General features: G+C 46.6%; 1 protein-coding gene across 8 annotated transcripts; it reads right to left on the minus strand.

Annotated features, from left to right (window-relative positions):
* Window positions 1-139,678: 139,678 nt before the first annotated feature.
* On the minus strand, window positions 139,679-421,896 carry HOPX (HOP homeobox). 8 transcript variants are annotated; one of them, XM_069626413.1, is made up of 5 exons: window positions 421,623-421,728; window positions 301,324-301,457; window positions 278,546-278,678; window positions 276,371-276,553; window positions 139,679-140,522 (listed from the first exon to the last, which is right to left on the minus strand). In XM_069626413.1, the coding sequence occupies exons 3-5, from the start codon at window positions 278,597-278,599 to the stop codon at window positions 140,445-140,447; spliced, it is 315 nt and encodes a 104-aa protein (XP_069482514.1). In that variant the 5' UTR covers window positions 278,600-278,678; window positions 301,324-301,457; window positions 421,623-421,728; the 3' UTR covers window positions 139,679-140,444. The 8 variants fall into 8 exon arrangements, 6 of the variants coding, with proteins under 6 accessions (XP_069482514.1, XP_069482518.1, XP_069482515.1 ...); XR_011280429.1 differs by lacking the exons at window positions 278,546-278,678; window positions 301,324-301,457 and adding an exon at window positions 229,897-230,001 and having other exon boundaries at window positions 421,623-421,797; XR_011280430.1 differs by lacking the exons at window positions 278,546-278,678; window positions 301,324-301,457 and adding an exon at window positions 274,299-274,375 and having other exon boundaries at window positions 421,623-421,797.
* Between the last annotated feature and the right edge of the window lie 154,820 nt (window positions 421,897-576,716).

Consider the following 576,716-nt stretch of genomic DNA (forward strand, 5'->3'; position numbering starts at 1 on the left):
GAACATAATTTCTGCACGCGCCGCACCTCCAGCTGCAGCGCCGCGCCATACTCGCCACTCTTCACAGCATCCTTCGGGTCGGCGCTGCCTCCATCATTTCTTTGCTGAACTTCGGCACCTAGGAGACAAAAGAAAACCACAAGATGAGCCGAGGGAACCAACAAATATAATTCTTACCACCATAGACTTACCTGATTTACCACCGGAGGCATACTTTTGTGACTCTCCATATTTTCACGTGCCGCATCTGTAAAGAGAGACAAAACAACATGTTTTCCTCGTGCATAATTTACCGGACAGCGCCGGGTAATACAGACTCTTACCTGAGCGCCACCAGCTTCCACAAGAGCATCTTTTCACGAGCCAGCTGCAAGACAAGAAAGGAAGGGGGGGGAACAAGAGTGAATATCGGACATATTGAACTCTATGAACTTAATACTTACTGGTCCTCACCAGGAACCTCAGAGTCAATACTCTCCGGAACTCTCCAAAGCCTTCAAACCAGTGAAGTAACTGGAATTGACACACCCCTGCAAATCCACGCAGGATGGAGAGCTCATCTTTCAAGAATATAAGGTGAGATTGCTGTGAGGGCATTTCGGAGGTGATTAGTTGGGGAGGACTGTGGGGGTGCCATCACTTGAATCCACAAGTGGCTAAATTCATCTCTCCACTTGCAGGAGAATATTTCTATGGGTTAAGCAGACAAGATTAGGATCCAGTCAGTCATCGCTGCACTACGCATCACGTGGGTGGAGACCGCAGCTGTCCGGGTCCGACCGACGCCCCTGTGGGAGCCAGGTGAGCGTAACAGATACTCCGAGATGACCTGTTCTTGAAGTTCTCTTACAGGCACGAATAGTCGATTTCTGTAGTAAAGCAGTTGGTCCTTAACGCTATAGTGTTCTCCTCTTGAACCCCACTCTCGTAGTTGCTCCTGAGTTAACACTTGCCAAACTTCATACAGCAACTCGTCTTGAGTCATCGAAGTCAGCAAAGTCTGTCCCCCCGGAATGATGGCCACGGGGTCAGGAGGGGTATACACCACCTCATCAGTGCCCAAGCGTGAAAGGGCATCAGTCTTGCCATTTTTGACTCCTGGTAGGTACGTGATCACATAGTTGTACTCCGTGAAGAAAAGGGCCCCGCGTAGTTGTCGAGACGATTCAGCCTTTGCATTTTTCAAGTATTGTAGATTTCGGTGGTCCGTTATCACAGTGATGGTGTGTCTGGCTCCCAACAGATAGTGTCGCTAGGCCTTGAAAGCGGCCTTTATGGCCAGCAGCTCCTTATCCGTGATGGCATAGTTGAGCTCAGGTGGCGAGAATTTTGGTGACCAGAAAGCCACCGGATGTAGCTGGCCAGTGTGCGGGTCCCTTTGCGATAATACAGCACCTATCGCCATACTGAAAGCATCCATCTCTACCACATGTGTTAGGCTCACCTGGTATCCACAGGGACGCCACCCAGCCGGGTTACTCGCTGGTATGCTTCTCGGCTTTGCCCCGATGTGGTCTGCAGGGGGAAGGTTCTGACTGAAAATATAGGAGGACTGTGTTCAAGACTGACCGACTGGGGTAAGTATCCTCCCTCCACCCCTGTATGATTTCAGTCCCTCTGGCGCCCTCTCCTCACCTTGTGGTAGAATTAGGCATGCTCTCCGTCCTGCCTTCTTTGCAGGGGTGCGTTGTCTTTCATGGGCGAGTGCAGTCCAGTTACTTCACTGACGCCGGCCCGTTTGATATTGTTCAGGTAGGTCTTATTGCTGTTCTTTAGTTTTGTTGCTATCCTGCATGCCTTTCTTTGTTTAAAATGTCTTTTTTTTATCCCATAGGTATGCGGAGCTTAAGCGCGGTGAACTGGCTTGGTTGAGCCCCGCTGGTAAATGATGGCGCATTAAGAGCGCTATGATGCGGTAAGTAAGCGCTATGCGCAGCGCTGCAAAGTCTTGCCTTTGCTAACCTGTGTTTTCCTTCCTTGTAGGTCACAGTGTTCTTCAGCGCGAGTGGAATGTCCAGAGTGGTGCCAGCCGAGAGGCGACCAGCCAGGTAAGCCTTTTGGGCAGTTCGTAATTTGCAAATGTCTCTACTGCTTTCTTTAATCTTCCTCTTTCAGGTCGTTCTGTCCGGGAGGTGTGCAGATTCAAGGAAGCTGTTCTCAGTAGCTGCGAGTGTTTAAAGATGAAGAATGCAGGTAAGATGCTGCTGCTAATGATGATCCTTTTGTCTCCTTGCAGGTTCTGCTTCTCCGAGGTTCGAGGGAATAGCTGGACACGGTGAGAGTCACGTTGCAAGCTGCAAAGTAACGCGAAGCGTGTTGTCTTGCTCGGGTGTGGTTTAAATGGCCCCAACAAAATAGTCCAGGTAAAGTAGTCCCTAGGCTGCCACACCCAAAACACTAGACCGCATAGCTTGGTTCTTAGGAAACAAGCTATGTGGATGCCTCCATGTTGGCTGACAATACAATAAAGTAGTTCCCAAGCACATTATTTTTCATGGTGTATGAGCCTGGCCCCATGAGGGCTTTTGAAGAGGATGCCAGGATCTAGAGGCCCGAGTCCTGACTCCACCTGGCCAATAGGTTTGCCACAGGGGGGTTTTGGGCGAGGGTCGTGACAGCACTTCCCCCTAAGGCCCCTCCCATGGTGTTCCTTCTGTCTGGCCCAGGTTTGGTTGGGAAGTTCCGATGGAATTTCCTGATTAGACATGGTGCGTGGATATTCTCACTGAGCTCCCAGGATCTATCTTGTGGTCCTTTCAAATCGACGATATAATATTGCTTGGCCCTAGAGTATTTAGAGTCCAAGATATCTTTGACTTCGAATTCTGGTTCTCCATCAACCAGTATGGGCTTAGGTGGTGTCCCAATCCGTGTGCCGGGTTGCATTGGTTTCAGGAGGGACACATGGAATACCAGGTGGATGTGTAGATTAGGTGGTAAATCCAGTTTCACGGCTGCTGGTTTGATAATTGCCTTAATGTTATAGGGTCCTGAGAATCTGGGATGAAAGTTCCGGGTTCCCTTGAAGGTACGAATTTAGCGGCTAACCAAACTTTGTCTCCTACTTGATAATCAGAGGCCTTTTTCCGGTGTTGGTCAGCAAATCTCTTTTGTTTTTCTTTGGCATGAATAAGGTGTTCCTTTGCCCCTTTGAAAGCCTGAGTAATGGTTCTGTGTAGAGTCTTTACCGCTGGCATTTCCAAGCTGGCTGGAAGGTCTAGTTCAGAGGTACGTGGATGTCTGCCATAAAGTGTATAGAAGGGCGTTTGTCCCGTGCTTGAATGCAAAGAATTGTTATATGCATATTCGGCTATCGATAGTAGGTCTTTCCAATTCCTTTGTTCGTGGTGCAGCATGCACCGTAAATATTGCTCGAATGTCTGATTGGTTCTCTGTTTGGCCATCCGTTTGGGGATGGTGACTGGTAGATAGCCGAACGTCGATCTGCGCCATTGCACAACATTTTTTCCAGAAGTTTGAAACAAACTGGCTGCCTCGATCAGAGACCAGAACCGAAGGGAAGCCATGTAGCTTAACCACGCCCTCCAGGAACACTTTTGCTAAAGTGGCTGCGTCTGGGAGGCCTTTGAGAGGAATAAAATGGGCCATCTTCGAGAATAAGTCCACAACTACAAGGATGGTGTTGAACCCTTGGCTTGGAGGTAGATCAATGATGAAGTCAAGGGAAAGAGTGTGCCATGGAACTGGAGGAATGTCCAATGGTTGTAGGAGACCAGATGGTTTTTGTTTCTGTGATTTATTTTGTGCGCAGACACCGCAGGACTGAATATACTGAATGATGTCCTTACGCTAGGTAGGCCACCAAAAGTTCTCTTTCACCTTAGCTAGGGTTTTGACGATCCCAGGATGCCCTTCGATCAGTGAATCATGATAGTTTGAAATAATATGCTGTTGTAATTCCTTCTTGGGTACATATAGGCGATCCCTAAAAAGGGGTAGATGGTCCTTGATAGTATATTGTTCTCCTTGAGTTTGCCATGCGAGGCAGGCATCAGGATTCATTGTCCGTTGGATTTCTTTTCGTAGTTCTGCTTGTGTTAAGGCTGTCGTGATACCCAAGAGTTTGCCTTCAGGTATAATAGGTACTGGGTCTGGAGTTGTACATACTATTTCGTCTATGCCTATGCGAGATTTCCGTTTCTGACTCCTGGTCGAAATGTGATTACATAATCCTATTCAGCGACGAAAAGGGCCCACCGTAATTGGCGCGAGGACTGGGCCTTGGCTGTTTTGAGATATTGCAGGTTTCGGTGGTCTGTGATGACTGTAATAGTGTGTCTGGCCCCCAGAAGGTGGTGCCTCCAGGCTTTAAAGGCGGATTTGATAGCCAGGAGCTCCTTGTCCGTGATGGCATAATTAATCTCTGGAGCTGAGAACTTTTTTGACGAGAAGGCCACAGGATGTAGCTGGCCGGTTTCCGGGTCTTTCTGTGAAAGGACAGCCCCCATTGTGAGACTGGACGCATCTGTTTCAACAACATAAGGGAGGTCTGGACGAGGATGTCGCAGGATTGGAGCGGAGGTACACCTTCGTTTAAGTTACTGAAAGGCTTCTTCTGCTTCTTCAGTCCAATCAAATTTTTTATTGTTTTTTCGTAATAGTACTGTGATTGGGTGCACAACCTGAGAGAAGTCTGGGATGAACTGGCGGTAGAAGTTTGCAAAGCCCAGCATGCTTTGTACCCCTTTCAAAGACTTCGGTGAAGGCCATTTCAGAATGGCATCTACCTTGTGCATGTACATTCTGATGCTTCCTGGAGTAAGGATAAAACCAAGGAATTCTACTTCAATGACATGAAAAAAGCATTTTTCAAGCTTTGCAAACAAGAAATGTTGACGGAGCTTGGTGAGGACTGAACGAACGTGCCTGACATGATCTTGTTCCGAGGCTGAGTATACTAAGATGTCGTCTATGTACACTAAGGCGCACACATTAATTAACTCCCTTAAGACGTCATTCATGAAATACTGGAATGCCACAGGAGCGTTGCATAACCCGAAGGGCATGACTTAATATTCAAGCAAGCCGTACTTCGTACGGAAGGTGGTTTTCCATTCATCTCCTTTTCCGACTCAGACCAGGTGGTACGCTCCTCGAAGGTCCAATTTGGTATAAATCTGGGCATCTTTAACTTGGTCTAGCATCTCAGGGATAAGTGGCAAGGGGTAGCGGTTCTTCACGGTGATCTGGTTCAATGCGCGGTAGTCAATACAGCTTCTCAAGTCTCCTTCCTTTTTCGGTATGAAGAACAAAGGACTGGCTGCGGGGGACTTCGAAGGACGGATACATCTGTTTGCAAGGTACTGGTCTAAATAGGATTTCAAATGAAGGTTTTCTGGTTCTGTGAGAGCGTAGATCCTGCCGCAAGGGATTTGTGCACCAGGAATAAGGTCGATCTGACAGTCATAGGGCCTGTGCGGCGGCAATGTATTGGCTTGGTGTCATGATTCCTGCCCCTCATGTCCCCAGCCCTCCAAGATGTCAGGCTGGAGCCAGGCCTTGATCACCTACATGGCCCTCAAGGGCCTCTCCATCCCTCCAAAGACCCACTTGGAATCAGACTTGGCGCGTGTGGCTCCAGACTCACTCACTCCCATAGGATAACATTGGGGATTTGACTTGTAGTGCATTGATGGGGACAAGATGGATGCCCCCACATATTTCGGTTCCCAGAACTGCATGTGCAGTCTGGTCTTTTGGGTGTGGTTCAGCCCAGAGACACCTGGGATACCCAGAGACTATTTAAGCCACCCCTGGCTGAGAAACATGCTTTGTGTTTTCTGCACCTGCAGCGTGACACTCAGTGTTCGGATCGGTCTCCAGTAGGCCTGCATCTTTCTTCAGGGCTCAGCTCCTGCAAGAACAAGAATACCGTTAGGGACAGCCTTACCTTGCAGCGCTTCTGCCCATCATTCATCGCTCCTTCTGTTCTTCGGACATCTTTGGCGGTGTCCTTCCCATCCCGGCATGCCGCTTCCTAAGGAAAAGGGAAAAGAACAGAAAAAAGGCATTAGTAAGCATTCAGCAAATCTTTGCCTATTTTTAAAGACTGTACGAGCTTCAAACGCTTACCTGAATCCCAGCCGCTGTGGGGGAACTCTGTCTCCGGAACTTCTCATCCATCTGCAAGAGGGAAAAGACACTCCAGGTTAGCGTGGAAACATCTAGAGGCGCTGCATACCGCGCTTACTGGCCGCATTTTCTTCTTCATAACCGGCATCCGCGCTGAATACGTCGCGGCACCTAAAAGACACAGAAAAAGAACTCGGTTCAATACAAATACGAAAGGATCGCACCGCACATCGCGCTCTCACCTTCAGCGCTACTCATCTCAGCAGCACGTCGCCATCCCCAGACGCTGGCCATCATCTAAGGAGGGAAAGGAACGAAGTTAGAGAACTGTTCAAAAGACTCATTATACTTACCTGTCGGACTCTTGCCAGTGAAGTAACTAGGCAGCAACGAGCCCGCATCAATCAATGCGCCCCTGCGCTGAAAGCAGGATGGAGAGCACACTTTCCAAGAAAACAAGGTGAGCTGTGGATCAAAGGGAAGGGTTGGACCCCGGGGAAGAAGGGGGTTCAAGCACACAGAGACAATAGGGAGTTAAACTCTACCAATTCTGTGTTTCAGGCCCAGTCTCCAGTCGAGCAGACTCCAGGGAAGGGTTCGAGGTCATAAGAGGTCACAACAGGCTGAGTGACTTCCCTGTGGATACCAGGTGAGCGTTACAGAACACAAAGCCTCACATCAAAATCCACCTGGGCGTCATGGAAATGTCAGAAACCGACCAGTTAGCCCACATGTTGGGGCAGCTACATTCCGAAGTACATGCAGCCAGGCAGGAGACCAACACCCTGAGGAGAGAGCTGATAGTAGCCAAAGAACGCAATGATGATTTAAGCCGGCAACTTCTCCAGTCACAAACAGGGCAAGCACCATTGCCGGGAAGCGTGCCCTCGATGCCAGCACCATCAGCCAATCCTGTTCAGATAACCCTTCCTGGGGCAGTTCCCTTGGCCCCGCCCGAACGATTTACAGGGGATCCCAAGAGGTTTGCAACGTTCATGAACCAGTGCCGCCTGCACTTCCTTTGTAGACCAGGGGCCTTCCTGAATGACCAATCACGGGTCGCTTTTGTGCTATCCTACCTGAGTGGTAGCGCCGCAGACTGGTCTGTACCCTTTGTGGCCCAAGACGATCCTTTGCTGCATGACTTCAAGGGCTTTCAGCAGGAGATGGAAAAGCTGTTCGCCCGTCGTACTCATGGGCAGGCATTAGACAACGAACTTCTGTCCCTACGCCAAGGGAATGAAGACCTGTTAACATACATAGCCATGTTCAATAGACTCGTAGTTGAAGCAGAATGGCCAGTGGAGAAGAGAACCACGTTATTTCATCAGGGGTTGCAGAGGAAGCTCAAGGAAGTTCTTGCACAAGTAGTGAACCCCCCGAAAGACTGCTCAGAATTCATTGACCTTGTTGTTCAACTGGATCATAGGTTGCAGGACCGAAGAGCAGATCGAACCAGACCGGACCCTCGCCCTATGTATGTGCATTCAAAGGACAATATTGCCCGCACAACGGAAGGTTCAGGAGAACCAATTCAAATCGGGGGGGTTCAGATCCCCCTTGACTAAAGCGGAAGGGATAAAAGGAGACAGCAGCAGTTATGTCTGTACTGTGGAAGGTCAGGTAATTTCCTTAAAGAGTGCCCTGTGAAGCCACCGAGGAGGACGGTAGAGGCCACGGACAAGGAAGATACCATCAAGGAATCAGAAAAGTCCCCAGCTTGGCAAGTGTAGGGGTCCACTTGTCGAGCGAAGGAAGTGAACTACAGACCTCCCATTTGTGGTCTTGATCAATCACCAACAACCATCTGGGATGCACGCAGTAAGAGCGTACATAGACTGTGGAGCCGTTGGGAATTACATCGACCAGGATCTTGCGGCAAAGATGGGGCTTCCGTTACGCCCTAAATCAACCACTGACACTGTTACCACTGTCGATGGCACGGAAATAGCTTCTGGTCCAGTATCACAATGCACTGCAGCTTTAACCCTTCTGTGCCAGGATGGACACCAAGAATCTATCGTTTTCGACCTCATTAAGGCACCACAGTTCCGGTTCATTTTGGGAATGCCATGGATGGTAGCTCACAATCCTCGAAGCGATTGGCGAGCAACAGAATTGGCCTTTCTCGAGACTTGCGCCCACACATGTTATCGCCAAGAGAAGCAACCAATAGACACCAGAACCTCCACGCTTGCGACTGTGGCAATCGGCACCCTACCAAGTGAATACCAGGACTTTTAAGATGTCTTTCAGAAAGAACAGGCTAATACTCTGCCACCGCATAGACCATACGATTGCCAAATCGACCTGATACCCGGCGCACAAATCCCTTGTGGGTGAATTTACTCACTCACGGAACAAGAAAACCAGCACCTGAAGGCCTATCTTGACCAATACCTGGCCAACGGGTTCATCCATCCCTCGAAATCTCCAGCAGCCAGTCCTCTATATTTTGTTTCGTACAGAAAAAGGAGGGGGACTTGAGAACGTGCATCGACTATCGCGCACTGAACCAGATTACCGTAAAAAACCACTACCCCCTGCCACTGATCCCTGAATTGATTGATCAAGTCAAAGATGCCCAAATCTACACAAAACTAGACCTGAGGGGTGCATATCACCTTGTTCGCATAAAACAGGGGCATGAATGGAAAAGTGCTTTTCGCACCAAATACGGCTTGTATGAATATCAAGTAATGCCCTTTGGCCTTTGCAACGAGCCTGCAGCATTTCAATACATCATGAACGATGTCCTACGGGAATTGATTGATGTCTGTGCTCTAGTGTACATCGATGATATTCTAGTATATTCTGCATCAAAGCAGGACCACGTTAAACACGTCCAATCCGTATTGGAGAAACTCTGTCAACACCAGCCCTACGCCAAGTTCGAAAAGTGCTCATTCCACGTCTCTGAGATGGAATTCCTGGACTTTATTCTCAGCCCGAATGGGATCCGAATGGATGTACACAAGGTAGATGCTATCCAGAACTGGCCATCCCCAAATTCATTCAAGGGGGTTCAAAGTAAGCTGGGTTTTGCAAACTTCTACCGCCGGTTCATCATGTCATTGCTAAGGAAAAGCAACAAAACGTTCCAGTGGACAACAGAAGCCGAGGAAGCTTTCCAGGAACTCAAAGCAAGATTCACATCTACCCCAATCTTACGCCACCCTCGCCCTGATCTCCCATACCTGGTGGAAACAGACGCCTCAAGCATGACTATGGGAGCTGTCCTCTCACAAAAGGACCCCGAAACGGGCCAGTTACACCCTGTTGCCTTCTGGTCACGTAAATTCACACCCCCTGAACTCAATTACGCTATCACAGAAAAAGAACTCCTGGCCATTAAGTCAGCCTTTAAGGCATGGCGGCACTACCTCTTGGGCGCCAGACACACAATCACCATAATAACTGACCACCGGAACCTCCAGTACCTAAAAACGCAAAGGCCCAATCCTCACGACAACTAGCTTGGGGTCTTTTTTTGCTGAATATGACTACGTGATTACATTTTCGACCAGGGGTGAAAAATGGGAAGGCCGATGCCCTTTCCCGTATGGGGGTGGAAGAGCAAGGGTATCAGACCCCTGACCCAATAGCAATCATCCCGAGTGACAAGCTCCTAGGAATCACAGCAACCATAACTCAGAAAGAATTACATGAAGAAATCCAAAACCTGATGAGTCCAGAGCAATTACAAGCGTGGAGTGCACAAGGATAACATTACATGATAAAAGATCAGTTGCCCTACTTCAGGAATCGTTTATTCTTACCAAACCAAGAACTACGAGAACAAGTCATGTCCGGTTATCATGATTCCTTGATCGAGTGCCACCCCGGAATCGCTAAATCCCTAGCCAAGGTAAAAAGAAATTACTGGTGGCCCACGTGAACAATGAAATAGTTTGTGGGGAAGTCTCAGGCGAATCCACCTGACATGCAAGGACCAGTTAGACAACTCATACAGGGGACATCCATAGGTGTTACTACCCTAGCCACCCAATGGAGCGTGACCTTAGGTTTTTGGGGAAGGGTTGGGGATTGTGATATCATCATGTAATAAAAGCTTGTGCCACGGGCACAGGAGCTGTGATTGCTGGAGATTTCTGTATTTCCTGTATGATCACTGTCTATTTGGAAAATAAGACGGTTCTGCTTTTATGCATGGCTGAGTCCTCTGTCATTGCCAGGGAGGGTTTGATGGGCCCCGGGTAATCTGCTAAGCTCTGATTTGTTGTTCGAACCCCTGATCCATTGGACTGCCTTACAAATTGATAGCAGAGGAGGGGGAGGGTTCTTACATTCGATCAGCATGGAGCTGTCACTTCTGTCGCAACGCCTGGAGGGCTGTGAGGTGACCCACGGGAAACAAAGACCACACAGAGAGGAAAATCCTGTCTATGAGATGGCCAGCAGACAAGAAGGGCAGAGTGGCATATTTGGTGAGAGCCGATGGCCGAGCGGCGTCAGCAGATCACAGAGTGTAAGTATTCACTCCGCCATGTGGCAAATAAGGGAAGTGGGGAATAACTGTTGGGTGTGGGGTAGTGTTGAGTATTGTTGAGTATCGGATGGTACGAAGCAGAGGTGGACATTAGTTATCGGTGGCAAGGGAGCATTCGATCCTGAGGTGATTAGTTGCAGCAGGTTGCCTAGACGATGGATCAAGGGTACGGATGACCAAAGTTATGTAAATAGTGGATTTCCTGTGGGTTGGGCATTGTAGCTCGGGTCATAGAAGAGGCTATCCTAGTGTATAGGGCTCAGCAACTGAAGGTAGCTTGAATTGCGCAAGGTGTTCTTCTGGTTAAGTCTTGCAGAGGTGTTTTATATAGGCGACGCTGTAGGTACAGATTGAGCACTTGAAATATTGGTATCCCCTGTTAGGCAGGAATACGGTCGTGGATATGTTTTTTTGTAGTTGTTGAGGTCTATGTCATCGGGAAATGTTTTCTGCAATGTTGTGAGTGGGCGGGTATTGGCGATTTTGTGTCCTTCACTTTTGTATAATAGAGGTGACGTCACCAGGGAGGTTTGTTTATAGGACTAGGAGAGCACGAGGAGGTGCAGAACATTTTTTTGATGATCAAGGACTGAAGAAGTTGTGGCGTTTTTCAGGCGGTGCGTGGAAGGCGCATTCGTGAGATTGGTGGGTTTGCCTAAGAAGGCAGAAAAATTGCAGAAGGGCGGTGCACGGAGCACTCCCAGAACAGTGATTGAGAGCCGGAGAGGCTTGGGACTTTGTGGATTGAACTGTTATTTGGAAATTTGAGGTTAACAAAGTAAAGTGAATTTGTTTAATAACAGCGGAAGTGTCGAAAGCCCTGACTTGGGGTCAAGTAAGTATTAAAGTAATTTATCATTGAAGCAATGTGGGGGGGACACTGCTTCAGCATATTTGCCAGTCCCTTCTGCGATAAAAGGACAACATTCGTAAATATAGCGCAGAATGGACACGTAGCACAGAGGGCAAACTATCTAAGCCATGGCCAAAAGGTAGGAGCTTCTCCAAATGTTTGCAGCAACCATTACACGTGCAAATACTTGAGGCTTACAAGGGGAAGAAATTGAATAAGCAAATGGAAATATTCGGATTGTGGACAATTTTCCAGGATGATGTAGGGGATAATGCGTGGCATCACTAGATGCTGAACCAACAGGGAGCCGCGGGCGAAAACCCCTCGGCCCCCAATCTCCTAAACCTGAAAGCAAAGGCGCATCTAAGGGGGGGTCCAAGGTTTATACCCCGTGAGGGAATTGAGAGCAGCAGCAGGGTACATAAATACAATATTTACACCTCCAGCATACAGCAGGAGGGAGGGACAGAGTTAGGCCCAACAGGTAGTAGAGGCAGCAGGATGTGTGGGAGGCGAAAATAAGGAGAGCACAGAGAGATCCAGACACTTATAAAAGGGAGACAGGAAGGACCAGAGTGTCATGATCTCTGCTTCCAAAAGGTCAGGGTTTTCCCAACTCCCTTGGAAGCAGATCCATAACCCAGGTTCCGAGTGCCAACCAGTCCCAATTGGGACCTTTTGGACCCAGTCCTGGCGCCAGTGGCACCAGGCTCATAAATATGCCCAGTCCCAGCGCTGGAAGCGCCGGGCTCATAATGCTTGGGTGGACTTACCTTCAGCAGACCATGCTGCTTACTTGCCTGCCAGTTGAGCCTCTGATCCTCTTCTGTTTTGAACTACTTTTCCTGTTGGGTGGGGCTGGAGCCACTCCCTAGATTCAGAACACTGGAACTCTTCTGGAAGGCAGGAACTCTTTTCTTACCAGGAACTCTTTTCTTACTTGGGCGTGGCTGTGGAAGGAGACACCTAAGCACTACAGGAGGCTATTTAAACCACACCCGGTGGATGAATCTTGCTTTGCGTTATTCTGCAACCTCTGCAGCAGAACGCTCATCGTGTCTTCTGCATCCGGTCCTGGGCCTAAGGAAAAAGGCTTACCATCCTGAATCCAGTCTTCAGCAACACCTATAAAGACAAGAAAGAACAGGTTAGCCTTCCGGCATCTGAAAGGCAAAGGCTTACCATCCTGAATCCAGTCTTCAGCAACACCTATAAAGACAAGAAAGAACAGGTTAGCATTCCGGCATCTGAAAGGCAAAGGCTTACCTACTCTTCGTGCGCTCCGGAGGTCTTCACACTGCATTCCGGCATCTGAAAGACAAAAGTTTACCAACTCTTCGCACGCTCCGGAGGCCTTCGGCGCTGCATCCCGCATCTAAAAGACAAAACAAGGTGCGTTTAAAGACATTGGGGAACTTTAATACTCACGTGCCATTACTCCTTTCCACATCTAATCCAGTGGGTATTCCGGCACCCTGCAGCTGCTCCGAACTCGTACCTGCAAAATAAAAAGACAGTTAGAGAGCATAGTGAAGCAGGCTACAAGCGCTTACTTACGTGCTTCCAGGTGCTTCTATTCATCACACGGGCTCCATCTTCAACTCACTTCAGCCCGTCATCCGCCATCGCCGGAACCCTGCAAAACAAGAGACATCATTACTAAAGACTTTAAAGACATTTGAATGACTCGAAACTTACCGTTCGTGCAGTAAACGACGGACAGCAGTCCTCTGAAGTCAAGAGGCCTGCGCTACCTATCCAGTGAAGAAACTGGTTACAGCACCCTGCCCTGAGGCAGATGGAGAGCTCGGCATTCACTTACCTAAGATATCTTACTCTACACGTCAGGCATACAGTGCACAGAGGTCCAGCCCAAAGAGCCAACCGGGTGCTACACATCACCTTTGAAGATACGGTAGTCGCCCAGTCAAGACCGGCGCCTCTGCGAGAATCAGGTGAGCGTTACACAGAGAATATAGAATCGAACGAATGGGTGGACAAATATTGCTTACACTAGATGGGAATGTAGCGGGAGAAGCAGGAGGTACCAATAAGGAAGCAATGGTTTGCAAGGACACCAGTGAAGCAAGGGAGTGGGCAGCGATAATGGAAGAAGAAGAGAGACAAGAAAAGGAGGAACGCAAAGGAATGCAAAGGCCAAAATAGAAGGTATAAGAGTGAGAGCACAAACAGCGAGAATTGCAGAGGCCAAGAGAAAATGAGGATATGGCAAGAAAAAGGGCAGAAGAGAGGGAAAAGCAAGTGCAGATAAAGGAGGAGAAGAGGAAGTTGGAAGTGGGACGTCTCGTTAGAGAGTGACGGCGCAGGGAAGAGGATGAGCACGCTGTGAGGGAGGTACTAGTAAAGTTGGGTTTAGCACATTTTTGTAACGAGGAGCAAGAGGAGCAAGACTGAGGAAGGAGAAATGGTAGGGCAGCCATGCTGCCAGACGGAGACAACACAGAGTCTTCCGTGAGGGGGCAGTGCAGGAGCATGATTGACCTAGGAGAAGGGTAGCGGGGAGGCACAGTATTAAAAAGGCTACGCTTCCAAGATAACGACCGCAATGGTAGAGACAAGGGTCGGACGATGACTTAACAAGGAGCGAGGACGAGGAGGTGGGGCAACCTGCTCAGCAGTCTATAGGGAAGAGCCCAAACCGAGACTCGATATGGGAAACCGATAAGGACACGGGTGAACTACGGGATGACCAGGATGAGAGGATACATCGCTATAGGGCTGTATCGTGCAGCGCAGATGGCGTAACTCCAGCACGCAGGAGGGGAGAATTGGCAAGGGCATTCACCGTCACCAAAGACACTGAGAGACAGGGTGGGAAGAGTGGACTGACGCAATTCCCCTTATCGGAAAAGGCAGGGGGGCGACCTCAAAGCATACCATGGCAACAGATTGACAAAGACAACTTGAGGTGTAAGTTACATTTGTTGACCGCAAGTGCCAGGAAATGGATATACGAGCTAGAAAGACTAACAGCAGGTACGACTCTAGCCGTTTGTGGAGGGGGGGGGGATGAAAAGTTTACTTTCATCGATTCTCAGGGAGGTTGCCGATGACGTATGGAAAAGGGACGGCTACCCAGAAGTAACTGCCCAGAACACGGCGCAGGATGGATCGCCGTTTAACAATGTGCCCCACTCTTGTTCATTTTGCATCCCCACTGAAGGGGTGTAAGATCCACTGGAAGCTCCAGTGCCCTTCAGGCTCACGACCACATTGAGCTCCATGAGGCTCAAAATCACCTAAAGATGGCCACCGGGCTTCCAGCAGCCCTTCCACAGACCTTGGATGCCTCCAAGCCCACCTCCGATGAAACAGTTTGGTTGGCCTCTCCTCCTATGAGGAAGCCCTACCCGAGCCGGTAGGCGAAGCCGGCCCTGACCTAAGGCCCCAGCACAAGGCTGATCGAGCCTGTCGTGCCCTGTCATGCCTTGGCAGCCGCCTAGTCCTTACCCATCGGTACGGATACTCCCATTCTCGCAAATACACTCGGGTGGATCTAAAATCTCTCAACCGAAGACATCGCCCTTCCAGTCACCCAAGGTCCACCTTCATCTACAATCCAACACGTCAACAGAAGCCCTAGTCTGATCATGCATTCATTAAGTAAGTCATTGCACACGCTTTCTAGATATGGCTGCCCAATACGGCATAGGCCTCCAAAGTCTCCCTCGGTCAGACGAGACGCGAGTCCTCTCCTTCCAGCGGCAGAGTGCTGCTCCACACTCACACCAACCTCGACTGCTGCATGTTGTTTTTTGCCGACACCTGATTTGGCGGCACAAGTTTCCTTCGCCATCCCTTCTGTTTTGGTCCTACTCAACACCCTTATCTCTTAAGAGTGCTGCCCATGCTCCAGGAGTCAACGTTCACCCTAGCGTGCCTCCTCACATACTGCAGCCTTCCATACCAACTTCGCAACTGACGCTGTGAACCTCACTTCTAGCCCTTGTTTTCTCGCTCTTGGAGCGTAGCTCATTACATGCGACCTCTACATTGCGATGAACCTATCTGTCTCTCCCTGTTTACATTGCTACCTATCTCAGCCCTTGCAACATGAGGCGCAGCCATTTGCAAGGTGAGCTACTTACATGACTTGTCCTTGATTACTTGATGAAGCCCCTGTACCATGAGGAGGGGCTTCTGCATTGCGATGAGCATACCTGCCATTCTCTCATCACATTGTTACTTGATTAACCCCCCCCCAACATGAGGCACAGCTTTTTTGTAATGTGAAGTATTCACCTGATTTGTCTCCACATATTTGATGAAGCCCACGTACCATGAAAAGCGGCCTATGCAATGTGCCTACCCGACTTTTACTTATTTTTTCCCCGCTCCAATTATGTCCCATATATGCATGCCTGATGTAGCTCCCCCCAACAAGAGGCGAGACTTCCCCAGTATGTATATTCTGTACCAACTATGTCCTATGTATGTGTGGTATGTAGCTATTGTAATCTGCTGTTTACCGTTACATTCTGAAACCGAAGTCTTAAGTTAAAAGCACCTAGAGCCTCTGGGCTTTGTGCGCTATATAAATGACAAAATAAATAAATAAGCAACTGCCAAGCTGCCTTGTGGAGCGCTCTACGGGTGCAGTATCCAGACATGTCGGACATTAGTGCAATCATGGCATGCAAAATGAGGGAAGACAAAGACCCCTTGCAGTATATTCAAGCCATTCAAGAGAAATGGAGACTTGAAACGTGAGAACCGTGGGACAAGACAGTGGCATTATTGTACCATATATTATGTCGAGGATTGCAAGACCAGGTGCAAACGCAGCTCAAGATGTTAGTGGAGATAGAGACGAAACCGTGGTCAGAAATTCAATTCACTATAGTACACTAGTGTTGTCTAATGCAAGAAAAGGCGAGGAAAAAGAATGAGGAAAGGTAGCAAGAAGAGGCAAAGATAGTTATGTTGTGTTACTTTGCATTTATATAGCGCTCTATATATCATTGGTATGACCTCAAAGTGCTGGTAGGTTGAACGCCCTCGAGAACCGCTGTTCTGGTCAGTAGAGAGAGAATAGTGTCGTAGGGTGCGTGGGTGCACCAGATATGTGTGCAGCTGATGTAATTACCGGATGGTAGCTGCATCCCATTGTTAGGTGTGGTGCTGAGGATATCAGTTGGATGTGTGCAGTCTGGTGGGTGGACACCCAGCCTGGGTTCTGGCTGTATAAGGCCTGAGGGACGCTTATTTAGCAACTAGGCCAGAATGACTTCGGTTTGCTGCATTCTATTAGGGTGATGAATGTTAGGGAGAATTCTCTTCTATGGCTAATTTCCCTTGCCTATAGAGTCCCCCAGCAGCTTTGCTGGATTTGAAGGGTTTATTTTTTTCTCCTGCTAAGAGTGAGACCCTTTTTTCCCCACTCTTAGACAGATTGCTAGTGTGTGTTTTAGGCTATCTTGTGTGCTTATGGTCTATGGGGTTTTTCTCACCCTCATGGGAATCATCTTTTTACATGTGTGGTACACAGCACCCTCCGTGCCGCACCACAGGGATGTCCTAGCGACCCCCAAACATAGACTCCATACCCTGGGACTGACTACTGTCTTCCAGGGCATGTAAAGTCCCCATTGACTTTACTAGTCAAATCTTATGAACAAAACCAGTACAACCCATCTTACTATGGAGGTACTGGGAAGGGTTAATAGTTTTTCCCTAGTGTTCATTTTTTAGGGGGGTACCGTACAGTCCCTCTCTCAAGTTTCTGGCTGGTGGCAGTGGTTACTACCGTAAATATTCGACCTAAAATATGTCCCTATGGGATTTTCCCATTATTTGAGGCTACCACTTTTACTGACAGCCTCTAACATACCGCCGGTTTATTTTAATATTAACTTTACTCCGGTAGGTATTTATTGCCAGAACTTTGTTTTAATTTCTTTCTCGTGTCTTTCTCTATAGTCCTAACCCAGGTCGGGGATCCTTTGTTCGTCCTTTTGGCAAGCTTCTGCACAGAAGCCCTCCTTTAGGCGCCACTGAGTCTTGGGTAGACAGGATGTGTGGGAGGGGGAATAGGCACCCTGGACAGGGTTGCCTACGCAACCCAAGTCGCACTCTGCCCTGATAGGCTGGTGGTTCTCCCGCCAGGAGAGCCACCCCACTGTGTGAGTGACAGCTAGGCTGTATGAATGGGGGTCTTGCTGCATAAAAGCAGGGTCCTGAGGACTGGAGGACAAGACGTCACCACTGGAACTAAGAAGCCGAAGAGAAGAGAAGCCAAAGACATCTGCAACGACTGAACCACCGGTGAAGCCCTGTTGCAGATCCTCACCACTTTTCTCCAACGACTCGAAAAGATCTTCACCTGCAAGAGTCTTCTTCCCTTGAGCTGGTGGGGCCAACCAGTTCACCAATCGCCTTCCCGGACCTGCCTTGGTCGAATCGCCAGTGCCAAGCACTAGGAGACCGGATAGCCAGGTACCCGTCCACCCGGACTGCGATTTAAAGGAGCGGACCTTTTATTCGTTAGGCAGCACCGCGGCTGGTTTCATCCCTGGGCAGTGTAGTAACTCGAACCTTCCTCCACGACGAGAGCCTCTCTTCCTCTGCTGGATCTCCCAAACTGCAGGAACTGCCAGGAACTACCGCCACCGCGGGAGCCTCTTCCACTTTTAAGGTACATTGTTCCGCCAGGCCTCCCTTTTCGTTGGGTACTGCTAAAGGGGTTTTAAATCCTTTACTTACCTACTGGGTTGGCCGCCCCTATCCTCTAACATTGTCTTTCACCTTCTGCAATCACCTTTTCGAATCGTTTAACAAAGACTTGACTGCAGCTACAAGAAGATTTTGCTCCTGGGCCCTTTGCCCTGTACCACTGACTCTGGCACAGGCCTATTGACTCTGGCTAACTCTGTTACAACTGCCTTCTCTAGATTGCTTCTCACCTAGAAATGTATTGGTGCACCTAACTCTTATAACCACCTTTTCCTTCCCTCTTTTTAAACTTGTGAAGTGCCATTTTGTTCGGTTTTCACCTCAGTATTATACATAGTAAAGTACTGCCTTGCTTTCAGTCTTGCTCAAACTTGTCTACAATTTAAATAGGGAGTTGTGTATTCTTATCTTGACTGATTTAACTTGCTTTTATAATAGTGATTTGTGTGTGAACATCAGAGTGTGTAAAATAAATATATATATTCTTTTTGCTACAAAGCTTTGGTCAGTGTTTCCTTGTTCCATAGTATTGTAGTTCTAATGTGTAAACCCTGAATACTGCTCATCTCCCTCTCGAGATAAGTCTGACTGCTTAGCCGTAGCTACCAACTAAATCTTTGTGGTACACACTGATACCAAAGGGGATTTAGTCCATATACCTGTAGTCTTAATCTTCTGTAGTGCTCCCTAAGGGAACTGCACGGGATTCTGTCTAACAATGAGGTGTTCATGGGGTAGTATTCGTATGTGAACAGCTAGGCTGAATTTATCAGGGATATAGCTGTGTTCTAGTTGTGCGATGGTGTATTGAAGAGAGTAAACGTAGTGATGTCATATGATGGTTATCTTTAAAGCGCCCGAGACCAGGCACGAGAACAGAATGGCAGGGAACACAGCGACACACGGACACAAAGAGACAGGGGGCTGGGCTTACAGGGAAAGGAGGGGGTATATGGATATATAGCAACAGAATGGGGAACAGGAAAGCCGGGTACACAGCGACACACGAGTGGGGCATGCTAACATTTCCATTCGCATTTGTAAATGTGATTCAGGCTAATGTTCACAACTCCACCGAAGTGTGGGACATGTTAACATTTGCATTTCTATCTAGATGCCGATAAGGCTAATGTTGGCAACTTCATCTAAGTGAGGCACATGTTTCATCCTCAAGTCCATCAAAGTGTGGGACATGTTGACACTTGCCTTTCTATCTAGATGCGACTCAGGCCAATGTTCACGATTTCATCTAGGTGTGGCACATGTTGCCATTCACAATTCTATCCAGGTGTGGGACATGCTGACAATCACGATTCCGTCTAGGTGTGGGACATGCTGGGACATGCTAACATTCACATATCTATCCAGATGCGACTCAGGATAATGCTCAGGATTTATCCAAGTGTGGCACATGCTAGCATTCACAATTACATCTAAGTGTAGGGCATGCTAACAATCACATTTCTATCTAGATGCGACCCAAGGTAATGTTCACGGATTCATCGAAGTGTGGCACATGCTACCATTAGCAATTCCATCTAGGTGTGGGACATGCTAACATGCACAATTCTATCAAGATGAGACGCAGGCTAATGGTCATGATTCCATCTAAGTGTGGCACATGCTACCATTCATAATTCCATCTAGGTGTGGGGCATGCTACCATTCACAATTCAATCTAGGTGTGGGACATGCTACCATTCACAATTCCATATAGGTGTGGGGCATGCTACCATTCACAATTCCAAAATTCCATATAGGTGTGAGGCATGCTACCATTCACAATTCCATCTAGGTGTGGAGCATGCTACCATTCACAATTCCATCTAGGTGTGGAGCATGCTACCATTCACAATTCCATCTAGGTGTGGGGCATGCTACCATTCACAATTCCATCTAGGTGTGGGGCATGCTACCATTCACAATTCCATCTAGGTGTGGGGCATGCTACCATTCACAATTCCATCTAGGTGTGGGGCATGCTACCATTCACAATTCCATCTAGGTGTGGGGCATGCTACCATTCACAATTTCATCTAGGTGTGGGGCATGCTACCATTCCCAATTCCATCTAGGTGTGGGGCATGCTACCATTCAAAATTCCATCTAGGTGTGGGGCATGCTACCATTCACAATTCCATCTAGGTGTGGGGCATGCTATCATTCACAATTCCATCTAGGTGTGGGGCATGCTACCATTCACAATTCCATCTAGGTGTGGAGCATGCTACCATTCACAATTCCATCTAGGTGTGGGGCATGCTACCATTCACAATTCCATATAGGTGTGGGGCATGCTACCATTCACAATTCCATCTAGGTGTGGGGCATGCTACCATTCACAATTCCATCTAGGTGTGGGGCATGCTACCATTCACAATTCCCAATTCCATCTAGGTGTGGGGCATGCTACCATTCACAATTCCATCTAGGTGTGGGGCATGCTACCATTCACAATTCCATCTAGGTGTGGGGCATGCTACCATTCACAATTCCATCTAGGTGTGGGGCATGCTACCATTCACAATTCCATCTAGGTGTGGGGCATGCTACCATTCACAATTCCATCTGGGTGTGGGACATGCTACCATTCACAATTCCATCTAGGTGTTGCGGCATGCTACCATTCACAATTCCATCTAGGTGTGGGGCATGCTACCATTCACAATTCCCAATTCCATCTAGTTGTGGAGCATGCTACCATTCACAATTCCATCTAGGTGTGGGACATGCTACCATTCACAATTCCATCTAGGTGTGGGACATGCTACCATTCACAATTCCATCTAGGTGTGGGATATGCTAGCATTCACAATTCTATCTAAGTGTTGCACATGCTACCATTCACAATTCTGTCTAGGTGTGGGACATGCTACCATTCATAATTCCATCTAGGTGTGGCACGTGCTACCATTCACAATTCTATTGAAGTGTGGCACATGCTACTGTTCACAATTCCATCTACGTGTGGGATATGCTATCATTCACAATTCTATCTAAGTGTGGCACATGCTACCAATTACAATTCCATCTAGGTGAGGGGCATGCTACCATTCACAATTCCATCTAAGTGTGGCACATGCTACCTATTACAATTCCATCTAGGTGAGGGACATGCTACCATTCACAATTCCATCTAGGTGTGGGGCATGCTACCATTCACAATTTCATCTAGGTGTGGGGCATGCTACCATTCCCAATTCCATCTAGGTGTGGGGCATGCTACCATTCAAAATTCCATCTAGGTGTGGGGCATGCTACCATTCACAATTCCATCTAGGTGTGGGGCATGCTATCATTCACAATTCCATCTAGGTGTGGGGCATGCTACCATTCACAATTCCATCTAGGTGTGGAGCATGCTACCATTCACAATTCCATCTAGGTGTGGGGCATGCTACCATTCACAATTCCATCTAGGTGTGGGGCATGCTACCATTCACAATTCCATCTAGGTGTGGGGCATGCTACCATTCACAATTCCATCTCGGTGTGGGGCATGCTACCATTCACAATTCCCAATTCCATCTAGGTGTGGGGCATGCTACCATTCACAATTCCATCTAGGTGTGGGGCATGCTACCATTCACAATTCCATCTAGGTGTGGGGCATGCTACCATTCACAATTCCATCTAGGTGTGGGGCATGCTACCATTCACAATTCCATCTAGGTGTGGGGCATGCTACCATTCACAATTCCATCTGGGTGTGGGACATGCTACCATTCACAATTCCATCTAGGTGTTGCGGCATGCTACCATTCACAATTCCATCTAGGTGTGGGGCATGCTACCATTCACAATTCCCAATTCCATCTAGTTGTGGAGCATGCTACCATTCACAATTCCATCTAGGTGTGGGACATGCTACCATTCACAATTCCATCTAGGTGTGGGACATGCTACCATTCACAATTCCATCTAGGTGTGGGATATGCTAGCATTCACAATTCTATCTAAGTGTTGCACATGCTACCATTCACAATTCTGTCTAGGTGTGGGACATGCTACCATTCATAATTCCATCTAGGTGTGGCACATGCTACCATTCACAATTCTATTGAAGTGTGGCACATGCTACTGTTCACAATTCCATCTACGTGTGGGATATGCTATCATTCACAATGCTATCTAAGTGTGGCACATGCTACCAATTACAATTCCATCTAGGTGAGGGGCATGCTACCATTCACAATTCCATCTAAGTGTGGCACATGCTACCTATTACAATTCCATCTAGGTGAGGGACATGCTACCATTCACAATTCCATCTAAGTGTGGCACATGCTACCATTCACAATTCCAACTAGGTGTGGGACATGTTAACAATCACATTTTTATCTAGATTCGACCCAAGGTAATGTTCACAAATTCATCTAAGTACAATTTCTAGTAATCTTTGAGTGCATTATGTGACAATCTTAAGGGGTAGAGTACAATTCAGTAAACTTTCAGCGCATTATCTAGATGTGACAGTCTTATGAGGCAGAATATAACAGTAAATTATTCAGTGCACTGTCTCGAATTGTTAGGCTAAGAGGGAGGTATGCAATACAATATCTCTTGGACAATATCTAGATAAGACACAGTCTTAAGGGCAGTAGCTATCTTTGACAAATCTGTCTGGGTCCTGGGCAGGCTAAATTTCACAATTCCATCTAAATGTGGTATTTGCTAACATGCACAATTCTACCTAGAAACGACGTAGACTAAGGTTCTTGATTACATCTTGTTGTGGTGCATGCTAACATTTACAAATCTGTCAAAGTGTGGCATACGCAAGCATTCAGAGTTCAGAGGTAGGATCATGTAGAGTGGCTGGTCTTTTTAGAGTAGAGTCATTGCTCTACTCCCCACCCATGCCACACTTACTTTTGGTAGTTGGTGCTGGTTGACGGCTGGCTACTGGCTTCCCCTGTGGACACCTGCAGACACGATCTGTAGCCGGCTCAGTCGGAGCCGTCCTTTGCCTCGGGTCCTTAGCCACAGGGTCTGCACGGGCAGAGGGCTGCCCTGGAGTGGTCAGTAATGACCTCGGCGGGGAGCCAATCAGGGACCGTGGGTGGGCAGGGAGACGGGAGGTTGAGGAAATCAGGAAGGGACAATACCAATGGGATGCGGGGGTCTGGGGGCTCAAACACTTTTTAAAACACCAAAATATGGGCGAAAATGCACACCAAACACACGCTGCACTCACCTGCTTGGTGGATATGATGATATGATATGGCATTTATAACGTGCCTATACACAAGTGTTTTGAGGCGAGACGAGGCTAGGGAGGGGGAACAGAGGGAAGACGGACAACAATCTTACTAGGCCAGGTGTCATTCAGATCGCCCAAGTGCTTGGGAAGGGGGAAGGGGAAAAGTGTGAGGGGGAAGGGAGAGGGCAAAGTGTAGTACATGGGAGAGGGGAAAGTGCAGTAGATGGGATAGTAGAATAAATAAGATAAATAAATGGCCGGATGGTGGCAAGTGCAAGGTAAGAGCAGAACATAAGTGCTGGTGGGGGACTGTAGGGATACAGAATACAGTCCCCAGGTGCGGGGGTTGCCAGGGAGGCAGTGCAGGTGTGCAAATGGCAGGGCCTGGGCCCAAGGTCACAAAGGGTGACCAGGTAGCCAGTGCAGTTTCAGCCAGGAATTCAGCAGGGGAGAGAAAGCAGAAGCAAAGAGGAAGGTTTTGAGGTGCTTCCAGAACCGGAGATGGTTCTCCTCAAGTTTCAGGGAGTCAGGAAGGCTGTTCCAGAGGGAGGCCCCTGTCGAGGAGAGTGATCTACCACCAACTCGTTGCTTGGAGAAGGGACGGACCCTGAGGGAGTTGGAGGCGGATGAGCGAAGAGCTTGAGAAGGAAGATGGGATGCAAAGAGGCAAGCAATGTTATGAGTCACTACACTCAAACCACGGGCAGGGGGAGCCAATCGGGGACCGTGGATGGGCAGGTATGCTGGAGGTAGAGGAAATCAGGAAGGGACAATACCAATGGGATGCGGGGGCCAGTGGGCTGAAACGCTTTTTAAAACTCCAAAATATGGGCGAAAATGCACACCAAACACACACGTTGCACTCACCTGCTTCGTGGATGCAAAGAGGCAGACAAAGTTACAAGTCACTAGACTCAAACCACAGGCAGGGGGAGCCAATACTGCAGAAGAAGTTGTCCAAGTATGTAATGGAAGGGGCAATTCTGAAAAGCGCACAAGGACAGAGTGCACTGCATGCGCAGTATGGACCGCCACCCACAGGAGGGGAGGTTTCATGGGGCAGGACAATGCGCATCACAGGTTCAGAGAGAGCGGGGTGGCCGCAGAGGGTACAGGCCTGGGCACCCCATACAACAAGGCCCAGAGGGATTTTCAGTAGGGTACCCTAAGCCAATGAGGGAACCACCCAGTGCTGGGTGTGTGGATAGGTAGGACACATTTCCAGGGTATGTAGAAGCAGATGGGGTGGGGTGCAATATCAGCCCACACATCAGGGAGAACAGACCGAGTACTATGCTCGGGACCAAACACAATGACAGGTGCAGACCTCAAACGCATACCCGCAAGCATACCAACCCATGACAGACACCCCAGATGCAGGCGCCCGCACAGCCTTACCCATAGGCACCATATACATTGCAGTTGCAAAATGGTACACAGTCACTGTACACGACAGGACATTACAGCGCACAGATTTTATGGAAATGACTCCCATTTGGAAATTGGGAGGGGCGACTGTGGTGGGGGGAAACCCATTCACGGGGGACAGAATGTCATACCCACAATAGGACAGCCCACATACAGACCTGATGTGTTCCATCCTAACAATTGCACCCAAACCGGCAGAAGAACCTTGTATAGGGGTGAAGAGACTTTTTTTTTTCTTTCTCTGACATACAGGGGCAGTTAGGTCCTCTATCAGGGAGGGAAGGTATCCAATGTCAGGCGACGCATGATTGCGCAGAGATTTTCTGGGACGACGGATTTGATTCCTTTTACAGATGACCTTACACTGTCGGCACCATCTTCATCACAGTTGCAAAATAGTACACAGTCACTGTACATGACGGGACATTACTGCGCACAGACTTTATGGGAATGACTCCCATTCGGAAATTGGGAGGGGCGACTGTGGTGGTGGAGGGGAAACCCATTGACATTGAATGGAATGTCATTATACCCACAATAGGACAGCCCACATAAAGACCTTATGTGTTCCATCCTAACAATTGCACCCAATCCAGTAGAGGAACCACGCATAGGGGTGATGATAGGTGATGAGATTCTTTTTCCTTCCTTTCTTTGACCTACAGGGGCAATTAGGTCCTCTATCAGGGAGTTATGGTATCCAATGTCATGTAACACATGACTGCGCAGGGATTTTCTGGGACAACAGATATGATTCCTTTTACAGATGACCTTACTCTTTCTATAGGGGAGCATGACTTAGCTTTACCCTTATTGTATTCCCGACAGACCCCAGTAAACGTAATGGGGAGAGACCTTATGGGCAAACTCAACATGACCATCTCATTCCCTGACCAAGGGATAGTTTGTTTCACACTGGGGATTTACCTCCTAAACGTGAGGGAAATTATTCAAGCCTACTGCGGATGCACGGTACAGATTATGTTATTCAGATATGTAGCTGAAGTGATAATAGCATGGCTCCCGGGGATCCAGGGAAAGCTATGGTGCATTCCATATGAGTACACATTCAGACCGGAACTACCATTAAGCGATCAGGAGGGGACTGTAATAGCTCTAGAGCTAGAGGCAGTAATAGTGGGGGAAGACAGGATAACATTGCATGGGACAGAGGACACCGGGCGAGCATGGAGGACAGTCATTGCAGTGGGGGGATGAGCACAGGCTGACTACCATCACTGACAAAGACTTCAAGACAAACTGCTCAGATCACGAGGTAGTGTTGTCATGACCCTTGCCCATGGCCCTCACTGGCAAATCAGTCTTCTAGTTAGGGCCAGGTCAAAGGCCTTAAAACCTCATCCAAGACTCTCATGGAGTCAGCACCAGGCTCATAACCATCATGAAGACCAACTTTAGAATGGGACTATTTACTTGGGACTATTTAACTTGGGGGGGGGGCGGGGGGGGTTCAGCCAACATGGAGGCACACACATAGCTCAGTTACAAGGAACTGAGCTATGCAGTCTAGTCTTTTGGGTGTGGCAGGCCTGGGACTACTTTACCTGGACTACTTTGGGTGTGGCAGGCCTGGGACTATTTTACCTGGACTACTTTACCTGAGACTATTTAAACCACACCCAAACAGCAGAACATGCTTTATGTTATTCTGCTGTGGGCAGCGTAACGCTCACCGTGTCCAGTTCTTTGATGCCAGTTTACCTGAAACCAAGGACCTGCAGAGAGAGAAAGAACACTACGAAATTTACCTGGAACAGTATCCTGTCTTCAATCCATCACTGACTTCAGTCCCACTCACCTGAAGGTACGAACTCCATCATCCGGCACCGCATGCATCCTGGAATACCATAACCTGGAAAGAAGAGAAAGAAAGATAGCATTAGTAAGAGTTTACTCACGTTTCCTCCCGAATGAAGAAAGCCACACAATTCTTACCTGGGTAGTCATCTCATGGTCAGTATCATTGCTGGAACATTACGGCGCTCGGCGAGGAGAGAAAAGACACAGGTTAGCAATATAAAAGGCAAAACAGCACTGCGCATCGCGCATTACTCCCCGGACAGCATCGCGCACACCGCGCTTTCGCCTACCGGCCCATGCTCATCTTCAAACTGCATGACAACACCAAAATACCTTTCCATACCTAAAAGGAAAGAAGCAAGACATTATTATTCGAACTAAGAGGAACATCATAACTGCATATAAAGACTGTAAAGCAGCAAACCTACGGAGTCGCAGCCGGCCTGGATTTCCACAGGGGGGGCTTGCACCAGTGAAGTAACTTGGTTGCTGCTCGCTACCACACATCTACGCGCCCCTGCCACGAGGAGCAGGACGGAGAATCCACCTTTTACAATATTAAGGTGAGGAGAAGGCCCAAGAGGGAGGAAGGAGTTGAGGCCAAGGGAGGTGGGAAAACATAAAGACAATCTGGTATTGAATCCAGCTCTCCTATATTGCAGACCCATCTTTAACCAGGCCTTACCAAGGGACCGGGAGAGTGTTCGAGAGTGCAAATCATCCAGCAAGGGCTGGGTGGCGTCCCCTTGGATACCAGGTGAGCGTAACAGTGTTCCACATCAGCATTACCTATTGGGTGAATATTCATTACAGGGAAGTTTTGCAGAGAATGGCGACGATGCTTAAAGCACTGACTTCATTTCTCGAGCAGGACTTGGCAAAGGTCCTCAGTGTCTTATGGACCACAGTCCCTATGACATGGGGCTCCTGAGGGGGATAGGAGCAGTGAAAATAAAACTCAGGCCAGGAGCCATTTTACCAAGAGCAAAGCAATACCCTCCGTCGAGGGAGGCAGATGAGGTCGTTTACGAAACCATTTACAAAACCACTGTGGCCCTAGTTTTAAGCAAGGCATTTTAGTACCATCAGAATCATTGTCTAACAAGGCAGCACAGCCATACCCATCGGCACCATCTTCATCACAGTTTCAAAATAGTACACAGTCACTGTACATGACGGGACATTACTGCGCACAGACTTTATGGGAATGACTCCCATTCGGAAATTCGGAGGGGCGACTGTGGTGGTGGAGGGGAAACCCATTGACATTGAATGGAATGTCATTATACCCACAATAGGACAGCCCACATAAAGACCTTATGTGTTCCATCCTAACAATTGCACCCAATCCAGCAGAGGAACCACGCATAGGGGTGACGATAGGTGATGAGATTCTTTTTCCTTCCTTTCTCTGACCTACAGGGGCAATTAGGTCCTCTATCAGGGAGTTATGGTATCCAATGTCAGGTAACACATGACTGCGCAGGGATTTTCTGGGACAACAGATATGATTCCTTTTACATATGACCTTACTCTTTCTATAGGGGAGCATGACTTAGCTGTACCCTTATTGTATTCCCGACAGACCCCAGTAAACATAATGGGGAGAGACGTCATGGGCAAACTCAACATGACCATCTCATTCCCTAACCAAGGGATAGTTTGTTCCACACCGGGGATTCACCTTCTAAACGTGAGGGAAATTATTCAAGCCTTCTGGGGATGCACAATACAGAGGCGGGTGCCAGCAGATTAAGTTATTCAGATATGAAGCTGAAGTGATAATGGGATGGCTCCCGGGGATCCAGGGAAAGCTGTGGCGCATTCCATATGAGTACAAATTCAGACCGGAACTATCATTAAACGATCAGGAGGGGACAGTAATAGCTCTAGAGCTAGAGGCAGTAATAGTGGGGGAAAACAGGATAACATTGCATGGGACAGAGGACACTGGGCGAGCATGGAGGACAGCCATTGCAGTGGGGGAGGGGCAGAGGCTGACTACCGTCACTGACAAAGACTTTTTTCAAGACAAACCGCTCAGATCACGAGGCAGTGTTCCACATCAGTATTACCTATTGGGAGAATAATCATTACAGGGAAGTTCTGCAGAGAATGGTGATGATGCTGCAAGCACTGACCTATGGTACTCAGTGTCTTATGGACCACAAGTTCCTATGACGTGGGGCTTCTGAGGGGGATAGGAGCAGTGAAAATAAACCTCACGCCAGGAGCCATCTTATCAAGAGCAAAGCAATACCCTCTGTCGAGCGAGGCAGAGGAAGGCATTTACAAAACTATTTACAAAACCACTGTGGCCCTAGTTTTAGCAAGGCATTTAGTACCATCAGAATCATTGTATAGCAAGGCAGTGTACCCTGTGAAAAAAGCAACACGGGGGGTTGTTATACAAGACTTACGCCATTTGAACCATATTGTCAAGGCAGAGTTTCTTTTAGTTCTGAATCCAGTGATAATTTTGTGTAGCATTCCTATGGAAGCTACCCATTTCACGGTTATAGATTTGAAGAATGCCTTCTTCTCTATATCACTACAGCCAGGTTCACAAGATTTGACCTTGTACCTATATGAAAATATGTGGAAACATACACGTCTTCCACAAGGGTACTGCAAGTCCCTGTCTATATTTAACAGGGTCCTCCAGATGGACTTGGGCAACGTTCAGTTAGAAAGTGTTGTTCTACAATACGTAGACGACATCTTGATTTGCAGCAAAACAGAAGAGCTGTGTAGAAAAGACTTGGTGCACATGTTGACTGTATTAGCAGAAAAGGGGTACAAGGTAGACAAGGCAAAACTACATTATTGCATACATTGGGCAACTGATCTCACAAGAGGGAAGGAAAGTGGCACCACAAATGGCAGAGGCATTTCGTAAAACCCCAAAACCCACGACCATAAGACAAATGCAGCAGTTTCTGGCCTCTTTAATTAGTGCAGGGCATGGGTGTTCGACTACAGCACATACACCAGACCCTTGATGAGCGCACTGAAAGAAGCAAAAAGAGGGATAGTTACATTACAATATATAGAAGAAATGACTGAAGCATTCAAAGAGCTGAAGGTAGCAATGTGCACGGCTCCAGTGCTAGGAATCCCAGACTATCAGGGAGAATTGTACTTATTCTCACACTCCACAACAGAGTGGGTCACAAACCACTAGCATATTACAGCGGGAAGTTAGACCCAGTGATGAGAGGACACTACTCTTGCAAACAGGCACTAGCTGCTGCCACATTTTCAGTAGAGAAATCAACAGGTATTACCATGGGATACAGCACCACGCTTTTTTAGGAGCATGCCCTCTTCGCAATACTAGAGCGACCAAAAAGTCCACTGATAACACAAAGGGCTTCTGGATATGAGGTGATGCTGTCAAATACAGCTATCAAGATAGTGAAGTGCTGACTTGTGAACCCTGCGACGTTCAGCGCTGAGTCATAGAGGACGACGACTACGTACACGACTGCACCACAAAGAAAAAAAACCATGACGATATGCCAAAGGTAAAGAAGGATGCACTTGAGTAGAGAGTAGTACTTTATATTGACGGGCCATCCACAATAGACCAGACCACAGGAGAAAGACATACTGGGACGGCAGTAGTGGAGCTAAGCGAGGACCGAACAAGTGAGGTGGTAATGAGCACACGCTTACCGTCACATTTTTCAGCATAAGATGCAGAGTTAGTAGCTCTAATACTCGTGCTGGAGCCAAGCAAAACCAAGGATTTGACAATATATTTAGATTCTGCCTACGTGATGTCTACAGTGCATGCTGGGCTGTCACGTTGGCTAAGGCAGGGCTTCCAACATGCTGACGGGTCACTGGTGCAGCATATGCTCCTATTGGGCCGACTGATAGAAGTGCTCCAACTCCCACTGCGCATAGCGATTGCGAAGTCTCAGGCCCACACGAGGGGTTAGGATCCCGTCGCCAGGGGCAACGAGGCAGCAGATGCAGAAGCAAAATGTGCCGCATATTTTGGTGACATCTTAGAAATGGACACCCCATCCCAGATGCGTAACTATGTATGAACAATGGTGTTGAAGGACGTGTACAACACATGACCAGTTATGCAGATCATCGAATTGCAGGGAGAAGCACCTAGGGAATAAAAGGAATTATGGTTGAAGGGGATGTTTCTGTGTCCCTGACAGACTCCCTATGGCGACAAGAAAACAATGGGATGGTGGTGATGCCATTGTCATTATTACACACAGCACTCGCACAGCTGCACCATCCAACCCATATGGGGAAGGATATACTTGCTGCTCATATTGGAGAACACTGGTTTTGTCCCAACCTGGCGGAACATGTGGCAGAATGTATGATTAATTGGCTTGTTTGTAAAGCAATTTACAGCAGGCCATACACTAAATGTATTGAGAGGAGCCATACCTCACCCAGTGGGTCCATTCCAACACCTCCATGTCTATTATGTGGACATGCTGCAAGTATGCCAGGGCTACCGCTGCATGATAGTGGTTGTGTGCCCATTTTCCTGATGGATAGAAGCCAGTTCCGGCTCCATCCTGATGCAATTAGAGCAGCAACATTTCTGGTTCAGGAAATTTTCCCACGATGGGGCGTGTGTGAGGTCCTATGGTCTGACAACGGCCCTTACTTTACCAATGAGATGTTTCATCACATCATAACCTTGCTAGGCATACAACACAAATTCTCTTGTGCTTATCATCTGCAAGCCAACTGTGTGTGTGAGCGCCTCAACGGGCTGCTCCAAGAAAACATTGCCAAGATCAAGAAAACTTTGAATAAGAGCAGGCTACACTGTTTACTGTTGGCTTTATTCGCATTGTGCAACAAACCAGGGTCTGACCACCATTAAACCCCACATGAGACGGTAACCGGGTAACGCATGGAACTTCCCCAGGATCCTCCCACCAGGGCATCAAAGGATGCAGAAAAAATGTCTGATGTATTGGACAAGAAATGTATGAGCACACCGCTTCCTGGATGGGTAGTGCCTCTTTTATTTCTCGCCAACTGCATGTACAACGGGAGAGGCCCAAAGGTAAAGAAGAAAGCAACAATAAGGAAACAAACGAGGAATGATTGAAGCAACCACATCTGTATCCCAACAAGAAAGTACTGTTGCATTCTCTTCACCAGAACGTGGTCCAAGCCCAGATTCACGGGCCTGCATGTCGTTGAGGAAGTAACAGATCGAGCAGTGAAGTTTCAAGGAAAAAAGGCATGGAATTACATAGAGGACGTCAAGCCCTATCTAGCAGCGGCCTCTCCTAGCAATGACAGCGAAAGGGCCAATGTTACACAAGAAGAAGAGCAAAAAGTTCACCAAGTAGCATAATCGTCCAGCAGAGGCCAACCCATACCCACTCGCTCCTGAGCAAGAGAGATAGGGAAAGGACTTCCTACACATCCAGAGTGTGAGAGTACACTGTTAATTTATTATTTTTCTTTTTGCAGACTTACAGCATTCATCACGAAAGTTGTGATTTATTCCTTCTGTCCCATTCTTCCCGAAGACCCTCACCCTGCAACATTCCAAAGCCAATTTGTCCTTTTTGTTAGGAATTTCAGCCATGTAGGAAGACCCTCTCCAAGCCTGTTCTTCTGTTTTTTTCTGGACTATCTTTCACAAACATACCCACAACTGAATAGAGTAAATTCTTCGGTACTTGCAGTACTTTGTGACCCTAGAATTACGCATTATGTGGGAACAGTTATTCTTTATTGCACTAGCCCAACACTGTGACCACCAAGCTTAAAAGTAATAAGTACTAACAATATAACAACTCTTTTCTAGCACATTTCAGGCGGTTCATCAATATCTTCAAAGCTGCACAAGGTTCCGAAGCACAGTAAGTAATGAATGCCATTATTAAAAGTGTACTAATGGCATCTTGTGTCTTCTTTTCATTTGGTATCTTTGCTCTTATTTATTGGCGAATGTCCTTTTGTTATAGAAAATAAGCAGTGACCCCTACTAACACAACCCCAGTTCCGGCAGGTATGGCTACCATGTCAGGTGGGGAGATCAACCCTGCCAGATCAGTAAAGAGAGGTAGACAGTGTTAATGTACATGTAGGTGGGGTTGATCTCCATCTCACAGATACTGCTTGAGTATCCAATAACGTGGTAAAAGCACACAACTAAAGTAGGTAAACCAACCACTGGAGAGAGCTGCTATGTCTGCTCTCTTATCCCCTATGCCATGAGTTCCTCCAGAATGTTTGTGGCAATGGAAATACCAGCAGCAAGAGCACAGTGCCTTATGTACCCTAGCAATGTTTACCACCCGAGGAAGATTACAAGGGAAAACAGTAACCATAAGATTGATGTCCAAAGCAACATTTCCGAAGAAGACCGCTAATATGAAAATGCTAGAAATGATGGACAGTTATTGGAAAAAAGACCAGGCTATACAATATATCACTGACGGCCCACTGAAAGGGGAGACACAAACAATAACATTGAAAGAATTACCATGCCCTACGAAATGGCAAATGTAGAAGGGAGGAGAACCAGTATGCTGGGAAAGGCCACATATGCTTGCATATGGCCAAGTGTACATAGCTGAAGGATGGAAAGAAGGAGTAGTTGGAAGCAAGTTGCGTATGCTCCTAACCGTTCCAGTTCACACCGTTTAAGAAGAGAATGACAAATGGCTAAAGGAATGGGAATCAAGTGCAAAGTTACTGACCTGGGTGGAGAATGAAGCTGGACCAATGACAATAATACCACTGAAGACAGCAGCATTGTGTTTCTAGAATGATAGAGCAGTGAAAGTTGGAGAAAACAAGGAATGCAAGCAGACAATAAAGGTTCCAGGCATGAAAGTGGGGACAGCAGTATTAATTAATCATTACTAGGCCTGCAGATCAAAGGCATATTGGAATCTCCTGCCAAAATGGGGAGGAGTATGTTCACTTCAACACGCCAGCATTAGTAGTTCCACAGAAAGACATAAAAACTGAGGACTTCCCTAAATGGATGATGCCAGAAGAAAGAAGAGATCAGTAGAATTAACCAGGGTGAAAAGGGGGAAACTACATTTCCTGGTCAATGGAAGACTCTCTAGATAACCTGTCACCTGAGCACAGGTTGTTCAGCAGAACAGAGATGTTCCTTACATCAGTAGTTCCTGCAGTACAGACATACACTAACGCAAAATGGCTCCAGATTACGAGGTGGGAGCTAATGCAAACCATAAACTCAACTGTCAACGGCTTCAACGCCATAACAGAAGAGCTCTGAGCAGTAAGGTTGATGGCCCACCAGAACAGGTATGTTCTGGAACTCCTCACAGCAATGGAAGGAGGAGTTTGCACCAAGATCGGATCTTCTTGCTGTACGTTCGTTCCAGCAAACGATGAAGCTAACGGAACACTAACTGAAGCAGTTACTAGATTGTCACAAATGCATGCCAAAATAGAATAAGCAAAAGGGGCAGGAAAAGATGAAGGTTGGCTGTCCTACATATTACCATGGATACCTATATGGATGGAGAATGGGCTGAAGGTGTTTCTAGCAGCACTAATACTGGTGCTACTGACACTGTGTGTCATCAGGATATGCATCACACAATGCGGAAAGACGACCGAGAAAACTGTATCAATGAAAGTATTAGTAGAAAAAACTTTTGAAGAAGATAAGATAATAGAAGCCTGAGATACCCTTAGGATGCAAATAACAGGGTGTCCACTGTTCCCGACTGGAGTAATGTTCGAAGATCCCAACAACTACAAGGAATATTTGGGAAAATGGGTGTGGTGTGCCCCAGAAGGATACTGCTGTTACGTCACATGGAGTTTAGATGATCATGCAAGTTTCTATGGACACCTGGGAGACGTGACAAAGAGGTGGCTGCCAAGGGCAACAGTGGATATGTATGCAGAAGTGGTCATCGGGTCAACCGGGATATTGAAGTGAAAATCCCTGGAATGGCCCTCAGGTCCCCTATTCGCATGACTGCCTGAAGGATGAGAAATTACAGATGCCAGTTGCTGTTTGGCCAACCCCCAGGTGGACAGTGCAGTCCACGTATGTGAGCAGATATTCTCTTAGGCAACCGTTCAAACCATGTCCAGCTGATGTCTTTGCGGATACGATGCCCAATCGCTGGACCATGTTGACTAATGATAAATATCTGTGACGACCCTCGCCCAAAACCCCCTCTGGCAAACCCATTGGCCAGGTGGAGTCAGGACTTGGCCTCTAGAGCCTGGCATCCTCTTCCAAAACCCTTTTAGAACCAGTACTGGCGCCAATGTCGGCAGGCTCATACATCATGAAACACATGTGCTTGGGAACTATTTATTGTGTTGTCAGCCAACATGGAGGCATCCACATGGCTTGTTTCCTAGGAACCAAGCTATGCGGTCTAATGTTTTGGGTGTGGTAGCCTAGGGACTACTTTACCTGGACTATTTTGTTGGTGCTATTTAAACCACACCCGAGCAAGACAAACGCTTCACGTTACTTTGCAGTTTGCAACGTGATGCTCACCGTGTCCAGCTATACCCCAAACCTTGGAAAGCAGAACCTGCATGGAGACAAAAGGAACATCATTAGCAGCAGCATCTTACCTGCAGTCTTCATCTTTAGTTACTCGCAGCTCCTGAGAACAGCTTTCCTTGGATCTGCACGCCTCCCGGACTGCACGACCTGAAAGAGGAAGATAGAGGCAACATTAAGAAAGCAGAAGAGACATTGCAAATTACAAACTGCTCAAAAGGCTTACCTGGCTGGTCACCTCTCGGCTGGCACCACTCCGGAAATTCCACACGCGCTGAAAAACACTGCGACCTACAGGGAAAGAAGACAGAACAGGTTAGCAAAGGCAAGCCATCGCAGCGCTGCGCATAGCGCTTACTTACCGCATCATAGCACTCTTAAAGTGGCATCATTTACCAGCGGGGCTCAACCAAGCCAGTTCGCTGCACTGAAGCTCTGCATACCTAAGGGAGAAAAAGAGACATTATTAAACAAAGAGAGGCATGCAGGATAGCAACAATACTAAAGAACAGCAATAAGACCTACCTGAACGATATCAAACTGGCCCGCGTCAGTGAAGTAACTGGACCGCACGTGCCCCTGCAAAGAAGTCAGGACGGAGAGCACGCCTAACTCTACCACAAGGTGAGGAGAGGGCCCCTGAGGGGCTGAAATCATACGGGGGTGGAGGGAGGATACTTACCCCGGTCGGCCAGTCTTCAACACAGTCCTCCTGTATTTTCAGGCAGAACCTTCCCCGCAGACCACATCTGGGCAAAACTGAGAAGCATACCAACGAGTAACCTGGCTGGGTGGCGTCCCTGTGGATACCAGGTGAGCGTAACATATCTGGCAGTGCTGACGTCATTATTGACAACACGACATAGTAATGTTAGTCACAAAGCAAATTCACATCCCTGCCTGAAGTTACGCAGACACACAGTCACGAAGCAAATTCGCATCCCTACCTGAAGTTACGCAGACACACATGTGCACACACAAAGAACATGCATACACAATTCTATAGATGGAGGAAAGATACATATCCATACTGTCAGAAGCCTTTTCACTGTCACTAGCTAAACGCATAAACGCAAGAACGCAAAGTCACACAGAACAAGCTTTATTGCAACTAAACATATGGAGCTACAGAGACGTATAAGAAACCTGGAAGAGCCGAATACTACTAACCTCTAAGATAGATAATACAATATATATAATGTCGGGAAGCTATAGAATGACTGTAGTGAATTCACAAGAAGACATAGGCCTCAGAATAAGATTGGTCCTGTTTACATTTGCTGTCTCTCTCAAAACTTCCCATGTGAAAAACATGCAACAATTCACATTGTAGAATTGAACACGTCATAGAAAAGCAACAGCCGCATACAAAGAACAATAAACAAGTGGTGCTTCGTAAGCATCTTGATTTGTCTTTTTATTTAAGATTTTTTCTCACAATTGTCGGCAGGGTTCATATTCATTTAGAAAGGATGATGATGCGATCCTGAACATAGGCTTCTAAGTGTATGGGATTTCCATAACATGAATTCTGTTTAAATATGACATTCCCTTTTAAAGTTTTTAAAAAATGTGCAGTTTGTGGAAACGAGTGTGTTGAGCTGTAGACGATCAGTCTGGTTTAGGAGCTGCCAAAGGCACAAACTGCGCTCATGAAGATCTGATCTCTAACCTTGTGTTACCAGGCTATGTCCCCTTTAAGACAGAGCCTGGAAAATAAGTCACATGACCACATGACGAAAAGGAGGGAGGAGGGAGGATGAGTTCAGTTGAATGTCGTTACATGAATAAAGAAGTTGTTGTCCTGTACCACTGGTGTGCGTCCTTGATTTATTGGGCCCAAGAGGCTAACACCTTAATTCCAGGATTCCTTCTGTCCTCATCCTCTTTGAACTTTCCTCTGCTTTTGACCCGGTCACGGTGGAGCACCTGTTTCGACGACACTTCCATAGATGGGACTTGTCTAGAAACCTCATCAGGTGTTAGAGAGAAAGAGGAGAAAGGAGGAGGAGCGGGAGAGAGATGGTCAAAGTGGGGCTGAGAGAGGGAGAGAAAGAGGAGATGGTGGACAGGATGTCCTGAGTTTTAGCGGAGAAGCGAGAGGCCAAAGCCGCACAGAGGGCCTGTTGAGGGAACAGGAGAGGTAGAGACTGCAACAGAATTGTCCAGTTCCTTGCAAATTTTAGTGAGTTTGGCTGTGTTGTTGGAGGCCACAGAGACGCAAGCTTGAATGTGTGCGCTCTTCTTGATAAGTTTTATTGCTTCAACTGGCATTTTTGGTGCAACCAGTCTAGGTATGTCTAAGTATCTACACTGGTCTACATTGTGCAGCCAGTTGGACATGTTTTCATTTTGGCAAGGCATTTGTAATAGCAAAGCATTAATGTCCATGTGCACTGTTGGTGATTTGCATGTATTGGATTGGTGTTACCCTACAAAACAATAGCAAACACTGTGGGTTTTTAGCCAATTTTTCTCAGAAAGAGTGCTGTATATTGCATTAAAACACATATTTATATTTTTCTCCTAATGCAGTGTGCAGCATACCCCTTCAGCAGCACGTTTGTGCGTATTGCGCAAGCGTGGTAATCTAGGCTGGCCCAGAGTGTTCCGCGACCTGTGATTTGTTGTCGAGTTGGGGTGGGGGGGGCAGCATGGCACACAGGGGGGGCCCCAGATCTTGTGTTTCGCCACTGATCTGACTAGTATCCTTTCAAGCAGAATGGATGTAATAGTAATCAGGGGCTCTTAATGAGAAGCTTAGTATGTCCCCATTTTCGAATTACTGGTACTCTATAATAATCAAGGTTGACTTCACAATCCAACAATCATGAGAACAGTTTTTCACATACCAAGTAGGAGATATTGCTGACAGTAGAATGCGTTTGTTTTAGGACTTTTAGCATTATGTATCTCCAAAATTGACACTACAAACTACAATCGTGTAAAGTGCTGCTCACACAGAAGTGCACGACAGAGCCTCACCCAAATTCCCCCTATTTAGTACAATACTTGCTATGTGGAGCACTAATTAACAATTAGGAGTTAACAGATGTAATTGGGTATGAACATAGCAATGCTCTACAGCTCAATACACTTGTTTCCACAAACTGTAAATTTTTTAAACATTTTAAAAGGGAATGTCATAGTTAAACAGAATTCATTATGGAAATCCCATACACTTAGAAGTCTATGTTCAGGATCGCTTTGTCATCCTTTTTAAATTAATATGCGTCGGGATGGACACTAATTAGTAACACACGCATAACAGATGCAATAAAGATGTAGTGCATCAACACTTTCCTGTAATAACATAAAGCCAATAAACTCACAAGGGAATACTGAGGCTCGAAGAGATTATTTCGTGATTACATATGCAAATAACTTTTATGTATGGTATTTTGGTTTTAAATGTTTTATTATTTTATTAACAACACTCCAAACAATACAAACGTTGAGGACATCCACATTTATGCTTCACATCATAATATCACAAATTAAACATTTCGGTCTTCCTCCCTCCCGCCCCTTTAACTCAAGCCCCTGTTTCCATGTTTCTGTCCTACTTATCTCCAGGCGTGTCTACGTCAATTATCTCTTCCATATCATCTTCACTACGGTCGGCCTGGGAGGGTCCTATCCTCAAGGCCACCAGTTGTCTCCATGCTATCAGGGGTCCCACCTCCTCTTCCCCACCCCCTATTGACTGCTTCATACCAAGCAGCCGTTTCTGCCTCTGCCCACTTCATGAGGTCCGCCCACCACAATTCTAGGCCATTGGGCTGCCTTCCAGCACATAGCAATTCTCTGTTTGCCCAAGATGTAGGCCAGGTCTTTCATCTTACTGATATGATTCAGGTTACCTGGTCTGGTGAAACCCCCCAGCATGCATGCCCAAGCTGACTCCACCTCCATCGTAATCCCGTTACCTGCGAGGCATATCTTCATCTCTGTCCAATATGTAGCATCCCTGCTTCCTCCTCCCCGCACCGTGGGCATTTCTGTGCCAAAAGGGCCACCAAACCTGTCGATTTTTCTGGGGGTCATGTATGCCCTATGAGTGACATACATTTGGATCGCTGGAGTTTCGCATTTCGGGACACCTTCGTGTGATACCTCTGGGCTCTGTCCCATTGCCCATCCGACATGGGTTCTCCCACCTCCTCCTCCCAATCTCGCCTCAGTTGGAGCAGCTCTTTTCCCGTCCTAGTCCCCAGTAGCTCATATAGATGAGATATTTCATGCCCACCCTCCGAAATATCATACATCGTCTCAATGGTTGCATCAGGTTGTTCCGTAAGCACTGCTTCAGGCCAGCCCTCTCGCACCCGTTTAATAATTCTGGTATAAGTAATGTGTTGTCCTATGTGCACCCCAGTGTCCTCCACCAATCTCTGAAAGTCTAGTACTGCCCCCTCCTGCCATATATCTCCAAGGGTCACCAAGCCCATCGGTTTCCAGTATCTGTGGATCCCTTTTATCATTTGGGGGTCCTCCCCACATAGCGCCGCTAGCGGCACCTGCAGGGAGAATGGAGTTGGGTTTCCCACTATTTGCCATGCTTTGCGCCATATCTCCCAGCCTAGCACCAGCAGTCTCGCCATTCCTAGCACCTTTGGTTTAGGCAGCCACACTGTCTCTCTAAGGAAGAAGGGGGCAGGGTCCTTACACAGTAGCGTGACTTCGGCCGTTTCTTCTTCAGACAACCACCTGGCCACGTATTGTAGCTGTCCCGGTAAGTAGTATAACTCAAGGTTCGGCAGGTTTATCGCCCCCGTCACACGAGTTTTGTAGTTTCCAAAGGGCCACCCTGTTTCTAGAGTTGTGCCATATGAAACACCTGCATAGGTTGTGGAGTCTGACAAAAAAGCATTTGGCGATCACATACGGGATATTTACGAAAAAATGTAACAATCTGGGCAGGACTACTATCTTGATCAAAGCCACTCTACCCATCATGGCCAGGGGTAGTCTGGACCAAAACCCATGCTATTCTTAATACCTTCGACTGCCTTTTCCGTATTGTGTTTGTGTTCCTCCTCCCCCGTGTGGTATATATTGATTCCTAAGTATCGGAACGTCTCGGTCCGCCAGGGTATTGGCAAGACCAGTAGGCTCCTTGGCAGGGTGCATCTGTACCTCCCCAAGGGGAACATGCTTGATTTCTGGGGGTTCACTGCTATACCCGAGAGGGTGGCATAACGTTCCATCACCTCCAGGACATATTGTAGATTTTCCTCTGGGAAGCGAAGATATAAGAGTATATCATCGGCGTACAATGATATAAGATGCGAACCCCCCGCAGTATGGATCCCTATCTCCCCGTACTGTTGTCTGAGGCAGACTGCCAGTGGCTCCAACGCAAGGATATACAGCATGGGCGACCAGGGGCAACTTGTCGAGTGCCCCTGCAGAGTTGCCATTTATCTGAGATTGTGGCACCCATTTTGAAACAGGCATTTGGGGATCTATATAGCATTTTAACCCACCTCCAGTATCCTGGCCCCATCTCATATTCTCTCGGGGCCGCTAGCAACCAAGGCCATCTCACCGAGTCGAAGGCCTTAATGGCATCCAGCGAGACTATTACCAATTCACCGGGGTCCTTCTCTGTTTGGTCAATAATGTGGTGGAGTCTCCTACGATTGTCAGCTATGTTCCTGCCAGGAACGTAGCCCGTTTGGTCGGGGTGTATCAATTTACCAATGACTCTCTTAAGCCAGTGCACTTTTTAGTTTTTATAACATATAACATGTCCTGTATTTAGGTTTATTTAACATACACTAGAGCTCCCACTTGGGAGGTTTCCCACTGTGGCCATAGAACTCAGCACGTATATTCATTTAACATAGATTATCCGTAAAATAATTTATCTGGGGTCCTTTGACAACTAACATAATTAGAATTCTCTATGAGACTCATCCCGAACATACTGTCCAATCTTACAATGTGGATTATTGCTTGTTGTAATCCAACAGCATGCTCTTTTCCGTTGTGCAATACACTTTCCACAATGGCGCTCATTTTAACACCAGCATTTCAGCTATAGTGCACATGAAGATTTTACTTAGTCCTTTTTTTATCTTCCCCACACACACACTTGGTTCTGGATGGGCTGGTGTCTGTGTAGATCGTTGCCAGGGAGACGCTGAGACCCTCCACAGTCCACACGAGCATCTCATCCCCCCGATCGGGAGGCGCTAGTATTTTAGTTACATTGAGCAACAGAAGCGGCTTCTGCTTTCGCACGCGATCGTATAGCTTCATTGAAACTACTTGGCAGAGGTAAATACAACAGGATATCAATGGCGCCTTACCTATTTCAAACTACGATCCATTAGATCCCCTCTTTCCACTGGGGAGCATTCTGAATTGTTTGCTTCTTTCATGTTTACAGCCGAGCACTTTAGATTCTGGTTCCCGAGGATATTTTGGGACATATGAATATTTCCGGGCAAGCGGTGCATCCGCACGTGTAACTCCCGTTTTAACTTGCAGATTGTAAGGTAAGCGAGAGCTCTACATATGCTTCCATTGTTTTTTCACGCCCATTATGCACTTATGGACCTAATTCATTTCTACTCATCTCTATTCATAAGGGACTGTTGTCCCTTTATTTCTTTGTTGTTAGCGTTTTCTGTGAACAAACTTTAAATATAATAATTGTTTTTGACCAATTACATGTGTAATGAATATCTAAACTCTTAGAACCGCTTTATTTATATCTCATGTATAGGCATCTTGCACGCCTGAGACGAGGGTTTTCTCCACCAACTGGCGGGTAGAACTGAGAAACACGAGTTCACCAAACTTTGAGGGTGTTCTTACGCCTCACCTCCACTATACTTAAGGTATGCCGCAACTCTACTTTTTTGGCACACACTCCTTGGAGATGTTTCTCACAGATGGGTAATCACCTCTATTCCTTTGATTATTTTCTGATATAGAACATGGATTTGTTCCTGGTGCACTGGCCACAGTGGGTACCCCTTATTGGGGAGTAACGTTTATGAATACCTCAGATAGTTACATTTGAACTACTCCAGTTAGGATATACCTATATATGTGAATTCGATGTGGGTTCAATAAGGACCACTATCTTTAGCACTTTACATGCGTATATTATGTTTGTTTAAATGTTGTTTTTCATGTCTGTTTAGGTTTTGCAGTCCAAACCCAATAGGCTCAAGAAGATGGGATGAATATCCCGAAACGCGTCAGCCACGAATTGTATAAATGGACTATCATCATTGTTTACTGTTTTCATGTTTTTTTGTAGACAGTCATTTTGGCTTTTTCACTTCAAATCTGTATGGTGAATTTACTGTGACATTAATTAAAAACCTCCCCCTGTTTTTGGGTTTTTTACAAAATCACTGAGTGTTCAGTCTTAGAATATTATTAATTAACTACAACAAATGCATTTAAAATTGCTGAACCATCAATTGATGGACTTATGATCGAGTGCAGGGGACGGGAGGGTTCCTAATTTTGGATCCTCGTCTTTTGTTTCTCTTAAGCCTGTTGGCCAGTGCTGCTGTGAGGATTTTGCTATCCTGATTAAGCATCGATAGGGGTCTGTGTGACCCGCAATCTGTGCTTGGCTTACTTGGTTTTAAGAGCGGAATGACCACCGCCTCCCGAAGGGACTCTGGCAACCTGCCATGCTCAAACGCCTCATTAAGCATAGCCAGCAGCGGGGGGAGCACCTCTTGTTTGTAAGTTTTGTAGAATTCACTGGGGAGCCTGTCCGACCCCCGGGGCTTTGCACGTAGGCAGGTGCTGGACCACTATCTCCAATTCTTCTAACGTGATTGGGGCGTCCAGATCCTCCCGCTCCTGATCGTCTGATTTGGGCAAGTCTATGTCCTCTAATGTTTCCTGAATCTCTTGATCCATCTCCTCCCCTGCGTCCCCGTAAAGATGTTTATAGTATCTAAGGAACCCTTCATTTACTTCCTCTTGGGTGTCCCAGCTCTGACCTTCGTCCCCTCTGATTTCCCTGATCGCTGGCCCTGGTGTTTCATTTTCATATAACCAGGCCAGCAGCCTACCCGGCATGTCTCCACCCGCGTGTTGCCTTTCGACGTATTTCTTGTAACTCAGTTTGCATAGTCTATCCCAGTGCTCACTAGATAGACTATGACTTACTAGATAGGCTTGGTATAACAGCTTCATCCTTTCCTCATCCTCCTGTGAGGTGCCCCCCTTACGCATTATACCTTCCAGCTCCCTCTCTGTTTCTTGTAATTCCGGCTCTATGCCCCCTTGGAGCCCTCTGGATTTTGATATGGCTACGCCCCATACTACTACTTTGAATGCCTCCAATACGGTTCCCACCGATCGAACGCTTCCTGTGTTATTGTTGAAATATTCTGTGATTGCCTCCCTCAGGTCCTCTCGGAATCCCGAGTCCTGAAGGGCCTCAGCTCTGAGCTTCCACGTCGGGATTTTCGCTCTAGGAGGCTGGTGTCGCCACTCCAGGACCAAGGGGGAGTGGTCCGAGAGCACTCTGGCCTTGCATTCCGCGCTCGTCATCTCTCCTACCAGCTCCAAAGCGGAAAACATATAATCCAGCCTCGTGTACAGGTTATGTGGGGCCGCGTAGTGTGAATACTGCCTATCAGCTGGGTGTAGCTGTCTCCAAATATCTTTGAGTCTGAAGTGTCTCAGCAGGGCCTGTAACACCTTTGCGGCCGGAATGGATCTGTCTGGTTTACCATCTGATCTGTCCCTTTTAGGTTTTAATGTACAGTTAAAGTCCCCTCCCCATAAGATTGCGTAGGCCGCTGTATCTTGGTTAGGGGCGTATACATTTATAATACTCACTTCCCTGTTTTCCAGCATCCCCCGCAGCAGTGTCATTCTGCCTTCTGGATCTATCGTTGTCTGAAGCAGTTGGAATGGTACGTGCGGTGCCACCCTCGTGATGACCCCCATCGCGTAAGCGGAGTATGTAGCTCCCGTGGTACACCCTCTCCACTTTCTCTTGACCACATCCAGCTTCTCCTTAGCGAGATGGTTTCCTGTAACAGCGCTATGTCAATCTTCCGCCTCCTTAGATACATCATTACTTTATTCCACTTCAAATAGCTGTTGAGGCCCCAAACGTTCCAGGTCACCATTCTAAGGCTACCCAATGCCATCTGTGGGTTGTCCCGCGTCCCCTCCCAGTTTCCCCCTCCCACCTGGTTTGACACATGATTGGGCTCGTTCCCCTCCCACTCCCAACAAAAACTCCTCAACTACCCCCATTTCCCCCCTGCACAACTATCAACCACCGCATGCAACCCCTTCCCTCCCCCCGCCCTACCCCATCCCAACAAATGCCCAGTTCCATCCCTGGATCTCAGGCTCCCCCGTGTTTGGTCCTGCCACGGGATGCCGAGGACAGGAACCCGGCAGGGTGTCACCAGTCTACCGGTGACCCAACTAATCTATTTGTTATGGGGGTAGAGGGTTGGTTCTGTTAGGCTCCTGTGCCATTAGCTAAGTTCCGCGTACTCAAGGATCATGCTTATGTTTATAGCCCAGGTCTCACGCCTCTAGCGGGCTATGTCCCTTACTATATTCAAGTCCCAATGTCTTAAACTGCGTCACCTTGGATGCCACAGTCACACGTTACTTATCTGCGCCGTCTTCCTTCTGGTTGCCCGATTCTCGGGGGCAGCTCTTCATGTCTAGCCATTCCATGGCGTCTTCCGGGATTTCAAAAAACAATGTTCTGCTCTTGTGGAACACTTTCAGTTTTGCCGGGTAGATCAGCGTATACTTGTGACCTGCTTCACGCAGCCTTTTTTTCACAGCCCCAAAGTTCATGTGTCGGCGTTGCACCTGCAAGGTGTAATCCGGATATGCAGTTATGTTTGCCAACACCCTTTGTATCGTTCCACCCTACCGGAAGTGCTCAAGGATCTTCTCCCGGTCACGATAGTTCAGCATCTTAGCTATCACCGGCCTGGGGGGGTTCCCGGTGTCGGCTTCCTCATCAGGGCCCTGTGCGCTCTTTCCACTGCAAACCCCTGGGTCAGCACTCCCCCGGTAATTTCCTGCAGTAGCATGGATTCAATATACTCCTTAGGGTTAGGTCCCTCAGCTCTTTCCGGCAGTCCGACGATACATATGTTATTCCTTCGGGCGCGTCCCTCTGCCTCCTCCACCCTACTTTCCAGGTTGCCCACGTGTTGTACTAGAGCATGTAGTTCAGATTTATGGGCTGCGCACGCTGCTAAATTCGGGGCCACCTCTTTTTTTAAGTCACCTGTGCGTAGGGCCAGCACTCTGACGTCTTGCCGGGGGAGGTTCACCTCCTCCTGTACTGTCCTGACTTTGAGCTCTAGTGCCGCGTTCAGCTCGTTCGTGGCCAATCCTAGTTTGGTTTCCCAAGCCACTTTTAGGTCCGCAATCGCAGCAAGAATCTCCTGGTCTTTGCCCAGTGTCCATGCCCCCAGAGAGGGTTTTGTCTTTGCTCCTGGCCCCTTCTGCCCCTGGTGATGTTCTGGCATATTCATCAAGCGTGGGTTGCTTGCCCTTCGCTCTAGGCAGTTTATTTGCAATCTCGGTGTGTCAGGGCTGTGTGTGCGAGCAACTTTTATGTATGGTAAGATGTTATTTAGGGACATGATGTTAAAATGATCTTTATGTCCGAAATTAGTAGCATTCATTAGAGTAAGTAACTCGTATACATGATTTTACTGGCCACAGCATTCGACTAGTCACGCTAGAAAAACATTGGAAGCTGAGCAGGGAGCATTCTTCCTGGTGGCTCCCAAGCTCTGGAATAAGCCTCCAGCTGTGTTAAGATTTCAAACCTCTTTGCCTGCATTCAAGAAATATCTGAAACCGTTGCTATTTTCTTAATCGAGAACCCCTTGAACACCCCTTAGCCTTCAGCTTTTTGATTCCTTGTTCTTAAATCCGGGATTTATGTTCTATGTCTTTTTCGGTCTAATTGTCTGCGCCTTTATGCCACAGGGTCCGTAGTGCGTATTACAAATAATGTAAAGTAAAAGAGACTAACTTTATTTACGTAATTCGTAACGCGCAAAAAACCATTTGTGAGATGCAAGTTAATACAGAACTAACATCGTGGATTGAATCAGTCGCAATCAATGTATAAAGTCTATCTGTTATAAACACAAAGGTTAATATTATAATCAAAGAGGTTTTTGTCATTGTCAGCCAGAACTACTTGTTACTTAGCAACACTGCATTGCCCAAACATCTTCGCTGATGGGTTTGAAACCCTTTGAGGAAGCAACCAATCAGAATGCAGGCCTGATTGTACTTAAACATGCAAGGCCGCCGCGAATGTCATTTCACGGAACGGAACGGAGCTCGGGCGAGGAGATCGGAACTCCATGGACAAGTTTAGTCATTAAGTACTGTACGAAACCCCAAGCTTTCCGTATTTATGGAAAGGCGAGTCACTCCAGCAGAAGCTACCTGTAGGGCAATAAAGTTCAAGTGGCTGAAGGAGGAGGTTTATTATACATGTTATAGCAAACTTTTGGAATCTCTTCCTGTTCAGTGACCTGACAGCACATTTCCCATACTCGCTGACTCTGCTCCAGGAAGAATTCCGCGTTTTCAAACCAGCGTATAGTAATTTTTAGTGGACAGTATGCAACAAGGGCTGCGTTGAAATCAGCAGCCCAAGGAATTGCCAGAATGGAATTCTGAACAAAACTAAGCTCCAATATTTTAATTACATACATCAGACTCTAACATAATAATAGTGGGGCGTCTTTACATCTAGAACTTCAATAAACATAAAATGGCAATAAAAAAAGTTGAATTCCTACCATATGTAATCATTTAAGTTACGAGGAGCATTTCTTTCTCTTGACGACACTCGCAGGTATGGTGACTTTACACCTGAACATTGATCAGTGCACTAATGACTGGAGTTGATTTAGAAACACCTACATTGGTAAGTCTACAATTTTTAACCACAAGATGTCATGGTTAATAGCACAATTTATTGTAGCACCACACACAGATGATCAAGTCACTAGTCATTTCCCAGCTGTGCCCACCCTGTAACTAAGTTCCCCGCAAGTAACAGCGCTTCGATGCCCAAGGGCTGTTTGTGCGCTATACAAAAGTAATGAAAAAATAAATAAATATGAGGAATGCAAAGTAACTAATGTGCATGCCAGTACATTAACCCTTACTCAGCACATTCAAGATGAATAATAGAAATAATGGTATTTCATACTGATTGCCATATTGGAACATAGAAAAACACCCAGATGAGACAGATAGAAGAATACGTTTTGTTCTCTTTATTAATTTTATTTTATTCACATTTAAATTAGTTAGCACGCACGTTTTGACATGTGATCACTTATCTCTCATCTTTGTTTTTCTGATTATCATATTCTACCCTGGCCCAACCCTTTCAATCTCTGTCTCTATGCTATAATTTGCATTCCCTCATTCTTAGTGACTTGATAATCTGTGCGTGGTCCTACAATAATGCCCCTGCGGCGAGGGGCATATTGCTATTAGTACCCTGGCCTGCAAGACCGGGGTACTAATAGCATTCTTTTCTATTACAAAATGCTGCTGCGTTTTGAAACAGAAAAGAAAAAAAAAATATGAAAGGAAATGGCTGTTGGGAAAAGGAATACGGAGTCCGTTTTCCCTTTCCGTGGCAGCCATTGGGAGCGGACGTGCTGGGAACAGAAGTGTACCCAGCGCGTCCGCTCCCGAAAAGGAGAAATATGGAGGTAAGTGGGGTTAGGAGGGCAGGGAGGGGATTGTGTGCAGGGGAGGGGTGAAGGAAAAAAAAGAAAAAAAACTCTTATCTTAATCCCCAGCGGGGGACGATGGCAGCCTCCAGCCGTGTGGAGGCTCAGAGCGGGGATGGCCACGCTCCCCAGCTGGGGACAAAGGAATGGAATCCTGTACGAGGGATTCCCGGCGAGGTATGGACCTGGCAAGGGCCAATCAGAATGTTTGTTTAATTCTGGTTGACTCTCGCCGGGTACTAATTATGGGCAATGCCGCAGGGCCGCCCAAGGCGAGGCAGGGTAACTGATGTTACCATTCGGCAGGCTAGGAGAGGGGCAGCTCCCGCCCCCACAAGCACAGAAACACGCAGTCTGTCACACAAAGCCGAGGAAGGTTGAGGTGTGAACAAGTGCCTCACCCTTCCTCCAAGCAACAAGGTGCTAAGCACCTAAGGAAAACCAACAGTCACGCAGGGCCCAGGTTCAAAGACCTGCCCCCTCCTCAGGGGGCCAGACATGTCGCCTATCCGGCCGGGGGCTGGCGCACAGCCCCCACTACTATACAGATCAAAGACCCAGGGCTCCCCTGGGTCTTATAAATAAGAGCAGAATGCTCTAAGAAAACTCAATCTGTTTGTGGACCCTGAACGGGGACCCAAACTAACAGGAGGTTCGTTGCTCACTCAGCGTCTTCCACACTTTGCTTCTTTACCACAAAACCCTCCCACCCTACAAATAAGGGAGAAGAACAAAGGAAAAGAAGTACAGGGCACTGTATGGTGTCCACGACAAGTCGTGGGACATGAGAAGGCGGCATGGGCCAGAGGGGGTAACCTCAGGACGCGGTGCCCAAAAGTATGATATTATTATGATATGTGATTATTTGTTATCTGCATAACCATATCTGTACAATAAAATCCTACGGCCTTTTATTGCCAACACTTGACAAAATGTGAGACAAATTATTTCGGGTGAGCGTCGGGGTCGGCCTATAATTATGCATGCATATGGATTCATCAGTTAAACAAAAGCATATGTAATTGACCATGGTCATTGTGTTGTTTTAGGTGATGTGTTTATAGCAATTGTCTATTAGGTTGACTAAGTTTGAATTATTTGTAGTCCAGTTCTGAAGGCCACCGGCCGAAACACGTGTTGTGTACTGGACACCTGCTAAAATGAAACGGTAACTAATCACACCAGTGAATAAAGCTATGCATGTAAACTGGTGCAGACAGGGTTGTATACGAATTGTTTGTTTTACAACTGTTCGAATGACAATTGACCTTTTCACAATTGACCGAATTGTGAAGGTCAATTGTAGCATATATGTGGGGGGAAACCCCCCACAATCCCCCCACCCGACGCTAAACCCCCAACAACCATATATATATATATATATATATATCTATATATATATATATAGATATATATATATATATATTACCAAACCGATATATATATATATATATATATATATATAGATAGATGTATTTGGTCAATTGTGACCCTTTAAATTCGGTCAATTGTTCATTCGAACAATTGTAAACGAACAATTTGGGTAATACCGCAGACAGCATGGTCGGCATTTTTTACACTGCTGTGACCGGTGGCACCAACCAGACCACTCAATCCCATTGCAACGCACGGACCATTTCGCGCCAAGATCCTTTTCAACATTCCCACAACTTTTTTTACCATTCTCGTATTTATTACGGTTTTTGCTGAATTTTTGTAAATGCGCATTATCTCGGTCGTGTTTATCAACTTTGTGCTCAGTTTCTCTGATCCTTGTCTCAGTTCTGTGATACGGGCGCTCTCCTTTTCAAATTTGACCTTCAGGAAGCCAATAGTTGACACAATATCATCCAGTTTCATGTTCACCGCCATGAAGCCGTTTTGCACAGCTGCAAGGAGGTGATCATCCCTGGTGGAGGTGGAGGCAGAAGGCTGATCAGCAACTGATTGTGGTTCGGCAGATTCTAGGGTCTTAGCAGGGGGGTTGGTGAACAAATCCATTGGGCCTTTCTTTTTGGATCCAGAGCCCTTCGTCATAATGCCCAGTGTCTGGGTGCAAGCAGGGCACGCTTCTTAGAAGATTTGTCGGAAGGTTTCCAGGTATCAATTTGTGGAGCATTGCCCATGCGGGGTGCTATGCCAGCCGACCTCCAGCGAGAGGCCAGTTGGTATGCGTGCTTGCGTCACAGTTCCAAGTAGAGGGCCCCCAAACTTTCAATCTCGTCTAGCTGTAGTTCAGATCCTAGGGGCCAGGTAGTATGTTGGCAATATTAAGAGACTGCTGTTGGAAACCACAGAGGAGTTTGTAGTTCCCAGGATGCCCGCAGTAGACTGAGAGCTATGAAAGAGTTGTGTGTTTATGGGCAGATGGGGAAGGAAGACCAGATTATGCAGTCTGTAAGTAGCTCTTTCCTGCAGGATATCCCATGCCTCCTTATAGAGTCTTTATCAGGAGGTAGATCCACCAGTTGAATGCCAGCTATAATTCGATGCAACTTGGTCTTGGGAGCCACAGTGGAGGGAGAAAGGAACTGTAGGTCTCGCTTAGCAGCTAGACATGTTGGAGAAGCCGTGTTGTAGAATGCAGCCGGGCAAAGGTGCAGCAGCCCACTCACTGGTCTCTGCTTAGGATGTGTAGCTTGAAGTGGAGCCCTCAAAATGTGTCACTCGCGTAGTCGGCTGCATCAAGTTGCCCCAGGATCCGTTTGTTCAAGATGTCTATTTGCGGGGCTGGCCCACTGTCCTCAACTCGCCACCCTGTCGTTGGTCCAGTAAAGCAGATAGTAAGCAGGGGATTACCTAGCAGCTCCAGGGGGGTGGGGGGGGCCACCCGCCCGCCGATTTATCAAGCACCCCAAATGGCCATGCAACGGGACATGGGCTGTGCTGTTAAACAGTCCTGCACAATGGGGAGGTTCTGTGGTGTGCGGCGAGGCCCTGAATATTGCAGCACCCCTAATCTCTAGTCAATCTGGGGTTGTTGTTAAGACATACTGTAGTGGGACGACGTATGGACCGCGGACGACATCTCAGAGCCCTGTATACACCCCCACCAGGGGCCTCGCATGTTATATGTGCGGATTATGGATGCCACTGAAATTAGAGGACGCGGGGCTGCTTACTCACTGCCTTGTGGCAGTCAACCTCAGCAGGTTCCGCGGTTGCACAGCAATGCCAGTATACCTGAGGAGGCACTTTGGGCACAGTACGAGGTATGCACATTGAATATGCAGGAGAAATGTTGTAGTGGTGCCTCCAGGCCACCCCGCATCAGGTGAGGGCCAGTGCGGTAGAGGCCCCCCGGATGCACCGCAAGGCGCAGCGTCAGGTCCCAGAGCAGTATGCACCAGCCACGGAAAACAGGAGAAGGCAGCCCAGCAAGAGCCAGTAGGTTACTCCAGCGGTCCCACAGCTAGTCTTCGAAACGAACGGGGCACCAGCAGCTCCTCTGCATGTAGCCTCACGCACTGCACCTCTGGTAGTTGCCAGGTGCCAAGGTAGGTCGGGTCAGTGGTGCATAGCTCTCTGAGAAGAGGAGGAACCCTCCGGCGGGTGTAAGGCTGCAAAGGTGTTTCAGTCACTCGCTGTGTCTCTGGACGGGCGGTCTTATCCAATGCCTCAGATGCACCAGTCAGATTCCATGGGGCACGACTCCTCAAGCCCCATCCTCCCCGACAAGGGGCCCCCAATAGGATCCTCAGGTGTAATTATACTCTCGAGGAGTTGGCTCCCATTCGCCCCCCAGAGTCGGATATGTAGCCGATGTCGGGCTCCAGGGAAACAGAGCACGGGAGATACACAGCACCCCCTCCATCAACGCCAACCAAGCCGCGGCAGCAACGGCCCCTATATGGGGGGGCCAGGTCACATGGGCCCCCCTCCGGAGAACTTCCAGGTGAACTACATCAGTTATGCATGGCAGTTTTGCATCAACTCAGGACCGCAAATGCTGTAGGTGTTCCAGCAGTCTCCGCTGCTGTCAGTTTTGTCGAATGTTGGGCATTTGCAGGATTCATTGTTATTTAGGATGTCGCAGGGCCGGAGCTCCTCGATCAGGCAGCCATCTTGCTTGGCTGCTCAACAGCGCCCCTTGAACACACTTCAGAGGACTGACAAATTCAAGATGGTGACGTCGAGAGAGATTCTCCATGCTCTCGAGTTGCAAAACTGACTGGTGTCCATAGATCTACAGGACGCGTACTTTCCTGTGCTGAAACACCAGAAGCACAGGAAGTTCCTGAGATTCCTCTTAGGGAACAAGCACTACCAATTCAAGGGTCTCCCCTTTGGGTTGACTTCCATCCACGCTGAGGGTCTTCACCAAGCTCATGGCGGTAGTTGTGGCTCTCCTCAGGAGATCCGCCGTCTATATTTCCATACCTGGACAACTTGCTTATCCAAGGAAGGTCGGCGGAACAGGTTTTGTCCCATCTCAGAGACACCTGTTCACTACACCATAGGCTGGGCTTCTCCCTGAACTTGCAGAAGTCCCACATGACACCAGCACAGAGGCTCCAATTCGTTGGAGCAGTCTTAGTCACTCCGGTGTGGAAGGCTTTTCCTCCCAATGAGAGATTTGCCAGCATTGCACAGATGGCCCCACTCTTCCAGAACCACGCCACCTTACCAGCAGCTTCTTTCCTCTGTCTCTTGGGTCTCATGGCCTCCTGCATTTTTCTGGTGTCTGAGGCCAGGTTGCGGATGAAATCTTTGCAATGGTTCCTGCGAGATCAGGGGTCCCACTAATTCAGCACTTTGAGGGACATTCTCAGAGTGTCCAGGTCTATGGTTGATGACCTGTATCGGTGGGCCAGCAGCTGCAACATGCTAGTGGGGGAACCTTTCTGACACCTGTGGTCTTAGGCCTGAGTGGTTACGGATGTGTCCTTGAAGGGTTGGAGCGCTCACTGCGATGACTTGCAGGTGAGCGGCCTTTGGTCGGCAATGGAGGCCATCAACAGGCTGGCGTTGCGAGCCATCAGGATAGCCCTGAAGGCATTTGCACCTTCTCTGAAGGAGAAGCATGTCCTGATTTTGATGGACAAAAGGGTGGCCTTGCTCTACCTGAACAAGCAGGGGTATGGGCTCCCACCACCTGTACAGAGAAGCGATGCAGCTGTGGTGCTGGCTGTTGGAGAACCAGGTCTCAGTCTCGCCAGTCCTTCTCATGGGGACAGAGAACGGTTTGGTGGATGCTCTGAGCATGCAGGACACGGTCTCACATGAGTGGAAAGTGTGCCAGGAAGTCCTGGAAGATGTGTTCTCTCTATGAGGTACCCCAGCGGTGAATCTGTTTGCCACAGAGTCCAACAGAAAGTGCAGACAGTTTTGTTTGAGTTAATTCCCAGCGAACGGCTCGCTAGTGGATGCGTTTCTAGAGGACTGGCCCTTCCCTCTGATTCACGCAAGCCTGTGGGTTCTCAGGAGGTTGAGGAGGTTTCGAGCAACCCTGATCGTGATTGCCCCAGATTAGGCAAGGAGGACGTGGCACTCTGACCTCCTAGACTTCACCATCTGCCCACCTCTCCGGTTGCCTCGTCGCCCGGATTGCCTACCCCGGTCGGAAGGTTGGGTACTCCACCCAAACCCGCAACCCCTCAACTTACATGCGTGGCTCTTGAGAGGATGAGATATGATGACTGGGACCTCTCTGAGGTGCAACCTGAGGTGCTGCTGGCTTCACGCAGACCGTCAACAAGATCGCTGTATGTGTGAAGGTGGAGAAGATTTGAAGCATGGTGCAGGGAACACAATATTGAGCCTATCCCTTGCCCCACCACCACAGTGATGGAGTTCCTTCTATCACTGGCCTCTTCGTGCCTTCAGGTCACCACAGTCAAAGGATACTTGACGGCTTTGTCTGTGTCCAAAAGGTCACCGGATCAAGGGTCCTTGATGTAAGGAAGGCATGGTATCAACGGTCAGACAGATACAAGTGACGACAGTTCAAGGGTGTTTATTGAACTTCAAAAAGGGTTTGAAAAATGCCTATCTAATCTTGAATCTTCAGATGGCAGCAAGCTAGGACCATCAAATAATAAAGCAGTTCTAGTGGTGTCTTGTCACAATAAAAGGCCCAGCACTAATAAACCTATTGCCAATCATTACCTCTAAATACAAATAGTGTGGGAAACAGTGTTACGAAAAACAAAGAAGTGTTCACAAAATGATGTCAGGATGTTCAGGCCGTTGGTCTCCCTTACCCACATTTTCAGCACGGGACAAGGCGGTACACTCGAGTTTAGCACAGTCTCTGGCTTCACTAGCATGAGTATACAGTTCAATCATTAGCATCAGGGCCTTCCGTGCCCAAGTTTCTTTAACTCTCAAAGTCTCTTCCTTCAGAGGGCCTGATGCGGCAAACAAACAATAAGTGCCTTTCCTCTCAGGATTTCACAAGTGCTCCATTTCTCAGGCAATTCACTATTCAGCTCGGATCCCCCTCAGCCGGGCTCGTATCTTCTTAACACAATGTTCAATTAGTCTCCCTCTGCCGGGCTTGAACCAATTACAATTTAACACAAACTTGCTTTGAACCAAAAGCTCTCAGATGATCTCCCTCCGCCGGACTCGGACCACCTTCATCTATTTTGTCACCTACTTTCTTTATGCTTTTAACATCGGAAACTTTTGATTGTGCACAGGATTTTGCTTGACCCGTTGCAGGACCACTTCAATACACAATTCTTTGTCACTCTTTCAATTCGATACCTTACAGAGACTTTTCAATGAGCACGCATGCGGTGCCAGACCACTCTAAGGTATCGTATCTTGCCTTCAAAGTTCAATCACTCATCTGTTGTTCAATTTTACTTGCGTTGATTATCACACACACTTCATACAATATTCACAATGTTCACTATACAATGTTGCAGCTTGCAACCTTGGCTTCAACACAGACTGGCCGTGCTAACTTCACTGGCGCTGCTTTGTTGTAGGAGCCAAGGACAGTACTACGGCTGCAAGCGATTCTCCCCGCCTTCACTATCGACGCGGGAGAGCCCTAGGTACCTCCAACACAAAATGCAGGATTCTTCAGCCTTGTTTCCTGGTCTTAAGTTTTCTATTCTCGAAGGTTCATGAAAGTAACGGTTCCTTGTCGAAGATGTAAAGGGCACCTCCCTCCTTACGATCCCCTCCAGTTTTGCCTTCTTTCGCCTTGTTTCAAACTGCCGGCTTGGAACTGCTGCTTCCTTTTGTGCTTTGCCTCACTCGGAGTGTGCTCTCATGCTCTGCCTTTTATCCGTGTGGGGGAAGTGTAATGGAAGTCAGGTGTGTGTGTGATGGTCAGCAATTGCCTGACCCCTTGTATTGGGACATGTCAGATATACGGCTCTGGTGTTAGTCCGTTTTCTCTCATAGCAAGCTGTTTGTGATGGGAAAGAGGGGGTTGAGGTCCTAATTATCCTACCCGGTAAGATGGGCTAAAGATATTACAGGGAAGGTGATACCGTGTCTTGAAATCCGGTGTCCCATTTCCAGTCCTTGAAGACCCCTCACCCAGGTGATCCTCTGGCACTGGTCCACCCACAGGAACTGGATCCAAAATTAATGGCCGTGTCCTTGCCACCTGGATGACAGATCCCCGGGCACTAGCGAGTGAGACACCTTCTGGTTTCTCACATAGTTAATGATCCTGGTTATGGCCCAGTTACTGAAGGGCCTTGTAAATAAGTTTGTCTACTCCTTTTGTTCCTGATTGGGACCTGAGTTTGGTCTCACATTTATTATGGTGGCTCCATTTGAGCCCTTTCATTCTTGTTCTCTCCAGTTGCTAACTCTGAAAACCTTACTTGGTGGCCATCCCTTCGGCCAGGTGGGACAGTGAGCTGCCCTATCTTTTAGGCCTCCTTTTCTTTGCTTCTTTTGTGGGAAGGTCTCTCTGAAGGTGATGCCCGGATTCTTACTTAAGGTGGTGTCTGAATATCACTTGTCCCAGGCAATTGATCTCCCTGTATTTTACCCATCTCCACACCCCTCTAGGGAGGAGGGCTTTCGCAGGCTGGACCCGAAGATAGCATTGAGCTTTTATGTAGAAAGGACAGCTGAATTCAGAAAAGTTGACCAATTGTTTGTGGCTTTCTCCATAGCTAGAAAAGGACTGGCAGTTTCTATGCAAACGGTTTCATGGTGGATCACGTTGTGCATCTCTGAGTGCTATCGCAATGCGGGAGAAGGAGTTACCTCCAGGCATCAGAGCCCATTCCACCAGAGGGGTTTCTACCTCTACAGGGCAGCAGAGGGAAGTCCCGGTTAAAAACATTTGCTGGGATGATTTTCTATCCTCCTTATATCAAGGCCCATTTAAAAGGTAAAAAATCTAAAATGCTTTCATCCCTTGAAGAAAGGGTGATGGGGGCCTTCTTGATGCTGATACCAACATTGAGACTTTGATCCGTAACCCCCTGAAGGCCAAGAAAGCCCTGGAGGAGATGGATTGGATCAAAACAATAGATGGGATGCGCGCCCTTTCGCCAGCAAATCTCTTCCAGAAGGTCGATAAAAAATTGGGTTTTATCCCAAGATATTTAGTCATGTTCCCAGACTGGAAGATTATAAATAAATTCCTCAGAATACGATTGGACATTGCTCATACAGGGGAGGTCTTAATTATAAGGGGGCAAGGTGAGTCCTGCATTACCTTGTGCAGAGTCTATGAAAACCCGGCTAATCAATCTTTAAGACACTTACTGATGCAGTGTGAAGGTACTTGAGTAGCAAGATCACTGTTGCTCGCTAGGTTTGGAGTGGGTAATGAAGGTTTACTGTCTGATATGTTTTGGGACCGAATGATATCTGGGCATGACAGAGCTCTGACAATAGCGTTTGTACAGGTATTGGAAAGAAATAATATTGTGATCTGAATCCCTGTACTCAATAAAGCATTTCTTCAAGCAAGTCTTGTGGGTTTTTTGCTACTCGTCTTCAGACACCTGCATTTCATTTATAGTCTCCTCCGTCTCTCCAAAATGATGGTAGGGCTGTGGTCCGGTATTGTTCCAGTTTGATCTGACATCCTTTTCTTTCTGTTTTTCTTTTTCCCCTTCTCAATTTTTCCTTTTAATTGTTTTAAGTATTTTAACTGCTGAGGAAATATTTTTTTTTAGGTTTCTTCGATGAACTGTTCCTAGACTTTAATTGTGGCTAATTTTCATGATGGATGTTATAATTCTTCTTCCTGGGGGGCGTGGCCTGGAGTCGATGGCGAGCAGAGGCTGATTCGCCGAGCTCCGGCCGAGACGCCGTTTTCGAATCATTTTTCTCCGGCTTCAGCAGGTTAGCAGCCCCCTGAAAAGAACGCAGAGGTGTGTGAGGCGATCCCGCACAAAACCTGCTCGAGGGGTCGGACTCTCCGGCCCCCCAGACGCCGGCGCTGATCATCAAACGCACTCCCTCCCCCCGCCGCGCCTGGATCCAAGATGGCGGCTCACAGAACCTAGCGGAGCCTCCGCGTAGCACCCCCACCAGCACATCCAGGTGGTGAGCATCGTGGAGGAGCAACACAGCGGAGCGGGCCTCATCCCAACATCCGACCGTGGCTGACACCCGATCCTCGCCCTACTCCTCTATCACCACGTCGGAAGGCCTCGGTCGACACTACGTGCCGGTGTTGCCCTATTTCCGGAGCTCCACCGAGACACAAACTGCATATCGGAGACGGCGGCGGGGAGCTCACCTGCTTCCAACTCTCTCCCCTCCACCGGAGAACTAGCCGAAAACAAACACGCTGCGTATTCCGGGGACAGGAGCACGCAGCGATACCATCGGCCTCCCCCCACTGGGCCTGCATTCTTCGGCAGGGAGGCCGCTGCCGGGTGGCTGGGCCAGAGGAGCTGCTGGGGCACCGGGCTGCTGTGGCCCGTTGCCTCGCCCAATGTCCTGGAATCAGGAATGACCCGGAAAGCCGTGACGATGCGCCAAGTCACGGAGCAATCGTGAGCACAGCCCCGGCTGCCCTCCCCAACCACAGCCTGCATTGTCCTTGCAGCTGGGCCGCCCGACTGGACTCCTCCACCAGGAGGGGACAACCCCGGCCTTCCCCTCCTGGGCCTACATTCATCTGCAGGGAGGCCGCCGCTGGGTGGCTGGGCCGGAAGAGCTGCTGGGGCACTGGGCTGCTGTGGCCCGTTACTTTGCCCAAAGGCCTGGAAATAAGAAACGACCCGGAAAGCCGTGACGGTGCGCCAAGCCGCGGAGCAACTGTGAGTACGGCCCCAACTATCCTCCCCAACCACAGCCTGCATTGTCCCCGTGGTTGGGCCGCCCAACTGGACTCCCTCGCCAAGAGGGGACAACTCCTGCCCTAAGCGCCCCAACACTACCACCCCTAAGCCCAGGGACAGCGACACAGGCGCTAGGACATCGGATAGAGCACCTGGAAACACGGAGAAGTGCCCCACCTCAGGCGCCCTGGACAGACTCCAACTACTGAAATAACAACTCCCCAGGGCACAACCCACCCTAGGACACCACTCCGGGCTACATAAGAGAGCGGCCCTGAACTTCACCCCTCCAGACTCAGGACTCCGGGGCAACCACTATTACGTCCCCAACATGGCCGCCAAAAATAAAACCAGGGCCGCCACCATGGACTCCTTTGTCTCAGCCGGGGCAAAGACTCCCACCCAAGTCAGGGCCAGCTCCACCGAAACCATTCGCTCGCAAGAGACGGACCCCAAAGATAACCACTCCCAGATAATGGATGCTATTGCCTCATTAAAGACTCACATCGACTCCAAGATAGACGAGTTCAAAATAGACATACAACTCATTCGCCAAGATGCCCGCAACTTAACGGAAAGGGTGACGGCCATGGAGAAAACCACAGAGGTGGGGTCCGCGGCCGCGGCGACCCTACAATCGGAAATTTCGGACCTGAAAAGGAAGGTCACATTCCTAGAAGAAAGGGCGGAGGAGGCCGAGGGTCGGGCCAGACGAGGGAACATCAGAATCTTAGGTATCCCGGAGGGGAATGAAGGCCTAAATACCACGTCCTATGTGGAAACCCTGCTGCTACAGGAAATTGGGGCCGGCAAACTGACTCAGGGATTTGCGGTGGAGAGGGCCCACAGGTCCCTACAGAAACGACCCCCCCCTGGATCACACCCACGGCCAATTATAGCCAAGATACTAAACTTCCAGGACAGGGAAACCGTATTAAGATATTCCAGGGAAACTGGCCCTATTATACAGGGCGACGCTAAGATTTCCATATACCCGGACTACACCCAGAAAGTTCAAAGGGAGAGGAACTCGTTTGTTCCGATCAAAGCAAGGCTTCGCCAACTGAACCTTAAATACAGATTGCTGTACCCGTCCCGCCTGAAAGTTATCCACAAAGGGCGAGCAATCTTCCTCGAAAATCCGGAAGCGGCCAACATGTGGCTAGAGGACAATAACCTTGCTGATGGTGCAGATAACCCAGGTGGGGAAGACTGAACCTCGGGGGAGCAGAGCCGGACCCCAGGGACCCTCCACACCATCCACACATGAAGCATAAACAGCCGGACCCAAGCAGGTAACCCAATTAACAGTATATCATATGGAAACGACCCTCGTTTGGCCTCGCCGCCTCGCAGCAACCCCGCCCCCAGCGAAAGAACCAACCGGGCGAGTCTCTGCCCGACCCAACTCGCGCCCGACTCCCGGATGGGTACAGACGGCGCGGGAGCGCCTGAGCACCGCGACATAGTTGTAGTCGCTGGGCGCACCAGTTTGAGTTATGTTATTAGTTCAATTAGTACCATAGTCTTCGTTTTACTGATGCTTGAAAATACCGGGATGGCCACAGGATACGCCTCAAGAAACGACGAATCAGAGGCCTATCGCTTACAACTTATCAACCACGCTCTGATGCCACACTGGGCCGCCGCGGCTGCCCCCCATGCCAAACCCAGAACACCACACCAATGGCACCACAACTCAATGTCATGACGTGGAACGTAAGGGGAATGGGCTCGTACCTCAGGAGGAACCGCATACAGTCCTACCTCAGGAGGAAGAAAGTCTCGATAGCGATGTTACAGGAGACACACCTCACCGAGGACGCTCTGTCTAAACTGGCAGACCGATGGGAGGGAACTGTGAGAGGATCCCCATATTCCAAATACGCAAGGGGTGTGTTAATATGGATAAACCCAAATGTGCCCTTCCAATTACATGGATGTGAATCTGACAAGGAAGGCAGATACGTAATAATGTGGGGAACTATGGAACAGACCCCGATCTGCTTAGCTAACACATATTTCCCGCAACACGGAATCCCGTCGTACCTCAACACATTGAGCTCCAAGCTGACACACCACCGAGGCCAAACCTTCCTATGGGGAGGAGACTTTAACTGTGTCATGGACACAACTATGGACAGATCGCTTCCTCCCCCCCAATCAAGCAACCCTGCTACCCGTGCCATGACGGAAACACTAGACCAACTCAACCTAGTGGACATCTGGAGGATACAACACCCAGCCGATAGGAGTTATTCCCATTACTCAGCCCCACACAACGTCCACACAAGGATAGATTACTTGTTCATCGATCGTGACGAAGCCCCGCTGGCAATAACCACAGAGTATCTGGGGAGATCTATTTCCGATCACTCCCCGCTAATTATGCAATGGAGGCAGAGAGGACCCAGACCCCCGATCCCCATGTGGAGAATGCCTTCCGCGACACTAGAGGACCCACAGTTCAGAGAGGACCTTGCCGAGAGACTAGAGGAGTACGTCGATATCAACAAAGGATCCGTCTCCACTTGGAGCACACTGTGGGAAGCCATGAAGGTGGTCACCAGAGGAGAAATCATATCTAGAGCTGGTGGCACCCGCAGGCAACTAAAGGCATCACTTGAGGCCCAAGAATCAGAGATCACCCGCCTGGAGTCCACCCTCGACACCTCCCCAGGAGTCGAAACGGAACTGAAAACGGCCCGAGAAAAATGCCAGCTCTCCTGGGACAGGCTGGAAAAATTTGACTTCGCCACATACACCGCTCGATCCCACAGGGAATCAGACAAACCAGGTAAGCTGTTGGCCTGGTTGTGCAGAAGAGAGCACCCTAAACACTTACCAACAGAAATAATAGATGCAGATGGTGCATCCCACAGGACACAGATGGGGATCAACAAAGCATTTGCCGAGTTTTACTCAAAACTATATGCTCATGAAGCCCGGATCCCCACCACTGAAATAATAGACACCCTGGATGAGATCGACATACCCCAAATATCCAGCGAACAGAGAACTGAACTAGACATGGAAATTACTCCCGACGATATAAGATGGGCCATCAGGTCGCTCGCCACCTCCAAGACCCCAGGTAGCGACGGGCTTACGCCGGAATTTTATAAAGCATACGAGCCCATTCTCACCCCCATCCTACACGAAGTCTACCAGGAAGCTTACACAAACGGGATCCTCCCCAACACCATGAGAGAAACCATAATCATCCCCATGCTTAAGCCCCACAAACCACCCACTGACTGCGACTCATACCGACCCCTGGCCATGCTCAATTACGATAGCAAGATCCTCACCTCAATACTGGCCAGCAGACTTGCTAGAGTGCTAGGGTCCATAATCCATGAGGATCAGAACGGATTTGTCCCAGGTCGCAACACCACAGCCAATTTGAGGAGGCTCCAACACATCATGGCCGAAACTCATGACTCGGAGGAAGATCTAGCGATACTGTCACTTGACGCCATTAAGGCCTTTGACTCCATCTACTGGGAGTGGCTGGTGGAGGCCTTGCGGGCTTTTGGCTTCGGAAATGGCTTCATCAGATGGGTCCAGGTTCTCTACAACTCCCCAGTGGCCAGGGTCAAGACAGGCGGAACGGTCTCAGAACCTTGGAAAATACAGAGGGGCACGAGACAAGGATGCCCACTTTCGCCCATGCTGTACATACTGGGACTGGAACCGATTGCCTTATACTTTCGTCAGCAGCTCTTTGACGCCGGCATCAAGGTGGGCAACGTTTATAACATAATATCATTGTACGCTGATGATGTTCTCCTGTACCTAAAAGACCCTGAGCTCAATGCACCGACAGCACTGGAGGTACTCGACAACTATGCGAGATACTCCGGAATCCAATTCAGCAGACACAAATCCTCAGCATTCCCCCTGGCCGGATTGAGAGACGCCTCAGCGGAGGACCTTCCGATCATAGGGATAAAATGGCAACCCGAGAAGTTCAGATACCTGGGGATTAATCTCAGCCACACCCCACAGCTCACACATGAGCACAACACAGAAGCAGCCGTCACCAACCTCCGACGGTCCATAAAATTCTGGTCTAAACTCCCACTAGCAATGGTGGGGAGAGCGGCGATTGTCAAAATGATAATCCTCCCTCGCTTTTTATACTTCTTTGTGAACATTTGCCATTACATACGGCCCCCTTTCTTCAGGAAATTGGAAGCTATTATCAAGGACTTTTTATGGGGACCCCACAGACATAAATTGTCACTGGCCACACTAACCCTTCCACATAAAGAAGGCGGAATAAAACTTCCAGATCTCCAGCTCTACTACCTGGCCGCCCAGCTCAGTCACATCACGAGATGGCTGTCAGACGAATCTTCAGCTGAATTGGGGCTACTGAAGCAACCCCACACCAACTTAACTCCCAAGGAAACCCTATGGAATCCCCTCTGCTGCTCTTCGGAAACCCCTATGGTCGTCGGGCTTGGCAGACCGATATGGACCAGGACTTGCCACATCAGGAAGGTGCAACACCCATACTCTCCGGACCATCCCATAATGGCAGATGTGTGCAAGAAGGAGGCAGACCTCCCCATAGCAAGGAGGTGGGAGGAAGCCGCGATATACACATGGGGAGACATGTTTGAAGATGGAGTGTTCAGGGACTTCGAATCGATGCAAGAAATCGAAGGGCTACCCAAAGGCCAGTTCCTTTGGTACCATAGGCTCAAACGTACCGCCAAGAATCAGTGGCCCACCTGGCCAGAGGAACCTACCTCGGACCCTCTACTACAAGAAATGTATGACCTCTCTGATGGATGGAGACCTGTCTCCAGGTTATACAACAGGCTCATCGACAAACCTAACCCTAAGGGAGCGACACTGAGGGCAAAATGGGAAGTAGACCTTGCAGCCCCGCTCACTGATAAAGAATGGGAAAGAGCACTAATATTCCCCAAGAAAGTGTCAAGAAACTCCAGATTTGGCCAGATACAGTTGAACGTCCTTTATCGAACTTACATGACCCCCCACAGAGTTGCCTCGTTCAACGCGAAGGTCCCACCGGTGTGCCCATGGTGCGGGAACGACAGGGCAGACATGATCCACATGTTCTGGTCCTGCACCAAAGTGATGACACTCTGGTCGAAAGCCAAGCAATCCTGTAGAGACGCCGGCATGGAGCGATACGAATGGTCACCAGGAGAGTGCCTATTGGGTACATACCCCAGACCGAGTAAATTCAAACACCTCGTGAAACTAATGGACATTTCATGTATACTCGTCAAAAGGACCATAGCGATGGCTTGGAAGACGCCAGCGGGCCCCAGACATGAGCGCTGGTTAAACAAAATGGCGAGGTGGACGGCTGCGGAGACCAGAGCCTGGCAGGAAGGAACTACATCCAACGGGGAAGCCACAAGCGGCTCCCTGGTCGCCTGGAGGGCCCTTCTGACGGACATGCTCTTCGATGCGGACCATAAGCCCCCTTGAACACCTGTTGTGGTTCATAGTAACAGGCTCCCACCATCACAAGGTATATGCCTCCTGCAGCTGTTCCCCTCCACTTCCTGAGAAGTTACACTCTGGACTGAACCACCATCACGAACTCCACTTACTACATCACACGAAGACTATCGTTGTTTAAGATAAGTTTCCTTTTGTTCTTTTCTTTCTCCCCATCTTCTTCTTTCCTTCCCTCTTTTTCACTTGTTCAATTCACGAGTTTGTATTGTTTTACCTTATCACGAAACCAATAAAATACTTTGGAAAAAAAAAAAAATAATTCTTCTTCCTGTTATGTATTGTTTTAGTTGATTCTGTAAAAGGTTGTATAAGAAAATACAAATAAAAGAAATACCGTCCTTACACATTTGTCAAACCTTCACACAGAAGACTACTGGGCAGTTACAGGAGACTCCTTCATCTGGGGAGTAAGTGCCCTAAAAAAAAAAATCAATGTCTAATGGCCGTTCGTCCAAGACTACTGTGCAATTCACGAGGAAAACAGTAGTAAAACCTCGACTTCTCCCATCCATGGAGTGCAATGATGCGTGGAGCTCAGTGTTAAACGCACCCTGCCAGTGCCACAGGTCTCGGGGGCTAATACTGACCTGCCTCTCTTCTAGAAATGATTAAACTTCCAGACATCATTTTACAAGAGGAATGTTCTGACATAGGAGAAGACATGCCACAGTTTAAGCCCAAAGATAACAGCCCTCCATGGCGTTTGCCCTCAGCAGATACTCAACCCTTGTTGATACAGAAACTATGAGTCACAGAAACATCTCCCAACATCAATGACGGATGGGTGCTTCACTGCAATGAAGGCATATGGGAGTCTCTCTCTGCCACAGTCCCTAAGAGCACCTTTTATTTCTGTCCCTGGCCTCCTGACAAGATCATGGACGAACACACAGTCGGACGAGCCTGAAAGGGGGAGGAATCACCCAGGGCTCACCTCAACAAAATACTGACAAATGGGAGGATTATGTTGTTCAGAAGCAAGAGGCACGATTCCCCTGGAATTTCGTTATTGCCAGACGGCATTGCTTCCTTCCTTTGCAAAAACAATGTTTGATCACCAAGTATCTTGTGCAGAAAAGAAGTCACTGCCAGACGGCATTGCTTCCTTCCATTGAAACACTTGTGTACTGGCGTGTTTTAAATGACTTATCATATCAACAATAATCTTCGATCAGCGAGTATCATGTGTAGAAAAGAAGACAGTGCTCTATGAGCAGAGAGACAAGATAAGGGAAATAGCCATGGCCATACTCTTTCTAGACACCAGGGGGGAAGAAAGGGAGAATATCCTGGCCAATCCATTATCTACTCCATCCACTACGGCTAGGCTGGGAGAGAAAAACAAGGCCCCATAACACCTAACTGTGTCCTCGCAATGGCCGCCAGGAGGAAACGCGTGAACCCTGCCTCACTATGCCCTGCCTGACAAGTCAAGCTGTTGCGAAGAATGTTTTGGCTTCCACATCATTCTCTATTAGGACTGGGTCTTCACCATGACAGCGAGCTATGGCAGGAAATTGTGACACAAGAGGTCCACGTTTGTGGAGCACCTTCCGGCTGAACTTCAGACGAAGTAAGGGCCATCATTACAGACAGAGAAGCAACATATGACCACATGAATCACTGGACTGTAGAAGCCGCAGACTCCGGGTCAGGCAGGTGGCTCATGTTGCAGCCCTCTGGACCAATAATGCAAGAAGGTGACCAACTTCAGACCTGAAGTGCTGGCGCAGATCCACAATATGTCATTCGAAGGCCAAGACCCCCTTGGCAAAGAGGTTAACGATCACCTGAAGGATATTAAATCGGACACTGTTGCACACAGAGCCATCAGTTCACTGAAAGACAACAAAGAAAGCTGTATCTTCATGATGGACCAGGGAAGTTTAGTTCCAACAACAAGCTGTATTCCACGTAAAAGGCCAGGTCAACAGGTTGACCTCCGACAGATAGCAGCCATCCTCCAGATACACGGTGCAGAGAGGCAGGTGTGGAACGGGCCAGACAAGGGCCCAGTCATCCAAAATGGACGGGAAGCACCATTCCCTGCCACATCGCACCCCGGTAAGAGGGCGGATCAGCGACTGCCTGCATCAATGGCAAAAGATCACCCTAGACAAATAGGTGCTACAAAGATTAAACAAAGGACACATCAAGTTCCTCATACTGCCGCCAGCCCTACCTCCACTCAATACTCGCCATGTGGCCCAGCTCACGCTGAGGCAGACATATAAAAGGCCACTATAAAGGCTATTCTTCACAATGAGGAGGTCGAGTAGCCTTCATCTTTCCTGAGTGGACCCCTGTTTCCATTATTCCCACTCAGGTCTACTCTTCCTTTGAAAGCCTGGTCTGCAGGCTCTCTCTTCCTCTCTCTCCCCTATCACCTCTTACTCTGGCCACCTTCTATTGGCCGCCGGGCCAGTCCACCCTCTTCCTCTAAAAATGGTCTGACCTGGCCTCCTCTCTCCTTTCCCCTTCTTCCCAACTCCTCCTGCTGGGGGATCTTAACATCCATCTCGACTCTCCAGACTCCTCAGGAACTTTCCGCAACCTGTGTCACTCCCTTTCTCTTTCCATTCTTCCCTCTGGTCCAACACACACTGCTGGCCACACCTTGGATGCTTAAATCTCCACAGTCATCCCACACTCTATTCCTCTCACTACCTCACTCTCATGGACTGATCATTCTCATCTCTCTTCTCCCTTCACCACCTCCTGCCTTCAAGGTCATCCGACCCATGAAAAGAGTGTCAGTGGCTGCCTTTGCCTCCATCTACTCCTGCGGCTGACTCCCACCCTGACACAGCCCTCTCCAACTTTCATTGTTCTATCTCCAACACTCTTGACATTCTTGCCCCTGTCATGAGGGTCTGACTGAAGCCTGCCAAAAAGTGCAACTCTTGGTATGACTCCAATCTGGCTGCCATTAATCGCAAGTGCAGAGCAGTGGATCTTCAGATGCACCGTCAGACAAACTGGCGTGCCGCCTTCTTCAAAGGCAATATAGACGCTGCATCCGCTCCAAGAAAAGAGTCTACTTTCAAACCTGCATCTCCGCGGCATCTAACAACATGACAAAACTCTTCAAAGTCTGCAAGGAACAGGCCAACCCTACCGCAACCGCATTCTCTACTATAGCTACACAGGCCCTTCGCTCAGCCCTGGCCGCACACTACACCACCAAAATATGGGCCATCCTGCCCTCTCTCTCTCTGCTCTGCCCCACACCAACATCTCTTGGTCCCCTCTTGGCCGTCCACACCCCTTCCCCTCTTCTCTCCTCCCTCTCCCCTGTCACACCCAATGAGGTCTCTAGACAGGTCTGGTTTATGAAAGCCTCCTCCAAACAGGTGGACCCCTGCCCCTCTGAAACCATAAAGGACAATATTGACACTCTCGCTCCAGCCTTGGCCAACCTCTGTAACCGCACTCTTTCGCCCTCTCCTCTAAAGCACTCCCTTGTGCAACCTATGCTATAAAGAAACTCTGCCCACCCATCCATTCTGGCAAACTATCGCCCGATCTCAGTCAACCCTTTCTTGGGAAAACTCCTGGAGAAGCTGGCTATCGCTCAACTTATCCTCCATACTGAATCTGTTGGTTGCCTCCATGATCATCAGAGGCATGGAAACTGCTCGTCTGAACACCCATGTACACCTGCTCTCAAATCTTGTCTCCAACTCTCTCCCTCTGTCCTCATTCCTCTCGACCTCTCTTCTGCTTTCGATAAAGTAAACCACAACATCCTGATCACCCGTCTCCGTGATACCCTGGGCATCACAGATCAGGTTCTGGCGTGGCTCATCTCCTTTCGCTCTGACCGGTCCTTCCAGGTGGAACTCGGGCCCTTCTCTCCTCTCCTCTACCATTCTCTCTACTTGTGGTGTCCCTCAGGGATTTAACCTTTCCCCCCCTGGTTTTTCAATATCTACATGGCCCCCTTGGCCAACAGGATCTCTATTTTTACCTCTAACTTTGTGTTATGCGGATGACACACAGCTCTCTTTCAGGCTACCCTCAGCCTCCTCCTCCTCCTTTCTCATCCCTAACTGTCTATCTGCAATCCAGGCTTGGTGTGCTGCTAACGATCTATGTCTGAATGCCGGTAAGAGAGAGCTCGTACTCATTGGGACCCCTGCGCCTGCTTTCCCACCTTCTCACTGGCCTACCTCCCTGCGCCCTCACCTACCAAAGAGGCAAAAAATAATCTGGGGGTCATCTTCAACTCCACTCTCTCCTTCTCTTCACACATCCCAGACATCTCCAAAAGTCCAACTACCAACTGCATCTCCTCAGAGGTATTCTGCCTTTTCTCACTTTCCCCCAGAGGCTCATCACCTTGAGAGCCCTTTTTCTCTCTAGGCTGAACTATTGCAACAGCCTCTTTCTCAATCTTCTTACTTCTACTCTCTGTCCTTTACAACTCATCCAGAACAGAACCACAATACTTATCCTTGGCCTCAAGCCCTGGGAGCGCATCTCTCTGGCGCTGAAATCCCTTCACTGGCTCCCAGTGGCTGCAAGGATTAAGTTCAAAACCCTCTGCATTATCTACAAGGCTTTCTGCGGCCGGGGCCTGCACAACGCTCTCTTCCTAAATACTCTCCCTCTAGAGTCCTCTGCTCGTCCTCCAACTCTCTGCAGCAGAGCTACGTTCATGAACAGAGATTTGGGGGTAGATCTTTATCCTCTGCTGGGCTGCTATCGTTTCTTCAATTGAGAAGCGTAGAGCTCGGACGACTCTCAGGACTGGGCTTCCTCTTATCGAATGTCTGACTTACAGGGTAAGTTTTCTGCAGGTGGAAGAAAAAGGGTTAATCACCGTTTGATGGGATTCCTTCTCCCACCAATCGCCAGTTTCTCCCACAGCCTAGCTTTCTACTTGTCTCAGCGAGCTCTCACCTTAGGCGTATAAATGCTGAGCTCTCCATCCTGCGTCTGGTGCAGGGGTGCGTGGATTCCAGTTACGTCACTCGATGAGTTCAGTGTTGAGGCTCAAGTCTTTTGCGGCCTTAGTTGTGGCACTGGTGCTGGGATGCCGAAGAGCGATGCCGCCGTTACAGCACGAGCGGATGCCTGTAAGTATACTGTAATCTTTAGGCTTTAAAAGATGGGCACCTCAATAATGTCCCTTTTCCTTTGTTTCAGGCCTCGGGATGCTGTGGGCGTAGTTTTCCGTTGCCGATGCACGTAAGTATAATGTTCGTTGGCCGCTTTTAATGGCACCTCTAATAATGTTCTTTTTCTAGTTTTCAGGTGCCGGGATGCTGCGGGCTTTATATCTGTTGCCACTGCACGTGCCAATGCACGTAAGTATAATGATCGTTGGCCGCTTTTAATGGCACCTCAAATAATGTCTTTTTCCTGTTTTTCAGGTGCCGGGATGCTGAGGTTGATGCGGCCGCTACTGCGCGTGCAAAAACTGGTAAGTTAAGATGAATGCGACTGCCTTCACCCGAACCCCTTTTTAATTATGTCCTTTGCCTTTCAGGTGCAGAGAAGCTGCCGAAGAGAAGGCCGCGGTTAGTTCCGTTGCAATCATGGATGGATCAGGTAAGCGGGCGCGGCTGCGAGCGAGTTGCACTTTTCTAACCTTATGTTTATTCTTTGCAGGTTTTGCCAGTGACTGGATTACGGGATCTGGTAAGTATTGTTCTGTGTCTTTCTTCATCCACAGGTTGCTGCGCGGAAGCTGAAGATGACTCTGGACCTGGAATGCAGGAGCCGACTCGGTGAGCGTCCTGCTGCTGCAGAATAACGCGAAGCACGTGTTTTCCATCGGGCGTGGTTTAAATAGCAGAGAATTGCTTCTAGTGTGTGTTCTTCCACCGGTTCCACCCAGGTAAGAAAAGAGTTCCTGAATGGAGGGAATAGTTCCTCCCAGCCCTGATGGCTGGGGACTTCAACCAGACTGGTTTGTTCTGGGTAAATATGCAGCATGGTCTGCCTCAGGTAAGTCCACCCAAGCATTATTACACTGTTTATCAATATGAGCCCGGCGCCTATGGCGCCGGGACTGAAACCCTTCATGAGCCTGGCGCCAAAGGCGCCAGGACACGGTCCAAAGGGCCCCTGTAGGGGTCTGCTGGGTCCGGAGTAGTGGAAGACGGGTCTGCTTCCGAGGGCGCTGGGCCAGTCCTGGCCGCTCGGGAGTAGCGCCCATGACAGCAATCCCCCCCCCCCCCCCCCCCCTTCAAGGCCCCTCCCAAACTTGTCCTCCCTGGGGGTTTTGGTTTATCGGGAAAGGTTCGGTGAAATTTCTGGACTAGACGAGGAGCATGGACGTGGTCATAGGGTTCCCATGACCTTTCCTGAGGTCCGTAGCCTTTCCAGTCGATTAGGTAGAATAGCTTCGATCTGATGATTTTAGAGTCCAAAATGTCTTTTACTTCAAATTCGGGCTCCCCATTCACTTGAATGGGCTCTGGAGGATTGGTCAATCTGGTTCCAGGTTGCATGGGTTTCAAAAGAGATACGTGAAATACAGGATGTATTCTCATATGGGTTGGCAATTCTAATTTAACGGCCACTGGATTAATTATGGCCGTAATTGGATATGGTCCCAGGTATTTGGGGTTGAAGGTGCGAGGCCCTTTAAGTGATAAATGTTTGGTGGACAGCCAGATTTGATCCCCAACCTGGTATTGAGGGGCATTGCTTCGGTGTTGATCTGCTCCTTTTTTGTACCTCTCTTTAGCTTGTTGTAGATGTGCAGTCGCTTCCTTAAAAGCTTGGGTAATAACGGTGTGCAATTGATCCACGGCGGGTGTTCCAAGATCTTGAGGTGGATCAAGGTTGGAGGTTCGAGGATGAATCCCATACAAGATGTAGAAGGGACTCTTCCCGGTACCCGAATGAACTGAATTGTTGTAAGCATATTCAGCTATCCAAAGGATGTCCTTCCAGTTACTCTCCGACTATTGTAGCATGCATCGTAAATATTGCTCGAGAGTCTGGTTTGTTCTCTCGGTTTGCCGTCGGTCTGGGGATGATGGCTGGTCGAAAGTCTTACATCGATTTGAGCTAATCGACAACAGCTACGCCAAAAGTGGGAAATAAACTGGCTCCCCCTATCTGAGATTAGTACTGACGGGAAGCCGTGTAGCCGGACGATGTTTTCAAGAAATACTTTGGCTAGGACTGATGCTGAAGGTAAGCCTTTTAGAAGTGTCTCTTCACCTTTTCTGTGGTTTTGGCAATGCCAGGGTGACCCTCAATTAATGAATCATGATAGCAGGAGATTACCTGTCTTTGTAAATCGGCGTGTGGTAGGAACAATCGTCCTTGGAAATAAGGCAAGTCATTGCTTACGGTGAAATCTTTTCCTTTTTGTAACCAGTTCAGTAAGTCTGGTGAGGTTACAAGTTGTTTAGTTTTTTCTTCAATATCCTCAAAGGATTGTGAAGAAATCAGACCCACGATCCTTTGTTCAGGAATTATTGGTACCGGTTCTGGATTGGCAACGTTATCTCCCATTACAATTCGGGAAAGAGCATCCGCTTTGCCGTTCTTGTTGCCGGGGCGATAAGTGATCACGAAGTCAAATTCAGCAAAGAATAGAGCCCAGCGAAGCTGTCTGGAGGATTGAGCCTTGGCGGTTTCAGATACTGCAGATTTCGGTGATCACTGTGATGGTGTGTCTGGCCCCGAGGATATAATGCCGCCATGCCTTAAAGGCTGATTTAATCGCTAGAAGCTCTTTGTCTGTGATGGTGTAGTTGATCTCAGGCGCCGAGAACTTCCGAGACCAGAATGCCACAGGATGCAGTTGGTTAGTCTCTGGATCTCTTTGTGATAGGACTGCTCCCATTGCTAAGCTGGAGGCGTCGGTTTCAACGATGTAAGGGAGGTCCGGGCGTGTGTGTTTCAGTATTGGCGGCGAGGTGAATTTAGCCTTTAGCTCTTGGAAGGCTTGTTCTGCTTCTGCGGACCATTCTAAGCGTTTATTTTTTCTTAAGAGGGCGGTGATGGGTTGTACCACTCGTGAAAACTCTGGAATAAATCTACTGTAAAAATTGGCAAAGCCTAGCATGCTTTGAACGCCTTTCACGGAAGTAGGAGACGGCCATTTGAGGATAGCGTCTACTTTTCTCGAGTCCATGTGGACTCCTTTGGGTGTCAGAATAAATCCCAAAAATTCAACCTCAGTGACATGAAAAACACATTTTTCGAGCTTGGCAAAAAGTTTATGTTGGCGAAGTTTTTCAAGGACCGCCCTAACATGATTTCGATGGTCAGCTTCTGAAGAGGAGTACACAAGAATGTCATCTATGTAGACGACAACGCAGACATCAATGAGCTCTCTGAGGACATCATTCATAAAATATTGGAAGGCGGCCGGTGCATTGCATAGTCCAAAGGGCATCACTTGGTATTCAAATAGCCCATACTTAGTGCGAAAGGCCGTCTTCCATTCATCTCCTTCCTTGACCCCTACCAAGTGATAAGCTCCCCGGAGATCAAGCTTAGTATAAATACAAGCGTTTTTTACCTGGTCAAGGAGCTCCGGGATCAGAGGTAAGGGGTACCGGTTTTTTACTGTTATCTGGTTCAGAGCACGATAATCTATACAGGTTCTGAGGTCACCTTCTTTTTTTTGGTACGAAGAACAGAGCCGAGGATGCAGGGGACTTCGACGGACGGATAAAGCCATTGGCCAGGTACTGGTCTAAATACTGTCGCAGATGAAGGTTCTCAGGCTCGGTAAGGCCGTAAATCCTACTGCAAGGAGGAGTTGCACCGGGTAGCAAATCTATCTGACAATCGTATGATCTGTGGGGTGGCAAGGTGTTAGCCTGTTCCTTTTGAAAAAACATCTTGGAACTCTCGATACTCTAGAGGTAATTGTGGACCGTCAGCCGTTACTGACGCTAGGCCAATGTTGGGTCGTGGATAACAAGTTGGTGTGCACTCTGGGAACTTTATCGTCTTTGCTCGCCAATCAATCTGAGGATTGTGTTTCTCCAACCAAGGAATCCCTAGAATCACTTGGAATTGAGGAGCCTTGATCACGTCAAACACAATTACCTCCTGATGCCCGTCTTGGCCTAGTATCGGTACTTCAGTAGTGGTATGGGTCACTGGTCCGGAGGCGATTTCCGTCCCATCCACCGTGGTAATGACGTCTTTAAACACCTTTGGACAAAGAGGTAAATTCATCCTGGAAGTCAATTCGCGGTCCACATAATTTCCAACTGCTCCGCTATCAATGTATGCCTTAATTGCATGCAAACGATCCAGTTGCTCTGGGTTTACGAGGACCATTGGCATTATGAAGTGCGAGGCCAAAGAACTGGTTTTTACGCTCGGCAAGCGGACCTCTACACTTGTCGGGCGAGGTCGTTTCCCGGCTCAGGCTTTTCAGAACTCTTATCAGAAGCTCCCACTGTCTTCTTAGGTGGTTTCACCGGGCAATCTCGAAGAAAATGTCCTGAATTTCCACAATAGAGACATAGTTGCATTTGTCGTCTCCTGTCGCATTTTTTCTGGGTTAGGGGACCCTTTACAACCCCAATTTGCATAGGTTCGACGGCTTCAACTCCTTTGGTGTGACTTTGAGGCTTAGGGAACACTCGTGTTTCAAACCTGGATCGATCCGCCTTTCTGTTTTGTAGTCTGTGATCCAATTGGACCACCAAATCAATGTACTCTGAACAATCCTGAGGAGGATTCACTACCTGGGCAAGGACGTCTTTGAGCTCGCCACGCAAACCCCGGTGAAAAAGCATGATTCTTTTGTCCTCAGGCCATCTGGTTTCCACGATCAGCCTATTGAATGATGCAATGTAGGACAAAAGATCTTAATTGCCCTATCGTAGGGAAAGGAGTTTGTTGTCCAGGACCTGCCCCTGGGAATGCCTTGCAAAAAGTCTTTCCATATTTGCCTGGAAGGTCGGGAAATCACGAAGGATCGGGTCATACTGTGTAACCAGAGGGATCGACCAATCAGCGGCACTGCCGCTAAGATACGAAAGCACAAAGGCTACCTTAGTTTGGTCAGTCGGAAAGGCTGCAAGTCTACAAAGAAAGTGCAATCGGCATTGATTTATAAACACCGCAAACCTTTTAGGGTCACCAGAGAAGCGTTCAGGCGGTGCCAATGGCACATTTCCGGGTAGGTTGATTTGAACAGGATTGGCTGAAGCCGCTGGGATATAGCTCCCTCCTGAATTAGGTAGCGGGATTTGCCCCGCTTGTGTCTGTAATAACTGTCTGGCGAGATCATCAGTTTGTTCTTTTGATATTATCAATTCCCTCCTAAGGGCATTCGTTTCCTGGCGGGCAGCATGAACTTCAGCTCTTAATTCCCCTAATAACTGGGCCAGTTGGTCTGTGTCGGAAGTTTCCATAGCGCCTGGGTAGGAGGTTATTGGTGGCTTCGCGTTCTGTAACGCTCACCTGATTCCCACGGAGGCGCTGATCCCGGCTGGGCTGCTATCGTTTCTTCAATTGAGAAGCATAGAGCTCGGACGACTCTCAGGACTGGGCTTCCTCTTATCGAATGTCTGACTTGCAGGGTAAGTTTTCTGCAGGTGGAAGAAAAAGGGTGGGATTCCTTCTCCCACAGCCTAGCTTTCTACTTGTCTCGGCGAGCTCTCACCTTAGGCGTATAAATGCTGAGCTCTCCATCCTGCATCTGGTGCAGGGGTGTGTGGATTCCAGTTACGTCACTGGATGAGTTCAGTGTTGAGGCGCAAGTCTTTTGCGGCCTTAGTTGTGGCACTGGTGCTGGGATGCCGAAGAGCGATGCCGCCGTTACTGCACGAGCGGATGCCTGTAAGTATACTGTAATCTTTAGGCTTTAAAAGATGGGCACCTCAATAATGTCCCTTTTCCTTTGTTTCAGGCCTCGGGATGCTGTGGGCGTAGTTTTCCGTTGCCGCTGCACGTGCCGATGCACGTAAGTATAATGTTTGTTGGCCGCTTTTAATGGCACCTCTAATAATGTCCTTTTTCTAGTTTTCAGGTGCCGGGATGCTGCGGGCTTTATATCCGTTGCCACTGCACGTAAGTATAATGATCGCTGACCGCTTTAAATGGCACCTCAAATAATGTCTTTTTCCTGTTTTTCAGGTGCCGGGATGCTGAGGTTGATGCGGCCGCTACTGCGCGTGCAAAAACTGGTAAGTTAAGATGAATGCGACTGCCTTCACCCGAACCCCTTTTTAATTATGTCCTTTGCCTTTCAGGTGCAGAGAAGCTGCCGAAGAGAAGGCCGCGGTTAGCTCCGTTGCAGTCACGGATGGATCAGGTAAGCGGGCGCGGCTGCGAGCGAGTTGCACTTTTCTAACCTTATGTTTATTCTTTGCAGGTTTTGCCGTTGACTGGATTCCGGGATCTGGTAAGTATTGCTCTGTGTCTTTCTTCATCCACAGGTTGCTGCGCGGAAGCTGAAGATGACTCTGGACCTGGAATGCAGGAGCCGACTCGGTGAGCGTCCTGCTGCTGCAGCAGAATAAGGCGAAGCACGTGTTTTCCATCGGGCGTGGTTTAAATAGCAGAGAAGTGCTTCCAGTGTGTGTTCTTCCACCGGTTCCACCCAGGTAAGAAAAGAGTTCCTGAATGGAGGGAATAGTTCCTCCCAGCCCTGATGGCTGGGGACTTCAACCAGACTGGTTTGTTCTGGGTAAATATGCAGCATGGTCTGCCTCAGGTAAGTCCACCCAAGCATTATTACACTGTTTATCAATATGAGCCCGGCGCCTATGGCGCCGGGACTGAAACCCTTCATGAGCCTGGGCCAAAGGTGCCAGGACACGGTCCAAAGGGCCCCTGTAGGGGTCTGCTGGGTCCGGAGTAGTGGAAGACGGGTCTGCTTCCGAGGGTGCTGGGCCAGTCCTGGCCCCTCGGGAGTAGCGCCCATGACAGCAGGTTCTTCCCTCTGGAACAGCCACCCTGCCCCTCTGTGTCTTGAGCCGCGGAGCACCTTGAGTTCCGGAAACTCCTCAAGACCATCCTTTTCTTTTCCTCCTCCTTCTCTCTCCCTGCTAACCTACTTTCTTTTCTCTCCACCCTCCTTCTCCGCCCTAACTTTTATTTTTTTTCCCCCCATTCCACCCCCCATTTCCTCCCACACCCTCCCGAATCCCACCCTCTGGCTTGTCTTCATTGCATTAGAACTACAACCACTCTGCATTTCGTGAGATAGGAGCAACATTCACTTGGTTCTATCCATTTCTACTTCTTCAGTGGATGCCTTAGCAAACCGAGTTTGTAATAAGACCTCCCATTCACTGATTCCTCCCGAGGCTCCCTCGCCATTACACTGCACCGCCCCTTTCCATGTGCAGGTCCCTCCACCATTCCTCTATTCCAGGGCCTTTAAAAGATTTCCATGCCATAGCAATTCTACGTTTCGTTTGGGCGTAGAAAACATCCCAGCAAACATGCACCCAGGGACAGCACATCTAGTTATATTCCCCCTTTCTTTAATCTATTTGCCACCTCCCGCCAATAAAGTCCCACCACTGGGCACGCCCAAAACATATCTAGCATTACACCATGGGCATCTCTGTTTAGCAGCACCCGGGAATCTGGAGATCCGCTGAGGTGTCATGTACACTCTGTACGTCACTAACAGTTGTATAAGCTGCACTCTCACGTTTTGTGACACCTTCTTGTGGTATGCCAGTACCCTCACCCACTGTGCTTCAGCAAAGGTGTTCCCCAGATCCAATTCCCATTTACCCTTTATTGCCAGAGGGGAAGACGGCCCAACAGACAGTAGGAGGTCATATATTCTGGATATGGTATGCCCTCTTTCAGATGCATCGTACAGGATATCCACTATCGAATGTTTCTCCATTAATTCATTGTATGCCGGCCATCTGCTCATTCTCTCTACTAATAGCGCTATGTAGCATGTATTGGCCTGTGTGTATGCCGTCTGCCTTGCCAACTCTAAGAAGGATACAAAAGCAGTGTCTTGCAACAGATCCCCTATATTGAACCAAAAGATGGAAGTACTGCTACGCAGCGGTTCTTCCCATATAAATAATGTTCTAAACAGAAAATGTATGTTTCGGGGAACCCTTTTTGATTACTAGTGGAACACATCCCAAAGTATATAGCCCATGGTAATATCCAGAAAGAAACCCACAGAGAGGGTCTGCATAGTGAATGTAGTTAATTGTAATGAAAAAAGCAAATGGTTCTCTTATATACACTCATACACATAAACACGGTTTGCTTGAAACACGAAATGTGTATGGTTAGCATAAACAAAAAAGCATGCAAAATATACTAATCCCTAAACTAATATGGCTTACTAGGGAAACCGAATAAAGACATAAAAATCAGTACATAAAAAAACATTGAATATATCTGTATATTCATGGTAAATTATAACCTAAAATTTGGAAAAGGAAGAGAATATATATAATGCCACATAGATCCCATTAATACATCTATAGAAGTCAGAATTTTCATAGACAAATGTCAGATGTTCTGATACTTAGATGCTCAGTCTCTATTGCAATGAAATTCCTAAGAGACGTGTATCAAAATTCCTATAGACAGATGCCGTATCTGTGGCAGTGAGAAATCTAATGAACAAATGCCAAACCTTCAGCCAACAGGCATCAAATGTCTAATGCATAGAAACTTCTAGTGTGCATCGGCCAAAAACAGATGCCCTAATGTGCATCGGCCATGAACAGATGCCATTACTTGCCTGTGTCATAGGTTACATTACTGAGATCAAGGGCATCTCTACTGATATTGAGTCTGTTAACCCCATCACTGCCAGGGCTCTGTTCCACACATTTACCTCTAGAGACACTAGATGTGACCATCGGGTCCCCCGAAGTTTTCCCATCCACAATATCTCCTTTAAATAATAACACGGCTCAGTTGTTTGAAACATCAGTGTGTCAGGAGTGGGGGCTTCAGCAAGCCAATCCACCACAAATTGCATTTACCCCGCTATGTAATATAATTTAAAGTGCAGGACTCTGATACCCCCTTCCGCGTACGGTCTCTATAGCAATGTCAATGCTATCCTCCTTCGCCCATTCTGCCACAGGAAGCTTCTGCTGGTACTCTGCAGTTTCTTAAAGAAGGACCTAGGTATGTAAAATGGGACATTCACAAAAAAGTGCAATAGTCTAGGCAATACCGCCATCTTCATCATGGCCGACCTCCCCATCATTGACATTGGCAATCTAGTCAAAAACTTCATGGAGTTCTTTATACCCTCCAGTACCTGTAACGTATTATGTAAGTATTCTTCCTCCGGATCGTGATACACATTAACCCCCAAATACTTAAACATGCGCTCTTTCCACTGAAGGGCCAGCACTGCACCTCGCTCTGTCATACACAGTCCTGTTGTCGGGAATAATGCAGATTTATCCATGCTTATGGTGATCCCTGACAGTTTCTCAAAAAGGGCCATAGCCTCCAGCAGCAGCTCCAAATTATCCTCCGGATTCTGAATATATAATAAAGTGTTTTCTGCTTACAAGGATATCAACAGGCCGATTCATGTAATTCCTCTCAAAAGTGTCGCACGCGGCTGGCGCACAGCGTGCCCGTGCGAATGTCTGCGCCAGCCCCGTGCGATAAAATCAATTTCCGCGCACAGCGTATTCATGGATTCTCACCTCCAAAAGCAGACGTGACGCAGAGTGGCGCAGCGACCCTGTAGCAGCGCCAGTTACGCCCCCAAGAACGCCCTCGCGAAGGAAAAGCCATCAAGATCGCAAAACCATTGCAAAGGGCTGCGCCAACCCTGCACCAGTTTACCGGACTGGCAAACAGCAAACGCAAAGCGGGGAACGCGTATTACGGGTGTCGGGAACACGCGTGCGTGAGAAGTTTCACACGCGATCTGGCCTGGGGGAGCGTGTGCGTGTATTTCAGGGGTGCGCGAGAAGTATTACACGCGAATGGCCTGGGTGCGTGTATTTCAGGGGTGCGCGAGAAGTTCCACACGTGAATGGCCTGGGTGCGTGTATTACAGGGGTGCGCAAGAAGTTCCACACGCAATTGGCCTGGGCGCGTGTATTTCAGGGGTGCGCGAGAAGTTCCACATGCGATTGGCCTGGGCGCGTGTATTTCAGAGGTGCGCGAGAAGTTCCACACGCTATTGGCCTGTGCGCGTGTATTTCAGGGGTGCGTGAGAAGTTCCACACGCGATTGCCCTGGGCGCGTGTATTCCAGAGGTGCGCGAGAAGTTCCACACGCGATTGGCCTGGGCGCGTGTATTTCAGGGGTGCGCGAGAAGTTCCACACGCGATTGGCCTGGGCGCGTGTATCTCAGGGGTGCGCGAGAAGTTCCACACGCGATTTGCCTGGGCGCGTGTATCTCAGGGGTGCGCGAGAAGTTCCACACGCGATTGGCCTGGGCGTGTGTATCTCAGGGGTGCGCGAGAAGTTCCACACGCGATTGGCCTGGGCGCGTGTATTTCCGAGGTGCGCGAGAAGTTCCACACGCGATTGGCCTGGGGGAGCGTGTGCGTGTATTTCAGAGGTGCGCGAGAAGTTCCACACGCGATTGGCCTGGGCGTGTGTATATCAGAGGTGCGCGAGAAGTTCCACACGCGATTGGCCTGGGCGCGTGTATTTCCGAGGTGCGCGAGAAGTTCCACACGCGATTGGCCTGGGGGAGCGTGTGCGTGTATTTCAGAGGTGCGCGAGAAGTTCCACACGCGATCTGGCCTGGGGGAGCGTGTGCGTGTATTCCAGAGGTGCGCGAGAAGTTCCACACGCGATTGGCCTGGGTGCGTGTATTTCAGAGGTGCGCAAGAAGATCCACACGCGATTGGCCTGGGCGCGTGTATTTCAGAGGTGCGCGAGAAGTTCCACACGCGATCTGGCCTGGGGGAGCGTGTGCGTGTATTCCAGAGGTGCGCGAGAAGTTCCACACGCGATTGGCCTGGGTGCGTGTATTTCAGAGGTGCGCAAGAAGATCCACACGCGATTGGCCTGGGTGCGTGTATTTCAGAGGTGGGCGAGAAGATCCACACGTGATCGGCCTGGGCGCTTGTATTTCAGAGGTGCGCGAGAAGTTCCACACGCGATTTCAGCAGGGTATGTGTATTTCAGGGGTGCGCGAGAATTTTCACACACGATTTCAGCAGGGTACGTGTATTTCAGGGGTGCGCAAGAATTTTCACACGCAATTTCAGCAGGGCACGTGTATTTCAGGGGTGCCGGGGAGTCCTACATGTGATTTGGCAGTGTGGGTCCTCCCAGGTGTCCCCTGTACACCCTCCACGGCCCCTGCAGGCAGCCCACACCACAGGGGACTACCCTGCATCCCTGGTCATGTCCCGCAGGCATCCCACCCAACATGGGCATGCCCCCCAGCAAAGGCACATGTCTCCTTGCACTACTGATCACCAACTCATGTCCCCTTGCACCCCCACCCCCAGCATTGCGGGGCACCTGCCAGCAGGCCCCCACTCATGTCCCACTCATGTCTCCCTGCACCCCCACCCCCCAGCATTGCGGGGCACCTGCCAGCAGGTCCCCACTCGTGTCCCCCTGCACCCCCACCCCCCAGCATTGCGGGGCACCTGCCAGCAGGCCCCCACTCGTGTCCCCCTGCACCCCCACCCCCCAGCATTGCGGGGCACCTGCCAGCAGGCCCCCACTCATGTCCCCCTGCACCCCCACCCCCCAGCATTGCGGGGCACCTGCCAGCAGGTCCCCACACATGACACATGTCCCACTCATGTCCCCCTGCACCCCCAGCATTGCGGGGCACCTGCCAGCAGGCCCCCACTCATGTCCCCCTGCACCCCCACCCCCAGCATTGCGGGGCACCTGCCAGCAGGCCCCCACTCATGTCCCACTCATGTCCCCCTGCACCCCCACCCCCCAGCATTGCGGGGCACCTGCCAGCAGGCCCCCACACATGTCACCCAGCCAACATGTCATCACAATCTAGATCCCTGGCCCTTATGGTCAGCCTCCAAAATCAAAACACCCACTCGAGTATTGCATCCACCCACTTAGAAATGGCAATGACATGATAGAACCCCAATAGCAAGTTTTGAAATTAACACATGGCCCTCACATACACCCAATGGGTGTCAGTGAATCTCAAAACCCATATCATGATATGCATGATACCAATGAGATGATACTACACATTGAAGTTTGATGAAAAAAATGTATTAAAAACAGCATAAATGGAATTAAAAATAAACAAATGACAATGGGAATCAAAAACCAAAAGCAGCATGTCCGTAAAATAATGAAAAACGACAAATCATAATCCAAAGGAAAGGTGTCCAAAGTCACAGTTCAAGAAAGTAAATCCAAGGTAAAAACAAAACCGAAAACCATTGCTCCATGGGTAAATCCAAAAAAAAATAAAAAAATACAACAGTCAACTATATACAGATAAAAAAACCAGGGTCCATGATCCCAACTGAAGAAATGAAACCGACATAAAAATACTACCTAATAAAATAAAACTATATACAAAATGTGGCCCATTGTCCAAAAGGTCCAAAATAAATAAAAAAGCAAAGGAAACCTAACACTAACTACATAACTATTTACAAGGGCAGCGGGCTAGTCCGACGGCTCACTGGTTGTTGTCATGGGCCAGGGCATCATCGAACTCCTGTTCAATGGCTAGGAGGCGAGCATGTTCCCTGGCCCCGAGGTCCCGCAGGGATAATGCAGTGTCCAGCTCCAACTCCCTGCGAAGACCCTCGAGGCACTCAGCCCGCCTCAGCGCCCTCTGCATGGAGTTCTCCGCCCTGACCATTGTGAGCCGTTCCTCCTCTGCCCGCTGCCGCTCCTATCTGCTGGCCCATCCACTCCCACACAGAAGCCACTCCCATTCCAGGGTTCTCCTGCCCTCCGGCCGATGCCTGCACCCCTGATGTTGATGGCCCCGAGCCATGATGCCTCCCACGTCGAGCCTGCCGCTGCCTCCGTCGCAACTGCCTGTGCCAGCACGACGGCATCCAGGCTGATGGAAACCACTGACGCCGTCGTGCACGTGCCCTGCCCGATGATGCCGTCACATCCTCCATCTGCTGGGGTCCAGTTGCTGGTGTGTCACCCCTGCTGGACCTCCGACTCCCGACTGTGGCAGGGATGGGATCCCCACTGAGGTGGCTGCATTGGTCGGGCAGGTCCACAGGGGGCCCTGGTGGCATCTGGGCCGGAAGACGGCATGGAGTACGACTGGCGCATAGCCTCCACAGAGGAGGAGAGGGTCGCCAGAGTGCCCGACACATGTACGAGACCCCCGACCATGACCGCTCCCAACTGGGCCACATTGGCACGGTGCTCTTCGTGATGACGTGCGTACTCCCCCCGGGAAGCATGCACCTCATCACGAATGACAGCCGTGCGCAACGCAACACCAATAAGGACCTTCTCCATACGGCCAGGGGTCCCCTCGTCCGCAGGTGGAGGGGAGTCAGATGACATGGACATCCTCCCTACCTGCGGACGGGCCTGGGATGGGGCATCCCTGCTGGTGCATGGTGGTGCAGTCACAGTGTCAGGGACAGTGACATGCACAGGCACCTCCACGGCGACCTGTGCTGCCTCCTGCCCCTGGACTGCACCACTTGCACCAGCAGGGATGCCCCCACCAGGCCCCATGTGCGGCTCAGTAGCGGCCTCCTCCTCCTCTGTGGAAACCACCAACCTGGATGGCTCCACACCGTCTTCCGCCGTTGCAAGCCCCTGTGGGGGCTCACCCACCCCTTCCGCTGCAGCCGTGGGGGCATCCCCGCCGCTTAGCTCCACAGCGCCGTCTCCGCCCTCTTCTTCACTTTGCGCTGTGTAGAGGGAGACATAGAACACAAGCATCAGGGTACTGTACAATGGTCCCCTAGACAGGAAGCAATAGCAGATGAGTGGCACTGTCAAAGATCACTTCCATCATGTCCCTCCACAACACATGGGTCAGTGCAGGCAAAACACATGCAGTAACAGGCATGGCGCATGCTATGGACATAAGCAAACATGTCCAAGGGACTCTTGAAGCATACAATGTTGTTTTTGGACTCACATGCATCATGGGTCATGCCTATCACATGCACACACTTCAACGTACTTTCATCCATCTGGACTCGTACACCCCAGACACAGTGGATGCAAGGATAACTAGGCTCCATCAGTGAATCTGAACATTGTCACAGACATGTGTCATGCATCCATGGCATCCACAAGTCACAGACACGCAGGTCAGAAACACAGACATGGACACCATACATGTACATGGCATCAGCACCCATCCCTCACCCACACCCATGTCCAGGAACAGAGACTGGCATGCTCTCATGTGTCCATTCCGCATAGGGCTCCCCATGTTACATTTAAACACATACACCAACCGTGTGCTTCACACATTACTGGTCTCACATGCATGACCATGATGTCCCTGCACACACACACACACACACACACACACGCGCGTACATGGCCTATGTCACACATACAGGCAAGTATCAGACAACCAGCACGCTGCAACATGCCCTGTCTCACACAGCAATGCTTGGCCACTTACCGCTCGACTCCAGACGGGTCTGCCTCTCAAGGATCTGGGCATGGAGCGCTGGGCTTACGTGTTCCAGGACCCTCAGCTGGATGGTACTCATGCTGCCCCGGCCCCCCTCCACGAGACGCCGGGCCTTTATAAAGGTCCTGGACCTGAAGTCCTCCCAGCGCTTCTTGACTTGCTTGATGTTGCGGGTTGCCCCCCCCTCCGCGTTGATGGCAACCACAAAGTCGTCCCAGATCCTGTCCCATCCTTCCTTGTCGGCGCGTGGTGATCCGAAGAGGGCATCATAATGCCCCAGGACAAGCTCCACCAGGACACCAACTTCCTTCTGACTGAAGCTGGTGGCCCTCTGCCTCTCTGGCTGGGTGTCGCCAGTGGTCTCGAATGGTGTTTGCCCTGACATGGCGACCCCCGAGGCAGGCGTGGGTGGGCAACTGGGTCCTGGGGCTGGGCTGTGGAGCGATGGTATCCCAGTCGGGAGTGTTCTGTTCCAGCAGGGGTGGACACAGCAACTGGACCCCTGCAGATGACTGATGTGCAGGCACCAAATGGCAGGGCACGGTGGCAGCAGGCAGGCAGGCAGGCAGGCAGCAGTAGATGGCTCGTGGGAGGCTGCTCGGGGCTCTGGGGGGCAGTAATTCGGCCTTTTGGGCAGGAGTGTGGTCTTCTGTGTGCTTACGCGTGGCCAGCTTGATACGGAGTGATTTGGCTCATGAAAATTCTGCACGTCAGCATGTGAATCGAGGAAAGGCCCTTAGCGCGTAAGTGCTTCAGCACGCATACTCGATTCCATTGGACCAAAGGCCCTTAGCGCGTATGCGTTCTGTGACATATCGCGCACGGGCGTTGCTTTTCGTGGGGTGCGGTGCGTCTGTTTTGCAGGCGTTGGGGTTCACACGCTATTACTTCACAGCGGGTGGGTGTTGGCTACGCGTTCTTCTACACGCAAGGCAGACGGTGAGTGGTACCCTGCTCCCCCAGGCCCGATCGCGTGTAAAACCACCCGCGAGCCCCTGAAATACACGTACCCCGCTCCCCCAGGCCTGATCGCGTGTAAAAACATCTGCGATCCCCTGAAATACACGTACCCCGCTCCCCAAGGCCCGATCGCGTGTAAAAACACCCGCGAGCCCCTGAAATACACGTACCCCGCTCCCCCAGGCCGGATCGCGTGTAAAAACACCCGCGAGCCCCTAAAATACACGTACCCGCTCCCCCAGGCCCGATCGCGTGTAAAACCACCCGCGAGCCCCTGAAATACACGTACCCCGCTCCCCCAGGCCCGATCGCATGTAAAAACACCCGCGAGCCCCTGAAATACACGTACCCCGCTCCCCCAGGCCCGATCGCGTGTAGAACACCCGCGAGCCCCTGAAATACACGCTTCCAGGCCAATCACGTGTGGAACTTCTCGCGCACCTCTGAAATACACGCGCCCAGGCCAATCGCGTGTGGAACTTCTCGCGCACCTCTGAAATACACGCGCCCAGGCCAATCGCGTGTGGGACTTCTCGCGCACCTCTGAAATACACACGCCCAGGCCAATCGCGTGTGAAACCTCTCGCGCACCCCTGAAATACACGCGCACAGGCCAATCGCGTGTGGAACTTCTCGCGCACCCCTGAAATACACGTGCCCAGGCCAATTGCGTGTGAGGTACTTCTCGCGCACCTCTGGAATACACGCACACGCTCCCTCAGGCCCGATCGCGTGTGAAACTTCTCGCGCACCTCTGAAATACACGCACATGCTCCCCCAGGCCCGATCGCGTGTGAAACTTCTCGCGCACCTCTGAAATACACGCACACGCTCCCCCAGGCCCGATCGCGTGTGAAACTTCTCACGCACCTCTGGAATACATGCACACGCTCCCCCATGCCCGATCGCGCGTGAAACTTCTTGCGCACCTCTGAGATACACGCACACGCTCCCCCAGGCCCGATCGCGTGTGAAACTTCTCACGCACCTCTGGAATACACGCACACGCTCCCCCATGCCCGATCGCGTGTGAAACTTCTTGCGCACCTCTGAGATACACGCACACGCTCCACCAGGCCCGATCGCGTGTGAAACTTCTTGCGCACCTCTGAGATACACGCACACGCTCCCCCAGGCCCGATCGCGTGTGGGCCTTCTCGCGCGTGTAGAACTTTGGCGCACATTTTTTTCCTGCGCAGGGACGCTACCGCTTGCTTTCGTGTGGCGGATATGTATGGGCCTGTGCGCGTCTTTGGCTGTGCGCTTTTTTCCCTATTCGATTCCATGAATACGTGTTGTAGGCGAGCGTGTGGGCGTTCTGCGCACTTGCCTCCTGTACTTCCCCCGTGACGCCCACATTTTCACGAGTTGTTCCCCATTTTGCGTGTGACGCCCCGTGTTACGCCTACTTTTGTTATGTGCGCCGTGCTATGTGCGAATTCGCTGTGGCCTTTTCGCATGGCGTTCGATGACCTGTGTGCCAGCGTGCGCTGCGCACTTTTTCAGCGCACATCCCACATTTTGCGCGTGCACGGACTTCCATGAATTGATGCGCAATGTTTTCTGTGCGATAGTCGCACTTGCACTGCGATTTTCGCTATTTCACAGCGAATCGCACGTTTTCGCACGCGTGCGCCGTTTTTTCAGCGCACATTAATTCCATGAATCGGCCTGCAAGTGTCTGGCCCTGTCTATTTCAATACCAGCTTCTCTGTATTCTGTCCTGAGATACTGAGTAATCGACTCCTTAGCGAGGACGTAAAGCAACGGTGATAAAGGGCAGCCTTGCCTTGTGCCTTTCCACAGTTCCCACGCCCCTGAGATACATCTACCCGTTTTAACCCGAGCCATTGGTCTGGTGTACATCAGTTGGAACCACTTGATGTACCCCGTCCCAAATCTGAATCTACGCAACACTGCATAAAGCCAATCCCAGCCATCTGAATCAAACGCTTTTACTGCGTCCAATGTGGCTATGGCGCACAGGGTGTCCCAGGATGTCCTCCTGTCTATCACATGGTGTAGTCTCTGTAGGTTCCAGGCCTGGAACATAGCCTGTCTGATCCAGCTGCACTAACTTGTGTATCACTCTTTTCACTCTGGTCGCTAGTATGGACGTCAGTATCTTGTTATCTTGGTTGAGCATTGAGAGGGGCCTATAGGAACTACCTTCCGTCTGTATTTTATGGGGTTTTTGTAGGGGTATAATAATAGATTCCCTCAGGCTAAGCGGGAGTACTCCCGCCTCATAAGAATCATTAAAGATCTTAAGCAAATGGGGGCCAATTCTTGTGCATATTCTTTATAGAATTCAGCAGGTAGTGCATCTGACCCTGGTGTCTTCCACATTGGCAAACGCCTAATTGTAATTTCGATATCTTCCAGAGTAATAGGCTCGTTTAGATTTTCTTTTTCCTCCTGGGTCAATACAGGGAGCCCAATCTCGTTCAACACATCCATTAGGTGAGTGCCTGGAACCGGGGGACCCTCTTGGTACAATTGCTGGTAAAATTCCTGAAACGCCTCATTAACCCTATTCTAAGTATAGCATACATTCCCCTGTCCCAAGATTACTGAGTGTATAGGGCCCCTACGTCCTTCATTCTTATAAAACCATGCTAGCAGTCGGCCCGATTTATCCCCCTCTCTATGTTGCCCTCCCACGTATAAGTTAATTCCTTATTTATGGTTGCTTGGACCCCTCTAGACCCCGCTACAGCAGCCCCTCTGACCACCACTTTCAGTGCTTTCCAGAGGTACCAACTCGTGGTACTCTGCCCAAATTATGCACCACATAGTCCGTAATACTATCTTTAAGGCTAACGCAAAATGGGGGATCACTCAGCAATTCACTCCTAACCCACCACGTAGGAATAGGGGCCTTGAGGGGTGCATATTGCCATTGCAGTTTGAGTATGGCGTGGTCAGACAATACTCTTCCTTCATACTGGGTTTGCGTAATTTGATGAACCAATTCTTTCCCTCCAAAAAATTATCTATTCTTGTATGTATTGCCTGTGGTGCAGAAAAGTGTGACTAATGTTTCGCACCTGGATGGAGAACTCTCCAAGCATCTTCTAAGGCAAAGGAATCTAGGAGTGTCTGTAAAGTTCTGGCAAGAAGAGCGGGTTTTGTTTATTTGGTGTCTGACCTGTCTAAGGTTGGGTTTAACATGCAGTTAAAATCTCCTCTCCATATCATATTGCTATCTCGGTAGGGGCCTAATAGTGGGTATAAGGTCTGAACAAACTTGGCAGCGCTATGATTAGGGGCATTTGTGTTGACTTTACATGTGTCGACTTGTTCCAGGAGGCCATGGACTACCACCATCCTGCCCTCGTTGTCCGTTTTAATGTGTGTAATCATAAAGGGTACCTAGGGCGCTATCCATATCAGTACCCCACGAGCATAAGCAGAATATGTGGAACCAAATGTTTGCCCTCTCCATTTACTCATTAATAATGACTGTTTTTCAGTCGTGAGATGTGTTTTCTGCAGGAAGGCAATGTCCACCTTCCTCCTTATGAGATATGTATATACTCTATTCCTTTATATGTAAGCATTCAAACCTCTTACATTCCAAGTAAGTACATTCATAGTTCCCCATCTGCTTCTATTCTCTTCTAATCGGCCACCCCTCCTGTACAGTCACATAGGCCTTCTCCACCCTCTTAGCGCTTCTTCACAAAATGCAGTGCTGCTCATCCTTTTCACTGTACATGCTGGCAAGCCATTCCCTCCATTAACTTCCCCAACTGATAACTGCCCAGCTTTGTTGCCCTTGCTCAGGCTTGTCCGCTTCGCGCATCCCCCCACTCAAGTTATTCGACCTGGGGCTGGTGCACAACAGATGGGCACAAAAACAAATGCCCCTAAAAGAAACAACTTGAAGGGTGTGCTGGCCGCAGCCATGGGTACTGGCTCCTCCCCACTACTGTAAAGCTTGACAACTAATAGACCCCGCCCTATGCAATAAAAAACATTTACAAGCGTCTAGGACCCCTGCACCAGGTACGCTTCCCTTAACAAGAGCCCTTCGGGCTAGGATGTCTGTCTTTATACAGTTTTGCCGGCACAATCCACTGTGCAACTCATACAGTCCAAAGTGCCTTAGTTATCTCTCGGTTGAGTGGTGCTCTCTTTGCGTCTTCCTCGGTAATCTTCTCCTTCCTTTCCGCCAGGCCCTATCCTCTCTCTGTCCATCCATGCCTGTGCTTCTTCCGGGAGATAAAAAAACACGACTTGTTTTTATATATGACCTTAAGTCGTGCTGGGTATATCAACATGTATTTCAGCCCAGCAGCTCGGAGTCTAGCCTTGACTACTGGAAATTGTGCCCTGCTCTTCCGAACTTGAAACGTATAGTCAGGGTAGACCGCCTCCTTTTCTGGAGTAAGCCAATATTTTTTCCCTGTCCTTATAATTCAGGACCTTAGCAATAATTGGCCTCGGGGGGGGGGGGCACCCGGAGGTTAGGGCTCTATGCACTCTCTCGATAGTGAAGCCCTGTGTGAGGTTCCCAGGCTCAATCTCCTGGAGCAGCTTATTTTCTACATACGTTGTCGGATCCGCACCTTCCTCTCCTTCAGGCAGGCTAACTATACAAATGTTATTTCTTTGGGCTCGCCCCTCTGCCTCTTCCACTCTATTCACCAGTAGACTGACCTTTTGTTGAGGACATGAACGTTTGCATGTGTGTCTCGGAGCCCACCAGTGTTCTCCTTCATCTGTATTTCCAGCGTAGTCGTGTGCTCTGCTAGGGTCCGCACATCTTGGCGCAAGAGACCCACGTCCTCTTGCACTGCTGCGATCTGGATTCCCAATGTAGCTTTCAAATCTGCTATTGCCAGCATCACTTGGTTGTGTAACTCCCTGGGGCCCCCTTCTTTCTCCTGTGCTGAGTCCATCTTTCCCCCTAGTTCTTGCGGCTTGTGCTTGGTAAAGCTGTCTAAAGTTTGCTCGTTCGCCTCGGATTTATTTGACTTGGTAGGCATTAATCTTGCTCCTCATATCTCAATCAGCCACAATTGCTTTTCACTCGAGCGGCTGTTCCTCAGTGGACTTTGGGTGTATACCGTCTAGGGAACTATTGCCCAGCTGCCCATACAATATTATCAAGAGCTTGGTGCCACTGTTCTCTTAGTCGGAGACCCACCTGCAATATCTTCATGAGGGGGGTGTTCACCCTAGCCCTCTGGTTCATATGCCCTCCTCAGTGCTTCCCAGCTGTTAAGACGGATTTCTGAACTCTGTCCTGGTGGCGCAGAATTTCAGAAGGCCAACCTAATTACTTGGAACAGGGTAACCTTTGGACGAGCCAGACCAATCAAGGTAGCGATCGCGGCGGTCAAGACTAGGTCTCAAGAGGGGTGAGGGTGACTGAAAGCCCGCAATGAGCACACAAAGCAAGATCACTTACGAACTACTCCAAACAGTTGTTATATTAAAAATATATACACATTTATTTCAAGGCCTTTAAAACAATGACCGTAGCGAGAAAATCACAATATAACGATAGTAAACCAACACATACCATATCAACACAATATATATACAAATACGACAGTCTCAAGCGTTATATGCACGAAATGTGTAGTCCACCTAAAAGGGAGGGAAAACAGGCAGTGCGAAATAATGCTTAGACCCAGTTCACCTTCAGAGGCACCTAACTAGATGGAAGTCCGAGCCCTGCGAAGAGTGGAGCCTTGTGCTCAAAAGTACCTGCACGCGCTGGTGCCAACGGGCAAAAGGAGAAGCTCTTCGAGGGAAATCAGGCAGTTCAGTTTAGTGCATAAAAGAAGAAGAACAAGTTCCGCGACTCAAGCGCAGCCTCCATAGTGGGCAGACGCAGAGCGCGAGTACGGAAAAGGGTGCTGTTTGACACAGCGGGGAAAAGCAATGGGCTCCTGCAGGAGGGTACCAGATCCTAGCTATGCTACTCACCGGTCCCCGATGCAAGCAGACCCAGGCTTCTCCGCGTCCGTTTCAGTAGCTGGCAGGTTCAGAAGAGCAGGGAACGCCTCGTCGTCGTGTTGAGTAAAAAGACATCCCAATCGAAGAAACCTACACAGTTTGTTACCACAGCAGGGCAACGGAGCGGCCGTGTGTATCTGAGCCAAATGTACACTACTCACTTCAGACTTGGGAACGCCAAGTGTACGAAGCGTGTGAGAGTGACAAGGACTCGAAATACTACACAACCTGGCGGCGGTTACAGAGCAAGACTCCCGTGTAAGCTGGTCAGTCAGCTGGATGGCCCAGAGACGCTTCCGAAGGCTTACTGGCAGGAGATGGTGAAGATGCCGAGAATAGCTGTTCCCGCTATTCCAAGGGACGAAGTACCAGTACAGGCCTTCTGGTTCGATCAAAGGTGAAAAGGGTTTCACAAGGCGACAGCAGTGCAGAGGAGAAGTCCTTCAGCGGGTCACCAGAGATTCCTCGGTCCAGCCTCTTGGTTGCAGGATACTTGGCTCCTGTATTCCTTCGTTCGTGAGAACTCAGGAGATCGACATGGTAGTGGTGTTTCCAGCCCCCTCTTATCCACGGTTCCCTTCGCGCCAAAACGGAGGGGACCCAATGGGAGATCCGCTCATCAACACTCACACCATTCGTGGACCAATCATGGACCACGGTGGTCCCAGGCATTCACACCACCCTAGACTCTCTGGCACCCAGGATGTGTATTGGGACCAGACATCCCAGCCCACATCCTGGAGGCACACAAAAGACATGTAGAAGCTCGCGAAAGCATCCGTGTTTCGCGGGAAAGTACATGCCCAAATAAGGAAGGCCCCGGGTCGGCTCGACCTGGGGAAGGTGAAGGGAGCAAGACGGTCAGCGGACAGGACAAAGGAGCCTCGTGGTCTGGCCATTTTGGGAGCCAGGCCACCATTTTGGGTTAAGCACGAGAAACGCGCTTAGAACGCCAAAAGGAGCTCAAAACACAAGAAACGATCGCTGCCACCATTCCCGTCCCTGAATCACTTGCACCGATCAGATACAATCCTAAACGAGTATCTAGGGCCTGTAGAAGGCTAGAGACCCAAGAGAGCTGTAACTTAGCTTACAGTGCCCTCTTGTGTCATGTTGCACGAAAGCCGCAACATGATAAAAGAAACTACAGGAAACAGCGTTCCCCGGTACTGACTGCCTTAAGGGCATGTCAGTTTCCCCGTAAGAAAGGAGCGAAAGCCCAGAGGAGTGCGGCAGAAGGCTGCACTTCTCTGGCAAAGTCAAGAACAAGGTGAAAAACAACAGCAAAAAGTTTAGGGGTTGCCACATGGAAGGAAAATTACCTACAATTACGAAATCTTTCCTAACACCAGCAAATGGCAGCGTAAGGTTTTGCCGCCTTCCTAGTACGGCCTGCTGCCAACTGTCTGTGTGACCTTTCTGTGCAGCTCACTGTCAGTCATCAGTCTACTGCCTCGTCCTTAGTCGGCCCGATACAATTGGGGCTGCGGTTTAGTTTTCACCTCCCGGCCCGGTTTCTGGAGGTGTTCCCCTATTGTAATTGCTATTATTACTATTGCCTGCTATTTCAGTGCCTGCTCACATTGCCTCTGCAGGCAATATGCAGCAGGGATCAATCTTGCTGTATCACCGCCCCGCCCAGGGTACTGTATATTATTGCCTGCAGCAGTTCATGTCTAGGTGCTTATCCGCATCTTGCACTTTAGCTGTTGGGATTGTTGTACAGGTGCTGCCTACCTAATTTCACTGCTGCAGCCCAGGTTCTCCTGTGTCCCTCAGGACATCTCCTCTTAGCTCCAGTGTCCTCTGCTTTCAATAGAAGGAGGTGGTATTCAGGGGGCATGGCTAAGCAGCCATGCTGTACGACGCGTTTCCAGGAGCTCCTGCAGATCAGGAATGATACTTTGCAGAAACAGAGGCCAACGAGTGCGTTTATGCCCATAAATTATCAAGCAGGCACGTAATGTGGTTGTGCACATGTAGTATCACGCCCGGCAAGAAATGATGAAGGCATAACTGAGCGGTGAGGAGGTTGTGGCCCGACCAGAGGTGGAGAATTTAAGATGGCGGCCACAGGGGGACAGAGAACAAAGTACAGACCATACACAGTGCTTGGTGGCATGGTGAGACCTCTGTGATTCGCCGGCGATCAAAGCGACGTGACAGCGACCCAAAAGGGGGTTGGTGATGTGAAGCAACTGGTGCCGGCGGGGGGTAGCAGCACGACAGAAGAAATAAGAGAAGCGCTTCTTTGGAGTCTAAAGAGGTGCTGCGGCTGGCGAAACAGGTGTGATGAGGCATGCAGCGTGGACCCCCGCTCCAGAGCAGGCCACCGGAGGCTGCGCACATGGATCAAGGAGGGACGACTGCAGGCAGGCACATGCGATGCGCAAGCCAAGGGAAGCGACTCTGTCGGGGTGATGGAGAGACCCCGCAGCCGTGAGGGAAAACCAACCAGAGCCGGAACGAACATCAGCACTGGTCCGTGCCGCGGAGGACACCGTGCGAGGAATACCAGGTCACCGGACGGTGGAAAGTTCAGACACAAACTGCAGCCTGTCAGGCAGGGTCAGAGGATTGAGTGTGGCGAGAGCAGCCTGAACATCAACAACCCAGCACAGTGCCGAATACAGTAAGGCACAGGACATAATTACGAGCAGTCCAACAGCACAGCGGTTACGTGCGCATTGGACAGTGGATGCACACCTGGGATGAAAAGCCATGTACGGATAGTCAGAGCAAGGAGGCACATAACCAGAGGGCGAACATTTCAATGGACAAGTTAAGACTCCTTCCCAATTAGCACAAGCAAGTGCAGAGACATCCACGTTATCCAGCTGAGCGCTAGAACTGGAATGTTTAGCAGCTAGGGGGCTGCAGAGTATGTACTACGGCACTATAGTGTACCAGCCACTTACCCTCGGATAACAACGTGGCCCCGGAGGCAATAAAGGAAACCCCAGCTGCCGAGATACTACTGGTGAGCATGGCCCAAGCTGCATGAGAGGGTGGTGGTGGGCCAAGAAGCAAAAGCGCCCTGTGGGCATGGCAGAAGTGCATAGACGCTGAGGCTGTGTGCATTTATCAACCAGGACAGATCTGGGCAGTCTTCTGCAAAGGTGCTGTTCCTCACTATCAGGAGACCGAACAAGAGGGGGGACGTGCACAGGTGAGAGGGGAGTTGGGAGGAAGCACTGAACACAGAGAGTAAGCAAGTAAGAGGTGCACGCCGGGACGCAGACAAATGCACTGCAATGGCGGCAGTGCAATCACCCACCCAGGTAGATAAGCACGGTATTGATTTCCGTGGAGGGATTGTGCAGCAGCCAGTACAGTCCAGATACAGAGTAGTATTGAGGCGACAGGGGAAACAAATGCAATGCTATAGTAGGAGCCAGAGGGGGCCTGTGGACGACGTTGACCCTGAAGGCACTAATGGCGAGCACAGTAGCGCGTAGACATGCACCCAATAGCCGGAAGCAGGACCATGGATGGAAAGTCTCAGAGACACGAAGCTGAAGACCCCCGAACACGAGTCCCACAAGCCCAGGAGGGCTGGAAAGTGGTGCGCAAGAATAAGAAAGGCCAATCCCAAAGCCCAGACTGCACACACCATGCACTAGCAGGGATCTGGAGCAGTAAATACAGAGCATCACAAGTACATCTTATGGTCGACGAAAACATTGGCGTCATTAGCAAGTGATACCGTTTTCTGGGGAGCGTGGAGATAGTTTTGTTCATCAATGGAGTATAGTGTGGTCGGCACGTAACTGTCTGCGTAACCTGATGATTGAGCAACAACCCCCGACCGGAACGAGCAGGGCCGCAGCAAGGAAGAAGTGGCACAGTATTGGCCCACCCAGTGAAGACCAGACCCTTGCGACACAAGCTTTGTGCAAGTAAGACAGTAAGGAGGTGATCACAACAGAACAGGCAAAAGAGGCCATGCGTCTAAGGCTCACAAGAGCAAGGCGAAGCAACCTATGATAGACACGCTCACCAAACTAGCGCAAACATCCGAAGGCACTCAGTCAATGACCGATGTGGCACAAGGAGAACAGGCCTAGAAAAGAGGGAAGAAACAAGTCTTGAAAGCCATAGCATCTTTACACACCGCACTGGAATCTAAAATGGACACTATCAGACTGGATGTGAACCTCTTGAGGCAGGATGTGAGGGCGCTGTCAGATCGAACAGGAACTCTGGAATAGGAAGTAGCAGCGAACACAAGTAATATGAAAGTCAATTCTACTGAAGCATCAATATTGCTACAACAAGTGCGGAAACTGGAAAGCAGAGTGTAAGAAGCGGAAGGTCGTGCAAGGCGTAACAACGTACGAATCATTGAGCGACCGGAAGGAGAAGAAGGTCCAAACCCGACCAACTTCATAGAAACCATGCTTCTGCAACAAATAGGCCCGGGAGCCCTGGCCCAAGGGTTCGCAGTGGAGAGAGCACATAGGGCCCCATCGAGAAGGCAGCCTGATGGAGCTCTACCTCAGCCCATGATAGCCAGGATACTCAACTACAGGGACAGGGAAAACATTCGGGGACACTTCTGCAAAGGAGGAACAATTCAACGAGCAGCAGCCAGCATTACCACTTATTGGGATTACACCTTCCTGGTGCAGAAACAGAGGATGAACTTTGCAGCATTTAAGAGGAGGCTTCGGGAAGGGAATCTCAAATATATGCTGTTATACCCGGCCACACTAAAAGTGATACACAAGGGTTGCGCCATCTTCTTTGAGACTCCAGAGGAAGCGTGGACACAGAGAACTTACCAATCGAAACTGACGACCAAGCTAGAGGTGGAAGAGACAAATCGGAGAGTACCGACTAGAAGTGGAACAACCACAGTGGAGAGCAGTCAATGGACTGTAAATGCGGGCAACCACGACACAGAAGAGACACAAGTGCTAATTTCTCAGTTTCTGGTTTCATTTTTTTTTTAAGAATGCAGGAGCCACTGGTGAAGTGCCCAGTCAGGTACACACTAAACAGAAGTGCCCTACACCCGAGAGTAGTTTAGTTGTTATTAGGATACTAGCAGTTACGTATCCTCCCGCGGCACTCTGAGCACCTTGACAAGTGTCTGGTGTGGGACTGAGACGTGGGGATGCCTGAGCACACAGCATTGAGCTGGGCAATTGTTGCAGGGGAAGGGGCGGAGTTGGGATAGTTAGAAGGGTGTCAGCCTACAGATCCACAAAGGATAGATATGGTACATGCTACAGACAGGTTGGAAAAGCTAACAAATCCATGTGGGATAGGGAACTTAAAATAGTGTCCTGGAATGTTAGGGGTCTAAACAGCTATATTAAATGGAATAGAATAATGTCATATTTTAGACGCCAGAAAATCGGTATAGCCCTCCTGCAGGAGATCCATCTTACTAAAGAGAAGCAAAATGCTTTAGCAACAAAGTGAGCGGGCACAACTCTTGGCTCGTCCTATTCCGTATCCGCCAGAAGGGTTCTAATATGGGTAGCACCATCCGTTGCATTCAGGGTCCTCAAGACCTTCCTAGACACAAAGGGGAAGTTGATCGTGATACAGGGACTGGTGGAGCAGAGGGAAATCTGTGTTAACACTTACGCCTCCCTTACTGACACAGCGCGTAGTCCTTCCTCGTGAGGTACTTCCAACCGCAGTCCATCATTGCACACAGTTGGGTTGCTACCACTCCTCCTCCATACACCTCTAGTGGACCATGTCTACCTGCAGTTCTGCTACCTGCGCCGACAATGCAGTTCCTCATTACGGGACAACCTAACGTCATTCTGCTTCTCACGCAAAACAGGAAGTCAACGCAACTTGGACCATTACACTTCATGCACGGGGCACGTCCCACGTTACCTCAGCGTTCCCGTTGCTTTCCGTGTTCCAGACGTCCACACTGGAACGCTTCGTGATGACCTCTCGACGTCATCATGTTATGGGCGCCGCAGGGATCACTTCCCTGTGTACCACTCATCACAGCGATCCTCTGAGAGTCCATGGCACTGAGAATCCTCCGCCCAGACGCTTCTGCCACTGGACAATACAAAGCAGCAACTTGGCCGCGCCTGCCGCAACATGCACCCGTACCTCACAGTGCAGCTCTGAGTTGACCGGATCACCTTTGGACAAAGAAAACTACCTGGCCCCGCTCCACGCTGCCCAGAAGGAATGGCAACTGCACCCCTCTAGCAGCAAGCACAGCGCAGAGTGGCCAGGAATGCGGCAATGGACCCGCTGGCTCCTCACGCTGCTACAATGGCTCCGTCTGCTGCCATCAAGCCCAGCCGTCCTCAAACACCACCAAGACTGCTTGGGATATAGCTGCTTGAGCACAGCTCACTGATCGAGCACCTAACCAGAAGCACACCCCTCCTCCACACACCAAACTGTGTGCCGTATAACCCCCTTCCTAGGGGCAAAATGAACTGGCCAGAATGAACTGGTGCCGTGAGCACAACAGGGACTTCTGAAAACCACCTTCTCCAACAGCACTCTCCTCCTCTGCGCACAGGACCATGTGCAGTTCAGCTCCTCTCCATACATTGTACTGTGTGAGCTCAGCACCACCTGGCCAGTTGAGACACTGTCTCCCAGCCCAGGAAATAAGAGCTGACACGACAGGCATCACCTTTGGGACATGGACACTTGGAGGGCGATGTTCCTGGACTCAACTGCTGCCCCCTCCACAACAGGATCCCATCCTCGTTGCTAGTGAAATAACTTGGTTCCAGAAGTCAACACCAGGACCAGCAGGTAAGTTACTTGTAGGTTTATTGGTAAGTATATGCCAGGAAGACACCGGCACGTCCCTCCATGCCGGCTTACACTCTCCAACTGTAACTGTTGGAACCCCTATTCAGAACATAACACCATAGCACTCCACGCTCACTGACATCACCACATTCTAGGGTCAGTGATGTCACCAGCACTCAGAGATACACTACAACAGATACCCCTATGGAGTGAATTGGAGAGGAACCAGTCTTGCTGTGGACTGCCTTGGACTGCAGCTAATAAACTAGACCAGCATGAGCTAGAACCTTCCCCCCCAATATCCCTCCTCTGTCATTGCCAGCTAAGTTAGTGTTGTGTATTACCTTCTCTGCTGGTGTGGAAGGGGTACGAGCTGCACCTCAGAAGCTGACGAGATTAGCCTTTCCAATTAATTCTAATGGAAAGATGGCATCAGTTCAGCGTGTATCGAAAATCCATCGTGCAGTCGTAAATACACATATGTCTTGTAGTTTTGTAATGTGCCAACTGCAAAATACAGTCAGTTTGTAGCACTCCAGGGAAAGGAGGGTAAAGGGGCTGACCCTTCACAGCCTTGTAACATACAGTTAAGTGCAAGGGGAGGGGCAATGGGGAAGTGCAGTACATGCCACCTGATAATAATAATAGTGTGTTTCTATATAGCGCTTTCTGGATGACTCCTCCAGCTTCTAGGCACTGTAATAGTTATTATTCTTCCATGTTCAATGGTACTTGATTTATCAATCACGCAAGTATGAAAGGTTAAGTTTGCCCTGCCACTGGATTCGAACATTCGAACATGAAAAGTACAAGTTGGTCTTGTGAGGGGCAGCTCTTTTCCTGGGTAGCTAGCCATACTTTGCCCATTAAGCGCAAGCAGAAAGTCAAAATCCAGGCGAGTGCAGTAAGCAAGCCCACTAACTTTGCTCATCTGCAGTTGTCACCAATGGGTCCACGTGTCTGCAAACCAAGAATCATCCAGTCCTCAAGATGAATGCATCTGTTTTATAATGCCAGGTGTTGATGCCTACAGAACACAGGATGCGGCCTGGATGGTACTCCAACCTTAAGCTTGCACTGGTTTCTCTTTTTCCCGGAGTCGGTCTTCTATCATGTTCTCGAGAGTAATCTGATAATTTCTGCAGCTGAGCAGAGCAAATCATCTAACCATCACAGTAGCGACAATGCATGCCACAAGTGCTACTGCATTACAAAAAAGCAACACCGATATTAGCCACCTTAAAAACTGCAGTGATGTACCGTGGGACGTTCATCCCATTCTCCCTACCCGAGTTATCTTCCTCTGGTAGGGCAACTGTTTTCTCCTCTCTATGGTCCCCTTCAAAGGGGGTGTGGTACAAAGCCAAGCGGTGGGAATGCTCTTTTTGTGTATGCGGGTCATGACCACTCAGCATGGATCACCAGTACCTCCCCGCCAGTATGGTGTCAGAAAGGAAGTATAACGATTAAGGATGGGGGTACACAAGAGTTCTCAAACGAGTCACAGGCTCCAATGTGTAATCTTACCATTTCTGTTTCAACCATGGCCACCCCAGAAATGCCACAGAAAAACATTAAAAGCAGTTGACAAGAGCACAATAATCTCTTTATTCTGCAAACGTTTTTCGAGCCCTTTCCGTTGCGGTCCCTTACCGTTGGGGGTGTTGCTCTGTGCTGCTTCACAGTACTTTGGTTGGCTCCAAGTGTGCTCTGGATTGCTTGTATCTTGATGCTGTTGGCACATTTTCCCGTGACCATGTAGACTTGAGGCTTGGTTCCCTTTTGCCCCACTTGCATTCTTTCCCGGAATCATGGCCTTCAACCTCCGATGCTGGGCAAGACTTGCTTCATCTGAAATTCCTCAATCCAGCCGATGGCCCATTTTCCTCTCTATTACAGATGTGCCGCCAGACAGTTCACATCTAACCACTGTAAGTGAACTACGTGGTGTTTTAGCATACATTTCACCAGGGGAGTTGGTAGGTCTGGAAAAGACCCGGGGCTAAGCTGATGTTGGAACTGTTGGGACTGGGGGCTAGCTAGTCTTTTGGCTGTAGCTCCTGAGATTCTATCCGGGGCTACAACCAAAAGATCAGGGGCTATAGCCCCCTTAGCCCCCCCCCCCTAACAACGCCCCTGCATTTCACAAACACGCCTTACTCCCTGAAGAAACTAAGCACTGTTCTGAGTTAGCTTCGTTAAAATGTTTTCAGTGGAACCCTATTTGGAACATCTACATTAAAGCATCTTGTTGGTTATCTTCAATACATTAAAGGTTCCACACTGTTGGCACGTGTCAATGCTGCCTGGATCTGTCTATATGCCTTATCTCTCCTCCAATCAGGAATGTAGAGTTGGTACACCACTGGTGATACTTTATCAACCACAGTGTAGGGACTGGAGTAATGTTGGTTCAAAAACAGGATACATTTGTTATTGCAAATGAGGAAACATTTATCCTCTGCCTCCATCGCCAACCTGCAGGATGTAATGTCCTGTACCTGAATTCTTTCTCTCACTGCTTTTCATGATGCGATGCCATGAATTGGTGAACATCAATGATAGCCTTCACTAAAGACACATTTGGCAAGCCCAAATCAAGCGACATTTGCCAGTACACCCATCCAGACACGACACACCCAATGATGGCTCTTTAAGGGGTCCTCCCTGTGCAAGAGTGCGCCTAGCCCCTCTGGTTTCTCATCAACGGGGGACATGTTTCCTTCATAAGACACTTGCTAGTGGTCCAGGCAGTAGAAGACAGATTACATCCACTGGGGCCCTAAAATCGAGGTGAATAGTGTGCCAAGGCTCTGGAGTTTCCCTGTCCAACTGACAGGGCAACATGCGTCAAAAACATGGAAGACAATTGTTAACATGATCCTGCTTATAATCCGACCACCCCCAAGTTTGAGCGACTCTTGCTCAGCCAAGACCCCTTTGGGTTGTCCTCACTGTCCATGTTCCTGCTTCAGCACCATAGGCCTTGTCTAGGGGTAAACCAGCTGCCATTGTTCATTCTCTCCCTGTTGGCTTAGCCCATGGGAAGGGCTGCTGAAGTGGCTGGGTCTGATTTTGAATGCCATAACCCACCTTGGAACTTGCATCCAAGCGAATCCCATATCTCAGCTGTATGTTTGTGCTTTAGCTTTTCCTGAGTGGGTTCTCACTCCTGCTGCCTAATGATGTTAGTTGTACATGTTGGAATTGCTGCCAGTTTAGAGGTCTCTGCCGGCCTGTCCTGATTCAACACTGTCCGTTTTTACTTCGATGCCTTGACTGCAAACTCATCTGCAATCTCGTTCCCTTTCGACAGGGGTCCTTGACTCATGTGCGCTTTGAATCTGGCAACATGTTGTAATCATTTATTTCGAGATATACAAGAAGAAATAGACTTTCTACACTCATATCGACACATCATCAGGTAAGATCCAAACCAAATCCCATTCAGTATTCGCCCACACAATTATCGCAACATGGTCAATAGTCGACCGAGTTCTAACATGTCGTTTGGCGAGTGGTATGGAGCTCAGGTGACAGTTTCTGCCGTTCCACATCCTGACGTTGTTACGTAAACCTAGAAAGTGACATACAGATGACACAAGTAGTTTCCCTCTTCACGAGTCCCATCTCATCTTAAACACCTAACACCCTACTCTAGCGTCACCAGCGTCGAAATGTATATGCCCGCTCTCCTCTCTTGCCATCATCTTTGAGATGTAAAAGAAACTTTTACCATACATTAGATGACATTCGCCCTCACCCGATGTCTACTCGGCAAGATCCCCTCAACCGTAGGTCATCGAAGCATATCCTTCTGCCATATGTCATAGCTTGGAGGAGCATAGGCGGCAGTCCAATAAGGAGCTATCAATCTCTTCTGTATAATCAACCCTATTGATACAATCCTTTCACAAATCTTATCCTTGTTTCTGTTTCGGAGGAGGCCCAGAAAACACACCTGCTTTTATTTTTTATTAAAGTGCATTTGAATGTATAAACAACCTTTTACAGTGAATATAAAAAAACATACAATACATATCATAACGCTTACAAAACATTGCAATAAAAAGAAATGTTTCATAATTCACCTATTAGGGCATCATTAGAACAGCATGAGTGATATATGTTACAAAAGTAAGAATGTTTAACATTTATAAAACGAATATGATCTAATACACATTTATGTGCTTAGTATAAAAGCAAGGATAAAAAAATCGCGCATTACTTGATTAAAACAGGAACACAAGCTCATTAAAGCCTATATTGTACCTTCCTATGGAGTGCCAACTTTCTTTTGGCCCTGTGCCATATGTGATGCGCCGAAGAGCCCATAACAGGTGACTCAGCCGTGTCTAACATGCTCCAAAATTGGTCTGTCTCATATGACGTAAATTTAGCGTAAACTTTAACATAGAATGAACTTAAGGCTGTGCAATGATATGATAGTTTATTTATATAGCGCATATACACAATGGGCCTCATTACACGGACGGCGGTAAGGGTTTACCGGTACCAGTAAGGGCACTGGTACACCGGTAAACCCTTACCGCCTTACTACACGGTCCCTTTGCGGGTTGGTACTTTAACGCCTGCTGTTTAGCAGGCATTAAAAAGCAACCCGCAAAGGGACCAGGGTGCTAATTACTGTACCGCAATTTGTGGCACCGTAATTAGCGCCTTCCCCATTCCCATACAGCCCTATTGGGCAAAAATGGGAATGGGGAAGGGCAATGGGGCAAGGGGGAATTACCGCCCCGCCAACCTTGGAATAGGGCGGTAATTCCCCTTTCCTCCAAGGCGGTGCCGGTATTTTACCGGCATGGACCAAGGTGCTAATAGCACCTTGGTCCTCCGCCTACCGTGTAATGAGGCCCGATGTGTTTCAAAGTGCTTCAATATATGACGTACTGTCTCCACTTGGTGCTTACATAGCAGCAGTATTTGCCTACACAGGAAGAATGTAAAATCGGAGATACAGAATAAAACGAATCAAAACAGGGATACGTATCTTAACTAAGTACTGCCGGGGACTTTGACTGAACAGCCCTTGTTGCGCATAAGCAATGTATTTACGCATTTTAACCAGCCGGGCCAGAGATAACACATGATCATAGTACCAAGTCTTCGAGCTCAATTTGCTTAAGAACACATGTACCTCTTGTTCCGAAGTGCAAGTTAGAGAGATGTTACAAGAATGTGAACGTGCCAAGTTCTCCAAATCTCTGTACCAAGCACTGTGAGTGTAACGCTGAGCATGAGCCACCGTACAGTACAAAAGTGAGTCACACTTATTCCCCTCAAATTTAGGGGCTGATTCATGGAATTATTTACGCTGAAAAACGGGGATTTGTGCGCCATTTTGCCCGCAAATCCCTGTTTAACAAATGGGGATTTGCGGGCAGAATGGCGCACAAATCCCTGTTTTTCCAGCGCAAATAATTCCATGAATCAGACCCCTAATGTCTGCCCATAGCTACAGTGCCTGTAGGGATTGCAGGCCTAATTCTAAAGGTATAGCCTCCATCAGTACTGTGCTCGGGGAGTGGAACATGTTTGCCTCCAATTTAGGCAACCAAGTAGTAGCCTTCTTGGGCAATACTTCCGGTATGATGGAGACCTTATAAGTCATTATCTTTGCCTCAATGGATCAACAGCCACATTTATTAATAGTTTTCCTAATGGCCAGCCTCTTTTTCCGGGCTTTAGAAGAGATAGAATCTGACAAATAGGTAAAAGACGATGCTGCCTTAACATGAATACCAGGTACGTATATGTATCAGTTTGGATCAATCGGGTATTACCCAAGTACCAATTAAACATTGAACCCTGATAAGCCTTCTTGTCAATAGGCATAATTCTAGTCTTATCAATGTTAATTTTGAAACCATTATTTTCCGAATAGTATGTAAGGCATTGAGGGAACGCTGGAGACCAATAGCAGTGCTATCCAGTATGACAATGTCATCTGCATAAGTGAGACAATTGACATCCACAGGGCTAAAAAGAGGAGGATGGTTATGTGCTGTCTTTAATGCCATATTAAGATCGGCCATGTATACGTTGAATAACGCGCACCCTTGCTTAAGGCCAGTATTAGTAGCAAATGATTGAGATAAAATGCCTTCCTGAGAAAACTGTTCCCTGACGTAAGTATCATTGTGCAATTGTTTTATAAAGTAAAGTAGCGAAGGATCGATACCCCATTCAGCCAATTTTGCCCACAATTTTGTACATATGACACTGTCAAAAGCAGAGCTAAAATCAAGAAAACATAAATATGAGTCCGGGTAATTATAAGTGTCAGAAATTAAGGAAAATAAAACCCACATCGGATGTGAAGTACTAAACCCCTTCCTAAAGCCAAAGTGATTATTATCTAGTAAGTGGTCAGCTGTAGACCAAGCTTTAAGCATGTCAAGCAGGATGTTGGCAAAGACGTTGGAACTGCAATCTAACATCACTAATAGCCTATAACAGATCAGCTGATGCCTAGGACCCTGCTTGTGAACGGTAATCAAGATGGAATTGCGCCAAGCCAAGAGCTCAGAATACTGCCAGTCATACATATACGTAAAAAGAGCTCTTTTAAAAGGTCAGCACATAACTGTGGGTCTTGTTTGAGGATCGCATTGCATAGACCATCAGGGCCAATTGCCTGAGAGGGCTTAATTTTCCTAATTATGGCCACTAGGTCAATTTATCTTTTACGTAATGCCAAACCACAGACTCCTCCATGGTTATATCTGTATCATACGAACCAATTTCCAGATTGTCCCAATAATGGTCTTTTATATATCGGGTCCATTCTTCTTCGGTGACACCACTGACTTCTAAGGCCACAAGCCCGCTCTAAAATGTTGAAGCAGGTGCCGCCCTTTTTTTGGAATTATGTGTTCTTGTTAAAATATTTATGAAGTTCTATCTGGCAGTAGTTTCTTTAAATAGGTACTCACATAGCCAATGTTAATATGCTGTTTTAGCCGTAGAGGCACATTTTGTCTACAAAGGTCAGTAGGGCGTATCTTTTCATTCTACGCAGCTCAGCATTTAATACTCGTTTTTTGTTTGCAATACCAATACCATAGGGTGCCCAAGCCTTATTCCCATAGGTTCATTTTAAAAAGCTTCTTAGTGTGTACTTTAACCTCCAGAGGCTGCACAAAATAGGAAGAAGCGACACCACCATCTGCCACAAATGTAAAACGTGGATAGGTACTTATTTCCACATGGAGTCAAGTTATGGATATTCTAAACATGACAGTTGAAGAAGATCTGGAGAAGGATCCGAAGCTGGGAAGTTTGGAGATAAGAGGAGATTCCTTGCTCAGGAAAGGGATCTGGTGGGACTGGCGCTAGCTTTGGTGAGATGAGATTGGAGGAGAGGAAGGCCCGTCCTTGCAGATGTGGGAAGATTGGATGGACAGGTGCCTGGGATTAGAAAAGTTGACATATAAAAGATTAGGGGATCCTCTCAAAAACGCAATAAAATATATGCAAAGTTGATGCAAAGGAGACAAACCGGGTAATGCCGATGAGACATAACCAAATTGCCACAAATCGATCACATTATATATAGGTACAGAGAGAGGCCGGACATCAAGGGGGAAAGGGTGTGACGAGGTAGGTGGTGTTGGGGGATAGGGGGTGATAGGGAAGGGGGTGAGCGGACACCAAGTTAGAGGGAGTGGAGGGTAGGGGGCGGGAGGTAGAGTTTTCAGGGGGGAACAGGGAGGTAGTTTGATGCCACATTTGTTAAAAAGCATATAGAAGCACTGTCATATTAAATTGATTTGTTATATGACCTGGTATACCAATAAAGAACGTTTTAACCCCCCGTCCCCTCTCGAACCTCCCTCCCCAAAAAGGTTGCATGTCCCACTAGCAACCGGGCACATAAGGGGGAGGGAACAGAGACTGGGGCCCTCCCAACATTCTCACCCCTGTCTGGCGAACATCTGGCTCTTGGTTTAGGATTATGGGAATTGCTGCACAGAGTAGGGTGTCCTTCAAGAATGCCTGTGCATAGTCAGTCTGGAAGTATTTTGTTCAGATCATACAATGGAATGCACAGAGAGTAAGGAAATGGCAAGACTGCCTTTGGCCACCCCAAAATTGGTTGGGTGTTTCATGAGTGCATGTACTTCTGGTTCCTATGTTCGGATCTGACCCTGCTCTCGTGGAACTAGAGCATGTGCTCAGTTCGACTGCTACTAATGGACTTCATTATCCAGTTGTTTTTGATGCTGTTCATTCTATCCATCAAAATGGTATTCTACGCTCCATCTCTTAAAAATCATTTCTATTAGACCTTACATACGTCCACATCCCACCGTGAGAATATGTTCAGTTTTTCACTTGAGAAAGGTTCCCAGACTCTAACCCACCTAGACTCCAGAGTGTAACCTTTGTGAGCACTGGAGGGCTGACTGATCACAGGCATCAGAGAACGATAAGGGAAAAAGGACACAAAACATGGAGTCCTGCAAAATACAGAACAGAAGAACATAACATCAATATAGAGAAATGTGGGCTGAACATACATTTCTGTGCACCATGCTTAAGATTGCTTATTTAGCTCGTAGGAGCTCGACACCTCCCGAGCGATTAATGTGTAAAAAAAAAAAAGAAAAGTAGTGGACCGATGTTCCCTTAGCCTTGTCCTTTTTTTGTACCCCCCCCCCCTTCCATACTACCTTTAATTCAAACCTGGGTCCTTCCTTTCCTCCACAACACTGTTTTACAAATGTTCGTGCAAGACTGAAGAAAACACAGCGAAAGAATGTGCATTTAAATGACCACCATGTGTATTCTTGTTCCCCACAGCATGCAGCTTCATGCTGCCTGCCCTTCCAATCACCCACCATTCTCACTTCTTAAGGGACATGCCTATAGCCCCACACACCCCTCACATTACCTGCACCCACCACTATGCCTTCAGCAATTCATACACAGAACGCTCCCAAGCGTGTTAATAAATGAGGTCCCGAGACGGCAGTTGCCGCTGGGACCCCATACCATCAAGACGTGTCCTGCGTATGCTTACATGGCATGTGTGTGAATGCGTGTGGGGCGGCCTGGGGCACAGCCACTGGTTAACACTGGCGACGAGGCGGTACCGTGTGTGTGAGGTGTGTGTGAGATTGCGACATCTTGTAAAGATGATCGGAAGTCGGATAAAGTGCTCTGTCATGCTACACGGCTACGGACCCGACGCAGGAAGCCGACGGCCATTTCAATTTCACCGATCACGACGGTTGCTGCCCAAAAGGGTGCTTGTGCGCCATCTGTGATTAAATTGATACTAATTTTTGGACACTCTATGGTTGTTAGGAGTCTAATGGCCGTGGCATCATTTTTCTACATGTGCTAGAGGCACCCCAAGCGTGCCAGCTGGCACACAAGCTACCAATCTGGCAAAGTCACCAAATTGATCTGCTGGATTCCAGTCATCCTGCCTAGAAGAAGATAAGGTCAGTGGGGACACGTTGTGCTGGAAGAACCCTACCAGAGAGATGACGGCATACTGCATCTCATCAAGGGAGTGGGGGCACCTGGCAGTTGAAAGACTGATAACACAGCGAAGTATTCACTCAGATCGCTGTGATGGGTGAGCAGGAAGATGGAGATGGTGCAGTTCGACACATCAGGGCCCCCCTCTAAACTTGGAACTAGATGGCTGCTGTGGGTGAAAAAACAAAATGTTTTTCAGAGCCACAGGAGAGACGGATGACGATGCAAAAGTGACCACTCTGGAGTACTCAGCAGGAACAGAAGTACAGAGAATATTTGACTCTTTGAACCTTCAGGTGACCATTTACGATGCTGTGAAACAGGCCCTCCAGAACCATTTCCTCCCCATGGCGAATGTGGATTCCGACAGATTCGTTATGTGTGCGGAGAAACAGCAGGGTGAAGAGTCCCTAGACCAGTTCTGTGCAAGGCTAAGACTCCTGGCGAGCACCTGCAGGTGGGTGAATGAAGAGGCGGTGGTGCGAAACCAGTTAATCCAAGGGTGCAGCTCTGGGAAACTGCAGAGACAGGTCCTTTGGGAGCCAGGCCTGACACACACACAGATCCTGGACACAGGGCGGGCGTATGAACTGGCTGAGAACAGGGGTGCAAGGATGGACGCGGCGGTGCGCCCAGGTAGGAGTGAGGAAGCTTTCGCTGTTGGTCGGCCCACACCAGGGAAGTCACAGTGGGGCCAGAAATGAGCTGAAGGCCCTCCAACACCCTCTAACCCACAGTCCTGCCAGTACTGTGGGTATGATCTGCCTCACACAGGAGAATGCCCAGCAAAAACAAGAGTCTGTGGCAGGTGCAGCACGCCCGGACATTACGCAAGGGTGTGTAGGGCAGCTGTTCCGGTGACCACGTCAAGGGGGCCAGCGAGAGTTAGTGGGGGCAACCGCAGAAGATTTAGGAATGTGTCGGCCATCGCACAGGGAGTGCAAGAACTAGACATTGCTGAGGAAGAGGAAGACGGGGAGGAGGTCTTTTTCACCTCAAACATTGCCACAGGAGCAAAGAAGAGAAGGCAACCAACTTGCACAGTGAACATTGGAGATGTACCGACACCTGTTTTGATCGACACAGGGGCGTCGGTCTGTGTCCTGGCAGCAGAACACTATGAGGTCCTCCCAAACTGGAACCGTCCAAGGCCAGAATATATACGTTTTGAGGGGGAATACACCGTTGCCAATCCACGGAGTCTTCGTGGCACCCGTCTCCCATGGGCAGAATACAATCAAGGCAAGATTCTTTGTAACCGACGTAAGCCCGCACTCTCTATTAAGCTGTGCCGCCTCCGAGGCCTTAGACATTGTCCATTTTACCATGCCGGTCTACCAAATGGATATTGACCGCCTTCTGAACCGGTTCGAGAGCATATTCCAGGGAGTGGGCAAGTTGAAAGGAGACCCAACTAGACTACACATTGATGGGTCAGTGAGGCCGACAGCCCTAAAGCACATAAGGATACCGTTCCACCTAAGGGCGTAAGTAGAGAAGGAACTCCAATCACTGATTGACATGGTTATCATAGAAAGGGTAGAAGGCCTGATGCCGTGGGTGTCCCCAATAGTAGTGGCGCCTAAGCCCAAACAGCCTGGATATCGTGGGTGAGCTGCAAGGGGCCAAAGTGTTTTCCAAGCTAGATTTAAGATCAGGATATCACCAGCTGGAGCTTCACCCACTAGAGTCACGCTACATAACCACATTCACCACCCACAAAGGGTTATACCAATTCAAAAGACTACGTTTTGGAGTCTCGTCAGCGGTAGAGGTATTCCAAAACGTCATCCGTGGAGCCATGGCGGGACTAAAAGTAGTCATAAACATGAGCAACGACATCTTGGTCTTCGCGCAGTCGGAATCCGAACATTTGAAAAGGCTGGAATGCGCTCTGGACAGACTCAAAAGCCTAGGCCTAACGCTACACGGAAGAAGTGCAAGTTCTTCAAGGACTGCATTGAGTTCTTCGGATTTGTTTTCCACACTGGAGGTGTCTCTCCGGACCCGGAAAAAGTGCAAGACATTTGCAAAGCGGCCCCCCCAGAGTCACCATCCGAAATACGAAGCTTTCTGGGCATGGTGAACTACTGCGGGAGGTTCATTCATGATCTGGCATCACTATCAGAGCCCCTGCGGGCGTTGACGAGAAACGACGCAGCGTGGACATGGACAACCAAAGAACAAAAGGAATTCACAACATCAAAAACGCACTGTATGGTCAAGAGACAATGGCATATTTTAGCCCAGACAGAGAGTCGGAAATTGTTGGGGAAGCCAGCTCAGTGGGACTGGGCGCAGTACTGATACAAGTGTACACATGCGCCCCATAGCGTACGCAGGCAAAGCTCTCACAGAGACCGAGAGAAGATACTCTCAAATTGAGCGGGAGGCTCTGGCCATATTGTGGGGGTGCAAGCATTTCCGACTGTACATTTTGGGCAAGCCCGTGGTAGTTATCACCGATCACAAGCCACTCATACCAATCATGGCTGCGGCATCCTCCAAAGCACCACCGCGTATCGAATGGTGGATGCTGTCTTTGATCGAGTACGGAGTAAGACTGCAATACTGGCCGGGCACCCACAACCCAGCAGACTACCTTTCCAGACACCCCAAGGCTGGTCGTGATCAAAACAACGTCGAAGTGGTGGACTGCATCGAAATGGTCCGCAACATTGTGTAGGCTGCTCTGCCGATAGCACTGTCACATCATGAAATAGCTGAGGCATCCGACGACAACGAGATATTCCAGGTCATCAGAGCAGCGATGGGCAACGTTGAGTGGAAAGACGTGTTGACCAACAATGCCAGGTGGGAGGCTGGTGCCCAGAAAGACCTGCAAGCGATGTGGAAGGCATGCAATGAACTCTCGGTGACGGAGGATGGACCCCTGTTACAAGGTCGACAGATTGTCATCCTGAGAGTTCTGGTGACCAAGGTGTTGGAGCCAGCACACAATGGGCACCAAGGGGCAGCCAAATCAAAAGCGCGCCTGAAAGCAAAAGTTTGGTTCCCTGACTTGGAGCGGCGGGTGGACGATTTTGTGCGTGCTGCGTTCCTTGCCAGGCTGCTAGCCTGGTGGAAAGAGGCCCACTGATAAGGTCCATGGAGAGAAGCGAACAAACATGGGGGACGGAGCACGCTGATTTTGGATCAACTGGAAGAGGAATGTACTTCTTGGCCGTAGTAGACCAGTGGTCAAGATACCCAGAAGTTGAACTAGTAGACTCAACGGCATGTGATCACACCATTTTGGCACTAGAAAAGATATTTGCCACCCACCGTTTCCCGATTGAACTGTGCTCGTATAATGGCCCGCCGTTTCAGGGACAGCAATTCACCAGTTATCTGGAAGGAAGAGGAATCAGACACAGAAGAGTCACCCCGCTCTGGCCAAGGGCAAACGGAGTAGCCGAACGGTTCATGAGAACTCTAAATAAAGTCTTCAGAATCTCGATGAACGGGGGAGCAGAACTCTGACAGAATCTGTTCGAGTACCTCAGAGAGTATCGAATGACCCCACATCAGTCCACTGGGGTCCCAGCAGCAGAAGCACTGTACAGCCGCTGCCCCAAAGGACTGCTACAAGAGGTGGAATTGAGAACACATGGGGTAATCGACGACAAACGAGTCCGACAAGAGCGATGGATCAAGAATGAGAAGGAAAGTGAACGGAGAAATCTCCAAGAAAAGCCAATCGGAGTAGGGGACACTGTGCTGGTGAGGAATAGACGTTGGGAGGGTAAATTGTCCCTCCCATACGAACCGCAACCGCTAGGGGTGACCCATGTAAAGGGGTCCATGATATTTGCGGCCAACGAGCGAGGAACCATCATGAGGAATGTATCCTACTTCAAAGAAATAGACACCAACCAGCTGGAGGAGAATCCGAGGACTCATGAGGAGGGGCCCCACCCCACTAGAAGCGCATGTGCTGTCCCCAGAGGGCAGCAAAAGGTATCCGAGCAGAGAGGGCGCCAACGCCCGTCGAGGTTCCAAGACTACTTCATGGACCCAGTGTCCTAGCATGCCGAGAACTGTTTGTGCTAACTCATGTTGGGTTATTGTTATGGTTAATGTTTTAATTGTTTTCTTGTTTGGAAAAAGGGAGGGGTGTTGCGTAGTACGCAACGGTTCTGAGCATGCGCGAGCCTCGTTCCGGTTCGCGCATGCTAATAAACAAGGTCCTGAGACGGCAGTTGCTGCTGGGACCCCATACCATCAAGACTTGTCCTGCATATGCTTACCTGGCATGTGTGTGAATGCATGTGGGGCGGCCTGGGGGCACAACCACTGGTTAACAGTAACCTCTAGGATGCTGAAAAGGACAACATACGAGGAGCAGCAGAATTAACAAAAATCCAATGGGTAGGAGGAAAAACATCAACTGGATCCTTGTCCAAAACATTGGGTAGACCAATCCAAATTCAGTTTGCTAATGTCAAAAGGATTAAGCTCTAATCCTGCTGGCTTATCCACACTAAATGTAGTGAAGGTGGGAAAGCAGAATCTGAAACCCAAACTAAGAGCAGAAGTGTCATGTTGATGTCTCCATATTTACATGGGGGGGCGGGAGTTCAGGGAAAGTGAAGTGCATCACGGAATGGGAAGTGACGGGTGGGGGGGAGGTGGGGCCAGGCAGTTGGAAGTTAATGTGTGAATAAAAAAAGATGTGTTTTGCAGACCTCCGTCTCTGTCTTTTATTCACTGCGCCACGCACTTCCCACACGCAGGCATAACCTACGCTTCAACACTGGCGACGAGGCGGGTGCCCTCTGTGTGTCAACGCTGCAAGAGGAGGCAGCGGAGCAACAGGTGTCTGCTTGCGGGTGGCGCAGGAGCGCTGAGCGGAACTTTCTCTCTTCTCCAGGTGGGTGGGGAAGTCCACACGTGGGTGGACAGGCACTCCAGGCGCTCCGGGCTGTGGCGGCGAAACAAAGGAATCAGTTCCTCCTGGGCTGCGGCAGTGAGACCAATTAAGAAAGAAGAAGGGGAATAAACGCACAGCGAAGGAGCCAACACCCAGCAAGGCGTGGACGCCATCCACGTGAGGTGAAAGGGTAAGGGCCCTTCACCGCGGAAGCGCTCCATGAGGGAGGCTTCTGTCTACACAGAAAACTTAACGGATGGTGCTCGTGCCCAATAGGGGCGGCCATCCCGTGCTTGAAGAGGGAGTCACCCTACTGACAGAAAAAGGGCAAACGCTGATGAAGCGGCCATCTCTGGGTGGGGACACAGGAAGTACGAGAGCACCCGCAAAGTAACCCAGAGTGATGTCGTGTCAGGAAAATGACCAGGGTGTGCAGGCACAAGGACAAAATCAACAGGGGCAGGACCCCCAAGTGGTGGACCAGGTTCCCTACAGGGTGCCTGAAACGCTGGCGGCACAGATGCCAGGGGCGTTCAACGTCATGGACACGAGCAACATGGGTCCCAGATGGACCAAATGGATTCGAGACTTTGAACTATATATGGGGGCCACGGAGCCCACAGAGGATGCCCGGCAAAAATGGCTGTTAAAACTGGCCGTAGGCTCGGCAACATGCGACATCATAGACGAGATGCCCTCTGACTCTATAGACTCCCTACAGAATTTAAAAGACGCTCTGGCTGCATATTTCACTCCACACACCAACGTGGATTACGACAGGCATCTCTTTCACAGCACCAAGCATAGCAAAGGCGAAACCATGGACCCTTACATAATGCGGCTGTGCACAAAAATGAAACACTGCGACTTTGCCAACTACTCCAACACGGAGGCGCTCAGATCCCAGATCATAGCGGGTTGTGAATCAGACATTTCGGAGGAAGCTGCTGCAGAAGCAACGCTAGATGAAATCCTTGCACTAGCCAGGACTGAGAGAGCCATTGACTCACAGGTTGAGAGTTTTAACAGCCCCACGCCAGGAGAGAGCGTTCATAGACTGCAGCAGGAGAGACGATCAGAGGAACTCTTCTGCTACAAGTGTGGGTTTGAGTACCCTCATGAAGGGACCTGTCCAGCCATCGGGCAGCGGTGTGCCACATGTGGCAAGGAAGGGCACTTTAAAGCAGTCTGCAGACTGTTCTGAGACAGAGGTAAGGAGTGGGCTAAGGAAACATCATCCCGACGCAGAACAAGAGTCGTCCCTTACCCGGTGACACACCCTGGCCCGTCTTCCCAAGGGCCAACAAACCAAACCCTCCCAGAATCCAGAGAGAGAGATTCGGCAGAAGACAGGTAAAGAAGGGAGAGAAGGGACAGAAGGAGGTATGTAATGCGTGCAAAGCCCGAGCGAAGATCAAGACGCCATGTGCGCTACCCAGTAGAGCAATCACCATCTGATTCTGACCCTAGCTCGTCGGGCAGCGTCCAGAAGAAAAAGGCCTACATTTATGCCTTAGGCAACCCCACCGCCACAGAACATAGCCCCACTCTGATCATTAAACTAAACAAACAGCCCACAGAATTCCTCATTGACACCGGGGCTACGGTTAATGTCATCAGCAAAACTGTCTTCACTCCCCACGTCACCAAAACTGTGCCCTGCTGCTGTGGACATCTATGCATATGGGGCCAAAACACCCCTCAAGTGCCTAGGACAATTTGAGGGTACCTGCCGGTACAAAGGTCACGAGAAAAGGATACCCATCCATGTCCTGGTGGCAGAAATAGACAGTGGGTGTGTTCTGAGCTTCAAGGCAGCAGCCGACATGGGACTCATTCACATCCTGTACAACATCATGGTACACAAATACATAGACCCAGTGGAGATGAATAACAATCTCTACCCCGGCATATTCAGAGGCATTGGCAAGTTAAAGAATCAGACAATAAAGCTGCATGTAGACGACTCCATACGTCCTGTGGCCCAACACTATCGAGGGATCCCGGTTAATATCCAAAAGAAAGTGGAGGAGAAACTACTCGAGCAGGACATCATCGAGCCAACCACCGGCCCCACGACCTGGGTGTCCCCCATAGTGCCGGTGCCCAAAAAGGGATCAGAAACAATCTGATTGTGTGCGGACATGAGGTGGCCCGACCAAGCCATAGAGAGAGAGAGGCACCTGGCCCCACGTATATCAGACATGATTCATCTCCTAAATGGAGCCAAGGTCTTTTCAAAACTAGATCTACAGAAAGGATACCACCAACTTGTATTGAGCCCAGAAAGCAGGAACATTACCACCTTTATCACGCATCTGGGCCTCTTTCACTATAAAGGGCTAAGCTTTGAGGTCAAGCACATACCGAACTGCCTCAATTATAGCGACAACATATTGGTCTTTGGCGCTGATACTAACAAGCACGGCGAAGCACTCATGAAAGTGTGCAAGGCGCTGGAGGCGGCCAATCCCACGCTAAATTGGGACAAGTGCGAGTTCTGGAAAAGCACGCTGAGATTCTTTGGACATATATTCTCAGAAGCAGGCATGCCACCAGATCCTGACAAAGTCGCGGCGCTGAATGACACCGCACCACCAGCAAATGTCTCAGAGCTGAGATCATTCCTGGGGCTCGCCAGCTACTGCACGCGCTACATTAGGGACTTTGCAACAGTAAGCGAGCCACTAACACTCTTAACCAGACAAGATGCCACATGCCACTGGACGGACGAGTGCCAGAAGGCCTTCGAGATCATTCGAGAAAGGGTCGCCAAGGCCAAAAATATGTCATGCTACGATCCCAGTCGCCAAACTGAACTGACAGTAGACGCCAACCCTGTAGGCCTGGGAGCCATCCTGGCTCAAGTGGACCTGAAAGACCCGTCAAGAACACATGTCGTTCCATACGCCAGCAGGAGCCTCTCAGCCACAGAACAGGTGTACTCCCAGGCAGAAAAAGAAGGCCTCGCTGTGGTCTGGGCTTGCGAACATTTCCACCTCTTCCTATATGGAAAGCCATTTCGAGTCATCACAGATCACCAGGCATTACTGTTCATAGACGGGAACTCCCAGGTGAAGATGCCCCCTCGAATAGCCCGTGGGGGGCTAAGACTGCAAGACTATGCATTCAAAATTGTACATTGGCCAGGAAAAGGAGAAAACCCAGCAGACTTCTTGTCCAGAAGACCTCGGGAGGGTTGTATGCCCGAACCCTCGGTAGCGGACCAGTGTCTTCGGTACCGCATACAGCAAACCACCCAAAGGTGATAGACATTGGGACGGTAGCTCAAGAGACTGAAAACGATCTTGCCTGCCAAATCGTGTGTGAAGGACTTGAGTCAGGCATGTGGAGGAGAGCCCGTGACAGGGGACGTTCCGCAGGGGACCAAGTGCAAGGGGTGGTCGTACCACTAGTGCAAGTCAAAGACGAACTGGACCTATCCAAGGAGCACTTGCTCCTAAAAGACTGCAAGCTGGTAATCCCGTCATTGTTACGAGCCAGAGTCATTGAACTCACCCATGAGAATTACAGAGGGATGGTGTCGACCAAACGTATGTTGCAACAAAAGGTCTGGTTCCCTGGCATGGACTTGATGGTGGAGGAAGCCTTAAAATCATGCCCCACGTGCAGCCTCATCACGCCCAACCGTCACCCTGAACGAATGAGGATGTCAGACCTTCCACAGGGAATATGGGAAGCTGTCGTTGCTGATTTCTTTGGGCCCATGGAAGGAGGGAAATATGTACTGGCGGTGATGGACGAATACTCCTGATACCCAGAAACCCAGCTCATATCCTCAACGGCTGCTCATCATGTCATACCAGCGCTTGACTGCATTTTCTCCGCATATGGCATCCTGCGAGTGCTTCAGACAGACAACGGGCCCCCATTCAACGGGCATCAATTCACGCAATTCACAAACTACCTCGAATTCCATCACTGGAAGATAACACTGTTGTGGCCACAGGCCAATGGAATGATCAAACGCTTCATGGCCAACTTGAAGAGGGCCCTCCAAATCGCCAAGCTTACGGAGGAGCCATGTGAACAAGTACTCAACCAGTTGATGCGGGACTACCGGGGCCCCCCCTCCCCCACAGCACCACTGGGAAAACCCCAGCCGAGATCATGTTCGGGAGAGAAATCCAAACGAGGATCCCACAGGCACGCTCAGGTGGTCCGCCCGAGGACCGTGACAGAGACATAAGAGAACGAGATGAAGCGGCCAAGGAGCGCATGAAGGAATATGCCGATCAACGGCGAGGAGCCCGAGCACCCCAGATCGAAGTAGGTGATGTTGTTGCCGTCAAGCAAGCACAAACTCACAAACATACTTCCGTCTTTCAGGAGGAGCCCCTGCTTGTCACGCAGAAGAAGGGATCCATGATCACGGCGCAGGGCTCGGGGGAGACTTTCACTCGGAACTCCTCACATTTCAAAGGAATTCCTCAACTGGGCTCCCACCGACTGAGTGGTCTTGTCATCACTCCCATAGATTATGGGCCTCATTACAACTGAGGTGGAACGGGTTAACGGGCTCCGCTAAAGGAGGCAGACCCGTTAAACCCGTTCCGCCTCATTACGAGGTTCCCTCGTGGGACCCGGTAAGTAACGCCTCATCAAACCAGGCGTTGTTACCGGGTCCCGTGAGGGGAAGAGGGAGCAAACAACGGGCCGCTCATAATCGGCCCATTGTTTGCTCCCTCTCCCATTCCCATTGAGCCCTATGGGGGCTCAGATGGGAATGGGGAAGGTTCAGGCCCGGGTTCCCAGAGGGAGGAATTACCGGGCCCTCCGTACTCGGAATGGCCGGTAATTCCCCATTCTGGGAACCCGGCGTGGTTTTGGCAGCAGCTACCACCAAGGCCGTAATGAGGCCCTATGTCTCTGACGACCCCTATCAGGGCGATCAGGGAGAGACGGACAAGTCGGACCCTGAGGGTGTCCCCGACAATGGGTTCAGTGGAAGCCTCCCAGAACTTGCCGTCAACAGTCCTAAAAGGGCTCGGAACAGGCCACGTCGATGGATTGAGGAAATGGATTGATCATCCACATCAGACATTCACCTGTTGTGAAAGTCCTGATACCTGTTTAAAAAGGGGGGAGATGTCACGTTGATGTCTCCATAGTTACATGGGGGGGCGGGAGTTCAGGGAAAGGGAAGTGCATCACGGAAGGGGAAGTAACGGGCGGGGGGTGGGGCCAAGAAGTTAATGTGTGGTTAAAGAAGACGTGCTTTGCAGAACTCCGTCTCCGTCTTTTATTCACTGCGCCACGCGCTTCCCATACGCAGGCATAACCTGCCCTTCGGCAAAAAGCATGGATTGTAGGGGAGGGGATTGTAGACAAGTATGGACACACTGAGGGAAAATAAATGTGAAAAATACTGTGTAGAAAGCTCATGAACAGCTGACTGGGGAGTAACCGAGAGAACAATTGAATACCCATGAACAGTAAAGATTGACCTCAGCCGTGGAATGGGGAGTAACCTTGTACAGAGATTGCAAAACTAGGCCGTACTCAGGGAGCAAACTGCTGAATAACAACTAACAAAAGCAGAGAGAGGGCAGAGCAAGGAAGAGTGTAAAGGTAGTCGGCAAATATGAACCTGATAGGGGAAGGGACTAAAGTGAAAGGCAAGGAAAGGAATCACAAAAGATGCAGGACAACAGAAAAAATAGTCCAGTAAGAATGGCAGCAACAAAGGAACACCTGGACTAGACCAAGTTCTCAAAAAAATGAGGGCCAACCAAAACTAACAAGAAGCCTTGTTGGACAACTTTCTGCTTCTATTGGCTTGTAAGAGGAACACCTGGCAATGACTCAGAAGACTGACCAGGATTATAACAACTAGTGCACAAACCTGGTCACTGGGCCTCATTACAAGTATGGCGGTAAGGCAACAATGGTGCCGGTATCGCTACCGGCACTGTTGCTACCGTACCGCCATACTACGAGTTCTGCTCGCGGGTGCCCTTGAAGCCACCAGGCCTGACCTGGTGGCCGTACTGGCACCCGCGAGAAAAACATGATGGTAGCACCGGCACCATTATTAATGGTACCGGTGCTACCACCGTCCCCATTCAGCCCTATGGGGCCGAATGGGCAGACCCTTATTACCGGCACCCGCGAATGGGCAATAACTGGGTCCGCCAAACCCGGCATGACCCGGTAATTGCCCATTCGCGGATGCTGGATTTTTTCGCAAGTTTGGAGGCAGGCTACCTCCAAAATCGTAATGAGGCCCACTATATTGGAGTGTGAGTCTCTAGCTTGCATGGATATCAAATCACTGGGCAAATTCCTCTGGACCACTCCCCTACACATTTCCTTTCCATTCCATTGGTCTCAGAACATCCAGGAACCTCGATGTTTGTTTTGATTACATTGGAGCGTCCCAGTGTCTTCTCTGGGCTTCATACTTACTCCCGCCCCCCACTCTTCCTCAGAGTTGGGGGGCGAGCCATGAAAAAAGTCTATTCCATACTTTCTCATTTGTGCCCCCAAAACGTCCACCTCTGCCCAATCTACTTTATTTGGTAACATTCGTGGGAGATGGCATTTTAACACATTAATAAAATTGCAGAATCATTACAGATACCGGAAACTCCTCTATTAGAGCTCTGCCTAGGCACTCTGGGGCAAAATACATGCAAAACACCTAATTTGCATATAGATTGCACCAACAGAAATGACTTCACAGAAAAGGACATCACAGGGACGAGCATCATCAGTCTTTGATAATAATAATAATAATTTTCTTATTACTACACATTATAGTCATTAGGCTTTTTAAAATAACAGCATGATACATTAACATAAGCTATGAAGTCAATCACTTACAGAGGTGCAGATAAGACACACTGGCCCTCATTACAACTTTGCCGGTCCGGAAACAACAGTGGCGGTAAGCTCACCGCTGCCGTCGTTTCCAGACCAGCAAAGTACAAGTCTGTGGCCTGCCACTGTGCCGCCTGCCAGGTCTGCCCCGGCAGGGGAACGGCACCCGGTGACAGGTGTTCACGGAAGCATCATTAACGGTGCCGGTGCTTCCATGGTCCCCATTCCCGTCGAGTCCTATGGGACTCAAATGTGAATGGGGATAAACAATTGCCGCCGCCTGACTTACCTGGACCGCCGGGGCTGTAATTCCCTGGTTATTCACGCAAGTCAGGCGGCAGTAATTTATCACGGGTTCCGGCGACTACCTGCTGATTTTTCCCACACAGTTTTCGCCAGACTCGTAATGAGGGCCAGTGTGATTAAATGATTTGCCCAGGATGTGGACAATTTATGCAAGTGAGCACTTCTTCCCAGGATTAGTTGATATAGATATTAATTAAGGTTTTGCTTTGCATTTCATATGCTTAAATAATACTTTATTTATAGCAATGCCCCAGAAGAAAGCCACATTACATGCTACACTAGCCTTTCAAAATAAACTAACTATACACTATATACATTGTCATAGAAAATTGTTAAGTATGGCCTTAGTTTTATTCTCCCCATCCTGCATGCAAAGACACAATGGCATCATGCAGATGAACTTGAGCCTAACTAATCCCCCTTGGGCTTTAAAACCATAGTCATTATTTCATAAAGCATGCAGCATTATGCACCCTTCTCACTTCTGATCACTCCCACCCATTCACATTTCTAAAGGTAAAAAACTCCCTGCTAATAGTCCCCCATCACTGCCAAATGGCTCACATTCTAATGCCCTGTCGACATAGAGCAACTTCAGATCCCCTCTGCTGCCCGGAGCTCCATGGAACTTTGTCCTGGCTGTGGTACACCTCTCCCATTTGGAAAGGGTAAGGTGTCCTGCTGCCAGGACAATGAGTGTGCTGAGCAGAATTGCTCAGCACACATTGTCCTGCCAGCGGGACACCTTTTCCGTTGGACACCCTCATTTAGGTGCCTAACGGGAGAGGAGTCCCACTGACAAATGGCCTGGTCTGGCCCGCCCGAGCACTCCCCCCCCCAGCCCCTCTGCTCAGTACACCACTGTCCCAAAATCATCTAGAAGATGAGGCACAGCTGTGACAACAGAGATTCTGGATCTTGTATTCCTTCCACCATCAATTCTCCCCTGCAGCAACAGTTTAATCTGACGTTTTACTAGGGATGGAAGAGGCTTCAGCCCTCCACACAATCTTTCTCGGTCTCAGCCTGTACTGGAGGATCTAGTCCATGGCTATCTAGGTGTTTCCATGAAGAACCCTCAAACATTAGAGTGGTGTAAAAAGTATTGTGTGCAGTCCCAGCACCAAAGCAAGGGGATGCATTTTGCTGCTAGCGACTTGAGCTGTGTATATATCCTCTTGGGGCACCACTAGATGATGGTTTATAGCTCATTTTACTTATGGGTTTTACACTTAAATCCTGCTCCACCTACCTGTTGCCAATTGGTGCCTACCAAAACACACTTTCAGTTGGTTGCACTCTTCTGAACCAAGGGATTCTAACATAGTGTCAATCTTGCCTCGAAAGCCATTTGGGGCCATGGCCTCTGTGAATTTGAAATTGGTCTGATGCAGGACATCTTATTTGGGAGAAGTAACTTCAGCCTCACGTGGAAGCAATCTTCGTGCTCCTTGTGCAGGGGAACCAGTCACTGCTTTTTTACCATGTATAGGTAGCTCCGACAACGCAACCCTCTTTTCAACCAAGGTGGCTTCAGAAGTCCAGATCAAACATCCCAGCCTTTTTGTTTTAGAAATCCTTCCTCTAAAGCAGAAAATGTACAGCAGTGCTTGGATATGAGTAGTTTCCTGGCATTTTATCTAAAAAGAACAAAGTAGGTTATGTCCTACTAAAGACTTTCAATTACGATGTTGCGGGGTGGGGGGGCTGTCAAATTACAGATGTTCAGATCTCCAAGGTTACCATGGTTAGTATTGTGCAATAGATTGTTGTTCTAATTGTTGAGAGAAGCCCAGACGGGGATCCATGCCCACGTGAAGCTGCATCTGTGGCATTCTAGGGATAGGCTTCCTTAGAGGATGTCTGCAAAGCAAACCAGGTAGTCAATCCCCTACGCATTTTTGTACACTACTCAAATAAAAAGATGATAGCATTTCTAGAGATCCATTTCTGTTGAAACATCTGACTGGGCCATCTCCAAAAAGTATAGCAGAAAGGGGATAAGACATAGGAGTAAGGAAAAATTACTCACTAGTGATTGCAGTATTCCCAGTCCATGGACTCCTTTCTTCTATATGGCCTTCCCTCCATAATTGCTAATAAGGCTATCCAGTGATTCCATCGAATACAAAGCATTGAATGCAAAAGCATCGAAAAAATGCATTTTTTTTAAAGGTAAAGGTTTTAATTTTATTATAATGGGTTGTAAGGGGTAAAAAAACTGGGGCTTGGGGGAACCCACCCATTATTTTCTTTTTTTTTTTAGAAAATTCTTTTTTTTATGTAGTTTTTGATGCTTTTGTATTCGATGCTATCACTATAAACCCTAATATGTGCTATGTATATTCAGTTAATAATCCAAAGGATTGACAGTTGGATCTGTAGGTGCACAACTGCTGACTGATGTGCATAGGTATCGTTGTGCATGCAACCTAGCTGCATTGCGTTCTTTTGAAAATCTGTTTCAAGAATGCACAAGTAAAATTGCCTTTCTGGGGAGGATATCCCAACAGTATGGAGGAAAGGGGACAAGGAAAACTGCTGTCACTATGCTGGTTTACGTTTCTTACATTTTAAAATGTGATCCTAATGACTTGGTGTCATTTGTCAACTGTGATAAAGTTACAAGTTTGACACTGCAAACTGGGGTTAGAGGGACCCTGGAAGCTGGGAAAGCTGCCTGCCCTGCAATACTTAACCCAGAGGCTGTATATGGGAGGATTACCAAGGGTCCTTTGCTCACACACAACCTCATCACCCGGAGCACCATATCTCCTCAGGCTCAGTCAGAATTAAGCCCCTGTTCCAAGGGCTGGAACGGGCGTTAACCCCCGTTCCAGCCCTTGGAATGGGGGCTTAAGGCTATTAGTACCCTGGGTTGCCAGGGCGGTTACCTGGGGTGCTAAGAAAAAAAGGATTTTCCTTCATTCAATGGGACGCTGCGCGTGTCCTGTTGAATGAAGGAAAATCCTTTACCAAGATGGCCACCATGGAAAAGGGAAGGCGGGGCTCCGTACAGAGCCCCTCTTCCCTTTCCATGGTGGCCAGCTGGACCCAGGAAGAAGGAGCGGCTGTGGTGGCGAGTGCCGCTGCCGCAGCCGAAATAAGGTGAGTGGGGGAAGGGAAGGGTTTAAAATAAAAAAAGGAGGAGGACGGTGAGTGGAAGATAGTAGCAGGGGAGCTGGCCGTCCGGCTGGCTGTAATGCGGGCTTGCATCAGCGGTTCAAGCCTGCATTCCTTCCCACCTGATTGGCTGGCTTCCCCCACCCGGGTGCTAATGGGAAATGCAGACCCTGAATATTATAAACAGCATTCATGATCCAAAAGCCCTTATCCTGTTCGTAATGCAGATCTCTGTGACAGAGATTCCACATGATCATGGGCCACAGTTTAAACTGTGGACGTAGCCTTACCAAATATTCCCTGCAGCATGGCACGCAGGGGAAGCTGCAAGTAGACAGGGCAGTAGTTCAGGGAAGTGGTGGTAAACACCTTGGAAGACCACAGTGGGGTCAGGCTGTTGCCAGGATTCCAAAATGGTGGGTCCCCCATTTAAAGTCGTTATCAAGTGAGCTGCTTAGTGGCAACAAGGACTCCAATAAGTGCATGTGGTAAGGGGAAGTGACCTAATGACTACCATCCAGTTCCAGGTTTACATTACCAACAACCATCAGGGCCTATATGTAGTCATCTTATATGACCCTCAATATCCTAATCACAGTTTCAGTCTGGATATAAAAGGGGCATGAACAGGCCCACATTTGGGAGTTTGGAGAAAGTGCAACAGGAAGGAAGTGTAAGAAGCAAGACAGAAAAAATAGGGAAGGAAAGATTACCAATGACAGGACAGCGTTGGTGGTTGGAGAGTAAGAAAGTAGCCAAATAGAGGACATAAATGGCAGGAGGCAAGATAGGAGGAGGAATGCTGAAGTACCAAAGATGGGACAGAGGAGAGTTGAAAGAGGAGAAGGTCAGACTGGAGAATAGAGATGAAGAGAGGAAGGAGGGGGGGTCATCTGAGGCAGAGAGGTTGGAAAAGTAAGAGGGTTAGAGGAGAAGGGAGTGGACAGGGGCCCAAAGCATTACCTCTGAACTGGCCAATAGAAAAAGGACCATTCAGCAAGAGCAGTGGGCCCTGAGCTGGGGTGTATTCAGGAACAAGTGCTAATGAATTGGAGAGCCTTGTTGAATTGGGCTAAGAGCAGTATACGAGCTAGTACAGGTCTTGGGACAAAAAATAGCTTTTTTAAAAAAGTTGTGTTATGGTGGCCATTCAAACTTTTTTTTTTTTTTAAACCTACCAAAGAAGATTGCCACTGGGGAAAAAGGAGAAGGGAACTACCTGTAGCCCCTTCTCCATTTCTCTTACTTCCCTGTTATGAGTGGAATGAGGAGGCAGAGACGAGGCAGTTGGTATGCTGGGAGATTTGTGGGGGTCCTATCTGCTGGGCAGTGGTAGGGTGAGAAGGGAAAAATGGGTGGAGATGGAGCAGTGGAAGCCAGAAAAGGTGACGGCGGCTGATCAGCACAGAAGTTGCTCAGAGTGCAAGCATTGGTCATGAGATTTAGCCAGTGTTATGAGAAACCTGATAGCCCCCAATTAGCCCCCTGGTTGGTTGAGGCGGTCTAATTGGTAATTCTGTATTGTTGGTTTGGTGATTTGATTTAATACCATTTTCTTCTTTACTTGTTCCTCCCCAACCCCATTATGCTCTTCTCTCCTATGGAGATTACAACATGCCCCGACTCGACAACCTTTCTGTTTCCTGCATTACTTACATTTGTTATGGCATAAAGGGGCGATGGCAGCCTCTTACTGGTTGTTAAATCCCGTGAAACAACAGAACACTTCTCTCTTGTGTGGCGAGTTTCCCTCTTTGGGAACTAGGCTTCTGAGAGACAAAAATGATATATCAATTTCTCCTGTCCATAGGCCAATTTCGGGGCTAGATTATATTTTCTTGAGCAGGCACATGACCCAGGCCCTGGTTGATTCGAAGAGAATACCCTAATTAACTCAGACCAACCCCAGTAATGATTTCGATAGTTCTTAAAGGACACCGGAGGAAAGCTTGTATATGGGATTTCACAATGCTTCACTGTTGAATGAGGGAAATGGTGTCTCTTCTCACTGCTGAGTTATCAGAAATCAGTTCGGCCAGATATACATTTAGTCATAAGAATTGGAATACCTAAAAGCTGTACTGAGGAATTAATTCACTAGGTTATCAAAACAAAAAAGTAGAGGAAACCCAGGATGAAAGCAACACAAGAGATTACAAAGGTTGCAACAGCCGATTTCACTTAGCAAAGTTAATCAAAATAGTCTGCTCTCCTAAAGAAATAAGGAGGTTTCTATACAATGAAGCACCTACTAGACTGGTCTGTGTTGTTTTGCTGAAGGTCAAGGGGAAGCATCTTAGACGTGAGAATGAAATGGACAAACCTTGAGCATGATACCTTAAAATAGGAATGCAAAAAAAATTGACATATATAGATCTAGAAATGCAGATGGATCTGTTGAAAGATTTGATAATGATCTATATATGAAGCCTTCTTTAAATATAATGTGAGGTTATACATGTATTCTCAGCGGAATTTATGAACTAATACTAGTGTACAACATACAAGGCACCAATTAAGCCTTATGGACCAAGCAAGGGGTACGATCGTGGGATAATGACCTGCACCAAGGTGATTGCCTGAGGCAAACCCAAGGTCCTGAAGCAGGCAGCCATGGAAGGGTCAACATCTAAATCTATCCGGCTCCTTCTGACATCTATAAGGCTATTAGAAAATGTGGGTGAAGTAGCTTGTATGTTCATTTTATTGACACAGAACTAGTATCAAACATTACACATTTTGGTGTTTCATTGCTGTTTGTTAGTTTGGAGAATTTAACTGCACATGCTCTGCTCTGCTTTTGCAAAGCTGAAGACAATGATGTTGTGCTTTTACTCACACTGCTTGTCCAAAAGTATGTAACGAGGTCTAAACCAGAAATCATAGACTGCATTCCTGGCTTTCTGATTAGTGGAGTGGAGGTATTTAATGGAATCAATGTGCCAGTTAAGCTTTATAGGCACGGTCCGAGGACTGGAGTAGGCCTTATTGGCCCTGAAGACCGAATTAAAGGCTCGAGCCTAGCCAGGGCATTAAAGGTTTACAGGCTGTTATCGCCAGGTATGACCTGAGAGTAGGATCCACATAGCTATTATAAACTGTGACAGTCTTTAATGTGAAAGAGATTTGTGAGGTTGGAGTCCCCTCAGCCAGAGGCTGGGCTCTCATGGGAATTAATCTACACAAATCGTCTTTTCCTACCATTCTCAACCTGGGCTGTAGTTACCTGGTCCTGTTAATATAGGGCAGCAGGGTAATCTTAGGCTCCTAAGGATTGAAGTCTTCTTTTGCAGGTCCATAATGGGCAAAGTGGCCCTTTTGCTGAACCGAGCGCTGTACGTAGAGGTTGGTAGGTAGAGGTTGGAGAGGGCTATATGTTACTTCCCGCTGCTGTACACCCCTTCTTGCCCTTGTATAAACGGCATGACATTGAAAATATAACATTCCATGACATGATCTAGCATAACATGCTCTATAGTTAAACTGGCATTATTTCCAAAAATGTATGGTGGGTGTTAAGGGTGAATAAACACCTATAAACCTGGATAAAACAAAAAAAGGAGCAAAACTCAGTTAAAAACGAGAAATGCCTTTAGTTAAAAAAATACATTTTGAAGGAAAAACACAAGGATAGAAAGACGTGGATTTACAACAGGAGTGTGCTGTCATTGCCTTGATGTGGGGGCGTCAGACCCAACCCACAGAGACACAGAAGCTGTACAAAAAACGGGGCTCCTCACTTTTGTTTTCAAATGTATGACTGCAAGCCGACAGCATTGCATTAAAACCTGTCAAAACAGAAATGCATTTCCCCTACAGCAGACCCCAAGACCTAGGTAATTCACCCGCACCAGTATAAATGGGGAATTTGGCCGTCCCAAGGCAAGTGTATCTTTCACAAACCCAGTTGGTATCTTAAAGCCTGTGAAGGCCACACACATTTGCACCAACATTAAACCCCAGGATAGGCATTTTTCAAGCAGCATGGAGAAGTTCTTTCAGTCAATATATTTGGAAATACCCTTTTCCTTCAGTGGCATTCCAGAAGCAGCCAAGGAGAGCATACAATCTTCTGCGTGTTCGGTGGATTAAGAAAACAAACGAAAGGTGTAAGTTACAGGGTCACCACTTGGATAGACTGTCCATTATAGGTCTAAAGAAGTAGGCTACCAATGCCAAAGTCCACATATATTGATTTTGTGATCAGGTATGTGCAACAGTGATTTTAACTGCATCAAATGTGTGTGCCTGAAAAAGGGTTTTGCTGCCCTTTGTATTTAGCAATTTTCACCACACCACATCAATACATTGCTGTTGCCAACATGTGCAGGTGGGATCTACCAGCTGTCAGCAAAGGAAACACCAGACATCACTTACAAATGGCAAACTTTGCATCTTCAGCCAGCCCCGGGTTACAGATATCTGATCCCATGGCCTGTGGTAAACCATGGCATTGACTAGCAAGATTCTATGAGCTCCTTTCTGGAAGGGCAATGATCACAGGTGGCTAGTGAATTCTTTGAGTGGTGGGAGTTGAATGTTTTATCCAAGTTAGTCACAGTGACTGATCCCCTTCTCTCATGCTCTGCCCACTCAACCCTTATTCTTGAGAGTTGCATCCAGCAGACCAGCATTTTCATTGCAGTGCTTCCCAGGTTTAGTGTCGGTAGATAAGAGAGAACATTCTCAATCAGTTTAACTATTTTTCGAGTTTAAAATAAATCTCTAGCAGTACCAGTTCTCTCTCACTGCATCCCTCTTTTTTGCGTAGAATAAGCCACGAAAGTCATGTTGCCAGGTACATGTTTACTAGAGCCAATTAAGCTGATGCTGATAGCTGCGCGGCCAGAAGAAAAGAAATATACATCTTGAAAGGGGAGAGGAGGATGTATTTGTCTGCAAAAGCATCTGCTAAAGAAAAGGATCGAACTGTGCCAACACTGTAAACTGTCTCCTTCCAAAACCCCAAAATGTTGATTTCAAATGATCACTTCCAGAATATATAGTGGTCATAATAGGAATGTCAGAGCAGCCCTAATTTCCCTAGCCACTGATCAGAGTCCTTGATCTGACGGTATTCCTATCAATCTTTTTAAAAATCTTACTGATTTCTGGGAACCTGTACTCACTATTTATTTAAACACATTTTGGGCAAAATGGTAATTTTCAAAGATTTGGAAATTGGCTGTTATTTTCCCCATATATAAGAAAGGTCCCAGAGTTCTTCCTATGTCTCATAGGCCCATTTCCCTGCTTAATTCTCAGTTTAAGATCTTTGGCAGGGTAATTTTTGGCAATGTTGGAATCGTGGGCAGATAATTGACACATTCTCTCTAAATTTCAGTTGGGTTTTAGGGATGGCCTGAGAACCAATGAGCAATCTTTGAATGTATATTTGGTAGTGGCAAATTCGATGTTTTTGAAGAGGGAGGGAATCTACCTCGCCTTTATGGATTTGAAGACAGCTTTTGTCAGAGTAAATAGGGATTTGCTCTATCATTGGAGTATAACTGCCTGGCAGATCTCATTCATCATCTTCGAGCCTGTGTTAAAAGTGGTAGAAAAGGGAATTGCGCAGAACGGTTCCCAGTAGAGTTGGGTGTTAGGCAGGGGTGGTTAATGGCCCCAGTTCTGTTCTCCTTATATATGAATAGGTTTATGTCAAAACTTGAAGCTTGCCAAACTGATGTTCCTCAATTTGGTAACCTATCTGTGCCCATCCTTACCTATGCGGACGACACGGTCTTCATAGCGAGGATGCAAAGTGGTCTGCAAAGGCTAATAGATGCTTCGTCTTAATGTATGAGCAGTCTGGAACTTGAAGTTAATGTGGACAAATTGGCTGTGATGATTTGCGAACCCCCTTTTCTTCTAGGTGGGATGGATACTCCCCCTCTTTTTTAGGTATGACTTTTAACACCTTGTTATCCTGCAAAAATCACTTTACTAATAGAGCAAACTGCATGGTACAGGCCATTGGTGGAATTCATTGTTTTACAAAATCTTACAGATCTTCTCCAATTGCAATCGTATTAAAAGTATACCATGCGCAAGCTATTGCTACTGCCAAATATAGTATTGGGCTCTGGCGATATGCTAATCTGTTGCCGTTAAAAGTGACCAAAAATAGATTTTTGAAGCAACTGTTGGGTCACAGTCTGCTGCCAACTTTGCTATTCATCAGGAATTAGGGCTTAAATATTTGGAGGACAAGCTGAAATGTAAGCCTTTTTATTTATGGTTACGATTTCGAGGAAATTCTAAAGCCGCTCTCAACAAATTATTTCTTGGGTGTTTAATTCTGAAAAAGAAATGTTTGCTATTTCTCGGGTTGCCCATGTCAAGAAGTTGGCAAACATGATTAATGGCAGCTCTCTGATTACCAATCCTGTGTTACTAATTAAAAGTGAGTTAAAAGTATATTTATTGCCTAAATGCTTTAAAAAATGTCCTCACGATACCATTGTGACATGTTCTTGGGGTTGAGATTAAATGCATATAAAACTAAAGAGATGCTGTGGATAAAACAAGATAAAGACACCAAGGACAATCAATGTAGACATTGCATGGACCATGTGGAAACAACGAAACATTTGATCCTAGAATGTGTGAAATTAAATGTTGAAAGGTCTTTCTATCTCAAAAAATGTGCGCCTCTAAATGACAACTGGAAAGTACAGGCTGTGCTAATTTACATCCTAGACATGTGTCTATTTGATCTAAGTCTCTATTTGGACTCCCTTTAGGGGTGCTTGCTCAAAGGCACTATGCGCTTAGCACCATCAATCCCAAATTGTGTTATCCAGCATGAGTTGGGGCTTATTTCTCTTTCATGTAGGGCTGTATGGCGCTCATTGTGTAATTATGCCCGAATGTTAAATCCTCCGAGTAATTGCTTATATAAAGACTTGCAGGATTTACTTGAATCTGAATCTGTTCACTCTTTCAATGTATATCAAACACATATGCAAGACTTACTAGATAATCTTTCCGTGTCCAATGATGAGCTTCGTTATAGACCTGCTTTTGTTAAAAAATAAATAGTTTGAGAAAGACTGGATTGCTACACTCGATCAACTAAAACAGTATCACACGTATTCAGACTATGCCAAATTCATGCATAAGAGACTGCCTGGTTGTCATTTTATTTGTATCTTTCCCTGCATGTCTACAAGAATGTATTTTATGCCTTTCAAACTGAATCAGTTTCGAGCAAAGGAAGAATGTAAGCATAGGGCTGATTCTACATTGAGTATGCAACGTAAGAACTGTAGATTTCCTGATTGTAAAGAGCCTTATGAAATGCTCAAACATCTGGTACTGAATGTCCGCAGTTTAGATCAGCTTGTATCAATGATGAAATTTGTCAACCCTAATTTTGTAGATTGTACAGAATTCCTCTGGGAAAGGTTGATGTATGGGAATTACAATCCTCTAACTTTTGCTCTAGGTCATTTATTAAGGATCATTGAAAGAGATCTGGTATAATATGCATGTCATGGTGAATATAAAAAAAGAAATAAGATGAATTTTAAACTTAATAGCCTTATTTTAATTTCTGTGATATCTTACATTTTGTAATGTTTGATTGTAATATCTGAAACTTTGTATAATTTTATGCAAATGCAATTTATAGTGCTAATTTTGTACTGTTTTGTTAAGTTTTTTTTAACCAAATACAAATAAAAAAAATAAAAAATGTCTATATGGAAGAGTGGTGGTTCAATATTCTTAGTGGAAACAATGTTCAGTTAACTTGTGCAATTGTTGATTACTTGGATAGAATACTCAGTTGAGTGGCCTCGACCTTAGTAGAGACGGAAAACTAAAAGCTGGTATATCAGAATTAAGGGGGGTTGTGAATATTTGGAATTTTGTAAATCTAGTTATTCTTTCAACTGTCGTCCCCTTTTTTAAAACATTTTATGACGATGATTTAATTTTGAAATTGAAAGGTGAAAAAGTGATAAAATGTGAATTTGTAATAAAAGTTTGTAAACACTAGATGTTACAGTAAAAAATGTTTTAAAAGTATTCCGCAATAGACTTGGGGCAAAATGAAGTTCTGAGAAGGAAGATTTAGAATTACGGAAAATTGTGAATCACAAAGATTTTTTGCTGTCCACGAATTCTCCGCAAAACTATTTGCCCTTCATTAACTTGCTTCCTTTCAAATCTATTATTGCAACCTGGGTTTCAGGAAATCCAGTGAATGTCATGTAAACTATGTACGATATCTGGACAATATCTTACATTTCCTGTTTTTTTTAACCAATATATGACTGTGTCCATAAACGCACCAAAATACCTTTATTATGCAGTTTTAACTTTCATCAGTGCAGGCCTGCAATGCTTTTTATTATTCTTGCCTATACTCCTCTGATTTCCTGGACGTTACTGACTTATTTGAGATCAGCATTAGCAACAAGGAAAAGTCATCTAATGAATTCGTAAATGTATGTTTTACATGGAAGTCCTTTTTAATGCTTTTAGCTTGAAGTTGCCTGTTTTGATATTATCTGTAATTATTTTTATACAAGATTGCGATATTGATTGTATTGTGTCTATTGATGATTTTATGGTATTTTCTTCTGAAATAAATCGTATATGACCGACAATAAGAATGTTACACTTGTCTTAAAGAGTGAAGCACATTATCAATATCGAGAATCATAGACATGTTCTATTAAAAGGTTATCATTTTGATATGCCCTATTTGTTTTGAAAAGGGCTCTTGAGTGGCCGAAACACGTGTAAACAAGGAATAAAGGGCTTTTTTGTGTTTTTGAAACAACATAAGTGTGGCGCAATCCTTTGAGTGGCAGACCATTTCGTTTTTATCATTTTTATAGTTGGCAAACAGGTCTGTGATTAAAGGGTTGTATGCATGAACTGCCTAGTACACAACACACAAGGGGCTTGGTGTTGATTTCATTTTTCACAACAATCACCCTAACATTAAAATATTTCTAACATTGAAGCATACATACTGATTTGGATGCGAGGATAGCATGGCTGTGATATCCGTCACTCCATTCGGGTCTGGCTTTTAGTTTTTATAAACGCCTCAGGTAAACCTATTCTACAGCACATGCTATTTAACTAGACAAGGTTTGGGAGAAAGATTTTGAATGCTCTTCAGATGAGAAAATGTGGGAACAGAGTCAGACCCAGGCCAAAGCTCATTATACATCTGTGTCTGCCTGTATAAAAATTGCTTATGCAGATCCTCCACAGTCTGTGCAGGGCTGCTAAAATCCACACTGGTTCTCTGTTCGATAAACCTCTTCAATACACTAAGTAGACTGAACTCTCAGGTTTTGTCCAAGATTCACCACATACCTGAGGTTTCCTTTCCTTTCTCATCTGCAAATTCTCAATTAGCAGGATTCCTGCTTGGGAGTAGTAGTACCAGCCCAGCTTCCGGACTGATCTAATGATTGCCATTGCCTTTGAGTGCTTCCTTTAATTACTGAATAATCAAAACTTGCTTGTAATTCCTGGTGGAACAACCTTTTGAAAATGAATCAGATGGAGATATGCTGTGCTAAATCAACTTCTGACTATATGAAATGAAGGATTCCTCCCTAACACCTAGCACCACAGATCCTGAACTCCCCACACTACCCGAGACTGGGGGATCTGATCCCCACTGTTTCCTCCTCTGGTTGCTTCTAGATCACTTGCTAACAAATAGCCAATTCCCTCCTCCTCCCCTGTTATCTCCTCACTCCACTGTTTCTCTGCTTTGATCCCCATGTTCTTTCCCTGTGATTATTGAGCATTGGCCTAGCCTCAGGAAGCAACAGAATGCTTTACAAATACCCTAGTAATATTAATACACCAAACCTGCCCCTTATGTAAATTCCCATCAAATTATATGTTATTCCTAATATGCACAGCTGATTAAACCAGAGAATCTGAAGTTAGTATACCAGCTTGAACCCCCTTTTTCATATCCACATATACATGGATCTTCCAAGTCTCTAATCTTCTATGCATACTGAAGGGAGGTGGTGGCAACCAGTGATACAAGGGACTCAATAAATCTCTATCCAACCTCTTCATGCACGTTTAACTGTACCCTTACGATTTTTCTTTTTTTAAATTCTTTATTAACACACAACAACCAAGTTGTTTACATAGCATCCTTTGTGTACAGCGGCCAATACAAATGTTCTCTGGGTACCTTAAACTTTAAACACAACCAAAGAAAATCTATAACATGCATGCTAGTATGGTTACCATTCAACAAAGCCTTTAGACAATTAGCTGCGGCTGTAACAGTTCCCAGTGGTATCCCTCCCAGTGGTATCCCTCATTTTTAAAACATACTTCCCTCCTTAGAGGATGACGCTTCCCGGATAAATGTGTTCACAGAGTTTTGATATCAGAATGGGCAAACAATACTTGCGTCAATGTGTTCGAAGCAGCTCGATCTGTGCTCACTTCTCTCATCCCGCTATATACTGCTCTGTACCACACAGTGGTCTCTGCTATCACCCAATGCTTTAAATATGCCCATCATCCTTCAATCCTGTGCCCTTCAGCCGACTTCCAGGCCATTGCAATTCTGTGCTTAGCAAACACACAGATTAGATCCTTAATCCTGGTGAGGTATGCCGTGTGCTTTTTCCCTCTCTGGAGCACCTCCAACAAGTAGGACTCTGAGGGGCGTGTGTGCATCTGTATCCCTCCCATGATCACTTTGTCTGCAACCACCAGCCAGAACTTTCGGATCACTGGGTAAATCCAAAACATGTGTATAATGTCTGCTACATCATGTGAACAGCGAGGGCCATGCAGACCTCCTGCACCCTGCAACAATGATATCCTGTGAAGGGTCATGTATGCCCGATGTGTAATATACAATTACGTACATTTAAATCTGGAGTCCCTGGAGACCCTTTTAGTGTAAAGCAAAACTTGTGTCCATTAGACATCTGTGAATGTCTTACCCAGGTCGTCTTCCCACATTGAGCGTATCCCTAGGTCTGGTTCGCCGAGTTTATTCAGAAACAATTCGCATAACATAGAGACCACATAGCACCTTCCGACACGTTGTACATGGTCTCAAGCCCCTGGTCACTCTCGATGCCCTATCAAATGTCTGGCCATCTTACTTCCATTTCTCTGACCAAGCTCAGGTACAGCAGGAATTGGCAACTATGTATGCCATAGCCCTGCATCAAGGACGTGAAATCTATCAGTTTTCCGCCTTGTAGTAAATCTACTGTAACTATCCTGTTATTCCCCCAGTACCTCCTGATCTTCGTTAAGGTGTCAGGCTTTTTCCTAAACATTCAACCAGTGGGATATTCGGGGAGTAGGGGTCTGAGCTGCCCATGATTTTCCAGGCTCTGTGCCACAATTGCCTGCCAAGTACAAGTAGATGGGGCAGGTGCAGAAGTCAGACCTCTCGCACCCATAGCACCTCTTTCAGGAAGTGTTGTCCTGTTGACAGCTGAAGGAGTATTGTAGCTAGTGAAGCCTCTTCCGCTAGCCAACTCATGAGGAACTGCAGCTGCTCTGCCAAGTAATATAACTCAAAGTGGGGCAGTCTAATCCCGCCCTTGCCGTAGTCCCTCTGTAGAATGCTTAATGCGATCCGGTTCCTTTTCCCTCCCCATAGAAATATTCTAGCTACTGAGTCTAACGTGCCAAAGAACCTCCTGGGTATGCTGAAGGGTATGTTAACAAAATGCTATAATAAGCAACTTAACACCACCATTTTCAATAGGGCAGCCCTGCCCGCCATTGACAGGACAGGAGCACCTTCTTCCAGAACATGATCTTGTATTTGTGCGAGGATATACATTCATACCCTCACATTGACACCTGGGTATCGGAAGGTATCTGTCTCCCATTTCAATCCCATGTCGGGCAGCTGGTCTTGATTCAGGCCTGCTAGCGTGAACAAACATGGCTTTCCCGGCTAACATTGATGCTGGAAAATTGCAAGTAGCGATCAATTATATCACGAATATACGGTAAGTTAACTTCAAGCTGATTGATATAAAGTAACATATCCTCCATGTACAATGAGACCAGATGCCAGACCTTGTCAATATGTCAATAAGGATACCAGCATCGACGGACTCAGACCTTAGGAACACAGCTATTGGTTCGAGGGCGAGGGTAAATACCACCAGGGACAATAGGCAGCCCTGTTTGGTGCCTTTGTAGAGTTCCCAGTCTTTAGAAATCTGCTTCCCTGTCCTCACCCTAGATGTAGGTTTGGTGTAGGCCAACTTACCCCATCTCAAGAATCCTGCACCAATACCAAAATGTCTCGTGCAGCCAGTCCCGTCTGACAGTCAAAAGCCTTGACCAAGTCTAGTGAGGGCACTGCGCAGTCCACCTTGAAGTGTTTAGTGCTGTCTATCACATGGTGAAGTCTTTGTAGGTTCCACAAAGTGTTCCTGCCGGGTACATACCCAGTTTGATCAGTGTTTATCAGGGCCCTTATCAATGTTTTTAATCTATTTGCCAATAAGGCTGCGACGATCTTGCAATCCAGGTTAACCATGGAGAGGGGCCTATAACAGCCAAAGTCTAGTGGGGTTTGCCAAGTATGAGGATAGGCCCTGTAATTGTCTCTCTCAAGCTTCAGGGCAACACTCCCACCTTATAAGCCTCTTCTAGCAGCTCTAAGAGTTTAGGCACTAGTAGTTTTGCATATGTTTTGTAACATTCCCCTGGCAATCTGTCTGGCCCAGGGGTTTTACCAATGGCAAAGTTGTTATGACAGTCCAAATTTCGTCAAGGGTGAGTGGGGCATCCCGCATTTGTACCTGCTCCCTATCCAATGTGGGCAAGTTAATTTGAGTCAGAGCCTCTTTGATATCCATCTCACTCCCTTCCGACCCCATCGAGTACAGGGATTTGTAATATCCTGAGAAAACATCATTAAATCCGCCCTGAGATTGCACCATGACCCCTTTCTCATCAGTAATGGTGCTAATCCTATCCCTTGGCACTTCTTTGCGGCACAAACTCACTAGCAGTCTTCCAGGCGTGTCCCCCTCTTTGTGTAATTTCTGTGTGTATCTGGCGAAATCAAATCTGGCCAGCCTTTCCCATTCACCAATGCATTTTTGACACAGAGCTGTTAGGTCTGCCGCCCCTACCTCTGATCCCCTTCTCCCCTACCTTCTGCAGCCACAATTGCTGCCTCCTTTGCTGTGGGGGTCTCCATTATGTCTTTCCCAAGACCACCCATCTTGCCAATGGCTGCCCCTCGCAAAACACTATCTTAACGGCGTCCCATAAAGTGTTGGTTCTCTCGACACTGCCCAATGTTTGTCTCAAAGTACTCCACTATCCTATCTTCAAGGTCTTCCCTAAACGTGTTATCTAGCAAGGCATCTGCCCTTAGTAGCCAGGTTGGGATCAGTGGTCTCCGCGAAGTCCACTTCCACGTGGCTATTAACAGGACATGGTCAGAGAGGACCATAGCCTTGTAGTATATGGCTATGAACTCGACAAAGGTCTCCCGCCCAGTAAAAATATAATCAATGCGAGTATGCACCTTGTGTGGGTCCGAAAAGTGTGAGTAGCCTCGGGCGTCACCATATGTCATTCTCCAAATATCCACCAGGTCCAAATGTCTCATGGCAGGTTTCTGATATTTATCGTCTGATCTGTCCATGATGGGATTAAGAGTACAGTTAAAGTCTTCTCGCCAAATCCACATAGCTCCCCTGTAGGTAGTCATTCTCGAGTAGAGTGAATTGAAAAAGGCTGTGGCGTCATGATTGGGGGCATAGATGTTTATGGTGCACACCTCTCTAATTTCGAAGAACCCATGTACCATTCTATCCTCGTCGTCATGTTTGGTCTCTGTCAGCTGAAAGGGGACTGATGGTGCGGCCCATGTGATTACTCCTCTAGAGTATGTTGAGAAAGGGGAGCAATCGAGTTTCCCTCCCCACTTTCAAGCTATCAAGGTCTGCCTGCCCCCCGTGAGGAACATTTTCTGCAATAATGCAATTTGTTCCGCCATCCGTATTAGGTAAGCGTCTCTCTATGTAACTATTAAGGCCCTGAACATAACAAGTGACAACTTTCAAGTTGCTAGCCATCTGTCATATCCTCTCTGACTCTTTCACTCTTTCCCTCCCCATATGCCCCACCCGCAATCTGTTTGCATATTCATTAGCAACCTTCAACCATAAATAATCTAGCGAAGTCGTTGTAGGTAGCCACTGAGCATCTGCGGAGCATGCACTAACTATGTAAGGGGAGGCGATGTCTGCAAAAATATTACCCATACATGTGCATCGACTATCTGCTTCACATTGATAACATTCAAACCCTGCGATAAACAAGTCAAACATACCAACCAAAAGGTATTGACAAAAAAGAAGGTAAAAAAGGGAGATAAAACAAAAAAAACATCACCCAAACCATATAACAATGGCCCAGTAGTGGATCACGTACTCGGGCCCAGCTGCCTCCCCCGCTTTCCCCCTACTTAGGTTGCAAACAGCAGCATGATGCTGTAGAACAGGCATCTTTAAAAACAATGTCACCTGGGGTGTTATAGCTAGAGATAGCCGTCAGTGCTCCCATCCTGTGTTCTTACGTCTCGATGTTCCTTACTCTTGCAATCTGCTACACTTTTATTACCGTCACTGCATTTTGTGGGGAAAAAAGGGGGTGGTTTACTCCTGTGGCATGGCATCAGGAAACTATGGTGCGTTATTCTTTCTTTCCGGGAGCTGCGCTATCCCCAGTGTGTCCATCCAGGACTGCGCCTCTGCAGTGTCCTCAAAGAAGTGTGACCTGCCGTTGTGGAGCACCTTGAGCTTGGCAGGGTAAATTAGTATATTGTATGTTCACTCGGCGTAACCATTCCTTTGTGGGGCCAAACATTGCTATATGCGGTTGTACCAAAACAGTGTAGTCTGGATATATAGCCAACTTCGAGGATGCATGTCCAATTTTCCCTCCTTCTCTATAAAAGGCCAAGATCCTCTCCATGTCTTTGTAGTTCAGGATTTTTGTAATCAGTGGTCTTGAGGGGGCACTAGGTGGGGGCCTTTGTGCAAGAGACCTGTGTGTATACTGCTCCACTGTGAAATCTTGCATTAGCGTGTAGGGGCCCACTTCTTGCAGAAAGTGATTTTTGGTGTAGGATATTGGGTAGTTGCCTCCTTCTCCTTCGGGGAGACCAATGATTCTGATGTTTTTTCTCCCGGATCTCCCATCATCAGCCTCAATGTTCCAACTCCCACACTTTGTCAGTCAGTTCGGTTACCTGAGACTGGGTGTTAGTTATGTTAATTTTGTTGTCCTGCACCTGCAATTCTGCAGGGCCCAGGGGATCAGCCAAAGCCTGCACATCCTGCCTTAGTGGGACGACATCCACAATGACCACATCAATTTTGTGTCCCAGAGAAGTCTTCAATGCTGCAATGGCTGCAAGAATGTGGCACTCTCCCTGCTGGCTCACCGATGGCGGGGCGGTTCCATCTGCAGTGTTTTTGGGCATCTGAGTTGGTTTCCTCAGTCTTTGTGTGTGAAAGCCTCCATAACTGTCTGTTTGGCCTTACCCTTGTGGTGTCCATCAGGCATTTGTGACTTAGATATGAGTGATAGTGGAGGATGAGTGACCTAAACTGTGCAGTTTCAACTGTGCGTATGCTATGTGGGAGCCGTGTGTACCCAGTCCCAGAAGTCATTAAAAAAAAGTCTGTTAGGAAGAAGCCCATCCTTCCTTAGTGAATTTTAACCACCACCACCCATTACCAATGATTTTCTCCCAGCAGTGTCTGCGGCAAGGCCTAGAGTCAGCTCATGCACTTCAGACGTCACACTGACACAGCGCCACTCCTGATCTTCTGGGGCTTCCTGTGAACCTGTGTCATTGTGCAGAGGGTCTCCGCTGCGGGCACAGCGTGTCCCTATTCCCCCATCAACAAGGCAACACACTCCTGTTCCTTTCACCAAATCTCTGCCACCTGATCTCACAGTGAGAGCAGGTTGTGAGCTCACGGAAGTGCTTGATGGCCTGTCGCAGAGCGTGTGTCAGGTAATCACAGCCTAACACGCCGAGATCAGTGACAGCAGGGGACAAACCTGTTTTCTAATGTAGGCATCCATGACGGTCTGTTTGGCCTTGCCCCTGCCGCGTTTGTCCGGCATACATAGGACAGGTTGGGGTGTCAGGGGCACTTAAGGGTGTCTTGTGCTCTGAGGATCTGTTTTGTTGAGGGATGCAGGCGCCATTACCCGGGTATCCTGAGCACACTGATTTGATGTGCACACTGGTAACAAAAGCTTGTCCAGCACAAGCTAATGCAGTGTTGTGGATGCCGCCATATGCCTTTCTTCAGGGGACAGCTGGGAGTGTTACAGGTAGTGTGCTATGGGCACGACAGGGAGCGCCATGCAGTGCTGAGTGCTGTGTGCTCCCTCGCCAGAGCAGGACTCATCAAGCCCCCGCCAGTCCGGTCCCACCCTCTGCGCTCAGTGCCAAGCCACATGGCACGGATCTCATTGCACCGCTCCTAGGCCAAGGATCGACTCTAACTGCTCCATCTCCCAGTGTCTCGGGACTATGCCACAGAGTGGCTAGCAGCATCTATACCAGTCGGCCAACCATTGTGGGGTGATCGACCGACCCGCACTCTGCTGTCCAACTCGAACCTCGCCCACCACATCACAGAACAGCGGGCGCCAACTTGGTTTCAGGACCCGTTCCGTTCGTCCTTCCTCATGTGGCAGAAGGCAGGCTTTCCACAGCGCAGCAGCGGTCTCCACATGCAGAAATGGTTCCGACCTCGATCACGCATTCCAAAAACAGTATAGGAGCAGTTTAGGGCATATTGATTAACGTATCATGTGGGCGCTCATGAAGACTGCAGCATCACTCCATGGCTGCTGGCCAAGCTCCCAACTGTACCCTTAAGACATTAGGCTTCTAACTATTGCATTCTATTTTCGCATACCCCTGTACAATGTTCAGTGGCTTTACAACTAGGCTTGCACTACATAAAACCCAATATATACAATATTTGGATTAATTACACAGTTACTTAGGTCATAAAACTGCTTGGCAATGCTGCAGACTGAACTCTGTATGATGCAATCCATGTATTTCTACTAACAAGTGAGTCTACAATTTCTTTACTTTCCCTATTTTGCAGATTTGGGATTGATTCGGACTATGTAATCCAAGCACAACAACTTGGTCCACCAGGTCAACATTTCAGCTCCCTTTTAGAGGGAATAGCACACTGAAATAATGTTTTATTACTTGCATGTGTCGTTTACTTCTGTATTTCTGTATGGATCATATAAATCAAACAATGTGGTTGATAAACTCCTGTGTTACCATTTGTCATAAGGTATACCAACAAGTTTGTTCTTTAATGGTTCTTAATGACAACTGTTTACTGATGAATTTGTGGAATTCATTTAATGTATTTTAAGGTTTACGTATTCATTAAGTGTTATAGCCTCATTATTTAGACAATGAAATAATTCTCAAGATACTCTAACGCGTATGTATAGGTTTGGTGTTGATGTTCAGATGTCAAAAATATTAGTACAAAAAAAATATTAGTACAAATCATGAATAAAAAAGGAACAGGGATGTATTACACGGAGGGCTTCTAAGTCACATGTGATGAAAGAATGAAAGTGCAGAATGAAGTGGTCTACGATGTTACTTGGAAACCTGAGGTGAAACACACCTAGTTGTTGATAATTGCCCATCTACAATTTCTTCTGGATTATGGTGCACACCTTTGTGAATTGTTCACCCCTTTTATTGTCCCCAGGAACCATCGTCAGAGGGGATGGAGAAAGGAGGCAAGCATACACAACATAGACGTGGAACTTTCTCACAATTCCCAACACCTAAATACCTGTACCCAGCCCCCCACCAACCCTTTAATGCTTGCATACCATAAACTCTCAAAATGAAAAGCAATATCTGGTGTCCTGCAGCCTAACCTATCTCCATCCGTTTCACTGCCCACACCCCCCACCCTGATGTGCCTGTATGACAGCACATAAGCTTGCAGTGTGTCCATTTTATAGAGTTGCCATGCAAAGGCCGAAGCACAGTGCTGATGCTTGACAGTGCAGGAGAGACAGATTTGTATAACAAAGTCTAGTGAGATGGGTAGATTGTCCTTCACATGCAATGTACAATAACACATCAGCAACAGCAATTTTAGACCGCATAATACAAGTTCAAACAATTGATACATATGTTGACTCTTTATTAAAGATTGGCTATTGGTGGGAGCAAAAACTATGCATCATACAGGAGCAACACTAAAGATGTACACGTGTTCCTATGAACCACTAGAATGGCAATAGAGGCGATGTTTCCGAAAAACATAATGGAACCGTATTTCTTAATTGTCCTACTGAAGTTACAAAATGAGTGCAAGTTTTAGGTCTTCCCTTTGATGTCGCTTATCAATGTCTTGGCATGAGGATTCCTTTGATCCGAGAATTCCAACTAACAAACCGTGTTACCACTCAATGATGTGTGCTCTCCCGCACTACCTGTGAAGTTGGTAAGCAGTGGCATCGGGCTTTCTGAGAAAAACTGCTTGCAAATACTTATTGAGAAGATTCTAAAAGTGCCAGTTAGTGTCCTGTTATTTCACATTTTGAAACCGTTTTCCCTCAATATGGCACTTGACAGTAAATCATAGGAAAACCTACTCAAGTATTCCGTATCAAAGTTATCATATATGCATCTATGCATTTATATTTTAAATAAAAATATTTTAAATAAACAGCATTCAATTCTAAAAGCTATGTTACAATTTAACAGATAAAACAGACACTTTTATAAAGCTACTTCTGGTAATGTACACTTTAAGTTAATGCTACTTTAAATAAGTTACTTTTTAAAAACCACTTTGATGGTGTAGTAGAAAAAAAGAACTCAAAAAACAAACACAAAATATATTTGGATAGGAGGGCAACTGAAAGCTTCAGAAACTAGTCTTCTTTCCTAGTCTGTGACAGACCGTCGTTGCGCAGGAAGGCCTTCGGATTCTCTCCATTTTGCAAGGCGTCTCTTGAACCATTCCTGGAGAAAGTAAAAATAAATAAGAGTTTTATCTGAACTAGAGGTTGAAACGATGTTAGGAATCTAAACATAGCAATTGTAAACACAAAACCCATCCTTTTATCCCAAATACCTAACGTTACTTATGCTCCTCAATGACCATTGAAAGCCACTTTTGAGCATTAATTTCTCCACCTTTGTGGCACCCTCTTACAGGTAATGCCATTTTCTAAATCAATTTACACTTGCTCTTCTTGTGACTCTTGGTATTAGATGGCATTAGCTGACAAAATATCACTTGTGGAAATGTGGACAGTTCTAGTGCGTCTTCGAAGGCTTGTGCCATCAGAGGTTACAAGTGCTGTACTGTAATGTCTCCTATATGTTGCTGCTATTATATTCCTTGGGATGACCAGATCTACATTTCCCTCCCCCTAATTTGCCACAAACTATATAGTACAGGAGCACCTGTAGAAGAAATAAGCTCCATGGTGGTTTTAGTGAGGAAAATGTGGGACTGGTTTTGTGTTATCAGAAACTAGCATTGATGTAGAATGTCCATGGTGTCACTGGTTTGTGGCATGTAACATTGATGACATCAAGTTAGCCACCAATTAAGTATAACACATCTTCAATGTCTGTTATTTATAGATCAACTTGCTGGGGTACCTGGCGTTGCCCGTTTCCTGATCGAGTGGTGTCTCATGTGCCCTGGAGGATGTTGCTATTGTCCTCTTGTCGGCAAGTCTTGCTTCAGTTTGCTCTGGCATCTCATTTGCCCTGTAGAAAGTTGCTTTTGCCCTCTGGTCAGCAAGTCGTGCTGCAGTTTGTTGTGTTTCAAACGCTCCCACACTTTGTTTGTTTGATTTTCGCTTTGCATCAGATGGAACTTTTCCAAGTGATGTTCGTTTTTTGTGGGACATGTTTCAGTCACTTATGGCTTCAGCACATTTGAGAAAATGTCCAAGAAATATTGATTGATTGTGCTCTCTTCTCGTGAATGAACTTAAGTAAACTGTAATCTTACCATTTCCCATATTTGTAGTGGCGTGATAAAACAAATATAAAATTATTTTTTATTCCCTTTAAAAATGCTTTAATAAACACTTTCGAACTGTATACAGTAGTAATACATTTTAAGGGAATAACCAATATTTGTATAGGTGCTATATAAATAAACTATCATATCATATATTTTGCTTCAGACACTTTTCCAAATGTTGCCTGCTTGTACCTACTCTAGTGAATCAGTGTGAGCATCAGTAAATGAGGGTGTCTAGGGAGTAAACTTTTTGCATCCAAACATAGACTACAATCATGCCCCAGACAAATGAGGAATCCATGTAAAATTTGGTAGCAGTGGGTTCAACGTTGTAGTCCCTGTACCTGAGTGCAGGGGAATTGGAAGGCACTCCAGGAAGCGGTCTTGCATGCAGGAATCGCGGCAAAACACAGAAGCAGCAGACCATTTATATCAGCCAAAAAGTCTTCTTTAATACATTAAATGTCCAGGACAGAAAGAAAAAACAGCACAAATATAGATATATATTCACAGAACAAAACATTGTGAAAGGGACGTTATGTTAAGTTGCACTGCACTAACAGAAACCTATGAAATTCAGTGAAAAAACATTGTCAAAAGGACGTGATGTTTAATTGCACTAATAAAAACCTATGAAATTCAGTGAAAAAAAATTTGTTAAAGGGACGTTATGGTTACTAGTAAAACCGAAACCCTCCAGAAATTTGACAGTAATGTTTAGCTAAGCAGCCATAACTCATGCTACCACCGTGCACTGCTAAGACTAACACTCAGGATATCAAAGATGATATCACAGCTGACATCACATATCTAGGCCACTTGTTTTTGCTCACTGGCTTATCTAGGCCAGGTGTTTTTGTTCACTGACAGTCAGAATATGAAAATTCAAAAGGTGCTATCTATCTAGATGTTAACCTTGTCGTATGTTCTTAAAGTACTTTCCTTAGAGTTTGGTCGCAGCTCCTGGTGTACATACACGGGGCAATAAGCAGGCCTCAAACACCATTCATTTGTATACTTGAAGATGAACTTTAATGTTATTGAAATTTTTTGGTGATGTTGTTTCTTTCTATTTTATTTGGGTTTCCCTGTATGTTCCTCTGATTTGTATGCATCGTGGGTCTTCATATGTATTGTTTGTACTAACACAAGTGTGGAGTAAGTCTTGAATTGTTAGCTATTTATTCCATATTTCACGTTACTCAAAATTCTGATGAGGTTGCATTTATTATTTTACCATCTAAAATTAACAGATTAACAATACTGTACTTCTATGCTGCATGCTGCAGCCATTGCCTATGTGTATGTATGATTAGGTTGCTGTTTTAACAACTACACTCCAATATAGGGCCTGATTCACAGAACGTTTCCCAATGGTGTTTCGCTATTTGGTGTTTTGTTTAGAAATGTACATTCTTTAATACATTAAGTAGTTCATGATAGGTCTCCCGATCACCCCTGACATCTTGTTACCAATATTATAAACACAACCCTGTGTGGGGACTTTTCATCAAAATGAATTGTATATGTGATGTCATCTGTGATGTCATCAATGACATTTGTGATGTCATCTTTGCCCTGGGTGTTAGTCTTAGCATGGTGGTGCCATGATTTATGGTTGCTTAGCTTACTACCATAACATCCCTTTAAGAACGTTTTTTCTTTGAATTTCATAGACATTTATTAATGCAACTTAACCAGAACGTGCCTTTAATAAAGTTTGGTCTGTGAATTTCATAGGCTTTTATGAGTGAAAATGTTTTATGATGTTACACCACTGTATATAAGTTATAAATAAATCCTCTTTTCACATATATAAAAGAACTGTAAACTTCCTTTAAAAAATATATTTTTTGCACGCATACTGATGTGTGTCGTTATCAGCAGCACATGCTGGAAATGCAAATCATGGTTGAACTGCTTAAGGCATGAGGCTCAGCCATGACCCTACCCCCCCAAACCCCTCCCGTTATCCACCGTACCTATCCCGTATCCTAGGTCAGTTTCCACTATACGTTCATAATGTGACCAATGGCCAGTATTCATGGTTTACCGCCATGACCAGTCTCCACAATCCATGGAGCATGGGCTTCGGCCATGCCGCATTCCCCAATAGACAAATCAGAGTAGACATTTGTCCTTGTCGAGGGCCAGGCCAACCGCCCGGGCAACAAAGTTATATCACAATTTTTTGTATTAAATCATAAATATGAGAAAAATGTCACTCCAATGCGCCACTCCAATGAGCCTGTTCTTTTCACACATTGTTCAAGATTTTTCTTAAGACTCCTTTACATGGTTAAATAAATATAGTTTTCTCAAACAAAAAAAAATCAACTTTATATTGTTTTCACACTTTTTTCAAAATATTTCATTAATTTCTCCAAACAAATAAATCAACTTTGTGTTGTCTTCACACTTTTTTCAAAATATTTCATTCATTTCTCAACACATGTTTCCCCATTGACAATTACAATGGTTCATCAGGAGAAAAAAGATTTTGGTCTGTTTTGGAAAAAAGGAAAGGGGAAAAGAAAAGGGAGAAAAAAGAAAATTAACAATTTTGTTTGGAGAAATTAATGAAATATTTTGAAACAAGTGTGAAAACAACATAAAGTTGATTTGTTTGTTTGAGAAAACTCTATCTATTTAACCATGTAAAGGAGTCTTAAGAAAAATCTTGAACAATGTGTGAAAAGAACACAGAGAAAATAAATTTGATCTGACTCACGAAACAGAAAGTTTTTCATCAAATTATTTAAGGAGTTGGCACATTGGACAGACATTTTTCTCATATTTATGATTGAATGCATTTTGCTTGTGTAGTAGCCGCACAAATGTATGGGAAACACTCATGCTGACAAACTTTGCATCTCTGGTAAACAGAAATACCTATCAACATTAACCAATTTCAAAACAAAAAATTGAGCTGTCGCCAAGGAAGAGCTTAGGCTACAAATTAGACTTTTCACATTTTTTTGTACTTACTTTTTGACACTTTCAAAACAATAAAACACAGGACATATTTGTAAAACCATGCTTTGAGGTCCTTGCTGATGCTCCTCGCGATTGTTTGCTGCAATCCTGTCTAGCACTTTGGGCTGTAGCCACAAGCAGATTTTTTTTTCCATTCAAACATATCTCGATTTTTAAAAACGTTGCCACATGCCTGTTGGCCATGCCCATTTTAACAGCATTGCTGGTCCCTCGTGGTCAAGGCCAGTAGCCAGATTGTCCGGGTCAAGGCCTTTGGTCATGACACAGATAATCTGGCCACTGCCCATGGCCACAGACTATACCTCAGTCGCCAAATGTATCTCACTATTTGTTGTACCTACATTATGAGACTTTCAAAAAATAAAACAGACACATTTGCAAAATCATGCTTTCGGGTCTTTGCCAATGCTCCTTGCACGGGTTTGCTGCAAATCTGCCCATGTTTTATTGTTTGAAAAGTGCCAAAATGTACATACAACAAATAGTTATATAACTTAGCCCCCACTTGACAAAATTCATTCAGACTTTGCACAGACATTCAAGGTTGTGTCTATAATCGTTCTGAAATCATTTGTGCAGATTCGTTAAACGGCATCAAAATTATAAGCCTTTCAAATATTTTAAGACCCCCCTCTAATTTTGCCCCCTCTTGGTGAAACAGCACCATACCGTGCAGAACCATTCAGGGTCAGGTCTAAAATGATATTCCAAGATTTCATGTAGTTTTATTGAGTGGCACCAAAGTTATAAGCCATCAAGAGACTGCTTTTCACCAACCATGTAATGCAGAAATATGCATGGATGCCCCGAACATCTGAGATGCTTGCAGACTTCGTAGAAGAAAAAACACCAGATTTTTGGCTTTTATGGCCATATCTCATCCAATCCACATCACCTCTCGCCTCCCCAGAGATTGTTTCATTTGTTTGACAAGTGCAATGTTGTGTTTTTTATATGATAATTGAGCCTTGCAAGTCTTGACCACCATATAGCACAGATAGCTCGATCATTTGGACATCACTTCATAGCAAACTCTTACTATGAAACTCTCACATTGCTGAGCTAAATAGTATGATTCTCTATTTGGCAGACTCATTGCTCTGGAAGCCTGTATAATTTCATCAATTATAGTTAAGGCCTCGTATTGCACCATAAAAACGTTGTAATCCCCAACATTGCTTTTGTCATCAGGACATGTGGTATTTTTTTATGGAATCATGTTAAAGAGAGAATAAATTTGGTGCTTACTGCCATTTTTAGAACCTGCATAATCCCTATACTGATAGATCTCTGATGGGAAGTCATTCATCCTTTTATATCCTGGCCCCCATGCTTTCAATATTGTCTTCAATCATGCCTTTTAGCCTTTATTCAAAAGAATGTCCAATTTGAAAGCATCATGAAGCAAGACACAGACAACAGATTCAAAGGTCACAATAAAATGGTTTATTAAATCGAATTGCAGGATAGTAGAAGGCATAACTTGCCCTATGCTAAGGTCGGATTTCCCTACCTGAACAAAAGTGTTCAGCTATACAATGTGTAGGGATGTCAATAATAAAAGAAATGGTGATCAACACAAAGTTCTGAGCTTACTCCAGCTCCTTTCAGCTCCCATTCCCCAAGTTCAAGAACATTTCACAAAAGTCTTGAGATTACCTTTGCCAAGTTCAAACACGTCCATAAATCCTTGAGTTTCCCTTGCCCAACTTCAAGGCAATACAATTCCACACAATCCTTGAGGTTCCCTTCCCCATGTTTGAGGCAACACAGTTAAAAAGAAAATGGTCTTGAGGCTCCGTCTTCAAGACAACATTTGCAGTTCAGGTCTCAGGGTTTCCTTCCCCAAGACTTAAACGTAGCAACTTGTACTTGTTTCAGTCTCTCAATGTTCAACACAACTCCAGGTCAACTTGACCCTCCTTCTGGATTGCATCAAATGTTCACTTACAGTGCCCCTTCTTGGTTTGTTTCACAAAATCACTGATTTCCACATTTTAGGGCTCCCTGGTCTAGACGCAGTTGTCGGACCACACGGTCCACCCATCACAGGTCACACAACCAAAATCCCTAGGCTGTTCAGCCCACACAGGTTCCTCTGCATTTGCCCCTGTGTACAGATTCACATTCACTTAGTTTCTCATTGGAGGCCTCTTGGCTTTATGTGCAGGTTCACACTCTCCTGGCTTCTCCTGGTTAGCCTCTTGGCTTTGCCATAACGTGCCACACATCTCATGTCAGTCTTGGGCCCTGCCGCACTGCATCCATTCATAAAGTTCACGCTGTGGTGTTCTTATTTATTCTCTACTTTTCTGTCATGCTCTTTAATACGTGCGCTCTTATTTCGTAGATTACTTTCAATCGGGCACTCTCCCTTTTAACTTTCATCAGCTAATAGCTTTACCCACAAGGTTTTCATTCAGTTCGTAATTCAATATGCAGGATTTAACTTTTCTTCAAGTTTTCATTTAGTTTGGTATTCAATATGATTCATAAAGCACTTAGTTACTTATGCATAACCCATAGGAGCGCCCCAGCTTTGAGTGACATTTCCTTACACTGATTGGTCCTCAGCATTCCTCTCCGGCAGTTACCCTGCTTCCCTTCTGCTTTGCAGGATGGCGGCTGGTCACTGCCAGCCCCGCTCACACTCCGTGTGCTTCCCTGCACATGCCGGCAGCTGTGCTTCTCTTCCATGTGTGCGTATGACATCCTCTCTTCTTTCTTCCTTGTCCACAGCTCCAGCTGCCCTCTCCTGACTACTCTCACACCTGTGGAAGTCTAATGGCCCAACTCGCCTTGGGATCCACAGGTCCTCTGGGATGTCTGCCGGCGTCCTGGCTTCCTCTCAGGACCCATCATGACTGCCTCCTCACGAGAAGGGTCCCCTGCTGGTTTCTCCCACAAAGGCCTAACTGTTGCTCCTCTTGTTGCTCTTTTGGTCTCCTCTTATTCACCTGCAACCACTTGACAGGTTGCAGGTGTGAGCTCCCAATTGGACTTGCCAGATTATAGTTAGAGGCACATGGCTGACCTTCACAGTACCCTGCAGGCATCTTCCTCGTCCTAGTACTAGAGTAGTGAAATTAGTTTTTAGTGTTCATTACTCTGTCACCTCTTCCTCGTCCCAGTACTGTCATAGGTAAAATGTGGGAAAATGAAGGGAGATGTTGGACAGTAGCCTATAAAGGCTGGGGGAGGGTTAGGTTGGTCTTCAATAGGAAAGGGGATAACATGTCTCACCAGTGGGCACCCCAATCCCAATCCCCAAGAACCATCCACCCAGGTGATCCTCCTTGCTTATCCACCCACCAGGGTCAGGATCCAAAAGCGATGGCCTTTCCCTGGCCACCCGAGAAGAGGATCCAGGGGCAGTAGGGGTGAGAATACTTTCAGGTTTCTCACACCAAGTACTTAAGTTTCAACAGTAATCAGGCATCCCAAAATGTAACTCCAGCAGCATTTTTGGCTCTTGAGGAATGATAAAGAAGTTGCAATTTTTGAATGAATTCCTCACCCAACCCAAATCTACATTTCTACAGTGAGTGGGTGTATCTTTTCTGTACGCTAACGCTTTTTTAGAGTCTAGCGATAGTACTACTGCAGGATCCTTTCTATCTAGGCAACGGGACGATAGCTCCGGGGCAACGTGCTCGCCTTGGAAGCTAGACGACACGGAGCAACACAGGTCCGCGCTTAGAAACCTCTGGGTATTAAGCGCGTTATAAATAACCTATCATATCATATCTTATCTTTTTTCCGCCATTTAGTATGTAATCTAAATGCATGTTATCCCTTTCTTACCTATCTGGCATTAACCCTACCTTTTTTGGGATGATTATTTGTATTAAGTACAACATTAAGTGTAGCACATTTTCAGGTATCTCCTGTTATTAATACAGAAATTAAACTTATAACAGTAACAACTAGGCAGAGACACATCATTACTATACTTTGTGTATAGAAGCACTCACAGTGTGTTCACATATACATCAAATAGATTGAGCAGGGAGATGACAATCGCAGAACAGACATCATCAAATATATTGTGGACTCCATTCTGCTCCCCGGTAAGGCCAGACCATCCACAGATCCACTCATTATTAACACATCTATGACATAGGAGCCATCAGTGATTCAGGGAGGTCTATCATCTGACCTGCAGAACATTGCTTTCAGGAAAGCTTTCCATGCTTCCAAATTTTTCGTGGGCTCTCTAATCCCTCTTTTCATTCCACCGATTCAGGCGTGGTCCATTTCTCCACCACAGCTTATAAAGTGGGCCCATTTCTGATCTCCAAGACATGGCAATTCTTCTTTTGGCAAATATATACGCTAGCTCCATACATTTCGCTATGTGTCTAACCTTCTCAGGTTGGGGTATATGCCGAGAAGGCAGTCAGCAGGGGTCCAGCTGTATCGTTGCATGACAATCTCCTCTACCATCTGCTTTATCTGATGGCAAAACGCTTTAACAGTTGGGCACATCCAGAACATATGAAAGAGGTCTGCAGGTTCATTACCACACCATGAGAGGTTAAGGTTGGTGGATGTCTGTCTATTGTATTTTGCAAGATTTGTGTGGGGTCATGTATGTTCTATATGTTATGTTATGTTATGTTATTTTGCACTTATATAGCGCCTTATATACCATTGGTATGGTCTGAAGGCGCTGGTAGGTTGAACGCCCTTGGGAACCGAAGTTCATATCAGTAGAGAGAGTCAAAAAGGTGCGTGTGAGCACCGGGTATGTGTACAGCTCGTGCGGTATCGGTGTAATAGCTGCTTTCTAGCGGTAGGTGTGGTGGTTGAGAGGTCAGGAGTATGTGTTCGTTCTGGCAGGATTTATCCAGATTGGATGTGGCTGCGTTAGGCCTGAGGAGAACGCCTCGCTGGGGGGTGCGTAACCAGCAGTGATTACTTAGAGTGATGTGGGGTGAGCGGCAAATGTTGATATGAGAACAGTTATACCGAATAGTGTCATAGTATCTCTGTGTTCTATTTGAGTGGTGATGTAAGGAGAGAGTAAGCGTGTTGGTGAGATATGATGGGTTACATGCCCTTTCAGAGACTTCTAAATTCACAGAGAGGTTATTGGGTACACTTCTATATTCAACTTTCCACGGGAGGCTATTGGGCGTACTTCTTAATTCACAGAGAGGCTACAGGGCACACTTCTAAATTCAGCGGGGCTGTTGGGCACATTTCTAGAATCACAGAGAGGCTATTGGACACACATCTAAATTCAACTTTCTAAATGTACTTCTAAATTAAACTTTCCACAGAGAGGCTATTGGGCACACTTTTAAATGCAATTCTATATTCAACTTATCACAGAGCGGGTACACTTCTAAATTCAACTTTTCACAGAGAGGCTGTTGGGTACACTACTAAATTCACTTTTACGGAGAGGCTATTCGGTATGCTTCTAAATTCACTTTCCACAGAGAGGCTATTGGGTACACTTCTAAATTCACTTTCACAGAGAGGCTATTGGGTACACTTCTAAATGCTGCTTCTAAATGCACTTTCAATTCAACTTTCTAAATGTACTTCTAAATGCAACTTTCCACAGAGAGGCTATTGGGCACACGTCTAAATGCAACTTCTAAATGCAATTCTAAATTCAACTTTCACAGAGTGGGTATACTTCTAAATTTAACTTCCACAGAGAGGCTGTTAGGTACACTTCCAATTCCCTTTTCACAGAGAGGCAATTGGGTATACTTCTAAATTCACTATTCACAGTTCTATCTAAGTGTGGGCATGCTGATATTCATAATTCCATCTAAGAGTGGACATGCTAACTCTCACAATTCCATCTAAGAGTGGACATGCTATCTTTCACAATTCCATCTAAGTGTGGACATGCTAACTTTCACAATTCCATCTAAGGGTGGACATGCTAACTTTCACAATTCCATCTAAGAGTGGACATTCTAACTTTCACAGTTCTGACTAATTGTGGGCATGCTAATATTCACAATTCCACCTAAGGGTGGACATGCTAACTTTCACAATTCCATTTAAGAGTGGACATGCTAATTTTCACAGTTCTAACTAAGTGTGGGCATGCTAATATTCACAATTCCATCTAAGAGTGGACATGCTAACATTCATAATTCCATCTAAGAGTGGACAAGCTAACTTTCAAAGTTCTAACTAAGTGTGGGCATGCTAATCACAATTCCATCTAAGAGTGGACATGCTAACTTTCACAATTCCATCTAAGAGTGGACCTGCTAACTTTCACAGTTCTAACTAAGTGTGGGCATGCTAATATTCACAATTCCATCTAAGAGTGGACATGCTAACTTTCATAATTCCATCTAAGAGTGGACACGCTAACTCTCACAGTTCTAACTAAGTGTGGGCATGATAATATTCACAATTCCATCTAAGAGTGGACATGCTAACTTTCACAATTCCATCTAGGAGTGGACATGCTAACTTTCACAATTCCATCTAAGAGTGGACATGCTAACTTTCAAAGTTCTAACTAAGTGTGGGCATGATAATATTTACAATTCCATCTAAGAGTGGACATGCTAACTTTCACAATTCCATCTAAGAGTGGACATGCTAACTTTCACAATTCCATCTAAGAGTGGACATGCTAGTGTTCACAATTCCATCTAAGAGTGGACATGCTAGCGTTCACAATTCCATCTAAGAGTGGACATGCTAACTTTCACAGTTCTTACTAAGTGTGGGCATGCTAATATTCACAATTCCATCTAAGAGTGGACATGCTAACTTTCACAACTCCATCTAAGAGTGGACATGCTAACTTTCACAATTCCATCTAAGAGTGGACATGCTAATTTTCACAGTTCTAACTAAGTGTGGGCATGCTAATATTCACAATTCCATCTAAGAGTGGACATGCTAACATTCACAATTCCATCTAAGAGTGGACATGCTAACTTTCACAATTCCATCTAAGAGTGGACATGCTAGCGTTCACAATTCCATCTAAGAGTGGACATGCTAACTTTCACAATTCCATCTAAGAGTGGACATACTAACTTTCACAATTCCATCTAAGAGTGGACATGCTAACTTTCACAATTCCATCTAAGAGTGGACATGCTAACTTTCACAGTTCTAACTAAGGGTGGACATGCTAACTTTCACAATTCCATCTAAGTGTGGACATGCTAACTTTCACAATTCCATCTAAGAGTGGACATGCTAACTTTCACAATTCCATCTAAGAGTGGATGCTAACTTTCACAATTCCATCTAAGAGTGGACATGCTAACTTTCACAATTCCATCTAAGAGTGGACATGCTAACTTTCACAGTTCTAACTAAGGGTGGACATGCTAACTTTCACAGTTCTAACTAAGGGTGTACATGCTAACTTTCACAATTCCATCGAAGTGTGGACATGCTAACTTTCACAATTCCATCTAAGAGTGGACATGCTAACTTTCACAATTCCATCTAAGAGTGGATGCTAACTTTCACAATTCCATCTAAGAGTGGACATGCTAACTTTCACAGTTCTAACTAAGGGTGTACATGCTAACTTTCACAGTTCTAACTAAGGGTGGACATGCTAACTTTCACAATTTCATCTAAGTGTGGACATGCTAACTTTCACAATTCCATCGAAGTGTGGACATGCTAACTTTCACAATTCCATCTAAGAGTGGATGCTAACTTTCACAATTCGATCTAAGAGTGGACATGCTAACTTTCACAATTCCATCTAAGAGTGGACATGATAACTTTCACAGTTCTAACTAAGGGTGGACATGCTAACTTTCACAGTTCTAACTAAGGGTGGACATGCTAACTTTCACAATTCCATCTAAGTGTGGACATGCAAACATTATGGCAGTCTATGTTATTTGGATGTAAGATAGAGTGGCAAGGGGTTTTCAGGAGTGGAGTGATTGCTCTACTCCCCACCCACACCACACTCACGGTTTTTGGTGGTGTCTGTTAGTTGCTGGCTTCATTGGCTTCCCCTGCGGACACCTGCAGACACATCTTGGAGCCGCCTCTGTTGGAGCCGCCCTTGGCCTTGGGGCCCTTAGCCGCTGGGGGCTGCCGGGCAGAGGGCTGCCCTGGGAGGACCAGTGTTAAAGGCCGAGGGGCCTATCAGAGGGGGGGTGGGCGGGAGGGATGGGATCAGGAAGAGGTTTTAGAGGAGGGGAAGTGGGGACTGACTCACTTGCTCCTAGGATGGGAAATAGGTGCAGGAAGCGGGTTGGAACACCGACGCTGCCTCGCCGCAACAACCAATCAGGGGCGGGGGGCGGGATGGGAGGCGGGAGGAAGGGGAGAGACCAGGAAATGGTGGCTGGGCCACGTGAGGCACACGGGGAATCTAAACACTTTTACAGTGTTTTCTTTCAAAAAATGGGATCGCACGCTGCTGCTCCACTCACCTTCCTTCTTGATAAGGAAATGAAGTGGGCTGCAGCGCTCGAAACGCTAGGCCCAGGAGCTGCGAGCTGTGCAGCCAATCACTTGCCAGTGGGCGGGATGGGAGGCGGGAGGAAGGGGAGAGACCAGGAAATGGTGGCTGGGCCACGAGAGGCACACAGGGAATCTCGGATGCCCAATTTAGCTCTGCTGAATCCCTATCAGTAAAGTTATCCCTCTCTCCTACCAACACAGCAACACTCCACCTTATTTACAGACCTCCAGGTCCACTTGGCTCCTTCACGGACGATGTCACTTCCACCGTGTCTGCCAACTCGAAACCTAATTCCCAGGTACTGATATTAGGAGACCTCAATCTCGGTCTTTCTGATCCCAAGGATCACATGGCCACCAAAGTTGCCTCTACCCTCACCAACCTAGGGTTACAGCAGCGTATTCATGATCCGACCCATAACAAGGGTAGAACGCTAGACTGGATAGCAGACTTCAACTGTAATACCACTGTCAGCTCTAATACTGCCTGTGCTTGGTCTGACCATCACGTCATTACCTTCCTCATGCCAGCCACCAACCCTCAACCCACACCTACTATAGCCCCGGCTTTACCCACTAGAAGTAAAAAGGATATCACCAGGGAGAAACTGCTTCCGCTCATCCTCCCTATTCTAAACACATGTGCCCTGCTGCACAAGAACCCCACTGTCCTAGTAGACACTTTCAACAGTACGCTGCTCAAAGCTATTGAGACCATAGCCCCGATAAAAATTTGCAAAGCCAAACAGTCTCACATGAACTCTTGGTTCACACCGGAGCTTAACAACCTACGCAAAGAAAAGAGTAAGGCCAAAGCACTCTGGAAAAGTCATCCTAGTGCGACCAATAAAGCCTCCCTCCTGATCACCTCACTGAACTACAAGGAAGCCATCCTTCAAGCCAAGAAAGAGACTTACAACCTTCGCATATCCCAAGCACAATCCAACACAAGAGAACTCTTCAAAATTCTCAAAGAATTAGAATCCCCATCACCTACCCCCGACTCATGCACCAAAGACAGCACCTGGTGCAACAATATACAAAATGCACTACTCAACAAAATAACCACTCTGCAACACAAAATCAATGATAAACAAAATTCTCTCCATACGCCCCTCTCAAGCAAAACCATGCCACCCACAACTACTACCCTAGACCCTCCCTTGCTTTTCAGTTTTAGGCCGCTCACCACCCTCGAGGTTGAAAAAAATCATCGGCAACTTAAAACCTTCAAACTGCCAAGGGGATGCCTGTCCAGCTCCTATCATTAAGGAATCTGCCCACGACTTCGCACCCTTCATTACAACCTTTATCAACTCCTCTTTTTAATCGGGAGTGGTCGCTAACAACTTGAAGGATGCTTGGGTCATCCCTCTTCTAAATAAAACAACTCTGGATCCTGAGGTACCAACTAACTACAGGCACATCACGACGGTCCCATTTCTCCTGAAAATCTTAGACCGAGCTGCATATCTGCAGATATAGGACTATCTGGAAACCAATAACCTTCTAGGTACCAGACAATCCAGCTTCAGATCTGAGCACGGTACAGAGAAAGCCCTCTTAGACCTCAAAACCCAAATTGAGGATCTCAAAGACAAAGGTAAAGTAGCCCTGCTACTACTACTAGATTTATCCGCTGCCTTCGACTCACCAAATCCTTTGTAATCACCTAAAAACTGCAGCCCATTTTTCTGACAATGCCACGAACTGGATCAAATCATTCTTGGACAATAGACATAAGAGGGTATTCTCCCCCACCACCTCTGCTGACCCTGCGCCAGTCCCTTGCGCGATCCCTCAAGGATCGGGTGTATCCCCCACCCTCTACAATGTCTCCACTAAACCCCTGTTCGATGTGCTTGATTATCTGGGTGTCACCTACACCAATTATGCCGATGACACCCAGATAATCCCCATCACAGGTGACTATACGGTAGACTCGAAAGCTTTGAATGACATGTCATTCAAACCTGAATGGCACATCATGAGCTCTGTCTTAATGACAAGACAAAGCTCCTCGTCCTTGGGACTCAGCAAAGACTCAACAATTTGAACCCCATGTTCAGCTCCTTCAATATCAACGGAAACTCCATAAAAGTTTCCAAAGATACTAAAACACTCGGAATTTACCTTGACTCCACTTTATCCCTTCACAGACAAACCAATGCAGTAGTAGCAGCCTCTGCCTACACATGCAAGCTGATCACAGCATGTCGCCCTTTTCTCTCTTCTCAGAACTGCACTACCCTTGCTAGAACCTTAGTCATGTCCAAACTTTACTACTGTAATGATCTGTACCAAGGCACCAACCAATGTAACCTGGACAAACTACAGACTACACAAAATAACGCCATCAGGGCAGCACTCAACATCCCTAGATCAGCCAATATCTTTTAAATCAGGAAGAACCTTCACTGTTTGTCAGTCTCCCAAAGGATCACTCTAAAATCTCTTGCCTTGACCTACAAATGCATGAATAACCAAGCCCCTAGCTACTCATCCTCCCGGTTTACCCAGTATATCCCACCTCGCTCACTAAGGTCTGCCACTAGCCAGAGCCTACTGATCCCTATATAGCACATTTAATTGTAAAAGTCGAAAGTGTGCATTCTTTGAGACCCGTTTCAGATATACCAGTGCACAATCCCATTGCTTATCATCCAACTCAGGACCCAAGTCCACTTTCCGTGTTATTTTGATCTGTGATACTCTGATTTGTTTGTAAATTCTTTTTATTAAGTACAACACCAAGTGTAGCACATTTTCAGGTATCTCCTATCAGATTTAGTTATCGCTATCAGATTTCGATGTATCCTGGACACTGTGTTCCCCCTTCCAAATCATACATGAGGGACAGTGCATCATTATGTTTGGGTTTCTTATGCCACAATGGCCATTTAGCCTTTGCGATTTTATTAAGTCTCATCTATTTTAGGAATTGCCATTTGTGTAATTCATAATCATTGACTACTTCTGAGAATTCTCTGAACACTCCATCTTTAAAGACACCCCCCCCCATGTGGAGAGGTCTAGTTCCTCCCACTTCCTGCTAATCTGTAGATCATGTGTGTCTAAGCTCATTTGCGTTAGTGGGATATGTGGTGAATATGCATTCCCTGATTTCAGGATCTTCATTAATCTGTTCCATATTTCCTGCACCAGAATCAAAAAGTAGGGTCTATAAACCCACAAGGCTTCCTTAAGTACAATCGGCTTTATGACGCACCATATCATAATAGCGTCTAGGCTCATATCATCTGTCAGTCACCATGTAAAGTACTGTGATTGGGCAGCCAAGTAGCACAACTCGAACCATTTTATTTTGATTTGGTTTATTTTAATGTTTTTTTATACTGCGCTTAATACCCGAGTTTGGTTTCTAAGCGCAGATCTGGGACTCACATTTTTTAATAAGTGAATCCAAAGTCCAGAAAAAAACCTGGGGAATAAGGAACATAACATTGGTGAAATAATATATAAGGCAAGCACCACTCTTTCCATCATCGAGAGGGGTAATTGGGCCCCAAAGTGGTATAAACCCTACTTATGACTCGTGCACAAGTTAGCCATTACCCCTTCAGCCTATTTGCCACATTGAACAGGGAGATGAGCTGGTAATTGCTGTAGCACTGAGGATCTCGGCCAGAGATGCAGGAGGTGTAAGTGCGAGCCTCCAGGGCGGAGGGTGTGAGTGCAAGTGCAGTGGAAAGACAGTAGCTGGGCCGATTGGGTGTGGGCAGTCAGGACCCAGAGGATACATAAGGGCCCAGGACACCAATGGCAGCAGCTGTGGGATTAGCAGAGGAGAAAAGAAAGAAAGGAAGGAGGAGGTGAAGAGGAGGTCTTAAGGAGATTTTGGAATTTAAGTTCAGCCTGCTCAAGGCGCAGAGGGAGTGGGAGGCTGTTCCATAGGAGGGAGCCAGCTGAGGAGAGTGACCGAACCCTACCCCCTGTTTAGCAAAACGCTTTACACACAGAATTGGTGCCAGAGGAACAAAGTGGTTTAGAGGGAGAGTATTTGGTAAGATAAAGTTGAAGATAGTGTGGTCCATGGGCACAGACAGCCTTGTGGATGATTGTTAAAACGGATTTCTGAACTCTGTCGTGGCGGCGCAGAAGTTCAGAAGGCCAACCTAATTACTTGGAACAGGGTAACCTCTGGACAAGCCAGACCAATCAGGGTAGCGATCGCGGCGGTCAAGACTAGGTCTCAAGAGGGGTGAGGGTGACTGAAAGCCCGCAATGAGCACACAAAGCAAGGACACTTACAAACTACTCCAAACAGGTGTTATATTAAAAATATATACACATTTATTCCAAGGCCTTTGCAACAATGACTGTAGCGAGAAATCACAATAAAACTCTAGTAAACCAACACATACCAAACCAATACAATATATATACAAATACAAACCAGTCTAAAGCGTTAGATGCACGAAATGTGTAGTCCACCTAGAAGGGGAGGAAAACAGGCAGTGCAAAATAATGACTAGACCCACTCCGCCTTCAGAGGCACCTAACTAAAAGGAAGTCCAAGCCCTACGAAGAGTGGAGCCTTGTGCTCAAAAGTACCTGCACACTCTGGTGCCAACAAGCAAAAAGGGAGTCTCTTCGAGGGAATCAGGCAGTTCAGTTTGGTGCACAAATGAAGAAGAACAGAGTTCCGCGACTCAAGCGCAGCCTCCACTGTGGGCAGAAGCAGAGCGCGAGTACGGAAAGGCGCGCTGTTTGACACAGCGGGGAAAAGCTATGGGCTCCTGCAGGAGGGCGACCAGTTCCTAGCTATGCTACTCACCAGTCCCCGATGCAAGCAGACCCAGGCTTCTCCGCGTCAGTTTCAGTGCTGGCAGGTTCAGGGGAGCAGGGGAAGTCTCGTCGTCGTGTAGATTCTGCAGCAGCAGAGTTGAGTTAAAGATGTCCCAAACGAAGTGAACCCGCACAGTTTGTTACCACAGCAGGGCAACGGAGCAGCCGTGTGTATCTCAGCCAAATGTACACTACTCACTTTAGACCTGGGAATGCCAAGTGTACGAACCGTGTGAGAGTGACAAGGACTCGAAATACAACACAACCTGGCGGCGGTTACAGAGCAGGACTCCTGGGTAGGCTGGTCAGTCTGCTGGATGGCCCAGAGACACTTCTGAAGGCTTACGTGCAGGAGATGGTGAAGATGCCGAGAATAGCTGTCCCCGTTATTCCAAGGGTCAAAGTACCAGTACAGGCCTTCTGGTTCGATCAGAGGTAGAAAGGGTTTCACAAGGCGACAGCAGTGCAGAGGAGCAGTCCTTCAGCGGGTCACCAGCAATTCCTCGGTTCAGCCTCGTGGTTGCAGGATACTTGGCTCCTGTATTCCTTTGTTCGTGAGAACTCAGGAGATCGACATGGTAGTGGCGTTTCCAGCCCCCTCTTATCCACGGTTCCCTTCGCGCCAAAACGGAGGGGACCCAATGGGAGATCCGCTCATCAAAACACTCACACCATACGTGGACATATCACGGACCACGGTGGTCCCAGGCATTCACACCACCCTAGACTCTCTGGCACCCAGGATGTGTATTGGGACCACACATCCCAGCCCACATCCTGGAGGCACACACCAGGCCTGTAGAAGCCCGCGAAAGCATCCGTGTTTCGCGGGAAAGTACATGCCCAAATAAGGAAGGCCCGGGTCGGCTCGACCTGGGGAAGGTGAAGGGGGCAAGACGGTCAGCGGACAGGACAAAGGAGCTTCATGGTCTGGCCATTTTGGGAGCCAGGCCACCATTTTGGGCTAAGCGCGAGAAAAGCGCTTAAAACGCCAAAAGGAGCTCAAAAGTACAAGAAACGATCGCTGCCACCATTGCCGTCCATGATTCACTTGCACCGATCAGTTACAATCCAAAAAGAGTATCTAGGGCCTGTAGAAGGCTAGAGACCCAAGAGAGCAGTAACTTAGCTTACAGTGCCCTCTTGTTTCATGTTGCACGAAAGCTGCAACATGATAAAGAAACTACGGAAAACAGCGTTTCCCGGTACTGACTGTCTTAAGGGCATGTCAGTTTCCCCGTAAGAATGGAGCGAAAGCCCAGAGGAGTGCGGCAGAAGACTGCACTTCTCTGGCAAAGTCTAGATCATGGTGAAAACAACAGCAAAAAGTTTAGGGGTTGCCACATGGAAGGAAAATTACCCACAATTAAGAAATCTTTCCTAACACTGATGCAGAGAGATTTGAATTTAATCCATGGAACAACCGGGAGTCAGTGAAGAGTTTAGTGCAGGAGAGATGCGGTCCCTGGGTTTAAGGCCAAGGATAAGTCTTGCTACCCTATTCTGGATTAGCTGGAGGGGGTCGCAGTGTGGACGATGGAAGATTCAGAAGGAGGCTATTACAGTAGTCAAGCCTAGAGAGAACCAGGGCTTGGGTCACATTGAGCCTCTGGGGGAAAGTGAGAAAAGGGAGAATTCCTTTGAGAAGGAAGACCTGAAAGTGGGACTTCTTGGCAATGTCCTGAGCGTGTGGGAGGAAGGAGAGAGGAGTCGAAGATGACTCCAAGGTTTTTGGCTTCAGAAGAGGGTGCAGGAGGAGAGCCCAAAGAGGAAGGCCAGAGTGAGGGGAAGAAGGAGGGAGCAGGGGTCCAGATGGGAAGGATCTCAGTTTTACAGGCATTGAGGTAGAGATCATTGGAGGTGCACCAGGACTGGATGGCAGATAGGCAGTCATGGATGATGGAGGGTGCAAGAGAGTAGGCAGGGAGTTTGAAAAAGAGATGTGTGTTGTCTGCGTAACATTGGAAGTTGGAGGAGATGAGGCGTGCAAGCAGAGCATGGTAGATGTTATAAAGCCCAGGGGAGAGGATAGAGCCCTGGGGGACACCACAGTGGAAAGGGAGGTAGGAGAGGAAAAGCTGTCCAGGATGACTTGGGAAGAGCAGTCAGTAAGGAAGAATGTCAGCCAGTCGTGGAGCCTTTGTATGAGGATGGAGTGGTTGACTGTGTCAAAGGCAGAGGAGATATCGAGAAGGATAAGGACAGCCAGAGAGTTGGAGTCCAGAGATGCAAGCAGTTCTTGACAGGTGTTCAGAAGAGTAGTTTCCGTGCATCTGGATGCTCGGAATCCAGATTGATGGTCGTGGATACCACCAACAAGTTCAGTGTGTGAGTTGAGTGGGGGCAAAATCAAATTCTCCAGCAGTTTCCCCAGGAAGGGGGTGATGGAAATAGGGCAGTAGGTGGCAGGGCAGGTAGGATCTGATGAAGGTTTTTTCAAGAGTGGGCGCACAAGGGAGTGCTTAAGGGAGGAGGGGAAAGATCCTGTGACAAAAGAGTGATTGCAGAAATCGGGGAGAGCAGGGGCAAGAGAGCTGATGTTATCCTTGATGGTCCTGGATAAGCAGGGGGAAACTTGCTTAGAGGAGGCCATCATGGAGCGGACAACTTTGGTAACTTCTTCAGGTGTGACAGAGGAGAAGGAGGAGGGAGGTGAGGTTGGAGGAGAGGGTGTGTGGGATGGGTTGCGTGGGTGTGTAGCAAGGGAGTTCAAGATGTCCTGGGTTTTGACAGCAAAGTGTTAGGCTAGTGCATTGCAGAGGGCCTGGGAGGGAGAAAGAGAGGAGGATACTGTGGAGGGGGTGGCTAGTTCCCTATAGATTTTGAAAAGTTCAGCGGTGTTATTGGATGCACTGTAAACCTGTGCCTGAATGTGGGCTCTTTTCTTAGCACGAATGGCGAGTCTGCATTGCCTTTGCAGCAGTCGGCAGGCCAGTTTTTCAGAGGATGAGCCTGAGGTTTTCCACTTTCATTCTTCTGCCCTGCACTTACGTTTTAGGGCTGCGAGTTCGCAGTGGTACCAGGTGTTAAGCTTAGAGGCAGGTTTCAAGCGGATCCTCATTGGGGCAGAATTTCAAGAGTGTTGGTGATGGAAAGGTGGAGGTTGCTCAGGGCAGAATCGGAGTAGAGTCAGGGGTGGGGGGATGAAGGAGGAAGTGAAGGCAGCCGCAGACACTTGTTTCATCAGCGGTTGTTGGAGAACAAGGTTGGTGGAACTTTTAGGGTGGTGGTCAGGGGGCCAAGGGGACCCAGGTGGGAGGTGAGACTGGTCTGACCAGGAGAGAGGAGGGACTAGTGGGGGGGACAGAGAGGTCAGAGTGTATGAGGGCATCCAGAGTGTGACCAGCTGAGTGGGTTGGGCCAGAAGGGAGAATGGAGAGGGAAAGCGAGGTGCAGAAGTCAGTGAAGAGAATAGATGCAGTGGCTAGGGAGTCCAGTTGGATGTTGAAGTCACCCAGTAGAAGGAGGTTGGAGGTGAATGAAAGTAAGGAAAGTAAGGAAAGTAAGGAAGAGCAGAAGTAAGCCCATTCCGAGAGGAACAGGGTGGTGGTGCCTGGGGGCTGGTAGATGGTGGCAATGGTCACGGTGGAGATGGGAGAAATGACCAACTTGCAAACTAGGCTTTCAAAAGGAAGAGTAGAGCTGGATAGGGAAGATTGAGGCAACCACCCCTCAGCGCCAGTGCGGTGAGGTCAAGGCTTGGAGATGATCTTGAAGCCGTCAGGGTGGAGAGAGTCAAAAACAGTGGCTGGGCTGGCATTGAACCATATCTCGTTAGGAGTGACAATGTCAAGGTCAATGTCTTCAAGGAGACAGATGTCAGCAGAGTGTTTGTTGGCTGAGCAGGCGTTAAGAGTTGCCAGGTGGAGGAGGTCTGTGCCTTTGAAGGTTTACTGTGGTGGTGTACAGGGGCATGGTGCATCAGTCAGCGGAGGAGGAGAGAGAGTAGAAGGCAGAGAGGCAGGAGAAGGAAGGAAGTTAATGAGAGAAGGCAGGATCCGGTCAAAGAGAAGGAGGTTGGCTTGTGGACCCTGAACCACATTGTGCCAGTGTGATAGACATTAACGAAGCAACGCAAGGATGAGAAGCCGGCCAAGAGGACTTCCTACTTGGTGCCAAGGATAGTGGTAGAGCTTGGTGAAGGAGATGAGATGGGTGGTCCATAGATCTGGTGAGGGGACAGAGAAAAGGATATCAGTGAAAACCTCTCTAGAGGAAGCGCTGACATAGGTGTCTGCAATGGGAAGTCCAGGGTTTGCACTCAAGATTTCTTTCTTGTGCTTTTTTCTACCAGACTTTGTGAGACAGGGGGGTAGGTAATAGTGAAGCAGTTAGAGAATGTAGGAGAAATGGAAAGAGCCATAGATCGGCAGATGTATGGACAAGGAAAGAAGGAAGGGTGGCTGCACAGTACAGTTCTAGATAAACTCACCAGGGGCCTAGTAGGAGAATTCGGTATCCAGTTAATATGTCCCAAAAAACATTTTGAAAGACAAAAATGTTGAAAAAATTATGCCTAAAAAATGTTTTTCAAATCTCTTATTTTTTAATTTACATGTTTTTTTTGTTTCGCAAGTAAATAAAAAGGGTTAAAAAAAGGGGGGGGGTTTGGGAGGGAACCCCCCATTTCAAACAAATTTTTTTTAAAAAAGACATTCGACATTTTTTTTAGGTATCATTTTTTCGCCATTTTGGCATTCGAAATTATGTAATTCGAAATAGTCACTATAAACAGGAGAATTCCCAAAGCAATGCATGCAGACCAGAAAGGAATAGCACAGGTAAGTGGTACAGAGATGTGAAAACTACAGGTGGTTACAGATGCAATACTAAACACATCTAAATCTGCTTTTAAAATGGAGGCACAAAACCGTGTGATGAGGAGGTTTACAGATGGAATGATAAACACGCCTAAATCTGCTTTTAAAATGGAGACACAAAAGAGTGTGATGCAGGAGGTTTACAGATGGAATAATAAAAACACCGGAATCCACTTTTAAAATGGAGACACAAAACAGTGTGATGCAGGAGATTTACAGATGTATTGATAAACCCACCTAAATCCGATGGACCTGTGAGTCACAAGTGCACTGATGGAAGATGAATGTTGGTTGCAGCTGTACTCAGTTAACACTATCCTAATAACAGTTAATATATGCACATCTATGTGGTATCACAATATACTTTAGATTTAATTAAGACTACACTGACGGCTTACATTTATTAAAAAGCATAGGAAACATAAAGCATTGGATAATGGCATAGGTATAACTGTAGCAAGGCAGGTTAGATTAGGAACATTGGCAGAATGCTTTCTTTAAAGTAGATAGGCAATACTGTGTGAGGATCGCACACTCGGGCAACCTGCAAGGGAAAATTTAAGGTGTACTTAGTGTCTATTACAGCCCAGTCCAAATATGTTCAATAATTCTCTGCTTCTTTTTATACATAACCCACCCACTACCCCAAAGTACCCGAGAGGCCACAGGAGAACAGGATCCAAGACAAATATGGGACCCCTGGGTGATTCCTGATGATGAAAGATGATCTTCCTCGTCAAAGTACCTTGGCAGGCAAAGTGGTAGAGTTTCTTGGCTTTACTGGAAGAGACCCCTTGAAGATGGACCCCCCCCTTTTGAAGAAGTTGCTGGGATGTTGATGGTGAGAATAAAGAGGTGAACTGGATGGACCCCAGTTGGCCCATTTGACTGGGGGTCTCCAAACAGCCCTTTAAGATGAGTAGCAGCACCCTCGAGATGGATGGGGATGCAGCTCAATAGTTTGGCAAAGGGAGTGCGTTTAATGACAAGTACAAAAAACGGGGAGTACAATGAACATCAGCAACTGCTCGATCTTCCTTCTCGCTTCCACTCCACTTAATTTCAGAAAAAAACACAGTATTTATATCAAAAACTCATCAACGCTGCCGTGCAATCTTAAAAACCTAACATGCAACTTGATTGGTTATAGGAAGGTAACTTTAACATAGGTACTATGGGCCTCATTACGACATAGGCGGCTGCGGAATGAACAGTGCCGGTAAGAGACCGGCACCGTTCATTCCGGGCCGCCACATTACGAGGTCTGCAACGGGTCCTGCTGAGGACATCTGGTCAGACCAGGCGTCCTTAACAGGACCCGCTAGCAGACCAGGATGCTAACAACGGGCCTGTCATTAACGGGCCAGTTGTTAGCATCCTCCCCATTCCCATTGAGCCCTATGGGGGCTCAAATGGGAATGGGGATGTACTGGGTCCGGGTCTCGAGAAAGGGAATTACCGGGCCCGCCAAATTCGGCATGGCCCAGTAATTCCCTATTTTCTGGAACCCGGACCCGGTACCCAGTTTGGGGGTAGCCATGCTGCTAAAAGCGGCATGGTTAGCTCCAAACTCGTAATGAGGCCCAATAACTGAACTGTATGTGGTAACGGGGAGAGGGGATTGGATAATCAATGTCAGGTAGAGCAACTAAGCCCTTCCTTCAATATGGCCACTATAAACGTCACTAAAAGTACGATGTCCCATTGGTTCTACTCACTATAGGACCCTAGATTACATGGTCCACTATGATTGGGTTGGCATCAACCCCACTCATACTTTTCCACTTACATCTAGCAGCATGCAGAACAACCAGCCAGGTGCAGGGAGTTTGTCTGCACCCACAGCTTCCCTCCAATTATGTTACAATCAATCATCACCTCAGTGGTCATGTGTCAATTTTTTCTTTATAGTTTGGCTCGAGTCTGCTTCTTGGTCCGAGTAAGTTTAAGGAGTATGAGTATGGCAGGGATCCATGCATAGGTGTGAAAGTCTCATCCCTTCCTGCTTGCCTTGTCACATGATTCGGACACCGTGAAATCGACCTCTTCTTCATTTAATTTCGGGTATTTGATTTAATTCTGCCAGTCTTCTACCATCTGTGGCTTATCTTGACCTTTCTGAACAGGATACTCTGTGTTTTTTCTCTTTAATTGACATTATAACTTTGCCAGTCTGGGAACTACAGTACCGGTAAGCATGCCGGTACCGTAGTTCACGGACCGGCAAACTGGGAGTTGTGCTCGCGGGTGCCTTTCCGCCCACATGGCCAGACCTGGCAGGCCGAAAGGCATCAGCGAGCACAGCATGTCCAACCTCCCCATGAATGGGAATGGGAGCATCTTTTTTCCGGGGCCCGCAAATGGGCAATTACCGGGTCCAGCAGGGCCGTAATGACCCGGTAATTGGCCATTCGCAGGCGGTGAACATTTTTGGAAGTTAGGCGGCAGCCTGCCGGTTTTACCGACAAGGCCATCGCCAAACTTCTAATGAGGCCCTCTGTCTCTGTAGTTTAACAGCCTAGCTATGATCATGTGGAGAGGGGCCCCGGGTTTGAGTGTCGTAGCCACGGTGCTATGAGCTCTTTCAAGCAAGAATTCTTCTCAGAAAGAGGCTGTAGCAAACAAGGACTTCAGGAGTGCTTCTACAAAGATTTCCATTTGGCCTTTACATGCTGATTCTGGAACTCTGACGATAAGTATATTGTTCCTTCTGCACCTCGATTCTAGGTCTTTGCACATGCCCCCTATCTTGGACAACTCTCCCTTTAAGTGTGTTATATCGCGGAATGTGTTGGTCACCCTTACCTTCAGTCACACTTATTCTGGCTTCGGTTTCTTTTATCCCAGTGCTCTCCTTTTCCAATTTTGCCTTCAGCTACCCAATATTCACCACTATGTCATCAAGTTTGACATTCACAGATAGAAAGCCTGACTGCATAGTTGTTAACACGTGGTCTTCTCTAGGATTCCCTGTTGATGTTGACGGGACATTGCTAGATGGGGCGTCGTCATATTTGCTACAGGGGTCTGGGAGTTAGTAAATGAATCCATAGGGCCTTTTTTCTTGCTGCCCGCACCTTTTGTCATTCTTGATCAAGCACACAAAGGATATCACACTATGGTCAGACAGGTTTGCCCTTATTGCATCAGGGGGCAGCCCTACCAGAGTTTGTCGTTGACAGTCCAGTCCTTCCCCCTGAAGTATAAATGGTAGGCGAATCCCCTCTCCGGGTTCAGTGATGACTATATTCGCAGAGTTGTGTTTGTTCTTTTCTCACCTCTGCTTCCAATTCTTGTGGTCAGGGTAGAGTTTAACTTTCCGGCACCAGTCTCAGGATAGTGCCCCGCCAGCTGCCAGACGAGTCCTCAGTGCAGAGGGATACCATCTATATGATGTTGCCCTGCTCAGTGAGACCAAAGGCTGTTACACGTGTCTTGTCAAAAGGTGTTCGCTTGTGGAAGCCAGAGTAAGTTGTATCTTCCTGCAGAGCGCAAGCACTCACCACAGACCGGACTATGTTGTGGAGCAGGACCAGGCTGGATCTGCCACGGTTTTGGGGCCCCCGGGCCTATGATGCACTATCCACCAAGCACACATGGCACGGGGACTCTGTGGCAGTTCTTATAGGGTGATGAGTATTAGTCAGGTATAGGCGTATTCAGCATATGTTGCAGTATTGCTGTCCCTTCAGCCCTCGCCAGTCCCCCCCTACTACCACCTCTCACCAGCGTTTTATTTGCCTTTGTCTGCAGGTATCGCAGAGTTTAATCCATCCAGGTTAATTGCAACCTTAGGGTCTTGGGGGCCAGCGGTGGACAGTCCGCAGCATACAGCAGGTATACAAACCACACAGTTTCTATGGCCGTTCACATAAGGGGATGAGTATTGCTAGCCAGTTGCACATACCTTCAATATGTTATGCAACGATGCTGCTCCTTCAGCCCGTGCAAAGGTTCACCACCGCCTCCCCTCACACATGTTTTATCTGTCTCGCCCTGTGGGGGTAGGATGGATTGTAGCCACCCTCGTAGCTAGAACTCTCCGCCGGAGTCACGGAGCCCGACACAAGCTCTTCCACCTCTTGTGCCTGATTAAATGTCACTTGCAGCGTTATTTGACAGAGGGCAGAGGACGCGCTCCACCCGGGCCCGCAGACTGCCCACCCAATGGGGGTAATGTCCTATAGTGGAGCTTGCTGCCAAGTTGTCACTGAGTACAGGGAAAGTGCTGAAGGCTCATGAAGCCTTGCAGAGATCAAATGCTACTTTTATTCACCCTGCGCCTCTGTTTCACTCTATACATGGCAGGATGTGCTGTAGGCTTTTGTGCATAGGGAATTCACCACCACATACCAGAGTACCAGCAAGACCCTCCACCTCATTCGCTTCGGTCCGGGTTAACTTTAGCAGTCCTCGCTAGCAAGTATACGATATGATCCACGTGGGCCCGTTGGTTGTATGTTCCGTAGTCACTGATAGGTGATGGCCACTTCTAACACACTTTCCAAGCTGAGGGAGTCCCTATGTCACAAGGAACGAGTGCCCCGCTGGGGCATAAGAGGCCGCCCGCACCAGCGTGATTATGTGGGGGAGGACTGCAGGTATCACTGTTGTCTTCCTTGCTAGCCTTCGGGCTGAGCAGGTAACTTTTGCGGGTTCAGCCGCTTCCGATTATGGCAGCATCATGTCACTGGCGGGATGCAGAACGCTGGATGCCAAGTGTTGGGATCTGAAAGGGGCCGCCGATCCACAACGATCCTGGTCCTTAGCTGCAGCCCAGCAGCTAGCCATGTCGCATGTCCCTCATGGCAATGGCGTCCTCGGCCGTGTCTCACCGTGGCTTCTTTGCAAGTCATGGTCCCCCACATGAGTGTTACAGGGTCTCTCAGCAGTAGCTTTGCGGTTCCCCCCCCCCATGAGTGAGTCTTTCATGAGAACAAAGCAGGCCCCCCGTCACACAAGCGGTCCGAGTGCAGGGGATAACGATGGGCGTGTCACCAGAGGTTAAGGACCCGTTCACTCAACAGCACTTCCCTAGCCTCATCAGTGTTTGCAGCCACAACGTGATGTGTGCAGTGAAGGGCTCATCCCATTTCCGGCGCAATATGCCGTTGGTAGCTCCTCCCCAATGCGGCCTCCGTAGCCTCGCTCTTTCTTTCCCCAGGGTGCCTCACTGCGTAAATGACCCAGGCAAATGGCGCCCTCCATCTTCCCCAGTGATCTTACAATGCAATTTCCACAGTCCCCACACATCGCTTGAATTCCAAAACGAGACAGCCTCCGCACCAAGTCTTCAGACAGCTTTATTTCTAGTTTTCATGTTGGAAGGTGGCATCATTCAGGATGTTAACTTGTTCAGCATAAGGCCCAGAACGGAGCTTTACAGTTAGGCAGCCATTCTTTAGCTGCGCAACAGCATCCCCCTGAAATTATAATTTTTTTTTTTAACATATAGCAATTCATCTAGTTTTCCTCGAGCACATGTTTTGCTATTACAGCTCAATAGTGCATCCTCCAAAGGAACAGTGACGGTTCTGGTTACATATTGAAATCTTGTTTATGAGGTTTAACAATAAACCGTCTTATTCTCCACAATTCTATGAACAATTTTCTGAAAAAGTCAAATGTTTCTCTCCCTGTTTTAGTGTATTGCAATAAGGAAATGTTACTTTTTGTCAATTTCTGTATTTTTTATCATCACTTCAGTTGATCACTTGTTTGTCATAAATGCATGAGTTTCTCACATTTATTTCTGGCAATTGCATTTTGATTCATGATATACAATTATTGATCCTGATGTATACTTGATATCGAAATATTTCTGTTATATTAAAAACAATTCTATACTTTCTTCAGATGAGTTGCGACTAAAACGTTTTGAATTATATATAAATATAAGGTGCTATAGCAAGAAACTAATTTTTGTAAACACATCTAGGGAGAGCAACTTGACTTTTACATGTATTTTCCTGGCTCTCCAATGTGTAGGAAAGCTCAAAGTTTAGTTTTTTTTAATCACAATCTTGAGAGTAATCTTTTAGCTAGCTAGGTTTGCTCTATATAAAGTATGCTCTATATATGAATGCATAGACACAACTCTGTTAACTGAGTTACGAATGAATTGGGGAAATAAATCTTCTGCGTCAAAATCTTCTGCATCAGCAGTGCTGACACTTGCAGATCAAATACTGGTCGTTCCGCAGGCTTGTGGGAAGCAGTGTACAATGTCGTTATTTTGAAAGTCTGTAGAAGATATCGAACTTGTGTTTGTGAGCATGCCAAAACAAGAACAAGACCTTCTATGCAACCTTTATACTGATAGGTTAATAACTACAAAACCTGTGGTCCAGGCTGGAGTCCCAGTTTTTATGAGCACAATGGATTATACAGATTTAGTGAAATCTCTATTGGATGATCGAACAATTTATCTCCCACTTGGAAAAGACGCCACTGATGCATTACAGCAATATATCAGTCCACATTATAGAAGTAGTACTGGGTGTGGAACACATTTCTGAGAAAGAGGCAGCATTTCTTCAACAGAACATCCATCAAGACCAGTTTTCTATGTGCTTTCTAAAATCCACAAAGATGTGAAGTCATCTCCTGAGCAGTACATTTACAGCCTATGTATACCCGAGGAAACTAATGGGCAGGCAAAGGAAGTGGGTCTGGAAAATAGTCCATAGCAATAACCGGATTCTAGTACCTCTCGAAAAAGAGCAATCACACATCACCTGTGTTTTAACATATTTGGCACCTTCCACCAAGATCAAGAAGTGTATGTCAACAATATATCACAAAACAAAACACTTACATACAAATTCAATGAATCATACAATAACATTAACAATTGCAAATTTCGATAGGATACCTAATGCCTATTAGCTGTTATCTTACTTTACAGACTTTGCCAGTCCACTAATACATCACATCCTTTCAAATACATATTAATCTCACATTTAAAAGAGGGGACAACCTAGTGCCCCCCAATCTACTATCTGCTTAAACAGAGGGGGGAATACTTGGCAATTTATTCAAGATTATTTTCCATATGCGGAAATAGAGCAAAATGTACCTTTTGGTTTTCTGGGTTTAGACAATATGTCCAGAAATGGTCAGATTGTAAGTACTCAATGTTATGAACAAAGCACCCAAGAATCTCCACAATTACAGGTGCTTATCTTGAGCACTCCGTCAACAAATGTCTCGAGGATTCTAGTTTACTCTCACTGTTACATATTCGGCATGTACGTTCTTTGCGGGAATATTGTAGCAGGAGCCTAACTTCAGTAATATAGGTAGCTGGTTGGTTCTAAGTCTAAACAAAAACATTCTCAGAGCAGGACTCGGACAACACATAATATATCTTTGCCGTGTGAACTTAGTCTAGACAAATGATCGTAATTATTAGTCCAGTCCCACACGCACAGCTTCTCAATTTTAATACATTGAAGCCAGGGATGTCATTTGGGGGTCGACAGAGGTCGCAACTGCGACCTCTGAGGTCTCCCTGTCTCCCTTGTGACCTCTACTAAAAAAAAAATATATATATATATATATATATATATATTTTTTTTTTAGTAATGCAAGCTCCTGGGCTGTGGCTCTTTACTTCTGGGGTGGCTGGCTTTCTTGTTCAGGCCCCTTAAAAAAAGACTTGTGGCACTCCTGTTCTTATTTTTCTTCTAACACTTTCAGCACTGACCCTAAATGAGAAAGAATAGGAATACCAAATAATGTGTCTTTCTGGAATTCTATACAATAATTGCTGGCCTCATTAAATGTTTATTTCAGGCACACTTCAGGGGGTGAGCCACTGATTTAGTCTGTTCTTAAACGCCTCACTAAGCCGTTCATCCTTCTGAGGTTGATAAATGAGTACCAACACAGGTTGGATGATATTGGGTGTATATTTTTTCCATATAAAGTGCTTAATGATGTGTTATTATATAGCACTTAAGCTTATCATTTGGTCATGGACGTCTGCTTGCATACACAGTAATTTAGTAATATGGGCCAATACACACTGAACTTAATGATACATATGGCGATCCATTCTTGTATGAATGTACATCACATAGTGATATCGTAACTATATTTTTCGTAGTGTACAATGCTATGTGATGCCACTTCCTGTTTTGTCAACGGGTGAAATGTCGTGTTCCATCGCTACCCATGATATCACTTTGGGGCGGGGTCAAATGACATCACTTCCTGTGATGTCATCAGGGGGTCAAGGGTCGTGTGATGTCACTTCCGCTACCCCTGGCATTTTGGTGAAATGACGTCCCTGATTGAAGCTAGTGCCACGTCTGAAATCAGGGCTCCAAGCAATTTTACCAAGACATTTTACAACCCAGCTATCAAAGTCCCTGCTAAAAACTTTCAAGGTACTGCCTTGGGTATTTACCAGGAGAGAAAACAATTCGCAATGCAGAGAGGTGTTCTTTTTAAGATACAAAACTCCTTGTCTCGCAGTGGCCTGTCCCTTCAATGATGTCAGGCCTAGCTCCAGTCTAATATATTCAATAGGCTGGACCGTGCCAGTCCCAAGACTGTTTTCCAGAAATAGCTCTCGGCTCTATCTGACCATTGCATATCCTGCATTGCCAATGCTTCTAACCCATATAGTATCATAGGGCAAAAACAATGCTTATATAACACCAAAATCCCTTCCAACGAGTACCCAGCAGTCTGAAATGCATATTTACGTATTAAGTTAGCTAATTCTTTTGCCTTGAGTCTTTTTGTTTCCTTAATATAGTTATAGGCTATAGGCGAGCTCATCTCAAGGCCCAGGTAGGGGCATTTATCAACCTTCACTATATTTCCTATACTTGTGGATAGAACAGGGCATTTAATAGGTCTAGCACCCACAACCATCCACTTGATTTTATCCAAATTGATTGTTAGGTCATTGGTAATCGTATATTTAATGAGTTTTTCAAACATACTTTTAATTCCACTAAAAGTGTAGTTAAACAAGACGAGATCATACGCATATAGCATGCATGGTAGAAGTCGAGCACCTATTTTCGGGCAACAACCCGAGGATTGTGTAAATATTAGCCGTATCTGCCATATAAATACAATAGAGCAGAGGCGCCAACGCACTTCCCTGCTTGACCCCCACACTAATAGCAACAGGTGCCGAAAGATCCCCCTTGTCATCCAACCCAACACATACAGATGTATTGTGGTGCCGGCCTTTGACAATATTAAGCAGCCACCCCAGGCATCCCCAGCACTCAATCTTAGCCCAGAGATTTTGCCTATTCACCCGATCAAAGGCAGTTTGAAAATCCACAAATATCGACTATACAGGCTTCCCATCCTTGGCCGTTGCATCCCTTTACAACGCATCCATCACAATAAGATTATGTGCTGTGCTGCATCCAGGTCTAAACCCTGTTTGGGCAAAATTCAAAATACAAGAGTCATCAACCCACTTTGTAATGCTGTGAGTACAAATGATCCAAATATTATTTTCCCTGTTGAGTCCAGCAAGGATAAGAGCCTATAGTTCTCAGGTGCTGTGCACACCTTTTTTATAAACTGACATTAGCACCGCTTCTTTCCAGGATCTGGGTATACATTGTGTAATACAGACTCTATTATAAAGAATACATAGTATTTTTGCCCACATCCGTGGGTTTGACTTAAGCACAACGTTAGCCAGCCCATTAGGTCCAGGTGCCCTAGATTTACTTAAATTAAAGATCTTGTCCTCTATGATACCTTCATTTATATCCAACTGCCACCCCTGCATAGAGAAACCTGGTACCAGCGATAAATCACCCTTCCCGTTGGTCTTCTCAATGTGATTGACCCATGTTCTCTCTTGTATAGGGTTAAGGGATTTTTTTTTTTTAATTTATTTGTTTTGGTTTATTCAAACCTTTACAAAGAGGTATATACAAAAAACAAAATTACATTAAAACAATGAATCTACAATAACTTACTTATACATTTTTCATTTTTCATTAAGATACAAGATACAAAAGACAAAGCAAAAAAAACATACTTCATCCCAAAATATTACCGACGTACAGGCTAAAACAAGAGTTTTTCTTTAAAAAACCTTTTTAAACAATAGGACATTCTATATTCTATATTATCCATTTTAGAAACCTGGAATGTCTACACAGTTTTTTTTTATGTCAACATACAAGTATTTTTCGGGAATTCGTTGACTTTTATTTTCAAGGCGATAGAAGAACCATGAAGCATTTCACACCACAATTTGTTTCCATCCACGCAGGCTGTGTTAAAAACAAATTGTGCAAAGCTTACCAGTCTCTTCTCTTGAAGATTCGGACATTCCAATAATAAGTGTTGTAAAGATTCACCAACTTCTTTTGTTTTACAGAACCGACAAACTCCTGTCCCACAAGAGCTCTGCCCCCGAATAAAGAGAATCTCATTTGTATTTAGGACATTAAACCTAAAGCGCTTGTAAGAGTTTCGAAATTCTCTTGAGGGATATTTTTTTAGATATGCTTCCGGGTAAGGACAAAATTTCCAATATGACACACTTTCAGCATACAACTTCGAATTTAGCAAAACTACATTGTTCTCTAACCAATCAAATGCATTCACAACCTCCTTCACTTTATCTGGAAACTTGATAAGTGTATTTATCGATAAGCCCACATCAAACAGATTCTTCTTGCAGTCCTCTTTTAGGTTATGCATAAAGTTTCCATTTGTCACATGTTTAAAATAAGCATAAATTGTGCCGTTTTCGGCAACCAGACATTTTCTTAATAGAGCCAGTTTTCTATTGAACATAATGCTATTGAGTGAACGTAAACCAAGTTCATATTTTATTAGCTCTAAGGGAATACATTTTGGAACAAAGTATAAAACCTTTCACCAAATCATAGACTCCAGTTGGCGTAAGAAGGACCACATGTTTTTTGAGAAAAATTCACACCCGTAGGCCAATCTTGGCAACACCTTAAGCCTATAGAATAAAATCCAGGGATCAAAAGTAAATTTGCCATGTGTTCTTTCAATACCTTTTATTTGGTTGAGAGCAACTTTTGCTTTTTGTAACAGTCTGGATTTTATCATTTTACTGGAGTTACTGGAAAAAACATACCCTAACCAAATTAGGATCGTTTGACTTTTGATTTTAGCACCATTACAGTTCCAATATGAAAAAAACGGTGTAGGACTTTTACAGCCCACGTGAAAGATTATGGTTTTGTTTGGGTTAATTTTCAGTTTTCTCTCTTCAATAAACGAACCAAAATCGTTTATCAACTTTTGCAGGCCGATTTTTGTACAATCCATTAATAAAAAATCGTCAGCATATGACACCCACCTCAAAACTTAGCCTCCAATTTTAGGTCCAATTAGACCACTAGCATCCAAGGACCTACCTGCATTAGTCACATACAGATTGAAGAGTGTTGCAGCTAATCTGCAGCCTTGTTTAAGCCCATTCACAGTAGGAATAATATCGTTCATACTTCCTTTATTATTTAGCCTAACTCTAATTGTTGTTTCTGTATAGAGGTGAATGATTATATCTAACAGGGCTTTATCTATGCCTAGCATTGACAAGGTTTTCCATAGTGTGGGCCTGTCAACGAGATCAAAGGCGGAATTTAGGTCCATGGATGCAATATATAAGTGCTTCATAGCTTTCTGTTTAACCGCACTCATTAATTCAACCAACAGCAGACCACCAGCATCAGTGCCTATGCCTCTGAGAAAACCAATCTGTCTAAAATCTAGTATGTTATTGTCTTCAGTCCACATATTCAGTCTGTCAAGTACCATGCCAGCAAAGATTTTTGACTCTACGTTCATGAGTGTAATGGGGCGATAATTTTTGGGACACAGACGGTCACCTTTCTTGAATAGTAACAGAACATATGACACTTTCCAGTTGTTAGGTATCTTCTTTTTAAGACAAATGTCCACAAATAACAAATGCAGGAGCTTAGACCACATATCAATATTATTTTTTAGGTTAGCAAATGATAAAAGATTGGGACCTGGAGTAGTGGTAGACTTTGCTTTTTTGATTAAGTTTTTAATGTATTGAATTGATGTATCCAAGTGCCATACAGTTTCTATGAAAACCTCAGACCACAAGCAATTTTCAGAAGACTTGTATAAAGAGCAAAAATACTTAGACCATACCCCAGCATCAATGGGATTCAGTTGTGAACTCTGTTGCTTACCTTGGTCTTTATTTATTATAGACCAAAAGCTGGAATTGTTGTTCCCACGCATGGCCTCTAACATCACCTCCCCATCTTTTTGAGATAGTTCGCCTTTAATACTTTTGATCCAATTCTTGTATTTTTGTTTACATTGCCTAATTTTTAAGCTCCTCTCAAGTTCACCCTTGGATCTTGTCTTTATATTTCTTATAGATTTTCTCAAAGTAATCTTTGCTTTTTTTACAATCTCACCAAATGTGTGTATGTGCACTTTTTTCTTTGTTTCTGTCATAACATTACTAATCACCTTGCTACGGCAGGGACGTCATTTGGGGGTCGCCAGAGGTCGCAAGTGCGACCTCTGAGGTCTTCCTTGCGACCTCTGTGGTCTCCCCTGCGACCTCTAAAAAAAATGTAAAAAAGTTTTTTTTTTTTATGCAATGCAATGAAAGCTCCTGGGCTGTGGCCAGCACCATGTGGCTCTTTAATCCTGGAGTGGCTAGCTTTCTTGTTTAGGCCCCTTAAAAAAAGAAGAAAAATATTAACATGAAGGCCACAAGTCTAACACTTTCAGCACTGAACCTAAATAAGAAAGAATAGGAATGGCAAAAAATATGTCTTTCTGGAATTCTATACAGTAATTGCTAGACTCAATAAAGGTTTATTTCAGTCACACTTGAGGGGGTGAGTCACTGATTTAGTCTGTTCTCAAACGCCTCAACTCAGTCTTTCATACTTCTTAGGCCGATAAAGGGGTACCAACAGAGGTTGGGTGATATTGGGTGTATATTTCTTCTCTGTAAAGCGCTTAAGCATAAGTGCTATATGATAACACATCATTATCATTTGGTCATGGACGTCTGCTTGCAATCACAGTAATTTGCTAATATGGGCCTATACACACTGATCTTAACGATACATATGGCGATCCATTCAGGTATGAAATGCACATCAAATTATAGTGATATCGTAACCATTTTTTTCGTAGTGTACAATGCTATGTGATGCCACTTCCTTTATTGTCAACCGGTGAAAGGTTGTGTTCCATCGCTTCCCGCGATATCACTTCAGGGTGGGGTCAAATGACATCACTTCCTGTGATGTCATCAGGGGTCAAGGGTTGTGTGATGTCACTTCCGCTACCCCTGGCATTTTTGTGAAATGACGTCCCTGTGCTACGGTGTAGCATATCTTCAATATATTCACCAAAATTATCAACAGAATAGCAAACCAACTTTTTCTCACAGTTTGAATATGCAAAGTCCTGAGAAATAATATTGTTAGCCTTTTCCATTTTACCATGATTCCATTTCACACGTTTGCCATCGTTATATGTTTCAATTTGAATAGGAAAGGACACGATTCAATTATTACCCTTACACCAGGGGAGTTCCAAACTTAGCATTGCATGATCGCTATTACAGTTTTCTGTAACTTCAAACTTTTTACAGTACAATTTTCCATGGATGGTCACAAAAATGTAATCTAATATGGAACATGAACCACGAGCAGCCCATGTGGGCATAATGTTATAGACTGGTTCCATGCCCCAGCTCTTACCAAAATCCAACCATTTGCAACCTCTAGTTTTTTTATTATCCAGATTGGATGAGAAAGCACGTATCTGATACTATTCCGCTTTTGTAAGTGAACAATCCGCATTCAGATCCCCTGCAAGCAGGATGAAGCCTTGTGGGTATAAATCAAGCCAGTTACCTATCTCTTCTGTAACGCTCACCTGATTCCCGTAGAGGCACCGGTCTTGACTGGGCGTATACCGTATCTTCAAAGGTGATGTGTAACACACGGCTGGCTCTTTGGGCTGGACCTCTGTGCACTGTATGTCTGACTCGAAGGGTAAGATGTTTGCAGATAGAAAATATGGGATTAATGAACTGGGTTATTGAATGTCTCTCTCTTCTTCCCTTTCTCTTCTCCTGTAGAACCCCAAAGGTTAACGCTCTCACCTTAGGTAAGTGAACGCCGTGCTCTCCATCTGCCTCGGGGCAGGGTGCTGTAACCAGTTTCTTCACTGGATAAGGGGAGCAGGCCTCTTGACTTCAGAGGACTGCTGTCTGTCGTTTACTGCACGAACGGTAAGTTTCGAGTAATTCGAATGTCTTTAAAAGTCTTTAGTAATGATGTCTCTTGTTTTGCAGGGTTCCGGCGATGGCGGATGACGGGCTGAAGTGAGTCGAAGATGGAGCCCGTGTGATGAATAGAAGTGCCTGGAAGCATGTAAGTAAGCGCTTGTTGCCTGCTTCACGATGCAGTCTAACTGTCTTTTTATTTTGCAGGTACAAGTTCGGAGTGGCTGCAGGGTGCCGGAATACCCACTGGGTTAGATGTGGAAAGGAGTAATGGCACGTGAGTATTAAAGTTCCCCAATGTCTTTAAACGCACCTTGTTTTGTCTTTCAGATGTGGGATGCAGCGCCGAAGGCCTCCGGAGCGTGCGAAGAGTTGGTAAGCTTTTGTCTTTCAGATGCCGGAATGCAGTGCGAAGACCTCCGGAGCGCACGAAGAGTAGGTAAGCCTTTGTCTTTCAGATGCCGGAATGCAGCGCGAGGAGTTGGTGACAGCCGATGGACCAGGTAAGTGAAGCGCTGTCACTGAAGACCGTAATGCTAACCTGTTCTTTCTTGTCTTTCTAGGTGTTGCTGAAGACTGGATTCAGGATGGTAAGCCTTTTTCCTTAGGCCCAGGATCAGATGCAGAAGACACGATGAGCGTTCTGCTGCAGAGGATGCAGAATAACGCAAAGCAAGATTCATCCATCGGGTGTGGTTTAAATAGCCTCCTGTAGTGCTTAGGTGTCTCCTTCCACAGCCACGCCTAGGTAAGAAAAGAGTTCCTGCTTTCCAGAAGAGTTCCAGTGTTCTGAACCTAGGGAGTGGCTCCTGCCCCACCCAACAGGAAAAGTAGTTCCAAACAGAAGAGGATCAGAGGCTCAACTGGCAGGCAAGTAAGCAGCATGGTCTGCTGCAGGTAAGTCCACCCAAGCATTATGAGCCCGGCGCTTCCAGCGCTGGGACTGGGCATATTTATGAGCCTGGTGCCACTGGCGCCAGGACTGGGTCCAAAAGGTCCCAATTGGGACTGGTTGGCACTCGGAACCTGGGTTATGGATCTGCTTCCAAGGGAGTTGGGAAAACCCTGACCTTTTGGAAGCAGAGATCATGACAGTACCCCCCCTCAAGGCCCCTCCCAAACCGGGCTTCTCCGGGGGTTTTGGCTTGTCAGGAAATGTTCGGTGAAATCTTTTGATTAGGCGAGGAGCGTGGACATATTCAGCAGGTTCCCAGGATCTCTCTTGGGGGCCGTAGCCTTTCCATTCAATTAGGTAAAATAGTTTAGATTTGGAGATCTTGGAGTCCAGAATGCTTTTGACTTCAAACTCGAGTTCTCCATCAACTAGGATGGGTTTTGGAGATTTAGTTAGTCGGGTTTGAGGTTGCACGGGTTTTAATAGAGAGACGTGGAAGACCGGATGTATCTTCATGTGCGGGGGCAAGTCCAACTTGACCGCTACTGGGTTTACTATTGTAGTGATGGAATAGGGACCAAGGTATCTTGGGTTGAATGTGCGTGGCCCTTTTAGAGGTAGATATTTGGTGGATAACCAGACTTGATCCCCTACTTGATATTGAGGGGCTTCCTTCCGATGTTGATCTGCTCCTTTCTTGTATTGTTCTTTAGCCTTTTGAAGGTGAGAAAGAGCTTCCTTAAAGGCTTGGGTGATTGTAGAATGCAGGTAGTCTACTGCTGGTGTTTCAAGATCTTGGAGGGGATCCAACTCCGAGGTTCGAGGGTGACTGCCGTATAAAAGAAAAAACGGGGTTTTCCCAGTTCCCGAATGGACAGAGTTATTGTAGGCATATTCGGCTATCCAAAGGATGTCTTTCCAAGTTTTTTCAGTTTGTTGCAGCATGCAGCGTAAATACTGTTCCAGAGTTTGATTGGTCCTCTCGGTTTGTCCGTCGGTCTGAGGGTGGTGACTGGTCGATAGTCTCACATCTATTTGAGCCGACCGACAGCAACTTCGCCAAAAATGAGAAATAAATTGACTACCTCGATCCGAAATTAGAACCGAAGGAAAACCGTGCAGTCGGACGATGTTTTCGAGAAATTCTCGGGCCAGAGTGGCAAGCCTTTGAGCGGAATGAAATGCGCCATCTTGGAGAATAAGTCCACGATTACTAGAATCGTATTGTATCCGGAGCATGGAGGTAGATCGGTGATGAAGTCCATAGAAAGCGTATGCCAAGGGCGAGGTGGGATGTCAATAGGGCGTAAGAGGCCTGCTGGTCTTTCCTTTTGACTCTTGTTTTGGGCGCATACTCCACAGGACATTATAAAGTCTCTGATATCTTTTTTCCAAGACGGCCACCAGAAGTAGCGCTTGATCTTTTCTGAGGTCTTGGCCATACCGGGATGTCCTTCCATTAAAGAATCGTGATAACAAGAGATTACTTTTTTCTGTAAATCTGTGCTGGGCAGGTATAATCGTTCTTGGAAATACAATAAGTTGTCCTTTACTGCAAAGTCCTTTCCCTGCAGATGCCAATTCTGTATGTCTGCTGGAGTTACAAGTTGCCTGGCTTTATCCTTAACTTCCTCTATGGATTGTGTGGCGATTACACCCAGAATTCTTTGTTCGGGAATGATTGGTACAGGTTTAAGGTTGATCAAGTGTTCTTCCACTCCCATCCGAGAAAGGGCATCAGCTTTACCGTTTTTTGTACCAGGTCGATAGGTAATTATGAAGTCAAACTCGGCAAAGAATAATGCCCAACGGAGTTGTCTAGAGGATTGGGCTTTTGCGGTTTTCAAATATTGCAGGTTTCGGTGATCCGTAATCACAGTAACGGTGTGTCAGGCCCCCAGCAGATAATGCCGCCAAGCCTTAAAGGCAGACTTGATAGCCAGAAGTTCCTTGTCAGTAATCGTGTAATTGATTTCAGGAGGCGAGAATTTGCGGGACCAAAATGCCACGGGATGCAACTGATTGGTTACCGGGTCCTTTTGTGATAGAACTGCCCCCATGGCAAGGCTTGAAGCATCAGTTTCCACGATGTAGGGGAGTTCGGGGCGAGGGTGTTTTAAGATTGGTGCAGAGATAAATTTAGTCTTCAAATCCTGGAAAGCTTGTTCCGCCTCGGTAGACCATTCAAAACGTTTGTTTTTCTTTAACAAGGCAGTGATGGGCTGGACTATTCGAGAAAATTCGGGGATAAACCTGCGGTAAAAGTTAGCGAAGCCTAACATGCTTTGCACACCTTTTACGGAGGATGGTGATGGCCATTTGAGAACTGCATCGACCTTCTTTGAATCCATACGCACTCTGCTAGGTGATAATATGAATCCCAAGAATTCAACTTCAGTCACGTTGAAAACGCATTTTTCCAACTTAGCGAAAAGTTTGTGTTGACGCAATCTTTCGAGGACCATTTTCATGTGTTTCCGATGTTCAGATTCCGATGAAGAATAAACGAGGATGTCGTCAATGTAAACAACAACACACACATCTATGAGCTCTCTGAGGACATCGTTCATAAAATATTGAAAGGCGGCCGGGGCATTGCAAAGTCCGAAAGGCATGACCTGATATTCAAATAGCCCATATTTGGTGCGGAAGGCCGTCTTCCATTCATCGCCCTCTTTTACTCGTACCAAGTGGTAGGCTCCTCTAAGATCCAGCTTTGTATATATGCATGCTTTTCTGACTTGGTCCAGGAGTTCAGGGATCAAAGGTAACGGATATCTATTCTTGACGGTGATCTGGTTCAGGGAGCGATAATCTATACAAGTTCTAAGGTCTCCTTCCTTTTTTGGAACGAAGAACAAAGCTGAAGAAGCAGGGGACTTGGAAGGACGAATAAACCCATTTGCCAGGTATTGATCCAGGTATTGTCGAAGGTGAAGGTTCTCAGGCTCGGTGAGGGCATAAATTCTACTACAAGGAGGAGTAGATCCAGGTATCAGGTCTATCTGGCAGTCATAAGACCTATGAGGAGGTAGAGAGTTAGCCTGATCCTTCCGGAAAACATCTTGGTATTCTAGGTATTCGGGAGGTAACTGGGGAGTCTCTGAAGAAATTGCTGCCAGTGCAACACCAGGTGGAGGGTGACAAGTAGAGACACATTCTGGAAACTGGACCGTTCTTGCTCGCCAATCGATCAGAGGATTGTGTTTCTCTAACCAAGGTATTCCTAGAATAATCTGAAACTGAGGAGCCTTGATCACATCAAACACGATCTTCTCATGGTGTCCATCTTGACTTACTAGCGTCACTTCTTGAGTGGTATGCGTTACTGGTCCGGAGGCTATCTCCGTTCCATCCACCGTAGTAATGACGTCCTTTACAGCCTTGGGACAAAGAGTTAGATTCATCCTCAAAACCATTTCATGATCCACATAATTGCCGATGGCACCGCTGTCGACGTAAGCTTCAATTGCATGTAATCGATCCGGATTATCAGGGCTAATGAGGACCATAGGTATCACGAAATGCGAGGTCACGGAACTGGTTTTCACGCTCGGCAAGAGGACCTCTATTCTTGTCGGGCGAGGTCGTTTCCCTGCTCAGAGTTTGTAACTTTGGTAACTGCAGCTCCTACTGCCTTCTTGGCAGGTTTCACCGGACAGTCTCGAAGAAAGTGCCCTGAGTTTCCGCAATAGAGGCATAATTGCAACTGTTTTCTCCTTTCCCGCTCCTTTTGTGTTAGAGGACCTTTCAGGCCCCCTATTTTCATGGGTTCCCCAGAGTCTACTCCTTTGGAAGGAGTTGGCGGTTTGGAAAATACTCGAGCATCAAACTTGGAACGATCGGCCTTCCTGTTCTGCAGTCTGTGATCTATTTGAACGACTAAGTCTATATAGTCCGAACAATCTTGTGGGGGATTCACTACTTGGGCTAACACATCTATGAGCTCTCCACGTAGACCTCTATAGAACAGCATAATCCTTTTGTCCTCAGGCCATTGAGTTTCCAGTATCAGTCTGTTGAAAGACGCAATATAAGCCAAAAGGTCTTGATTACCTTGTCGCAATGAAAGAAGCTCATTGTCCAAGGCCTGCCCCTGTGAATGTCTTGCGAACAGTTTTTCCATACTGAGCTGAAAAGCTTGAAAATCATGGAGGACCGGATCATCTTGATTTACTAGAGGGATCGACCAGTCTGCCGCATTGCCACTAAGGTACGAAAGCACGAAAGCTACTTTAGCTTGATCAGTTGGAAAGGCTGCTGGCCGGCATAAGAAATGCAACTGGCACTGATTGATAAATACTGCAAACCTCTTTGGGTCACCAGAAAATCGTTCGGGCGGAGCCAGAGGTACATTCCCAGGTAGGTTGATCTGCACTGGATTCATAGAGGATGTAGAAGGAAGATTTCCCCCAGATGCGGGTAACGGGGTCTGTCCGGCTTGTGACTGTAGCAATTGTCTAGCGAGATCATCTGTTCGCTCCTTGGAAATAATCAGTTCCCTTCTTAGAGCGTTCGTTTCCTGACGGGCTGCATGCACTTCTGCCCTTAGTTTCCCAAGTAACTGGGCTAGCTGGTCGGTATCCGAGGTTTCCATAGCGCCTGGACGGGAGTTTTGCGGTAGGCTTTGCGTTCTGTAACGCTCACCTGATTCCCGTAGAGGCGCCGGTCTTGACTGGGCGTATACCGTATCTTCAAAGGTGATGTGTAACACACGGCTGGCTCTTTGGGCTGGACCTCTGTGCACTGTATGTCTGACTCGAAGGGTAAGATGTCTGCAGATAGAAAATATGGGATTAATGAACTGGGTTATTGAATGTCTCTCTCTTCTTCCCTTTCTCTTCTCCTGTAGAACCCCAAAGGTTAACGCTCTCACCTTAGGTAAGTGAACGCCGTGCTCTCCATCTGCCTCGGGGCAGGGTGCTGTAACCAGTTTCTTCACTGGATAAGGGGAGCAGGCCTCTTGACTTCAGAGGACTGCTGTCTGTCGTTTACTGCACGAACGGTAAGTTTCGAGTAATTCTAATGTCTTTAAAAGTCTTTAGTAATGATGTCTCTTGTTTTGCAGGGTTCCGGCGATGGCGGATGACGGGCTGAAGTGAGTTGAAGATGGAGCCCGTGTGATGAATAGAAGCGCCTGGAAGCACGTAAGTAAGCGCTTGTTGCCTGCTTCACGATGCGCTCTAACTGTCTTTTTATTTTGCAGGTACAAGTTCGGAGTGGCTGCAGGGTGCCGGAATACCCACTGGGTTAGATGTGGAAAGGAGTAATGGCACGTGAGTATTAAAGTTCCCCAATGTCTTTAAACGCACCTTGTTTTGTCTTTCAGATGCGGGATGCAGCGCCGAAGGCCTCCGGAGCGTGCGAAGAGTTGTAAGCTTTTGTCTTTCAGATGCCGGAATGCAGTGCGAAGACCTCCGGAGCGCACGAAGAGTAGGTAAGCCTTTGTCTTTCAGATGCCGGAATGCAGCGCGAGGAGTTGGTGACAGCCGATGGACCAGGTAAGTGAAGCGCTGTCACTGAAGACCGTAATGCTAACCTGTTCTTTCTTGTCTTTCTAGGTGTTGCTGAAGACTGGATTCAGGATGGTAAGCCTTTTTCCTTAGGCCCAGGATCAGATGCAGAAGACACGATGAGCGTTCTGCTGCAGAGGATGCAGAATAACGCAAAGCAAGATTCATCCATTGGGTGTGGTTTAAATAGCCTCCTGTAGTGCTTAGGTGTCTCCTTCCACAGCCACGCCTAGGTAAGAAAAGAGTTCCTGCTTTCCAGAAGAGTTCCAGTGTTCTGAACCTAGGGAGTGGCTCCTGCCCCACCCAACAGGAAAAGTAGTTCCAAACAGAATAGGATCAGAGGCTCAACTGGCAGGCAAGTAAGCAGCATGGTCTGCTGCAGGTAAGTCCACCCAAGCATTATGAGCCCGGCGCTTCCAGCGCTGGGACTGGGCATATTTATGAGCCTGGTGCCACTGGCGCCAGGACTGGGTCCAAAAGGTCCCAATTGGGACTGGTTGGCACTCGGAACCTGGGTTATGGATCTGCTTCCAAGGGAGTTGGGAAAACCCTGACCTTTTGGAAGCAGAGATCATGACATCTTCATTTAAATGAACAAAGAACTCCTGTAGTTCACATCTATTCTCATTACATGCATTCCAGTATACGTTGAATAACAACATATGAACACTTCCAGCATCTGTCAACAATTCAAAGCTAGCTCTTATGGCACAATCCAACACAGATGACCTATCCAGTAGTTTGATGCACTCATCAATTCTATATGCCACCAGTAAACCACCACTTGGTCTACCTATATCTTTTTTTTTTGCAACTAGATCTAGAGTATTAAAACCATCAATGTACAAGCCAGAGGTGACCCAGGTTTCTTGCAACAGCACAAAATCGTATTTACTAAGTTTCACACATTGTACATTGTCTAACAAGAGATGTTTATATCCCCTTGTGTTCCATGACACAAGTTGAAAATAGGATCTTGTGCTAAAGTGGTTTTGGAGCCGATTTCAATTGTGCAATAGATTCTCGTAGAGAAAGTGCCAGCCAACGCCACTCTTGCATGTCCTTTAGACAGGACTTAGCTTCATTGATGACCTCCATCCCTTCGCTTTGTACTGGTATTGATTCAGATGTTCTAGTCACAAGAATTCCCTTATTCATCTTTTTTGGCTGTAAAAGCTTATGGTTGGGTGCATTATTGTAGGGTATAACATCAAAGCCTCTCCTCTGTAGAAACCCAACCTCCTTTAAGAGAATTGCTCTAATCAGGGGAGACCTGATAATCAACCGTACATAATCATACCTCAGATTGTGAATGAAATCCACAAGTTGAATATCCTCCGATGTTATCAGACAAAGTTCAGGAATTTCATTGAATAGATTCAATATATAAGGTCTATTCAAAGAACTAGGACCACCTTCTTCGAGTACATAGTACATAATCAAACTAAGCTCATCTGGAAACGCGGTGCCCTTAAATGCCCAAATGGCGGATCATTCTGCAGACTATGTCTCGTTGGCACGGGACCATTGTCAACAATAGGCATTCTGCATGGAGGTTCATATAACATATCCGTCATCCGAATAGTTTCTACAAGGTCCCCTGTCGCAGGGTTATGTTCGATTGAGGTGTTACCATTACAACTTGTTGAAAATTTCTTTTTTAAGATGTTGTCAACCATAATGGCCAAAATGTGTTCCGAAAGCCCTTCAGGGCCATGACCTGCACCTTTTATGACTACTTCTGGTTCAGAGTTGCAGGTCTGCCCATGTTCTTCATTTATAAATCGAGAGTCTACATTTTTAGACTCGCATAATGATTGGGCCACAATATCGGTCAATTTGTCATCATGCAAATTGTTTTTATTACCCTTCGACAATCCAACCAAAATTTCACTCGGCTTCTGATTTTTTTGTATATTTTCAACCAAATGACAAACCTCTTGTTCGGTAAGGCCCTTCTGAGCCTGTACACTTTCTTCATTCATAGGTCGAGGATCTATATTCACTGACCCGCTTGCCGTTTGAACCAAGATATCATTCAGTTTGTCAACATACAAAATATTTTTATTACCTTTCGGTAAAGTTACTGTGTTTTCATTCAACCTCTGTTTTTTTAAGATGTTTTCAACCATACTGCAGACATCTTGCTCTGTAAAACCTTTCAAAGGGGGCTCACATCCATCCACCTTGGATTCATTCACCATGGCTTTATTCACCCCTAGGTATCTGAGTACCAGCTCTCACTTGTAAATTCCCAGTTTCACTGACAACAGGCCCAGAGTCAGCGTGTAGCTGCAAGCCATCAACACAATGTTGTCATTCAACAAGTGAGGGGGTACACAGGGTGACATGGGCCCAGTTGAGGATGGTGTGTTGGGGCGTGACTGCTTTTCTGGGTTTTTAAAGATATCAAAGATGTCAGCCACACCTCTTTCCATACGCCTAAGATTTTTATCAATCCTATCTGTCGCCTTTTTGTGTTTTAGAGCATCTGATAGTCTATTGGCTCCCTCAGTATATTCATTCCCAGATTTGTTTCCTATTTCAATTATGCCTTCACATGAAATGTGATTTCTTCTTGAAGCACTAGGCAATGAAGTCGCACAAGGTTCTTTATTGTTGCAAAGGTCATCACCAGCACATCGCCTGTCCAGATTTCTCATAAACTTGCGCGAGCTGTGTTTAAACCCTTAAACTGAGAAAGATTTTATTTCTTTTTCTCTTTTTTCGCTTGTTTTTTGGAGATTTTTGTGAACACAGGCTCGTTCAACATATTCTGTCCATTCACACTGTCTTCCAAACCATCTGAAGATATAATTACTTTGGACTGTTGTACAAGTACTTCTTCCTGGTCCAAGATTGTGTTGTCCGAGATAAGTATCGGCACTGGATTGTGTTATCAGAAATAATTATAGGTGCACTTCTAGCGTCTGGGGTTCTTGCTGACAAATTACCTGTACACCTATTTTGGTCCAACAAATCCACATTTGGAGTTCTTTTATTACATTTTTCCTCCCACCCATTCATTATACTAGAGCACAAGTCGGGTAAGGCTCTTAATGCGAGTACGATTTCATTCAGCAGTCTAGACTGCCTCTTGAGCTCAGTGAACATAAGCCCATTCACACTAGCATGCTCATTATCTGTATTTCCTTTAATGTTGTTAGAATGTTGATTAACCTCGCCCTCTGTGATTGTTTCAAGATGTTGAGTGATTCCCATTAAGGATTGATCAGCTGTACTAAAAATAGGGGGCGTATTATCAAACAGCAGACTTGTGTTTAAATCACATGATGACAAGTTATCAGAAACCAAGGTACTATCTCCTTCATATAGGCTTTGAGAGGATACAGAAAATACCATGTTGCTCATATCTGTTACACTACCACAGACATTTGTACACGGCTGAGCACTTTCAATCAGATCATCATCTGTGTCTGACGCGCCAGGCAAGGCTGTCGCTACAGCCAGTGCCATACTTGCACGATGCGTCAGGATTTTAGGCACAAACGTTGCTTTCTGAATTATTTTCCCTCTGTAAATAGACATTTAAGCTAGCGATAGGCACACACGCCTAACCAGATTCTTACTGCTCTCTCTTAATCTTTTGCCCACTGTTAAACTGGTGTACACTATTTCAAAAGCCAGACGAGAAAATATTAGAAAAAGCAGCAACCATGCACCTACCCCGCAACCTGCACACCGCACAGTGAACAGTCAACAGTCCTTATCGTCCTTCTCGGTGCGCGCGTGGGTGCGCTGCACCTTGGGTAGTTATAGCAAGAGGGGTGGGTTTAACGGGGGAGTGTACCAGCCTGCAAGCCCAATCGCAGCTGCCTAAAAGAAACAGCAAAGATTCAAACTAATTATCAAAGCATTAGCAGGCTTGTAGTCATATAGCCCTTTAAGATACAATTAAGTGTCTATTAAACTGACACACTCATATCTATAAACTGACACACTTTCTGAAGGCAGACTATTCCAATCTTAACAAAGTTCACCTCCAGGCAACTTCCTGTGTTGCTTCTAAAGACGTCCTCCTTCCACACCTTTTCGTCCGTCGGTAATGCAGCACAATGAAAACATAAGCTGCAAGCATGCGCGCGATGTCAATTTCACGCCGGCAGCAATTCCAATAGAAATTCCGGACAGTCAACAGTCCTTATCGTCCTTCTCGGTGCGCGCGCGGGTGCGCTGCACCTTGGGTAGTTATAGCAAGAGGGGTGGGTTTAACAGGGGAGTGTACCAGCCTGCAAGCCCAATCGCAGCTGCCTCCAGGCAACTTCCTGTGTTGCTTCTAAAGACGTCCTCCTTCCACACCTTTTGGTCCGTCGGTAATGCAGCACAATGAAAACATAAGCTGCAAGCATGCGCGCGATGTCAATTTCACGCCAGCAGCAATTCCAATACAAATTCCGGACAGTCAACAGTCCTTATCGTCCTTCTCGATGCGACACGTGTTTCTCCAAATACAATTGTTTGGTTCCTCAGGAGGGTGGGTCTATCATTAAGACAATATAATACAATTCTGAATTGCTGGGTTTGGAATTGCTCCTTATTTTTTTTAGGAACACGTCAGTTTCTCTGGTATGATAACGGCGGCTGTAAACCTAGGGTTAAGGGTTCTATCTTCATTGGGCCTCATCACGAGTTGGGTGGTAACGCCGGCGCTAATAGTGCTGGCGATATCTGCCCTACCGCCAAACCCACCGGCGCTATTAGCGCCGGATCACGGGTTTGGCGGATTTGGAAATCCCCATTCCCCATTGAGCCCATTTGGGAATGCCCCATTCCCCATTGGGCTCAATGGGGAAATTTCGTGCTCATACCGCCGGCGGATTTCTTAATTTGAAAAAAACAAATTAAGGGTAAGGACCATCTGTGTTGTAACTTCTTATCCAAATCCAACAGCCTTATCCAGGAAAAATGAAAATATCCTATATATGAGCGCGAATTTTCAGCGGATTTCCCCCCAGCTCAGAGCTGGGGAGAAATCCGCCAAGGCCATGATTTAGCAGACTCTTAAATAACAGCGCTACCACCAGATTTAAGGGTTACCGCCAAACTCGTCATGAGGCCCACAGTCTTTGCTGTGTTTAATTGAAGCCGTATATCCTTATAATTTCTCTTACTAAGGACCCCTATCATATCTTGCCAACTTTTATTTCTAAGGGAATGTTTCCATCTCTTACACCATCCCCTGTAAGCATTCTTGGCCATACCTATTTTCATTTTCTTTACTTCCCAAGTCAGGGTAGAAACCCTGATCTGTTTTATTTCCCTGTTCATACTGCGCTAAGCATCTCGTACCATAGGGTCAAAAGTAAAGTTATTCTTTTGATGTAGTACATATTGCCCAAGTCAGCATTTCCCAGTGGAAGTTGCCAATTGCCTAATCGAATATTCAATGGCATCCACACTCATGACCCCTAAGGAAGCCATCTCATTTGGGTCGAAACTATCGACCTTTCTATTTATCTTGTCTAGATTCCTTTTGTTCCATCTTATAAGATTTCCCGAGTGGTTAGTCTGCACCCAGAGCAGCCGGGCCGACTTTCCAATTTACTAGTTCCCTCAGTCATTTCAAAAGACAGACCAACTGTATAGTGGTCACTAAATCCCAGATCAGTCACTAGCAACTTTGTAGTTGCCAGCAAGCAGGCATTATTGCCAAACAGATAGTCCAACGTGGCAGAAGAGGTAGATCTATTCTATGTATATTTGCCGGATACATCGCCATTAGTACATCCATTCATCATTTCAATATCCCATTGCTGGAGGAACCCACCCAATTGTTTCCCTCTAAAGTTGTCGGCTCCCTGTTGCATAATACTTCTTCCAATTTAGTCAGAAAACTATCAATGGATTTTAGACTAGGGAGTAGATATACATTAATGACCAGCAAAACTAACCTTTGTGTACCTATAGTACTACTGATCTCTACCCCAAGGCCAAAACCCACCTCACGGGTACGCCAGACTTCCCGTGAGCACAGCCTTTTGCTAACACCTAATATAAGCCCTCCAGCAGGCCTCCCTCTTTTGCCCTTATTGGCAAACAGATGATACAGGTGGAAGCCTCCAAAATATTCTGGGCACTTAAGCCAGGTCTCCTGTAAAATGTCAGTACCCAGCAGGTTTGCCAATGACCAATCCCTATGAAACAGATGAATGTGCCCACGGGTGTTCCAGCTAATTAAATCAATAAATCAGCACCTATCAACTTTATCCTGTGAGGGAATTGCCATCCCTGTGTATCTCCCACCATCACCATTTATAAAATCAGAATTACCCAGTCCCCCCGCACCAATACTAAATATACCTATTTTTCCCGGCTTCCCTCTCAGATCTCCATTCACATACAAGCAAACTCAAACCCAATGTTTCCAAAGCATCAGCATTGGCACACATTAGGGCAGCCACCGCTGGGTTAGACATTCTCAACAGAACCCAATTCGTGGGACTATCCCACTTTCATAAAGTTAGTTCCAGAATCTCAGCAGATCTAATCGTGCACAGCCATGGCACCGTAGCCAGCATCCGCAGTAAATTAGTTCTGTTCGAAAAGGGGCTGGCTGCCGTAGTATTTTTGTTCCACCAGCAAGACCATACAACCCAGTCTGAATGTAGCTGCTTTCTTGTCCCACAATTTAGCTTTTGAGTCAATGCTAAACTCCATCCCTTTAACCACTTTTAAGGAGGAAGAAGGCACATCTTTGTCGGGTGCACCATGAGCAAACTTAACCTGTGGTGGCAACCTTATTTTAGGCTTCCACTCTGTTACTGGGGGGTGCCCACTTCCTGCTTCCTGGTTAGTATGGGGACCATATTTAGCTGCAAAAACAGTGACAGATTGCGACCGGGATGGACCCACATCTTTAAAGCTAAATGTGGCAGCAGGTTCTCCTGCCTCCATCCGCGGAAGAGTCCATTTATCAAGAGGGTCTGCAGAGACTTGCACACATTTAATAGAGATCCATTATTATCAAGTGAATTCACCGAAGAGGAGCAGTCAATAATATTGTCCTTGATGGTGTCCGGGATTATCTCTCCAGCTCCTATATCTGATACAGTAATGTTCTCAGTCTCCATATCCAGACTTTATTTCTGCCCAGAAGACAGACCGGATGCAACAAGGCCAGAATGATTCTGCCAGCTACCTTTAGCATTATCCTTGTCTAGTCCGGAAAAATAACCAGGTATCGTAGATTGAGCCATTGGGTGATCGACTTTCCCTCTTTTCTTTTTAGGCTGATCCTTCAGCTTGTGAGGCCGGGGCTCCTCTGTCTTTTTCCCTTGAGGAGCATATCGCTCCTAAGGCCCACGCGCTTTATACTTTTTTTATTTCGTAGTATGCAGTTCGAGTAAGGAGGGGCTCTATGTCAATAGAGGACCACACTATCAGTCTTAGATTAATATTTAAATCTAAATAAAACAATAGTGCTGACTGTTTAACCTTTCATAGGTTAACAAACAAGTTGCACGTAGTTTTATAGAAGCACACCGGTAGTCCGAAATTACACATCTTGCATTAGCTGAACTCTCAGCGTATAGTTAGTATGCATATAAGTTGCTCCTCATGAGGTATTCCCAATGGTCTCACCTTCTGCTTTGAGCGATCGGGAGAAATCCGGCAGAAGTTCAGCGAGTGCTCGAACCTAGCCACCAGTTCACGGGTCATGAGTCACTCTACCTCAATCCGCCACGGCTCCGCCGTGTGTGGGAGGTTTTATACATTTGATGCAGCGTAGAACGCTCTGCTCAGCTGTCTCCAAAATGCTAAAGGTAAAGCGCAGACTCTCGTCCTATGAGTCACCCTACCTCACTCCGCCCAGTTACATGTAACTAGGGCAGGTATACTCACTTCCTATATTCTGTGTCACCCTATGTATTTGTATTTTTCACGCAACAAAAAAGACATCACAGTTGAGAAACTTATACCTCTCATCCTCCCTTTACTGAACTCGGCATCCGAGTCCTGCTCTGACGCCACAGTGCTAGTAGACACCTATAATCGTGTCATGCTAAAAGCCCTCAATACTATCGCCCCTACCAAATTGCGTGAGCAAAAACCGAGACCCCACCTGAACTCTTGGTTCACACCACATTTGCGCGACCTGCGCAAAGAAAAAAGAAAAGCTGATGCTCTTTGGAAAAGCGTGCCCTCCCCAGTAAACAAAAATAACCTCACGTCAGCCCCCATTACCTACAAAGAAGCTATCTTCAATGCAAAAAAGGAAGCATACAGTAACAGGATCACCCAAGCCCAATCCAGTACCAAGGAGCTATTTAAGATACTCAAGGAACTTGAGTCTCCAATTGCTCCCCTTGACACATGTACACCAGACAAGGAATGGTGCTCAAACATCCAAAAAGCACTGCTGGACAAAATCTCCATGCTCCAGGTTAAAATTAATGCAAAAAAAAAAAACACCTGCTAGACTCGTCTGGTGCCACCCCTACCTACAAAATCCAGCCCCCCAAACACATCAAACCATTCTGCTTCTCACCACTTACCATTAAGGAAGTTGAAAACATCATAAACAAGGTCAAGCCTTCCAACTGCCAAGGTGATGCCTGCCCCGCAGCTATCATCAAAGAGGCAGCACCTGATCTCGCCCCTTTTATTACCTCTTTCATAAATGCTTCCTTTGAATCAGGCACTGTGCCCAATAACTTCAAGGATGCGTGGGTCATACCCCTAATTAAAAAACCCCTCTTGACCCTAGCAACCCTGCCAATTATAGGCCCATCACCACGGTGCCATACTTGCTTAAAATCCTCGATCGCGCAGCCTATCTCCAAATCCAGGATTATCTCGAGTTTAACAATCTACTTGGGCTCAGACAGTCTGGCTTCTGCCCCAGGCACGGCACAGAGACAGCGCTAATAGATCTAAAAACCCAAATCGAAGACCTGAAAGACAAAGGCAAACTGGCGCTCCTGCTACTCCTTGATCTTTCAGCAGCCTTTGATTTGGTCGACCACCAAATCCTCTGTCACCATCTCAAAATAGCCACCCACTTTTCTGACGCAGCTGCATCCTGGATCAGCTCATTCCTGGCTAACAGAACCATGATGGTTCTCTCCCCACTAGCTGCAGTTGATCCAGCCCATGTCCCGTGTGGAGTCCCACAAGGATCCTGTGTATCCCCCACTCTATATAACGTGTTTACCAAACCCCTCTTTGATATCCTTGACTATCTGGGTGTCTCCTACACTAATTATGCGGATGACACCCATATACTCATCCCTATCACTGGTGATTACGTAACCAACTCCAAATCTCTTAATACAGTCTATACCGTCATCCAAGCCTGGATGGCTAATCATGGGCTTTGCCTTAATGATGAAAAAACTGAAGTTAATCATCCTAGGCTCACAAACAAAACTTACTAATCTTGACCCTAACTACAAGTCCTTCTCCATTGACGGGAATGATATCAAAGTTGCCACTGTTACCAAAACTCTAGGAATATACCTTGACTCCACTCTGTCCCTTAATTGTCAAACTAACGCAGGTATCTCTGCATCATTTTACACCTGCAAACTGATTACAGCCTGCCGGCCCCTCTTGACACCGGACAACTGCCTGATACTCGCCAGAACCCTCATCCTCTCAAAAATTGACTATTGTAATGCCCTCTACTTAGGGACCAGCCAAAGAAACCTTGACAAACTGCAGATCACGCAAAACAATGCCATAAGGGCAGCACTAAACATACCTAGACGGTGTCACATCTCTAGTACGAGACGTAACATCCAATGGTTGCCTATCTCGCATCGCATATCACTTAAATCTTTGGTACTTACCCACAAAGCACAGAACCATGTTGCTCCTGCCTACCTAGTAGCTCGGTTCACACAACATACAGCCACCAGACCTTTGAGATCCGCCCAGTTACACACTCTGAACATCCCCAACTTCAAACTCAAATCCGGAGGAGGGTCGAGCTTCCCTATCCTGGCCGCTAAGCTTTGGAACTCCCTTCCCAATGGCTTAAGGAACATTCTGCACTGCCACGCCTTTAAAGCCAAAACCAAACTTTGGTTACTTGAGCAAGATGCATCAGCATCTTCCTCGGCACCTGTCAGCTGTTAGCGCAACTCATTTGCTTCTATATGTGCACAACCTGATTGTAATTTATTCTGACCTTGTTGTAAATATATCTGGTAATTTGTAACGGCACACTACTTTTTACCTTCTGCTGTAAATTGTAACCTAACTCTGTTGTAAATATAACCTGTAACGTTTGTATTCTTTTCCCGCTTTGTAACTTCCCTGTAACCTAAACATGCGCCCGCAAGCCCATGGGCAAGGTGTGCAATACAAATAAATAAATACAAATAAATACAAATACATATATATCCTTTGCCATGCAGGAAACAGCAAGATACCTAAGACTACATATATCTAGCTTGCTCATGCTTAATTGAGCTTAATACGGATGGCCATAACAACAAAGATGGAAGTAATAGGTGCATTAGAGTGAATGGGGAAAGGCTGACAGACTGATCAAGTTGAAGAACAGATGGACTTCCAGCGCAGACACTGTGCACAGCCCTGTCAAGGATGAGTGGAAACGCAAAGTTTCCAGTTAGCCAAGGCGATAAAGCACCTGCAAGGTGTCAAGTGACTTCAATTCAGCAATCCCACTAAGTCAGTGCCTCGTCTGGGACGCCCAAGGGAAGCCCTTATTTATATATTTTTATGACAAGTTATTCCCTGGATGATAAACCCTTATATAACGCCCCTCTCTTTGAATCCCCCTGACCTCACTGAGCCAAGAAGTAGGTTTGTTTTGCAATTTAAAAGATTTATTGGACAATTAAACAATATATATATATATATATATATATATATATATATATATATATATATATATATATATATATATATATATATATAACACTTTTATAATAAATTAATATTTGATATCACACTTAGGAATATGACGGTGATGAACACTGGGTGATGTTACACTAGCACACTGATTTAATTACTTAAGAGTTAGTATAGGGAGGATAAGGTAACTAAGAATGCTTTTATGGTTTCAAGGAAAAACAATGATGGAAAGAATGCAGTACAGAAATAACTGGTAGGGTTTCACAAGAGATAATATGTTCACTTTTCCCCTGGTGGCAATTCACCCCCCCCCTATGCAATAGAAGATGGAAAGGAGAGCACACAGTTCTCAGGAATACAATCAAATGTAGTTCAGTTCCCCCCTAGCAAGCTTAGATCACAGGGATGATTTTAAAACACAGGCAAAATACTTTAAATGTGGTTTGCAAGGAAGTGAAATTATGCTAAAAATGATTTTAATTCCCTATAGGAGATTCAGGGTAGGTGATAGCTACTTAATATTAGTTCAGGTCAGCACTATCAATGATTCAGGGATGGTTATCAGCTTGAAAACGGAATTCAATAACGGAAACAAAGGACAGATATTTTTACACGTGGTTGAAATGAAGCAAAATGTCAATTCGTGGCAATTTTTCCGAATGCCTCGAGCGCGATTACGGAATAACTATAAGGAATAGAAAGTCGGTTTTAGGCTTGTTGGAAAGATTAGAATCTTAGCTTTCAAATGAAAGTTAAATCTCGTTCCTACGATTCAAAAGATACGGACGAATTTGTGAAGGTCGTTTTTTTCGAAATTAAAGTAAACTTCAGAAAGACAAAATGAACTTTTACAGCTTTGAAATGACAGAATGAACACACGATTCCTATGATGCAGTTCTGGACAGGTTCAAATGTTTTGAATTAGATTATCTTAAACTAAGAGATTGGTTTTGCATAGTTCTGGCTGAGTACTCACACTACGAATTTGAAATAGGCCGTCAAGGTCTGATCATGTTTGGACTGGACTCCGGGCGTTTGGTTCTGAAGTCACAGCTATCTGGGTCAGCTCTGCTCTGCTGAACTGGTCTGGATCTCTGGTTCTGCTCACAGTGATCTGGTCTGGTCTCTCTGGATACAGCACGACTTTCTGGGTCTGCTACCGGTTCTGGCAAAAGTTCTTGGCAAAGAATCCAACAGCTCGCGCGGCTGTAGAATAGTTTGGTTGGATTGCTGGATTCTGAAGGCCTGTTGAGAAGAGTTCTCAGCTTGTGGGTTAGGCCTTTGCTTTAAGTTCTGTAGTCTATCTGGAGTCTAAGTTCTGGATCTCTGGATGTAAAGTCTGGAATCTGGATGTGAAGTCAAAATGCTCTGCAAGAAAGTGGAAAGTCAATGTCTCGCCTGTCCAAGCAGTCTCTTTTTATGTGTTTTCAAAGTGGGTGTGTGCGTGGGCATAACTAAACCTGCCCCTCACAACTTATCATTGGCCAAGCTCTCCTCTCTCCCTTGATTGGGGGAAGGAAATGGAGTGTCATCGTGATGAGGTAGTTTATGGGTCAGAGTATCCACCCCTGGTCAATTTGCACACAAATCTATTCTTGATCCAAATACATATTTATCTACGTACAATTATTCTAATATTATATGTCCACTTAACATATTTTCTGTAGCACCAAACCATCCGATCCCTGTCTTTGTAAGATGCTGTGTCCACTTATGACAGAATTCTGCCCTTTTCATCCAGATAACGACCTCTAAACTCTTCCAGATTTTACACAAATGTGCACAAGGAATATGGGTATCAGATGATAAGGTGTCAGATTTTTAACATACATACATTCAGAGTAATACCTTATTTTCCACTACTACCCCCAAGAACATACCACAGAGTCCTAACACCTCTTAGAATGTGCACAGAAAAATCACAAGAATTATGATATTATTTATATAATTTTGATAAGTCCGTACTATGAATTATCCATCGTTTTACAATTATGCTCTGGCCCAGAGGGGTGTGGTTTCCCAAAGCACATGGTGGAATTTCTGGTTTGTCCACTTCCTCCAACTCAAGTTGCTCACAGAGACACTGCCCCTCCCAGTTTCTCTCAAGAGGAAGCCATTTACGACCCCCCTAATTTAACATTTGCCTGAGCCAAGGAAGGCTCATTGTTCAGTTTCCCTCCAGTCCTAGGTGCTCCTCCCCTGATTCAATCAGGGAGGTGTCATCTCCTTTTGGTGGGAACAGCAGAAGCAGCCAGGCCTGGAATGCAGTTGAGCAAGTTTCAACTCCCGTCGGGGGTAGTTGTCAGGCAGAATTCAATCTCTTTAAGCCAGGCTTCAGCTAAATGTCACTTTTGTTCCCAGTTTTTCTTCATCCAAATCAAACTTACAATTTTTACACATGCAGCTAGAACGCTGATTCTAAGTTCAAAACTATGACATTTAACAGTTGCAAACTATGTGACACTCAACAGTAGGTCACTCATTTATTTTAAACATTTAGATTTTAGTGTTTTTCAGTCCAATTTAAGCTGCTGACATCCACAGCTCAGCCAGTTTTGTTATAAACATTGTTTTGGGCTCTTCATCTTTCCAGATTTTGTACGCACACAAGACTACATTCTGCCAAATGTCTGCTGGTGTTCAGTGAGATTTTTGAATATCTTGCAATGTTTAAAATAGGCATTTTTAGCTTGCATTTCAGAGAAACAAAGGTGATTTCAAAGCGCTTTTTGAGCCAACCGGCACTGCTGTTTTTCCTTTGGCACACATTTCACTCATGGCACTCCTGGCCCATCACACTCGCACTGGTGGGTGGCAGGTCAGGGGAACATTTTGGTGTGTGCCAAAACTGCGCTGTTTTCCTGGATTCTGGCGCAATGTGGGCTTTTTCGGCCATCTTGGATTTTCTAAGCCCACAGCACCAAATGTTGCAGTTTAATAGTCCAAACGTGGGTCAGGACACCCAACAAGCACCCCCACCCGACTGCGCTTTCATTTCGAGTCGAGGGGGAGTCGGGTGCAAAGGATGTTTTGATCCACGCGCTGGGATGTCCGCATCATCTTCTTCCGATTCCGCAGATGACAAAGTTCAGCACCTTTTCCTCCATAAGGGTGGATCGATCAGTTCTCCTCGCCTGTCCTGATAGGAGCATTGGGCAGTACCCCGGGCCCCTCCGATATTTGCTCTCGGTCCCCAGGTCGTCTTCTGTGGTCAGTCTCCATGGTTTCATCTGTCCTAGGATGACAAAGCAAAGCAGCAATACCTATTCGTAGACATTTCTCCCCCACTATTGATATAGTGGGGCGGCATATACATTTTATAAATCAATAGACATTTACATTCTTATTTTTTTTAAAAACAAGTTATAATTATAAGACATTTTCGTTCAAGAATCATAATATTTTAGAGACTATATGTGGGATATTTTAGGGTTGGAACTCAATTACTCTGGAGCGGCCCCCTCTGGTATTGCAGAGGACTCCTCCAGTTGCTGCAGAGTGTGCCTGGGATGGCAACACTTTAACTGATTTATATGGACCCACTTGTCTTCCCCTTCTGCCGAACTACCTTTGGGGATGTGGATCTTGTAGGCAACTGGGGAGATCTTGTCTATAATTTCAAACGGTCCCTTCCATGTAGGCAAACATTTTCGCTGTTTGGCCTGGTTTCATTGGAAATTGTATAGATAGACCCGGTCTCCCACATTATATACTTTCCTGGAAGTTTTCAAATCGTAATGGGTTTTCATGCTATCAGCTGATCTTTCTAGATTCCGCTGAGCATAGGCAAAAGCATGCTGAAGGTGTTTCCTTAAATTCTCCACATACTCATGAGTTGTGGAGGCATGTATCAATGTCTGCTCTTGCTCTTGGGTCCTGTAGAGCAAATGCTGGGGAAGCACCATCTTGCGTCCAGTCATCAGCTCAAACTGTGACATTTTAGTTGCAGATGAAGGGGTAGATCTGATGGCCATTAGGATCATAGGTAATCGGATATCCTAACTTGGGTCAGAATCTGCCACAAACTTTTTTAATATGCTCACTATGGTTCTGTTGTATCTGTCTACTGCACCAGAAGAGGCTGGCCAGTAAGCAATGTGTAGCTTCCTTTTGACCCCCAGTATCTCCCACATCTTTGTCATTACCTCGCTGGTGAAATGGCTACCTCTGTCTGACTCAATCCTTTGTGGTAGACCAAAACGGGAAAAGATGTGGTTAATCATCAGGGCAGCTGCTGTTTCTGCCTTGCAGTTTGGGGCCGGGAGACATTCCACCCACTTGGTAAACAAGCATGTGACCGTCAACATGTACTTGTTTGCCCTAGCGGAGCGAATCACGGGGCCTATGAAGTCGATTTGCAAATCTGACCATGGCAGTGTCATCTCCCTCTTTTGGAGAGGCGCACGGTGTGTGAGGGATGCTGGCTGAAATTGTGCACACACAGACACCCCTTCAAGTATTGGTCGAGGTCCTGCCCCATGTGTGACCAGTATGCAACCTCTCTTAAGATTTCAAGTGTTGTATGAAACCCCCTATGACTGGCGGTGGCCGCATGATGGGCGTGACTTAACATCAGGCTTCGGAATGAGGTAGGAACCACCCACTGATCCAGCTTGGGATTTCCTTACCAACAAACCGTCTTGGATTCGGAACATCTTTGGACATTTCATCAACACTCTAAGGTCCTCTTTCCCAATGTAATCGGTATCCGTCAGGGGAAAGTTCTCAGGGTCCTCAATGTGTTGGTAAAACTTACCAATTATTGGATCCCCCTTTTGAGCCGTAATCAAATCAGCATCCGGGGTCTCCTTACTCCATTGTGCAGTTGAAAGATCATTGTGAGCATTTGTCTGAGACCTAGTGATAGCCGTGACCTGGATTTCCCCCAACAGGGACTCAATCTCTATTAGATCCCCTTGTATGGCCCCGGTTTTGGCCAGCTGATCAGCTAAGTCATTTCCAGTTTTGTCTGGTCCCTCTACTTTGGAATGACCCTTGATCTTTTTCCAGTAGATGGTCATCCCATTCGATGTGACCAGATCATCAATGTTTTGAATTAACTTCCCATGTTGCAGGGGTTTGTTATTAGCACATAACATGCCTCTGGTTTTCCAATTAACCAGGTGCTCCACGAACCCGTTCCGTACATAATCTGAATCTGTGATTATGACCAGTTCGTGGAGTTGGTGTTGGACAGCAGTGAGGATGGCTTGATACACAGCCATCAATTCTGCCACCTGACTACTTCGGGGACCAATTTTGTACCCAGCAGAGGGTTCTGGGGACTCCTTCACCCATGCATTCCCTACGCCGGCCACCAGTTCTTTCTCCCCGTTGTTGTCAACATGGAAAGAGCATCCATCCACATAGACAGTGTGCATTCCCTCACACTTGTCCTCTTCAAAGACTTTGTGTGGGGAATTAAGGTATGCCTCCATGTTGTCCTTGATTTTTAGTATTTCGTCCTTGAGACAGTTTTCTCTGGCACAATCATGCAAGTCGGCCAGACCTTGCGCGAGGGGACTCTTCTTGTTTTGGCCATATCTGACTTCCACAGGAAAGCCTTGCATTGACAGAATCCAGGAAGTAATTCGGGAATTACTCACATTTCCGGCTCGGATTCTGTCACTTTGGAGATATTGCAGAGGCTGGTGTGGAGTCTCCACTATGATGCGTTCCCCCTGGATGAACGGGCGGTAATTCTTCAATGCCCACACCGTTGCCAGGAGTGCCTTCTCACAATCGTTGAATTTTTCCTCCACAGAGGATAACGTTTTGCTTGCATAAGAGATTACTTTATTGACCTTGTCATGCTTTTGGTATAATACTGCGGTGAAGTGAAGCACGTATTAGAGAACCCTGTCTCCAGGAAGAACTCCTTGTTTCTGACAGGGTAAGCTAGGCAAGGCACTTGTGAGAGGCTTCTTTTGAGTTGTCTTACTGCCTCGGATTGTTCTGGACCCCATTCCCACTTGACCCCCCCCCTTCAAAAGATGAATCAGGGGTCTAGTGATCTCTGCGTAGCCCTCAATTAACTTTCTGCTGTAATTAGTCAGTCCAAGGAGGCTCCTTAGTTCCCGCAGAGTTGTGGCGTCTTTCAGTTTCTGAAGTGCTTCCACTTTCTTTTCCTGGGGACAGAGACCCTGAAGAGTAATCTCATGCCCCAAGAAATTAACACGGGTTCTACACAACTGTGCTTTCTGAAAGGAAGGTTTTGCTCCGGCGGCCCTCAACTGGGTCAGAACATAACGGATTTCCGCTATGTGTTCCTCCACAGATGAACTTTTGATGAGGACATCATCTACATAAGCCAAGTTACCTCTTGCACCCAGGTCGGGCATGGCCTTGTGTAGGAAAATGTTGAACTAATTGCCGGAGTTGAGGTATCCGAAGGGAGTCCGGGTCCATGTGTACTGCTGGCCCCCAAAGGTAAAAGCCAGCTTGTATTGGTCCTCCCTACTGACAGGCACGGTCCAGTATCCATTGGTCAGGTCTATTGCAGTGAATACCTGTGACCTCTGAATCTGGGCCAGCCCTTGGTCAATGTAGGGCAGAGGCCATCGGGAAGTATGGACCCATTTGTTGAGCTCCCTAAGGTCGGTGCAGAGTCTCTACTGGCCGTTTGGCTTCAATATTCCCAGCACCGGATTATTGAAGGTGCTGTGTACTGGACGGTTTATTCCCCAGCACTCAAGGTTTTTAATTATTTCAGTAAGGGACTCCATTGATGCGAGAGGCAATCGATATTGCTTCACAAACACTGGAGTCATGCCAGGGTCCGTGGGAATTGTTGTTGTGTGGATGTCAGTGCGACCACAGTCATACGAGTCTACCGCAAAGAGATCTTGGAAATCCAAGAAAACTTGTTTCAACTTTTGCTTCTGTTCCAGAGTCAGCTAGGTTGACTCTCTCTTCCACCATTTGCCTGAAGCCTGGAAAGACCGCTGGTTTTGCTATCTCAGCGGCCTCCTCCAGCTGGGTGGAGAAGTCCCTGGTCAGAGTGCTGATTTGGACCGGAGGCTTCAGGTGGGAAAGGCAGCCCTCATGGACCTGGAAAATCACCTCATCCCCTCTGAAGTCACAAGACACATCTTCCTTAACATAAGGGCAAGAAGTGTACACCAGGAAGTTCCCCCCATCCCGGATAAAGATCCTGTCTGGTATTGTATTTTCATCGCTGTCACTGTCAAAACAGTCCTTGGGGATTGGTCCTAACAGTTCATTTCCTAAATCAATGGAGAAATGTCGGTCATCAACCGCCATTCCAATAATGGTGCCTGCGGCTAGAGTAATACTCTGTAAGTCGCTGTTATCTATTGGAATGGTGTCATGTTCTGTGTTGACTAATGGTGTTGGGTTTACCCCCAACCCTTGCTGTTGGAGAGAAGCATTTAGATGAATATAAGCATCAGGGTGTTTCAATTTTTGTCCTCTTTTAACTTTCACTTCCAGGGATAATTGTCAGGTCCTTTCTGGGAGGGTGACTTTCTCTTTAACCTGAATTTCAACTGCATAAGGTAGAAATTGAGCTGACCTAAATGCTTTTTCTGGATCATCAAAGCCCATGGGATTATCCGCTAATCGGGACCAAGCTTTGAAGTTTATTAGGTCCAAACTAATGGCAAAGCGATTGAGAATGTCACTGCCTAAGTAAAAGGCGGCAGTGACGTCTCGCACGACCCAAAAATTATTGACTATGCTCTTGTTGCCAATGGAGATTTTGAGCATACACCTGCTTGGCAGGAGATGTTTGCAATTGGATGTTTCCAGATCCATTTCCCATTTGTCTATCAGTTTGAATGTGGGAATGGCTGGATCTTTTGAGAGTTGGCGGAACATGGCTTTGCTGATGAAGCTCTTACCGTTGTTCACGCACTCGGGCGAGAACAGAGTCCTTCCCATCCTTTAACTGAACAGGGATGAACAACTGCTCTCCAATTTGCTGAATATCAGCCAAGCTCTGAGCTGATTTCACATCTTTCTGGACTATCGGAGTGGGAATGTCTGATTGTGGATTAGTTAAGAATTTCAGAGTGTTTCCTTCCAGTGTGGAATACCACCTTAAACTGGAAGGAAGGTTGATTTTCAGAAATAGAGAGGACCCCCCATCACCAGTCTGTTGTCCTACTGCTATTACTGTTATAGCTGGAATTTGGTTGTTCTGGAAGTGAAAATCTACTTGGTCAGGTTTTTGTTCAACCATGTGGCATGTGCTGTTTAAACTAATATGGTTGACACTCTGTTTTAATTTTATTGGTCGGCTAGTCTGAGTCCAGAGGACCTTGTTTACGCAATCTATTAGGGGTGACAACCTTCTCAGGAGGTCATTCCCTAGTAAACAAGGGGTGCCCTCTGGAGTCACTACTATGACCAGGTGTTTCACCTTGTGTTGCCAAATTTTGATGTCCAAATCTGCAGTCCCCTCGACGGGAATTTCCTTCCCGTCAAAGTTCTGGAGTTGTCCAGGAAGAGAGGAGAGAGGAATACGGTAATTCTCTCCCCTTCCAGCATTTAGTTAATCAAAGGCCCTTTTGGACAGAAGAGTAGCTTGGGATCCAGTGTCCACCAGTGCCAAAATTGTACCCTGCCCCTGTACTTGAACCGGGGCATAGTATCTTCCCTCCTTCTCTGTAAGGGGGCACAGATAATGTACATTTTTGGACAACTGGGGGGCTAATTTTCTGGTTTTGGACATTGAGAGAGAAGACATCTGGGCAGAGTTCGGCAGGGCGTTTTGGAAATCTGAAAGAAAAAGTTGGCAATCGGAGAAGGATGCGGTTCTGTGTTCCCTTGGTTCTGGTTCTGGGCCACCCCCCCTTTCCGGAGGCAGTCACCAGGATGGGTTTGAACCAGGGGTTTTCGGTATTGTTGGTTCTGGGATAGAATAATAGGCGGTGACAGCTCAATCCCCACATCTACCCAGTCTAGGTTGGAATCCCTTGGGACCCATTTTTCCTTGGGAGGAGTTCCCCCATCTCTGAAGTAGAAGATCCTTTTCCGAGGATCCTCTGAGGATCCCTCTCCCTCAAATTGGAAGACCTGTACCTCCTCCACAAAATGGGTCTGTTTGGGTCTTTTCTTTCTCCTACCTCCTCTCTGCTCCTTGGGTGGCAGACTTCCAGGGGTAGGAGATTTTGTTTCCAGTTCCTGGGTTTCCAGGAGCTGTTTACAAGTGGGGAAGGAAGCTTCCTCTAAGGCTTTACACCCCCCTTCCCCTTGTGCCTCCTCCCTGGGAACCGATGGGTTATCGGGGTGCTGCCCCCGTCATTGTTCTGGAGCACCAGGCCCAGAGTTTGGGGCATTCTGCGGTGGCATGCTCATCTGAGGGTTCTGTTGAGCCCTCAGTATGTGACCCAGATCCCGTGCCATATTTTGGACCTGGCGCTCTAACTGTGAAACCTGCTCAGGCTGATACAGGGTTCTATTTTCTCCCCTGGGCTGGTCCCGGGAAGGGTAGCTATCCCTTCTCTGGTAGTGCCCCGTGTTGGGAAGATTTGGGTACCCCTCCACCCTTGGCCTCCCCTCTCCTGGATTAGGTGGTCGGGGCTCAGAGAAGTGGGGAAAGAAGGATGGATGATTTTGGGGCTGGAAGTTGGGTGGATACCTGGGGAAAACGTTCTGCCCAGGGTTTGGTGAAATTCTGCCCTCCTGTGGGAAGTTAGGAGGGAAGTTCCCTGGGTCAGGTGCTTGGCTGAATCCCCCCCTTGGGCTGGAGGAGTCCACAAATAACCCAGGATGGGTCTGTTTCCCTTGTAGCGGGACTTACATAGTCAGGGGAGAGAGGGACCCCATTTGTGGGATTACCTCCTTGACTCCCTGTCTGTGACTGGCCTGAGGGCCTTCTGGGCTTAGAATTATTTGGTGCCGGCAGGTTTTTAGGTCCCCCCATCTCCAAATCTAAAACGGGGCAACCCTTACCTCTGCCACCTTGGCAGCAGCAGGGGTGCTGTTGGTTTTGGGGTTTTTGGGCTGATTCTTATTTTCCACCGGTTTCTGCACCTCATAGATGCGGGTGGCTTGCTCAATGACCCAGTCTAAAGATCTTTTCTCGTGAAAGTCTCTCACGAGCTGGGTCATTATGTATTTGGGTAAGGCTTGGAAAAACGTATTAACAAATTCTTTACTGTCCGTGCGTACCCTTTTTGTAGTCTGCGCAAAAGCACGCTTCAACTCCTGCACAAATTCTTGTGGGGCCTGATCCTCCCCACATTGGAAATTGTAGGCTGCCTTGCGAGCCTCTTGGGGATTTCTGTGAACAGAAAAATGTTTCAAGATGGCCGCCCTGTAGGTGGACCATCTTGAATGATTTTGGTCCTCCAGCCCCACAAAGAAACTTGAGTATTCTGGGGAGAATGTCCATTTTACATACTGAATGCAGCTACTGCTGTCTTTCAAATAGAAAGTCTCCATCATTTGCTCATAAAGCTCCAAGTGTTCCCAAACAGAATACTTGGCGTTCTTGTGATAAGGGGTGATGACACTCCTTATTGCCTTGATCTGCTTTAAGGGGTCCTTAAGCAAGGCCCTTTTTGCCTTATTGACCTTTTTGGTTCGGGTAACCCTGGTCCACTCATCCTCTGACTCAGAGGCACTGCTCCAAGAGGTGCCCGTCTGATCTTTCAGGTTTTCCCGGATTCTGCGAGCCTGGGAATCGCTGGCAGAATGTGGGGACCTAGTTTCCTCTGTCCTGGGCCGCCCAGAGGAGTCTTCAGATCCCTCCTTGCTGCCAGGATTTGATGGGTACCCCCCACCACTGACCTAACTGGGAAGAGGTTTTCAGGATGCCCTTAGTGGGCCTACTCTCCTGGGGTTCCCCACTAAATTGCACTGTGCTTAGGTGCCCATACCCGGATGCCCGCCCATCCATTCCTGGGAGGTACTGGCCTATGAACCCCATACTTTTGGCTGGATAGTAATCTGCCTTCCCTGTGGCCCTGTGCTCATGTGCACCAGGGGACATGGGGGTGGCAGAGTCCAAGGACTGAGAGAGATGAAGGCCTCTGGCACTAGGGCTCCTGAGGTTATGCTCAGGTGTTTCCCTTTCCCAGCGAACTTCATCTCTGTCGGCCCCTGCTCCCTGTTGCAATGCAGGGCATGCGCTTTCAGTTCCTCAGTTAAGGCCTTACTAGACTCTATCAGTCTCTCCTGCATGGCTACCTGTTGCTGGAGCCTATCATTGTGCTGACAGAGAGCCTCATTTTCTCTCTGCGCTTCCTGGTTGGTCCTGGAATACTGGGCCAGTCTTTGCTGCAGGAGGGTTACCTCCTGGGTCCCATCCCTACTGGCCTGCTCCTTTCTTGCCAGAGCATCTTCCACCCTCCTGGTGTGCTCTAACAAGTACTGATGCTCTTTTTGGAGGTCACCCAGCCCCTGGAGGGCCAGGTGATTTCCTTCAATTTTTTCTTTTAATTGGCAGACTTCCTGGCCTAAGGTATCCCTTTCCTGACTAAGAGCCTGCATCTGTGCCGCCAGGTCGTCCCTCTGCCTTTGAAAGGCACCAGCTTTCTGGCGTTCTTGATCAAACTCTGCCTGGGTATCCAGGTCTTTCAAAATCAATGTATTGCTTTCCTCTTTCTCTCTGTCTAGTCGGATTTGCAGGGTGGCTACCTGCTCTGTGCATGCCCTGTTAAAGTCTAGTTGTTGCTCCAGCTTTTTCTGGCTCTGCAGTAGGGAGTCCAAACCATCTTGGTACTCCTTCTGCAAGGCCAGAAATCTGGTATCCTAGTCAGCCTTTTCCTGTTGCAGGATATCCATATCCTCCTTAATTTTAATAATATGCTGCCTACTATCATTTTCTGACTCCTGGCTTCCCTGCAGCCTCTGCTCAGAAGAGACCAGGTCAGATTGGGCCTTCTCTAATGCCATCAGTTGCCTATTTGCCAGATCTTGGCCTTCAGCACATTTGTCCTGTATGGCGCACATATATAAATATAAATATGCCGCTACCCAGGCAATCTTATTGTGCTCATCCTTGGCCTTAGGGGTCATATATAGTTCACTCAGGGCCACATGTAGGGGACCCTGATCTCTCCATATATCTGACCCTGTTTCAGTGATCTGGGGTGCGATTGCCTGCAACCAGACCGCCTGGTCCTGATGAGCCCACTCACCTCTCACAAATAGCTTATGTAAGAGGTTTTCTCTGGCTATTTTGATATCTACCAAGGTTGTCATTCTGGAATTTGATTTCCTTCTTGACTTACAGAAGTTTGTATTTTATTTTGCAAAACAGACCGTTTCCTTAGAGCGTTCCTTTGAGGGGTGTTTTTACAGTGTAACACGGCGTGGTGATCCAACAGACTTTATATATCCTGTCAGTTAGCACACTGTATTAATCTGCACAAGTGATAGATCTAATCCAGAATCCCCGGCTCGAGCCCCCAATCTGTCAAGTGACTTCAATTCAGCAATCCCACTAAGTCAGTGCCTCGTCTGGGACGCCCAAGGGAAGCCCTTATTTATATATTTTTATGACAAGTTATACTCTGGATGATAAACCCTTATATAACGCCCCTCTCTTTGAATCCCCCTGACCTCACTGAGCCAAGAAGTAGGTTTGTTTTGCAATTTAAAAGATTTATTGGAAAATTAAACAATATATATATATATATCACACTTTTATAATAAATTAATATTTGATATCACACTTAAGAATATGACAGTGATCAACACTGGGTGATGTTACACTAGCACACTGATTTAATTACTTAGTTAGTATAGGGAGGATAAGGTAACTGAGAATGCTTTTATGGTTTCAAGGAAAAACAATGATGGAAAGAATGCAGTACAGAAATAACTGGTAGGGTTTCACAAGAGATAATATGTTCACTTTTCCCCTGGTGGCAATTCACTCCCCCCCTATGCAATAGAAGATGGAAAGGAGAGCACACAGTTCTCAGGAATACAATCAAATGTAGTTCAGTTCCCCCCTAGCAAGCTTAGATCACAGGGATGATTTTAAAACACAGGCAAAATACTTTAAATGTGGTTTACAAGGAAGTGAAATCATGCTAAAAATGATTCTAATTCCCTAGAGGAGATTCAGGGTAGGTGATAGCTACTTAATATTAGTTCAGGTCAGCACTATCAATGATTCAGGGATGGTTATCAGGTTGAAAACGGAATTCAATAACGGAAGCAAAAGACAGATATTTTTACACGTGGTTGAAATGAAGCAAAATGTCAATTCGCGGCAATTTTTCCGAATGCGTCGAGCGTGATTACGGAATAACTATAAGGAATAGAAAGTCGGTTTTAGGCTTGTTGGAAAGATTAGAATCTTAGCTTTCAAATGAAAGTTAAATCTCGTTCCTACGATTCAAAAGATACGGACAAATTTGTGAAGGTAGTTTTTTTTAAATTAAAGCAAACTTCAGAAAGACAAAATGAACTTTTACAGCTTTGAAATGACAGAATGAACACACGATTCCTATGATGCAGTTCTGGACAGGTTCAAATGTTTTGAATTAGATAATCTTAAACTAAGAGATTGGTTTTGCACAGTTCTGGCTGAGTACTCACACTATGAATTTGAAATAGGCCGTCAAGGTCTGATCAGGTTTGGGCTGGACTCCGGGCGGTTGGTTCTGAAGTCACAGCTATCTGGGTCAGCTCTGCTCTGCTGGACTGGTCTGGATCTCTGGTTCTGCTCACAGCTATCTGGTCTGGTCTCTCTGGATACAGCACTACTTTCTGGGTCTGCTACCGGCTCTGGCAAAAGTTCTTGGCAAAGAATCCAACAGCTTGCCCGGCTGTAGAATAGTTTGGTTAGATTGCTGGATTCTGAAGGCCTGCTGAGAAGAGTTCTCAGCTTGTGGGTTAGGCCTTTTCTTTAAGTTCTGTAGTCTATCTGGAGTCTAAGTTCTGGATCTCTGGATGTAAAGTCTGGAATTTGGATGTGAAGTCGTCCGTCAAAATGCTCTGCAAGAAAGTGGAAAGTCAATGTCTCGCCTGTCCAAGCAGTCTCTTTTTATGTGTTTTGAAAATGGGTGTGTGCGTGGGCATAACTAAGCCTGCCCCTCACAACTTATCATTGGCTAAGCTCTCCTCTCTCCGTTGATTGGGGGAAGGAAATGGAGTGTCATCGTGATGAGGTACTTTATGGGTCAGAGGATCCACCCCTGGTCAATTTGCACACAAATCTATTCTTGCTCCAAATACATATTTATCTACGTACAATTTTTCTAATATTATATGTCCAGTTAACATATTTTCTGTAGCACCAAACCATCCGATCCCTGTCTTTGTAAGATGTTGTGTCCACTTATGACAGAATTCTGCCCTTTTCATCCAGATAACGACCTCTAAACTTTTCCAGATTTTACACAAATATGCACAAGGAATATGGGTATCAGATGATAAGGTGTCAGATTTTTAACATACATACATTCAGAGTAATACCTTATTTTCCACTAATACCCCCAAGAACATACCACAGAGTCCTAACACCTCTTAAAATGTGCACAGAAAAATCACAAGAATGATGATATTATTTATATAATTTTGACAAGTCCGTACTATGAATTATCCATCTTTTTACAATTATGCTCTGGCCCAGAGGGGTGTGGTTTCCCAAATCACATGGTGGAATTTCTGGTTTGTTCACTTCCTCCAACTCAAGTTGCTCACAGAGACACTGCCCCTCCCAGTTTCTCTCAAGAGGAAGCCATTTACGACCCCCCCTAATTTAACATTTGCCTGAGCCAAGGAAGGCTCATTGTTCAGTTTCCCTCCAGTCCTAGGTGCTCCTCCCCTGATTCAATCAGGGAGGTGTCATCTCCTTTTGGTGGGAACAGCAGAAGGCAGCCAGGCCTGGAATGCAGTTGAGCAATTTTCAACTCCCATCGGGGTTAGTTGTCAGGCAGAATTCAATCTCTTTAAGCCAGGCTTCAGCTAAATGTCACTTTTGTTCCCAGTTTTTCTTCATCCAAATCAAACTTACAATTTTTACACATGCAGCTAGAACGCTGATTCTAAGTTCAAAACTATGACATTTAACAGTTGCAAACTATGTGACACTCAACAGTAGGTCACTCATTTATTTTAAACATTTAGGGGGTAATTCATAGAATTCAGCGCACAAGTGGCGCACGCGGCTGGCGCACAGTGTGCGCGTGCGAATCCCTGCGCCAGCCGCGTGCGCCAAAACCCATTTCTGCGCACAGCGTATTCATGGATTCCAGCCACCAAAACCAGCCGTGGCGCACAGTGGCGCAGCGACCTTCCAGCAGCGCCAGTTACGCCCCCAAGAACGCCTTCCGCGCAGGGAAAAGCCATCAAAATCCCCAATCCAGCGCAAAGGGCTGCGCTAACCCTGTACCAGCACGGCAAGCGGGCTACGTGTATTTCAGGGGTTCACGTGAAGTTCCTCACGCGATCGGGCCTGGGGGAGCGTGCTACGTGTATTTCAGGGGTGCGCGGGAAGTTTTACACGCGAATAGCCTGGGCGCGTGTATTTCAGGGGTGCGCGGGAAGTATTACACACGAATAGCCTGGGCGCGTGTATTTCAGGGGTGCGCGGGAAGTTTTACACGCGAATAGCCTGGGCGCGTGTATTTCAGGGGTGCGCGGGAAGTTTTACACGCGAATAGCCTGGGCGCGTGTATTTCAGGGGTGCGCGGGAAGTTTTACACGCGAATAGCCTCGGCGCGTGTATTTCAGGGGTGCGCGGGAAGTTTTACACGTGATTTCAGCAGGGTACGTGTATTTCAGGGGTGCGCGGGAAGTTTCACACGCGAATAGCCTGGGCGCGTGTATTTCAGGGGTGCGCGGGAAGTTTCACACGCGAATAGCCTGGGCGCGTGTATTTCAGGGGTGCGCGGGAAGTTTTACACGCGAATAGCCTGGGCGCGTGTATTTCAGGGGTGCGCGGGAAGTTTTACACGCGAATAGCCTGGACGCGTGTATTTCAGGGGTGCGCGGGAAGTTTTACACTCGATTTCAGCAGGGTACGTGTATTTCAGGGGTGCGCGGGAAGTTTCACACGCGAATAGGCTGGGCGCATGTATTTCAGGGGTGCGTGGGAAGTTTTACACGCGATTTCAGCAGGGTACGTGTATTTCAGGGGTGCCGGGGAGTCCTACATGTGATTTGACAGTGTGGGTCCTCCCAGGTGTTCCCTGTACACCCTCCACGGCCCCTGCAGGCAGCCCACACCACAGGGGACTACCCTGCATCCCTGGTCATGTCCCGCAGGCAGCCCACCCAACATGGGCATGCCCCCCAGCAAAGGCACATGTCTCCTTGAACTAATGAACACCAACTCATGTCCCCCACCACCCCCACCCCCCAGCACTGTGGGGCACCTGCCAGCAGGCCCCCACCCATGTCCAACTCATGTCCCCCACCACCCCCACCCCCCAGCACTGTGGGGCACCTGCCAGCAGGCCCCCACCCATGTCCAACTCATGTCCCCCACCACCCCCACCCCCCAGCACTGTGGGGCACCTGCCAGCAGGCCCCCACCCATGTCCAACTCATGTCCCCCACCACCCCCACCCCCCAGCACTGTGGGGCACCTGCCAGCAGGCCCCCACCCATGTCCAACTCATGTTCCCCACCACCCCCACCCCCCAGCACTGTGGGGCACCTGCCAGCAGGCCCCCACCCATGTCCAACTCATGTCCCCCACCACCCCCACCCCCCAGCACTGTGGGGCACCTGCCAGCAGGCCCCCACCCATGTCCAACTCATGTCCCCCACCACCCCCACCCCCCAGCACTGTGGGGCACCTGCCAGCAGGCCCCCATCCATGTCCAACTCATGTCCCCCACCACCCCCACCCCCCAGCATTGCGGGGCACCCTCCACCAGGCCCTCGCCCATGTCCCATCCATGCCCCCCTGCACCTGGGTCCCAACAATCCCCAATCATGTCCGTAATGGCCATCCTCCCCTGCCAAAAGGCCCAACCAACTATCACATCCACCCACATATCAAAGGCAATTACATGTTACACACCCAATGTAAATAATGCAAATGAACACATGTCTGTCACACACAATGGCTGCAAGTGAATGTCAAAACAACCAACATGACATGCATGAAAGTAATGAGATGATACGACACATTGAAGGATGAAAATAAAAATGTATTGAAAATCAACTAGAATGGAAATGAAATTAGAAAAACCACAAAGCAAAACAACAAAAAGAAGATGAATGTCCAAGGAAAAAAATCCAAAAAATCCATAGAAGAACTGTTTACAAGACAATCCCGGGTCCATGAGCCCAACCAAATGAAACCTAACTATGTCAACTAACTAAAACTGAACTATATACAAAAAGTGGCGCATTGTCCAATCGCAACCAAATAAAAAAAAATAATTAAAAGGAAACCTACCACTAACTATATAACTATATACAATGGCAGCGGGCAAGTCCTGCGGCTCACTCTGTGATGTTGCCGGCCAGGGCATCATCGAACTCCATGTCGATGTCCTGGAGGCGGGACTCTGTCCTGGCCCCGAGGTCTCGCAGGGATAACCCCATGTTCACCTCAAACTCCCTGCGAGCTTCCTCGAGGCACTCAGCCTGCCTCAACGCCCGACGCATGGAGAACTCCGCCCTGACCATGGTGAGCCGCTCCTCTTCCGCCCGCTGCCGCTCCGCACCTATCCGCTGGACCAACTGCTCCCACACGGAAGACACTACCATCCCAGGGTTCTCCTGCCCTCCGGCCCATGCCTGCCCCTCTGATCTTGATGGCCCCGAGCCATGATGCCTCCCACGTCGAGCCTGCTGCTGCCTCCGATGCACTGCCTCTGCCAGCACGACGGCATCCAGGATGATGGAAACCACCGATGCCGTCGTGCACGTGCCCTGCCCGATGATGCCGTCACATCCTCCATCTGCTGGGGTCCAGTTGCTGTGTTGTCCACCCCTGCTGGACCTCTGACTCCCGACTGTGGCAGGGATGGGATCCCCACCGAGCTGGCTGCATTGGTCAGGGCAGGTCCACAGGGGGCCCTGGTGGCATCTGGGCCGGAAGACGGCAAGGAGAACGACTGGCGTATGGTCTCCACAGAGGAGGAGAGGGCCGCCAGATTGGCCGACACATGCAGGAAACCCCCGAACATGGCCGATCCCAATTGGGCCACGTCGGCGCGGTGCTCTTCGTGATGAAGTGCGTGCTCCTCCTGGGAAGCACGCACGGCATCACGAATCACAGCCGTGCGCATCGCGACCCCAATCAGGACCTTCTCCACACGGCCAGGGGTCCCCTCGTCCGCAGGTGGAGGGGAGTCAGATGACATGGACATCCCCTCTACCTGCGGACGGGCCTGGGACGGGGCATCCCTGCTGGTGCAAGGTGGTGCACCCACAGGTTCAGGGACAGCGACATGCACAGGCCCCTCCACGGTGACCTGTGCTGCCTCCTGCCCCTGCCCCTGGACTGCACCACTTGCACCAGCAGGGATGCCCCCACTAGGCCCCATGTGCGCCTCAGTGGCGGCCTCCTCCTCCTCTGTGGAAACCACCAACCTGGATGGCTCCTCGCCGTCTACCGCCGTAGCAGGCCCCTGTGGGGGCTCACCCACCCCTTCCGCTGCAGCCGTGGGGGCATCCCCGCCGCCTTGCTCCACAGCGCCGTCTCCGCCCTCTCCTTCACTAGCCGCTGCGTAGAGGGAGACATAGAACACAAGCATCAGGGTACTGTACAATGGTCCCCTAGACAGGAAGCAATAGCAGATGAGTGCCACTGTCAAAGTACACTTCCATCATGTCACACCACAACACATGTGTCAGTCCAGGCAAAACACACACAGTGACAGTCATGATGCGTGCCATGGACATTTCAATGCATGTCCAATGGACTCTCGAATCATACAATGTAATGGGACTCACATGCATCATGGGTCATGCCTATCACATGCACACACTTCACCTCAGTCACATCCATCTGGCCCCGTACACCCCAATCACAGTGCATACAAGGATGACTAGGCTGCATCAGTGAATCTGTACATTGTCACAGACATGTGTCATGCATCCATGGCACTCACAAGTCACAGACACGCAGGTCAGGCACACAGACATGGATATCACATATGTATCTGGCATCAGCACCCATCCCTCGCCCCCACCCATGTCCAGGAACAGAGACTGCCATGCTCTCATGTGTGCAATCTGCACAGGGCTCCCCATGTCGCATTCAAACACATGCAACAACCGTGCGGTTCACACATTACAGGTCGCACATGCATTCCCATGATGTCCTGCACACATACATGCGTACATGGGCTATGTCACACATGCAGGCAAGTATCAGACAACCAGCACACTGCAACATGCCCTGTCTCACACAGCAATGCTTGGCCACTTACCGCTCAACTCCAGACGGGTCTCCCTCTCAAGGACCTGGGCGTGGAGCGCTGGGTGTGCGCGTTCCAGGACCCTCAACTGGATGGAACTCATGCGGCCCCGGCCCCCCTCCACGAGGCACCGGGCCTTCCTGAGGGTCCTGGACCTCAAGTCTTCCCAGCGCTTCTTGACCTTCTGGATGGTGCGGGTTGCCACCCCCTCGGCGTTGATGGCAACCACACAGTCGGCCCAGATCCTGTCCCGTCCTTCCTTGTTGGCGCGGGACGATCCGAAGAGGGCATCATACTGCCCCAGGACTTGCTCCACCAGGACACCAACTTCGGTGGCAGTGAAGCTGGTGCCCCTCTGCCCCTCTGGCTGGGGGTTGCCAGTGGTGCCAGATGTTGATGTGCCCGATATGGCAACCCCAGGGGCAGGAGTGGGTGGGCAACTGGGTCCTGGGGCTGGGCTGTGGAGCGATGTTATCCGAGTCGGGAGTCTTCTGTTCCAGCAGGGGTGGACACAGCAACTGGACACCTGCAGATGGCTGATGTGCAGGCACCAAATGGCAGGGCACGGTGGCAGCAGGCAGGCAGGCAGGGGCACTGGGGGGCAGTGATTCGGCCTTCTGGGCAGGAGCGTGGTCTTCCATGTGTTTTCGCGTGGCCAGCTTGATACGGAGTGATTTGGCATGTGAAAATCCTGCACGTCAGCGTGAAAATCGAGGAAAGGCCCTTAGCGCGTAAGCGCGTCAGCACGCGTACGCGATTTCATTGGACCCAAGGCCCTTGCAGCGTAAGCGCGTCTGTGACGTTTTGCGCACGGGCGTTGCCCTGGCAGGGCTTGGTGATCCCGCGTGCATTTATGTTCTGTACGTGCTTTTCGTGCGGTGCGTGTGTTTTCCATCCGTTGGGGTTCACACGCTATTACTTCACAGCGGGTGTTGGCTAAGCGTTCTTCTACACGCAAGGCAGACGGTGAGTGGTACCCCGCTCTCCCAGGCCCGATCGCGTGAGAAAGTTCACGCGAACCCCTGAAATACACGTAGCCCGCTCCCCCAGGCCCGATCGCGTGAGAAAGTTCACGCGAACCCCTGAAATACACGTAGCACGCTCCCCCAGGCCCGATCGCGTGAGAAAGTTCACGCGAACCCCTGAAATACACGTAGCACGCTCCCCCAGGCCCGATCGCGTGAGAAAGTTCACGCGAACCCCTGAAATACACGTAGCCCGCTCCCCCAGGCCCGATCGCGTGTGTGACTTCCCGCGAACCCCCGGAATACACGTATCCCGCTCAATCGCGTGTGTAACTTCCCGCGCAACCCCGAAATACACGTGCCCCGCTCGCACAATTGCTGTATGTTGCCACTTTTGTAATGCGCAGGGACGCTACCGCCTGCCTTCGTGTGGCGGACGTGTATCGGCTTGTGCGTGTCTTTCGCTGTGCGTGGCTTTGCCCTATTCGATTCCATGAATACGTGTGGTTCGGGTGCGTGTGGGCGTTCCGTCTGCTTCCCTGCAGTACATCCCCAGTTACGCCCTTGTTTTCGCGAGTTGTTCCCCATTCCGCGCGTTACGCCCCGTGTTCCGCCCACTTTCTGGTGTATGCCCGAGGTTGTGCGCTTTCACTGTGCGCATCGCGCACGTCTTTTGAGATGTTGCAGTGACGTTTGCGCCATGCACGGGTTTGGCGCACATCCCGTGGTAAACACGCGCAGGGACTTCCATGTATCGCACGCGTGCGCGTGCGCCTGTTTTTTTCCGCTTGCGCCTGCTTGCGCGAAGATTTTCGGCGCACGTTTGTTCCATGAATCGGCCCCTTAGATTTTAGTGTCTTTCAGTCCAATTTAACTTAGGCTGCTGACATCCACAGCTCAGCCAGTTTTGTTATAAACATTGTTTTGGGCTCTTCATCTTTCCAGATTTTGTACGCACACAAGACTACATTCTGCCAAATGTCTGCTGGTGTTCAGTGAGATTTTTGAATATCTTGCAATGTTTAAAAAAGGCATTTTTAGCTTGCATTTCAGGGAAACAAAGGTGATTTCAAAGCGCTTTTTGAGCCAACCGGCACTGCTGTTTTTCCTTTGGCACACATTTCACTCATGGCACTCCTGGCCCATCACGCTCGCACTGGTGGGTGGCAGGTCAGGGGAACATTTTGGTGTGTGCCAAAACTGCACGGTTTTCCTGGATTCTGGCGCAATGTGGGCTTTTTCGGCCATCTTGGATTTTCTAAGCCCACAGCACCAAATGTTGCAGCATAATAGTCCAAACGTGGGTCAGGGCACCCAACAAAGGGCTACAGCCTCAAATCCTCATAATTACAAGCAGAAGAGCTCCATTTCATGGTCCCTACACAAGTTACCTGAAGCAGAGGACAGAGCCTATTCATTTGAGGTGGATGGGGGAAAAGTTGTTCCCATCGCACCAGAGGTGGAAAGATCCAACTATTATACAGGTTCAAAGAAGGATGCACTGTCTCAGGGCTTATGCAATCAGAGATGGCAACATATTGGGAACACGCAGCCCCTTCTGGATCGTTCCCAACCCTGTAGAGCTTCACTTGGCCTGGTAGCTTTCAATGGTACCAAAATGAGAAGACCTGTCCTGCACAATACCGGACTGCCTTTCATGTTAAGCACACTATGTTGCATGAGCCAATTACCTTTATGGCAACCTGCAACTTTGTATTTTTGACACTTAGTGGTGGTCCTAGGAGGAGCCAATATCCATACTAACTCATATAGATTGTATATGCATTCCTCCTCGACTAACCAATTCCCTTCCCATATGAGTTGCTTTGGGATGCAACTTGGATTGTGATGTCACTAGCAGTTAAAACCAAGTGACACATGTTTGGAGGAGGAGAGCTTGTGGGAACATTGTGATTTCCAGTTGCAACCCGTCATTTTGATTGAAAATAAAGACAGCAAACTTTGCCCCATGGTTGATTCTTCAGTTCAAACGGCAGGGGATTTTGTTGGGAATCAAGTACCCTCTTGCTGGTAATCGGGGTAACTGCTTAGAGTGCCCCTGCCACTCCCTTACATGAGGTCCTTTTATCTGAGGGATAGGAATTGCTTGTCCTCATATCTAAATAATTGCTATGTTTCCCAATTTCATATTCATAGTCTTTTGCTCCATTGTGCCTTTGGATGTAAATGATGAGCACAGTCATATTAGTGGCCTGTAGAAACTCACAAATTCTCATAAAAGAAGAATGTAATTCTTCACGTCATAATGGGGGACTTACACCTATTGTTATGAACTCAGAGGGTCCTTAAATCAGTAACACGTCGTGCATGGATGGGATGCAAAATAACTCTTACACCAAATAATAAGACTGACTCAGGAAGTTGGCAAAAATCTCATCCGACGGTTTTATTATCAATTATCTAAAACAGGGAGTTGCAACGGACATCGACGGACGTTCGCTCAAGCTCTCAATCATTTTGCATAAAAAAACACATTTATATACTAAAAATTTGTCATGCATGATGTCATAAATGTGGTAAATAAGAGAAACCTACGGGTGGTAGTGATACGTTCAAAGGGAACATCTAAGTATACTTTCTATATAGGTATGGGTTGTGATTGGGTGTCTACAGTCAGGTGGACAACTTAGGCCCACCCCTAGTGCAAGTCATCTTCATCAGTTACTAGCTACACAGTATATCATTGGCTCTCAAACTATAAAGCCCTTGGTTGTATGGCCATCAATAATTGGTTGGCATGCTTGTACACTTCTGGAACATTCGGCCCACTAGCAGCACGCGAGCTGGTACCCCATGGGTGGACTTTGACAATGTCTCCCAACCCAATTAGCCCAACATCCCTCATCGCTCATACCTTCTGCCATTCAGATTGTCTTTGAACTTAACCTTGCAGAGTATCCTTGCTCCTGGGAATAAAAGGGAGTACAGGCACACACTATCTCAAGTCAAGAGCAGCATGCCCACCTTCTATTTCTATCCATAGCCCACGTGACAGGAGACTGTATTTCGGCCTGTTTTGCAGCATTTAATTGTCTTAAATGAATAAACTTGGTCTCACGGTTCTTGTTCATTATAGATAGATAACCAGTTCTTGGCTACTTCATCCTTTAACATCAGGCCAGACAGTCCTCCCAGGCCTTTCCATGCTCTTAGCTTCATGTTGCTGCGACACGGCCTTCCGATCCTTCCTTCTCCGTGAGTCTGAGCTTACTAAATATGACACCGATGTCCAGCTTCTATATAATGGCGGCACCGACCTGCAGTCTATTCACTACATATAGCTGGCCTTTAAGATCACTTAGTCTACTTGCATTTCTGCATCTGTACAGTTATAAAACGGCTTGCATTTTCTGCAGTGCTCTTCGCACATGCAATCTTTATTCCGCATATGACAGTTTACTCGATTCTTTATTTCGTCATCAGATTCTATACGGTCCATACATCCTTTTCTTCAGCCACTCTTCTCAGTGCGTCACACTTGCTTCTTGTGATGTCACCAACTTCTCTTTCTCTCGTCTTCATATTCGTTTGGGGATCTCCTCCAAGATATTGTCATCTCTACGGGGATACATTATATAGGGTCTTCTCAATGGATACCTTTTCTCCAAGGCACGCTGTGGAATAGGCACAATCACAGGTGCTTTGCATGTAGCGATTTCTGGCTTCCAGCATATAGGAAGGATGGGGCGGGACTTCCTGAAGAGGCATACAGCTGCTCCTCTACAGTTACAAGCTCCTTATGCCATCTCCTAACGATCATTTATCCACGTTGGGCATGTTCTAATATTAAAGAGACAATAAACATCCCATTCTTGTTGGTAAATAATGTATTGTTCGCATTACTTTATGTTAAATGTGAAATATTTACCCATGCTCTCTTATCTCTTCTTTTTCTTATGGTTATGTTTCAATGGTTTAATTTTTCTTAATTTCCCCCATAACATTTAGGTTCCATCTAGTTAAATTTAAAAAAAAAGTGTATATATATATATATATATATATATATATATATATATATATATATATATATATATATATATATATATATATATATATATATATATATATATATATATATTCGCTATTCCAGCTTTCTATTTTAACCTACATTACTTTCTGTCATGCTTAAGCCACTCGCCTCCTTCTTTGCATTCCAAAAAATGGTGCACATCTCCTTGCTGTATGGCTGTCCTTTGAAAAGGCAGCTGATTTAGCTTTCTCCTTATTTAGTCAGTCAGGCATTTCGGCGTTCAGCCATTAAAGTATTTCACAACAAGTACAAAACATTAACATTTCAAAAAATATATTTAATTTATATTAAAGACAGGTAAGGTAGGGTACAATAACCCTAAGTCCCAATTTTATCCGAGAGGGCATTCAGTTCGTATCAATGGTTTGTCGGCATACATTTTAGGGAGTCTCTGTCAAGTTAGCGCACCAGTTACCATAGAAGTCCGTGGAACAGGGGTTCGCCCAATGTCCTGTTTCCCAATGGGAAAACATTTTCTCCCGAGATCACAGGCCACTGTGGAGTGCTTGCCAGGCGATAAGTATTGAGTTCTATTCCAGTGTTTTCCAGGCGTTGGCATCTGCTGTCAACACTCAGTATACCCCAAGGCAGGTCTGAATCAATCAAATCCAGCCAGACAGTGTCAAAGGGATTGTCCTCCTGTTGACAAATCCTGGTGCAGCATGCAATTCATTCCCAGGAAATAAATAGACATCCCCTCACTGCCCGGATCCAGTATATACATGTATTTAGGAGTGCATCCCTGTGTTCGTACTGGTTAGGGGCCAGTTTGGGGACCTTATGTAGGTATATTGATCCCCTATCTATACTGGTATTGGCCTACTGGATTTGAAAATCAGTTTAACGGTGGGGTCTACTGGGACTTGCCCCATTTCCCTTGGTGCCTTATTAGCTCTTACTTTTTCCATGAGTGCACCATCTGTCGTCAGGCTAAGGGTCTGCATCAATGGAGGGGAGGGGCAGAATTGTGCACACTCTCAAGAAGATCGCTGCCACTTGCATCCTCTGTGGGCAATGACCCTTCAAATGTTGCGGCCCTTGTGATCTTGATGCATGCTTTATTTCCAAGAGTCAACACCCGCCTGCCCTAGACAGATCTAATATTATCTGGGATAATCTCAAACGGGGGTGTTTCTGCTTCCTACTATATATTTGGGACCCTTTTTCCACCCTCCAAGCTGTGTGACAGGCCCCCTCTCCCTTTCGCTTAGCAACAGCTTCGACCAAAGATAAGACTAGATTCTTTAATATCAGTAGTTAAGATAAAACAATGCTTCACTGACACTCCCTGGTCACTGGGCCACTGGTCTGTTCCAAAGTATGCTTTGTCACTTGCTTGCAGGGCGATGATTTGCTTAAAATTCTACTGCCCATTGGGGCACTGGCTTGGAGATAGTGTGACAGAAACTGCTGGTGCTATACTGGAAGCGGTGGGGGTGCAAATGTCAATGTCAGGTGCAACAACCTCCCCTGGGGCCGTCAGGTCAGTAATATTCAAGGGCAGTGGCAAACTGCTAGGGATCCCCCAATCACCCCCATGGCATACTTGATCAGCGGGGGCCTCATCGCAATTGTCAGTTGGCATGTGCCCCATCTGGCACTTTGAACTTGTGCCCACAATGGGTGAGCAAGTGGGCTTTTCGATCGTGAGGAAATCCTTGCTGTTTTGGCCAGTGTTTACAACCCCTAGGGGCCCAGATTGACTGGGGCACCAAAGGATCCCAGAAACGGATGTATCTCACTGATGAGAGAGTGTGCATCATCGCCCAACGGCTTTGCAGAATTGGCACAGTTGGTTGCAGCATTTTTCTTTTAAAAAGCAGAACTTTGGATTTAGGTATGAATGTTGGTGCCGGTTCAGATGCAAAGACAAAGGATGCGTGCGGCACTGGGGTTATTATGATGGAAAACACTCCAAAGTTTGTGGGGGGGTCTCTTAAAGTAAGGGCAAATTTTATTAAAAGCCACTGCGCGCGATAGGCACTATAGATGCCTATAATAATTAATAGCTATCAAAGTTAATGTTCAAAATCCCACAGCCCCCACATCGCCGCACTGCTCACCAGGTCTCACCTGCTCTGGTACCTGCTAACCGTAACCCCCATTGCCGCTGCCTGTCCTCTCCAATCTGCCGTGCAAGTCCTCTTGACAGTCTCCTCTGTCGCTTCAGCTGAACCTGGTGTGGATATTAACAAGCTCGAGAAACCTGGAAATCTGGAAGACCTTCAACCAATGTAGTCCGGGTAACAGGGTGTTCCTGCTAATCGCAACAGCCTGCTGGCGCCAAACCAGCACCCTTTTCCACCCACATGCTTTGCCCTTGCGGGGGTCTAATGCGATTTTAATGTTCGAGGGGCGCAGGGCTCAAGAAGTACGGCAGCTGTCAGGAGTCAGAAGGCAGGAAACAAACATGGGGAATGTGTAGTTGTCGAAACTTGTGCGGGCTGGGATGGAAAGCGTGAAAACTACAATCTTGCTGGGAATTGTAGGTTTCCTGACCCTCAATTACTAGTGTTCATTATGCCGCTTCCATAAAGTACTACAAATTCTTTGGAAAATGCATTTTTTATGAAAAAAATATGACAATGATCAGTGCTGAAAGCAAAAAAACTACAATCCACATGGGTATTGTGGTTTCCCGCTTCCTTAACTCCAAGAGCTCACAGTGGTACCATTGTTCTTAACTTTGTATCTCAAACCGGGCACTCCTACTCACCCTTGTAAAACATGGATGTGTTGCGTTCTGTAACTCCAATACTGTTCTCCATGAATCTTGATTTTATTTTATCATAGGCCTCTTGGATAAGCATTTTACTAGAGCAGAGTTTGCTTAATTATGTCTCAGCAGTTCATTGATTCTCTTCCTCATTAGTTATGGATCTATATGTCCCTTGTTGGTCTTTAATTTTATAGGTTTTCCTTAACGAATCCTATTCTATACTGTCGTTCGGCTCTTCTCATTCACCATGCACTCGAAAAATCATTTTTTACTCATATATTGTAAGCCGCTTTCTACTTCGTTGAAGGTCTGTAGCTTGTACTTGTTTTAATACTACCCACTTGAACTCCCATGGTTTAGGTTTTTTCAGTGTAATGTTTAACGATTGGTGCCTTAAATGCATGTTTTTTAATACAACTTTCATGTTCTGTCATCCTACTTTTCACCATCCTTTTGGTTTTGCCTATGTGTTTTAATCCACAAAAACATTGGATTATATAAATTACCATTTTGCAGTTACAGTTAGTTAGATTGTGTAATTTCTATTTTTTCCTGTAGAGCCAACTTCGTGCACACTATGCAATTTAGTGTAGGGTAGTGATGGTTAATGTCTTTAAGACCCTTTATTTTGGGTAAAGTAGGTTCTCTCTTTTCTGGCTTTTTTTAGATTGTTTCTCACCATTGGATCCCTGGTATTGGTTCCCCATTTAAAAGCAAGGATTGACATTCGAAAACGTGACCTGCCTCAGTTAAGTATATTCCAATTCTACTTAATTGCGTTCTTAATTTTGTACAACAATGTGGCACTCACACATACTATTCTTGTCTGTGTTTTATCTCACCTTCCTTTGTTTGTTTCCAAGAGGGCCTGCCTGTTATTATTCTAGGCTCGATTTGCCAGTTTCCTAAGATTTTGCTCTTGATGCCCTTGGTCGCATAATTTAGATATGAATTGTGTGCTTCTTGTTTGTATACTCATTTAAAGCGACTGTTCCTTTTAAGCCTTAAGAATTCACCAAATGGCCAATTCTCTGTGAGGTGTGTAGGGTGATGTAACAATGCGTTTGTCTGTTTTTTATTAAACGGTTTCACTTTTAACATGACTTCATAGGGAAATATGGTTAAATCAAAGAAATCTATATGTGTATTACTAAGTTGGGAGGTGAATTGTAGAGGCTTATCTTGTGCATTTATCCATTTCAAGAAGTCATCTGTTCTAGATCTTGTCCCCTGTTCGATGATTATGTAATCAATATAACGCTTCCACTGGTTACATTTGAAAGGGGCTAGTTTCATCATAAATTAGTTAACAAAGGCTTGCCACTCTAGGCAAGACTGTGGCCCCCCTCGTAGTACTTTGTATCTATTTTGAGATATCACCCTGCAATTAAAACTTACTTATTGTAAGGGCTAACTCTGTGCACCAATATACAAATTCCTTTGTAGTGAAGTAGGAACAATCGTCTGCCTACAATGTGGCTCTTAAGACCTCGAAGATAGCTTGTTGTGGGATGTTCGTATAGAGCGATAGTAACCAAAACCTTTTAAAGTAGTATCAAAAGACTTATCCTCAAATATATTGATCACATGTGTAGTATCTTTATAAATGACTTCATTTTGGTAGAAACCTCTGTAGAAATGCGTCTGCATATTGCAAAAGAGGTTCCAATACTAATGAGACAAGATACAAGGTCCTCCAAACATATGTATCTTATGGACTGTGTAGAAGACTTGTGTGCATGGATTTCTTTGCATCAGGAAGTCCACTTCTTATTCTAATACTCAACCATTATCTTTTGCTCTTATTACCCCAATTGAACGAGCTCCTGTAATTTAAGTACAGGGTCTCCTTGCATTCTACTGTATGTTACAGGATATTCTAGTTGTCTTCTACACTCCTTTATGCAATCTTGATGATTCAGTATCACTACGGCTCCACCATTATCCGGTTTCTGTATTATAATGGACAGATTATTTGCCAATTTCTTTAGTTCTCTTTCCTCGTCCTTGTTTATATTTTTAAAAATCCTGGTGGGCTCTCTCTCCAATTGCTCTATGACTTTCATAACCTTGGTTTGAAATCCCAATGCCTCAGCTGTTCTAGTGTATGTAGGAGAGCTCAAATGTGAGGGATTTTTGAGTCCTAAGTAATTCTCTGCTGGTTCATACTTCCGGTTCTAAAATTGTTGTTGGAGATGAATCTTGCGCATAAAAGAAAGAAATTCTATTCTAAAAAGGACTGGATCATGTTCCTTCGTAAGTTCAAAGCCCAGTCCCTTTTCTAAAACTGAAGTCTCACTGTAGGTTAAGGTGTATTCTGATAGATTCTCCAGCCAGGGCACTCACTTTTTGTCATTTTTTGGTCATCTTCCTCCCATTGGGCTGCTCTCCCTCGGCCTCACTCTAAAAAAGATCTACGTCTTCTGGTACCTTGACTTCTACTCCTTCCTCTACAAAACACCCTAACATTATTATTCATAGAGTGGATGACCATTCCCCTTTTTCATTCTGGTCTCCCTTTCCACTACTGCTATATGTGGTATCTCTAAACCTCAACCTTCTTTTTTGTCCTAAATTAGCCATATTGTCATTTGTACTGACGGGTTTATGATCCTCTCTTACATATGAAAAACTTCTTCAGTGTGCAAAATTCTTAAGATTCTTCTTGAATTTTTGTATGTGTTCCGCAGTGGTATCATTCTTAAACTCTTCCATTTCTATATTCAGTTCTTGCAATCTTTTATTAAACGCATCAAGGCGTATCAATTTCTTTAAGTCTTCCTGTGCCTTAGATAGTTGAGTTGCATTTCTCAACACTAACCCTTGTGGAATTGTCTTGCTTCTTAATGATTCCTCTAAGGTCTTCATTAATGTTTATTCTAATGGGACTGTCCTTGTCCAAGGCCCTCATGCCAACCTTCACCTCTTTGACAGACGCTTACCGCGTCTCATCAACTTCCTTTCTTCTCCTGCTGTCCCCTCTCCCCTTTCCTTGACTACCTCGCCTCCCCCTTCCGCCTACTCCATGGCTACCTTGCCTTCCCCTTCCCACTCTGCCCCCTCTCGGGCTCCTTCTACACCTCCGCAGGGCGTACCACTGATCAGTACCCCTCCCCGGAAGTCCTTCAAGGATGGCAACCTTCTCCATATTGCCACTCTAAACTCTCACTCTGCTGTCAAATGATATCTGCCGCTTTCTGGAAGAACTTGACCTTGATGTTTTCGATCTCACCGAGACATGGTTGACAGCCAGCTCTGTCACAAGCTTTGACGTTTACAAGATCCTCTCTGCACCCAGGGCCAACCGCTCTGGTGGGGGGGTAGCCCTGATCTTCCCCGAGTGAATTCCTGCCTCTGTCACTCCTACGCAGGCCTACTCCTCTTTTGAATGCCTCGTCTGCAGGCTCTGTCTCTCTCCCCTAGCCATTCTCTCACAGTGGCTACTATCTTTCAGCCACCTGGTCAGATTTCATCCTTCCTCTATGAGTGGGCTGACCTCTCCGCCTCACTCCTAGCCTCCACTACTCAACTCCTCCTTCTTGGAGACTTCACCATCCACCTTGACGCCTCCTGTCCTCCCTCTAGACTCTTTCGGGACATCTGCGACTCTCTCTCACTCTCCATTCTCCCCTCTGGCCCAACTCACTCTGCAGGGCACACTCTGGATGTTCTGATCTCTTTAGACCTTCCCCTCTCTGTCCCTCTCACCACTCTCACCACTCTCACCACTCCTCTCTCCTGGAGTGATCACTTTCTCCTCTCCTCCCACCTCACCCTCCCTACCCCTCAGGCCAAGCCACCTCCATCACTGCCACCCACCTTCTCGGTCATCCGTCCCATGAAGCGCGTGTCAGCTGAGGCTTTCGCCCCCACCTTCTCACCCCTTCTCCCCCTCGGGCTGACTCTCCTCCTGACACAGCCCTCTCCACGCTCCACTCTGCTATATCTGATACTCTTGATATCCTTGCCCCTGTCATGACAATCCGCCTGAAGCCCAAAGCCAAGTGCAACTCCTGGTTCGATTCAGACCTTGTCACAGTTAAACGCAAGTGTAGGGTGGCTGAGAGGAAATGGCGTGCTTCATGTACATCCTCTGACATGCTGGCTTGCCGCCTGCTGCAAAGGCAATACCAGCTCTTTGTCCTAACCAAGAAGAGAGCGCATATCCAAGCACGCGTCTCTGCAGCATCAAACAACTCGGCCGAACTCTTTAAAATCTGCAAAGAACTGGCCAATCCTGCCGCAGTTTCTACCTCTGCCCTCTGCCCTCTGTATGGCACTGGCTTCTCACTTCATCTCTAAAACTCAGGACATCCTGTCCTCTCTCTCCTCCTATCCCCTCCCACCCCAAGTCCCTGCTCTTCCTGTGGCCTTTCTGCAGACTCCTTTCCTCCCTCCTTCTCTGCCTTTCCCCTTTTCTCTGCTGACAAGGTTTCTAGACAAGTTTGATCTATGAAAGTCTCGTCCAAACAGGTTCAACCCTGTTCCTCCAAAGCCATACAGGACCACATTGACTCCCTGGCTCCTGCCCTGGCTGATTTCTGCAATCACTCCTTCGCCACTGGAGTCTTCCCATCTGTCCTGAAGCACTCCCTTGTGCACCCCCTACTTAAGAAACCCTCTGCCGACCCCTCCTGCCCGGCTAACTATCGCTGCCCCATCTCCATCACTCCCTTCCTGGGTAAGCTCCTGAAGAAACTGGCCATCTCCCAGCTTAATCTCCATACTAAATCTGTTGGTTGTCTTCATGACCATCAGTCTGGCTTCAGAGCTGCCAGAAGCACAGAAACTGCTCTCCTGAACATCCGTGAAGACCTGCTCTCCAACCTTGACTCTAACACCCCTTGCATCCTCATCCTGCTTGATCTCTCTTCTGCCTTTGATACTGTCAACCATGCCATCCTGCTCAACCGTCACCGTGATAACCTGGGTATCGCTGGTCAGGCTCTGGCGTGGCGGACTTCTTTCCTCTCCGACTGACCCTCCCAGGTTCAACTTGGATCCTTCCTCTCTGCTATCTTTTTCTCTACCTGTGGTGTCGCCCAGGGATCTAACCTCTCTCCCTGGCTGTTCAACCAATATCTGGCACTCCTGGGCATAGCTGGGCATAGCTGCTCTCTGCCCCAACTTTCAGTGCTACGCGGATGACACTCAGCTCATCTTCAGGCTACCCTCGGCCTCCTCCTCTACTTCCCTCATCTCTGTCTGTCTGCTATCCAGGAGTGGTGTGCCGCCAATGACCTCTGCCTTAATGCCAGTAAGACTGAGATTCTCCTCATCAGCACTCCCACCTTTCCTTTAGCTCTCTGGCCGTCCTCTCTTGGCCCCCTTCCTGCTCCCACCTGCAAGGCAAAAAATCTTGGGGTCTTCTTCGACTCTACACTCTCCTTCTCTCCTGACATCTCTAACGTCTCTAAGAAGTCACACTACCAGCTGCACCTCCTCAGAGGTATTCTTCCTTTCCTCTCCTTCCCCCCGAAGCTCACTGTTTCCAGAGCTCTGGTTCTCTCCAGGCTGGACTATTGCAACAGCCTCTTTCGAAATCTGCCTGCTTCTACTCTCCGCCCTCTGCAACTTATCCAGAACAGGACTGCGAGACGTGTCCTTGGCCTCAAGCCCAGGGATCGTATCTCTCCAGGACTGAAATCTCTGCACTGGCTCCCACTGGCTGCGAGGATAAAGTTCAAAACCCTCTGCATCGTCCACAAGGCCTTCTGGGGCCTGGGGCCTCAATACCTTCAACTCTCTCTTCCTAAATACCTTCCTTCTCAAGCTCTTTGCTCCTCTGGCTCCAACTCCCTCAGGGTCAGTTGCTTCTCCAAGAAACGAGTTGGTGGTAGATCTCTTTCTTCGGCTGGGGCATCCCTCTGGAACAGCCTCCCTGCCTCCCTAAAACTTGAGGAGAATCATCTTTGGTTACGGAAGCACCTCAAAACCTTTCTCTTTGCATCTGCTTTTTCTCCTCCTCTCCCTTGCTGATTTCCTGGCTGACAAAGGAACTGCACTGGTTACCTGGCCACCCTCTGATCTCTGGCCCAGGTCCACTCCCCCGCCTGTTGCTCTCCTGCACCACCTTCCTGGCAAACCCCGCACTTGGTGACTGTTTTCTGTATCCCTATGGTCCCACTTCTAGCACTTGACACCGGACGTCTGCACTTACCCTTTCACTTGCCACCTGCTGGCCGTACCTTTACTTATTGTTATTATTGTCTTATCCCATGCACTGCACTGTCCTCTTCCTCTCCCCCCGCACTTCTCCTCAGTCCCCTGCCCATGCACTTGTGCGATCTGAAGGACACCTGGCCTAGTAGGATCGTTGTCTGTCTTCCCTCTGTTGCCCCTACTTTGCCTCGTCACGCCTTGAAACACTTGTGTATAGGCACCTTATAAATGCCATATCATATAATTTGTGCATTATTGCTCCATGCAATTCCGTTGTTATTAACCTCTTTTTTAATTGGGTCATTCCATCTCCGTTGGTTAAATTACTAGCCTCTCCTTCATCTCTTAAAATAGAGATAATGCAAAGAAGCTTCACCATGTATTCACCCGAAAAAGCAATACACCTTTATTCTTCCATTTCGTCTCTATTGTAGAACTTTAATCCACTTGATTTAATCTATCTTTGTCATAACGCACTGACCATCAGCCATTCTATCACACCAATATGTCTTGTAAGGGCTGCCGGCACTCCACCCACATCTACAGCTAGTTACACTAAACTTCATATAAAAATACAATATACTCAATGCAGGTTCCCTGTGACTCGTGTTACTACATCATACATTCTTCACTGCACAATTTTCATCTCTATTAACAAATTCATAATTGGCATTTTGTGTCACATTCAGTATTGAACCATCTACTGCAAAACCACATACATGTTGTTGCTATCATTTGTCTCTATTTTTTGATGATTTTTATTGTTGAAATCTTTTATTGTATTTGGTTTGTACAACCTTTATAATTTAAACTTGAAGTTCAAACAGTTATTCATGACATGCTGCAACAGAGTTAAGTTTGATATTCATAGTAGAACTTATACATAGGATAAACAGTATTGCAGAAGTTAATTGCTGATTAATTTTACAGTACAAATGGAATGAAGTGCAAAAGGTTGATGGGCAAAACAGCAAGAAAGTGCAAATCTTATTGGGCAAAATGTATATCCTATTGTGCAAAAGAGCAATCACCACAGTCACAATTTTGTTTTAAATGTACGAATAAACATTTAGAAATTACAAGTATAAAAATGTAAGGGCAAAAAAAAAACTACATACAAATCTTACAACCTTACAAGTACAATATTACAGAAAGTCTGTTAAAAAGACAACTGTAATGGGAGTAAGACCCTAACTAGAACAAATACCCTATAATATGATTCTCAGTCTTCAAGGATAGTAAATAGATCATGAATTAAAAACAAGTTACATAAAAATACAGGTTACATTGAAAATACATTGGTTGGGTCTTACTAATCCAAATCTCTTAGCGACATTAGGTCTTATTTGATAATTCCTCATCAATTTTGATCAAAAGCCAAGTAGGTGAAATAGTTGGAGATTGACTGTCCCCACACATTATTCTGGTCCATAGGTTATTCATGGAATGAAACTCATTAGTGATAAATTTGCCCAAAATAGACCATCTAGTATCTCTATAATAGGGACACCAAAAAACTAGATGTTTTAGCATCTCTTTGGGATAATTACACAGTGAAAAACGACATTCTAGTAATGGAGGAATAACCTCACCTGATGTCCAGGTCGCAATTCTTTCTCTAGTATGAAATTGATTTAATTTAAAATCAAGATAGATAGTTCGAGCTTTAGGGCAAGGAAATAAAATTAAATAAGGACTGCGCAAATTCCTTTTCCTGGTAAATTTCACATATTCCCTATATAGTTGGTATTTATTTAAAGTTTCTGTGGTAAGACTCCAATCTATCTCAAATTATTTTTTCTTGATATATGCCGGACAGATCATTAGGTCCTCGACAGAGGCGTCTATATCAGTCAACAAAGCTTGTTTTCTCAGACAATACAACAGAAAAGAGCTGGGTCCGTTGAAGCCCATCATATCATGTAGATCTTGATAAAGTGAATTGGCAGGAGGTTTTAGGATTTTTGCAACTGTTCAGCATTCGCATTCATATCTGATAGCAAGCGAAGTCAGAAAAATGTTAAGAGCATACATAAAACCTTAAAGAAACATTTATAAAAAGAGGTTACAAAGCTGAAGTGGATAAAGCAATAAGAAAAGCTGAAAAAATACCAAGAACAAGCCTACTAATAAACAAACCAAAAACGATAAACATACAAAAGTGGATTTCATTACCACTTACAACAGTGAAGCATACGTTTTAAACAAACTTTTGAAAAAACATTGGAATATACTACAAACTGATGAAACAATTAAACAAACCATAGAAGATAAACCAAAGATGATCTATCGAAAAGCACCAACTTTGAAACAGAAAATTAGCCCACGCTACCTCAGAGAAGAAAAAACGGACAGACTAAGTCAGTTCCTAAATGTGCTGGCACCAAGAGGAACCCATAGATGTGGAAATTGTACAATCTGTACACAAATTGAAAAAGGAATATGAAAAATAACGTTACCCAAAGGAAGAAATCAAAATATCAAACAATATATCAACTGCAACACAAGATATGTAATTTATGCGATAATTTGTATTTGTGGAAAAAAATATGTTGGACGCACCATAAGAGCACTGAAAATTCGCCTTCAAGAGCATCTGAGAGACTTAGTCCGTTCCTAAAAGTGCCGGCACCAACAGGAACCCCATAGATGTGGAAATTGTACAACCTGTACCCAAATTGAAAATGGAATATGAAAAATAAAGTTACCCAAAGGAAGAAATCAAAATATCAAACAATATATCAACTGCAATACAAGATATGCAATTTATGCAATAATTTGTATTTGTGGAAAAAAATATGTTGGAAGCACCATATGAGCACTGAAAATTCGCCTTCAAGAGCATCTGAGAGCTATCAAAAATGGAGACACCAGAAACCCCAAGGCAATACACTACAGTCAAGAACACCAACTGTGAGATATCAAAAATATTACATTTTTGGGCCCAGAAAGAGAGGACAAACAAGAAAGAGGAGGAAATAGAGAACCATTGCTACGAAGAAGAGAAGCAAAATGGATCTGTGCCCTGCACACATGCCACTCCAGCCTTAACTCAGAACATGAGATGGCCTATTGGTTATAACATTCGGAACTTTGTTTTAAAATGCTTCATTTGCTTTAATGCCTCATTTACATGCTATTCCTATATGTATTACATTTATTTTGGTCTGAACATATTCTCTAGAAATAATGTAAAATTATCCTACAAAGAATCCTCTATACTGTTTTTCTCCCTTTTCTCTTGCCCTTTCCTTCTTACCTCCTTTGCCCCAGAACGCTGAACCCTTTCCACTTATCTTAGCTATTTTACCCAAAAACTTTCAATGGAAGAATTACCCTTTCACCGAGATAATTTTGGGGTAAAAACTAGACGTAGGAGGAGACGTGCAAGAGAATTACACTAATATAATGCCACAAAATAATACTCAGCATTAAATTGTAATCTACAAAATTAAAGATCATTTAAATTGAAAAAATGCATACTAAAAAATGGCTACCGAACTAATTGCAGATTGAAGTCAATGGCTGCCGAATACAATAACCTAAAATAAGGACTTATGCCCCAATACACACTCCCAAAATGTCCGCATGCCGTTTTCAGGTGATGTATGATGTCATCGCAACTATGCGCGATGACGTCCTGATCGCAGGCCTTAAAAACAGTGAGAACAAGGGAAACAGCGCGGATCCCGGTGCAGGTCCTAAGGCAATCGTACCGAGGAGAAAAAGAAGTATCAATGTAAAATATATGGAAACTACTTAGGAAGCTTAATTTTTACTTTTTTAAACATTAAGCTAGGGAATAAATGTTAAATAGATTCCCCTGCTGACAGACAGAATAAGGGTATGCATCTTTGAAAGTAAATAGATGTTGCCTTTGAGAAAATGTTAACACAATGTTTAACTGTTCTTTAGCAAGAAAAATATATTTACACCGGGAGTCAGACCTAAGAGAACTAGAAGAACATTTATTGCAAGCTCCATTTTTAAACAATACAGATGAAAGAGTGGGTTTGGGAGGCTTAACGTAAGGGCATTCTTTTGAATATGAACTAATCTCATCCACATTTATAGATTGAAAAGCAATGGGTGTGCTAGGAGGACCGAGTGATAATCTGATTCTTATTTCCAGTTCGGCCATAACGGCCAGAGACATCAGAAGTCGGGTCCTTTTCCACAATTAACGAATTTAATGACAACGATCTGCGCACTGGAAAACCCACCTTATTTGCATCCGTTTTCAAATTTGAAAAATGTAGGTCACCATATTCACGTAAGGAATAAGAATGTATCTCCTGTAAGGAGTGTGAAAGGAGGTTTTCCAGGGCGCCATCGCTGACTAGCAATGGATCAGATTTGTTACAATCATGTATGCAGGCGGTGGTAACAACGGCCCCAGTAGATATGTTGGTAGATACAGCAGCAGGCCTCTCCATTTCAGTGGATGATGACGGCACAGGAGGGTAGTTAGTTAAAAGTTTCGCAGTGGGTTTAATCGCACTGTTGTCCTTGAAGGGCTAGGAAATGCTCCTCCCACTGCGGAGTTCACCTACCATGGGGAAATGAACGAAATTACACTACTACCATTCAAAGCACAACTTAGTAAGAAGGTTGTGTGGTAATTGTTTTTAATAAGGTGCTTGAAGAACGATAAATGATTGCTTGGTTATCGAAAAACAATCCTATTGCTTTATTGCAATCAAAGTAGTTACCACACCAGAGCTTTCACCGCACGTTTACAAATGCTAAATAACAAGAAACGAGTGGTTAGTTCACTGAAAATAGTCCTTTTGCAATCAAGGTAATGCTACAAGGTTACAGCATTCACTGCACGTGTTCAATTGTTAAGCTACAATATATAAAACTCAATAGTTGTTGTCACTGCGATATTTTCTGAGCCACCGGGCGCGTGCATGTGCCTCATATAGCAAGTGTGATGGGCAGGGGGCGGAGCCACAGGTAACGCTATAAAATAAAGAAAGCAAAAAAAAAACAGTAAGTGACCGTGTATGTTCAAGTATACGGTAACGTTAACTAAACGTCACAGCTAGTTCAGTCCAAATGAACAGCTAGTTCAGTCCAAATGAACGTAGAAGTGTGGAAACTTGAAAAAGCAAACACACAGTGATTTGACAGCAGTGAGGCACGGAGAGATGGGCAGAAGGCTTGTTGCAAAAGACCGCGTCGGATTTCAATATAGCTCACACTAACAAATCAGCTCCTATCCCTTACACAAAGGGACACCTGATGAATGTATGAGCATTTGAAGCTACAAGCAGACTGAAACATGTGCATGTCTCAGGAGGATAGCTCAGGGGCAACGTGCTCGCCTTGGAAGCAAGACTACACGGAACACCACAGGTTCTATCCCTGGGTCTGCGCTTAGAAACCTCTGAGTATTAAGCATGTTATGAATAACCTATCGTATCATGGAGGGAAGCACAGAATAGAAAGTAATCTATCTGTCCGAAAAAGCAGCAATTATATGTAATAGTTTACGAGGAATAACCACAAAGGATGACACAGAATGTGAAGTGAGTCTACCTGCCGTAGTTACATGTAATATTGAGAGTGCAAAGTCTACATTTGTTTGCAAGAGAAATGTATGCATTATAGGGATTTTAGAACGTATGTATAGTTGTGGTTCATTTATTAAGTATATCATCCTATGTTCAATATTGCACTTTATGTATCATAATTAACTGCTAACCATCCTTTCCAAAGGCTGGAACGGATGGTAACGGCCCCGGGGGCCAGAGGGCCAGAGTTTAACGAGGGCCTCTGGACGTTACCACTCGTTCCAGCCTTTGGAACGGGTGGTTAATGCTATTAGCACCTGTCCCATGGGCTGGAACGGGGCTAATTTAAAGTATTTTTTTTTCTTCCATGAATGGTTCGCCTTACGGAAAGAAAATACTATACAAACATGGCCACCATGGAAAAGGAAGGAAGGGCCCTGTATGGAGACCCTCTTCCATTTCCATTGTGACCAAATGGGGCACAGCAGAATGAGTGGCAGCAGCAGCTGCAATGAGGCAAGTGGGGAAGGCAGGATTGGAAAAAAAAGGGAACGGAGGGTGGGGGGAACATGGCTGGCGGGTGACCCGGCCATCAGGTGGCTTGGAACGCGGGCTAGATCGGCAGTATCAGCCAGCATTCCTAGTCTCCTGATTGGTTGGCTCCCCCCACAGGGTGCTAACATAAATGAACACACTTCATACATAGCACTATATATATATATATATATATATATATATATATATATATATATATATATATATATATATATATATATATATATATATATATATATATATATATATATATATATATATATATATATATATATATATGTTGTGTTGGTCCATTGGGAGGGATACTGTATAATAAAGTGAGAAAAACGATAGCAACAAAATATCTGATTTTGAAGTACATGCTTCAATAATGAATATAACACTAAATGTCATTTATGAATTAATAGAGATGCAAATCACACAGTGAAGAATATGTGATCTAGTAACAAATGAGTCACAGGAAACCTGCATCGAATAGCCATTTGCATATCAGTTTGGTCCCACCCATTTAGGCAGTCCAGCACTGAAATGCTAGGCAATTCTCCTCTGAACAAGAGTACCAACAGCAACCCCAGACACGTGTTTCAGCCGAGTCGGGCATCATCAGTGAGGTGAAGCCTTGCCTCTCTAAGCACAGTTAGAAAGGGGCTCATGCTTGGATTACCCTGGGTAATGTAGGATGACACCCCAAATTCCTAGAAATGCACAAAAAGATCTGAGAGGCCCTCTACCGAGACCGAACATGGCCAAATAACCTGCTCTGACATTAAAGATAGTCTGTTGCCTACCAGGTGGAATTAAAGAGACCTATGCTATTAAACAATGGAATATCAATGTCTACCTATAAAGCGTGCACAGCATTTTAGAGGACTTTTGTTATTGCCAACAATTTCGATGGACTGAAAGAACCCTTGTATGGACTATGAAATGCAGTCCATGCATTTCGCGCCTTGAAAAACTTGTGTATTGGCGCGTTATGAATGCCATATCATATCAAACCCCTTTGACTGTATCTTGGACATCAATGGTTTTGTGACAAGAAAAGTGCATATAATAAAAAGGTAACAGAGGGTAGTGAGGTGTGTAGGCTCACTTTTAAAGCGGATTATTATTATTATTTTTTAATTTGATTTAGTTGACAGTTCAACTTTACAAATATATTAAAAATTCAATTATTAACAGTAATATACATCATTCGCTCATAAATTGCAATCACAATATTTTAAAGGCGCAATGGGTGTTGTCATTTATCTACATTATGCATCATATTAGTTATGTAGATGCTTCCCTAAAAAAAAACAAATAGAAAGCAAGTTAACAAACTTATGATACAGTTTGGCACTTGATTTAAACACATTTTTTTGCTTAGCACGCAAGAGCGGATTATTCAATTCTGTACTACCTTCAAAGTCTCCAGCCACCTTCACTGTCGCCTTTCCATTAAGGACATGGAAATGTAACCAAATATTCAGAACCACGTTTGCCATCAAGAAAATACCGCGGGCACGAGAAATTCAACAGGCTTGCAGCTGAACACACCAGCTGGTGAAAATCGCAAACAAATGAGGCTGTTGACAGAGCATTAGAACGACATATCTGCCAGCCTCATTTGTATAAAGAGAGCAGAGTTGACATATTATTTGAGAAAACTGCTGGCAGGAGAGGAGGAAGAGGACCTTTTTTTCTTCACGCTCTTATATTTCAAACAGACAGACATGATTATTATACATACTGCCCATGCCAAAACAAACGGAAAAGCATAAACCTTAACAGTATCGTTTTTCTTCTAATAGGAAAATAAAACACACCCGTACCAGTGCAGAAAAGGTCCACTTTTCAGAACCATTGTTATTATGTTATTAGTATGCTGGCTGGCCAATACATTCGCAACTACTAGCAACTAAGCATTTAATTTGCAAACTGGTTTATACTGGAACGGGTCAAGATGAACGTGCATTAGATGTCATGAAACACTTGTGTATAGGCGCGTTATAATTGCGTTATAAATGCCATATCATATTATGTAAAAGTAAAACATTTCTCTAAAAGAAAGTAAAAACATTTACCCACGTTTTAGCTTTCTCTTTGTCGTGTTAAGAATGCTCAGAATGGAGTTAATACCAGTAGTCATTGACTGTACACTGAACATTCCGATTGGCTGAGGAAAGGTCAATAATGATCTCCATGTGCTAATATAGTCTTATAGACCAAGGGAGGGGTCATTATCGCAGGATATGACTCGCTACCAAGTTATTGTCCGAGGCAAAGCTTCGGGCCATAAATTGGGGAATGGTCATTATTACAAGCGACAATTACACCTCCCGAGCACATAGTGGTAATAAATAATACATGTTTTGGCGTTTTAATGGTGAAATAAAAACGTTGCTTTACTAGTGAGTAAAGTAAATAGACAAACCGAGTTAGTAAATTAAATGTTTTTTCATTTTGTAGGATTTAAATAAGGTTGTCTTCATAAGTTAAGCATCTCAATTGCAAACCTGGTTATAACAGAGCAGGTTTAACATGAGCATGCACTAGGTGCCATGTAAAAGTAAACGCTTTATGGGAAAGTAAAAGCATTTTCTTGTATTTTAGCTTTCTTCTTCGTGGGTTAAATATATTATGTTGCAGCAAAAAATGGTGCTCCTACAGAGCAAGTGTCTTGTTGAAAGAACAAAGGGGCGGTCGGAGCCCCGGGATGTGCGCAAAATCTGTGCGTGGTGCACACAGGCGTACACGTCACTGCAACATCCCGAACGCTGTGCGCGACATGCACAGCGAAAGCGCACAACGTCAGCGCTCACACCAAAAAGGGGATGGAACACGCAAAATGGGGAACAACACATGAAAATAAGGGCGTAACTGGGGAAGTATTGCTGGGAAGTACACGGAACACCCACACGCACGCAAACTACACGTATTCATGGAATCGAATAGTGGAAACCCGCGCACGGCAAAAGACACGCACAAGCCTAAACACATCCGCCACATGAAGTCAGGCGGTAGCGTCGCCGCACATAATAAAAGTGTGCGCAAACAACAAAAACGTATACAGCTATGATGAATGTTCCATTACTCGCAGCACTGATCATGGGACACCGCAGGAGGAGGAGAATAGGCAGGCCCCGCATTTCTTTTGCCCAGGACCAGCCTTATTGGGATGCCTGATGACCAGGTCTATGGCAGGTATAGGTTTCCACCTCATATCATCCTAGACCTGGTCTAGGAGTGGGAGGATGACCTCACATCACCCACCCGGTGCTCCCAAGCACTGAGACCCTTGGAAAATGCATTTCATGGCCACTGGGTCATTTCAGCGGACCACTGCCATAGTGGGGGAGGGGTCTCACAGCCCACACAGTCACACTGCCTACACCAGGTGTTGGCAATCATGACTGGGCGACCCTCAGTCCGCAGGCACATAAACATGCCCAGAACACCCGCAGAAAGGCAGGCCATGGTCCAGGACTTTTACAGGGTGCCACACTTCCCCAAAGTGCTTGGTGCCCTAGATTGCACCTACGTCCACATAGGGCCATGGAGAATATCCACCTCAACCGCAAGCACTGTCATTCCATCAATGTGCAGGTTGTATGCGATGCACAGGGGATCAACACCTCAGTCTATGCTAACTATCCTCGGTCCACCCATGACATTTTCATGTACAGAATGTCCGCCCTGAGCCGGGACCTGGAAGCTGGGAAGCATGGCGACACATGGCTCATTTGTGAGTACAAATGCCTGTGCACATGCATGCATGTCACACACAGACAAATACACAAATCAAACTAATGACAACCATTGTCACCTCCCCAGGGGACAGTAACTACCCTCTGAACAACCACGTGATGACGCCAATACGGAACACCACCACCCCACCCCTGGTAAGATACAACGCAGCCCATATTGCAACCTGGCCCATAGTTGAGGGCACAATTGGAGTGCTCAAGTCATGCTTCTGGTCCCTTGACTGCTCTGGCGGGCAGCTACTGTATGCACCTCCAATAGTGTGCAGGATCATTGTGACAGCATGTGTCCTGCACAATGTAGCAAGACAGCGGGGTGTACCGGTGGACATGGTGGTGCCCCCACATCCCCAACCACATGCACAGGTGCTGCACATGTGAGGGGAAAGGGCACATGGAGGCCGTACAACTGAGGCGGCCCTCACCTTATGTGGCCTCCCAACCACCATGGCACAGATGTACTAGTACCAATGGGAGGTGCACACAACAATTGTCCTGGGAAACCTGGGTGGGGGGCAAGGAACGTGATGCAAACAGCACCCCTGTGCTCCTGCAAGGCTGCCTGTGGCCCCTTAGGAAAAATGACGGGTCACGCAACGCTCAGGCATCCCAAAATAGCAAGAAAAAGAGATACGCAACCCCTGTAGCCCACGCGTGTGTAAAAAAACACACGCAGCAAGCTGTAGCAGCCAGGAACACAAAAAATGCGTATGTGGTCAACACGCAGGCTAGTATGACCGAAAAAAAGGGGTACGCGACAAACAGGGACACCCGCAGTGGGAACAATAGCGTGCACGACTCATCGTCTGCTGTGGGTGTAGAAGAAGAACACGTAGCCAACACCCCCGCCAAAATAAAAAGTACGCACTGTAGCCGCTGTGAAGTTATCGCGTGTGAACCCCAACGTCTGGAAAACACATGCACCTCTTTCCACGAAAAGCACGTACAGAGCGATGGAAACCCACGTGGGACCTTCAACCCGTGCCGAGGGAAACACCCGCATGCACGTTACGTCACCTACGTGCTTACGCGCTAAGGGCCTTTCCTCGGAATTCACGCAAACGTGCTGTTTTTCACGTGCCAAATCACTCCGTATCAAGCTGGCCACGCAACAACACACGGAAGACCACGCTCCTGCCCAGAAGGCCGAATTACTGCCCCCCAGAGCCCCGAGTAGCCTCCCACGAGCCATCTGCTGCTGCCTGCCTGCTGCCACCATGCCCTTCCATTTGGTGCCTGCACATCTGCCATCTGCAGGGGTCCAGTTGCTGTGACCACCCCTGCTGGAACAGAAGACTCCTGACTGGTGTTCCATCACTCCACAGCCCAGCTCCAGGACCCAGTTGCCCACCCACACCTGCCTCAGGGTTGCCATGTCCGACAAAACACCTTCCAGCACCAGTGGCAACCCCCAAGCAGAGGCAGAGGGCTACCAGCTTCAGTGAAAAGGAAGTTGGTATCCTGGTGGAGCAAGTTCTGGGGCATTATGATGCCCTCTTCACACCATCGCGTGCCTACAAGGAAGTATGGAAGAAGATCTGGAAGGACATAGTGGGTGCCATCAACACGGAGGGGGTGGCACCCCGCAACATCAAATACATCCAGTAGCGCTGGGAGGACTACAAGTCCAGGACCCTCAAGAAGGCCCGGCGCCTCTTGGATGCAGCAGATGCAGTGGGGCCCATCCAGCAGATGAGGGTCCTGGAGCTCATATGCCCAGTACTTCACCACCAGATCCTCAGGATGCAGTCCCGTCTGGAGTCGAGCGGTAAGTGGCCATGCGTTCACGTTTAAAACAGTGCATGTTGCAGTGTGCTGGTATTTAGCTACTTGGCTGCATGTATGACATGGGTCATGTTTGGATGTGTGTGTGCTGGGACATGATGGTGCTGCATGTGAGTACAATCAGGCGTGACCCACATGGATGGTGTATGTTTTACAATGCATCATGCGGAGCAGCATGCGGAATGCACACATGTATGCATGCCTGTGTCTGTACTTTGACATGTTTGGGGTGTGAGAGATGTGTGCTGCTGTCATGGACATGCATGATGTACATGTCCGTGTGTCTGAGTAGTGTGTGCGCCATGGATGCAAGACACATGTCCGTGACAATGTGTTGATTCACTCATACAGCCTACTCATCCTTGTATCCACTGTGTCTGTGGGTATAGGGGGCCAGATGCATGACCATCCGGGGATGCGTGTGCATGTGATCAGCATGTCCCATGATGACATGTTAGTTTCAGCCCACCATTGGATGTTTCTACGGTGCCGTGGACATGGATGCAAATGTTTGTTGCATGTGCCATGCCGGTTCCTGCATGTGTGTTGCTTGCACTGACCCATGTGTTGTTGGGAGACATGATGGAAGTGACGTTTGACAGTGCCACTCATGTGCTATTGCTTTCTGTCTAGGGGACTATTGTACAGTACCCTGATGCTTGTGTTCAATGTCTCCCTTTACACAGCGGCGAGTGAAGAAGAGGGCGGAGACGGCGCTGTGGAGGAAAGTGGCAGGGATGCCTCCACCGGCCGGCGACGCAAGGCCCAGTTACCCTCCCAGGAAATTCCATCATCCGGGAGCGAGGGTACTGGTGCCGCGTCCGCCACTACGGCTGCAGCGGAAGGGGTGAGTAAGCCCCCACAGGGGCCTGCGACAGCAGAAGACGTGCAGAGCCATCCGGGTTGGTGGTGTGTACAGAGGAGGAGGAGGCCGCTACAGAGCGGCACATGGGGCCTGGTGGGGGTGGTACCACTGGTGCAAGTGGTGCAGTCCAGGGGTAGGAGGCAGCACAGGTCGCCGCGGAGGGGCCTGTGCATGTCACTGTCCCTGACACTGTGACTGCATCACCATGCACCAGCAGGGATGCCCTGTCCCAGGCCCGTCCCCAGGTAGGGGCGAGGTCCATGTCATCTGGCACTCCTCTACCTGCGGACGAGGGGACCCGTGACCGTATTGAGTCCGTCCTGATTGGTGTCGCATTGCCCACACGTGACATTCGTGATGATGTGCGTGCTTCCTTGGGGGACCATGCACGTCATCACAAATAGCTGTGTGCTAACATGGCCCAGTTGGGAGGGACCGGGTTGGGGGTTTCCTCCATGTGTCAGCCACTCTTGCGGCCCTCTCCTCTGCTGTGCACACTATACGCTAGTCGTTCTCCATGCTGTCTTCCGGCCCAGATGCCACCAGGGCTCCCTGTGGACCTTCCACAACCAACGCAGCCAGCCTGGTGGAGATCCCATCCCTGCTGCAGTCGTGAGTCGGTGGTCCAGCAGGGGTGGCCACCCCACCAACTGGACCCCAGCAGATGGAGGATGTGCCGGCATCATCGGTCAGGGCACGTGCATGACGGTGCTGGGGGATTCCATCAGCCCAGATGCAGTCGTGGTGGCAGAGGCAGTTGCGTAAGAGGCAGCAGCAGGCTCAGCGTGGGAGGCATCACGGCTCGGGGCCATCAAAACCCCGGGGGCAGGCATCGACCGAGAGGCATGAGGACCACAGACTGGGAGTGTCTTCCGTTTGGCAGCGGTTGGGCCGGCAAAAAGATGCAGTGAGGCGGCGGGCAGAGAGGGCACAGTTCAGGATGGTCAGGGCGAGAACTCCATTCACCGGGCTTTGAGGCGGGCGTATGGCCTCGAGGAAACTTGCAGGGAGTTGAGGGATTCCATGACTGCATCCCTGCGAGACCCCGAGGCCAGGGAACAGGCCCGCCTCCGGAACATCGATGTGGAGTTCGATGATGGCCTGGCCCGGAACATCACTAAATGAGCCATGGGACTTGCCCGCCGCCTCTGTACATAGTTCTTTAGGGTTAGGTTTCCTTTCTTTTATCATTTTTTGGGAGTTCATGGACTTTGCTCCACTTTATGTATATAGTTTTTTATTCATAAGACTTTTTTGTAGGTTTCCTTTTGTTTGGGGATCATGCACCCTTTGGACTTGCATTGTATATAGTTCAAGACTTGTACATACTTTTTTTTACAATTCCCATGGATCAATGGTTTTCTATTATTTTTATTATTTATTTAATATTGACTTTGGCGATGGACCACTTTTTGTATGTCGTGGATTTTTGTTTTTCATTGGATTTTCCTTTTTTTTGGTAATAACTTTCATTATTTATTAATTTGCAAGTTTGATTTTCATTATGTTATTTCATTATGTTTTTTAATACATTTCTTTTAACTTCATGATTGGTGCTGTGTACTATCATTGGTTTTGTGCATGTCTCAATGAACATTGCCTCAGTCATGTGTTGCCACTGTGTGGCTCTGTTGTGCATTTATGCATGGCCATGGTGGTTCTTTTAAGACTCTCATGGCATGGGTAATTTGGGAGTGAGTGCAGTGGATGGTTGCGTGCTTGTACTGAAGGGTAGGGGGGATTTGGGTTGGCATTAGGGCCATGGGTCTGTTTTGTTAGGAAATGTTGTTTGGTGGGCCATGTGTCAGGCCTGCTGGCAGGTGCCCATCAATGGGGGTGGGCGGGCGGAGGGGGTACATGAGTCGGGGTTGCTGGCAGGCGCCCATCAATGGGGGTGGGTTGGGAGACATGAGTCAGGGCCTACTGACAGGTGCCTGTCAATGGGGGGTGGGGGGACATGAGTCGGGGCCTGCTGGCAGGTGCCCGTCAATGGGGGTGGGGTGGGGAACATGTGTCAGGGCTCCCTCGTGCATGGTGCCATGTGGCCTGCCTGCAGGGCATGCCCAGGGGTGATGGCCGCCTGCGTGGCATGCCCAGGGGTGATGGGCTGCCTACGGGGCATGGACTGGGGTGACGGGCAGCCTGCGGGGCATGCCCAGGGATGTGGGGTGGTCCCCTGTGGTGTTGGCTGCCTGTGGGGCATGGGGAGGGGGGCACACCCGGGAGGGCACACACTGCCAAATCACATGCAAAACTCCCCGCGCACCCCCGGAATACACATACCCTGCTCGCACCAGAAAAATTGCATGTAAAACTTCACACGCACCCCTCGGAATAGAGGTACCCCGCTCGCGCCAGCGAAACCGCGTGTAAAACTTCACACACACCTCTCGGAATACACGTACCCTGCTCGCGCCAGCAAAATCACGTGTAAAACTTTACACGCACCCCTCGGAATACACGTACCCCGCTCGCGCCAGCAAATTTGCATGTGAAACTCCACGCGCACCCCCGGAATACACGTACCCCGCTCACGCCAGTGAAATTGCATGTGAAACACCCCGCGCACCTCCGGAATACGTGCAGGCAGCACATCCACCCTCCCCATGCCCCGCAGGCAGCCCATCCACCATGACCATGACCCGCAGGCAGCCCATCACCCCAGTCCCTGACCCGCAGGCAGCCCATCACCCCAATCCATGACCCGCAGGCAGCCCATCACCCCAGTCCATGACCCGCAGACAGCCCATCCACCCTCTCCATGCCCTGCAGGCAGCCCATCCACCATGACCATGACCCGCAGACAGCCCATCACCCCATACCATGCCCGCAGGCAGCCCATCACCCAATACCATGCCTCGCAGGCAGACCATCACCCCATACCATGCCCTGCAGGCAGACCATCACCCCAGTCCATGCCCCGCAGGCAGCCCATCCACCATGACCATGTCCCACAGGCAGCCCATCACCCCAGTCCCTGACCTGTAGGCAGCCCATCACCCCATACCATGCCCCGCAGGGAGACCATCACCCCATACCATGCCCCGCAGGCAGCCCATCACCCCAGTCCATGCCGCGCAGGCAGCCCATCCACCATGACCATGCCCCGCAGGCAGCCCATCACCACAGTCCCTGACCCGCAGGCAGCCCATCCACCCTCCCAATGCCCCGCAGGCAGCCCATCCACCATGACCATGACCCGCAGGCAGCCCACACCACAAGGGGGACTTTTTCCACGCATTTTACCTGACGCGAGCGGAGTACACGTATTCGGAGGGGTGCCTGGGCAGTTTTACACGTGATTTCGCTGACGCGAGCGGGGTACACGTATTCGGAGGGGTGTGCAGGGAGTTTTACACGCGATTGGCCTGGCGCAAGCAGGGTACGTGTATTCCGGTGGTGCGCGTGGAGTTTCACACACAATTGGCCTAGCGCAAGCGGGGTACGTGTATTCCGGGGGTGCGTGTGGAGTTTCACACGGGATTGGCCTGGTGCGAGCGGGGTACGTGTATTCCGGGGGTGCGTGTGGAGTTTCACACGCGATTTCTCTGGCGCGAGCAGGGTACGTGTATTCCGAGGGGTGCGTGGGGAGTTTTACACGTGATTTCGCTGGTGCGAGCGTGGTACGTGTATTCCGAGGGGTACGCGGGGAATGGTTGGGGGGCTGTATGCTAGTTCACTGGCCTTTGCGCCATGTACTGGATTTGTTCGATGTTTTTGGCGCACGGGGCGGGGTTGGGGGCATAACTGGCGCTGCTGCAGGGTCGCTGCGCCACTCTGCACCACGGCTGCTTATGGATGTATGAATCCATGAATACGCTGTGCGCCGAAATGGGTTTTGGTGCACGCGGCTGGTGCAGACTGCCGTACGCGCACTCTGTGCGCCAGCTGCGTGCGCCACTTGTGCGCTAAATTCTATGAATGACCATCTTTATCTTTTATTTCCATTCATAATGTTTCGGTAATGTTTTCATGCCTCAAATGATTGGGAGTTAGCGGTAAGGGGGGAAAGAGTTTTTGCATTGGGCTTTCCAAAGAGGATGAAAAATGCATTTCAGTCCACAAATTCCCCAAATTCTCTATTTGCAGACGTTTGGCACACACGTAGGCTGAATGCGAGACAAACTCCAGATATTCTCTTTTTCAGGCCAAGACACAAAATGCATGCACACACTTAAGGAGCAGTAGGAGAAAAACACAAAGACATCTGCAGCTCTCAACACAAACGCACGTGCACGTCATGTGCAGTAGAGGGACGCAATAAAATGAAAGCCAGAGTGGGAAAATAAAAATATTGCACAAAACGCATTGGTTTCAGTAAGATTAATGAGAAATACAGTGAAATTAAAAATATTCTGCTAAACACAAGATGGTCCCACAAACACAACATTCAGTAAGGCTATTAAACTTACAGAGAAGGCTCCAAGGGAAAAAAAAAATTAAAAATGTTTTTTAAAAAAATGCCACGAAATGAAAAATGTTCTGCAAAACACAAATGATGATGAGCTGAAACACCCATCAATTTTTTGGATGGTAAATTAGTATTACATTTATACAATACGCCAATTCAACTAAGTCACACATGACATAGCATCACCTAGTAGCCCTGATTGTAAGTTCATTTCTGAGTAACATGAGCAATGTACTCTGTCCATGCAAATTAGCTCAAATGCAAGTCTTTTGCTCCAGAAAATGTTCTCTGTCTTTTGGGACATTAGTACCCGGCGCACCACCATGGAAAGGGAGAAGGGACTACATGTTTTCCCTTCTCCCCTTCTGTGGCGGGCATTTTCTTTGTTTACCAGAGGTGCCACAGAAACAGAAAACGGACTATATTTTACTGTCCACGGCAGGCATTTTTAGTGCTTTTTTTTCGGCAGCGAAATGCACTCGTCTCCAAGCCGAAAAAAAAACACCATTAGTTCCCCGGTCTAACGGGCTTGTAACTGTGGGCCCCGGGAGCATTACCTTATGCATTAATGGGCCGCAGGCTCAGAGCTTAATGCCTATTTTCAACGAAAGACAGACAGCTCTCAAAGATGCAGACAACTACATTAATGCTTCAACCCCGTTTAGGATCCATCAGTGCAGTGTAGTTTGATCGTTAGGGGTGACAAATCCGTGGATCAGTGTGGGCGCTGGTTGGATATATTAGTCAACGAGGTTGCAATTATGCTGGTGGTTTCTAATCATGGTCGAGACAAGGGATTGTCGGTGCATGTTATTTTTTATTTTTTGTAAATTTTTTGGTTTGATCAAAGATAAAGAAAACATCTTTGTGGCAATGATTGCCAAGTATTCAAAATGGTTAAGTGCAAACAGCCGATGCGTCTTTCAACCTAAGTCTTTTTCAAGGCCAATTGAGTTAGAGGGTGGACTCGGGGTGAGCTGTAGTCTGGTATGCCCAGGTCAGGGCTCCAGAGGGGCTGAATAGCCAGGTCGATGCTGGGTTCGGCGGGCAGGACTTTGGACGAGTTGTAACCAGTCGAGACAGTGTAGTTTGATATGGTTGTAGCAATTCTGAACTGAAGGTGAACTTTGTGATGGCTACTGGGTGATACTGCACTCATTTGCGACTGTTATGGCTTATTCTGTTTTCACATTTCAGGTGGAAGGTGTTTTGTTTTTTCAAGTCTTTATAAACCCACCATAAAATTGCTGGTGTTTTCTGAATCTATCCCAATACCACAAGGGTCATCATCATAAGATGGCCTGTGGTCCCAGGAGTTTGATGCTCACTGTGAAGGGAAACATTAGGTGATTTCCTGCTGATTTCATGTCTGATACTGCACTGGTCACCTGGCTACCCTCTGATTTCGGGCCCAGGTCCGTACCTGCCCAGTTGCACATCCGCACTGCCTCCCGGCAACCCTTGCAATTATCTGCATCTGAAACCCTACAGTCCCCCTACCTGTACTTTTGGACACCTGCTGTCTGCACTTACCCTTGCACCTGCCACCTGCTTGCCGCACCTTTTGAAAAAAATTGTCTTTATTGGTATTTTCGTACAACAGTAACAAACAACAACAATCAATACTGGCATTAATCATGCACTTCAAATCTGCTTTGTACTGTTCCCCTTATAATTCCCCAAAGCCTTCCCCCCTCCAACTGCCTGTATATTGTTCTACCTATATTATTATTCTATCACACTTTCCCCGGTTCCATCTAGTGTATCTTGGGTTGTGCCATCACTCTCATTTTGACTGAACAATGTCACTGTCAGGGCATTGGAGAATGTCCATTGGAGAATGTCTGTTCCCACTTCCTGATTCTGTTCCCCCAGCGCTTTTTCCCACACTCCCATTTCTGCCGCTGTCCATTTTCTCAGGTCTTCCCACCATCTGTCTATACTGGGCTCCTTGGTAGCTTTCCAAAACATGGCTATGCTATGCTTAGCTAATATGTAAATTAGGTTTTTAATATTTACAAGGGACTTCTGCTTCATGCTTTTCTTAAACAGGCCCAGCATACAAGCTTTCGGGGATTGGATATTCAGATTAATACCCCTTGAGCTACTTTACTCGCCACCCTCTTCCAAAAGCCCTCCAACACCCCACATTCCCAAAACATATGTATCAATCCTGCATTCTCTTCATTGCATTTGGGACATGCCTGCTTACTCGGCCCTTTAAATTTCGCTATTGCAGCCGGTGATAGATATGCCCGTTGTGTGATGTAGAGTTGGATTAGCTGTAGCCTGGTGTTTCAAGAGACCTTTTTGTGAAATAAGGCTATACTTTGCCATTATTTGTCCTCAAATGGTCTCTCCAATTCTTCCTCCCATCTTCCCTTACATTTAAATTGAGCTCTCGAGGTGCGATCAATCATTACTCCATAAATTCTGGAAATGGCGTGTCCCCCCTCTGAAATGTTTAAGTGTTTCTGTGTCTTCACACTCTATAGTTTCCTGTGACGACTGGCCACCTACCTTTAATTGTACTTATCATAGTCCTGTGTAGGAGAAACTGCCCTTCATGTATATTCGTGGCCTCTCTTAGTTCAGAAAAATTCAGCAACCTGTTTTTGCCCCCAAATCGCCTATCGTTGCGATCCTGCTGGCCTCCCAATGTACCCTTACTCTCGTTCTATATCCGTGCATATCCGCCATTACCGCAGCTAAGGGTGTCCCAGTCCCATGGTTCAGCAGGTCCTCCTCCATATCTGCATTCCTCATTTCACTAAATGGGGGTGGCTATATTGTTCCCTCAGTGAAGTCCAGATTAAATCTCTGAGAAATAGTTTTTTTAATGCTGGTTGTAGCAGAATCGTATCTCCGGTAGGGTCATCTGCCATCCATTACACTACATACTGTAGATGGCATGCCAGAAAGTATAATTCAAAATTCGGGATCTTCAATCCTCCCTGCGCGTAGGGCCTCTGTAATACATGAAGTGCAACTCGCTGCCTACTCCCCTGCCACAGGAAGCCCCTGCATGCCTTGTCTAGTTCTATGAAGAATATTTTGGGGATATTATATGGGACATCTCCGAAGCAGTGTATTAGTCTCTGAAACGCCACCATTTTTAAAAGCGCCGCTCTCCCTGCCATCGACAGGGGTAGCTTGCTCCAAAACTCCATTGATTTGAACAAGCCCTCCTTAGCCTGAACTGTGTTAGCTTTATGTTCACGATTAGGATCATGATGTATGTTCAGCCCTAGATATCTGAAAGAGTCCTCACTCCATGATAAAGGGCAGAACCGGCAGTTCAGCTTCTCTAAGAGTCGCCATCCCCGCCAGCCGGAATAGACATGACTTGCCCCTTTTTATTCAGATCCCCTTCAGTGTACCGAAGTTGTCCAACACCTCCAGTACGTATGGCAGGTTCACCTCCGGGTTACTCAGGTAAAGCAACATATCATCTTCGTACATTGACACTATGTGCCACACCCCATCTATTTCTATGCCAGCATCACTATATTCCTGTCTCAGAAGCGCCGCAATGGGTTTCGCTGCTAATATGTATAGCATTGGGGACAGCGGGCACCCCTGTCTCATCCCTTTATCCAGTTCCCACTTGTCAGAAAACGTCAAGCCAGTCCTAACCCTAGCCATAGGTTGAGTGCACATTAATGTCACCCTTTTCATATGATTCAGACCTATTCCCATCTTAACCATGGTAGCATATAACCAGTCCCAGTGTACAGAGTCAAATGCCTTGGTAGCATCCAGTGGGTCCACAGCGCTTTGATCAGCCCTGTCTCTCGTGCGATGGATGACACGATGCACTCGCCACAAATTCCCAGCAATACTTCTCCCAGGAATATATGCTGTCTGATCTTGATTGACTAAGGTCGGTATCACTGTCCTAAGCCGACTTGCCAGGAGCGCCGTATGTATCGTACTATCCTGATTTAGTAAAGACAAGGGTCTATAAGAACTACGGTCTGTTTCTTCCTTGTTTGGTTTGAGGAGTGGAATTATCACAGCCTCATGCATACTTCCTGGGAGGATTCCCAGTTCATATGCTTCATTGTAAACCTTTGCTAGTAGTGGCGCCAACGTATCTATATAAGCCTTATAGAACTCTCCTGTTAGCTCGTCTGTACCTGGTGCTTTGCCTGAGGGTAATGGTCTTATGGTGGCCATAACCTCCTCTGGGGTTATGGGCTCCTCTAGCACATTACTTTGTTGTTCCTCTAGTCTTGGCAGGGTAATAAGTTCTAAGGTGTTGTGTAGCTCCTCCTCCCTCTCTAGTTGTGGGTCAGTGTATAACTCCTTGTAATATTCTGAAATAACTTTATTGATACCTGCTTGTGTGTTCATCTCCTCCCGGTCTGCATTTACGGAATGTATCAGAGATATTACATTCCTATTTTTATATAGCCAGGCTAACATTCACCCTAGTTTACCCCCTTGCGCGTGACTTCTTTCAAGATATCTCACGTAACTAAACTTACCCAGCCTATCCCTTTGAGTTATACACGCCTGCCTCAATCTGATTATTTCCTCCACATGTTCCTCCCTAGCATCACCCTGCCGTTCCAGTTCCAATAATTTACTTTTCGTATCCTGTAAGTCTTTATTGATGGCTTTCTGCAGCCCCCCCACCCCTTGCAGTGGTTATCATCTCTCCTCTAATAACCACTTTATATGTTTCCCAAATTGTACCCACATGTTTTACACTACCCTCATTTACTTCCATGAAATCAACCATGCTTTTTTAAATATGTTAATTAAATGCTTTATCCTGCAATGATTTGCTTCTCAATCTCCAAGTGGGTATGGGCGGTCCAGGGGCGACACCCTCCATACTGTTAAAAAGAGAGCGTGATCCGCCAAAACCCTAGCCTGATATTCAGCCTCTGTAAATTCCCACACATGTTCTACCTCCGTGAACAATTAATTAAGCCTTGTGTGAACTTTGTGAGGGCAGAGTGATGTGAGAATTCTCTTCTATACCTGTGTAGTGTCCTCCATATGTCTACCAGCTGACAATGGTTCAAGAGTGTGTTCAAGACCTTGGCTGATGTGGTTGGTCTTTTATGCTTTGTGTCAGACCTATCCTTCATTGGATTCAGGGTTTAATTGGAATCCCCGCCCCATATCATGACTCCTACCCTGTATGGGTCCAGTCTTGCATACAATGATCGAAAAAAAGACAGTGGCATCATGATTAGGCGCGTAGGTGTTTACTATGCATACATCCCGATTCTCAAGCATACCATGTAATATAGCCATCCTATCCTCACCATCAGCCTTAGTGTTCAGTACTTTGAATGGGATAGCGGGATTCACCCATATTAGGACTCCTCTTGCATATGTTGAATATGTGGAACACACCATCGCCCCCCCATGGGCTGACACATTTTTTTTTATATTTATGTGCATTTAAGTGCGTTTCCGGCAATAGCGCTATTCCAATTGTATGCCTTCTTAAATACATAAACACCCTATGACGTTTGAGATAGTTATTAAGACCTTGAACATTCCATGTTATAATTCTCACCCCTTCAGCCATCATGCGCTAGTTCCTAACATTATGCTGTGACCTTTGGACCACCCTCTAATCCGACCGGTACAGTGTTTAGCGTGTACAATTTTGACAGGCTTCCCCCCTCCCTTCACTTCCCTCCTGTGTTCCCTCTCCCCTCCCAACATATAAAAAAACTTTCCCCAACTGTAACTGTCCAGCAATGCCATGCATGCTTAGACTCATCCCGCTTCCGCTCCGCGAACCCCCAGTCAAATCCGGGGCTCCTGGTGTCCAACTGGTGGGTACAATAGCGTACCCTGTGAAAAGGATATGGGGCAGTAGGGGGTCTCCTTTCTTGTGTCTAGTTCTTGTTGCTCCTGCTATATGCCACATCTTGTAGCTACAGAATGATATCACTCTTCTTGTCTCTTTTATTCCACAGTGGTATGGCATGGCACATCCCCTACCATCTAAGTCTTCCAATCGTTCAAGATGTCCCGTCACAGCAGCCAGGCTTTCTGTTCATCATTCTCTCCTGTGCTCACTCCTCGAGTGGTGGGATCTTCCCATTGCCCATCCAGTCTTGTGAGTCAGATGGCGTCTCAAAGAACAAGGCCTTACCGTTGTGGAGGACCTTCAACTTGGCAGGGTAGATTAGCATATATTTCATACCAGCTTTTTTCAGTCTCACTTTCGTGGCAATAAATTGTGCACAGCTTTTTTGTACCTGAAAGGTGTAATCCGGGTATACAGCTGGTTTCACAGAGGCTCTCTGTATGTCGCCCCCATTCCTGGAGAATGCTAGAATCTTCTCTCTGTCCTTATAATTGAGGACCTTTGCAATTATAGGCCTCACCAGGGCTCCTGGTGGCAGCCTCCTTAACAAGGAGCAGTGTGCGCGCTCTATAGTGAACCCCTGAGTCAGGTTTCCAGCACCCAGCTCCTGCAGCAGTAGGTTTTCTCTATAATTGGTGGGGTCGGATCCCTCTGTTCCCTGCAGTAGGCCCACAATCCTTATGTTATTATGCTGCACCCTTCCCTCAGCATCTTCCGCTCTGTCCTCCAACAACTTCACTTTCTGCCGTAAAATGTCTACTTCTTTGGACATCTGTTTGCTCTCTGTGGTGTTCTCCTGCACCTGTGCTTCCAGTTGGCATGTGTGCTCTGCCAGCCCACATACATCTTGCCGCAACAGGCTCACATCTATCCTGACTTCATCAATCTTGGATTCTATAGTGGCCTGTGATGCTGTGATGGCATTTAGGATCTGCTGGTTTCCTTGATCTGCAGCCTCCTTGTGGCCCTTGATCTGTCCCATTTGGTTATGTTTGTTTATGTCCTCCACAGTGCCCTCAGGACTCTTTGCAAAGGCTTCCATGGTGGTCTGTTTGCCCTTTGCTTTGTTGCCTTTTCCTGCCATCAGTTCTGTAGAGCCTGGCACCCCCTTTCCCCTAGGGGTTTACTGAGATTGTGGCCATCCGGTACCTGCTCCACCGGTTTCCGTTCTAGAGACTTCAGTGGCTTCACTTGTTCTCTGTGTCCTCCGTGTCCTCCTTCCCAGCTGTCTCCCTGCTGGCCGCTAGTATTGTTATTGTTCTTAGGGCAGGACCATACCGGTCTACAATTCCATTGGGACTTCTGGAAATTATTGACTGCTTTGCGTCTACTCCGGGCTCCACCCTTTATCTCGCAGGTCCATGTGCCTGACAAGTTTGCCATGTGCCTCCACCTCCGGCCCTTTTTGGTGACTGAAGATGCCTGCTTAGGTCAATGGGGTGGCCCTGTTGGACCTGTGTCCACGAAGTGATGCGTGCTCTCTTCTCCCAGTCTCCTCTTTGCTTCCTAGAGGGGGTTGCAACCTGTGTAGACTGTCATAATGGGCTCTGTTCCCCCAGGCTATCCCAGGGTGCAGCTTATTCACTGGCCTTACCACCCCCTCTGCGCTGGACTCGTCGGCCCTTCGTTAGCCCCCTCTCCTTACCGCATTAGTCCTCCAGTCTCATGGCCACCATGTCCCGCTTACAGCATGCGTCCCAGGCCTTCCAGGTTGCAACTTTCCAGTCACCCCTTCCTCTCGCTGTGCACTGAACGCCACCTCCTCTTCTACTGCGTGCCCCAAGGGGTGGTTTTAATTCCAGGGTCTCCCCTACCCAGAAGGACACCACACCTGCTTCTCACTGGCTTAGTTTTTCCACAGTACACCTTGCTGTCTCACTCAGAAGCAGCACCTCTTTAGCACTGCTAGCCCAACAGACATATGCTGTCGTACCTTCCCCTCGCCGCTTTTGACTGAATCTAGGTGAGTTCTGAAGGATTGGGCAACGAATCGTGTGTTTCTCCCCAGCCTTCTGGCTAGAATGAGGCTGCAGCTTAAGGGCATCTTCCCGCTGCGCAGCGGGGGCAATCGTCTCAGTCCTGGTGTTTCACCTCAGTACACTGTGTATTTGGAGCTGGCGCTTTGCATGAGCCTCAGTTCTGTGGCCCGTTCCCAGTCGGCCACTGTAGTGTGTCACTGCTAGCTCTCTCATCCTTCGGACGTTATGGGCAACCCCCAGACCGGGAGTCGCTAATGCAGTGTAGCAATGAGATCAGCGTATTAATTCTTATGGCAGTTCACAGGTAATGTAACGCGTACCTGGACTCCTCGGGAGTGTAATGCCTTCTCAGCCTGTGGACTGGTTACCTGGGCACTTTAAGATTCCTTTTCTGTGTAAACAACAATACCAATAGAATTGCTATACTACCTGATTTCTGAGAAATTACTGTATAATTTTGTGCTTTTGGTAATCCCTCCCTTCTCACCTGTGTTTATGTTTTGTGGAGCTCTCCATCCTGTTATTCTACAGGGACGCGTTGGAATGAAGAAACTTTGAACTTGGAAGACTGAGGTGTTCTATAGACTCTTGCCTTTATAATGTCTTTGCTTTCCAGAATTTTTCTTGGGTAAGTATCTGGAGATAATACTATAGTCTTTTAGATTTTGAATAGTCCCTAAATTGGAGAGATCTCTCTTTCTAATATTTTCCCTTTTTCTTGCAAGTTCTCGGAATTAGGAGAGGTTAATGGCTGCGGATTGACTGCAACGTTACTCGGAATGTAGAAACGTTTAACAAGCATACGTTTGCCTATGCAGAGTAACTGCAGCCTTTAGGGTAGAGCGTAGTAATAACTGATCGGTGAAAACTTGAAGAAACTTCAGGTACGTAAACTTATTTAAACTTCTGCTTTCTTATTTTTCTATTAAGTTCATTTGTTAATTAAATACCTTATTTGTCTGCTGGTTTTTGGAAAGCTGAGGAAAAATACCTTCTGAAGATGCGGCGACTGCTGAGGAAACCTCTGAATGAAGGTACTGCGACTGCGAACGATGAATGCTGCCTTGAAGATGCTGCGGCTGGGAGGGAACCTCTGACAGAAGATGCTGCGGTTACGAACGAACACAGCTGACTGAAAAACGACTTCAGAGATAACTTTGGTTCGGTAAGTCTTTTCTATAACTATGGAATTCTGTTGTCCTTTTCTGTAAAACTAATGTCTCTGAATTTTCCTTTGACAGGTTCTGAGGAGAGATGCCGGTAGCGTTACCCGCTGTCAGCAGAGAAGACTCGAAGCGAGCGCCCCGGTAGAGGCGGGGCTTAAGTAGCTCCCTCTGCAATAAGTATACAGCATGCTGTAAGTTATCAATGGATCTGGTGGCAGCCATGTTTAGTGTATGAGACCACTGTAAGCACTATGAAAGACTATGGGAGCATATGCTATGAATTGTACAAATGCCATGTGTGCCAGGCTTGTACTCAATTTAGACTAATGACTGGTGTCATATACCTTGCTTCTCCTGCATGCCTGAATGGGAACTGTAGTCACTTACTGGGATCATTACAGTTTTCTACCCCAAGACCCCTCCCGAGGATGAACCCTGCAGTCCTAGCCTAGTAGGGTGGTTTTGATGAAACTTCGAAGTAATTTGGGGGCGTGAATGTTTGAGCTAGGTCCCCAAGTCCTGTACTGTGGACCAAACCCTTTCCAATCTACAAGGTAGAATAATTTCCTTTTGACAATCTTGTAATCTAAGATTTCTTTTACTAAGAATTCTTGTTCACCTTCTATGATTAGGGGTTTTGGTGGTGGTTGTAATCTGGTCCCTGGATTCATGGGCGTTAACAAAGAAACATGGAATAACGGATGAATTTGCATGTGGGATCGCAGGTTCAATCTTACTGCTATTGGGTTGACTATGGTTTCCACAGGGAATGGACCCAGACGCCTAGGTTGGAATTTATGTGGGCCTTTAAGTGCCATGTGTTTAGAAGACAACATACCTTGTCTCCCACCTTATACTCTGGAGATTTTCTTTGAAGTCTTTCTGCAAATTTCTTTTGGCTTTCCTTTGCTATAGTCAAATGTCGTAGAACCTCTTCCTGTACTCTGGTAATGTTATCATGAAGACTCTGTACTGCTGGCATCTCTAAGGATTCTGTTGGATCGATGATAGAGGTCCGAGGATGTGAACCGTTAAGTAGTGTGTACAGAGTTATTATAGGCATACTCTGCTACCCAAAGGACATCCACCCAGGAACAATCTATCTGGTGGAGAAGACATCAAAGGTATTGTTCGAGAGTTTGATTGGTTCTCTTTGTTTGACCGTCAGTCTGTGGGTGGTAGATAAACGCACTTCAACTTTAGCCAACTCACATTTTCTCCAAAATTGGGATACAAATTGACTCCCTCTATCGGAGATCACTGTAGATTAATCCATGAAGATGTACAATTTGTTCTAGAAACACCTTTGCTAAGACTGATGAAGTTGGAAGCCCCTTGAGGGCAATGAAATGCACCATTTTGGAAAGCAAGTCCACCACTACAAGGATTGTGTTGTAACCCGAACAAGGGGGCAGCTCCGTAATAAAGTCCATAGAAATGGTATGCCATGGTGCTGTTGGGACAGGTAACAGTTGAAGGAGTCCTGCTGGTCTCTGCTTTGAGCTTTTGTTTTGAGCACAAATACCATAAGTTTGAATCATTGCAGCACTGGATGCATCAGTTTCCACTAAAAATGGTAGATCGGGTTGAGGGTGTCTTAAAATGGGAGCAGTGGTACATTTTTCTTTTAATGCCTGGAAGGCCTCTTCTGCTTCCTTGGTCCAGGAGAATGCCTTGTGCTTTCGCAGTAGGGAAGTTATTGGATGGACTAGCTGTGAAAACCCTGCAACAAAGCATCTGTAAACATTTGCAAATCCTAAAAAACTTTGGACTCCTTTCATTGACGTAGGGGAAGGCCAATTCAGAACTGTGTCATCTTTTCGGTTATCCATTTGGATTCCCATAAGTGACTGGATGAATCCCAGAAATTCCTCTGAGGTCGCATGAAAGGAGCATTTCTCTAGTTTGACAAATAGCTTGTGTTGTTGCAGTTTCTGAAGTACTGCTCTTACATGGGTTATGTGTTCTTGGACCGAGTTTGAATAGATGAGAATGTCGTCAGGGTACACTACAGTGCAGACATCTAGCAATTTGCATAAAACATCATTCATAACATTCTGGAAAGCTGCTGGGGTGTTGCATAGGCCAAAGGGCATGACTTGGTGCTCATATAAGCCGTATTTCGTGCGGAAAGCAGTCTTCCATTCATCTCCTTCTTTGATTCATACTAAGTGGTAAGCTCCTCGAAGGTCTAGTTTAGTAAAAATGTTGGCATTTATAACTTGATCCATTAACACTGGAATGAGTGGAAGGGGGTACCAGTTCTTGACTGATCTGGTTGAGGATATGGTAGTCTATGCAAGTACGAAGGTCCCCTTTCTTCTTGGACACGAAAAACAGAGGAGACGCCATTGGGGACTTAGAGGGCCGAATAAAATCATTGGCAAGGTAATTATCCAAATAAGTCTTCAAATGAATATTTTCTTGTTCAGTTAAGGCATACATTCTGCTGCATGGGGTTTTTGAACCAGGGATCAAATCAATTTGGCAATCATATAGCCAATGAGGAGGCAACATGTTAGCCTGTTCTTCTTTGAATATTTCTTGAAAATCTTTTTTCTCTTAAAATCACTTGAGCTTCTTTTTCAAAGGTTCTGTCTTGAACATAGCAGGAATATCTGCATTCCTCTGTAAAAACTAAGGTTTTGGCACTCCAATCAATCTGTGGATTATGTTTCTCTATCCATGGAATTCCTAAAATCTCTTTAAACTGTGGAGCACTAATTAGGTAAAATAAGATCTTTTCTCGATGTCCCTCCTGGCAATGCAAGGTGCAAACTTCAGTACACTTTGTCACTTGTCTGGATATCAGTTGAGTACCATCTACTGCAGTGACATTTTCTATCACAGCCTTTGGGTGCATACCAATACACATCTTGCCTGCTAGTTCGTAATCCATGTATTTCCCAATCGCACCACTGTCCACATATGCTTTCAGAGCATGCATCTTGGAAGGTTGAAGGTCGCTACTTAAAATGACTACAACAACGAAATGAGAGATCTGAATTTCCTTCTTCTGGCTCGACAAGTCAACCTCTACACTTGTCGGGCGTTGGAGTTTTCCGGCTGTTCATTTTCTGTGATTTTCCTGTCTGCCTTGTCTACCGCTCCCACTGGTTTCCATAGTGGTTTCACTGGACAGTTTGGCAAATGATGACCCACTGAACCACAATAGAGACATACATTCTGTTGTCTTCTTTTGTCTATTTCTTCCTTAGATATGGGACCCCGAACACCTCCTAACTGCATTGTCTCAGGGTGACTTTCAGTCATTGGATGAGTTCCATAGTCTTTTGAACGAACATAGTGATCTGGTCTCTGATCTGGCCCGATCAGAGTGCTGGTTCTGCAATCGGTGATCCAGCTGTATTGTTAGGTCTATGAATTCAGCACACCCTGTAGGAGGATTCACTACTTGCGCTAATATATCTTTGAGTTCTCCTTGTAATCCTCGATAAAAGAGTGTGGTTCTCTTCTCCTCAGGCCGATTGGTCTCTGCCACTAATCGATTAAAGGAAGCTATACAGGCCAACAATTCTTGGTTACCTTGGCCTAAAGAGAGCAGATCATTATCTAAGGCCTGTCCCTGAGCAGGATGAGCAAAGAGTTTCTCTAACTCCTTCTGAAAACCAGGGAAATTCCTCAGTAATGGATCATCTCGATTAACTAAGGGTATGGACCAGTCAGCAGCATGTCCACCCAGATATGATAACACAAATGCCACCTTGGCCTGATCTGAAGGAAAGACCCCGGGTCTACATAGAAAGTGTAAATTACATTGGTTCATAAAGACTGCAAAATTCCTTGGATCCCATGTAAATCGCTCTGGGGCTGCTAGGGGAATGTTCCCGAGTAAAACTACCTGTAGAGGAGGACTGGGAGTGGAAATTTGACCCTGTGGAACCCCACTAGGAAGTGGTGCTTGTCCTGCTTGGGACTGTAGTAATTTGCGACCCAATTCATCTGTGAGCTCTCTGTTAACCACCAACTCTCTCTTAAGAGAGTTGGTTTCAGACTTAGCTACATGGACTTCTGCTCTTAACTCTCTTAAAATCTGGGAAAAATTGTCAATTCCTGTGTCCTCCATTACGTTGAGGTGGAGTATTTTAAGTACCGGCTTCATGCTCTGTAACGCTTACCTGCACTCCTCGGGAGCGTAATGCCTATTATCAGTTTTCTCCATTCGTGACTTAATGGAGCCTATAGTACCAGTAATGTCATCAAGCTTGCTATTGATGGTGGAGAATCCCTCCTGCATACAGATCACGATTCTTTGCGTTTCAATAGGGTTACATGTCTCATCAGCAGTCTCCCTGGCCGTGGTAGCACTCGCTTCCTCTGGCATCCTCTGGGTAGTTTTAGCAAACATATTTATAGAGCTCTGTTTTTCCCGCTTCCTTTCATCATTGTGATACTGTGCTTGTGGAGTCACTTCGCCACCATCTGTCTGACCATTAACCACAGAGTATGAATCAACGAAGCACAAGTGAGATTCACAATGGTGCATCCGGCGGCCCTAAAGTTGACTGTAAGAGTGGATCCGTGCTGCCTGGGCCCCGAAAAGAGGTTTGTGTCAGTCCTCTTCCCATCCTCGTATGCTAGTGTTGGGGAGCAGGGGCGGAAGTCCCAGGCCCCTCTGTGATTTTGGACAAGGCGATTCTAGAAGGAGATGTTGTCAGGGAAAATGGAGGGGTGCCCCCTGTAGAAGCTGGATTGTAGTGGAAATATATTGAAAGTTTGCATTAATGTCAAAAAGGGCAGTAAGACTACATTTTAGAAGTTAGACACCATTTTTAAATTGAGACCTAGTGCCACAGCTTTGCCAGTATGCTTAACTCCGTCCCAAGGGTTAGCAGGGTGTATGCACATCTCTTGTTCACAGTGCTGGCAGCCCTGTAAAATGTTAATTCAATAGAAGACACACAGTTCTCCCTTGTTTCTTATCATTAGTGCATGTAACCCAGAAGGAATGTGCCCTGCAAGGCCAGGAGAGGGCCGCAGTCGGTCTTTGAAGAGCTATCCTACGAGAAGAAGGGTTAGGGCTCCAGCCTTTCGCCAGTCCAGATTTCTAAGTTATTGTAATGCTTAAATGGCAACCTGTGCAAGCGTCTGGACCTTTCATTTTGCGTGTTCCACACCTCTCTCTACCCCAAGCCCGTGCAGCGTGGTATCATAAAACACTGCTGTGTTTAGGGAACGAGGGGCTGGAACTGCTGGATATGATGTAGGAGATTCTCCGGGTAGAGCAATGTCTTCAGTGATTACGAGGTCCCCTAAAACCAAAAGGACAATTATTGTTATGCTGACTGCCCCTCCCCGCTAATCTCTTGCTCCCTTATGCAGCTGGGGAAGGCTGGACACACCTCTTGGCTTAATTGCTGCTATGTTGACTTCTGCCGTGGTTTGCACCTGTGGCCAGTTCCTTCATTGGCTGTTGCTAGTCCAGACCGGATGTGACTTGCTTTTTGCTGGGAAAAGAACTCTGTGCCTCGTCCCATCTATTTATGTTGGTTAAAACTCAGTCGGTTGTCTTTGTTTCATATTACTGTTAGTCCATATCCTTTTAGAGTCCTTTTGCAGTTCATAGTTTAATAATATGCTTTGCTTCTTCTTCCCATAAAAGGTATGCCATAGGTGTGTACTGTCCAGTCTTTCATACGGCACTAGCTCTTTTGTCTCTCTCATACATGCTGCTCCCCCCAATGTACTAACTAATTTCACCTTCTATCTTTTTGCAGGTGCGTGGCAAGAGGGAGAGAGAGCGGAGTGCCGGGTAAGTATTCATAGAGCAGGTGCTGGTAACAAATAATACAGGATTAATTCTTGTATCTTATGTTTTTTTCATGCCTTCCTTGGAGGTGCGGGATTGTGTTGAAGATCTGCTGTGGGGTAGCGGTCGTGCTACGGTAAGCCACAGTGTGTGGCTTTTATAGGCCTGGGTCACTCCCTGATAAACTGGAGCTTGTGGCATTCATAGGGACTGTGGGGCATCCAGCTGCCATGTTGAGTTCCTGGTTGGGCCTTTGGTATGTTGGCCATCTTGGAGAGCTGGTCTGTTTCGGCCTCCATGGTTCTGGTGCCTGATCCAGCAGCGCAGTCCAGCCCTCCCCAGTGCTGAAGCTATGCTCACTCTTGTACTTGACACATACCCCAATAGGAGCAGCAAGGGTGGTGACAGGAGCCATGGAGGGCCTCATGGAAGGATTCTTGGGCTTGGATCTCGTGATCATGACAGCACTCCCTCTCAAAGCCCCCTCATGATTACTGCAGGGCTGTGTTTTCAGTGGGTCATTTCGTTGGAAACAGGCTACTAGTCGTGGTGCATGTATATTGTAAGCCTGTTCCCAGGTTCTGTCTAATACCCATACCCTTTCCAGTCTATCAGATAGCACAGTGTATGCCTTACATGTTTCAAATCCAGTATTTCACATACCTCATATTCCGGATCGCTATTCCCAGACGGTATTGGGGGTGGTTGTGCCATGGAACTGCAGGTTCCTGGCTGGACTGGTTTAATGAGCAAGGAAGGTTGCAAGACCAATTTGACTTCTACTGTGCTAATGAGTGAGACAACAGGGTAGGGGCCTATGTACCTTGGGTGGAATCTTTTCTGACCTCTTAGAGTTCGATGCTTGGTAGCTAACCATACTCTATCTCCCACTTGATATACTGGGACACCTTCTCTTCTTCATCTGCAAACCTTTTATAGGAATCCTTAGCTTTCTGTCAGTGTGAATTGGCCTGTTTCAATGTATGTGAATAGTGTCATGCAGTGACGTGATTGCCGGTATTTCCAGTGCTTCAGGTGGGTCATATACTGAAGTTCGTGTGAATGTCTTTCGTGTAATACAAAGAACAGTGAAAATACGGTTGAGCTGTGTATAGTGTTATTGTATACATACTAACCTACCCATAGAAGCTCAATCCAATTCTTATCAGTGTGAGTAAACATGCAGCAGAGGTATTGCTCTAGTGTCTGGTTTGTTCTTTCATTTTGCCTGTCAGTTTGGGAATGGTGACTGGTTGATAAACGTATTTCAATCTGGGCGATAGCACAGCACCTCCTCCAGAAACGAGAGATGAACTGGCTTCCCCGATCCAAGATCATTACGGAAGGGGAGCCATGTAACTTGACTATGTGTTTGAGAAATGCTTGGCCTAGGGTACCTGTACTTGGCAGTCCTTTTAGAGCTATGAAATGTGCCATCCTAGATAAAAGGTTGACTACAACCAGGATGGTATTAAAGCCATTGCATGAGGGTAGGTCCGTGATAAAGTCCAGGGACATGTATGGCACGGGGCTTGTGGCACTCGTAGTGGGTGGAGAAGTCCTTGTGGTTTATTCTTCTGTGTTTTATGTTGTGCTCATATGTCATTGGTCTTAACGTACTGTATTACATCCCTTCGCCAGGTATTGTAGAACTTTAGCAAGGGTCTTGGTAATTCCTGGGTGGCCTTCAATCAAAGAGTTGTGGTAGTTCTGTATAATCCGTACTTGTATTGTAGTATCGGGTAGGTAGAGCTGGTTGCCATGATAGGGAAGTCCACTTTCCAATTAAAAGAATCAACACATTTCTACAAAACATAACAAACGACGACCTTTCGGCTGTAGTAACATCCCCCACAGGTTTAGCTGCCTACAACATAGGAGGTGTAACTTTATATGGACTACTGCTCTAACCCATAATAATACTAATTTAGCATGTATTTAGCGCTGCGAACCCTCAGGTTCATTATTACCTACGGTGTGTGGTGCACCTTTATCAACCTCAGAAGGGATGAAAGGCTGAGTTTGGCCTTGCCGGGATTCGAACCTGCGTCAGCAGACTCTGCACAGATGTCAAAGTGAGCACCCTACTCACTGTGCTATCGGACCGGCTGTGTAGAACATCAAAACAAATTAGAATACTACAAATGACCAGCAGAAGATGCAACTGAAGTACACAGAATTATAAAACAAATGAAAGTGCTCCTGGTAGATGAAATAAGCATGGTTTCCAAACTCATGTTGGCTTTAATTCATTTCAGAATGCAAAAAGTCTTAAAAACCAACTACAAAGAACTCTTTGCAGGAAAACCTGTTATTGTTTTCGATGACATCCAAATTTACCACCAGGGAAAGGTCAACCTATTTTCAAAACATTAGGACACAAACAATGCTGCAATACCCTCGGCAGTATTGGAAATGTAAATTTCGGGCAACATTTTAACTACAGAGAACTAACACAAAACATGCGTCAGTCTGCAGACCTCACCTATGCTAACATTTTAAAAAGCATTAGAACTGGTCTGCTTACTAAAGATGCAAAATCCATCTTAAATAGTAGGCTAATCCATGAGCTATATGGACGAAACACATCTGCTCCTGATGCCATGGAACATTTAACTCAACGAAAAGCTAGAATACAGGTCCTTAATGCCAACCCTTGCAAGCTGTAGTCAATTCAACGAGACAATGTTGAAAAATGAAATGCAACCCATACTGCATATCAGCTCCACAGACAAAATAGAAGGGCACGGCTTGACACTTCCTATGTGTCAACAAGCAACATCATGACTAAATAGCTTATAAAAATGTATATCCAACACAGCTTGATTGGAGAAAATATTGACTTTGTGTTGAAACTGTAGAGTAATTCTAAAACATATCCTTGACATAGAACAAGGTTTAGTCAATGGAGCAATTGGTACAGTTGTTGGCGTCCAAACATATCCACATGACAACAACATTCAGTCTGTCAACATCCACTTTGACAAACTTGCAGAAGTTAAAATAATAATTGGCCGGACAATAGCACGTTTCCTTCTTTTCAAAGACATATACGTGCGCACAGAGCAATTTTCTCTATCTCTTGCATATGCTGTCACTATTCACAAATCACAAGTCCTAACCTAGATCAAGCATTGATTGACATTGGCAGCACAGTCTTTAAAGAAGTTATGAGTTACGTAGCATTTTCACATCTGCGTTCACTCAATGGTCTATTCCTAGTTAACATTGATGCAAACAAAGTCAATGCTGACATCCCTTGCATCCTGGAATACAACAGGCTACAGGCACTACTACACCCGCATCTAGATATGTACTCTGTACCTCAAAAAAAGTAATACAAACAAAAGCTATAGCTGATCTCCTAACAATACAGCTAAAAAAACAATGACCAACTCCTTCTGCATCAAACAATACAACCACAAAACTGGCTAGTACAAAGTCAACTGCACGCCCATCATAAAAGAAAGCCACACATGTCTCTTCTCCAGAATGATCTGCAGCACCATCAAACGATCCACAAACAGAATTCTCTGGTCCATTTAAATTCAGCAACACAAATGGAGTAAATTGGTATGCTAACGTGACAATGAATCTTCTCTTTCAATTTTCACCAATTGTTCACAACATTTACTTACACGGCTCAGACCAGTTGTGTTTGCAAATGCTCATCCTTCATAGAAATACCACAAATAATCCTGACAATACTTACAGTGTCTCAGGTATAAGGCTACTGTGCAGGAATGGTAACATTTACCATAAACACACAGGAAGATCCACAAGTATTCCTAATGCACTTACTACAAGTACTGGAAACAGAAAACATCCCTATAAATGAAATCTTCCAGATTTCATACACGTGGAAACATAATGCACTCTCTGCAACCATGTTTCACAAGACCACATCCCTAATGAATGATTTGTATATGTATCCATACCAAATTCTGAATCCATTCCATTTCATCAGCTTCTGCAGAATGCAAATAATGGCATATTATGCCCTTTTTACAATTCAGACCCTCGTTCCACCATACAAATAAACTCACATAGCCAATATCTCATACTAATGCTTCTAAGGTACAATACAGATGTTATTTTATGTTATGGTCACTTGTATAGCGAACGGCCACTTCAGGGCATCATGGCGCTGGAGAGGCAAGTAGCTAGAAACAAGACAAAACAGTCAGGCCAAAGACGCTACAGAGTCAGAAAAGATGGGTTTTTAAGGCTTTCCTAAAAGCCAAGTGATTAACAAGCATTTTCATGGACAGAGGGAGACCATTCCATAACTGAGATGCTGCAATAGAAAATGCATGACCCAAACCCGTGCACAACGAAAAGAGACCAGCTGCAGCTGAGCGCAAAGAGCGACTAGGAATATAGCGCACAAACTTAACGCAGAGATACTCTGCTCCCTGGTCATGCAAAGCAGGGTGAACAATACACAGTGCCTTGAATTGTATACGCTGAGCTACTGGGAGCCAATGAAGGGAGCACAAGACTGGGGAAATATGGGCCCCATAGGGCGTCCCATTTGCCATCCGGGCTGCCAGATTTTGGAGACGTTGAAGTCGACAGACCAGCCCCTTGGGCTGTGCAAAGTAAAGACAATTACAGTAGTCCAGCCTACTTAAAATCATAGCAGCGACCACCGCAGGACGCAGAGATACTGGGATCAAATGGAGCACCTTTCTTAGAATTTTCAGCTGGAAATGCCCAGTCTGACATACAGCTGATACTTGGGTGGCCATAGACAGTTTGGCCGACATAATTACCCCAAGATTTTTCACCTTAACCGAGGGCACTGGGAGCAAGCCCAAGGAGGAAGGCCAAACGAGGTGATCCAGAGTGAGGGATCAGAGGGGGAGCCCACCACCAATACCTCGGTTTTGTCCCCATTCCATTTTAACCAGTTATGGCACAACCACTCCCTCACAGCCTTCAGGCACTTATGAAGGTATGACGACACCTCAGACTGATCAAGACGGATCAGGATCTAGGTGTCGTCGGCGTATGAATAGCACCTGCCGCCGAAGGAGCAGATGAGATGCAACAGCAAAAAGATATAAATGTTGAAAAGAATGAGGGACAACGCAGACCCCTGTGGGACACCGCAACTGAGGTGCAAGAATTAGATGTGAAGGGAGGAAGAGAAAGAGATTGGGATCTATAAGACAAGAAGGAGGAGAACCAAGCCAGTACTTGACCCAAAATACTAATCTTGCACAGGCGGGTAAACAGGCTAACATGGTCTACGGTGTCGAACGCTGCTGAAAGGTCTAAAAGAATCAGGGCGCTGACTCCCACCATGTCTATTAGCCTCGCCATGTCGTCCTAGACAGAAACAAGGACGCTCTCTGTGCCCCTACCAGGACGGAAACCTGACTGGGCTGGGTAAAGAAGATTGGATGACTCAAGAAAAGAAAACAGGATAGGGGAGACCAGTGATTCCAGAAGTTTCAATAAAGAACTGGGATAAGGATTCACAAAGTTCTTGAGTAGGTCTAATGCTGGGGACACAATTAGTAGAGGAGGATAGAGATTTTACAACAGCGACAAGAGTGTTAGGCTGATTCAAATAATTTTCAATTTGTTGGGCAAAATATAGTTTTTTAGCAGCTAATATAGCTGCAGAATAGGCTGCAAGGTAGGCTTTATACTGAAGCTTATGAGCAGGATCATATTTGATACGCCATTTCTGTTCCAACTGCCTAAGTTTAAGACAGGCAGATTTCAGCTGGTCCGAGAACCATGGCTCGGAAGGAAGCCTATGCAGTTGAAAGCACCGCAATGGGGCAACTTCATCGGTGGCTATCAGAAGAGAGGCAGCCAGACATGAAAGATGGTACCAAAAATAACTGTAAGCTTACAGGCTTCACACACGGCCAAGTATCACTTGGAAAGAAAACCTTCACAACAGTAGGTATAGTATACCACACTGGTGCCACAACCACCTCAGGGCACTACACTACATATGTCAAAAAAAGAAGTGGTTGGTTTAAATGTAACAATACCTTTGTTACTCCAAAACATAGGTTACCAGTACATTTAAGAAATCCCCACTTGATGTTCCTTCAACCCAAATTTAGTCACTAAACTATAGCACAATGAGCAGTTAGAATACGCCAACAGGTATCTAACTACATCCATAATACTACAATAGTACTTTTCAAAGTCAATCTAGTTGAAAAATACCCTTCATTCCAAAACACTTCAAATACGCCATTTCAATTATTATATGACAAAACATCTTCTAACCTCTAATGTAGTTAGAATACGCCAACAGGTATCTAACTACTTCAAGCATTGCCTTATTCACAACATACTTCAAACAAACATACTATCACCCTTGCACTCACATAACTGTAATTGTTATTTTTTTTATCCAGCATGGATTTTTTCCCCCAATGAACCAATGATTATTTAATGTCAAGACACCAGCAGTGTGTCATACACTAATGGTGTACCAAACATAGTACTTAGAATGTACTTTTTATGAGGGTCTAAAAAAATTTTATGTAAAATTGTATACAATTACAGCTTTTAAACTATCCTGCTTAACAAATTGCACTGTTTTTTCCACAGAAAATAAACCATAGAGGCCAGCTTCATAATGCTATAAAACTAAGTAACCATAGCAATTATAATCAAATACATATTCTATGAGCACTATCCCCAATTGTACTACAATCATAAGTACCATATACAGTTAGTTCAATTACATCATTCCTCCATATTACAAAACATTTTGTACTCCCGCTACATTATCTATAATTACTATACACATATTACTACCATGGTGATTCTGGCCATACACCTACTATATTACCTATAATTATTATACACATATTACTACTGTGGTGGTTGTGGTCAGTGGACATATTCTTGGGGCTATGGCCTGCAGCCATGCGCCCCCAGAATCTGCCACTGGCCTCAACCACCACAATACAATTAACTATATAACAAGTTCGTACCATACACATAAACTAATAAAACTCACTCTGACCCCCTGCAATTGAAATGATGTCCGCAGACACCGAAATTGACCGTGGACTCGGCAGCATTTCCAAGACCTTTTTTCACCTGTAAAAAAAGCATACTTTCGGGACCAAGCTTTACAAAAGCATGCTTTCGGGACCAAGCTGTCGCACCTGTCGCAAATTTGGTGAAAATCCATCCAGCGTTTTGGGCTGTAGGCATGAGCAAAAAATGTTTCCATTGTGTCTATGGGAAAAAACACAAATTTGGGGACGCCCCTATAACTTTGCCCACCCTTAACAAAACCTCACCAACCTTTGCAGAATCAATTTGATGAGCCATATACTTTTTTGCAAAGTTTCATAATGATTCGTCCAGTCCAGGGGGAGCAAAGTTATAAGCTGCCCAAAAAGTGCTCTTTCTATGATTTGAGCAACTTAACCATAACTATAGGGCCACTACCACAGGCCCTGTAATATTGGATTTATTATATAGCCATGAAAGCGTATGGCCAATTTACATTAGATATATAATTAAAGTTGGGAAAGCCCTGTTTAAAATATTAAACACATTACCTTCATTCCACTTCCCTACCATTTGTACACCCTCTTTCAGCCATCAAGTAACCCCAAATGTATTTTCCAAGCTGTCTACTACTGCTGTGTTCGCGGACAGCTATGACACCTGCCTGTCCTTTTTTAACCTACAAAAATAGGCCCACATCATCGTTTCCATCACCAAATAACCCAAAATGTGTTTTACAGACTTTTCCCCCACTGCGCTGTCTCTGGAGAGCCGCCAGTGTCGCAGATCCAACATGGTGGGGGTTTCCAAAATCGGACGCACATCATGCTTTTCACCATCCAATCAGCGGGCATGTCCGAAGTCTGCAGACATGACGTCGTCCTCTGGACTACTCAGAGGCCTGTCCGCGGACCGAACAGGGAAGTGAGCACGTGGACAAAACCCAGATATTACCAAAGAAGTTGTACCTACTTTCTAGTAGTTTAAAAAATTAAAAAAACTGGATGGATTTACAGCAGAATTACAAAAGCATGCTTTCGGGACCAAGCGGTCGCACCTGTTGCAAATTTGGTGAAAATCCATCCAGCGTTTTGGGCTGTAGGCATGAGCAAAAAATGTTTCCATTGTGTCTATGGGAAAAAAACACAAATTTGGGGACGCCCCTATAACTTTGCCCACCCTTAACAAAACCTCACCAACCTTTGCAGAATCAATCTGATGAGCCATATACTTTTTTGCAAAGTTTCATAAGGATTCGTCCAGGGGGAGCAAAGTTATAAGCTGCCCAAAAAGTGCTCTTTCTATGGTTTGAGCTACTTAACCATAACTATAGGGCCGCTACCACAGGCCCTGTAATATTGGATTTATTATATAGCCATGAAAGCTTATGGCCATTTTACATTAGATATATAGTTAAAGTTGGGAAAGCCCTGTCTAAAATATTCCCTTCTCTAAGCTCAGAAGCATTAAGAAGAAGGTCAGAAATGGTAAACATTTTTCAGGAAGTTGAACAGGAAAGTACAATTAGATACAGGCTAATTTTGCATTACATAAGACAAGTTAGGATGAGTTAATTACAAAGGCCTTGACAGAAAGCTACAGCTTGGACCACATACTAGAATAAAGAGATGTCAGTTCGTGAATAGGTTTTAATAACACAATGCAGAATTCAGTGCACCAATGTGCAAACCAATATTTTACATTTTTCAAAAAGACAAGCATTTGGTAATTGTATTTGATTGTCCGGTAAACTAAATTAGGGCAGTTGGGAAGAGGGACTGTTCTGCAATATTTACTACATAAACCGAGTAAAACTGAATTAGCACAGGGAAGTAAAGTTGAGAAGTTTATTTTAGCAGCATGGATTCAGATTTATTATTTTAGGAACTGATATGTTGACCTTTTGTTGAGGCCCAAAGCTCATTTGAATTACATGTATTTGGCAGCTGCACCCTCAATCAAATGATGTGCAACTAGCAGACATTTTTAAAATGTATTAAGCAGTGCAATTACAGTACTTGAAATTTCTGAAAGCTAATGCCTCATGAATGTTTTTTCTTCTCTTTTTAAAGGTTGAGATCTTTGTTGAGGAAGACCTCATTGTGATTGCATTGATTTATTGTGATCACATGCAGAACGTTTTATTAAATTCTTTAAAAATAAACACCAGCTCGATATCCTTGCAATCTTCCAGAAAAAAAGACCAGTGTCTGAAGTAAAATGAATATTCTCTTTGTTATCAATAGATGGGAAAACAAAAACGTTTTGATGAACATGCTGTTTTAAAAACCCCTTTCCATTGACAGAAGGAAGTGCATGAAAGCATGGCATATGAGAAAGGAAGTAGAAAATCACAATGAAATCAATTACTCACACAGTTTTCTATTTTTTTGACGGACGGATTAGCAAAGTTTAACTTTCAATCATTGTCCTGTCTAATCAAAGCTCTCAGATGAGTCAGATAGGATTAATGATGGAATAGAACAAGCCCCCTTGTAAACAAGAATTTCTGTAATCTTCGCTCTGAGGCAAGCTCCTTTCCTCAGTGCAAGAAATCAAGAAATCACAATGGTAAGAATATATGTCAATTCTAATGTGCAGTTACATAATCCAATCATCCAAATGAGTTTAGTAGTATGAGCAACAAGAGTAGAGCAAAAGTGTTTTAAAAGCATTTTAACAGTATTTTCTTTGTTTTTGTCAGCTGTCACTGGGTAATTACAGATGCGGAACTAATTGAACTTCGCTTGGGTTCACTCAAGCAAGAAGAAACAGTCAACTTTGAATACATAGAATTTACGGAGTATACCTTTGGCATTATATGTAATTACTTCATCCTTTTAGTTTGTTCCCAGAGGACAGAACGCAAACTCTCTGAAGAGCGTCGCAATTCTACAGTTAGGAGGCTAATGAGGCAATCTACTGTACGGATTTGAAAAGATAGTAGTTATTTAGTTTGTGTATCTTTCCAGTACTAAACCTTCATGGACGGAGTGCAGTGTTTGTTTTGATAGTACAATGTCTATATTTCGGATAAAATAGTTTTTTGCCATTAGTAAGTAACCTAAATACAAAAAGCATAATTCTGTTCATGATTACTCTAAAAACCATACACAGCCATTTCAGTCAGACACATCTGAGGTCAGACAAGACCCAGAGCCCACTCTGCTCAGTAACTGCCCAACTAAGCTTTGTCACTGCACTGTTACCCATCCTCTGCAAACCAATAAATGCATCCAGAACTGCGCCCAAGTCGCTACACTGCCCTTTACAGTCACAATTGCACTCTGCTCTTTTTAGTAAGAGTCGTATCTCATTAGCGCAGTCACCTGGTACAACCTGCTCCTACATCACATAGCTCAATCAATCACAGTCTGATACTCCCTATCAAGACCCTATTACCTTTACCTCCGGGAAGAGCATTGGTCTCTTCCTGATTCATTCAAAGCACTATCCTGATTGGTTCACAACCTTCCCCTCTATCACTTTTAACCCTGAACTGAAACCTAGGCCCTAAGCCACCTCCTCAGACCTTCTTCCATACCTTCCCCAACCACTCAGACCTGATCTACTCTCGTTCCTCTACCACTTGCTCTATATCTCGTTGCACCCCCTTCCTCAGCTACAATACCTACAGTTCCACTTTAATGTGGGTGGGGGGTTGGACCAGAAGCACCAGAGCCTCACTTTCTGGTGCCTAGTGTCCTGGATTCCTTTAAAGTCCCCTCACCACCACGTTCCGTCATTCCTAGCCCACTCCAACCCCACCATTGTGTTGCATTCCGCTCCCCCGCTTGAGCATCCTGCCCTCTTGCAACCTTCGCATCAAATACAATGACCACCTCCCTCAGCTACCCATTACGATATTGCTTTTAATTCCGTTCCCTGCAGCCACCTCCTGTCAAAACCCCATAATTCCACCTTCTGATAATTTCTACCCTCTAAACTTGTTACCCCCATGTTGCCCACACTGTTAACAGCATTTTAGCAGCCCCTTCTTCCAGTGCTTCCTGTCCCCTGACCTGTAACCCCTTGTCTCCTTGTCACCTTCAGACTCAGTCCCAGCTTCTGTTGCGTATGGTCCTTCTCTTGCATCATGCACTCTAGCTCCAGACACAGGCCATGCTGTTCTGGCTCTATGGTGCAACAGCACCTCAAAGATTCTCAGTACATGTTCAATCAGGGGCATAAGCAGAACAGTGGCCATGCAGATGTGCAGGTCAGTCAGTTGATCAAACTCTTGGTCCACGTCAAAGGCATGCCAAATACAACCATCTCCATCAGCTCGGTCATCAGCTTCTTCATCTAGCTTGGGCTCCTCCTCCATGGTTGCCAATCCATGAGGCACCGCCTCTGCCGTTACCCACTAGCACTGGGCACATACATGGCAGGGGGTAAGAGCAGATATAGGAGGTACCCGGGGCACTGTGGATTAGAGGGCCATTCTGGTGCTTACATCACAGCCAGGAGGAAACTTTTACAGGTGACATCATGGTGCTTGCACATGCTTGTATAATGTCAGGCAGTAAAACTACTTGAGTGGCAGCCACATTGTAATGTCCTACTTCTATTGTTATGCATAGTTTCCGAGGGTGAGTCCTCTGTTTATTACATTTGTTAGTGGGCTGCGACCCACGTGGTTAAGGGGGCGGGGTTACCGCCAGCGGGACAGTTTTGTGCCTGAATAAAGATACAGTCAGACGCACCATAATTGTCTCCGTGCCTCATTGATTTATTGGTATTCATTGTGTCATTGAAATCCGCTCGTCCTGCATGCGCACTGCAGCGCGCCATAATTCCAAACACAACAATGGCGACAAGGATATTTTGAAGCGGCACCGTGGTCCGGATTGCAGGAGCCTCATCAGCTGCTTTGATCGAGCGCACGTCGCGGAAAGTACGGATCGCAGCATCGGTGCTGCCCAGAATTTACGCGACGTTAATTAACATTCCAAGTAAGGAGCCATCAAGTGAAAGGCAGGCCCATTCATACGGGAGCAATACCCAACCAGAACACGTGCTACGCGCATCGCGTATTACACGCGGTAAAGGGAAAAACAAACACGTGCAGGCTCCTTTGCAATGCAGCAATTATAAAGACTCAAACTCACGTCTACAAGGCAAAGAGATGTTTCAAGCTGCCAGGTAAGGCCCACATGCAGTTTCAAAGCCGTGATCATCACTATACAGCTCAGCAGCACCTGACAGGACCTCAAGGTCACCAGCCAATTACCAAAGCCTTATTACCCTACCAAGACTACTACAAATATGTCTGAGGCCAACACTGACAGCGGAATCATGAGCCCAACATCCAGCTTCCCACCGCGCCACCCCACATCTAAGGAAGATAGTGGCTCAGAATCACTTCAACTACAAGCCATGCAGCCATTTGACATGGCAGACACGAGCAGCCTGACCCCCAGATGGATCAGGTGGCTCAAAGAACTACACATCTACATTGATGCATCAGGTGAGAGGGAAGAATGCTGTTTAAGAGTTATTCTACTGCACTTGCTAGGCCCAGTGGTACGAGATATCGTGTTCGAAATGCCTGAATCCAATACAGACACATTTCAAGGAATTATTGACTCATTAAACACCTACTTCGCACTGCTGAGAAATGTAGACTATGAACGGCACATCCTTCATACATCCACACAAGAAAGTGGTGAAAGCATGGACAACTTCGTGATGAGGATAAGGACAAGAGCGAAATACTGCGATTTTGACAGGTACTCAATGGATGAAGCATTAAAATCTCAAGCCATCGCCGGCTGTGAATCACATGAATTCAAAAAGAAACTACTTCAAAAGAGCAGAACACTAGAAGAAATATTGCAACTCTCACGAGCTGATTCTGCTCTTGCACTACAGACAGAATCTCTAGGGAACATCAAGATTACACAATCAGCCTCAACTGCATCCATATGCCCCATCAGAACGATGAGGGACTTGACAAAGCAAAAGAAGTGCTATAGGTGCAGTTTCAAATTCCCTCACGTCGGGCCATGCCCGGCCATCGGACATAACTGCGACAAATGCGGTGGAGAAAATCATTTTCAGTCTGTCTGCAGGAATATCAACTTCTTTCAACCGACAGAATCGAGCAGGGACACATGGAGGCAAGATCGCAATCCAAGGTGGGAAAGCACAAGATCCTGCATGAGACACTCGCCCGCCGCTACCAGACATCAGCCTCAAAGCACATCACGTGAACCACCACGGGAGAAGAGAAGGCGGGAAGAAAGAAGCGACTACCCCAGCCATCACAGAACTAGACATGATTCACAAAGACAGGAGTCCAGACAAAATATTCGATACTTAGATGACTCCCCTCGCAGGAGACGCATGTCACACTCATCTTCATCCAGTAGAGACCGGAAAAGGGGATATGTTCATGCCATCGGCAACAACATAGACACAGAATACAACCCCACCCTGCTGTTACAATTAAATTGACAAAACAGATAATTTTTAATTGATACAGGGGCAACCGTAAATGTAATAAATGATGATACCTACAAGTTACTCACTTACAAAAAATTGCTGAAAGAAGCAGACATGCTGATATATCCCTATGGATCAAACAAGCCCCTCAACTGTCAAGGGATGTTCACGCCACACTGTCAATACAAGGACAAGAGTCAGAAAATCAAAATCTATGTCATAAAAGGCAAAGTGCCAGGTGGCAGCATTCTAAGTTTCAAGTCGGCAATCTAGATGGGACTTATTCAAATAATGTACCAAATAATGTCAGCATACACCGCTAGCCCAAAGGACATGATGCAGAAAATGTTCCCCACTCTTTTCACAGGCTTGGGCAAACTAAAGGACAAACAAGTCAAGTTACACATTAATCCCCAAGTACCTCCGACGGCGCAACACTACGGAGGCATACCTCTCAACATACAAAAACATGTTGAAGACGAAATCCAGTCACTATTGCGGCAGGACATCACCGAACCGGTGTAGGGATCAACCCTCTGGGTATCCCCAATTGTACCAGTATCCAAGAAGGACAACAAAGACAGCATTCGCATATGCGTAGACATGAGGGCTCCAAATGTAGCCATAGAACGAGAACGTCACCTTGCCCCAAGAATGACTGATATGATGCACTTACTACACGGGGCAAAAGTGTTTTCAAAATTAGACCTCAACAAGGGGTATAACCAGCTAGAGTTACACCCTGCCTCAAGGTACATCACCACCTTCTCAATACACCTTGGCTTATTCAATAAAAGACTCAGTTTCGGGGTATCTTCAGCTGCGGAAATCTTTCAAAATGAGATACACCAGGTAATTAAACACATCCCAAATTGCCTAAACTACTCCGACGACATTCTAATTTTCGGCACCACTCAAGACAGTCATGATGACACACTGAGGAGAGTCTGCATGGCCCTGGAAAACGCCCACCTCACACTCAACCCTGATAAATGTGAAATCAGCAAATCCACCCTGAAATGCCTTGGACACACTTTCTCGAGAGATGGCCTGAAACCCGACCCTGAAAAGGTTCAAGCGCAAGTAGAGACCCCTACACCCACCTCTGTATATGCAATATGCTCGTTCCTCGGCATGGCGAGTTATTGCACGCGTTATATACAGGATTTTGCATTGGTAAGCACGCCACTCCGGCTACTTACCGGAAAACATCATGACTTCCAGAGGTCTAGTGCAAGTGAAGAAGCTTTTCAGGAAATCATCCTCCTGCATGGCATACTACGACCCTAACCTCAACACTGAATTAACAGTGGATGCGAGCCCGGTGAGACTGGGAGCAATACTAGTGCAATCCAAGCCGGGAGCATCCCCAGATTCCCCGAGAAGAATCGTGGCCTACGCAAGCCGCATTCTTTCCGCTACCGAATGTGCATACTCCCATCCTGAAAAGGAGTGCATGGCAGTAGTATGGGCATGCAAACATTACCACCTGTTCCTGTATGGTCGACCTTTCACCATAATCACTGGCCACCAGGCTCTCACCACCATCTACGGCAAGCCAACAGCCAAAATGCAGCCACGCATTGCCAGGTGGGGATTGAGGCTACAGGAGTAATCTTTCAAAATAGTCCATCACCCGAGTAAGGACAACAACCCTGCAGATTTCCTATCGCAGCACCCACTTCCAGCCCAAGATGAGCGACAGTCAAACAAAGCAAATCAATACCTAAACTACTTGGTTAGCAGTGCACTACCCAAGTCCATCAACACAGCCAAACTACTGGAGGCGACACAAAACGACCAGCTACTTCAGACGGTACAGGCGTGTCTGCGATCAAACCAGTGGCACAGTAAACGCAGGGGTGAACACGACATACCTGCAAGTGAGGAACAACACTTCCACATCTTCAAACTCATCCGACACACATTGTCCACGTCACCGGAGAGTCTGTAACTAAAAGAGAACAGAATTGTAAATCCATCCACCCTGCAAGACCAAATATTAGAAATCGCACACGCACGGCACAGAGGCATTGCATCAACCAAACGGCAACTCAGGACCAAGGTGTGGTTCCCATCAATGGATGAACGACTGGATTGACTACTAGGAAAGTGCCTAGCATGTCAGGCTGTGGCCCCCCGCACATTACCAGAGCCCATCAAAACCTCTGAAATGCCTCTGCAGGTGTGGGACGAAGTAGCCATTGACATGTTTGGACCTCTAGCAAATGGCAAATACGCCCTGGTAATCACTGACAAAATGTTGCGCTTTCCATAAGTCCATCTTATCCACTTCATTAGCGCTCAGGCAGTCATACCAGCCCTAGACAAGACATTTGCCGACTATGGCATTCCTTCCATAGTCAACTTGGACAATGGACCTCCATTTAGTGGGCATGATTTTGCCATGTTTGCAGAACACTTACGCTTCCAGCACCGCAAGATCACGCCGCTATGGCTGCAAGCCAATGGAATGGTGGAAAGATTTATGGGAAACATGCCCTCCAGGTATGCTCCATCACCAATGGCTTGTTCATGCAAGCCATATGCACATTGCTACATGAGTACAGGAACACACCCCACAATTCGACGGGAGAATGTTCGTCAGCCCTAAAGTTCGGTCGCGTTATAAGAACGAGTTTGCCACACAACCCACAAGCCCTGATGAATCCCACCCACGTTGATGCTGCAAGGACCAAGGACAGAGAAAGCAAGGCAAGGATGAAAGATTACGCAGACACCAAAAGACGAGCAAGACCAAGTCCAATTCAAATAGGAGATCTAGTCTTGGTGCGACAAAATCAAAACACCAAGGACACTCCCGCTTTCAAACCTGAACCGATGACCGTAACCCATGTTCAGGGCTCCCTGATAACGGCAGCAAGCCCCCAGGGCACAGTCACCAGAAACTCGTCCTTCTTCAGGACCTTTAGAGGTTATAACACCAATTCCAAGATCAAAAGGACATTAGCAGATGATTCTTCGGACATAGACTCGGAATACCATGAGGAAGAAAGAGATGCCGATGACAGCGACAGTGACAGCGCACACATGAGGGTTTCCCCACCAGCTCACAGTCCATCCAAGAGGGTCATAAGAAGGGCCACGAGATGGATTGAAGAAGTCAACTAAACCAGCCCAAGTGCATATTAAAGTGAAGGGGAGATGTAATGTCCTACTTCTATTGTTATGTATAGTGTTAGAGGGCGAGTCCTCTGTTTATTACATTTGTTAGTGGGCTGCGACCCACGTGGTTAAGGGGGCAAGTTTACTGCCAGCGGGACAGTTTCGCAGCGGGACAGTTTCGCACCTGAATAAAGAAGCAGTCAGACGCACCATAATTGTCTCTGGGCCTCATTGATTTATTGGTATTCATTGTGTCATTGAAATCTGCTCGTCCTGCATGAGCACTGCAGCGTGCCATAAATTCCAAACACAACACACATGTAGCAAGTGTAATCAGTTCCTTCTAGACATGAAAGTTCAGGTACCTATATCAAAACATCCGATGGACCAACATTTTTAAAATAAGCCCTCATTGCTGCATGTGGCGGGAAAAAAAAGAATACAATAAATTGCACTTGGGCTGATGCATGCCACCTTGCCAGTATTCTGCTCCTCAACACTCCTTCCCATTTCTCCCTTATCTATAGCATTTGTTTTGACTACAAGATTATGCAAAGTGCCACCATATCCAAAACTGCCAAGTGCACTTTTTCCGCTTATTATACCACACAGTGGTAGTGGTGGAGTTCAAAAATGAAAAGTGGAGGTGAGCATGAGAATGTAAAACAGGAGCCAACGAGATGAATTGGAGAATAAGAGATAACTGAAAATAAAGCTTTAGGACAATGCTACAGAATGCATGGATAACGAAAGAAGAAACTACAAAACAAATGCAAGTCGGTGGCTGGGGCAAGATGATGGAGGACTAGGGAGGGATACTTACAGACGTCTCTTCTTCAGAGAGACTAGCTTCAGCTGCGATTAGCATTAAAGTGGCCCCATCAGGCTGCCGGCACACATTACTAAAATTCTTTTCTAGGATTTCAAGTTGCTCCACAGCCAGATTGGCATCCTCAGCAGGCTGACACTCCACTTGGTTCAGCGAGCTCATTTTGTATTCTTCTGGCTGAAATGAACAGAAAGGTGAAAACACAAACAGTGGCTGTCATTTCATGGGATAGCAGTAAATGAAATTGAGGTCAAGGACTAATATTATCTTTTGGTCCCTGCAATCACAACAATCAGAGCAGCAACATACAAGGGGACACTTCAGTGTGGGTTGTCGGGTGAAGAGGTACATGTGGGTCTTTCCTGGGAACTTGTTTAAAAAGATGGGGAGATGTGAGAGCAGATAACGAGATGATCATTTTTTATGCATTTGGGTTATTTGTATTCTACACAAAGAATGATTATGAAAAATGTCGAAGCATATTGGCCCAGTAACATAGGTAAGACTTGGTTAGGATTTAAACACACATTTGTGGAGGGATGGGGTAGTTAACCATTCTCCCCATAGAATTTCTGGGAGTTATTACCAAATAAAGTTTGCAAATTGTCATGCAGCAGAGCCAGCTCTCTAGAATCTGCATCAACAGTGCAAATACCCAGGATTAGTGACCTCCATTACTTATATCAACACCTATACTGACCAGTCAGTGTCACTTCTCCAGCAACCAAGTAGAAGTAGGTACTGACCTTGAAACAGCTTATTGATCCTGTCAGCATACAATATCCCCAATACCAGTACATAGTACTTCTGTAACATTGGCACACTATAAAAGGTCCCACTTTGAGGACATAATAGGGGTCATTAAGATCCTGGCGGTAGGGGGTCAACGGGGCTGGTAGAGCTGTCGGCCCCATTAACTTCCTACCTCCTCATTACGAGGTCTCCTTGTGTGACCCGCTAAGGACGCCTGGTTTTACCAGGCATCCTTAGCGGGTCCCGCGAGCAGACCAGCATGCTAACAACAGGCCCGTCATTAACTGCCCTTCATGCTCCCCATTACCATTGAGCCCTATGGACCGCACTCTGAGTTCTTGGCCTCGTGTGGGCTCAACCTGCAGTACCTTCTACCTGGGCTCTGTATGCGCACTGTAGCTCGTGTTCTTTACACCCAACCTAGCCAGCGCTATGTAGGTCCTTTGTGACCTGGGTTATGTGTGTTTGCCCAGTCTGGACTTGGATCTGTCTCGCTTAGCTTCTGGTAGTAAATTTTATTTCATAGCAAAAGTTGCATACTGAATTGCTTTTATGGGCTCCCACAGTTGGTACATCAACCATGATCAGATTGCATGATTTGCCCAGGATTACACAATTTGTTTAAGTAGTAAAACCAGGATTTTGTTCCAGGCGGAGATGTAAGAACTTGACCACATATCTTCACAGATAACTTCATATCAGTATTTGTGAATGTTTGGGAGGCAAAAGGTTAAGTAATTGGTTTTCTAGAAAATCACATAATACAATAATATGTCAAAATATAGTTATATACATTGTTATACAAACAGGTCAAGCAAAACAATGTGATTATGCATTTATTTTGCCCATCCTGGATACAGGTTTTCCTGTGTAAAGCAAGATAATTCTGTAGTGTAGTATATGAATGGACACTTCATTATTAATATGTAACAACAGTATAGTGTGCGCACACTCCTTTAATTGCATCTGTGATGTTTAATGATATTTCACGTGTGTGGGGTAAGGACACTGGGGCCTGTCAACTTTACATAAAAAAGCTTTTGTCTGGAAAGGTCGCCTTTGAGCATGTGACTGCAATTAACTCTGCCCACCCTAAGCTCCACCTCAATGACCCGCCCACTTAGGGCCCTTTGTCACATGCTTCCCACTGAGCCCTTTACCTCAAATGTGCCACTGATAACGGCTACTTAAATGTATTGTTATTCCTCTTCGTTCGCAGATACCTTCTACCTTACTGCACGTATCACTCCTTCCACAGCCAACAGACAGATTCTGGAACACTATAAGCGGTGTGTTTTCGCTCATCGTTATCTGGGACGATCGCTATGGCCCTATATTTCCATTTGCGTTTCCGACAATAAGGAGCAACATGCAAGCATTTATGATGTAAGAAACCACAGAAACAAGAACTTTCACCTTTCCAAATCCAAGAAAAACTTGTGTTGTCCCACACGAACCAGCAAGGACCATCAATCAATTGTTTTGCTAATTTGCCATATGACAAAAGAAGGACACAAAAGCACAGACAGCATTCTGATGTCAAATTTACCTGAAAAATTAAAAAAATAAGCTGTTTCATGCAGCTTACACTTTCTTGTGAACATTCTTTGAAAAATACACCACTTGCAACATTATATACTATTGTTGATGAATTATTGAAATATTCACTAAACAACTACTATGTACGACAAGACAGAGAATGAATGTTCTGTGTGAGCATTTCTGTTTTATCTTGTGTTTATCTTCCTGTTTCGCCGACCTGGGTCATGACATGGTACCTTGGGCTATGCTGGCCACGAATGTAATCAAAATAGCTTGAGCAAATCGTTGGAACAACAAATGTTAGCTTTGGGGGTGAGTGTTTTGATATAGTGCGACGCCCTCACTTAAACTTAGCGCAATCGATTCATGAATAACATTAGCACAAGATGGCCGCGCCGGACACGTTCTTTTCACATCTGAAAAAGTGAAGAAAAGTAAGGTAAGATTAAGATGGCCAACAGGCCCATATTTTGCGGGACTTAGCCGCATTGATGGTTTTGTCCTGCGATTTGTAAGCACCCTCTGTGGGCCGCCAAAGGTCCCGAATTTGTCTTGACCCACCTGCCTGATTACAGACTTTTGTGCCCTGAGCTCACACTTGTGTGGTAGTTGAAGCTCAGGACAGAAAGGCACAAGTGCAGCTCTCACAGGATGTGCGGCATTTTAACATGTTGCTGTGTGTAAACAGAGCATTACAATGGCAGCAGTTAGACATCAATAGAGGCCAGGGGGGATATCAGCAGGGACTTGTGTCCCTTAACAAATGTGAACTCGGAGTGATTAGAAGCCGCAGTACAGATTGCTGTGTTTGAAATAAGACTATACATTTGAAAGTCAAGTGAAAAGGTTTTTCTGACATTGTATGTGTGTCTTCCAAGGCATTTCTATAAAGAAAGCCATAATAAATATGTATATGAAGTGAACCTTAAAATGTATGTCGTCAACTGCTTAAATTGGCCATATTTTAAATGTGTGATGCTAAGCAAATCCTTTAATCTCTCAATGTCTTATTTCACTCCCTAACCAAAGTGTCTGATCTGGGGCAAACCATTTTAATCTCAAATTGTCTTATTTCACTCCCTAATGTGGAACAAGGGGGACGAATTACACCGTATGGGACTGCAGGGATTTCAGCTCACTTCTGGTGCACTACCAAGTCTAAATTGTCCTGCAGAATTATTCTATAAAGGTGACCACCCAAGGTAAACTGCATATGAAAAATGTTTACGATCGATCAACGTATGGTTATAACAACTTACCCAAATGATCGGTAGAAATATAAAGCACTCTGTACACATGTGTCAAATCCATATACCAGTATCACAGTGTTTGCATGCATGGCTGTATTACGGTGCAGTGGTTGTGGCCAGGGCCTAGATGCTTAGGTGCATGGCCTATGGCCTATGGCCTCCGGCCATGTAACCCAAGAGTCTAGGCCTTGGCCACAACCACCGCAATGTAATACAGCCATGCATGCAAACATCTGCCCAGTTACCACAAATCACAAACATAACGCAGCCACCGGCAGCCCTACTCACATTGGTATACTATTATAATACTTCCAACCAAACCACAAAATCTTGAGAACAAGACTCTGCAACCAAGACTCTATTAAGTGCTTGCAACCAATACATCATAATACAACTTCTGTATGCATTGGCAGTTTATATAATTGCCCAGTAATTCACTTTGTAGAATTGAGGCAAGTATGTTAATCACTTCAGCATTGTGGATGCGAAATAATAACTGAAAATATATGTGCCTAAAAATACATTAGGTAAAGCAGGTTTTGGGCTAAATTCAGTATGTCCTGCACATGGGTTTGCCAATAGGCAGTGTAAGTGCTTTTAGGGTTGGTGTACTATGGCTGCCCAGGCCATTAGAAGTAATCGTTTGTATCTGTGCTACACTGTGCACCTTGTGCCTATTACCTTGTTAGTCGCTGTAGGATCCCTCATTTGTCTCCATCAAAATGTTGACAGGTGGTCACATCATTTGTTTCCGGTCTAGTACCGCCCCCTTTTGATATGCTTTGATAGAAACTTAATATAAATTTGATATAAAAATGATATCAAACTGATACATTATTGATATAAATGTTATATTAAATGTATATTTGTATAGGAAGTGGGTAAAATGTATATGAATGAATAAGATGTATATGTTATATAAAATGGGTATACATTTTATATAATTTGATATACTGTATATAACGTTTTTATCAATATGCTGTAAAGCTAAAAGCATCCAGCGCCGTTGTTGTTTGGACGAGGGTTGAGAGCGAAGTGAGCTTCGAAGACGGGACTGTGAATCTAGGGTTTTGGAGAGTGATGCAGTGACGTCGCAGAGGGGTTCCGCCCAATGTGATAGGAAGCAGATATAAATGTTATATCAAATTGATAAGACCCTCAAAGTTTTTGATAGCAATTTTATTGAACCCCAATAATTTTTATATAAACTTTTACATTTTATATTATTTTTATATAAAGTTGGTGTACATTTGATAAGAACCTCAACATTTTGTATATACATTTTATATATTTTAAGAATCCCAAGAATGTTTGATATAAATTTTGATCTAAAGGGATGACCGTAGGGCTATGATGGCGTACGGGGAGGGGTTACAACTATATTACAACTCTATAGCCTTTCTGGTAGGTCTGGGAAACACATGGCTCCATCATCTTTCCAGGGACTAATCAGGAGCCAACGATTATGAACAGCTACAGTTACGACGTGGGGAAAACACTCCCTGGAAGCCCAGGGGGTTATGACGATAGTCATATTTCCGATTGTTTTATGTTGTATGATGGGATGGAAGATGCTCAGGATTTATTGGTCGACAAAGAACCCGAAGAGTATTGGGATGACGCTGATAAGTATGGATCGATGTGCACTGATACGGTTATCGCTGTCATAGCATGTTACGGGGCACATACCTGTATACATATAGCAGTACAATGGCTCTACTCTGGAATCCAGAGTTGGGCATCGGCACTTCAATCAATCGACTCACACCGCTCATCTCTTCCTGCCCCTCAGAGCATCATGTTCCACTGCAAATGCCTGCATAGAGCAGAATTGTAGGTCTCACAGCGCTTTCGCTGCTCCCATTTCCTATGAACCAATTCCCCACTTGTACATTGGGATTATTGTTTTGTCACCAGCTCTAAGGTCAACTGTCTGCAGAATGGGTCAGCCATTGGAGGTGACAGAAGGAAATTCCAGACTCCTGGCTTGGCTAATCTCTGTCTCCTGTTGGTGTACCACAAGGCTCTGTCTTGGGCCCGCTCCACTTTACACTCTACACTGCTGAGCCTAGGGCACTTATCTCTTCCTTGATTGTCGTACCAACTCTTTGCGGACAACACCCGAATCTTCTTCTCTTTTCCTGAACTCTCCTCTGATTTCTCTATCAAAATGTCCAACTGTCTCTCTGCCATTAAATAATGGATGGCTTTGCACTCTCTGATGTTAAACTCTACTAAAACAGAGGTGCTCTTCTTCCCTGCGAAAACTCTCTCTCATCTCTTCCTCTGCCTATCCAGTTTCCACCTGAACCCGGGGAACGGGTCCTTTAAGACGAAGTAACAGTGTCTGAGATGGATGGGGATGTAGATCTTACTCATACATCATTAATCAGAATGAATCAGTAAGTTGGCAAAAGTCAAAGCTGCTTTAATAACAAGTCTCTAAAACCGGGAGTACAACGGACATCAACAGATGCCGCACAGCACGATCTCTCAACATATTTCATAAAAAACATTACTTTAATAGCAAACATTTGTCATAAGTAACGTTATACTACGTGGCAAATAGGAAAACCTACTAGGGGTTGTGGTTGATCAACGAGGAACATCTACATATACTTTTTATGGGATACAGCGGCATGATCGGGTCTCTAGAATCAGGTGGACAGTTAAGCTCACCCCAAGTGCAAGTCATCTTCCGTGTCAGACTAATACACAACATACTATTGGCTTCTCAAACTATAGGGCTCCTTAATACGTGGCCATCTACAATTGGTTGGCACGCTTGTACCCTTCTGGAATATTCCACTTTCTAGCAGCAACTGGTACCCCAGGTGCTGGGGGTTTGGCATGGTCATGCCTCCTACTCAATGAAAGCAAGTGTGGCATGGCCTTATCTTCTGGTCTCGGTGTAGCTCGCCCCAAAGTCTATTTTCATCTGACCATTTAACTGGAGACCACGTTTTTGAGCTCTTTGCTGTATTTAATACTGTTAAATGAAGACATCTTGTCACCCTCAGTGGTTTTCATTCTACCTCGAACAGGAGCTCAACTTGCTTCTCACGTTATTGTATCCTCTCGAGTAGATAACTAGTCTCTCGGCGGCCCCGACTCTTGACATTGGGCCAGGCAAGACTTTCTCTTAATCTTCCTTCACCGTCAGCTATTCTTATTCTGCTGTGTGTTAAGATGGATTTCTGAACTCTGTCCTGGAGGGGCAGAGGTTCAGAAGGCCAGCCTAGTTTCTTGGAACAGGGTAACCTCTGGACAAGCCAGACCAATCAAGGTAGCGATCGCGGCGGTCAAGACTAGGTCTCAAGAGGGGTGAGGGTGACTGAAAGCCCGCAATGAGCACACAAAGCAAGGGGGCTTACAAATTACTCCAAGCAGGTGTTATATTAAAAATATAGACACATTTATTACAAGGCCTTTGTAATATTGACCATAGCAAAGAATCACGATAAAACTCAAGTAAACCAACACATCACAATCAAATACAATATATATACAATTACCGAAGGGTCTAAAGAGTTAGAAGCACGAAATATGCAGACCACCTAGATGGGGAGGAAAACAGGCAGTGCAAGTAATCGTTTAGACCCAGTTCGCCTTCAGAGGCCACCTAACTAGAAGGAAGTCCGAGCCCTACGAAGAGTGGAGCCTTGTGCTCAAAAGTACCTGCACACGCTGGTGCCGATGGGCCAAGGGGAGTCTCTTCAAGGAAGTCAGGAAGTTCAGAGCAGTGAACAAAGGAGGGCGAACAAATCTCCGCTACTCAAGCGTGGCCTCCACTTGCGGGTAGAAGCAGAGCGCGAGTGCGAAAAAGGTGTGCTGTTTAACACAGCGAGGAAAAGCTACGGGCTACTGCAGGAGGGTGACCAGTTCCTAGCGTTGCTACTCACCGGTCCCTGATGCAGGCAGACCCAGTTTCAGTGCTGGCAGGTTCAGATACGAGCAGGGGACGTCTCGGCGTCGTGTAGATTCCGCGGCAGCAGAAGTTAGAGTTGAGGATGTCCCAAACGCAGTGAACCCGCACAGATTGTTACCACAGCAGGGCAACGAAGCGGCCGTGTGTGTTTCAGCCCAAGGTACACTTCTCACTTCAGACCTGGGAATGCCAAGTGTACGAATCATGTGAGAGTGCTAAGGACTCGGAATACAACACAACCTGACAGTGGTAACAGAGCAAGACTCCTGTGTAGGCTGGTCAGTCCACTGGATGGCCCAGAGATGCTTCCGAAGGCTTAGGTGCAGGAGATGATGAAGATGCCGAGAATAGTTGTTCCCACTATTCCAAAGGGTCGAAGTAGCAGTGCAGGCCTTCTCGTTCGATCAGAGGCAGAATGGTTTCACAGAACGACAGCAGTGCAGAGGAGCAGTCCTACAGCGGGTCACCAGCGATTCGTCGGTTCAGCCTCTTGGTTGCAGGATACTTGGCTCCTGTATCCGTTGTTCGTGAGAACTCAGGAGATTGACATGGTAGTGGTGTTTCCAGCCTCCTCTTATCCAGAGTTTCCTTCACGCCAAAACGGGGAGGACCCAATGGGAGATCTGCTCACAAAACACTCACACCATATGTGGACCTATCACGGACAACGGTGGTCCCGGCATTCAAGACACACTAGACTGTCTGGCACCCAGGATGTGTACTGGGACCAGACATCCCAGCCCACATCCTGGAGGCTCACACAAGGCCTGTAGAAGCCCGCGAAAGCATCTGTGTTTCGCGGGAAAGTACATGCCCAAATAAGGAAGGCCCCGTGTCGGCTTGACCTGGGGAAGATGAAGGGGGCAAGACGGTCAGCGGGCAGGACAAAGAGCCTCGTGGTCTGGCCATTTTGGGAGCCAGGCCACCATTTTGGGCTAAGCGCAAGAAACGCGCTTAAACAGCCAAAAGGAGCTCAAAACACAAAGAAACGATCGCTGCCACCACAGTCATCCTTGATTCACTTGCACCGTTCGTTAACAATCCAAAGAGAGTGTCTAGGTACCAAGTGCAGTCGGGATTTGATGGTACTGACTATCACCACTGCACAAAGAATCAGCACCGAGATACAAAAAACTTTAGATGCAGAAGAAGCACCATTCAAAAGCAATCCTCTACTGACTGACATAGAGGCACAATTGTCCAATATCAACAAACAATTCGAGCAATTCAAGGTTAATACCTTGACCAAGAAATCCAACAAATTGAACAAAGATTTCAAGACTGAAATCATATACCCCTACACGGCCGAAGGTTACATTGATTCCCTCAAGAAACAGAGTGGGAGATCTCAATCTTCGCCCAGAGGCAGACGTAACAGAGTTAACTTCTCTGGATCAAGCAGCTCTGGATCTTCCAGTGGAGGCTCACAACAGAACTTTCCACCGTTTCAGGGATACCCTTTTGGCCAACCTCAGTGTCAGGGCCCTTACCCACCACCGTTCCCTTTTTTAGGCAGAGGGGGACAAGGCGGAGAATGGGGCCCATCGCCCTGGAACACACCCTATCAAGGGCAACGAAGACGCCCCAGGAGACGGAGGCGGTAGACCAAACCCCTGATAACAATCAGTTACCCATTTACAATTTGGGCAACTTTCATTTAACTTCATGTCAATTTTCTATTCTCGCAAAGGGCCTCTCCTTTGTCCCTACAGGTGACACAGATTGGTACAGAACTGAAAATGAGATACAATGATTTTTTCGTAATATTAGACTCCGGGTCTTTTTTCAAGACCACACTGAACAAGAGATTGATCCCGATACGGGTCTACATCCCAAATCATCTTTTACACCAACCGACAGTCAAACACCTGATGATTTACTCACCTTTGAGAAATGTGTACTGAAGGACATTAGAAAACTAAAAAGGACCAAACACACACCTCAGCAGAACCTAACCATAGGTGAGAGACGAGCTTTGAAAGACCTATCAAACAATAGGGACATGATAATCAAACCGGCTGACAAGGGGGGTGGCATTGTCCTTATGACAATTGATCAGTATACTAATATGATTATGACTCTACTGAATGACAGAACCAGCTATCAAACACTCAGGAAGGACCCCTCCGCAGATATGAAAACAACACTCTCGGAAATGGTCGCCTACGCTCGGGAGAGAGATTGGATTACAGAAAAAGAATCCAATTTCCTGACTACATCCTCTAACCGCACACCTTGTTTGTACGCCCTCCCCAAAATTCACAAAAACATACACGACCCCCCAGGGAGACCTATAGTCTCAGGGTGCGGCTCCATCTTGGAACCATTAGGACAATTCATTGATTAATTTCTCAAACCTCTCAGAAGTAAAACCAGATCATACCTCAGAGACACCATGCACACTATTCAGGTTTTTGAAAATTTGCCATTTAATAGTTCCCAACAGATCTTGGTAACTATGGACATCAAGGCACTTTATACCTCCATACCACAGGACACACTGCGCATATGAACATCTCATTCGTGAATATGCCGAGCCAGGATCCTTTCGTGTCCCTCCAGAATTCATTATTGAACTGTTAACCTTGGCCTCAACAAAAACTTCTTCACCTTCGACAACCAGTACTTCCTTCAAATTAAGGGTACATCCATGGGGGCTACTTTTGCCCCCAGCCTGGCCATTTTATTCATGGCCTCTTTGAAAGACCAATACATTTACAACTCGATTAACCAATGGGAGGCTAAAATCTCCCACTGGCATTGTTACATAGACGACATTATTTTTATTTGGACAGGAGACGTTATATCCCTCCAAAATTTCCTCACATGGCTCAACTTGTGTGACAATAATATTCAATTCACTATGGAGCACAACACAACCTCAATACACTTCCTGGATCTTGAGATCTCATGCCGTTTTAACAAACTTGCGTGTAACCTTTTCAGAAAACCAACAGATCGCAACACCCTTCTGCATTACAACAGTGATCACCCCCTACACATAAAACAAAACCTTCCTTACGGTCAATTTTTGAGGATACGACAGAACTGTACCCACCTGGAGGATTTCTATGCCAATGCAGACGCACTTGGTACTAGACTATGCTCACGCGGTTACCCCACAAGACTAGTCAACACTGCCTCCAAAAGAGCGAGGTTTACGAACAGAGACTCCTTGTTGACATCGAGGTCTAAATCAGTCACACAGAACAATGAAAGACTCACCTGTGTGGTCACACATGGTCCCAATACCTTCAACTTCAAAAAAGTCATTAAAAAGTACTGGCCAATAGTGAGATTGCAACTGAACGAGGAACCTACACCCAGATTCGCCTTCAAGAGAGCAAAAAACATTAGGGAACATCTAGTGCATTCCTTGTTCTCCCGGCCCCCACCACAAACTGGCCTTTGGGATTTACGCAAAACCACAGGTCATTACCCCTGTGGTTCTTGCTCAGTTTGTAGACTCACAAAGAAGATTCTCACATTTAATATTGGCACAAAACAATGGACTTTGAAAAACCTATTCTATTGCAAAAGCAACCAAGTCATCTACTGCATCGAATGCCCATGTGGCCTTCGTTATGTGGGACAGACTATGCGAAAAGTCGGCACCCGCATTTCGGAGCATCGTTCGCGAATTTGGTGCAAAAATCTCACTTGCCCATTGGTTACACACTACCTGGCGAACCACCACACCCCAGACGACATGCTATGGTGGGTCTTGGACAGAATTCATACTGGTCAGAACATACAGATTAGACTTTCCGAAATGGAAAGAAGATGGATCTACAGACTAGATACACTAGCCCAGGGTCTCAATGAACAAACTCCTTATTGAAGAACCCGAGCTTTCACACTAGCCCGGGGCCCTGGTTCCAACCCCCCTTTTCCTCCTTGACACAAACAGCAATACCCCGAAGGAGGCTAATACCCATTTCACCCCAGGCAGGTCGGGTCCCCTTGGATCCCGTCTTCCCGTGGCCCAACAGGCTCATTGGAGTTCAGTTTCATCTGTATTCTTTGCACAATCGGCTGGTTTGCAGCAGTGCCCTTTTTTCGATTTTCTAGGAACATTCACAGCGAACTATAGGCTCACATTTTCAGCAACACCAATATCTCACGTGCTGTCCCTACCGTTCAGCCTGGTACCAGTTCATAGATCTATTCCTCAGATCCTTCCTTTCCTGCACGGAATACGCAGGGGGCCAACGGGCCATCACTCGCACTCTAGGCATTGATTTCCTTTCTAGTCACGAATGAAGCTCGTGACCGGCTCTTCCCGCCCCCTTCGTGCCACTATTGGTTGGCCCCAACACACACCCACCTGCCAATCACATGTCCTGGCAGGTCCCCATTGGGCTTTACGTGATTCCCACGTTAGTTTTTCCGGTTTCTCCAGCCTACATGTACAACACAGATAACCGAGCACGGCAATTGGCCGGCCCACGCCCACAGCCATCCGTCAATCATTCTGGAGGCAGTTTCCGATTGGATACAGCACGAGTGGCAGGGAGCTTTCACCTCGCTTGGGAGACACGCTCAACACGGTTGCCAGGACAATCGTTCCCCTCCGGCTTTCCCGTTCGCTGCAATCCGCACTCCATACGGCAGCCACAGAAGAAGCAGACACTTTGTGGTTTTCTGCACGTTCTTTTCTGCCTCTAGCCACGTCTAAGGAACGTCGCTATCCTCTTACTCAGGCAAGTTTTTTTGTACATCCTTTGACATTCTACCATCCACTAGCACAAGGCAGATGGCAGATATCAGTTCACAGCAGCATGTCCCCCTTTTTCCAGTTCAGGGGCATGCCAGTTGGCCCTCATTGCACACGACATCGTTGCAGATGTGTCGCACAACTAAGTCTGCTCCTTTCTGCAGGTCATTTTCCTAGGCAGTATCGCGCTTTGGAACAGCGTTATAATACCAAACGGGTATTTCACCCGCCAACAATTCGAAGTGGACACAGACGTCTCCAGTGACTGAACACCTGGCGGCATCCACTCCTTCATCTCTTCACTTTTTCCTGAGAAGACATTACTCAGGTAATTTCCTTGTACTGATGAGCTCCTCTCCAGCACATTTTACCGGCTCCTCACATTTTACAATTCATTCATTGCTTCCATTTACCTTCCTCAGGTCCTGTTGGCTCTGTCCAGTAGTGACGACCAAGGGACCAACTAGTACTGTACAGTAGACCCTCCCGGTCCCCTGCCTCAGCAACAAGCAACCTTAACTTAGCCCACCACGGCTCTGATCATTTCCACCCATTCAAGGTAAGCCACTCCTTACCACTCCAGCCTGCCCCACCACACCGACTTGGACCTTGGTTTGCAGACCGGCGGGTAGCTACCAGGGACTCCTGTACTGCTCTTCTTAAGGGGACCCAACGCCACAATCTGCTCCCCCTTCCCCCAATTCGGGGGGAGTTTCATCAGAACTTTTTCCGAGACTTCCCTCTCCACAATGGGGTTTTGTACGCATGTGGCCATGAGATATATCTCAGACTCGACCAGGATCGATGTCTGCCTTTTTGATTAGTTTCTACCTTTGCATGCATTATTATTTTGTGCAGATGCACCTCTAGGTGACTCATTCCCCCTTTTGTTTCTTCTTTACCGAATTCTTTTTTCTTTCTCCCCCATTTCCACCCATACAGGGTCCTGCTAAGTATTGCCCTGATGAAGGCGGAGTAGATTCTGTTCACATGGTAAAACATTTCTTCACCAATTTTGTTCCGCCGAAACGCGTTCTTCTATCAGAGGGGAAACAAGGTCCTTCACAGCGACATCTGTGGACCACCAGGACCATTCTGCTCACGTGACATGATCCACTGTTGGGAGCATGTCCTCTAGGTTAAACACCCACATCCCAGATGGTTTATTTATTCCCCCTGTAGCGTTGGCAGACCCTATCCCGACACATAATATCTTCAACTTTGGGAATTGATTCTAATTACTAATGAATACCGCTCTCAATTGTTCAATATGTTCTATTACATTGAATAGAGGCTCAACTGTACTCATCACATTGTACTTCTGTGTTTTTCTTTGATTCAATCAAGTATCCCAGTGATATACAACTGGCTTTTTGTTAATATTGTAATTGCTCTACATTTATGTTCTTTCCTTGATGTACCAATTCTAATTTCTTTAGATTGTTTGCAAGCTCTCATACCCAATTGATAAATGGGAAATGAATGTTCGTCTTCTTGATTACACATGTCTTTCCACGATGGTTTTCACTATATGTACTTAATTTTTTATGATATTAAAAAAATATTTTCTTTTTAACATCCATATCTGTTTATAGTTTAGGAGTGTTCCAATATGTATCTTTGCATGCAAATTGATAACCATTAAGGTTATGTGGGTTTAGACCGGGTGTAATATTTCTAATTCATTTACATTTCACACTGGCTAACCCCTAAACATACCAGTACCTTTTTTCTGTTGAGATTATAGACTTTGCCCCCCACTGGTACGTTACCCCCCGGGGCAGACCACTGTGGCTACAGAGTAGCCCTAATTCTGTATATAGGGCCTGTAGAGTGACTAGAGACCCAAGAGAGCAGTAACTTAGCTTACAGTGCCCTCTTGTGTCATGTTGCGCGAAAGCTGCAACATGATAAAAGAACTACGGAAAACAACGTTTCCCGGTACTGACTGTCTTAAGGGCATGTCAGTTTCCCCGTAAGAATGGAGCGAAAGCCCAGAGGAGTGCAGCGGAAGGCTGCGCTTCTCTGGCAAAGTCTAGATCATGGTGAAAAACAACAGCAAAAAGTTTAGGGGTTGCCACATGGAAGGAAAATTACCTATAATTAAGAAATATTTCCTAACACTGTGCCACACTTCAGCCCTTTCATTCACGGAGTCCAAGTTTGCTCAAATATGTTGTGGAACATCCAGATTCTATACATGATATGATATGATATCATATGGCATTTATAACGCGCCTATACACAAGTGTTTCAAGGCGCAATGAGGCAAGAGAGGGGGAACATAGGGAAGACAGAGACAACGATCTTACTAGGCCAGGTACATTGAGATCATGCAAGTGCAGGGGAGGGGGGGGAAACGTGCGAGGGGAGACCGAGAGGGGCAGTGCAGAGCATAGGATAAACAGTAAAATAAATAAAAATAAAATAAATAAAAACAATAAATATGAAGTGCAGACATCAGGTGTCAAGTGCTGGTAGGGGGGTGTAGGGATACAGAAACAGCCCACGAGTGCAAGGGTTGCCGGTGGAGGCAGTGCAGGAGCGCAACTGACGGGTAGTGGACCTGGGCATGAGAACAGAGGGTAGCCAGGTGACAATTGCAGTTTCAGTTTTGGCCAGATGTTCAGCAGGGGAGGGGAGGAGAGAAAGCAGAAGCAAAGAGGAAGGTCTTGAGGTGCTTCCGGAACCGGAGATGGTTCTTCTCAAGTTTCAGAGAGGCAGGGAGGCTGTCCCAGAGGGAGGCCCCAGCCGAAGAAAGAGATCTACCACTAACTTGTTGTTTGGAGAAGCGACTTACCCTGAGGGAGCTGGAGGCGGATGAGCGAAGAGTTTGAGAAGGAAGATATTTAGGAAGAGAGAGTTGAAGGTATTGTGGCCCCAGGCCCCAGAAGGCCTTGCGTACAATGCAGAAGGTTTTGAACTGATCCTTGCAGCCACTGGGAACCAGTGCAGAGATTTCAGTCCTGGAGAGATACGATCCCTGGGCTTGAGGCCAAGGACAAGTCTCGCAGTTCTGTTTTGGATGAGTTGCAGGGGGCAGAGAGTAGAGGCAGGCAGATTTAGAAAGAGGCTGTTGCAGTAGTCCAGCCTAGAGGGAACTAGAGCTCTGGAGACAGTGAGCTTCTGGGGGAAGGGGAGGAAGGGAAGAATACCTCTGAGGAGTTGCAGCTGGTAGTGTGACTTCTTAGAGACATCAGAGATGTGAGGAGAGAAGGAGAGTGTGGAGTCGAAGATGACCCCGAGTTTCTTAGCCTCACCTGTGGGAGCAGGAAGAGGGCCAAGAGAGGCCGTGCAGAGAGTGACAGGAAATGAGGGAGCAGGTGTGCCGATGAGGAGAATCTCAGTCTTACTGGCATTAAGGCAGAGATCATTGGCGGCACACCACTCCTGGATAGCAGACAGTCAGAGATGAGAGAAGGAGAAGAGGTGGCTGAAGGGAACCTGAAAATGAGCTGAGTGTCATCTGCATTGCACTGAAAGTTGGGGCAGAGAACGGCAATGCGGTGGGCAAGAAGTGCCAGGTATTGGTTGAACAGCCAGGGAGAGAGGTTAGACCCCTGGGTAACACCACAGGTAGAGATAGAGGAGAGGAAGGACCCAAGTTGGATCTGGGAGGGTTGATCAGAGAGGAAAGAAGTCAGCCAAGCCAGGGCCTGATCGGTTAAAACCAGGTTATCACGGAGACGGTTGAGCAGGATGACATGTTTGACCATGTCAAAGGCAAAAGAGAGATCAAGTAAGATGAAGACACAGGGGGTGTTGGAATCGAGGTTGGAATCGAGGTTGGAGAGCAGGTCTTCACGGATGTTCAGGAGAGCAGTTTCCATGCTTCTGGCAGCTCTGAAGCCAGACCGATGGTCATGGAGACAACCAGCACATTCAGTGTGAAGATTGAGATGGGAGATGGCCAGCTTTTCCAGGAGTTTGTCCAGGAAAGGAGTGAAGGAGATTGGGTGGTTAGCCAGGCAGGATGGGTCAGCAGAGGGTTTCTTAAGAAGAGGGTCACAAAGAAGTGCTTCAGCGGGGAAGAGAAGACTCCAGTGGCAAAGGAGTGGTTGCAGAAGTCAGCCAGAGCAGGAGCTAGGGTGTCAATGTGGTCGTTGATGGTTTTGGAGAAACAGGGTGAACTTGTTTTAACCAGACTTTCATTCCTATATATATTTACATTGGCGCATCACCTGCAATATTTACACTACATAGCCAGCCTCATGATTACTTTGTCTCCTTGCGTCACTGCGTCTGTACATTTGTAAAATGTTTTGCATTTTATTCAGTGCTTCTCCGCATGTGCAATCTTCATTTTGCTCCTGAAATGTTGCTCACTTCACTACTTTGTCATCAGATTCTATAAGGTCTATATTCTTTCTTCATTGGCATCTCTTTTGGGTATGTCATGTCTGCTTCATGTGATGTCACCAAACCTCTCTCTCATTACTTTTCACACTTCTTCCGGAATTTCCTTCAGGAAAGCGTCATTTCTCTGCGGATACATGTCGGTTTTCTCAATGGATACCTTGTTTCAATGGCTTTTCGAGATGTAGGCACCATTATTGGATTTGCGCATGTTGCAATTTCCAGTTGCCAACATATAGACAGAATAAAGGCGGAACTTCCGGTAGAGGTACTTGACTCATCCTCTACACTCCCCCTCTTGGCGATTCATCAACCACTCTCTCACCAGTCTCCACATTCAGACATCCTCTTCTGAAGAAGTGCTTCTTTGGAGTCCATGGGGGTCATTCCGAGTTTGGAGGTAAGTAACGTCCCTTACCGGCATGGTGCAAATAGCGTGTCCGTGCTGGCACCAGTCCGCTAATAAAGGACTATTACGACTTTGCGGGCATGAGCTCTGCGCCATGCCGGTAAGGTACCTAGCGCCATGCCACAAAAGGCTCCCAAAAAGCCCTTACCGGCATCAAGCTAGCCGCTGATTACACTTCCGACATAGTCCAATGCGTCATTAGCGGTGACTGTAAATAGCGGTGACCGTAATTAGCAAACACCACTATTTACGATCACCTCTAAATAGCGGAACCGGAAATAGCGTCATCGCACAGGAACGGGAAGGAGCACGGCGGCCATCTTTAAAAACACAATCCATTGCCATCCTCAGCACACAGGACCCCTGCGACACTGCTGATTGACTGAAAAGTACCTCCTACAAGCCAAGAATGCCTGAAGCTCTGAAGAAGGGCTCTGCCCACCTCAGAAAGGAGAGATTTAATCAGGACAAACTGCAGATGCTTGTGGACACTTTGCATGAGCATGCAGGCACAGTCTTCAGCAGCAACATGAGGAGAGAGGCAGTGCAGCGTAAAAAAGAGATCTGGGCACTTGTTGCCCAGAAGGTTAGTGCAGTGGGCAACACACCCTGCACGGTGAAAGACTGCCGTAAGCGGTGGGATGATCTGTGCCTAAGGGTGCGCAACATATTTTCGGTAAATCGCACCGAAGCCATGAAAACTGGAGGAGGACCTAGTTCACTCATAAAGCTCACCCCGTGGGAGGACACATGTGCACGCATGATTGGGTCTGAATCGATTGAAGGCGTAAGGTGAGATGGAGTGTGGCGCCACGACATCTGCTGATGGAGGTGAGTGTCCAAAGTAAACACTGCTAAGCCAAATCTGATGAAAGTCAATGCCAATTTCTGTCCAAAGTCACGCCATGGTCGGCCACACACACACTCCCTGTAAAGTAGGCCAAAGCAACTGACACACATACTGATGCCTGCTGCAAGGCTATATCGTACATGACACATACCACACAAAGTAGGAAACTCCACGAGGCACACAGCATGCATGACCAAAATAGTGAGCATGTCAGACAGCACTGTTCCTGGCCAACATGAGTGACTCCGACATATGGCTGCATTTACCACCCATGTATGAAATGACGTGCCCTTCCCAAAACAAATGCCTATCACCCACAATTGTGTGGATGAGCAATTGTCCCAATGTATGTATGATGCCTATCCAAACATCATTCATGCTGTCCCTCTCTTCCACCCCCACAGGCAGTGAGCATGACAGCGAAGAGCAGGACACCACCTCTGCACAGGCCACACCCAGTAGGAGGTCCCAGGAGGACAGCAACCGTCCGTCAACCTCCAGGGGACAAGCCAGGGGGCGCCGTGTCCCAGCAACCAAGCCACCGCAGGGACACATAGCACCTGTACCACCAAGGCCCGTGGAGGGCACACCACCTCCACCCCTCCACCCACTGATCTGCCTGGAGACACCTGTCAGACACCCCATTCGGAGGAGTCCAGTGTGGCTGGGGAGGTGGCAGCCACGGCACCCCTCACAGTGGAAGACAGCCCGGATGACATCTGGGGCACCATGGAGGATGATACAATGGATGTGGTCCATACCCCAACCCAAATAGCATCCCCCCAGGTATCTGCGAGCGATACCGTGAACACCAACACCCCAGAGCAGTTTGGCCATGACCACACCCAGGGATATATCAGTCCAGTATTCAGTGTTGGGGAGGATAAGCAGGCTGGGCATGCCAGCCAGATTCCCAGCACAGCCACAGGTGCAGCCGCAGGACCACAGCGGGCTGACCTGCTCACTGCACTCATCAGAGAATTTGTACAGGACAACCATCAGGCCAGAGAGGAGCGGCGTACAGAGTGGTCAGCACCGGGCCGGTCCTTTACGGACAACACCAACCGCCTCTGCGAGGAGGTCTCGGCCCTCCGCCAGGTGCTAGGGCGCATCGCTGATGTCTTGGAGTCAGGCCATCCCGCCCCACAACCCCAGCAGGAAGCCACACCATCCACCAGCAGTTCAACCCAAACCAGCCCGCTCCGCCGGTCGGTCCATGCACTGCGCCGACGGGACATGCCAACCCCTGGCTCTGGGAGTGCCGAGTGAATGTTATGGCAGCCTCATGTTGGCTTTGTGGACTCAATGCGACTTGTGTGGGGGAGTTATGGGGGAGGGGGAGGAGAGTGAGGGTGTGTGGGGGAGTTGTGGAGGGAGAGGGAAGGGGGTGAGGGTGTGTGGGGGAGTTGTGGGGGGAAGGGGAGGGGGTGAGGGTGTGTGGGGGAGTTGTGGGGGAGGGCGAGAGGGTGAGGGTGGTGGAGGGTTTTGTCACTTAGGTTAATATTGTTACATTCAATACACCGGTTGTTTGAAAAAGAAGACCAGAGTACACATTCATCATTGCGCATGTATCATTTAATCATTCGCAGTCAGCGCTTTGGCGTAAGGCGCTTCGTAAATAAAATAAAATACAAATACAGTGCATAGTGTATATGTACCCCCACACCCAGTGCCCTATGTCCAAACATTATGTCACCCTCTGCTGACATGTGTGTCAGAAATATTGTGCGATCACTGACTGGCGCACAGCACGTCCCTCCTGTGCATCGCCAACGTGATGATGTCCTGCCACATCTTCCTCATGATATGCTGGAGACAGCAACATAGTGCATATGCACTGCATGGTGCAGGATGGTGTTACAGAGGGGGAGGGCCGCTGATGACTGGTGCATGTGTTGTGGGATGTGGGGTGGTTTCCTGTTAGTCATGTAGTGATAGGTGTCAACCTTACTTCCTTACTATGGGATTTGGGTGTCATGTACCGTTTGTGAAGCTTTGGGGCGCAGTATTCGGTCATGTGCACATCGTGCAGTCACATCAACATTGGCAGCATGGTGGAGTATGCATCCCCCCCATTACCACCCAGGTGGAGTATGCTTCCCCCCCCATTCCCACCCAGGTGGAGTATGCTTCCCCCCCCATTCCCACCCAGGTCGAGTATGCTTCCCCCCCATTCCCACCCAGTCAGGCAACTCACCAACCAGCCAGGCCCGTCATCCAGCATGTCACTCCATGAAGCGTGGTAGCGTGGAGTTCCGCAGGACCATAGAGTCATGAGTTGATCCGGGATATCGGGCATAACAATGTGTGATGACCTTGCTGGCGTCGCATACCATCTGCACATTGATGGAGTGGTATTGCTTGCGGTTGCGGTACACCACCTCCATGGCATGCGGGACCACCAGACCACCAACTCCACGTGGGTGCAGTTGAGGGCACCTACACAATGTGGCATGCCTGCAAGTGCATGGAAGCCAACTTTTGTATCAAATATCTCCTGGGGAGTCCGTGGGAGGGATATGTAGCCCCCTGTGTGCTTGAGGAGGGCATCCAGCACTTGGTTCAGAATCCGGGAAAATAAGGGCTGTGATATGCCATGCATGTGCCCCACTGTGTGCTGGTAGGTGCCTGTGGCAAGGAGCACAGACACTACCTTCAGTAGAGGGGGGATGGCGGTGCGTATTTCAATGAGGCTCACTATGTCGTAGTGTATCAGGTCCACTATGGTGGTGTTGGTGTCCCGGTCCAGCCGGTACAGGGTGTGGATCTGCTCAGGTGTTAGATTGAAAGGACTGGCTATGATGCGAGGGATTGGGGGCTGCCGGCGTGGTAACGGTGGCTGCACTGGTGGGGCATGCTGGGCCTGTCTCACCCTCCTTCTCACCCTGCCTCTCCTTTGTGGTGGCGACTGTTGTTGTTGTTGATGTTGTGGCAATGCAAGCAAGTCCTCCAGCTCCAGTAATGCTACTACTATTGGAATCATCTTGGTGTGGGAGGGGGTGTGGTGTGTGGGTGTGCTCCTTTTGATCTGGGCCTGCCTCCATTGCCTCCACCTGTGCTGATTGTGTGCACCTGTGGCAGTTTGGAACACTGCTAAGGGGTTTTTACAGCATGTCGGCGATGCCGGTATTTACGGCGTGCCGGTAAGCACTTTTTCTGCCTTCATGAGGCCGTTATTTGCATGTCCGCCTCACTTGTGATCTACTCCAGTTTACGGCATGCCACTAATGTCGGCATGGTGGGTCGCGTGCGCGCGACCAGACCACTATTAACAACATCGTACTTTACGATGCCGTTAATAGCAGTCTGGTTGGTCAGAATATGTTGTAGCGGTAATCGATGCCAGTATTCCTTTACCGGCATCGCTTTTCCCTTAGCACCAACCTCGGAATGAGGGCCCATATCTTTATTACTCCCTTCAGGCATCCTGCTGATTTCATATGTTCTTGACTACTCCAGGTCATAAGACTGCATTGTCCATTCGGACTGCAGTAAATGCAACTTCCCACATACATCTTGTGGTTTCTCGGATACAGGAATTTCGTTCCCTCAGGTGCATGAATACTGGCCTTGAAATAGTCTCAGATTCCTTCATCGGTCAGCTCTTTGGGTCCAAACCAAGGCTCGACATCAAACATGATCTTCATTCCTGTTGCTTTCTTTGCAGTCTTTTTGCACTGTGTCATTATTATTCTGACCACACAGAATCAAAGCATCACACACACACATCACTAACAGGGCTCCAAGAAACTTGAAGATATTCGCCATCCATTGTGGAACCCATGAGAAGATTGACGCAAACCAGCTGTCATCAGCAATGTCTTCCACTTCATCTTCCATCTTGATGTGCAAGTTTTTCTAACATTGTTATGGCCTCGGTCAAGGTGCCATTTGCGTCATCATGAGAAGGTATGAATGTGCAACATGATTCTCAGATTTTGGCGCAAACATATCCATCCATAGCTGTAATCATATCGAGGACATATCTGTTCTGAAGAGTCATCAGTCGTTTGGCTCTCAGCTCTTCCTTGATAGCATTGAATCCCTTTATGGTAGTGTTGATCATCTGCAGGAGCTCCCATCTTGTTATCTGTAACCATTTGACATTGGCCATCGTCTGGATCCCTGGCATAAAGATTGTAGCAAGCATTTCTGAAGTCTGACTGAACAACCTGTGTTCATACGGAATAGAAATTAAGGCTTCTATTGATTTAGCTGAGAAGTAGTTCTCTCTCTCTCTTTGTTTGATTGAGGAGTCCAATAGATATCTTCTTTCTCAGGTGAGCATCTGCCTTTGAGAACTCACCAATGTTCAGATCACTCTTTGGAATCACTAATGCTGGAACATGAAAATCACCATAGAACAATGTCCTCCCCAATCTCTGGGTAGCTTTATGTATGCTGTGGATCCGCAGGCCCAGTAGTGGTCCATTATCACTACTGTCCCATCCTTCATTCCTGGTACATCGAAGATTTGCCTACACTGCTGATTTTCTCCAACTTTTCATGTGCCATAGTTTCTGAAGCAATAGTTCTGCACTAGCCAAAGGCACTTTCTGCAACGGGCCTCCTCTGTCTTCGACCCATGTCAGCAGCTTTGCAAGCCTCAGCCAGAGAGTCTTGCATCCCTTTTCAACACGGTCTATAACTGGTTTATGATATCCAGTTACTGCCACAGCTCTGCATACGACTATGCCTTCTTCCCAGCCATCTAGAGAAAGTACTGTTCCCCGGATCTGCACCTGTCCTCTTTCCTTGCATCTTTGTATTTCTTCATCAGTCTTTCCTTTACAATTGAGCTTTCTATTCATTTCCCATCAGATTCCTGCTCTCTTCATACCAGGCTGTTCGTATCTTATTACATGGTCTCTGGTCTGCGCCATTTCTCTTGTCTTTAAATCGTGAACATAATCATCTTATTCTGGAGCTGTCCATTCAGTTTCCCATACCAAAGATGCTGTTCGACCCTGAAATTGACCTCTTGTATGGCAGAGTGCAAGGTGAGTTAAGCAATGAGCTGCTTGGACATCTATCTTTATAGCTATGAATATCTTGGACTTCCCCATAGCATAAAGTAGGAGAGCACATAGATAGCAATCTTCCTCAGAAGTTCTCTTTCCTACCTCCTTCCTGATACCACATGTTGTTCCCCAAAAAAATATATAAAAAAATAACAAAGGAAACCAACTGATGTATTATTACTATGGTTCTGATTCCATTGGTACATTGGTACATTAGTTGGTTTCCTATTTAGATTTGTTCAGATGACCAGGGGTTCCCCATCCAAGTGATCCCCTTCACTCGCTTGGGCCATCCGTTCTGGAACCTGTATATCAACATTTAGGATTATTGTGATTTATTCCTTTGTTATTTTTTTATATTTTTTTTGTAGCAGCCAATACTTGAAACTAGCACTTTATCACATCATGCACTTTATCCTTGTTGCACAGTTGTATGTTATTTCTGTACATTGTATATGAGCATTTGAATGATTTAATACTCATTTTTAAAGATATAAATTCAAATAAATAAATTCAGTATTTTACATCTATTCCTGTTTTATGTAAGGTGATCTGCGTGGTGGTCTAGGGGACGTTTTCCTTCTCGTTTGGTGGGACGATGTCCTTTAGAGTGAACCTATTCTTTATTCCACTGGTATGACCCCTGTTCATTACTGTTTGTTGCTTCCCTTCTGCCAGCGAATTAGGGGAAACCCATCCATTGTTTTGTTTAATACTAAGCAATAGACAAATCTGTTCAAATGCTTCATTAACAAAATGGGGCCCATTGTCGAATCTCTGCACCTCACATACTCCCCATCTAGGAAAGACTTCTTGGACTAAAATATTTGCAGCGAAAGTGGCATAGGGTGTGTACATGGACCAGCTTTGATCCTTCTCGAAAAGGGACACACCATCATTATCATATACCTATATCCACTATATACTTGCAGAATATCAACATAATTGATATGTAAATGCTGAAAAGGACCATTTGGTGGAGGAATCACTCCTCTAATCATTCGCAATGTGTGCCCAGCAGTAAACATTTGACATACGATGCAATTTACTACATAAAACAAACAAAGAAAGAGGGGGGGGATTTGCCCCATGAGCAGAAAAGGAGGGGACAAAAGACCAAAATAACACCGTAGATCCCTTACTGCTATGTATCAAAATCAACATGATTAAATTGTTCAAAAAAGTACCAAACTCTGGTATCATGCATTTTTATGAAATTCTCTGAAAACAAAAAGGGCAAATTTCTAGAAAGTTATTTGAAAAGTTTATTATTTAGACAAAGAAAATCCTGATGAGCATAAAGGTTGTAATAACAAAGAAGTATAACAGAAATTGTTAAAACACTCACAGTTGTAATTCACAATTTTGTTTAAAGAACAGAAAACAATCAATTATTCTTTTTTTGAGAAGCAGAAAAAAATATTTTTTAAAATAGGTTCTTCTTTGTTGTAAAGTCACAAAGAAGAAGTAAAAAAGGAATGGAGTACTAGTGGAGAGAAGATATATGGACGGTTCTTAAGGTAAACAGTTCTTCCTTCTCTACACAGAACAACCGTATCCTCTCAAACTCTAACTCCAATATTCCTAATGACAGGTCTGCCTACGTGTAGGTGTCAAAAAAATATTTCAAGAAAAATCAAGGTTGACATCATCACAACAACGTTTCGGCTGAAATGCCGCCTGTCTGGCCATAGTTTCTTTACATAGTTGAAAGTTGCCTTCCTCAGGGCGAAAGAACCTCACAACAGTTTAACCCTGTGGGGAAGCAGACATGAAAGAAAATGAAATTAAATTTAAAAGCATAATGGGAGCGAACTCCAAAATTTGAGTAAAGTTGCCCTTGTTGTTTAAAAGAGAATAAATTAGGAAATAAATTACCTCAATTTTGTAGGCTGTGGATAAGTTAGAAAAACAGGCGTGAAAACGGGCTCAGGGGCCCACAACAGTAATGCCTGAAGAGTGGAACCAACAGGGCCCTTGGTGTAACTGCATCGAGTTAGGACTCACATTGGAAAAAAACAACAACTGAAATGGAAGGGGGAACTTATCAGAATAAAAGTGAAGAAAAGTACAAATAGAGGTTATCCAAATGGGGAGAGGAGTGTAGAGGTATGTACTCACATGTGGATTAAATCCTGTAACTAGATAGCATGCACAATTGAAAGGTGCAGTCTGTGGAGTATATAGTGCGGAGAGCACATGCGTCGGGTAGCCTAGTGTGGTCCCATATCACTGGCATAGAAGGTGTACAGCCTCTGAAAAATAGAAAATGATGAATAGTGTTAGAAGAATGGACAGATATATACTGTAAACACTAAACTGTGTTTAAGAAAGAACCCACGAGAAATCGTGTTAGAAGAATGGACGGATATATACAGTAAACACTAAACTGTGTTTAAGAAAGAACCCACGAAAAAATCGCGTCTTACCTATAACGACTTGACCAAAGTATAATGCAGATGTACGAGGGGAACAGCCTTTCTTGAAACCCTCTCGCAACACTCTGCAAAGCGAGCACGAATGTTCATATAGCCTAAAGAGGGCAGGAGGCCTAACTCGCCATTTCATTGGGCCTAAAAACAAGATGTGTGGATAGGCTGAGAGCTGCCCCACCTGCATGTCACTCACTTGGGTGGATACAAAAGGGCGCCATGACAGCGGCCTCTGTAACGTCAACTAAGAGAAGCTGCCGCACCGGAAAGCAGACAGAAGCCTGCGGAGAAGCGTCCGGCTGGGGAGCAGAACACATGCTGCTGGAAGGAGGCAGCCGCCCGCAAGGCAAAACCCAGGTGTGGGATGGAAGCCAAAACATGTTAAATTGGACTGAAATCCTCATTAAGTCCATTAATGTGAGTGGATAAACGATGGATCCATCGAGCCTCCTTCTGTAGGAGGCAGTGGGTTATGTTGGGCGTATTTTTGACCACATCCAGAATCCACCATAATATGTCATTAGCAGAGTGCTGTAGCTCAATGTAGTGACTTACTAGGGGTGCGGTAAGTGTTTTACACCTGATTCTAGATCGATGTTCTGATATTCTAATATGTACCGGTCGTGAAGTTTGACCAACATACCGAAGGCCACACGGGCATTGGATGCAGTATACCACATGTGCGGTTTTGCAGTTTGTCATAGTGGTAAATGTCCATGTTTTTGGCCCAATTTTGAACTCCTTCATTTTCCTGGTGAATTGACAGACAGAGCAAGATCCACAAGGGAAATGCCCTGTGGTGGTCCTCAGGTCCCACAGACCTATTCTGGGGGCGGCTTTCTTAAGGGAAGAGTGCACAAGTTTGTCACGAATATTGCTGCCCCTCTTGAAAGCAAAGCGGGGAGGAGGTGTGTCTGGCAGATTTATTTTGACAATGGGCCAGTATTTCGAGATGAGTTTTTTAATCTCGAAGGTCTGAGGCCCATGGGTCAATACACATGTCATCTGTGAATTGTTCTTATCCAGTACTGAATTGGAATTTTGTTTGGGCGTGAGCAAATTGTCACGGTCAGTAAACCGAGCCCTTTTGTACGCTTGTGTGATCAATCGTTTAGGATAACCTCTGTCTCTAAGGCGACTACTAAGCTTATCTGCTTGTTCATAATAATCAAATAACTCGGAACAGTTTCGCCGGATCCGGAGAAACTGGCCATAGGGTAGATTATCCCTAATATGCCGAGGGTGATTGCTGGAGTAATGTAGGAGAGTATTACGGGCTGTGGTTTTACGGAAAAGCGAACACTTCAATTTTCCAAAATCATCTTTAATTATTAAGTCTAGAAAAGGGATCTGAATATTGCTAGACTCCATGGTGAACTTGATATTAGGATCAACGTTATTCAACCAATCAAAGAAGAGTATTAGCTCGGCTTTAGTGCCTGTCCAAATAAATATGATGTCATCGATATATCTCTTCCATTTGGTTATAGAATAGCGGAAGGGATTGGTGGAAGATAGAATGTGACGAGTTTCAAATTTGAACATAAAGAGAATCGCTAGGCTCGGCGCAAAAGCAGCCCCCATGGCCGTACCTTTTACTTGTAAGAAAAACTGGCCATTAAATTCAAAATAATTTTTGTTGAGAGCTATGGCCATAAGTTCCAAGATGAAGTTATGTGGAACGCGATCCTGAGAATCATATTCCAGGAGAACTTCTCGCATGCATTCTATCGCTTGATCTTGTGGAATGCTAGTATAGAGGGATTGAATGTCCATTGTCACCAGTAATTGAGTAGTGTTGTCAAATTCAAGATTTTCAAAGATAGTAATAGTGTCAGTCGTATCTCTGAGGTATGTCTCAGTTTTTACGCTAATAGGTTTCAGAAATACGTCAATAAATTTGCACAGTGGTTCTAAAATCGAACCACAGCCTGACACTATTGGTCTTCCGGGTGGGTTTTCCTGATTTTTATGTATCTTAGGTAAAGAATACATAGTCGGAATACGACTTTGACTGGTAATGAGAAATTTAGATTCTTTTTCCGTAATCCATTTGCGATCTAAAGCAAATTGTACTACGCTTTCAATTTCTGTGCGAATGTCTCGGGTGGGATCCTTCCTAAGTTTCTTATAGCTGACATCATCTTGTAATAGCGTGTCCATCATGTTGATATATTGAGCCTTAGACATAACTACAATTCCACCTCCTTTGTCTGCAGGTTTTATGACAATGGAGGGGTTGTTGGATAGTTCAATGAGAGCAGAGTTTTCTAATTTAGAGAGATTATGTCTAAGAGATTTCTGTTTTGAATTACTTTTGAGTTTGTCTAAATCTCGAAGGACACATTTTTCAAAGGTCAAAATTTCTCTTGTGACTTCATTGTCTTGGGGCTTGAAGGTTGAAGGGGCTCGTAAGCCAGTGTCTAGTTCCTGCTCATTTCCTCCATGTTCATTAAAGAAAACTTTGAGGCGCAATGTTCTAAGGAACCGGCGAACCTCAAGTTCTGTTTCAAACCAATCCGTTTTTTGTGAGGGCACAAATGAAAGCCCTTTCGAGAGAACTTTAATCTGAGGAGATGTAAGATCAATTTTGGCAAGATTAAAAATTGGTATGTCGCTTTGTTCAACTACCTGTTCAGACGACGCCGTCCGCGAAATTGGCGGCGCGGTTGTTGATAGGGGGGAAACCATGGTTGCCCCCAGAAAGGCCCTCCGGGGCCACCTCTGCCTAAAAAAGGCTGCGGTGGTAAAAAAGGTTGTTGGGGTGGGTGATTTCCAAAGGCTTGTGGTGATTGCCGGTCTTGTCTGGCCTGACCGTCTGAGCTGCTACTGCTAGAATTGGAAAAAGACACCCACCTACGTCTGCCTTTATTTCGTGGTTGGGAAGTTGACTGTGTTTTGGCGGCTTCAATGTATTCCTCTGTGATATATGGGAATATTTTATCCACTTTAAATTCCTGTATGTCAAACTGAAGTTTCTTTGTTTTTTTGCTTAGAGTAGTCGACTTAAAGTCGTCAAAGAGTTTATTAGTTTTCACTAATTGTTCACGAGCGTTAGAGATAGTAGTGTTCTCTAAAAAGGTTTTCTCTTCCTTTTCAAGCTCCTTCTGTATTTCTGCCCCAAGACGCTGGGCAGTTGTTATGGTAAGGACCATAAGGTCCCTACTGCATTTAATGGCAATGTGGCTAAAGGTAGTAGTGTATTCCTTGTCTGTAAGAAACAGACAAGGTTCATTGCGAACTATCAATCCCGCCGGGATGGTGTCAGCCCTTAAATACTCACGTAGGAAATGTCCATGGAGTTCTGTCCTAAAATGCTTTTTTTTGAGTTTCAATATGTCGTCACAACACATGGATTGGGCAACCCCCACTCCTGATCCTAATTGATCAAATAAAGACGGGCCTCCTATAATCTCAGCGGTTTGTTCAAGCGAATAGCTGAAAGTTTGTGCTTCTGCCATTCCGTATTGCTTGACCAATGGGATCCCAACAGTGGGGATGCAGAACTACCAAGGGTAGGCCATGGAAGCCACTCCCACAGCCAAGGGGAAAAAAAGGTTATAAATACCTGCCTCTGAAAAACATAAATTAAGTGTGTTCTTCAGGAATCCTCATTAATTGCGAGATAGCTATAAAGAACGATCCCCAAGCAACCAGGTTGCTGAATATGCAAACAAAGAAAGAGGGGGGGGATTTGCCCCATGAGCAGAAAAGGAGGGGACAAAAGACCAAAATAACACCGTAGATCCCTTACTGCTATGTATCAAAATCAACATGATTAAATTGTTCAAAAAAGTACCAAACTCTGGTATCATGCATTTTTATGAAATTCTCTGAAAACAAAAAGGGCAAATTTCTAGAAAGTTATTTGAAAAGTTTATTATTTAGACAAAGAAAATCCTGATGAGCATAAAAATCAACGTGTTCTGACAGGTTTGGTACAAACTAATCCTCCGCAATAGCCTCTGCAAGGCTTTCCCTAGCTACATGCGCAGGGTAGTGTAGCTGTTCTAATGCTAACCTTAACAAGACTACAGGCATCACCGCTTTACCAGTGATGTCCTCTTCCCACAATGCTTCAGAGGGGGTTAGAGAACACCCCCTCCGTGTCCATAGCTCTTTCTCTTCCTGCAGAGCACTACCTTGAACTTCCATCAACTGTGTTCTAGACAAATGATTAAATCCTTCATTTACAATCATAATTGTGACCATTTTTTCCTTTATATTAGGACTATCAAAACTAGAAATATCAGGTGAATATGCAACCCTTTTGGCCTCTTCGTCTGTGGCTTTGTTCTCGTGTGAAATAAAATCAGTTCTATTAGTATGTGCTACGCACTTAACTATTTCGGTGGCTACTGGGAGTTGCCTTAATGAGCCTGTCCAATAATGCAGCGTGTTGCACTGGAGTACCGTCCACTATGAGGAAGCCCCTCCTTTTCCAACATGCTAGCCCTGCATGCACGGTTGATGTCACATAGGCGGAGTCACTGTACACCATCACTTCCTGTCCTTCGTGATTCTTGAGCGCAACAATAAGCGCCATCAATTCTGCAGCCTGTGCCGAAATGTGAGACGGTAGTCTTGCACTTGCTCCGACTTCGAATTCACCATTAGCTCTGTGACGTCGTCAATCGATACCCTTCCCCAATGGCAAGTCTTGGGAGGATAGCTCAGCGGCAACATGCTCGCATTGGAAGCAAGACAGCACGAAGCAACACAGGTTTGATCCCCGGGTCCACCCTTAGAAACCTGTGGGTATTAGCGCGTTATAAATAACCTATCATATCACAATTACTGTTCTCCATGGCCTGCCCTTGTCATCAAATCGTTCAAGCATGGCCAATTCCCCTCATACTATAGCTGCCTGCAGCTGTAAGGGAAAGATCTGTCCCCCCTCTTTGTTCATGGGTATCTGTGGCCTGAACACAAATTCATCAGTTATCCTCATAATCTTTCCCACTAAGCCGAGTAACCATCTTAACAAAATGCATACCCCATAAAGAAAGACTTCTGGCTCTAATGGCATTCCTTGCAGAGCTCTCTGCGCTGTAAATGGCATGATAAATTCGCCCACGTTTAAATAATGTATCCCTGGCACGGAACACACTAAGTAAAAGTAAAAGAAATCGTCATATTTAGCTTCGTCATTAAGTCTCAGCCCACAATATTAACTGGCATCTGCCTTGAATATAATAAAGGTACAGACATATCACATTCTCCTATAGAGACTGGTAGCTCATTACTAAAAGGAACTCTACTTTTAGCTCCAGAGAAGCCTTGCACATTGATGGCTTTTCCCGATAACAAAAAGGTTCCCTCTCGTATACATGAGCGAGTTGCCCCAATGTCTACTAAAAAAAGAAAAAGATTTTCCTCCTATGGTAACATCCACCCTTGGTTCTTCTTGAGGATTCGGTGTCACCGATAGTACTGAACACATCAAGTCACCCTGTGAACTATCCTATTGTGGATACATGCTTATTCCTGTGCCTGTAAAAGGACTTCCTCCTGCGATAGTGACACCCCCTACTCTAGGAGTTAATAACTGTCCCGTGTTTGCACTCTACTGTACCTGCATGGGTGCATGCTGTGACTGCCCTTGCAGTCGATTCAATGGTGCTTGCTGTGGTTGCAAAGCCTGTTGCGTTTGTGGCACTTGCACTTGATACACTGTCTGATCTTGGGCAAGCCCGTCTCTACTTTGTGAGGTATATGCTGGAGGATAAGCTGTCCCCCCTCTTGAGAATTGGCCATTCTGTACATACCCTTGGATCCCTCATGTTTGCGCGATGTGCCCTGTCATGCCACATGTCCGATATATTGGAGGGAGTCTGCTCATTTTCCCTCCTTGCATATTTTGATTGTCATTCTGCATTTTCTGAAACCCGCCTTGATTATTCTGAAAACCACCCTGATTATTCTGGAAACCACCTCTTCCTCAGAAAACCATTCCTCTGCCTCGGCACGCAACCGTACCCTCCTTGATCCGATTGGCGTTGATTATTCGCCTGCGGCATACCCACTGCTGGCTGCGTTCCCGGCCCTTCTCTGCTTTGTCAGTACCGGATCTTCTATGGCGTACTCAGACAATTTCTTCTGAACTAACTTAGCCTCCTAAATCTTCCTAGCATCCTCCTTCTTATTTTTCTCTTGCAGCAATCTGCAATAATGCGCGATAGTCAACTGTATTTCTGCCCATGGCTTCGCCTCCATTCCCACTAGTTTCTTGAGCTGTCTCTGTACCTGTTCTGGCAATCCCTGACACAAAATGTGGTAAAATAGTGGCACTGATTTCCCCCATGGCTCTCGGGTTTCAAAGGTCCACTGTTCCTGAAAATTTTGAATGTAAGCAAGCGGATCCTCATCATCCTTCATCTTACGCGCCATAATTGCACCCATATCTGATGTATCAGGACACTGTACCCTTAGCGCTTTCCAAACAGCCGCCCTACAATTATTAAATGGTGCTCCATCATGAGCTGTGTTCTGTGCCATGACGCTCGAATAACCTGCTCTCGTCCAAATGTCATCAGCTCTTTCCCCAAGAAAGGCTGCTAGAAGACCCTTAATGTTCCCTATAGCAAATGTATTTCCTCCTGTCATCTTTTCTATCTCATAAATCCATTTTCCCGCACCAGTCGTTAAACTAGGGAGTTTGCATCTTAAATTATCCATCTGGGGCCAAGGGATATACTGCGGTCTGGGCCTACTTTCTCTAATAAGGGGAATTGTGTGAACCCAAATCGGCAATTGGCTCCCATCATCTGCCTATCCATAGTGGGGACAATGGTTCCAGATTGCCTTCTACCTGGCAATGACCTCAGCCTGCTCACATATGGTGGCGATTCCCCCCTCTCACTATGCGATCATCCTTTAAGTCGCTATGGGTATGCCATAGGGTCTGGCGTCCTATCTTTAGGTTGGTCTAAATCGGACCATCTCATTCCTTGTCCATCTGCAGAAATCCCTCGGGACCGCATGCACTCTATCCCCTTCTTCTTCACAGAAGGTTTATCTGTCTGCATGTGACATATCTAGACCCCAACTAGTGTGGCTTTCATCTTTCTCATCTCTGTTTAAAGTCAGCCTGTCTAAAGACAAGGCTCTATGCTCGAGTCTGAACAGGCTTCCTTCTTTGCCTTGTGATTGGACACCTATCGATTGATCTTCCTTTCCCTTACTTCTCAATTCACTTATTGTCCTTATCTCCTGATGAAAGTTATCAATTCTATCTCTGATGCTTCCTATCTCAAAATTCTCATCTAGATTTACTCTAGACTGTCTTGGCATTACTCCTTGCGATGGGAGAAACTCCTCTATGTCACCCCATGATATTACTGGATCCGGTTCCATCAGCTCTTTCTGAATGCGATCGATGTCACGTGCCCTCCGTCTCCTTTTATGCTCCATTTCTTCATCTAATTCCCTTTGCTTCTTCGCTTCTTCGCTTCCCATCTAATACTATCGTCCTTCCTCTTCTCTTCCCTTCTTTCATTTGCTCTATGCACATCGTCTCTTCGTCTTTGCATTCTTTTATCTTGTAATTGCTGTTCTTCTTCCTCTTCTCTCCTTTTCTAGCCTGTCTCATTCTTCGTTTGCTCTCTGTCTGTTGTCATACTTTCTCTGTTCTTCTGCTCTTTCTTCCATTCATAGTTGTTCCTCCTGATATATTTGTTCTTGCCTCTGGCTATCCTTCCTTTCATGTTCATCCTCTTTCAAACGTTTCTCATTCGCTGTCTTTTCTGTTAATCTTGATCTTCCCCTTGCCTCACTTCCTCGATACTTTTCCCATCGAGCTTGAGCAATATCTGTCCACCCATCCATTCGTTCTGTACGAGCGTAACCTCATCAGCTTTATCCTTTTCTCCTTTCCATCTCTTAATCTCCCGTTCTATATCTAGGTTGCATCCTAGATTGGGTGATCGACCATAACTGTGATTCAGCCATAGTTTCTAACACTGTTCTCCCATGGACAGACCACAACTGTTTACAATTCCCCCTCCCATTAACGATGTGCACTAAATCTACTACTACATCACCTGCCACCTTAGCTAGAAGCGCAAAAAAACATGCGGCCGATAACATCCATGCCTTTCTTGACCTTTCTTGCCTAGCACCGCCATCCTCACCAGACCCTAAAATCCTAGCAGAGATATTCAAAGACACCCTTACACATGCTATTAACACTGTTGCCCCAAAAATCATTCCACTCCAATTCTTGGTTGACAGAGGAGCTCCATATTCTACGCAAAAGTAAGCGACAGACGCTTAAAACTTGGCAGATCAACCCCTGTGACATTACTAAAGAAAACCTCCAAACGATTGCTAAAAAATACAAAGACTCCATCTTCAATGCTAAATCCAAAGCTTACAATCATCGAATCACTGATGCTAACTCCCAAACCAAAGAACTCTTTACTATCTTTAAAGAATTAACAGTCCTTCCCATCTGCACTGATGAGATCGTTAACGATGAAGCATGGTGCACCAGCATACATTCTGCTATGTTAAAAAAAAATAGAACTCCTCCAAAACAAAATATCAGAACATTACAAAGCATTGCCTAAGCTGAACCATCAGACCCAGACCATTCCCAATTCCAAAAACAGCAATTTACCAAATTTGTATTTACCGAAATCACAGAAGCAGATGTCATAGACATCCTTAAACATCTCAAACCATCACAATGTAAAGGCGATGTGTGCCCCCCAAGAATCATCAAGGAATGTGCGGAGCCACTTGCTCCTCTCCTTATTGCCTTCATCAACGCCTCATTCAACACAGGCTCTGTCCCTGACAGCCGCAAAGAGGCCTGGGTGCACCCGTTCTTAAAAAAAACCTACGCTAGACCCCTCTCAACCTAATAACTACCAACCCATATCGACTGTCTTGTTTCTCCTTAAAATACTAGATAAGGCCGCCCACAGGCAAATCCAACTGTACCTTGAAACTAACTCCATCTTAGGTAAGAGACAGTCAGGTTTTCGCAAAGGGCACGGAACTGAAACCACCTCATTAGACTTAAAAAAAAATCACCCATATCCTGGTCAAGGGCAAGCCTGCCCTCCTCCTCCTCTTAGACCTTTCAGCGGCATTTGATTTGGTTGATCACAATACCCTCACCAATCATCTCACGCATGCTGCACACTTCTCCAATCATGCAGCGACTTGGGTCACCTCCTTCCTAGAAGGCCTATGAAAGTGTTCTCTAATATAGCAAATGCAGAGCCCAATATCATTCACTGTGGTGTCCCCCAGGGATCCTGTACTGCCCCCATTCTTTACAATCTTTTCACTAAGCCACTCTTTGATAAGCTGGATGCACTTGGGATCACATACACCAACTATGCTGATGACACCCAAGTGCTCCTTCCCCTTACAGGGATCTATCACCAAAACACCACTACCTTACAGCAAATTTACTCCACCAACCAAGCTTGGAAGAAGATGAGCTTGGATGGCCACTAATGGCCTTTGCCTCAATGGGGACAAGACAGAAATCCTTATTCTCGGTCAAAAGTCTACATTAGCTAATCTCGACTTGCTCTACTCCAACTTCCGTATCGACAACTGTGTCATCCCAGTCTTATCCTCTGTTAAAACTCTAGGAGTCCACATTGATGTCACATTATCTATGGAGAAACAAGTCAGCGCCATTGTCTCTGCATCCACACTGATCACTAAACTTATTAATGCTATTAAGCTGTTTGTTTCTAACCAAGGAAAACTGCCGCTCCATTGCCAGAGCAACTATAGGAGCCAAGTTGGATTACTGCAATGCACTCCTAGCTGGCACCTCCAAAGAAAACCTATGTAGACTCCAAACTACCCAAAATAACTTACTCAGAGCAGCACTCAGTTTACCCAGAAGAGAACACATCATAGAAGCAAGAAAGATGGTTCATTGGCTCCCTTTCAAAGACTGCATTACATTCAACATTCTCAAAACCACACACAAATGCATCAACCTCTCAGCACCCTCATACCTATCAGATACACTATCCACATCACACTCAACAAGGCCTACTAGACTATGCTACACCAACCAACTCATGGTACCGCGTATCAAAATGGCTAAGGCAGGAGGAATAAGCTTCCCTTATCTTACCCCCAAGCTATGGAACACGCTCCCTACTACTCTTAGAGCCGAAACATCTCTCTATGCCTTCCGCAAAAATCTTAAAACCATTCTCTTCAGCTAACTGCCCACACTCATATACCCACTATCTGCATACTTCCTCTACTATGCATACTACCTATTCCTAGCATGCTTGTCTGTATTTTCTGTTGGTAACTAAGCAATGATTACCCACTGTAACAAGCGCCGCGATGCCCACGGGGTTCTGTGCGCTCAACAAATGTGAATAAATAAATATCTAAGGATACATTTGGCCGTTCGCTCTTCTCCTCTTTGTCTTGTAAGACCTTAAAGGCCTCCTCCTTTCCTTTAGCTGTTTCTCTTTCTGGGCTCTCATCACTGCTATAAGCAGGCAGTTCATGTATCGGATTGCTATATCCTGTCACCGCTTTTAGTTCCCTTAATGGATACAATCCTTCATCTTTCGTACTATTGCCATTTACTTCAGGCGTGGTAGGGGGAGCAGAAGGCTCAACACCTTCCTCTCCGCGCTGATTAAGCATCCAATCCTCAGGAGGCGGATCTTCTCATTCCTCCTGGTACATTTTCCTACGCTCTAAGCTAGCTAACCTCTTCTCCAATTTCTTCACTGTGTACGCAGAGTGCAAGTATGTGGTCATGTGTTGCAAAACCGCTTTTGACAGTGATGCCCTTGTGACCATGGCATGATAATTTTGTTACCGGTACCCTTAACCCATTCCGCACTATACTGTTTAAGCTTGGGTGCGTGTTTTGGCAGTTGCTTGCACAGATGCATCAGTGGAGTAACAACCCCCATTGTGACAAGTCTTAATTGACTGTCAATACTTACCATTGCTTTACACAAAATACATTAAAGAAAGATAACAAATATGAGCGTGCAGCAATAGTCGCAGCTCAAAGCCTCTAGTTCACAACTTAATCCAATCTACCGTTTTTAGCCAGCGCCGACAATGACTGAACAGATAGATAATACCTTTTAATCTCTACTCAACACAACCTATCCTTGTCACTCTTCGACACTTAACGTTTTTCAGTACATAAAATACACAAACAGACAAACTAGTCGACTTTGACATGTACTTCTTCAGCGATGTTCGCTGCTATTACTTGCCCCAAAACTACTCCGATGGGAGTTTGAGTTATTCCCTCTCACAGACCTTGTCCGTGTGCCACTTAAGTACCCACTATGGGTTTTGGAATAACTCCTTCTAGACGCTCATTGAACGTAGGACTCTGGGCTTATCTAGACGCTCCTCGTATTGATGCTCCTCGTCATATATTTACTGAACCAACCCTCTGTTACTCTTCACTATTACCATAATCCATGTTTCCACATTATTTGCCATTCTCCTCAATCCACACACCATTCACCTTTCAGCTCCTGACACTCGCGATCATCTCCTCCTCCAAGCAGCCACCTTCACCTTCAGTTCGCTCAGCGCCTGTGGAAACCAGGAGTGATTTCATGAAAGAGGGGCCGTCCCACCTGTATCTTCTTTACTTGCAAGGTTTCTATATTGCACGCTCTCCACAGGAAGCCTTGAGATCCTCCAGCTAAATGGCGGAGGACGTCCAATGTTACGCAATCTTTAAAAGCCTACGGGGTCCCCTCTCTGCTGCCAAGTGAACCCGGGGAACAGGTCCTTTAAGACGAGGTTACAGTATCTGAGATGGATGGGGATGCAGATCTTGCTCATACATCAATAATCAGACCGACTCAGGAAGTTGGCAAAAGTCAAAGCTGTTTTAATAACAAGTCTTTATAGGGAGTACAATGGACATCAACAGACGCCGCACAGCAAGATCTCTCAACATATTTCATAAATAACTACTTTTATAGCAAAAATGTGTCATAAGTGATGTCACACTACGTGGCAAATAAGAAATCCTACTAGGGGTTGTGGTTGGTCAATGGGGAACATCTACATATACTTTCTATGGGATACAGGGACGTGATTGGGTCTCTAAGATCAGGTGGGCAGTTAAGCCCACCCCAAGTGCAAGTCATGTTCCGTGTCAGACTAATACACGACATACTATTGGCTTCTCAAACTATAGGGCTCCTTATTACGTGGCCCTCTACAATTGGTTGGCACGCTTGTACCCGCCTGGAATATTCCACTTGCTAGCAGCACGCAAGCTGGTACCCCAGGTCCTGGGGGTTTGACCTGGTCATACCTCCCCACCCAATTAGCCCAACATCCATCATCACTCCTGCGGTCTGCCATTCAATTAGTTCTTTTGAACTCGGCCTTGCAGAGGCTCACTGTGCCTGAGAATAAAAGCGAGTGTGGCATGGCCTTATCTTCTGGTCTTGTGTAGCTCGCCCCAGTCTAATTCCATATGACCATGTGACTGGAGACCACGTTTTTGAGCTCTTTGTTGTATATAATACTTTTAAATGAAGAAATCTTGGCACCCTCAGTGGTTTTCATTTTACCTCGAACAGGAGCCCAACTTTCTTCTCACGATATTGTATCCTCTCAAGTAGATAACTATGCTCTCGGTGGCCCTGACTCTTGACCCTGGGCCAGGCAAGCCTTTCTCAGATCTTCCTTCACTGTCAGCTATTGTTATTCTACAGCGCCACACTTCCAGCCCTTTCATTCACGGGGTCCAAGTTTGCTACAATACGTTGTGGAACATCCAGATGCTATATATTCCTATATATATATATACATTGGCGCATCGCCTGCAATCTATTCACTACATAGCCAGCCCCATGATTACTTTGTCTGCTTGCGTTTCTGCATCTGTACATTTGTAAAATGGTTTTGCATTTTCTTCAGTGCTTCTCTGCACGTGCAATCTTCATTTTGCTCCCGAAATGTTGCTCACTTCGCTGCTTTGTCATCAGAGTCTATACGGTCTATATTCTTTCTTCATTGGCATCTCTTCTGGGTACGTCATGTCTGCTTCATGTGACATCACCAATCCGCTCTCTCATTCATTATCACACTTCTTCCGGAAATTTCCTTCAGGAAACCATCATTCTTCAGCGGATATATGTAGGGTTTTCTCAATGGATACCTTGTTTCAAGGGCTTTCTGCGATATAGGCACCATTATTGGCTTTGCACACTTTGCAATTTCCGGTTGCCAACATTTAGGCAGAATAGGGGCAGAACTTCCATTAGAGGTACTTGACTCCTCCTCTACACACCTGACACTGTCCTCTCCTCTTCTTCAGCTAGAAACCTCTGCATCATCTATGACCCTTTTCACCCCGTCTCTACTTTCATCTACAAAACTGGAACAGCAGCTCCCCTCAACCTCCTAAATATTATGAAAATCAGGCAAATCCTTCCTTTCAACACCCCAAACATCTCTTAACCACTTGTCTTCTCTAAACTGGATTACTGGGCCAGCATCCTCTTTGGCCTCCCCATTCATGCTTTCCTTTTTCTAGACAAGATAATTAACTTTGCTACCAGGACTCTCTTGGAACTCCCTGACTTCACACCTACTTCCTCATACTGTCACTGGGCTGGATGGCTGACTATGCAAAACAGGGCCGGATTTAAATGTCTTCTCCTGGTTCACAAATCTATCCACAGTAAAGCACCACTATATCTATCCTCCTCTATAAGGCTTCTCGTAATCTCCGCTCTGCCTCCTCAACTACCCTTGTGGCTCCTCGCCTTTCCCTGGGCTTCCTCTTGCTTCCACTATTTCTCTCTTCTTGCTCCACTTGCTTGGAATTCTCTTCCCCTGGACATCCGAGAAACAGTCCACATGGATTTGTTCAAAACCAAACAAAAAACCTACCCCCTCACCTGTTTTACCCTCTTAAGGTACCTCTCATCAGCCTGCTAGCTAACATTTTTCCCCTCACCTCTAACTCTTCCTCCACTCCAGCACTTAACCCATCATGGTCACATCCCGGGCACAGCTAGCCGTACCGCCTACCTGCACTTAAAAATCTCCAATGTTGGTTGTCCTTAATCTCTGTATTTCCACTTATGTATTGTCCCTGGCGACTGATTTTATTTATTTATTGGTTATTTATATTGCACACTATTCAGAAAGAAATTGTGTTTCAAGGCGCATCAAGACAAGGGGGGAGCAGGGAGGAGGAAGAAAAATCAGTAAAATAAAAATAGTAAGAACAGTAACGTTCTTAAAAGGTCTTGAACATTCAGAACGTACACTTGCTATAGCATGAAAGCAGGGGGTAGGTGGAGAAGGGGAAGTGAAGGGAGGGAGGTGGGAAGGAAGACAAACAAAAAACGTCATTACAAGGCCAGGGGGGCAATTTGGATCGTTCAAGTGATGCAACATAAAAGGGCAGAGGGGGAGGGAGGGAAGTGCAGGAGGGGAGGAAGGAGAGAGGAACGTTAAGTGCGAAACAAGTAAAAAACAGGCCAACATGGGACCAGCCAAACACAACACAGTGAAATAGGTTACTGCAGGAGAACTGTTGCAAAGTAGGTAGAGAGTGAAAAACAATGGAATGCCTAGCCTCATAGTGCGGGGCAACATACAATGCAATCAGAGGGTCAGGAGGAAAAAAGGGACAGAGGAGGTACAGAAGGGGAAAGGAGTCAAAGGGTTGGACAGAAGAAGAACATCTCGAGGTGCAAGGGGCTGGTGGCAGGAAGCAGGTGCTGAGCACAGATTTACGAGTGTGCACATGAGTGAAGGGGGTAGAGGGAAGGGGGATGCAGAGGAGTGAAGTAAAAAAGGGGGTGTGAGGTACAGGAAATAGAAGTGTACAGGGTCAAGCTAGAACAAGGTTGGGAAAAGAAGACAGTTGCTGTGGGTGCACAATAGGGGACAGGCTCACCTCAAGAGGAAAATAGGGTAGAACATCAGGCACAAACAGGCACGTGACACAATAACAAGATGAAGAGTCATAGGTGGAAGAAGAAAGCATGAGAAACCAAACTTGAACAGTAGTGAACACGACTCAACAGGCAGACTTTCTAGAGGTCAAAGATAGATAAAACATTATGGAAGATAACAAGGAAAACCACTGTCAAACTAGGTAGTTGCACATAGCGGAAATACGGTGCATGGCCAGACTGCTCCATTGAGTCACATACAATAGATGAAGTCAGGAAAAAAGAAAAGCGAGTGAACAAATGGGTGCCGATAAAAACTGACAATGCATGGCAGAACGATATAGTAAACTTTCAAATGTAGATGCAGCCAGTAATCGAGGTACAAGTGGCAGCACAAGAAAGATGTTTGGCAACTGTAATGCATTCCGAAGTGGTGTAGCTCCAATCGCCAGCATTTAGTAACCCCAGAGGGACGGAGGGAGCGAGGGAGAAAGATCCGGCTGCAAGGAATGGTGCCAGAGAGATTTGAAGGGCAAGCCGGAGGCCTCAAACTGCAAGGCGGCGGATTAGCGAGGCTGCATCTGAGAAGGGAACTAGAGGAGGCCCAAGGAGACTAACAGTGTGGCCACAAGGTGGCAGGTAGGGAGGATAGCTTGGGGGCATTGCGCTTGCCTTGCAAGCAATACAACGCAGAGCAACACATGTTCGATCAATGGGTCGCGCTTGGAAACCTCTGGGTATCAAGCGTGTTATAACTAATCAATTATAATTATTATAATTATAGGTAGAGGAGTTAAAAACAAACCTCACAAGTGCACTGGCATGGGAAGAGGGAGGTGTGGGAAGATGAAAAAGGAAAGAGGGTAAGACAGGAAAAGAAAGTCTTACCTGACAAGTGCAGCGGCCTTAGCAGTGAACACGATGCAACAGGCAGACTTTCTAGAGGTCGGAGATAGCTAAAAGAGGGCACGGCCTCTCCATAAGCCATTCAGAACGAGCCCCAGCCAATCTGCTATAGACAGAGGCCGTCTCTTGGGCAAGATGATGTCGACCAGAGAAGCCCTCATCACATGGCGGCCATGAGGGAAGGCCTAGCCATGATGGAATGGGTGGAGCCCCTCACAGGCTCATGGGCAGAAGTAGGTTGCCCACAGTCAGCATGAGAAATCAATTTACTCCCCTTCACAACCTGGTCAGAATGTCTCTCAAACTCACACCATTGTTAAAAGCTCAATGCTTCTCATAAATTTTGGTTTCTTATCTATTGTACGTTCTTTTGTGATAAAAAAAAAAGCATTGTTCCACCTGTATATAAATAAAATTAAAATAAATAAAATAATCATTGTGGCATATGTTAGAAATTTCCTCTTGGGGATCCATATTTTGTTTCACCACTAAGAACAACGTAGCTGTACCCAGTGTTTTCATATGCCAATCCAGCGCTCTCACAGCCACTCTCTTTCTCACTCGGTCCCTTGGTTTTCTATATGGGCTAGAGTCGCAATGTCAGGTGCGTATTTGCTAGAGCCACGCCAGCCGTTGCTGAGCGAGGAAGAAACAAATCTCAATGGGGGCAGAGTTTGTGTGCAAAAGCAGCTCCTAAAAAACACTAAAATACATTGTTTAATTTTACAACCCTGTAAACTGGCTCTTTTTTTTTAAACAAAACGTTTTTATTGAGCATTTGCACATTACAAACATCAGCAAGATTCATACACCTGAATGCAGACACATAGGCATGAGGACACAATTGTGCTTCCAGTGTGGAAGTTGAACGTTAATTCCAAGGTATGACTGGGAGTTGTTTTGACTGGGACTGAGCCCCTCACCCAGGTCGGTTAAGCGGGGACAGTTAGTTCAGTACAGTTCTCCCAGGCGGGATTTTGATTGTCAGAGGGATTCTCGCTGCCCCGTTAAATGTGCTTGAGGTCCTTTTGTAGTCTTATTTGGCCATCTGGTCAGAGGTGGCCGATGTGTTAGCCCTGGAATTTCTCTGCATAGTCCAGGAATGGGGCCCAGCTGCTACAGAATTTATTTGTGCTTTGCAGATGAATGGTTGTGATTTTTTCAGCAACTACTATGTCCCAGCACTTCACCCACCACATGGGGAGCTCTGGGCCTTCGGGGAGCTTCCACTGTCAAGCTATCGTGATTTTGGCCACAGTGAGTAGTTGAGTGCAAAGGTTTGCCATTGAGCACGAGAGGTGGAAGGCTCTGTCCTTAGTGTCTCCCAGTAGGACTATTCCCGGGTCCCATGGAATATTCAGCACTGTGATTTGGCAAATATGTTCCAGCATCTCTTGCCAAAATTTTGTTGCTTTCGGGCATGACCAGAGAATGTGGAATAAGGTTCTCGTTGCCGGGAAGCCGCTCCAGCACAAAGGAGGAATTGACGGGTTGCTTTTGTTTAATGGTTCCGGGGTTATGTACCACCTAAATCAGACTTTCATCCCACAGTCTTTATTGGTGACGCATTTGGAGCTCTTGTTCATACGCGCCCAGATACAACCCCAGTCTTCCCGTTCCAACACCCTCCCCAAATCTTTTTCCCAGTTGCACATGTATTTTTCCTTTTTATCAGGGTCGGGCTTGTCTAGGAGGCGGTAGAGAGTTGACACTTTGCCTTGGTTTGTCTGAGTTGTAACTGTGCATTCCAGCGCTGAGAGGTCCCTCCCGCCATTGTCCCTGATGTGCCTTTGTGGTAACCAGTGCCTCAGTAGTGTGTACTGAAACCTGTCACCCGAAATTTTCTTTTGCATTCCTCGAACATTAAGGGTACTTTGTTCACCAGGAAATCTGACACCCGCCTTAGGACCCTCTCCTTCCACCTGGTGAACCCTTGCGGGAGAGTTCCAGGAGAGAAGCCAGGATTGTTCCATATTGTGGTTAAGGGTCCGATTGAATTCTTGCAACCCCATTTGCGGGCCACCTTCCCCCAGCATGAGATAGTGTTTTTAGTGGATGCTAGTGGGCCAGAACCAGGAGCAGTTCGGTGAGTTGCGAGGTGTGGGAGAGCTGCTAGGGGGTTGGAGCTCCAAGTCTCCTCCAGTTCCTTCTATCGTGGACGGTTGTTTATTCCCACCTGAAGGTGTGGGCCAGTTGTGACACCCTGCAGTATCTAGAGACCTCTGGAACCCCCAACCCGCCCAAAGTAGTGGTGCGCATCATTACACGCTTTGCTATGTGTGGCTTTTCCACCAGCCCCCAGACAAACTTTTGAATTCTTCTTTGCAGATTTTGGAGTGCGCTCTCCGGAATGTGTGCAGGCAAGACGGGGCAGTGATATAGTAGCCTCGGTACCAGGTTCATTTTCACCGCCGCTATTCTACTCAATCAAGAGATCTCCTGCTTGTGCCACCATTCCAGGTCTTTCAATAGGTCGTTGAACAGCTGAGGAAAGTTGGAGCGGTATATCCCTTCCACTTTATTTGGGATGTGTACCCCTAGATAACTGATGTAGTGTTTGGCACAGGGGATGGGGTGTTTGGCTGCCAGGGCCAGCCTCTCTTCCACGAGATGTTAACCGCCAAGGCTACGGATTTGGAGTAGTTGACCCTATTGCCCGATGCATTACTGAACGCCTCAATTTCCTGACAAAGGGCTTCCATCGAGCTGTCGGCCTGTGTTAGGATTAGGAGGACGTTGTCTGCGTACATGGCGGCTTTGTATGTATGTGCCCCTACTGAAATGCTGTAAATGTTGGTCTTTTCCCTGATTTTTATTGCAAAAGGCTCCATAGAAAGGGCAAAGATTAGTGGAGATAGTGGGCAGCCCTGATGGGTCCCTCTTGAAATGTTGATTTTCGCAGATCTGTAACAATTCACCCTGAGGGAGGTGGCCGGTGCTGATAAGTGGCCCTGGACCACTTAGTAAAGTTGGGCCCCAATCCCAGGTAGGCTAGAATTTGGCTAATATAGCCCCAGTCCAGTAGATCGAAGGCTTTGTGGGCATAGAGGGAGAAGATAGCTTGGCCAGAGCCCATTCTGGTGGCCCTTTCTATTAAATTAATCGTGCACCGAATATTATCTTGGGTACTGCGTCCAGGAATAAAACCTGTTTGATCTGGGTGAATTAATTGGGGTATGATCGCTCAAAGTCAAGTCACCAGAATCTTGCAAAAGATCTTGGCGTTGTTATTCATGAGCGTGATTGGCCTGAATGAGGCACATTGTTTGGGGACCTTTCTGGGTTTAGGGATGAGAACTGTTAGTGTCTCCTCCATGGATGGGGTGACACTTCCTGTTTTGAGGAAAGAATTAAACAGAGCTGCAAGCTACGCGGTGAGGATATGTGCGAATACCTTATAGAACTGCACCGTGAATCTGTCACGACCCAAGGCGGCGTTCTTCAGTGATTTTATGGCCTCCAGAGTTTCCTCTGTTGTAATTAGGATTTTCAGAGTCTCCAGCTGAGTAGAATAGATCTCATATATTGTGTTTGTGACTCCGAGCTCGTGAGGGAACCTGTCATTATTTCTCTATGGTGTTCCAATAGGGTTTGCATTTTCTCTCCCTCCCCACACCTGATCTCCCCATCCGCCCCCTTAAGCTTTAGAAGGTTATTCCTCATATGTACTTTCTTTAGATTATGGGCTAGGAGTCGGTTCGCTTTGTTCCCATAGGCGTAATAGAATTGTTTGGTATATGCTAATGCCTTTGCCGATTTGTCTGCCAGATGCATTTCAAGCACGATTTTAGCTTTTTTTGAGGTCTTTACCCCCTTGACTGTGTGGTGTTTTTTAAGGTTCTTTTCTAATTCCTCCACCCGCTGTAACAATTTGGTTTGTTGGAGCTGTCCCATCCATCTGTGACGCTAATCAGGAATCCTTGGATCACAGGCTTCATGGCGTGCCACACCGTGGAGGGAGGGCATGATCCTGTTCCATTCTCCCTGAAAAAGTGTGTGAGAGCATCAGCTACCTCCATTCTGATTGGGGAGTCCAACAAGATGGAGTTCTGAAGCTTTCAGTACCTCTGGGGGAGGGGAGGGAAGCCATGGGTGCACAGGACCGCCTCCACAGGGGCGTGATCTGAGAGAACCCTTGGTAGAATTTGTCTAGGCAAGGGAAGAGGCCGATGGGCATCAACAGGAGTTCTATCCTAGAAAACCCTTTGTGCACGTGTGAGTAGTGGGTGAAGTCTTGGACGCCCCGAGTTACACAGCCTCCTAACATCCACCGTACCCGTCTCCCTCAGAAATACTGCTATCCCCAGGGCCCTGGAAAAGTCTGCCTTTGTTGGGGGAAGGGTTTTGTCAGTTTGCGGGTCTCGGACTGTATTGAAGTCGCCACCTATCGCTAGATGCCCCTCAGTGAATGCCATGATAGTTGGGATAAGGTTAGTTAAGAATTACTCTTGTGCACTGTTTGGGCAGTAGATAGCCACAAAGGTCATGGGTTGCTCAAGAAGGTTGCCTTGGACTATTAAGAATCTACCCATGGGATCCTGTTGTACCGTGATGCGCGTTAGGGGGACATTTTCACTCAGTAGGAGGGCAACCCCTCTCTTTTTCTCACCTGACGCTGCGAAGTAGCGCTTTTTGAACCTATTGAAACATACCCGCTTCTCATCCACCTCCAGGAGATGAGTCTCCTGTAGATAAAACAACATTCGTGGGGATTTGTGCCAGTCTCCGTTCCACTGACTTCCTTTTCCCCAGGCAATTCAGGTCCTGCACGTTCCACGTTAGGAACCGTAGTTCCCTGCTCGTATCAGCTGTCACCGGACCCCTTGTGAGATCTGCTCCAATACCAATCCACTCTCGCCAATTGCCCTGCACGTGACCTTCATGTGGGTCAGAAGTCTGCCTGCGTGTTTCTTACTTCAGGTGATGTTTTGTTGTGTTTGTTCGACTTTATGCTCTATACCCGTTTTCTCCTAACTCCCCCCAATAACCCTCATTGTGACCCACCTCCCTGCCCCCCACAACTTGTGTCCAGCCCTCAACCAACAGGGTATCTGGCATCGGCTCGCCACCGACCCTGCTGGGAGCCACTAGGCCCCTGGCTTAACCTTTGGCATTGAGGTAAGGATAATGAAACTGTGCTCATCGTGTAAAGTGCTGGCCAGCCCTTTTGGTGCAACTTCGAGTAATCATTGTGAAGGATTGAAACTTGTAACTTAGCTTAGGTAGTTTTGGAGACCCACTCTGGCAGCCCACTGCTACAGTCAAACCCCAGATGAGGGTTGGTCCCTGGTTGTAAGTGAGAGAGACGACTCCAAACAGGAGGAGAGTAATGAGGCCTGTGCTCTCTGGCAGATTGCAGGCCTGGTTTAGCCCTTTTTTCTGGCTTCTTCAGTTTCTGAGGTGGGCCACGGATCCTGTGCCTGCGCTGCACCCGAGACCAGTCAGCCACGGTGCTCCCCCTTGGAGGACGTAGGGTGAGTTTCTCCTTTCCCTCTATTGTCGCTCTCCTTCTCAGGGATCAGGAATTTTTCTGCTTCCGTGGGGTTATGTACTTGCCTTTTCTTGCCCTCCCAGGTGAAGTTCAGTGAGGTGGGGAAGCCCCAATGGTATGGGACCTTCCGTTCACGCAGCCATTCAGTGAGGTCCTTCAGGGCTTTCCTTTTCAACAGAGTGCTGTTTTCCAGGTCCTGGTAAAGCAGAGCTGTCGCATCCCTGAACTGAAAATTCTTTGAATTCCTTGCCTCCTGCATTATTTATTCTTTCACCTTGTAAAGATGTACCCTTGCAATGACATTGGGAGGAGTGGAGAGGGATTGCCTGGCTCTCGTGCGGTGCACCCTGTCTAACTCCTGCGGGGCGCTGTCCGGTAGCGTTAGGATGAAACGGAAGAGGTCACTCGTGAAGTCTGCTAGTTCTGGGTCTGGGACCGAACTAGGAATGCCCCGAAGCGGGATATTGTTCCATCTGGAGCGGTTCTCAGCATCTTCTTGTTTAGTTTCAAGGGCCTCACATCGTGCTTCAAGTGCTGAGATTCTGCTTGCTGCCTCTCCAATCTCAAATGTCTGTTCGCAGAGGTTTTGTGACTGGCTGCGCGGCTGTGAAGCTGCCTGAGCTCATGCCTCCCTCATTTGGCAGCGCCTCAGCGGACTCACCCCTTTTTTCGATTTGTCGGGAATAGGCTGTCCCAACAGGGTGGAGATGTCAGTTTGTTTCAAGTTCTTTCCGCTCTTCGCCATGGTTGCTCCAGTGAATTTGTTGCGTGATGCTGGCCCACTGGGATTCTGTGTGCACTTGGAGTTGGGCTGCCGTAGGCCTGTCTGCTCTCCACTTCGCGGTAGAGTCGGTCCAAGCTTGTAAGCATAGTTGCTCTGCCAAAGGCATCAGGGAGCAGGGGTTCACCTGTGCCTGCTGCTTGGCCGTAAGACTATACAGTGGAGTTGGGAAGTTCCACAATGCTTTCTGCCATCAGCGACGGTGAGAGCCCCTTCTCCCCGACCAATGCTGTGCTATAGTTAGGACGGAGACATTGAGATGATGCTTGGGCTGCAGTGCTGAACTTGCAATAGGCTTCAGGACTTTTCCTTCCAACTGCTGCTCCCAGGGGCGCGTTGGGCTATGCTGCTTGGGTGCTCATACCTGCCCCTCACCGGGCTGGCAGACCCTGCCACTGTGCGTAAGGATCCCTAAAAATGATGAGGTGGGGGGGCTAGGTACCTTGTTGTTCCTCCGGGCCGCCAGGACTCAGTGTAGCACAGGTCTGATCTCCCTCCGCTGCTGCTGTGTATGAGGACTGGCGTAGGGGGCCTCGGAGCTTCGGAAGCTGCAGCCGGCAAAATGTCCTATGAGTCCATGCTGAGTGGCTGGTGGGGCCGCAGCACTCTCGCGCCTAATCCATTGAGATGCATTTGCGTGTGGAACTGACAATGCAGGACGGGGCAGTTTAATGTCAGGGTGCCCCCTCGTTGTTTGTCCAAGTGCCCCCCCGTGCTGAGATGGGGAGAAGCTGCTTCCTTGGGCGTTCGGCAGGGGGGCCAGATCCGCCCCCGGTGATGTCCCACCCCACTCCCTTGATCCATCGTGGCTCTTATACGTGAGCCAAGAAGCAAGGTACCGAGCCCATGGCTGGGCGACTCAATTATCCCGGGCTCTGGCTCAGCCGAGTGTAGGTGCCCATCAGCAGTGACCCAGGAGGCCGGGTCTGGGAGTTTCACACATGGCTCCTGTCTGCCTGTGCATAGAACCCAAGCCGCCTGATGGATTTGCATCTTCAGGTTGCCGTTGCTGTAGGGCATCGGCTGCTTCGCCTCCGCTGGGATGGGGCTCTCTGCGCTGCTTTGTGTGCGTAGTTTGGGGAGGCTGGATGCTGGAGCATTTATCCCTGCACCACTGCCGATTTAGCTTGCCGGTTCGAAGCGGGGGTTGCCGAGGCACGACCTCCCTGGAGGGTCCCACGGAGGTCGATGGGCACCCCATGGGTCCGGGGATCGTGCTTCTGGCGTCCACGTCAGAGGCCGAATCGAAGCGCCTGCCATTTTGGAGGTCGCCTCGGGATGCCGAGCCAGGCACAATCCTTCAGTTATTGTGCTTTAAGTTAATCGCCTGGTTGAGCCCTTCAGGGCGAGTTTGGAGTTCATTGCCAGCTGAAATTCGGTCGATGGCGTGCCGGTCCGGGAGCTTCTACAAAGCCATGCTAGTCGCAACGGCGCCAAGCACGCACCCTGGCTCTTTTTAAAATTGTACTTTGTTCATTTCTAATGAGAACGTCCAGTATATACCTTTGACTTATCGAACATTTGTCCATTCCCTTCAAAATCTATTTGTACAACAACCAACTTAAAAACTCTCTTGATGGTCCCTCCATGCCTTTCCAGAATGCAGCAAATTGCCTGGTATCCTGGCATACAGGCGATCTGGATGAATGGCACCATGCGCTGTTTAAATGTCAACGGAAATCCTATTTTGTGGGTATAGCCAGTGTTCATTCATCTAGACAATTAGTATGCCTTCCTTGGGGCCCCTTCCAGTGGACCAAGTCCCTAACCTCGGCATTCCAGTCGACAAACAGCTGTCCTCCATCCCACAGCTAGCTGCTCCGACTGGCAGCTGCTGCCTTCAAATGCATATGCTACACAGAAGTCTCCTAGCTTCAGATCTTCAACACAGTGCCATGATATTCCGAGCCCTACTCTGGTACATATCAGAGCATTGAAGTAGCCTGAACTTAAAATAGAACTCCACGCTATCAGAACAAAGCAGCATGCATGGTCCTACATCTGATCAAATACAATCATGAACTTCCATTGCTGGACCATTTAGTGGTGCATAGAGTTCAAGGACTGCACACAATCCGTAGAACAGTTCGTAACACTGCAAATTCCAGACATGGGCCTCATCACGAGTTTGGCTCTAACCCTTAAATCCGGCGGTAGCGCAGTTACCGCCGGATTTAAGGGTCCGCCAAATCAGGGCTTCGGCGGATTTCTCCCCAGCTCTGAGCTGGGGGGAAATCCGCAGAAAATTCGCGCTCATACCGCCGGCGGGAAATCTGCCGGCGGTATGAGCGCGAAATTTCCCCTTTTAAGCCAAATGGGGAATGGGGCATTCCCGAATGGGCTCAATGGGGAATGGGGAATTCCAAATCCGCCAAACCCGTGTCCGGCGCTAATAGCGCCGGTGGGTTTGGGGGTAGGGCAGATAGCACCAGCACTATTAGCGTCAGCGTTGCCGCCCAACTCGCGATGAGGCCCATACTCTGAGCACAGAACTCAGAGGTTCACTGACAGAGATGGACTTCTCAAATGAAATATTTTTTTAGTGGGCAATAAAAGACTAGCCACAAAGAGCCTTCAACTGGAGTAACCTCCCTTTAGATTTAAGAATGCAACCGAATCATATGAAGCTCTGAAACACCCAAACAATCTGCCTCTTCTGGAGAGCCTTTGCAAAGATCAGCTAAGAAATGGCCCGTCCCGATCCAGTCCTCTTGAAAACTGCTATACTGGCTGGCAAAAGGGAATGCCTCGCATAGCTTCCCCTTGGCTAGAAGTATTACTCTGCACTATAATGGAGCAATCATTGCATGTTTACATGTATAGAGGTTTTGCTCCAACTATATATCTGAAAAGCGAATGGAATACGACCCTGAAACATCAAAGTGTGTAGTGTCTTCCTCCCCCAGCTTGCCGGACCCATTGCTCGCTTTTGGTGCGTTGTACTACTACTTCATGAAACACATGAATGCTTCAAACACCTGTTGGCAAGTGTGTGGCAAAGAAGATCCAACTGTTTCTATGACTCGTGGCAATGTCTTTAGAAACTTCTGGAAGGTTTGGCCCATAACACCAATGTTGACAGTAAACTCCAAAGCCTAAACAGTGCAACCTGGATGTTTACTTTCTACATCAAAACATGGTTCACTCTTTTCTCAAAGTGCTTTGGTGAATTTCCATCCCAATCCGGTCAATAGGAAAAAAAGCAACGTCCCCTAGTTCCTTCAAATGTTTGTCCCCGGATGTATGACCTTGTAGAAGGACATTGTTTGTGTTGTAACAAAATGGACCAGACTATAAAGCAGCTATAAGCAACAACAAAACAAAAAAAAAACATTCTGAACAATTATTTCAGATACCCATTCTGGCGCATACAATATCACTTTATAGCATGCCAAGTGCTAGGTATGATAGATTTGGGAGCAATGAGCCATTAAGGCGCAGTATTCCAGAGTAATAACTACATCAATATTCCATGATAAGTGTTTTACCCAGACATCAATGTCAATGTAATTATGAAACTTTATTTATTGTTTGCTTGTTAGGCGCTTATACAGCAAGTAAAACACTGTTTCAAAGCGCCCACAGGGCAACAGGGAGGGGACAAGGGAGTTAATAAATTACAAAACACGATAATTAATGAGAGCGGTGGGGGGAAAAGGAAGGAAGGACGAACCTATTATGCCTTGTGAGTATTCAGAACGTGCAAGTGCAGCGAGGAAGAGGAAAGAGGCCATGCTGGGGAGTCCGGGCTCATGGGTGAACCACAGATGAAGTGCTTGGGTGAATTGAGTGCTACACGGCCAGGGGCCACATTAGGAGTAAGTGTGAACCTCCAAGGGTGGAGGGTGTGCAAGGCAAGTGCAGAGGGTAGACAGGAGCTGAGCCGATTGGCTGTGGGGGATCATTGACCCTGAGGATGCATAAGGGCCACGGACACCAATAAAGCAACTGTGGGATTAGCAGAGAAGCGAAGAAGGGAAGGAGGAGGTAAAGAGGAAAGTCTTGAGCTTCTGAAATTTAAGGAAGTCATGCTCAAGGTGCAGAGGCAGGGGGAGGCTGTTCCATAGGAGGAAGCCAGCTGAGGAAAGCGATTGACCACCTACCCTCTGCTTATAAAAACAATTTACACACAGAGAGTTGGTGCCAGAAGAGCGTAGTGGTCTAGAGGGAGTGTATTTAGTGAGATAAAGTTGAATGTAGTGTGGTCCCCGGGCCCGGACAGCCTTGTGGATGATGCAGAGGGATTTGAATTTAATCCGTGCAGCAACTGGGAGCCAGTGTAGACGTTTTAGGGCAGGAGAGATCACCATATGGGTTTTGTGATGGTATGATGGTCAGTTCCGGGTTAATATGAAGCACACATGATGTATACAAATACATAATGCCTAGGAGGACATGTTTCAGCCATTAGGATAAAATGCAAGATCACTGTATGTGTACTGAGATATAATATTTATTACAGTGTAGAAAAATCAATAATGTCTCATAATATGGATATATGTATATAGTTGTAATACAAAATGTCTATGAACAATATGTGGGCGTGAGGTCACCATGATATGTGTTGTCTGTATCTGCAGAGAAATCCGAGAAATAACCTATATGAAGAGAGGGACCTATGAGCTATAATCTGACTATATTTGTAGCTGGTTGACTTTGCATTGTAATGAAGATCAATTACTGTGTTGAATATATTGATTGAATTGCTAATTAGAAAGCGACATTACTAACCAATATAACGATTATGAAAAACACGTTTTATGTATACGCATATACAAATCATATGGATATGAATAATTGATTTCTTACCAATTGTATTTGATTAAGTGTGCCCTTGTTTGCCCCCCTCCCTCCCCTGTTTTTTTGATGGGGGATCCTCCATTTTCTACAGTTTTCGGCCTGGTATTACAGACCTAATAAGAAGCACCTGAAAGTAATTTATTATATGTACAGAATCTTTCTTATATGAACTACTCGAAAGGAATTGTGTGCACTTCCACAACCCATCCTCCTTTAGGAGAGATGCAGTCCCTGGATTAAAGCAAAGGATAAAGCTTACTGCCCTATTCTGGATTAGCTGGAGGGGTCGCAGAGTGGAAGAAGGTAGATTAAGGAGGAAGCTATTGCAATATTCAAGGCTAGAGAGAACCTTGGCTCGGGTAACATTAAGCCTCTTGGGGAACGTGAGAAAAGGGATATTTAATTTGAGAAGGAAGAGCTGAAAGTGGGACTTCTTGGCAATGTCCTGAGTATGAGGGAGGAAGGAAAGCGAGGAGTCGAAGATGACTCCAAGGTTTCTGGCTTCAGAGGAAGGAGCAGTGGTAGAGCCCAAGGAGGAAGGCCAAAGTGAAGGGAAGAAGGAGGGAGCAAGGGTCCCGATGGGAAGGATCTCAGTTTTTCAGGCGTTGAGGCAGGGCCAGGGTGCGATGGCTGCCGTCAGGCTCAAAGTAAAACCACCTGGCCATAGTGGGATTTTAGTCGGAATCTAGTTTATATTTGACCTTACAATCCCAGGGTCACAGAAGGGAACCCTACTGGTCCACTGTCATAAAAAGAGTTGAACCTATACACGTCACCATATAGAAAACAAAAGAGCAGCAAATTATATTGCACTTTTGAATAGTTGCTGTGGATGAAATTTGATTCCAAATGCCCTGCTTAGATTTATAATTCCCTGGCATTTGAATACCCTGCTTAGGCTCGGGAGAGATATTAACAGGGAAACGTTCTTCAACATGTAGAGGCCTGAAAAGAGGACGAATCTGCTGCCTCTTCTGTAATCTACATCTGTCTGATACCCATATATTTTCGGCAATGGAAGAAACCCCAAAACCTTTGTCTTTTAAGGATGGACACAGGATCATTGAGTATTAAGAACATAGCAGCAGTATTTTTTGTTTCCATTAAAAGTAGATGCGACTTACAGCGCCTGACGGTCCAGAGCGTGATGCTTCTTCAGCTCCCCTTTTTTAGTGTCTCTTGACAGCGAGGTCCTCATGCATCCCCTTTATTAAAAATAATCCACAGCGAGGCACATAGTAAAAATGGTGCCGAAGTAATATAGCCCGTCGCCTCACCCACATGATAGTAATCTTTCTGTTGTGACAATATTATGAAACAGGTCTAAACACAAATAAAACAAAAAAAAATAATGCCTGCTCGGATTTGGTTTCTGCAAAATTCGTAGGGTCACTCTAATCGAGTCTGAATGAATGTGTGGGCGGTTCCGCAAAGATACGAGTTGGACCTTCCATGAGTGACATAGGAGAGCCTTTACGCGATGCTGATTAGGTTTGACCGATGTGCATGTTTGTAGGGGAAGCTGGGGTGGTATTTCAAACGGACGATGCGGTTTTCAAGAGAAAATATAAGCGAATTGCACTTTTCGAACACGTTCATGAAAAGGGAATTTAAAGAAAAAATTATAAATATGGGCCGTAACAAAAAAGTGTGCAGATTCGTGGAGGACGTTTTTGACTTCATTCATGAAAACAAAAAAATCGGGGGGAGAATCAGATCGATGCTGATTATGCCATGTATTTCTTCTATTCCACAATGATCACTGCATTCTTGTAATTCATTGGGTGTAAAATAGGGCAACTGGTGGCCCTTCCTTGCTCTGAAGAGCTGCCTGTCAGTTACAGAGATTACATATCTTAACACTAAGAGGCACCCGTCAAGGGCACAATCCACATGTCACTTCACAGGTTCATATGAATGCAAGGGCGGGAGTGCTGGGTTGCTGACATTTTAGGTGTGACTATTTCAGCATTGGCAGAATCCCCAGACTTGGGGAAGAAGGATGGTTGGCACTTAGCACTTGCGGGGAAAGGGTAGTTTGCTGTTAGTTAGATGGTGATTCTGGATGGATCTTGGATTTTCTCACTAGCACAAGAATGTAAAGGCGAGTTAGTAGCAGATCCTAGAAAAAGACTCAGCGATTTGACAAAACTAGTGGCTGTGGGATGTACTTCACAGCAGCAATAGGTCCCCATGTCCACTCAGTTCCTCGTCTCATTCCCTGAAGTGTAGCGCTTTATTCAGAGATGACAAAGAGACCATGAAGGGAGAGCAGCACGGATTTCGGAGAGTGTAGTTGTATGCATTAGAGTTTCAACATTTGGCTATGCATATGGACAAAGCAAAAGTTAAAGGATATTTATGATGGCCATTGTAAGATTGCCAGTGAAAGTGTCAATCCCTTAAAGGAGCATATCTTTTTTTACACAATAATATGTATCTCTTAACTCATCTGCCTGTTTTACAGTTGGGAAAACAATCCCATTCATCTTATTTCCAACTTTTGTTTCCATTTTGTTGCTGTTATGGTTGTCCTCCATTTTGTAAGCTGCTTTCAATCCCTTAAAGCGGACGGAACATCAGAGGAGGGAAGAAAGTGCAGTCTGCAGATCAATTCAAGCAGTAAAGAGGAAAAGTAAAAGTTCACAATTTCTTTTACTGTACACTATTTTTTTTAACCAAATAACCTGCCCAGCCAATAGTATTAATACCAAATGTCATAGTGATACTATTTGTAGACATACTTCCAGCAGCAGTAGTACGACTACTGATTGCTACTGGCAGTAGTACTATAAGCAGTATAACTACTAGTACAGATATTACTACTCATAGTACTAATACTAATAGCTGCAGTGCGACTAGTGCTGGTGGTAGTGGTATGACTATTGGGAGTGGTCTCCTTGCTAAGACTAATAGCACTATTGATGGGGTTGAATAAGTTAGTAAATAAACCAGATGGTGTAAATTGATAATGCAACATTTTACTTTGATCCTTCGCTGCTATAATGGATCTTAAAATACCACTTCCTCTCCTCCTCGGATGTCACTTTCTCTTCAGGGCCACAAAAGTAGCACACACAATAAACAATCGTAAAAAAAGAAAGAAAAAAACATACAATTGTTATACAAACTATGTTCCCTTTATAACGGATTACAAAAATAAACTCTAGCCAACATATTTGCAGTCGATGAAAATGGCCCCAAACCAGTTGCAACTCAACATAACAATTGTCGTACAGCCTTTCTTGGGGATGAACTGAGACTGCATTGTGTTATTTCATGAGAGAAAAGAAACCTAGATTTACACTAGTAACAAAATTGAAAAACACCTAGCTGAAGATGGAAAACAATTAATAAGACGACTGGGGGCTACGGAGGGCAGTAGAGGGAGATTGAAAGAGGAGCTGATGGGGCTAGAAGAAGTCTGGTTGTCTGTCGCTTTCCGAAAATAATAACATGTTTAACGAAACAGCTGACAAACAGATAGGCGAAAACAAGGTCAATGTGATGGTTATCATAGAAACAAGGAGCCCGATTCCGAAAGATTTCCTCTGGAGCAAACGAGGACATGCCCTTGAGTACTTTAGCTGTGCACATGCACCCTTAAACCCAATTAAAGCCTAAAACTGGAGTAAATCTGGAAATGCAGCATCAGAGATACCTTTGAGCAATTTTTTTTATTGAAAATGCATGCCGGCACAAATGCTGTAGTTAGTATTTGTATGGCGGAGAGGAAGGGAGCGTCGGAACGTTCTGCCCCTTCTCTCCACCAAACAAATTAAGGAAAAGTTCTGTGATGGGAATCTAGTGAGTTAAAGCATTAGACAAGGCTTTTAGGCCCGTGCCCAGCAGCAGGCCCTTGCATCCCCTTCCTCCCTGCAGCCCCTTCCAGGTTTCCCAGCCCGCCCGCCTCCCGATCCGCCCTCCCTCCCTCCCTCCCATTGGTCCATGCACTGTAGGCATCGAGTCTACCGACTCGCGTGGGTCTCACCGGCTCCATTTGCCATCCAAGGAGCACGGTGAGTGTGCGGCCCTGTAAGCACCTTTGTTTGTTTGTTCTTTTTTTTGTAAATGCCCATTTGTTCATGGGCCCGTGCCCAGCAGCAGGTCCTTGTGTCTCCTTCCTCCCCGCAGCCCCTTCCTGGTTTCCCAGCCCGCCCGCCTCCCCATCCGCCCTGCCTCCCTCCCATCGAGTAGGCATCGAGTCTACCGCTTCCAGACCCGCCCAGGCACGCTCTCACTGGTCCACCTACACTTCATCACTGGTCCTCCCAGGGCAGCCCTCTGCCCGGCAGCCCCCTGCGGCTAAGGGCCCCAAGGCCAAGGGCGGCTCCTAAATTGGCGGCTCCGAGATGTGTCTGCAGGTGTTCGCAGGGGAAGCCAGTGAAGCCAGCAGCCAACAGACACCAACAAAAACTGTGAGTGTGGCACGGGTGGGGAGTAGAGCAATCACTCCACTCCAGAAAACCCCTGCCAATCTATCTTACCTCCCAATAACATAGACTGCCATGGACTCACACCAGGTACACTCAGAGATATTTGTAACCACCAGACTGAACTTATCCATGACAGGATTGTAGAAGTTGCTTACATAGTAACATAGTTGTCAAGACCAACACACACCGCATTTAGATGGAATTGTGAATATTGGCCTGCGTTGCATCTAGATAGGACTTTGATTGTTAGCATGTCCACACCTAGACAGAGTTGTGAACATTAGCATGTCCACACTTAGACAGAATTGTGAGAATCAGCATGTCCACACTTAGACAGAGTTGTGAATATTAGCATGTCCACACCTAGACAGAATTGTGAATATTGGCCTGCGTTGCATCTAGATAGGACTTTGATTGTTAGCATGTCTACACCTAGACAGAATTGTGAATATTGGCCTGCGTTGCATCTAGATAGGACTTTGATTGTTAGCATGTCCACACCTAGACGGAGTTGCGAATATTAGCATGTCCACACTTGGACAGAATCGTGAATGTTAGCACGTCTACACTTGGGCAGAATTGTGAATATTAGCATGTCCACACTTGGACAGAATTGTGAATATTGGTCTGCGTTGTATCTAGATAAGACTTTGAATATTAGCATGTGCCACACTCGTATGGAATTCTGAACCCTAGCTCAGGTCGCATCTAGATAGAAATGTGCTTGTTAGCATGTGCCACACTTGTATGGAATTCTGAACCCTAGCTTGCGTCGCATTTAGATAGAAATGTGACTGTTGGCATGTGCCAGACTCGTATGGAATTCTGATCCCTAGCTTGCGTCGCATCTAGATAGAAATGTGACTGTTAGCATGTGCCACACTCAGGACTCTTAACTTTGGCTCGCTCCGCATCTAGATAGAAACTCTATTCTTAACATGCACCACACTTAGAATTCTGAACCCTAGCTCGCGACGCATCTAGATAGAAATGTGATTGTTAGCATGTGCCACACTCGTATGGAATTCTGAACCCTAGCTCGTGTCGCATCTAGATAGAAATGTGACTGTTAGCATGTGCCACACTCGTATGGAATTCTGAACCCTAGCTCGCGTCGCATCTAGATAGAAATGTGACTGTTAGCATGTGCCACACTCGTATGGAATTCTGTACCCTAGCTTGCGTCGCATCTAGATAGAAATGTGACTGTTAGCATGTGCCGCACTCAGGCCTCTTAACTTTAGCTCGCTCCGCATCTAGATAGAAACTCTATTCTTAACATGCACCACACTTAGAATTCTGAACCCTAGCTCGCATCGCATCTAGATAGAAATGTGATTGTTAGCATGTGCCACACTAGTATGGAATTCTGAACCCTAGCTTGTGTCGCATCTAGATAGAAATGTGACTGTTAGCATGTGCCACACTCGTATGGAATTCTGAACCCTAGCTTGCGTCGCATCTAGATAGAAATGTGAATGTCAGCATGTGCCGCACCTAGATGGAATCCCATAATTGCAGGGACAGCAATGCCAACTAACCAACCAACTAACAATATCATCCCTCTGCATACACCTCTCAAACTCTAACCAAAGACAACCACAAGCCTTAAACGCAGCAATCTGCACAAACTTCACAACAATGCAACAACAAAACAAACCACACATAGACTTGCACAACAGCACACGACGACTATCGACCGTAAAACACCCTAAGCCCAGCCAACGGACCCACCGGGCTGAGGCTGCCAACAGCACATTTTCAGCTAATTCTCTTGCACTTTTCCAGCTAATTCCCACTAACCCACCCCCTCTCCTCCCCTTTTTCAGAGCCGCCAGAGCGCCAGGGGACCACTTCGGTGGTGATAGTGCGCGGTACAAATGTCCTTTAACATTAACATTAGATTCCCGTTACCACAAGCTCAAAATGGTCTCCTTCATATCTTATCAACTGATGTACAATCTTGTGGCATACCATGAATATACTTGGAAGGAAGGTTCCGTGGCATGTATTGGATTATAACATTTTAGGATTGATTGGTGTAATGAACAATTTAAAATTAATTACGCTTCCCTTATGCATCCCATCCAATTCCACTACAATGCTGCCCCATGGGGATTGGCCAAAAGGTTGTCACCAGATATTAAACCCAAAACACAGAAAGAGGAACTCCAGAATGAAAAGAATAAAACATATAGATGTAAAGTAATCTTCCAGCCATGTGTCCAGCATGCATGTAAAGGGTCAAAAACACAAGTCACAAAGTTTATCTTAACACATCAAGGCATAGTCCTAAATTGATGACCGTTGCCTACTTAACCCCTATAAAATCTCCCTCATTCAGGGCATCTTTAAAATAATCAGTGGAAAAAGATCAGAGGAGTTATGGGATTGCATAGGACGAACAGAAAAGACATTGAAATGACAACAGATGATGTGAAGCACTTGAGACGCAGTGGTAGTTCTTGGAGAGATACAGATTTTGTAATGAGGATCATTTCTGGTGACTTGCTCTCGCCCCAAACACTGTTCGGATTACAGATTTTTAACTCAAACACTTTAAAAGATGTGTATGTTCTATGAAAAATAACTTTGGCCCATGATGGAGGGATGCCCTTGCAAGAAAAAGGGTCAATTGCAGTGGCCTAATCTGTTGCTCTTCAAATTCAGATTGGCCTTCCGCACACCCAAACATTCCATATTAAAGAAAAATGTAAAATTCTTTATCTAAAATAAAATGCATAGGTCATGTCAAGCAAAGACTTATAACAAGGGAACCTTTGAATGGCACACATAATGGGGTGCACTATGAGTAATGTGCTAGGTTGAGAAGTCGCAGTGCAGATGACAGTGGATCCCCTTCTCAAAAGTTTGCATCTATGAAAACTGAATATCAGAACTGCAAAAACAAGGCCCTTAATCATTTGAAAATAGGTGTACAATTTTACACATGCTAACTCTTTCTTTGGCCATTCTCTCCCAGGATGTATGACTGGTCAGAAGATGGCAAATATATAATTAAACAAAGAGCTGATGCACTGGTGAGTTCTCACGTATACTGTGTGTACGCAGGCCCCAGTGTGTCTGCTGACAGCAAGCCAACTGCTGTAGGAAGCTCTGTCACTTCTTTTGTTGTCAATTTGTCAAAAGGTGTTCATATGTTAATTCTAATTAACTACAAGGACTCATTCCCATTAGGGAATATTCCTATCGTTCTCTCAATGTAACAAAACAACCGATTGCCTTTGGCTATTATCTACTGCTGATAGATATGTGTGCTTTTCTGTTTGATGTGACAATGAGAATTGATAAGGATGTCCCACCATGGTGTGGGGCAACTCTTTCAAGGCGGCACAAGACTTGTCTTGGTACCATCTTACCTTGACGCTGTCATGTAATTTTTCATACCATTGAATAATTGGGTCAATCTTATTACCAAAGGGATATTGGTTTGAAAGACATTACATAAGCTGCCCACTGACAATTGTAGATATATTTACACATTGTGAGTCTAGAATAAAGAGAGTCCATACCACCCCGTATAAGATATCACTAGCAAATAAGAATGGACCAGGATGTCTCACCAAGGTTTGGTTAAGTCTTTGAAGACAAGACAATGGCCCTCTTCGCCCCTTATCTTAATGCAGTCTTTGCGAACTTGGCAATTTATCACAGGTATAATATTTTATTCATAAAATGTTTGTAGCGCCCAAACCCAAAGGTATCACAACGTCTGTACCAAAATATGTGAAATGGGTAAATATAAAACATGTAGTAAGCATGAGTGGTAAGAGTCTGAAAGCACAGTGCAGTGGTGGTGCAGGCTCGATAAGTAAGATTAGTCATATTTGTCAAAAAGGCACGTTTTTAGTAGTCTCTTGAATGCAGTATGGGATGGCTCATTCCTGATAGCTGGTGGTAGGATGTTCCAAAGAGTGGGTGCAGTGATCCTGAAACTCGTGCCACCTGCTTTAACATGTTTGAAGCTGGGAGTATTAACTAGATGTTGCTTGAGGATCAAAGTAGCTGCTTCTGTTGTTTCCTTGTGATGGTGTCATTCAGGTAGAGGCGGGTTTAAAAATAGATGTAGCGGTGGGCGATAGAGAGGGTCTTGAAGTCTATGTGTGCTTTGATTGCCAGTGAGATTCACGGCGTGCTGCAGAGATATGATCTGAGTAGTAAACCCCCAAAACTGCTCGTAAGGCTTTATTTTGGAAGAGTTGAAGCTTAGGTAAATGGAGGCTGAGGTGCCTTTGAGCAGTGCGCTACAGTAATCAAGTTTACTAAGTATTAAAGTTCTCGAACGGGTGAGACAGTTGTTTGAAGAACTTTCCAGAGTTTTATGTTGATTGGATGAGCCTACAAGAAGCAACTCAGATTTCTCATCATTGAGACACAGGTTGTGTGTGGCCATCCAGTTTTGTATGGCACTATATACATTATTTAAAGTGGTGGTATTGTCGGTGTAGTTGCCTGTGATGAGGATGAGGACCTGTGTATTGAATACGAAATGTGTATAGGTGATGCCCAGGACATCCAGGATATCAAAGAACAGTTTGGTATAAGTGGTGTAAAGACATTCCAAAATCCACCCGTCAGCACCGTTAGACCACTATACACACTGGGCCTCATAAGCATGGCTGTCCTGGAACTACAGTACCGGTAAGCATGCTGGTACTGTAATTCCCGGACCGCCATACTACGAGCTGTGCTCGCGGGCACCTGGCGGGCAGAGCTGCACCCACGAGCACAGCACTTCGGATGCACCGGCACCATTCAGAATGGTGCCGGTGCATCCAAGCTCCCCATTCCCATCCGGCCCTGTGGGGCCGAATGGGGATGGGGAGTCCCTTATTGCCGGCACCCACAAATGGGCAATTACTGGGTCCACTGAACTCGGCATAACCCGGTTCTTGCCCATTCGCAGGTGCCGGTAAAAATGCAACTCCAGCGGCAGCCGTGCCGGTTTTGCTGGAACGACTACCGCCAGAGTTGTAATGAGGCCAACTGTGTGTTTAGCAGGGCAAAGACGGATGAGTAGCATACACACAAAACTGCCCATCTAGGTTGCAACTACTTATTGAATCAACTGTGCAGTTAAAAATCACCAATATATATTACAACATTGAGCGTTTTTACTTATCATGGTTTCCTACAAAATCACAAACATCAAGCTTTTGAACCTTTTTTTACATCATAGAACCCTGTAATCAAAGGTAATCTACCAACCAACCTAGCGCCATTGTGCCACAGGTTCAATACCACACTGTCTACATATTCAATCAGCACTTCAAGAGCCCACTGTATAGAATAGCACCTAGCAATTAAATTGACCAGGATGTCCCACTGGGGTGTGGTAAAAGTCTTTGAAGCTGGCACAACACTTCTCTTGGCACCATCTCATCTTGATGCCACCATACAACCATTTAATGCAATGTATCACAACTTATCAAAAGGTGTAATAGCTTCAAATCCATCCAACTACACTGATAGATATCTTCAGACTTTGTGTGTCCGGCAGACCAAAGATCGATGACTAAACTACACACAAACAAACAAGAACTGCTTATCCGTAGCATGCCCAAATATTGCATAACCATGTCAACAACCCAGAGTAGAAAATAGTAGTGCGTCAATAATGCAGATTCAGTTGGGCACCCACTGCTCATCAAAACTGCATTTTAATTCAACACAAAGCACTGGAGGGAAGCAAGAGGTCTCATTTTAGGGCTAAAATTGTGGCCATGTCCTACCAATGTTGCTCTTCATTGATGCATGTTGTAAACTTAAAAAGAAAACAGAGTAATTTGAAAAGTAGAGTACATTCTTTATACAGCTAGAATTGGGATATCAGTAATTTGGACTGTCAAAATAGGTTTAAATACCGGGATTATGTTTATATCAGAATGTCTTATTTTGACAAAGATGTCTTTTCTGTAACTGTAGATTTTGCTTTTGTAAGAAAAATGTGATCTTGTGTGGTCATTGCCTGTCCGAACACTACACATCAAGAAGACAGGCCGCACACTATACATTTTCTCCAAACATATTCCAATAATCCAACAATGGCTACACATCTTTGGTGTCCAACCTGATTACATGGATAGACATTCTACTGATGTATTACTAGATAAAAGAGGCAATCTTTTCAGTGTTTCCAGCCAACACTTCGGTGCAGAGATGTACAATTCAGTGGAATTTACAAAGAAGTGCTATCCCAGAATGATTAAGATTGCTTGCTACTGCCGTACCAACACTCCTTCAACGTAGGTCCTAAGTAGAATATTGATCAGTGTTGTAAAGTTATAATTATTAAACTAGTGGATGTGCACTTTGTATGGTGCCTTTTACTCTGAACTCATTACATTTCTTGTGCGCAAGAGATTGTACTTTCTCAGTGTACTCTGACCTACTGCACTCAATGTAGTGTTGTCAAATCAGAGATTTTTCCTTTGTAAAAGACAGAGCAAGCGAGTGGATAAAATCAGTCTGTGTCCGTCACATCCAGATATGATAACTGTGCCTTTCCTGTTTGATCCATTTTGTTTCTTGTCTGACGAGAATATGTAGGGAGCCGTTGTTATATCAGTATCCTCAGACAGTTTTCAGCCCATGCTGGTATGCCTGACATGGTTGTGTTGTGGAACCCCAGAGATGTTGCCATTTGTAATGCAGCAAAACACAGACCACAATACACACAAGTGGCGCAGGCTCTCGTACAAGATTTACTTGGGCAGCTTTGTACTTGCAATATCAAAAAAACAACATCTAATGTACAGATGAAAGATGCATATATGCAGTGTCCCGAATTTTAAATAGTCTCCAGTTCAGAGCCATGGAGGTCCTCATAGACCATTGCTATTCTCAAATGTCTCCTACGCGGCAGACAGTACTTCCAAAACAAGTCACAGAATTGAATACAGATCTATATTTGTACTTATTTGAATAACAGGGATGTCAACTTTAGCAGACATTACTTACAAAAACACATTCACAGATGGCAGTAGGCATTCCCAGGAAGGGTGTCTGCATAAAAGCACACAGATGAGAACAAGTGTTCAGCCAGTTTAAGAGGGTGAAAACAGTGGGATTTATACAAGGGACAAAGCAAACAGAAAGTATAACAAAACAGGTTACTTACAAAGGTAAAATGAACCTAAGGGGGCAAGTGCTTCAAACTAATGAGGATTACTATATACATGTACAAAATTACAATTTGAATTGTCACTGGAGGGAATGATGGGTTCAGGTAGGAAGGACGAGGGAGAGGGCAGGAAGAACTCTATCTTTAGTAAGTAAATTAAGTTTAAGCTGAGCTTTGAGGAGATCCACTGTTGGGCAGACCTTTGAATGTGATTGGCAGTGATTTCTAGTGGAGCAGGGCAATTAGGGACAAAGGATGGAAGTGAAGGGAGGCATAAGGATGATATGGGAGGTTGAGTGCAGAGGAGGATTGGAGGGAACGAGATGGTGAGTAAACTGAGATACAATCAGAGAGCTACTGAGGAGCAAGACCATTGATAGTTTTATAGGGATACCTACATTTCACCAAATCCAATTTCACCTAATGGAAAAGTGGGTATATTTTAAATCATAGATGGGGCTGGGGTAAGGGGATAGGATAAGGTAGGGGGAAGTGAGGGGCATCCCCCTGCATAATTAAAAAAAACATTCAAAGACATTTTTTTTTCAAAGATGTCACCTTTAGGTAAAGTAAATTCTGTGAAATCACATACATCCGGCTTTGTAGACTAAGAAAAGGAATTTCGAACCAGCATGTTACCAGAAGTGGGGAAGGATCAGTGTAGATTGTAGTGAGTGTGGGTAGCAAATTGAAGGACTAGGGGGAGGAAGAAGTATAGAGAACGGCTAAGGAGGCCAGGGAAAGGCCATCGCTTTTGGATCTTGACCCTGGGGGTGGATATGCAAGGGATGCTCCCTCAAGCCTTTGTAGTCTGCTGTCAGCCCTTTCTCTTTTTCCTTTTCTTCCCCCCGAAATGTCCCCCAGTAAAACCACCTCAATAATGGGACAAGGAAGAGCCCAACTAGGAGGACACATCCTCTTTTGATTGAGACAAACACCTGTCAGCCTTATATTGTTAATAAAGACACACATCAGTGAGGTACCAAGACGAGGAGGAGACAACACAGAGTTAGATACATACTACTTTATTAATTCAGACATGCCCAACCACCACTCTGGTACTGAGACGAAGAAGAGGGCTATGGAGGATTACAGGTGGAACAGCCAGGCACGCCCACCTAATGGTTTTTGCCATAGGCAATTGGACTTAATGACCCCCCCCCCCCCATGTGGTCACTTAACACACCCAACGCATATAAAAATCCTTGCTGCATGGAGCAGAGAGGAACGAGCTGGAGAGATGGGAGCTAAAGACACAGGAACTAGGAGCAGTGTCAAGCAGGAGAGAGAGAGACACTGAGGCAGAGACCAGAGGCAAGAGGGTCTTGAAGTCCTGCAACCCTCCCTATTGGGTATTTATTATTTATTTATTGGGTATTTATAATGCACCTATACACAATGTGTTACACGTTGCGGGAGCTGTGGTACGCCAAAGAATCCTAGCCGCCAGGAGAAATCAGGAGAGCGAGCTGTGTTCTCTGTGGCTGCCACAAAGGAAAGGCAAAGCTTGTGGAAGCTAGAAAGCAGAACGAGGAGCAGGATGCAACCAGTGAGTGGAAACCAGGGAAACACTTATACTGGGGTGCTCTGGGAACTTGAAACAAGTACTTTTGAATGCCAAACGAACTGAAAGTTATCGCAAGCACTTTTGAATGCTGAAACAAGTACTTTTGAATAGCCTACACATTGAAAGTCAGTGCAAGTAGTTTTGAATGCTGAAACAAGTACTTTTGAATACTGAACGAACTGAAAGTCATTAAAAGCACTTTTGAATGTTGTACAAAGTTAAAGTACATTATGAGCACTCGTGAGTGGAGTGGAAGAAAAAGGAGGTCCATGTAGCAGATAACAAGGAATGTATTGTCTGAGACACAAGTATTGGCAAAGCCAAGAGAATACCAAGAAGGGTATGAGATGAGAAACCAGGCATTGGCCAAAGCTAAAATAGTTCAAGGAACTGCTGGTTAAGAGGCACCTGTATTGGCAATAGCCAGACAAATACAGAAATGTGTAACAAAGTGCATGATTGCCAACAAAGTCACTGTAAAGGGTTAATAAGAGTGTGACACTGATAAAAGGATTGGGCTTCACTGTCAAAGGAAAGCAGCAACCAATTGTTGATGGAAAGCAGTCAAGAAAGTTGCATGACTGTAATGGGGGGACCATGTGGTCCGACAACTGCACCTAGACTGAGTACCCCCTTTATGAAAAAGCCAATGAAAGTATCTATAAAGAAGCTTGAGTTTTGCAACAACCTTGAATGTGCTTTGGAAGTTAAGAAACAGAGCTACCTGCACCAGTGAAAAGAACTGATATCAAAAAAGCTGGGAAGTGTCCCACGGAATTGTGTTGTTTTGAAAAGTTGGAAGATTTGAACTCTTGGGGAAGGGAACCCCGATATTTTGTGAACTGTTTTGAACTTGGGGAAGGGGAAGCAGATTACAAGCCAAGAGCTGGAAGAAGCTATGAACTTTATTTTTAACACTTTTCATTTTTATTCTGACATCCTCACACTGTGTGTACATATAGATGTGAGGACAAGTATAGGTTTTGACACAGAAACATTTGATTTGGACTTCCTGACACAGACTATCCTTAGTTTTCATTAGGTGGGGAAATCACACCTTAGCATAGGAAAAGTTAGGCCTTACTCCATAATGCATTTTAAGTTAATAAAAACTTTGAGTAACAAACTTCACATTGCTATCTGTGTCTGCCTCGTGATGCCTTCACTGTGGATATTAGAGTTTTTGCAGAGTGGTTAGTAAGAAAGTGATGAATTTTCTGAATGTTGTGAAGGTTAATAAGAGCAGCAGAGACAGTGGTGAATTGTTGCAGTGGAAGGTCACCATCAAAGCGGACCCCAAGATTGCAAGCCTTGGCCCAGGGAGCAAGAAGGTCTGATAGAAAGGAGTTAGGAGAGAGGAGGGTACCTTTCACAGTCTACTCCATCCAGGTCTGACTAGCATGGTTGGATGTCCATTTTCCATTTTCATCTGAAGCAAGAAATAAAATCACTTCTACAAGCTTCCGAAGTGCCTGAAAGTATTGCTGATAATGAAGAACATTACCGAGTCTAGAGTATCTAGTGTAGAGGAAACTACCTCAACATTTGAAGGAGACAGTGAGTTGCCCAATGAAGGCCTGTTAAGGTTATCCAGCTATAGAGTTTTAGTGCTACTTGTTGGGTATTTTAAAGATGTTGAAATGCAGCACAGCAACGGATAGTTCTGCATTGGGAAACCGTGATTTTATTTTGGGTTTTTAAATGTGATGGAGACCAACTTGAAAATGCAAGGGACTTGTGAAGAAGCCCACTACAGACTTTCGTGGTTGTTCCACCTGTTCTTGGTGAAATTTCAGCAACAAATCTGCTTAGTTCTTGTGTACTTTTGTTTATTAGTTCGACCTTCTGCAAAATGTCACCTTTTTTTTCATTTTAAGGACTGCAGTTCATACCTAAAACCACACCTTACAAATACCTGAGAAAATACCTCTTCCCTACAATAGATGAAGTCTGACGACAAGAACAGGCAGCACCGAACAATGCACTTGCTGCAAAAATGCTTTGATTGGCTGGTGATGGTCAGTGCACAGCTCATGCTTCAATGACAAATACTGCACCTATCACTTTCGGGATTTGGACAGGAAAAATGATAAAACATTGGGGTTGTCGGGATTACAGAATGTACGTCCTCTGTCATGATGGAAAATAAGGGTTTTACAAAATTGACTGAATATCTTCAATGTAGAGGTTTAGAATTTGAACTGATAGCAACTGACAGATCTGTGTGCATAGCCAATGTGACACGAGAGGTTCCCACAGATCAGGCGTCCATTCAACATGTGTCTGAGCAGTGGCCAAGAAAAGCAATGCTGCTGGTGCAATAAAGGGTTGTGAAGAACCGATAAATTGGTCACATCAACAAGTAATCATCTCTAGTGAAGTTCTTGAAATTGTGATGAATCTGAACAAATGCTTGTTTAAAAGTGGCACCCACTTCTCCACCAATATACTAACAAAAATTCCTGGGAGGTACCATGCTTATATACATCCACCACCGAATGAGGAACAGGAGAGCATGAAATGGCAGGAACCTTAGTCATCACCCTAAACAGCCCTATGAAGATTACGACAATGGATTCACTATAAATTAGATGGGTCTTACCAACCTTTGTCTTATTGAGGATTGAGAGGTATTCCACAACAGGAGTCTGAACTACCCTAGCAAATGATTGCATTTTAGTGTCAATGGGCCTCATTCTGAGGTTGGCGGTAAGTATTGGTTTTTACCGGCATGGCGGAAAGACCGAGTCCGATCTGGTACCAAGCCGCTATTTACAGGCTATTCCGACTTCGCGGGCACAAGCTTTCCCCCATGCTGGTAAATTCCCTATCGGCATACCGCTAAAGGGCCCGTTAAACCCCTTAGCGGCATGAAGCGAGACGTTCTTTACAACACCGCCATCGAAGCTTTGCCGTCCGTAATTAGCGGTGACCGTAATTTACGGATACCGTAAACTACGGTCACCGCTAATTAACGGATACGGAAATTACATCATCGCACAGGAACGGGAAGGAGCACGGCAGCCATCTTTAAAAACACAATCCATTGCCATCCTCTTCATACAGGACCAGGAGGCATATTTGGATCTTGAAAATAGCCATTAGAGACCAGCATCATGCCGAAAGCACTGAAAAAAGGTGCCGCCCGCATAAGGAAGGAGCGCTTTACGCAGGACGAGCTCCAGGTCCTGGTGGACCCTCTGCACGAACATGCTGACGTAGTATTCAGCAGTGACATGCGTAGGCCCACCGTTGTCAGGAAGAAGGAGATCTGGGACTTGGTTACACAGAGGGTGAGCGCTGTAGGAAACACCCCCCGCACCACGAAGGACTGCAGGAAACGGTGGGATGACCTCCGTCTCAGGGTGCGGGCCATCCTATCGGCCAACCGAACCCAGGCCCTGGAGACAGGAGGAGGCCCAGCTTCTCCCATCAAGATGATGCCCTGGGAGCAAACGTGTGCGGACATGATGGGCACAGAAGCCATAGAAGGGGTTGGCGAAATGGATTGCGGTGCACCGTCATCCGCTGATGGAGGTGAGTGTCATGAGTTAAGACAGTAAATGCATTCCCAATGTAAGGCACCGCCAAGGGCTGGGCAAGGTGTCACATCACGTATGGGAAACTCCCCCCCCCCCCAATGAAATCATGCCGTAACAAGTGGGACCCAGGCTGATGTCAGGTGCAAGGCTCCAACCCATATTGGCCATAGCACACAAAGAGGCAGTCAATGTGAGTCAGCACAGTACTCCGCCAACATGAGTCACCCAGACATCTGCATGCATTTTCCATCCAAGCCCAGATCACTGTCCCACTCACCACCCAAATGTCAACAAAACGCTGCAATCCCATTGTTATACCATAGGCATGAAGAAATGCTGAACCCCAAATCATTGCTCATGCCATCTCACTCTTCCCCCCCACAGGCAGCGGGCATGAAAGTGAGGACCAGGAAGCCACCCAGCCCTGTACCTCCAGGGGCACAGCCAGGGGACACCGTATACCTGCAAGAAGGAAGAAAACACAGGCAACACCACCTGCTCCATCAACCCCCATGGAGGGTGCACCCCTACCCATGCCTGCAGTGCCGCCGGAGACATGCCCCACGGTGCACTCTGAGGAGTCCAGTGTGGCAGGGGAGAATGCTGCCATGTGCCTCCTCGATGTGCCAGATAGCCCCACATTAATTTCCGTTTCCAACGTGGAGGACCCCAATGACATTGGACATAGCCCAGACACTCCATCCTACAGCCAGGTGCCACACAGCGACTCCGGGGAGAGTGACACCCAGGGCTCACAGGCCAAGGAGTACCACCTGCCTGTCCTGGATCCACCTCACCTGCAGAAAGTCCCGAATGGGCTACAGGCTCTACACCAAGCCTGCCAAGCACATCGGCCACACCGGCCATGGATGCAGTGCGCTCCCAGCACCTCACGGGCCTGATTGAGGACTTTATCCGGGACAACAGCGAATCTAGGTTGGAGTGGCACAATGACCTTCAGGCTCTGGGCGAGGTGATCACTGCCAGCACAAACCGGCTCTGTGAGGTGCTGGGCTGGATCGCAGATGCCCTGGAGGCAGCACACCCCAGACCACAGCCCCAGTGGGAGTACCCACCCTCCCAAAGCTCCTCCACGCAGACCAGCCCTGTCCGTCGGTCACTGCGTACATTGCGCCGCCACAACATGGATCCCCCTGGCCTATGTTGCACTGATGGGACTATTGTGGGGTTGTTGTGGGGGGAGGTGAACGGGGGTGAGGGTGTGTGGGAGTTGGGGGGGAGGAGGGGAGGGTGTGTGTGGGAGTTGGGGGGGAGGGGCAGGGGGGTGAGGGTGGAGGTTTTGTTGTACACGTTTCTACATTATTGTTAAATACACTGGTTGATCATCCGTAAAAAACAGAGTGGACATTGATCATTGTGCATGTGTCTTTTAATGTCGCACAGTGCATGGTGTACATGTATCCCCACACCCAGTGCCCAATGTCCTGTCATCCTCACACCCTCAGCTGACTTGTGAGTCAGAAATATTGCCCAATCAATGATTGCCGCACTGAACGTCCCTCCTGTGCATCGGCATCGTGATGCTGTCCTGCCATTCCTTCCTCCTCCCCCTCATCATCATCTAGTGGTAGCAGTTCCACGTCAGGGGCAGAGGCACGTTCCGACGGATGCACATGTTGTGCAGCATTACACATGCCATGGTGATCTTGGACACCTTCTCGTGGCTGTAGATGAGTGCCCCACCCGACCGGCTGAGGCAACGTAATCGTGCCTTCAACAGGCCGAAGGTCTGCTTTATCACCACCCGTGTACGAGTATGGGATCTATTGTAGTCCTCCTCGTGCCTGTTCTGTGGGTTGCGGACCGGGGTCATGAGCCACGGCTTCAAAGGGTAGCCAGCATCACCTGCATGAGAGTGGAATGAAGGTAAGTGTTTGTGCATTCATGGTGGAGAATTGTACTAGTCTTACATGGCCGCAGGTGATTACTGGCCATACACACATGTCCCAGGATACAGTCACCCCATTACTGGACCGGCTATGTGTCATGTGCAATGGAATGATGGAGGGGGTAGCTTCTCACTGATGGGTCATGGTGTGCACTCACGTCGTGTTGCATGTGCATCGTATATGCATGCAGCAGTGTTGGACTGCATTCCTTGACGTCTTGCGCGAGACTTGATGAAAGGGGGTGTTGGCTGTATTTGGTAGCATACTCGTCACTCTGGACGGATCCCTAACATGGTGACTTGCAGCAATCCTATGGGGGTGCAGGACCAGTGACACACTGTAGGATCCCTGTTAGACTCACTTCTATGCACTCCCAGGGATGACTGTCCTGTGTGTTGAGATGCAGGAGTCAGCGACATTGCACTGCATGGTGCAGGATCCCGCTACGGTGTGTAAGGTCCGCTGATGAGTGGTGCATGTGTTGTGGTATCTGGCAAGGTTTCCTGTTACTCATGTAGTGTTAGGTGTCGGCTCAAATTCATCACTGTGTGGTTATGTGGTCATGTGCTGTGTCACTTGCCTTGGGGCACAGTGTGCTGTGAGGTGAACATCGTGCACTGGCGTGGACATTCCCACCCAGGTGGAGTATGCATCCCCCCCCTTTCCCACCCAGGTGGAGTATGCATCCCCCCCCTTTCCCACCCAGGTGGAGTATGCACCCCCCCCTTTTCCCACCCAGGTGGAGTATGCATCCCCCCCTTTCCCACCCAGGTGGAGTATGCATCCCCCCCCTTCCCACCCAGGTGGAGTATGCAGGCAACCTACTCACAGCCCCAATGCACTGCCATGGCCCATTCAGGTTACTCACCAAGCAGCCAGGCACGTCGTCCAGCATGTCGCTCCATGTAGCGTGGTAGTGTTGAGTTCCGCAGGACCAAGGAGTCATGAGTTGATCCGGGGTATCGGGCATTGCAATGTGTGATGGCTTTACTGGCATTACACACCATCTGGACGTTGATGGAGTGGTATTGCTTGTGGTTGCGATACGGCACCTCCATGGCATGCAGGACCACAATTCAATGTGGGTGCAGTCGAGGGTACCTATGCAATTTGGCATGCCTACCAGTGCATGGAAGGCAACTTTGGTGTCATATATCTCCTGGGGAGTCTGGGGTAGGGATATGTAGTCCCTTGTGTGGGTGAGGAGGGCATCCAGCACTTGCTTGAGTATCCGGGAAAATATGGGCTGTGAAATGCCATGCATGTGCCCCACTGTATGCTGGTAGGTGCCTGTGGCAAGGAAGTGGAGCACAGACCAGACACTACCTTCAGTAGAGGAGGGATGGCAGTGCTGATTTCTATGCGGCTCACTATATCGTCATGTATCAGGTCCACTATGGTGGTAATGGTGTCCCAGTCAAGCCGGTACAGGGTGTGGATCTGCTCTGGTGTGAGGTTGAAGGGGGCGGCTCTGATGCGGGGGATTGGGGGCTGCCGGCGTGGTAATGGTGGCTGCACCGGTAGGGCATGCTGGGCCTGTCTCACCCTCCTTCTCCTCCTGTGTATCCTCTGTGGTGGGGGCTGTGGTTGTTGTTGTTGTTGCTGTTGTTGTAGTTGCTGCCTTGCAAGCAGGGCCTCCAGCTCCAGGAATGCTGCTACAATTGGTATCATCTTGGTGTGGAAAGGGGTATGGTGTGTGGGTGTGCTCCTTTTGTGCTGTGCCAGACTCCATTGCCTCCACCTGTGCTGATTGAGTGCACCTGTTCCTCTTGGAAACACTGCTCAGGGTTCTTTACACCCTCTCGGTGATGCCGGTATTTACTCCATGGCGGTAAGGTACTTTGCGGTCTTGTGGACGCTGTTTTTTCCATGTCCGCTTTACTTGGGATCAGTTCCGGTTTATGCCATGCTGCTAATTCCGGCATGGCGTGTCGGGCGCGCGCCACTAAACTGCTATTTACGGCCTCGTACTTTACGATGCCGTAAATAACGGTCTGGTGGGTCAGAATGGGCCGTAACGGGAAACGATGCTGGTAGTCCTTTACCGGCATCGTTTTTCCCTTACCACCCAACTCGGAATGACCCCCATTGTGATGGAAGCGTGGACAAGGTTGGCAGTCTCGACTCACAATGAAAATGTAAGAACAAGCAAGATCTACCCCTCCTGCAATGGGTAAGAAGGTAGAGGTGAATTGCAATATGGATTAGACTTCACAAAAAAGAAGGCAAGCGTGGGTTGCTAAGCCAGACATTTTTAATTTGCAACCACCTTATGGTATGTCATAGAAATGAAGCGGCACGGCATTGAAACCAGAAATCTAATGCATGCTGAACTATTGCCAAATAACATTGCACAAAAGAATGTCCTATCACGTCGACCAATTTAGTAGCCGATTTAAGTGAACATCGTTTGTGTTCTTTAGATTATGCTTTTGTAAAAATAGTCACAATTAAAGCCCTATGTGATCAACTAATTATGTAATGCCACCTGTGCACATAAAAAAATTATGTTTGTGCTAAACCTAACTGTGTAGCGTTTTCACATTTCATTGTTTAATATAGCAATCACATGCAATAACGAGAGTTTCAATGCAGATTATTCAGGCCGGCTCAAAGAACTTTTACTGGAGAGGGCCAGAGTTACAAACAGGGGGCCCAATTTACATTGGGTGCGGGTGAAGGAATAGCTAAACCCTCAGAAGTTACATCACAGGTTTTCAACCTAGTCCAACAAAAGACGTGATCATTTCTGTAGGGGGCCTTTGAACAGGGTTTGTCCAGTGCTGGTTGTTAGGAAAGATTTCTTAATTGTGGGTAATTTTCCTTCCATGTGGCAACCCCTAAACATTTTGCTGTTGTTTTTCACCATGATCTAGACTTTGCCAGAGAAGTGCAGCCTTCTGCCGCACTCCTCTGGGCTTTCGCTCCATTCTTACGGGGAAACTGACATGCCCTTAAGACAGTCAGTACCGGGAAACGTTGTTTTCCGTAGTTCTTTTATCACGTTGCAGCTTTCGCGCAGCATGACACAAGAGGGCACTGTAAGCTAAGTTACTGCTCTCTTGGGTCTCTAGTCACTCTACAGGCCCTAGACACTCTCTTTGGATTGTTAACGAACGGTGCAAGTGAATCACGGACGGGACTGGTGGCAGTGATCGTTTCTTTGTGTTTTGAGCTCCTTTTGGCTGTTTAAGCGCGTTTCTCGCGTTTAGCCCAAAATGGTGGCCTGGCTCCCAAAATGGCCAGACCACGAGGCTCTTTGTCCTGCCCTCTGACCGTCTTGCCCCCTTCACCTTTCCCAGGTCGAGCCGACCCGGGGCCTTCCTTATTTGGGCATGTACTTTCCCGCGAAACACAGATGCTTTTGCGGGCTTCTACAGGCCTTGTGTGTGCCTCCAGGATGTGGGCTGGGATGTCTGGTCCCAATACACATCCTGGGTGCCAGAGAGTCTAGTGTGTCGTGAATGCCTGGGACCACCGTGGTCCGTGATAGGTCTACGTATGGTGTGAGTGTTTTGTGAGCAGATCTCCCATTGGGTCCTCTCCGTTTTGGCGCGAAGGGAACCCTGGATAAGAGGAGGCTGGAAACACCACTACCATGTCGATCTCCTGAGTTCTCACGAACAAGGGATACAGGAGCCAAGTATCCTGCAACCAAGAGGCTGAACCGAGGAATCGCTGGTGACCCGCTGAAGGACTGCTCTTCTGCACTGCTGTCGCTCTGTGAAACCATTCTGCCTCTGATCGAACAAGAAGGCCTGTACTGGTACTTCGACCCTTTGGAATAGTGGGAACAACTATTCTCCTCATCTTCATCATCTCCTGCACGTAAGCCTTCGGAAGCGTCTCTGGGCCATCCAATGGACTGAGCAGCTTAACCAGGAGTCTTGCTCTGTAACCGCCGTCAGGTTGCTGCTGTATTCCAAGTCCTTGACACTCTCAAACGATTCGTACACATGGCATTGCCAGGTCCGAAGTGGGAAGTGTACATTGGGCTGAAATACACACGGCCACTTCGTTGGTGCTGTGCGGGTTCACTGCAGTTGGGACATTCTCAACTCTAACTTCTGCTGCCGCGGAATCTACATGATGCCGAGACGTCCCCGGCTTGCATCTGAACCTGCCAGCACTGAAACTGACGCGGAGAAGCCTGGGTCTGCCTGCATCGGGGACCGGTGAGTAGCAACGCTAGGAACTGGTCGCCCTCCTGCAGTAGCCCGTAGCTTTTCCCTGCTGTGTTAAACAGTACACCTTTTTTGCACTCGCGCTCTGCCTCTGCCCGCAAGTGGAGGCTGCGCTTGAGTAGCGGAGATTTGTTCGCCCTCCTTTGTTCACCGCTCTGAACTGCCTGACATCCTTGAAGAGACTCCCCTTGGCCCATTGGCACCAGCGTGTGCAGGTACTTTTGAGCACAAGGCTCCACTCTTTGTAGGGCTCGGACTTCCTTCTAGTTAGGTGGCCTCTGAAGGCGAACTGGGTCTAACGATTACTTGCACTGCCTGTTTTCCTCCCCATCTAGGTGGTCTGCCTATTTCGTGCTTCAAACTCTTTACACCCTTCGGTAATTGTATATATATTGTATTTGATTGTGATGTGTTGGTTTACTTGAGTTTTATCGTGATTCTTTGCTATGGTCAAAGGCCTTGTAATAAATGTGTCTATATTTTTAATATAACACCGGCTTGGAGTAATTTGTAAGTGTCCTTGCTTTGTGTGCTAATTGCGGGCTTTCAGTCACCCTCACCGCTCTTGAGACCTAGTCTTGACCGCCGCGATCGCTACCTTGATTGGTCTGGCTTGTCCAGAGGTTACCCTGTTCCAAGAAACTAGGCTGGCCTTCTGAACCTCTGCCCCTCCAGGGCAGAGTTCAGAAATCCATCTTAACACTGGTCTATGCCCCAACTCTATAGATGTTGGACACACATCATGGCCCGACCAGCCTTATGTCTGCCTCTATCTCATGAGCATGTTCTGTCTCGATCAGGATATAATCTATCCATGAATTTGTAAGGATCGCCTGTCGGTATGTATGTTTCTCCACGTGTCAATCATGTGATGTGTCCATTAACCCATATGTTGGACAGGACGCACCTTCTCTCAGCGAGTGCCAGTCTTTGATAGGGTCTGCTAACCTATTAAAATCTCCCCTATAGATGAACATTCCACTCCCATTCCTCAAGAAATCGTGTTTTTTGTCACAAAATTGGCCCTGTTGCTGGTTTGGTGCATAAAGTCACGTTTGAGATGTGAACCCCTCCTTTCACTGCCTACAGATGACCATCCGTACCCTTATTTATTTGGTATACCACAAAGCCTAAATAGTCTTTAACCAAAATCCCTACTGCACCCATTTTAACCTCACGGGATGCCCAAAGGGCTGTACCTATCCCATTCCCCTGTATGTTGCATTCCTCCCCACTCTTGAATTCAGTTTGCTTAAATTCTCTTCACAGCATAGATCTCTTATGGGGGAGAAATAAGACCTTTCAGTTCAGTTAATGTAACCTTTATTCGACACTAGTCTTCAGGTAGATACAACAATCATACAAAATACATCATTCACAAAATAATTAAAAACTTTAAAACATGTACACAACAGTTATACAAAGGTAGAAAAACAACGAATTTGAGATTGGGAGGCAATAGCCTTCCAAATATATAACAATAATGCAAAAACGGAGGTACAAGTGCAACTACCCGTAATCTCTGCCACCAACGCAGCTATGTCACTAGGCTACATTGCACATTTACAAAAAAGCTAATTTCCAGACAATTTTATTGCCTGACACCTACGTAGCCATGCACGGTGTATATATTTAGCTACCCGGTGGACCACATCTATATCATCAGTGAATCTGCAATCTCTCATGGAATCAGTAGTGCTGCAAATTGACATGGAGGTGAACATCGGTTTTGAATAGACTCCTCTTAAAACTTTACATTCTTCACAGATTAGCATGAAATACAGCAGTTTCCTCAGAACTCCCACACAACAGGCTTATACTCAAATTCGCTTCACCCCAGGTCTTTGTAAAAGATGCACCCTCAGTATGATGTTAAAAAGACTCCATGCAAAGAATGGGGAAATTGTATCTGAATAAGGTTCAAATCCAAACTCAGGTTTGATCATAAGGTATCTCAGGCCCAATCCCAGCCCCAGACATAATTCCTCTATTTTCTTTCTAGCTAATATTAAGGCTGCCTTTTTCACCTTCATAGGTTTTGCAGTGTCAATTGAGCACAGGCTGTCCACAGGCTGCTCAGATCTACAGCAGCAAGAGTGTTTTTAACATGGACTAACCATGATAACGCTGTGCCAACCTCAACCATTAAATCATGCATTAAGGCCTCTCCATATCTAGCTAGGCCTGGTGAACCCAACTGCCTAACCCAGTACATTACCGGTTTTAGCATAGCCTGATCTGCAATAGGATATAGACCGATCTCCATATGGAGAAGAGCATTTGCAGGGCCCTGCGGCAGCATAAACACATTTTGTAAACATTTATTTCATACAATATTCAAAAGCTGGAGATTGGCACATCCCCAAATGTAAATGTCAAGTGCAGGGGATATTCCACCCCTACCACATCTTCCCCAAAACCGTCTCGTAGCTCCACTATATTTTGCTAAATTGCTACAGGCTTTATCAACCTGCGCTGCCCTTAGACCGATATCGGAAAATCTTATGTCCAGGTAGTAATTTGGAATTTATAGGTCGAAGCGCAAGATCTTGGTTTTCCCTACATTTAACGATAAACCCAAGTATTTACATTTAAACGGGAATCACTCATGACAGATTTTAGACCCTTGGGAGAGGTAGAGCGGATAACTGCATCATCTGCAAAAAAAGAATGCAGGGTAACTATCACTGCCCAATTTAGGTGGATCCAGACAGTGTAGCAGTAACTTCTCAATTACCTTGTTTATGTAGATACAAAAGAGTAGCGGGCGAGGACCCATATCCCAACCTCAAAACAAACTGTGACTTCACCAGATAGTCCATAGCGAACTACTGCCTGATTGTCATGGTAGAGAGCCTGCACAATGTATAATAGATGTTTGGGAACATGCCTTCTTTCCAGGACTTGCCATAGCAAGCCAGAGGGAACTCTGTTGAAGTCTGCATTGAGGTCCACATAGATGGTATACAACTTGATTTTAAGGAATGTGTATTTTTGTTCCAGGAGGAATAAATGAAACCCCTGCTGCAAGGTGCATTTTCCCCAACTTGAGGTCGACCCAAATCCAGGAGATATCTCAATATAGTTTTGGCAAATATCTTCCTCCAACTATCTTAGATCGAAATAGGTCGATAATTGGCAGAAATATTCCTTCCTCCTTTTGTGTACATGGGGACAATTTCAGCCTTATGCAAAGACCCAGGAACTTCTGTCTCGTTGATAGCTGCATTAAAATGGCGTAAAAGCACACAAGCCCAAACGGACGATTTGTCTTTAAAAGGTTCAATAGGTATTCTTTCGGGCCCAGGTGCTTTCCCACTCTTAATTGCCTGGAGAACGTCAATATTATGTTCAAAGTTAATCCCCCACCCCACCTCCTGCTGAAACTTGGCTTGGCATTAACTAGTTTACACCTTTTTTACTGTACACTCTGAGCTTAATCGATGCAGTGCACAGAAATGGCTAAACCAACCATCTGCGCTGATATAACATTGAAGCATTACCACTGACTTCTTCGCCTGCTACCAGTTTCCAAAATGCAGTTGAATCACCTGTCTTAATAGTTGTCAGTAGCTCATCCCATTTAGATTTTAAAAAATGCTGCTTTCTTTTCTTTGATTATGTTTTTATAGTATATACTTTTGATACACAGATTTCTATCCACTGGGGGGGCCAGCTTGCAAGTTAGAAACCAGCCCCAGCTTGGCAAATCTGAATTCAGTGTCGTGCCAACCATGCTCTCTTCTTTACCACAGATTTAGGGCATGTTATGGTTGACTTTTCCCCACCAAGGCTTTGAATTCATTCATGACCGCAAGGCCTGTACATCCCGACACACAGATATTCTCTATTTGCCTCAAGGTCACCTTCATAATCCCTAGCTTACTGTTATTTTACTCAGGTTTTTCCCACTTGACATTCTAGCAGTATGTCCTGCCAGAACAATGGGTAATGCGTGGTTCTGTGTAACAGTATGCAACTTATACCAATTGTGTTCAACAGCACCAGAGACTTAATCCAGGACAACTGAGAATTCACTTCAGAAAAAGATGATGCAGAGATGTAACATGAAATGTAATATATATGTAATGGATATGTTTGCACCTCAAAAACGTTTATAGCTAATTTAATATTTAGGATGAGCGAGAGAGCCCACCGTTCAAGGGGGTTGCATACACATGTGCATTTCTCATTTTATGCCGACATGTTACCATATTTGTCTCCATCACATACACAATTGGTTGTGTTTTTTAAAGTAGGCCGAACATTGATCTTTTGGTACCGGTTATGTCCTCGCATCACTACAACTCCACGCATAATGCATGGTGGTCGGCTTTAGTTACACTTCACAGTGCCCATATAAGCCGTGATCAGATAAGAAAAGGTTTTATGATTTCTTGCAAATTGTTTTAAAAATAATTGCAATTAATATATTTTATTAAGAGGCTTGGCTAACGCAGCCAGCAGCCATTGGGTGTTGCCATGACAACACCAAGCGCTTTCCAGGAAGTAATTTCCAAAATGGCTGCTGACGTGTTTATAAGGCAAGGTTGCCTAGGCAACGCTGTACGGCTCGGCTAAACAGACGCGCGGCCACTGACCGACGCGGGCGACTGAGAAACAGGCTCTCAGACCCAGGCTGTTTCGAAGCTGTTTTACTTCGATCGGTATGCGTGCTTTCGTTTTTGTATACTCTAAAACACGGGCGCTGGCAATTTCACCCAGCCACCAGCGTTCGGTCTGTCATTTCACTTTCACTGATTGAGGACGAAATGCACCTATGTGCCAAAGACTTTCAGAATGACACATTGTATCTGCACGTGGGAGCGACATTTTAGCCGCATACCATGGTCGCAAGACTGTTTACATTTTACATATGTATGCCTTGCATTTAACGCTGATATGCCACTGAATAATTTTTCACAAACGAGCGTGCGCTACTAATAAGTCCATGCACAAGGCCCACCCACAGAATGGCCCGCATGCAATCCGTGGCACAGGTACTCACTATTTAGTGACGCTACCCAAAGTGGACTCTAATAAATTTACTTCTATGCAGTCCACAGTGCTTTTGGGAATCACACCCAGATGAATAATAGGATCCACCAGCACATACATAACATCCAGAGATCATTTTTACATATGCATCTCTTGCAATTAACGCTGATATGTCACCTGATCCCATTTCAACAAACGGTTGTGCGCCACTATTACGTCCCTGAACATGACCCATCCACAGAAGGGGCTGCATACAATCCATGGCACAGGCGCTCACTATTTAGTGACACAACCCAGAGGGGACGCTAATAAATTCCCTTCTATTCAGGCCACAGTGCTTTTGTAAGCACACCCAGATGAGTAATAGGATCCTCCGGCACAAGATCCAGAGCTCGCAAGCGCAGTAATACGCCATTTAGATAAGGGTTACTATGCCACTTACATTGCCACGTTGTGGTATGGGTATGTCAATAAATAGACACACCAATAGACTAATAGTTCTCTGGGTATCCCTCTTGTCTCTCCAAAGGCACTCGGGCATACCAGAAACACCACAGTATTCTGTGGCAACTATCTCCTGTACTCTGATAAGGGTACCAGCTCAGCTTCTACCATAGAGATATCCATCATACGGTAAGCCAAGTGATGTGTTCTATTGACATTATCACAGTCTTTTAGAAATTACAGCATTAAATAAGCCTGTGTGAATAATGATAATTAATCTTCAAACCACATACTTTCTAAACCATGTATCTCTTGTCATTGCTTTGACAGAGATCAACAGGACACCTCGTCTCTCAACCTGTTCTTCTGTCCTGATAAAGGCCAACTACACGCCAGCTCCATTAAACGGCTGATTGTTTTGGCCGAAACACAGTAGTGTCGACTACCCAATTTTTGTAAGTGTCCATCACTAACACTGTCAATTGTGCACTGTTATGTATTGTGCTCATATGTTATCTGTAAATTGAACTCCATAGATGTTGTAAGGGAAGGAACATTTTCACCATTATCCAATTCCATTCAAGATGACTGGACTGTAGTGTTGTGTATTTTGTACAACGTTTTACAAGTGAAGAGTGTCCTGTTTCGTTTTTCTAAACTAGTGTGCATTAAAAGTATGGGGCCAAAATACTCTTTTTTTGACCCAGACAGCATTTGAAAATCATGTCATCCTTCACTTAGGGATACCATTATGAATGTATGTGGTTTTCAGTTACCCTGATTATTTTGTTATTATATAATTGTGTACCTACCTCGGTAAATCAGGGTCAAGCCGGGTGCCCTTTTTTTGAACATTTCCATAATCGTTGTCATCCTAGGTAGGGGAACTCTTGTTCCTAGCATTCTAAATTCCTTTAAATGCGACATGACCAGAAGGAACCAATTAAAAAAATAATCTTCAATAAAAGGACAGTATGACTTACTAACATTCCTATCAGCCAAAAAAGAAAAGATAGATGCTTAAAGTGCAACACCTGAAGACTTAAGAAAGTATAGTCATACAATAAATAACCAAAAGAAAAAAATATTACCCTTTATCCAGCTTAAGCACTCCACCTCCAACACATTTATAAGGATTTTCCTATAAGGACTGTCAACTATAAGGAACTGTCAGCAGAAATAGTTCCAGAAATTAATTTGGAAATTTCAAGTAAGGCCATTTTGGTAGCCATAACAGAAAATGTAGAATTCCTAGAAGGAGAGAACCAAATAATATTTCAGTAAGTCTATATGAATCCATCAAATCCCTTTCAGTATAGAACCATTTGAAGCAGGCATTGGGACCAAGATGAACAAACCAAGATGGTCCTGGTCTAATTAGAAATGCAAGATGATATCATTTGAAATCAGGCAATTGTAATCCACCATTTGTTTTGGTAGCCTTTAACTTGGTAGCTTGTGCAGATTAGCTTCTCATATAAAAGACACATTTAGCTTATTACTTTGCCTAAAAAAGAATGTACCAAGATTCAGGGTCAGAAGACCTAAATCATAAAGTATTTGGATTTCAATAAGCATTTCAATCACATAAATCCAACCCGAGCAGCTTATAAAATAAATATAATGGAGGACTCAATTTAGATGCATATAGTTTAATATCATCTAAAAAAAATGTTTTAAGCCTACAAGACCCCGGATCCCTCCATGCTTCAAGAGAGGCCAGAGCTTGCTCATCCTTGAGCTTGCGCTCACCAAGAGGCCCCATTCCTCTCATATTACAAGCCTGATCCTCTCTTGTCCCACTCTTTGTTGGGAAACATTGCAGGCCAGGCGGCCTCCCAATTGGCACATCTGGTTATGTGCCATCTACATACTACCTCTCCCTGGGCATACCAGTGCCTGGAATTACTGGAATTAGTATCAAAGCTAAGAGCAAGTTCTTTGAGGCAACATTAGGCCCGGGTAGGTCATGGCCTCACCACTCTGCCTCAAATTATACATTCCCTGAACCGTTGCTGATCCCCTTTATTACTTTTATTTTTACTTGATCTCCTGTGGCCCTGCCCTCCCAGATTAAACCACTTACACACACCTCGATATACCAAACTATTGCCCATATGACCATTTAACCATTGATACTGACCTACACACTTCCCTGTAACTACAGTGCAGACTCCAAGTGTACCCTCATGCTTCTCTATCCAACCCATCCACTTTTCCCCCATTCCCTTCTCTCTATGCACCCACATAGCCTTCGCCTGCTCACAGCACTCTCTATGCCTCTTGCTCGGGATATTTGCTTACCACCATGCACTATCCAACCTCACCTGCTTGGTCCCATTCTTATCCACTATTCCTCCTATTCACCCTCTAAATGGTACCCTGGCAGCTCATCTTTTCCCCACACTACCCACTCCAACCTTTTCTATCCTGTCAGTCATCCCTCAGCCACTCTACCACCCTTTGCCCCACTGACCTCATCCTAGGCCACTGGATTGCCCAGTCAATCTATACTAACATTCCTTACATCATGGCTCACTTCCAACTCCTACCACCCTAATCTCACTGCAATGGCCATCATCATTTAACCTAGATCTCAAACCATCACACAGCAACCCTTGCTGCACCTACCACTCCCCTCGACTCTTAAAATAGGTGGTATGTGGGTCTTATGATCTGCAAGGCCATGCTACCTTCCCCACTTACCCTCCCGGAGTACCACCTACTCCTCTGAACACACATCAGTATATTTCCTTGCTCCCACCACTTTTAACATCCGCCTAATTTTCCATCCACCTGGCACCCCTAATCTCTTCTTAGAACCTGACGTACAACTCAAGTTCTACCCAACAAATGTCCCCCAGGTCATGATGGGCAACTGTAACCCTCCCATCAGATGGAAAGATCTTCAACTATAACTTGACTCTCCCCCTAGGTTAGTCTCCTTAACCTTTTGGCTCACACTGGTGGGAATGCTCTCGATCTAGATGCCCTATCCTCCACTGTTATGCCCTCTCCATTAATCCATCCCCCCTCTAATGATTCACATAATTATTTTGCCATCTTGGTAGCAGCGCCACTCGCACCCAACCCTCCCTCAACCATAACCAATAGAAAGTTCAAACCTGTGTCCATGGCTCATTATCTAGACCAAATTTGATTTTCATATTACGAGAAGATCATTGACATCGAACCATGGGTGTAAAGCTGCAGTGCTTACATTTCACAATGCCACATGACGTGGTAGATCCTTGTCAGTGATGGTACCGAAATTACAGAACTCCTTAACACCAATTGCAGATCATGCTTTTTGAGAGAATTGAAAACAAGCCCTTTTTCCTAGCTAGGATCTGCATAGTATAGGGTTCTGAAAACTCCAGCTTAGACTAGCATTCCCAGTGCCAAGATACACTTTGGGGGGATAGTCATGCTCTACAATGCTAATACAAATGTAACTGGCTTCGCAGATTACGACACTTGTGCCACCTCCTTTGACTAGGTCTGCCTTGCATGCTCCTTTACTCCCTTTCACCCTTCACCACAGACAACCCCAGCTAGTCAACTGCTGAAGGATGTTTTTGATCTACAACAATGGTGCAAGGATTGCTCCCCCAGTCTTCTTGCTGTCTACAAATATTCTCCTTCACTTATTAATACCCCAGACTTCTCACATCCCATCCGGATAGGAACCTCATGACACTTCAGGATAGTTTCTCTTCTACAAACTGCTCCATAGCTCCCTCTCGCAGACGGACATCTTTACCTCATACAATTGTGAACACTTCTATCCCTCCAACCTCCTCCTTCCTTCTCTCCACCTCACAGTACTCTCTCCCTCTCTTCTCTGCCTCACTTCTCCCACTGAACTCTTACCTATCCTCCACTTAACCAACTCTGTCTGTGTGTCCAGTCCACCTGAAACAATCAAAGCATTTGCAACAGTCACCTCCTGAAGCCTCTCTTCCCGCACTCCCCCTCACTTCTTGCCCCCTCTAGCATTTTCCCAGCCCAACATACAGCAACCACCATCGTCCCAAATCTTAAGACCCTCACTTCTGTCCCCAACAACCAGTCCTTTTAGAGACATCTCTCTTCTGCCCCAACACTCCAATATTCTAAAGCAAGTCGTAATTTCCTGGATTGTCAGCTACCTGGAGGATTACTCTTTGCGACACCTTACAATCTGGATTCAGCAGTATAAACTCCACTTATTCTTCATGTAACATACTCCCCGACTGCCATTTCTCTTCCTGCGCACCCCCTCCCACCAAGGATCGGCCCTTGGCCATATCTCGTTCAAGCTCCACACTGCCTACATGGGTAAGCTCATAACCTCTGACTTTCACTACTACCTCTTTACACAACCAGATTTTTCCTATCCTTCACCCATACCATATTGAACAAAACATCACCAACTGCAGCACAGCCATCCATTACTGGGTGGCATTGCGTTGCTTGATACTGGACACATCCAAAACAGACATTATATTTCTCTGTCTATGCTCAGTCGATACTCAGCAGACTCTCCCAACTCTTTCCCAATTAATTAATCTTTTATAACGTGCTTAGTACTGGAGATCAGTCCAAGCACAGGACCGGTATTCAACCCGGCGACTCTGCGTTGTCTTGCTTCCTTCTCTTGAGCTATCTTCCTGGCCCAACAGACATCCTCACTCCTTCATCCACGGCTCACAAACATGGGGCACTCTTTAACAGTGACCTTCAAACACCAACAGTTAATTCGATAGATTGCAACAGCAATCATGTTCCGCAACATCAGAAATATGTCCCCTCCCCAAAAAAGAACCCCCGCCCAAAAAAAGAAATCACACCTACCACTCAGTCAAAAAGCTAATCTCTGCTCTTGCGCACATAAACTCGATTAAAGCTCAAGCATACTGTTCAGCCTACCTCTCTGCTCTCTCTCTTTAAAGTCCTGAACTTTGCTAGCGACACCATCTAAAATGCACCCTTTTTACCTCTACCTTTACACCCCACTATCACGCTGGCTGGCTCTCAATGCCAAAAATGCACCTTAATTTCTTATTTTTGTCTTCAAACTGACAGTCCCCTCCTCCCTCCAACCTTGCTGACTGTATCTCCCTGTACCCTCCATCAAGAAAACTAAGTTTCTCCTCCCTCCTTAATCGCTTTTGCCCCAACTCCACCTGTGCCTCCTCCCTATTCCACTATTTCTCATTACTTGCCCAATCCACTGGCGTCACGTGTCGCAGACCTTCAGGTTGGGATTAACGACAGATGAGAGCCCCAGTCCTTACGGGCAACTGGGGCCTCTTTCCACAGACGAATGGGAGCCTTTCCCCCGAAGAGCGCAGCCTGCAGGGTAGAAGAATACCTGTCAGGCTAGGGGCTTGAGTGGAAAGGCAGGAGCAACAGCAGAGCTATAGGGAAGAAAGAGCAAACGCAAACAATGAATATGACTTCAGGTATGTCCTTTGCGTTTTCACCAGTAACCCCCTCCCCAGAGCACCCCACTCTTACCTGTTGACCTGTTAGGTGAAGCAGAAAACCTACTTGCAGTAATGCAAGCAGCAAAGGCTGATAGTAGTTGAAGGTGGTTTGCAATAGGCGTATTCAGGGTATGGAGTGTAGTTCCAAGGGTGTGATCCAAGGGGAGACCCTGACCGAGGCGGCACGAGGGCGCAACTAAGGGGACACACACAGAGTCACCAAGGTCCAGATGCAAAGAGATATTCCAGCAGGAGCAGCAGTAGTTCAGGAAGAGACCAGTTAAAGCAATGTGAAGAAGTATTGATGGTAGTCAGCAAAGCGTCCCAGTGTAATCCACCGGAATCAAGCAAATCAAATTTCAGGAGTAGCAACCTCATCAAAATACAGCGTAGTGTCTTGTAAGATGAGGAAGGCAGAATGGAGCAGTGGAAGCTGACAGGTGTGGGCAAAAAAAAGGAAGCGAAAGGCACAATGGAAGAGTGAGCTTCATTCAGCAGGAGACTCACAGGGGACAAAGGGGCTGATACAACGGACTTCAAAGGGCAGAGACATAGGAGTTACCGGTAGACGTTAGCAGTGCTAAGGGGGCCGGGTGAACAATCCAAAGGGGAGCCGTATGTCGGGAACAGAAGAGGGCTGACGAGGAGCCAAATCCAACAGTGTAGCCAGGGGTCAAGTTCCAAAAAGTCAGGAATGTGACAAAATCAGGATATGCAGAGCAACTGCACCGTGCGAAAACAAACAACAGTTTAGGAGCACCGCTGTAACTCACGGAACAGGCTATATACTGAACTTCTGGGTGAGGCATGGAACGCGTATCGTTCCACGCAGTCAATGAACAGTACGGCTGATTGGATATGTAGTTTGCTGCGTGCGCCGAGGTTGCCTTTGTGATAAACGCCACAGCAGCTTCCAATTCCATGTACTCCATAAACAGGCGATACCAGGGGGACACAGGGACATGACAGTACCCCACCGCAAAGGAGGCTGTCCCAAAGAGGAGCGCAATCACGCGACATGGAAAGTGCGCAATAGGCGTGGAGCGTGGATGTTAACTGCCGGGTCCCAGGTCCTGTCTTCAGGCCCACAGCCCTTGCAATCTATCAGATAGTAGCGGTTACCTCAGGTCACCCGGGTGTTCAATATGGCCTATACCTCATATTCGCACTTGGCCTGAACAGTCACCGGGGCAGGTGTGACAGGGAGTCTGTTACCTGCTACATAGGGTCGAAGTAACGAGACATGGAACATGGGATGAACCCACCATTGTGATGGAAAATTCAAATGAAAAGTAGTAGGATTGATGCGTTTGGTGATGTGATAGGGGCCCACATAACGGGGAATCAACTTGTGTTTACCCGGAATGCACAGGTGCTTGGTAGACAATCAGACCCATTCACAAGGTTGGTAATCAGGAGCCGGGGAACGGTCTTATCGGCCTGTTCCTTAGTGCATTCCTGGGCAGAGTGCAAGTGCTGGGTAATAGCCGAGTGGATAGAGGCGAGGGCATGTCTTCCCGCATCGGTATCCGGAACTCGCTTGGAGGACGGCATTACAGGAGGCAGTACTCTAGGGTGTTGCCCATACAAAGCATAAAATGGCGAACAGCCCTCTGAAAAGTGGCGAGAATTATTATATGCAAATTTGGCTGCCCCCAAAACTGATAACCAATCGCACTGGTACTGTAGGTAGAGGCAGTGCAGATACTGCTCAATGGTGGCATTAACACGTTCCGTTTGGCCATTGGTCTGAGGGTCGTAGGAGGAGGATAGGCGAGCATCGATGCCCAGAGACCTGGTTAAGGACAGCCAGAACCGTGAAGTAAACTGCGGGCCACGGTCAGAAATGAGTATAGTAGGTAATCCAAAAAAAACGAACAATGTTGTCAAAAAACAGAGTGGCCAGCATAGATGCGGAAGGTACCCCTCCGACAAGGGACAAAGCGCGCCATCTTGGTAAATGCATCAACCACCACAAGAATAATAGACATGCCTTTTATAACAGGAAGTTCAACTACGAAGTTTTAAGAGACCAAATACCAGAGGCGGTGAGGGATGGGCATGGTTTTCCTGGACATGCCTTGCACTGAGTGCAGATAGAACGCCTCGATATGTATTCCACCACATCCTGTGTCATGCGTGGCCACCAACATCATCTAAGGAGTAAATCATAGGTCTTTGCCTGTCCTGGATGAACCCCTAGTGGAGCATAATGCGACCAATCAAGTGCTCGGAGTATGGTTCTGGCATCAGGGATGTACAGTAATCCTCGTACGTATGGTAACCCGGATATAAGGTGGGCTTTCAACGCAAAGAGGTCGGTGGGATGATCTCGCACCCAATGCCGGATGCTGTCCAACAAGGAGGAAGAAACTGAACAGAGGCAAATCACAGACCCCTTGGGCAAAACAGTTGTAGTGGACTTGGGGTCATTGTAATTCCCTCCAATGCATGACAAAGCATCGGCCTTACCATACATGTGCCCTGGACGATAGGTGACTACGAAATTGAACAGTGCGAAGAACAGATGCCAATGGATTTGTCGAGCATTATTGCACTTAGCGTGAGACAACCCTTGCAAGTTATGGTGGTCAGAGTATACGTTATCGGGTGTCTGGCCCCCCAAGAGGTGGTGCCTCCACTCCTTAAAAGCGGCCTGAATGGCCAAAAGCTCTCTCTCCATTATAGTGTAGTTCTGCTGGGAGGGGGACAAAGTCCTGCAGTAGTAGGCTACCGGATGCAGATGTTGTGTAGAGGGGTATTTCTGCGACAATATAGCTCCCACTGCCACGGCGGAAGCATCTGCCTCCACCACGAACGGAAGCGACGAGTCTGGGTGTTGGAACACGGGAGCCGAAGTGAACGAATCCTTTAATGCCTGGAACATCGACTGTGCTCCGTATCCCAAAGGAAAGGGACAGAAGGACTAGTGAGACGGGTGAGGGGTGCCACAATGGCTGAAAAAGACGCGATGAAACACCTGTAAAAATTGGCAAACCCCAAAATGACAGCATAGTAGGAACAGGCCAGTCTAACACTGCACGCACTTTGGTGTCGCTCATGTGAACACCTTGCAAGGATAGCATGAACCCCAGAAACTCCACTGACTGGGTGTGGAAAACACACTTCTCGAGTTAAGCATAGAGGGTTTGTTCCAGCAGAAGTTGCAGGACAGTACGCACGTGTTGGTATTCGCTTTCAGAGAAGATAAGGATGTCATCTAGGTACACTACCACGAAGGAATCCAAAACATCCTGGAAGATATCATTTACAAAGTGTTGGAAGGTGGCGGGAGCATTGCACAAGGCAAAGGGCATGATTAGGTATTCGAGAAGCCCATATTTGGTTTTGCATATGGTTTTCCACTTGTCGCCCTGTCGTATCCTCACAAGGTTGTATGCCCCCCTTCAGTCAAGCTTAGTAAAGAAGTTTGAGGCAGTCAGGCGATCAAGCAACCCCGAGATGACCGGCAAAGGATATTGGTTCTTTATTGTTATGTTGTTCAAGGCTCTGTAGCCCACACAGGGGTGAAATTCCCCGTCCTTCTTCAGTTTGAAAGATATAGGCGAGGTTGTGGGTGACCGGGATGATCGGATGTGTCCGAATCTTAGTGATTTTTCTATATAGTCTTTCAGTTGCCTCTCCTCCTGTTGAGTCAGAGAATAGATATGACCACGTGGAACTGATGACCAGTGGGCGAAGTGTACAAAAAGAAGTAGTGGAACTATGTTCCCTGCTGGCCTGCACCCAGTCCCCACAAACCCCATCGCCACACCCTCCCCCACACACAATACACACCCCCAAACACTTGCACCTGCTGTTTAAGGGAACGTTCAGTACATTGCACTGAAAGTGAAGGTTTCAACTTCTTCCTACACTTTTATTTTAAAATGAAACCATTCCGGAACGGTTTCTTTTTTAAATAAAAGTATAGGAGCTGTAAAAGGTAATTTAAAAAAGTATAGGAGCACCGCTCCCGATCGCTCCCGCTCACTTCTACCACTGCTGATGACCGGGCACAAGGTCGGTGGGGCAATCGTAGCCCCGGTGTGGAGGAAGTTGTTCTGAAAGCCCCTTGTCGAACACATCAGAATAATCCTGATAAGCCTGTGTGGTAGCACTGACCAAAGGTGTACTAGAGAGTAGAGTCAAACAAGGGGATGATACTACCCCACCCTGGGCGGTAAGGCATTTGCCTACACAGGAGAAAGAAGAAAAGCACACTGTCTACCTGTCTTGAACCAATCAATAACAGGATTATGATTCTGTAGCCAAGGAAGGGCCAGAATTATTCCAAATTGAGGTGTGTTAATGAGGTCAAAGACTATCCATTTCGAGTGTCCCTCCAGGGTACACATCAAGACAGGGCAGGGCAGGTTTCTTCAGTTACCTTTCCGGAAACCAGACCCGAGCCATCCACTGCATGTACCTCCTCAGGGTTGGTATTAGGTACAACTGGCAAGCCGTATCTTTTGGATAGCTGGGCGTCTATGTAATTGCCCGTAACACCTGAATCGATCATGACTGGATTGATAAAGACCACTGAATCAGGTAACAAGAAGGACATTGGCAGGTATAAGTGGTTAGCAGTGGGTACATCATACGAGTCACCAGAAGGCAGACTCGTCCTCGCAGCCCGATCTAAGGACGAGTCCTGGCATTTCCCGAGCGTTTGATGGGCCTTTTTGGACAGACTGGGATGAAATGGCCGGATTGACCGCAGTAAAGACAGAAGTTGTTAGCCATACGTCTTTCTCGTTCTGCTTTTGTCAGGGGCCCCCCAAGTTGCCCCGATCTGCATAGGTTCAATATCCCCAAGCGTAGACGGGGAAACCGAGTCAGGTTTCCTGGGCGCATTTCAGGGATCCGTCTCTGTTAGAGCCAGACATCCACTTGTAAGACTAAGTCCAGGAGTTCCGGAAAATCTGAGGGAATGGATAGGACTACAGATAGCGCATCCTTCAACTCCTCGGACAGGCGTTTGTAAAATACTGCCGCCTTTTTTTGTTCTGGCTATGTAGTCTGGGCCGCCAATTGGTTGAACCTGGCAAGGTACGACAGAAGATCCTGCTTTCCTTGTGCCAGGGCCATGAATTCCAGATCAGGTGCCTGCGCCTTATAACATGCGTCAAAAACAAGGTTCATGGCGTCCAGCAAGGTATCTAAGTCATATAATGCCGACCATTGGACTCCAACAATGAATTTGCCTAAGCAGCAGTGATACCTCCCAGATGGGATAATACAAATGCTGCCTTTGTGGTAGAGTTAGGAAACGCCAAAGGGCGACAGAGGAAGTGTAACCGACACTGGTTAATAAATGTCCTGTATGTTTTAGGGTCGCTGGTGAAACGCTCGGGTGGAGCCAAAGGAAATGGCCTGGGCAAAACAATAGGGGCAAGTCCTGGTTGTTGAGCAGGTGGAACTGGGGGTGGTGCGGGGGCTGCTCCAAATTCTTCATCAGTGGGCAACGGGTGTACAAGGATCTGCATAACGTCCATGCGCTGATGTAATGCAGCATGGACAGACGCCATGTCTGTGCGGAGAGCCGGAAAGGCTTGCAACACCGCAGCCATAGGATCTGCCCTAGGATCCATTACAGACAGGCGTGTGTATAGGCTCCAAATCTGTCACTTGTTGCGCACCTTCAGGTTGGGATTAACGACAGATGAGGAGCCCCAGTTCTTATGGGCAACTGGGGCCTCTTTCCACAGATGAATGGGAGACTTTCCCCCGAAGACCGCAGCCTGCAGGGTAGAAGAATACCTGTCAGGCTAGGGGCTTGAGTGGAAAGGCAGGAGCAACAGCAGAGCTATAGGGAAGAAAGAGCAAACACAAACAATGAATATGACTTTAGGTTGTCCTTTGCGTTTCCACTAGTAATACCCCCAGAGAACCCCACTCTTACCTGTTGACCTGTTAAGGGAAGCAGAAAACCTACTTGCAGTGATGCAAGCAGCCAAGGCTGATAGTTGCAGGTGGTGTCCAATAGGAGTATTCAGGGTATGGAGTGTAGTTGCAAGGATGAGATCCAAGGGGAGACCCTAACGCGGGTGGCACAAGGGCGCAACTAAGGGGACACAAACAGAGTCACCAAGGTCCAGATGCGAAGAGGTATTCCAGCAGCAGGAGCAGTTCAGGAAGAGAAGGGTTAAAGCAATGGGAAGAAGTATTGATGGTAGTCAGCAAAGCGTCCCAGTGTAATCCACCAGAATCAAGCAAATCCAAGTTCAGGAGCAGCAACGTCATCAAAATGCAGCGTAGCCTCCCGGAAGATGAGAAAGGCATAATGGAGCAGTGGAAGCCGGCAGGTATGGGCAAAAGGAAAGGAAGCGGAAGGCACAGTGGAAGAGTGAGCTTCAGTCAGCAGGAGACTCACAGGGGTCAAAGGGGCCGTTACAACGGACTTCAAAGGGCAGAGACAAAGGAGTTACCGGTAGACGTTAGCAGTGGTTAGGGGGACTGGGGAACAATCCAAAAGGGAGCCGTAAATCGGGAAGAGAAGGGGGCTGAAGAGGAGCCAAATACAACACAGTAGCCATGGGTCAAGGTCCAAAAATCCAGCAATGTCAAGAATTCAGGATATGCAGAGCAACTGCACTGTGCGAAAACAAACAACGTTTTAGGAGCATCGCTGTGGAACAGGCTATATACTGAACTTCCGGGTGAGGCGTTGAAAGCACAGCGCATAGCGTTCCACGCAGTCAATGAACACCAGGATATGTAGTTTGTTGCGTGCACCGAGGCTGCATTTGTGATAAATGCCACAGTAGCTTCCAATTCCATGTGCCCCATAAACGGGCAATATCTGGGGGACACCGAGGCATGACAACTGAAATGTACTCTCCTCAGAGTTATCAAGATGACTAACCCATCTCTTGAATGCTTCAAGACCAGACCAAACCAAACCAAAGCTCCACCTTCGATTCTGGACCCCCTACCACCTAACATAGTTCAACTGACTCCAGTCCAAATAGACCGAAATACTCGGTTCTTAGGTTCAGCTGTAAATATGCATAGTATGAAAAATGGTGGTGTGGCGATAGGCCTAGATAAAGTGTGCTAGCGAGGTTGTTTCCCTTGTCCATTTCCCAGGTTTCTAAAAACCATTACCTGACCTCCTTAAACTCAGAGGTCGAATTGGGCGGGAGAGGTCGGGAGTGGTGCTCCTATACTTTTTATTTTTCAGTTTCACTGTTCCTATACTTATATTTTAAAAAGAAACCGTTCCGGAAAGGTTTATTTTTAAAATAAAAGTGTAGGAAGAAGTTGAAGCTTGCACTTTAGTGTAGTGCACTGAACATTCCCTTAAATAATAGGTGTGTTTGTTTGGGGGTTTGGACTGTGTGTGGGAGGGGGCACAGCGATGGGGTTTGTAAAGAGTGGGGCAGCCTGGCAGGGAACATAGCTCTACTACTTCTTTTCGTACACTTCGACCACTGCTTAAACTCATTCCTAGGTCCATCAATATACTGAAAAGACAACCCATCCCAGTACTCATCTTGTTTCCTATATTCTTTGCTATGTACATCATTTTTGGTCGAAATGACACTCCAACCATCAATTAATAGAAATTTAAAGTAATTACCAAATTGATGGAATTAGCAAAAACACCTACATGTCTAATGCGCTTACTTTCCCACTTTAAACCTAAGTCTGCAATGATATCAGGAGTGCAAGATATATTTTAAGGGGTAACAATTCTATTTTAGTATAACGTTTGTACACGGTTTACTCACGACCACCAAGGCCTCTAGGCTAAAGGTTAGATCAGAGGTTGTAACCCCAAGCAATTGTACTCCTTCCAGACGCGTCCAAACTCATTCCCAAGCAGCAGGTCACTGTCGAACAGACGCACTTGCATTTTCAGTTACCTTTACTTGAATCAAGGACTAGTGTACTTGTTCTGGACCTGCTAAGTGTTTCGCAGGTCTCACACGCCACTCCCCCAGCTTCTGTATGAATACCACCAGAAAACCTCACAACGGGACGACATTGCAATTGGGCCATTGATTGTCACTGTGTCGCAGTCGTCTAAAAGACAATAGCAAATCAACAATTAAAAATCAGACTCAGCAGTAGCTCAACTCCAGTGCACAAACAAAGAAAACCGCGCTGTACAGGGTTTCATGGACTCGTGTTTTTATCGGCCCGATAGCAGCACACAGTTCCGTGGTTTCTGGGCGTGGCTGTGCTTAGTTTGTTTATGCCGTTATCAAAAGTAAATGTAATACTCAGAACTATTTTGAACAGGATATGCACGTGCTTGTGCTCAGTTCTAAGTCTGCTCTTCTTAATCTGACCCCTGGGACAGCATCAATTTACAAAACGTAGAATCAGGAAAAGAAAATATAAATGGCACAATGTTTGACGTTTAGGTCACATTCATTATGCATATTTAAAATAAGCTTAAGCACCTAGGAGATTTGAAAACATTCCCAAAAGATGAATGCTCCTCTAAGTAAACTGAGCCAGGCCAGAAATCCGGTTTTATGTGATGCCACCCAATTAGGAAGTCCTAAACATCAGCCTACAGTGTCTCTTGAGAGGGGACACATCAATTTGCCTATCAGCCTTTGATTTTCACCTTAGGTTATTAAGGGTAATTCAGACGTGGGCCCAATGCTCTCTGTTCCTGCCGAGTTTAGTACACCCAGCATTCCTAGGTCTGGAATGAGAAGAGTAAGCCTGAACCAGAGAATACACGGTCGCTGTGTCGCCCAGCTGTGGTGACGAACTTCGAGGGTGCCTTGTTGCTGTGCCCCCCTGTGCCCTCAGACCTGCTGCAGTTGAATTGCCCTCATTCCTTCATCAGGTGCAGAGAAATAGCCACTGTCCCGCCACAGAATCATCGCTGGAATGCAGCCCTTGAAAGCCGCAGTCCCGCCAACTGCACAACTGCAGGATTTGAACCCGTAACCGAAGTGGACTCGACTGACGAAGTTTGGTCCGGAGTGCGCCGAGGGTCGGTGAGTACTTGCAACCCTTACCGGTGGCCCCTGGCAGATCCATCCATTTTTACACACGAGTGTCCTCTGAGGGCCACTCTTCCTTTATCGAGGTAGCCTGTGCTACCAAGCTATTCCCAACTCTTGGATCCTGATCTGCCCTCTTGGGGAGACCCTCCTCAAATAGTGGGAACTTATTCTTCACTGCCTCACCCGCCTTCCTGGGCTGCTACAGCCCCTGCAAGAGACCCCGTTTTTGGACAACCGGACGATCGTGTGCATCTGCACCGAAAGTACTGAACCGTTATGGCCCTTTTAAGTGAGATAGTGCTTTATTGGATGGATGGGAATGCAGAATTTACTCTTAAACCAAATAATAAGACTGACTCAGGAAGTTGGCAAAACAATTCTGTTTTAATCTCAATTGTCTAAAATAGGGAGTACAACGGGCGTCGTGCAGCATAATCTCAATGCATCACATGAAAAAACAGATTGGGCCTCATTACGACCCTGGCGTTCACCGTGGCGCTATTAGCGCCAGCGTTGTCGCAGTAAATTACCAACTCCGCCATGGTGAATGGCGGAATTACCGCCCCATTCTAAGGTTGGTGGGGCGGTAATTCCCCATTCACCATTGGCCCTTCCCCATTCCCATTTTTGCCCCCATAGGGCTCAATGGGAATGGGGAAGGCGGTAATTACGGTACCGCAAATTGCAGTACGGTAATTACCTCAAAAGTCCCTTTGTGGGTTCCTTCCTTAACGGCTGGTAAAACAGCTGTTAAGGTCGGGACCCGCAAAGGGACCTCGTAATTAGGCGGTAAGTGTTTAACGGCGCCGACACCTTTTACGGCGCCGTTAACCCCTTACCGCCTGGGTCGTAATGAGGCCCATTCTTATAGTAAAAACTCATAATCATTGATGTCACACTACGTGGCAAACTAAGAAAACTTACTTGGGATTGTGGTTGGCTTATGGGGAACATTTAGGTATACTTTCTATGATGGATAGGATTGAGATTGGTCTCTACAGTCAGGTGGAAAACTATGCCCACCCCTAGTAAAAGTCATCTTCATTGTCATCAAATACATAATGTTTCATTGGCTTTTAAACTATAGGGCTCTTTGCTACGTGGCCCTCTATAATTGGATGGCACGCTTGCACCCTTCTGGAATATTCCACTCACTAACAGCATGCAAGCTGGGACCCCAGGTGTTAGTGGGTGGACCTGACCATGTCTCCCCAACCAATTAGCCTCACATCCATCATCAATCATGCCTTCTGCCAGATGAATTGTTTTTGAACTCCGCCTTGCAAAGTATCACTGCTCCTGTGAATAGAAGGGAGTGTGAGAATGTTCTTATCTTCAAGTCTCGGTGTAGCTTGCCTATTTTCTCTGTTCATCCAGACCATGTAACAGGAGACTGTGTTTGAGCTCCTTTTTCTCATATTTAATGGTATTAAATGAATTAACTTGGCACTCATGGCAACTTTCCTTCGCACCCCAACAGATGCTCGTCTCACTTCTCACGTCACGTCCTTTGTATCTCTTGAAGATAGAGAACCAGTTCTTGGCTGCCGTAGCCCTTCACACTGGGCCAGGCATCCTTCTCGATTCTACCTCGATCGTCAGCTGTTTTTCTCCGCTGCGCCACACTTTCAGCCCTTCTGTTCATGAGATTCTGGTTTGCTAAAATGCAATGTGGAACATCCAGATTCAATATAATGGCGGCACCGCCTACAGTCTATTCACTGGGTATAGCCAGCCTTCATGATTACTTAGTCTACTTGTGTTACAGCATCTGTACAGTTATAAAATGGTTTGCATGTTCTTCAATGCTCTTCACACGTGCAATCTTCATTTCGCAGGTGAAAGGTCACTCCATTCTTTACTTCGTCATCAGATTCTATGAGGTCTATTCATCTTCTCCCTTGGCATCTCTTCTTGGTGTGTCGTCTTTGCTTCATATGATGTCACTAATCTTCTCTTTCATTCATCTTTACATGTCTTCAAGGATCTCCCCTAAGAGACCGTCAGCTCTCCGAGAATACATGAAAAAAGGTTTTCTCAATGGATACCTGGTCTCAAAGGCTTTTCGTGTTATAGGCAGCATTACTGGTGTTTTACTTGTCACAATTTCCGGTTCCCAACATATAGTCAAGACGGGGCAGAACTTCTGGTAGAGGCATTTGGCTCCTCCTCTACAGTACTTTTGAGCACAAGGCTCCACGCATTGTAGGGACTAGGACTGCCTCTTAGTTAGGGTTTGATAAGTGAAGGACTGCCTAAACGTTATTTTCACTGTTTGCTCCCCTTCTTCACAGGTTGTGCACCCTTACTGTGCACTATTCCTTTGGGCCATTGGTAACTGTATATATGTTCTATAGTAGTGTTGTCTTGGTTTAGTTATTACAGCTGATATTTGCTTTGTGTTTGATTTAAAAGGCCTTTAATAATGTACATGTATTTTTGATATATACACCTGATAGAGTAATTTGTATTGTTGTTTACTGTGTGTGCTCATTGTGGACTTTTGATCACTTTCACCCCTCCTGAGACCTAGTCTTGACCGCCGCCAATGCTAACATGATTGGTCTGGCTTGTCCAAAACGTTACCTTGTTCTAAGAAACTAAGGTGGCCTTCTGAACCTCTGCCCAACAGGTCAGAGTTCAGAAATCCATCTTAACAGGTGGTGAAGACGAAGAAAACCCAAAGCCTAGTTATTGTAAACAACACCACCACCATGGAGGAAATAAAGGAAAGGAAGATAAGGGCTCCCTAAGCCCTAGAAGGAGAATCTGGGCTCTCAAAGCCCTATGAGGAACTATGAGGAATTCACAACAAGATGCCCTTTGACAGCCACCCGTGGCAGAGCAGGGGGGTTGAGTGTGGGGGTATAGGACAGCAGTGACAGCACCATTAAAAGGTTCTTTAATTTACTGTCTTTATTTAGGACTGACCAATGCAACTGTGGTTAAGTGTTGCAATGGAAAGGTGCATGTGGAAAGTGTTGGGAAATGTAATAAAAGTGATGCCCAGGGTGAAGTAATTGATAACCTGCTTAAGGTTAAAATGAATAGGATTTGAGCAATGGGTATCCCTTACCTATGTTAATGTATCATCAAACATGGAATGGAGATATGGATTGGAGAATGGGTTGGTTTGAAGGAATCAGATATGTCCAATGGCTGCATGATATTTTATATAAAAATCCTGCAGGGCACCCTCCTCCCCGTGTACTGTGCCTCATTTAAGATCTGAACTCAGCATTGTGGCCCTTCTCCTGAATTACTAACCTTTTTCATTTGCAGGTTGTTCAGCGCCTCACCAGAGCAGCTGGTCTGGGACAGTGGGGTGCTGTCGGTGCAGTCCGTTCCTGGCTCAGAATATTTTTAATACTGTGCTCATCCGGGCCAGGAGAAAAAGAAAAAGGGGCCACACTTGTGCGACCACCTCTCATACACTAGCACCCCTCAGTCTGAGGGTATTTATGCTCTACTCTTACCTCTCTCTGCTCTTCCTCCAACATCTTCTAGAATAGTCCAATCCTCCTTAACTCCTTGGCATTCTCGCCTACCTCTGCCTGGATCTCTACTCCTTTAACTCTCTCTCCAGCTGCCTCCCTCCTGATGTTTAGTTTCACCACCTATTTACTGTTGTTCACTTTCTTTCTCTAACCCTCTCTTCCTACCCCTCCACTTTGCTCGCTACCTCTACTCATCTCGTTCCCTCCACTCCCCTCCCGCCACCTCCCTCTCCCTGCTACCTCACTCCAGCCGCTTTCCTTCTCCTCTGCCTCACAAACACCATTGTCAAAATGGCATCAGCCTTTACAGTTGGCACGACCGCCTCCGGAGACCACCTTAGCATAACCGCACTCCAGTTTTTACTGTCATTAGTCATGGAAACACCATGGTTAGGTTAGACTACAATAGGATTGTCTACTGCTTCCTGGCCACCTTGGTTACCCTGGCCCCTCTGAATGGAGCCACAGTACGTGCCTTGATTAAAGCCGGATGCCATTTTGGAATGAGGCAGTGCTCTGCTGCATATGACTTTCAGCAAGATAAAAGGCAGGAAGCAGCACTTTTACAATAAATGCCTTTCACTGGTTACAGCGATTCCGTCAACCGTTTTATCTATAAAGGCAGGTTAATCCTCCCAACCCCCATCCATCGCCCACGACTGCCAAAGGCTATCCTGTCATCGTTTGCAAATGGTATGCAAGAACACCCGACCGGACGTGGGGGTCCCGTTGCTACTCCATGTGACAACTTGTGGGACCAGTTGGACTACAAGGGTGCTTGGAGCTTTTCAAAGGGACAATGGCATGTTCCTGCTCACTATGACAAGACCCTGCAAAAGGTCCAGGGGGCGTTTGGGTAAGCCAGCGTATTCCCTTCATGCCTCCCATGTGCCCAGCACCACGCACTGGGTAGCAGCACCTGGCAGCTGTGGCCACCCCGCCATTTATTCAGATATACAGGTGGGGAGTAGCCCAATGCTCTCCATCGATTGAGAGACAGCACCACAACCACGCCTCGCTGAGAATGCCCAGCAAGATAGAAACATGTGTGGGGTTATCAATGGTGCTCTTGTTTGGAGGAGAATTTCCCAGGATGCCAATGCTGGGTTGTTCTCGTGGGTGGCACCAGACTAACATGCAAATGGATATTTTTGCTCTATTAAGGCATGCTAAACTAAGACATAACAGACCCTCATGAGCGGGCACCATCCACACAGAACAGGTTATTTGACCTTGTTTCTTCTCAGTAGATGGGCTCCCGCATGTTTTGCCAAATGTTTCAAAGCATGCTTTGTAACTACTCCCAGGCATTGCTGTTTGAAAACCATGTACCTTGGGACCCACAGTCATGTACGCCTCATGAGCCTGACCTAAATGCCAACCCTGTACGCCAGTGTCGCTTCACATCAAAAAACGTTTTGGAGTGCCAAGCTCTTAAAATGGTGGCACCAATGATATGAGGCTTTTTGAACCTTGGCTCTGTGGTGCTTCCCGTTTTAAATGAAAAGGAAAAAGCATCAGCCGATGCACACATTGCTGTTAAAGGATATAGTCTGCCATGGCTGCAGAGGAGTTTGTTTGCAATGTCCTTGGTTTACAGAGGCAGTGCCTGTGAAGTGGCTGCCATACATTACCTACAAAACACTGAAAGCTGCTCGGAACACAGCGTAGCGAAGTTGGGCAAAATTGGTCTGCCGTGGCTGCAGAGGAGTCTGTTTACAGTGCCATTGACTCTCGGAGGCGGTGCCTGTAACCTGGAAGTGCCTGCATTACCTACAAAAAACTAAAAGCTGCGCGGACAAGTGGAGGAGAAGTGGTCTGCAGTGGTGCGACGAAGGCCGCAAGCGAGCGGTTCTTATTAGTAGAGTGCTCCGTAAAATAAGCCCTCAATCTAAGATAGAGCACAGCACCATTAACAGTTGTAACCGCATAGCTGCAGGCAGCGACTAACACACTTGAAATGGCTGGGTACCAACAGGACCAAGGCTTACAACTTAAGGAAAACAAAGCCTTACTTCCAAGCTGACAATAACTTAAAGCCATCTGTCGGCGACTTGGGAAGAAACGAGCTGCGCACGCCTCCCCCAAGGAATTAGAAGGCAGTAACCTGGAGATGCGGATGAGGGAAGATTACTGCTTTTCCAATCAATAAGAGAAGGTACATTGCGTGGAGCTCAAGCTGAGATCGGAACTTGAGAAGTCGACAGTGCTGAAGCACCCCAGGAAGATACAAACTGCTCCCTCATCGATATTGACAATAACGCATTATGTATTTCCTCCTCCTAGAAATGCAGACGAAGCGCTATTGCCCACAGGACAGGGAACATCACAAAGGATGTCCACTACACCTATTCTATATCCAGAACCAGAGGAGGAGAACCTAGATGCTATTGACTGTTCAACAATAACTGAGGCTTTGAACGCCAGCATGAACCCTAGTATTGGTGTGCTACAATTCGCAGTTAAAATCTCTGCGGTAGAATTCACAAGGATTGAAAAACACAGGGCGATTCAGTGGCACACCTCGTGAATTTAATGGGGCGTAAAACAAGCCAAAATCTGAAAAGCAGACGTCTATTTGAAGCTGTCGCAGTGACCTCTGGCTCTGCTAATAGTAGGGTCCCATGGTATGTAGTCAGGAAGTCAATAAGGTGGCTGATGAGAACCAGTCAGTAGAGATTTAACCATCACGTAATGAGAGACGGCTTGCTAAAACGTCAGCTACAGCGGGTGCAAAACATGAATCTACATAAGAAAAATACGATTACAGAGACATTAAACTCTACCATCATATCTACAAATATAACTGAGAAACATACAAAAAACTGAGAAAGAGGGAATGCCAGCGCAAAAAGAGGTTATCAAAAACAACTGGAACTCTGACCAGCTGGTTGAAAGACGGTGCTGCAGGTCAAGAAGGTGAAATTAAAGAAGAGATCTCAAGCACTCGTATACCTGCGCCCGGGTCGGTCACTGCTGTTACCTTGTCTGCAAACTGCTGTAAAGGTATTAGGTCACTTAAACCGCATTCGATGCGGGAGCCCCCGACAGATGGAAAGAACATTTCTTTGAGAACGGAATTTACAGCCTTAGATGCTGTGCGTCATCTTCACAGGTCGCACAGACACCTCAGTTGGGTTATAGAGGCCGCAAACCTGGCTTAGACAGAAGTTGACGTACCTGGATGCGTGTGCTGTGGCTCTGTGGTGCTGCAGTGATGATGCGCTCCAATACCTGGTTGGCAATCAGCCCCTGGTTGGTCCTCTTGTCACCCTGCCACCTTGAACCTCTGGTCCTCGGTCAAACTGCAGTCTTCCTGGGTTGTAGGACTGCAAAAGTTCCAAAAATGTGGGTTTGTGCTATCCCTCAGAACGTGGGCAGCGCACAAGCACCCTCGCGGGCCGCTACTGCCTCACAGCACGCCGAAAATAACATGGCTGCCATCGCTCGCGTCGGGTCCGGGATGTATGCTGAAGAAAATGCTCATGATTGACACGCTCGCGCGTGTCGACCGCTTCCTCCGTTGCTTCCTGCCTCGTCGCCAATGTGATGGGCGAACACGTGCCTCGGGCCGCCTCATACTCTTACACGCATGCATACACTCACGCAGTAATGACACACACATCTGTACTTTCCAAGGTCCTGGCGGCAACTGCCGCACGGACCGTCTTTATTACTACCGCGCATGCGCGGCCCAAAGCGAGGCTTGCGTATGCGCGCCTTTAACTCAAGATGTCACAGGCACTATATTTACAAGCAAGTCTACCTCCACTGATCAGACAAAAAAGCAAATTAATCGCTCAGACTTATTTCATTTGTTGTAATTGATTCCTACACTGCCTGGGAGTCCTTAACGCCAGTGGTTTTGAGTTTGTAGAGCCCCTCGAACAAGGTGGTGAAAACATTTCTCGTATTGATTGTATTATGGCAGAAACGGCAACTTGATATGCGCTCACAAAGTTGCTTTCACTAAATTAGGCGACGCCCTGGATGTCAAGATGAGTGGCTCAGCAGCACTTGTGTACTGCAATAAATGTGAAGGAGCACTGAAGGCTAAAGGTAAAAAAGTGGTAGTACCTAGTCTGGCTAGAAACGAAAACAAGCAAGGCTGGGAGTGGCTACTTGACTTTATACCAGCACTGCCATCGGCTAATCACTGAAAACATAGAATTGCTTCTTGGAACACACAAGGTTATGACAGTGGCATAACAAGTTCTGGGGGCCCCCCTGCAAGCCATGCTGAGGGGGCCCCCCCAACTCGGCAACAGATCACGAGTCGCGCCACACTCTGGGCCGCCCTAGATTACCATGCTTGTGCAATACGCACAAACGTGTTGCTGAAGGGGTATGCCACACACTGCACTAGGAGAAAGATATGAATATGTGTTTTAATGCAATATACAGCACACTTTCTGAGAAAAATGGACCAAAAAGCCACAGTGTTTGCTATTGTTTTGTAGGGTAACAGTAATCCAAAACATGCAAGTCACCAACAGTGCACATGAACATTAATGCTTTGCTATTAAAAATGCCATGTCACAATGAAAACATGTCCAACTGGCTGCACAATGTAGACCAGTGTAGACACATAATAACATTACAGTAACATTAAGACATACCTAGACTGGTTGTACCAAAATGCCAGTCGAAGCAATAAGACTCATCAAGAAGCAAGCACACATTCAAGCCTGCGTCTCTCCGGCCTCTAACAATACAGCCAAACTCTTTAAAATCTGCTAGGAACTGGCCAATCCTGTTGCGGTTTCTACCTCTCTTGTTCCCTCAACAGGCCCTCTGTACGGCTTTGGCCTCTTGCTTCTCTGCTAAAACTCAGGACATCCTGTCCACTATCTCCTCTTCCTCTCCCTCTTCCTCTCTCGGCCCCATTTGGCCATCTCTCTCTCTCCTCCTCCTTTCTCCTCTTTCTCTCTAACACCTGACAAGGTTTCTAGACAAGTCCCATCTATGGAAGTGTCGTCGAAACTGCTCCTCCAGAACCATCAAGGACCACATTTACACGATCCAGCCTTGGTCGATTTCTGTAATCATTCTTTTGCCACTGGAACTTTCCCCTCTCCCAAATTCTTGGACAAGCTGGCTAACTGCCAGCTCACACTCCACACTGAATCTGTTGGTTGTCTCCATGACCATCAGTCTGGTTTAAGAGCTGCCAGAGGCACGGAAACTGCTCTCCTGAACACCTGTGAAGATCTGATCTCTAACCTTGATTCCAGCATTCCTTCTGTCCTCATCATCCTGGAACTTTCCTCTGCTTTCTACATGGTCAAACACGCCATGCTGATCAATTGACTCTGTGAGAACCTGTGCATCATGGATCAGGCCCTGGAGTGGTTGACCTCCTTCCTCTTGGACCGCCCCTCCCAGGTCCAACTTTGTCCCTTTCACTCCGCCACCTCTCGCTACATGTGGCGTTCTCCAGGGCTCTATCTTCTCATCCTGGTTTTTCAACCTCTACTTGGCCCCTTTGACCCACCTGATCTCTACCTTCCCCTCTAATTTACAGTCTTATGCGTATGACACTCAGCTTTCCTTCAGGCTCCCCCCAGCATACTCTCCTCTCTCGCTCATTCCTGGTGTTATCTTCAACTCCACTCTCTCTTTCTCTCCTCACATCTCGGACGTTGCCAAGAAATCCCACTACCAGCTGCACCTCCTCAAAGGGACTCTTCCATTTCTCACTTTCTCCCAGAAGCTCACTGTCTCCAGAGCTCTGGTTCTCTCTAGGCTGGACTACTGCAACAGCCACTTTCTCAATCTGCCTTCCTCTACTCTCCACCCTCTGCAACTAATCCAGAATAGGACTGCAAGACTTATCCTTGGGCTCATGCCCAGGGACTGTATCCCTCCAACCATGAAATCTCTCAACTGGCTCTCGCTGGCTGCAAGGATCAAGTTCAAGACCCTTTTCATTGTCCACAAGGCTTTCTGGGGCTGGTATCTGTACTACATCCAACGCTATCTTCCAAAATACCTTCCTTCTCAAGCCACAAGGGTTAGATACTTCTCCAGGCAGAGAGTGGGGGGGTAGATCCTTCTCCCCTGCAGGTGCCTCCCTCTGAAATGGCCTCCCTGACCATCCCAAACTTGATCCGGACCACCTGAAGTTCCAGAAGCAGCTCAAAACGTTCCTCTTCTCCTCTGCTTTCTCTCTCTCCCTCCCCTGCTGACCTATCTGTATGCTGTACCAACTGGTTGCTTGGTTACCCTCTGTCTCACTGAGTCCAGGCTCTTCCTTGATCAGTCACCCTTGCACTGCCTCCAGGCCTACCACGCAGTTAGGGGCTGTAAATGTAACCCTACAGTCCCTTGTTCTCCTTGCACTACCCAGAGCCACGCTGCCCTGGCAGCATGTACTCACAGCATTGCTGCCCTGTTTTTCCCTCCCCTCTCCCTTGTACTTCCCCTCTCTCTCTTTCCCCTTGCACTTCTCGTTCTCGCACTTGCACGATCTGAATAACACAAGGCTTAGTAAGATAATTTGTCTTGTCCTCCCTCAGTTTTCCTTCTCTTGTCTTGTTGTGCCTAAAAACACTTGTGTACAGGTGTGTCATATATGACTTATCATATCATTTTATCACAGATGCCCAGTGTGATGCTGGAAATGCTTTGGAGGGACAGGGCCTCCCTGTCCTTGTCCTGAAGTCCTTTTTCATTGTGTTCTGTATTGTTTTCTGCCCAGGAGTCCATGTATGACTCCTGGCAGTGCAGCTCTTCCTGTTTTTAGTTTGGTGTGAAGACCCATGGGATACCCTTATGGCACCCATGGGTGGGGGTACAACTCTGTGCCCCTAGTGTATGTTTTTGGGCACCTGTGGGTGGCCCACAGAACAGGGTATGGGCTGGTGGCAGCTCCATGCTGAATTGACAGGTGCTCTGAGTATCCTCCATTTTGGGATACCCAGGCCCTGCCATTGGAATCAGTTGATTCCTGATAGAAAACAAGATGGCCCCTGTGGCCTCTTGCTTTCTATTGCCTGTTACCTTGTTTTCCCAAGGTCCTGGGAAGCCCTGACTCTGTCCCTTCTCCCTAACTGGCTGTTGGGTGGAAGTTCCATATATGGTGTTGTTGTGAAGTCCAGTCCAGACTGGCTGGAGCCTTCCCAGTGACTGTATGTTGTGGGTACACCCTGTGGGTAGGACCTAGGTGAATGGAGTGTGTGACCAATATGCACTTCTTGTTGTGGCTGTCTGGTTTCCGGTATGAGAGACAAAGACTGAGACAGCCCTGCCCGAAACTGGCCTGAATGCAGTGTGTAGTGTTGAATGGCTGGGTACTTGTCCCAATCCACATTCCTTGTTGTGAGTGTTTGAGAGGGAGGAGGATGGCCTGAATGCACTGTATGCCTGATTGGCTGACTGACTGCATGAATGCCCTTCTGTATGATTGGCTGCTGAGTGCGACCCAGCAGTGTGGATGAGAGACAGTATAGTATATCTGGGGACCTCTCACCACTGGAAATTGTTCAGAAGCTGTGTCTACACTTGAAGAGTAACTGGAACTGCTGATCCTCGACGCCCAGCTGGAAGAAGAAGACCTGCTGTTGCATTTGCTTTGACCCGATCTGAAAGCTGACAAACTCGTCGAAGACTGATCCGAGAGAGGACCTGGTAAGGCGCCCTCTTCCCGTGCTCTGAGGGACCATCGAGCACCGCTAACCTTCGCAGAAGCTCCCTGGAAGTCAGACCATCGAAAGGCTGCCGACCGTAGACGGGGACCACTGAGGAGAATGAAGTGAAGCACCAGGACTTTGCCGCCGTCGAAGTCCATTGCCATCGACCAGGGATTTCAGATTTGTGTAACCGCTGAAGGCCTGTCGAAGTTGTGCTGCCCCAGAAGAGGGGACTACTTGACGCCGTGCCGCTGACGACCGGAGCCACCCGCTCCTTTGCCTAAGAACATTTGAATCGAAGGACCCCCTTGTCCACACCGATGACCGCTTTATCCTGCCGGAGAGAATCAAGGCCGCCGACGTGCCGAGGAGAATCCGCCGGTGGGTTTCCCGCCACCTGAAGGCCACAAAGACTTCGACGACGCGACGCCCTTGCTGGGCCACAGTTCTTCAGAAACTCTTTGCGCTCCTGAACAATCAATCGCCGAGGTGCCCCGCACACCTAATCCTCGCAGGACGTCGCAGACGAGCACCGCCTGGATCGACGCCGTGGTCTCGGCACCCTCGAACTTCTCATCGACGCCGTCGACGCCAAGTTCACCTTCTTCGACGCCTCTCGGCGATCCGTGACTCCTGCTTTAAAGGGGGTGACTCAAGAAGGATCCGTCGACGCTTCTTCGAAGAACTCTACTTCACCAGGTACATTGGGGCGGTAAAAACATTATAGGAGAGAATAAGACTATTGATCAATATATGGACTGGGCTTGTGCTATATCTTTATTTTACAGGTTGCCCAGGTGGGGGGATCTCCACACAGAACTGTGTCCAGGGGTAGGGGCCAGTATTCTGCCAAATGTGTCAACCATCTTGCTTTCCTTCCTATCTCTATTGCTGGTTTCCTTGTTATTGATCTGTGTGACATTCTAACAGTATAGTTGATGCACTTTAATGAGATCTGATAATATTGATGGTACCACTTTAGAATTGTATATATTTACCATTGTTGATTTCCGAGTACAAAGTGCGTTATTGTGATAGTGTACATACCTTTGAATATTAATTATATAAAGACTGTGTTTTCAGTAATACAGTGTGTGGCCATTCCTTTGAGGGGGCTTGAGGACTACACTGTACTTAAGAACCAGCCTGCATCACCTCCTGAGAAGCTAGGCCTTGATTGCTCGACCATAGCTACTGCGTAGAGAATCTTGGCTGGGGTCCTCTGTGCCTCTTCTCTACCATATAGAGAGCAGAAGTACAGACACCCCCTCCAGTCTTTACACCCAGAAAAATACACAGTGCCGCAGTAAGAAATGGCTCGACTGGCAGAACCCAAATGCCAGTCTAGCCAGGTAATTACACTTAGCAGGACTGCTTTATCAGAAATTCCCAGTTAAAAAAGTCATACTAAACTGAGGAATGACTAGGCCGGCTGCACCAAAATGCCTCTCAAGCCTCTAATACTACATATCATGCCTGCTGCTTAGCATGGCCATGGATGACCATTATGATTTATTGCACAACCCCACCCTCACACACAACCCTTCTCCCTCCCATCCCCTACCCCAACCTCCAAAATCAGCTCATTGGCCCAGAATTACCTCCACGTCCCTCTTCCTTGTCCCAGTGCTTACGTATGAGGCTCCTTGCCTCACTGGTAAGTACTGGAGGAAGAGTGGGACTAGGAGTAATGAAGATTACAAGTAGCTAAATCAGGCATTACCTTCATGTACCTCTACCTTATCCCAGTACTTGTGTATGAGGCACAGTGCCTCATACACAAGTACTGCCTCATACACAAGTACTGAGATGAGGAAGACTAGGGCTAGGTGTAAAGAAGATTACCAATAATTAATCAAGGCATTAAACACAAGTAGTGGTGCAACACCTGACTGGGTTTCAGCACTCCTCCCACCCCCACTGAAATTGTGGGCTATGTTGACTTGACCTGGCTGACCTTCAGAGCAATTGCCGGACAGAAAAGGACACAGATGTTAAATGGCACCTGGGTTTTGCCATTAGCAAGGGCCCGGCCCAGCAATTACTAATGTACATCATTTCACTGTTAGTACCTGCATTCAAATGCCAAATTTTTTAAGCAATTGAAATTTTGATGTGGGCTTAGTACTTGCATGCCAGGGGAGTGATCGGAAGGGTAGAGCGGAAACAGGAGACCAGTCATTCTCACAGCAGCCCATAAGTGGGTGCTTTCAGACCTAAAGGAGAGAGTTAACTGCATGTAACATTGAAGCGGCACTAGAATAGTCTCATTAAAATGCATAAAGAAGTTAGATGCCCCCACACAAATAAGTTTGCTCCTCCCCACCATACGTGAAGTTAGCACCTCTCCCAACATTTTAAAGTTAGCCCCCTTGAAATGTAGGTTTTGTTGCACCCCTGAACACAAGCACACACACCATTCACCAGATATACACACACACACCCAGCCATTCATATATTTAAGTGTGCACCCTTTCACCATACAGGCACACCCAGGCAGCCACCTGTACATTTAAGTGTGCAACCTTTCACCATACACGCACACACTCATACCCAGCCACCCATACATTTGTGTGCACTCTTTCACCATACACTCACACACGCACACGTCATGGGTTGAGGGGAGCCATAATACTTAAAAAATACATTGGGCCTCATTAAGACCCTGGTGGTGACGGTATGCATGGTGCCGGTAAGGTCTTACCTGGCGTGCTGTGCGGCACCCGCCAGCATAACTTGTAATTGCGCCGGCACTGTTATCAATGGTGCCGGCGCAACCATGCTCCCCACGCCCATTCTGCCCTATTAGGCAGAATACCGCCACCCGGGAATGGGCAATTACCGGCACATTCATCTTGTAATGGGCCGGTTATTGCCCAATCGCAGGAGGCGGTGCCGGTAGTGAGCATGTCAGTAGCTGTGCCTGCCATACAGGCATGGCTACCGCAATGCTCGTAATGAGGCCCATTGTTTCTTTTTGAAGTCACTCTGACTTCATAAAGAAATTATTTCCGTTATGGTTCATTTCTTTATGAAGGCAGAGTGACTTCAAAAATAAACTATTTATTTTTGAAGTCATAGGGCTTCCCCCACCCCATGACATGGAGGCCTCCAGCCTAGGGTCTTCATGTCATGGGGTGGGGGTAGCCACCAGACTTTTTGTATTCACTCTGCCTTCATAAATAAATTATTTCTGTTACAGAAATCATTGCTTTAGAAATGCAGAGTGAATTCAAAAAGAAAATGTAAAAAAAAATGTTTTTTTTACTCCATGTGGGGCCCCCTTCCAGAATATGTGGTCGCGGGTCCCCCCGTACCGCAGGGGTGCAGGGGCCCATGTTACGCCAGTGGGATATGAACATGTTGTATCTAAAGCTCGGTCCTCTGATGTGTTGTTAAGTCATGGTATATTTCTGCTCCAAGAGACCTGGCTGTCCACAGTCATTCATATTGATGGATACCAACTATACCAGGAACTGGCCAGAGGGGGCCCTGGATGGCTTTCTTATGGCGGTCTCTTGTTTGGAGTGAAGCATGGTTTGAAGTGCACTGCTATACTTCCAAGAGATAACTTGGGAAATGCTACAGCGGTTGAAGTCACGCTTAGATCTGGAAACGTACCGTAGCGTGTGTTAGTACTGAATGTGTATGATCCTTCTGGTGATGCTCAAACCGATGCGATCTTTGATTATATTGTTACGATTATGACTAACTGGGCACCTATTGATAAAGAGGAAGTGATTGTTCTTGGATGTGACAAATGTGAGATGCAAGGATGATGATTTGTGTGCCCCCTTTCAGAACATTAGGGAGAAATGTGTCCTGGCCCAGAGAATGTCTTCTCGGCAAGGCAAATTGTGGATGGATTATTTAAAAGATTGGGAACTGGTTTTATTAAATGGTCGGACTAAGGGAGTCTGCCCAGCGAAATACACATCGAGGAGTGGATCTAGTCAGGCAACACTTGACTATTTTTTGGTAGTAATGACTTGGTAGAATTTGTCATTGAATTTGTAATTAGCCCAAATGAGTACAGGGACCCCTCAGTTTGACCCAGACATAATTCAGGTGGACAGAATTATTGACGTGGAGCCTAATCATGCTGGTAATAGAATAAACTGGACCAATGAAAAATAAGTAAGGCATCTATCATTATCTTACATTCTGGCCAATTTAGATTATCTATGCTTAGAGGGCAAATTCCCAACAAAATAGAATACTGGTTTAAGGACATAGTTGTGAGAACTGGACTTAGCAAAGGCAATCAAAGTCATCAGTAAAGTAAACGGGAAACAATTTGATAAAGTGATGAGAGATGAAAAGCGCAAAATGCAAAGAGAGATAAGGAACATCAGGAGGATATCTCTCTCCGAGAGTAACAAGATAGTTAATATTAAGAAAATAAAAAATAGCTATCACAATTGGCTAAGACAGTGAAAATGATCAACAAAAAATGCTCAGTGGCAGCGTATGTTATCTGTATTAAAAAGCCAAAATATTCGATCTATTTGGCAACTGAATATTACAAAAGCCAATCTCATATTAGTGAGGAGGACTGGAAGAGACTCATAACTATTAATATGCATGTATCTGAACTCACTGTGGCAAGGGACTAAGTCTGCGGCTTGTTGGCCTATACATGCCGATCGTGAGAGCATTAGAAATGTCATAATGAAGCAAAAAAGTTCCAAAAAGTTGCAAAGAGCCAGGCCTCAATGGGCTGACTAGCATGGCGATCAACAAAGATCCCGAGGGGTGTGTGAAGAATCCTGCGGATCCCTCACTGAAACCCTGCCAAGGTCTCCTCCCCGGTGGCCAGGGGAGGATAGACGCTTCCTGATCCCAACGTTGGGGGTAGTGTACTGCAGGAGGATCACCTGGGTGGAGGCAGGGCCCAGGGTAGTGGGGAGATTCCGTGGCATGAGGCACTGTATTTTTCCTCTGACAGGGAGATTCTTACCACTATGCCAGAAGAGGTCCCTAAAAGCAAATATCTTCTCAATACCAAGGGTACACTGCAAGGAATAGCAAAAGTGTTTCCTTCTCTAAACCATCTTCCTCCAATAAAGTTAAAACCTACAGTCCCTCTGTTAAAATAACTAAGGGAATTAAATATACCCTTTAAAATACACAATAAGTAGAAAAACCAGACTTTGAAAATGTAAACTACTTGTCCAAGAATACCATAGGGACTGAGACTAATAAGGGGACTGAAGAGGCATGTAGATGTAGAAGACAGGCAATTCGGCCTGAAAGCCTTTGCAAGGGTCAGACAATTGATATTTATGGCTTGCTCCTGAAACCAATTGCCCCACCTATGAGCCATGCAAGGCTGCAGCAGGAGAAGGAAGGAGCTGGAACAGGAGCAGGAGCTGGAAGGCTGTCAGCAGAAGCAGAAGTAAAAGAGCACAGGGCTGGCAGTTCAAGAGGAAGTAAATGACGCCGGGATGTGGAGACATCAGATTTCACCTGCAAGTTCTGAGAGGTTCCTGTGTTCACAAATCCTGCATTGCTGTGGCTGCACTGAGAAAGACGTGCTGAGAGTGAAGGTTTTCCAAGGTGCTCCTAGTGGCTGCAATTGCAGAGCCGTGACTATGCTGAAGCCTGAGGCCCGTAGCAGAAATGACGCCGAGGGACAGGAGTGAAGGAGACTCACAATTGCTGTTGCCGGACCTGAGATACCCGTGCTGCTGAAGGGTGTTGGTCTCAAGTGTGCTCAAAGCTACAGTGAGGAAAGTGAAGAAGCCTGCAACCGCAGTGTTCCTGGAGCCGGTGAGTGAAGCTTGGCCTTCAGGTTCACTCCGAAAACATTACCGGTAAAAACGATTGAAAATATGAAATACATCAATTTGGGTGAAGATTAATTTTGAATTTGATTGTGATTGTAGTTGAGGTCTATGGAATTTATTGGACTTTAATTTATTGTATTTAAATTAACTCTAGTTGATCTTAATTTGTTTGTACATATATTCTTTGCATACATTTTTTGAAAAGTTCACATGAACTCCCCACAGTAAAATAAATAAAGGATCCAGACATGTAGTAATAAAAGGTGACAAGGAAGACGGTGGCAAAGGCGATTTGTTTCCATAGTGTGCCTATGATAGCTGAAAGAATATTACCTATAGCATCTCCCCATTTGTAGATCACTTGATTAAGGTGTTACTGCGTGGCACGGTGAACGACAGGTGTCATTATTACCCAACTCCCCTTCTGTGGTTATCATGCTGTATAGCAAGCCCAGTCCAGGTTCAATAAACGGGACCATCTGGCTAACTTATCTTATCTCACCTGTAGTAGCTCTGCTATATTTAGCCTGCTAGGATGCATTCTAGCAACAAATCTTGGAAACCAGTGGCAAGACCATGAATCATTCCTTACACAAGCAAAACAGCTTCCCCTTCTGGAGTACCCGGTGCCACCTGCATCCAACCGATATCCCACTCAGGCACCGATAATGCAGCTGGTAGTTCAGGGGAAAAGGTGCACGAGCTGAGAAACAAGAACAAAATGAGCAAGGAACTCGCTCAAAGCTGGCTGAGACAGGCCTGCTCCGCCTGTCTCAGCCAGCCACTTGATCATGTAGTGTTCTCACTTACAGACTACAGAGCTCAACAATGGCATGACCCAAATCTCGGCCCATGTCAAACTCAAGCCCAGGGTGACAGTGGCTTTTCTATTAGGATGATGGGAAACCCAGTGAGGCAGAACATGCACTTATATCCAATAGGGAAACACCCACATTAGGGACCATACCTAGGTGTTACAGAATGGGCTGCAACAAGCAGAACAATCTCTGCTGTAATTTGAAATGAGTGTGCAGTTAGCAGCCGCTTATTTCAGGGTGCAATGTCTCATTTGCTTCATGACATTAAGAATGCACATGATGCATTCCCTTTGTGGCTGTGCATGCTCCCGTTATGGAAGCATGTGTTGGAAGAACAGCCAAGTGGGAGGTACAGAATGTCGGCCACCCATGGCTTGGCAGACATTTAGTGCCTTCCACTTGTGGTTCCTGGGATCTAGTTCGTTCATTCCAAAAGCCTGCGCGAGTACACCTCCCAGAGGTGGTCAAGGCTCCTGGCTGAGGAATATAACCCTGGTGCTGGAGGGGCACGTCCCCTTTCAAATATGTCTGGGGGAGGGGGCCGAGGGGGCCGAGGGGGCTACCTTTCCAACTCAGGTCCGCACAGCCATGGATGTGATAATGGCATAGGCCCATGTGCACTCTACATTTGTGGAGATGGGTGGGGACCACACAAGGAGGTGGGCATTCAGGGATAAGACTTTACCCTTTGGGATCCATGACAGTACACTTTATTTTTGTCTGAAAACTGAAGGTGTGTGTCTAATTCACATTACCTTTTGTAATAGGTTTGTGTTAGTACTTGCAAAACTGTCACTATGTGTTGTTTTACATAGTAAGCACACAGGCGTGTCCCTCTCCTAATTTCTATTACCTGTGGCACAAAGAATTGTCTGCTAAAAGAGACTCTGGTCTGGTGAATAACCGGCCATCCCTCAAATCTTTGGATATTCCGATCACGGCTCAAAGGGCAAGTGATACCTTTGACAAACAATCCTCCATTTTAAGGAATCATTGGGAAGAAATTCCACCTACGACCCATCATCTGGCGTATGCCATAGACCCACCATCTTCCTATAGCTGTTCAAAGTATATGTAAGACCTCTGGCCTACTTAATTGATTAATTCCCCCACCCCATTTCCAAATGTGTGCATATGATTCTCTGTTTCTGCCTAACATAAGCTCTTATTCAAGTGAAATAAATAACTAAAATGACAACAACAGTACAAGAGAAACCATTATTGTACAGAGGAGGACAGTACCTCTTTCCCAGTTCAGAGCAAAAGGAAACCACTTCTTTATCAACTCCAAGCATCTTTCATGAGTCCACCATCTATCCTGGCTGAGCAATTTGAGAAATCAAATATCCCCCAAAACACGATGCCAGCTTCGCATCATTCTGCATGTTGAAATGGCATGCAAAGAACTGAAGCAAGCCGAACACCGTTTCTGTTACCCCTAGAAAAAATATATATATATTTTTTTAATGTAAGCTCCTGGGCTGTGGCCAGTGTCATGTGGCTCTATATTTTTGGAGTGGCTGACTTTCTTGGGCAGGCCTCTTAAAAAAAAAAGGGGGGGTTCCACTAGTGTATCACTTTGAGCAGTGACGCTAAATAAGAAAGAATAGGAATAACACATAATTTGTCTTTCTGGAATTCTGTCAAATAATTGCTAGACTCATAAAGGTTTATTTCCAGGGACACTTCAGGTGGTGAGTCACTGATTTAGCCTGTTCTTAAACACCTCAACTCAGCCTTTCACCCTTCTAAGGTCGATAAATCAGTACCAACACAGATTGGGTGATATCGTACGTATATTTGATCTATATAAAGCGCTTAAGCGTAAGTGCTTTATAATAACATATCATTATCATTTGGCCTTGATCGTCTGCTTGCATTCACAGTAATTTGGTAATATGGTCGTATACACACTGATATTAACGATACATATCGTGATCCATTCTTGAATGAAATGTATATAACATTAGTGATATCACAACCACATTTTTTGTAGTGTACTTAGGAACAATATGTGGTGTCCCTTCCTGTTTTGTCAAGGGGTGACAGGTCGTGTTCCATCGCTTCCTGTGATGCCACTTCGAGGTTGGGGGGGTCAAATTACATCATTTCATGTGATTTTATCAGAGCGCAAAGGTCAAGTGATGTCACTTCCGCTACCCCTGGCTTTTTGGTGAAATGACATCCCTGCTTGTGTAGCCTTTAACAACTCGTTCAACAGAGTGAACCAGGCTGTGTGGGGGATGTTGCTAGAATGGGGCATCCTCCAACTTCATCCGATAAAGAGTAGTCAGATACCTGGGGTCTAAAAGGTTGATCTGAGAGGGCTAAATTACCAAAAAGATTCGGACCTCTAGTTGCATAATGCATGGCTGCACGCTGGTCCCTCTTTCTCGAGCTTTAGATTTCACAGATAGCAGAGGATCTGACTTTTCCGCCTCACAGTGTGCTCCTTCTAAACCCACCATGCCTTATAGAAAGGACACGCCATGCCGGAAAATACACTGGTGAGTTTGCCTGGGGCAGGCCTAAGAAAAGTATTGCGAGGACAATGATCGTTCTATTAATTACAGTAAAGCCATCATCATGCTTGTGGGGGTGTTCAGTTCTAGGGTGTCCTAACACATCCACGGATAAGTCTTGGTGCTCAGAAACTGTAAGGATGGTGATTTGTTCCAGCATGAAAGCATATTAACGTAACAAGAGGTGACGGGAAATTGTAGCGCAGAATTGAATATCTGTACCTACTCTCTTTAGTGGATGCCAATAATTCCTGACAGCCACAGGGATGCACAAAAAGGGATGTTAGGGATGTTTAACACTCCTTTACTAGCTCCACACAGAAAAATAGACAGCATCAACTTGCCAAAGCTAGACGGCTGAGAAAACAATGCGCAGAGGAATGTGTAAAGAACCCCAGCAAGTCCCTGGTGCTGCAGAGCTATATATAGGGCTTCGGATAAGAGAGACTAAGAAAAAGTTTCCCTGTACTTATCTGAAAAGTAAAGTGGTCTGTGGCACATGGGAGAACATACCAAAATCAGAAATGATATGCAGATTATGTGACTTTGAGGTGGGCCATTTGTGTTGTATCTTTTGAAGCATAAATGTTGTTAGACAGAAGTGCCTGTCTTTTTATGAACACAACAGCCTAGACTAGGCCAGACGTTTCCTAATGAGGGGGTTCTATATTTGTAATCATATTAGCAATAGTTAATTTGTGGACAGAATTTGTACTGTGGACAGAATTTGTACTGTAACCATTTAAAAGCCATTTCCTAATGATGCATTCCAATACCGTTTACAAACTGTAATATTCGTGTTAAAACATGGGAAACCCTATCATACGTGCCTTTATCATATATGCAATCTTTTGATTTTTTTTCTGTATCCTTCTTCTGTTTCGATTTTAGTAATTAATGACGAGACGATTTGATATAAAAACAAATTAGAAAATAAAAAAACAAACACCAGCTTCAACTAATAAAGCCACATGAATTGTAGCCTTAAAACCCTGTAGTTTGATTACCGTATTCATGGTTCTCTGGTTGAAGTAGAGGGAGAGGTGACCCTGCTGATCGAAAGTCGAGCATCAACAAATTCATACAGTGGAAAAACCCAACACCGACCAGCAATAACATGACTCTTAAATCATGCACAATCACCTAAATACTAAAAGGTCTCAAATCTGGAGCAAACTACCAACAGATTTCAGACTGGAATCTAATACCTCAAAATACATAAAGGGCCTAAAAACCTACCTATTTAAATAAGCCTTCAAAGGACTCTGCAATTTACCCATAAACATGTTGACTGTAACTCGAGTTTATCATCCTTTTGTTTTTTGTCAATGCTGCTTGATGAGCACACACTGGTCTAACCTTTGACTTAACTCAATGCAAGGCGGCTATACTCAAATCTGAATTATTTTCTCCAAACCTGTTGGCACTTATGCTTATTGCTGCTGTATGCCAACTATGAATATTCAGCTATCAGCTATTTATAGTGACTGATTAACTAACATGCACCTCTCGTTCTCCAACCGTTCCTACCTGTTAGAATTGAGTTCTAAACTCTGCTCTGGTGAACAGAGGTTTAGGAGGCCACCCTTGTTAGTGAAACAGGGGACACTTCTGGGAAGCTAGCCAGACCAATTCAAGGTAGCTTGGAGAGCAGTCAAGGCTATGTCTCAGGAGGAGTGATGGTGATTAGAGGTCTTCAATGAGCACACACATGGAAACACAAAGAATTACCATTAGAAGTATACAAAACATACTATTTATTTGGCCCCCAAGGATCAGCACAGATGAAAAACGAAAAGTATAAGTAAAATACCACACAAGCAACCCACTATGTAATAAATATATATATAATCACTAGTGTCAATGGGATAAAGTTAATAACTCCCCCAATGCCTGTCAAGGAACACGTTGAATAATCTTATGAGCATAGACAAGCTTCAGAAGTAAGAATCCTAACTTCAGAGGTCCAGCCCTACGATGAGTGGACCTTGTGGTCAATGTTAGATACTCCCATTGGGGACTGACTGGACTCCTGAAAAAAAATAATTTTACTCCCAAATTTCAAAAACAGGGAGTAAAATACTCCCCCATTTCAAACTCTCACCTGGAGCACTGAGTGCAACAATAATTTGTCCTTCTGTTAGCCTAATTTTAATGGGATTATTCAAGGCCTGAAATAATTACCCAAGCAGCAATATGTGTTTTAAACTGTAATGATTCCCTTGAGAACCCTGTATGTATGAGTCACGTGAACATGACAAATTCTCATTGAACTCCACAACTCTATTGGAGATTGTTTTTCTAAGAAGGCTTCGGTTTTACACAGATTTGCCACGAGGAAGTGCTCATCTTTGCAGAACCAAACATGCATCGGAACATGTATGATTTTTCCAACATTGTATAATCAAACATTCTAGCAGAAAGAAAAGTGATTATTTTTCTTGCTTATTGCACTTTGTTTCCATAAACGAAAGGCATAGGGAAAGTGGAAATTGATTTTGAAGTCTGTGGCAAGTCACGCTACAGTCACAAGCTTTCAATACAGGACAACTGTGCAGCTCAGCCTAATTTTTCACTGAAACACCCATATATTTAAACTCGATGGTATAAGTGGATTGTTTATAGCACCATCACATGGCAATTTCCTATTTGCCAATCCTTTGTCAATACTAGAGAGTTATACCAGGGGCAACAGTTGCCCCGCCCAAGCCCTAGGATACATCTCTGAAAGTACAATTCAACTCCAAAGGAGGTGTGAGGGGGCAACAAAACAGAATAAAACAAAAGCCTCTTGTCACTAGGCAAGAACTATCTTTCTTTATTTCCTTCCTCCGCACAAAGCCATTAAGATCAAAGACAATTCAGCATATAAAATACAACCAATTCATCAATCGATATAGACAATTTTAGAACGAATAAAAGCATTAAAAAATATGTCAACAAGATACAGTTGAAAACAATATAAATGTCATCAACACAGCGAGTGGCATTGTACAACATTTAAACATAACGGAGATAAAGTGTGATCAGTACAGTTAGAATAACAGATTCCAATTGGGAGAGGATTACTTGCAGCCCATGGATTAGTCAAATCTACCACATATTCTTGCACAACTTGAAATAATGCATAGATTCATACTTTCCCTTAGGACCACCGTTACTCCTGAAACCTTACAAGCCCCATGGATAAACTTGGCTACTGTTAGGACTGATTTTCTATACTCTGGCTTGGTGGACAGATGTATAGAAGGTCAACCTATATTGTGACAGGGACAACTCTGGGAAGGTGTAGCCAACCCAGTTTAGGTAGCAGTGACAGGCGGTCTAGGCTAAGTTCTTCAGAGGTGGTGAGCTTGTAAAGGGTCCACAATGAGGTCACACAATGGGCATCACAAATTGCACTTGGACAGCATGTATAAAAATACAGTTAATTAATTATGGCCAAAACACACTATAGAATAATGAATACAAGCAGGTAGACTTAATAAACAATACTATCAAACTAAATACATAAATACATTCACTTTGTTCAAATGCACCCTACAAATCAAATACTCCTGCAAAGGAATGGATAGACAAGTAACATAGACAAAAAGGTCCACAGAGATGATCCATAGCTAAAATTGTCCAGCCCTAAATTGGCAAGCGGCCTTGTGCCCAATTTTACAGGATACAGTTCCACAGAATTTAGGATGCAGGGAAAAATGCAGGTAGGGTCTCTGGAGTCCAGTGAAGGGTTCTTAGAGTCAGGGTTCAATGTAGACTAGACCACACAAAGATTTAACATCAACATTAAACACAAATTAAAGTCTCTCCCAATGACGACTCTGGTAGCTCACACATATTTTTCCAGATGTCCAGATTACCAAATACCACTAGGAAGTGCATTAGGTGAAACCTGGACATGGTATCACAAACCCAAAGCTCAAAAGACACCTTTGCATAACAAGCAACTCGGACACACTCATCGCTGCTCTCTATTCATCATACACTGTCCACACAGACAGGCCTGCTGATGTGAATGGATGTACGTTATAATATTGTATCCCAAAAGATCGAATTACAAAATCACGAAGTCCAATAGCCTGAATTTTGTAATTCGGACTTTTGGGATTTTGCCCGTTTGTCTCCGCAATGCCTATAATGTATGCAGTGGACACCTCTGCAGCCCATAATACCGAACTTGTGTGGGGGACACCCCTGCAACCCTTTTCTCTATTATGGGCTTTAGATCTTATCTAATATGCCGAATGTGCACTAAACGTGCATTTGGCATTTTAGATACAATCTCTTCGTCCAAATGCAATGTGAACAGCCTGGCTGGGGTTTCATCCACGGTAGGTGAACAGAATGCTGTGCCTGCGAGTCTGGCTATTCGGTCATATTCCATATTTGGGAATCAGACAACTTGCCCCTTCCATACCGGCTATTAAGCTCAGTCTCGCTGCCCAGAGCCGGCTCCACTCACTTACCAAATACCCTTTGATGCTGAAAAACCTGCATATATATCAATCTTTCAAAATCAATGTCTTTTCAGTGCCTTGTTAATCATTTGTCTTAAATACCTCATCTTCACTTGAAACATCAGTACACAGGCCAGTGGACTATATAGGATATGATATGATGTGGCATTTATAACTCGCCTGTACACAAGTGTGTCTAGGTGCCACAAGATAAGGAGGGGGAAACAAAGGGAGGACAAAATAACAATCTTACTGGGCCTTGTGCCATTCAGATTGCGCAAGTACGGGGAAGAGGGAAGGGGAGAAGTGCAAGGGGGAGGGCAAGTGCAGTTAATTCACAAGTGCAACTAGGGGGTGGCTCATAAGTGCAGAGAGAACAGACTGTAGGGTTGCAGATAGAGACCCTTAAGTGCTGGGGAGCCCAAAGGCAGTGCAAGGGCAACTGAACATGCAGGAGCCTGTGCCGGACCTCAGAGGGTGATCAGGTGACCAGTGCATGGAGCTGTCAGGTGTATCAGTAGGGGAGAGGAATAGAGAAAGTGGAAGCGCAAAGGTCTTGAGTTGCTGCTGGAACTGGAGTTGGTTCTGCTCAAGTTTGAGAGAGACAGGGAGGCTGTTCCAGAGAGAGTCCCCAACCGCAGAGATAGATCTGCCAGTGGAGAGATTTCAGAGATGGCGAGATACAATCTGTGGGTTCAAGGCCAAGGACAAGTCTTGCAGTCCTGTTCTGGATAAGTTGTAAAGGTCGAAGAGTGGAGGCTGAAAGATTTAGAAAGAGATGTTTGCAATAGTCTAGTCTAGAAAGGACCAGAGCTCTGGAGAAAGTGAGCTTCTGGGGGAAGTGAGAAAAGCAAGAATACCTCTGAGGAGGTGCAGATGATATTTTGACTTCTTAGAGACATCATAGATGCGAGGAGAAAAGGAGAGGGTTGAGTCGAAGATGACACCAAGGTTCTTAGCCTCACAGGAAGGAGCAGGAAGAGGGCCCAAAGTTGGTGGCCAGAGAGAGAGAGGAAATGACGGAGCAGGTGTCCCAATGAGGAGGATTTCAGTCTTACTGGCATTAATCCAGAGATCATTGGTGGCACACCATTCCTGAATTGCAGCCAGACAGTCTGGTATGAGAGAAGAAGCAGAAGTGGCTGAGGGGAGCCTGAAAGAGAGCTGAGTGTCATCTGCATAACATTGAAAATTGGAGCAGAAAGTAGCAGAGAGAGAGATTGAAGAGAGGAAAGACCCCAGTTGGACCCGAGAGGGTTGGTCAGTGATAAAGGAGGTTAACTAGGCCAGGGCCTGATCAGTAATACCAAGGTTGTTGCAGAGGTGACTGAGCAGGATGGCATGGATGGCCTTGTCATAAGCAGAGGATAGATTGAGGAGAAGGAGTATAGAAGGGAGATTAGAGTCAAGATTGAAGAGGAAGTCCTCACGGGTGATCAGGAGAGCAGTTTCTGCACTTCTGGCAGCTCTAAAGGCAGACTGGTGATGGAGGCAATCAACAGATTCAGTATGTAGATTAAGCTGGGAGATGGCTCCAAGGGTTTGCCCTGGAAAGGAGTGATGGCGATCGGGTGATAGTTATCCTGAGAGGAATGATCGGCCTAGGGCTTCTTTAAAAGGGGGCGCACAAGAGAGTTCTTAAGGGGAGGGGAAAGTTCCAGTGGCAAAGAAGTGATTGCAGAAATCCGCTGAGGCTGGAGCAAGGGCGTTTTATGTGGTCCTTGATGGCTATGGGTGAGTAGGGGAAAACCTGCTTTGACAAGACTTTCATAGATCAGACTTGTCTGGAAACATCGTCAGGGGTGAATAGGGGAAAGGAGGAGAAAGAAGGAGGAGATATGGCCTCAGACGAGCCAGGAGTGGTAGATGAGGAGGTAGAGGAAGAGAGGGTGGACAGGATTATATACAGTGGACTATTTTAAGAGAATAGATACTGTGGTAATTTGTGTGCTTTTCTCTCACTAACCTCACAAATCCCATGGCTGCTCATACATAGATCGGCTGCTACATCTGTTGGCGACCCCTCCTACCACCTGACTTGCTGCGAATCATCAGCGCTGTGTTAGCAATCAGGAAACAGCAGATGAATCTCCACTGAACTGTGATCCTGCATCCCTTTGACATCATTTAAAGGTCCCCAGACACACCAGTTGGTCCCCCTACTAACTCTCGATACCAACGGCGCTGCACTTGCAATAATTACTTTCGAGATTGCTTTCTCTCTCTTTGTGGCATTATCCATACAAACAGCTTCAAAAGAGTAATTTTTACTCTGGAGTTCCCATCCCTTAACACCCACAACCCGTCCTCAACTTCTTGCTGCCCGCTGAGAGGCTAAGAGTTGGACAAGGGGTGGGAACTGTTCTCAACCTCATCACATCAGCAGGAATTTACCAGCGCAGTGAAAGCGGGAAGAGGAGTAAAAAGTGGAAGAAGAAGCATCTGGGATGCTGTTGCTGGAGCCACCAAGGGGACCTTTGAGTGCAGGTTAGGCTAGGAATTTGTGGATGGGGCTCAGACAGGGCCGATTGGCATCTACTGAAAAGGAATGGCTGTACATTACATATGAGGACTATACTGGGCAAGGCATTAACTGACTCCAAATGGTGTTGCCAGTGTACTTTAGACTACACTTGGCATAGGACGGCAGCGCCTGCACGCAGATACGAGTGCACATTGCAAATGGGGTTGCTACTATAGATGCGAGACACTGAATGTGGTTATTGGAGATTTTGAAGCTGTATGTGGCATATGATAGCAGCACCTGGATCTAACAGGGTGAACCTTGCATATTATGACTATACCTGGCATGGAGGATGCATGTGATTTCTTCAAAAATATTTCACCTAATGGAGATTTGACCAAATACATTCACAGAAAAACGAAATCTACTTTTTACTTTTTCTAATATGGGGGAGGCCCTCCTGCAGCCTCCCTCACCTAACTTACTCCACACTCCACTTATTATGCATTACATATATGCCATTTCCCCAACCATTTTCGGTGAAATAAATTCAGTAAAATCTCATTAGGTGAAATGGTATTCGAAGAAATCTACGGTAACTTGGCATGGGAGGCTGTAACTGGCAGACGATGGCAGCACCAGCGTATAGAATCATCTACTCTTACATGTTGTAAAGACCGGAGGGGGTGTCTGTACTCCTGTTCTCTATATGGTAGAGGAGAGGCACAGAGGACCTCAGCCAAGATTCTCTATTACGGTAGCAATGGACGAGCAATCAAGGCCTAGCTTCTCAGGAGGTGATGCAGGCTGGTTCTTAAGTACAGTGTAGGCCTCCAGCACCCACAAAGGAATGCCCACGCACTGTATTAGTTACAAAACATTCTTTACATAACTAAGAATCGAGGTTATATTCACAATCATGATAATACACTTTGTGTTCCGACAATTCTAAAATAGTAAATATTTACAGTTCTAGATGGTACCACGATTACTCGGATTGCATTAAAATGCATCAACTGTACTAATTCAAATAGAATATGAATCAACACAGCAAAACGGTATCAACCATAGACTTAGGAGGAAGAAGACAAGTTGGTTAGACAACAGGCAGAATACTGAGCCCCTACCACTAGGCACAGTTCCGAATGAGGATCCTCCCCACCGGGGCAACTTGTAAATGAAGATTCACTATAAGCCCAGTCCATGTATTGTCTATTAAAGTCTTATCTTCTTCTATAGTTCTGCAACCCAAATGTACCTTGTGTTGGAGAGTTCGTCATCTCGGAATCGACTGGCCCTTCTTGAATGCACTCCCTTTCAGGCAGGATCCACGGGTCGTCGAACATCTGAGATGAAGAAAAGGTGAACGTTGTTGTTGAGGCAGCAGCTTTGGTCCTTGCGGTGCTCGTTGACGATCGGTTGAAAATGTCCTGCAACAGGGGAGGCGTGCGGTGCACCTCAACGACGATGGTTTGCTGCTGCAAAGAGTCAGTGAAGAACTTTGGCCCAGCAAGGGCGTCGGGTCGTCGGCATCTGGCGTCCGCGAACGGGACGTGACCACGGCTGCCTTCAGTAGCTTTGTCAGCATCTCTGAGGTCTTCGGGTGGCGGGAAAGCCACCGGCTGATTCTCCTCAGTCATCGACGACCATGACTTTCTCCAGCAGGACGAAAGTGGTCGACAAGGATGAACAAGGGAGTCCTTGGATCAAATGTTCTTAGGCAAAGGGAGCACAGCGGCTCCAGTCGGCGACGGCGGTCGTAACGTTGGATGGCTGTCCGGTGCTTCTCTTCGTTCTCCTCGGCGGTCCCCTTCTCCTGTCAGCAGCCTTTCGTAGGTCTGTCTACCAGGGAGCTTTGGCAAAGATCAGCTGGTGCACAATGGTTCCTCGTAGCTCATAGAGAGGTCCCCTAGCCAGGTCCTCTCTTGGATCAGTTCCTTGAAGGTACAGCAGCCTTTCAGATAAGCGAAGGACAGCAGCAGCAGTTTTTCTTCTTCCAGTGGGCTTCAAAGTTTAGTGTCAGTTTTAACTTCAGCTTCTGACGATTTCTAGCAGTGAGAGGCCCCCAGATATACTGTTGATCTCCCATTCACTCTGCTGGGTCACACTCAGGCAACCAATCACTCAGAAGGGCATTCAGGCAGTCAGTCAGCCAATCATGCGCACAGTGCATTCAGGCCATTCAGGCAGTCAGTCAGCCAATCAGGCGCACAGTGCATTCAGGCCATTCTTCTCCACCCAGACACTCACAACACAGAATGTGTATTCTGAAAAGCACTCTGCCATTCAGCATTACACACTGCATTCATACCAGTTTCGGGCAGAGCTGTCTCAGTCATTGTGTCAAACACCAGATACTAGACACCCATAACACAGAATGCGTATTCGTTACACACTCCATTCACCAAGGTCCCACCCCACGGGCGTACCCACAACATACAGTAATTGGGAAGGCTCCAGCCAGTCTGGCCTTGTCTTCCCCACAACACCATATAGGGAACTTCCACCCAACAGCCGGTCAGGGGGAAGGGACAGAGTCAGGGCTTCCCGGGACTTCGGGAAAAGTAAGGTAACAGGTGATAGAAAGCAAGAGGCCACAGGGTGTTACACTCCATTGGTCTCTCCGTGTGCGTGGCAGCCCAGGCCAGCTGGAGCGAGTCCAAATGGGTGCCAGAGGGGATTATGAGGTTCCCAAATAGAAGATAAGTTGGGTTTCAAGGTCGAGCGCAAGGCTTATGTGTTGCGCGACCAAGCATAAGATATATATGCAGTCTCTGACCTTGTGTGTCCTTTTCTCTTGCAGGGATAGCCTGGCGGCGTCGAGCGGGAGGTGGCTATCTGAAGACCTGCCAGCGATTACTGGATGGATGGATCCGAGAGGATGCTGGGCGAGAAGAAGAGCTCCCACGTAGCTGGGAGTCCGGAACTGGTGAGGATGCGCCTCGACTCCGATGACAATGGGAATCAGGTAAGATGCGATGCGCTGCAGGCGATGAGATTGCAGGAGACAGGTAAGATGCGCTTCCGGCGATGATGTTGCTGGAGTCAGGTAAGTTGCGCTTTGAGCGATGGTATTGCTGGAAGCAGGTAAGGTGCGCACTGAAAGTGAAGTGTCAGAGTCAGGTATGATATGATATGATATAAGGCATTTGTAACGCGCCTATACACAAGTGTTTCAAGGCGCGACGAGGCAGGGAGGGGGGAACCAGGGGAAGACAGACAACGATCCTACTAGGCCAGGTGTCATTCAGACCGCGCAAGTGCAGGGGTAGGGGGAAGGGAAAAAGTGCAAGGGGAAGGGGGGGGAGTGCAGTACAAATAGTAGAATAGAAATAAAATAATAAATAAATAGGGCCAGCTGGTGGCAAGTGCAAGGTAAGTGCAGACAAGTGCTGGGGGGGGCTGTAGTGATACAGAGACAGTCCCGCAGTGCAGGGGTTGCTAGGGAGGCAGTGCAAGTGAAGAGTGACTGGGCCCAGGACCGAGGTCGGTGAGAGTGGCCCAGTTGCAGAATCAGTGCAGTTATGGTGAAGAATTTAGCAGGGGAGAGGGAGAGAGAAAGCAGAAGTGAAGAGGAAGGTTTTGAGGTGCTTCCGGAACCGGAGATGGTTCTCCTCAAGTTTCCAAGAGACAGGAAGGCTGTACCAGAGGGAGGCTCCTGCCACGGAGAGAGATCTACCCCCAGCTCCTTGCTTCGAGAAGCAGCTGACCCTGAGGGAGTTGGAGACGGATGAGCGTAGGGCTCGGGAAGGAAGATATTTAGGAAGAGAGAGTTGAAGGTATTTAGGCCCCAGGCCCCAGAAGGCCTTGTGGACAATGCAGAGGGTTTTGAACTTAATCCTCGCAGCCACTGGGAGCCAGTGTAGAGATTTCAGTCCTGGAGAGATACGGTCCCTGGGCTTGAGGCCAAGGACAAGTCTTGCAGTTCTGTTCTGGATGAGTTGCAGAGGGCGGAGAGTGGGGGCAGGCAGATTAAGATAGAGGCTGTTACAGTAGTCCAGCTTCGAGAGAACCAGGGCTCGGGAGACAGTGAGCTTCTGGGGGAAGGAGAGGAAGGGAAGAATACCTCTGAGGAGGTGCAGCTGGTAATGTGACTTCTTAGAGACGTCAGATATATGAGGAGAGAAGGAGAGTGTGAAGTCGAAGATGACCCCAAGGTTTTTTGCCTTGCAGGTAGGACCAGGAAGAGGGCCAAGAGAGGCCGGCCAGAGAGCTGCAGGGAAGGAGGGAGTGGGTGTGCCGATGAGTAGGATCTCAGTCTTACTAGCATTAAGGCAGAGGTCATTGGCAGCACACCATTCCTGGATAGCAGACAGACAGTCAGAGATGAGGGAGGGAGAGGAGGAGGCCGAGGGTAGCCTGAAAATGAGCTGGGTATCGTCCGCATAGCACTGAAAGTTGGGGCAGAGGGCGGCGATGCGGTGGGCAAGGAGTGCCAGATACTGGTTGAACAGCCAGGGAGAGAGATTAGATCCCTGGGGAACGCCACAGGTGGAGAAAAAGATGTCAGAGAGGAAGGACCCAAGTTGGACCTGGGAGGGTCGATTGGAAAGGAAAGAGGTCAGCCACGCCAGAGCCTGACCAGTGATACCCAGGTTATCACGGAGACTGTTGAGCAGGATGGCATGGTTGACAGTGTCAAAGGCAGAAGAGAGATCGAGCAGAATGAGAACACACGGAGTGTTGGAGTCGAGGTTCAAGAGCAGGTCCTCACGGATGTTCAGGAGAGCAGTTTCCGTGCTTCTGGCCGCTCTGAAGCCAGATTGATGGTCATGGAGACTATCAACAGCTTCAGCATGGAGGTTAAGCTGGGAGATAGCCAGTTTCTCCAGGAGCTTGCTCAGGAAGGGAGTGATGGAGATTGGGCAATAGTTAGCCGGACAGGAGGGGTCGGCAGAGGGTTTCTTAAGGAGAGGGTGCACAAGGGAGTGCTTCAGGGGGGATGGGAAGACTCCAGAGGCGAAAGAGTGGTTGCAAAAGTCAGCCAGGGCAGGAGCCAGGGAGTCGATGTGGTCCTTGATAGTTTTGGAGGAACTGGGGTGAATCTGTTTAGACGAGACTTTCATAGATCGGACTTGTCTGGAAACCTCGTCAGCAGAAAAAAGGGGAAAGGCAGAGAAGGAGGGAGGAGGGGTGGCTGCAGAAGGGCCAGAGGAAGAGCAGGGAAGAGAGGGGGGGAGGTGATAGGAGGAGAGTGAGGACAGGATGTCCTGAGTTTTAGAGATGAAGTGGGAGGCCAGTGCAGTGCAGAGGGCCTGGGAGGGGACAGGAGAGGTAGAGACTGCAGCAGGGTTGGCAAGCTCCTTGCAGATTTTAAAGAGTTCAGCCGAGTTGTTAGATGCCGCAGAGATGCGGGCTTGGATAAGGGCTCTCTTCTTGGTGAGAACAGAGAGACGGTATTGCCTTTGGAGCAGGCGGCAGGCCAGTTTGTCAGAGGATGAACATGAAGCACGCCATTTCCTCTCTGCCACCCTGCACTTGCGTTTTAGGGTGACGAGATCCGAATCATACCAGGAGTTGCATTTGGCTTTGGGCTTCAGGCGGATTTTCATGACAGGGTCAAGGATATCAAGAGTATCAGATATAGCAGAGTGGAGCAAGGAGAGGGCTGTGTCAGGGTGGGAGTCAGCCGAAGGGGGAGGGGGGGGCAAGAAGGTGGCAGCGAAAGCCGCAACTGACACGCGCTTCATGGGTCGGATGACCGAGAAGGTGGGTGGCAATGATGAGGGTGGCTTTGCCTGTGGGGTAGGGAGGGTGAGGTGGGTGGATAGGAGAAAGTGATCACTCCAGGAGAGAGGAATGTTTCCCAATGTCCACGCCCGGCCTAGATGCACGTGGGGAGTCTGCTGGGGAGGGAGTAACATGAGCCCCAGACACAAAGTGTGCAGAGCACACTTTCTCATGAGCCTGGAGCCAGAGGCGCCAGGACTGGGTCCATTAGGACCCTTTATATGATAAAGATAGTGGCCCTTGTCCTGTGACCATGACACAGGGGCCATCTTGTTTCCTATCAGGAATCCACTGATTCCAATGACCGGGCCTGGGCATCCCAAAATGGAGGACGCTCAGGGCACCTGTCAATTCAGCACGGAGCTGCCACCAGCCCGTACCCTGCTGTGTGAGCCACACACAGGTGCCCAACAACATACACTAGGAGTACACGGTTGTACTCCCACCCATGGGTGCCATAAGGGTATACCAAGGGTCTGTTCACCAAACTAAATACATGAAGAGCCGCACCGACAGGAGTCCCACATGAACTCCTGCATGGAAAACAAGTCAGCACATACATGATAAAGGAATAAAGGATAAGGATTCAGAGGCCCTGTTCCTCTGATGCATTTCCAGCATCACACATGTTATAGCAGCACCTGGGAATGTGTTTGTGGTTAGTTCCCCCAGTCCCCTTTTTGCTACTGTAGCACAGTGTAAAGCAATGCCCTCTTCTGAAGCTATCGTTTCGCAGTCCATGCCATTTGAGACAATACAAACACGGTAGCCTTAGCTCACTGCTGCTACTAAACATCCTCCCCTGCCAATTCTATTACACATGCAAAAATTGAGTCCCTGCATGACTTGATAAAATGGGAATGGTGCCATCACTTGTGGTCACAAACTAGTTCAAAAATAAAATAGTTTGGGGTGGTGAAGGCTACATTCTTAGAGATACTGTGCTCCACCATTAAATAAACATTATCATTTATGTACAGTCAGGTTAGCCACATCATAAAAAGTAGATTCCCCAACTTTCCAGAAGAGAGCCTAGGAAGGACCAAGACAGTCACATTTTCCCACCTCCCTAAATGGATCGAATTAAACTTTGCTCAACACCCAAAAAGACAAATAAAAACTCATGTGAGCAATAATGAATGACCACAAAAAGATAAACCCCAAAGACCTCTCTGACCAGCCACCACCCAAGGTCTCTTGAGTGGGTACGCAGAATAAAATGCACCATGCAAGAGCATTAAACGCCATGCAATATTTCTTCTCAGGGAACACAAACATTCCTGGTGGCATCGTACAGTGGCAGGAACAGCTGGACTGAGCATTGTTGTTAGAAGAAGATTAGGGTTTCCTTAAAACCTGAGGGAGATGCGGTCAACCTATTTGTTCAGAACTCACAGTGATCCCCTAATACCATTTTCCTCTATTTGATTTAGGGTTTAGAATGTCAACTTTTTGATTCCATCTCCCAGTGATTGTGTGCCTTTACATTGCCCCTGGCTGTGGACCACAGTTTAGGGGCAATGTACCAATGCCTTTAAAAGTATCCCAAACTGCAATGGCTCATTAGTCCACTGATGAGGAAGCAGATGTTCGCTCTCTGACCCAAATTTTCTCCTAGGTCAGGATTGCCTTTATGGGTGTGCGGGGCACATTCTTACGATCAATATGGGGCAGTCTCAGAGATATAGGTCACAATAAAGTTTAGAGATCAGTACAGGATGGTACAAACTTATGAAAACGCAACTCAATGATGAGATACCTTCTCCTTGAAGTTCAAACCAATAATGTCTCTGTGCTCCAATAAGCCTTTGTGTTCAACAAAAGTCTCTGGGGGCATAATCCTCTACCCAATGACCACTTCCTGGGATGTATTCTCAGTTACAGAGTCTGGTGTGGTTTGAGCACCCTTCACTTCTCTTCATGGTCTCTTCATCTGTAGATTTGGGTCCTCTGCTTCCAGTCTTGTCTCCAGGGCCTGTTGTTCACTTGCAAACTAGGCCTGGGGAAAGGTTGTTTCAGAGTGGATGACTGCACAACCTCCCCAGAGTGACCACCAAGTGACAGGACAGCTCACTTTCTCTCTGGTTTCGCTCCATTCCTCTCTACACTGCCCTGACCCTTCTGCCTGGCTCTCCTCCCAGACATCCCATCCTCATCTACTTCTGACGATTTGGACCAGTCCCAGGCATAAAGGGATCTCCCCTGCACCTCCTTCTCCATCCTCTTCACTGCTGTTCTCCTCGTCTTTCTAGGTTTCCTCTATGCCTTGCCACATGATCAGACCTTACCCCACCTTAACATGCTATCCAGATTTTAGGTTGGTTTCCACTAGGCTGTTCCTCCTCCGCACCCTCCCAAGTCTTTCCACTCCTTTCTAGCTACATTGTCCGCCTTCCTTCTTAAATCCTTCCAACTCCTTTCTGATAAAAAGGTCTCCAACCTACTTCTCTCCACCTCCTCCTTGCTCCTTTGGATATGCCGCCTCACCACCAGTTTAGTCTTGTCCATCTCTTCCACTCTCCTCCGGATTTCCTTCCCTACTTCCTCTTTAACAATTTCCTCCACTTTAAAAAAATCATCCTCTCTTCCTTCAGCCACTTGACTTCAGTCTTTCTTCTCAACCACCACTAGGATCTACTCTCTTGAGTCTCTTCTGTTTGCTCGCCACCTTTAACAGCTTGGTACTCAAAAACTCCCTTCCACTGCTGTCTTGGATTTGGCCCTTGTAGGGGCAATTTAATAAGTGTCCTGTGAGTAGTTGGAGGGATCACTTGACCTTCCAGGGAATGCTCTGGGACTGTGATGCTCTGTAGTCCAGCAACTTGGAGGAAGTCTTCAAATAGGCCAGTCACCATCTTGGAACTTTTTCCTGAATGTTCTCCACTGTGTATGGTTTGCAGATGCTGTTCTGTCCCTGCCTGTGACTCGAGATCTCGAGTGGTTGTTTTGGCGGTCTCTCATACATAACATATTATGGTACTTGATGTGCATTCCTTTCTGGGAAGGGAGGCCGTAAAACCGTATCTCCTGCATATGGATTAATGTTAGTGTTTCTCTCACTTATTTCACTGACGGAAGAGGCTGCAAGGGACTCATCTTTGGGCCTGCAACTCGGAAACACATGAGCGTTCCTCTCACCAGGGGTCCTAGAAGTGTGGGAAAGAAGTGGAGTTCTCACTGGGTATCTGGTTACTGCTTGGGTGGGGGCTGCATTTCTCCCATTCAATGTGGGTATTAAAAAGGAGAGGGTGCAAGTTCCCCATGACTGCATTTTTGTGGGGTCCTACCCAGTCTTCTTGTCACTCAGTCCATAAGAGTGTTGTTCTACTCCAATTCAGTTTTTCCCCTCTGTAGAAGAGTGTGGATTTTGGGAAAGGTGGTCCTTCTCAGTGTGATTTGTTTTTCATGTTGGGATAACTTGAACATAGGTAAGGTTCTCTAGCATCTTAATCTCAGGTACCAAATTCCACCCTTCTACAGGAGGGAAAAACTGGATTGGATGAGACACTATTGGATTTAGTGACAAGATAACTGGGATTTCTCACATCCAAGATCCATAGATGATCCTGCCGGGTCCAATCCAGGTTTTCCCTTTAAAACCAGGGGGCATACTGGGAGGTGTAGTCCATGAACAAAGGAGTTTCTAAAATAGGCAGGTCAATGGGTCGTCGAAATATAGATTTCTGGGTTAAAGCTTGTAGAGGAGCAGGTGGACACCGTCTCCCTGGTCTCCGCCCCCTTAGCACCATCTCATTAGAATGACAAACGAAGAACCACAAGTGGGAACCTGTGCATGAATCCTTGCAATATTCCTGTACCACGTTGAGTATATGAGAGACAATATGCACTCAGGCAACCATTAGAGTGTAACCACAAGCTGATATAATGGAGGAATGTTACCAAGAAGGATGACTTTTGCTGAGCTGTCAAAAAACAGAATGGATGTACGTTAAAACCAAGTTTGATGGCAGCAAAATAATGTCATAAAGAAGATATAAGAATCTATGCTGAAACAATATGAAAATACTTGAGGATAATGATGTAACTGGAGCACTAAGAGAAACATGTACCCAATGATACAGTAATCATAAACACAAAGAAGAATGAAGTGACTCATTTGTCAATAACTGTAAATATGCTGCAACGCACGGTATACAGAACATACAGAAGCTTGCTTATAAGATGTACATATTCGGTTCTATGTCCTTTCATCGCCAGACATTTCTATGCTTGCATTTTAAACATGTATAAAATAACAAACGTTAATCAAATGTTGGGGTGTTCCTCCCAAGCCACCTATTTTTAACTATACCCAAATCCCCAACCCCTTATCTGCCCTTCCCCACCCCCCAAAGAAATTCAATTAACTATCTCGTTATTTTGTACACTTTTACAATGCAGGCGTAGAAATGCCTGGCGATGAAAGGACGTCGTACCACATATTCAACGCTTAGGACAATAATTAGAAAAAGATGGACGACGGGTTATGTCAATCAACCCAGCTACCTCAAAATAAGAGCCCAGGATCATGAAGTAAAAAGACGATGAAGAGGCTGTTTTTCCTTTGCATAAAAGAGGAGTACATTGGCCTGGTACCAAGGATGCTATTTTGAGCGATGAAGGTCAAGCTTCAAGGGAGTCCAACGAGCAGATCATGTGCAAAGGACATATTTCTCAATGTTAGGAGGAACAAGAACATTTGCAGATGCCAAGTATTTGACAATTAAAAGTGTATACAGTTTATATGGGGTAGAGTGAGTAAGTCTATAAATGCCAAGAGGAGCAACTGCACCCAGTATAATTGAATCAAATATTTTAAATAGACTGTTGAAATGAACACGTTCATGGTCTCTTAACACGAGATGAAGAGCTCGCAAACGAGGGGTATTCATTAGGCTTGAAACTAAGATAATGGTGTGCCTTTACTCCCTTGAATGTTCCAAGACAGTGCAGACTGGCAAGGTCAATCTTCAAATAAAGGACACTTGCATGAGGCCTACCGATAAGAGAGGGTACACTAGTTGGGAAAACAAGGGGAGAGCTGATGTATCTCAAAGCACCTGGGTTTCGTTTCTATGTATGTGCTGCTAGCGAGCCAAATGTCCAAGGTTGGATTTGGGTTGCTAACCAATCAGAAAAGCTTGCCATGCTTTTTTACATACAATGCTGCAAAGTATTATTCTGCTGCCATATTATCTGTTGTAATCAGTACACTACATATGTAGACGTAGCTCAGGGCGTGTCCTACAGACAAGGGGCCACCAATGAGAGACTAACACTCATGCATTCTATATGTAGACATGTTCCCCAAATCCAATCCCACTCTGCGATAGGTTTTTGCAATATGCCACGTAGGATGATATCATAGATGATGCATCTAGGATTATATAAACTAAGTACAATCAAGAAGTGTTGTGATCCTGCATACATCGATTTGGTGAATCACGATTAACCCTGCTTTCCTTCATTGAGATAAAAGCAGTATTTTACCATCTTCTTTGAGAATGTCCGGTTATTTGGTCTGAGACATTTTATTCGTAATTCCATCTAGCACAAAGATGCTAAAAGGTGCTAGAGCACATTTTGGTAGCAGTGCAGATGGTTCTGGTCTACTCGACCTAGCGCCCAAACCCAGAGTCCTGGACTTTCGACGGCTCCCAGTACGAACCAGACGATTGCAGAACTACCTGTGGCGAGCAGTGTATAAAGAATCACGTGATCAACATACGAAATTCCTGTCCGGTCCACGCAGGTGCCCCTCGGATGAAAGGTGAACTGGTCGATTGTGGGAGAGTCGATGCAGAGGGACCTGAGCTGAGTGACGGATACAAGTAGACCATTGCAGCTGGTAAAAATATGGAGGGGGAAGGACTGTAATTGTGTTATGTTGTATATCTAAGAGACATGAAGAGTAACTGGATTTTGGGGATTATAAAAGGAATAGAGATTAGAATACCTCAAATTCACGGGCCCGAGAGGGACGGAAATGTCCCATGTTATAACTCCATATAGTAGTATTAAGGATTCCTAAAGGCAGAGCCAATTAGAAGAGCGTGTATCAAACTCCCATAGGGAGTAACAAAAAGAGAGGAGTTACCTTTACTAAAACAGTAAAGGAAGACATATGTTATATTGAAAGTGAACATATGTAAGAGGCATAATATGTTTGTATAAAGGATAACGTGTTTAAAACGAATTACAAAGAATGAAAAAATTATAGCATAAATAAATAATTAATGATTATTTCATTACTTTCTTGGACAGAGGATTGACGTCAATCAAAGAATTAGACGAAACCAAAATATAAATAAAGAAGACAGCTTAAAAATACAAAAAAACAAAGAACGATATAAAAATAATTAACGGAAAGTGTAGACGAAGGAGCAAGAAGAATGGTGGCAATAGATTTTTTCAAAAATGATAAACAAAGGTAGGGAAAATATTTTGATTTTCTGGAATACGAGCGGCGATTGATGGTGCCTGCTCAAATATATTAAAATTATATATTTAATAACCTTAGAAGGAAGAGGAAAAAATTGGATAAGTATTCGCAGTCTGAATTGACATGTCATCATGGAAGAAACACCTCACACACATTTATGCCGAACATTACCAAGATATACAGCCAAAATTAGGCAGTATCCTTCCGAATGGATTAAGGGCATAACCAATAAAATATTTATGCCCTGACCTCCAGAAGGTTTGTTGTCAAATATGGTATTACATAATCTGGTGACATATTTACATGCCACACATAAGGGAAAGATGGTAGAGAAAAGATTGGCAGCATTAGAGCTTTGGAAAATGTACCAGAATGAGAAAGAAGACCCAGTCTATAGGAAGTGGACGGTTAATTAGCATAAAGGGGGATATGTAATACCCTCAGCTCCTCGTTTCCCTCCCAAGAAACAAGACATAGAGGATAAAAAGAAGGGATTTGACCCTCAAAAGGAATTAAAAGCAGCAGCGGGCATGTCAATCCTCCATACGAACACCCAGGTGAAGAGACAGAGGAAGAGAGTAAAAGCCGAGAATGCAAATATATACAGACATGCGATGAAAGTAAACAGAGTGAAGAGAAAAACGATATACAGAATAAACAGACAGAGGAAGAGGCAGAGAAATAAACAAAAAAAAGAATAAAGCATACAGTCCAAGGTACCACAATGTACAGAACGAATGGATGAGAGGATAAATATTGCTTAAACTAGATGATAAAAGGTATTGATGGAGTTTGAGAAAGGGAGAACAGGGAAGAGCAAGATAAGAGAGAAGGAAAAAGAGACTATACAAACAAGAAAGGTACAAAGAATGTAAACAAAGGGAAGAACAAAGAAAGCTTGAGGCAAAAAGAGAAAAAGAGACACTAGAAGAAGAGAAACGATAAGAAGCAGAAGCCCAAACATTGAAAATACATAGGTTGCAGAGAAGGCAAGAGGAAGAGGAATTTAGGGAAATAAAGAGAAGAGAGGAAGAAATGAACAAAAGTAGAGAATTTAAAGATGAGATTGAATATCCATGCTGTAGAAGCATGATATCCATAGAAATGCAAGAGCAAGCCGAAGAAGGGAGAGGGTCACAACAGTCCCACTGAGGGTTTCAAGGATTATTAGACATACCAATATGGAGAAAAGACACAGAGACTATAGGGACAAGGATGGGGAAATTATATAGACAAATGAGGGATAATGAAGGATATAGAATTCAAGAGGGTGAACAAAGAGCCTCCTTTAAAGAAACAGGAGGAAGCTTATATGACATCAGAATAGACGATCATAGAGCACTGTCTTTAAGTAGATTAGCTCTTGACGACACGGAAGAGGACAATAGTCATTTGAATTGGGGCGTAATAATGTCAGATGAAGAAAGGAAACAAAATGAGAGGACGCGAAATGAGGGGGCATATGGATTGTCAAGAGAAGCAAGTGTAGATGTAGGTGCGTAAAATTGTCAGATTTAGAGGTTCCTATATGAAGAACACCAGAACCAATACCATATACTGTTCGATCGCACAGTACAAGAGATATAGCTCCACCTTATGTGATCAGACTACGGGCATTGCCGGGAAGAAAACAAGCAGGTGATGATAATTCTGCCTCGAGAATAAGGAGTGCGGGTAGATATGACCAAGGACCAGTGTCTTCACAGTTTCTACTATTAGAGAAAGAAGGGGGGGGTCGACCACAGTATATACCATGCCCCAGATGGATAAGGACAATTCAAAGTGCACACGGTTGAGTTTAACTTCCAGTGAGGGAAAATAGTTCAAAGAATTAGAGAAAAGGACGTCACAAATGATGTTAGCTATAGGCGATATAAAAGGCCTATTATCAGCTATCCTGGGAGAGAGAACTGATGACATTTGGAAAAAAGCAGGGTATCCAAAGGTAACTGCGTAAAACACAATGCATGATGGAGCGCCATTCAATAATTATAGAGCAGACATATGGCGAGTGCTTAGAGTCCAATATCCAGATACATTGGATATTGAGGTGATAATGACTAGGAAGATGAGGGAGGATGAAGACTGCATTGCTTTTATTCAGGATATTCAGGACAGATGGATTTCGGAGAGGCACAAACTGTGGGATAAAACGGTAGCATTATTTTATCACATATTATGTCAAGGACTGGCAGAACCAGTACAGAGGCAGTTAAAGAAACGGGTGGGGATAGAAGCAAAGCCATGGCCAGAGATACAATTGGCAATCATGCATTATTACAGAATGCTAAAAGAAAAAGACAGGAAGAAAGCTGATGGTAGAGAGCAAGAAGAGGCAAAGTTGGTGCAGAAAAAATTATCCAGGTTCGCCATAGAGCGAGCGGTATTGATAAGTAATGAGTGAGCAACGGCACAAACAGTACAGGTACCGCAGCAAAATAATGAAGTATATGACCCAGATCAGACTGGGTATAATTTTATGCCAAGAGGCAGAGAGAATGGGCCGTGAGGGCGACGATTCTCAAGGAAGGGGAGGATCTAATAGCAGACAGCCACTAATATATTGGAATTGTGGAAAATAGGATATATGGCTAGAGCATGTAGAAGCAGAGGACGCATTCACCAACAGAATTGCCAATCTTCAAGAGGGCGATTGGGATATGTTGCATAATACAATACAGACTCACAAGGATATTATGCCCAAGATCACGTGCAATATCAGGCATATGCGCCACAACCACAGCAGTTTCAGCAAGTGCCAGTACAGACACAATTGCTACAACCCCAGCAATTCCAATGAGCACTAATACAGGCACAGTCATTACAGAGGCAGCAACAGCAGACACCTATGCAAATGCACCAGGCACTCACTCAACAAATATAATATATCCCAATGCAGGTGCATTACAATGGTTAATGGATACAGGAGCTACACAAGTAGTAAAACCCAAATTAGGTAGTGTGACTGTGGTGGGAGGGAATCCTTTCACAGGCACTAGGATGAATTTATACCCACAATAGGACAGCCCACAGGACAACCTGATGGATGAACATTTGAGGATGAAGAGATCACCTGTACTCTGCTGACTGGCGAGAAACAACTATTTTTCAGCAAAATCAATGGAGTCTTATGACAATATCCCAGATGAGCAGACATTTTTCAGCAAGATGGAAATGATAATGACAGCTATATTCTTGCCAGGACTTCAAGCTGCAGTAAACACCACGTGGCTGCAGATTACAAGAGATGGGAGGTGCTGTAGACAATCATTGCAGCAATAAAAGGATTAAATGCAATCAGAGAAGAAATAAGAGCCATCAGGCTGATGACTATTCAGAATCGGTATGTCCTGGACCTAATTAGAGCAATAAAAGGAGGCCCTTCTTGCTGTACGTTTATACCATCTCATGATGGAGAAAATGAAACCCTGACAGAAGCAATAACCATGCTGTCAAATTTGCACACAAAGATGGTGGAGGCAGTAGACAAAATTGAAGATGATTATTGGTTTGCGTCTCTGTTTTCATGGATTCCAGCCTGGCTAGCAAATGCTTTCAAAATGCTTGGAGCAATAGTAGTGTTCGTATTGCTAGGATCCTGTCTAATAAGGATCATCATGGACAATGTAAAAAGACAGCCAAGAAAGCTATTGGAATGAAGATAATGACTGACATTGATACTACAACTGGTGAAAAGGTGAAAAGTGAAGAAAGTGCTTGTGAGAACATATAGAAAAGTACCCTTGCACCTCCAGGAACTGAGTTCTATTATCCTAAAGATCGGAAGAAATATGTGGGATGAAGGATATGCTATGCACCAGCAGATGATTGTCATCTGACAACCTAGAGTGTGGATGAACATATGCAAAATGCTGGTCACCTGAGGGGGGGGGTAAAGATGTGGGTCCAGAAGAAAAGAAAATATGATGAAAGGATAGAAGACGAAGCAGGAATTGCAGAAGAGGAAGCAAAGAGTTTGGTCGAGAACTCGAACAGAGGGGGAATGTAGAGGAGCAGGTGAACACATTCTCCATGGTCTCCACCCCCTTAGCAACATCCCATTGGAATGAAAGACAAAGAGCCACAAGTGGGAACCTGTGCATGAATCCTTGAAATATTCCTGTACCACTTAGAGTATATGAGAGACAATATGCACTCAGGCAACCATTTAGAGTGTAAATTGCAAGCTGATATAGTGTAGGAATGTTGCCAAGAAGGATGCACTTTGCAGAGCTGTCAAAATGCAGCCATAAACAGAATGGATGTACATTAAAACCAAGTTTGATGGCAGTAAAATGTCATAAAGAAGATATAAGAATCCATGCTGAAATGATATGCAAATAATTAAGGATGGTGATGTAATTGGAGCACTAAGAGAAACATGTCCCTAATAATACAGTAATCATGAACATAAATAAGAATGAAGTGACTCACTGGTCAATAACTGTAAATACGCTGTAGCGCAAGGTATAAAGAACATATAGAAGCTTACTTATAAGAGGAACGTATTCAACGTTTAGGACGACCATTAGAAGAAGATGAATGATGGCTTATGTCAATCAACCCAGCTACCTCAAAATACGAGCCCAGGATCATTCAAGTAAAAAAAAAACGATGAAGAGGCTGTTTTTCCCTTGCAAAACAGAGGAGTACATTGGCCTGGGACCAAGCATGCTATTTCGAGAGATGGCAAAATACAAAGGGAGTCCAACGAGCAGATCATGTGACCTTTTGGGATGGCCCACAGACACAACCTACACTCTCAGGTGACTTCAATGGCTAGGGTGCTGGGGACATTAATAGCTTACTGTTTGCATTTAGAATACTGTGAAAAGTTGGTAAAAGGAAAAGGTTATTAGAACAAACAAGAGACCACAAATATTCTTAAGCAGGCAAATACTTTTGGATATCTTAAGCAGAGTCATTTAGTATAACATGCTACGCCAAAGTCAATGGGCAAAAGTCTTACATAGGATGAAGCACATCTGGTAGGTAAGTAGAAAAGTCTTTGCACAATGTTTTAGAAGTCTTTGAAGAAAATAAAAATAAAATGTAGGGCCTCAATCTGATTAGACTTGTGAGTAGTAGAAGATGCAAGCAACTCTACAATGAGAGGTAAGTTCTCTCAGACTTTACAGTACCTTGGTATTTGAAGAAAAAGTGCAGCAGATGACCTCTGTTCCTATGCATCTCTGCAGATCTCACTGTTCCTGGCCTCAGTCATGGGGACAAGAGGGAGAACTTCTGGGGACTCCTGCTCTGCAATGAGACGGTCACTGCTCGCAACCGGCAATGTTTCAAACAAGTCCTCGGGACTACCGCAAATAGCAACACTGTGGTTTCTGCCTGTTGAGATAGACTTCCCTTGCGTCTTGGGTCCCGCACTCTGTTGAGGGGGCTCAGGCTCGGTCGGTCCTGCTTCCTGGGAGTCCGGAGGATCTTCCTGGAGCTCTTGGCCAACTTAAAAGCAACGCACACAATCTGGTGTTCCTCTCCCTGGCGTTTCAGTTTCCAGCAACAACTCTGTGGAAATGCAACGGGCTCCGAGAGAATGTCCGCATGGCTTACTTTGGAGTTGATTGGTCCCACCAACTCAAGGGGAGAAGTCGTTCTTGAAGGGGCTTCCCTGTCGATACGAATTTGGAGTTTCAGCACAGCAGGAGGGCTTCACCAGGCAAACCAATGGTCCAGGAGTTGCAGCAGGCGTCCTCTTCAGGTTCTTCGTCGGTTCCTTCGTCCAGTGGTCGACTCTGTGTTCCAAGCCAAAAGCCTCGCATTTTATTCAGTTCTCTCCCATTCATTCCAGCCAAGCTGTGTGTCACCCAGCAGGGTGGATGTCCTTGCCGGACAGTCAGCCCGCCAATCACTACTGTGTGCATTTGGGTCTCCTAGGAGACTAAGCACAGGGAGTTTCGAGCACCTCCCTCACTTCCTGCCCACCCCAGACACCCTGGAGCCAGAGGCGGGCTTCACTCATGAATCCCGCCAAAGGCAAAGCAAACAAAGGGACCAAATCGGGTTTGGCACGCAGAGTAAATCTCAAGAAGGACCTTTCCACAAAGAAATGGCGAAAAAAGAAGGCCAAAGCCATTTTGACAAAAATGGCACCCTTGGGTGCTTTACTGCAGCTGCGAACGCAGCCCACGGTAAATGCACATCATGGTAGTTAAAAGTAAACCACTGCCACCAGTCATTCAGGGAGGAAAGGGTAACATCAAATTGTTACATGAGAAGCTAGACAAAGTGGATACTAGGTGACCCCTCCAGCACCCTATTGTAGGATAGTGTGTGCTGGGTCTAGAAAGCTACAATGTAAGTAAAGTCCATTTCACTTTACTGCTCTGGGAAACAGTAGTTTATCCCAGGGAAGGTGTTTAAACCTTTGGGAAATCTGAAAGACTTCCCTGTGCCACTGCACTGAAGGTGCTGTGTGACACAATGTAAAAGATGATGCCTATGGAGTTTTGTCAGGCTCTATAGCCAAAAGAAACACAACGCTCAGAAATCACATTAAAATACATGAGGGAGTGGGAAAAAGGGTCTCACTCTCTCCAGGTTAAAAAAATCAAGTCCTCAAAATCCAGCAAAGTTGCTGCGGGTCCCTAAGGTGGAGGGAATTAGCACATTTCTGAGAATTCTCCCTAACAGTGATGTGTATTTTTTTCTGTTTAATATACTTATAGCCATATCAGGCTTTGTATGTACAAATGATATGTGTTTTGTATAAGCTATCACAGTTCATGGTAAACCTGTGAGAGTTTGCACAGCGTTTTGAGGTGTGAATCAGATGAGTTTCATGTGAATGAGCCAATCCTAGACTTAGGCTTGCTTTGTGGGGAACAAATTTGGACTTGGTTGGGTTGAACTTTAGATAGGAATTTGACTACCAGGCTTCAACGCGGGACAGACAATGTAATCTTATTGGTGCAGTTTGATGTCAGTGTTGGTAAGGAGTTCCTCCAGATGTTGACGGTGACAGGGTAAAGGACGGAGCCTGGCAATGATGGGATCTGTTGTGGCCTATATGGATGAGTTGTTCTCAATGGAGAGGTAGGAAGCAACCAGTGACTCACTGTTTTATCAAAATCCATGCACGTAGCGAGGATGTTAAGCAAGGCTTCATGGGCAACTGTATTTGAAAGTAGGCAGAGAGGTCTATTATAATAATTAAGCAGATGTCTCCTTTAACCAGGATGTATAGAGTGTTATTCATAGTTTAAATAGTGGTGGACTCCTGTGCAATGTTGTGGTAATAAACCGGATTGGTTTTCATGTAGGAGATTGTGAGGGTTGATCCTTTCATGCAACTGCAGGGTGACATCTTCTCAATCACTTTGCAAAGAAAAGTATGATGCATGATGAGCCGATAGTTGGCATGGTCATCCAGGACGAGTATGGGTTTCTTCAGCAGCAGGAGGATCAGGCCCATTTTCCTTGCATCTGGGAAATTGCCTTGTGAGGGATGTGTTGACGTTGAAAAGAGGTACGAGTGATTCACCTATGGTGACCTGCACAATGAACAGGGAGGGGGTTTGCCAGAATGCAGAAAAGAGCAGCAAAGCAGCACTCATATCCTATGAAAGACGAGAAGATCAGTAAAGCACCACAATTCTCTTCCAGCCGGGATACAGCTTTTCACGAAATGCAAGTGTCACTGTTTACATTCTTTACTCTAATGTTCATTAATTTGAAGGTACTCCGCAAGGCTGCTTGTTTGATGAGACAAGCTAATGACATGCATATGTAACCCAAGCAGAGCCAAGCTTCACAAGGCAGCCATTGAGTGCAGCCTTGTAAAGCCCTTCCTGTGGTTTGGTTGCAGGGGACTGGAATACAGCCTTGAGGATGTGGTTTGCCACTAAATGCAAACACTGTTGTCGGGGTCCTTTCCTCTAATAAATTGTAATTAGAGGAAATCACCTCAAGAACACTGCCTGCATCAAATGACATTTGGGTAGCATGAGTGTGTAGAGAGAACCTAGTCAAAGCATCTTGAGGGCGTATCCGTTCGCACATTCCACATTCCATCTTCCTCTTTCCCACACTCTGTACCACTAGGTCTGGCTCACACTACGGGGCTCAAAATAGGACACATAGCTAAAACAATTTGAACAACAGTGATCCAAGGAACAGTAGAAGCTGAATTACCATCAGGATGTGTCAGAGGTGCAACTCTTCCACTTGGGATGTATGTAGTGATTCACATCTTATCTGTGTGTGTAATAGCTTGTGGAATGGCGAGTGAGTGAATGGAATGTGGAGCTGGCAGGGACCTTGGGGTTCCAGCAGTGGCAGTTGGGGGGCAGCAGCATGGGAGCCCGACCTGCGAGGATGTGTCTGCCTATCTCTCCCTCTTGCATCTTCTTACTTTGATCTGCAACTAATAAAGAACCTTCCTGTTGTACCTGCTGGTGTCCTGAGCATTACCTGTGTCCTGCCGGCATTCCCACCGGCTCCCAAGACACTTCAATGTACAATCAGATTAAATCCATGTTCGTCTTCCTTGTCACAGTCCTTGACATCACAGTAAGGACTGACAAGACCAGGACTTGGAGCAAGGAAGATTACGATAAGTGTTTCCTCTTGGATGTTTTGTTCCCTCCCTCCCTTTTCACATGCTCGTATTGTGGGTTGAGTTATGCTGGCACCATGTAATACAAACTCCATTTTGGGAAGCTCACTAGCATTTTTTCATTATTATGCGTACCTCGGAGATAGTGTTTTGTGAGGTCTTAAATGGATGTAATTGCTGGCAACCTTATTTCCACTCAACATAGCGCCCGCCAGCCATTTGGATGCACGCAGTTTCCCAGGAAAGGGTTTGACTGTGTACACATTCATCCAAAATATTAGTGGGGAGGCAGTGAGGTAAAAAAGCTACAGCGCAGGGACACACAGGCTTTGTGTCTAGCAATGTGTAGTCACAGTTAGGGTGGCTCCTTTGATAATACTCGGAATCAGGGTGTGTTCGCTAAATCAACTGAGAACGTCTTTGTCTCTGAGGCGTCTGGGAATTGGAATAACACTGGATTTGCTAACTTTAATAGCATCTCACACACATTTGGGAGTTGTCATTTGGCATTCACAGTACATACTTCCCCATCCTTAAGGGTGTAACACTGCACAGACTTGGCACAAATAACGTCTCTCTGCAAGGAGCAAACCCACGCCATCAACACACTTGCCAGTAAAATGCATGCCATCTTGAGCATTGCAAAACGCGAGGGAGCATGGCGCTCTAAATATGACAGCTGTATGGGGCATCATTTAGCGTCACCACAAGTTAAATTAAAACACACATTCGATGAGGGGTTCCTAGTAGATTCCTTTTCATATGTTGTTATCCAGCTCATCCGCACACTTCGAACATTGCAGCTAACTAAAGTCCTCCCATTAAAGTCAGCTGCACATTTATATGAATACGTCATTCCAATTTGCGCTCTGTGTGCATGTGTCCTGCTAAGAAGCGTTTCAAAGCTCAGAAGCACGCGAACCTATGCGAGAGGAACCTTATCTTTATAACATGTCACTACTCCAATTAGGTGTCACTGGAGTATTCTCTGGATTTGTGTTGTGATTAACATGGCGTCAAACACCGACTGTCAGGTAATATGCGCCTTGATGCCTGCGGGCTGTCGGCGCTTTATAAGCATATACATAATTTTCTTTTTAAAGGCCTGATTGTTTTGATCAAAACCGGGATGCCAGAGAGCATTTCTGATTTGCATGTGCTATCATACACCTGCTGCTTCACAAAGACTAAAGTTTCAGCGAGCCTGGAGAATCTCTGAGGTGCCCACATGCACAAGCCTCATGGGTTGGAAAAAAGATATTATACGTCAACCTCAAAGGGCAGAAAGCGATCAACATGTGACTGCAAAAATATTATTCCATGCAAGGCACAGGAAGCCCTCAAAGTGTCAGCTCATTGTGTTAAACGTTAGAACCAAACTTAAGCAGTTATCCGCTATCAATTCCTATGCCATTCCCGCAGCACGTGCTATAAAAAGGGATTCCCAGTTCCTCGGTTAAAAGGAGACAACAGTGTCAGATTGTAACCCTAAAATTATTTTTAAATGTAACTAGCGTACTCGTAGTTTACGATGCCACGTGAGGCTGTCAAGTGCTCGGTTTCCGCTGGCAGAGCTTGATGTCAGAGGCAGGGAATGCAGCCTGGCCGCCAATCACAGAAGCGGGATACACTCCCTGCCGCTCGCATCACTCTGCTGGCGGTATGTAAACAGGTCAGGTAGCAGGAGTGAGGGAACACTTACAGAAAAACACACACACACACACACAGACCCACGCCATGCTGAGTTCGCACCACTCTGCCTTGTTTCACTCCCGTTTACATAATTTGGAGGCAACGTGGCACACTTTATGTACAGAATTGCCCTATAAAATACAAGGTTTAAGAAAGCGGAGTACGGAGGAAAACAAACTGTCGAAAAATTCACCCCTATTTGAGGTTACACAGTTGAAAAATCCAGAGGAAATTACAAAATTTCACAGATTGACGCACATGTGTAAGTAACTATGTGTTCCCCGCTCCACTGGCTTGTATGGAGCCCAGTGTCAGTAATGAACCTTCTACTTAGTCGCCTGAAGAAAACGCAATGGCAGTTGGAGTGAACGCCCATTATACACTAATACGTGCAGCCGCAGGGTGGGTATATGCACCTGGCCTATGCATCCCCTTGGAGAGTCGCTCACATTTGTGTATTCCTCTGATGCCCCCGCCTACTGTCCCTGCATCATTTATGCCCGGGTTTCCATTTTTAGCAGTCACCTTTCTCTCACGCTCTCGGCAGAGCGCGGGCTTTGCTCAGGAGTAAACCGATACTGCAGCCTCTTATCAATCCGTTCAGGCCAAGCACAGTGGAGACGCCGGTCTCCCTCTGTGCCTGAACACTGTACTACTACCCCCTTGCCTGCCCAGGGCCGAGTGACGTCCTAGAAACGCCCGGGCGGCCGCCCTCATCCATTGGGACTGTACCCCTGTTTACACCGCCGGGGCACGCACCCTGCCCTGCGACTAAGCCCCACTGCAGGCGCCACATGCTGCTCTAGTACTTACGGTGCTCCGGGAGCGCTCGCGACGGGTGCCTTTTTTGACTGAAGGTCCACACAGCCGCGTCCGCGTCATGTGATGGGGACAGGGCTCGCACACAGCACAGAGATCGGCAGCGCTTAAATAGCCAGGCAGTACCGGCGGCTGACGCCTCTGCTCCTGTCAATGGTACATTATGCACCTTCAGCGAGGCAGCGAGGGAGCGCGGGAGGCAAGCACACCAGACCTGAAAAACCGGACGCTCCAGTGCCGGGTTGCGAGTACTGTTACTTTGTACAGTAACCGCCAGCAACACACGCGAGGTATGATAACTACATGAAATACACCGAGCAGTGGAGGATGGGTTGATGGACGCTTACATACAAATATGAACTCATTCATAAGCGCTAACTTTTGCAGGAAAAAAATAAGTGCAAAAATAGAGCAAAAACGGATTTGCATGGGATCACACGGTTTGTTCTAATGGCGAAGTTGGAGCTATGACCCACTTCTTCTGACTCAGCTAAACCAAGTCGAGGAGGATATTCCGTGATCCGTGTTTGCGTACACGTGTGCCCCAACTCGGCTTTACATCCCTGCGGAGCCTTCACCGAATGCAACTCAGCGTACATCTCGGGTTATTGCCGCCGCCACTCCCCTTCGTTATGTGTATTTTTGCTGGCGATATGCGGGCGCGGTAAGCAGAGAGAAGGTCAATGGTCAAGTGTCATACAATGGTAGGTAGTACGGGCAAGCTTCCGCATGGCAATACTTCATTTCTCTTCGTGAAAGGCTCGAGCAGCTGAGCAACAATGCCTCACTTCAAAGCACGCGCGTGTTGGGAATGGCGGCGCGCCAAGCCGAATGTTTCACTCATTGCTGGCAATTCAGTTGCATTAGAAGCGAAGGGTGAGGCTTTGCGGATGTTATTTCTTGTTCTGACTAGCTCAAGCTTTCAAACGCTCCTCTCATCTATTTAAATTGTTTAGGCAATAAATCAAAATATTTGAATCACCCTCGACACAACGATGGTTGAATTCCACATAGCATGAAAGTTAATATGATATAACTATATCAGTATAACATCGAGTCATACAGCCAGATAAACTTGGTGGCCACTACAAGTTTCAGAATATACTGCAAGAAGTGCGAGGCCTCCACCTCCCCCATTGACTGTGTGCACCTATGAATATTTGGGAGAATCAGCTGCTGCACAGGGGCGACCATGAGCTGCAACACGATCACCATCTCCCCGACCTGGGCAATGAAAAACGACAGGCGGAATTGGGTGGGTATCCCTCTGGTGTTTCTGCTTTACTTTCACAAATACTATGCTGAACACAGACCTACATCTTTCAACTGGGGACTATACTACCATTGCTTTAAGTGGGCCGGGGCCAGCTGTGGCCCGGCCCTGGCTGTCTCCTAAAAGTGAGGTTGAGCCGGGGCCCGGTGGCACCACAATGTTGGCGGGACACATTATCCCGCCGTGACGGGAGATGCGCCCGCCATGAAGTCAGATAAGCTGACAGAGAACCAGCCAGTCACAGCGTCACTGTGGCTGGCTGGCACGTCTGTCAGTCACTGTAAATTCCTCTGGTGACCTCTCACACAAGGGGTCACCAGAGGAAGTTACTGTCCCTTTGTTTCTCCACCCCCTCCCCAGGTCACTGAGGCGTCTTTAACCCTCGGCGAACCCAGGGACTCCTCGACTTATTCCAAGGTTTTTAGAAGATGGCTTGAAAAGTACACAATTCAAGTCATCTTTTATAAAGCTTTCCCGACTGACAAAGATGCCTCAGGCTTTGTCAATCGGCAAAGCTTTATAACAGATGGATTGAATTGTGTACTTTTCAAGCCATCTTTTATAAACATAGAAAAGATTAAAAAATATGGCTTGAAAAGTACGCTAACCATAAGGTATGCAGACAAATATATAAATACTATCAGGGTAATTCATAGAATTTCGCACAAAAGTGGCGCATGTGTCAGGCGCACAGTGTGCGCGTGCGAATGTCTGCGTCATCCGCGTGCGCTAAAATCGATTTCCGCGCACAGCGTACTCATGGATTTTAGCCTCCAAAACCAGCCATGGCGCAGAGTGGCGCAGCGACCCTGCAGCAGCGCCAGCTATGCCCCCAAGAACACCCTCGCGCAAGGAAAAGCCATCAAAATTCCCAATTCAGCGCAAAGGGCTGCGCTAACCCTGGACCAGTTTACAGGTGTGCCAAACGGCAAACGCCAAGCGGGGAACGTGTATTACTGGGGTTCCCGGGAATTTTCACACGTGATTTCAGCAGGGTACGTGTATTACGGGGTTCGCGGGAACTTTCACACGCGAAAGGGCCTGTGCGAGTGGGTTATGTGTATTACGGGGATGCGCGGGAAGTTTCACACGCGATTGGGCTGGGTACGTGTATCTCAGGGGTGCGCGGGAAGTTTCACACGCGACTGGCCTGGGTACGTGTATTTCAGGGGTGCGCGGGAAGTTTCACATGCGATTGGCCTGTGTACGTGTATTTCAGCGGTGCGCGGGAAGTTTCACACGCGATTGGGCTTGGTACGTGTATTTCAGGGGTGCGCGGGAAGTTTCACACGCGATTGTGTTTGGTACGTGTATTTCAGGGGTGCGCGGGAAGTTTCACACGCGATTGGGCTTGGTATGTGTATTTCAGGGGTGCGCGGGAAGTTTCACACGCGATTGGGCTGGGTACGTGTATTTCAGGGGTGCGCGGGAAGTTTCACACGCGATTGGCCTGGGTATGTGTATTTCAGGGGTGCACGGGAAGTTTCATACGCGATTGGCCTGGGTACGTGTACACGTACGTACACCCCAGCAGTGCAGAGCACCTGCCAGCAGGCCCCCACTCATGTCCCACTCATGTCCCTTTGCACCCCCACCCCCCAGCAGTGCAGGGCACCTGCCAGCTGGCCCCCACACATGTCCCCCAGCACCCCCACCCCCCAGCAGTGCAGGTCACCTGCCAGCAGGCCCCCACACATGTCCCACTCATGTCCCCTTGCACCCCCACCCTCAGCAGTGCAGGGCACCTGCCAGCAGGCCCCCACTCATGTCCCACTCATGTCCCCTTGTACCCCCACCCCCCAGCAGTGCAGGGCACCTGCCAGCAGGCCCCCACACGTGTCCCCCAGCAGTGCAGGGCACCTGCCAGCAGGCCCCACTCATGTCCCACTCATGTCCCCCAGCACCCCCACCACCCAGCAGTCAGGGGCACCTGCCAGCAGGCCCCTACACATGTCCCCTTGCACCCCCACCCCCCAGCAGTGCAGGGCACCTACCAGCAGGCCCTCACACATGTCCCACTCATGTCCCCTTGCACACCCACCCCCAGAAGTGCAGGGCACCTGCCAGCAGGCCCCACTCATGTCCCCTTGCACCCCACCCCCCACAAGTGCAGAGCACCTGCCAGCATGCCCCCACTCATGTCCCACTCATGTCCCCTTGTACCCCCACCCCCCAGCAGTGCAGGGCACCTGCCAGCAGGCCCCCACTCATGTCCCCTTGCACCCCCACACTCCAGCAGTGCAGGGCACCTGCCCGCAGGCCCCCACTCATGTCCCACTCATGTCCCCTTGTAACCCCACCCCACAGCAGTGCGGGGCACCTGCCAGCAGGCCCCCACACATGTCCCCCAGCACCCCCACCCCCCAGCAGTGCAGGGCACCTGCCAGCAGGTCCCCACAAATGTCCCACTCATGTCCCCTTGCACCCCCACCCCCCAGCAGTGCAGGGCACCTGCCAGCAGGCCCTCACTCATGTCCCACTCATGTCCCCTTGCACTCCCACCCCCCAGCAGTGCAGGGCACCTGCCAGCAGGCCCCCACACATGTTCCCCAGCACCCCACCCCCCAGCACTGCAAGGCACCTGCCAGCAGGCCCCACTCATGTCCCGCACAGGTCCCCTTGTAACCCCACCCCACAGCAGTGCGGGGCACCTGCCAGCAGGCCCCCACACATGTCCCCCAGCACCCCCACCCCCCAGCAGTGCAGGGCACCTGCCAGCAGGCCCCCACAAATGTCCCACTCATGTCCCCTTGCACCCCCACCCCCCAGCAGTGCAGGGCACCTGCCAGCAGGCCCCCACTCATGTCCCACTCATGTCCCCCAGCACCCCCACCCCTCAGCAGTCAGGGGCACCTGCCAGCAGGCCCCCACACATGTCCCCCTGCACCACCACACCCCCCATCATTGACAGGCACCTGCCAGCAGGCCTTGACACATGTCCCCCAGCCAACACATCATCACAATCCAGATCCCTGGCTCTTATGGCCACACAAATCCCACACTACATCACCCCAGTCCAAACAACCAACCAAGCTTTACATCCACTCCAAATAGAAATCCCCATTACATGACAGATCACAAATAAGCAGTATGCGCATGAGTACAAGTCTGCCCGACCCACACAATGGCAACACATGACTGAGAAAACCCACATTGTGACATGCATGAAACCAATGAGAGAAGACCACACATTGAAGTAAGAAACAAAAATGTAATCAAGTCAAAATGAAGGGAATGAAATAAAAACACACAATAATGCCAATAATAATGAAAATGCAGCATGTCCCAAAAAATGATAAATTAAAAAAAGAGAATCCAAATTAATCCAAATGAAAATGTGTCCAAAGTCACCGTCCAACAAAGCAAATCCAAAGGGAAAGAAAAGCATAATATCCATTGCTTCATGGTGAAGAAAAATAAAGATGAAGGAGAAAAATCCACTGTAAAACTATGTACAAATAGCAAATCCAGGGTCCATGAGCCCAACGACATAAATGAAACCTACAATGAAACCTACCAAATTACTAACTATATACAAAAATGTGGGGCATAGTCCATGCGCCCCAAATGAAATAAAAAAGAAATGAAACTTAACACTAATGAACTATATACAATGGCGGCGGGCAAGTCCAATGGCTCACTTGTTGATGTCATGGGCCAGGGCATCATCGAACTCCTGTTCAATGTCTTGGAGGCAGGCCTGTTCTCTGGCCCCGAGGTCTCGCAGGGATAACGCCATGTCCACCTCCAACTCCCTGCAAATTCCCTCGAGGCACTCAGCCCGCCTCAGCACCCTGCGCATGGAGTTCTCCGCCCTGACCATCGTGAGCCGTGCCTCCTCCGCCGCTCCGCACCTATCTGCTGGCCCAACTGCTGCCACACGGAAGACACTCCCATTCCAGGGTCCTCCTGCCCTCCGGCCGATGCCTGCCCCTCTGATGTAGATTGCCCCGAGCCATGATGCCTCCCACGTTGAGCCTGCCGCTGCCTCCGACGCAACTGCCTCTGCCAGCACAACGGCATCCAGACTGATGGAATCCACTGACGCTGTCGTGCACGTGCCCTGCTCGATGATGCCGGCACATCCTCCATCTGCTGGGGTCCAGTTGCTGTGGTGTCCACCCCTGCTGGACCTCCGACTCCCGACTGTGGCAGGGATGGGATCCCCACTGAGCTGGCTGCGTTGGTCAGGGCAGGTCCACAGGGGGCCCTGGTGGCATCTGGGCCGGAAGACGGCATGGAGAATCACTGGTGCATAGCCTCCACAGAGGAGGAGAGGGCCGCCAGAGTGGCCGACACATGTACAATACCCCCGACCATGGACACTCCCAACTGGGCCACGTTGGCACGCTGTTCTTCGTGATGACGTGCGTGCTCCCCCGGGAAGCACACACGTCATCACGAATGTCACGCATGCGCAACGCGACACCAATCGGGACTTTCTCCATACGGCCAGGGTTTCCCTCGTCCGCAGGTAGAGGAGTGTCAGAAGACATGGACATCCCCCCTACCTGCAGACGGGCCTGGGATGGGGCATCCCTGCTGGTGCATGGTAGTGCAGTCACAGGGTCAGGGACAGCGACATGCACAGGCTCCTCAGCAGTGACCTGTGCTGCCTCCTGCCCTTAGCCCTGGACTGCACCACTTGCACCAGTGGTACCACCCCCACCAGGCCCCATGTGTGGCTCAGTAGCGGCCTCCTCCTTCTCTGTGGAAACCACCAACCTGGATGGCTCCACACCGTCTTCCGCGGTTGCACGCCCCTGTGGCGGTTCATCCACCCCTTCCGCTCCAGCCGTAGTGGCAGACGCAGCACCAGTCCCCTCACTCCCGGACGATGGTAAATTCTGGGAGAGTGACTGGGCCTTGCGTCGCCAGCCGGTGGGGGCATCCACGCTGCTTTGCTCCACAGTGCCGTCTCCGCCCTCTTCATCACTTGCCGCTGTGTAGAGGGTGACATAGAACACAAACATCAGGGTACTGTACAATGGTCCCCTAGACAGGAAGCAATAGCAGATGATTGGCACTGTCAAACATCACTTCCATCATGTCCCTCCACAACACATGGGTCAGTGCAGGCAAAACACATGCAGTAACAGGCATGGCGCATGCTATGAACATCAGCATACATGTCCAAGGGACTCTTCAAACATACAATGCTGGTTTGAAACTCACATGCATCATGGGTCATGCCCATCACATGCACACACTTCACCCTAGTTTCATCCATCTGGCCTCGTACACCCCAGACACAGTGGATACAAGGATGAATAGGCTGCATCAGTGAATCTGAACATTGTCACAGACATGTGTCATGCATCCATGGCATTTCCAAGTCACAGACACGCAAGTCAGACACACAGACATGGACACCATACATGTCCATGACAGCAGCACCCATCTCTCACACCCCATCCATGTCCAACAACAGAGACAGCCATGCATTAATGTGTGCATTCCCCATGCTGCTCCACATGTTGCATTGTAACACATGCATCAAACATGTGGTTCACACATTACTGGTCTCACATGCATGACCATGATGTCCCTGCACACACACATACGTACATGGCCTATGTCACACATACAGGCAAGTATCAGACGACCAGCACCCTGCAACATGCCCTGTCTCACACAGCAATGCTTGGCCACTTACCGCTCAACTCCGGATGGGTCTGCCTCCGAAGGATCTGGGCGTGGAGCGCTGAGCCTATGCGTTCCAGGATCCTCATCTGGATGGTACTCATGCTGCCCCGGCCCCCCTCCACGAGGCGCCGGGCCTTGTTGAGGGTCCTGGACCTGAAGTCCTCCCAGCGCTTCTTGACATGATGAAATTCGCGGACTGCCACCCCCTCCGCGTTGATGGCAGTCACGATGTCCGTCCAGATCCTGGTCCATCCTTCCTTGTCGGCGCGTGACCTTCCGAAGAGGGCATCATAATGCCCCAGGACATGCTCCACCAGAACACCAACTTCGGTGGCAGTGAAGCTGGTGGCCCTCTGCCTCTCTGGCTGGGGGTTGCCAGTGGTGCCAGATGGAGATGTGCCCGACATGGAAACCCCAGAGGCAGGAGTGGGTGGGCAAATGGGTCCTGGGGCTGGGCTGTGGAGCGATGGAATCCCAGTCGGGAGTCTTCTGTTCCAGCAGGGGTGGACACAGCAACTGCACCCCTGCAGATGGCTGATGTGCAGGCACCAAATAGCAGGGCACGTGGGCAGCAGGCAGGCAGGCAGCAGCAGATGGCTGGTGGGAGCGTGCTCGGGGCTCTTGGGGGCAGGAAAATGGCCTTCAGGGCAGGAGCGTGGTCTTCCGTGTGTGTACGCGTGGCCAGCTTGATACGGAGTGATTTGGCACGTGAAAATCTTGCAGGTCAGCGTGTAATTCGAGGAAAGGCCCTTAGCCCGTAAGCGCGTCAGCACACGTGCGCAATATCATTGGACCAAAGGCCCTTAGCGCGTAGGCGCGTCTGTGAAGTATTATGCACGGGCGTTGCCCTTTCGCATGTAAAACTTGCCGCACACCCCAGAACTACACGTACCCCGCTCGCTCGCACAGGGCCGATATTTCTGGGCTTCACGGGAAGTTTCACACGTGATTCCAGCAGGGTACGTGTATTTCTGGGGTTCGCGGGAAGTTTCACACGTGATAGGCCCTGTGCGAGTGGGGTATGTGTATTTCTGGGGTGCGTGGGAAGTTTCACACGCAATTCCAGCAGGGTACTTTTATTTCTGGGGTTCGCGGGAAGTTTCACACGCAATATGCCCTGTGTGAGTGGGGTACGTGTATTTCGGGGGTGCAGGGGAGTCCTACATGTGAATTGGCAATTTGGGTCTTCCCAGGTGTTCCCTCTACACCCTCCACGGCCCCTGCAGGCAGCCCACACCACAGGGGACTACCCTGCACCCCTGGTCATATCCCACAGGCAACCCATCCACCATGGGCATGCCCCCCAGCCAAGCCACATGTCACCTTGCACTAGTGATCACCAACACATTACCCCCTTGGACCCCCACCCCACAGCAGTGCAGGGCACCTGCCAGCAGGCCCCCACTCATGTCCCACTCATGTCCCCTTGCACCCCCACCCCCCAGCAGTGCAGGGCACCTGCCAGCAGGCCCCCACACATGTCCCACTCATGTCCCCTTGCACCCCCACCCCTCAGCAGTGCAGGGCACCTGCCAGCAGGCCCCCACTCATGTCCCCTTGCACACCCACCCCCAGCAGTGCAGGGCACCTGCCAGCAGGCCCCCACTCATGTCCCCTTGCACCCCCACCCCCCAGCAGTGCAGGGCACCTGCCAGCAGGCCCCCACTCATGTCTTCTTGCACCCCCACCCCCCAGCAGTGCAGGGCACCTGCCAGCAGGCCCCCACTCATGTCTCACTCATGTCCCCTTGCACCCCCACCCCCCAGCAGTACAGGGCACCTGCCAGCAGGCCCGCACTCATGTCCCCTTGCACACCCACCCCCCAGCAGTGCAGGGCACCTGCCAGCAGGCCTCCACTCATGTCCCCTTGCACCCCCACCCCCCAGCAGTGCAGGGCACCTGCCAGCAGGCCCCCACTCATGTCCCATTGCACCCCCACCCCCCAGCAGTGAAGGGCACCTGCCAGCAGGCCCCCACTCATGTCCCACTCATGTCCCCTTGCACCCCCACCCCCAGCAGTGCAGGGCACCTGCCAGCAGGCCCCCACTCATGTCCCCTTGCACACCCACCCCCCAGCAGTGCAGGGCACCTGCCAGCAGGCCCCCACTCATGTCCCCTTGCACCCCTACCCCCAGCAGTGCATGGCACCTGCCAGCAGGCCCTCACTCATGTCCCCTTCCACCCCCACCCCCCAGCAGTGCAGGGCACCTGCCAGCAGGCCCCTACTCATGTCCCACTCATGTCCCCTTGCACCCCCACCCCCCAGCAGTGCAGGGCACCTGCCAGCAGGCCCCCACTCATGTCCCCTTGCACCCCCCCCCCCCACCAGTGCAGGGCACCTGCCAGCAGGCCCCCACTCATGTCCCCCTGCCCCCAGGTCATGACGATCCTCAATCATGGCCCTTATGGCCAGCCTCCCCAGCCCAAAGACCCAACCAAGTATTGCATCCACCCACATAGAAAAGGCAATTACATGATACAACCCCAATGGCAAGTATGTAACTGAACACATGCCCGTCACACACACACAATGGTTGCAAGTGAATGTGAAAACCAATATCATGACATGCATGAAACCAATGAGATAATACCACACATCGAAGTATGGAGAAAAAAATGTATTAAAAGCAACATGAATGGAATTTAAATCAAACAAACAACAATGGGAATAAAAAAAGAAAAGCTGCATGTCCGTAAAATAATGAAAAACAAGAAATCATAATCCAAAGGAAAGGTGTCCAACGTCACAGTCCAACAAAGCAAATCCAAGGGAAAACCATTGCTACATGGGGAAATCCAAAAAAAAGAGATGAATCCAATAATGAACTATATACAGATGAACAATCCAGGGTCCATGATCCCAACTGAAGAAATTAAACCTATCAAAAATACTACCTAATGAAAAACTATATACAGAAACGTGGTGCATTGTCCAAGCGCAACCAAAATAAAGAAAAAAACCAAAGGAAACCTAACACTATCTAACTATTTACAAGGGCAGCGGCCTAGTTCGATGGCTCACTTTTGGATGTCCCGGGCCAGGGCATCATTGAACTCCTGCTCATTGTCCTGGAGGCGGTCCTTTTTCATGGCCCCGAGGGTTCGCAGGGATGACGACATGTTCTCCTCCAACTCCCTGTGAATTGCCTCGAGGCACTCGGCCCGCCTGAGGGCCCTCCGCATGGAGTTCTCCGCCCTGACTATTGTGAGCCGTGCCTCTTCTGCCCGCTGCCGCTCCGCATCTATGGCATGGCCTAACTGCTGCCACATGGAAGACACTTCCCGTCCTGGGTCCTCCTGCCCTCTGGCCGATGTCTGCCCCTCCGATGATGAAGGCCCCCAGCCATCATGGCTCCCACCTTGTTGCTGCTGCTGCTGTGCCTCTGCCCGTGCCCTGGCTCTTGCTGCCTGCACATCCTCCTCCGGCTGGGGTGCAGTTGTTGAGGTGGCCACCCCTGCTGGACGTCCGACTCCTGACTGTGGCAGGGATGTGTCCTCCACCAGCCTGGCCTCAGGGTCAGAGGCAGCTCCATAGGGCACCCAGGTGACACATGGGTGGGAAGATGGCACAGAGTACGACTGGCGCATAGGGAGTTCAGTTGAGGAGGGGGTCGGAACAAGGCCCAGCAAACGGAGGAATCCGGCCCTGGTGACCTGTCCCAGTAGGTCGACGTGGTCAACGAGCCATTCGAGACGACATGCAGTCTCCCCATGAAAAGACTGCATTTCACCTTGCATAGCCAGTTGACGCAACACCACACCACCCAGGACAGGCTCAACCCGGTCCCGGATAGCCACGTCCGCAGGCAGAGGAAGGCCAGTTGTCGTAAGCTCATCCCCTGCCTGAAAACGGGTCTGGACGTAGGTATCCCTGCTGGTGCAAGATGATGCAGTCACAGGATCGGGGACAGGATTATACACAGGCACCTCCGCGGCGGCCTGTGCTGCCTCCTGTCCCTGCCCCTGCACTGCACCACTAGCACCAGTGGAATCCCCACCTCCAGACCCCGTCTCTGTCCCTTGCACGGCCTCCTCCTCCACCAAACCCACCACCAGCCTGGATGACTCCGTGCCATCTTCCTCCATCGGGCCCTGTGGTGTCTCAGCTGCCCCTTCTGCTACCGAGGAGCCCAACTCCGACCTCTGCCTCTTAGACCTCCCCTCGGCAGCTGCGACCTGGGACGACACACCGGACTCCTCCCTCCCCAACTAGATGACAACCTCGGAGGTGAGCCGGGCCTTGCGTCTCCGGCTGGCGGTGCGATCCCTGCCGCTGTGCTCCACAGCACCATCTCCGCCCTCTTCATTAGTCGATGCTGCAGACAGGGAGAGATAGGACACAGGCATCAGGGCACTGTACAATGGACTCATACACACATGACAGTTGCACACAAGTGTCATTGTCAATCTTCAGACATGGCATCACAATCCCCAACACACATGTCATTTCAAATCACACACATGAGCTATTCCACAGCCATATCGCAACAGCCAGCACCATCCATGCACATACAACAGCATGAGCAGGCAAAGGTGAGCCAGACATCACATGAGACACAGGGAGTGCACTAGACATGCACACACGCCACCACACTTACATGCATGTGTACACCTTCACCAAGTGTCGCAGTGATGAGATCGGCATCCATGTCACATCTGGCAATCAGTCTTCTGCATATCAGTCTCACATGCATCCATGTTGCATGACAGTTGCACACTTGTCAGATACACATACATGCACATGTACACAGTGCAGATCCATGCAGCTGGAACCAACATCCATGTGTGATACCACAACCTTGACAACTGACATACACAGTCATTCAAACATGTGTGCTCACACATCTGCATTTGGCCTGCATGCTTACCCACAAATACACCATCCATGTGTCTCACACATGAAAGGACTCGCATGTGTCAGCCTCACGGCCCTGTACATACACATCCATACATGGCCCTACAAAACCACTTGTGCAACCTGCACACTACTGGCACACCACCACACGCACAGCTTACAATCAGTATGCATGTACACTTACCGCTCGACTCCAGATGGGTCTGCCTCTCAAGGACCTGGACGTGGAGCGCTGGGCATACGCGTTCCAGGACCCTCATTTGGTCTTCCGACAGGTGGCCCCGGCGCCCCTTAGCATCCGCTGCTTTCAAGAGGCGCCGGGCCTTTTTGAGGGTCCTGGACCTGAAGTCCTCCCAGCGCTTCTTGACATGATGGAATTCGCGGACTGCCACCCCCTCCCCGTTGATGGCAGTCACGATGTCCCTCCAGATCCTGGTCCGTCCTTCCTTATCGGCACGCGACCTTCCGAAGAGGGTATCATACTGCCCCAGGACTTGCTCCACCAAGACACCAACTTCGGTGGCAGTGAAGCTGGTGGCCCTCTGCGTCTTTGGCTGGGGCTGCCAGTGCCGCCAGATGGTGTAGTGCTGGACATGGAAACCCCAGAGGCAGGAGTGGGTGGGCAACTGGGTCCTGGGCTGGGCTGTGGAGTGATGGAATCCCAGTCGGGAGTCTTCGGTTCCAGCAGGGGTTTTCACAGCAACAGCACCCCTGGCGGACGTGCAGGCAGCAAATGGCCGGGCACGTGGGCAGCAGGCAATCAGGCAGCAGCAGATGGCAGGTGGGAGCGTGCTCGGGGCTCTGGGGGGCAGTAATTCGGCCTTCTGGGCAGGAGCGTGGTCTTCCGTGTGTGAACGCGTGACCAGCTTGATACGGAGTGATTTGGCATGTGAAAATCTTGCACATCAGCGTGTAATTCGAGGAAAGGCCCTTAGCGCGTGTCAGCGCACGTACACGATTTCATTGGACCAAAGGCCCTTAGCGCGTAAGCGCGTCTGTGACGTGACGCGCGCGGTTGTTTCCCTCATAGCACGTGATGACAGAGCACACGTGGAAAAGCTGCACGTCTGAGTGTCAGCGTGTGTAATTGGAGGCAAGGGCGCGTACACGCGTAAGTGACGTGCACCTGTGGGCCGGTTTAAAAGGTACGTGTAGGACGCCATTTCCTTGTACGTGCTTTTTGTGGAGAGCGAGTGGGCGGATTCTGTACTTCTTGTCGGTTCACACGCGATTACTTCACAGCGTTTCAAGTTCGTATTCCCTGTTACCTCTGACAGCTTTCATTTTTCTACTTTTTTTGGGCCTGTTTCCTCAAACAGTGTTCACTTCTCCTTTTGTCCTGTCTCCTCAGACAGCGTACAATTCTTCTTTTGGCGGGGGTGTTGCTAACGTGCACACGCACGTATTTTTCACATTCTTTTTCCAGGCAGACAGTGAGTTCCGCACGTACTTAGCAACTGTGCTTGCCCCGTGTGTCGCGTACCCCTTCAGAGGTCATTGTAGGCTGCGTGTATCACGCGTACGCTTATTTTTGTGTTTCTGGGTACCACAGCGTAGTGCGGGTTCATTTTTCCACACACGTGGTTTACGAGAGGTTGTGTGCACATTTATTTTTGTTTTTGGGCTGCCTGTGCGTTGCGTGACCCGTCATTTTCCCCCAGGGGTCACAGATAGCCTTGTTAGAGCACTAGGGTACGAATTCCATCTAGTACCCTATCCCTGTGACCCCCCATTGCCCAGGACAATAGTTTACTGCAACTCCCATAAGCACAACAACATCAGTGCCATGGTTGGGAGGCGACCAAGCGGTAAGGGAGGCAAAGGTGGCCGACCTTCAAAAGGTGGATGTGGTGGGCACGGTAGGGGATGTGGCCAGGATTTGCAGGGTGTCCCTATACCCCCATGTGTGGAGGACCAATCAGGGACACCCATGCCCCCCCCATGGTTGAGGGAAACGTGGCTGAGACCATCCCAGCTCAGCCCTTGTTGGACCAGCCCATTGTGGCACCTGACCTGGCACAGGATGACGCACTGGCTGACTTCCAGGTCAGCAAGTCTAAGCCACGTGTGGCGGTGCAAGTTGTCACCAAGGCACGTGGATCTGGGCAGCTATGTCAACTGCTGCCCCAAGTAGGCAGGGTGGGGAGGCTGCAGGGGCAGCTGCAGCTCCATCCGCCCCAGCTCCGACTCTCCCAGCCAGGACAGTGTCGGTCCTGGTCCATCATACTGATGTTCCCCCTGCCAACATCACACTTCAGACAATGCCTGCACCAAGCCCTATGGTCAATGTGCATTTGCACACTCCAACAACCCAGTCCACCGGTGATTCTGCCCCTACTGACCAGAGCGGCGTTAGCCACTCTGGTTCTTCTCCACCTTCTGAAAAGAGGAAGAAGGGTGCTCTGGCACGACAGGCTGAGACCCCAGGCACGGCTACACACTCCGGTACCTCAAGGAAGCCTTGCTTCAATGATTCAGAACTTAATGCACTTGTGATCTATGTGTTGCAACATAGCCACGAAATGGTGGTGACTGCAGGGTCCAAGACCACACCTGGTCAACGTGAGGCACACTGGTAGACCATCGCCAACCACATAAGTGCCCTTGGATTTGTGAGGCGCTCAGCTGATGATTGCTACAAGCGGTGGAACGACCTGAAACGCAGAGTAAAGGACAAGCTGGCCTCAAGTCATGCCGCTACTCTGTTGACTGGCAGTGGGTCTCCACAAGAGGACAAGGAACTCACTGAACATGAGTCTGCTGCTGGGACCTTCGTCACAGAGGAACAGATCCAAGGTGTGGGAGAACTACCCGATTATGACACATTGTCCGGTGAGTGCCCATGCGTGTGTGTGTAATGCATGTGTATGTTGTTTGGGTGACGGGTTCTGATTGAGTGCCAGGTGAGGGTGTGTGTGACTGAGTAGTATGGGTCACCCATGTGCTTCATCCAAAACATTCTGCGTCCTTGAATTTGGGTGTGACACTATCCCTTCTGCCCACAGCAGTAATTTAGCGCAACATTACGGCAATTGCCCCTCCAGGTGGCATCATGCAACAACATTGTTTGTATTTTTCATTGTTCTTTCAGGCTGATTGTTTCAATTCTCCCACTTTTGCAACACATTCCTCAGCCCTATTGTGACATATGTGACATGCTTCTGTCATTGAAGAACCCCAAATTGGCCCACATGTGTCACTTTGGTAGTTGAATGATTTGACCATTCAGGCTGAATGAGTATTGTCCTGATCACATGATGTTTTTGGGCCTGTTTGAATGTGGAACATGCTAGTTGCAATCACTGTATTTTTGTACACTGGATGCGTTGCAGTGTGTGGCACATGGCGTATCTTTTCACACTATGTGCCATTTTTCATCTCTTCATGTCCATCTCACATGGATGGGTGACAGTACTCATTCACTGACATATGGATGTACTTGTGGAATGTACCATGGCTATGGTACATGCCATCTGTGTGATGGCATGTGTCATTTATGTGTATAGGACATGCCACTGACAGGCCAATGTGTGACGGCAGTGCTACCCAGCATGCAGCAAATATGTTGCTCTTCCATCTTGGTGTCATCAGTTTCTGACTTTTGCCTCCCCTTCCAACTCTGTGACAGTGCATGCATGGGAGGGTTATAGTCATGTGGGACATGTGTAAATCATGTACTGGTTCTGTAGCTTGTCAGGCCTATTTGTGTGCTATGGTGCTAAGGCCTGTTTCCATTTTTTGTCTTTCATGTTTTTGCAGGGGAAGACGCACTTGATGCTGTTGAGGTTTAGGAGATCGTGCAGACCCAGGACTAACCTGAGGCACAACCGGCCACCAGTGGGGGACGTGGTGTGGTGGTGGGTGAGAACCCACTCTTGCTGCAGACGATTCTGTCCAGGGGTGTCTCTGGGTGCACCTCCCAGACCTCTATTCAGGTGTTGATTCGGATGATGAGACCTATGTGGCGTCACAGGTAAGTGTTTCTGGAAGGGGTTCTGTTCTGTCCAACCCACCTGCACCAGGGGTAGAACCCTCTATGGGGATGTCAGTGTTGGTTAGTCAGCCTTTGGCGGTTACGGGTGCAGGGTCACACTCCACAACATCTGATCCTGTTCCTGGGCCAGCAGATCAGAGGGGGAATGCAGTCCTGCAGCCTCAGGCAGTGCCGGCACAGCAAGGCGCAGATCGCCTTGCCCCAAACAGGTGTGGTGCCCGCCGACACGGTGGCCGTATGCCACCAGGCAATACCGCATGGGAACAATCCATTTACGGTATGGCAACCCAACAGGCAGCATCAGTTGAGATGATGGCTCAAGCAATGTAGAGGATGGCCACTTCCATTGTCCCCCCTGAAAGGCAGATGGAGCTACTACAGCAGGCAACAGACTCCATGTGCCGCTCACACAGGGAGGACATGTTGGCATCCAACAGGGACAGACGGGCGGCACTGGAGACTCTACGCCAATCAATATCAATAGAGTCCCAGGGCCACAGGGAAGCCCTGAGGTTAGAACTCCTTCACCTCAGGGAGACTCTTGTTGACCTTGAGACTTCCACTAACTTGAGGACAGAACAGCAGCTGGAGCAGCTCACACGTTCGCTCTCAGCTGAGATGCAGGCAACTCGGGAGGAGATCCGGGCATCACGTCAGGTGCTGCATGGGGATCTCCGCACTATAATCCTCCAGAACGAGTACCTTCCACACCCGCATGCTTGCTGCCATGGAGGACCATACCAGGGCTTTGCGTGGGCTGCCTCCCATAGCACCACCACCTCCTGTGGCAGCAGCAGAGGTTAATGAGAGCGACAGCAGCAGTTCTCACACATTGGCATAGCCGTGCAGGCCATGAGCCCATGGAGGTGTTTTTTTTCCCAACATCCACACAGGCGGCTGTTGGTGCGCACCCTGTCCTCTGACCTCCTGGGTGCCCCCCGGCCTCCACATGGCCATTTTTGATTTTTGATTTTTGCTTTTTTTATTTTTTATTATTTTTTAACAGTGTGTTGCCTTGTGTGGCTACCGTGGGCATCCACTGTATTCCGGCTGGGCACATGCAGGCTTGTTCTGTGTTTGGGTTCGATACTTGGGTTCGTGAGACACACACCCCTCCTGCTTCCCGTTTCCATGGGCTTGCAAAGGGTGTGACCAAGTGACAGTGATGTACACAGTGATGTTGGGCTCCCATGAGCTGTGTGGGCAGTCTGTAGGCAATACTGTGTAGACATTCCTTGTGTATATTGTTGTATTGTACACTGCATGTTGGAATTATGTATGCTTCTGCTTCCATGTCTCCCTCTGAATTTGCAGGTTCATTCCTCATGTCTTCACAAGGCCGTCTACTTTGGAGATGGAGTTCATGTTGTATGCAGTACACAGACACGTTTTGAAGCCTGCAAGACTACAGTTGGAAGGGGGCGATGTGGTGGCATATTCAGGTTGTAAGACTAAGACTACTTTAACTTAGTACTGTCATGTTTTAGTTATGTTTGAGCTTGTGTAGCTGCATTGTATTGTTGGTAAGTATTTGGTCATGTGTGTTGTTAGTTCAACATTACTGGGAGCATATTGTGTGTGGCCAGTTTCCATTAGGGACACTGTACTTTGTGACACTTGTGTCAGGTTTTCGGGATTGCTTTGTTTGCTCTCACATAGCATGACATGCCATGGTGTGTTGGGTGGCGGTGCTGGGGAGGGGTTGGGTGACATGGCACTGTTCTAATGTTGTATTTTGCAAGGGGGTAATGCATTTAGCAGCATATGTGTCTTTTGATGACACAGCATTGGTGGTGTTTCTGTAGGTAGGGATGCACACATTGTGACACTTCCAGGTGACCAATCTCAGGCTGGTATGGTTGTGACAGTTCACTGTCCCTTGTGTCATCATCGATTGTCAGCTGGTATGTGGCAGGGCTGTGTGCACTCCACAGGGGTGTGGTTCTAAGTGAAGTAATTAGCCACCAGCTGCGTTCGGGCTGCCTTACCCTGTGCCCTTTCCCCTCCCATGCGCAGCGGGCGTGCATGTGGTTGGGGATGTGGGGGCACCACCATGTCCACCGGTAGGCCCCGGCGTGTTGCAAAATTGTGCAGGACACATGCTGCCACTATGATCCTGCACACTACTGGGGGAGCGTATAACAGCTGCCCGCCAGAACGGTCAAGGGAGCGAAAGCGTGACTTGAGCACTCCAAATGTGCGCTCCACTATGCCCCGGGTTGCAATATGGGCTGTGTTGTATCTTACCTCGGGTGGCGTGGTGGGGTTCCAAATTGGCGTCATCATGTGGGTGCTCAGAGGGTAGGCACTGTCCCCTGGGGAGGTGGTGATGGGTATCATTAGTAGGGTTGTGATTTTACTCAGTATCTGGCATGCATGCATGTGCTGTGGCATTTATACTCACCGAGCAGCCATGTATCGCCATGCCACCCAGCTTCTAGGTCCCGGTTTAGGGTTGACATTCTGTAAATGAAACTGTCGTGGGTGGACCCTGGATAGTTGGCATATACTGAGGTGATGATTCCCTTGGCATCACATACTACCTGGACGTTGATGGAATGCCAGTGCTTGCGGTTTCTATAGATGTGCTCTGATGCCCTGGGGGGACGTAGAGCCACATGGGTGCAATCAATGGCACCTAGGACTTTGCGGAATTGTGCCACCCCGTAGAAATCCTGGATGGCAGCCTGCATTTCTGCAGGTGTTCTGGGAAGGTATATGTGCCTGCGGACTGATGGGCGTGCAGTCATGATGGCCAAGACCTGGTGTAGGCAGCGTGACTGCATGGCCTGTGACACCCCCCCCACTATGGCACTTGTCCGCTGAAATGATCCGTTGGCCAAAAAGTGCAGTACATTGAGGACCTTCTCCAGGGGGCTGACTGCTTGGGAGCAGAGGGTGGGTGATGTGAGGTCATCCTCCCACTCACTGACCAGGTCGAGTATTATGTGAGGTGGAAACCTGTACCTCCCATACACCTGGTCATCAGGCATGCCAAAACGGCTGGTTCTGGGTGTGAAAATTCTGGGCCTGACTATCCTCCTCCTCCTCCTGCGGTATCCCACGATCACTGCTGCTAGGAACGGTATGTTCATCCTGGCGTCTGAGCTTGCTTGTTGTTTGCGCGCACTTTTATGCTGCACGGGTCCATGTACGCCTGCTTCCTGCTGGCGTACGTGTTTCCGGATTAGTGCGTCTTTTTTGGCGCGTTCGTGTGGGCATTCCGCGCATTTGCCTCCTGTACTTCCCCGCCCACCCCAGTAATACACATACTCCGCTCGCCCAGGCCCAATCACGTGTAAAACTTCCCGCGAGCCCCTGAAGTACACGTACCCCGCTCACCCAGGCACAATCTTGTGTAAAACTTCCCGCGAGCCCCTTAAGTACACATACCCCGCTCGCCCAGGCCCAATCGCGAGTGAAACTTCCTGCGCACCCCCGAAATACACGCTATTTTTGACACAGCGAGTGTCCTTGTTTGCCGCGTACCCCTTTGCATGTCATTTGTCCTAGAGGGCCACAGTATGGGACACTCATCAGAGCTGAATATGCAGGCTTTTTGTTAGCGCACATTTTTTAATGCGCAGGGACGGTACCGCCTGCCTTCGTGTGGCGGACATGTGTTGATGTACATAGTTGACTTTTGGTTTGTGTCACGAGATCGCCATTTCACTGCCTGGGGGTGGGTGTGCAAGATGACATGAGTGGGGGCCTGCTGGCAGGTGCCCGGCACTGCTGGAGGGTGGGGGTGCAAGGGGACATGAGTGGGACATGAGTGGGGGCCTGCTGGCAGGTGCCCCTCAGTGCTGGGGGTGGGGGTGCAAGGGGACATGAGTGGGGGCCTGCTGGCAGGTGCCCCTCAGTGCTGGGGGGTGGGGATGCAAGGGAACATGAGTGGGGGCCTGCTGGCAGGTGACCCTCAGTGCTGGGGGTGGGGGTGCAAGGGGACATGAGTGGGGGCCTGCTGGCAGGTGCCTGTTAAGCAGAAACCTGTGCAGTTCCCTCTGGGACCACTGCAAAAGATTTAGGCTTACAGGTGTTTGGCAGTAAACCCACTTGGTAGCAGTCTGTACCACACAGGTTCACCTGGTAGCTGTGGCTGAGCAGTCAGACTTCCCTCAAGAAGAGTTAGGCAGTATGTGGAGTATACAAGATAGGGCAATTTACACAGTAGAACAAGCAGACACGGAACAGAGCTTGGGTGTAAAGATATATAGTTATTTATTTTTAAGGACACATCTATGAAAACACACTGGCACTAATACGGCAAACAACTTCAATTACAATTACTATAAGTACATCAATCCCCTAACAACGGCACCACTTATTTGCAGACAGAGGTGAATGCTTTAACCTAGATGGCACTCTAATATTCGTTAGAACGGGAGAGAAAAGGCAGGGTATGAAACCAACTCGGTACCAACACTTTTACGAAGCAAATGCAAGGCCCGCAAAGTGCAGAGGCCGGGCCCACTCGGAGAGAGGCAAGGTGATATGTCCCAACAAGTATCACAGTGGAACGCACTTCGAGTCTTTGTAGCAAATTGTCACAGAAAGGTTGGACCAGTTTAGAACAAAAAGTTAAGAAGGTCTGGAGGCGACCCAATGGAAAGGTAAGGATTTAAGACACCTCACGCTAACCGTCACAAGGGAAGCCAGGCGGACACAGTACCTTGTAAGTGAAGAGACAGCTCCAGCGGGGGCAGTTGTTCCTGGTGGTGGATGCAAGTCAGGGCTTTGCCAAGAGATGAGATGATCTTGTCGTCGAAGGAAAGTTGAAGATCGTTGCACCACCAGGGAAGAGACCAGCCGCGGAGTGCTCAGTCACAGGGCACCACCTTTTGGTCGCGGTATGGGCTGGTGGCTATCCGGTTGCCGGGGTGCTCAGCACAGGCAATTCGACCACTACACCCTGGAAGTGAAGAAAAAGCAAAGGGACTGGTTGTTCCCACCAGTCAGGGGGAGAAGACTCTCCAGCGGGGAGATCTCCTCTGTCGTTGGGAAGTGGTGAGTCGGTTCAACAGGGCTCCACCGGAGGTGTCGTCATTGCAAGTCGGCTCAGCTTTACCCTCGTCAGATTCTTAGGTCCTGTGGCGAGTTCTGAAGATCCAGTCCCAAAAGCCCTGCTTTTATGCAGCAAACCCCCATTCATTCAGCCTAGCAATCAATCAAAACACGCTAAGTGGTGAGCGGGGTGGCTCACCACTTGGACCAATCACACCAGAGTGCGACTTGAGTTGGCAAGGCAGCTCAGTCCAGGGTGCCTAAACCCCCTCCCACACCCCCTGTGGTACCCAGACAGAATGGCACCACTCTGGAGGGCTTCTGCGTAGAAGCCCGCCAAAAGTGAAACAAAGGGCTCAACCTTTGGTTCGGAGTTACAGAGGTGAACACAGACGCCATTTTAAAAAACGAGTTCTGGCAGAAAATACCGACCGGTAGATTTATTTAAGACAAATAAACCGGCGGTATGTTAGAGACTAACGGGAAAAAGTATTAGCCTCCAACAATGGGAAGAATCCCATAGAGTTATATTCGGGGTCGAATATGACAAGTAGTTTCCACTGCCACCAGCCAAAACTCGACGAGGGGGGACGTGACAGTGCCCCCTCGAATAACAGACCCAGGAGTAATCGAATTACCCCTACTAGTACGTCCACAATAGGATGGTATGTACTAGTTCTGTTAGTAAATTTCGGTCTAGTAAAGCCAATGGTGACTTTACATGCCCTGGGAGACAGTAGTCAGTCCCAGGGTATGGAGTCTATGGTGGGGGTCCTCTAGGACGCCCCAGTGTTACAGCACGGAGGGTGGGGTGTAACACACATAGTAAAACACATGAGACCCTATGGAGTAAAAGACCCCATAGCCCATAGAACACATTGACATTCCCAGGAATCAACCACATTCATGTCCAAGAGTGGGAGAAAAGAGTCTCACTCTTGGCAGGATGGACTAAAACAAACTCTAGAAATCCAGCAAAGCTGCTGGGGGACTCACTAGGTTAGGAAATTCAGCCTAAATAGAGAATTCTCCCTAACACTCGCCCCCCCCAGACTAAGGGACAGGAGGATTTAATCCACTCCTGGATGAATTTCATACCTCTAGTCGATGACATACATCCTAGAGAGACCATCAGCATTTTTGTGGTGACACCCTGACCTGTGCTCAATGGTGAAATCAAACCCTTGCAGGCAGATTGACCATCTCAGTAGTTTTGGGTTTTCCCCTTTCATTTGCATTAACCATCTCAAGGGTTGGTGGTCAGTCTGAATGACAAAAGTAGAACCATACAAGTATGGCCTAAACTTCTTCAGAGCCCACACGATAGCAAAGCATTCTCTTTCGATTGTTGCCCACCTTGTTTCAGGATCCTTCAGCTTGCCGCTGATGAAGCAAACGCGGTGCTCCCTACCTTTCCCATCCAGTTGACTGAGTACAGCACCTATTCCTACATTCGAAGCATCTGTCTGCACAATGAAAGTTTGGTGGTAATCAGGAGCTCTGAGTACTGGGGCTTGGCAAAGAGCCTTTTTCAGGTTTTCAAAAGCCTGATTGCACTCCTCGTTCCATCTAACCTTTTTAGGAAATTTTGGAGAGGAGATGACATTCAGAGGAGAAGCTATGGTCCCATAGTTCTCAATGAAATTTCTGTAATACCCAGTGAGACCTAAGAAGGCTCTCACCTGGGTCTGAGTAGTAGGTGTTGTCCAATTTTGCACAGCTTCAATCTTACTGAGCAAAGGCCTTATTTCTCCACCTCCTACCTCATGTCCAAGATAGACTACCTTACTCTGTCCAATTTGGCATTTACTCGTCTTTATGGTCAGATTGGCCCGTCCAAGAGCCTGCAAAACATCTCTTAGGTGGGTTACATGTTCTTCTCAGGAATTGCTGAACACTGCTATGTCATCCAAGTATGCCATGCAGAAGTCCTCCATCCCATTCAGAACCTGGTTTACCATCCGTTGAAATGTAGCAGGTGCATTTTTCAATCCGAAAGGCATCACCTTAAACTGGTAGAAGCCAACGGGGGTAGAAAATGCAGTTTTCTCCTTGGCATGGTCTGTCAGGGCTATTTGCCAATAGCCTGACGTCAAGTCAAATGTGCTGAGGAACTTGGCTGAACCAAGTTTATCCACCAACTCATCTGTTCTTGGCAAAGGGTGGGCATCAGTCTTGGTGACTGCATTAAGAGCTCTATAATCCACGCAGAATCTAAGTTCTTTAGATCCTGCCTTTGGTACTAACACAACTGGGCTAGACCATGGACTAGTAGAGGGCTCTATTACCCCGAGATCAAGCATCTTGCTGACCTCACCTTTGATGTGGGTTTGTACATTTTCTGACATTCTGTATCCTCTGCTTTTGACTGGCAGACAGTCACCAGTGAGTATGTCATGCTGGCCCCAAGGGGTCAAGCCTGGTGAAAGTGAGAACAGAGAGGCAAACTGATTCAACATAGATTTGCACTCTTCTTGTTGCTCAGGTGTCAGATTTGAAGAGAGATTCACTCTTTCAATTTTTTCGTCTAAAGGTAAGCCTCCGAGGAGAACAGGAAGAGCTTCACTCTCTTCTTCTTCCTCTGATGATGCTAGAAGCAACGCTCCTACATCAGGTCTCGAGACATACGCTTTGAGTCGGTTGGTGTGGAAGACTGTCGGAGCCTCCTTGGGATTGCCCAAGTCCACCAGATAGTTGACCTCTCCGAGTTTACCCACAACTCTGAAGGGTCCCATCCATTTGTCTTGCAAGGCCCTCTGCCTTGTTGGGATCATAACGAGAACTAGCTGGTCTTGAGTGAACTCAACCATGTTCGCCTTTTGATCATGCCAGTGCTTGACCAATGCTTGTCCAGCTTTCAAGTTATTACTTGCTTCTGTCATCATGTGCGACATTCTCCTCCGGAGACCTATCACGTAGTCAGTCACTCTGACTGGCTTGGGGGAAGGAGCACTCTCCATCCCTTCCTTAATCAGGGCCAATGGACCTCTGACGGGATGACCATAGAGAAGCTCAAAGGGAGAATAACCTACTCCCTCCTGAGGGACTTCTCTATAAGCAGAGAGAAGGCAGGGCAGTAGAAGGTTCCATTTTAGTTTAAGGGGTTCTTCTAAAGCACCTATCATGCTCTTCATGGTTCGGTTGAACCTTTCTACCAATCCATTGGTTGGTTGGTGATAAGCTGTTGAGAACTTGTAAGTAACTCCACAGGTTTTCCACATGGCTTTCATGTAGTGGGACATAAAGTTTGACCCCCTGTCAGAGATTACTTCCTTAGGAAACCCGACCCTGGTAAAAATACCAAGGAGGGCCTTAGCCACAGCCGCAGCTGTAACAGTCCTCATAGGAATTGTCTCAGGATACCTAGTAGCATGGTCTACTACAACAAGTATAAACCTGTTGCCTGAGGAGGTTGGAGTATCAAGGGGACCAACAATGTCAATCCCTACTCTCTCAAATGGGACTCCCACAACTGGGAGAGGCACTAAAGGTGCCACATTCTTGGAGCCAACCTTACCAGAGGTCTGGCAGGTGTGGCAGCTCCTGCAGTGTTTTTCTACTTCGGCCCCCATCTTCGGCCAATAAAAGTAGAGAGAGAGCCTTTCGTTAGTCTTCTTGAAACTCAAGTGACCAGCCAAAGGAATCTCGTGGGCTAACTGCAAGAACTGTTGTCTGTTCTCTTGGGATACTTCAAGTCGGTTGTAGTCTCCAGGTGCAGACTCGGTCGGTTCACTGTAGAAGAGGCCATCTTCCCAGTGCAACTGTAACGCTCACCTGATTCCCGCAGAGGCGCCGGTCTTGACTGGGTGAATGCCGTATCTTCAAAGGTGATGTGTAACACACGGTTGGCTCTTTGGGCTGGACCTCTGTGCACTGTATGTCTGACTCGAAGAGCAAGATGTCTGCAGATAGAAAATATGGGATTAATGAACTGGGGTTATTGGGTGCCTCTCTCCTCTTCCCTTTCTCTTCTCCTGTAGAACCCCAAAGGTTAGCACCCTCACCTTAGGTAAGTGAACGCCGAGCTCTCCATCTGCCTCGGGGCAGGGTGCCGTAACCAGTTTCTTCACTGGATAAGGGTGCAGGCCTCTTGACCTCAGAGGACTGCTGTCCGTCGTTAACTGCACGAACGGTAAGTTCTGGGCACTTCAAATGTCTTAAAAGTCTTTTGTAATGATTTCTCTTGTTTTGCAGGGTTCCGGCGATGGCGGATGGCAGGCTGATGAGAGTTGAGGATCGAACCCGCTTGAGGAATAGAAGAGCCTGGAAGCACGTAAGTAAGCGCTTGTAGCCTGCTTCACGATGCGCACTAACTGTCCCTTTTATCTTGCAGGTACAAGTTCGGAGCTTTAGAGAAGCTGAAGGGTGCTGGAATACCCACTGGATTCGGCGTGGGAAGGAGTAATGGCACGTGAGTAATAAAGTTGCCCAATGTCTTTAAACGCACCTTCTTTTGTCTTTCAGATGCGGGATGCAGCGCCAAAGGCCTCCGGAGCGTGCGAAGAGCTGGTAAGCTTTTGTCTTTCAGATGCCGGAATGCAGTGCGAAGACCTCCGGAGCATGCGAAGAGTAGGTAAGCCTTTGTCTTTCAGATGCCGGAATGCAGCGAGAGGCGTTGGTGACAGCCGATGGACCAGGTAAGAGATGCGCTGCCACTGAAGACCGTAGTGCTAACCTGTTCTTTCTTTGTCTTTACAGGTGCTGCTGAAGACTGGTTTCCAGGATGGTAAGCCTTTGTTCCCTTAGGCCCAGGATCAGAAGCAGAAGACACGATGAGCGTTCTGCTGCAGAGAATGCAGAATAACGCAAAGCAAGATTCATCCATCGGGTGTGGTTTAAATAGCCTTCTGTAGTGCTTAGGTGTCTCCTTCCACAGCCACGCCTAAGAAAAGAGTTCCTGCTTTCCAGAAGAGTTCCAGTGTTCTGAACCTAGGGAGTGGCTACTGCCCCATCCAACAGGAAAGGTAGTCCCAAACAGAAGAGGATCAGAGGTTCAACTGGCAGGTAAGTAAGCAGCATGGTCTGCTGCAGTTAAATCCACCCAAGCATTATGAGCCCGGCGCTTCCAGCGCTGGGACTGGGCATCTTTATGAGCCTGGTGCCACTGGCGCCAGGACAGGGTCCAAAAGGTCCCAATTGGGACTGGCTGGCACTCGGAACCGGGGTTATGGGTCTGCTTCCAAGGGAGTCGGGCAAGTCCTGATCTTTTGGAAGCAGAGATCATGACAGCACCCCCCCTCAAGGCCCCTCCCAAACCGGGCTTCTCCGGGGGTTTGGGCTTATTAGGAAATGTTCGATGAAATCTTTTGATTAGACGAGGCGCATGGACATATTCTGCAGGTTCCCAGGATCTTTCTTGGGGACCGTAGCCTTTCCAGTCAATCAGGTAAAATAGTTTAGATTTGGAGATCTTGGAATCCAGGATGCTTTTGACTTCAAACTCGAGTTCTCCATCAACTAGAATAGGTTTTGGAGATGTAGTTAGTCGGGTTTGAGGTTGCACGGGTTTTAATAGAGAGACGTGGAAGACCGGATGTATCTTCATGTGAGGGGGCAAGTCCAACTTGACCGCTACTGGATTTACTATGGTAGTGATGGAATAGGGACCAAGGTATCTTGGGTTGAATGTGCGTGGTCCTTTTAGAGGTAGATATTTGGTGGATAACCAGACTTGATCTCCTGCTTGATATTGGGGGGCTTCCTTCCGATGTTGGTCTGCTCCTTTCTTGTATTGTTCTTTAGCCCTTTGAAGGTGAGAAACGGCTTCCTTAAAGGCTTGGGTGATTGTAGAATGCAGTCCTGATCTTTTGGAAGCAGAGATCATGACAGCAACCTGTATTTCCCAGGCTCTTGCCCTTCAGCCTGGGCTTCTGCCTGGTGGCGAAGACCTTCCAGAGTTGGACATTCCCTCGGTCCCTTACTGAAGTCTGCCCTGTTGGGTCCACCTTCTGCCAGTAAAGACTGCAGCTCAGGATGGTCAACAGGATCCAGATCTCCAATGAGTTCCTGGCCTTCTATTAGCTCTTCCTCAGAGTCTAATTCTACCACACAGGGTTGTACCACCCTCTCAGCCTCAGCTGGAGGGGGAGTTACAGGTGTAACTTTGGACAACCGCGGGGAAGTCCTTGTTGGCTGCACTGGAATGCTGGCTGCTGGTTTTGGGATAGAAGTCTTAGGTTTCCCTTTCGCTTCTGATTTCTTTGAGACAGCAGCTGACAAGTCCAGTGGAGTAGGAGTGATATCTTTCTTCGTCATCTCCTGGGGACTACCTCTCATGGTTCTCTCCCTTGCAGGTCTGGTTAGCTCCTGTAACCGTTAACTAGGAGGTCTGGGGGTATGAGACACAACTCCGAGAGTTTTTAAATCGCTACCCAACAGAACTCGTCCTGGTACCTCACTCTGTATGCTGACAGGTATCTTTACAGTCATGTCGTTACACTGGATGAGAACTGGTAATTGGGAAAGCATCTGCACAGGCCCTCCAGCTAACTTGGTGAGGCGTTTGGGTGCCTTAGCAACATCCTCAGCCTGAAAAAAGGATTTATCCACCACAGTTATGCTGGCCCCAGTGTCCCTAATGGCAGGAGTCTCCTGACCATTCACCTGGACACTGTCCTTATAATACCCTTTAGTATTATCTGGGATAGAATTATAGACATCTAAATTCTGTTGTTCCCACAAACCCAGTGACACTAAAGAAACACTGGCTGAGACTCCAGTGGGTTCATCAGCCAGCAGTAGAAAGTTTCCACTTGCAATTTGGACTTCCTCCTCTGGAGCGAAGGCTAAGGAGACAAGCTGGACCCCTGAAGGTTTACCCTTGCATCTGGGATCTCCTTTCACATGGTCAGTCGAGCCACAAACAAAGCATTTACCGAATGCTTTCTGGAATGGTGGCTTGTTCTGGCCTCCCTCCGGTTTGGCACCAGAAGGTACACTATTCTGCTGTGGTTTTCCTTGTGGCTTACCCTTATGGTTTTGTTTGGGGCCCTCTTTGGAATTTGAGTTATTAGAATTCTTTTTAGGCTGTTTTCCCTCATCCTTCTTCTGAGTTGCCCCAGAATCCTTATGAGTAGCCCTGTTGGCAACCCACAAGTCAGCAGCCCTAGCTAGCTTCCTGGAATCCAATTCCTGCGAGTCAGCCAAGTGCTGTCTGAGCTCAGGAGAACAGGCATCATACATAGACTCCAACATAAAAAGATTCTTCATACCCTCATAAGTGTTCACTTTGTAACCCTTAATCCATCCCTCTAAGTTTTTCAACCCTTCACTCACCCAGGTAGCCCAAGGGGTACCATCATGCTTTTTGAGGGTTCTAAACCTCTTAAGATACTGGGAAGGGGTCTTCCCGAACCTAGCTATCAAAGCTAGTTTCACACTTACGTAATCCTTCTTATCCACCTCCCCCAACTCCATTACCACATCAGTTGCAACAGGGGGGAGCCTAGAGAACAACCAGGGAAGAAACTCATTCCCTGTGATGTCCTGGAGCCCATGATTATATTCAAACATTTTCAACCAATCCAACACATCCAATCTCGGTTCATACATACCCTCTAATTCCTTAGGCATCCGGGGTCTTTTGGCACTGGAACTTCTAGAGGAACCAGAGGAGAGAGAAGCATTTTCCACAGACAACTTTTTCATCTCTAACTCATGATTAAGTTCTATTTCTCTGAGTCTTAACTCAGCCTGCTTCTGCTCAGCTTGGGCATTCATTCGTCTGAACTCTAGCTCTTGGTTTCTTTCAGATTGGGCTAAAAAACGCTTGTACTCTAATTCGAGCTTCATTTTTTCAAGTTCAAAATAAGCAGGGTTACATGTGGGACCTGGTATGGGCCCCGTAGGTACAGCAGGTAAGGCAGGCAGAGGCTCACAGTGGCTAACTTCATTAGGTTCACTTTCCTCTTCTGACTCATTATCAAGACTTTGATTCAGATCAATACCATCACTGTTTTCTACATTCGCTGGAGAAGTTGGTTCCTCTGAACCAGTACCCAGACTTTGGTTTTCCAGCAATCTCGCTATCAGTTCTACTTTCTTGCCTCTTACAGAAAGATTCCTTTGTCTACAGAGAGCTCTCAAACTCTCAGTACTTTCACGTGACAAGGACTCTTGGCTGTAAACTTCCATAGTAGACATGTTTTTGAAAGTTTCTTTTTAGTGCTAAGCTTTGTGATTAGTTATCCTAAAGTGTTGAAAAGCACTCTAAACTGTATACTCGATACAAATCCCACCGCTGTACACCAGGGTTCAGCAGAAACCTGTGCAGTTCCCTCTGGGACCACTGCAAAAGATTTAGGCTTACAGGTGTTTGGCAGTAAACCCACTTGGTAGCAGTCTGTACCACACAGGTTCACCTGGTAGCTGTGGCTGAGCAGTCAGACTTCCCTCAAGAAGAGTTTGGCAGTATGTGGAGTATACAAGATGGGGCAATTTACACAGTAGAACAAGCAGACATGGATCAGAGGTTGGGTATCAAGATATATAGTTATTTATTTTTAAGGACACATCTATGAAAACACACTGGCACTAATATGGCAAACAACTTCAATTACAATTACTATAAGTACATCAATCCCCTAACAATATTTTGACAAGTCTAGGTTCAACGGCACCACTTATTTGCAGACAGAGGTGAATGCTTCAACCTAGATGGTACTCTAGTATTCGTTAGAACGGGAGAGAAAAGGCAGGGTATGAAACCAACTCGGTACCAACACTTTTACAAAGCAAATGCAAGGCCCGCAAGGCAGGGTCTACTGTGGATCACAAAGTTCAGAGGCCCGGCCCACTCGGAGAGAGGCAAGGCGATATGTCCCAACAAGTATCACAGTGGAAACGCACTTCGAGTCTTTGTAGCAAATTGTCACAGAAAGGTTGGACCAGTTTAGAACAAAAAGTTAAGAAGGTCTGGAGGCCACCCAATGGAAAGGTAAGGATTTAAGCCACCTCACGCTAACCGTCACAAGGGAAGCCAGGCGGACACGGTACCTTGTAAGTGAAGAGACAGCTCCGGCGGGGGCAGTTGTTCCTGGTGGTGGATGCAAGTCGGGGCTTTGCCAAGAGATGAGATGATCTCGTCGTCGAAGGAAAGTTGAAGATCGTTGCACCACCAGGGAAGAGACCAGCCGCAGAGTGCTCCGTCACAGGGCACTACCTTTTGGTCGTGGTATGGGCTGGTGGCTATCCGGTTGCCGGGGTGCTCAGCACGGGCAATTCGACCACTACGCCCTGGAAGCGAAGAAAAAGCAAAGGGACTGGTTGTTCCCACCAGTCAGGGGGAGAAGACTCTCCAGCGGGGAGATCTCCTCTGTCGTTGGGAAGTGGTGAGTCAGTTCAGCAGGGCTCCACCGGAGGTGTCGTCGTTGCAGGTCGGCTCAGCTTTACCCTCGTCGGATTCTTAGGTCCTGTGGCGACTTCTGAAGATCCAGTCCCAAAAGCCCTGCTTTTATGCGGCAAACCCCCATTCATTCAGCCTAGCTGTCAATCAAAACACGCTAAGTGGTGAGCGGGGTGGCTCACCACTTGGGCCAATCACACCAGAGTGCGACTTGAGTTGGCAAGGCAACTCAGTCAAGGGTGCCTAAACCCCCTCCCACACCCCCTGTGGTACCCAGACAGAATGGCACCACTCTGGAGGGCTTCTGCGTAGAATCCCGCCAAAAGTGGAACAAAGGGCTCAACCTTTGGTTCGGAGTTACAGAGGTGAACACAGACGACATTTTAAAAAATGAGTTCTGGCAGAAAATACCGACCGGTAGATTTATTTAAGACAAATAAACCGGCGGTATGTTAGAGACTAACGGGAAAAAGTATTAGCCTCCAACAATGGGAAGCATCCCATATAGTTATATTCGGGGTCAAATATAACAAGTAGTTTCCACTGCCACCAGCCAAAACTCGACGAGGGGGGACGGGACAGTGCCCACTCGAATAACAGACCCAGGGGTAATCGAATTACCCCTACTAGTACGTCCACAATAGGATGGTTTGTACTAGTTCTGTTAGTAAATTTCGGTCTAGACAGTAGTCAGTCCCAGGGTATGGAGTCTATGGTGGGGGTCCTCTAGGATGCCCCAGTGTTACGGCACGGAGGGTACGGTGTAACACACATAGTAAAACACATGAGACCCTATGGAGTAAAATACCCCATAGCCCATAGAACACATTGACATTCCCAGGAATCAACCACATTCATGTCCAAGAGTGGGAGAAAAGAGTCTCACTCTTGGCAGGATGGACAAAAACAAACTCCAGAAATCCAGCAAAGCTGCTGGGGGACTCACTAGGTTAGGAAATGCAGCCTAAACAGAGAATTCTCCCTACTAGTGCCCTGCACTGCTGGGGGGTGGGGGTGCAATGGGACATGAGTGGGGGCCTGCTGGCAGGTGCCCTGCACTGCTGGGGGGTGGGGGTGCAAGGGGACACGAGTGGGACATAAGTGGGGGCCTGCTGGAAGGTGCCCCTCAGTGCTGGGGGGTGGGGGTGCAAGGGGACATGAGTGGGACATGAGTGGGGGCCTGCTGGCAGGTGCGCTGTGTTAGGCAGAAACCTGTGCAGTTCCCTCTGGTACCACTGCAAAAGATTTAAGACCACAGGTGTTTGACAGTAAACCCACTTGGTAGCAGTCTGTGCCACACAAATTCACTTGGCAGCTGTGGCTGAGCAGTCAGACTTCCCTCAAGAAGAGTTAGGCCGTATTTGGAGTATACAGGATAGGGCAACTTACACAGTAGAACAAGCAGACACTGATCAGAGCTTGGGTGTAAAGATATATAATTATTTATTTAAAAACACATCTATGGAAAACACACAGGCACTAATATTGCAAATAACTTCAACCACAGTTACTATAAGTATATATCAATCCCATAACAATATTTCGACAAGTCTAGGTTCAACGGCACCACTTATTTGCAGACAGAGGTGAATGCTTCAACCTAGATGGTACTCTAGTATTCGTTAGAAAGGAAGAGAAAAAGGCAGGGTATGAAACCAACTCAGTACCAACACTTTTACGAAACAAATGCAAGGCGAGCAAGGCAGGGTCTACTGTAAATCACAAAGTTCAGAGGCCAGGCCCACTCGGAGAGAGGCAAGGCGGTATGTCCCAAAAGTATCACAGTGGAAATGCACTTCAAGTCTTTGTAGCAAAATGTCACAGAAAGGTTGGACCAGTTTAGAACAAAAGTTTAAGAAGGTCTGAAGGCGACCCAATGGGAAGGTAAGGATTTAAGACATCTCACGCTAACCGTCACAAGGGAAGCCAGGCGGACACAGTACCTTGCAAGTGAAGAGACAGCTCCGGTGGGGGCAGTTGTTCCTGGTGGTGGATGCAAGTCGGGGCTTTGCCAGAAGATGAGAGGACCCCGTCGTCGAGGAAAAGTTGAAGATCGTTGCACCACCAGGGAAGAGACCAGCCGCGGAGTGCTCAGTCACAAGGTACCACCTTTTGGTCGCGGTACAGTGGTTAGTGGCTATCCGGTTGCCGGGGTGCTCAGCACGGGCAATTCGACCACTAGACGTCCTGGAAGCGAAGAAAAAGCAAGGGACTGGTTGTTCCCACCAGTCAGGGGAAGAAGACTCTCCAGCAGGGAGATCTCCTCTGTCGTTGGGAAGTGGTGAGTCGGTTCAGCAGGGCTCCACCGGAGGTGTCATCGTTGCAGGTCGGCTCAGCTTTACCCTCGTCGGATTCTTAGGTCCTGTGCCAACTTCTGAAGTTCCAGTCCCAAAAGCCCTGCTTTTATGCAGAAAATCCCCATTCATTCAGCCTAGCTGTCAATCAAACATGCTAAGTGGTGAGCGGGGTGGCTCACCAATCGGGCCAATCACACAAGAGTGCGACTTGAGTTGGCAAGGCAACTCAGTCCAGGGTGCCTAAACCCCCTCCCACACCTTCTGTGGTACCCAGACAGAATGGCACCTCTCTGGAGGGCTTCTGTACAGAAGCTCGCCAAAAGTCGAACAAAGGGCTCAACCTTTGGTTCGGAGTTACAGAGGCGAACACATACGCCATTTTAAAAACCGAGTTCTGGCAGAAAATACCAACCGGTGGATTTATTTAAGACAAATAAACTGGCGGTATGTTAGAGACTAAATGTGAAAAAGTATTAGCCTCCAACAATGGGAAGAATCCCATAGGAATATATTCGGGGTCGAATATAAAAAGTAGTATCCACTGCCACCAGCCAAAACTCGACGAGGGGGACGGGACAGTGCCCCCTCGAACAACAGACCCAGGGGTAATCGAATTACCCCTACCAGTACGTCCACAATAGGATGGTTTGTACTAGTTCTGTTAGTAAATTTAGGTCTAGTAAAGCCAATGGTGACTTTACATGCCCTGGGAGACAGTAGTCAGTCCCAGGGTATGGCGTCTATGGTGGGGATCAGCTAGGACACCCCAGTGTTACGGCACGAAGGGTGCGGTGTAACACACATAGCAAAACACATGAGGCCCTATGGAGTAAAAGACCCCATAGCCCACAGAACACATTGACATTCAAAGAAATCAACCACATTCATGTCCAAGAGTGGGAGGAAAAGAGTCTCACTCTTGGCAGGATGAAAAAAAAAACACCAGAAATCCAGCAAAGCTGCTGGGGGACTCACTAGGTTAGGAAATTCAGCCTAAACAGAGAATTCTCCCTAACACCCTGCGCTGCTGGGGGGTGGGGGTGCAAGGGGACATGAGTGGGGGCCTGCTGTCAGGTGCCCTGCACTGTGGGGGGTGCAAGGGGACATGAGTGGGGGCCTGCTGGCAGGTGCCCTGCACTGCTGGGGGATGGGTGTGCAAGGGGACATGAGTGGGACATGAGTGGGGGCCTGCTGGCAGGTGCCCCTCAGTGCTGGGGGGTGGGGGTGCAAGGGGACATGAGTGGGGGCCTGCTGGCAGGTGCCCTGCACTGCGGGGGCGTGGGGGTGCAAGGGGACATGCGTGGTGGCCTGCTGGCAGATGCTCCTCAGTGCTGGGGGGTGGGCGTGCAAGAGGACATGAGTGGGGGCCTGCTGGCAGGTGCCCTGCACTGCTGGGGGGTGGGGGTGCAAGGGGACATGAGTGGGGGCCTGCTGGCAGGTGCCCTGCACTGCTGGGGGGTTGGGTGCAAGGGGACATGAGTGGTGGCCTGCTGGCAGGTGCCCTGCACTGCTGGGGTATGGGGGTGCAAGGGGACATGAGTGGGGGCCTGCTGGTAGGTGCCCTGCACTGCTGGGGGGTGGGGGTGCAAGGGGACATGAGTGAGGGCCTGCTGGCAGGTGCCCTGCACTGCTGGGGGTGCAAGGGGACATGAGTGGGGGCCTGATGGCAGGTGCCCTGCACTGCTGGGGGATGGGTGTTGTTAGGGAGAATTCTCTGTTTAGGCTGAATTTCCCTACCTAGTGAGTCCCCCAGCAGCTTTGCTGGATATCTGGGTTTATTTTTTCTCCCCTGCCCAGAGTGAGACTCTTTTACCCTCACTCTTGGACATGTTGAAGTGTGTTTTCTTGGTTAAACCTTGTGTTGAATGGGCTATGGGGTCTTTTACTCCATAGGGCCTCATGTATTTTTGTGATGTGGGTTACACAGCACCCTCTGTGCCGTGACCCAGGGGTGTCCTAGGGACTCCCCAACATAGACTCCATACCCTGGGACTGACTACTGTCTCCCAGGGCATGTAAAGTCACCAAAGGCTTTGCTAGTCTTAAATCCTGAACAGAACCAGTACAAACCATCATATTGTGGACGTACTGGCTGGGGCAATTCGATTGCCCCAGGGTCTGTTAGTCGAGGGGGCACGTCTCCGTCCCCCCTGATCGAGTTTTGGCTGGTGGCAGTGGAAACTACGTTTTATATTCGACCGCGAATATTTTCCTATGGGATTTCCCATTGTTTTAGGCTAACACATTTAATTATTTATTTACGGTAGCCTTAAACCTACCGCCGGGTTATATATTTATTATTATAACTCCGGTTGGGACTTTTTGCCAAAACTTGATTCTAAAATGGCGTTGGTGTTCGCCTCTGTAACTCTGACCCAAAGTGGAGCCCTTTGTTCCACTTTTGGCGGGCTTCTCCACAGAAGCCCTCCAAAGTGGTGCCACTCTGTCTGGGGTACTTAGGAGGGGTGGAAGGGGATTTAGGCACCCTGGACTGAGTTACCTTGGTAACTCAAGTCGCACTCCGTCCTGATTGGCCCAAGTGGTGAGCCGGCCGGCTCACCACTTAGCATGTTTGAGTGACAGCTAGGCTGGGTGAATGGGGGTTTGCTGCATAAAAGCAGGGCTTTGGGGACTGGAACTTCAGAAGTCGCCACAGGACCAAGAATCCGACGAGGGAAGAGCTGAGCCGACCTGCTTCGACGACACCACCCGGTGGAGCCCTGCTGAACCGTCTCACCACTTTTCCCGACGACCGAGGAGAACTCTTAACGGAGTGGCTCCTTCCCTTGACTGGTGGGGACAACCAGTTTTCACCTTCTTTCCGCTTCTCGAGGTATCTCGTGGCCGCCTTGCCCGTGCCAAGCACCCCGGCAACCGGAATACCACACTTTTACCCCTAACCGCGAAAGTCGGTACAACCCTTTAACCGGAGGACTCCGCGGCTGGTTTCTTCCCGGGCAGTGCAACGACCTTCTTCTTCTGCTCTTCAGCGAGAACTTCTTCTCCCCTGACCGACGTCGAGCCTGGCTGCCACTGCCTGGAACAACTGCCACCGCTGGAGGATCCTTTCCGCTTAAGGTACCGTGTTCTGCCTGGCTTCCCTTGCCACCGACTGTATGGGGTAGTTTTAGCCCCCGGCTTTCGAACCTGGGAGTGCCTGGGACACCCTGGCTAAACTTTCTAAGCCACTCTAAACTCTTTCTAACTCTTTGCAAGACTTTGAATCCCTACTAACAGTGTGATCTTGGGCACATTTTCGCTCCGGCTACTCTAAGAGTGGGCCCTGCCTAGTGACTTTTGCTCACCTGTGACTTTGTACTTCTTTGAGCCTATTGCAAGTGTTCTGGACCTTAGAGTGGTGTGTTTAACCTATTTCTGTTTCTTTTATCCCTTTCTTGAACCTACTAGAGTGTCATCTAACGTTAAGCACTCACCTCTGTTCGAATTATGTGGTGTTAACCTAGAGTTGTCTAGATAGGAGTAAGGGTTGAAACTGCTTTCATTATAACTGTGTTTGAAGAGTTTTTACTATATTTTTGCTAGAGTGATTTCAACTTATGTGTGTTTAATAAATAAATAACTATATACTTTTGAAACCAAGCTCTGGTCAGTGTTTGCTTGTGCTATTGTATTTGAGTACCTATGGTGTATACTTTACATACTGCCTAACTCTTCTTGAGGGAAGTCTGACTGCTCAGCCACAGCTACCAAGTAAATCTGGGTGGTGCAGACTGCTACCAAGTGGGTTTACTGCTATACCTGTAGTCTTAAATCTTTTGCAGTGTTCCCCAAGGGAACTGCACAGGTTTCTGCCTAACACTGGTGTACAGCGGTGGGATTTGTATTAAGTATACATTTTAGTGTGCTTTAGATACCTTAGTGCAACTAACCACAAAGCTTAGCACTATAAAAGTAAACCTCTAACATGTCAGTTATAGAAAGCTATAGTCAAGAGTCCCTTGCAGCCAAAACTGCTGATTGTTTAAGAGTACTCTGTAAACATAAAGACCTCCTGACTAAGGGCAAGAAAATGGAGCTGATTGAAAGATTGTTAGCTAACCAAAGTCTGGGTGAGGGTTCAGAGGAACCTACCACTCCAGCAACTGTAGATGACAGTATTGAAATTAACATGGAGCAAAATGTTGATGATTCTGAGGAAGAGTCAGAAGAGGAGGGTGAGGCTGTTGTGACTGTCCCCCCTAGGCCTCTACCTGCTCTACCTGCTGTACCTACTGGGCCTTTACCAGGTCCCACATTTAGTCCTCAGTACTTTGAACTGGAGAAAATGAAACTAGAATTGGAGTATAAGAAACTGAATGCTCAAACTGACAAAGAACTAAGGCTAAGGGAAATGGAGCTCAAGTATGAGCTAGAAATGAAGAAATTATCTGTTGAGAATGCTTCTCTCTCCGGCTCCTCTAGAAGTTCCAGTCCTAAAAGACCCCGGATGCCTAAAGAATTGGTTGGTATGTATGAGCCTAAGTTGGATGTGTTGGATTGGTTGTCTCTGTTTGAATATAATCATGGGCTCCAGAACATCACAGGAAATGACTTACTCACCTGGTTGTTCTCTAGGCTTCCCCCTGTTGCAACTGATGTGGTAATGGAGATGGGGGAGGAGGATAGGAAGGACTATGAATGTGTGAAACTAGCTTTGATAGCTAGGTTTGGGAAGACCCCTTCCCAGTATCTTAAGAGGTTTAGGAGCCTCAAAAAGCATGATGGTACCCCTTGGGCTACCTGGGTGAATGAATGTTTGAAAAACTTAGAGGGATGGATTAAGGGTTACAAGGTGAACACTTATGAAGGTATGAAGAATTTGTTTATGTTGGAGACTATTTATGATGCCTGCTCTCCTGAGCTCAGACAACACTTGGCTGATTCCAGGGAATTAGATTCCCGGAAACTAGCTAAGGCTGCTGACTTGTGGGTTGCCAACAGGGCCACTCACAAGGATTCTGGGGTCACTCAGAAGAAGGATGGGGAGAAACAGCCTAAAAAGGACTCCAAAGAGAATTCTAATACTACAAATTCCAAAGAGGGCCCCAAACAAAACTATAAGGGTAAGCCACAAGGGAAACCAAATCAGGCTAGTATACCTCCTGGTCCCAGACCAGAAGGAGGTCAGAACAAGCCACCCTTCCAGAGAGCATTTGGACAATGCTATGTCTGTCAGGGTACTGACCATATCAAAGGAGATCCCAAGTGCAAGGGTAAACCTGCAGGGATCAGCACAGTCTCCTTAGCCTTCACTCCTGAGGATGAAGTACAGATGGCTAGTGCCCACTTTGAACTCTTTGCTGAAGAACCCTTGGGTCTTCAAGCAACTGTAAACTTAGAGCCTATGGGTCTGGTTAGTCCCCAGAATAGGGTTGTGTATAACTCCCTACCTGTTAACTCTAAGGTGTATTATGTGGACAGTGTTCTTGTCAATGGCCAGGATACTCCTGCCAGGAGAGACACTGGGGCCAGCAGAACAGTAGTGGATGAAAGCTTCTTTCAACCTGAGGATGTGGCCAAAGCACCCAAAGGTCCCACTAAGATGTCTGGAGGCCCTGTCCAAATGGTTCCTATTCTACCAGCCCTCATTCAGTGTAACAACATGACAGTGAGGATCCCTGTCAGTGTTCAGACTGAGGTACCTGGGAAGGTCCTGTTGGGGAATGACCTAAGAACTCTAGGAGTAGTGTCACATACCCCCAGGCCTCCCAGTATGGAGAAGCAGAACTTAACCAAATTGGCTAGAAAGGCTACCTTGAAGGACCCTTCTAAGCCTGTGGGACCCTCTACTGAGAACCCCACTACAAGCCTTGGGTTTAGTAAGTTGACCTCTGACCCAGGCACCTTTCAGGATAGTATGCTAGGAACATGGGAGCCCCAACCAAGCTCCATCATTGTTCCCCTAGTCTCAGAGTCTCTGACTCCCCCTGCTTCTGAGGAAGAGGTGGATAGACCAACTAGGCCCCTATCTGGACCTGAGAGAACTGGTAATTCTCAGTGCTGGTGGAAAACCAGAAAAGAAAAGTCTAAGGCCAAAAACCTTCAGACTGTTGGACCTTCCACTGAAGACCCCAACTCAAATCCTAATATTAGGGGGGAAACTCCTAAAATAGGTAAGGGTAGATCTAAGAGGAAGGGGAAGCAGGTACATTGCCTAACCCCAACCCCTCCAACCAAGAGGCCTAAGACCCAACCTGCTCCCACAAGAGAGGTGGTGAGGAACCTTGGAGGCCCCTCTAGATCTAAGGGAATCCTTTATAAGGACCCCTTCAAAAAGCCTAACCTAGGTTCAGAAGTTGTACCAACTTCTGAGGGACTGGTCAACCATATCCCCTATAACAAAAAGACTGATGTTCCTCAAAGGGTCTGTAGGTCCGTTAGCTTGCAGAAGAAAACCTTTGAGTTCTCCATTGAACATAGGTCAAGGTGTCACCATCAAAATGCTGATGGACTCTCTAGGATGTATATCATCGACTAGAGGTATGAGGTTCATCCAGGAGTGGATTAAATCCTCCTGTCCCTTAGTCTGGGGGGGGCGAGTGTTAGGGAGAATTCTCTGTTTAGGCTGAATTTCCCTACCTAGTGAGTCCCCCAGCAGCTTTGCTGGATATCTGGGTTTATTTTTTCTCCCCTGCCCAGAGTGAGACTCTTTTACCCTCACTCTTGGACATGTTGAAGTGTGTTTTCTTGGTTAAACCTTGTGTTGAATGGGCTATGGGGTCTTTTACTCCATAGGGCCTCATGTATTTTTGTGATGTGGGTTACACAGCACCCTCTGTGCCGTGACCCAGGGGTGTCCTAGGGACTCCCCAACATAGACTCCATACCCTGGGACTGACTACTGTCTCCCAGGGCATGTAAAGTCACCAAAGGCTTTGCTAGTCTTAAATCCTGAACAGAACCAGTACAAACCATCATATTGTGGACGTACTGGCTGGGGCAATTCGATTGCCCCAGGGTCTGTTAGTCGAGGGGGCACGTCTCCGTCCCCCCTGATCGAGTTTTGGCTGGTGGCAGTGGAAACTACGTTTTATATTCGACCGCGAATATTTTCCTATGGGATTTCCCATTGTTTTAGGCTAACACATTTAATTATTTATTTACGGTAGCCTTAAACCTACCGCCGGGTTATATATTTATTATTATAACTCCGGTTGGGACTTTTTGCCAAAACTTGATTCTAAAATGGCGTTGGTGTTCGCCTCTGTAACTCTGACCCAAAGTGGAGCCCTTTGTTCCACTTTTGGCGGGCTTCTCCACAGAAGCCCTCCAAAGTGGTGCCACTCTGTCTGGGGTACTTAGGAGGGGTGGAGGGGGATTTAGGCACCCTGGACTGAGTTACCTTGGTAACTCAAGTCGCACTCCGTCCTGATTGGCCCAAGTGGTGAGCCGGCCGGCTCACCACTTAGCATGTTTGAGTGACAGCTAGGCTGGGTGAATGGGGGTTTGCTGCATAAAAGCAGGGCTTTGGGGACTGGAACTTCAGAAGTCGCCACAGGACCAAGAATCCGATGAGGGAAGAGCTGAGCCGACCTGCTTCGACGACACCACCCGGTGGAGCCCTGCTGAACCGTCTCACCACTTTTCCCGACGACCGAGGAGAACTCTTAACGGAGTGGCTCCTTCCCTTGACTGGTGGGGACAACCAGTTTTCACCTTCTTTCCGCTTCTCGAGGTATCTCGTGGCCGCCTTGCCCGTGCCAAGCACCCCGGCAACCGGAATACCACACTTTTACCCCTAACCGCGAAAGTCGGTACAACCCTTTAACCGGAGGACTCCGCGGCTGGTTTCTTCCCGGGCAGTGCAACGACCTTCTTCTTCTGCTCTTCAGCGAGAACTTCTTCTCCCCTGACCGACGTCGAGCCTGGCTGCCACTGCCTGGAACAACTGCCACCGCTGGAGGATCCTTTCCGCTTAAGGTACCGTGTTCCGCCTGGCTTCCCTTGCCACCGACTGTACGGGGTAGTTTTAGCCCCCGGCTTTCGAACCTGGGAGTGCCTGGGACACCCTGGCTAAACTTTCTAAGCCACTCTAAACTCTTTCTAACTCTTTGCAAGACTTTGAATCCCTACTAACAGTGTGATCTTGGGCACATTTTCGCTCCGGCTACTCTAAGAGTGGGCCCTGCCTAGTGACTTTTGCTCACCTGTGACTTTGTACTTCTTTGAGCCTATTGCAAGTGTTCTGGACCTTAGAGTGGTGTGTTTAACCTATTTCTGTTTCTTTTATCCCTTTCTTGAACCTACTAGAGTGTCATCTAACGTTAAGCACTCACCTCTGTTCGAATTATGTGGTGTTAACCTAGAGTTGTCTAGATAGGAGTAAGGGTTGAAACTGCTTTCATTATAACTGTGTTTGAAGAGTTTTTACTATATTTTTGCTAGAGTGATTTCAACTTATGTGTGTTTAATAAATAAATAACTATATACTTTTGAAACCAAGCTCTGGTCAGTGTTTGCTTGTGCTATTGTATTTGAGTACCTATGGTGTATACTTTACATACTGCCTAACTCTTCTTGAGGGAAGTCTGACTGCTCAGCCACAGCTACCAAGTAAATATGGGTGGTGCAGACTGCTACCAAGTGGGTTTACTGCTATACCTGTAGTCTTAAATCTTTTGCAGTGTTCCCCAAGGGAACTGCACAGGTTTCTGCCTAACAGGTGTGCAGGGGACATGAGTGGGACATGAGTGGGGGCCTGCTGGAAGGTGCCCTGCACTGCTGGGGGTGGGGATGCAAGGGGACATGAGTGGGGTTTTTGCTGGCAGGTGCCCTGCACTGCTGGGGGGTGGGTGTGCAAGGGGACATGAGTGGGACATGAGTGGGGGCCTGCTGGCAGGTGCCCTGCACTGCTGGGGGGTGGGGGTGCAAGGGGACATGAGTGGTGGCCTGCTGGCAGATGCCCCTCAGTGCTGGTGGTGGGCGTGCAAGGGGACATGAGTGGGGGCCTGCTGGCAGGTGCCCTGCACTGCTGGGGGGGTGCAAGGGTACATGAGTGGGGGCCTGCTGGCAGGTGCCCTGCACTGATGGGGGGTGGGGTGCAAGGGGACATGAGTGGGACATGAGTGGGGGCCTGCTGGCAGGTGTCCCGCACTGCTGGGGGTGGGGGTGCAAGGGGACATGAGTGGGACATGAGTGGGGGCCTGCTGGCAGGTGCCCTGCACTGCTGGGGGGTGGGGGTGCAAGGGGACATGAGTGGGGGCCTGCTGGCAGGTGCTCTGCACTGCTAGGGGGTGGGGGTGCAAGGGGACATGAGTGGGGGCCTGCTGGCAGGTGCCCTGCACTGCTGGGGGTGCAAGGGGACATGAGTGGGGGCCTGATGGCAGGTACCCTGCACTGCTGGGGGATGGGTGTGCAGGGGACGTGAGTGGGACATGAGTGGGGGCCTGCTGGAAGGTGCCCTGCACTGCTGGGGGTGGGGATGCAAGTGTCATGATCTCTGCTTCCAAAAGGTCAGGGTTTTCCCAACTCCCTTGGAAGCAGATCCATAACCCAGGTTCCGAGTGCCAACCAGTCCCAATTGGGACCTTTTGGACCCAGTCCTGGCGCCAGTGGCACCAGGCTCATAAATATGCCCAGTCCCAGCGCTGGAAGCGCCGGGCTCATAATGCTTGGGTGGACTTACCTTCAGCAGACCATGCTGCTTACTTGCCTGCCAGTTGAGCCTCTGATCCTCTTCTGTTTGGAACTACTTTTCCTGTTGGGTGGGGCTGGAGCCACTCCCTAGATTCAGAACACTGGAACTCTTCTGGAAGGCAGGAACTCTTTTCTTACCAGGAACTCTTTTCTTACTTAGGCGTGGCTGTGGAAGGAGACACCTAAGCACTACAGGAGGCTATTTAAACCACACCCAGTGGATGAATCTTGCTTTGCGTTATTCTGCAACCTCTGCAGCAGAACGCTCATCGTGTCTTCTGCATCCGGTCCTGGGCCTAAGGAAAAAGGCTTACCATCCTGAATCCAGTCTTCAGCAACACCTATAAAGACAAGAAAGAACAGGTTAGCATTCCGGCATCTGAAAGGCAAAGGCTTACCATCCTGAATCCAGTCTTCAGCAACACCTATAAAGACAAGAAAGAACAGGTTAGCATTCCGGCATCTGAAAGGCAAAGGCTTACCTACTCTTCGTGCGCTCCGGAGGTCTTCACACTGCATTCCGGCATCTGAAAGACAAAAGTTTACCAACTCTTCGCACGCTCCGGAGGCCTTCGGCGCTGCATCCCGCATCTGAAAGACAAAACAAGGTGCGTTTAAAGACATTGGGGAACTTTAATACTCACGTGCCATTACTCCTTTCCACATCTAATCCAGTGGGTATTCCGGCACCCTGCAGCCGCTCCGAACTCGTACCTGCAAAATAAAAAGACAGTTAGAGCGCATAGTGAAGCAGGCAACAAGCGCTTACTTACGTGCTTCCAGGCGCTTCTATTCATCACACGGGCTCCATCTTCAACTCACTTCAGCCCGTCATCCGCCATCGCCGGAACCCTGCAAAACAAGAGACATCATTACTAAAGACTTTAAAGACATTTGAATGACTCGAAACTTACCGTTCGTGCAGTAAACGACGGACAGCAGTCCTCTGAAGTCAAGAGGCCTGCGCTACCTATCCAGTGAAGAAACTGGTTACAGCACCCTGCCCCGAGGCAGATGGAGAGCTCGGCATTCTTACCTAAGGTGAGAGCGTTAACCTTTGGGGGTCTACAGGAGAGGAGAAGAGGAAAGAGATAGGGACACCCCAATAACCCCAGTTCATTAACCCCATATTTTCTATCTGCAGACATCTTACTCTACACGTCAGGCATACAGTGCACAGAGGTCCAGCCCAAAGAGCCAACCGGGTGCTACACATCACCTTTGAAGATACGGTAGTCGCCCAGTCAAGACCGGCGCCTCTGCGAGAATCAGGTGAGCGTTACAGAACGCAAAGCCTACCGCAAAACTCTCGCCCAGGCGCTATGGAAACCTCGGATACTGACCCCCTAGCCCGGTTACTTGGGGAACTAAGGGCAGAAGTGCATGCAGCTCGTCAGGAAACGAATGCTCTAAGAAGGGAACTAATTATTTCCAAGGAGAGAACAGACAATCTTGCTAGACAAGTGCTACAGTCACAAGCCTGACAGACCCCGTTACCTGCATCAGGGGCAAATCTTCCTTCAACATCCTCTATGAATCCAGTGCAGATCAACCTAACCGGGAATGTACCTCTGGCTCCGCCCGAACGATTTTCTGGTGACCCAAAGAGGTTTGCAGTATTTATCAATCAGTGCCGGTTGCACTTCTTATGCCGGCCAGCAGCCTTTCCAACTGATCAAGCAAAAGTACATTTTGTACTTTCGTAGCTTAGTGGCAATGCGGCAGACTGGTCGATCCCTCTAGTTAATCAAGATGATCCGGTTCTCCATGATTTTCAAGCCTTTCAGCTTAGTATGGAAAAACTGTTCGCAAGACATTCACAGGGGCAGGCCTTGGACAATGAGCTTCTTTCGTTGCGACAGGGTAATCAAGACCTTTTGGCTTATATTGCATCTTTCAATAGACTAATAGTGGAAACTCAATGGCCTGAGGACAAAAGGATTACGCTGTTTTATAGAGGTCTATGTGGAGAGCTCAAAGACGTTTTAGCCCAAGTAGTGAATCCCCCACAAGACTGTTCAGATTATATAGACTTGGTCGTTCAAATAGATCACAGGCTGCAGAACAGGAAGGCCGATCGTTCCAAGTTTGATGCTCGAGTATTTTCCAAACCGCCAACTCCTTCCAAAGGAGTAGACTCCGGGGAACCCATGCAAATAGGGGGTCTGAAAGGTCCTCTAACACAAAGGGAGCGGGAAAGGAGGAAACAGTTGCAATTATGCCTATATTGCGGAAACTCAGGGCACTTTCTTCGTGACTGTCCGGTGAAACCTGCCAAGAAGGCAGTAGGAGCTGCAGTTACCAAAGTTACAAACTCTGAGCAGGGAAACGACCTCGCCCGACAAGAATAGAGGTCCTCTTGCCGAGCGTGAAAACCAGTTCCATGACCTCGCATTTCGTGATACCTATGGTCCTCATTAGCCCTGATAATCCGGATCGATTACATGCAATTGAAGCTTACGTCGACAGTGGTGCCATCGGCAATTATGTGGATCATGAAATGGTTTTGAGGATGAATCTAACTCTTTGTCCCAAGGCTGTAAAGGACGTCATTACTACGGTGGATGGTACGGAGATAGCCTCCGGGCCAGTAACGCATACCACTCAAGAGGTGACGCTAGTAAGTCAAGATGGACACCATGAGAAGATCGTGTTCGATGTGATCAAGGCCCCTCAGTTTCAGATTATTCTAGGAATACCTTGGTTAGAGAAACACAATCCTCTGATCGATTGGCGAGCAAGAACGGTCCAGTTTCCAGAATGTGTCTCTACTTGTCACCCTCCACCTGGTGTTGCACTGGCCGCAATTTCTTCAGAGACTCCCCAGTTACCTCCCGAATACCTAGAATACCAAGATGTTTTCCGGAAGGATCAGGCTAACTCTCTACCTCCTCATAGGTTTTATGACTGCCAGATAGACCTGATACCTGGATCTACTCCTCCTTGTAGTAGAATTTATGCCCTCACCGAGCCTGAGAACCTTCACCTTCGACAATACCTGGATCAATACCTGGCAAATGGGTTTATTCGTCCTTCCAAGTCCCCTGCTTCTTCAGCTTTGTTCTTCGTTCCAAAAAAGGAAGGAGACCTTAGAACTTGTATCGATTATTGCTCCCTGAACCAGATCACCGTTAAGAATAGATATCCGTTACCTTTGATCCCTGAACTCCTGGACCAAGTCAGAAAAGCATGCATATATACAAAGCTGGATCTTAGAGGAGCTTACCACTTGGTACGAGTAAAAGAGGGCGATGAATGGAAGACGGCCTTCCGCACCAAGTATGGGCTATTTGAATATCAGGTCATGCCCTTCGGACTTTGCAATGCCCCGGCCGCCTTTCAATATTTTATGAACGATGTCCTCATAGAGCTCATAGATGTATGTGTTGTTGTTTACATTGACGACATCCTCGTTTATTCTTCATCGGAATCTGAACATCGGAAACACGTGAAAATGGTCCTCGAAAAATTGCGTCAACACAAACTTTTCGCTAAGTTGGAAAAATGTGTTTTCAACGTGACTGAAGTTGAATTCTTGGGATTCATATTATCACCTGGCGGAGTGCGTATGGATTCAAAGAAGGTCGATGCAGTTCTCAAATGGCCATCACCATCCTCCGTAAAAGGTGTGCAAAGCATGTTAGGCTTCGCTAACTTTTACCGCAGGTTTATCCCCGAATTCTCTCGAATAGTCCAGCCCATCACTGCCTTGTTAAAGAAAAACAAACGTTTTGAATGGTCTACCGAGGCGGAACAAGCTTTCCAGGATTTGAAGACTAAATTTATCTCTGCACCAATCTTAAAACACCCTCGCCCAGAACTCCCCTACATCGTGGAAACTGATGCTTCAAGCCTTGCCATGGGGGCAGTTCTATCACAAAAGGACCCGGTAACCAATCAGTTGCATCCCGTGGCATTTTGGTCCCGCAAATTCTCACCTCCTGAAATCAATTACACGATTACTGACAAGGAACTTCTGGCTATCAAGTCGGCCTTTAAGGCTTGGCGGCATTATCTGCTGGGGGCCCGACACACCGTTACTGTGATTACGGATCACCGAAACCTGCAATATTTGAAGACCGCAAAAGCCCAATCCTCTAGACAACTCCGTTGGGCATTATTCTTTGCCGAGTTTGACTTCATAATTACCTATCGACCTGGTACAAAGAACGGTAAAGCCGATGCCCTTTCTCGGATGGGAGTGGAAGAACACTTGGTCAACCCTAAACCTGTACCAATCATTCCCGAACAAAGAATTCTGGGTGTAATCGCCACAGAATCCATAGAGGAAGTTAAGGATAAAGCCAGGCAACTTGTAACTCCAGCAGACATACAGAATTGGCATCTGCAGGGAAAGGACTTTGCAGTAAAGGACAACTTATTGTATTTCCAAGAACGATTATACCTACCCAGCACAGATTTACAGAAAAAAGTAATCTCTTGTTATCACGACTCTTTAATGGAAGGTCATCCCGGTATAGCCAAGACCTCAGAAAAGATCAAGCGCTACTTCTGGTGGCCGTCTTGGAAAAAAGATATCAGAGACGTTATAATGTCCTGTGGAGTATGCGCCCAAAACAAGAGTCAAAAGGAAAGACCAGCAGGCCTCTTACGCCCTATTGACATCCCACCTCGCCCTTGGCATACGCTTTCTATGGACTTCATCACCGATCTACCTCCATGCTCCGGATACAATACGATTCTAGTAATCGTGGACTTATTCTCCAAGATGGCGCATTTCATTCCGCTCAAAGGCTTGCCAACAGCAGCAACTCTGGCCCGAGAATTTCTCGAAAACATCGTCCGACTGCACGGTTTTCCTTCGGTTCTAATTTCGGATCGAGGTAGTCAATTTATTTCTCATTTTTGGCGAAGTTGCTGTCGGTCGGCTCAAATTGATGTGAGACTATCGACCAGTCACCACCCTCAGACCGACGGACAAACCGAGAGGACCAATCAAACTCTGGAACAGTATTTACGCTGCATGCTGCAACAAACTGAAAAAACTTGGAAAGATATCCTTTGGATAGCCGAGTATGCCTACAATAACTCTGTCCATTCGGGAACTGGGAAAACCCTGTTTTTTCTTTTGTACGGCAGTCACCCTCGAACCTCGGAGTTGGATCCCCTCCAAGATCTTGAAACACCAGCAGTAGACTACCTGCATTCTACAATCACCCAAGCCTTTAAGGAAGCTGTTTCTCACCTTCAAAGGGCTAAAGAACAATACAAGAAAGGAGCAGATCAACATCGGAAGGAAGCCCCTCACTATCAAGTAGGGGATCAAGTCTGGTTATCCACCAAATATCTATCTCTAAAAGGGCCACGCACATTCAACCCAAGATACCCTGGTCCCTATTCCATCACTACCATAGTAAACCCAGTAGCGGTCAAGTTGGACTTGCCCCTGCACATGAAGATACATCCGGTCTTCCACGTCTCTCTATTAAAACCCGTGCAACCTCAAACCCGACTAACCAAATCTCCAAAACCTATCCTAGTGGATGGAGAACTCGAGTTTGAAGTCAAAAGCATTCTGGACTCCAAGATCTCCAAATCTAAACTATTCTACCTAATTGACTGGAAAGGCTACGGCCCCCAAGAGAGATCCTGGGAACCTGCTGAATATGTCCACGCTCCTCGCCTAATCAAAAGATTTCACCGAACATTTCCTGACAAGCCAAAACCCCCGGAGAAGCCCGGTTTGGGAGGGGTCTTGAGGGGGGGTACTGTCATGATCTCTGCTTCCAAAAGGTCAGGGTTTTCCCAACTCCCTTGGAAGCAGATCCATAACGCAGGTTCCGAGTGCCAACCAGTCCCAATTGGGACCTTTTGGACCCAGTCCTGGCGCCAGTGGCACCAGGCTCATAAATATGCCCAGTCCCAGCGCTGGAAGCGCCGGGCTCATAATGCTTGGGTGGACTTACCTTCAGCAGACCATGCTGCTTACTTGCCTGCCAGTTGAGCCTCTGATCCTCTTCTGTTTGGAACTACTTTTCCTGTTGGGTGGGGCTGGAGCCACTCCCTAGATTCAGAACACTGGAACTCTTCTGGAAGGCAGGAACTCTTTTCTTACCAGGAACTCTTTTCTTACTTAGGCGTGGCTGTGAAAGGAGACACCTAAGCACTACAGGAGGCTATTTAAACCACACCCGGTGGATGAATCTTGCTTTGCGTTATTCTGCAACCTCTGCAGCAGAACGCTCATCGTGTCTTCTGCATCCGGTCCTGGGCCTAAGGAAAAAGGCTTACCATCCTGAATCCAGTCTTCAGCAACACCTATAAAGACAAGAAAGAACAGGTTAGCATTCCGGCATCTGAAAGGCAAAGGCTTACCATCCTGAATCCAGTCTTCAGCAACACCTATAAAGACAAGAAAGAACAGGTTAGCATTCCGGCATCTGAAAGGCAAAGGCTTACCTACTCTTCGTGCGCTCCGGAGGTCTTCACACTGCATTCCGGCATCTGAAAGACAAAAGTTTACCAACTCTTCGCACGCTCCGGAGGCCTTCGGCGCTGCATCCCGCATCTGAAAGACAAAACAAGGTGCGTTTAAAGACATTGGGGAACTTTAATACTCACGTGCCATTACTCCTTTCCACATCTAATCCAGTGGGTATTCCGGCACCCTGCAGCCGCTCCGAACTCGTACCTGCAAAATAAAAAGACAGTTAGAGCGCATAGTGAAGCAGGCAACAAGCGCTTACTTACGTGCTTCCAGGCGCTTCTATTCATCACACGGGCTCCATCTTCAACTCACTTCAGCCCGTCATCCGCCATCGCCGGAACCCTGCAAAACAAGAGACATCATTACTAAAGACTTTAAAGACATTTGAATGACTCGAAACTTACCGTTCGTGCAGTAAACGACGGACAGCAGTCCTCTGAAGTCAAGAGGCCTGCGCTACCTATCCAGTGAAGAAACTGGTTACAGCACCCTGCCCCGAGGCAGATGGAGAGCTCGGCATTCTTACCTAAGGTGAGAGCGTTAACCTTTGGGGGTCTACAGGAGAGGAGAAGAGGAAAGAGATAGGGACACCCCAATAACCCCAGTTCATTAACCCCATATTTTCTATCTGCAGACATCTTACTCTACACGTCAGGCATACAGTGCACAGAGGTCCAGCCCAAAGAGCCAACCGGGTGCTACACATCACCTTTGAAGATACGGTAGTCGCCCAGTCAAGACCGGCGCCTCTGCGAGAATCAGGTGAGCGTTACAGCAAGGGGACATGAGTGGGGTATTTGCTGGCAGGTGCCCTGCACTGCTGGGGGGTGGGTGTGCAAGGGGACATGAGTGGGACATGAGTGGGGGCCTGCTGGCAGGTGCCCTGCACTGCTGGGGGGTGGGCGTGCAAGGGGACATGAGTGGTGGCCTGCTGGCAGATGCCCCTCAGTGCTGAGGGTGGGTGTGCAAGGGGACATGAGTGGGGGCCTGCTTGCAGGTGCCCTGCACTGCTGGGGGGTGGGGGTGCAAGGGTACATGAGTGGGGGCCTGCTGGAAGGTGCCCTGCACTGGTGGGGGGTGGGGTGCAAGGGGACATGAGTGAGAGCCTGCTGGCAGGTGCCCTGCACTGCTGGGGGATGGGGGTGCAAGGGGACATGAGTGGGGGCCTGCTGGCAGGTGCCCTGCACTGCTGGGGGGTGGTGGTGCAAGGGGACATGAGTGGGGGCCTGCTGGCAGGTGTCCCGCACTGCTGGGGGGTGGGTGTGCAAGGCGACATGAGTGGGGGCCTGCTAGCAGGTGCCCTGCACTGCTAGGGGGTGGTGGTGCAAGGGGACATGAGTTGGGGCCTGCCGGCAGGTGTCCTGCACTGCTGGGGGGTGGGGGTGCAATGGGGCATGAGTGAGGGCCTGCTGGCAGGTGCCCCCCACTGCTGGGGGGTGGGGGTGCAATGGGACATGAGTGCGACATGAGTGGGGGCCTGCTGGAAGGTGTCCCTCAGTGCTGGGGGTTGGGGGTACAAGGGGACATGAGTGGGGGCCTGCTGGCAGGTGCCCTGCACTGCTGGGGGGTGGGGGTGCAAAGGGACATGAGTGGGACATGAGTGGGGGCCTGTTGGCAGGTGCCCCTCAGTGTTGGGGGGTGGGTGTGCAAGGGGACATGAGTGATGGCAGGTGCCCTGTACTGCTGGGGGTGGGGGTGCAAGGGGACATGAGTGGGGGCCTGCTGGCAGGTGCCCTGCACTGCTGGGGGGTGGGGGTGGAGGGGGTCATGCGTTGGTGATCAGTAGTGCAAGCTGACATGTGGCTTGGCTGGGGGCATGCCCATGGTGGATGGGCTGCCTGTGGGACATGACCAGGGGTGCAGGGTAGTCCCCTGTGGTGTGGGTTGCCTGCAGGGGCCGTGGAGGGTGTAGAAGGAACACCTGGGAGGGCCCACACTGCCAATTCACGTGTAGGACTCCCCTGCACCCCAGATATACACGTACCCCACTCGCACAGGGCCTGTCGCGTGTGAAACTTCCCACGCACCCCCGAAATACAAGTACCCCGCTCGCCCAAGGCCAATCGCATGTGAAACTTCCTGCGCACCCCAGATTTGCATGTACCCAGGCCAATCGCGTGTGAAAATTCACGCGAACCCCAGGAATACACGCACCCCACTCGCACAGGGCCTATTGCGTGTGAAACTTCCTGTGAACCCCAGATTTACACGCACCACGCTCTCCCAAGGCCAATCACGTGTGAAACTTCCTGCGCACCCCCGACATACATGCACACGCTACTTTTGACACAGCGGGTGTTCGTGTTTGTCGCCTTTGCATGTCATTTGTCCTAGAGGGCCACAGTATGGGACAATCATAAGAGCTGTATATACGTGCTTTTTTTTAGCGCACATTTTGGCGCCCATTTTTTTCATGCACAGGGACGCTACCGCCTGCCTTCGTGTGGCGGACGTGTTTAGGCCTGTGCGTGTCTTCGCCCGTGCGCTGGTTTGCCCTATTCGATTCCATGAATACATGTTGTAGGCGAGCGTGTGGGCGTTCCGCGCACTTGCCTCCTGTACTTCCCCCGTGACGCCCACATTTTCACGGGTTGTTCCCCATTCCGCGTATCACGCCCCGTGTTACACCTACTTTTGTTATGTGTGCCGCGCTATGTGCGCTTTCGCTGTGGCTGTAGCGCACGCCGTTAGATGACCTGTGTGCACATCCCAGATTTTACTTGCGCACGGACTTCCATGAATCGATGTGCGCAGGTTTTTCTGCGATTTTCGCACTTGCACTGCGATTCGCATGGTTTTGCACGCTTGCACGGGAATTTTCAGCGCACATTAATTCCAAAATATTTGTGTGCCCACCTTACTATGGTTTCTGTACTTTTCAAGCCATCTTGAAGTACACAAACCATAGTAAGGCATGCAAACAAATATATAAATGTAAGCATTTACATCTTTGTATGCATATCTTAATATGGTTTGTGTACTTTTCAAGCCATCTTTTATAAACATAGAAATATGTTACATAGTTCTATGTTTATAAAAGATGGCTTGCCTAGTACACAAACGTAGTAAGGTATGCATACAAATATATAAATGCTTAGATGCATTTATATATTTGTTTGCGTACCTTACTACGCCCATGTTAGGGAGAATTCTCTGTTTAGGCTGAATTTCCTAACCTAGTGAGTCCCCCAGCAGCTTTGCTGGATTTCTGGAGTTTGTTTTTTCCATCCTGCCAAGAGTGAGACTCTTTTTCTCCCACTCTTGGACATGAATGTGTGTAATTCCTTTGAATGTCAATGTGTTCTATGGGCTATGGGGTCTTTTACTCCATAGGGTCTCATATGTTTTGCTATGTGTGTTACACTGCACCCTGCGTGCCATAGCACTGGAGCATCCTAGTGGACCTCCATCATAGACTCCATACCCGGGGACTGACTACTGTCTCCGAGGGCATGTAAAGTCACCATTGGCTTTACTAGACCTAAATTTACTAACAGAACTAGTACAAACCATCCTATTGTGGACGGACCAGTAGGGGTAATTCGATTACTCCTGGGTCTGTTATTTGAGGGGCACTGTCCCGTCCCCCCTCGTCGAGTTTTGGCTGGTGGCAGTGGAAACTACTTGTTATATTCGACTCCGAATGTAACCCTATGGGATTCTTCCCATTGTTGGAGATTGATACTTTTTCTCGTTAATCTCTAACATACCACCGGTTTACTTATCTTAAATAAGTTTATCGGATGGTATTTTCTGCCAGAACTCGGTTTTTAAAATGGCGTCTGTGTTCGTCTCTGTGACTTCTAAACCAAAGGTTGAGCCCTTTGTTCCACTTTTGGCGGGCTTCTGTACAGAGACCCTCCAAAGTGGTTCCATTCTGTCCTGGTTACCACAGGGGTGTGGGAGGGGGTTTAGGCACCCTGGACCGAGTTGCCTTGCCAACTCCGGTCGCACTCTAGTGTGATTGGCCCAAGTGGTGAGCCACCCCGCTCACCACTTAGCGTGTTTTGATTGACAGCTAGGCTGAATGAATGGGGGTTTTCTGCATAAAAGCAGGGCTTTTGGGACTGGATCTTCAGAAGTCGCCACAGGACCTAAGAATCCGACGAGGGTAAAGCTGAGCCGACCTGCAACGACGACACCTCCGGTGGAGCCCTGCAGAACCGACTCACCACTTCCCGACAACAGAGGAGATCTCCCTGCCGGAGAGTCTCTTCCCCTGACTGGTGGGAACAACCAGTCCCCTTTGCTTTTTCTTCGCTCCAGGACGCAGTGGTCGAATTGCCCGTGCAGAGCACCTCGGCAACCGGATAGCCACTACCCCTGTACCGCGACCAAAAGGTGGTGCCTTGTGACAGAGCACTCCGCGGCTGGTCTCTTCCCTGGTGGTGCACCGGACTTCACTTTTCTTAGACGACGAGATCATCTCTACTCTTGGCAAAGACCCGACGTGCATCCACCACCAGGAACAACTGCCCCTGCCGGAGCTGTCTCTCCACAAACAAGGTACCCTGTCCGCCTGGCTTCCCTTTCTGCCGGATAGAGTGAGGTGTCTTAATCCTCGCCTTTCCATTGGGTCGCCTTCAAGCTTTCTTTAACTTGTTGTTCTGAACTGGTCCAATCTTTCCATAACAATTTGCGATAAAGACTCGAAGCGCATTTCCACTGAGACACTTTTTGGGACATATCGCCTTGCCTCTCTCCGAGTGGGCCTGGCCTCTGAACTTTGTGATCTGCAGTAGACCCCGCCTTACTTGCCTTGCATTTGTCCGTAAAGTATTGGTACCGAGTTGACTTCATAACCTGCCTTATTTTTCTCTCCCGTCCTAACAAATACTAGAGTACCATCTAGGTTAAAGCATACACCTCTGTCTGCAAATAAGTGATGCCGTTGAACCTAGACTTGTCGAACTATTGTTAGGGGGATTGATATTTTCTTCGTAGAGTAATTGTGATTGAAATCGTTTGCCGTATTGAGTGCCAGAGTGTTTTCTATAGATGTGTTCTTATAAATAAATAACTATATATCTTTACACCGAAGCCTTGTTGCGTGTTTGCTTGTCTTACTGTGTAGATTGCCCTATTTTGTATACTCCACATACTGCCTAACTCTTCTTGAGGGAAGTCTGACTGCTCAGCCACAGCTACCAAGTGAATCTGTGTGGTACAGACTGCTACCAAGTGGGTTTACTGCCAAACACCAGTCCTAAATCTTTTGCAGTGGTCCCAGAGGGAACTGCACAGGTTTCCGCCTAACATCCTTCTCTCTAAGTGTCCACTCTTTTGGTGGGCCCATTTGGCAATACCTTCCAAATCCTCTTCTTCAGTTTTTGAGTCCATAATTTCAATCCTCGCATGTTCATCTGCAACAGAATTGAACCACCGTTCTAATGAATCTGTTGCGCAATGTGCATCTACATGATAAACTGCCAACGCAGTATGCATTAACATGTCTTTTCCCCATACTTCTTTTTTGTGAATTTTCCACCCATTCTTTTTCCAAGTTGGTAGCAAAACCACCAAACCATTAGCAACAGACCATGAATCAGTGTAAATATGACAGTTACCGGGTGATTCTTGATAAACAGCATATAGTTCTGCAAATTGGCTACTCTTCCCTTTATCTGAGGTAGTAAGTACCTTTTTTGACTTGGAATTGTATGCAAGCGATTTCCAGTATTGTTCTATCCCTACACATTTAGATGCGCCATCAGCAAACCAAGCATGCTCAGCCTGTTCAACCATCAGTTCTCCACATGGGAGCCCTCAAGTAACTGGAGATTTTTCCGGTTCGAGATCCAGTAGCGGCACGCCTGCCACTTGTTCAAGCCGTTTTGCTACGCCCGTCTTGCCAGGTTTGGCACGGTCTTGTATATACCATTTCCATTTAATAACACTAGCTTCTTGAGCATGCCCAATTCGGTGTGTTTTCGGAGAACTAAGCACCCACTGCATGATAATATTTCTGGTCGAATAATTATGTCATGACCCACAGTCATCTGTTCAGTGTCTATTAAAGCCCAATAACAGGCTAACAATTGTTTTTCAAAAGGGGTATATCTAGCACCTGCATCAGGTTATTTCCTATTCCAAAACCCCAAAGGCACTCGTTTCCTATCCTGTTTGTGCCATAGACCCCAATTGACATAGGAATCTTGTGTAGACACATTCAACTCCACCTCAACTTCTCTTAATGGCCATAAATCAAGCACCTTTTGAATGGTACTTTTAACCAATTGAAATTATATTTCCTGCTCTTCACCCATATACATTCATATTATTTACGTGTAACTTTGTAAAGGGGTGCCACAATTTGTCCCAAATACAGGATATGCTGCCTCCAGAATCTGAATAAGCCAATAAATTGTTATGCCTGTTTTTTGGTTTTCGGATTCGGAAATTCAAGAATCTTTTGTTTAGCCGTAGGCAACATTTCACGATGCCCCAATTGTGCCACTGTATTCCTCGAAAAAGTACGGTTTCAGCTGGACCTTGCGTCTTTGCATCATTAATTTCCCATCCTTCTTTGTGTAAACCTTCCCTGATGAGTTCCAAATGAATACGCACACTTTGTTCATCCTTGCCTTGAATTAGAATGTCATCAATATGATGCACAATTTGCAGACCAGGCTTGCATGGAATTTTATCCGAATGTTCAGCCACCAGCCGGTGACAAATCGTGGGATTATGCATATAGCCCAAAGGCAAACGATTAAAATGCCTCCCATTCCAGGAAAATCCAAATTGCCCTTGGCATTCAGAACCAATCAGCACTCTGAAGAAGGCGTTAGCCAAATCTAACACAGCATACCAGGTGCCTTCAAATTTCTGTATTTTTTCAATCAACGTTATGGCATCAGGTACCGCAAGTACCAATGGAGGAGTATACTTGTCATGTTCGCTATAATCAATTGTCATTCTGAAGCTGCCGTCCGTTTTTTTGACATGCCAAATGGGATTGTGCAAGGCAGTAGTGACAGGACGTAATACACCTGCTTCAACATATCCTTTGATAGTGTCTGACATTTCCTTTTGCCTGCCTGGAATTCAATATTGTTTCATAGACACTCTTTTAGTCGCTATCGGGATTTGCACAGGGTGTGTCTTTAGCTGACCAACCACAACTGTTGCACAAGTAAAAGCACTTACGCCAAATTGATATGCCTTACCCCCCAACCCCAGGGTTAGCCCCTCCAGAACATCAAATCAAATAATGTATTCTGCCAAGGGGACGATCAGTACTTGATAGGTGCCTCTTTTCAATTGGCCAATTTTCATGTCAATTTCAGTTTGTACAGTTGAAGTTTCCTTTCCACCCAATCCAGTAATCATATAATGTTTGCCCTTAAATCTGGAAGGGTTTCCGTGAATCAAATAGGCCTCCGCCCCAGTATCAATCAAAGCCTGATCTTCCTGTGTATTGCTCGAATCCCAAAACAATTTAACTTTTACATGCGGTCGCCTGTCTATCTTAATATGGGCAGTTGATACTGAAGCTTGACCAATATCCTATTCATCTTTAAAATGTGTGCCATTGGATTCTCTCTCCACTAAGGCACTCACCATTTTTCTCAAATCAGCATAAGTCCGTTGGGATGTGGTCAAAACAGTAAATGGTTCTTCATCACCCCCCTCCGGGGATGATCCAAAAGGATCCACTTAATTTTATGGCTTATGTAAATCTTGTCGCTTTACTTGCTTATAGTGCTCTTTACCATCCAAACCATGTTTTTCGTACATCAAGTACATATCACGTGTTGCAATTCCATCAATTTCTTCCCTCGGGACACCATTTTTTAGCATAGCTAAAAACATACATTTTCTGGATACATGGGAATCTCTACTGCAAATCTTTTACCAGGCGTACGCTTTTCAGTACGACTCTCCCTCTCACAAAACTGTTCTTGGGGCTTATCCCAATCATCCAAATCAGACAGTTGTCTAATTGCATCTACCACTTCATCTGTGATTTTACCAGTCATCCCTACCAATAAGGTCATTATGACGTTTTTATACGTGGGAGGAGCAGTACGAACATATATATATATATATATATATATATATTCAGTGAAAAAACTTTGTTAAAGGGACGTTATGGTTAAGTTGCGCTACTAAAAACCTATAAAATTCAGTAAAAAAACATTGTTAAAGGGACGTTATGGTTCCAAGAAAAAACGAAAAACCCTTGAAATTCGCCAGTTAGGGTAAGCTAAGCAACCATAACTCGCGCCACCACCATGCACTGCTAAGACTAACACCCACAACATCAAAGATGACATCACAAATGTCATTGATGACATCACTGATGACATCACATGTCTGGCTCACTCTTCTTTCTTTTGCTGACATATCTAGGCCACATGGTTTTCTTCAGTAACAGTCAGAAACTAAACAATGTATTTTATTTGTAGAACTATCCTTCAAGTAGGTTCTTACAGTAATTTCCTTAGAGTCCAGTCACATCATATGAAACATATACATACGGGAAGACACAAGCTTGAAAGACAGCAATCCTTTTTGTGCATAAAGATAATCAAAAGACTTATCAGCACTTTCTGATAGTTCTGTTGTTTTTTTATGGCTGTACTTTCCCTGTATATGGTCATATTTGTATACATTGTACTCACACTACTTTCCTTAGGGTCCAATCACATCAATTGATACATATACACAGGGTAAATAGCAGCTTTGAAACAGAGCAATCATTTATTTGCATGAAAATAATCAGTTAAGTTATGAATTGCTTCTGCTACTACTTGTGCTTTTTTGCTAACTTCACTTTCCCTGTATATACCCATATTGGTATGTGTTCTTGTCTTTGTGTTTTGTCTATAGTAATGCAATTATGTAATACATGAGTTTTATTACCTACTTATTACATATTTCACAGTACACAAAAATCTATTAAGAAAGCAGTTATCATTTCATTATTCAAAATATTAACATTGCGAATATTATACCTTCATCTTGTACGCTGCACACAATGCTATGTTTCTGCATGAGTAGCTTAGTATACTAGATAGAACCCCATAATAGAATGCTATTTATATCAATGCATCGTTCAATGCACTAATTAGGTTATGATATTTATTGCAATGATCCTTGACACTTTTTTCGCAACATTATAATAAGAATCTCTTGTAGACATATTTCATGAAAAGTACATACACATGTGATGTCATCAGTGATGTCACCAATGACATTTGTGATGTCATCTTTGATGTCGTGGGTGTTAGTCTTAGCAGTGCACGGTGGTGGCGCGAGTTTTGGTTGCTTAGCTTACCATAACTGGTGAATTTCAAGGGTTTTTCGGTTTTACTTGAAACCATAACGTCTCTTTAACAAAGTTTTTTTACTGAATTTCATAGGTTTTTAGTAGTGCAACTTAACCATAACGTCCCTTTAATAAAGTTTTTCATTGAATTTCATAGGTTTTTATTAGCGCAACTTAACCATAACGTCCCTTTAACAACGTTTTTTCACTGAATTTAATAGGTTTTTAGTAGCGCAACTTAACAATAATAACTTTGACTTTATGTACATGTAATATGGAACATGCTGAACCTCTTCAACTGAACTTGATGTCCGCAAACTCTTTTAATGTCCGCGGACATGTTCGGAGAACAGTACCACTACCTAAAAACTATGGGGGGGTATGTTTGATTGTTATATCATGTCACAGGAACATTTAACAAATTCAAAAAGCAGCACACATACACATTATATGCAGTGATACATAAGAAATGTAACCCATATATGTAACACACTAACCATTCATTTAAATACAATATGTTCTAAAATGGAATACACCAAAAGAAGATAAATTGGCTTCCAACATAATTACCTCACAGATACGACAGAACTAAGAACAAGACCAGACCTACACAGTACTTAGTACATATCTTACCTGAAATAGTAAGTGTACTTCATTTTACTCATATATTTATAAACTTTCTGTATTAGATAAAAAAATATATTATCTTTTTTTTTCTTACAGAAATGTCTAGTACTCTGGAATGGCTAGAGGAGCATTTCCCACATGAGGAAATGTCACAAGATAGTGAAACTAATTCAATTCAATTTCTTTAATGTGATACAGATTGAAATAAATTCAAACTTTACACATAATACAAATTACACACAATAAATAGACCAATGAAAATACATAATTAAACAAACAAGCTAAATTTCTTTAAGATATTAAAAATATTAAATCCTCAAAAAGGAACGAAATGCTCAAATAAAACAATATTGTTAATTTAAATCTTTATCTTCGTCTCAACACAATCTTCACCAAACACACACAGCAGGCCTCTCACCCACTGTTGTCCTACTTAAAAGTAAAAAAATAAATAAGACATCCTGTGTATGCTATCTCTGACTAGAGAAATTACTGCCAATAATTACAACCCACCATAAGGGAATATTTTACCTCAAAGCAAAGAACCCAGATGTTTTTCAAATTGCTGCCAAACATTATACAATGCAATAAACAGATGCATATTGCTGGAATTTGTACAATAGAGCCAAAATGAGGTTTCACAGATGGCCAAATGATCATGTACAAATTCCCCAAGATATTTCAAAATCGGGCGTTCCAGAATCGAGCACTCAGTCAACACATGTTTGGCTGTTTCCAAGCATTCGGGGAATTTGCATATCCGACAGACTCGCTCACTAATAGGTATTTTTTCCCTGGCTCCTATATTATAAAAAGTGGGTAGTTACTCTAGTCTGAACAAGATAATAAAGCGTCTAAGCCTATTAGTTGGACAAAGATTCAAATATGCTTGAGGTTGCATAAAAATATAAAGTCTATATTTTACAAATTGATAAGACTTTAAACTACTTAGATGTGCGAAATTCTCTAACCAGTCCCACAAGTCCACCTTTTTGCCGAGTGCTCCTAATACATCTTTAGAGGCAGTCTCCCCTCTGTGCGTCCAACCTATTGCTATAAGAAATTTGGTCATATCTTTCAAAAAGGGGGAAGTGGTGTGTTTTTTATATATTTCTTGCTGTATCACTGCCAATAATGGATTAGTTGGGCTGCCCTTCATTTTAAGATATAATCCTGCCCTCCTCTTGAGCACCAATGATTTAAGTGAGGGAAGGCCCAGTTCAAGCCTGATCAGGGCCATTGGCACACTCTGAGGTAATCCAAGTATCCTGCGCCAAAATTTACCCTCCACCACCTGCAGCCAAGCAAGATCAAAAGAAAGAAGAGACTCCAGACCGTAAATGACCATAGGTGTAAACATTTGAATGTATAGATGTCTAGTCCCCCACAAGATAAAACCACCCTGCTTGTTAGTAAACGATGATATTAATGCGGTTAGTTGCATAGCCCTGGTTTCACGTCCTTGCAGACACAAGGAATAATCTCCCAGCGGCTCGATGTCTACTCCAAGATACCTATAGGAAGGAGCATAGAGTATATAATTATTATATACCCGTAGGTTGACTCGAGATGCTCTTTTCCTCGTAAATCTAAGTACCTTTGTTTTATCTAAATTTATACTCAGGCCGTTGTGCCTAGCATAATCCCATAAGGTTATTGCAGAACACCTAAGTCCTGCTTTGGTGTTGTCGAATACAACCAAATCGTCAGCATATGCTAAAACTATGCAGGGAGTGTCACCTATTTTTGGAAGGCAGTTATTAGCTTCGGCAAGTGCTGCTGGAATGTCGTGTACATAGAGATTGTAAATGAGAGGTGCAGTTACACATCCCTGCTTTACCCCCCTATTCTGGATCACCTGTCTAGTCGTGCTGCCTTCCTGATTTAATCTGAGGGACACAGAGGTGTTATGGTGCAGTTGTCTTAAATAATATAACAGACCAGGCGGGCAACCGATTGTTTCCAACTTAATCCATAGCCTTGCTCTTGGAATAGTATCGAAGGCAGCCTTAAAATCTATATATAGCGCATAAAGTGGGGGCTGCCCCTTACTAAGAGCCCGTGTGTGAAGGATGTCCATTACCCATAGATTATGAGAGGTAGAGAAGTCTCGCCGAAAACCACATTGGAACCTGCTAAGTATGTTAGTTTGTTCCACCCATTTCTGCAGCTCACTAAGCAGTAAAGCAGCAAAAAGTTTACCAGTAATATCCAGCATCGAAAGGAGCCTATAATTATTAGGATCTATACGGCTACCCTTTTTGAACACAGGGACAAGGATAGTCGTTTGCCAAGAACAGGGAATGGTCCCCTGGGCTAAGATCTTTTTAAAGAGGATCGAAAGGAGGTATGCCCAAAATGTAGGATAGTTCTTAATTACTACATTAGCCAGCCCGTTAGGGCCAGGGGCTCTAGAGGCCTTAAGGGTAACTATTTTGTTATGAATAGCCTCCGTCGAGACCTCAAAAGGCGGAGGGAAGGGAACCTTCACTTGGGATATTCTAGGGACCTCCTCGTCTCCCGAGTTACGCCCTAATAGGAATTTTATCCATTCTTCTTCGCCAATGGGGTTAGTTAATGGTGCATTAACCTTCTCTCTGTTCTCATTTAGTAGGGACCATATACTACGAGAGTTTCTAGAACAGATAGTTTGTACAAGCCTTTGATGTCTGTTATTCCTCTCTGTCCTTTTTATGCTCTTAATACGGGCTGTATATCTGTTTTTAGCCTTTCTGACTTTCTCGTAATAGACAGCTCCCACTAAGTTCATGCTCTTAAGACCCCGAATCTCAGCTCTATATCCTCTCTTGGTCGCCCGGATTTCCTTATTATAATGGAGAATTCTACCCTCAGGCTTTAATATTTGCCTAGTTTTTATTGTGGCATGTATGCCAGCGAATCCCCGGATCCATTCTTTTATGCCATTTACTGTCATGAGATCAAAATAAGGAAGATCCCGTATCTCAGCAGCTATAAGAGCGTCCGAGGCTGCTTTCATATTCTTCTCTGTCCAAACTATTCTAGTGCCTGAACAATTAGTTTGAATACTGCCAATATTAGTATGGAGTGAGGAGGGGGAAGGGAGGCGGAAAGAACAATGGAGCAACGCATGGTCGCTCCATTTGTTGGGAGTAACAATCATGTTGGCAACTCTGGACTGCATCTCAGGACACATAAATATGTAGTCCAGGGTACTGAACGATTTACCATTCGTCCAGGTGTGTTTCCCAGGCCGATCTCCCAATGTGCGACCATTGATCATGGCCAATTCCCATGATTCAAATAGTTGCAACCAACCTAATCCTTCTCCCTCCTTTCTACCATGTGACATTAAGCATTTTGCACTGAGATCAGGATTAGAAGATACAAGATAATCGCCTGTCATATGGCAGTTAAAATCCCCCACTACCACTACCGCAATGTTACCAGGCCTTAATGACCAAGAAGATAATATCTCCTGAATTGCATCTTGTAGAGATTCTCTTATCACAGCGCCAGGGGGGTTGTAAAGGTTGATCAATAAAAATCTACACTGATCACCTCCATTAACAAAATCAACCTCTACCGCCAGCAGATAATCCTCTGCTGTACACTGTATCTTTCGTGAAGTAACTGTGTTAACCACCCCTATGAGTAAACCCCCAAAAGGGCGTCCCTTATCACCCTTCTTAGCAAATGACTGATATGTAACAAAGCCGTCAAGTAGTAGGGAGTCCATTGACCAAGTTTCTTGGAGACAAATGCAGCTGTGATTAGACAATAAGACAGCTGAACCCTCAGGCCTTAAAAGATGCGCGAAGCCTCGACAATTCCAGGAAATTAAAGAAAAACATCAATGATTCTGAAGTACTCGCGGTAAAGATTCCAAAAGTGATTTAAGGGCTTGTTGTATTTCGGCCAGGGCAGAGTGTTCCACTGCCACAGACTTAGACTCAGTTACTGTAGGAGCCACTGTAGCACTGTCCTCGAGTTTATCATGGGGGTCCTTCTCCTGAGGATCCACATCAATCTCAATATCAACTGCCCTCAGTTCTTCTTTAAAGTTTCTGAGTAAATGCGCAGAGGCCAAAAAGGTACAATGTATAGCCGAGACATGTGAGTTAGGCACCTGTAAAGGTTCAATGAACAAGAAGTCTTCAGATTTCAGTACTCGAAGTTGAGGGATATAATGAAGTCTGGTTAGGAAGTCTCAGCATGACAGCCAAGGATTTTTCCCACTGGGATAAAGATTCTTAATGAAGCAAATGCGGTTCTCATTACATTCCTCCACTAAACTTTTTTGTCCATGCCGAATAGGCTCTGGTAATTCTCCTACTACACCTGTCTCCTCTGATTCTTCGGGTTGGGAGAGGATGCTGGAATCAAGATCCTGCACAGAGTCCACCGGCGAGGTTTCTTCTAAATCCACCACAGTAGCCTTCTCTCCCGGTATTAACCACCCAGAAAGAGGCCCCTTTGTCACTGCCGCTCGAGCCACCGCTCGCGCAAGTCTTTTCCTGGCTTTTTTGGAGCGGGTTTCCGTGGCAGTTAACAAACCAGCAGTGGAAGGTGGAACATTCCTTATGGCTTTCTTATTTTTAAGCGCCTTTTTAGCCAGTCTCCGTTGTTTCTGTGTGAGTGGTGGGGAAGCCCCTGGACTCTGTACAGGCTCCAGGTCTTCTACACATTCTACAGGTACCTCCCTATCTGGAATATTCCCGTGATGCACAGAATCTTCCCCATCTTCCAAGATAGAGACTTCCTGGTCCCATCTCACCCACTAAGTGCACGGCATGAGATAGATTTATTTCCGCATCATCTCGAGGGATATCCTTGTGCTCTAGCGCCAAGGTGATGGTATTGATATTTGTCAAAATACATCCTGACATTTGCAGGAGTATTTTTAGCGCAAATTGCAGGGAAGCCACAGAGGATTGGAGCTCAGCTATCGTAGTTCTATTTAGGTGAGGGCTATTATCATTCTCTACCTCGTTTTCAAGTCCGTCTTGCATGGAAGTCATCGCTAAATTTGGAGAGGCAGACAGGCGACTATTGCCACCCTCGGGATTTTGCACACCTGAGGGCGAGCAGATGTTATCCTTGGGAGATGTTATACTACTGGGTGCCTTCTGAGGAATCTGAGATAACATTCCTTTCTGCATATTTAAACAGAGATCAAGTAAAGAATTTTTGTCTATGTCATCAAAGTTAGTGGAGCTCAAGGAAATATGACCACTTGAGACAGGCTCCCCCATTTCCTCATTGGTCGTTGAATTTATTTCAGGGGGGGGGTTTACCGCAAAGAAGTCAGTGATAGCTCCTCGCGCCCCTGGAGTAAGATTTTTGGCGTTCTTCTTGCGTTTATCCCCTTTCTTGGTGTTCTCGTTGTATTCTTTCGCAGGTTTAGTCTTGGTTTTCCGTAGATTGTAGGTCGAATGGGGAGCTCTTTTCCCCCGCTGCATGACTTGTGGTTGCGATGTGTCTGCAATCACTTTATCTGGGTCCTGTCAATCTGGGTCCTGTCAATAGTCACCCCTGTGAATAAAGGGTAAAGATAAATGGAACACACAACCACTCCCACGTTGTGTCTTCACACTTAGTCGTCCTGGTGATTCACACACAGTGGAGGATGATAATCCCACAAGAAGACACTCCTCCAGGGACCACTGCCAAATGATACAGTCAGTTTATGCTATTCGCCGCCTCCACTTTCAATTCCTACAGACCCAGCCACTCGGAGTCTTACCACTTCCCTACCCACCCCTCATTCTGGTCACTCCAACCCCAAAAGAGCGCAAGCACTAGAATACAGGCCACTCTATGTTTGGGGTCGCCCCTTAAGCCCTCACTACAAGAGGGCTACTTCTATATACGCCCACCTGTGAGCCAAAAATTGGCATCAACCAGGAGTTTACTTTGACGTGAGGGCAACCACAAAGGGGGGGCTGTTAGGTTGCAGGGTTGCAGGGGTCCGGGGGGCTGGAGAAGGGGGCCACAATGCCCAAAGCAAAAAAACAGCAACTGCACCAGCACACCGTAGTCAGAAGGGCAGCACGCCTGTGCTAATATCAGGGTTCTGTAGCACAGCCTGCTGAGAAGCAACTGAAATAAAAGCTTACCGCTCCTTGACAGGCACTTCCCTGTTTTTGCTGCTCATGGCGTGCCCACACTGGGGTAGGTCGAGAGTGGGTCAAGAGTGGATTTCCCACTTCACCTCGCCCCCGAGCTCCGCTATACTGTGTCACAGCCGCAGCCTGCAAGAGTTTATGGGGTCCGAAAATTCGTTACACACGATCAGCGCTCCTCCGCGCGGTTCCAAAACACTAACTCCATTTCTCGGTCTCGGCCTGGCTCGTCCTTCGAGCAGAGGAAAGGACCCACTAACGTACGAACGTCAAGCCGCACCCCTGTAGAACCAGGAAACAGGAAACACTGGAAAGAGGCCGCTTCCGACATTATCCTATTCGTATCCTTTCTTTTTGGAAACTAATGGTAAACACTTTACAATATAAACCATTTAATTATTATTATTTTATATACATTTAACATATATATATTTTTTTGTACAGAGCATACCAAAATAGAAAATACCTCTGAAGAAACTGTTATGGATAACAAGCTTGACAGCATAAAAGAGAAAATGAATTTATTGTTGACCAATTTTAATAATTTGAAAACTTTTGTTGAAGTTCATTTTAAATCAAAAACCTCATACCATTGTCCCACATGCACTCGTCCCCCCTCACCATATCCCAGTCAATTATCCCCAAATCCTCTCCATAACCCAAAATGTTTTGATGAGACTTCCATCCCTTCTTCACCTGATACCAATCATGTTGAAACGCCTAATTCTCCTGTTTTTGTTTCCGTTTCTGCCTCACCTTCTTTGTCATAAATTATTAATATATGTTACATAAAGTTATATTTTTATATTGTGTTGTAATTCGTTTTCGTTTAAAAAAAAGACAAACAATGTAGGTGTCCGCGGACAGCGCGGATGTTCTGAAATGTTCGTAAATAAATGAAAATGGAGCTGTCCTGAAGAACACTCTACCTGTCCGTACTGTTCGTAAGCAAGTTGAAACTGTTCTGAGAACACAATTGGTGTCCTGAAATGTTCATAATTAAACGAAAATGGAGGTGTCCTGAAGAACACTATACCTGTCCGTACTGTTCGCTAGCAAGATGAAACTGTTCTAAGAACACAATTGGTGTCCTGAAATGTTCGTAAATAAACGAAAATGGAGCTGTCCTGAAGAATACTATACCTGTCCGTACTGTTCGCTAGCAAGTTGAAACTGTTCTAAGAACACAATTGGTGTTCTGAAATGTTCGTAAATAAACGAAAATGGAGGTGTCCTGAAGAACACTATTCCTCTCCGTACTGTTCGCTAGCAAGTTGAAACTGCTCTAAGAACACACGCGGTGTCCTGAAATGTTCGTAAATAAACGAAATGGAGGTGTCCTGAAGAACACTATAGTTGTCCGTAATGTTCGTTAGCAAGTTGAAACTGTTCTAAGAACACAAGTGGTGTTCTGAAATGTTCGTAAATAAACGAAAATGGAGGTGTCCTGAAGAACACTATACCTGTCCATACTGTTCTTAGCAAGTTGAAACTGTTCTAAGAACACTCCCGGTGTCCTGAAATGTTTGTAAAGAAACGAAAATGGAGGTGTTCTGAGGACGCTGTGTCTGTCCGTATTGTTCGCAAGCAAGTTGACACTGTTCTAAGAACAAACGCCTGTCCGTAACTGTTCGTTTGACATCTGATGCACTTTTAATTACTTCAGGACCCGAACAGTGTCTGTAGAACATCAACGCGCATGCGCAAACCAATGCCCGTGCATTTGGTGTCGTGTGGACAGCCGCTTCCTTCGCGCATATGTTCGCGAAGTGACAATGTGACCGTGTCCACGCTGATCGTGTGTTCTGAATGCGGACACTGTTCGTGTCCCCGAACAATTTAAAAGTACATTTTCAAGTAATCCACACTATTTTTCAATAAAACTCACCATAGCACAAGTCCCACATACTGATTATAAGTTTATACATACTTTCTGAAAACTTTTGAACCTTTTTTGTGTTCGATCTGTCCGCGGACAGCGTGCATGACCGTGGACCGCGCACAAGCACCCCTATAAAAGACCACGCCCTAGGGCTTATTCTCATTGTGTTTCTGGCTATTCTACAGAGCACAGAGATTTTTGCTGCAACCTGCAGATTTCCATCTTCAACCTGATGGCTTCTGTGGCTCCACTGCTGCCACCTGGTGCTGTGTCTGCCTCAGCACCACCTCCACCCCCTCCACCACCACCACCTTCCCAAGGACCTGAAGAGGGGAACAGGAGTGAGGATGCAGAGGAGGAAGAAGAGGATGATGAGAATGAGGTAGAGTAAATCCCTACTACCTGCACTAGGCATGAGTCTTGGGTGTGGCGGTTGTTTACCATTCATGGGAATGGTCCTGAGGCTCGTGCGAACCGTGTCACCTGCAATGAGTGCAAAATGATACTCAGTCGCGGGAGGCACGGTTCGTACAGCTTTGGGACCACTACCATGAAGCGACACCTGAGGTCATTTCACTCTGGGGCTATTCGCAAGGTTGCACCTTGCGAAGAACGTAGTAGGTTGATTTCCTCTACTTCATCCTCTGTTTCTGATCCTGTCACCACAGGACCACCTCTGTGGGACAGCGTCTTCCTCAAGCTGCCTTACAGGCCATACAGAATTCTGATGACCCTTACCTTTCGAGGGTCACAGTTGTATGTATGTACTCTGACACAGTACTCTGCAGGGGGGAGCGACTTCGCAGTGCTTTTGAGACTATCGTCTCAGAGCGTGAGAAGACCTGCTTACTACCCAAATAAAACCCACTCTACATCTTCCTCTCTCAGGCTCGCCCTTTCTTATCCCTGTGGTTGGTGTCCCCCCCCTTTACCTTCCTTTCCCCTCCTCTCCTAGTGTGTCGTGTATAAAAAACCAAAAACAATACAAAATTACAAAAATAAAAAAAAAATAAGGCTCTTTTCAGAGCCGCCTTTCACAGTTAAAAAATAGAAGTGAAAATAAATGAAGCAAGGCCCTTTGTATTTTTTAGAAGTCTGCGGACAGTCCGCGGACATCTAAAAAATTGGGTTGCTACCCTATCATAACCATTGCAATTTTCTGTTGTAAGACGTGGTGGCTCTGAAAAGAGTCTTTGGGAGGTGTTTGTATGTCAAAAATTATAAATACTTAACACCTACTTCAAAATGGATGCTGTAATTCTAAAAAAGGTCATAATGTATTTTGTATATTTCTCAAAAAAATCTGATTGCCAGCATAAGTAAGATGGACTCCATCTCTGCGAAAAATGTATGTACTACGAAACATAATATTTTCATTGTGAAAAGATGACATGCCAAAATCTCTTAGAAAGGCACAAACAGCCTTATTAACATTGCGCCTTGCTTTTTCCATTTGTGGACCAAATGAAGAAGAACGAAGCCACATTTGTCTCTTTGCAATCCGTGAAAATATTACTTGAGAATTAGGGAACATATCCATGACCTTCCCAAGTCCTTCTTTCATAGAAAATTGCAAAGAAATTCCAGACACATGTCCTAAACTGTTCCCTCCACAATGAATTACAATTATGGCTGGATGTTGCTCTGTCTCCAAACTAGCACAAAGAGGTAGCAAGTCCAACCACTTCATTCCACGTACTCCATGCCAGTGTACTTCCACATGTGGAAATCCAAGATCTACAGCTACTCCACAGCTTTCTGCATGCACCTTCAACCAATGTATCCATGAATCTCCCAAAATCCAAACAATCTGTCTTCTGAAACACACAGCCATAGCTATCTGTTGTTCTCTCAGCAAAAATAGTATCTGAGAAACTCTCTCCTGGCACAATACACCCACTGAACTTTCCTGACCAATCCCTTTCAGTGCTCATTCTCATTTGCATGACTTCTGAACCCAAAAATCCCCGGATGTAACACCCGATGTCCGCGAACTACCGCCATGTCCGCGGACATATCGTAACATGAACAGCCCTTCTACCATTTCCACTTCACTTTCTGGGCCATTCCCTCATTGGATGTAGCTAAGAAGTCACATGACCATCCACCAATCACATTCAAGACCTCTACATCTAACTGCATCATCATAGATCAGCACTGCAAATGTACTGTGAATCTCTCTGAGTACCAGTGTCATATCATTGGCAAGCCCCATCTACAAGAAATACTGTACAAGTCTCCAGGATTTCTACTTGCAACTCCATGCATATCCATATGCATGAACACAAACTACAGGTATGCATATTTTCTGTACAGTACATGAACACATTTTCAAACTGACTTAATATTTTTGTTTTATTTCTTTATTTATTCAATTACTTTAATTTAAGCATGACATTGAGACACTATTACCTGGAAGAGCTCAGTTACAGAAATAGTGGTATTCAGTGGTACATTATGAATTTCACAAACATAGTAAAGATATTTTGTTTGCTAGTTAGTCATTACATTACAATTTGTTAATTAAGAACATATCATCTGTATTGAACTTGTGCGACGTATCCTATGTAAATAAGATAGTTTTAATGGTTTTGAGGAAGGCGCTGAGGATTTCAATTAAAAAAATCAATGTCTAAATTAAAAACAGTGCTATATACAAATAAAATTACTAATTTGTTTCTTTTACAATTTCAGTGAAGACCATTCTCCTGAAAAGAAGCAGCCGAATTTGAAGAACAAAAAAGAACTAAGAAGTAACCTGTTAATTTCAGAAAAAAGTAAGTAGAATATCACCATAATATTTGTATTATTACTGAAACACACTGTAAAGTTAATTCATGCTATTTCTGTGCCTAAGAATAAAGATTGTGCACCATTCTGTCCAAAAATCCCCATGTCTTAAACAGCGATTTACAGCCAGAATGGCCCACAAATTCCTATTTTTGGACACACAAATTACTCAACTAAACCGCTACAATTTCGATATTATAGAACAAACAACTGTTTTAATTGTATACATTACATTTACTATTTGTACTTCTCCACACCACTAGCTTACTTTTTTCTGTCATCTGAACCCCAGTTTAGTAGCACATAAATTCAAGAATACCCATCCCTACTAGTTGTAGTTCCCAATGCACAAGCACACACCATTACATACATCTTTATCATCTTACTCAAACACTCATGCACACAGCACACATACATTGCAGAACACCCCAACCCATACCTTCTTTATTTTTTTCAACAGACCCTAAAGAATGCCTACCAAAAGACAAGTTCGTAGAAAGCAATGCAGAAGTAGAACAAATGAAAATAAAAGTGTCCAACATAAGCATCCATCTCTAGCAGAATTTGTAAAAAAAAAGTTGAAACAAAACAGCTAATACAGTCATTTAGTGTAACAAAAGAAGTTTCAGGTGCAACAACTTTGCCTCCTCTATCAAAATGTAAAACAAAACAGAAAACAATTAACAAAAAATCAGCTATCACTACAGATAAAACTGCTTCTATAAATCTTGATAAAGTTCAAAGTAAGCATACCAAGAAAAGTATTTTAGCCAAAATGTTCCGTCACAGAGTCCTTCAAAATCTTATAAAAACAGGAGAGAAACCAGACCAGGTTCAACCCTTAAAACCTATCGTAGGAAATTAATCTTAGAAGCGTTGATAGATAGTGCAATTCTTCTCTTTTAGTGTTAAACAAAATGAAACCACTAACAAAACTAATAACTAAATTACAAAAAAGACTTCTCAATAAACTAAATGTCAACGGAAAGAACTTATTAAGTATCTGCGGAGGTGAATGGAATCACACTACCAGCACAGAACCATACTTTAATGAAGAAGCGTACAAACAAAAGCAAACAAATACAATTGCCATACATAGCAGTGGTCGAGGTTATGAAAAAGTGAATAATACCATAATGGAACAAGAAGTACTCCTTACACAAATATGACCTGAAAACTTAGAATTACCCGTCCATTCAACTGAATCAGAACATCTAGTGTACAAATGGCCATGCACGTCAATGTGTAACATTCCCAAACAATTTTTCAAGTCTTTACACCAATTCCTCAATCAATATGTAAAAAGCAAAGACAAAATCAAAATTAAACTACTGCAAAATATGGATACCTGTCCAGTGCGCAAGTACACAGGACTACAAGGACATTGATTGGCCTGCATTACAGGACCTACTTGTAAAACCACCTTCCATGATATCAAAAGGATATCAACACATCATTCAACTATAAGAAATCTAATTTATAAACTGTACTATGCTAAAAGTCCTGCTTTAGCACTAGCAAATTTAAATAACATTCTTCTACATGGTACAGCAAAAGACCTACTTGAAGAAATTGACTAAATCCAGAAAGAATATTTTGGAAGTGAAAGCCACTTACAGAATGAAATAGCTTTAAACCAAATAAGCAACAATTCTACACATGGCAACCTTTACTAAACACATACAAAAAAGAAATACTAAAATTTAAAAGTACATCAGCTGAAGTACCAAACCATGTGTGTGTATGTTGCCGCAGAACTTTTTATAAAAGTAACACAAAATCTGTAGACCTATCATACAAAATAGAAGACAATGAAGGTTCTAAATGGTTTGAATTAGCTCTCTACCTTGTAGTAGAAAACAAATACAAAATAACTGACCCCTTAATACTTTGCAGTTACTGCACTACAAAACTTGACAACAACCAAACTCCTTCACGTGCTATCACAAATAATTTGGAATTATACCCACTACCAAAACCCCTACAACAACTTAATTTATATGAGAGCATCATAATTCAAACAGTGCACCCATTTCAAGCAATAATACGCCTTCAACCACAAACAGCAAAATTACCTCCCTCTGAATTTGTAAAAGGCATTTGTGGAAAAGTAGTTTATTTACCATTAGATTTAAAAGGAAATGTGCATACTCTAGGAGTGCAACGTCCAATGCAGCAATCTTTAATTATCTTAGTAAATGGAGTACCTACAAAAGACAAACAAATATGGCAACAGCTGGTAGATTTACATGAAGTTAAACATGCCTTGCAATATCTTAAAGAGAATAATGAATATTACAAAGAAATTAATATTGAAGAAAACTTGAAGCATACAACTGAAATAATTCAAGAAACACAAGAAGCTGGTCAATTTGAGCTCCTAGATCCTGCTACAATATCAAATACTTTAGACCATTATACAATTCATCCTTTGCACTCTAATGACACCATAGAAGATGCACTGGAAATGTACCAAATGCGTCAAACAAAAGGATCACCAATCAGCATATGGGAAAAAAAGTATAGAAGCAAGTGCTTTTCCTTCACTCTTTCCTACTGGCAAAGGAGGAAGGTACGATGATAGACCTATTCAAATATCAGCTTCAAAATACTGCTCATTACGGATGTATTCTGAAGATCCCAGATTTAGACAAAATGTGGAATACATATTCCACCTACTCTTTGAAAGTGAACTAGCAACTTTATGTTACGGAGTTGCACACATATTAAAATCAGGATCACACTTTCAAAATATGACAGCTGCACAATTATTACAAAAAGTGCAACAAAAGGATGAGGTTTTACAATCAAATATTACAAATCTATTGCAAATATGCGTGGTACTAAAGAGTACTGGTTTCGATGTCATGGAGATGTACGTTGTATGATCAGAAACCTTGGGCCACCCACTTGGTTTGTTACATTAAGTTGTGCAGAATATGCATGGGAAGATTTACATGATTTCCTACGCATATCATACAAAAACAAAACAAACATAGATATACTAACACCTGGAGAACTTTGTTCTTTGGATCCTGTTAATGTTTCAAGATATTTTCACCATCGCTTCATTGCTATGCTACACTTTATTTGTAATAAAACTGTTCCTCCCCTCGGAGAAGTGCAACACTTCTTTTGCAGAAAAGAATACCAAGCCAGAGGAGCACCACATATCCACATGCTTTTATGGATTAAAGATGCTCCTAAATTTGGTCAAGAAAGTGATGCCACTGTTTTACAGTTTATTGAAAAATATGTCACTTGTGAAATTCCACCAGAATCCACAAATAGTGATCTTCATGCACAAAATGTACAATTTCAAAGACACAAATGTGGAAAATATTGTCATCGCAAATACAAAAACAAAGGGAAATGCTAAACCAAATGCCGATTTGGTTTCCCTAGACCAGTTACAAATACAGGTCAAGTGAACAACCTCATGTCTTCAGTTAGACATAGTGTTAAAGGTAAGTCACCTAAAAATACATATTACATAAAAAGAAAAGAAGAAGAAAAATATATCAATGATTACAATGCAATCATTGCCCACTTATGGAATGCAAACATAGATGTGCAGTACATTGCAGACAATTCTACTGCAGTTGCACGATATGTCACAGCATACTTAACCAAAGCAGAAAAGACAGAGCTCCAAGACCTCTAGAATGACCTGTCATCAGATAAAATACTGTCTCAGAAATTATACAGCTTGGGCATAAAAATGCTCTCCCATAGATAATGTGGATCATATGAAGCAGCTGATCATTTAACTGGTACTGCATTGTATGGTAAATCTGAAAATATAGTATGGCTAAGTCTTGGTCCAGCTAAATCTAGAAAAAGAGTTCTAAAATCCTACGAAGATATAGAAACAATAGCCAAACGTGATCCCAACAGCCAAGACATTTTAAAAGACAATTTATTGGACACATACTACCCAAACAGAAGTAATACTTTGAAAACCATGTGTCTATCCACACAGCCCAAAACTAGACATACAAAAATAATATAAAACCTGATGAAAAAAAGGTAAATACAGAGCGACAAACTGTGAAGGCAGCTTAGTTAAACTCACTAAGCCAAATTTAATTAATCATATCAAATTGTCATTAAAGACCCCTCAACATAAAGAAGTATATTACATGTCCCTGCTACAACTCTTTAAACCATGGAGAAAAGAAGAAGAAATACTAGATAACTATGACCCATATGAAGATGCTTTCAAAGCAAATGAAAGCACTATAACTGATGTAAACTTACTATTGTATGTCAGTGGTGAAGCTGGTTCTGGCAAAACATTCCTAATCAAAATCATCAGTAAGTTCCTTCAACAATTCACAAACAACAAACTGTCAGCTGTTGTCACTGCTCCCACAGGTTTAGCTGCCTACAACATAGGTGGTGTCATGTTACACCGATTACTACTATTGCCAGTAGAACACCAGAACAAATTAGACTATTACAAACTTTCTGCAGAAGCTGCAATGGAACTACGCAGAGTATTGAAACAAATGAAAATGCTACTAATAGATGAAGTGAGCATGGTCTCCAACCTAATGTTGGCTTTTATTCACCTCAGATTACAAGAAGTACTCAAAACAAACTATGAAGAGCTCTTTGCAGGAAAACACATTATTGTTTTCGGAGATCTTCTTCAATTGACACCAGTAAAAGGTAAGCCTATTGTTAAAACATTAGGACACAAACTCTGCCGTAAAACTGTTGGCAGCATTGGAAATGTCAACCTTTGGCAACATTTCCAATACAGAGAATCAACAGAAAACATACGGCAATCTGCAGATCTCACTTATGCCAACATCTTAAAAAGTATCAGAGTTGTATACTTTCTAAAGAAGCAGAAGCAATATTGAAAACCCGGCACATTAATGCACTTTATGGCGATAATGCATGTGCTACAGATGGTACGGAACAATTAGCCCACAAAAATGTCAATTGTATGGCCTTAATGCCAACTCTTGCAAGCTGTTTCAAATTCAATGAAATAATGTTAAGTAAATAAATGCAACCAATAATGGAAATTAGCGCCACAGACTAACTAGATGTACATGGTATGACACTACCTATGTGTGACCAAGCCACAACAAGACTAAATAGTTTAGAAAAATCAATCTCAAACACAGCAGGCTTAGAAAAGATATTAACATTATCCTTAAATTGCAGAGTAATGCTTAAACGTAACCTTGACGTGGACCAAGGACTAGTTAATGGAGCACTGGGTGCAGTTGTTGGCTTTCAAACATACCCACATGACAACAAAATTCAGTTTGTCAATATTCTCTTTGACAAACTTTCAGAAGTAAAAAGGATCGGACGCTCAACAGCTCGATTCCTTCTCTTCAAAGACATGTATGTATGTAGAGAACAATTTTCTCTAACTCTTGCATACACAGTCACAATTCATAAATCACAAGGTCTTACCCTAGACAAAGCAATGATAGATATTGGTAACACAGTCTTTAAAGAAGGCATGAGCTACGTAGCACTATCACGCTTACATACACTTGACGGTCTATTTCTAATCAACTTTGATGCAAGTAAAGTAAACACTGATATTCCTTGCATTTTAGAATACAATAGACTTTGCTCACTATACACCCCCATCTAAACACATATTCTGTTCCACAAAAAGTAAAACGTTATAAAAGAAAAATAAATCAAATAGAAATGCAACAGGATGTCACTGCAAATCCTCCAAAGAGAGTAAAAGAAACTAATACTTCATCAAGTACCACAAGCAAAAAAAAAATCAATTAGGGAAAGTAAACCAGGTACTTCTTCAAAGAAGGAAGACAATCTCCAAAAAAAGCAGTCAGATACAGAACTACCTGGTCCATTTAAACTCTCAAATATAGTTGATGTAAGTTGCTACGCAAATGTAGCAATGAATATTCTCTTTCAATTACCACCAATTGTTGACAACATTTACTTACACAGTACAGACCAATTGTGTATGCAAATGTTAGTACTTTACAGAAATGCAGCAAACAATCCTGATAACACATATAGGCCCTCATTACGACCCTGGCGGAAAGTAACTGACCTGACCGCCATAGCGTAAATAGCGTTTCCGCCATTGCACGACGGAGTAAAGTGCGGCTAATTCCGACCCATCGGGCACGAGCACTACGCCATGGCGGAAGTGCAAAGTCCGCGATGGCGGAAATGTCCCCAAAACACCCCTCACCGCCTTCGTACGGCGCCCTAGGTGCAATTCCGCCACCCATCATAGCGGTCACCGTAATGAGCGGCAATCGGAAAATACGGTGACCGTAAATATACGGAAACGGAAGTAAAAACATGGTCCCGGAACGGGAAACAGCACGCCGTACACCTATAAAATCAGAATTCCCACACAACCATTAAAAATACTACCCTGAGACACATCCCAACCCGTCATCCACCCTAGTGAAAACAAGAAAAATGGGAAAAGTAGCGAAGAAAGCGTGCGACCGCAAGCGGCAGGTCCACTTCTCCCGTGAGGAACTCACCGTGCTCACAGAGACCCTCCAGGAGAATGCTGCCATCGTCTTCTCGACGCAAATGACCAGGACGGCACTTGCGAACAAGAAGGCCATATGGGCCCTGGTGGCCACCTACCTGATTCTTCGGATGTCTGCACTCCTTTCTCCATCCCTCCGACTCCCTCTATACTCTCCATTCCAATGGTGGAGGCACAGATTTCTTCCCAGGGGGTCAACTTGATGGGTGATTCCGATCCTCCCCCGGTAGCTGTGGCAATGTTACGGTTGGCGGATAGTATGCTCCGTACGCGTATCCGCAAGTCGTCCCATCGCTTTCTGCATTGCTGTGGGTTGCGGCCGCAAGCGGCAGGTCCACTTCTCCCGTGAGGAACTCACCGTGCTCACAGAGACCCTCCAGGAGAATGCTGCCATCGTCTTCTCGACGCAAATGACCAGGACGGCACTTGCGAACAAGAAGGCCATATGGGCCCTGGTGGCACAGCGGGTAAGTGCGGTGGGGACCGCACCCCGCAACCCACAGCAATGCAGAAAGCGATGGGACGACTTGCGGATACGCGTACGGAGCATACTATCCGCCAACCGTAACATTGCCACAGCTACCGGGGGAGGATCGGAATCACCCATCAAGTTGACCCCCTGGGAAGAAATCTGTGCCTCCACCATTGGAATGGAGAGTATAGAGGGAGTCGGAGGGATGGAGAAAGGAGTGCAGACATCCGAAGAATCAGGTAGGTGGCCCAAATAAAACAATGCTAAATCCACAATGTCCAATCATGTGAAGTACCATGTGTCCACATAGTGCAACAGAAACACATGGCCAGGAGAACGTCCACATACATTGGCCTGATAGCGCACTTTAAAAGTCACATTAAATACATAAATTATTAAAAATCCTAAAAACACCCTCTACACGTGCAGCAGGCACACCCTAACTGCAGGCTGCAAAACAACTGCATCCTCAATCCACACAAAAATGAAACCACCTCCAAGGCCCTGACCCAAATCACCCTCAGGTACCACCCCAATGCATGTGATACATTGCCATTCCAATTTCCACAGACCCATTAATAACGCTCGCCCTCCTTTACTCCACCACAGGGTCCGATTCAAATGACGAGCTCCAGGACACCCCTACCAGCACACCTGCAAAGAGGGCCAAGACCAACGGCCAAAGACCCTCCACCTCAGCTGCACGGATCAAGACACGGCAGCAGCACAAATCAAGTGGCAGCACACAGGAGGGGACTTCAACAGGCACCCCAGCAGCCAGCATGCCCACAACAGCACCACCACAGGTCCCCCCAATGGATGCCACAGAAGGCACTTCTTCTGGTGGCAGCAGCACCATAGGTGACACTGCATTAATGGCAGCATGCTCCGACACAGAAAACGGTGATGTCGATGTAGGATCCATCCATGACCTGTCTCAATCCCCCTGTTTGTTTCATCCCGTACACCATGAGGATACCACGCAGGGGCACCCACAAGACGACGACTGGCCATCCCCCACAAGCCCTGTGGCAAGGCAACATGAGGTGATCAGCCCCTCTGTGACACCACCGCAAATGGCCATGGCACAGCAGAGGCAACAGTCCCTCGACCAGGTGATTGTGCAACAGCAGCAACTGGCCACGCTCCTCAAGGACCATGCTGATGAATGTGGGGGTACTAAGGCAGCCATAGAAACATCTACTGAGACACTTAGGGCAGAAATGGAGAGAAGTACAGAGACACTAAGGGCACAAATGGAGAGAAGCACCGAGAGCCTGAGGGTACAAATGGAGAGAAGCACCGAGAGCCTGAGAGTACAAATGGAGAGAAGCACCGAGAGCCTGAGGGGGGAACTGCATGCGACGTCCAAAGACGTATGTGCTGAACTTGCCGCTGTGCGCCGTGTGCTCACTGAGCTCTCACAAACCCTTAGGGACATGCATGGACGTGAGCAGGCAGAGACATCATCCGTTGCAAGTTCCGTCCAGGGCAGCCCCCAACGTAGATCTGGGAGGAACCTGCGCTCCACAGGCAGGGGTGCCCCTGATACCCGGAGAGGGGGCTTGCAATAGCGTCTGCCCACTGACAATGAGCATCTTTGGACACTGGTGTTCGGGGGGGAGGTAGGAGGGTGGAGGGGGTGTGTTGGGCTTACATGGGTGGCGGGTCGATGGGGTGTGTAACATAATTTCACATATGCTATAAACATTGCACAATCAACCAATGAGATGTATGGACATTGATCTTTGTGTACGAGGCCTTTATAGGCGTACAGTCCATATTGTGCATGTTCCAGACACACAGTGCCACAAGTCCCGTGTCCATGTATCAGCCACCAGGCGTGAGTGCTAGAAGCATGAATCTATGATAATCTGACGAATTTCACGGCCCTCCTGTGCCTCGCGGACTCTTTGAGGTGCTGCCACATCCCCACCCTCATCATGACCATCTTCAGGTGCTTGCAGTTCTGCGTCAGGGGGCATGGGCACATTTCTACGTACGCACATGTTGTGTAGCATGACACATGCCATGACCATCTTTGCAACCTTCTCATGGCGGTACAGGAGTGCCCCGCCAGACCTGCTGAGGCAGCGGAAACGAGTCTTCAGTAGGCCGAATGCCTGTTCTATGACTACACGGGTACGTGAGTGGGCATGGTTGTAGTCCTCCTCATGCTGGTTCTGTGGGTTCCAGAGTGGTGTAAGGAGCCATCTCTTCAGTGGATACCCGGCATCACCTGTATGTGGACAATAAAGGTTGTTTGTGGAATGACATTGCTACGTACGCACCCCCCCCTTCCTGCCAGGTCATTGCCGCATCACATACCCCACATTATCATGCATGAAATGAGACTCACCGAGTAGCCAGGATCTGTTCCCTGCGTGTCGCTCCATGTAGCGTGGTATTGTAGAGTTCCTCAAGACCATAGAATCATGGGTTGATCCAGGAAATCGGGCACAACAATGTGTAATGATCCTGTTGGAGTCACACACCATTTGTACATTAAGAGAATGATATTGTTTTCGGTTGCAGTACTGGGCCTCCATGGCATGTGGGACAACCAATTCCACATGGGTGCAGTCGATGGCACCAATGCAACCCGGTATGCCGGCAAGTGCATGGAATCCCACTTTTGTGTTCGTAATTTCCTGCTCCGAGCGTGGTAGAGAGATGTAGTCGTCTGCGTGCTTCAGGAGGGCATCGAGCACTTGCGATAGTGTCCGTGAGAACAGTGGCTGTGAAATGCCATGCAACTGTCCGACTGTGTGCTGGTAGGTGCCTGTGGCCAGGAAGTGGAGTACAGACACCACCTTCAGTAGGGGTGGGATGGCGGTTGGGCTATCTATCATGCTGACAAGGTCAGCGTGTGTCATGTCCACAATGGCGGTTATGGTGTCCCGGTCCAAACGGTAGAGGGTGTGGATCTGCTCATCAGTGAGGTTGAACGGATGTGCTCGGAGGCATGGGATTGCGGGCTGCCTGCGTGGTGGTAGTGGCTGTGCTGGTGGGCCTTGCTGGCCCTGCCTTGCCCTCCTCCTCCTCCTGCGTCTCCTCTGTGCGGCCGGTTGTTGTAGTAGTTGGTGTTCGTCTTCTTCTTGAAGTTGGAGTACTTGCAGTGCTATCAGGTCCCCCAGGGCCAACATCGCTAGTCCTGCCGGTAGCATTTTGGAGTGGGTGTGGTTGTGGGAGGGGGTTGGGTGTGCAATTGATGTGTTTTCAGGTTGTATAGCCTCCACCTGTGGTGATTCATTCCACCTGTGCAAGCTGCAATCCCCTTTGGGCGTGCACGTCCCGCACACAACGCTGCAATTCGACGCATGGCATCTTGCTATTACAATCATGTATTTAATCCCGATGGCAGTGAAATATTGGTTCATATGTTCATTCTGCTATGGCCCCATTGTTTCACATACTATCTTTGCAGTCGCGAACAAACTTGTGAAGGGTCAGTGGAATGTAATACTCGATTAACGCTGGACCCTCATGCAGCACTGTACCGAGGTTCACCGACGGGCGGGGCGTCCCATTTGTGAGTGAAGCCAGTTGCCATTTTCACACACTGATGCACTACATGGATGGATTTGTGATTTCAAGCGGTCACAGATGCCTTTTCAACGTGATGTTGCAAATGAGGAATTCGAAGGACAGCGCATTCGGTTTTCAGCTAGCGGCGAGGAGACGCCCACAGGTCTGACTGCAGATATAAAGTTCTATTGTTTAATGTCCTTCGGACAGGGGCCATGGCGAGAATGCAATGATTGATATGAATAGTATGGGATGCGCAATAGCGTAGTGGACGATAAGGCCGGACGTTCCCAAATACGTGTTACAGTGGATTTTGCAGACTGCATTACGCACAGACTCAATGGAAATTTCACATGTTATGTGAGTAAATAATCAGGCGTTTTCATACCGGGATGAGGGAATGATGTATGGATGCATGGACAGATGATTTAATAGTGAGTTTGCCATGTACAGGGCTTTTTGGAATCTATCCACTTCCCCTGCGCTATGTGATGCAGGGCTGCCATAGTGGGACCATCGTCTATCTGCCCTTGTTGAACCCTCCCTGTCTCGACGCGCCTTCAAACACTTGTGTCTATGCACGTTACTAATCCCATCTAATGGATTCTGTTTTAACAGACGCATGCACACAAACACTCGTTTGTAATAGTGTTTTCACCTCGATTTATATAGTTATGATTCGCAAGTGATTTTTGGGTGGGAATAATCCTTTTGAGTGGGCTAGCATGCATATGGCTGTGGATTTAGTGTGATCATTGAAGTGAGTAATTCATATGAAGTTCTGATGCCCATACTATTCTTTTTCATTTCATTTGGGTGACAGGTATCTCCTCCCCTTTTGCCGCTGCCATCTGTATGCCACTCCTGCAGATGGCTTTTACTCCCGACACCTGCTGCTTCGTGTTAATCAGTGGAGCACCATTACGATCTTATGGGACGATCGCCAATGGGCCACATGCCCTTACGCAGTACTAGTGGCTAGGAGCAACATATCGACCTTTCAGCTGGACTAGTGCCTACCTAATGGGACGGCCCTGCGGTTCTAGGCGCTTCCATGTTGCCTTTTTGAACGTGAATGTAGCCCCTGTGTACCATGAAGGAACAGGGCGTCACACAAGAAGAAGCTGGTCATTTATTGCGGATGCAGCCCACAATAATGAAATATATTTTGGAGTTCATGACCTAATAGCTGTATGGGCTTGGTGATTTTGTTGTGCATTAAATTTTGATTATGATATTGACCGTGTAGCGTTATTCTTTGCAAGTAATGTAGCATATTCCTATTTGTGGAGCGATGTATTGTGAGAAGATCTGCATTGGGTTCCGGCTTCTGAGTATGGTTGCGTGGTACTGTGCTGGGCGCGTTTGCCTACGAAGCCCAGTGAGGTCAGGGATAGGGGCTGCCATTATGACTGTTTTAATGATGTCATGCTCAGGGGCGGGGGATTAGCTTTTGTGTAACAGATGCCGGTCAGCCAGGTGGATTGGTGAAATGATGTGATTATCAGAATATGGCTGGTCACAGGTGCCTGTGTTTGCGTGCGTTTCTTGGAGGGAGACTGAGGTCATGTCCATTGGAATGGCTTCTGTATTCGTGCCATCTGTGCCCTGCAGCTCCCATTGGCCCCTCTTGAGATGAGCCTGGCTGCTCAGTCACTCTGCCAACTTGTGTGGTACATGCTTATGCTGATGGTTGGTTTGTTTACTGGCAGGAGTACAGGGCTGGTGCAGTCTCCCTCAGGATACTGCTTTGAATGTTGCCTTACACTGGTGTCAAGCGATGGGGGGCCTGTTTTTGTTTGTCTCATATTTCAGTTCATGTTGCTGGACTTGAACCTTCACATGCCTGTGCTGCATCAGTACGGCAATGGTGCCATGGCAAATATGGATGGCCACTCACAAGGCACTTGGAGCCCCTAGATTCATTTGTTCGTTGGCATGCATGGGTGACTTGTACATTTCACTGGTTGCATTGTGTGACTTCATTGCACCTACGAGGAGTTGTGCAATGTGGGCAGGGAGTGGTGTACAGGCACTCAGTAGGGCCTTTTATGGTTGGTTCGCGATGCCGTACTTCTCACCATGGCGGAATGGTACTTTCCGCCATGCTTGATGGCGTTAGGTATATGTCCGCTAGGGTCAGCATTCGCGTACCGTTGCGCCATGGTGGTAATTACGGTTTCGCATGGCGCGCGTGCGCGTACTTGGTGCAGTTAGCGTTGGCGTTCACTACGGTGTCGCTAATGGCATCGTACTTTACGGTGACGGGTCATAATCGCACCGAGCGCTATTCGATGGCGGTATTGCATTTCCGCCATCGTTTTTCGATTTCCGCCAGGGTCGTAATGAGGGCCATAGTGTTTATGGAATAAGACAACAATTGGACTACTGTGCTGGAATGGTGAAATTCACTATAAACTCACAGGAAGATCCACAATAATTTCTAATGTACTTACTACAAGTACTGGAAAATAAAAACATACCTATAAATGAAATCTTCCAGATTTCATACATGTGGAAACATACATGCACTCTCTGCAAAAATGTGACACAAGAATAAATCCCCAATGAACGCTTTGTATATATATCAATACCTGATTGTGAATCCATTCCATTTCAGCAACCTGTACAAAATGCAAACCATGTTAGATTATGTTCCACCTGCAATTCAGATACTCGCTCCACGTTACTAATACAAACACATAGGAAATGCGTAATACTAATGCTTCTACGTTACAATGCAGATGGTACCAAAAACAACTGCAAGCTGACTGGATTCACACACGGTCAAGTATCACTTGGTAAGAAAACCTTCAAAACAATAGGTATAATCTACTACGCAGGAGTCACAACCAATTCAGGTCACTACACTGCATATATAAAAAAGAAATGTGGATGGTTTGAATGTAATGATAGTACCATTACTCTAAAGCAGAGATTACCAGCAAATCTTACAAACGCTTATTTAATGTTCTTAAAACCAAAATTTGATAACTAAACTGTACTTAAACCCTAAGTAAACTTGTAGTAAAAAAAATGTAAACTGTTAGAATATTCCAAAAACTATCTAACTGCCCAAACATTCTAATCAGATAAATGAATACCAGTAAATTAGAGAAAAAAATAGACAGTTAGAATACACCAATTGGTATCTAACTGTCCCAAAATTTAACAATATCCAAACAGATAAATCAATACCTCTAAAATATATCAAAAAATAGGTAGTTAGAATACACATGTTGGTATCTAACTGCTCCAAACTTTTATAATATCCAAACAAATAAATAATATGTTACTGCTCCAAAAAATGCAACAAGCCAATTTATAAAGCATTACCCAGAAACAACAAGTGAACACTGAAAACAAACAAACAAACAAATAAACTGTAGCATAACAGAAAAAGTTTTTTTTTTAATCCAACATGGATTTTTTTTTCTCCCACAGACCCAATGATTTTAGCAATGAACACAGAAACTGAGCAAATTGCACAGTACTCTGGTTTGTAATCTACTAAATATGAGGGTCCCAAAAAAATGTTGATTATACAATGTAAATAGTCATTACAAAATACTAATACTAACATGCTGTTTTCTTTTATCACAGAAATTAACAAGAAATACATGTACTCCAGTTACTAAACCAAACAGTAAGTATATTATACACTCTATGCCCTGGCCACAACCATCACAGCTTATCACACCCATAGTATCTTATAACTTTGTTCCTTATAAATTTGTTTTTGACCCAAAGTTATAAGCAACTATAAGTGTGATATGCTGCGGTGGTTGTGGCCAGGACATAGGGTGTTGGGTGCATGGCCAAATGGCCATGCACCCAACACTCTATGCTCTGGCCACAACCACCGCAGCATATCACACCCATAGAGTCAAACATTTCAACTATGGCCTATGGAAACTTTTAATGGCCGTGGTCATTATGAGTGTTCTTAGAACACTTCCAACTTGCCAGCGAACAATACGGACAGCATCTTCAGGACACCCCCTACGAACATTTCAGGACAACGCGAGAGTTCTTAGAACACTTCCAACTTGACAACGAACAATACGGACAGCGCCCTCAGAACACCTCCATTTTGTTTATTTACGAACATTTCAGGACACCGCGAGAGTTCTTAGAACACTTTGAACTTGACAACAAATTCAGGACACCGCAAGAGTTCTTAGAACACTTTCAACTTGACAACGAACAATACGGACAGCGTCCTCAGAACACCCCCATTTTGTTTATTTACCAACATTTGAGGACACCGCGAGAGTTCTTAGAACATTTTCAACTTGACAACGAACAATACGGACATTGTCTTCAGGACACCCCCTACGAACATTTCAGGACACCACGAGTGTTCTCAGAACACATTCAACTTACCATCAAACAATACGGACAGAGTCCTCAGAACACCCCCATTTTGTTTATTTGCAAACATTTCAGGACACCACGAGTGTTCTTAGAACACAATCAACTTGATAAAGAACACTATGGACAGAGTCCTCAGAACACCCCCATTTTGTTTATTTGCGAACATTTCAGGACACTGAGAGAGTTCTTAGAACACATTCAACTTGCCAGAGAACAATACGGACAGCGTCCTCAGAACACCCCCATTTTGTTTATTTACGAACATTTCAGGACACCGCGAGTGTTCTTAGAACACATTCAACTTGCCAGAGAACAATACGGACAGCGTCCTCAGGACGGACAGCGTCATCAGAACACCCCCTACGAACATTTCAGGACACCGCAAGTGTTCTTAGAACACATTCAACTTTCCATCGAACAATATGGACAGCGTCTTTAGGACACCCCCTACGAACATTTCAGGACAACGTGAGAGTTCTTAGAACACTTTCAACTTCACAACGAACAATACGCACAGCGTCCTCAGAACACCCCCATTTTGTTTATTTACCAACATTTCAGGACACCGCAAGAGTTCTTAGAACATTTTCAACTTGACAACGAACAATACGGACATCGTCTTCAGGACACCCCCTACGAACATTTCAGGACACCACAAGTGTTCTCAGAACACATTCAACTTACCATCAAACAATACGGACAGAGTCCTCAGAACACCCCCATTTTGTTTATTTGCGAACATTTCAGGACACCGTGAGAGTTCTTAGAACACTTTCAACTTGACAACAAATTCAGGACACCGCAAGAGTTCTTAGAACACTTTCAACTTGACAACGAACAATACGAACAGCGTCCTCAGAACACCCCCATTTTGTTTATTTACCAACATTTCAGGACACCGCGAGAGTTCTTAGAACATTTTCAACTTGACAACGAACAATACGGACATCGTCTTCAGGACACCCCCTACGAACATTTCAGGACACCACGAGTGTTCTCAGAACACATTCAACTTACCATCAAACAATACGGACAGAGTCCTCAGAACACCCCCATTTTGTTTATTTGCGAACATTTCAGGACACCACGAGTGTTCTTAGAACACAATCAACTTGATAAAGAACACTACGGACAGCGCCCTCAGAACACCCCCATTTTGTTTATTTGCGAACATTTCAGGACACCGAGAGAGTTCTTAGAACACATTCAACTTGCCAGAGAACAATACGGACAGCGTCCTCAGAACACCCCCATTTTGTTTATTTACGAACATTTCAGGACACCGCGAGTGTTCTTAGAACACATTCAACTTGCCAGAGAACAATACGGACAGCGTCCTCAGGACGGACAGCATCATCAGAACACCCCCTACGAACATTTCAGGACACCGCAAGTGTTCTTAGAACACATTCAACTTTCCATCGAACAATATGGACAGCGTCTTTAGGACACCCCCTACGAACATTTCAGGACAACGTGAGAGTTCTTAGAACACTTTCAACTTCACAACGAACAATACGCACAGCGTCCTCAGAACACCCCCATTTTGTTTATTTACCAACATTTCAGGACACCGCAAGAGTTCTTAGAACATTTTCAACTTGACAACGAACAATACGGACATCGTCTTCAGGACACCCCCTACGAACATTTCAGGACACCACGAGTGTTCTCAGAACACATTCAACTTACCATCAAACAATACGGACAGAGTCCTCAGAACACCCCCATTTTGTTTATTTGCGAACATTTCAGGACACCGTGAGAGTTCTTAGAACACTTTCAACTTGACAACAAATTCAGGACACCGCAAGAGTTCTTAGAACACTTTCAACTTGACAACGAACAATACGAACAGCGTCCTCAGAACACCCCCATTTTGTTTATTTACCAACATTTCAGGACACCGCAAGAGTTCTTAGAACATTTTCAACTTGACAACGAACAATACGGACATCGTCTTCAGGACACCCCCTACGAACATTTCAGGACACCACGAGTGTTCTCAGAAAACATTCAATTTACCATCAAACAATACGGACAGAGTCCTCAGAACACCCCCATTTTGTTTATTTGCGAACATTTCAGGACACCACGAGTGTTCTTAGAACACAATCAACTTGATAAAGAACACTACGGACAGCGCCTTCAGAACACCCCCATTTTGTTTATTTGCGAACATTTCAGGACACCGAGAGAGTTCTGAGAACACATTCGACTTGCCAGAGAACAATACGGACAGCGTCCTCAGGACGGACAGCATCATCAGAACACCCCCTACAAACATTTCAGGACACCGAAAGTGTTCTTAGAACACATTCAACTTGCCATCGAGCAATATGGACAGCGTCTTTAGGACACCCCCTACGAACATTTCAGGACAACGCGAGAGTTCTTAGAACACTTTCAACTTCACAACGAACAATACGCACAGCGTCCCCAGGACACCCCCATTTTGTTTATTTGCGAACATTTCAGGACACCGCGAGTGTTCTTAGAACACATTCAACTTGCCAGAGAACAATACGGACAGCGTCCTCAGGACGAACAGCGTCATCAGAACACCCCCTACGAACATTTCAGGATACCACGAGTGTTCTTAGAACACATTCAACTTGCTATCGAACAATACGGACAGCGTCTTCAGAACACCCCTACAAACATTTCAGGACACCGCGAGGGTTCTTAGAACACATTTAACTTGCCATCTAACAATATGGACAGCGTCTTCAGGACACCCCCTACGAACATTTCAGGACAACACGAGAGTTCTTAGAACATTTTCAACTTGACAACGAACAACACGGACAGCATCCTCATAACACCCCCATTTTGTTTATTTACGAACATTTAAGGACACCGCAAGAGTTCTTTGAACATTTTCAACTTGACAACGAACAATATGGACAGCGTCCTCAGGACACCCCCATTTTGTTTATTTGTGAACATTTCAGGACATCGCGAATGTTCTTAGAACACATTCAACTTACAAGAGAACAATACGGACAGCGTCCCCAGGACACCCCATTTTGTTTATTTACAAACATTTCCGGACACCTTGAGTGTTCTTAGAACAGTTTCAGCTTGCTTCCGAACAAAATGGACACGTATTGAGTCCTCAGAACACCCCCCATTCAGTTTATTTAGAACATTTCAGAACACCTGTGATGTCCGCAGACAAATCGAACACAACAAGAACGTCTACCACATGAAAAAACACAATTTTCAACCTATCTCATACTCTCCCACCCTCCCCAAACACTCCTACACACCAACACACTCTACTAATTACAAATTTTGAACCAATTTTTACCGCGCTGTCCGCGGACGTCCGCGAATCCAAGATGGCGGGCGCCACCGAAAATCTGACGCACTTCACGCTCCACACCGTCCAATCAGCGGACATGTCGCATGTCTGCGGACATGACGTAAGCCGATCAGCCAATCAGGACACTGTCCGCGGAGTGAACAGGGAAGTGTGTCCGCAGACCGAACATAGATCTCACTAATATTTTATGACCCACTTTTTCGTCATTTTAAAAAAAAATACTGGACGGATTTTCACCAAATCTGCAAAAACACGCTTTCGGGACTAAGCCGCTGCTCCTGGTCCAAATTTGGTGAAAATCCATCCAGCGGTTTGGGCTGTAGGCATGAGTGACGTTTATTCTAATATATATATATTACATGGCCACGGTAGTGGCCGTGTAGTTATGGTTAAGTTGGTGTTTCCATAGGAAGAGCACTTTTTGGACGGCATATAACTTTTTCCCCCCTGAACCAATCCTCACCAAACATTGCAAAAAAAATTCAGAGTGGGCCATATACCTATTTTGCAAAGTTTGGTGAGGATTCGTCCAGGGGGGGCAAAGGTATATGCCGTCCAAAAAGTGCTCTTCCTATGGAAACACCAACTTAACCATAACTACATGGCCACTACCGTGGCCATGTAATATATATATATATTAGAATAAACGTCACTTCACCGTTAATAAGAAGGCAGAAGAAAACTGCATCTTGGCCACAAGCAACACTGCTTAGTCCCTCAGCAGGTAGGCGAAGAGATGACTGCCTTTAAGGGGTCTGAAGCGGAGTGTCCTCCCTTTCAGCGAGATTGCAACACCTGGGGTTCAACATCCAACTAACTTTCTCTGTGATGCCCTCTCCTTTATGGGTGCATCCCCCACCCTTCTCAATTGCGCTCTGCCCTCGGCAGAAACGCAGACCACATGTCGAAGAGACATAGGGTGGAAAAATCCAGTTAGAAGTGGAAAAACCCAACACCCCTCTCTATTGCATGCATTCCCAGACCCCTTATCATGCACCTGCAGTGTGCTCCGACTCCCCTTCTGTATTCGTCCTTCAGTGGACAATACAATAACTATTCTATGCAGTTAGTCCGCTCACATAATATTTTGTGACCTTGCTAATTCTGTAAAGCCCGCTGGAACGCAAACTTTATTACTGCAATGGGAGACAAGTGTTCAACATGGCTGCGCATCGACGCCATGTTATTCGGGCTCACATTTTTCACACTAGCATTACAGTCCCCCTTTGATGAAATCCCTGCCCGGTTTTCACAGGCGCTCTGTGGTCGAAAGGCGAAGTGGTCGGATTGGAGGATGAGTCGATACCGAAGTCCTCGAGTCGATTAACGAAGAAATGGTGAGTAGACTTAGGGGAATGGCAAATGAAGGGGATGGAATTGTGATAATTTTTAAGTAACAGGAAATATTGTGTGAAGAAAAGGTAGCGCCTAGAGTGCTAGCTGAAGGTAGTTTTCAGAAGGAGACTTTTAAAATCCCAACAGGTGTAGAACAGAAACATGGGGTAAAGAGGTTTGTGTAAGGTGATGTCTCAAACCCTGTATAGGGTATAAATAAAGGCAAGAGAGAAAAAGGTGATCACAGTGTTTATTAATGTGTAAAGTCAACTAGTCTGTATGTTGTTTGTTGAGTAAAAATATCGAAGATCGATAGAAGTTGTGAAAGTTATTGAAAAAAGTTGAGGAGCAATAGTGAATGAGCATAGCAAAGTGATTGGTACCAATCAAAAGGTAGAGATAGCTAATTAAGAAATTAGAGGCTTGAGTGCCGATTGATGGTGCATGCTCATATTTGTTGTTTTAAAGGCATTGAAAAAGTGGGGATTTAAGCAAAAGTATCAAAGTTATTTCATAAGTCTGGTAAGTATTGACAGTCAATTGAGACTTGTCATTATGGGAGACACTCCTCTTATGCACCTATGCAAGACATTGTCATAGCGTATGGCCAAGCTTAATCAGTATGTGCGGAATGGGTGAAAGGCACATAAAATGTTCATGCCATGGCCACAAGGGGGATCATTTTCAAAAGTGGTATTGCAACACATGACAACATACTTGCACGCTGCATACACGGGGAAGAAATTACAGAAAAGATTGGATGCTTAGTCAGAGTAAGGAGGAGGGTGTTGAGCCCTCAGCTCCCCTTACCCCACCTGACGTAAAAGGTGGTAGTACTGAAGAAATAGGGTTATATCCTTTAAAAGAGTTGAACGTGGCAACAGGGTATAGTAATCCAATATATGAATCTCCCGCTTACAGTAGCGATGATAGTCTAGAGGAGAATAAAAGAAAAGAAGAGATCTATAAGATCATACAAGACAAAGAAGAAAGGAGTGAGCGGTCAAATCTCTCGACAGAAATAGACAAGGAGATTAAGAGATGGAAAGGAGAGAAGGATAAAGCTGATAAGATAGCACCTGTGCAGTATGAATGGATGGGAGGACAGATATTACTTAAAATTGATGGGAAAAGCATTGAGGAAGTTAGGCAAAGAGAAGATAAGGACGAACAAGAAAGAAAGGACAAAGAACGAGAGAAGAGATTGAAAGAAGATGAGCAGAAAAGGAAGATCTGGGAGTGACAAGAACAGATATATCAGGAGGAGCAACAGAGAAAAGAAGAATAGGAAAAAGTGCAAAGAAAGTATGACAATGCACAGAGAGCGATAGAAGAGAGGGATAGAAGAGAAAGGAAGAGAGAAGAGGAGGAAGCGCAAAGACTAAGGGACAAAAGAATACAGAGACAAAGGGAAGAAGAACGAAGGCAAGAGGAAGAAAAGATCATAAGGGATGCGAGAAAGTGAAGCAAACTAGATGAAGAAATAGAATGAAAGAGGAGACACCAGGGTCTTGATACCAGTCTCATTGTTAAAGAACCATTAGGGCCAAGCCCAGAAATACAATGGGATAGAATAGAAGCGTTCCGTCGGATGAAGGAAGCAACGTCAGGGGCATATAGAGTTGCATTAGATGAAGAAAGATTTGATTCGAAAAGCATCGGAGAAAAGACTGATAAGGTCTATCAAGAATTAAAGGAAGATAGCAAGTATGGAAGTCGAGGGAACAGGGATCAATCCCTAGTATTTCAATCACGAAGCAAAGAAGAAATTCCGTTCAGTCATGCATGTCGAGCATTGTCTTTAAGTAGACTGAACCCAGCTAAGGGTTAAGGGGATGATAGTCACACTAGTTGGGGACAAGACATGTCAGATAAGGAAAGAGGGTCTACTCTCGAGGTAGGATGAGGGAGCGCGTGTGCCCCTGAAGGAAGCCTACAAATGGATAAAGAAGTAAGATGGTTGGATCTGGAACAACCTAAGGATAGGACGCCAGATCCCATAGCATATCTAGAGCATCCCCGAGGACGATCATATAGCAAGAAGGGTGAATCACCGCCATATGTGAGCAGGTTAAGGTCGCTACCGACAAGGAGACAGACAGGGTCGATCGTCCCTGCCATGGATAGACTAATGATGGGAGCCAACTCTGGGTTGGGGTTCACACAGTTTCCCTTATTGGAAAAAGGGGGGAGCAAGACCACAGTATATTCCATGACCACAGATGGAAAAGGTTCATTTAAGGTGTAAGCTTTCGAATTTGACTTCGGGTGCTGGGAAATGGATATATGAATTAGAAAAAATGAAACGAGGAAACACACTGGCCATAGGGGACATACAAGGTCTTCTGGCATATATTCTTGGGGAAATGGTTGATGATATATGGAGGAGAGCAAGATATTCAAGTGTGACAGCACAAAATGCAGCGCACGACGGAGCACATTTAATAATTGTAGAGCAGATGTGTGGAGGGCTATCAAGGTACAGTACCCCAATAAATCAGATATGGGTGCAATAATGACACGTAAGATGAAGGAAGATGAAGACCCTATTGCTTACATTCAGGACATTCAGGAGAAATGGCAACTTGAAACTCGCGAGCCATGGGAAAAGATGGTGGCATTATTTTACCACATTTTATGTCAGGGGTTGCCTGAGCCAGTACAGAGACAAACGAAGAAACAAGTGGGGATGGAAACAAAGCCTTGGCTTGAGATACAGCTGACGATAGTACACCATTGTCGGTTATTAAAATAGGAAGAAAGATGAGACTAGGAAAATCAAGGAAGCCAAGTTAGTTCTGAATTCTTTTTCTAAATTTGCCATAGAAGGGGCGGTTTTGAGAAGTGGAGAAGGATTGGGAATGCAGGAAGCAGTGGGTGCATCGCAAGCGAGTAATCAGTGCCCGATGGATCAAGGTGGATATGGGTTCATGCCACGAGGCAGAGGTATGGGCTATAGAGGAAGAGGTGGATTCTAAAATAATCAAGGTGGGTTTCAGAATACACAGAATGAGAATCAGAGTACCCAGGGAGGATATAAATAAGGGGGACTTGTCAGACAAGCACTCCCAGTATGTTGCACTTGTGGGATGACAAGGCACATTGCACGCATATGTGGAAGCCAAGGGAATGTACAAAATGGCCAATTTTCAAGAGGGGGGCAGCTTATCCTCCACCATATAGCACACAAACTAGGGAAGAGTTTGCCCAAGATCACACATTTTATCAGACACAAGCGCTGCGAGTACTGCAGGTACAGCAACAAGAGCAAGTGCAAATGAATCCACCACAAGGGCAGTCGCACAAGCCCCTATGCAGACACAGCAGTATGCACCCAGAATAGGAGGTGTCACTGTGGTAAGAGGAAATCCTTTCACAGAGACGGGGATGAGCCTGTACCCGTAATAGGACAGCTCACAGAGTGACTTGATATGCTCAGTACTATCTCATACACCAGACCCCCAAGAGAAACCAAGGGTCGGTGTGACGATAGGAGGCAATTCCTTTTCTTTTCTTGTTGTCACTGGAACTACTCGTTCATTTATACGGGAGGGAAAATATCCAATGTCGGGAATTGCCATGCATGCTCAAGGGTTCTCTGGAGCTACGAGTCGAGTTCCTTTTACTAATGAATTACCAATGTCTATAGTGGAGTGTTCCTTTGTTATATTCACAACAGACACCGGTTAACATTTTGGGAAGAGATTTAATGACAAAGCTTAACATGACGATTTCATTCACTGATCAAGGGATAGTGTGTTCCACTCCAGGAATACCCTATTTAAACGTGGGCGAATGTATACTGGCGTTCACAGGGCAAGTGGCTCTGCGAGGCATTCTGGTAGATCCAGAGATTTTTCTATATGGAGTGAGCATTTTATTGACCTGGCTACCTGGCTTAGTAGGAAAAATTGTGATTTCCATTGATTTTTAACAGAGTCCTACCAATGGATTTAGGCAATATTGAGCTTAAGAGTGCATTGGTACAACACGTCGTTGACATTTGAATTTGTAGCACCACGGAAGATGAGTGCAGACAAGATTCTATTCAGTTGATGACTATTCTAGCAGACAAGGGATATAAGGTAGACTAGGAGAAGTTACAATACTGCCAAGAAGAGGTGTTATATGTCGGACAGCTGATTTCACATGAAGGAAAGAAGGTGACACCTGAAAGAGCTGAGGCGATTATGAAAACCTCAAAGCCAAATACAGTGAAACAGATGCAACAGTTTTGTGGTTATGCAACTATGTTACAGCCTTGGTGTTTGATCATAGTACACATACAAGACCCTTGTTGCAGGCTTTAAAGAAAGCACAAGTGGATAAAGTAAAAATAGAATGGACTGAAGAAATGGGGGAAGGGTTTGAGGAGTTGAAAAAAGCAATTTGTACAGCCCTTGTTTTAGGAATTCCCAATTATCTTAAAGAATTTTATTTGTTTTTGCACACAAATGGGACAGTTATGACAGCAGTGCTTACGCACAGAACTACATTGTGGTACAAGCCTTTAGCGTATTATGGTGGGATTTTAGACCCAGTTATGAGAGGACACTTTCCATGCGAACAATCTTTGGCAGCGGCCGCATTCACAATTGAGAGAGCTTCACGTATTGTCATGGGCTGCTCTATGACCCTCTGCGTGGAGCATGCTCTGTTTGCCATTTTAGAGAAACCCAAGGGCACATTGACATCCCGAAAAGCTTCAACTTATGAGGTAATGTTTTCTAATCCGATGATTACAATGGTAAGATGTAAAATAGTGAACCCTGCCACGTTCATAGCCGAGCCAGTAGAAGAAGGCAATCATGTACATGACTGTGCAAATTATGTTGAATTTTATGATGATATACCCGGTGTGAGGGAAAATGCTTTGGTGGGAGGGGAAATTCACTTCATTGATGGTTTTTTGAAAATGTGGGACTAGTGGGGAGCATTCAGGCACCGCAGTAGTAAGGCACATATTAAATGGAGAATTTGAAGTTGTAGTAAGTGCAAGGCTACCGTCTCACTTTTCAGAGCATGCAGCAAAATTAGTATTGTTTATTGCCATGCTCGAGAAACACGTAGGGCAGGAAGTGACGGTGTACAGTGTCTCCGCCTATGTGATGTCAACAATATACACAGGATTAGCACGTTGGAAAAGGAGGGGCTACCTCTGTGTGGCTGGCACTCCAGTGCAGCATGCATCCTTATTGGACAGGCTTATTAAGGCACTACAACTCTCAGTAGCCATAGCGGCCGTTAAATGCGCAGCACACACTAAGGAAACAGATTTGATCTCTTGCAGGAATGAAGCCGCAGACGAAGAAGCCAAAAGGGTTGCATATTTCCCAGATATTTTGAGTTTTGATACTGAGAGCATTAAAGAAAAAGTAGTTACAATCATGTTAGTGCAAGAAGGGTTTAATACATTGTCGATAACCCAACTGATGGAGATTCAAGGGAGTGTGCCGCTGGAAGAGCAGGAATTATGGAAGCAAAGGGGTGTTCTTTATCCCCACAGAAGCATTATGGCAACAAGACAGCACTGGAAAGCTGGTGATGCCAGTAGTATTATTAAAGGTTACGCTTGAACAGCTGCATTACCCCGCGCATGTAACTAGGGAGAGTCTTGCTGCTACAATTGCGTAAGATTGGTTAATTCCGCATTTATTGGAGCACCTTGTACTATTTATGGTAAACTGCATCGTGTGTTAAAAGTTTACTGCTGGGCATACACTGATAACAATTAGAGGGGTAATAGCTCGACCGAATGGTCAGTTTCAGATTTGCATATCGACTATGTCGATATGCTGCAAGTATGTAATGGATATAGGTATCTATTAGTGGTGGTGTGTCCCTTCTCTAGGTGGATAGAGGCAGGTCCATGTACACACCCGGATGCCACTTGCGCAACAAAGATTTTAGTGCGCGAAGTCTTCCCAAGATGGGGTGTCTGTGAAGTGCTGAGATCCGGCAATGGTCCACATTTTTATTAATGAGCTATTTGAACACATAGGGCTTCTATTGAATATGAAGCATACATTTTCTTCTGCTTATCACCTGCATACGAACAGGATATGTGAGAGACTCAACAGCCTCCTTAAAGAAAGGATTGCCAAGTGTACATTGACTTTGAAGAAGCAATAGCTATATTGCCTACCCCTAGCTTTACATGCCCTTTGGAATCAGCCTGGATCAGACCATCAACTCACCCTTCACGAATAAGTGACAGGGCGGCATATGAGAATGCCCTTTATACCTCCATCCAGGAGTAGAAGTGATGGCCAGAGTGTAGCTAAAACTTTAGGTGATGAATTACATGACTATTTGACATGTATGACCTCTAGCATTTCTCTCATTTCAGATTAAGTCAAGCGCCAGAGGGGTTGGTCTCAGAACACAGAAGAAGACAATTCTACAACCGACCGAGTACAGCTACTATCGGCACCTAAATTATATGTTGGAGACCTAGTGCTTATTAAAAACTTTACTAGAAAGTGGCATGAGCCACGGTTCAAATGTCCCTTTTGCGTTGAGAATATAACCCCATTCAGCTGTAAAAGTCCAAGGAAGACAAGCTTGGCTTCCCTTAGAGGATGTAAAAACCTACAAAGGTGAGACCTGCCCTCCCACTGTTACCGATCCAGAAGCAAGACAGAAGAAGAATTTCAGCGCGTACAGACTCGATCGATGATGAAGAAGAAGGACGATAAAGCAACTACCAGTGGATGATACAGATTTATCTTGGACTGAGATTCTAACGGACACCCTTATAGATATTTTAGTAGGAGTGTAAAGACTTGCCGAGAAACTCAGAAAATTTGTAAATGGACTTTTAGAAATACAAAGAAACATTAAAGTTATGCCTAAATGTCAGTACTTGATCAGTAATTGGAAACAAGATCAATATCCAGATTAATTTCCTGGTGCATACCTGTTTTAAGCAGTCAAACATATGGTACTTACCAACAGTGATGTTCATCGACTTGTGCTTGCTTTCTTTGTGATTATACTTCAAGCTTATCCGGCTCTTGTCAGAAGAGACATTGATATTCACACTTTTTTACAGGATCCTGAAAATGGTCCAGTGATAAGAAGGCTTCTTATTGCAATAATTGAGCACATTTTACAGTTGCAAGTATAAAGAAATTTGATGATTGTATTAAACATGAGAAATATAGAAGCCAGCACGGTTCTAGAGAATGAACAAGTGCAACAAGTACCAGGATGGTGCAAAAAAAGTGGATGCCTATGTTTTTGTGCATAATATATGCCTGTATGATTACTCTTGTTGTCTTTCTGTTCCTCATTTTTCACAGTCTCTATCATGTTAGTACTTCACCCGAGGTAGAGGTCCCTATGGTTCTTCCTACTATGGAACTTCCTTTTATAGACTCCATGAATGGTACAAGGCTTCCAAAAGACACAGGAGAGATGCAGAGGAAGATAATGAGGGGATACATACCTACGCAGATAAAGAGGGGATAAATAGCCATCTAGATAATGCAGCACACTTGGGTAATAACATGTGGTGCCATCACATGAGGGAAGTGGGAGAAAAAATATCTAAGTAGAGTTGCTATGTTTTTGCTCTCATCCCCTATGCCATGAATACAGTGCAAACTTTCCTCTCCAGAGAAATTCCAGAACACAATGCCAGGTGCTTTGTTCATCTTGCAGCATGTATGACCAGAGGATAATTTCAGGGAAGTTGGGCCACTTTACGATGGAGATCGAAATGGTCATTTCCATTCCAGGATGATTATATCAAGACTACACAGATGGAAAAGGAACGTGGATGGGAGAGCAAGATGCGTGTGTATCCTGCAGCAGGACAGGAAGAGGGAGTCATTGAAGACATGAAGAGAATGGATTGCCCTGATATAACAGAAATAGCTGGATCACCTGGATGTTATGATTGGTTATTTATAACAAGCTTAATACCCAGAGGTTTCTAAGCACAGACCCAAGATTCAAACCTGTGGTACTCCGTGTCGTCTTGCTTCCAAGGCGAGCATGTTGCCCCTTACCTATCCTCCCTCCCGATGTTGGGAACAAACTCAAGTCTTAGGGCCTCATCACGAGTTTGAGTAATGCTATTACTGCCACATCTAAGGGTCCGCCAAATCATGGGCTTGGCGGATTTACCCCCAGCTCTGAGCTGGGGGCATATCCGCTGCAATTCTGTCCATTTTCGATGCTATTACCGCTGGGGGTAATAGCGCCGAACAGTCCCCATTCGGTCCAATGGTGAATGGGAAATTCCCGAAAGGGCCCAATGGGGAATGGGGATTTACCGTTCCGTCAAACCCGTGATCCGGCTCTAATAGCACCAGGGGGTTTGGCGGTAAGGCTAAGAGCCCAACTCGTGATGAGGCCCTTAGTCTATGGACAAGTGAAGTCCAAGAAGGGATGGGAAGGAGAACTGATGTCCTGTGCAGCTCCTCTACTCAAGCCAGAATATGTGCAAGAGGTGCAGAGAGTGAACAATGGATGTTTGAAGTCATGGGCTAAACATGCCGAACTACTGACATGGGTAGATGAATCAGGTCCAATGGTTGTGGTCCCATTGGCGAATGCAACATTGTTCTTCCGAAGACAGAAGCATATGGGTAAAACAAAGGTTGCAAAAGTACAGTTGACGTTTCTAGGATGGAAGCAGGGACAGCCGTACTGATAGATTGATATTGGGCTTGTGGGCATAGGGCCTAGATGAAGCTGCCCAAGTATTGGGGAGGAACGTGTTCCAGCATTAGTGATTCTTCAGAGTGACCTGAACATTGGAGAGTTTCCAAAAGTAGATGCTCATTTGAGAAAAAGAAAATCGCTTGAATTCCTCAATCAAATCAGAAGAGGGAATTACTTTACAGCCAGGTTTTACACTCACCTGGTCTCTGCGGGGACGTTGGGGCACAGTTGCAGCCCTCCCTGGAAATGGCTTCCCTTTGTCAGGCTTCTTCCCTTGCTTGTGTGTTGTGGACTGCGCTGGTTGTTGGCACTGCCCCTGCGAGGATATGAGAGGTCGTGAGAATGCTGTGATATGACTGCTGTGTCCCTCGAACCCTTCTTCCCAGAATGTGGTGAGCATGTGCCGACCCATGTAATCTCACCTGTCTAATGATGATGGCGATCTCTCTGTCCTGCTTCTCACGCAGGGGCGCTTTAGATGGACCGAGTTTCTTCACTGATCCATGTGCATGGCAGCCCAGACCGGCTGTGGCTGAACCACTCTGAAGGTAAGTGTCCTTTCAACAGTGTCTTTCCAGTTGCGACGCAAGATATGAGCACCAATGGAAGAGAAGAAAGTTTACGATGTTCAATAGATGGTAAGGTTGGTTTTAAGGTCAAGTGCGAGGGTTTGTCTGAGCGCGACCTTAGCGTAATGTCTTTAGTGATTTTCTAACCTTGTTTGTCTTTTTCTCTTGCAGGAACTGTTTTCCGATGTCGAACTGCAGTGCTGCTATCCGGAGATCTGCCGGCGAATGATGGATGCCTGATCTCTGGTGATGCTGACTGAAAGTGGACTCCCGGGTAAGTGTAGTGGCTGATAGCCGGTATCGGATAAGGATGCGCTCCGACTGCAGTTGCTGCTGGAATCAGTTAAGGAAGCGCTCCGACTGTGGTTGCTGCTGGAATCAGGTAAGGATGCACTCCGACTGCGGTTGGTGTGGGAATCAGGTAAGGATGCGCTCCAACTGCGGTTGTTGCTGGAATCAGGTAAGGTTGCGCTCCGACTGCAGTTGCTGCTGGAATCAGGTAAGGATGCGCTGCAGGCAGCAGTGAGCGTTACGCTGACATAAGCAGATTAACGCAAAGCGTTCACATGCGGGTGGGGCAGGCATAAATAGCCTGGATCCAATCACGCCCATTAGTTCTGACTCATGGCCCCACCCTGCCACTCCTTGAGGATGCTGCACGTGCAGCCCAACTCACTCCTATGGCCACGCCCGACCTGGAGGCACGTGGAGGCCCTGCACGGGAAAACCAGCCCTAAAACCAGAAATAAAAGTGTGCAGGGCACACTTACAAATGAGCCTGGCGCCAAAGGCGCCAGGACTGGGTCCAACTGGACCCTTTAAGTTGTGGAGTTGATGGTTCTTGCCCAGTGACCATGACACCAAGTCAATAGAAGCATATCACTCCATTCCTTATGAGCACAGGTTGTACAGCAAGACTGCTTCAATATTTACGATTATATTCATGCCTGGGATCCAGACGATGGCCAATGCCAAATGGTTGTAAATTACCAGATGGGAGTTTCTGCAGACAATCAACACCATGATAAAGGGATTCAATGCAATCAAGGAAGAGTTGAGGGCCAGACGACTGATGACCTTGCAGAACAGATAGGTCCTTGCTGATGAACCGGCATAACAATATGGAAGATGAGACAGAGGACATTATAGATGACAGTTGGTTTGCTTCCATATTCTCATGGATTCCGCAGAGGATGGCAAAAATCTTCAAGTTTCTTGGAGCAAGATTGATGATGGTGATGTTTGGATTCTGTGTGATCAGGATAATAATTGCCCAATGCAAGAAAATGGCAAAGAAACCAGCAAGAAGGAAGATCATGATCAATGTCGAATCTGGTTTTGGACCCAAGGAATTGACTGAGGAAGATGTCAGAAACTACGTAGAGGCCAGCATCGTAGCACCTGAAGGAACGAGGTTTCTGTACCAAAAGAATCAAAATAAGTATGTGGGATGATTGGTCGACTGGAATACGAATGGACAGTGAAACTACATAACCTGGAGTCTGGATGAACATGTCAAATCAGTCAGCACCCTGAGGGGGGTGATGAAGATTTGGACTCCAAAGGAGCATTTCTTCAAGAGAAAATACCAGGATGTGGAGACCATTGAAGAGGTGGGCGATGACTCGACCAGAGGTGGGAATGTAGAAGAGCAGCTGCATGCCTCTGCAGGAAATCCCACCCCCCTACCTCCTGTATGTTGGATGCCTGAGATCATGTCATGCTTGACACCAGCAGTTGTAACCATACCACGCGAGTATTCAAAAGAAGATACCCTCTGAGAAAGCCCTATGATATGATATGATATTTTATTTATATCGCGCTCATGCACAGGTGTTTCAGAGCGGGACAAGGCAAGGGAGGGGAACAGAGGAGAATGAAACAATCATCTTACTAGGCCCAGTGACTTTGGGAACGTGCAAGTGCATGGGAGAGGAGGAGGGGGAAAGTGTATGGAGGGGAGGGAGAAGGTGGAAAGTGCAAAGCAAAGGAGAAACAGGATAAATAATAATAAAAATAAATAAATAATAAAATCAGCACAAAGTGGCAGTGCAGCCAAGCGGCAAGTGCTAGGTTTGAGGCAGAAGATCAGGTGGGTCTGATAAGTGCAGGAGGGAAAAAAAGGGGGGCTGTATGGGTACAGATACAAACCCAGTGCAAGGGATGGTCCGGAGGCAGTGCGGTAGGGTGGCAGGGTGAGCAGGAACCTGGGACCAGAGACAGAGGGTGTCCCGATGCAAGGTGCCAAGAGAACAGATCTGCAGAGGAGAGGGGGGGCGAAGGCAGAAGCAAAGAGGAAGGCCTTGAGGTGCTTCGGAACCTGAGATGGCTTTCCTCAAGTTTTAGAGTGGCAAGGAGGCTGTTCCAGAAGGAGGCCCCAGCCGAAGACAGAGATCTACCCCCAGCTTGTTTCTTTGAAAAACAACTGACCCTGAGGGAGTTGGAGGAGCGAACAGCTCAAGAGGGGAGTATTTACGGAAGTATAGCTGAAGATATTTTGGACCCAAGCCCCAGAAAGCCTTGTGGACAATGTAGAGGGTTTTAAATTTAATCCTTGCATCCACTGGAAGCCAATAGAGAGATTTCAGAGCTGGAGAGATACGATCCCAGGGATTGAGGCCAAGGACAAGTCTTGCAGTCCTGTTCTGGATTAGTTGCAGAGGGTGGAGAGAAGAGGCAGGTAGATTTAGAAAGAGGCTGTTACAGTAGTCCAACCTAGAGAGAACCAGAGCTTGTGAGACAGTGAGATTCTGGGGGAAAGAGAGGAAAGGTAGAGTACCTCTGAGGAGGTACAGTAGGAAGTTTGACTTTTTAGAGACCTCAGAGATGTGGGCAGAGAAGGAAAGTGTAGAATGAAAGATGATCCCAAGGTTCTTACCCTGAACAGAACATACAATGCAGTGGGCGAGAGTTGCCAAGTATAGGTTGAAAAGCCAGGGTGAGAGGTTAGATCCCTGGGGAACACCACACGTAGAGAGGGAGATAGATGATAGGAAGGACCCAAGTTTGACCTGGGAGGGTCGGTCAGAGAGGAAAGAGGTCAGCCAAGACAGCGCCTGATCAGTGATACCGAGGTTATCACGGAGACGGTTGAGCAGGATGGTATGGTTAACTCTGTCAAAGGCAGATGAGAGATTGAGTAGGATGAGGACAGAGGGAATGTTAGCGTCAAGGTTGGGGAGCAGATCCTCACGGATGTTCAGCAGAGCAGTTTCCATGCTTCTGGCAACTCTGAAGCCAGATTGGTGGTCATGGAGACAGCCAACAGTGTCAGAATGAAGGTTGAGCTGAGGGATGGCCAGTTTTTCCAGGAGTTTGCCCACGAAGGGAGTAATGGAAATTGGGCGATAGATAGCTGGACAGGTAGGATCAGCTGTGGGTTTCTTGACAAGAGTATGCACAAGGGAGTGCTTCAGAGGGGAGGAGAATGATCCAGAGGCAAAAGAGAGGTTGTAAAAGTCAGCAAGGGCTGGAGCGAGGGTGTCAATGTAGTTCTTGATGGTTTTAGAGGAACAGGGATGAACCTGTTGTGATGAGGTTTCCATAGATCAGACTTGTCTAGCAACCTCATCGGGGGAAAAATGAGGAAAGGACGAGAAGGGGATTGGGGGGGTGGCTGAAGGAGGGTCAGCAGGCATAGTCGGATAGGGGCAGGGAAGGGAAGGCAAAGTAAGGGTGGACAGGATGTCCTGGGTTTTTGAGATAAAGTGAGAGGCAAGGGGATCGCAGAGAGCCTGGGAGGCAACAGGAGGGGTAGAGACTGCAGCAGGGTTGGCCAGCTCCTTGCAGATTTTAAAGAGTTTGGCCGAGTTGTTAGATGCCGCCAAGACACGGGCCGATGAGACGACAATCTGAGGAAGGAGCTCCCTGAAGGAATATGAAAAGAGTGAAAGAGAAGCCGGTGATGTCACAAGAGGCGAGCGTGACGCCCTGAGAATACTGACTGAAGAGAATGCATGGATCTTACAGAAACTGACGACGAAGTCAAGAATCGAGTGAACTGTCATATGCGAAAAGATGATTGCATGTGTGTGACGCACTGCAGAAAAAGCAAGCCATTTAAAGACTGTACAGATGCTGTAACAGAAGTAGATTAAATAATCTTAGAAGCTGGCTATATGTAGTGAGTAGACTACAGGCGAAGCCGCCATTGTATAGAACTGGACATCAGTGTCATGAAATTCGTAAACCCGGACCCATGGAGAGGAAAGGCGAGAACTGTGTCGCAGCAAGAATAAACTGAGATTGTGGAAACGAATGACGGAGCTGTTTGGCCTGGTGTAAAAGCTGAAGTAGCCAAGACTGGTTATCTATTCATGAAGGTAGTAATTGTGTGAAGATGAATCATCCCTTGTTAAGATGCAAAGAAAGAACACCAAGCATGCCAAGTTTTATTCATTTAAGACATTTAAATGCTGCAAAATAAACCAAATCGTGGTCTCCTGTCACGTGAGCCAAGGATGGAAATAGAGTTCAGCGTGGAGTCCTAGAACAACGATAGTGTGTGCGTGCACTCCCATATATTCCCAGAGACAAGAATACTTTGCAAGGCCAAGTTCAAAGACAATCTTCATGGCAGAAGGCATGGGTGATGAGTGATGTTGGGCTAATTGGGTGGGTAGGTAAAGGCAAGTCCACCTCCTGGCACCTGAGTCTGAGCTTACATGCTGCTAAGTGAACCCAATGTTCTGGACAAGGCACGAGCGTGCCAACCAATCATAGAGGGCTGTATAACGAAGGGCCTTACAGTTTGAAGACCAATGATAGACCAATGATATAGCAGGTACGTAATAGTGTTGAAGATGACATGTTTTTAGAGCAGTGGTCTTCAAGCTTTTCTGGCCTGGGTCTCCCCTGAGCAAAGTTTGGGCAGGCCGGCCCCCCCCAAAAATGCCAAATGGACAGTATGTACAAATGGCTATGAACTATTGCGCATCATCACCACACCCTACTCCCAGTATAGTCCCTGGGCTCCCCCACCTGCTCCCATCATAGTCGCTGGGCTCCTTCATCCCACTCCTACCCAGTCCCTGGGATATCCTCACCCCATCACAGACCATGGGCTCTCCCCACCCTGCTCCCACCACTACCCCAGTGCTCCCACCCATTCTGCTCCCACCACTGTCCCTAGGCTCCCCCCTACCCCGTTCCCAACACAGACCGAGCGCAGTGAGGGATCTGAACCAATCATTGGGGGTTTGTGGGTGGTTTTCCACCCATTAATTTTGTTTTAAATAATGTGTTAAAATGTTGCATTTTAGAGCATACTTTAAAAGAAAAGGGGTAAAAAGCCAAACAGTTTGCAATTGATGCTGGGGTGCCCAGGGGGCAGGGATGATATTTTTTACTGGATATCTATAATAGATGTTCAGTAAAAAGATACCATCCCTGTCTCCTGGACCCCACAGTGCCTAACACAATTAACATGATTATGCCTGTATGCAAGGCGCTGGTGGCTCAAGGGGGAAAGCATGGTATTTTTGACTGGACATCTATGATAGATATCCAGTTAAAAATACCATTCCTGTCCCCTGGGCTCCACAGCCCCTCAGAAGGAGAGCTGATTTTGGCAGGTGAGTAGGGGGATTGTGCAACAAAGGCATTTTTAAAATGCCTTTGTTGTACACCCTCCTTCCCTCCTTTATCCCTGATTCGCCAAAATCAGCTCAACTGACCAAAACAAACACACACACACACACACATTCACACAGCAATCACTCTGTAATTCATACAAGCACCCATCTCCATACACTCACTCATAAACACAAGCATACATGCATCCATACACATATTTAAATAAAACATAAATGAACATAAACATACCTTCTGCAGGGGCCTGCGCATGGGTGCTGAAATGCTCCCCTCCAAGTTGCTCTGTCCTTATTTGCGAGGAGGCGCAGGAGCCCCCCCTCGTACATACAGATATGCAGTGCCCCAGCCAGCATTTCCAATGAGCTATGCAAGGCTGGCGAAGCAAAACGTCCCCAGCATTGCATGGCTCAGTGAGCATGTGCGGCTGGGGCACTGAACTGTCAAAGGGAAACGGTGCACTGAAACACTGTGTTTCCCTTTGACAGTTCAGCCTGCCCAGGAGCACTACCTCAGCTGGAAAAAGCAGCTGAGGGAGAGCTACGTGTTTCACTGGGCTGGCTCCTCTTTTCCTCCATAATGGGTGAGGGGGCCACTGGGTGGATGCCCCCTCACCCATTATGGATGAGACGGCAGGCTCAGAGTGGCCTATAGGACAATAGGGCGATGCCCGTACCAAAAATGCAAAATTCTAGTGTAGGCCAGTCAAAATGGGCCACTTTTTTGACAATGTGACCCACCACTGTCCATTTCCTCAAAACTAAAGACGAATAACAAAAAAAACAAAATAAAAGATTTTTTTGTGTTTTTTACATTTCAAGCTGGGCTCTCGCGTCCCCCCTTGGATGCGACCGCGCCCCGTCTGGGGGGCATGCCCCACAGTTTGAAGACCTCTGTTTTAGAGGTAGGAATAACTGTCCACCTGACACCTGACAGTAGATAACCTATCACAATCCCACCCCTTATCAAAAATATACTTAGATGGTACCCTTGAACCTATCACAATCCCTCATAGGTTTTTCTCATTTGCCACATAGTATAACATCACGTCTGATGTATTTTTTGAATATAAGGATGTTTTTATGAGAAATGCACTGAGAGCTTGAGCGAACGTCCGTTGATGTCCGTGTAACTCCCTGTTTTAGATAATTGTTAATAGAACAGCAACCTTTGCCATCTTCCTGAGTTGGTTAGATTATTTGGTGTCAGAGTTATTCTGCATCCCCATCCGTTGCAAGCACGATACCCAAAGGGCCATATGCTCAAACAAATAATTTAGCCATGTTTGTTCTCGCAGAGGGGCGCCTATGACTATTTGTTGATTGTTTCAGGGACTTAGGTTTAGTCACCCTAAGTTTCCTAGGGTCATCCAGACGTGGAGCCCTTGCTCACTGTGCTTAGAGAGGCACAGTTCCACCTCGGTGTTAAGGCCTAACAAGGCTGAAACACGTGTCTGGGATTGCTGTTGGTACTCTTTTTCAGAAGAGAATTGCCATAGCATTTCGGTACTGGACTGCACATGTGGGCGGGACAAAGACTGGTATGCAAATGGCATTTCCCTTCTATGAAAGGTACAGTGAGCTAAAGTGTGGCTGCAGACTCTCGAGTGGGTACCTTCCCAAAGAACAGGTAATTTAGCCGTGTTTGTTCTCGGAGAGGGCCGCCTACGAATATTCTTTGATTGTTTAAGGGACTTAGGTTTAGTCACCCTAAGTTTCCTAGGGTCATCCATACGTGGACCCCCTGCTCACTGTGCTCAGAGAGGCACAGCTCCATCTCACTGATGAGGCCCAACAAGGCTGAAACATGTGTCTGGGGTTGCTGTTGGTATTCTTGTTCAGAAGAGAATTGCCATAGCATTTTGGTGCTGGATTGTCCATGTGGGCGGGACAAAGACTAACGTGGAAATGGTTATTTCCCTTCTGTGAAAGGTACAGTGAGCTAAAGTGTGGCTGCGGTCTCTTGAGTGTGTACCTTCCCAAAGAACAGGTCATTTAGCCATGTTCGTTATTGCAGAGGGGCGCCTATGACTATTTTTTGAAGGTTCTTAAGTACAATGTTTCCCCAAAGCCCCACAAAGGAATGTCCACACACTGTGTTAGGCGAGTACACAACTTCTTTATATAAAATAAGGCTGGCTACTTATACCAAATATACATATAAATGATAACACTTTGTGCATGGAATACTTACGCAGAGAATGGTAAATATATACACTCTATGTGGTACCACACACTACTTGACTTCAGTAAGAACTGCATTAATTGCAAACAGTTTTTAATGGCAGGTGAATTCTTAAATAAGGTGTAACCAGCATAGACTAGGAAAGAAAGGCAGGTTAGTTCTGAACAGTGGCAGAATGCTTTCTTTTGACTAGAAAAGTAATTCTGAGTGAGTATCCCCCCACCTGGGCAACCTGTAATAGAAATGTTAGGGAGTAACTTATGTTGTCTTTTACAGCCCAGTACAATATTGTTCAATAACGTTGTGCTTTCTTTTAAAAGGTTCTACAACCCCAAAGTACCTGAGAGACCACATGAGAACAGGATCCAATAAGAATCTGGGACCCCTGGATGACTCCTGAGGCTAGAAGAGGCTCTTCCTCGTCACAGTACCGTTGGTGCCTTGACAGGCCAAGTGGCACAGTTTCTTGGCTTTACTCAACGATTCCACTCGAGGTTGGACCCCCTTTGGAAGAAGGAGCCACTGGGATGCTGAGCCCAAGAATAAAAAGGAACCAAAGTCTTTCGGAATGGCAGCAGTTTGGCTCTTCGCGGTGCTCTCCTTTGGTAGACGATATCTCCGACTGTAGAAGTCCTGTGAAGAAGAAACTTGCTGTGGTGTCCTTAAAGGCTTGGTGGATGAAGATAAGATCCCTGGGACCCTTTGATGACTTCTGGCGGCGACAGGTACATAGGTCACTACCTCGTCTCGACCACTGGTGTGGATCTCGGACCCTCACCAATTCTCGGCCCTTGGGACGACTTTGATAGCTTCTGGTGGCATGAAACTCACTGGCGGACTTTCCACAGCACCCAAAAGCTCTTGGCTCTCTCAGGCGGGAAAAAGTGGTCAGTGGTGACTGCAAGGATAGGCAGTTTGGAACCTTTGCAGCTCCGGGTGTCCAGCATCAGTATGCCAGGGTACCCCCTTTTCTGGGCAGTAGACAGCAACTGCTTCCAGCGGTCATGAAATGCACCGCCAGACCCTGGGTGACACCAAAGGATTTATCTGGCTCAAGATGTCTGGCACTCCTCTTCTGGACCTCGAATACACCTTCTCCGGATGGCAGGCACAAAGGTCTGGCTTCCAGGATACTTTGAGGAAGAGTAGCAGCTTTGCACGATGGTCCCTCACAACTCGGCGAGAGGTCTCCTTTGCAGGTCCTCTCTGGATCAGTCCTTGGTAGACACGACAGCGTTTGGATTGTTGAAGAAATGCAGCAGCAGACTTCTCTTCCAGCTTGGCTTCAAGGTGCAGCTCCTTCTTGCTAAGCTTCGACTTCAGCTACTGAACAAATTGGTAAGTCAGAGGTGCCCAGATATACACATCTATCCCTCATTCACTCTGGCTGAGCCAGGCTCAGTCAGCCAATCACACAGTAGGACATGTGGATTGGGACAAGTACCCAGCCTTTCAGCACACTACACTGCATTCATGTCAGTTTCAGGCAGGGCTGTCTCATTCATTCGGCCTCATTACGACCCTGGCGCTGATAGGTGAACGGCGCCGTAAAAGGCTGCAGCGCCGTTAACCCATTAGCGCCTGATTACGAGGTCCCTTTGCAGGACCCAACCTTAACGGCTAGTCTACACCAGCCGTTAAAGTAGGGACCCGCAAAGGGACCTTGGTGCTAAGTACGGTACCGCAATTTGCGGTACCGTACTTAGCGCCTTCCCCAGTCCCATTGAGCCCTATGGGGCAAAAATGGGAATGGGGAAGGGCCATGGAGGAAGGGGGAATTACCGCCCCGCCAACCTTGCAATGGGGTGGTAATTCCCCCTTTCTCCATGGCGGAGTCGGTAAGTTACCGGCATGGACCATGGTGCTATTAGCACCATGGTTTTCCGCCTGGGTCATAATGAGGCCTATTGTGTCTCACACACACACAGAAACCATACACCCACAACAGAGAATGTGAGTTCACTTCAGACTCCATTCACAAAGGTCCCACCCCTAGGGTGTACCCACAACACACACCACCTGTGAAGTCTCCAGTCAGGTATCCCAGAGCCATATATGGTATTTCCACCCAACAGCCAATCAGGGGTAAAGGGAACAACAGAGACATATATGGTGTTTCCACCTAACAGCCATTCGGCAGGAAGGGACCGAGTCAGGGCTTCCCAGGACTTTGGCAAACAAGGTAAATGGCAATAGAAACCAAGGGGCCATTGGTTCCTATGGAAGGGCCAGGTAGTCCCAAAAATGGAGGACACTCAGAGCCACTGTCAAGTCAGCAAATAGCTGCTTCCAGCTCATACCCTGCTCTGTGGGCAACACACAGGTGCCCTAAAACATACATGAGGGTTACAAGGGTGTACACCCACCCATGGGTGCCACAAGGGTATCCCATGGGTGATGTTCACCGAAAGATACGAATGAAGAGCTGCATTGGCAGAGGCCCAGGTGGGACCTCAGTGGCAGAAAACATAGAGAAACCACACACATAGAAGTGGTAGTACAAGGACAGGAGGCCCTGTCCCTCCATAAGGCATTTCCAGCATCATATGCGCCCCACCCCCAGACTGAGTTTGGGGCAACTGATTTCCCACAAGATTAATGCCAGCCTCTGTAAGGTAAAGTCTAAAACGCCTAAGTGCACAAATTATGCCAAAACACTCCTTTTTAACTGTGGCACACCTAAGTTCTCCACCCTTAAATTGCCTATTGGTGAAAATGATTGGGTGTTCTCTTCCTTTGTCATCTAACTGAGTCAATTATCAAATGTATCAATTATCAATTGTAAACTAGATTACTGTAACAGCCTACTGATAGGCACATCTAAGACCAATCTAAAAAAACTTCAGGTAATTCAGAACGGCGCTGTACGCACCGTCTGTGGCTTGCAACATAAAGCACACATTACTGAAGCCCGCAGGAGCCTACACTGCTTGCCCATCCGACACAGAATACATTTCAAGGGCCCAGTCATAATTTTTAAATGCCTTCATGATGAAGCACCATTTTAGCTGAAAACCAGAATAAAGAAGAAGCCCACTGGACGCTCTTTGCGCTCCAATGACTCAACTCGCTTGAGTCAGCCACGCATCCTCCTGAAAAAAATTGGGCGAGCCAGTTTCAATTCTTGGCCCACCGTCTTATTGAATGCTCTCCCCAAACATCTGGCTGACAGTGGCTCAACTATGCTTTTCAAGAAACACTTGAAAACCTTCCTTTTTGACGCTGAACGTTCAAGCTAATATCTTAACCCCTCCCTTTCTGACTCTCTGCAATCTTTTCTGGTATCCCCTTCTTTTCTCGTGTCACTGTGTTTCTCTTTGTGAGCGCTCTGAGGCCTTCGGGTTAGTGGCGCTATAGAAAAATGCAGATAGATAGATAGATAGATATATAGACAAGACATCTCTGATTCCAGTGCCACAGGCATCAATTTGTATAGTAAAGAGTTTGCTGTAGCCAAGAGGAACAAAAGACTGGTGCCCTGCACACACTTTCCTTCAAGCCATCAAAGGCCCTTTCACAGTCTTCACTGAATGAATCCTCCTTGGCTGTTTGGGTGATGTCAGAGCTGTCAGAGGTGCAGCTGTGGTGCTATAGTATGCCATGAAGTTTCAGTAGTATCCAGTGAGGCCCAGAAAAGCTCTCCCCTGGGTTTTAGTAGAGGGAGTCTCCCAGTCCTGTACAGCTTGTACTTTACTGGGGAAAGGTTGGATTTCACCCCCACCTACCTCATGACCAAGGTAGGCAACCTTCCCCTGGGCTATCTGGCACTTGGTTGCCTTGATAGTGAGGTTGGCCCTTCTCACGGCCCACAGCACCTTATCCAAATGCATCAAATGATCTTCCCAGGTGGAATTGTAGACAGCAATGTCGTCTAGGTAGGCCACACAGAAGGCCTCCAGCCCACCAAGAGCATGATTGACTAACCTTTGAAAGATGACAGGGCATTCATCAACCCAAAAGGCATAACCTTAAACTGGTAGAGCCTTTCTGGTGTTGAGAAAGCTGTTTTCTCCTTGGCCTGGTCAGTCAGAGCTATTTGCCAATGGCCTGATGTGAGGTCAAAGGTACTCACAAACTTGGCAGCAACTATTTTGTCCTCAAGCTCATCAGCCCTGGGCAATGGGTGTGCATCAGTCTTGGTGACTACATTGACTCCTCTGTAGTCCACACAGAACCTCCAATCCTTGGGACCTGCCTGGGAACTTGACTTGGGGACAAGCATCACAGGGTTGGACCAGGGGCTGGTTGAGGGCTCAATGACACCAATGTGCAACATCTTGGCGACCTCTGCCTGGATGTGGTTCTTTACAGTGTCTGACATCCTGCAGCATCTGTTTTTGAAAGGTACACTGTCACTCGTGTCAATATCATGCCTACACCATGGGATGAGGCCTAGTGTCAGTGACAACAGAGGAAGATACTCCTGGAGCAAAGCCCTGCAGGTCCTCTGCTGCTCTGGCGTCAGATCTGGAGAGAGTTGGTTGATTCACTATCTTAAGGGTTTCTATGCAGCAAATCAGGAAGGAGCTCACTCTCATCCTCTTCTTGCTCAGAAGCTAGCAAGAGGCATGAGTCTTCTCGTCTCCTGTGGAAAGGCTTAACCCTGTTGACATGGAATACATGAGGGGCTACCCCAGGGATAGCCATGTTCCCCAGATAATTGACTTCACCCATCTTGGAGATTATTCTGAAGGGTCCAGTTCATTTATCTGCCAAAGCCCGAGGCTTGGTAGGCTCCATCACAAGGATCTCCTGACCAGGAGTCCAATCCACTTGTGAGTCTTTAAGGTCATGCCAGTACTTGTTCAATTCCTGACTGACCTTAATATTTGCTGATGCTTGGCCCATCATCTGTGCCATCCTCCTCCTGAGGCCTAACACATAGTCTCCCACATGTTTGGCAGGCCCTGGATGGGTGGCTTCCAAACCTTCTCGTACTAAGGCAAGGGGCCTGCTCACTGGATGTCCAAAGGGGAGCTCAAGGGGCTGAAACCAACACCCTCTTCAGGCATCTCTCTGTAAGCAAACAGCAGGCATGGTGGAAGAAGATCCCATTTCCTCCTTAAGGGTTCTTCCAAAGCACCTACCATGCCCTTGAGAGTTTTATTACATCTCTCAACCAGATCATTGGTCTGGGGTGGAGAACGTATAGGTTACACCACATTCCTTCCACATAGCTTGCATGTAACTAGACACAAAGTTGGCTCCTCTGTCAGAGATCACCTCTTTAGGAAATCCAACTATGGGCCTCATTACGACCCAGGCGGTAAGTTACCGCCTGGGCCGTCACTTTACCACCATGGCGTAAACTACGTTTACGCCATGGTGGTTGGCGGACTTACCGCCCCATTCCGACCTTGGCGGGGCGGTAAGTCCCCAATCCCCATTTACCCTTCCCCATTCCCATTTTTGCCCCATAGGGCATAATGGGAGTGGGGAAGGCGTTAATTACGCCACCGTAAATTACGGTGGCGTAATTAACTCCATGGTCCCTTAGCGCCATGGATTTTAACACCCGCTAAAAGCGGGTGTTAAAAGCTCCATGGCGCTAAGGGACCTCGTAATTGGCGGTAAGGGGTCGGCGCAGCTAACGCTGGCGTAAACCCCTTACCGCCAGGGTCGTAATGAGGCCCTATGTCAGTAAAGATGCCCAGGAGAGCCCTGGCAACCACCTTGGCAGTTATGGTCCAAAGGGGTATAGCTCAGGGTACCTGGTAGCATGATCTACTAGTACCAGGATGAACTGGTGTCCACCTGATGTGGGAGGGTCAAGGGGACCAACAATGTCGATGCCCACACTCTCAAATGGTGTGCCAACCACTGGCAAAGGCAGCAGTGGGACTATGACACTACCACAATCTTGCCAGACAAATTGCACGTAGGATAGGTCTTGCAGTGACCTTCCACTTCCATCCTGGGCCAATAAAAGTGGGCTGAGAGCCCTTGCTTAGTCTTCTTGGTGCCAAGATGACCAGCTAAGGGTATCTCATGTGTCAACTGAAAAAAGAAAGGGTCTGTATACCCGGTGTAAAACCAACCTCTTGACTGCACCAGGTTCAGGCTGAGTAGGCTTACTGTAAAGGAGCTCACCCTCCAAATGAATCTTAAAGGTCCTAGATAACTCACCTTGGGCCTGGGCCTGGGCCATTTTTCTCAGACCCTCTAGAGAGTGGAACTCCCTTTACCCTTACCAAAATCTGCCCTAGAGGGCACGCCATCAGGTAATAAGCACTGGAGGACTGGGTGATCCTCTGGGGTGAGTACCTCTCCATGAGGAGGGTACTGTGGCTCTTCTCCCTCAGGAGTTGAGGCAAGGGTCACCACTGGGCCTAGTCCCCCGGGAGCTGGGGCCAAAATGGGTGCTACAGAAACAGCTGGAAGCGAAAAAGCCCCCTTCATAGAGGTGGTCTTCTTCCTCTTCCTCTTAGCCTTGGGTGTCCCCTTTGGCTTGGGTAACTGGATATCAGTCAGACCATGTTGTACCTGTTACCTAGTGACTGCAGCAGCAGTCATGGGTAACTCATCTGAGATTAACCCCATCTCAACTAAGCCTTTCCCCAACAAAATGTTGGCAGGCACATCATCCTGAACCAGGACAGGAAGCTTTGCTGTCTTGTCATCAATCTTGATGGTGACTAGGGCTACAGGAGATAAATTGGGAGTCCCACCAGAGAACTAGGTGGTTCTCAGAGGAGCATCTACATAGTCCTCTGGCCTGATCATGGTCCTGTCCACCACTGTCATGCTAGCCCCAGTGTCTCTCAAACCAGTGGAAGGCTGGCCATTTAGGAGGACACTTCTCGAAACTCTTCTAGTGTTCTGTGAGATACTAGCCAGTACTTCTGAGTACTGGTCCAAGGCCCCAAGGGACACTAAAGATATCTCAACAGGAGCACAAAGAGTGATCTATGGAGCGGAGGGGAGGACAGTGGCCTCCACCCCAGGCATGGAGTAAGGGTAGGCCAAACGGACAGCCTGGACACCAAGGGCCTTAACCTTACACTTGGGGTCACCCTTTCTGTGGTCCACGTCCCCACAGTCCCAACAGGTGCCATGAATGGGAGGGACTGAACTGGATCAACTGGGAGCCTGCTTTGCAGCAGGAGCAGCACTACTCTTACTCCCACCTCCATGATACTTATACCCACCAGATTTTTTGACCTTAGAGGGAGAATATTTATTTTTATTTGGATGCGGCTGCTTCTTGGACTCCTCAGCCTTCTGTGGGATCCCTTTCTCTTTGTCATTGTCCTTCCCACTGGGATCCTAGGGGACCCACTTATCAGCCAACTTGGCCAACTTAAGGGGATCCAAAATATTCTGGTCAGCAATGTACTGACGCTGCTCTGGTGAACAAGCCTCAGAAAAAAAAGTTAAAAAAACAAGAGCCGTGACAGTTCAACAAAAGAGTTCACTTTGTAACTATCAATCCATCTCATCATACTCATCATACTCATATGTGCAGCACTCACCCAATCAACCCAAGACATATTCTCTCTTTTCTTATAAGGTGTCTTGCCAAACTTGGCAAACAAAGCAGTTTTCATGCACTTATACCGACTTCTTTCTTCCACACTTCAGAATACAATCATAACCAGTCTGAGGTACTCTACTTATTAAAACACTTAGCCCAATCTCTTTGATCAACATCATGGATACCACAAGCCATCTGCATTTAACCCAGGGCCCTGCTGGACCGAACTCATTGTGTTCCCCTGCCCGTCCCCGCACTTCTGTATGTACGTATGTATTACCTAAATGTTCTAGGACCAGTTAATTGTTTGTCCTGTCCCGCCCCCCCTCCCACTGTTTCTCATCTCCCCCTCCCGAGCTTGGTCGCAACTATAACACTTCATGCACTTACACTAGGAGAAATGTCGTCAGGCCTAGTATTCTAGTTTTCTTACTCTGTTTTGATCATTCAGAATCTTCAAAGCCTAAGAATGATTACTGTATTCCCTTGTTCCCTTCCCGCCTTCAAGTTCTTTGAAGTACTTCACCTGTGTATAAGCACTGTATAAATAAACTGTAAATACATAACATTTCAAATGTGTCTATCCATTGGAGGATATCAAAACCCTCCACATACACACCAACCAAATCTTTCACAAACTTAAGTTGCTGGGGACCTGACACTCTCAACTGGTTTTGCTGAAATCTCCACTCTAGCTTTCTCTAGCTGGATTCGCTGACATTCAGTGTCTCTGTCTTTGAGTTCAAGATCCCTTTGTTTGAATATTACTTGCTGTGCCAACTCCACTTTCTTCAACTAAGCTTCAGTCTGTAACATTTTGTATTCAAAGGCAAATTTCATCCTTAAAAGCTCAAGCTCTAAGGAATTCCCTGTCGAAACAATGCTGGGTTTTGGAATAGAAGTGACAGGAGACGTGGCAATCCCATTGGCAACATCTGTGACTTCACCAAGGGTAAGGGCCCCATAAGAGCCCCACCCCCCATTTTCATCATGAGTGTCACAATCTGCCTGGAAATCCACAAGGGCAGCTATAAGCTCTGCCTAAATGTATCTCCAAAATCTATTTCTCTCACTTGACAAGCACTCTGGAGAGCCTCTTAGCTCATCCTAGTCAATTTACCATTTGTAATAGTTTCCATTGTTTATAGTGTAGTTGTCAGTATACTCTAATAGAACTCTAAATCAATAAAGAAGTGTAGATATTTTGTAGTAGCTAGGTAAAACACCGAGTCTTAAAACCAATGATCCCACCTCTGCCACCAGTGTAAAGACTGCAGGGGGGGTATATGTACTTCTGCCCCCTATACGGTAGGGTAAAGGCACAGAACAACCACAGAAAGGCTCTCAATTTGGTAACACTGGATGAGCAGCAAGGCTTAAGCTTCTAGGAGGTGATTGTTAGGAAAGATTTCATAATTGTATGCAATTTTCCGTCCATGTGGCAACCCCCAAACTTTTTGCTGCTGTTTTACACCCTGATCTAGACTTTGCCAGAGAAGCACAGCCTTCCGCCGCACTCCTCTGGGCTTTCTCTCAATTCTTATGGGGAAACTGACATGCCCTTAAGACAGTCAGTACGGGGAGACTTCGTTTCCCTTAGTCATTTTCTCATGTTGCAGCCTTTGTGCAACATAACACAAGAGGGCACTGTAACCTAAGTTACCGCACTCTTGGGTCTCTAGTCATTCCAAAGGCCCTAGCAACTCTCGCTGGACTTATTATGAACTGTGCAAGTGTATCACGGACGGGACTGGTGGCAGCTATCGATTCTCTTGTATATATATTGTATTGATTGTGATGTGTTGGTTTACTTTAGTATTATTGTGATTCTTTGCTATGGTCGATGTTACAAAGGCCTTGTAATAAATGTGTCTATATTTTTAATGTAACACCTGTCTGGAGTAATTTGTAAGTGTCCTTGCTTTGTGTGCTCATTGCGGGCTTTCAGTCACCCTCACCCCTCTTGAGACTTAGTCTTGACTGCCGCCATCGCTACCCCGATTAGTCTGGCTTGTCCAGAGGTTACCCTGTTCCAAGAAACTAGGCTGGCCTTCTGAACCTCTGCCCCTCCAGGTCAGAGTTCAGAAATCCATCTTAACAAATTGGTGTACAGCGGTGGGATACGACTGAAGGTATCCAGTGTTGCGCACGAGCGAAGGCATTTCAAGTTATTTCTAACGGGACACGTAGTGAATTGTCGTAGTATAAATTTTTAAAGGCCATAGTCCTATCCAATAGTATGGAAACAAGTACCTTGTTAACTTTAAATGCTTCTAAATCTGAAACATTGAAAAAGATGTGTGCTGAGAGAGGTGTCTCCTCTCAAGGCACCAAAATAGAAATGATCCAAAGAATCATGGCGTGGCAAGAAGCTCAGTCTAGCGCTATAGCTTCAGAGGACAGTGCAGAAGGAGGTGGGGCTGCTCTCACTGGTAGAACTGACAGTTCTGCCACTGCACTAGTCCACAGCGACCATGAGGACAGGGAGGATGAAATGTCCAATGTTTCCTCTGCCAGTGCTGATGGGGAGGCCATACTTGAATTCAAGAAGCAAGAACTGCTGTTTAGGCACAAGGAGCTTGATTTCAATATGGCCAAACTAAGAATCGAACAGGCAGAAAAACAGAAAGACAGGGATCACCAGTTGGAACTGGCCAAGCTCCAAGTTGCCAATGTATCCAAGGGCCCTGGACATGGGTCTGGGGCATCCTCTCATCCAAGGTTTCTAAAAGATCTGCTCCGTGTGTATGAGGAAGAGAATGACATCATGGACTGGCTGAATACATTTGAGTATGCATGTGAAGTTCAACAAGTTGACAATGCTGATAAAATTGCCTGGTTACTTAGCAGACTGCCCAATTCTGGCTGCAGTGCCATTATGGAAATGTCGAAAGCTGAGAGAGCAGATTTTGCAATGTTGAAGCAGACTCTCATTTTAAAGTTTGGAAAGACTCCTGCCCAATATTTAAAAAGATTCAGAGAGTATAAGAAAAAAGAAGGTGGTACTTGGGTATCTTATGTCACTGAATCCTTAAAAAACTTGACTGGCTGGGTAGAAAGTTATAAGGTTTCTACCTTTGAAGGTATGATAAGTCTTGTCATGCTGGAACATATTTTTGCATCTTCTTCCCCTGAGCTTAAGCAGCATTTGGCAGATTCAAAGGAGATAGATCCTAAGAAGCTTGACATTACAGCAGATTTATGGGTGTCACATCGAGTGTCCCATAAGGACAAGACTCATCCTGGTAAGCAGGAGGAAGGGAAAAAGTCCAAAGATTAGGAGGGTGGGGAAACTGATAAATCTTCTTCCCAAAAGGGCCACAAAAAGAAAAATAAGGGTAAGACACAAGAGAATTCACAGGGTAGTGGAGGTCAGCCTCCGAAACAGAACTCTGGTTACAATAAGCCTCCCTATGTAAACAGACCCAATGGATCTTGTTTTGCTTGTGGAGCAACTGACCACGTGAAGGGGGATCCCCAAGGTTTTGAACTCGTAAGGTCAAAACCTTGGGGGTCCACTCTGCTAATCTGTCCTTCTCCTCCTACGAGGAAGAAGAGATTACCGGATCATCCTTCTCCTCAGACTACTTCCCCAGTGGGATAGAAGCTGAGGTAGTTTTAGTTTCCCTGGGTTCCTGTGAGCCTAAAGTCGCAGAGGCTTATGCTAGGATTCCAGATAACACCAAGCACTACTTTAAAGACAGTGTGCTGATCAATGGAGTAGATACTCCAGCTCTTAGGAGTAGTGGGTGCAGTCGCACTGTAGTGGATTCTACCTTGGTAGACTCGGAGGAAGTTGCCAGAGCTACTCTGATGCCCACTAAGTTGGCTGACGGCCCGCTGTTCCCAGTAATACCTGTAAATCTTACTATCAATGGTACAGCAGTCAGGATTCCAGTGAGCATTCAGAGGAGTGTCCCAGGAAAGGTCTTGTTGGGCAATGATCTCAGAGGTTTAGGGCTTGTGGGAGATACTGCTGACAGACCCTGCACAAGGTCTCAAACGAGGGCAGCATTGGCAAAGACCAATGCCCTGCCCCAGCCAAAGGGGAAACCCAAGGTTAAAGGAGTCAAGAAACCAAGAAGAAGGAAAGAGAATATTCCCCCTAACTCGCCTACTACTGCGGTGGAGGTAGTTGGTCAATCACCCGGACCTGATGAGGAGGTGGTGATGCCTGAATTATTTGATCCCAATGACCATCCTGAACTAAACGATTTGTTAGTAGAAGGTGGTCCTGACAGGGAAGAATTCAGTAAAGGCCAACATGAGTGCTCATCTCTGGAAGGCCTAAGGAGACAGGCCTGCTCCCAGCTTGAGGGTGAACCTCCTGGGAAGCATCAGATTTATTGGGAAGGTGGACTCCTTTATAGTGAGCCCACAGAGTCTACAGAAGGAGACCATAGGAGGTTGGTGGTTCCCCTTGCTGTAAGACCCTTCCTCCTGCAGGTGGCGCATGAAGTGCCCCTTGCTGGTCACCTTGGTATTAAGAGGACCAAGCAAAGGTTATCCATGCACTCCTACTGGCCCAAGATGGGGGTGCAAGTAGAAAGTCACTGCAGGAGTTGTGCCTCCTGCCAGTTATCTGGTAAGAGTGGTTCAACAATTCAATCTCCATTGGTACCACTCCCAGTTGTGGGAGTACCATTCGAGAGGGTAGGGATCGACATTGTTGGTCCCCTTGACCCCCAAACATCCTCAGGCAATAGGTTTATCCTGGTATTGGTCGACCATGCCACCAGATATCCTGAGGCCATCCCATTGAAGACTGTGACTGCCAAGTCAGTCGCAAAAGCTTTACTCGGCATCTTTACTAGGGTTGGCTTCCCTAAAGAAGTTGTGTCTGACAGAGGCAGCAACTTTATGTCGAAGTATATGCAGGCTATGTGGAAGGAATGTGGGGTCACCTACAAGTTCTCCTCTACATACCACCCCCAGACCAATGGTCTGGTGGAACGGTTTAACAGAACGTTAAAAAGTATGATTGGGGCTCTGGAAGAACCTCAAAGAAGAAAATGGGATCTTCTTTTACCATGCTTACTGTTTGCCTACCGAGAGGTACCACAGGAGGGTGTTGGCTTCAGCCCCTTCGAACTTCTGTTTGGTCACCCTGTGCGGGGACCCTTAGCCATAGGGCCTGATCACGACTTTGGCGGTAACGCGGCGGTATTACCGCCAGCGGTATTAGCCCTTCCGCCGAACTCCCCGGCGCTAATACCGTCAGATCACGAGTTTGGCGGTAATGTAATTCCCCATTCTCCATTGAGCACATTCGCGAATGCCCCATTCCCCATTGGGCTCAATGGGGAAAATTCACGCTCTTACCACCTGTGGATTTCCCGCCGGCGGTAATAGCGTGAATTTTCAGCGGATTTCCCCCCAGCCAAGAGCTGGGGTGAAATCCGCCAAAGTCCTGATTTGACGGACCCTTAAATCCAGCGGTAATAGCGCGACCGCCGGATTTAAGGGTTACCACCAAAGTCGTGATGAGGCCCATAGTCAAGGAGGGATGGGAGATGCCCACTCCCCCTATTACTACCAACGTAGTAGACTATGGCCCTCATTACGACCCAGGCGGTAAGGGGTTTACGCCGGCGTAAACTTCGCCGACCCTTACCGCCTGAGTACGAGTTCCCGTAGCGCCATGGTGATTTTAAGGCCTGCTTTTTGCAGGCGTTAAAATCCATGGCGCTAAGGGACCTTGTTGTTAATTACGCCACCGTAATTTACGGTGGCGTAATTAACGCCTTCCCCACTCCCATTATGCCCTATGGGGCAAAAATGGGAATGGGGAAGGGTAAATGGGGATTGGGGACTTACCGCCCCGCCAAGGTCGGAATGGGGCGGTAAGTCCACCAACCACCATGGCGGAGTTGGCAACTTAGCGCCATGGACCATGGTGCTAATAGCACCATGGTTCTCCGCCAAGGTCCTAATGAGGGCCTATGTGTTAGGGCTCAGAAAAAGGATGGTACTCCTGATGGGTCTGGCTAGTGATAAGTTGAAGGCTGGACAAGCCCTGGTGAAACATTGGTATGACCAGAAAGCTTCCCTCATCAACGTCACACCTGGTCAGCAAGTCCTGATCATGAATCCCATAAGGCCTAGAGCTTTACAGGATAAATATGGTCAGGCCCTTACACAGTGGTGGAGTCCCTGGGTGAGGTTAACTATTTAGTGGACCTTGGAAGGCCTGGACAGGCTCCAAAAGTGTTCCACGTAAATAGGCTGAAGACTTTCATCCCAAGAGTTCAAATCGCAGCACTGCTATTGGCTTCAGATGTTGAGGAAGAGGAGTCTGAACCTCTCCCTGACCTGTTTCAAAGCAGTCCTTCAGATAGCTCCTTTGAGGGTGTCCGAATGGCCCCTCACCTGACTTCTGATCAGCAGGCTGAGGTGAAAAGTTTGCTTAGGCAATTTTCCCCCCTGTTTTCACAGTCCCCTGGTTTGACACCTTGGTGCAAACATAACATAGACACAGGAGGCAGTGTACCTACCAAAGGTAGGGGATACAGGATGTCCGATAAAGTATGGTCTTACATTAAGATGGAGGTCAACAAAAATGTTAGATCTTGGGGTGATTGAACCCTTTAGTAGTCCTTGGTCCAGCCCTCTGGTTTTGGTTCCAAAAGCAGGTACTTCCGAATTGAGGTTCTGCGTGGATTACAGGGCTCTGAATGCTGTCACCAAGACAGATGCACACCCCTTGCCTCGAACAGATGAGCTGGTGGATACCTTGGGTGTCTCCAAGTACCTCAGCACGTTTGACCTCACTGCAGGCTATTGGCAAATAGCCCTCGCAGAACATGCCAAGGAGAAGACAGCGTTCTCAACTCCAGAAGGTCTTTACCAGTTCAGGGTAATGCCTTTTGGGTTGAAGAGTGCACCTGCCACTTTCCAGAGGCTTGTGAATCATGTGTTGAATGGGTTGGATGAATTCTGTCTTGCATATCTGGAGGATATCGCAGTTTTCAGTGCCACCTGGTAAGACCATGTGATTGTGTTACAGGCTCTTCAGAAAGCCCACTTGACCATAAAGGCCAGTAAATGCCAGATTGGACAAGGCTCAGTGGTTTACCTTGGACATGAAATAGATGGAGGGAGGATACAGCCTCTACCCAGTAACGTACAAGCAGTACAAGACTGGCCTACCCCCACTACACAGACCCAAGTGAGGGCCTTCTTAGGACTCACAGGGTATTACAGAAATTTCATGGCAGACTATGGCACCATAGCTGCCCCTCTGACTGCTCTCACCACTCCGAAGAAACCCAAGAAGGTAACTTGGACTGAAGAGTGTGAGAAGGCCTTCAATGGCTTACAAGACTCCTTGTGCCAGGCCCCTGTACTCAGGGCCCCTGATTACCAAAGATCTTTTATTGTGCAGACAGATGCCTCTGACACTGGGATAGGAGCTGTACTATCACAAGTAGATGAGAAGGGTAAGGAACACCCTATTGTTTTCATTAGTCGCAGGCTTAAGGACAGAGAGCTCAGATGGTCCACAGTAGAGAATGTTTCTCTGTTGTGTGGGCCCTACAGAAGCTGAGGCCCTACCTCTATGGGGCCCTCTTCACTGTGCAAACTAACCATAAGCCCTTAAAGTGGCTGATGAACATGAAGGGAGAGAATCCAAAGTTGCTTAGGTGGTCCATAAGTCTACAAGGCTTCGACTTCACTATTGAGCATAGGCCTGGTGTCCAACATAGCAATGCTGATGGGTTGTCCAGAATGTTTAACCGACCTGAACAAGAAACTCATCCAGGGGTGCATTAGTTCCCCCTGTCCTTAGTCTGGGAGGGGCGAGTGTTAGGAAAGATTTCATAATTGTATGCAATTTTCCCTCCATGTGGCCACCTCCAAACTTTTTGCTGCTGTTTTACACCCTGATTTAAACTTTGCCAGAGAAGTGCAGCCTTCCGCCGCACTCCTCTGGGCTTTCGCCAATTCTTATGGGGAAACTGACATGTCCTTAAGACAGTCAGTACGGGGAGACTTTGTTTCCCTTAGTCATTTTCTCATGTTGCAGCCTTTGTGCAACATAACACAAGAGGGCACTGTAACCTAAGTTACTGCACTCTTGGGTCTCAAGTCGTTCCAAAGGCACTAGCAACTTTTGCTGGACTTATTATGAACTGTGCAAGTGTGTCATGGACGGGACTGGTGGCAGCTATCGTTTCTCTTGCATATATATATTGTATTGATTGTGATGTGTTGGTTTACCTTAGTATTATTGTGATTCTTTGCTATGGTCTATGATACCACGGCCTTGTAATAAATGTGTCTATATTTTTAATATAACACCTGTCTGGAGTAATTTGTAAGTGTCCTTGCTTTGTGTGCTCATTGCGGGCTTTCAGTCACCCTCACCCCTCTTGAGACTTAGTCTTGACTGCCGCCATCGCTATCCTGGTTGGTCTGGCTTGTCCAGAGTTTACCCTGTTCCAAGAAACTAGGCTGGCCTTCTGAACCTCTGCCCCTCCAGGTCAGAGTTCAGAAATCCATCTTAACAGTGATGCAGGCAGGTTCTTAAGTACAGTGTTTCCCCAGAGCCCCCACAAAGGATTGTCCACACACTGTGTTAGATTATAACACAGTTTTTTTTTATCTAAATAAGGTTTGCTACTTATACTAAATATACATATAAATGATAACACTTTGTGCATGGAATACTTATTCACAGAATGGTAAATATATACACTCTATGTGGTACCACACACTACTTGAATTCAGGAAGAAGTGCACTAACTGCAGACAGTTTTAAATGGCAGGTGAATCCTTACTTGAGGTGTAACCAGCATAGAATAGGAAAGAATGGCATGTTAGTTATGAACAGTGGGAGAATGCTTTCTTTAGACTAGAAAAGTAATTCTGAGTGAGCATTCCTCCACCTGTGCAACCTGTAATAGAAAAGCTAGGGAGTAATTTATGTTGTCTTTTATAGCCCAGTGCAATATTGTTCTATACCAATGTGCTTTCTTTTAAAAGGTTCTACCACCCCAAAGTACCTGAGAAGCCACAGCAGAACAGGATCGAAGACTAATCTGTGACCCCTGGACAACTCCTGAGGCTAGAAGATGCTCTTCCTCGCCACAATGCCTTTGGTGCCTTGGGAGGCAAAGTGGCAGAGTTTCTCGACTTTAATCGACGATTCCCACCGAGGATCGACCCCCTTTGGAAGAAGGAGCCACTGGGATGCTGAGCCCAAAAATGAAAAGGAACCAAAGTCTTTCGGAATGGTAGCAGTTTGGCTCTTCGCAGTGCTCTCCTTTGTTCGACGATTTCTCAGACTGTAGAAGTCCTTTGAAGAAGAAACTTGCTGTGGACTCCTTAAAGGCTTGGTAGATGAGGATAAGACCCCTGGGACCCTTCAATGACTTCTGGCAGTGACAGGTACATAGGTCACTTTTGGTGTCAGGATTTCAGAATATCGTAGTTTTCCAACTTTCGGTTCTTTGGTGCTGTAGCCGCAGCACTGACCTCTGGATGGTGTCTGGTGACCTGGTCTTGACCACTGGAGTAGACCTCGGACCCTCACCAAGTCCGGACCCTTGGCATGACTTTGATAGGTCATGGTGGCGGGAAACCCACTGATGGACCTTCCACGGCACCCAACGGCTCTGGGCTCTCTCTGGTGGGAAAAAAAGTTGTCAGTGGTGACTACAGGGATATCCTTTCAAATATTCTTAGGCAGTTTGGATATTTCACAGCTCTGGGTGTCCAGCAGCACTATGCCAGGGTACCCCTCTTCTGGGCGGTAGACAGCAACTGCTTCCAGCGGTCACAAAATGCACCTCCGGACCCCGGGCGACACCACTGGACTAGCTTGAGATGTCTGGCACTCCTCTTCTGTACCTCAAAGGCCCCTTCTCAGGAAGGCAGGCATGCAGGAATGTCTTCCAGGATACTTTGATGAAGAGTAGCTGTTTTGCACAATCGGTCCTCGTAGTTCGGGGAGAGGTCGTCTTTGCAGGGCTTCTCTGAATCAGTCCTTGGGAGACACAACAGCTTTCGGATTGTTAAAGAAATGCAGCAGTAGACTTCTCTTCCAGCTGGGCTTCAGGGAGCAGCTGCTTCCTGCTAAGCTTTGCCTTCAGCTACTCAACAAATGTGTAAGTGAGAGATCCCCGGATATACACTACTGTCCCTCATTTACTCTGCATGAGCCAGGCTCAGTTAGCCAATCACAAAGTAGGGCATTCATGCAGGCATGCAGCCAATCAGGCTCTCGGTCATTCAGGCCATCCACGCCCTCCAGACACCCATAACAAAAGATGTGGAATGGGGCAAGTACCCAGCCTTTCAGCACACTACACTGCAATCCTGTCAGTTTCAGGCAGGGCTGTCTCATTCATTGTGCCAAACACACAGACACCATACACCCACAACAGAGAATGTGAGTTGACATCTGACTTTATTCACACAGGTCCCACCCCTAAGGTGTACCCACAACACACAACACCTTGGAAGGCTCCATTCAATCTCACCGGAGGCGGCCCCAGAGCCAAATATGGTATTGTTAGTTGTCAGCTTATACCCACCAACAAGGATTGACTATTAACCAGGAGAAGACCAGCGTAATGTTGGTCACTAGGAATAAGGTCATTAGGATTAGAATGGATGCCCTAATTGGTACAATTGAGTACGCTCTGTCCTATTCCTGTTTGGGCTTGGAGATTAATGCTCGGGTTGACAATAGTCATTTAATAAAAAACAAAACTAGAAGAGCTAAATGTCTGACTCTCCAGGCATGTAAGTTTGCTAGAGTCGAGCTGGATTCTCCATAGCTGGGATTATCATCCTCTATAGGCAATGCTTTGTTCCCTCAATCCTGTATGGCCTTGAGGCACTTGCCATGCAGGACCTCTCCTGGCTCAATAAATTGGAGGGAGTCTTTTGGCCCTTCACATTGAGCCTAGGGCCCTCATGTTCTATGGAATATTTGCGTCTTGAATTGGGCTTGACCTCTTTGAGTGGTATGGAACTGAGGGCCATAGGCAACTTTTATTTAAAGGCTCGATCTGGTGCTGTCTGTGAATTATTGACAGCACTTGGTCAGAACTATGATGCAGAAAAAGTATATAGGGGTTCCAACTTCAAGACTCTAAATGACACACTGTTTTTGCTGAGGCTGCGTACTAACCAATTGCCAGTACGGTCTGTTATGGGACCTTGGTTGGGTATAGCTGTTGAGAACAGGTTCTGTCACATCTGTGCATTAAAAGAAAAACCTGAACCCGCAAGGCATGTGCTCATGCAGTGTATTAAATTGGGGCCTCTATACATGTGTAACCTTGTTGGTTTTGTTCACAGTTACGAGGGGATCTTAGCAGATTCCTTTTGGTATTACTGTTTAAATGCAGACACTACTTCAGCATAAATTGCCTTGTATCGTGTATGGTTGCACGTTAAATGTTGTGTTAATCAACTGAGGGGCTTATATCCAAGCACTCTCGCTATCCTGGGCACGGGGATAATGGAGAACTGTTTGCAAGAGTTGCAGTAATGGTTGGGTGTCTAACTGGGGAGTGGGACTGGAATTGGTGATAACTCTGTTTTGGTTCTGGGGCCTTTCGCATGCTTTTTATGTTTGCACTTTATTGCCGCTGGTTTGGTACAGTCGTATGGGAATGGGGACAGAAACAGATAAGATTTTAGAAATTGGTTGTCTATAAACCGCCCCTTTCCAAGGACTTGTATAGAATGTTTTCCATGTTTTAGGGTTTTATGGGTTTTAATAGATTTTGCAGGTTTTACAGACAGATCCTACGGATTTTCATGAATTTAGTGCCGTAACGTGATCATTTGGCCCACTTTTTGATGAAGCCATGTCGAATTTGAAGCAAGTTAAAAAGCTTTGTAATGTAACGTAATGTAATAACATAATGTAATATACTTAAGCAATATGACCCGAGCTGCAAGGGCATTACTGACTCAGGTAATGCACCGGGGCCCATAGTTATGAGTCGTTAATGCCCCCGCCGCGAGGGTCATATTGCTATTAGTACCCCGGCCCGCAATATATGCGTGACCGGGGCACTAAAAGCATTTTTTTCTGTCCTGAAAAGCCACAGTGTTTCGGGACAGAAAAAAAAAAAGATCAAGAAAATGGCCGCCGGTAAAGGGAAAACGGAGTCCGTTTTCCCTTTCCATGGCGGCCATCGGGAGCGGACGCGCTGGGAACATAAGTGTTCCCAGCGGGGCCGCTGCCGAGGGAGGGGGCAGGGGAAAAAACAAAAAACAAAAAAACGTACCTGCGTTCCCGGCAGGGGACGATGGAAGCCTCCAGCTGTGTGGAGTCACGGAGCGGCCCCCCTCTGAGTCTCCACTCTGCTGGCTGGGCTGCCATCATCCCCCACCAGGGACGCAGAAGCAAGAAGGTAAGTGGGGTGGGGGAAGGAGGGAAGGGAAATAAAATAATAAAAAGCTTACCTGAGTCCCTGGCGGGGGGCGAAGGCAGCCTCCTCATTGGCTGAGGGGCTGCCATGCCTCCCCGCCGAGGACAAGGCGGCTGGAATCCCGGCCGAGAATCAAAGGATTCTCGGCCGGGTAAGGACCCGGCGAGTTCCAATCAGAATGCGTGTTGCCTTCTGCTTGACTCTCGCCGGGTACTAATATTGATTATTGTTACTTTTTGTTTCTTATGTTGCTCTGTATGAATTCTTTTATGACATTCTGAATGTTCGGATTGTTTTGATTATTTGTACTTGATAATTTTGTGTAAAGTTCTCGTTTGAACTAAATCACAATAAAGAATCATTATTATATATGGTATTTCCACCAAACAACCAGTCAGAGGGAAAGGGAACAACAGAGACATATATGGTGTTTTCACCCAGCAGCCATTCAGGAGAAAGGGACGGAGTGAGGGCTTACCAGGACTTTGGCAAACAAGGTAAATGGCAATAGAAACCAAGGGGCCACAGGGGCCATCTTGCCTCCTAACTGGAATTTACTGATGTCTATGACAGGTCCTGGGTGTCCCAAAAATGGAGGACACTCAGAGCCACTGCCAATACAGCATGTAGCGACCACCAGCCCATACCCTACTCTGTGGGCAACACACAGGTGCCCTAAAACACACATAAGCGGTACAAGGGTGTACTCTCACCCATGGGTGCCATAAGGATATACCATGGCTGATGTTCACCAAAGATAAGAATGAAGAGCTGCTCTGCTAGAGGTCCAGGTGGGGACCTCAGTGGCAGAAAACATCAAGAAAACACACACAGAGAAGTGGTAGGGCAAGGACGGGAGGCCCTGTCCATCCATAAGGCATTTCCAGAATCACACAAACTAAGAGCATTGTGGTTGTTTTATTTTATTTATTCATTTGAACATTTATAAACCACACGCAAACCAGTGGCATCTAGGTGCTGGACTTAAGAAATTGGTTACAGAGGTGTGATTCTTCATATACAAGTACAGCATATCATGTATTCACAACATGCAGGTATACAGATATACATATCAGGCAAACGTTACATAGAATTGCAAGGCTCTAATGAGTCAAAATGAGCAGTTAAAGCACATCATGACATTCATGTCAGGCATACGATATGATACTTAGGATTACTTACAGGCTCTAGTACGTTATTGGATTTACATAGTTTTCTTCTTTATGAAAGTTGACGCTAAGTTTGGAATAGACATTTTGTGCTAGGGACAGTGCCTATTGCTGGGAGTCTAGACTGAAGAGCCGAGTTTTAAGGCTTTTTCGGAATGACCACAGGGAGGTGTCATTTCTCAGTGATGATGGCAGAGAGTTCCACAGTTTAGCCGCTACCACAGGGAAGCTAGAACCACCAGCTTTCTGTCTCCTGAATCTTAGTGTAACGATGAGGTTAGAGTATGAGGCCTGTGTGTGTCTATTAGATTCTGTTTTGGGTTTTGGCAATTTGATTGCTAAGGTATGCTGGTGCGTTGTTAAAGAGGCATTTATGGGTGAGAGACAGGATTTTAAATTTGATCCTGTCTTGGAGTGGAAGCCAGTGAATATGTCGTCTGGTTGCGACATATGTTCATTTTTAGGTCTATTCAAGGCGCCTCCAATAGCATTATTTTGTACTATTGGAGTTCCCTAATGTTTCTAGTATTGGATGCAGCAAATAGAGAATTACAGTAATTGATCCTAGAAAGGATTTATTTATTTGCATTTTTAAAGCGCTCACACAGCCCGCAGGCATCAAGGCGCTGTTACAGGAATTGCTTTTTTTTTAGTTGCATTATTGTAATTTTTGTCTTAGTTGCGTATTTATAACGCGCTTAAATGCCCAGAGGTTTCTAAGCGCGGACCCGGGGATCGAACCTGTGTTGCTTTGTGTCGTCTTGCTTCCAAGGCGAACACGTTGTCGCTGAGCTATCCCCCCAGAACGGGACCAGGATCAGTGCTCTTGCCAAGGTAATGCTCTTATCTGCCGAAAGGAAGGGTTTGATGGCTCTAATTAGTTTTGACGTTTAGGCTGCAGACGAGACAATGGCATTGACCTGTCCTGTTAAGATGAGTGAAGAGTCAATGTAGACGCCAAGAGTTTTTATTTTGTTAGCAACCTTGATGGTATTGCCATCAATGTTAAAGGATTTGTAGTGCTGTGATAGGTTGTTTAACTTAGATTTGCTTCCAATTAAAATTGACTAAGTCTTGTCGTTGTTAAGGCATAACTAATTTTGGGCCATCCAGGTCTGGATAGCGAGGTCGATTTCGTTAAGATTGTTTTAATCAGTGTCATAACATCCTGTGATGGGTACGAGTATTTGAGTGTCGTCCGCATAATTGGTATACGTGACACCCATTTTGGCTAACTTGTCAAATAGAACCTTTGTGAAGGCATTAAATAATGTAGGCAACACACAGGAGCCTTGCGGTGCGTCACATGTTACTGGTGCTGGTGGGGCTGCTGATGAGGCAGAGAAGACCCTCTTGTACGATTGGAAGGAAAGGATTCAACCCATTTGATGGCTTCAGGGAGAAATGAACAGCTGTTTCTAGATGGTGGCACAACATTTTATGGTTAACCAAATCAAAAGCTGCAGAAAGGTGTAGCAGGAGGAGGATACACAAGTCTCCTCTGTCCTTAAATTGGTTCATTTGTGTTTTTAATTCCGAAAGTGCCATTTCCGTTCCATGGCCGGGTCTAAAACCGGATTGTCTCAGGCCTAGGAGATTGTTAGATTCCAGGAATTTTCAGATCTGTAAATAGGTTACGCGGTCGAGGATGTTTAGTAAGAATGGTACTGTAGTGATAAGTCGGAAATTGTTTGGAATGTTAGTGTCCCCAGTGTTTTTTTCTTTTTTTTAGCAACGGTAGTACCCAAGGTTCTTTTAGGTCATCAGGTACTCAACTGGAGACAAATGAGCTATTGATGAGTGTGATGATGAAGGGTGACCAGCTTGTTGGGGCATTCTTTGATAAGGGGAGCAGGACAGGTGTCACCTTTACATCTCAATGGTTTTAATCCTTTGATAATATTGAGGGTTTTGAGTCTGGACACGGGCGTGAATGCAAATTTAAGGGCAATTTATGATTCTATAGTTGGGTGTTGGTTAGAGGTGGGGGTCAAGGTTGAGTTTTGTTTTCTTAATTTCAATGTTGTTTTGCAGAAAAGTGATTTTATCTGTGAGGGCATTTTGCACGTTGGTGCACCATTGCTGATCTTTGATAGAATGGTCGTGAGTGGGTGCTGGTAATTCCAGCTCACGGAGTATGGCAAATATTTCTCTGGAGCTTGATTGGGCATTCTGGACTCTCTGGTTGTAGGAGTCACTTTTAGCTTTAATGATTGTTTTTTTTTATAGTCATTGGCTAGTACCTGAAAGAGGGCCTTAATTGCAGATGTTTGTGATTTTAACCAACTGCTTTTGGCCGACCTTTTGGACACTCGCAAGGTTTGCAGGTCTGAGGTGAACTAAGGGTTAGCGTGTGCTAATGGTTCAGCTTTTTTAGATTTCAGTGGAGCTACTTTGTCAATGGCTGCTAACATGGTTTTATTGTAATGGGTGACTAGTGATGACGGATCAGCGTAGGGGTAGGTAGTATTTGTTATTGGTGACAAGAGGGGTAACATGTTGTCACGATTAATGTTTTTTGAGATTCTATACGGTAGAGTAGAAGTGAGAAGGGTATGCTTCATGGGTTTAGTCTTTATGGTAGTGGAGAAGATGATGGTGTTATGGTCCGACCAAAGAGATGGAGTGTTGAGTAGGATGTCTGTGGCACAGTTATTGTCGGCAAGTCAGTCTAAGGTATGTCCTTTTTCATGGGTCGAGGAGGTGATGCGATGTATGAACCCTTGGGCTTTCATAGAATTGGCCAGGATGCCTGCATGGGTGTCAAGGGGCTAATTTAAACCGAGGTTGAAGTCACCTAGGATAGTAGCTTTGGAATGAGGTTTCATGTTGTAGGCCATAAGAGAGGTGATGTCTGCTGATATTCTTATATCATAGGTGTTTTTGGCCAGGAGAACTACTCCGCCTCCTTTGGCAGTTATTCTGTCCTTCCTATAAATTGTGTATCCTTCCGGCATGGCTAATGAGAGGGTGGAGCCTGAGGCCCTGTGGAGCCAAGTTTCCGTAACTGCAAGAATGTCTAGATTGTTAGCTTTGATGAGGTCTGTCTGCGATGTCGAGTGCGTGGGCTGTGATTGATCTTGCGTTGATAAGGGCACCTTTCAAGTGCAATGAGGTGTCGGTGTGGTCAAACCTCTTGATATTTGGATTCGAGTTTATTGGACTTTTTTGCCTGCCAGTTGAAGGTGATTCTTGGTCTGCTAGAGTAGATGGAGTATGCCTTTTAGGTAGAGGTGAGGTATGGGTTTGCTGTAGTGGTATCGACACAGTAGCTAGTATGTTGGGTATGAAGGGTTGCTGAGGACTCTGCCGAATGATGGAGTTGACAGAAGGAGATGGAGCCCTGGTGGATCCTCGGTTGTAATGTGGGCCAGTCCGAGATGAGAGTCTAGATGTCCTTGAGGATCCTACAATAGGGTAAGAGGAGGGGGGCTGGCTGAGGCGGTAGTACATGTAGTCTCACTGCCCTGGGTAATGGTTAGTATGGCGATATGGGGTTGGAGTACTGGTGCAGGGACGGGGGTACTTTGGGGAGTAAAGGGGTTGGGCATGGGAGGGGATGGTGACGGATGCACCAAAGACAAGCAATGCGGTTCCCTACCTGGGCGAATGAGCCTGCTGAACAGGGCCGATTCCCTAGACTTGATGGGTCCATGATGGATCTTGGTGTTGCCTAGCATTGAAATCGTTAAGTAGGGTAGATGGGACGCAGTAGTATCTTTACTACCACTAGGGGAACGGGAGGTCTGCAGAGGAGACTGTGATTGGCACGTTTTTAGCAAGCACAGTTGATTGAATAAAGTTGGAGGCAGTGAGCTATAAATATTAGACTGGGATTGACTAGGATTGCTTAGCATCAGTAGGTTAGTAATGGCAAGCTAGTGGCTAGTTCAGTTAGCAAAGACCATAGCAACAGTGGCCTGTAATAGCAGACTGTAGGTAGACAGTTGTTGAACAAAGCAGTGATAGCAGTGGCACATGGAGGTGAACTATGCCTAATTTCGTTTTTTTTAATCTTTATTTATTATTGCACATAGATGAGTCATACATACATTTGTAGAGAGTAAAAAACACTGCAACACATCATATTACAGTTTCTCTCAATCCAAGTCCTCTGCTGCTGTGTGGTCTGACAGATATTGTTTATATCTAGCCCATATGTTCCTGGGCCTGGAAGTGAGTTGTACTGAGTTTATGTACAGTTCTTCAGTGTCATTCGTCCATATCATATCTTTTTCCCAGTCTTCTCTCGTAGGCGGCACACTATTCTTCCATTTCAACAATATTGCTCTCTTGGCTATCAGCAAACTCAGATTTAGAAGTTTCCACCATGTCTTGTTCATTTTCCCTATGGCTCCCAAGAGACATAACTGTGGAGACCAGTCGATGGGCTGGTCGGCCATTTCGTTCAGCGCTGTACAAATCTCTGCCCAGTATTCCTTTATCTTTATGCACGTCCACACCATGAGGTAAATACCTGCGTTCTCGGAGGAACATCTCGAGCATGTACCGTCTGCTGTAGGGAAGATTCTCTTGTGCTTAGCGGGGGTATAATGTGTCCTGTGTACTATTTTATAGTGTATGAGTTTGTATCTGGCATTGCAGGATATATGTTTAGTCAGGGTACATATTTGTAGCCATTGGTAGTCCTCGATTCTTTGCCCCAAACCTTGTTCCCACTTAGCTTTGGCTTTGTGTTCTGGCATCAGGTGAGTTTGGGCAATAGTTTTATATAATGTGGATGCCGTGATTTTCCCTGTCCTTTCGGTGAACATGTATCTCAATCCCAGATTTATCTCTGGTTCTTCTGGTATGGTAGGCGCATGTATTGCAGCTTGTATCTGGCTGTGTCTCCCAATACGGCTTTTAATGTTTCCCAGGTTACAAAATGTTTGTCTGGGAACGATTGACCCCATTGTATAATTCCCTTGGCGCTCCAATGGGTTGTTGCCTCCTTGTCCTGGGTAGGTGGTATATGTGGGTCGGTATAGAAGTTCTTTTGCCGCGGGATTTTTCGTCACAGGACTTTTCATCGCCCTTTTTTTATAGAAAAAAATCATGTTTTTTTTTTGAGGGGGGGGTTTAAAAATTATATAAATATTTGTGGGTGAAAGGGAATAATTTAAAAAAAAAATAAAAAGGGGAGGTTCTGGGGGGTAAGCATCCCCCCCAAAAAAAATAATAAACCGAGGAGTTTTTTTCGATAAAAAAACCACGATGAAAAGTCCCGCGATGAAAAATCCTGTGGCAAAATAACGTAGAACCATGTGGGTCGCCCCAAATCGGCATGCTAGGGTGATACAATTTGACTGTTGCGTACATATCAGTAATTTTAGCCCACGCTGTGTTCATCACCTGCGTTGGGTCAATGGAATTATAGTGTTTGGGATGAGGGCTTGTCATGTTTTGCAGCAGTATGGTGGGTCCTGTTGCGTGCTGGTCACGTAGTGTGTTATCAGGGTTGAGAACGCTGGTAGCCCATTGTGCAGCGTTATGTGCCTGCGCATCTAGATAATATAGTTCAAAATCGGGTGCCGCTAGGCCTCCTCGCGGATATGGTGCCGTCAACGTCTCCCACCCCAATCTGGGATGCCCTCCCCATGTGAATGCAATGCAGGCACTCTTTATTTTGGTGCGATACTGTGTTGAATAGGTAAAAGAGTTTTGGGAGTACTATCATTTTGATAAGGGCGCCTCTCCCATCATCGAGATAGTTAAGGCGCTCCAACGTGCCATTTTCACACATAGGGTGTTGGCTACGATGTTGTAATTAAGGGCTAACAGGTGTAACGGGCTCCAGGTAAGCCCGTGAAGTTCGTGAGGTGCCACTGTGAACGATGCCTAATTAGTTTTGAACACTGGCTGTTGCTAATGGTACTTGGTGGCAGATTGATAATGGCAATCTATGCCGTAAACAATGCCTACAGTAGCAACAATGGCAAACTGCAAGTACATTGTTTTTAGCAAAAGCAATGGCAACAGTAGTCAGCAATGGTGGTATGCAGGTAGACAATTTATAGTGAAGGGAATAGCAACAGTGGCAGTAATGGCAAATAGTAAGTAAATAGTTTTAGCAAAAGCAGTAGCAACAGTAGCAACAATGGCAGAATGCAGGTAGACAATTTATAATGTAGGCAGTGGCAGCGGTGGCAGAAATGGCAGATAGCAAGTAAATAATTTGAGCAATTACAGCGGCAACAGTGGCCCATAAAGGGGAGTTGTGACTCAATGGTTTTTACCACAGGCCGCCGCTAATGATGCTTCGAGGCAGAACAGCAATGGCAAACTGTGGCTGAGTGCGTATTAGTCGAGAGAGAAGTTCATTGAGACTGCTTGGAGAAGGCGGTCTGCCTGAGGCAGATTGTGTATGGTATGGTTGCTAGAGGCTGCTTAGAGACAGTGGCCCTCATTACGACCTTGGCGGAGAACCATGGTGCTATTAGCACCATGGTCCATGGCGCTAAGTTGCCAACTCCGCCATGGTGGTTGGCGGACTTACCTCCCCATTCCGACCTTGGCGGGGCGGTAAATCCCCAATCCCCATTTACCCTTCCCCATTCCCATTTTTGCCCCATAGGGCATAATGGGAGTGGGGAAGGCGTTAATTACGCCACCGTAAATTACGGTGGCGTAATTAACAACAAGGTCCCTTAGCGCCATGGATTTTAACGCCTGCAAAAAGCAGGCGTTAAAATCACCATGGCGCTACGGGAACTCGTACTCAGGCGCTAAGGGTCGGCGAAGTTTACGCCGGCGTAAACCCCTTACCACCTGGGTCGTAATGAGGGCCAGTAGGTGGTCGGGCATCGCCGTAAACTAGGGTTCAAGGCAAGCGATTACAGAAAGGGATTTGAGTGATTGCAGGTGTCGTGGCACACGTGGGTATCGAAGCGATTCCAGTGCCTACTCTTGATGCTGGAAGGAGCAATGTGCATGGATTGAGGAGGCTTTAATTGCTTTAGGCTGAGTGGAGGGCACAGGTAACATAATTTATTTATTTATTTATTTATTCACATTTTTAAAGCGCACATCAGCCCTAGGGCATTGTGGCGCTGTTACAGATATACATTGCTGATTGCAGAGGAAGGCTCAGAAAATACATTGACAATTTGCATTTACCGATGATTTTAGAGTTACATAGACATTGTAGATTGCAGAGTAATTTAGGGTTAAGCAGGGCTGTGAGTGTGGAGAGGCTGAGGGAGTAGTGTGTGGTTATGTGAATAGTGTGGGTTTGAGGGATTTGCAGAAGGAAAAAAGAGAGGATTCTGTTCTGAGTGGGTTGGGGAGGATAGCGCAGGCATCAAGCCGGGGTACTTTGTTTGTCGTAGTAGAGTACTTGCGTGAGACAGACATGCATACATAATGAAAAGAAACAAATTTTGTAGCATAGCTGACAAGCAGTTACCAGGGATATTATCAGAAAGAGTATGAAGTTAGGGGTCGGGCCTCGTTCCTTCGGTCTGTACGGCTCCGACAGGCTCCGACAGGCTCGGACAGGAGCTTTGGTAGTCCTGCCTTTCTGGTCATGCCGTCTAACGCCTCCCGTCGAGTCGGATTGGGCAATAATGTGCAGCCCAGCCAATCAGCTAACATCAGCTGGATTGGGCTGTAGAATTCAGGCTCACATATGGCGGCAGCCATTTTGGCAATGGTTGGATCTGAATGTAAGCATCCCCAAAAAGGCACCCCCTTAGTGAGAGGCAATAAAGGACACACCCCAGAAGGGAATGAGACCACGACCAAGTGCGGTGAATTCAAAAGAGTCTTTATCTAAATCAGTATAGGGCATGCAAAGGACTCTGCAAACTCCGAGAGCGCTCTGTCTGACAATAGCAAAGACAGTCATACTTATTACAGAAAAATATGTCACGTCTAAAGTAGCTATAGGGGGCACAGAGTCTTGGGGATTGGATGGTGAATGCTAGCTACTATGTATACTATAAGTCCGGTGCTCCAGGATTGGCGGAGGTCCACGTGGTGCCAGTGCGGGGTGGACGGGTCAGCTGGACTCGCCGGGATGGAGTGCTGGGCTGGACACAGCTTGTAGTGATGATTGGTGGCAGTGTTGCCGCTTTGCCCTTGTGGCCACACACACACAGTCATTCATTATACTATACAGTTTCAGTTGTCCTGTAAATCTTGTAATATATTGACCATAGATTGTGCGGGGAGACAGAGACATTGATATGCAATAGGAAGTTCACTAATACATCTTTGTTGAGACACCTTGGATGAGACATCTTATAGTCCCATGGGTCCATGTGTGTTGTCAGGGGGCACAGGATGGGATACTCAATCACCCTGCCTTGATGGGTGCAGTGAGAGATGGTATTATGATATGCTGGTTCAAGGGTGGACGCCCCCCTTCGAGGGCCATTAACTTGGGGTCATTAGAAATACCAATGGGTCATGGGAGACATGTACTGGGTGCCCCGGTGGCAGCCGGATTTAGGACCAGGTAACTCATAATTCACATGGCTGAGCAGCGGAGGCCTCTGACATTGGGGAGGTGGATGTTTGAAGCGGGTCCAGCAAGATTGGGAGGGGAGGCGAGGCTGTGCTGTACGAACACCAGCTATCCCTAGTGGGCCTGGGAGGGAGGAGGGGGAGATGGCCTTGCAGCTCTGCGCGCGTCTCCCTGCACAGGGCTGTGCGCCGTACCTTTGGCGAGGGTCGAGTGTTACTGCTAGGGCTATTTTAGGATTCTTCACATATATCTACATTGAGGGAATCAAACGCTGGGTGCTTGTCAGTTAGCATAAACATTCCATATCTGTTACTGACATACGAACATGAGGTAGTGTTAGGTTAGGTTATGTACAGAAAGGGCAATATGTCATATCTATCATTTCAATTACAGCACAACCTGGCTCTGTTGCCTTGTCTGGTCTACACGTGGTACCGACATATATTATTATATCATAGGCAGATGCTTCACATATTGCTTGATAACCACTCTTTTTACAATAGCAGCAAACGTTAGTCAACACGATATATACATGTATTGCTAGATGGCCACATCAGAATACACAACGCCTCAGGGGTAGGTAAGGCGAGGTGTCTCATACATCACAAGCCATGGGGGTTAAGTGCTGGGTCGGGTCAAGCAGATTTGGGCTGGTCTCAGTTACTTTCCAAGCTCTAGCTAGGAGCCCGGTCACGGCTGGGGCAATGATGTACTGCGGAAGGTAAATGATACAGTGTTTGTTGTGCTGTTTGTTCGTGTCTGGTTGCTCGTGAGAACAGGCCTTCAGCGGATCTGCCATGGTGTGGAGGCTGGGGGAAGTTCAGGCCTCTGCATACGCGGTCAAGTGGGGGCCAAGCTGCAGCTCCCTGTGTGTGAGCTATTCTGCATGTGTTGGGGTTTGGCGCCCTTTGACAAATGGAGTCTTGCTCAGCACATAATGGTGTCTATTCTACGCCATGCATTATGGTCATGCAGCTTCACGTGTCGATCCGCAGCCCCCCTGGCTCCTGGGCCCAGGTGCATGAGGGGCTGCCGACGAGTCATGAGTCTTCACATGGGTGGGTGATGCAGGTGAGGGGGGGTCCTATTGAACTGTCCTCCCACACATTTCCCCCTTTCATTACTTAAGTAACGAATACTTTAATTCCCCCAACCTCTGGTGTTCTTCACATCTAGGACTGCTTCCTCCCATGCAGGTGTCCCTTTTGTCGGCATCCAAGCCCTGCACACACCCCCGAGGCTTTCCCCCCTTCTAGCATATTCATCTGGTGTGCAGGTCATGTATATACACCCTCCATCGCCCTCCAAGTCTACCCATACCTCTTTATATCATTCCAGTTCAAATGGTTCCTTTATCGTTGTGTGATATAATCTGTCCACTATGTCCCCATCATAGTATAATGGCACCATTCTATACTTGGGCCCCGGGTCCTCACCTGTCTGCACTTGCGCCTCTTGAACGAGCTGTGCTGCGCCTCTAGCTTTGCCCACTGCCACCATCATCATTGCACCATTGGGGACTGCGTTTGCGCAGCACCGAAGACCTAGCTGGCACAAACAAAAAATCAGGAGAAAAAACACGATGACAGGCATCATCATCTTGATAGTGAGCCCCACCCTGGAGGGAACCCAGGAAAAAATGTTGTCGAACCATGAGCTTGATTCAGTGCCACCTTCCTTTTTCATACGTTCCCCCAGGTTGTGCACTGCTGTGATGACGTGCGATAGTGTCCCATTATCTGCGTCCTCAGAAGGCACGAATGTGCAGCACGCGCTCCCGATTTTTCGGCAAACACCTCCATCCATTGCCGTTAACAGGTCTAGGACATACCTGTTCTGCATTGTCATTAGCCTCAGAGCCCTTAGCTCCACCTTGATCACGTTGAACTGTTCTTCAGTGTCGTTAGCCAGTTGGATCAGCTCCCAGCGCGTGATCTGCAACCATTTCATGTTTGCTTGTGCCTGGATACTTGGGACAAGGGAGGCGAAAAAAGTCTCGGCTGAATTGGATAACCTGTACCTGTTCGGGATTTGTGGCAATAGTTCTGAGGAGGCTTTGGATATGTAGTTTGATGACCTTAATTTCCTGTACACGACCCCTTGGATGTTGCCCTCCAACAGGGCATACAGCGGTGACTCCTCAGTGGGTTGTGCATTCTCCGTGTCTCGAGCCGCTGGCATTACTCCTTCTCCGATGTGGCACTCCGGAATCACCATTAGGGCAGAGTGCAGCGTTGCGAGGGAACATGTGCCCCTCCATGATGGTGGGAGGTGCATGTATGCCCATTTGCCACAGACCCAGTAAGTGTCCATCAGGGCTGCCGTCCCTTTTTCATGTCTGGTATTATGAGTGTTTTACTGCAGTTCATGTTTCTTCCCATGTCAATTTTGCCTTCTCCCAGGACACATAGTTTGTTTGAGATTTCTTTTTGCAGCTTGAACGGTTTTTCTATGGCGCTCACCCACGTCATTTTGGCTATATGTTCTGCCCAGATTGGGGTACAGGTTTTCTCGATCCATTGTAACTTTTTGGTTGGCAGCCCTTGCAGTGAATCAGCCTTACATGTTATCACTTCGTCTTTCCATTTGTTTTCAGCAAACAGTGTTCCTTTTATTACAAAAAAGGGCTCTTTCAGACATACCACACCTTTGGCTCTTGAGTAGCACGTCTTTTCGTTCTGCATCACTTCAAACGATACTGTGTGTGCTTGAAAGGTGTTCTTAATTCTACATAAGGTGAGATGGACAAGGCACTGGGCATCTGTAAGAGGCAGTTCCTTTGGCAGCAAAACCTCAGGAGTGCCTGAGGCATGTGGGATCAATGAGCACACATAACAACTCTCATTGGTTGTTTGTTTTGCCGTGAAGCTCATGTGTGCATACCATTTGTTTGTTTGGTGTGGATGTCGGGGGTCCTCAATTGTGTCCAACCCCAGTCCAGAATATTCATCATATGTCTTCCTCCCCACCTTCCTTCTCCTCCTGCTACTTTCAAGGAACCTTTTAGCCTTTCTGGCTGCATACAGTACTACGCCTCCTGTACCAGCCCCCCCCCCTTCGCCCACTCATCATATAGGTTCAGGAAATTGTTGGTCATCTCTGCATTTTCCTTTGATCTGTCTGTGGGGTGTTCGCTTTTGCAGATGGGTTTGCTGTGGGTGCAGGCATGGTGGCAGTGGTGTCATATAACCATGATATAGCGTGGTGTCATATAACCATGATATAGTGGAGGGATTCCGATAATTTAACCTATAAACAGTATATTCCGTGGCATTGTTCGGGGCTGTTGGGGGTGGGACTGGTCTGGTGTCATTGGGGTGCTGTTCCTGGGCAGGGTGAGGACCATACTCCCATACTAGCTTGAAACCATCCCATATTAAATATGCACCCTCTTTGACCATTTTCGTTCCATTTTCCACGTCAGTCCCATTTTTGATTCCATTCTCTCCCCCTCATTAATTTCGATAGAAATAAATGCTATCAACCAATAAGTTGTGGGACCAAACATCATCAGAAAATATATTACTGCACATACAGTCAGACCACATTCATGCGAATATCTACGCAAGTTAAATGTAACATGTCTCTCTATATTCTCCCTAAAATTGTTGGTTGCAGGCTGCCTGTTCGTTGCCATGGTTTCTCCTATTATATTAAAACATAAAGGTGTATTAAGCATCCTGGAATATTATTAGTCATCATTTTGCATCAGCAGTAAGAGAGATAGAGAGAGAGCGAGAGAGAGAGAAAGAAAGAGAGAGAGAGAGAGAGAGCGAGAGAGAGAGAGAGAGAGAACATTTTTAATATTTACATTTTTCATTTTGACCAGCTGTGTCAATAACATTCCTTATACACATTTTTCATCTAGTATCTAAAATACAGGTATAAACAAGGTAATTACAGCTGTTGTACTTTTCTTCCTATTCCACTCCTCGGGTGCTGTACCTCGTCTGTGTTCTGTGCTTCTGTGTTCTGCTCTTGTGTTATTGTGTCATAGGAATTTCTTACGTCTGTTAAATGTATCCAATATCTCAGGCCCTTCACCTTCACCGCCGTGGGTGTGCAGTATATTACCTCGTGTGGGCCATGAAATCTTGGGGCATTGCACCTACGTACAAAGCTTCTGACATAAACCATTTCCCCTGGATCTAACTGGCCTGTGGTATTTTCTTCTCCTTGAGTTGATGTCTCAGCTCCCCCTCATGTGTGAATGGTGGTGCTAGCTGTCTCGCTATCATGCGGGCTGCTTTTGTAAGTTTTGCCAGATAGTCATTAAATTCTTCTCCAAGTACAGTGGTGCTCCTGTGGGCGTCTGAATGTCTACAGAGTGGTGAGTGTGCTGTGTGCATGCACCTCCCTGTCTCTATCTCATGAGGCGACAGGTGGTGGTCCTTGCTTGGCTGATTTCTCAGCTCGAACAAGGCCAAGGGGAGGCAGTGTACCCAGTTCTTTTTGAGGTAAAAACAGAGTTTTGAGAGTCTTCCTTTCAGTAGGCCGTTTATTTTTTCAACAATGCCATTGCTTTTCGGGTGATAAATAGAGCATAATTTGTGTTTTATACCCAACATTGATGTAACTTCCTGAAAGTGGTCATTGACAAAATGTGTGCCGTTATCTGAGCGAATTACATCACAAATTCCCCAGCGGGGGAATACTTCCCTCACCAAGAACTTTGCAGCGCACTTAGCATCTGGGCGTGCACAGGGTCCTGCTTCAACCCATCTTGAAAATGGACAAACCACCACTATCATGTACCGTGCTTCGTTGCACATCTCTTCCATATCTGCCTAATCAATGTGTAGTTCTCTGAAGGGACCGGTTGGTTTGGATATTGTTCCTCGCAGCGTGTAAAGACTAGAGGGGGGTGTCTGTACTCCTTCTCTCTATATGGTAGAGGAGAGGCACAGAGGACCCCAGCCAAGATTTTCTATTGTGGTAGCAATGGACGAACAATCAAGGCCTAGCTTCACAGGAGGTGATGCAGGCTGGTTCTTAGGTACAGTGTAGTCCCAGAACACCCACAAAGTAATGTCCACACACTGTATTACTGAAAACACAGTCTTTATATAATTAATATTCAAAGGTATGTACACGATCACAATAACGCACTTTGTACCCGGAAATCAACAATGATAAATATATACAATTCTAAAGTGGTACCACCAATGTTATCAAATCTCATTAAAGTGCATCAACTGTACGGTTAAAATGTCACCCAGATCAATAACGAGGAAACCAGCAATAGAGATAGGAAGGAACGTAAGATGGTTGAAGCAATAGGCAGAATGCTGGCCTCTACCGATAGACACAGTTCTGTGTGGAGATCCCCCCCAACTGGGCAACCTGTAAAATAAAGATATATAGCACAAACCCAGTCCATATATTGTTCAATAGCCTTATTTCCTCCTATAATGTTTTACCCCCCCAATGTACCTGGTGGAGTAGAATTCTTCGAAGACACATCGGAGGATCCTTCTTGAGTGAATCCCATTAAAGCTGGAGCCACGGATCGTCGAGAGGCATCGAAGATGGTGAACTTGTTGCCACGAGAAGTTCGCATTTTCCTGGAGCGGGCGTCAGTACACCTTCACGAGGTTACCTATGGGGTACATACATACCCCGACTATCTGTCATCGGCTGGTGGCAGAGCACTTAGACAAGATACCATGGAAACCTGACATACAAATCTCTCACTACATTGATGATATTTTGATTCAGGGCAAGGTTGAGCGAAGTGTGCAAAACCAGTTAGAAGTTATTATGGAAGCATTGAAGAAGGAAGGGTGGGAGATTAACCTGAGCAAAATTCAAGGGCCAGCTGAGACAGTGATATTTCTAGGGATTCAGTGGCATAATGGGTATCGAGAGATGTGCCGAAGGCCCGACAGAAAATACTCGAGTTCACCACTCCAATGAACAAAAACAAAGCTCAGCAGTTCATAGGGCTGTTAGGGTTTTGGATACAGCGCATTCCCCATTTAGGGCAGATACTGACCCCCCTCTACAAAGTGACACGAAAGATATATGAGTTTCAGTGGGGGGAGGAGAAGCAAAAGCATTTGATTTGGCGAAAGACACCGTGCAGCAGGTGCTTGATTTATGGCCATTGAAGGAAGGCGAAGTGGAATTGAATGTGTCTGTGCAAGACAGTTACGCTAACTGGAGTGTGTGGCAGAAACAGGACAGGAAATGTGTGCCATTGCGGTTCTGGAGTCGTAAGTTGCCCGATGCTGGTAACTCATACACTCCATTCGAGAAGCAGTTGCTGGCATGCTACTGGGCCCTTTTCGATACTGAGCAAATGACAGTGGGGCAGGATGTATTGATGAGGCCGGAAAACCTGATTATGCAATGGGTGTTAAGTTCTCCTAAAACACACAGAATAGGACATGCTCAAGAAGCCAGTATAATTAAATGGAAATGGTACCTTCGAGACAGGGCTAAATCAGGGAAGGGTGGTGTTGCAAAATTACATGAGCAAGTAGCCAACATACCACCCTCAGATTACATACCGTCAGAAGTGTCTGAGAAACGCGAGTCTACCGTGAAATGGGGAGTACCTTATGGCGATCTGACCGTAGAGCAGACAGAGCATGCCTGGTTTACAGATGGCTCCGCCCGATATGTGGGAACCGAGCGATACAGGAAAGCGGTGTCATACAATCCCAAGACTAGAAAGATTTTGACAATGTCCGGTTAAGGGAAGAGCAGTAAGTTTGCAGAACTTTACGCAGTTTACCAAGCATTGAAACAAGAGACCCCTGGTCGATATCATTTGTACACAGATTCATGGTCAGTGGCAAATGGGTTGGCGGTGTGGCTGCCAACCTGGCAAAAGAATGGGTGGAAGATTAATTCAAAAGAGTTGTGGGAAAAAGAACTGTGGCAAGATATTGCGGAAATGTTATCACAGAGTGAAGTCACTGTGTATCATGTGGATGCGCATTGTGCTACAGATTCATTGGAACGTTGGTTTAATTCTGTTGCAGATGAACACATCAAGATTTCATCTGTGGATGCGGAGGCACAGGAAGACGATTTGGAGGGTTGGCCAAGTGGGCTCACCAGAAATGTGGGCACCTTGGAGAAAAGGCTACTATCATGTGTGCATAAGCTCGAGGAATCAGTATTCCTTTAGAGGTAGTGAAAACAATCATTTTGCAATGTGCGGTGTGCCAACACCAACAACATAGGCCTATCCCTCAGATTGTCCAGGGCACGTTGCCGAGAGGAAAGTTACCAGGTCAAATTTGGCAGATCGATTACATCGGTTCTCTGCCAATCAGCAAAGGCACCAGTATGCATGCACCATTGTGGATACATACTCTGGATATATGATGGTTTTGCCGTGCAAATGTGCTACCCAACTGAACACCATTAAGTTGTTAGATCAGATCACGTTGCATTACGGAGTGCCTTTGCAAATTCAAAGTGACAATGGGTCACACTTCAAAGGCAAATTAATTCAGGAATATTGTCAGGAAAAGAATATTGAGTGGCTCTACCATGTCCCCTATCACCCCGAAGCGTCAGGATTAATTGCAAGGATCAATGGGTTTTTGAAAGAACAGCTGCACAACTCTGGAGATAGCAGTTTAGCAGGCTGGCGTGATTGTGTGTTTGATGCGGTGCAAGTGCTAAACAACAGGCCTGTGAATAATCATGAGACTCCATTGTTGTGACTAATGACTCCTGCTTTACAGATTCAACCCAACTCAATTAGAGCGACTCTATTGTACTGGGAAATTACCCCGGGTTCTTTAGCTCCTTATCAGGCAACTCCAGAGTGAGCAGGGGTAGACTTTCTCATAAAGAAATCAGATTAGACCTGAGAGGGATTGTTGTGATTGAAACAAGGATTGGAGTACAAATTCCTCCAGAGCATATGGGATGGATTGCCCTTATATCTGGATTAGCATTGAAGGGAGTTCAAGTGCTGGGAGGGGTCATTGACGCTGATTACCAAGGCGAGATCAAAGTCATCTTAATGAATAGTGGAGACCAAGTGTTACCGATTCAGAAGGGCCAATCGAGGGGCCCAGTTAATTATTGTTCCTGTTAAGTTGTCCATGATCAAAAAGGGGGAGCCTCCCACAGTGTTAACTACTCGTGGGAATCGTGTTTTTGGCTCTTCAGACAGTATGGTACTAGGTGCAAAGGTGTGGGTTGAAAGACCAAGTGGCCCACCGGTGCCCGCAGATGTGTTTGCATCAAGCAAAGACCAGGTAGTCTTAGTAATAGAACCCGGCAAAGAAAAATGGCAGTATGTGCCCGCAGACAATTGTTACCTAAGAGAGGAGTGATTTTCAACACTGATATCTCTTTTCTGGGTTTGCCTTGTAGATCCTGTGTCTGGCTGGTGTAATTGTGGGACTGAATGGACTCCGTTTGGGAGAGTCAAACGGCATGCTGTTATCCATGAGAAATGTCAGATCTGTGCCACCGATCCATGGGAAACCGATGATGATGAGCAATAATGTCCGAAAGCAGCCCTATGCATATGCCGGAAAGCCAGCCAGACTGAAGAAATTGATTTGTTTAATGCGGCAAACACGTCAGGTGCAAGCGCAAACAACGTTGATGCGAGCTATGCAAGAGATGTCTTTAGGACAGCGAAGATATTCCCCAATGATTACCCAAACAGAGAATATGCGTACATATTTGGCACGACAGGTACAGAACATAACGCACTTTTGCCTTACTGACGTGCCCAATGCCGAAGCTTTGCTGACTACTTGTTTAGTAGAGGTGCCAACGCCAGTTCCGGTTCTAAAGCACATTTTCGGCATCATGCACCATGATTCTGCAGTACTGGATTCCGACGTCAGACAGCCCTTTTCTGTCTACGAGTATTGCCGATTTTGCCAGGAAACAGATCGCAAATGGGGAAACCTGACACCTATTATAACTTACAATGTGACTCAAGGGGATGTCTGTTATTTTATGACCTGTCGACCGAGTAAAATTGGCAAATGCCAACAGCTGAATTTAATGAAACAGGAAAATCAAACTGCATTTGAGAAAAGGTTGTGTTCACGAGGTCCAAGCACACGTACCAGTGTGAACAACACTATGTCCTGCAATCATACAGTGATAGCTGCCAGTCACCTAAATCATGTGAAACTTCCAACAGGATGGCTTTTTTCATGTGGCAACATCACATAAACTTACATTCCAGCTAACATTTCCGGAGGTCGATGTGCCTTAACTCGATTAGGACTAATGATGTTCCCTTTACACCCAGCAATGTCTCGAAGCAAAAGATCAACTTTCAAATCTGTGGGTCTATCTCCAGATTGTGATTCACATGTGCATTTGCTATCAGAGGCTGAGGTTTTAGCATTAGCCCTTTCATTAGTGGGAATTTGGGGTTTAGATGCTGGGGGTTACAAATCTTTAATTAAACTATCGTGTTTAGTAATTAAGGGACTTAATCATACTTCTCAAGCATTAGAATAGTTGCTCCTTGATAGCAAAGTTATTAGAAAAGCAGCTTTGCAAAACAGGGCTGCCGTTGATTATCTATTGCTGAAACATAATTTGGGTTGTAAAACAGTTGAAGGTATGTGTTGTTTTAATCTAAGTGACCATTCACAATCCATTGAAAGTCATATTCGAGGTTTGAGGGACTTAATTTCCCAAGTGTCTCAAGATCATACTGGAAATTGGTGGGATTGGTTATTTTCATTGATTCCTGATATTGGGGGTACACTGCGTTGCGCCTTTGCTTGCATTTGTATTATATTAGCTATCATAATTGCTGGTTGTTGTTTTATTCAATGTATTCACAACTTAGTTCTGATTTTTCGTCGGTTTCGAAGACCGGCTCCTCTACCACTGGGCTATGGAAGGTAAATATCCAATGGTGGATTGTGATGCTTGAGCTAAAACATGGCGCTGGTGCGCAGTGCATTCTGGGGGCACTCAGAGCCATAATGGATATTTATTCCATGCCTCAGTGGAAGCTGCACTTGCTGAAAAACATTTTTTCAACGTTATTCGTTGCTGAGAATGGTATGCATGCCTCAGCCAAGGACACGGCTCTGGGAAAGCTAGGATCCAGAGGTGTCGGCTGGTACCCGATAAGGTTTGTTATGGTTTGCTGTGCCCGCGCTAAGGTTTCAAGATGAGTTATGGAATTGGTTTCCGTGGTGCTGTAGTAGAGCAAAGCGCTTTGCTCCTTGGGGTTACTGTCAGTTGACCCGGCCGGCAACCAGCGGTCACTCATCAACGCGCAGGCGCTAATGCCAGAAGGTTCGAGAAATTGCCACCCCTTTTGAGGAGGGCATATATGCGAAGCTCTGGAAAGGTCAGGTGTGAAAAGCACAAAGACCTCAGTCGGAGGGGGACGCCTTGTTCCAAAATCCGTGTGGGTTGTTGTGCTCTCGGCCTGGCTGTTACCGGGGTCTTTCAGCCGCTTCTGGCAAGATGAGGAATTCAGTTAAGCCCATGGTGATGTATTCTTGCTAACTTACTATCTTTTCCTGTGATTTATTTCTGTGTTATCACTTATTGCTTATGTATGTTTAACTATGAATAAATAGCCGTATAAGTGCTACTTATCCTCTAATTGCACGTGTGGGTGTAAATCATTGCCTCGTCTACCTGCGTTCAAAGTATTTGCTCTGCAAATGTACTGGTGATAAATAACTGTCCGTGCACTCTTGGCGAGCAATCCAGGGGTATATAAACCAACTACACGCATCCATTCTAAGTGCAGTTTACTTCAGGGTGCAAAGCACATCAAGCGATAAGTGAATGGGAACAATGTCCTACAGGATCATTGATTTTCAACAATTGATGAGAGTGTTATCATGTCTGTCTACAGAACCCGTTCAGAGAGCGGGTACTTTTGCTAGTAGCTAATAAAATCAAATTAATCATGTATTTTAAAAGAAATGGCAAGCTTTTAAAATCTCAAAACAGACAAAGACAGTGCAATTGAATTGCCCCCCAGCATATTTTTCCATAATGCCTCGGATCAAACATACTCTAGGTTCCTGACAAATTATGCAAACTGCAAAACCTGCAACTGCAACAAAGCAGGGCATTGTAGCAATAAATGAAACAGCTATTCTCTGACATATAAATCATTGCAATATCTACAATATGCTAAATTAAGAGGAATGCCCATTCTTATACATATAATTTCATTTGTCTGTGAACATTACAACGGAACCTCATAAAATTGTCTATCAGGAAAGATCTTCAAATATGGTTGTCAAACTCAATTTCTCTTATGTCCTCTGCCCAAATGTCCATACAACATTTTCTTCCCGGCAGTCTCCCGAGTATGTATCCAGTCAGACAATTGGCCCATAGTTTTCAGTTTTGTGGGTTCTTCAATGATGTTCTCTAAAATTATTGAACTGTGATCCCAAACTTGTCAATTCTAAGATGCCCATATCTGAATACATCATAGATAGAGGTGACGCTAAATATTTGTGCAACAAGAGCAGGTGTTTCCATTTAGTATGACTGTGTAAAGATTGCAAACCTAATTCATGTCGTATTACCACAATTGGGACACATGCTGGCAAACAATATAGCACATGTCTCCAAACAACTACTTCATCTTGGTCCATCTCCTCTAAGAACCAGGATGGCAACAACTCCAACCCAAACAATAACCTTGTGACCACCTCGCCCAAATAAAACTTTATCACAGGGATCATGGTGAAGCAACAGTACTTAACGTTTACGTTTGCAATTTAAGCACCCAGAAGCCAGGCTTTCCTTTTCAACATCTTCCTATGAAAAGCCTTCTTTGGACAATCAGTACAATAAAAACCCAAATATTTTTTATTACCCGTTAAAGATAATCTGATTTCATTCACATAACATGCAAAATTGCAATTCTTTCCTTTGCGACAGATCTTCGTAACCTGAGACTTTGTTGGATGTCAACCTGTTTTGTTCCATAAACACTATAAAAGCAGTTATGAGGCGCTGCAGACCAGTAGGTGTGTTGTCCAGTAGGATAAAGTCATCCGCATAGGCCAACCATGTCAATGGAATGTTGCCAAACTTGGACGCTATTAAATCAGCTCTATCCATTACCTCACTGATATCCGCAACATAAAGCTTAAAAAGGCAAGGGGCCAAAATACACCCCTGCCGCAGACTATTTGGGTTTCTACCCTTCTGGACAACACACCTTCATTGTTAAGCCTCACATGAATCATTGTATTTTCATGTATATATGCTAAAATTGACAATAAACCTGACGGAAGTCCCTACTTCTTCAATATATTCCATACAATGGTGCGATCCACTATGTGAAACGCTGTAGTCAGATCAAAAGATACAGCAAATGTTGGCATACTAGGATTTCCCCATGCATCTTGTTCAATGCAGCCCATAAGAAAACCATTACAATGGTTGCCTACCGATCGGCTAAATCCTGTCTGATGTTTACTCAATATATGATTTTCCGTGGATCGTTCTTCCATTTTTTCAAGAAGTAAGCATGTAAACAATTTTGAGTCAGCATCTATCAGCGTGATAGAGCGGTAATTCCCATGACACAATCTGCTACCTTTTTTAAAAATTGGGACGAAGTAGGCCTTTTTCCATGATTTTGGTGTCTGCTGTTTACAAATAACATACTTAAACAATAGGAGCAATGTTCCAGACCAAAGCATGGGGGACTGCCGAAAAACTATACTAGGCAGACAGTTGGGACCCCGAGCACGCGACCTACTGGCACACATGATCCTTCTTTCTACATCCTCAATAGTAAAATCAAGGCTCCATCTAATATCAATCAAATCAACTCGTAATAATAGAGCATCTCCTTGTTTACTGTATAATTGGGAGGAATGTTGCACCCACTCCTCCTCTGACATAGGGTTGACCAAGGTCTCTCACTGATTTAATTCAAGAGCATTTATGAGGGACCAGAATTTAGCATCTTGTTCACCAATAACTATCTTCAACATGGCTTCACGGTCTAGCTGGTATAACCGATGAAGGGAGGCTTTACCACAATTTTTAATTCTTTGTTTTTCCTTTTTAATGAGAATTTCCTTTGCCTTCTCATCAATCACACTCTTTTTAATTCTCTGGATTGTGGGGTACATTTACCAGGCAAAACAAAACTGCATTTTAGCAGTTACAGAAATAATGGCTGCGCTGTGTCTGCTGAGCACATATCCCCTTGCATCACAAAACTGCATTTTAGCAGTTACAGAAATAATGGCTGCTCTGTGTCTGCTGAGCACATATGGAGCGAGATGGAACATAGACACCCCAAGAATGGCTGCATTTATTTTCTTCATGTGAATCCAAAGAGAAGAATGCAAAGGCAGAATGGCTCAGCGCTGCAGTGATGTGATTTGCAAAAACTTAAAAAGCTGCACAAGAAAATGTTCTGTGTTTAAAACGACCTTGCACTGGTGCTACTTTCATCTTTAAACATCACCCAGCTTGGTTTTAGTAAAGCACAGCCATGTTCATCTATATTCAGGTTGAACATAATCAAATGAGGGCCATTCCTCCCTGAATGGCATTGTTGTGTCAAACAAAGTCTGTGAAAAGCAGGAAATACATTTCAGTCTGCACGGCTAGCATTCACTTTGGAAAGAAATTAACACACACAAGGCACTTCAAAAGAAACTGTCTCCTTTGCCTGGTGTCAGTTTCAAAGAACACATTTCTCAAGCATATCCCTGTGTATAGAAATTGACCAGAGCTATGAAAGCCTTCAGAATGTAAACGTGAGTAAAACCGCATTTGTTACATGAACATGAAAAAAAATGACCCTGTGTTACCCTGCTTTGCAAAGCAGTGAAATGCCATTGTGAAAGCCAAATAAGAAATAATACTGTAAAATGCCCAGAAACACAACTGTACATTTTGGGAAGAAAAGCTGCAAAAATGTAGGTGTAGATACTGCCAGGGCAGGGACCCTGTTCTTTGGGCTGACAAGTGTGATAATTACAGGGTGCCTCAGACAAAGGGAGATTCCCAACCATGTGTTTGCCTCAGAAGTGTGAAATCCCCTGCATTCAAACTAAGGGACTTCAAAGGAGGAGTCATGACAACCCCTGTGCAAGCTGACCAGGGAAAGACATTTGGCTGGGGGGTTGAAGATGCCGCCCACATTTGGGAACAAACCCAGCCCATTTGAATTAAAATACTTTTTACATTAATACATTTATTTCAGTAATATGAATAAGCAGTAATGTGAAATTATGATGATTTTTAATGTAATTTTTGTATCAGCAAGAAGAGACTATGTGGGTCATCCTAGCATGTGGGGGACGTGAATGGCATTAAAGAGGCATTTCTGGGGAAAGCGTACATGACACTGATGTAAAATTTGATGGAAATATGCCCAACACTGTTAGACTTTTATGTAACCATTTGTACAATTTTAAGTAAAATGTTTCCCGGGAAAAACTACAAAATGTTGCCTGAAGGGCAAAGCAGCAACACACAGACTTGGTGTTTGAAATGGCATATTCCTTGTAAAATATGGGATCTGCCTATCTGATTTTCATGAGGACAACAATTGTAAATATAAGAGTTTTGTTTCATAATTGATTTTGGCAAAAGTAACTGTGGTGAAACAAAGCACATCATGAACACACACACTAAAACTGATGTCACTTCTCTGGAGCCAATCTGCCGGCAGGGAGGTGGCGACATCAACAGCCTGACCTATCCTATCATAGAGGTATGTCCAGGTTACTTCTGCCCAAAATTCTCCGATGTCATCCTGCTTATAAAAGGAGGAAGCATAGAGAGAGTCAGGACATTCAAAATTCAGGACATTCAATATATAGACCTTCAGACGTTCAACATTCATCCTGCAAGACTCCAGACTCCAGAGCCAGGCCAGATGTAGCTGATCCAGATCCAGGCAGAACCTCCTATCCAGGCAGAACCACAAATCAAGTGCATTTTTTAAGTATACCCCTTCCTCAGAACCAAAAAGCTGTATACACCACTCTGTTACCCTGTATTTTGTCCAACCCAATAAAAATCCTATAAGTACAATAGTAAATTCTTAAATTGTCAGAATCCTCTGTATATCCTGTCCTTAGAAGAATCCGTGTTAGTCTCCATGTGTTAGCGAATTCTTTCCAAATCATTTCAGTCCTTTGTGTCCTTAGTACTATTTTGAATAAATACATTATTTTCCCATAGGGATGAGAGCAACGTGAATAGGTTAACCTTGCAAATTAACCTCCTTGCAACCGTGTCTTTCTTTAATAATGTAGCCACTAAAATATAGCTGCAGTAAAACAAATCATTTTGCTAACAAAACCCGTGGAATTGTTTCCCTTTTAAAATCCGCTTTTCCTTTCCTATAAAGAATCCCATGCTGTCACCTACAAAGAATCATCCTTTCACTTTTGTCTCATACCTGTTATTTGCCTTTGTACCTTCTCAGTAAAACTGATTTCCGATTTTGACTGTTTAGCTCATTTCTTAAGTTGTTTGCTTGTTTTAAACCTGTGAAAACTAAGAAATTGCAATTTTGCCATGTGTGATTCTTGCTGCACTGTGTTCCTTCCCAAAGTCGATTTTCACACCTGTATGCATGTTGTTCAGTACCTTGACTTGTAGCTTGTAGGTTTTCTTGCCTCTTTAGTACAGCCACACAAATTCCTATCTTAACCATTCAATCACACATGTAAAATAACTATCCAGTGAATTCCGAGTGCCATTTTGCTCATTTTCAAGGGTTTTCAGTCTGATTTTGACCTCCATTCAGGGGTGGTAGGTCGGATTTCCAATCTGATTTTTGCCTATTATATCGGACTCCTTGCTACTCCTCTCAACCCAAACAAAACTTGGTTAACAGGGGTTTGGGGGAGTGTTGCAGGGGGAACGTCTAACAGTTGTGCCATCTAAAAGTATTACCAAAAGTAATTTTGCTTTCATTCATTTTTGCATTGATGTGTCTATGTTAGAAAGTTAAATTAATTGTATCCTATCATTTTGCTGTGTAATTATCACCACACTGGTGATTGCTGCCCTATATTGAATCTGTTTGATTTTCATTTGAATTGAAAAATAAATAAATGGTTCATGGTCCATTGCGACACGGGGTGTTCGTCAAAGGGCGTGTGAGACGGGTTGGCTTGGCTGCCTTCTCAAAGCAGAATCTGAAATGAATAAACTTGAAATCGTTTTTATTGTGTGACACATCCCTGGCCAGTGGAAAGAGTCCTGATCTGGAGTGTGCCGTGTCTTTAAATGCGTGACAGAATAAACTTTGGACTATGCCGCTTTTGGGCTTGTACAACTTCATCAAATCGGTGAAGATGTTGTTGCATCGGTTTATTCATCTGAGGAACATAGGATAAGAGTTGTAGAGCTTGCCGCATTTGCTCATTTATAGATCCTAAGGAAAACAGGAGCTTTTTAATGTGTATAACCCCAGTCCTTAAAGGACTTCCTCCACATATGAACATGTGTATGTTTCCTGTACTTCTCAGGTTTGACATACTGCGATTACAAGTCTATTGATCTCCCCCACAATTGGAGTTCAAATCACCTGCAACTAGCATTAAGCCACCCATAAATTCAACATACCAATTCTCAATCAAGTGAACTATCTTGGCAGTTATCTCAGTGAGGTCACCATCTATATACTGCAGATAGATTTTAACAACCAAAAAATAAGTAATCACTTCATTCACCTCCCCCTTCAATACCACTCCTAAAGCACTTTTGCCCACCTCTTCAAGGGTAATAATGGTAAAACCAGAATCATTCTTTATCGCAATAACAAGCCCGCCAGAAGGACGGCCCCTATCACCATGGACGGCTGGGAGCAGTACTGCCTAATAACCATCAAAAACTGGACACTTAACCAACCACACCTCCTGAAACAACAGAGTTGTAAATATCCTTAAAAAATCACATAAGGCCACATTGCTCATTAACTCAGTCAATCCCGTTGTGTTCCATGAGACACTTGTAAAGAATTCTGATGTACTACAGATTCTGCATTATATCCTTTATCTGCAGTAGAAGGTCGTTGAAGGCTAAGGTTAACCACCTCCATTTCCCTCTGACCCAAAAGAACTTGTAGCATCCAAGGCATCACTCACACAATGGCCCCTTTATGTGCCAGGGCTAGACCCCCTGGTCCTCTGTGGCTCTGTCCAAGAGCCTCCAGACGGCCCTGTTACGCCAGTCTTGTCCACTGACCCAGAGCCATAAGGGGAGAGATCGTAACCAAGTTTTTGCAAATTTGCCACCTCGTACAAGAGTGCATCAAAGACCAGGCTCGAAGGGATTGAGATGGTAACTTGATTATCCCTTTGTAGATTAACACATTTTACCCCCTCAATATCACCAATGGTTATTAAGTATAAACCCGGCATTTCCAGAAATAGGGCCATTATTCTAGATCAATTTAAGATACCTGAGCCTCCAAAGTCAAACAAATATTTGAGCAGTAGCCTCTGAGGATTGCTCTTATAATCCTCTCTCGGAGCCCCAAGCTTTCAAGGGTTAGCCTGCCCCATTAAAGGCCATGTCGCAGCCACCACATTTAACTGTGTTCCTAAGGAAGCTTGACAATGGACACTAATGTTCTCTTTCCTGGCCCTTAGCCGCAGGGGCAGCCGGGCAGAGGGCTGCCCTGGGAAGGTCAGTTCTAACCTTCAACACATCAATCAGGGACGGTTTGGCGGGCTGGGAGGCAGGAGGGCTCGGAATCAGGAAGTGGAAGCAGGTGGAGGAAGCGAGGGAGAGGGACACAGAACAGGGCTGAGAGAGGATAAATTACACCCAAAATCAAGGAAAAGGCCCAGGAGGAATTTTAGTTGTTGCACTCACCTTGCATAACGAAGCAAAAGACACAGCTTACCTGTGTTTGAGCAGGGGTTTGGGCACTGGGTCCTTCTGGTCCTCCTGGTCCAAACAGGAATTGCCCTTTTCTTCATCTGCTTAGGACACCCAGGCGAGAGATGCCCCGGATCTAAGAGTTAAGAGCAGAAAGGAAGAAGTAGGGCTAAGAAGGTGGGTGGTGCTTAGGGCAGGTGACCTAGATCTGCTTGCACCTGCTCCCCATTTGCAAAGGAAAAGTGGCTGGAGGGCTCCTTAAGTAGGGAAAAAGTTCGGCAACCAGGAAGGCATCAAGTGGGCGGGGTTTAGGGCACGAGGGCTCCTTAAGTAGGCAATTACCACCACTTTTCCTACACCGCCATACTTCAAGTATGGCCCTAGAGTGAGGGATTTACTTTCAGCATCATGCTGGAGGTAAATCCTCCCACTTACTGCTGAAAAATCAGTAAAATCAGCAGAATTACCACAGCAGAAATACTGCCATGGTAATTCCACCAAAATGCCCCATAGAGTCCAATGGACTCTGGAAAAATGGGGCTTATCTCCACCACTGCCACTTGTAATCTGCCGGTAATTCCGCCGGACCAAGTGACGGTAACAGATTTACAGTTTGGTGGCATCTGAGTGGATTTACTACCCAGGATACCTCCAAACTCGTAATGAGGCCCAAGTCTTTGTCTTGTTCCTGCCTGGGATAAGGGTGGTATGATTGTCTGAGTGTGTAACGCTTCTCAAATGTGGGGTATTGGATTGAGGTGGGGCAAAAGCTATGGATGACGTATTTATCTGCCTTCCAACAAGTTTTGACGAGTTTTGAGTACAGAGACAGTGAGGATGTGTACAATGTGGACTTTAGGAATGCTAGGGTGACAGTGAGGTCTTTCATAGCGTCTTCAAAGATGTACAGGTAGTTTTGGTTTTTCGAAGATGGGCTGTATAGAGTGCTGTCAGTTGTGGCGTTGGCATCTATGTGTTGGCGGGTCATGCAGATCTTGTTGAAGGAGAAATATTTCAGTGCACTGGATTTTTCGATGGATTGCGGTACGGGTAGGTCGGGCGGAATGTTGATGCAGTACTTGATGACTCTACAGAGGGCTTTGCTTTCATTGTTGGCTTGACCTTGGCTATGGTGTTTTGGTAGTAATTGGACTTGGCAGTGGTGATCAGTCGTATGCGCGTAGCACAGAGTTCCTTGAGCAGGGTGAGGTCGAATGTGCTGCAGAAGCAAAATAAAAACTAGATAGGCCAACAACATAAAAGTAGGACTAACTCTTGACAGTGACTGACAGCTAGGACTATACTTCAGTGGTGGGGAAAATTAGGTGGTGCGGTGGGAGTGGGTGTGTGATTCCAGGCCTTAACCCTGGGCTTACGCTGCGAGTTACCTATGACTTTAAGGACACTAAACACAAAGGCACTTTTGCTCAGATTGATATTCCAGGCCTGCCTCGAAAACTGTTTCCCTGAGCAGTAACTGTGGCACAATTGGTTAGTGCTATGGGGTGCTATCTAATGGGTTGGTGGTTCAAGTCCACCCAATGGGGGTTGGTTTCAGGTGTTAAAATTAAATCACTGCATATAAAGTTTGTTTAATGTATAGCAACAAAATTAATAGGCCTCTCTGTAAAATGGGTGTTGAAACTCATTTTGTCTGTGCGAGATCCGCAGTGCAGACACTGAAGACTATTCCCCCAAAAACCAGGATGGGGGTTTTAAATGAAAGACTCTCGGGTCAGGGGGACACAGTGCTGAACTTTAGGACAGCCCCGGCAAAACTGGGACGTCTGGTCACCCTACATACATATGACTGATAAATGAAGGATTCACCTGAATGCTCTAATTGTTGCCCTTTGCAGGAACTCTGAGAGTAATATAAGATTTCATTTTTATTTAAAGAAACTACTGTGTTAAAGGTTGTCTTAATAATGGTACTTGTAGTACTCTCAGCTAGTGCTGTTTTGATTATGGCAAACACTTTCCAAATACATTTCCCTCGTACTTGGAAATTCGAATTTCTAACA

This window comes from Ambystoma mexicanum, chromosome 6p, assembly GCF_040938575.1.
Source record: "Ambystoma mexicanum isolate Mex_15411 chromosome 6p, UKY_AmexF1_1, whole genome shotgun sequence".
In the NCBI taxonomy this organism is placed as follows: Eukaryota; Metazoa; Chordata; class Amphibia; order Caudata; family Ambystomatidae; genus Ambystoma; species Ambystoma mexicanum.

Excerpts from the sequence above, each read along its gene's own strand:
- HOPX (XM_069626412.1), bottom strand. The coding sequence starts at position 421,691 with ATGACGCGGACGCGGCTGTGTGGACCTTCAGTCAAAAAAGGCACCCGT. Across the intron at positions 276,554-421,622 it reads GCGAGCGCTCCCGGAGCACC|CCAGAAGAATACAAAATGAG; the intron begins GTAAGTACTAGA and ends TGTTCATTTCAG. Across the intron at positions 140,523-276,370 it reads TCTCTGAAGAAGAGACGTCT|GAATGGTTCAAGAGACGCCT; the intron begins GTAAGTATCCCT and ends TACTTTCTCCAG.